Consider the following 566,233-nt stretch of genomic DNA (forward strand, 5'->3'; position numbering starts at 1 on the left):
TCTACAAACAAAAGCGGCTGACAAGTTTCCTCCCTTTGCAAAGCAGTTAAATCACAAAGAAACACAGCAGAAAAGCTTGGAAACCACAATACCTGTCCAGGATTCAATTTAGGAGAGATGTGAAGATTTTCACTCTTGTTCTAAAAAGTTATTTATTCTAGAATTAATTTCATTTAGCATTAGTCTTACTGTATTGGCCATATTGGCACCTGGAGCTCTATCCCACTTTACTTTGATCAAAGCAAAGAGAAAAACCTTTCAAAATCAAGAAACAATCTAATTCTAAGATACACAATTAGAGTGTTATTTGACTTTGAAAGATTTTTCTCTTTGATTAAAGTAAACTGGGATAGAACTCCAACTGCCAATAGGGCAGGGGTTACCTTCCTTCCACACTAAACAGTATTTTGTTCTAACACTTAACTATACAATAAGGCTCATGCTAAATTAAACTCATTCTGGAATAACTAACTTTTTAGAACAAGAGTGAACATTTTCATACCTCTCCTAGATTGAATCCTGGACAGGTATCGTGGTTTACAAGCTTTTCTGCTGTGTTTTTTTATGATTAAACTGTTTTACAAGAAGCAGTAAATGGTAGTGTGCTTGCAGAAGCATCAGTAAGATCCACTGGAATGTCAGAAATCCAAGAAAAAGTTCATCAGTGTAGTAACATTATTATGGACATCAAGTTTAACAAGTTTAACTACATTTTCTATAAGGCAGCCATCTGCCAGAGCCAAGAACAAATTTAAACCCACTTTCTCCTCCTGAAGAGCTAGTCAGCACTATTAATGCCCAACTGATAGAAATGCATAGCCCAAACATTTGAATACTACATTCATGTATATATTCACTTCATCATTCAGCTATAGCTATGACACAGACATAGTACTATGGGTCCACTTGGAAAAGCTCCTTTTAAAAAATTCAATAATTTCTCCTAAAACACTTAAAATAAAGGGATGTATTTTTCCTATATTTGTTTGCATTTTGCACAAAAGCTAGAACTGTTGGGTAGTTTTATATTTTGTGTAATACATATGTTTTCCTTATCTCTACTTACATTGAAAAAATTGGAAAGTTGAGCCATTGCAGGAAAGATATATAAAGTGTCTCTGTGAAATGGCCTCTGTAAGTTGGTATTATTTACTTGCTGTTTTTATTACTTTCCTTTTCCCTATTTCTTTTTAGTAAAAAAGCTTAAAATTCCTCCCTAACTAATTTTCTTTTAAAGTAAATGATTCCAAAACATTGTCTCATAATGTAAGTAGGATATTCTCATTGCATAGCACCTGTGCTTTCTATAGAATATTTTAAATTTGTTGAAACTATTTCTTTTTAAATGAAATATTTTGTTAAATCAGGGTAAATAAAAGACAGGATTCTTTTCAGACTTTTACTACCACTTTAAAGGTGCATAAATTTTCACTGTATTCCTGTTATATATCAACTTCATTTTTTGATGAACTTGTCAAGAGATAATTGACCAAATGCCATCACTTGTAAATTAGTGAAGCCATCTTTAACATTCTAGTATGCTTTTTGAACAAGGCTTTGGGATGTTCGCACCTGCCACAGTTCTAGAGGATGGGACATTAAAACCTTATTTGATAGGAAAGTCTGGTATTATTCTGTTACTATGAGTTAGCGAATGTGAAACTGAGAGCATATCCAAACCCTGGAAGCATTACCAGTGGAATATTACGACTTCTGTGGTATAGCGATTTAGAGCAGATGGACTCTAATCTGGAGAACTACTTTTGATTCCGGATTCTTCCACATGAGCTGCTGACTCTTTATCAATTTGTCTCCCTACTCCTACACATGAAGACTTTAGACTAATCACAATTCTCACAGTACTCTCAGACTCACCTACCTTACAAGGTATCTGTTGCAGGAAGAGGAAGGAAAGGATTTTGTAAGCCAATTTGAGACTCCTTACAGGTGAGAAAGGTAGGTATAAATCCAAACAGTGGTGGTGGTGGTTGTTCAATGTCACAGCTGCCAGTTCTTTAGTTGGTGATTCACGTTTCATTACAATTCGAGCCTCACCCAGAATCCTAGGGCATTGTAATGTATTGGTGTAGTATTTGTGCGAATCCCAGCAAGGCTGCCTTCTGAAGTTGACTGATGTCGATTTTGTCAATTTGAAGATCTTTCAAATGCTGCTCTAGTGCTTTTAGAATGGCGCCCAGGGTGCCAATCACCACTGGGAGGACTTCAGCTGGTTTGTGCCATAGTCACTATATCTCAATTTTATAATCATGGTATTTAGTGATCTTCTCATGTTCTTTTTCAATGACCCTGCTGTCACCAGGTATTTCCATGTTGACAACTGAAAGGTGGGGGTTATTTTCTTGTCCTCGATCACTGTAATATCTGATGTATTATATGCCAACATTTTGTCCATTTGGATTCAAAAGTCCCACAAGATCTTGACCTTCTAATTTTCTGTGACTTTCTCTGGACAATGTTCCCACCAGTTTTTAGCTGTCTTAAAGTTGTAATTGAGGAATTATAATTGAGGGATGAAAACATAGCTTTGTGGCACCTGCTTTTCCTATTTAAAGCCCCTAATCCCATTGTGAAGTAGATCAGCTGAGAAATGCTGCTGCTTGAGACACTACGCAAGCATTAGCAATGGGAATTGACACTACTGGTCTGGGTGGGCTATTAGTCTACTTACTATGACAATTCTTTATATCTTCTTCATTAGGGTACCTGACATCTAAACTACTTATGAAGTGCAAAGTCAAATGAAATATGAGCCCACAAATGCTTCCACCCTCACCCCTGCAAGAGGTAAGGAAACTAATGTTTACTGAGCCTCTTGTAGACCAAACACATAGCTAAAAACTTGTGTTCAGCTTTGTGAGTCACAAGTTTGAAAGTTTAAGGCAGGGGTCTTCAAACTATGCCCCCCTCCCGATATTCATGAACTACAATTCCCATCAACCCTGCCACTTGGCCATGTAGTCCATTCACATCTGGAGGGCCATACTTTGAAGACCCCTGGTTTAAGGTAACCTAAAGAAAGGGGGTAATAGATACAACTGATCCCAAATACAGGTCTTCAAAATCTACTGTTCTTACATTCTCTGTGAAGAAACAAAGATATTGGAACAAAGATATACCATTGTTCAAATAATTGTTTGGAAAACACCTCAAGCAGATGGAATCTCTATTGATAATTAAATGAGTGCTAAATTCCAACCCCTTTGACTGGAAAAGGAAGCTTTCATCTTCTCTGTTGTGGCACAGGAGACACTGTCTTTCTAGAATAATTATAGAATCTTTTTGTAATGCTACAATGTCACAGCATTGCCATGGTCCCATTAGAAAGCAATTAAAATTATGGTGTCTAATAAACATACAGGGAATTTAGTGCTGCAGGGTATATGTATCTTTAATTGGAATATAATAGCACACATGTGTTAACTGTTTCAGAGTGTTACTGATAAAGTTTCCTTAACCTGTAGCATTTAAATTCTGAGTGAAGTATTTTTTTTACATGAACTCTGTTGCTTTATTTTATAATGGGATGATGTGAAGGAGAGAGGATCTCAATGGATTCTTCCTAGCAATGTTATTCTTGACCAAAGTTGTTTCCAGGGGTAAAAGGTCCCAAGTGGCTCTATATGTAATTACCTCGAGCAGAACCCTTATTCATCCTTTATTCATGCAAGTACTAATGAATTACCCAGGAGCTAGGATGAAATTCTGGAGGCTTGCATTTTGAATTTGGGCTCCTTGAAACATTTGGTGGGGTAGAAATGAACAAGTTCAGTGCTTCTTTAGAAATCCTGAATAGAACATGCCAAAATAGAGAGAAGGTAGGAGTGCATATTGACATTCTGTTCAGGCTAGGGTTTGGCTCATTTTGTTAATGTTTTTGCATAGCTTCATTCTTGCTATGTTGATTGCATAGAAGGAGAATGGCCCCACAATTAGCACAGAATTATCTTATATTCCTTATCTTCACCTTTATGTTAGATCTGCTCTGTGAGGAGACACTTCTGTCTGTAGTCAGTACTGAAAAGCACAGTTTTAGGCCTAGGTTTGATTAGTAGATCACAGGTATTTTGCTAGACTTTGGCCCAGAACAAACCAGCAGATAGCTGATATGTGTATAGGTTTGTGGTACTTTGCAAATTTAGTAAAGGGTCATGGATATACTGTTGAAATGACCACCATAACAGTAAAAGGTGGTCTACAGCAGGACTGGGGTAGCTAAAAGAGCAAGAAGTTGTAGACTGACAAGGACTGAAGGCAGTCTTCCCTGAAGGACAAAGCGGTTTTACAAGCTTTGGAGGTAAAAAAAAGGACAGACCAGAAAGTTGAATTTGTTAGTTGGAAGAACTTCTCTATCTTCCCTGAGACCTGCAGTATCTGGAAAGAGCTGAACAATCCTTCAAAGCAGCAGGGGCTGGAGAGAGGAAGGAACAGGACTTGCCATAGCTGAACTCTTTAAGAGCTGCACTGAAGCACCCTAATACAGAGCTGCCACATCTTGTCTTGCCTGGAGGAAAGGGGACCTGCTCCTCGGGCAACTACCAAGCTCATCTGGTGTCTTTCCAGGAAGGTTTCCTGCTGTGGCAAGGAGGATATTTGGGGGGATTCTACTCCAGACTTGGTCTCAGGAAGAACCCACTGTGCTGTCTGCAAGACTGAGAACTCTGATATAGGATAGTAGTTAATGAACTAGTGTTAATGTCTTTCGGAATGTTTTCACAAGTGCTTTCCGATGTAGTTTAATAAATTGGATTTATGTTTTGAGTTTGTTAGAATTACTGTAGACCTTAGAACCTGGACCTTGGGGACTCAAGGGGTTACATATCTTTATTTAATGAAACCATCAAAAGAGTGAATTCCCTTTAGGGCAGTCCCCGTTCCGGAGGTCACCGGCATAGAATGTGTCGGCCTAGAGTGGTTGGCCTCGGAGAGGTTGGCTGTTCTCCTGGTGTACCGGTCGCCTAGCGCACCAGGAAGCAGCCTGCCACGGCTGCTGGAGGTGGTATCGGACTGGGCGTTGCGGTTCCCCAGACTTGTTGTTCTGGGTGACTTCAACATCCATGTCGATGCTGCCTCATGTATGGCAGCCGTGGACCTAGTGTCATCCATGGCAATGCTAGGCCTCTCCTTAATAAACTCTGGCCCCACTCATGAGGCCGGGCACACGCTGGACTTGGTCTTCGGGTCGGGGATAAATTTGGTCGTATCCTCTATCGATAGAGTGCCATGGTCCAACCATTATGCCCTGAAGGTCTGGGTGGACCTGCCACATCACCCCTGTCTAGGCGACGGGCTGATTTACGCCCGCCCGCGGAGACTCATGGATCCACCTGGTTTCCTGAATGCCCTGCAGGACCCTGAACCTGCCGGCACGCTCGATGAGCAGGTGGAGGACTGGAATTCCCGGCTCTCCGACACCATCAATGCTGTTGCTCCCCGGCGTCCTCTACGCCCCCGCTCTCGACGCTCTCCCTGGTATACGGAGGAGCTGCGCCGTATGAAACAGGGGCTTAGACGTCTAGAGCGAGTATGGAGGAAATTTCGTGACGAAGCCGCACGAACATCTTATAGGACGCTTATGAAAGCCTATGAGATGGCGACGAAGGAAGCGAAGAGGGTTTTCTTCTCCTCCTCCCTCGCATCCGCTAGCTCTCGCCCAGCACAATTGTTCCGCATTATTCGGTCGTTGACCTCCTTATCGGAGAGATCTTCAAATCCTCAATTGGGTATTAGCTGTGAGGCATTCATGAGCTTTTTTGCGGATAAGATCACGTCGCTCCGCCACGACCTTCCATCCACATTAGCTACAATTAGTGAACTGGAGACTCCCTTGCTGTCATCGGGCCCTTGTTTGCCCCAGTTTTCCCTGCTCTCTGAAACCGCTGTCGACAGAGCCTTAGCTGCTGTTAGACCTACTACCTGTCCTCTGGATCCGTGCCCATCCTGGCTTGTGAAAACTAGCCGGGCGGAGCTACGACCCCATCTGTTGAGTATAATCAATGGCTCCCTTAAGCAAGGAGCCTTCCCGGATGGGTTGAAGGAGGCAGTGGTCCACCCACTCTTAAAAAGACCATCGTTAGATCCGAGAGATCTGGCCAATTACCGCCTGTCTCGAATCTTTCGTTTCTGGGGAAGGTAATTGAGAGAGTGGTGTTGGAGCAGCTTCAAGGTTTTCTGGATGATGCATCGGCTTTCGACCCCTTCCAGTCTGGCTTCCGTGCTGGGCATGGGACGGAGACTGTTCTCGTCGCTATCACAGACACACTCCTTATTCAGCTTGACCAAGGCAGATCGGCGCTGCTGGTGTTGTTAGATCTCTCCGCAGCGTTTGATGTGGTCGACCATGACCTTTTGACCCACCGCCTGGCCGCCTCCGGAGTCCGGGGCACTGTCCTTCAATGGATTGTCTCGTTTCTCCGGGGCCGGAGTCAGCAAGTGAGGTGCGGGGATCAAGCCTCCCGGAAGTGCCCACTTCAATGCGGTGTACCCCAGGGGGCATTACTATCCCCACTGCTATTTAATATCTATATGCGACCCCTTGCTCAGCTGGTACGGAGTTTTGGGCTGATTTGTCATCAGTACGCAGATGACACACAGCTCAATCTGTTGATGGAGGGGGGGAGCAACCGCCGCCCCTGTGGCTCTACAGCACTGTTTGGAGGCGGTCGCTGGTTGGTTGCATCAGAGCAGGTTAAAACTGAATCCATCGAAGACGGAGATCCTCTGGCTCAGCCGTGAGGGGGGGGACCTTCCAGCCACCGGTGTGGGAGGGGGTCACATTGGCGCCGACCCCCTCTGTCCGCAGCCTGGGGGTCCACCTGGATTTGTCTCTTTCAATGGAGACCCAGGTGGCCCATACAACCCGGGCTGCTTTTTTCCATCTCCGCCAGGCCCGGTGGCTGGCTCTCTTCCTCTCCCAAGCGGACCTAGCCACTGTGATCCACGCAACAGTCATCTCCAGACTAGACTATTGTAACTCGCTCTACGCAGGCCTTCCCTTGCGTTTGATCCGGAGACTAAAACTGGTTCAGCATGCAGCGGCGCGTTTGCTTGTAGGTAGCGCCACCTGGGCACATATCCAGCCCATATTGCGTCAGCTGCACTGGCTCCCAGTAGAGTTCCGGATCATCTTCAAGGTGCTGGTGTTGACCTTTAAGGCCTTACGCGGCCTGGGACCATCGTATCTTTGGGACCGCATCACCCCATACGTCCCTACACGGCCTCTTCGATCAGTTGAGGCCAATTTACTGGTGGTCCCTAGCCCCTCGGCGATGCGGCTGGCCTCCACACGGGCCAGGGCCTTTACAGCTCTGGCCCCGGCCTGGTGGAACGCTCTTCCTCCAACTGTCCGGGCCCTACGGGACCTTAGTGAGTTCCGCAGGGCCTGTAAGACAGAGCTGTTCCACCGGGCCTTCAGAGGATCCAGCCGCTGATGGTGCCCCCCTTCTTTGGCCCTTGACATCTGGGCCAACTGCCATCTATTGAGACTCTCCATTCCTCCCTTTTTTGGGGGGGGGAGGGAACTTATAATCAGAATGCTGGACGCCACGCCTCCCCTTTATGGGAGGGGAGGGAGCTTTTAAACTGTTGAGCTTTTAGACTGTTGAACGCCATTTACTTTATTGGGTTTATGGTATATCTATTAGAAATAGTTTTATGGGTTTATTGCTGCTTTTAAAATGTTTTAATTATCCTACATTGTTATTCCTATGTTGTACACCGCCCAGAGCCCCTCGGGGATGAGGCGGTATAAAAGCTTAAGGAAATAAATAAATAAATAAATAAATAAATAAATAAATAAATAAATAAATAAATAAATAAATAAATAAATAAATTTCCATTTAGTATGATGTGGCCCCTATCTGAATAGTCAAGACTAGCTGAGCAGGATCATTCCTAGCTAGTACTTGGATGGAATACCAAAAGTAAGTCCAGGATTGCTACTGGAGGCAGGGAATGGCAAACTAACTAACTTTGTTGCCTTGAAAATTCTGTCACCATAATTCGATTGCAACTTGACAACACTTTTGATCACCAGAACTATGAGGTCCATAATGACTTTTTAGTTAGATCTGTATGGAAGAAGCTCTCAAGCTGTGTCAATTTCTGTGCGTAGAATAATAGAAATATACACAGTGCACAATCTATTGAGGTTTGTAGCTTGTCTTGTAAGCAGTCTTATGCTCCTCATATTTTATATTGATTTTACTGTTGCAGCAGTAAGTATTATTTATTACAAACACTACCAAAACAGTACTGCTGGAATTGCAAAAATTGAGTTGGAACTCCCACACAAACACACACACACACACTCACTCTTTTGGTGGTTTCATTAAATGTAAAGGCATTTTGGTTAAAAATGAATCTCAGAACTAAAATAGTTACTAGGTACCTTTGTTCTGCTTATTAACATATAGTCAGAAAATAAATAAAATATGAAGAGGATAGTGGCATCTAGGTAATATACTTGTGATAACCATGAGGGACTACAGTTCAAAGACCACACTGTTCAAAGGGTCATAATATCATGTCCTAATGGAGAGAAGGCTTATAGTATGGAGAGAATACTTATAGTAAAACAGTGAAGTGTAACAGAGTGTGTGTAAAGCCACAAAAGCAAAGAAAGAATGACCTTAAAAGTAATGTGTTTAATTCTATCACATTTTTATTTTGCCTTCCTCCAAGGAGCTCAGGGAAGCTTACAAATTTCTTCCCTTCTCTACAATATCCTGACAACAACGTTATAAGGTAAGTTAGGCTGAATGAGAGTGATTGGCACAAGCAAATCTCGTGAACTTCCTGGCTAATATTCAAATCAGGCATGCTCCAACAGTTCTGAGTTCAGATCCCTGGCATTTTTTCAAATGTTTAGGTGTACAGGGATCTCAACTCAGAAGGGGTTCATGGTACACAGGAAAAGGTGAATTGAGCAATTTTCCTGACTGGACCTTACCCCCAAGGAGCTGCTATTTTCCCTGCTGGACTAAACGTTTTATTCTCCTTGTCTGTTTCAGATCAGGAAAATTGCACCTTTCCTTCCAATGACCTTCATCCACAGGACTTACATGGCTGAAAATTGTTTTTAAAATTGCTGGAAACTCTGAACACAGAATATCTGAATATCTGATTTTGCACTGATTGGGGATTTGAACCCAGGTGTCACTCTGAAAGAATATTAGGCTAGTATTAGTATCAATAATAGTAACACTAGATCTAAGTATATTTGTGATCACTGCTTCTTTTCAATATTTGGATATGCTTACTGTTTGCACTTCTTGTGTAATAGGAAAAAGGACAATTCACATTCCTTCTCTTCACCCACCATAAACCCCAAAATGGAACTGCTGAGCTGCCTCCAGCTGAAGATGTCATTTGTCTTTGCTCTTCGTATATTGCATCAGAAGCATGAAAAGTGGATGCATGAGTCACTGGCATATCAGCTCTCGTTGCTTCCTCCTACCATGGGAAACCACCCAAGGGCACCTTTGCATTTTACAGAAAGTGCAAAAACAGAGATGAATGAGTCACTTGAGACTGAAGCAGGCAAATGCTTTTTCAAAAAGTTGGAGGTGATATTTGAAAGACTACTTGAAGTGTCTGCCCTCACCCCATTTTTGCATGGTTTTATATAGTTTCAAAATCATGACAAGATCTGGATTGGACCAAAGATGAACTCTTACATAATGTCAGCAGTCCAGGTGCTCAAAGAGTCTGGGCCCAATCTAAATATCTTTGTAAGCAGAAAGTGAGCACACATAAAATAGCCACGTTAATTCCATCCCTCAGAAACCAAAGAGACGGTTTCATCAAATGTTTGGCAGGAAGAGGAGAGATCCTTGCATATACTAGCATGCACGTAGCACACTCTTGTGCGCATGAATATCTGCATTAAGGCTGATCCCTAAACTCCAGGCTGGCCCTAAACTCTTCAGATACTGCTGTGGGATTTTCCTACAAATAGTATCCTGCCTTGTACACAGTTTCTAGCTCAGAAAGACATGAAACCTATGCACACATGTAAAATCATCCTTGCTAGACTGGAGCACCCTCTGTATATAATGTCTAATCTTGCATTAAATATCACAGTAACTTTGTTAATGTTTCGTGCCCTTCATTATAAGAGTGGGGGGTTGGGCCCCCCAGCAGCCTATTTCCTGCTGCCTCCTACCACGCCAGTGCAGCTACTTCGTTCTTTACTCTTGAAGCATGATTTCTGAGCAAACCTCTCTGTCCTATTGTTTATTTTGCTCTACTTAATTGTCAAATGTCTGCTGAATAAATATCAATGAATAGCTAATTAAAACAAAGAGGGAATAAGGCAAGCATGGTGATCTTAAAGAGATATGTATGGCTTTAGGGAATAGTGAGAGGTTTTTATCATTAAAAGAGAATTAATTGGACTTTGCTTATAAATTAACATAGAGACATTGTGTTCACACTTTTGTAGGTGTCTCAGCAGACTGAAACACAGACCCGGGGGCCTTAAGGACTAAAAATGAAAAGTGCTCTGCCCTCTAGGAGTTGCAGCCAGAACTTAAATGTTTTGATTTCTTATTGGTAGAAAAATTGGAAATGAGCGACAGAATACTTTAACTAAAAACCAAACATGCTAAAATCCTTGTTTATAGAATGGCCTCCTCTTTTTTCTCCGTCGTTTGTCATTAAAATACTTCCATAGATATGACACTTGCACTGAAATATGAATATAAAATATGTAGATTCAGATTACATTCTCTGTGTACAGCACCTCCTAGAGTCTAAACATGGTTTGTCAGACTGAGACTAACAAGTGGGCCACACTTTGACCTAAAATAAATCAAAGTAGTTCATCATCATTTCCTTTATTTTTAATGGGAGAAGAAACAATCCTTCCCACAGTGGAGGTAAAAGCAGATTGAAAGTAGTGAATTTTGGCAGTAATGATGGAAGAGTTTTAGCTCCAGGCTTTGCTGTTCCTTTAAGCAGCCACCCCTGTTAGTCAGAGTTAACAAATTCGAGGTGAGGCCTGGAGTTCTCCCCAGTTACAACTGATCTACAGATTAGAGAGATTAATTGCCCAGGAGAAAATGGCAGCTTCAGAGAACAGATGCTATGGCTTCACATTCATGCTCAGCTCCCTTCCTAACTGCACCCTAACCAGGTGCTGCATCCCAATCTTCAGGAATTTCCTAGCTGGGAAATTTAGTGGAAGGAAGGAAGGAAGGAAGGAAGGAAGGAAGGAAGGAAGGAAGGAAGGAAGGAAGGAAGGAAGGAAGGAAGGAAGGAAGGAAGGAAGGAAGGAAGGAAGGAAGGAAGGAAACTTGAGGGAGGGCTGGCATCCCCAAGGCAATGACATCACTCCCAGGTCACATCTGAAGCAATGTCATCAAGCAATGCTAACCAGACCCCCTTCCAATTCCAGCTGAGCATTTCCTCCTGCTGTCCAACTAAGCTGCAGTGAAAGATCCCCTGACCCCAAACAGGAAGTTGGCATCCCTAGTTAAAAGCTGTTTCTCCATGGTGCAATCTTGCATTACTGGCAGTGCAATCCTGAGTGAAGGGTAGTTGCATTGTGGCTGGGAACACACTGCCTCCAAAGAGGCTTGCTGCACCATGGGCAGCAACTGAAAGCAATGCTGCCCCTTCCCCCATGAAAGAAGCCTGTGCAGCTCAACAGTCTGCAACACTGATTTTGCCGATGTAAGCCTGTACCAGCAAATGGAGGTATTCCTGAGCCAAAACGGCTCAGGAAGCCGACTAAAACCACCCCATCCCTTGGCATGCCTTCTTTGGGGCTTCTTAGGCTTCTGTGCTGGAAGAGCACAGGACCCAAGAAGGTGCTGGTGCCCAAGTGTCATGCTGCTGCATGGTTCCCCAACACTGGAGTAAGTGCCTCTGAGCTAGCACAAATGCTCCCTACACTAGCTCAAATGGCATTTATATTGGCGCTGGGGTCCCACCTCCTGAGCTAAAATGTAAAGTGATGCACATAGGGGCAAAAAATCCAAACTTCACATACACACTACAAGGGTCAGTGCTATCAGTCACAGACCAGGAAAGAGATTTGGGCATCTTAGTTGATAGTAGTTATAGTTCCATGGGAATGTCAACTCAATGCATGGCAGCTGTGAAAAAGGCAAACTCTATGCTGGGGATAATTAGGAAAGGAGTTGATACTAAAACTGCAAAGATTGTCATGCCCTTATATAAAGCCGTGGTGTGACTGCACTTGGAGTACTGTGTTCAGTTCTGGTTGCCACATCTCAAAAAGGATATCGAAAAGATAGAAAAAGTGCAGAGAAGGGCAACGAGGATGATTGAGGGATTGGAGCACCTTCCTTATGAGAAGAGGCTGCAGTGTTTGGGACTCTTTAGTTTGGAGAGGAGACATCTGAGACAGGGACGTAGGTATAAATTTTTTAGGGGGGGTTCGAGGGTGGGGCCACACCCCCACCCGCCCCTAGGGCATGGCCACACCTCCTAAAGCCCCACCCCTGGCCTAGCGCTTATAAAAGCAGCTCTCCGAGGCCAGGGACGGCAGAGTCCCTTGCCCTCTCCCGTCCTGCCCTCCCCCGCCCCCCACAAGCTGGGCTCCCAGCCAGCAGCTGGCAGTTCCTTCTGCCCTCCCCTCTGGGCAGAGGCATAGAGGGAAAATGGAACCCGGTGCAAAATCTGAGTTTTGCGGGGGGGGGGGGCAGCCGCTGTGATGCTGGAATCCACCCCCAAACAGCATCACTTTCAATGGTGTTTAAACCAAATTCTCCTTTTAAATCCACCTTAAAGGAAGAATCTGGGGTCCCTAGTTAAACAACATTGAAAGTGATGCTCTTTGGGGGTGGATTATCCCCCACCCTGAAACAGCATCACTTTCAACGTGGCGTAGTAGTTAAGAGCAGGTGCATTCTAATCTGGAGGAAACGGGTTTGATTCCCCGTTCTGCCACTTGAGCTGTGGAGGCTTATCTGGGGAATTCAAATTAACCTGTGCACTCCCACACACGCCAGCTGGGTGACCTTGAGCTAGTCACAGCTTCTCAAAGCTCTCTCAGCCCCACCCACCTCACAGGGTGTTTGTTGTGAGGGAGGAAGGGCAAGGAGATTGTAAACTCCTTTGAGTCTCCTACAGGAGAGAAGGGGGGATATAAATCCAAACTCTTCTTCTTCTTCTAAACTGAGGACCTCAGATTCTCTTTTTAAATCCATGCCGAAGGGAGTGGGTTTAAAAGGAGAATCTGGGGAAATTTGGAGGGTGCCTGCTGCCAGGGGTGCAATTGTTAAGCTATAAGCACCAAACTTTTGGGGTATCTTTAGGAAACTCTCCTAATGATCCCAGCCAGGTTTGGTGAAGTTTGGTTCAGGGGGTCCAAAGTTATGGACCCTCAAAGGTGTAGTCCCCATCTCCTATTAGCTCTCATTGGAAACAATGGGGGATGGGGCACCCCCTTTGGGAGTCCATAGCTTTGGACCCTCTGGACCAAACTTCACAATACCTAGGTGGTATCAATAAAAGACTCTCCAGATAATACATCCCAGGTTGGTGAAGTTTGGTTCAGGGGGTTCAAAGTTATGGGCCCTCAAAGGTGTAGCCCCCATCTCCTATTAGCTCCCATTGGAAACAATGGAGAATGGGGTACCCCCTTTGGGAGCCCATAACTTTGGACCTCCTAAACCAAACCTCAGCAAACCTAAATAGTATCATCAGGAGAGTCCCCCAAACAATCCCCAAAAGTTTGGTGCTGCTAGCCCAAACAATGCGCCCCCTGCAGGTCAAAAACCGAAAAAACACTAATAATGTTTTTAAAACCCACAAACGGAGGGGCGGAACTTCGGACATGAATGAGGGGGTTGATCCTGAGAAAAAAAAACTCCTTACCTACGACTTTGGTCTGAGGGGGGATATGATTGAAGTCTATAAAATTATGCATGGGATAGAAAATGTTAACAGAGAGAACTTTTTCTCTCTCACAATACTAAATCCAGGGGGCATCCATTGAAAATGTTGGGGGGAAGAATTAGGACTAATAAAAGGAAACATTTCTTCACGCAACGCATGATTGGTATTTGGAATATGCTGCCACAAGAGGTGGTGATGGCCACTAACCTAGATAGCTTTAAAGGGGGCTTGGACAGATTTATGGAGGAGAAGTCAATCTATGGCTACCAATCTTGATCCTCCTTGATCTGAGAGCTACACTCCACAATAGTATAGGATCAGTGCTGGTCAAGACAAGTTGAAGTCCTAAAGTATATCATGCCTCATAGCATTCAGTAATTTTATAAATTTAAAGTCTTCTTATAATCTGAGGCCCTAAATTGTAGTTTCCTTGGCTTGTGCATAAATCCTACTGTGCATAGGATCACACCACAGAGAAGTTTCCATGGCACCAAGTTAATGTGAGAAAGGAGTTGATCATAATAAAGTAATGATGGTGCTTTGCTTCAGCAGTCCTTTGTCAATTTCCTTCTGCAAAAGCAACTTCCCCTGTCAATTTCACTTGTTCCTTACTGCTAACACTTTGTATATTTGCCTTAACTTGTGACATCCCTCATTTGGAATGAAATTGACAAAGCTGATACAATCGACCTGTTTTCATTTTGCCCTTATGTTGCATCGCTAATGCAATACAGATTTTTTTTTAAAAAAAAATTTTCCTTTCAGAAGCAAAGGGCAAGGAGGAGGAAAAAAGGCTGAGGGGGAGAGTTGTTCTTCTGTATCACTGACACCATCCCGCTAACATTAGGAATAATATGTTTTCAGCAGTAGCGTGTGAAATAAATGCAACTGAAGAGACAGGGGGTGGGGATGGTAGGGGGAATGGAGGTGTGGGGAATTATTTAACAAGCACATCTCCAAGATACAAGGTTTGACCACTGGGGAAATGTGTGGAAAGCTGTGTATGTGATAAAGCCCATATTATAATTACAAGGTTCCTTGCATTTTCCCCCTAAATCATTTTTTTCTTTTCCTTCCTCATCCAGTCTTCTATTTTTCTTAGCCCATCTTTTTATTTCTGTTTGTGCAGTTATGATACAAAACAGAGCTCTGGAACCATGATTACATCTTAAAAATTAGAGGTAAGAGAAGTTGGAATTGATACAAGGACAAATAAAGCATGCTAATATAACATGCCCAACTTACATATTCATGATTTGTCTAACTTTTGCAGTTCCCATACTTTGTCCTCCATTTTGAACACCATTCAAGGGGCTACCGTTCTGTTTCAATATGTATCCATTTTTTATTTTCAATTTTGACCACACTTTTACTCACCTTTATGAAATCTGCATGCTGGGATTGTAATCAGCCAGTCTGGTTGTTGGTTTGTTGCCTGCAGACTGTGTAAATTCAGTGCATTCCTTGTGCCAATGGTATTTCAGATCGTAACAGGGACTGTCAGCCTTTGCCATGTTGGAACACATTTTCTGCTTCGTTCATTACCTTCTGGGCATTTGAAACAGGCATGTGTTCAGCCAGCTTACACACTTAAGAAAAAAATAGCCTCCTGCTGCTGATGAGAAACTGCCTAGAGATGAAGCTGGTTAATAGTACATGATTTCAACAAAGGTTACTGAAGGGAAAAGTAGTGCATTCACGCTTTCCCCCAAGCAATCTTCCTAGGGGATCCTGAGACTGTTTACGTATATTAACAAGGGCACACAGTGAGGATTTTATCAGAGCTAAACAAGAAAAAATATTTGTAGTACAAGGAAATATATGAAATTACAAAGAGGTCCTTTGAGTATACACATGTAAAGTGTCTTTCTACCACTAATGTGGCTTCAGACATTGTGTGTGTGTGTGTGTGTGTGTATGTGTATGTGTGCGTGTGTATATATGTGTGTGTGTGTGTATACACACACACACACATATATTCACATATACACATATATACATACGTATATATGTGTGTGTGCGTTTGTTTGTTTGTTTGTTTGACTTGATACCCATCCCTCCCTGACCAGGGCCAGCCTCTTGGTGGCTAGCACACTTAGTTATGGTCATAATAATGAGAACAGGAAACTCAAGTAACACTTTTAGTGGCAGTTTATTTAAAATATGTTTGTTCTGCCATCTCAGTATATTGATTCCCAGGGAGGTTAACAATAATCTCAAAACAATTTCTGCAAAATATGGAAATACACATATAAACCTTTAAAAGTGAACACTGTAACAGCAACAGAGCTCAACAAATAGCTTTTTCCTCATTAGTAGGATTTGCCTAAAAACCAGTGAAACTTAGATGTTATCAGATTGCCTGACCAAATAATGATATGTGGCATTTGTATCTGCCACTGAACACGCACAAACACTTTCTCTGCATGGTTGGGGACATTCTTATAGGTATGGGGTAGCAATGCAAATCCACTATTGCATATATCCCAGAAAGGCAATGCACGCCCACAGTTAGGGTTGCAAATTCCAGCTTGGCAAACTCCTGGAGATTTGGGGACAAAGCTTGGGGCGAGGAGGGACAGTAGGGAAGTGATGCTATAGAGTCAACCTTCCAAAGCTGCCATGGGCCCTTTCCACACTACAGGTTTACTCTAGATTAATTATTTGAGGCTGCTCCATATTCTACAAGTTTTTTCACACTGTCGAGCCCCGTAGCACAGATTAGTTTTACTCACTTTCTGATTTGTGCCACATCTGGCCGTTTACCCCACTTTTTTCCTGCCCCTGGATGTATGTAGTGTTTTTCAAAAACCCTGGTTTAACTCCAGATGTGCCAGGTTAGTGTGTAAAACTTTTGTGGCTGCTCCACTTTCAAGGTGCCCGCCCAAGCGCTGACGCAATGTAACCCAGCCAATCGGAAGCCACTACTGAATTGGAGTTGCATGCGCAGATTTTTTGGTTTCAATTTGCTCTCACTCGCATTTTACTGCTTTTCACGGTCGGTCATGCTTTCCATTATCTCTCCGTAGCACTCGTTGAATCGGCAGTAAGGGAACACAGCTCATTGTTATGCCGTTTACTCGGGGGAGGCTGTCCATAAGAGGCAGAGAGCCCCCCTTTTGATGCAACTAGCCTGTACTTCGGAGATGCTCTTGTAGAAGGAAGGGGATTCTCTGCTACAGTGGAGGGGTGGGGGCTATCCAGGGGTGTAATGAGGCAAACTGGAGCCCTGGGTAAAACCTGAGTTGGTGTCCCCCCATGGGCAGCCACCAGTGGCAAAGCTCCCAGGGGGCAGGGGGGGCGCGACGCACCAGCACACGGATTTGGGTCATGTGGGGAGACACAAAATCCCCCCGGCCCCTCTCACGACCCTCCCATGGCGCCCCCCCACACACTTACTTTAGAAAACGGAGCAGGCTGGAGAACTGTAGTTCCCACCAGAACAGGAAGGCCTGTTCTCCAGCCTGCTCGGTTTCCTAAAGTAAGTGACAATGGAAGTGGGGGGGCGCCGCCACAGGGGAGGGCGGCGTGATTCCCCCCACAGTTGCCCCTGTATGTAGGAGTTGCACGGCAGCCTCAAGCACTACCAGTTGGGGCGCTGCCTGTAGGAAAGGAGGTTATCTCCTAGAATGTAAACACCTGAGGGTGATTAATGGCAATGGCTAATAATAAGCACCAGCTATGAGCTATGAGCTAGAGAGAGCAGATAACTGATCAGGACAACAAGGCTGAAAACATACTTGGAGGTTTGGCTTCTTGAAACTATGATCCAGTCTCTCTTGACTACCTGAGGAGGCTTCCTGAATGTTTTGAGACTGTGCCTTCAGAAATGTGCCCCCCTCGACAGCCCCCCCCCCCTTTGGATGCAACCAGCCTGTACTTTCGGAGATGCTCATCTGGAGTGGGGGGGAGGAGGATCCAGGCATGACAAGCTGAGGGATGGAATAGAAGGGAGGGTAGATCAGAATCACCAAGATACTTAATAATCCCAGAATCACCAAGATACTTAATGAATCCCAGTGAGAATACTACAGGTTTTTTTAAGTGCAGGCACCAGCTCTGTATTCTGTTGTGCGACTCTGTATTCTGTTATTTTCATTAGTCTTGGAGCAGACAGAATTTCATCTCAGAAAAAAAATAGCCAGGTCCTTGTTGCTTTTTCAAAAGACACATTCCAACCAAGGATGTCTTGTGCTCAGTTGGGGAGAGCCACTCCATTGTAAATGAAAAAGAACTCTGTACATACTTTTGGGTTGCCAACAGGTCTGCTGGAAAATGTCATTTTTTTTAAAAAAAAGTCAAGGCTTAATGTGTGGGAATGCGGAGCACAAGCGCATGATAGGCAATTGGAAGGAAGGTTTCTGAGATCTCGTTATACCCCCGCGAGAAAGCACAAGATAACGGTAGCCAATAGGAAGACAGGAGTGTCATCTCCGTGTTGCCACTTCACATGGCAATGCATTCAAAAGTACCCACCCCTGCACGGCACGACAGCCAATCAGGACATCCATGGGAATCGAGGGCAACAGCTCTTTGCGGTAGTGTGGAAATGTCTGCTTTCTTGAATCAGATGCAGGACTGGATACCTGCCATGGAATGCGTTTGCAGTGTGTAAGAAAAAACCTACATCAAAAAACTTTGGCTGCTGCTCCACATAGCATTAATCCACATCTACTTTACATGTTTTGCCAGTGCAGAAAGGGCCATAGTCTCCAGGAGAATTTATCTCTGTACTCTAGAGGGCAGTTGCAATTCTGGGAGATACTGAAGCCTAATAAAGGTCTCTGAACTGAATTCTGGGAGATCTCCTGGTCCCACTTGGAGGATGGCAACCTACCCACAGTGTTTCAGGCAAGGCTCAACAACATCTGAATGCTAAACTATTCTCTCGTTCTCTTCCATAATCTAATCACTCTTTCTTCACCCAGACACAAGTCCACCAGGTTCACAGAAACCAGTCTCCAAACCCCCAATGAATTCATTGAGAGAGGTGTTTGTTCCAACAACTCATAAACTCTCATTTCTGTTGCAGAATATTCACAGTCAACATGCTGTCAAGTTTGGGCTCTATCTTGCTATTAAAGCCTGTGTTCTCTCTGTCTGTGCTCTTCCCTGCTAAAAAAAACATGGACCCATGAAACAGTCATAAGGTCAGCAACAGTGAACAGCATTCCTCTTTGGCTGGTATATTCCTTCTCGCAGAGCCTGGAAAGCTTCTGGGAACTATCAGGGAAGCAGCAGGCAGCTGTCAGCTCATACTGAAAACTCTGTCTTGTATCATACCTATTTTTATTGTTTGAGAAACTGCTTGAGAAATAAACATGCAATGTTTGCAAAAACCTGAGAGCATTTTTAGCTCTAGAATGAGCCCATTTTCCCAGTTTCAGTAGAAGAGGTAAATGTAGCTCTACCAGTATATTTAATGGGATTTGTGACCTCTTTATTAATTAATGTTATTATTATATTTGCATAGTATTTGGCAGTGTGGTTTAAAAAGTTAAAGCCTATTAAGCTAGCCATTTTGCAAGACTTTGGGGAAATTTCAACCTGCACTTTTGTTTCATTATCCTGTTGCTCTGACCCAGCGGCGAAGCTCCCACGGTGACATCCGGGGACAAATGCCCCAGGCGTGCACTCCCCATGGGAGTCACGTGGGGGGGGCGCAAAATCACCTGCGTGCCCCACCCACTGCATTGCTAGATCATGCCCTTGTCGTCATCCTCCTCCTTGCCTGCTCATCCTCCTCATGGTCCTCACTCTGTTTCTCTCTTTATATAAAAAAAATCTCACTCAGCTTGGTATTTATGGCTCCACTATCAGTGAACCTTTCAAGTTATGGTGAGTCCCAATTTCATTTTATACAGTTTCCCGGCATCCTCAGGGCATCTGAAAATCACTATTTTATAATTTGCCCTCATTCCTTTCCGCCCCTCCAAAGGATATTTACTCCAAACTCTCCCCTAGTACCCTCAGAGCCTGCATGCAAATGAGCCTTCTTCTCATTGGCTCCTACTTTCAGTTTTGCCTCATGAAGGGGGAAAAAACTGGCACAAGGGCTGGGATGCAGCTAGCAGGGACAGTAGAGAAGAGATCATGCATGCCCTTCTGAAAAGTGCACTGGTAAGTTTGAAAAGAAAATATGACTTTCTACGTTCAATTTTACAGAGGCTTCAGGAGGGGGCTAATCAAAACAAAATCTAGTTTGTGGCTTTTAGCTGTTATCTTCCAGCATAAGCACAGAATGATATCTGTGAATTGAATTTTCAGAAGATCTTTAATGTATTGAATATGAAAATAATCCCTTGTTGTTCCTGAGGCCATCAGCAGGGCACATATGGCACCAGATCTTGAGCAGGTTCATGAATGGTCTAAAGCAGGGGTAGGGAACCTGCGGCTTGAGAGCCGCATGCGGCTCTTCTGCCCTTGCACTGTGGCTCCACGAGCCGAGCCGCCAGCCCCATCCTTGCCCGCCCTGCGCCGCAGGCTTCTCCTCTCGCCCGCCCCATTCGAGCGGGGCGGGCGCTCTCCCGGTGGCCGGCAAGGCCAAGCCGCCGGCTTCATCCTTGCCCGCCCTGCAGGCAGCAGGGTGGGCGCACCAATTGCCCAGCTTCCCCTCTCGCCCACCCCGTTGGAGCGGCGAGGCCGAGCCGCTGGCCCCATCCTTGCCAGCCCTGCAGGCAGTAGGGCGGACGCATCCATGCGCTTCTCAGAATGAGTGGGTAAAAAAGCCCAATATATACAGTGTTATCTTTATTTTAAATGTCAAAAATTATTTGCGGCTCCAAGTGTTTTCTTTTCCGGTGGAAAACGGGTCCAAATGGCTCTTTGAGTGTTAAAGGTTCCCTACCCCTGGTCTAAAGATAGGATATGACACGGACAGATAAATTCAGATCTACTTCTTGTACATTTTTATGGGCAGTAGATGGATCTCTAGATGTGATCTCCTTTAGGAAATAAGGGAGTGGTAGATCTGTTTTAAAATTTTGTCCTGTTTTATATGCCAATAAAGGCTTGTGTTGTGTGAGTGGTAGATCTGAGCCGCCTGCTAGCCGCTTCTAGACTTTCCAGAACAATAACAGTACTCCCAGTATTTTATTATTAAAATGATGGTCATGACTTTCCCAATTTTCTGATATGAAATTAAAGTATGTTTTGTTCTATGACACCCTCATGGTTAATACTTTCACTATTGGCAATTTTTCTACTAAAATTGTCCTCTGCTAGCTGTTTCCTCCCCCTTCCCCCTCCCCCTGCCCTTACATGGCTGCAGATGCATGTACCTGGAACACCTCTGGAAAAAAGTAGCTGGAGGAAGTATTGGTAGATTAGGGTAAAGCAAATGACAGGGAAATGGCAAGGAAAATGCTTCTTGCCCTTGCCCTTGTCAGCTCCCAACAGCAGCTTCCCAGCGGTCTCTTTAACTTTCAACTCTTTGGACTTTTTAACATGTATTTATGTATAATGTTGTCTACTCTGATGCTGTATTTGCTCAGTATAAGAATATGCTTCTTTGATTTTGCTGATTCCTGACAATGTTGAGGCAATCTACTTAGCTTCTCTGCATTATATAAAGAACACTTCAAATAAACGTCTGACTCTGGCATTTTCTTCTTTCATGAAGATCAACAGAAGTGTACTAAGGATGTTTAACGGGTTAATGGACACAGTGGGTTAAATTATTGTTGGCACTTTGCTGGTTCAGGGCCAGATGGGTACTGGTGTCGTGGCTTTGGCTGGAGAACGTAGCGCAGGGTGGGCTCCTAGTATGTCCAAAAAGGAGATCCCCTTAAGGGGCTTTGGGTTGGGAAAGAGTGCATGACAACCAGCAATAGTTAGAAACAGCCGTTTCTGCTGCTCCTGGCCCTAATACTAGCCCTCTGCCCTCAGTTATCCCAAGAGTTGGGTGGGAAAGTTGCTGAGAGCAATTGGGCTGTCCATCGCACCTGTCCTCTCCAGCCTATGTTGCACCAGTATGTGAGGAACCGGAAATCAATAAAGCTGTGGCCTGATTCTTCCCAGCTCAGTAGTCTGTGTTGTCCTCTCCCCCCGTGGGCTGACCCCTACTTTAGCATATGCACAATAAATAATTTGTTTATGTCTGCATTTAACTATAGTCTTGTACCACTTAAAGCAATGCTCATAATTATCCAGATAGATATTTCAGATGATACAGTATAGTGATAAATATAACCACCGTTGTTTGATGTAGTTGCTTTACTTCTCTCATTATATTTATTTTAAAGGTGGGAGGAGGTGTGTTTTTTTCTGGTTGTTGTGGGTTTTCCGGGCTGTGTGGCCGTGGTCTGGTGGATTTTGTTCTTAACGTTTCGCCTGCATCTGTGGCTGGCATCTTCAGAGGTGTATCGCAGAATCACAGAAACAGACTTTTCTCTGTGATACACCTCTGAAGATGCCAGCCACAGATGCAGGCGAAATGTTAGGAACAAAATCCACCAGACCACGGCCACACAGCCCGGAAAACCCACAACAACCAGTTGAATCCAGCCATGAAAGCCTTCAACAATACATTGTGTTTTTTTCCTTATACATTTTGAGATTCCAGAATTTAAAGTGGATTTCTCTTCCCCCTACATGTGAAAGGTTAACAGCTTTGCTTCCTGAGACAATTTTCGGTCAATTTTTAACTTTCAGAATAGTTCTCTGTTATTGATTGCATTCACCAGACTGTCCTGTTGGCTTTTCAAACGGAGGTCCAATCAGTATTGGTGTGATTTGCATACAAGTTCTACTTCCTGGTGCAGAGCCTGTTCAGCAACTTACCTGACAAGAAGAGAAAAGCAGAGAGGAAGAAAGGAGAAGCAAAAAAAGGGGGGAGGAGTGGCAGATCCAGGAGGAGAGGAGAGCCCAGACTGGAAAAGTCGTGCTATCTTCCCTGTTCTTCTTTGGGGGTCGAGGTAAGCTCCTAAGGGCCTTTCCATTCCACTCCCCTTGCTGACTGTTGACCCATTTTTTTGGGTGTGGTTTGTTTTTCTCTGTCTGGGTGTGTTTCCTTTTCGATTGCTTATTCTCTCCAGCAATGTCGTGGTTGAGTTTAAGATCTTAGTCTTACCCCCCTTAAAATTTTGTACTTACATCAGGTTATCTCTCAATAAATTCAAACACTTTGAAGGTGCATGGAGTGCGCTTCCGCCTGTCAAAGCATTTACACTGTAATCTGAAACATTCTAACGAAAGGCCTAGCTGGGCCTCTTAGGTGATGAGACAGTGGCCTGGCTTATTTGTTCTCATATACTTGCTTACTTTAGATCCACTCTCAGCCAAGTCGCCAGTTATTAGAGCAAACCTCTGAAACTGCCCTGAATTAAAATGTCTTGAAATGGTACTTAAAGCTGACAGATCTTGCTAGTGTATTTTAGTGACATTACAGAAATCAACAGAGAAAACTCTGTATTACGGGATTACTATGAAAATAAAAGCTATATGATCATAGCCTTTATTTCCTTTCTTGAGAACTCTGAATTAGCTAAAACAAAAAAGTATGTTTAGACTGCAGTCCTAAGAAAGTTAAGTCCTATTGAACTCCATGGGACTTATTCTACCAGTAATCATGCCTGCGCATGAAGAGAGCCAAAATATAAAGTGTGATGCCTTGTAATGTGTTTAAAAACTGTCTAAAGATGTATTTTTACACAGTTCAATATTTTATTGCTATAGGATTTAAAAACTAGGCAAACAGAGATGTCAGTCTGTGTTCATAGATACGGATGACATGTGCCTCAATTGAGGGTGGGGGTGTTAAAAATTCATTGGGGGTAGGTCTTAAATTTTTTTAGATGGAAGGATCTGCATTTGAACTTAGTACTGCCTGTTGTGCAAAGTATCCAAAATTGTGTGACTGCAAACAGAATAACACGCTTTCATTAGATCCTCTGAATTCCACAAACGCTCCCCCATGGCACCATGTAGACCGCTCCTGGGCCAGTTACCTAGATATGAGCCTGCCTTAGCAGTATTAAATGGTATGAAATATAAGCCCTTTGAAGCTGGAATTTATCTAGAATGCCATTCTTCACTGTACATTCTTTCTGTCTCCTATCAGAAACAGTTTAGTCAGAAGCAGCTTAGTTTAGTCAGTCTTATTCTTTGGGGATCTGTACAAGTCTATAAATGGGAATTTGCATAGACTTCTTCATAGCCAGTTTGAAATCTGTTGAAAATTAAAAATGGCTTAAAAATAGGGATTAGATTGAAGTGTTCTTAGATTGAAGTGTTCTTGAAAGTTAGGTGTTGAATTTCAGCTGTCAGTCTGAACTCATTCCAGATAAATCAGATATAGTGTACTTTCTACTCTTCATGCTCCTATGAAGAGCGCAAATAGAGGCTCATTCTGTCATGAATGTTGCTGTATAAAATAGGAAAATGCTCCCTTGGTTCTAGTGCTGGTCCTTCAATTACATCATCATCTTTTATTGGCATAGATAAAAGTACAAAGGTTAGAAGAATAAGATAAAACAAATAAAATATATTTGGTCGTTATGTCAGGATTGTTGATTAAAAGATAGTTGGACAGAGCCTGGATCAAATCTGCTCAGCCAGTGCCAAAAATGTGTCCAAAGACCTCTGTGGGAGTCAGTCACAGGGTGTCTTATTTGCCTTGGCCAGGAGTAAGACACAGTTCTGGATATGGAGATCAATATACTGACTTCTGAGAGAGGCATAAAGGTCACAGTCTAGAAGGAGATGATCAACTGATTCGATGGCCTTCCATGGGCAGGGGCAGGTTCTTTTATGATGTGGAATCCTTTCATACCATCCACTCAGAACAGCCAAAGGGAGCACGTTCAGTCGAGCCAACATTAAAATACATCTCAGGTAAGGCAAAGAAAAATTGATAAGGTACTCTGGTGGACCCCTATTAAGGGGAGGGGGGTAAAACCCTCAGGTAGAATGTCTTTCATATGGTGGGAAGATAGTATCTGTGTTTCAGTATCAATTAGCCTTTGTGTCAAAAGGCTGACAGTTTGTGTTTTATTCATGTTGTTAAAGAAATCCAGTGCGAAGCCCAGTGAATTTATTTTGGATGTAATCTGGGAACTACAGGAAGAAAGAAATGAATCAGAGAGCATATGTTTAGTTTGAGCATACTGTCCGGTTTAGAGCGAAAATACAAGCGTGCCCAATATTTTAACGAATGTAGCCAAATTTGTGTCTTGAGTAGAGTTGAGCCTGTTTCGGAACACAAAGAATATATGACACGCTATTAGATATGCCAAGCATACGTAAAAAGCTTGATTGTATTCTCTCGAGTGGCTTTAGCATGCTGTTTAGCCAGATAGGAGTGCCATATAAGGCCTGAGACATCAATCTACCTCGAAAGGCATTCACCACTGCTGGAACACATTGGCTGCCTTGGGTGTAGAAAAAACGTCTTGTTGCTGCAGCACTCTGGTTGGCGGAAGAAAAGATGTGATTATAGTGGGCGGTCCATTTCAGGTTAAACTGGAAGCGAATGCCCAGGTAGTTGAAATTTTTGACTCGTTCAATTTGGATCCCTTTAATGGACCATGATATCGGCTTCCACAATTTGGAGAAAACCATAATTTTAGTCTTCTCATAATTAATTGTGAGTCGGTTAAGATCACAATAAGCGGCAAAGGCATAAAGGGGGCATTTCATCCCTATCTTGGTTCGAGAGAGTAGAACAGTGACATCGGCATATAATAGAGTGACTAAGGAGGTGTTGCCCAAAATAGGGGGGTGAGCCACATTAGCTGGGAGGGAGTTCGGAAGATCACACAGAAACAAAGAGCAGAGGAGCACGGGTGCAACCATGTTTAACACCTTTGTTTGAAATAATTTTAGTGGAGCAAAGACCTGAAGAGTTGCAGCGGATGCTACATGTGATTGAAGTGTAGAGCTTTTGGATTAGATAGAGTATACGGTTCTCAGTGCCCAAGTCCTTTAGCTTATTCCAAAGAAGCTGTCTAGGGGATGGCATGAAAGGCACTCTTCAAGTCCAGAAAAGCAACATAAAGCCCGGTGTTCTTACTTTTGCCATATTTCTCAGCGAGACATCTCAGGACTGCACAATGATCGCATGTGGAGTGGCCCTTGATGAAGCCAATTTGCTCAGGGCCCAGCAAAGGAATGGCCCATTCCGACAATTTCTCAAGAAGATGATTTGCATACAATTTTCCGGGGATGGATAGTAGACTAATGGGTCTGTAATTGGAGTAGACATTGGGATCTCCTTTTTTGAAAATTGGGACAATCATAGCTGTTGTCCATGCTTGAGGAAGTTGGCCATTATTATCTATTGTAGTGAAAAGAAGGGCTAAGATGGGGGCCCAATGTTCAGCATGGTTGATAAAAATTTCTGGAAATAAGCCATCGGGCCCTGGGGCCTTTCCGCGTTTGAGATTTCTGATTAGCCGCAAAAGATTGTCAGTGGTAACACGTGGCCAGTTAGGCGATACCTCCAGGGTAGGCATCTCAGGGTCTAAGAGTCTGGCTTTTGTGTCAAAGAAGATCTTGTTGTAGTGGTCCCACCAAGTTAAGGTGGAGATGGAAGAGGCCGGATTGGAAATACTAGAATTGCGGGAACAGCCTTTGGAGATGAGCTGCCAGAACCATTTAGAATTCTTGTTGTTAATTGCATCAGTCAGTTCAGCCCAGTTTCTTTGGGCAAGTTGTCATTTCTTTGTTGTCAATACTTGTCGAAATTGGGTCTTGGTTTGAAGAAATTCATCATAGGAAGATATAGAGGGGTCCTTCAATTACATTGCAGACCAAATGGAAGTCGGGGGTGCTGCAAGCCAGGGCTGGAAGAACTTCCTCCTAAGAACCTGCTGCAAAAGAACTCATCAAACACCTGAAAGGTTGTGCACGGAATCAAACTGTGTTACGTAACCTGGTGCTTGAAACAGGGAAAGAAAGAAAACAAAAGCACCAAGGCTATTGTTGGGGTATTTCTCATTTTCCCTTCCTAATAATTTCCTGCCTGCCACAAGAACACAGTCTGTCTTTTCTACCCTTGGCTTTTCATGTGTTTCTCTATCACACATAATTTTGTTAGATTTCTGATCTTCAGGTCATGATATATCATATTGTATCATACTGTAATCCTTTACTGAAATCAGTTGATTTTCTCCCGATTCAGACTATTTCTTCTCTGATCTCTTTACTCAACCATTATGTGTAGCCATCTAGTTCATTCCAAGCCCTTAAACAGAGAACTGCATCTGAAAGATTTATAACAGAATTCACACCCAACACCTAACCTCTCTCTTCTCCCTCCCCTTCTGTGATTTTTCTCATAAAATGTACAAAAAAATTATTTCCTTTTTGTTGCATCAGAAGAGGCGAGTTCTGACTCATGAAAGTTCATACTGGAATAAATCTTAGTTGTTTAAAGTGCCACTGGATTTCTGCTTTATTTTTCTTCAGACTCTGCCAATGTTTTTCTATTTATTTTCACTTTCTATTCATAGAACACAGCTCTTCCTGAACTTACATTCTCAGAACTCTTTCTTTGATTAGTTCATTCTTCTCTGTCTCATTCTACACCTTTTCTTTATTCTGGTTCTTCTTTGTCGGCCCCTTTTATACTATATACCCTTCACTCAGCCTCCTTGCCTCTGTATTCCCTTGCCCTTAGCTCTTCCGAGGAAGGGACCTCTAGGTATTAATCTTTGTCAGAGAATCTGGACAGTAAAGAAGGGAGGAAAGGGAGCATTATACGTCACTGCATCAGCTCAGCATCAGAAGCAGGATTGTCAGTCTGACTGAGGGGGGATGGGGGCATTGTTGGCACAACCACATGACATTACTTCTAGGGAAAACTGGGAAGTAATGTCATGCCACTCTAGGGATCTGTGGAAACTCTATGGTGGTATGACATCACTTCCTGCAATATCCTCCCTTGCATGCCACCCCACACTCCCTCCCCTCCCTCCCCTTCCCTTGTATGCCACCTCTCCTTTCCCTCCCCCAAACATGCTAACATGTTTGCATGGCATAGCATACATGGCATAGCATGACCATAGCATGCATGGCATAGTATGCATAACATAGCATGGCCCGCACCATTCCCACAGCCCATTCTGCCCCCCTCCACACATCTTGACTGGGCTTTTAAGCTTTTTCACAGGTTAGGATCGGAAGCACATGTTTCACTTGACAGGGGGCTGAAAATTGTCTCTGAGGCTTTGGGCTTCTTTTCAGCCAGAATTCAATTATCTCCTTTACAGTGGGTACCTCCCCCCCCCCCCCAAACAAAAACCACCAGAATACACTTTCCTCAAGTAGTATGAATACAGTGAGAGGATAGCTTCTTTTGGACTAATGGTGCTATCCTGAGCAAAGTTATAGCCTTCTAAATCCACTGAGTTCAATGCATTTAGAAGAGGGTAATTATACATAGGATGCCATTGATATTTTTCTGAACTGGTCTATGACTGTAAATAAATAAACTTACATAGGATGTCCCTTTAAATCTTCCAGTCTCTGCATTTTTACATATCAAACATTGCCCCAGATATGAACCTTTGGCAGCACATATACCAACAAATGAAACAAACTAAATGCATGTGCCATTTGAAGCTCTTTAGTCACGGTATCATTTGATCATGCTATATGCTTCTACCAATATTTTTCTTCAGAGGTTGCAGTTTGATCCTGGAAACTTTTGTGAAAGGAGGAAAATCGGGCCAATAGTTTAAAGGTCTAAACAACAGTTTATACTGTTGTATACATTTTCCACACTAGTCATCATGTTTTCTGTATGATTTTATTTAAGTTCATTTTAAGTTCTGACAGTGCAGTCCTCAAGAGAGTTGCTCCAGTCTAAGCCCATCACAGGATTGCATTGTGATTCAAATATGTTTTGAACTGCGTAGTTCTGAAGATGTGAAGGTTTTCACAGCTAACATCTACAAGACGCTTGATATTTACCAACGTTTTTCAGCAGTTTCTCCTTTGCAGAAACTGAAGAAGTTACAATTGATGTGGTTTATATTGAATTTTTCCCTTTGTGTAACTGTAGAATGAACAAGGCTTGAAGGCACACCTCAGATTATCTGTGTTGGAACACACTGTTATTCTTCTTAACTTGGCAGGAAAATTAACTATGAAGAATATGCCTTTCTTCCAACAAAATGCACAAGTTGTTGGACAAGAGAGATGAACAGGTCAGAATGGAGAAACAAACATAAGCTTGTCAGAACTGTAGCTTTATGGGCTTGCCCATCAATCAAGGATGTGAAAAGCTGAATAAGAAGTCATATTATGATGTTAAATTAACAACTTCTGTTTACATGGGCTGTGAAATTCAGAATATGTTTCCCAGAGCTTATTCTAACTTGATGAAGGATGCAGGGAATTGCTTTGGGTATCAACTGTTTTTATACTTCAAAGGGAGACAGCTCTTGTACATACCTCACATTCATTGCATGCCTTCTTGATATATATCGCATAAAAGTGGAAAAGCACAAAAACGCACACGGAGGATTTCCACTGCTTTTAATAGTCTAAGGAGTTTACAGAACTTCCTAGATATTCCTGCTTCATGGACTTATACTTCCCAGCATGCCCTTTTCTACAACTGCGCTTGTCCCACCGTGTCTGGCACCACCTTCTCAGCCAAGGTGAAGTTTTCTATAGTTTCCATCCACTTTAAACCATTCCTCTCATTTTTGTGCATTTGTCTTCAGAAGTGAGGTGGGTGGTCATGAAGAATGGACAATTGCCCCTTCCTCCTTTGGAATGCCATACCCTTCTTCCTGCAGTTCTATTGAGCATCAAGATTTATTTTTAAAATTTTTAGAAGGATTTTCATTAATTTGATTGATGGGTGTTCCCCTGTTCGTGATGGTGGTAGTTTTTTCGCACCCCTCCCCCGACCCTAAAATCTGGTTTCAAAAGTGCTGCTAGTTTTAAGTTGATGCTTAAAATTTGTATAGCTTTTTTTGGCCTTCAATGATGTTATGCTGATGTGTTGTGAGGTTGCTTTATTGTGGTTTTGTTGTTTGTGGAGGGCGAGTATTTGCTTCATACAAAGATTATACTCCACCTGCCTCAAGCTTCCCATCTTACTTTTTTAATATTCCCAACTATCTCTCCACCTCAAATCCTCATGTCCTCTACTTTCCGTTTATCCCCATCTCTCCTCAGTCAAAGAGCTTGTATTCATTTCTGACGTTTCAGGGCCATTTGCAAACATCCTATGCAGAATGATAAGCAAGTTTGCAGAGGTAAAATAATGGTGAGTAGAACCACCAAAGGGCTGCACTCCTTCAGCCTTCTGTGAAGAAAAAGCAAAAAAAATGGAATTGAACAACAGAAAATCTAAATCCTGGTAATCCATCTCATGTCAGGACTGTCCTGATGATGTGTTCAGAAAGAACTTGAAAACTTGCATACTGTTTTGTGTTATTTGGATTGGTCTTTTGCTTTTGGGATTTGCTTTAGATTAGCATGGCTAACTCCAGCCTCTGAGTTTTATAGAAATATTTGACTTTAACTGATAGAGGGATTCTTCACGAGCCTGGAATGGAATGATACTTATGCTGGTTCTTGTAACGCTTGGTAAGATTACCCAATTTGGCTCCTGTTGACTTTTCCCCAGCACATCAAGTAAAATTAATATCCAGTATTATGAATATGACAACTACCATGTTTTCTCTCTCTTTGCAGCCTTTTAAGGGATCTCTGTGTTTCCTTTGGTGTTAGTCATCTGATCAGCTATGTGTTTTAATATTTTACGTGGATGCTTTCAGTTTTGATGCTTCTTCCAGAAGACCAAATGTGTGCAAATTGACAACTTTTCCACCAGCACCATTGTCTTGCCAATGTCCTACACAGGACACTTACAAAAGCTATTAACATCCGGGCCTGAAACATCTTCCTTCCCTCCTTTTTTTCCTTTTAGTTGTAAATCTTCTAGTGTTTATTCACTGTTTTGGTTGGTATTAATAAAAGGCCTTATGGGTTTTATTTTACTATTTCAGGGATCTCATTTCTAAAGGATTGTTCTCTGTTGTCTCTAGTGCTTCCTACTATTTGTTTTTATTGATTGACCTTTGTAGTTTGGGGTAGGGTTGCAACAGTTTTATGAAATTGACATTTTGATCTGGTCCATTCAAGTCTTTGTTTAAGGTATTGTTTGTTCGTGTTTCTGTATGTACATAATGTTTTAATGGTTTTTAAAGACTTGTTTTTATTACTATTATTAATTTCTTTGTTGCTTTGGTAGTATTGGTTAGGGCAGAAAGGCATGGTATAAATTTTTAAAACAAATATGACTAGCATTTCAGAAATACCAGTATTTTGAGAGCCAGTATGATAAAGTTAGAATGGGAAGAAGCATGTGTTCCTGAAAGTATCTCTGTATGCATAGAGGGACAGGAGTCCTTGCATCTAATAATGGTTGTTATGTTCTTTTGCACATAAAAAAAAATAGCCAGGAGCAAAGAAAAATTTGTTATTTAGCTTGTCATGTGTAGGTTTTAAACTCTGTTCTGCTAAACATTGCTTGGTCTATTCTTCTGAACACTGCTTTATCAGCATATGACAAATGGGGAAGGCAGTAGAATTGTCCAAGGTAAGTATATATATGTTGAGCCTTGATTGGTCACACTCTTACCATCTTGTATTACTGTGGTTTTTTTAAACTGACATGTTAATGTTGCTGTAGCTGTTTCTCTAACATTGAACACTAATGGGATTAAAAACCCCTGGCTGGCCAAGATAGCCTGATCTTGTCAGGTCTCAGAAGCTAAGCAGGGTCAGCCCTGGTTAGTACTTGGATGGGAGACTACCAACAAATGCCAGGGTCACTATGCAGAGGAAGGTAATGGCAAACCACCTCTGTTAGCCTCTTGCGTTGAAAATCCTACTGGGTTGTCTGCAACTGGATGGTGCTTTACATGCACACAATTATTAAAGGGATCTTCATCACTTTCAGCTAATTTCAAGCTCCAGTAAAATTGATCACAAGGACAAATGAGGGAGGAATCAGTTAAAAAGCTACTGCCTTTGCATAGCTGTATCTATATGATGTCTCTGAAAGATGTTTTAAAAATTGTTAGGTCATGTTTCATTTTTTTCCTTTTATAAACCCAGATTCTCAGTATTGTCTGATTTCTTCAACTCCGCTCTCCACAAGAGCTGACAGTGGAATGCACATCAGTACAGTGCTTTCTCAAATAAGCATTTCTCTATAACCCAATCCACAAATGCATGAGAAATTGTCTAATGTATCCATTTGTATACCATTACTAGAAAGAATGCTTAAGTGAACTGAGATTGCCAGTCCCTGGGTTCCACACACTGATACAGTGGGATTAGGATGTTCTCTAAAAAGCATATTCCTATCAGGATTGGGTCCAAAGTGGATTCTATTCTATTAACAGCAGAGCCTTCCATTGGAGGAACACGTCTCTTCCTCTGTCGAAAGACTTCTTTTACCAGCAGAACATTCAGTTTCATTCCTTGGTCCAGTGGAATTTTAGATCCAAGCCACTATACTGAAGATCTGATCGCTGATGCTCCATCATTCCACTCCAGTTTTTGCTGTCATCCTCAGTGATAATCTTGTTGTCTTTCTCCTCCCACCCTTACACCCTATGCAGTTTGTACAGACTTCCCAGGGTTTCTTCTGAATACTGAAATGGCCTCTTTCATAGGTGAGTCCTTTTGTACCCACATTTTGAAATGTAATCTTTTTACAAATTTGAACACATCACATTTTGTATCCCTTTTCTATTAAATCTTGAGTTGCATAACTAATCAGGTATAAAGTTTTAGGAGGCAAATCGGAAAATTATATCATGCCATATTGCTTTTCCTTTTGTAGGAACGATGATAGGTCGAAGCATACCAGTTGAAGTTGATGAAGAGGAACTGGAATCTGCTGGTGAAAACAGAGAGAACTTGGTACCAACAGACTCTTGCACATCACAAGTATCTTCTCATTCAGTGGTTAGGCAGCCACATTTTTACAGGTTCCATAACCATGTAAATTGTCACAGTGCTGTGCTTGAAGAGTGTGACTACACTCTTCGGAAACAGTGCCAGGATTCTGGAAGGGGGATTCCCCCTGACCCATCCAGTGAATTGGCAGCCTCATCAGAAATTCATATGTTATCTATGGATAAAACAAACAAACTGCTAAGGTCTCAACTGTCATCTGAGTCTTCTGATACTGGACATAATTCTAGCGGTATGCACATTTGTCAGAATTCACTTGGTGAAAGTCAAGAAGGAACAAAACCAAGTCAGACCCAAGATAATAGACCACCACTAGATCTACCAGCAGAAGATGCAGGATATGACTCTCAGCCTCTGGATGTAATGGGTATCAGACAGCTAGAACCTCCATGGCCTCTTACGTCTGTGTTTAATCTACAAGACTTTCCAAGGCCACTGATGTCCAGAGAGTTCCCACAGACTGGCCATCAGCCATATCCCATGTTCCCACGAGTGCCTCATCCTAATGCTTCCCCACAGGCTCAGTGGCATTCTAGATGCATTCCAGATGACATATGCTGCCAGAATCCATGTAAGTTAATTTGCCATTATGCTTTGTTCTATATAGCTCAGGGTTTTGCATAAGATTCCTACTGTATTTTGTCATAGGCACCATGAGTTGCTGATTTCCATTATGTGTTGCTGGCCATCTTATGTTCCCAGATCTTCATAATTGTTATTGAGGCAGAACATTCAGTTCAATAAATCAGTGCCTGGACTTAAACCAAGGCGAAGACCTCTTCTAATAAATATAGTCTAGCCATTTGGTGCTGCAGTAATTGGCTTCTTCTCCTAGGGCTTCCTCTATTGCTAACAAGAATTCAGTAGCTTGCCTTCCTATTGTTTCTTGTCAGTATTATTAGTATATTTAGAAGTGATTAAGTACTAACGGCCATTTATGTACATGTGGTCTTCTTCGCTTTGAGCATGTATTCTAATAGGGTCTGATTCTGTTTTCCTCTCTTTGGCACTCACCCCGCTGTCAGATCTGAGAGTCCCTGTGTTTTCCGAATGCTCTGTAAACATTACTTTTTTCCTCTCCCTTTGCAGTAGGGAGCTCCTCTTACTCTACTGGCCACCATTTCAGGACAATCAGACGGTATGAGGAGGTTCCCCTGCTGGCTTCTTTTTTTTATTTTCACATTTGATATCTATTGATGGAGCTGTGAGTCTGGTGAAATTGACAAGGCTGGGTTCATTAAGAAACCTCTTGCCGGCATTCCTTCACTCTTCCTTTCACCCCCAGCTGCTACCATCTTTTTCCTCCCTCCCTCCTCTCCTGCAAGACCTTAGGGTTTTATTGCTTGGCATGATAGACCTTGCTCCAGCTAGTGAATCAAGCTGTTTCTATGAAGTATTGATAGACAAAAGTCAACACCCACCCCAAAAAAGTTGGCAGGCAGCCTCCCAAAATGGAGGTTGCATAGCAACAACAAAGAGGCAGGCAGGCAAAGACATAGTTTGGCTCAGACAGGGAAACAAAAAACCACCAAGAAAAAAAGAATGGTGTAAACAGGAAATCCCACTGTGAAACGAAGTTAGAGAATCAACTGCTTCTCAGCCACAGGGTAAATACTGCATGCAGAAATGGCCAATGTGAGGCAATGCAGAATTTTACTAGTTCATATTTTAATTTATTCTTTTTCTGTATGAAGATATCTGTTATTCATTACTCAATTTAAAACTGCTAAAAATTAAAAAAATAGAACATTGTGATGTCTGTTGTATTTCACTAATATGCATGTTGATAAAGTGATTATTGTCCAAGCTTTGCTAGGTTAGACGTTTTCTCCACTTGAGGTGAAAAGAAGCTATGATTTGTCCTGATGAATTTGGTAAAGGCATTTATATTTAATTATTTTTGTGGGAACAGAACAATGGTATCTCTTCTTCTCCTGTCACAACACACCCATCCTAGCCCATATGATAAGAAACATTGTAGAAAAGAAACTCAGCAAGGGAGGACCATTATCAAACTTTGGCTATTTCCCAACCAAAACAGGATGCTGGACTGGATGGACCACTGTCAGTGATGTAAATACAGATTTTTTATGGGGTGGGTTCAGGGGGTGGGGCCCCGCCCCTAACCCTCCCCAAGCCCTGTCCCCAGCCTCAGTGCTTATAAAAGCAGCTCTCCGAGGCCAGGGATGACAGACTTCCCTGCCCCACCCACCCCCCCACTGGGCTCCCAGCCGGCAGTCCTTTCTGCCCTCCCCTCCGGGCAGAGGCGTAGCTAAGGAAAATGGAGCCTGGTGCGAAATCTGAATTTTGCAGCCCCCGCATGGGCGGCCGCTATGATGCTGGCACAGATCCACTCCCAAACAGCATCACTTTCAATGGTGTTTAAACTAGGGAGCCCAGATTCTCCTTTTAAATCCACCTTAAAGGGAGAATCTGAGCTCCCCAGTTAAAACAACATTGAAAGTGATGCTGTTTTGGGGTGGATTATCCCCCACCCTGAAACAGCATCACTTCCAACGTTCAAACTTCGTGGGTCCTCAAGATTCTCCCTTTAAATCCATGCTGAAGGTGGATTTAAAAGGAGAATCCTGGGGAAATTTGGGAGGTGCCTGCTGTCAGGGGAGTGCAATTGTTAAGCTAGCAGCACCAGAAGCTTTAAGAGAATTTATCCTTTGGAGACTCTCCATGATGTTGATACCACCACCCAGGATTCAGTGAAGTTTGGTTCAGGGGGTCCAAAGTTATGGACCCTCAAAGGTGTAGCCCCATCTCCTACCCTGTTTCCCCTAATATAAGACATCCCCGAAAAATAAGACATAGTAGAGGTTTTGCTGAAGTGCGAAATATAAGGCATCCCCCGAAAGTAAGACATAGCAAAGTTTTTGTTCGGAAGCATGCCCGACAAACAGAACACAGAAAAATAAGAGCATCTCCTACTGAAGAATAGAAGACATAAAAGCATCTTTGGGAGCAAAAATTAATATAAGACACTGTCTTATATTCGGGGAAACACAGTATTAGCTCCCATTGGAAACAATGGGGGATGAGGCACCCCTTTTGGGAGTCCATAACATTGGACCCCCTGAACCAAACCTCACCAAACCTGGGTGGTATCATCAGGAGAGTATCCCAAAAAATTCCTGAAATGTTGGTGCTGCTAGTCTAAAAGCTGCACCCCCTACAGGCCAAAAATTGAAAAAACACTAAAAATACAAAAAAACCCACAAACAGGGGCAGAATTTTGGACATGTAACGAGGGGGGTTGAACCTGGGGGAAAAAAACCCCTCTTATCTACATCCCTGACCACTGCCTTGATCCAGCAGAGCTTTTGCCTCATGCCAACTCCCAACCCCTTCCACCCAGCTTGCTGGATTCTTCTAGAATTTTGCTTCAGGCTAAAAGCAGTCCTAGCCTGGGCATGATGACTTGTAATATAATCTAAATGGGGAAAAAATAAAAAGATGGTCATCCAGGCAGAAGTTTTCAAAAAGATATGAACAGGTAAGAATAAAATTTGTAAATTAGTAAATCCTGTATTGTCACATAGGAACACCTACATTGGGTACTCCTAATGTCTGTTAATTGCTAGGCCTGGACATTTCTAAAAGAGTACTGAAAAGGTGGGCCCACATCATACCATAAAGCTAGACTATGTTCAAATATCATGTTAAAGCATGATTTATGTAACAAAGTCAAGTTAGCTAGCCAGTTATACGTAACAAATCCTGGTTGGTACATAAATCATGTTTTGTTTCTCACCTCCCCTCAACCTTCCAGCAAGGAGAACATCCACTTAATATTAATGTACTGATGACTGAGTAGCTGTGGGAGGCAGTGCTACTCAACAAACTTATTTTAAAAATCAGACATAACAGTAAACTGCACTCAGTTCAAACTGTGGCTAACAAATCAGCTACACATTTGGTGCCAACAAATTCCAGTTCTTTGCATTCTTTGCATTCAGGTGTCTAAGGCAGGAGTAGCCAAATGTTTTTGGCCCCAATTCTAAAAATGCAACATCTACCCGTAAAGATACTGGCAAACATACTATATGGGAAGAGGGGAGAGAAAATGTTGGTAGTACTTGGCCAAGCACATTTGCAAGAAGCCATGCTCCAATGGTTCTGCCAGCAATTCAGGGATTTGCCTTGGACTCAGCTGGTGGATGTACAGGTCTGGGAGACAATGACAGACGTAAGCCTCATTCCTGAGGTTTTGCACTACTGAACCCAGCAACTCTGCCGTTGCTTGGATTGCTTTGGCAGAAACCTGTCCCTGAGTGTCAAGCAAAATGGCCTTGCATGTTGCTGTGGCTGTGCATGTCGCAAGTTGCCAACTCCTGATCTAGGGCTTGTTCAAACCATGCTTTAGAAACCATGGCTTTTTTTTGCCTCCTGCATTTGATCTTAGCCAAAAGGCTGAGAAGTTATGACTTTTTGAGACTCCTAAAGATAGCCCTGGTTTGCAGCACAGGCTTGAATAATTGCTTTGTTGTTTCAGCTGGTGAAATTAGTAACATAAAAATAAACACTGCTAAATCAGATCTAAATGCATATATTTCCCACCCCACCCCCCCATACATACCTTGCTTCTTTTCACCCCTTTAACATTTCTTGGCTTAACAGCATTACTCTAACAAGGCTTTCTTTTAAACCAGTATGCAATCTGAGCCACATTTCACAAGACCCCAAAATAAACCAGATGGTGTGTTCAGAACCAGAGGCAGTATATTGCTTGCTATCTCCCCACCATCTGAAGCGAGGCATAAAATTGCTTTCTGACAGCTTTTCACGTTTCCACTGATTACTGGGTAATCATCACTCACAATAGGGTTTTGCACTTAGTGTGTTCTAATGCATACCTTCTAGACAGAAGCAATCTAGTATGTGGTGCTCACAGTCAGCAATCTAGCTGTGGGTGCCTGCTTTCTGATATTCATAATAGTCTTGCAACTGAATTTCAAAGGCATTCTCTCAACAGTACTTCTTCGACAATGTATGTTATGGCTGCAAAGGGACCCCTGATATCAAACTCTCTGATATGTGAGTACTGAGGCAGGAAAAGGAGAGATACCAGTGTTTATTCCCATTAAAATGTTATGCTTGTGGAAGTACAGCTTCATCATCTCTTGTGCTCTTATTATGAGTCTTGTAGCTTCTTTAGTGTGTAATCTAACCCAGGTTAAGCACTCGAGCCTCAATTATTTCAATAGGGAGTTAATTGTGTGCCGAACTCTCTGCCATTATAATGAGCTGAACTGAAAAGTGCCAAACTGTGTAATACCCATAAGGTTTTCTTGAATTAAAAAGCAATAGTAAAACCATGAGACATGTAGAGCACAATCCAGCCAAAGCTACACATTAATCCATTGATGTTAATGGAGTCATTTAGCATGTGCTTCATTTTTTGCTTCTGAGAACAATGAGACTTGCTTCTCTTTTAAATGATCATAGAATCATAGGCTGATTTTTCATGGTAGACCTGCTGCAGCGCTTTTTGCCCTGCTTGTAACTCTTCAGGGCTCCCTGTTTCTTTCCAAGAGTCTTGGCAGGGTCAATGCATCATGCCCCAGCTGTTTCTTCACAAGCCCGGTCCTTTTCCATTTGTGCTGTGAGCCCTTCCGCAATCTCTTCCATGCATGCGCGGAAGAGCTCCGTTTCTCGTGTTCTGATTGGTTGATTCTCCCCCCCCCACTTACTTTCAGTTTTAAATTACTCTGAACACAAAACAGGCACTGAAAATCGGCGCCCTCCACCCCGCCCCTTGTGTAAAATCATGTGTATCAAAGAATTGGTGCCCTCCACCCCACTGTGCATTCCACTGTCAGCCCCTACTGTCAGGAAATTTTTTCTGATGTTTAGGTGGAAGTTCTTTTCCTTCACCTTGAACCCATTACTCCTGGTCCTAGTCTCTGGAGCCACCGAAAACAAGCTTGCTCCCTCACCAACATGACATCCCTTCAAATATCTAAACATGGCTGTCATGCCACTTCTTAACCTTCTTTTCACCAAACTAAACATACCCAACTCCCTAAGTCTCTCCTCATAGGGCATGGATTCCAGACCTTTTACCATTTTGGTTTTAATCCAAAAAGACAATTTCTCATGAAGAGTCACCTGACTGCAGTGTGTACTTTTTATAAAGCCTCCAGGTTCCTGCTCATAATATTAGAACTCAAATTCCGGCATTCTTACTTTTTAAATGACATGTCAGTGGAAGTTGCCATGGACTGTTTAATTGATTGTGAATCTTCTTCATTCACTCAGATGGTGACAATATCCTTTATCCTTCAGCAGTACACAGTGCATCCTAAAAGTGTCCTTGATCACACCCCAGTGCACAGTGAAGTTTCCTTTGGGTTCAAGATTTCAGCGGGCTTAAGTGTGCTTAATTTAACTCTGTATTAAATCACAGCTATTCTGTAGCATACTGAAATCTCTTGTGCAAAGGTTTTTTAACTAGGCAATCTCTTGAAGGGTTTTTTAATTGGTTTGATCTGTTCTTCACTTTATCCTAGATGGACAAACCCCCTACCAACGCTTTGCACATCAACCTTTACTGCAGCATCCTATTCCCGGCCCTTGCACAAGAGGTGTCCATCCTGCTCAGCAAATAATCCCAAATTACTCGAGCCCTTATTCACCTGACTGCGATGGAGAAAGACTTCCCCAGAGAGAAACCTCTTCTCCAGAAGTTTACAGATTACAGTAAGTTTGTGCTATTGAGCAATTGAACAGTAATGTCTGGGAAGATTGGAAATGTAATGCCTCATATTGCAAGCAGAGAATGATGACTGAAGTAATCATGTCGGCAATTGCCTACTGTTAGAATGCAGCCTCAGAATAATAAGACTGTCTTGTTAAGTGCCTGTTTAAGTAGTTGTGTGTGAAGTCACCTTTTCCCCAGAGTTATTTTGGTAAATTTTTTAAGTTCTGTCTGGCTTACATGAAAAGATTTGTCAAAGAGTTTCACTTACAGCATAGCAGGGGAGGGTGGTTATTTCTATCTCTGAATGTAGTAGGACCGCTTAGATATTCTTCTGAAATGCTTTTTGTACCCTTCATTGTACTTGTCTGTGAGCATGTGTCAGCTCCCTCCCCAGCCTTGTTGGAGAAGGGTGTGCGCATCTCTCTTTGTAAAACTAACACATGCACCTGGTCCCCTGAGCCACAACTTCTCCCTTGCCCTGCTCCTCTTGCCCTTTAGTCTTGTCCTCCTTTACTCATCATTTCCTCTTTAGGTGACAACTTCTGCCTGTGCAGCTGAACGTGTCTCCGCAACTCAGTTTGTCTTGTTTGCTTTCCCATTGCTTTCCCGCTTGTAGTCGACCCACGTGGTCAGCGCAAGAACGAGACGAGACGCGGAGATAACATCTGGTGGAGATCGCCAGCAGCGGGAGCGCGGAGGTCCGTGTTCCTAGCGAGTCTCCCGCGTGCTGGTTCCTGGCACCTTTTATTGTGATTCTATCGGGGGCGTGTAGAAGGGAGGAACGGAGGGAGTTCCGGGAGAGCGGGAGGTCGGGAGATCATCATGTGATGCATGATCTCACCTGGCTACGTGCGGAGAGGAGCGTAAGCGTCTGAGCCTAATCCTCACCTGGGGGCAAGACCATTGTCCCTGCGCCCGGTGACTGAGCCAGACAGTTCACGACCCGTGACTCATAGGGGGATGAGGAGTGGGGGTGCGGTGCGACCAGAAGGCCGTAGGAGCGTAGGTGTTCCAGCGCTCGACCACGGTGCTGCTGGGTCAGCGGTGCATTACTACACCCATTGTCTTCTTTTTCTTCTCTCAGGTTGCTGGATTTGCCTCCTCTAGTACTTTCCCCTCACTACTATGGTTCTAATCCCATTTTAAAATGCTCCCTTGAACACTTCTTAGACTTCGTACATCGGCAGAACCTCTTGCTTCCTACACCACAAATGTGCCTTTGCTTTTTTGCCCTTCAAAATGTGGTGAAGCTGATGAATACTTTGTGTTTGCTGCTTGTCTCCAAAAGGTTAATCCTTCTAAGGAGCTTTGGTCCTGCAGGAAGATGCTGTACTCACTCAGTCACATGTCAGAGAACAAGCAGTCTTCAATCCAGCAGCTTTTTATATGTGGGGAAGGATCTCTGGGAATTCTGATGAAGGGTCCTATGAAGTTCAGGTGCCCCCTCAGTGTACATCTTCCCTTTCACAGAGGTGTATGTGTAGAGCCATTTCTCCCCTGAAATTAATGTGAAAGGTTGATGTACGCAGTTTTCAGTGGTTATGATTTTTACTCAAAAACATTTTAAAATTATTTTAAAAGTCTATAAGTTGCACCAAGTCCTCTTGCATTTAGATCTCTTCTCCATCTAAGCAGTCCAGATCTGGCGGTCATTAAGGAAAAACTCTTGAAAGCCTGACATTGCTTTAAATTCCTAATGGCCCATTTCTGTTTCCTGTTCTGTCAGAACAATGGCACATTGCTAGTGGAAAAGCAGGTTGTGAGCAGAGTCCTTTGGTCCCTGCCTACTCTTCCTCTTACATCATATAACAGCTGAATCTGGAAAAGGAGAAAGGTTACAGAAGTATTAAGAGTGAACAAATATAAAATTATGTATTGATAATAAAAAAATAAATGGACAGCAAGAGAGGCAAGGTATTTATTTACAGCTGTCATTTCTGAAACTCAAGGCAGATAGAAGAATTTAAAGTTATGCATTCAGACAGCATGACAACCAATAAGTAATGCAATAAGGCTAGGATTACAGGATTAGATAACAATGGGACTAACAGACCACCTAAGCCAAGGTATATTATAAATACTGTAAACATATAATAAATGCAGTGAAAATAATATGATACCTAGAAGTAATAACTGCAGTAGACTATAACCCTGTTCCATTCTAAAGGTGCTCTTCTGGGCTGTTCCATTCTACTACGATTCTTATCCGTTTTTAAAAATGCTCCCTGGAACACTTCTGTTTTGCATATTCTATTGAATGAAAGAAGTGTGGGAGTCTTCTTGATCTCATCAGATAGGCCATTACACAAGTTGGGTGTCACCACAGAGACTTCATGTTAGCAAGCAGTTGCCGATCTTGCCCATTTGCTGTGTGGGGCCCTCAGAAGGCTTTGCTAGGGGACAACTACACAATCAGATTTTAAAATATTTTGGATCCAGGTTTCCCTCAGCCACACCACATACCACTTGCAGGCAATGGCTGACAAAAAAATAAAGGAGAGTTGTGGGAGGGACGGGAGGAGTCCCCATTTTTGTGGCTCCACATGCATAGAATATTCTGTGTGAAACAGCAAAAATAGGGAAATAGCCTTACCCCCCATGCAGTTTTAGAACTCAGGCAGAGGCAGGAATCCTTCCATCACCCATTCTGAGCCCATTTAGGTCCTCCTTTATTTTTTGGAAGCCATTTCCTACAGCTGCTATGTGGTTGCAGTGTGAAGAGGTTGTTCCGGTTACAGTATCAGGCAGATTCACACTAGGCTGACAAAGACCTTTCCCCCCCCCCCCCCACTTCCCCCCCCCCCCACCCCCCCCCCCCCCCCCCCCCCCCCCCCCCCCCCCCCCACCCCCCCCCCCCCCCCCCCCCCCCACCCCCCCCCCCCCCCACCCCCCCCCCCCCCCACCCCCCCCCCCCCCCACCCCCCCCCCCCCCAACCTCCACCCCCCCCCACCCACCCCGCCCCCCACCATGCCCCCCCCCCCACCACCCCCCCCCCCCCCCACCCCCCCCCCCCCCCACCCCCCCCCCCCCCCACCCCCCCCCCCCCCCACCCCCCCCCCCCCCCACCCCCCCCCCCCCCCACCCCCCCCCCCCCCCACCCCCCCCCCCCCCCACCCCCCCCCCCCCCCACCCCCCCCCCCCCCCACCCCCCCCCCCCCCCACCCCCCCCCCCCCCCACCCCCCCCCCCCCCCACCCCCCCCCCCCCCCACCCCCCCCCCCCCCCACCCCCCCCCCCCCCCACCCCCCCCCCCCCCCACCCCCCCCCCCCCCCACCCCCCCCCCCCCCCACCCCCCCCCCCCCCCACCCCCCCCCCCCCCCACCCCCCCCCCCCCCCACCCCCCCCCCCCCCCACCCCCCCCCCCCCCCACCCCCCCCCCCCCCCACCCCCCCCCCCCCCCACCCCCCCCCCCCCCCACCCCCCCCCCCCCCCACCCCCCCCCCCCCCCACCCCCCCCCCCCCCCACCCCCCCCCCCCCCCACCCCCCCCCCCCCCCACCCCCCCCCCCCCCCACCCCCCCCCCCCCCCACCCCCCCCCCCCCCCACCCCCCCCCCCCCCCACCCCCCCCCCCCCCCACCCCCCCCCCCCCCCACCCCCCCCCCCCCCCACCCCCCCCCCCCCCCACCCCCCCCCCCCCCCACCCCCCCCCCCCCCCACCCCCCCCCCCCCCCACCCCCCCCCCCCCCCACCCCCCCCCCCCCCCACCCCCCCCCCCCCCCACCCCCCCCCCCCCCCACCCCCCCCCCCCCCCACCCCCCCCCCCCCCCACCCCCCCCCCCCCCCACCCCCCCCCCCCCCCACCCCCCCCCCCCCCCACCCCCCCCCCCCCCCACCCCCCCCCCCCCCCACCCCCCCCCCCCCCCACCCCCCCCCCCCCCCACCCCCCCCCCCCCCCACCCCCCCCCCCCCCCACCCCCCCCCCCCCCCACCCCCCCCCCCCCCCACCCCCCCCCCCCCCCACCCCCCCCCCCCCCCACCCCCCCCCCCCCCCACCCCCCCCCCCCCCCACCCCCCCCCCCCCCCACCCCCCCCCCCCCCCACCCCCCCCCCCCCCCACCCCCCCCCCCCCCCACCCCCCCCCCCCCCCACCCCCCCCCCCCCCCACCCCCCCCCCCCCCCACCCCCCCCCCCCCCCACCCCCCCCCCCCCCCACCCCCCCCCCCCCCCACCCCCCCCCCCCCCCACCCCCCCCCCCCCCCACCCCCCCCCCCCCCCACCCCCCCCCCCCCCCACCCCCCCCCCCCCCCACCCCCCCCCCCCCCCACCCCCCCCCCCCCCCACCCCCCCCCCCCCCCACCCCCCCCCCCCCCCACCCCCCCCCCCCCCCACCCCCCCCCCCCCCCACCCCCCCCCCCCCCCACCCCCCCCCCCCCCCACCCCCCCCCCCCCCCACCCCCCCCCCCCCCCACCCCCCCCCCCCCCCACCCCCCCCCCCCCCCACCCCCCCCCCCCCCCACCCCCCCCCCCCCCCACCCCCCCCCCCCCCCACCCCCCCCCCCCCCCACCCCCCCCCCCCCCCACCCCCCCCCCCCCCCACCCCCCCCCCCCCCCACCCCCCCCCCCCCCCACCCCCCCCCCCCCCCACCCCCCCCCCCCCCCACCCCCCCCCCCCCCCACCCCCCCCCCCCCCCACCCCCCCCCCCCCCCACCCCCCCCCCCCCCCACCCCCCCCCCCCCCCACCCCCCCCCCCCCCCACCCCCCCCCCCCCCCACCCCCCCCCCCCCCCACCCCCCCCCCCCCCCACCCCCCCCCCCCCCCACCCCCCCCCCCCCCCACCCCCCCCCCCCCCCACCCCCCCCCCCCCCCACCCCCCCCCCCCCCCACCCCCCCCCCCCCCCACCCCCCCCCCCCCCCACCCCCCCCCCCCCCCACCCCCCCCCCCCCCCACCCCCCCCCCCCCCCACCCCCCCCCCCCCCCACCCCCCCCCCCCCCCACCCCCCCCCCCCCCCACCCCCCCCCCCCCCCACCCCCCCCCCCCCCCACCCCCCCCCCCCCCCACCCCCCCCCCCCCCCACCCCCCCCCCCCCCCACCCCCCCCCCCCCCCACCCCCCCCCCCCCCCACCCCCCCCCCCCCCCACCCCCCCCCCCCCCCACCCCCCCCCCCCCCCACCCCCCCCCCCCCCCACCCCCCCCCCCCCCCACCCCCCCCCCCCCCCACCCCCCCCCCCCCCCACCCCCCCCCCCCCCCACCCCCCCCCCCCCCCACCCCCCCCCCCCCCCACCCCCCCCCCCCCCCACCCCCCCCCCCCCCCACCCCCCCCCCCCCCCACCCCCCCCCCCCCCCACCCCCCCCCCCCCCCACCCCCCCCCCCCCCCACCCCCCCCCCCCCCCACCCCCCCCCCCCCCCACCCCCCCCCCCCCCCACCCCCCCCCCCCCCCACCCCCCCCCCCCCCCACCCCCCCCCCCCCCCACCCCCCCCCCCCCCCACCCCCCCCCCCCCCCACCCCCCCCCCCCCCCACCCCCCCCCCCCCCCACCCCCCCCCCCCCCCACCCCCCCCCCCCCCCACCCCCCCCCCCCCCCACCCCCCCCCCCCCCCACCCCCCCCCCCCCCCACCCCCCCCCCCCCCCACCCCCCCCCCCCCCCACCCCCCCCCCCCCCCACCCCCCCCCCCCCCCACCCCCCCCCCCCCCCACCCCCCCCCCCCCCCACCCCCCCCCCCCCCCACCCCCCCCCCCCCCCACCCCCCCCCCCCCCCACCCCCCCCCCCCCCCACCCCCCCCCCCCCCCACCCCCCCCCCCCCCCACCCCCCCCCCCCCCCACCCCCCCCCCCCCCCACCCCCCCCCCCCCCCACCCCCCCCCCCCCCCACCCCCCCCCCCCCCCACCCCCCCCCCCCCCCACCCCCCCCCCCCCCCACCCCCCCCCCCCCCCACCCCCCCCCCCCCCCACCCCCCCCCCCCCCCACCCCCCCCCCCCCCCACCCCCCCCCCCCCCCACCCCCCCCCCCCCCCACCCCCCCCCCCCCCCACCCCCCCCCCCCCCCACCCCCCCCCCCCCCCACCCCCCCCCCCCCCCACCCCCCCCCCCCCCCACCCCCCCCCCCCCCCACCCCCCCCCCCCCCCACCCCCCCCCCCCCCCACCCCCCCCCCCCCCCACCCCCCCCCCCCCCCACCCCCCCCCCCCCCCACCCCCCCCCCCCCCCACCCCCCCCCCCCCCCACCCCCCCCCCCCCCCACCCCCCCCCCCCCCCACCCCCCCCCCCCCCCACCCCCCCCCCCCCCCACCCCCCCCCCCCCCCACCCCCCCCCCCCCCCACCCCCCCCCCCCCCCACCCCCCCCCCCCCCCACCCCCCCCCCCCCCCACCCCCCCCCCCCCCCACCCCCCCCCCCCCCCACCCCCCCCCCCCCCCACCCCCCCCCCCCCCCACCCCCCCCCCCCCCCACCCCCCCCCCCCCCCACCCCCCCCCCCCCCCACCCCCCCCCCCCCCCACCCCCCCCCCCCCCCACCCCCCCCCCCCCCCACCCCCCCCCCCCCCCACCCCCCCCCCCCCCCACCCCCCCCCCCCCCCACCCCCCCCCCCCCCCACCCCCCCCCCCCCCCACCCCCCCCCCCCCCCACCCCCCCCCCCCCCCACCCCCCCCCCCCCCCACCCCCCCCCCCCCCCACCCCCCCCCCCCCCCACCCCCCCCCCCCCCCACCCCCCCCCCCCCCCACCCCCCCCCCCCCCCACCCCCCCCCCCCCCCACCCCCCCCCCCCCCCACCCCCCCCCCCCCCCACCCCCCCCCCCCCCCACCCCCCCCCCCCCCCACCCCCCCCCCCCCCCACCCCCCCCCCCCCCCACCCCCCCCCCCCCCCACCCCCCCCCCCCCCCACCCCCCCCCCCCCCCACCCCCCCCCCCCCCCACCCCCCCCCCCCCCCACCCCCCCCCCCCCCCACCCCCCCCCCCCCCCACCCCCCCCCCCCCCCACCCCCCCCCCCCCCCACCCCCCCCCCCCCCCACCCCCCCCCCCCCCCACCCCCCCCCCCCCCCACCCCCCCCCCCCCCCACCCCCCCCCCCCCCCACCCCCCCCCCCCCCCACCCCCCCCCCCCCCCACCCCCCCCCCCCCCCACCCCCCCCCCCCCCCACCCCCCCCCCCCCCCACCCCCCCCCCCCCCCACCCCCCCCCCCCCCCACCCCCCCCCCCCCCCACCCCCCCCCCCCCCCACCCCCCCCCCCCCCCACCCCCCCCCCCCCCCACCCCCCCCCCCCCCCACCCCCCCCCCCCCCCACCCCCCCCCCCCCCCACCCCCCCCCCCCCCCACCCCCCCCCCCCCCCACCCCCCCCCCCCCCCACCCCCCCCCCCCCCCACCCCCCCCCCCCCCCACCCCCCCCCCCCCCCACCCCCCCCCCCCCCCACCCCCCCCCCCCCCCACCCCCCCCCCCCCCCACCCCCCCCCCCCCCCACCCCCCCCCCCCCCCACCCCCCCCCCCCCCCACCCCCCCCCCCCCCCACCCCCCCCCCCCCCCACCCCCCCCCCCCCCCACCCCCCCCCCCCCCCACCCCCCCCCCCCCCCACCCCCCCCCCCCCCCACCCCCCCCCCCCCCCACCCCCCCCCCCCCCCACCCCCCCCCCCCCCCACCCCCCCCCCCCCCCACCCCCCCCCCCCCCCACCCCCCCCCCCCCCCACCCCCCCCCCCCCCCACCCCCCCCCCCCCCCACCCCCCCCCCCCCCCACCCCCCCCCCCCCCCACCCCCCCCCCCCCCCACCCCCCCCCCCCCCCACCCCCCCCCCCCCCCACCCCCCCCCCCCCCCACCCCCCCCCCCCCCCACCCCCCCCAGGCTGATGGGAATTGTAGTTCCTGAACATCTGGAGAGCCGCAGGTTCCCTACCCCTGTACTAGATATTCCTGGAGAAGATGTGGCAATATAAGAACTGGGGCAAATAATGCCCCTTCAGAGCCATTTCAGCCCAGGAAAACAACGGGGGAGAGGCAACAGCTCCTCCTTCCCCAAATCCTGAGGTCCTGAGCAGATTTCGGCCCCTGCAACTTTGAAAAACAGTTCCTCTAATCTCCTATGTGATTGTGAGGAATGTCTCAGGTCCATATTTCAGTCACACTTTCTCCTACCTATTCAAACCGTCCCATATTTCCTAAATGTTGAAAATAACTTTCGAGATTCAGCACACTTTTGATATTTGCAAATGGAGCTTGAATCACATCATGTGCAATAAATGTTTTACTGCACATTTTTGTTGTGTATCCTTTGAGGAATAGATACGAGTCTGAAAACTGCAGTGATTTTGTTATTCCTCCAGACAATAATAACTCTCTTGTAGAAATTTCTTTAGATGCTAGACCTAGGAATCATTTAGCTGGTTAGAGAAACAGCAACACTTGACCACCAAATTTGCTCTTGTATTCCCAAGACTCATGGGAACTATGCACAAGAGACAAATTGAAGTGTAATCCAGAATATCTGAGTGGCGATGCATCACCATAATTGTAAGATCACGAAGCCAAATCAGTTTCTTTACATAAATAATCAAATAAAGTAGAGCTTGTGGTCTTCACAGTAAAAGTAAAGCTGGGAAAGTTGGAACCCTTTTTCTTTTCTTTTTTTATCTAGGACATTTTTTGACTCATAACTTTCATGTGAACATCTCTCCTAGGTAAAGTCTTTATAACTTATTCTGTGGACACAGCTGCAGACATCATGAAATTTGTGAACTTTTTGTCTGTAAATGGATTTCATACTGCAGTAAGTAGTCCATCTTGGTAGAATGAACTGCAACCAAGGAAATGGTAGGGGCAGGGGAAAGAGAATGCATCAGATAGGGCACCAGCATGCTGAGAGTTTATTTTTGTTCTGTTTAATGTTCCTGACTACATTGTTGAATATTGTATTTAAGAAATGTGGGGAGGAACCAGGCAATGGCAAAGCGTCTCTGATTGTGTCTTGCCTAGAAAACCCTAGAAGGTCCCCATAACTCAGCTGCAAGTTGAGGGCACTTTCTACCACCATCTGTTCAGTTCTAATGTGAAATATGTATGTCTAAGTGCAAATTAACCACATTTGCGTTGGCAAAATTTATGGGAGCATAGTGGTTAAGAGCAGGTGTACTCTAATCTGGAGGAACCGGGTTTGATTCCCCGCTCTGCCACTTGAGCTGTGGAGGCTTATCTGGGGAATTCAGATTAGCCTGTGCACTCCAACACGCACCAGCTGGGTGACCTTGGGCTAGTCACAGGTTTTCTGAGCTCTCTCAGCCCCACCTACCTCACAGGGTGTTTATTGGGGGGCGGAGTTTGTTAGCCCCTTTGAGTCTCCTTACAGGAGAGAAAGAGGGGATATAAATCCAACTGTTCTTCTTCTAGTAACAGAAGGGACAGCATTGCTAATACATACACAGAATTATCAACATTTGGACTCTAAGGCTAAAACTAGTGGTATTAGAGGCATGCATGCACTTGTATTTACTTCCCTGACCAAACCATTCAGTTTTAAAGTGGCAGCCAGGGGTCTATTTGTTTTATACAAAATGGAGTGCTGGTGCAAGTGTAGCTGAACCCCTCCTATTCTTCTACCTTGTATTGTTGAACACACATGAAGTGGCCTTATATTGAATTAAACCATTGGTCCACCAAGGCCAGACTGTCTACTCAGAGTGGTAGCAGCTCACCAGAGTCTCCGACAGGGCTCTGTCCACATAACCTACTGCTTGGTTTTTTCAGGTAGAGGTGCTGGGAACTGAATATGGGACCTTCTACATGCCAAGCAAATGCTCTACCACAGAGCCATGGCCTTGTACCTTCTTGGATCATTTTTTTCTGCCATCCACCTCCAATACTATAACTGAAACAAGCTGAAAGAAAAACATTTTCGGATATGAAGTACAATAATGTTAGGATGGGGAAGGGCTTAGCTCTCCTCACTTGTTTTTTTTTAAATGAAAAACATCTACCTCTTTCCCTATTTCACATTTGAATATTAAGAAACATTAATCAATCTAACTTTGTTCCCCTGCCATCATGTCTAGCTTGGCCCTAACTGAAGGGCAAATCAGGGCCAAACACTTTGATATTTTGACAGATTTCTATGGCTACTGTTGTTGGCTTCTTACAGCATAAATAGAGTCTTGTGTCACCTTAAAGATTAAAAGTTAGCAAGGGAAATATCATGTCTGGTTTTGTTTTCTTATAGATTGATATATTTGAGGACACGGTTCGAGGTATTGACATTATTAAATGGATGGAACGAAACCTGAGTGATGTAAGTAGAGATGAAATGTAATCTTGCATGCTTATTTTCCCACACTGGCAGCTGAAAGAAAACTTGTAAGGTTGCCAATTAGAATACCATGAATTAAAATAGAAACTGCCCTCCCCTGTGGGTTAATTATTCATGTTTTCCTGCCCTCGTCTTCCTCCCCCTTTCTAATTTAAAAAGTGAGCCTTTGAGAGAGACACACACAGCTTTCTTATGTCAGTAAAACACGAGTCTCTACTGTAAAACAACATAAATTACACATGAATAAATACATTCTCATGTCGTTGTGTATATAACTTTGGGCCCAATCCCAAAATACTTATATGAAGATACCTACTTCTTAGTCACTTGGTAGCACTATCAGTGTTAATTATATCAAGTCACCTGTAGAGCAAGGGAAGCCATCTCCAAACAAATGCTGAGCCCCATCAGGAGCATGTGGGTTGACCACTGTTGAAAACAGAATGCCTGATTAGAGGGAGCTCTAGCCCTAGCCATCATAGTTTCCCACAAATTCTTAAAGCTGACAGGGCTACAAGACTCCACATGCCCCCCATGTGACCCTGATCCAAATTGTATGTCTAATTTTGTAATTTTGTATTTGCACAAACATATATGTGTGTGCCAGTATAGAATGCACTTTTTAGATTGATGAATTGGCCTCTAGTTCACAAAAACTTACATCACAATAAATCTTTAGTAAGCAGTTTCAGTTTACCCCAGCGTTTGCTTAGCACAAAACTGATTGTGGTGCTGCATGAGAAGTATTGGGATAACTGGGATTTGTTCTGCTGACATATTGTCTAGATTAGATTATTTGTCATATAACATGAAGCATAATGTCTATATTAGCAAAGTGACATTTACAGAGATGTATTAGACTAGCAGGGCACCCGTGTTTCACTATGCATACTTCATCACAGGCTCTCTATGAATTTTGGGGTGACATTCAACATACTTCTTTACAGCCTGTTTGTGAACTTTGGGGTGACATGCAACATATTTCCTCACAGCCTTCTGTGGACTGATGTGTTTGTTTTTGCATATTTTGCAGCAGCTTCCTGTAGTTGTCTTTTTATAATGCAATGTGTTATTGCTCTCTTTCACTGGGTGGGCTCCAAAAGATGTCATGTGGAAGCATCCATTGTATTTTCAGGATGCAGAAAGGAAGTGTTCTGACATTGGATGCTGATGAGTGAGAAGGCTGTGAAGAGGTTCAGGGTAGGGTTGAAGGGCAGGGAGCTGGACTGTACCGCCATTGCAGCACATTCCTGGGGACTCATCCCGCCACTTCAGAGCACGACACCAAGCACAGGGTGATCGGAGGCCAAGAGAAGTAAACTTGTCTCCACACTAATCAATCTGATGTCCATATGCAAAACCCGACAAATGTTTAGTAGTCCAAGGTGATAGTGTGGTTTGTAATGTATGTTGATAGTATTTGGCTGTAGTGGTGTTGTTAACGTGAGGATGGGTGGAGGAGTACTTTTTCACAGCCTGTCTGTTAACGTTGGGGTGACATTCAGCATACTTCTTTGCAGCCTGTTTGTGAACTTTGGGGTGACATGCAGCATATTTCCTCACTGCCTGTCTGTGGACTGATGGGTTTGTTTGTGCATATGTTGCAGCAGCTTCCTGTAGTTGTCTTTTTATAATGCAGTGTATAAAGCTGCATTTTTGTGTTTTCTGTTATTAATTCCTCTTCTTCCTGTAGCGGTTTCAGCAGAAGGGATAGGTCGCGTAATACATTGTGGAGGAACTGATGTTAGAGTGCATTTGAAACCTTGGTGTTAGAAGGACATGAAGCTGGTGGAAGTGCTTTAACTATTATCACCCTTAGAATGTTAGGTACAGCTAATGTCTGTGGACTGAGCAGTTGCTTTGCCCTTAGAATGTTCATGCAGATGACCAGAGATGAGCAGTGAAAACAGTAAATAGGTAATAAATCAAGTGGAAGTGAATATTTTGGGAAATCCTTTCTTCGTGAACACCTGGAGTACATAAGGAACAGGTGTGCCAAATTTCATGTGTGTGGCTTCGGTGGTTTTTGAGTTCTGTTGATGAGTCAGTCAGTGAGTGGTATTTCGGGTTTATATGTATAGATGTCCCACCAATACAATAACAAATCACTACCTGGACAGTGTTTAAAATGTAATTAAATCTAATGGGGGGAGGGGGGAGAGAAGTTCTAACTTCTGTGTAACCACTAATGCATAACCACTAAATCAAATTAACATTCCATTAGTATGCATGTAAAGGGTGGAGTGGGAAAAGCATCATTTTTTTTGCTTTGATAGGGAAATATTAACTCTTGCCCTTCTGTTCATAGTATTAAGAAGGGTTTGTTGCTACAACTAAGTATGTGCTGAAGTAACAAGGTCTAATGTCTAAAGGAACTGAGGAGACCCCACAGGGACTGAGCAAGTAGTCTTTTATATCACATTTTGTCTGTCCTTGGGGGGGGGAGGAGTCTGTTCTCCCTGCTTTTCTAGCTGGCAAGGTAGGTGAAAGCTGCCCCTCTCAGCTTTCCTATCAGAAATGTAGTTCACTAATAAATATTAACCTTTAATCGGTGAGTCTGCCACTTCCCTGGATAAGTTGCAATCTGTCCACAGTATACTGTAGAAAATGTAGAAAAATGTAGAAAAGCAAGACCTGCTGAGAAAGAGTCAGCATGGCTTTTGCAGAGGCAAATCCTGTCTTACAAACTTACTAGAGTTCTTTGAGGGTGTAAACAGGCATGTGGATAAGGGGGAACCAGTGGACATTGTCTACTTGGATTTCCAAAAGGCTTTTGACAAAGTTCCTCACCAGAGACTGTTGAGAAAACTCAGCAATCAAGGAATAAGAGGGGAAGTCCTCCTATGGATTAAAAACTGGTTGAGAAACAGGAAGCAAAGAGTGGGTGTAAATGGGAAGTTCTCACAATGGAGAGATGTAGGGAGTGGTGTCCCCCAAGGATCCGTTTTGGGACCAGTGCTCTTTAACCTATTCATAGTATTGACCTGGAAGTAGGGGTGGGTAGCGTGGTGGCCAAGTTTGCAGATGATACCAAATTATGTAGGGTGGGGATAACCACAAAGGATTGCGAAGAGCTCCAAGCGGACCTTGATAAATTAGGTGAGTGGGCCTCCAGAAAATGGCAAATGCAGTTCAATGTAGCAAAATGCAAAGTGATGCACCATAGGGGCAAAAAATCCAAAAAATATCACATACAAGCTACAAAGGGGTCAGTGCTATCAGTCGCTGGCAGACCAGGAAAGGGATTTGGAAGTCTTAGTTGATAGTTCCATGGGAATGTCAACTCAATGCATGGCAGCTGTGAAAAAGGCAAACTCTATGCTGGGGATCATTAGAAAAGGAATTGAGAATAAAACTGTAAAGATTGTCATGCCCTTATATAAAGCAGTGGTGCGACCGCACTTGGAGTACTGTGTCCAGTTCTGGTCGCTGCATCTCAAAAAGGATATTGAGGAGATAGAAAAAGTGCAGAGAAGGGCAACAAGGATGATTGAGGGACTGGAGCACCTTCCCTAACAACAAACCTTGGTTCACAGCTAAACTTAAGCAGTTACGTCGTTCCAAAGAAGAGGCCTACAGAAAGGCGTAGATAGAGATAACAGCATAATCAGTGCCAAGAATGTATTAACAAAGGAGATCAGAGCAGCAAAAGAAACTACTCTGAAAAGCTAAAAATGCAAGTTTTCACCAAAGCAGAACAGGGAAACATGTGGAAAACTCTCAAAATATCACCGGGTTACAGCAAACCACCTCTTCCCAAGCTGAAGGGAATCAGGAAGTGGCAGGCGACCTGAATTTCCGTGTTCTTGCACTGTAGGTTTGAAAGCAATCTACAGTCACCTTTCTCCTGACAACCTCTATCTCAGGCAGCACCAACAATAAGCCAAACTTCCTACAACTGAAATCTCCATTTCATTGGGTTTTACAACCCCTAGTGATCTCTACAGAAAGGAGGAAGTGCAAGATCTATTTCTGAGACAGAAGCCCTGGAAAAGCAATCTACAGGCCCAGACAAGATAACACCTTCTTGCTTAAAAGTCTGTGCTGTCCAATTGGCCTCCCATTTTCACCCAAATCTCTGCTAACAAATCACTAGAGATGTAAGCTATGTTCCTTCCTGCTTCAAACACTCCACTATCGGGTCTCCAGTGCCGAAGAAGCCTTCCATCAAGGAACTGAAGCGACTACAAGACTCAGTTGCTCCTAACATCTGTAGTTAATGAAAACTTTTGAAAGAGCTAGTGATGTACCTGTTTAGAAACCATCAACGGATCCAACTGTTGGACCCCTTTGCAATTTGCATACCGAAGCAAACAGATCGACAGGCGATGCTGTTAATATGGCTTTGCACTATATCCTACAGCATCTTGAATCGCTCAAAGACCTATGCAAAGGGTCCTCTTTGTTGACTTTAGTTCAGCATTCAATACTATCAGACCCGGACATTCTTTCCTCCAACCCAAACTAAATCAGCTAGCAGTACCTGAGCATATTTGTAAGTGGATCACAGAAGCTTCCTAACAGATAGTAGGGAAACGGCAGGTGTAAGCTAGGGAAAAATTACATCAGACACCTGTAAAATGAGCACAGGGGCCCCCTGCAAGGCCTGTGGCACTTTCGCCGCTTCTCTTCTCTCTGTATACCAATGAAGCTGCATCTCAAAGCGATCCATCTGTTAAAATGCAGAAATTTGCAGATGATACAACAGTGATTAGTCTCATCTGGTTTCTTGCATGAGAGCCAAGCATACAGGCGGGGAGGGTTGAACAACTAGCCTTCGTGGTGCCACTGGAACAATCTAGAACTAGACACACTTAAAACCCATTAGAAATGGTGGTAGATTTCAGGGAGAAACCCTCCCATCCTACATCCTCTCCTGATACCCTCAGACAACACAGTATCAGCGGTAGAGACCTTTGATTTCTAGGGTCTCCATCATATCTCGCATGACCTAAAATGGTCACCTAATATCAAAAAATGTCATCAAAAAAGCGCACAACAAAAGAATGTTCTTTCCTATGCGCCAACTCAGGAAGCTCAAACTGCCCAAAAGGAGCTGCTGATACAAGTTCTACAGAGGAATCATTGAGTCCTGTCATCTGCACCTATCTATAACTGTGTGGGGTTTGGTTCTGCCTGCAACCCAACAAGATCGACACAGACTTTAGAGAATAATCAGAACTGCAGAAAAAACAATTGCTGCCCCTAACCTGCCTTCCATTGAGGACCTGTACATGTACTGCCACGGGTCAAAAGGGCTGTGTGAAAATATTTACTGACCCCTGCATCCCTGGACATAAACTGTTTCAACTCTTATCCTCTAAGCGCATTAAGCTACAGAGCACTGCACCAAGACAACTAGACATAGAACAGTTTTTTCCCGAATGCCATCACTCTGTTAAACAAATAATTCCCTACGGATAATGTTAAATCTATTTATTATATACTTATTATTATAATTACTGCACTGCTTTTTTCTATCATCTCTTATTACCCATCTCCTCCCACTTATGACTGTATGACTATAGCCTGTGCTGGCATTTTATTCTTACATTTTATTTTTATTTTTTTTTTCATTTTGTATGATTTTACATCTTTATGTTTTTCATTACTACTGATTGTTTCCTGATTGCTTTACTAGGACCTATACCAATGATTAATCATTACAGTGCTGTACCTTATGATTCTTGACAAATGTATTTTTCTTTTAGCATGTACACTCCGAGAGCATATGCACCGGAGACAAATTCCTTGTGTGTCCAATCACACTTGGCCAATAAAGATTTCTATTCTATGAGGAGAGGCTGCAGCGTTTGGGACTCTTTAGTTTGGAGAGTCGACGCCTGAGGGGGGATATGATTGAAGTCTATAAAAAAAAAAAAGGAAAAAAAAAATTATATGCATGGGGTAGAAAATGCTTACGACGGAGAGAAATTTTTCTCTCTTTCTCTAATACACTAGGAACCAGGGGCATTCATTGCCAAGAAAATGCTGGGGAAAAGGTGGGACTAATAAAAGGAAACACTTCTTCACGCAACGTGTGATTGGTGTTTGGAATATGCTGCCACAGGAGGTGGTGATGGCCACTAACCTGGATAGCTTTAAAAGGGGTTTGGACAGATTTATGGAGGAGAAGTCGATTTATGGCTACCAATCTTGATCCTCTTTGATCTGAGATTGCAAATGTCTTAACAGACCAGGGTGCCGGAGCTAACACAGCCGCGCAGAAGGCCATTGCTTTCACCTCCTGCATGTGAGCTCCCAAAGGCACCTGGTGGGCCACTGCGAGTAGCAGAGAGCTGGACTAGATGGACTCTGGTCTGATCCAGCTGGCTTGTTCTTATGTTTTTATACTGTAAGTTTCCAAGCAGGATAAGGGTGAGAAGAAGTTGAAACCAAAACTGACAAATTAAAGGGGGGGGAGGGGGAGATTAAGGCAGATCATGGAAGGAAGAGAACAAAATTGAGAGAAAATTTTGAAAAAGAGAAATTTAGAAAAGAGGTAAGGTTGCTTTATTTTCTGCAGCACGCTAACAGTGTTCCTTTGGAAGATCTGGAACTGGGAGGAATGAAAGGAGGGAAATGATAGACTGCTGGAGATAACCTTGGTAGGATTCTTCATCCTGGCAATGTCTATAGGTTGTCCTGGCTGGTCCTGCCTAATGTCAGGCCTGCGCCATTCTCGGCCTGGCAGCTTGCACGTCCGCACCAAGGCCACAGATAGGTCCAGCCATTATCATCGCCCAAGGCAAAGGAGGCCTCCCCCTGCTCGCATGTAACTAGTCAATAGAGCTTAAACGTTCACTCTTATCTGCCTTCCTCTAAAGGAGTGAACCGCCTGTCCTAAACAATGCTTCTGTTCTCACCGTCCTTTGTAATGCTGAAATTATGGGAATGCGAGGGTGGGGGGATTATGGGTTGAACCGTTCTGTAACTTACCAGAGGCCAAAGAGCCAAACTTTAGTTTCTGCTATCTGCGCACTGGGCTGACACGGTTCCAATAAAGCTCTTGAACCCTTCTTTGATGATTGGGGTAACAGACCCTAACACCTTGCTCCAATGTTGGCTTCATTGATGGGTTTAGCAGCATCTGACAGACAAGAGTTTGCTTAAGCTTTGTAATAAACTTTGCAGAAAGGCACAGTGAGCAAATAGTCAGAGCTACTAATGATTTTTGTGCTCTGCTTTCCCCGTGCCCCTAATAGCTGAAGAGCAGAACTATGTTAGAAGTAAAATAAATTGAAACACATTTGCTGAATGCAACATGGTGCTGCTTTCAGTGGCCCTCCAACTGACTTGAATCCCAGGAATGTTGCCCCCTCCCTCACAACCCTGTTTTGGTGTTTGTGTTCCTGTCCTGATCCAGTCCCAGTGTGTATGGCAGGGGTAGGGAACCTTTAACACTCAAAGAGCCATTTGGACCCGTTTTCCACGGGAAAAGAAAACACTTGGAGCCGCAAATAATTTTTGACATTTAAAATAAAGATAACACTGTATATATTGGGCTTTTTAACCTTTTACTCCACTCATTCTGAGAAGCGCATGGATGCACCCACCCTGCTGCCTGCAGGGTGGACAAGGATGGGGCCAGCTGCCTGCCTGCTGGTCAGCTGAGCTCTGCCCTGCTCAACAAGGCAGGCTAGAGGGGGAAGCGCCTCCGCTGGCGCTGCTCCAGCCGGGCCGCGGGGCAATTGGTGCACTCCGCCTCTGCCACCTGCAGGCAGGCAGATTTGTGCCGCTGCCTCGGCCTCACCAGCCACTGGGAAAGCACCACCCGCTCGGGCCCAACGGGCGGGCGAGGGAAGCTGCTGCCCAGCTAGCCAAGTGGCAATTGGTGAAAAGGGGATGAAGCCGGGTGTCGCCCATGGAGCCGCAGAGTGTAAAGGCAGGTGACGCGGCTCTCGAGCCGCAGGGTTCCCTACCCCTGGTGTATGCAGGGTAGGGGAACCTTAACACTCAAAGAGCCATTTGGACCTCGCTTTTCCACGGGAAAAGAAAAACACTTTGGAGTCAAAGAAATAATTTTTGACATTTAAAATAAAGATAACACTGTATATATTGGGCTTTTTTACCTTTTACTCCACTCATTCTGAGAAGTTTGATGGATGTACTCCACCCTGCTGCCTGCAGGTGGACAAGGATGGGGCCAGCTGCTCGGCCTTGCTGGTCCGCTGGAAGCTGCCTGCCCTGCTCAACAAGGTGGCTAGAGGGGGAAGCGCCTCAGCTGGCGCTGCTCCAGCCGGGCCGCTGGCAATTGGTGCACTCCGCCTCTGCTGGCCTGCAGGGCAGGCAGATATAGGCCGGGCTGGCTCGGCCTCACCAGCCACTGGGAAAGCACCTACCCGCTCGGGCCTCCAACGGGCTGGGCGAGAGGGGTTGCTGCCCAGCCAGCTGGGCGGCAATTGGTGAAAAGGGGATGAAGCCGTGGTGTCTGCCCATGGAGCTGCAGAGTGTAAAGGCAGAAGAGGCTGTGACATGCTCTCGGCGCCGCAGGTTCCCTACCCCTGGTGTATGGCATCTGTGTGCATTTCTGAGTCCTGCAAGGGATATGTGTGCAAAATCCCTTTTTTCCGCATAGCTGTCCTTTGTTTTATCAATACTTTTCAAGAATTAAGTTGAAAAATCACTCTGATCCCATTTTCCCTAGACATAACTCCTGCAGTTACCTTTACTGTACTCTTAGGACGTGTGCCTATGATATGCGTTTCTTCCAAAGCTGGACACATTTTTCTGTGGCTAATTACCTTGCTCTTCTATCTATCAACCGTGGCTAGTCCTATCTCAGCCTCCCTAACTGCATGAATGTTCTGCTCATTCCATGCTATGTTCGCAGTAGATGTGCTTGAGATAGGCAAAGTGCAGGTCTAAGGACAAGGAATGCAACACAGCACTGACCATGAAGCTCTTGGAGCCTAAGCAACAGAATAGTATTAGATGTCATTAAAAATACTTTCTGTTTTGAAATAAATAATATTGTTACAAGTACAGATTTGAAATACAGCATAATCCTAGCATCTTACTATTGGATCAAGCAGGGGGGTGCCTGTTTGTTTCCATTTACAACACTTCATTCAGTTTTCTTCATTATGACACACTCTCATTCTGAATGAAGAATAATCTCCTTCAGTCTCCCCTCCCCGCTTTATCGCTCTAACTGTGCTGCAGCGATGGCTGTGATTAGTCGTGCTGCTGAACAAAGCAACTGTGATACAAAGCAGTGGCTGCCCAGATCATGGCAGGCTGCCTGGCTCTCGGGAGGGCAAAGGATCCCCCCCCTCCTCTTTCTTCTTCTGGCACCTCAGTGTATCCTGGGAGAAGTAGTCTTCAGAGTATGTCTGAGATAGGGCTGTCCTCAGGGTGTGCCAGAGTGTTGCTGTAGGCAAGGGGGGTGGGGACAAGAGCATCTGCCAGCTGGCCTGCCGTTCTGTTGAGGGGAGGGGAGGAGGAAGAAAGGAAGACAAGAGAAAGGAAGAGTAAAAAATGCATTTTACAAATGGCATTTGTTTGTTCTTTATTATTCTTTTTCATTGTCCAAACTAATGGCATCTTTTTTTCTCATTCATTTTGGAATGTTGCAAGCCAGAAGCACCTCACTGAGCTGTTGCCTGTTTGCCAGAGTACTGTATCCCCATAGGACACTTCACTGACCCTCTCCTTGACCCTCTCACCTGCCTACTTCTACCACCAGTCAGAGCTTTTTTTGTCTGCACCCATGAGTGTATACTCGCACCTCTTTCAAACTTATTGTGAATTTTAGTTTATAGTAATTTCCTTCTTCATACATTTTCAAACAATACTTTTCCCCCCTTTTCTCCCTCCCCCCATTTCTTCTTCTTCATAGTTTTGTCACACAAACAGCAGTAAGTTCATTCTCTGTAGCCTCTTCTCCCATATTTCTTCATTGACTCGAGCTTCTTTCATCCAGTCCACGTATATTATTCATATCTTGAAAATTTCATTCTGTTTATCTTGCCACGTCTTATTTTTGGTTAATATATCAAAAAACATCAAGTGTCACTTGTTCCCAGATATATTCTGGCCATTTCTGAAGTGTCCATTTTTTCTTTTCTTTCCAGCCCAAGGCTACTGTTGCATGGGCTGCTTTAATCATTATTTTATACACATAACTATATTGTTTATCCACCCTTCTGTCTTTCATTACACCCATGAACATTAAGTCATTATTTAAATCAATATTAATCTTCACCAGTTTCTCGATATATAACAATACAATTGTCCAAATTTTTTTTACTTCTGCACATTCTATCTACATATGGCTATAATATGCCTCTTGGTCTCCACAGTGCCAGCATTTAGAACTAAGTCCTTTTATCATATATGCTAGTTGTTTTGGTGTTCTGTACCATTTTAATATCACTTTTCTTTCTAACGCCCTATATTTCCCAATCTTTATATTTTTCCGTCTATTAATTTTTCAGTATTACCAATGTCTAGAAATCATTCCTTCTCCCATTTTTGATTCAATGTTCTTATCACGAATTCCTTATCATCTACCATATATTTGTATATATGTTTCCAACTTATTGTGAAGTCTTAAGGAGAGGTCATCAGGGGTTTTTGAGTTGGGTGTCACCAATATGTGGAAGACACTCAGCTCCAGTCACGGAGCTACAAGGAGGCGGGGTGCGCGCCGTACACCATACACCGAAACTGATGAAAACTGAGGCAAACTTTTCCATAGGAATCAATGTAAATCCAATTAATCCGTTCTAGGCACTCCAAAAAAACATACCAAAAACACATTTTTGGTGAATAAACATAGTGTTTAATGCTGAAAACAGTAACAAACAATAACACTAGGACCAGCTTCAGAGCCAGTGGACCAATGTCGCACCAGAAAGCTGTCTAAAGAGGTCTGTTTCTGATGCCTCTTTAAGATTTGTCTGAAATGGGGCAGGACATTGTCATTAAACAAGTTGCAGACACAGCCTGCAACAGCTTTGTCCGGGTCATTTTTCTCCACAAACCCCTGCACCTTACTGTAAATCGATGAAGACTGAGACAAATTTTTCACTGAAAAAATCGATGAAAATCGAAACCGATGAAAACCAAAGGCAATGAAAAACGAGGTTCCACTGTATATAGAAGCTGAGAAAATATGCATGTTTACATAATTTTTTTACTGGTCACAATTTGTTTACCAGAAATTTAAACAAAAAAACTGGAGGATGTGCCACCCTGGCATTGCTGTGTCCCACTAAGGCAGTGACAGAGAAGGGTCCCCCCAGAGGGTGGCCAGGAAAAGCAGTCCCCGCCATGCAAGCATTAGTGAGGGGGACAACATTCACCTACCACATCTCTATACCACCTGCTGCTGCGTTGCTCCCCCCTCCGCTCGCCGCCTCCTCATCACAAAAGCAGAGACTTGAGGAAATCTTGCTGTGTCCCCTTCAGACTGGCACACACACACACACACCACAACAGCAAAGCTGCCAGAGAACACCAGTCGTCACATGGGAGAGAACCCCATAAAAGGGCTAAAAGTGGTAAGGGAAACACTGGAGCCTAGTGCTGCCATTTTTAAGGCAGTGCCAAGTTCTGCATGCTACTTCCAGATGGGCTGCTGGTGTACCGTTTCCCTTTTAAGTTAAGAGGAGATTTTTCTTTGTTCTGGTTTAAAAGAGACAGTCCTGGAAGTGCCACAAGATGAACTTGGGAGGCATGGTGTGGAAGCTCCCAAACAAATTGGGGCATGTTGAGGAAGCAGCCAGACTGGTGTGATTTTGCATGTACATTTTTAAGCTTTTGGGAATATCCTGGTCAACAGTGAAATACGTTTTCTGTCCCTTTTTACATTTAACTAGAGTACACTTTGTGACATACAGTATATAGATTAGTGTTGCTTCACTGCCAAAACGAACTGGGTTGTCTTCTGCTGCCAGAGAACATCAGATCATGTAGAAATACAGACTGGCAGGTTTCCAAGCTGCTTTGCCTAACCATGCGGCATTTTACAATTTCATAAAAACATTTTTTCCTTGACAGAAGACAGTGATGATAATCATAGCAATCAGTCCAAAATACAAACAGGATGTAGAAGGGGCTGAATCCCAGCTGGACAAAGATGAACATGGCTTACATACTAAATATATCCACAGGATGGTAAGTGAGGACATGTGCATACCATTTCAAAAGAGGTCTGCAGCTTTCCCTCTTCCAAAGAAATGCCCTTTGTGTCTCGTCCTCAGTAAATCTAACAGTTAAGCACTGATCTGTCAGTATTTAGACTTTGTTCCCTTCCAGCATTGAAAGTGTTTTACAAGCAGTTCTATTTGCTTACTCCAAGGTTCAGGTAGAGTGTGACTGTGTGTAACTTGCTGCTTCACTTTCTCTATAGATTTTAGCTTAAATGCCTTTAAACCATTCTCAAGACATTTAATATTATCTCATATCTGTACTTTCTCACTTTGACTCACTCTAAAAAGACAGTAGGGCCCACATACAATAATAAATCTGTCAGACCTGAGAAATTAAACATTGAAGCATGAAAGGATGAAAATTCACATCTGTGTAGTTTCATGGTTCTTGGGGCTGGTATATTTGATTGGATCTCCCTCTGGCCTCCTGATTGCCACAGAAACGCCGCTTACTAATACTTTAAATAATTCTCTCTGGAGTTTTTCTTTTGATCAGACTTAATAATAAGCTGGCATGAAGCTGGTTCTCCCTATTGCTGGGAGATCAGGACAGTGCTATGCCAATCTCTAGCAGCTTCTACCAGTTCAGGTGAATTTGAATTCTTTATGCAACACTCTTTAAAGTTTTACAAGAATAAAGCTGAGTCACACTGTAAGAAGGCTCAAGGCTGTGAGAGAAGAGTGGCTTAAAACACTGTCACAAGGACCTTTCCTCTGGGGAAAAAGCTGTCTGGCTCACAGTAGTACTGATGGTGTATTTATCAGTGTAAAATTGTACTGGATTAGAGGCAAAAGGCATAGTCCAGCACAATGTATTTGAAATTGGCCCACTCCACTGACTTCAGTTTAATTTAGTTGTGACTCACTTTTGATTAAAATCTCAAATGAACGGGACTATTGACTAAAATGTTCAATCTAAATCCAGATTAGTATTTTCACAGTACAGTCTGTTTAGGTTCAGTCTTCTAAATCCCTTGAAGTCAGAGCTGCAATATTAGTGACTTAAACATCCTCCACCTGGGGCTCCTAACTCTGGGTTAGAAAGGCCCTTGAGATTTGGGGGTGGAGCCTGGAGAGGGCAGGGTTTGGGGAGCGGAAGGACCTCAGTGAGATATAATGTTATAGGAACAGAATCAGAGCCTCTTTCAGGAACTACATCAGTTCTTCTACCTGTGCATGGCCAATTGGCCATGCTGACAGAGGCTGATGGGAATTGTAGTTCCTGAACATCTGGAGAGCCACAGGTTCCCTACCCCTGCCATAGAATCTATCCTCCAAAGCTGCTGTTTCCTCCAGGGGAACTAATCCCTATCATCTGGAGACTTGAATCATAGAGTTGGAAGAGACCACAAGGGCCATCCAGTCCAACCCCCTGCCATGCAGAATCACACAATCAAAGCACTCCTAACAAATGTCTATCCAGCTGTAATTCTGGGTGATCTCCAGACCATAACTGGAGACTGGCAACCCTTTGTTCACCATGCCTCATTCTGTGTCAGATTTGCAAAAAGGGTCTGGAGATCTCAGCTGCTACTACAATCTCAAGGCTCCATCTCAGGCTCTTGCTGTCCCTTCTTGATACAGAGGGAAGGACTGGGAGACCTACATGCTTCACCAAGACCTTAGAAGCTCCTCTACATTTATGTTACATCTGAGGCTCATTGTAAGCGCCACTAATCTGAATACACTTTAGAATTACTAATTACTTTTAATGGTCTGAAGTCTAATCTAAATGTAATAGGAGCAGCAGTGGCGTAGGAGGTTAAGAGCTCATGTATCTAATCTGGAGGAACCGGGTTTGATTCCCAGCTCTGCCGCCTGAGCTGTGGAGGCTTATCTGGGGAATTCAGATTAGCCTGTACACTCCCACACACGCCAGCTGGGTGACCTTGGGCTAGTCACAGCTTCTCGGAGCTCTCTCAGCCCCGCCCACCTCACAGGGTGTTTGTTGTGAGGGGGGAAGGGCAAGGAGATTGTAAGCCCCTTTGAGTCTCCTGCAGGAGAGAAAGGGGGGATATAAATCCAAACTCTTCTTCTTCCTAATACAGGAGTAGGTGGCCAGGGCCACCAAATCCAGTCCGGGTTAATGTTGAATTGAAATGCAATTCTGCTATGTATTACCTGTGAACAAAACAATTCCATAGTAAGTAATTTGTTCTTTGAAAAAAGGATTTTAAAAATAACATTATTTTTGGAGATGGTATTTAATAAATCTGAACAACAGTGCAGATGTGAATATATGCATAGGCTACAATCCAGCACAGCCAGATGTCTGTGGATTTCAATCCAAAAACAGCTATATGCATCAGTGGGTTCCCTGAACATTATGGAGCATATGTTTCAGTCCTGGGTTATGACTGGTATTCTCAAAGCTGACTGCACTGACCAGCTGATAAGGGCAGGGTATGTAGCTTTTGACCCAGTGTCAAGTATGCACCATGGTTCTTAAGCAGTCCACAATCCAGTACAATAGCACATAATTCTGATTTTGCATTTAAAATATTTAATTGTAAGCATTATGCTTTTTTTAGATGCAGATTGAGTTTATACAACAAGGAAGCATGAATTTTCGATTCATTCCTGTGCTTTTTCCAAATGCAAAAAAGGTAAAACCAAAATTGAATTTATTTTATTTTATTTTTGATGCATGCACAAGCTGAGATACATTTTAAAAAGCATTCAATCTCCTTTTCTCACCATCAGTTAAAATTCAATTAGTATTCAGAGCAATATCTGACAGAAATGCTTCACACCATTTTAGATCAAAGTCTAGTTTTTGTCAAAAATATGAATGTACTAGCTGCTGACATGAAGAGCTAGTAGAGCTTAACCAGCAGAGGCCAGGGTCAGCAGTCAACCCCAGGTAAACAGATCATCCCCAATCAGCAACAGTCACATTCCACAATGAACCACAATCAGCACTCCAGCAGATCTCTGTCCTGCTCCTTCTCAAAGTCCAGATGGTTGTGGTTAAGTCAATGGGACTTAGCTTTGGCTATTGATGCCTGTTGTGGTTCTCGTTCCTACGTGTTTGTCACACTTTTAAAACAACTCAACCCAGATCATTTGGTGACTACATAGACATTCAACATAGTTATGTGTGAACATCCTGCTTCTGTGTGCAAGGATCTGGATTTATACCATAATTCCACATTGCCATCAAAAAAATGCCTAGGCCAGGATATATCTGACCTCTCCCTAAAGCCACACAAAAAATGTGTAACCCTTTTGCTCCTTCTCCATTTGCAACTGAGGTGGGGGGAGAGAGCCACATTTGCTCTCACAAAACCAGTGAATGGCAGGGGATATCCTGCCATTCCAGTTCTTGGTGGGTAGAGGAGGAAGGCACGACCCACTCAGGATATTATTCTGCCCTGAAATGGCAACCTTTCTACAAGTGCCTAGTAGTTTTGAACTATAGGAATATGAAGCCACATACTTCCCAGAGGTTTTTAATGAAAGGTTTGGTTGGTGTATTTTAACCAACAGTGTAAAAGGAATCATAAAATGTTTCACCCAAGTGATTTCCACAGTGAATTATTCAAATTGCACTATAAACTCAGAGAGGCAATGCAAAGCATGACTAATTGCATGCTGTGTTCAGACAAAGGCTCAGGAGAGAAGATGAATCTTAACCTTGATAAGGTCTGGAAGTTGCTGAAAAATGATGGTACTGAAATAAAGGAATTTTAAATCTCCCCCCTTCACAGGAACATGTACCAACCTGGCTTCAGAACACTCACATCTACAAGTGGCCCCGAAATAAAAAGAACATTCTGCTGCGGTTACTAAGAGAAGAAGAATATGTCGCTCCTCCGATAGGACCTTTGCCTACACTCCAGGTTGTGCCATTATGAACGTACATTAAAGTATACGTGAAACAATTAATGTATGGCTCTAATGGCTGGCAGCCAGGATTTTCCTGGCTTCCCCTTCTGAGTGATGAAAAGCATGCGCTCTCCCTTCCCCCGCCCCCGCTAATAGAATTGTCCTGGGTAATGCAAACCCATGTGTTTTCCCTTATCCTGAATGTTTCCTTCTGTGACTGATCAGGCATGCTACTTCTTTCTCTATGTTTAAACAAACTGCAAATGGAAAGAATGTCCAGTCATTCCTCTTGTGTTATGAGCAACCTGCTTTCCAAGTCTGAGGCAAAACAAGCAAATACTGTAAATGATGTTGCAATAAGCAAAAAAGTGCACTCTGTTGTTTGCTTTGGCTTCCTTTTGTTGTCAGCCAGATGTTCTTGCCTTGTTCAATGATCTCCACAGTTATGCTCATATAAAGTATCTGCCTTTCATGTTGGCTGCCATCTTTATCACTGTTGAGAAATACATGACTGTTTAACAGTTCATTGTAGATAAACTGAACTCCAAAGTTAATGTTTAGTTATGCACATTTAGATGCTTTCTCATACTTGAAATAGGCTTCTTTACTGCTGCTATATGAAAGCATAGCCTAGTCATTTAATACAGAATTTGGACTGCACTGGCATACGAGTGTTCTAGCTGGGTACCTTGACACTTTATCTATCTTAGGATGGCACTGCAAGTATAACTGATGGGGACTGCTGCCCAAAACGATACCCCCATACCAAGCTTCCCCATGTACTAGCTGAGCCAGGGCTCACAACCACTGTGATGTGACTGTAGCATATGAAAAGGAGCCATGGCTCTAATGGCAGAACATATAGTTGTGTGCAAAAACTTCCAGGACCTTCGACTTCACACGGAGAAGCAGGTGGCATCTTACAGAAAAGTTATGTGTATCCTGTTAATCCCTAAGATTACTATAAAGATGTACCTTTGCTTATAACTGTCAGCTTCCCACTTTGTAGGCTCTTTCTTTTTTAGACGAAGTCTGGCATCCTTTAAATAAGAAAGCTAAGACTTGTTACTGTACAGACGGCAAGATAAATAATGAAGGTTTGTGCAAAGAGCAGCTTAATTGAAAAGGCCCATTGTTCAAGGTCTAGCCTGCCTTATCTCTGGTGAGCAGAGCTGTGAGAATCAGGAATGTTAATAAGAGGACTATTACTAATCAAAGAAAGTTCAAAGGGAGAGACAGTTTGTAGCTATGCAACATACAAATAAGACAGGCTGTTGAACAGGAAAGATAATTACTATAATTTATCACATATCCACATTAATGCAGCTTGGGTGACTACCTGGTTTTAAAAGAAACAAAGCTATATATCCTTGTACAACAATTTTGCCATGGCAACCGACAGCAACTAACCACTCTCAGTTCTCTATCTTTGGGGTGATGGAACAGGTTTGTTTTAACAATTGACAGTAAATATTAATGTACTCAAATCCTGTGGGATTACTGAAGAAGTAATATTCATATAGCCTTCTTTCTCATCAGGCACTATCTATTTATTTATTCCAGTACTGTTCTTTGTAGTAAGCAGTAGGCTGCCTTGGGCTCTATTGTTCTGATATTATTAAGAGGTCCAAGTCATAGCAGAAGGAGGCTTTTGCCTCAGGTAGCTACAAATGGTACTGCTGTCTATTTTGCATGCTTATGGGTGTTACATCTAGGTGGGAGGGGCCGCTGGGAATTTCTTTCCTTTATTATTAAACTACACACTGGTTCTGCATCAAGTAGTTGCAACCAAAACCAGAAACTGTCCACATCTGTTACTGTTAAAAGGTTCCCTTGAACTGAACAGAAAAAAAAGCAAAGTCAAATACTGTCCCTGTGCTATGCAAGCCTTTTTATTCATTTTTACTTGCTTTCTAGAATTGCATAGGTTATGAACTACACTGTAGCCACATCTGTTTTTTAAGGTATTCAAACTTAAGTAGATGGATCTCAGAAGGCTTACAATTCAATATTAAACTTAAAGATTTCTTGATTGATCGGTAATTATAACATCTTTTAGAATTTAATTTAGTCTCTATAAAAAGTGCTACTGGATTCCTTTGTAAGGCTGACCTACCTTGTAAATAGGGGAGAAAAGTACCAGGGTAAGTTTGTGGAGGAGTTGGCTATTCACTGAATTGCTTACCACCTGGCAGGGCTCGTCAGTCAATTTGTTCCATTAACTAGCAGGAGTTAATACTCCTAAAATTTTCCTAATTTTCCTAAAATAACAGTTGATTAAGATAAGATCCAATTCATAAAACAGTTAAAAACAGTACTATTCTCGACAGCTATAAAGCTATACAACTAAAACAACCAATTTTAAAAATTAATCAATTAAAATGAGAGCCAATTAAAATAAAACCCAGTTAAATACAAAGCTCAATTAAGATGAGATTAGCTCAGCGATTGCCAGATAAGATATGGAGTATAACTATGCGATTAAGAACAGTCAATTAAGAGAAAAGTCTTAATGAGCCTAAATGCCAGGAATGAAACTATAATCCTCTTTTTAAGGTAATATTTGTACAGTCACAAAGCAATGATATAGCTAAGATTATCAGCAGACAAAAAAGCTCCCGCTGTTAAGCAAGAAAGGTCACTTTCACTGATGCATAACAAAATTGTCTTTCAACCAGGTGAGGAACCTGGTCTGTTATTGCTACTACTGTAATTGTTACTGTGATAATTGGCATTTGAACCAGATGTTTTGCATTGTGCTATGATTTGCAGCTGAGTTTTACCCTTACATTACAAGTGTCTAGCACAGCTGCACCCAGGCCCTTCCCATCATTCAACTTTCTCTATCCCAGAGAGAATAGATCATCTGGTCTGAGACTCCATAATAATCATAATCTTTGCTATGCATTTTTGGGTATTTTTCTTAGTCTATTCTAACTTATATGCATGATGACAATATAGCCTGAGAGAAACTTTATGAACACCAAATTAGATATCAACAATAGCTTATTAAAGTGGACACAGATTTGAGAAGGAACTCGCCTTATATTAAACTGTAATTACAGCTGAAATGGTTATGATCGACCTCCATATTCTTAGCTGGACATTCATACTTCCCCTTCTCATTTTTGTGCAAAAATTATGATTCTAGAACACAACTTTGTTGTAGATCAGTCAAAAGTACCAACTTCTCCTTAGCCTCTGCTTACCCCATCCCCCACAGGGGAACTCTTAATTTGGAACCTGTCCAGGGGAACTCTTAATTTGTTCCTTGTGTGACGATTTTAATCCTTTGTCAGATGAGCCACCTTAAGTAAACTGTAGCCTACACAATTGCCTTCAGAGGCACAATCACAATATCTCCATGGCACTGCTTGCCAGCAAATGTTGCTTGTATTCAAAATCAGATTCAGCTCCTTCCATTTTTATATTACTGTAATGTTTCTAATTTTTGTTACTCGGATAAAACATTTTCTTTGGTGATCTCAGTTGCTTTATGAAATGTATTATTACTAGTTTAAGGAATGTGAGTGCATAAAGTGAGTGTGTGAATTACAACCCAACAGTGAAACTTGCTACACCAGCTTGTTTAATGTACCAAATGCTGAACCACAACTTCAAAAAAGGATACTGCCATATAGCTGCAAATGCTAAGAATCACAGAAAAAGATACATGGATTTCTAGTATACACTTCCTTAAAAGTGCCTTTTCAAGTTCTCTGTAACTCCTTTGTGCAGCTCTTGTTCCTTAGGAGCTTCCTCTCTGTTCTTCTGAATTAGGATGGAGGAGAATGAACTTCCTGCATCATTCACTTTGCTATAAAGACGCTCATTGTATAAGCAAAATGACTGTACATCAGTAAACAGTTTGTGCTGGAGCTCGGAAGACTCCTCTGAGATAATAGCTTATTCTCCCAGATCCATTCATCTAATGAAGTGGATCCTGTGATAAATGTGCATAATGAATTTTCTCAGTTGCCTAGCAGATGAAACACTGCATCTCATAGTCACCGCTGTATGCATAACAAGCTTATCATACAGAGACCAACTCATTCAACAAATTCTTTTTTTAACTGGAATAAAAATGGTTTGTTTCCCAACATTACTGTTTATTAGGTATATTGCCCAATAAAATACACCCTTGTTACATGGATGCTCGGTGTGGCTTTCTTTCTAACATGCCACATTGCAAGTTGATTCTGAAAGGGTATGCTGTTGCCTTAAGCAAAAGGAACCAAATCAAGGATCTGAGTGATTTAAGTCCTCTTCATTTTAAAATTGTGTACAAATACATATTGAATTTAAGAAACCTGTATGTGACTGAAAGTTTACTTTCCTGTCCCGAAGTAGTGCATTATTTTGTTTGCCCACCTTGCCCCCAGCATAGCATAACTGCACTGTGGTTGGTCATCTGTGACAGGCACAGTCTCCCCTCTCTCAAGCACATATTATTAAGAACTATTTTTCTTCCTTTGCCTGTGAGCAGAAGTGGAGTTAAAGAACCCATGCAAATCACCAAGGCATACCAGTAAATGTAGAAAATTCACCCCTACCATAATCTGTATGCAGCCATGGACTTCCCAAAAGCTTTTTTACAAACATTCCCCATCACAAACATTTCTTAATAAATTCATTGTCGAAGGCTTTCATGGCCAGATTCAACTGGTGGTTGTGGGTTTTCCGGGCTGTGTGGCCATGGTCTGTTAGATCTTGTTCCTGACATTTCGCCTGCATCTGTGGCTGGCATCTTCAGAGGTGTCTCATAGAGAGAAGTCTGTTATACATTGTGTCCAGTGAGAAGGGAAAGTTTATCATGTCCCAGGGTGGGTGACCAATCAGTAAGTGTTTGGGTGGAACTTGCTATGCAAAGTTGTGGTTGATAGCATTGTATTGTGAGTGGGGTTTTTCAGTCCAGGGAGTGGTTCACATTTGCATTCCCTGCAGCAGCAACAGTCTTAGTGAATGCAAACCCTGTGCCAAGGTGGAGTCCATTGTCCATGAACCCAGCATGAACCCTGTGTCTGGGTGGAGACCATTGTCCATGAACCTAGCATGCCTTGGTCTTTGATTCTGGTGTTTTTAAGTATTGGTAGCCAAGTTTAGTTAATTCTCAGAGTCTCGTCCTTCTTGTTGACGTTTTCTTGGTGTTTGTGGATTTCAATGGCCTCCCTCCGTAATCTGACATAGTAACCTTCTGAGTTGTCCAGAATTTCAGTGTTATCAAATAAAATGTTATGTCCAGTTTTGTTTAGAGCATGTTCTGCTACTGCAGATTTTTCATGATGGTTAAGCTGACAGTGTCTTTCGTGCTCCTTAATACGAGTCTTAATATGAGTCTGAATTTCTAAATAAACTTCACAATCTCTCTTACGGATTACATTTTTCCACAGGTACTTCTACCAGGGAGACAATAGAAATAAATGTGGAAAAATATAAACTGTGAGATCCTTTAAGTATTTTTACTGAAACTGGTGCTATTTAATGTGATAGATATATTTTCAGTATTGTTGGATAAGACTGAGACTAAGGAATGTAAATTGCAACAAAGAAGGTTTCATCTAAATTTGAGTAAGAACTTTCCGGCACTGAGGTGTGTTTGACACTGGAACCTTGTTAGGACATCTCCCTCATGAGGTTTTTAAGTATCAATTGTGTACATACTTATTGGAGACATTGTAGTGTAGTTCCTGCATTTTCAGGAGGTTGGAATAGATTACCCTGGTGGCCCCTTTCAACTAAGTTTCAATAAATAAATAACTTTCATAAAGGATTTTGAGCTGGCAGTGAGTCAAGAGATAGCCAAGTTTGTATATGAAATCAAATGATTAAGGCTTCACAATTTAAAGCATATTGGTTTTATTCATCTTTCATTGCACTTGGTAAATTTCAAACAGAGAATTTTTTACAATATCTTAAGTACATATAACTACAAAATACAACCAGCAACAAAACAAAAAAACACACACCTAGTTCAACATACTAATTACTTGGGTTACAAAGTCAAGGAAAAAAACCTCCAAAGAGTTATTCCAAACTGCGCTGAAATTAACCAAAAGAAAAACATTGGAAAGAGTAAAAAGATAGCCAAATGGTCTGGTTAAGGGCTGTGAATGATCCTGGAAGCATGAATATCAAGGGCAGTGAAAAGTCAATTAAAAAGTGAGGATGGAAATGGTGAAATTGGCCTGTTTAAGCCTCTTAGACTAGAACTAATAGAGTAACAGCCCAATCCAGATCCATTGGGTAGCAAAGGATGCTGCTGCCGCCAGAATACTTCCAGGTGGTGCAGCTAGGCAGCCAAAAGAAGAAAAAAAACCGGCCACCCAGAAGCCCTCCATAGGACTTGATAGAGTCATACCATCCTTTTGTCATAACTCTGCAAAAAGCTAATTGTGATAATCAGTAAATGTAATATTTTGTTTAAAAACATATTGTAGGCACTAAAGTACATGTGTGTTTGCTAATTTTAAAATGATAGAATCGTTTTTGAACATCTTTGTTTGTTCTATAAAGACTTCTGTGGATGAGGATACTAATACTACCATAAGTGTACTAAATAAAGTGATGCTGCAGACCAGAGGTGGGATCCAACCAGTTCTCAGCACTTCTCTAGAAGTGGTTATTAATTTTTTCTGAGTGCCAAGAAGGGGTTACTAAAGCAACCTCCCTGCCCAATAGGGACTGGAGGTGCGTGTGTGCTGCAGCACCACTGTTTGAATCCCACCACTATCGGAACCTGTTATTAAAATTTTTGGATCCCACCACTGCTGCAGATCCTTTTAATGTTATATTGCTCCCCTGCTCCCACACGGATGTTCTTTTGGTATACTATTCATGCACACACTCATGTCTTTTTGCAATTAAACAGGCATCTGCTTTTCATTTCTGCTAACAATTTGCAACTTGCTTGCAGAGAGTAGTATTGAGTCATATATATTCACTGTAGCATTCTAACAAATGACTCTGGATTGATTCGAAAGGGTGGAGTCAGATTAGATGGCAAAATGGTTTCACATTACGTCACAAGACTATGCTGCCCTCAAGTACTTATGAAAGAGTATAATCTTGTATCAGTGGATATTCTACTAGTAAATTACTTGGATTTTTATGCTAGTGAGTGCATCAGGTATTAAAAGTTGGTAATAGGTGTTTCTGCAATGTACAAATAGCCTTTTCCCTCAACATTGATACATCAGAAGCCCACTACTACTTTTCATGTCATGAATTTATTTATACACTCCTTTTGGTTCATAAGAGATTGAATTTCACCTGTCATTTAAGAATCTTTTATACTTGCTTTGCAGCTGGTATAGAAACATGCTTAAGAGCTGGAAGTCCCTTTTTAAAATCTCATTTCAGGCATGAAGTCCCTGGATGACTTTGGGTAGCTAGCCATCCCTGTGTATGTCAACTTTTCAAATCTGTTTATGAGGTTTATTCAAGTAATATATGCAAAGTGCTTTGATCACTTGGGAGATAGTTCTGTATATATACTATGCGTTCTATGATTCAAAACTGAACAGTCTCATTGAAAGCCATGCCAATAGGTATTGCTTACTGTACTGATGATTTGCAGAGGGTTTTTTTAAATGCGATGACTTGTTGTTTAATCCATAGGTATCATCATCAATAAATCTGCATATATACAGTTTCCCTGAAAATAAGACATCCCCTGAAAATAAGACGTAGTAGAGGTTTTGCTGAAGTGCTAAATATAAAGCATCCTGCGAGAGTAAGACGTAGCAAAGTTTTTGTTTGGAAGCATGTCCGTCGACCAGAGCATGCAGCTGTGGAGCGGAAAAATAAGACATTCCCTGAAAATAAGACATAGCGCATCTTTGGGAGCAAAAATTAATATAAGACACTGTCTTATTTTCGGGGAAACAGGGTATCTGTGCCCTGACCTTGATAGCCCCAGACTAGCCAGATCTTTTCAAATCTCAAAAGCTAAGCAGGGTCAGCCCTAATTAATATTTGGATGGACAACCTCCAGGGAACACCAGAATTGTGACACAGAGGCAGGCAATGACAAAACCTTTGAATATCGCTTGCTTTGAAAACCTTCTAGGGTTACCGTAAGTCAGCTGTGACTTGATGGGATAACATTAGCTATTATTTGTGAGGCATTTGCAAACTTTTTTGCAGATAAAATCTTGTCACTCTGGCATGATCTTCTCATTACCTGCAATGCAGTCAGTAAACTAGAAGCCCTTTGGCCATCTTTGGGTCCAGGATTAGATCATTTCAGATGGCTTCGGTAGACAGGATTCTGCAGACAGGATTCTGCCAGCTGTGAAACTGACCACTTGTCTCCACAACTTGTGCTCGTCCTAGCTGGTTAAAGCCTGTGCAGGGACATTACATGCTTTCGTAGAAGATATTATCAATCTCTCCCTGACTTCAGGGGTTCTTTCTGGGAAGGCTGAAGGAGGCAGTGGTGAAACTGCTCTTGAAAAAATCATCACTGAACCCACTTTATCCAGACAACTACTGCTCCGTATTACATTTGTCGTTTCTGGTAAGGGAGTTGAGAAAACAGTGATGGAACAGCTGCAGACTTTTCTGGAGGACATATCGACTCCGGATCCATTTCAAACTGGCTTCCAGCCTGGCCATGGGGAAAAGACTGTGCTGGTTGCTCTGACAATCTCCATAGCTGGATAGAGGTGAGTCTGTGCTGTTGTTTTTGTTCAGTCTCTCGGCAGCTTTCGACATGGTCAACTTGAGCTGTTTACCCACCACCACACCACTGTTGGATATCATGGAACAATCCTTCAATAGCTGACCTTATTTATCCAAGGCTGGGGACAGAGGGTGGCACTCAGGGAGAAAACTTCAATGCATTACCCTTTGAAATGCAAAGACCTGCAAGGGGCAATCCTCTCCCCTGTCCTCTCCTTTAACATAGATATGTGCCCCCTCACCCAGCTAGTCAAGAGTTTTGGAATGAGTTATCATTAGTATGCTGATGACACCCAGGTATATCTGTTAGTAGATGGCCAGCCAGATACCATCCCAGAAAATCTGGCCAGATGTCTGGAAGCAATGGTGGGGTGGTTAAGACAGAGCTGTCTGAAATTGAACCCATCAAAGATGGTGGTCTCATGGCTGAGAGGGGATTGAATTGGAGAGGGGATTGAATTGGAGAGTTCAGCTTCCCGCACTAGATGGAGTTCAGCTCAAACCAGCTTCCTCCCATCAGAAGTTTGGGAATGTTCCTGGATGCCTCCCTTTCTTTAGAGGTCCAGGTCAAGCAGTTTGCCAGGTCAGCATTCTTCCATCTGTGACAGGCTCAGCAACTGACCCCTTACCTGACCCATACCAACCTACCCACAGTAATCCAGACAATGGTCACCTCTAAATTAGACTACCTTAACTTGCTCTATGCAGGGTTATCTTTGAGGCTGCTCCACAAGCTACAACTTGTGCAGAATGCAGTGGACCCCAAGTAGAGCCTACATTAACACTGCTGCTCTGTCACAGGCTCCAGACTGAATTCTGGATCAGGTTCAAGGTGTTATTTTTAATCTTTAAAGCCCTAAATTGTCTGGGGCCTCTCCATATATACTCCTTAGAGAACATGAAATCATCTAATTCCAACCTCTTAGTGATCCCTGGTCCTAAAGATACCTGGCTCTCCTCAACTATAGCATTTTTCGCCCAGGTTCCAACCTGGTAGAATTCTCTGCTTGGTGAAACCAGAGCCCTATGGGATCTAGCCCAATTCTGCAGGGTCTATAAGACAGAGATGCTCCACCAGGCATACAGTTGATGACAACAACAGTTGGAAAATTTTCAAGCTCACCTACCTCTCCCTCCATTCCCCCTCCCTGAATTGGTGATTGGATCCCTCCTGGTTCCATCACTGTGTGGCTGTCAGCTTTAGACCATCCTCCAGATAAAATTTTAGAATGTGCGCCAGCTGTAAGTAGGCTTTTGGTGGAATTTTATTCTACATGATTTAAATTCAATTTATATGTGTTTTATTGTTGTATATTGTGAACTTGATATAAGCTATCCTGAATCCGGTTCTCTGGGGGAAGGAGAAATTTAAATAAAATGTTCATTTCAGTGCAAAAGCTGGTGACTGACCTTGACTAAGAGCACAGGACTATTTTCCTTCACAACAGAATGCAAAGCAACATAGTTATCAAAGCTCAAACTGATTTTAAAAGCACCCACAATGAATTCTGCATTAAGTGACAAAAATATTTTGGAAACTTTTTGCTAATTAATAGAAGCCCTCCAGCATTCCACTATGCTGATTTATTTAGTTAGCTAGAAGTTCCCTTTCTTAATGGGTTGTACAAAGTAACATGAAGGGACTGAATATTTATCAACAATTCTGGGTAGTATAATAGTTTCCATAATTTTGTTTTCTCATAGCAGTGGTTAAGTAGTTGAGAACCATCTGGAATCAATGACCGTTTAGTTTTCCTAAATTATCCTGAATGTGGTTTCCAGGAATGTCTTTCACCTTAAGTTGCACAATGCTTAAAGTCTAAAAAAGCCATGTACTGTTTCCCCAAACAGTTGAAAGCACAATCCTTTTGTTCTGTCAGAACTAAATAAGGAGTCTCTTTGCTTCTAAAAGGCTAAAAATAGCTGTTCATATTGGTCTAGTTATAGCAAGAGTTGTAATCCTTTACAGATTTGCAAGACCTGCAAGTTCAAATGGGGACACATAAGCAGAGGATCAAATTTACATTTGACTGTTTCTAAGAAACTATTTTCATTTAGTTATTCAGGTCTTCCTTGATACTACTCAGGAGTTAAAAAACTTTCATTTGCTGTTTATCTGAAGTTTTGCTTTTTGAATCTTAAAGCAAGTTTATGCGGAATAAAGCAAGTTTATGAGGGACCTATGAGGAATCTTTGGAAATTTCGCTATCACATGGCAGACCTCCAACTCCCTCCTCCCATTGTCCCTGGGAGTCGCTTGTCTCCCAAAAGCAGCATTTCAGGGGCATTTTGGATCACAGCAGGAGCATCAGGCCAGTCTCCTAGCCGCAGCACTCTCCACCGCCAGGGGACAGCCCCAAGGCGAGTGCTTCAACTGCGGCAAGTCGGGACACTTCCGGAGGGATTGTAGGTCGCCCGGTGGGGGGGCTTACAACCCTGACGGAGGAGGGTCCTCCCCCAGGAGGCGAAGGCCCCCGGGAAAGCCCAGGACCAAATGCCCCCAGTGTCGGGAGGGCTTTCACTGAAGAAGCGAGTGCCCGTTGGGAAACTCGCACCCGGGCCTCTCCCCAGCCCAGGACCAAGGAGGAGAATACTGAACCGACCCCAAGAACCGAGGCCCGAGCCCAAACCACCTCCTTCCAGTGGTATCTCTCTCACCTGCACCCAACCTCTTTCCCTCAAGTTCCCCCATGAGATCCTCGTTGCTCCGACCCAGTACAGCGATCCCATTCCCTCGGAGGCCGTCGGATTAGTCTTGCCCAAAGCCTCCGCCGCTGAGCAGGGGTTGTTTGTCGTTCCAGGGGTCATTGACTCCACACACCAGGGAGCCATTCACATTCAAGTGTGGACAAACATCCCGCAGGAATTGCCCACCGGGATCAGCTGCGCACAGCTGATCCTCCTGCCCCACGCGCTGCCTGCCGCCGATTCAATAAAGGCCACGAGCCCAAGTAGCCATCGAGGCGCAGCCGACACCACCGTGGCGGCAGTGGAGACGCCCATCGGTAGCTCCCGCCCATACCTGGAGCTCGCCATAGAAGGGTGTCCGTTCAAGGGGCTTGTGGACACCGGTGCCGACGTAACCGTCATCAGAGCAGCCGAGTGGCCTGATCAGTGGCCAACAGAGGCTTGCCCGCGCATTTGGGGGGTGGGGGGAAAACAAACCGCGAGACGGAGCATCCGCCAGCTCACGGTCTGCAGCCCGGGGCTCGAGCGACAACTCACAGTCCGCCCCATCGTCTTGGACATCCATGTTAACTTGTGGGGAAGGGATCTCATGAGTCAGGTCAAGACGACCTTAGTCTGGGTTGGATAAACCCACTCCCACTACTTTCCCCCCACACACACACACGGATCACCAAGACCGCCGTTTGAATGAGGTGATGGCCGCTGCCCAGAAGAAGAACAGCCAGCAGCCGGTCACATTGAAATCTCCACCTCCCAACCCCGACTGTGTTCCCCGTCTCAGCCCTAGGACTCCTGCTCAGAAGCTCTTTCCCCCCCCCCTTTTTCCTAATTTTTCAACCAGCAAAGGCGGGAGGGCCAATTGGCTGACTGGCCCTCCCTGGGTTAAAATCTGGGCCCGTCCTGGTACCGCAGCACTGCCAGGACAGGCCCCAGGTTAAAAAGGGGCTGCCGCCGTCAAACCCACTCACAAACCTGCTTGGGTTATGGCTGCCTAGCACCTGGCAACTTTATCAATACCACGTTCGACGCCAGGCGCTTAGCCGAAACCGCCCCTTAAGGAGTGGTTTCGGCGGGCGGCATTTCCCCAAGATACTCAGGTGCGGTCCCAGTCTCTGAGCGCTAGGTTTGTCTTAACCTTCGTGGTCATGGTAAGTACATCCACCCCCAGATGGAACCTCCTCCAACCTTTTGTTCCAAACAGTAACGCCCAAGTGTGTGATTGTCCTGCTTTTCTGATGCATCCCCTTCTCTGAGCGCGCTCCCGAAGTTCCTTTGTCCTGCAAATTAAGTATGCATACCCACAATTCCTTGACGGTCCGCTCGCCCCCCCCCCTCCCCGGGGGCTCGGACCCTCGCTTTGACGCATCTTGATGACGTTTTTGAAGCCAATCTTCCATAGGAGTTGCCTGCCCTTCGTACCTCCCGTCCATGTCCAAACAAATTAAAGAAAGGGGAATGGGTGGCCCCCCTGACTACATCAGCAGTGCCACTCACTATAATCACTTACTTAAACCTTACTTAAACTTAAACCTGCCCCCCCATGGAGAGGCACTTCGGGCAATCAGAGCCTCTCCCACACGCCCAGGTCCACTACCACCAGCGCCAAGACCAAGCTTGGCAGGGCCCGGCCCCCCTCATAACCTGGGGAAGGGGGTATGCTTCAATCCTTCTCCCTACAGGTCCCCGGTGGATTCCAGTTTGCCATGTCCGGCCAGCCCATGGAGTGGCACCAGAAGGAAACCAACCCCATCCCGGAGATGGAGCGGATCTCCCTGGAGGACCCTGCCCCGCGGCCTCGACGGAGCCGCCGCCAGCGCCAGAACAGTCCGAGGACCCGGATGACCTGGGGGGACATCAAGGCAACGACCAGCCAGGCTCGGGAGTTGCTGCAACAACGTGGCCGCCCCGAGACACCCGAGGATCTCTGCGTTGCCATCTTTGCGGTTATTACTGCAAATTCCGCAGTCACGATCATCTGCTTGCTCTGCTGCCTCCTGCCGGTGGCGCTCGGTCACCCCCTCTTGGATCTTAATCAAGCCAACATCCGGGAGCGGTTCGCTGCCGCTGCCAACGTCTCGTCCTTCTGCTTGGGCCAATATCTGGGGGTGGGGAGTTTGCTGAGCTCCTGCCTGCTTCCCGTCTGCAAAGCCCCTGGAGACTTCCTTGGGGAGTCTGGCCTGAGCCCCTTCATGAATGCCTCGTCTATCAGGTATTCTATGAGTGCCGACTGGGGACCTGTCGTCCAAACCCTCCCCACTGGTGCTCTCTCCCTCATCACCAAAACCGTCACCAACCACGAGTCCAACACTTGTGCCCGCATCATCGATGTCGCGGGAGCACAAGCCGGTCCGAGCCCCTTCACCGGCTCGGCCAGTTGGAACTGCACACATATGGAGGACATTCCCCCCGTGTACGGGAACATCCTGCTCCCCAAAGGTTGGTTCTGGACTTGCGGGGAGAGAACCTTCAACTACATCCCCGCTCGTCTTTCTGCCGGGACTCTTTGCTGCCTTAGCCGCTTCACCATCGTTTTGCCACAGGCTCCGCCCCGGGAGCCCAAGCGCCGCCATCGCTCCACCCTCCCTCTCGACCCGGGCTGCCGGAGCGATGCGGTTGCCCTCTCCGAGGCAGAATACGTCTCCCTCGCGACCTCCCTTGTGGGAGTCCCCGGACTCGCTTCCTACAACACTAAGACTATTGGCCGTTTGGCCTGCGCCCTTGCGAAATCCATTAATTCCACCTCGGTTGCTCTGGATGCTCTGGCCTCCGAGCAGCAGGAGCTTCGTCAAGCGACCCTAGATAATCGTGCCGCTATAGATTACTTGTTGTTGTTGCATCACCAAGGCTGTGAGAATGTAAATAATATGTGTTGTTTTAATCTCTCTGATAATTCCCATTTGATTCATATGAAAGTGTGTGAATTGCAAGATATTGTATCTAATCTGAAGTACAATGTGTTGCCTCACTGGTGGTCTGCCCTTTGGAGCTGGCTGCCAGGAGGATGGTTAAGTTCTTCATTGGTTTGATTGTATCCCTTGTTGTTGGATCCTGCCTTATTCAATGTATATCTGCTTTTGCCTGTAACGTTTGTAAGAAACCCTTTGACCTTCCCCTACATCGAAACCAGGTTCTCATGTTACACAAACAGCTCAGCCAGCTCGAACGAGTTCCTGGAGAGGCAAGTGTCCCCCTAAATTGCCCCAACTAATTCGGCTTCCTTCCTAAAACGTTAGAATTGGGGAGATGTAGGGGTGAGCCCGCAAACCCAGCAGAACCGTAGAAAGAGCGCCTGGAATGCCAGTGCCAGCTACGGCCTTCTGGGCGCACACGCTCCCCCAACCCCCGCTCCCCCGTGAGTCATGGGTCATGAACTGCCTGACTCGTGGTCACCAGGTGTCCCATACAAAGGGACAAAAGGGCCCTTGCCCTCAGGTGAGGATTAGACCCAGACGCGGATGCTTCCTCCTGAATGTAGCAGCCCGATGAGATCATGCATCACATGATGATCTCCCGTTCTCCCGACCTCCCGCCTGCCCGACCCCTTTACACGCCCCTAGTGAAACCCTAATAAAAGGTGCAAGGGACGAGCACACGGCAGAGTTGCCAGGATCACGGGATCCCGCGCTTCCTGTTGCTGGCTCTCTCCACCAGATGATATCTCTGCGTCTCGTCTCTTTCTTGCGACTTCGCGGGCACGACTTCAATTACTTAAACCAACTAATGGCTCAATTCTTGCCAACTAATGATATAAATACAACGAAGAAAGCAACTCATTACCCATCACAATATCTGACTTCCTCTCACAAACCCTTAAAAGCCACCACCACCACTTCTAAAATATTTGCAAGGTTGGGGCCTTCCCTTACATGCTCAGGGAGTATGACCCATAGAGTAGGAGAGACTGAGAAAGCCTAAGATGAAACAGCTCTTATTGGCCTAACTGGAGGAGCTATTCATAATTCCCAGTCTGATAACTGAAGCTGCCTTGAGGGCACATACAGACAAAAATAGTCTGTTAAAGGTATATAAATGAACAGAGCTATTTAATTTTCTTTGATTGATACCAATTGTATATTAAGATCCGCAGATGATCACTGGGGACAATGTATTGGCAAGCAACAAACTGATACTGATAGTTCTGAAAGGGCAAAGAAGTTCAGTGTTGTTAAACAGAAGTATGAACAAGGGGATTTGGATATTGAATAATCTGGAAGGTTCCTTCTTTTCCTTATTCACATACACCCTTTCATGGAATTGCTATTTATACAGCAGCTGTCAAGGGAAAAAAACTGCACTTGAAATCTGAGGATTATTCAAAAGCTCTACTACATATGAATTGCTCTCACAATGATATCTACTGTGGCACTGTTAACATATGTCTAAAACTTATGCTTTGTTCTCAGATTTCCGTAATCCAAGTTGTATTAGTTCACTTATCAGCTGTCTTACTCCATTGGTTATACTGACTTACACTGGTCAGTTACGCACAAGGCATCTACTGCACAATGGGGACAAATGTCTCTTGTAGCAAGATTTCTTACATGGACACATTTCCTCAAGCCCTGCTTTCCATTTTTCGTCTCCCTGCAGCAAGTGAGACTACTTGTAGCATGAATTTAATTTTGCTTCACTGCCAGAGCAGGGAGATTTTCCAGTGAGCACAGCTTTGCTCCAGACCTTGTCCCTCTACCCAAAGCCAGCCTGCCTAGGTCCACCCTTCCCACTCCTCGCACTGCCGTCCATCTATTCCCTCTTGTCCCATTCGATGTTGCTGGATCCTTCCTGCTTCTCTAATGCTCATTTCAATACATCAATGTATCGATATAACAGATTTGGCTTTTTGCAAGGAACAGCACAAGCAGGGTCTGTTTCTGGTTCCAGCCAACCTCCCCCATTTTGCTTCTGCTCTATAGTATTGTGACTACTGAGTATTATGAGATGTATGCCTTTAAGAGGGGCGGAGTAAAGAGAATCAGGAAACACAGGTCTGTTGGGACTAGCTGCAGTGGAGGACAGGGCTGCCTCCTCGGACGTAAACTGAGATATGCAAGGAGACCATACTTCGGCCTCACTGCACAGTTAAAAGGGCCAATGTGAGAATTCCATGAGTAAGTGTTCATTGCATCCTCTGCCTTGAGTCTTTTTAAGGTAGACTACAAATAGTGCAAACAAAATTAATTCATATGCAGGCCTAAAGCTTAGTTTCACACACAAATTTTAAAAATACACAAAACACCCCATCAATATAACAGAAAAAAATTAAATTCTCTACTGAATTTGACGAACTTATATCAGAAATCATAACAAATTAAGAATTTTAATTAGGACAATATGGGACCCATAAAAGAAGAATCCAGGCAAAGTCTAGCCTCGAGAACACTGGAACGGACTGTAAACATGTTTTTATCACGATCCAGATTTCTGCAGAGGAACCTCTACTACATCTGAAAATCACAAACACCCCCCTACTTTAAAAAAAATACATTATTTTTATTTACAGGGGAGAACTGAATAGTAGGACTAATTTGATCCAAATCCATCTGTCTCCTGCCTTAAGGAAATTCTCAATAATCTATGCAAATGACACTTTTATATTTCCATGTTGATTTCAGATGCAAACAAGCAGCTAGTGTGCCAGGCCATTCCCAATTCATAAATTTCACTTACAGTAAAATAAAATGCAAGGCATTAAATGGGAAAACAACAAGGAGTTGTTGCCAAATATATTTGCTAAAGAGAGCAGAATGTGATGAGAGAAACCACCTCTAGAAATAAAATTTGTTAAGCCTAGCACCTGAAATCTGGGATAGGCAATGCCCATTTTCATAAAGGTAAAGGGTGCCTGCATTTGGTATATGGGATCTTCAGGGATATATGCACAGTTTAATGAAAAAGTCTTTTATCTTGGAAATCTGACCACTTTGCAACCCATGGTTACTTTGAGTGGCTAGGAACAGATGAAAGAAAATGGAATCTTTGGCTGCTAGGTGAGGGTTTTTTCCCCTCAGAAGAGAATCAGAGTGTAAGGGTTTGTGATTCATGATGAAATTAATATTTTGTCTTAACACATGTACACTTAACATGCACAATAAGGATTCTCAGTTTGATTTCCATACATTTCTGAAAAAGTAATTGATGATACACCTTTTGACTATTCTGACCAAAAGCAGCCCAGGAGGTGCCACAGACTGGAAACAAGGTTTGTTCAGTACAAACATTTCATTTTTTTACACCTCTATAAAACAGAGAAATAAATAAAACATTCTTTTCACTCCTGATAGCTGTCTCTACTACTGAGGACCCAAGGGTTCCACTTCCTCAAGTTAGGCTCAGAAAGCCTGAGAAAGACACAATGTGATCTAAGATTTAAAAGATGTGGTGGTTATAACAAAGCAAGAACTGTCCCCTAACCAGGGACATAGCAACCTAAAATGGCACCCAGGACAAGCCAGGCACTCTGCCCCTACCAGGTGAGGTACAGTTGAAGGTTGGTGAGTGGGGCTCGGCTCCCTTCCTCCACATGAAGGACAGGCGTAGGGCCAGATCACTCCACACTCTGTGGAGGGGGGGCAGAGCGAGCGGGGCTCACCCTGTTCACAATCTCTGCATGGAGATTGTGAACAGGACAGGGTGAGCTGGCTCAACCCACCCCCTCTCAAAGTGGAGGTCAGGTGTGGAACTGGCCCCACACTCAACTGCCATATTGTGGGGTGGGGGGGGGGGAAGTAGAGACTCATTCAGGAGCTGCATGCTTAGAGCTGGGTTCAAGTCTGGTCCCAGCCACGCTCAGACTGAAGTCAGCTACTTCAGAGTCTCTGAAGCTGAGTCACCTGACTGGAGGTGGAGCTTGGGTACAGGGCTAACAGTATAAAGCTAGAAGGATCAAGAGCAGACAGTTTCAGTCTGAGCTCAGCTGAGGCCAGGCTTGAATCTAGCTCTAAGCTGCAGCTTAGTGCACAGTCCAAGTCTGACCTCAGCCAGGCTCAAATCAGCCTTTGCTGCTCCCATCTTCACATGGAGATTGGATGTAGCACACCCAACCTCCAAGTGGAGATGAGGGCAGGGCAAGCCCAGGTGGCCCTGTTTGCAATCTCCATGTGGTAACTATGAACAAGACAAGCTCCATTCACTGGCCTTCAACTGTGTTCCCAAATGGGGGATCTCCAACCAGGGCATAGTTGGAGGGTCAGGTGTGTAGCCACAAAACGCACCCCCCAAAAAAGTGGCGCCTGGGCTGACTCCCCTGTCACCTCCTAGATATACTGCTGACCCTAACACAATTTCTCCCAGAAATTTTATGAAGCTTTCACTTGCTTTATTCACATAACTCAGCCTTTATTGCTGGGAACCTTCACCTCTTGGAACCAGGTCTGCAAGTTCCAGTCCTGGGAACATATTAAAATATCTGTGGATCAATTCTTTCCATCCTTATACTTGCTATATTTATTTATTATTATTTTTTTATTTATGGGTTTTTTATACCGCCCTACCCCCGATGCAAGATGCTCTTACATCAAGAATAACTGAGCAGAGTGATAGGATATAACCCCAAAGCAGAGCTGTGGAAAATTGAGTCCTTGGAGTGCACGAGGCAGGGCGGTTACAGGGAAATCTCCTAATAAAAAGTATTACCTTGATTTTGTCACTGATTTTGGATTTTGTCTGGACAAGTATGGCTCTGTGTAACTTTTTTTAAACCTTCAGGGATATCATTCTACCTTTCCAGTGTGAATCTTCAGCCTGGAACGCTGCCATCAACTTCAAGGGGGCTGGGTAGGAAGGCAAAAAAGACATGTATATATAATGTAACAACCACAGCGAGATCTCTCTTTTGGTACACAACACAATAAAATAAAATCAGAGAGAATATAGAACGGGGGGGGGGCCTTAGGGGGGAAACGTCATCTCCTGCCAACAAGGCCCAAGGCTGATGAGGCTACTCGTAAAGTCGAGAACACTGAATATCCCGGGCTGAGTTTTGACAACACACGCGAGAACTCGCGGAAAGGCTGGGGGTGGGGAGAGAGAACGAGTGAGAACGCCTTCTTCCTCCGCAGCGCGCGCCACAACCGCCCGTGCTTCAGCCAGTAGCATGTTTAGCAGCGGCAGGAGCCGCCGCCCTTTTGTAGGCTCCATTCATGCTCCTCTCTATCCACCCCTCCCCACTGCGTACAAAAGGGCGGCGGCTCCCGCGAGGTAAGCGTTACCCTCTGAGGCTGTCGTCGACTCCTCCCCTTCCCTCGGCATTTCGTGAGCGCCAACGACACGAGATTTCCCTGTAACCGCCCCGCCCCGCGCGCTCTAAGGACTCACCTTTCCACAGCTCTGCTTCCGAAATGGCGGCTAAGTAGAGGGGAGAGAAACAGCCACCCTTAAGTCACCGGTGATTTAACGTTCTTCAGCCGTCAGTCTTTCTCCAGCCTGGAAGAAACAACGCTGGCAATCGATACCATCGTTTGAAGTACCAGTAGGCGGTTAAACGCATCCTCGCGTGAAAGTAGACGCGAAGAGGGCCTTCCCTCCTGTTCCCAACCCACCGCCCCTTCCGTGAGTGAGTGGTTGGGTCCGTGACATCATCATCATGGCAACAACAGCCGCAGTCAGGAAACTACAGCGGCGATCCTCCCGCACTGAGAGGAGAGAGCCGTTTGTGATCGGGGAGCGCGTGCAGTTTGCCTGGTTTTAGACGGCTTCAACGAGGCGCGCGCGCGCTCAGTGGCTCCTTTTGCCGCCGCCTCCTGCCCCCCGCGTGCTCCAGCCGCTGTCGTTCATGCGCGTGAGCGCGAGACGCGGCGGGTGAGGGCAGGGAGGGGGTTGCACTCGTGCTGCAGCAGCGGCGGGCGGAGGAGGGGAGCCTCATCACCGGGGTGTCCGCTGCTGCCGTCCTCGCCGGCGTCTACCCCAGCGACGGCGAACATGTTCTCAGTGAGGGTCGTGACCGCCGATTACTATATGAGCAGCCCTCTGCCCGGCCTGGATCCCTGCCAGTCCCCCTTCAGGGAGGCGCCGGTCAAGAGGGTGCCCGTGGTGAGAGTCTTCGGGTCTACGCCGACAGGTAAGCGACGCGGAGCCCGCCCAAGTGAGGGACTCACTGCGGTGAAGGTCTGCATTCTGGAGTCCTGTAGTATTCCCCAAGCTCTGCTTTGTGGTATCCGCCAAGCGCTCTCCTTAGACGGGCAAGCAGACCCGGCCTTGGCCCTTACCTCCTGGGGGGTTGGCGCGCGGGCCTCACATCCCCGTTGCCCCCCTTCCCTGGCCACTGCGGTTGAGTGAACTTGTCGGTGACCGAGGCCCCGCCTGTCTGTGTTGGGGAAGGCAAATGCAACCCCAGCTGTATTCGTGAATGCGTGTTGGCAAAGGGAGAGTGGCTACCCTTAAAAGGGATCGCACCGCTGGCCCCTTACCGTGGTAGAAAGAGAATATGGGGTTATCTATACTTTGTATTGTCGAAGGTTTTCAGGGCAGGATTCAACTGGTTGTTGTGGGTTTTGCAGGTTGTGTGGCCGTGATCTGGTAGATCTTGTACCTAACGTTTCGCCTGCATCTGTGGCTGGCATCTTCAGAAGCGTACCACAGTGGGAAGTCTGGACACAGTGTGTAACAGACTTCCCTCTGTGATACACCTCTGAAAATGCCAGCCAAAGATGCAGGCGAAACGTTAGGAACAAGATCTACCAGATCACGGCCATACAGCTCGGAAAACCCACTACAACCAGTTGTCTGTGTATGAAGTGTATAATCCTTGTGCATACGCTGCTGGCAGCAGACGATCATCCTCCGCTTCTTTCCCTCACCCCGCCCCCCATATATTATAAGCAATAATGAAATGCAGCTGTATAAACACTGCTTGTGTCCTAGCGGCTGTGCAGAGCCATAACTCTTCTTGTTTTTCAATTTAAGTGTATATAACATCCTCAGGTGTGCCAGGTTTGTGAGCTGTACATGATGGTTTCATTGAGGCTACATCACAAGGACATCACTGTGTTTAAATTGGCCTTCTCTAAAGCTTGTATATTTTTCAAGATTGGTTTCTATCCTGCATTTTAGTCCTGAAGGTACCCCAGGAATACCCTAAGTCCTAGTATATTGATACCTTCTTAGGCATTGCTGAATGGTGGGGTTTTTAAAATCTCCTTTTCATGGACTTTCTTTGAACACCTGTTACTGGTTACACTCCCCTCCTGTCAACACCTGTGTCTCTCTTTGTTTTTCTTTATGATATTGTTCTCTGTTATTTTAACAAATTGGTTAACCTGTAGTCAGCATACAGTGACTTGGGATGGTATGGCAAAACCCAGAAGTCATAAAGGAACACTTGTCAATACTAAGGGCTGCTTTTGACAGAGAGAAGTGTATTTTCAGAGTGTAGCAATTTTGGTTTGCAGGAGAACAGCTAGCTCCAACTCTATTAATGCCTTGGAGACCAACAGGAATTTGGGGGTTTAAGGTTTCGGGAGTCAGAGCTGCCTTTGTCAGGTATGCATTATCTATATTGCTGAATCTGACAAAAGGAGCTTTGATTTGAAAGCTTATGCATCAAAAATGTTTTTGGTGTGTAAAGTACTACTGGACTTGTATTTAGTTGTTCCTCCCAAAATATGCTAATATTTAACAGCAGTAACTTTTCTGTTATGTTTTGTGCATACTTAGTGTTATATATGTTCTTTATAATTATATATTTGTAATTGTTCATATGTCAGTAGTCTTCCAATCAATATGAAGGGAGGATATTTGAGTGTTATGTAATGCTCTGCTTAAGTGTTTGCTTAGTTGATAATTTGGAGTTTGGTGTTCTGTTTCTTGACCATAACTATTGCTTCTCATGAGGTGGTTAGTTTTAATTATAATAGTGACATTTTTGGATTTCATTGTTCATATGTTTAATCACTAGCAGCAAGTATGCTCATCCCTCAAACAACTCTAGATGTTTAACACACAAAAAACCCCTTTTATTGTGTCATTATGAGCTACAGAGAATTTAGGAAAAAAGGATGGAAGGGTTTTTGTTTTCCTTCCTGCAGTGCCTAATTCAAAAGCAGAGAATCATGCCTTCTTTACTTTAGTTCACTTTAGTTCATGAATAACTAGGGGGAGGGAACAGTATGTTCACCATTCTCACTGAGCTTTTACAAAAGGGAGAAACACTGCTTCTCTGGTGTATGTGAAAAAAGACTGAAAGGGAAAGCTTCCCGGTTCTCTGCACTTATCAAGTCTTGGGGGAGGGGGTTAGTGTCAAACAGACATAATGTCTGTCTGTGCCTACTGACTGATAAATGTACATAGTACTTTTCTGATATGTGAGGTGGGTAATAATACAAATTAGATATTAATGCAACATTGAAACATCCCATAAAAGTATAGAAACCACTAGCAAAGTAAAAATAGTAATATCAGAAACAGTTAGCAAATCCCTCAGTACATCTTAACCACTTGCAAATGCCCTGTGGAATAAAAAAGAGCTTCATTATACTTGTAACAAAGTGGAGGAAGCAATATACTTTTGAGCATAAAAGATTTGTGTGAGATTTTCTTTTTAGTGAAATAAGCATGAAAAGTTCATTAATACTGAGAAGAGGCAGAACAGTCTTTAGGATTGGACTGTGTCACGCCTCATTACATATTTTTTTAATACATTTGTCCTCATCTCATTTTTCCTGTGTTTCAAATGAAGTTCTTCAGCTGGTGCTTTGTTGAGAAGTAAGCTTTCTGCCTCATCAGCTCAGTCAACATAGTCTGTGTTCATATGATATTTCTCATGAGATCCAATATCAAAATGTTGACCAGCAGTATTGCAATTTAAAAAAAAACCCTTAATGTTGCTAGGCCACAAAAGGATTGGTACAGCCCAGTCCAAAGAGGGGGGTACATGGCAAGCAGGGACAGATCAGCTGCACCACTTCCACAGAAGCATTAAATGGCGTGACCTCCTTTTGGGGGGCTTTGGAAGTTGGCTGAAGTTGGTCTTGCCCCTCATCTTCACTGGGATGGTCTCCTGTGGCAGAGGACTGACAGCACAGGGCCAAACCTCTGGATTCAGCCACTGTGGAGTCATGCAGCGCCCTGCCATGGATGTAACTGTCCCTGTGTACCTGTTTGGGTGGCTCAGGTGGCAATCTGTACCTGTTTGGGTGGCTCAAGTGGCAGTGACACTAGTACAGGGGCCACAACTTCCAATGCCTCCCCCCCCCTTCCATTGCACAGTTAGTGTATTGGGTGAATGTTTTAGATACTGTTTATAGTAGAACAGTGGCCTTAGATGGGGAAAAACAGAAATCCTTTCAGTTCAGTAAATATTTCTCCGCAGGTCACCTGGTCATTATCATTATATATGACATTTATAGACTTTACACTGGGCTAGAAGCTTCTGTATGGCACTCTCCTTTTTGTAACTGATTTTCGGTGGAATGCAACATACAAATAATCCCACAGCAACGTTAATTATCACACTTTGTGATTGATATTTGTGTGAATGAATATGGAGACTTCTACCTAAAAAATCTACTCTATGTACATTCTACCAAATACAAGCCTGCTAATACTGAATCTCCTGCATTAGCTGGGAACTTTTTCCGTTCAAGGAGGATATTCTGTTGTGAAAATTATGACCATGATATGTGCAAGATGACAATGGAAGATTTCCTTTCAGTGAATTATACTGCCTTTCAAAAGAATCACTATAGCTAATATTGCCAGGAACAAAACAGCAAATCCAGGCAATCTGTAGACAGTAAGAGTCTGTACATATTTTTGCAGGAGGAAATCCTAGGCATGCAGTAACATATGGCTTTACAGATTCCCCCCCCCCCCCCAATAAATAAATAAGAATCTGGTCTATTGAGGACTTAATACACTTTAGGTATACAGGAAGTTCAGAGCAGATCAAGGGGATAGGGGAAAGAATTAACTTGCTCCAGCCCCAAGAGTGTATAGAATCCTAGAGGGTATATGTTGTGGGTGGGGGTTTCCAAATTGTTGTTCTCTTTCAAGTACAAGCAAACTTGTGTTCTTGGGGAAAATCTTAAAAAGACATTACTATTTTAAAATAAAGAAGATATTTAAATCTACATTAGGCATAATATCAGAATCTCGACCGTGTTGATACCTTGCTTGTGCTGCTAATGGTTCTTCATAGTGACAAAAGGTTTTGTTGTGGGTGCTTGGCAGCCTTGCAGAAGGAGGTTTGAGTAGGATACTCATTTACCCATCACTAAATGGTAGCTGAGCTGCCATCAGTTCCATTTTATATGGAGCTCTGCAGTATTGTTTAATATACCTTGTTTTCCTGAAAATAAGACAGTGTCTTATATTAATTTTTGCTCCCAAAGATGCGCTATGTCTTATTTTCAGGGAATGTCTTATTTTCTTGGATGGTTTCAGCCATCTTGTGGGTCTTCTTTATCCTTCCGATTGTGGTAGGCAGGAAAAGATATTTGGTCACTTCCTGTTGGTCTGTTGCCGCCAATTTTCTCCAGTATCTTTTCCTGCCTCGTTGGTAGTGCAGCAACTTCGACAAGTTCCTTGCTAGTTTTTTTTCTTTGTGTGTTTTCTCATCGTGGTACCGTGAGTTTTTGGTTTCCCTGGTGTTGTGGCGTGCTTGTGTGTTTCCCACCCCACTTATTTGCGGCTTGTGTTTTCTCCCTGCACCCTACTGGGTCCGGAGACCTTCCCCTCAGATGTTTTGGCGGCAGAGGAATTTTTTCCTCACAAGTGTAATGGCGACGGCGCCCTTTTCCCCCGAGAGGGAAACTTTCAGCAGATCGGCCGCAGAAAACACCAGGGCGTCGACTAAACTCCTCTCCCTCCCCCAGAGCAGCCGATGGGCTGACGAACAGGGGATTGCAGCCGCCTCAGAGCCTAACGACCGGCGCGGGAGGCAGCCGCGTCCTTCAGGCTACTGCGGAGGGAGACGCGCCAGTTCAGCCGACCCGCCCGCGGGTCGCCGAGAACTCGCAGCCGGGAGTCGCGGACGAGAGAACGAGGCCCGACGGAGGGATGAGCAGGCCGCAACCGTTCCCGGCGCGATGGCGGCTTTTTCCACCCAAATGGCGCAGCGCGCAACGACGGGGGAAAGAAACGGCGCATCGACCAGGCAAGAGGTTGCCATTGCGGCGGGGGCATGCGGAGCGGGAGACGTTCCAAATGACTGGAACCTTTTCTCCCCTCACCAGCTCGTTAAGTTAATGCGCTCCTCCATAAGGGAGGAGGTCACTCAGCAGCTTCGCCCCGAACCAGGCAGGGGAAGGAGCAGAACCCATTCCAGGTCCCCTAGATCCCACAGAGACAATCGTCATGGGATTTGTGCTCTGCTTGATTCTGACCTGAGTGAGGTCAGTGAAGGGGATCTTCAGTCTGATTCAGACCACTTTTCAGATCCCGAAACGCAGCCCCCTGAAGTAGCTGAAAAGTCCCATCGCATGTTTCAAATTGAACAGCTTACCACATTGTTATCTAAAACTATCGCAGCTTTGGAGCTGCATGACTCAGCAGAAGCTGAGGATCCCAATTCCACAAAGGCTGCCCAAAAGGGCTTAGTTCCATCTTCACAGCTGAGGAAGATAAAGAGAAATTTTTCCCTCTGCCTGAATCCTTTGAAAGAAAATTCAAGAGGGAGTGGGTTAATCCAACTGAAAAGAGGGGTTTCCCCTCTATCTTTAAAAAGTTGTATCTTGCCCCTGACCATTTGCACAATCTGATCAAAAACCCCTTAGTCGACGGCCCGGTGTCCGCCCTGCACTCGGGGGGCCTAGTCTCCAGAGATGGGGAGGGTAACCTAAGGCACCCCATGGACAGGAGGGCAGACAGCAGCTTGCGCAAACTCCATGAAGCAGCGGCCATGGCCACCAGGATCTTAGCCCCCACAGCCACGGTTTCTAGAGCCACCATTGTCTGGCTACAACGTTTGCTGGCCATCATTCCACCGGGTGATAGGGGTGTCAGGGAAGGAGTAGAAAGAATCATGATGGCAGTGTCTTTTTTGGCAGACGCCTCGCTAGATGCCTTCCTGACCACATCACATATTATGGCTTCAGCGTCTGTAGCCCGCCGCATACTGTGGCTTAAGCCATGGCAGGCGGACAACCTCTCCAAAACTGTAGTTTCCAGCTATGACTTTCGGGGGGGATTCTGTTTGGCGCTGAGCTAGATAAGATCCTGGTGGAGACTAAGGATCACAAAAAGACCATGCCATGCTCAGTCAGAGCGGACAAGCCCAGGTTTCCTGCCCGACCTTCTTTTCGGTCCTTTCGTTCATCCTTCCAGCCACAGAGGGACTCCAGGAGACCAGGTTGGCAAGGACAGAGCTCCTTTCGTAAACGTCAGGAGCACAAGGGCCAGGACAAGTCAGGGAAGCCCTTTAGAGCCGAATTCAACAATAACAAGGCCTGACTGCCTGGACGCTCTGGTCGGCGGACGCCTCCAGTTTTTCCATCACCGCTGGACCCCACCGTTTGCGGACCGCTGGGTCCGGGAGATAGTTTCTTCAGGCTACTCCTTAGAGTTCCTTTCCTGGCCCAGAGATCATTTCATTCCCTCCCCAATAGGTACTCACCCAGAAAAAATAAGCAGGCTCCTTGCGGCCATCGATCACCTGATTTTGATCAAAGCCATCGAGCCAGTGCTGACGGAGCAGAGAGGGATGGGAGTGTACTCCCACTTTTTTACTGTCCCCAAAAAGAACGGGGACACCAGGGCTATCCTCAACCTCCAACATCTAAACCGTCATCTTCGGAAATTCAGATTCCGGATGGAATCTCTGAGGTCCACTGTGGCGGCAATTCAACAGGGCGACTTCATCACGTCGCTGGACCTGAAGGAAGTTTACTTTCACATCCCCATCCATCCGTCCCATCACAGGTTTCTGAGATTTGCTCTGGGGGACCAGCACTTCCAGTATGTAGCGCTCCCCTTCGGGTTAGCCACGGCCCCCAGAGTTTTCACCAAAGTGTTGGTGGCACCAATTGCTTTGCTTCGCAGCAAGGGGGTGCACATCTACCCCTACCTCGACGACCTGCTTATCAGGTCGAGGTCCCAATTCCAGGCATCAGAGGATGTCCTGCTAGTGCGGGAGACCCTTGCGGACCATGGTTTCCTGGTCAACCTGGACAAGAGCTCGATCCTCCCCTCCCAAAGGATGGAGCACCTAGGAGCTCTAATAGACACAGTGTCTTGCACACTGTTTGTCCCTCCGGCAAAGGTTCTCAAGATCTGGGAGGCTTGCTACAAAGTGCTGACGGAGAGCTCCACGTCCTTGATGCAACTGGCAAGCCTACTGGGTCTCCTGTTATCCACCATAGACCTAATTCAATGGGGCAGGGCCCATGCACGCCCTTTGCAAACCTTCCTGCGCCCCTTTGCCAGGCAGATCATTGGCAGAAAGAACCGGTCCCTGTCCCTCCCCCTAACGGTCCGTCTTTCCCTCCGATGGTGGATGCATGCAGTCAACCTGGGAGGAGGGAAAGTTTTTGCTCCACAGAACCTGATCCATATCTTCTCAGACGCGAGCCTTCTGGGTTGGGGAGCGAAGTTGGAACACCATCTGGCACAGGGCTCATGGTCAGCAGTTCAGGCTCGCCTCCCCATCAACATCCTGGAAGTTCGGGCTGTCTTTCTTGCCCTAAAAGCCTTCCGTCCACTGATTCTGCGCAGACACGTCGTGATACACATAGACAATATGTCAATGAAGTGCTATCTGAACCATCAAGGGGGATCCAAGTCCTCCCAATTGCACAAGGAAGCGTTCCGCATCCTCATCTGGGCCGAGGCAAATCTAGCATCCCTGCGCGCAGAACACGTAAAAGGGCTTCTGAACATCGAAGCAGACTGGCTAAGTTGAAAAAAGGTCTCCAACGCAGAATGGAAATTGAATCCGGAGATCTTCAGATTGATAACGACCAGATTCGGGGTTCCAGTGATCGATCTATTTGCATCACCCCTCAACGCTCAGATCAGCCGTTTTTGTGCCCGGTTTTACCATCCACAGGCCTGGAAGACAGACGCTCTGAATATTTCCTGGCCAGACGGCCTACTTTGTGCCTTTCCCCCTCTGCCTCTTCTATACCGCTTTCTTCGGAGGGTCCAAGCGGAGGGCAGGTTAGTCATTCTAGTAGCCCCAGACGGGCCCAGGAGATCCTGGCATTCGGTGCTACAGCAGCTGTCCATCGCTCTTCCCTTTTGTCTGCCGATCGTTCCGGACCTGCTGTCGCAGGGTCCTCTGTTCCACCAAGATCCCGTATGGCTCAAGCTGACCGCTTGGCTCTTGAGCGGCAACGCCTAAGACATAAGGGTTTTTCTGAAGCAATCGTTGACACCATGATAGCAGCCCGACGTAGGTCCACCATTGCCATCTACAACGCTTCCTGGAAGGTTTTCGCTAGATGGTGCAGGAGGAAGGATGTAGATCCGGAATCTCCCTCCCTTCCCTTCATCCTCACCTTTCTGCAAGAAGGTTTTGTCTCAGGGTTACGCAGTTCCACGCTTCATTGTCAACTGGCGGCTATAGCCACCGTTCTGCCCCCAGTGGAGGGTTTCCCGGTCACTAGGCATCCCGACATACAAAATTTTTTGAAGGGAGTTCAGCAGTCCCAGCCCCCTGTAGCACACCGTTTCCCTTCCTGGCGGCCACATGTCGTCCTGGATGCTCTTACAACTTCCCCGTTTGAGCCAGTCCAGTCGATACACCTACGCTGGCTTCGTATGAAGCTCTTGTTTTTGGTGGCCATCACCTTGGCCAGACGGGTATCTGAAATCAGGGCTATCTCTGTTAATCCTAACCTGTGTCTTTTTTTCCCTGATAGGGTGGTCTGAAGCCCGACCCGTCATTTCGACCTAAAGTAGCTTCAGGGTTCCATCTAGCGCAGGACATTATCCTGCCAAATTTCTGCCCAAAACCTACCCATCCGCGGGAAAGGCTTTGGCACTGTCTGGATGTGAGGCGGTCTCTCAAGGCGTTTATCATACGCACAAAACAACTGAGAAAATCGGAATCACTTTTTGTGAATGTAGTTCCACCCAGGGTAGGTGAACTGATGTCCACCGCCTCCATCAGTTCTAACATCAAAGCGTGTATCATTGAGGCCCACAAAGCGAAACAGATTCCAATCCCCACTGGAATTACGGCTCATTCTACTAGGAGTGCGGCTGCCAACGCGGCCCTGTTAAGCACGTTCCCCTAGAGCAGTTTTGTAGGGCGGCCACTTGGGCCTCTCCCTCTTCCTTGTGAGGCATTACAGGTTATCCTCTCCGGATGCTGTCCAGGCGTCCTTCGGGAGAAGGGTCCTGGAACACGTTGTGGAAACTAACTGAACCCGCCCTTTTTGGGGCACTGCTGGGGGAGTACCCACAAGATGGCTGAAACCATCCAAGAGAACGACCCATTGGATACTCACCGTGAAGGGGTCTTCTCTTGGGTGGTGGAAGCCATCTTGGCCCTCCCTATTCGTTCTTTTCTCACAATGTGTCCAGGCATAGTACTGAGGAGTTTGTCCACTGGCCCATGTGTTCTTGGGCAATTGTTTATATGTTAACGTTTGGTCCCTTCTATGTTGGCTTTTTGGACCTTTTGTTGGTTTCATGTGGTTGGTCTGTTACTTGTTTGTGTGAATCACTCGGCCGATCAGATACTGGAGAAAATTGGCGGCAACAGACCAACAGGAAGTGACCAAATATCTTTTCCTGCCTACCAAAATCGGAAGGATAAAGAAGACCCACAAGATGGCTTCCACCACCCAAGAGAAGACCCCTTCACGGTGAGTATCCAATGGGTCGTTTTTCTGCTCCACAGCTGCATGCTCTGGTCGACGGGCATGCTTCCAAACAAAAACTTTGCTACGTCTTACTTTTGGGGGATGCTTTATATTTAGCACTTCAGCAAAGCCTCTACTACGTCTTATTTTCAGGGGATGTCTTATTTTCGGGGAAACAGGGTATATGTGGGAAATTTAGCATGGTTATTTTCAGATGTCATGCTAAGAATAAGGACCCAGCCATTGGATTATATTTGACTAGAAGCAAAGCCCATTGTGGGGGAGATGCAATGGGCCCTAGGAAAAGGTGGAAGAGGAAGCATCTCCCCTGCAATGGGCTTTAGTGGGGGCGTAGCCCTCCCTTGCTTCCAGCGTGATGTGTACCACTTACTTGGTTCTGGGTTTGTGACTTGCAGGTGGACAGCTTGGAGAGGTGTGGCTTGCAGTGGGGGGGAAGGTGGCAAAAAGAGGCTTGGCGTGGTGGAGTGGAGTAGGGGGGAATGGAATTACTTTTTGTTTGGGGGAGGTTGGAAAGGTGAGGGTTGTGGTGGGGAGGATGGAATGGAGAGGGTTGGGGTGGGTGAAGAGTGGAAAGATAAGACTTGCATTGGTGGGGGAAGGGTTGAAAGCTGTGGCTAGGGGTGGGAAAGGCTGAACAATTATCATATTTCTAAGTGAAAGACTAGAATGCTGATTATAACCAAGTTTCAATCCAATCCAAGACAGAGGCGTAGCTAGGGAAAATGGAGCCCGGTGCAAAATTTGAGATTTGCACGCACGCTCCCCATGTTAATTTGTATTTTTTGTGGTTTTTTCAGTTTTTGGACTGCAGGGGGCGCAGTCTTTAGGCTAGCAGCACCTAAATTTCAGGTATCTTTAGGAGACTCTCCTGATGATACCACCCAGGTATGGTAAAGTTTGGTTCACGGGGTTCAAAGTTATAGACCCTCAAAGGTGTAGCCCAGGGGTCGGCTACCTTTACCACCCAAAGATCCATTTGGACCCGTTTTCCACAGCCCTGAAGATCTACTGAGCCGCCTCTGGTTTGGCCCCTCCACTCACCTTTCCTTCCAGCGCTGGGAGGCGGAGATGCCGGGCAGGGAAACCTGCTCTGCTTCACAGAGCAGGCAGCCACCTGGTCTGTGGGGCAGAGGGGGGATGGTGGCCATGGCCTGCCCAGTGCCGCTGCCTCTCGCACTGCGGGAGGCAGTGGTGCCGGGCAGGGAAAGCCCCTCTGCACGACGAAGCAGGCAGCCGCCTGCTCCATGGGGCAGAGGGGGGATAGCAGCTGCTCTGGAGGGACACACCCACACTACCCTCCAACCTCCAGGGGTCAGAGGGCAGTGTGGGCATGCCCCTCCAGTTCCCCAGAGCAGTGCTGGAAGGAGAGGGGAGTGGAGGGGACGCGAAAAGCGACACCCTCACGCACGGAGCCTCCTGCAGTTTGGCCCTTCCACTCACCTTCCCTTCCAGCGCTGCTCTGGAGGGACACACCCACGCTACCCTCTGACCTCCAGGCCACGTGGAGCCACAGTGTAAGGCTGAAAGAGCCACATGCAGCTCCAGAGCCTTGGGTTGCAGACCCCTGGTGTAGCCCAATCTCTTATTAGCTCCCATTGGAAACAATGGGGGATGGGGCACCCCCTTTGGGTGTCCTTAACTTTGTGCCCCCTGAACCAAACCTCACCAAACGTGGGTGGTATCATCAGGAGGGTCTCCTAAAAATACCCTGAAATTTTGGTGCTGCCAGCCTAAAACTGCGCCCCCTTCAGGCCAAAAACTGAAAAACAACCAAAAAATACAAAAAACACAAACCTGGATTTTTGTGCCCCGAGGCGCTCACCTGGTGCAACGCGCCCCCCCTGGCCCCCTTGTAGCTTTGCCTCTGATCCAAGAACAGATTCATGAAGGGCTGTTTTCCAATAAATCAGACACAAAACCAAACATTTACCTGGACATATTTCAGCCTCTATTAAAAAAATAAAAGTTTGAAGCAAAGTTCAAGCAAATGGCTGCAGATTGCATTTAAGTAGAAGTGATATTCTGTACTTTATCAGTGTATTTTGTGTTATTAATTTTTGATGATATATCGAAAATTTTATTATCCTATACAAGGATTGGGAGTTTGGTATTGTGTTTCCAATAAAGGATATTCCAGAACTGTCAGGGGACTACTTTTTGTGCGTATTGTTCTTTGAGCTAGCTTTAGAGGTTAATTCACTGAGTGAGGTTCAAGCTTAGAGGCCTGGCAGTCTGCTCACCACACCTCCATCTGTCTTCTCTCTCCCTTTTCCCTCCTCAACCAAATATCTTGCAGCTGCCGTCAAGGACCATTGAAAGTATTTACATTTTAATCTTTTTTGCACATATATGCACACGATTGCACAGCCTCTTGTACCAATCTCTTGAGAGCCTTACACTGACTTAGCTTCTTCTCTGATGCCATAACTTGAATATGAAGAAAGAATTAGTTATCTTTTGGTTCAAACCCTCCTTTTTCTATCTTTCGTACAAAAGGTTTTAATCATCTTTGTACCAAATACAGATATCACAAGAACAATACAACAATTTAGCAATTTTTAGAAAGCAAAATAAATGGCAACTTCAGTCTGACACCACTGGGTAAAACTTAGTGGCTAAGGAGCAAGCACTTTTCTTGGAGCTGGAGGACATCTTATTGGATGATTTCTACCCCATCTCAGGGAGGCAGGAACAAGAATTCCTATCAAGTCTTGGTCTCCATTTTAGCCAGTGTTTTTCCTGCCTTGACAGGGAATGCGCAGGATTCTTAGGTCTCCTGCACCCTGCTTCTGTTTTTGTGGTCTTTGTGTGTGATCCGTCCTCCTGTTTCCTTATTCTTGTCTACAACAGTTGCCTTTCCAAAAAATCTCTATCTTAACCTTACTAAGGCCCTTTACTCTTCTAAGTTCTTTGTGCCCTTTCCCCTTCTTCTTGCCAAAATTGGCCCTTAAGACAGCAGACAGGGAATTCTCCCCCACTAGGGAAAACTTCCACAAGTCCTCTGCTGAGGCAACTAGAGCAGCCCATAGAAGGGCTGACTTCCCTTCCCGGGACCACCTTTCAGAGTGCCCAGACAAGAGTCCCTCTAGCCACATTGTTTGCAAGCACGTACTGAGAACCGCACCATTCACAAGCGCGCACCAGAGAAAGGGGCCGGTCTCCTGGAGGCGGAGGTCATCTTGTATGGGTGGTTCTTTACCCCTTCTCTGGGAGGCAGGAAACGCCTTTTTTCAACTTCCTGTCCTTCTTATCAGGCTCCATCTTGCCAGTATTGTTTCTGCCTCTAATGGGAAAGGCCGGATCTCTGCTAGGCTCCTCTGCTTATCTACCCTTATGGTTATTTCTACAGTCTCTGCTTTTCTTGTGTACTCCTCTTTCATCTTATATTATTTTTCCTATCTCAACTCTGCTTTCTAGCATTCGGAAACTTTCGTTCTTGCTTCACATCTCTCTCTCTCCCCTATTTCCTGCCAAACCCCAAGCCACCAGATAATTTTCCCTTCCGAGATGGAAGGAACTCTCCCAATCAACAGAGAACTTGGAAACCTTCTCCAAATCGGCAGCAGAAGCTATGAGGGCAGCTGTGGCATGTAATTTTATTGCCATTCTGGGAGGTCACCAGACTGACCTGGAGGAGGCACAACCATCCCTCCTAGGAGGCCATTAGGCTGACCCAGAGGAGGGCACCAATAGCCGCGTGGGAGGCTGACAGGCTGACTTAGGTGCGCGAAGAAGGCGCAGGGAAAGAAAAAGAAGAAACCTCTGGCTGCAGATTGAAGCATCCAATCAGTCCTGGAACAAGAGAGGTTGCTGGCATCTACTCACACTACTTTACTGTCCCCAAACGCAGTAGGGACTGGCGGGCCAACCTGAATCTCAGATACATCAACAGACATATCCATCTTTGAAGATTCAGGATGGAGACCCTGCGTTCCATCACAGAAGTGCTGAGACCAGGAGATTACCTCACCTTCCTTGATCTTACAGAGGCCTGCCTGCATGTCCCCATTTTGGTCAGAACAGACGTTTCAGCAAAAATGTACCTGAACAATTAGGGGGGCTCAAGATCATCACATCTCCACAGGGAAGCCTCCCCGGACAATGCTCAACTACTGGGGTTCATGACCAAGTACTTTTATCCCAGATCCGCAGTGACTGACACCTTGAACTTGCAGGACTGCTATATGCCTTCCCACCGATACCAGTAATTCCGAAACTCCTGAGCAAGATTGCCGAGGAAAGAGCTGTGGTGATCGTAGTGACCCCTTACTGGCCAAGATGCCCCTGGTTTTTGGTACTACAACAGCCAGCAAAAAAACCTCCATTCCATTCCATCTACCTTCCATTCATCTACCTTCCATTCCAGATCTGCTGATCCAGGGACCACTCTCGCACCCAAGGCCAGGGTGGTTCAATTTGACCATGTGGCTATTGAGAGAGAAAGGTTGAAGAAAACTCTGAGAAAGTTATAGACACACTACTGACATCCTGTCGACAAGCCACGGTCTGTATATGCAATTCCACCTGAAAGGCCTTCGTCCGCTGGAACAGGCAACGTCATATCGACCCAGAACATCCATTTGTAGACAAAATGCTACAGGTACCCTTGGTGGATGCACCAGTCATGGCAACCCAGTCACCCGTGCTGATTGCAAAAGATGGTAAGGGCACCCTAAAGGACTTTATGGACAAAAGACCTGATGTTATGCTTAAACAGTCTCATGAATCTTGGCTATGAAAGCCATAGCACCAACCTCCACTGTAGCCAGAGCCATATTAGTCTGGGTCAGATGCATCCTTGAGCTGTTGCCTCTGGAAGAAACTGCCGTCAGAGAAGGACTCGAGCATATCGGGATAGGCTCCACCTTCCAAGCAGATGCCACCCTCAATGCCCTAGTTCTGCCAGCACATTCCTTAGCATTGGCAGTGGTGGCCTGACACAATGCCTGGCTTAGGACCTGGCAGGCAGATAATCATTCCAAAACATTGGTGACTGGTTATTCCTTTCAAGGTCAGACACTATTTGGGAAGGACCTCGACCAAATTCTAATCAAGACCAAAGATAAAAAGAAGGCCCTACCAAAGTTTTTCGCTCGGATAAGACCCTTTCCTGGCCTAGAACATCCTTTTGTTCACAATGGACCTTGCCCAGAGCCCCCCAAGATGGTAGGAGTGTGCCTTGATTCAACAAGGACAGTAGGTTCAACTCTTGGTACCCTAGAGGTTCTGGTTCCTTTTGCTACAGAGGTAACTTCCGCTCAAGATTTGACAAAAACCCCAAGACAGACTCCCAACAGAGAGGCAATCCCGATATGTGGTCGGCTCCTCCATTTTCAGGAATTCTGGAGAGGCAACTATGTTGATTCCTGAACGAGAGAGGTGGTGTCTGAAAGTTTCACCATAGAATTCCTTCATCTTCTCCCCTCTCTTTTCCTAACCTCCCCACTCAGCTCCAGAGCTGACAAACTATCATGGACATTGAACGCCATAGCCTACCTACTGGCTATCTCAGCAATCAAACCGGTTCCGAAGGAAGAGCTATGCTGCAGACATTTCTCGCATTTCTTTACAGTCCCCAAAAAGACCAGGGACTGGAGAGCGATCCTCAATCTTCGAACGGTCAAAAAATACATCAGGCTTCGCAGATTCAAAATGGAGTCTCTCCGGACGATTTCAGAGGCTCTCAGAAAAAGGAGTCTTCATGACATTCCTGGATCTGTCCAAAGCTTATTTGCAAATCCCGATCAGACCTCCTAACAGAAGGTTCCTCAGATTCACAGCAGAAAGATCACTACCAGTTCAGGGCTCTTCCATTCATCCTAGACTCAGCCCCAAGGGTATTCTCCAAGGTGCTGTTGGCTCCGATCACACTCCTTCATCAGCAGGGCATGCACATTCACCCATACCTGGACGACTTCCTCATCAGGTCCACATCCAGAGAGGCTGCAGTCCAAGATCTAAACCAAGTGATGATGGTTCTACAACAACATGGGTTTCTGATCAACAAGGACAAAAGCTCCCTGATTCCATCACAGTGGATCCTCCATCTAGGCGCCATCATTGATTCAACCAAGGACGCCTTCTTCCCTCCAGAGGAAAAAATCACCAAGATCCAGAGGATGATAGCTTCCTTACTTCAACCCCAGTCAGCCTCGCTTCTGTTCCTGGTCAAACTCCCAGGCCAGTGGTGGCGAACCTATGGCACTCCAGATCAATCAATCAGATGTTCATGGACTACAATTCCCATCAGCCCCTGCCAGCATGGCCAATTGGCCATGCTGGCAGGGGCTGATGGGAATTGTAGTCCATAAACATCTGAAGTGCGATAGGTTTGCCACCACGGTCCTAGGCAGTCTCATAGTCTCAATAGACCTGGTTCAGTGGGGAGATTCCATGCTTGTCCCCTCCATATCAGTGGGACTTTATCAACAAGAGGGATTGGACATTACCAATTCCTCGATTCCTCAAGGAACAACTCCTGTAGTGGCACCACAGGCCGAATCTGAATCAAGGGAAGCAGTATCTGGCAATCAACCCAGTTCAGATATTTACAGACGCCAGCCTAGGGAATCAGTACGGTCAAGGAAGATGGATATCCAGCCAGTCCAAACTACCCATCAACATCCTGGAGGTCAAAGCCATCAAGATGGCCCTGCAACAATTTCAGGCTGTAATCAAGAACCAGCATGTGTTAGTCTGCACAGGCGACATTGCGGCGAAGACCTACATAAACAACCAGGGAGGCTCAAAATCATCACACCTACATCAAGAAGTGAGCAAGATACTTGCCTGGGCGGAGGACAATCTCCTGATCCTAAAGGCCAAACACATTAAGGGAATCCTGAACCTGGATGCAGATTGGCTAAGCCAATAAATGATATCTCCAGCAGAATGGTCCTTCAACAAAACAACCTTTCGGTCCATAACACGTAAGTTCGGGATTCCAACGGTGGACCTTTTTGCAACAGCAGAGAATACACAGGTCCAGCACTTCATGTCCAGGTTCTTCCATCCCAGAGCCCTAGCGGTGGACACGCTCTCCGCTCAATGGCTGTCAGGTCTTCTATATTCCTTTCCTCCAACGCCCATCATTCCAAAATTACTCAGAAAAATCATGACAGAGAGAGTTTGGGTGATTCTCATTGCTCCCTACTGGCCAAGGAGGCCTTGGTTCTTTGCAACCCAGGAGCTTTCAACGAGTCCTCCCTTCCAGATCCTGGTAACTCCAGACCAGGTGTCTGCAACCTGTGGCTCTCCAGATGTTTATGGACTATAATTCCCATCAGCCCCTGCCAGCATGGCCAATTGGTCATGCTGGCAGAGGCTGATGGGAATTGTAGTCCATGAACATCTGGAGAGCCGCAGGTTGCAGACCCCTGCTCCAGACCGTCTTACACAGGGACCTCTGAGACATCCCAACCCAAATTGGCTCACCTTGACCACCTGGCTGTTGAGCGGCGAAAACTCGCCATGAAGAGATATTCAGCAGCTGTAACAAACACCCTCTTGGCTTCAAGACAACCAGCTACCCTTCGCATCTATAACTATTTGTGGAACGCATGGGACAGAAGAAAACAAATTGACCTAGCTTTCTTCAGTATTGGACTTCCTCCAGGAACGTTTTGAGATGGGACTCTGCAGTAACACCTTAAGATGACAGATTGCTGCCCTGTCCATGATTTGGCATCCCTTCCAACACCTTTCAGCAACATAGCATCTGGACATTCTCTGATTCTTGAAGGGTGTGCAACAATCACAATCGCCAGTTTGTCACTGCTTCCCTTCATGGAAACTTCACACAGTACTCTCAGCACTTACTAAATCATCTTTCGAACCTATCCAAACCATTCACCTTAAGTGGCTCCAGATGAAGGTGCTCTTCTTGGTCACAATCACCTCCGCCAGAAGGGTTTCAGAGTTACAGGCTCTTTCCATCAATCCAAACCTCTGTGTGTTCCATAAGGACAAAGTAGTGCTCTGAGTGGATCTTACCTTCAGACCAAAAGCCAGCTCCATGTTCCCATTTGCAACAGGACATCGTTCTGCCCTCAACTATCACATCCTACAGAACGTTCTTGGCATACCCTGGTTGTTAGAAGAGCAGTCAAGGCAGTCATCATCAGGACTGAATCCATACATCAAACACAGACTCTCTTCATCAACACATCTGCTCCTAGGTTAGGCCTTCCTGTGTCCATGGCATCCATCAGCACAACTCTTAAGGCCTGTATCATAGAGGCACATAAGGCGTTGAATATATCAGTTCCATCAGGCATTACAGCTTACTCCACTTGCTCTGTGGCCACCAACACAGCATTCCATCATAGTGCTATCATGGAGCAAATCTGCAATGAAACTATTTGGTCTACCCTCTCCTCATTTGCCAAACACTACAAAATACAATCTTGGGCGGGGGGCCCCTGAAACCATCTTTGGATGGAGAGTCCTCGAACACATCATAGACACTTAATGATAGCCCACTCTAATTAGGGACACTGCTTTGGGAGGTCCCACCAAGATGTCCTCTGCCTCCATTGGATATTCACCATGAAGGGGCCTTCTCTTGGTAGGCAGGAGGTGGCCCATCCTGTGCATCGTTAGTGTCTTGCATGGGTCCAGATAACTCTTCTCTGAGGAACCTTGTTTATGCCAGGGTTGTATATACTATCCCTCCTTTATTCCTGTTGTTCTTGTTAGGGTTAATGTTGACTTCTGAGGGTTTTTTCCTGTGGTTATGTGTTCCTTCATGCTTTCCTGTTGTTTAAACTGCTCAGACGAATACTAGCTAAAATGAAGACCAAGACTTGACAGGAAGTTATGGAATTCTTGTTCCTTCCTCCCTGAGATGGGGTGGAAATCACCCACCAAGATGTCCTGCCTACCAAGAGAAGGCTCCTTCACGGTGAGTATCCAATGGACTGTTCTCCCACAAACTGACTGCCAGGTGTATACTCTGAGCAAGACTGTATTCTGATGTGATCAAACCAAGTTGATTGAGATCAAGCTTGAATCTGGTTTATGCTTGTTGTTCTGCCCTCTTTCTTTCTCACCATAGTGTACAGTGCTGATATCAAAGATTTTCTGATTTAGGAAATCTTCAGTCTGCTTTCCATTTGTTGCGACATTTAGACATTGCACCAAATTAGGTAATTTTTCTTGGCTACAGACATTTAAATCCAGGCACTGATCCAGGTATGAGAGTAGGTCCTTTTCCTTCATGCACTCACTCCTTTCTTGGCATCAGTTAAATAGTTATGGGGTGGCAGTGGTAAAGTCTGTTTCAGTAACTTCTCTCTGATGCCCAAGTTTTTCAGCCTTTACAACTCTAGACGTTGTTCTTCCTTAAAGCCATGGCATCCACAGTGTAAGTTCAGCCATTGTCCCTCCCCCCCACCAATAAATGCGAAGCTGAGCTTTCACAGGGTAGCCAGATGTTGGCATGAATGGGTTTTCTTCTTGTCTGACACTCATTGAAAAAATGCTCATAACCTATGGTTGTCTTTGAATTTTTCCTCCCCATTTCTCCTTAGATCCTAGCAAATATTTAATTATACTGCATCTGGTTTCTTTCCATCCTTTCCCTGTTTGTGATTTTTTTTCTTTTAGTAGTCAGATTTTTTGGCTACAGTCAGGGGACCTGTAAGCTTGTATTGTAACTGTGGTTGCATTAATTTTTTATTTATTATGTAATCCCTTTCTTGGGACTCAAGATGGATTACACAAATTAAAAGCCAGTAATAAACCATTAATAAACTTTCAACAATCAGTACTCCCTCTTCATAAAAATGCCCTCCTGGAAAGTTCTGTTTTTTACATTCTGCAAAAAGCAATGGTGTAGGAGCCTTCAGACTTTGTCTGGTTAAAGGTAGATTATTTTACTTGATGGAGGTCTTTGTGGAGAGCCTTGGTATAGGCAGTTACTGATCTTACTCAGTTGCATAGCTGTACCTTCAGAAGGCCCTGCTCACGTGAGCAAAGCTGTCATAGCATAATTGCATGAGATGATTCAAATCTCAAACCTGAACTGATTTAGATGTTTTATTTCTTACCAGCCTCATCAAAATATCCTATTCCTACAATAGCCATTTGAGCGACTTGCTTAGTCACATTTCAAACTTCATGATTCTGCAACTGACTTATTTCATACTATTTCTACAGAAGTATTTTAAACTGAATTTTGATTTGCCTATGGTTGTGGGAGTTGCTGCAGCAGAATTTCTAGAGATTCTCAGCTGAATACATGGCTTCCGGGTGTGCACGAATAACACTCGGGATTGCAATATGCAAGGGAATCAAAACTGTTAATATTTACTTGGGTTTTTTTTTTCCTTCTGGGAGTACTGCTATAATTGTTGTTTGCTCAGAAAAATCTGATCCCTTGATATTAACTACCAGCCACTTCAAGGAAATGCACTATAGTCTTATATTAGGAGAAATATGGATGCTAATACATGACTAACAGCGCAATCCAGAGCACTGAGGTTGCTGGAGGCAGCACGATGAAGACGGCAAAGTGCTGCCTCCAAGGAGTCTTCAGGCAGCACAGCAAGGAGGAAAAGCAACAAACCCTCCTGTTCCATAGCCCAACAGGCTGTCTGTGGGCTTCCAAGGCAGCATTTCTGGGCTGGAACACAAGTGGAAGTCAACTAATATCAGCTCCACCCCGAAGAATTCCCTCCCTGACCCCAGTCCCAACACCAGTGCAGCTTCATGGTGCCCTGGACCTCCGGGTTTTGCCACCATGGAGTTGAAGGTCAACTGGCCACCGACATGTCTTTCCCCTGCACCAGTGGGGCTGCCCCTTCTGCAGCAGCAGGGGAAATACATTGGCACAGTCCTCCACTGTTCCCTTTGCCCGTTTGACCCCCCCCCCCAATCTGGATGGGGCTACCCGTTTATTTGAAAATTGCTTTACGCCAAGAAGCAAAAGGTCATACCAAAAATAACAGTTTTGTATTCATTTTGCAAAGCTTAGTTTGATTGCAAATTATATGTTGGTAAATTATATGAATATTTTCCAGACTCTGAAATTTTTAATAAAGTGGGAAATTGGTGTTTTTCTTAATAGATATATCCAAGGAACAAGACAGCAGCTAGTGCAGTGAATGGAAAATTTCTGTGGGATATGAATGCTGTCTCCAGCAGCTTTCATAGGTTTCAGCTTTCGCACGTTTCAAGCTACTGTCACTTAACAGATTTCTAGATTCTGCAATTTTGGTAGCCTCTCTAAATGTCATTTATACACATGAAACAGGATTGTTTCTTACTAAATTTTTACACACTGATTGCTTTCAATTTTTATTAGGATCTTTTCATTACTAATCGAATTCAAATAATAGTAGATTGGATGGAAAATACCTTAAGTTCATTTAAAAATCATTATTAAGCATGAAATAAACATGCGTTATGCCAGGAACTTATATGCTCCCATTTTTAATATGTTTTTGTATTCAGAAATGTAACCATCAAAGGAGGAAATGGCTCAGAATTGGTTCTTCTGTTTTTGCTTTATAGAGGAGTGTAAGAAAAAGCAACTGTCTTAGAAAAGGCAAACATACTTAACATAGTTGCTGTAGTCCACAGATAGGATTTTGGGTGTCCCAAAGCTGTTTTTGTTTTGGTTGCCTTTGTACTACTTTTTTCAGATAGTTAAAATAGTATCTCATTCCCAGTCTTCCCATATTCTCTCCCCCCCCCCCCCCCCCATTTCCTTGATTAATGATAGAATTGAATTGTGGAATTCTATAAAATATGTGACTGGACTGTTTATGAGTCATACACCTGCTGTGTAATAACTTCTTTCATTTTATTTGGTCATTTGAAACCTATTTTTTCAGCTCAGGACAACTTACAATTTCAAAAACAACAGAAAACTATTAATACCTCCAGTATTTAAATTTGGGTTACTTAACCATTCTACCTGCCATTACAAACTAATCCATAGGGTTGGGGGAGGATGAAAGTAGGCAATATGATCTCTTCTCTCAATGGTGACAGGCAGGCACTTTCTCCCTGTGTAATGCTCATTAGTTTTCTCCACCAAGACTCATTAGTTTTGTCCACCAGAATTTGTGACATGGATGCTGTCCACCAACCAGATATTGCACTCTGTCATGTGTTTGACAGTTCATACAGTTGCAATCAGACATTAATGACAGGTGGAGAATTACATATTGTACTTCTCTGTTGGTGCACTCCTGTAATGCCATAGTTTGATTCACATGGTCCTTCTCTTTCCTATTAAAGAGAAGCAAATGGAAATCATGCAGTATATATCCTGTCTTGTTTGTATGTGCAAGAATCTACAAACTTTGCTGGGCTTACTAACCACTAGTTATTTTGTACATACGTCTTCGCAATTATTATTTTGTAATTGTAAAATTCTTCCCTACCACAATATTTAGTAAAAAATAAGTAAATTCCTAGACTGATCAGGCCTTCTGTTAGCTGTGTTAATAAAAAGAAAATGTTTTTTGCATCTGAGAAATGGGGTGAATGAAAATTGAAAGTAGAAAACAAATTTTGTTGTAAATAAAAAGTGTATTATTGAGACAGAAACCTTCTCATATAATCACAGTAGCTAGGACTACTGGCTATCAGGTTAAACTTTATAACACTGAAAACTCAGAACATTTTAATAATGTATTATCATTAAACACATTATAGTATATTATTTGTTGCCAAACCTATTTTCATATCAGCAAAAATCTTTAAAATATTGTATATGTTTATAGTTTATGTAGATATTATCTATTTTAAGTAAAACTCTTTCGCTCATTCTAAAAAAGAAAATACTTCAGTTTTTTTAGTGCTCCTCAAAATGTCCTAATTTTTCCATTAAAAAAAAGGTGTCCTTATTGTTTGGCAATTTGTGCTGTAGATTTTTCTTAGCAACAAGTAGGAGGTGATTGCTTTATGGACTTTTGTGTTTGACCGAATTGTTGGACTTTTTTCTTCTTGCAGGTCAGAAGACTTGTCTCCATTTACATGGTATTTTTCCTTATCTGTATGTTCCCTATGATGCTTATGGACAACAGCCAGAACATTATCTTCGTCATTTGGCATTCAGCATTGACCGAGCACTTAATGTAGCTTTAGGAAACCCATCCTCTTCTGTTCAGCATGTATTCAAAGTGTCTCTAGTATATGGAATGTAAGTACTGCTTTGTTACAACTTTAACTTGATTCCCCCACCCCCTTTCTACTAACATTGAAAAATGTATTTGCTAACAAAAGTTTAAAGAATTGTTAGATGAAAAAGGGGGTTGTGGGTTGGGGATAAGGAGGTGAATGTCTTTATACTTCAAATGTCGTCATACTCCAAACATACTTCTTCCCAACCACAAAGCCATAACAACTCATATCACCTTCTGTACATTGGTAGTATTCTGTTATTTGTCCTTTAGATTAACTAGCACATGACTGTAATTAAAAGTGGAAGGTCTAATATTCACAAGTCCCATATATGTGGAAGATTCTGTGCACATAAGGACCCCTGGATCAAACTGATTGATAGGGGGTGTATCCATGATATAACATCTTGCTGGATATGTGTTTTCCAGGCCTTTTTATGGTTACCATGAAAAGGAAAGACAGTTTATGAAGATCTATCTTTACAATCCTGCTATGGTGAAAAGGTAATTAAACACCTTTGCTTTTGTTAACAAAGAACATTTTCCTGTTGATATTAAATGTAGAGAAACTATAATATGCTTTAGTTCAGACTATACTTAAAATCAGTTCAAAAGCTTCAAACTTATTTAGAATGTTGTAGACTACCTGATGATGATGAAGAAAGAGAGTTGGTTTTTATACCCCACTTTTCTCTACCTTTGAAGAGTCTCAAAGCAGCTTACAATTACTTTCTCTTCCTCTCACCACAACAGATACCTTGATAGGCAGGTGGGGCTAAGACAGCTCTGAGAGAACTGTGACTAGCCCAAAGTCACCCAGCATGCTTCATGTGGAGGAGTGAGGAATCAAATCCAGATCTTCAAATTAGGTCATTCACCTTTAAAGTGAAAAATTCAAGAGTCTGATACAGCTACTGTCCCCTAAAGCAGCTTGTTATCTAGAAAGCTTAGTTAATTCTTTGAGAACCGAAGTCCTTTGGAATGATCTCCCTCAACATAATTTTTTTAATTTTCCCTTCTGATGTTTATGGGCATAGAGGAGCCTGCTGTTGGTGTCTGAATAACTTGTCATACTGTTATATTTTTATTATTTTTACTTTTCAAAACATTTTATGCCACCTTTCCAACCTGTTCATGGGTCCCAAGGTAGTGAAAAATCAAAAAAATTAAGTAATTTTTAGTGGATAGATATATGAAAAAGAATTTCACAAAACTCAAACACAAACAGGAAGGAGAGTCAGGGTCATTAAAGGAATGCTTAGTGTTCTGCCATGGAGATTTTTTAATTTGGTGTTTTATATACACTTACAGCCCAATCTGGACAGTGGAGGCAGCTAGAGAGGGCGCTGCTTCCACACCACCCTCCCACCTCCTGAGGACTTTCCAGATTTCACAGGGAAGGAGAAAACAGCAAAACCCCTTGCTACCACCAGAAAGCCCTCCCTTGGGGCCAATTGACTTATATCACCTGGTGTAAGGTCAAGGTAGCGGTGCAACTGACTGCAAGCCCAGGGTGGAAGCTGACTTTTGTCAGCTCTACCCTTGGGAATGCCCCCCCCCCATTCCATACACCAGGACAAAACTTTTGCAGTGGTGGGGCTGAGGGGCATCCATCTTTTGCAGTGGTGGGGCTGAGGGGCATCCATCTGCTCCCTCAGTGAATGCATTTGCCCCTTTGCAAAGGGAGAGGGAAAACACATCAGCACAGGATTGTGCTGCCTCCTGAGGTTAGTCTGACTCCTCTCTGGATTGGGCTACCCATTTTTTTCAAGATATAGCTTGTGTTATCTTAGGGATTGGAGTAAAATGCTTTTCATACTTGTACACACAGCATTATTAAGCATCATTTTTGTTCAAGTGGGAGGATACTATAGTTATGTATCTACAGTGTGGACAAGTAAACCAATCATACTAATGAGACTTGATATTTGTTAAGGAATCTATACAGCAAAAAAAATCTGCCAAGACATAAGAAATTAATTTTATGAATGTGTCTTTAGAAAAGTGTGAACTTGTAGATTATACCTCTATATTCATATATTCTTGGAAATTATGAAGTATATAGAACTGTGTCAGTGTTCTCTGATTGTGAATTTTGGCTGCTGTTTCTCAGTGCCATTTTCCTTTGTCCTCACGGTTTCCACCTCATTTGCCCACATTATGTTTGAATTTGTGTGATTTTAATAATCTATGCAGTTTTGTTTTATCGTTTTGATGCTTCACATCAGACATAGTATAATGAAATCATTGGCAAATTTACTGTAACCAGTAAGATTGAACAACTACATGAGCAAATGAGGCAGAGGTCTACTAGGTTAAACAAACAGTATCTGGATATTCTCCCTCCAGGCAGCTGGAGTCAGTTAGGAAAATGGAATAGGGAAGAGAAATTTACCTCCTTGGCCCAAATCCACCAGAGCATTTCTGCAGAACAAAGGATTTCTACCCATGGATTACAACTTCCTTGCACTGCAGCCTAAAATGTCCTTGATAGGAGATGAGGACCTCCCGGAGTAGCGTTTTCAGGGGCATTTTGGGCTTTAGTCAGTGGAGAAGGGGAGAACAGTGCACTCCATGTGCAGATTCTTCACATCAGACATAGTATAATGAAATCATTGGCAAATTTACTGTAACCAGTAAGATTGAACAACTACATGAGCAAATGAGGCAGAGGTCTACTAGGTCCCTGGAAACACTCTAGTAGATGCAAGCCAGTGGTTGCCGTATCCACTTAAATACAGAAGACCTGATTTGCAGGTTAGTTTGACCTCTTTTTACTGTGTAGTTTAAGAATTTTGTTTACATGCATTTTGGAGACCTGTATACATAGTTTGCTATAGTTCTTTCCAGATCAGCAACAGTGTCTTGTTGTGTGAACAAAACCATTTTAAGAAGAAGAGGAGGAGTTTGGATTTATATCCCCCCTTTCTCTCTTGTAGGAGACTCAAAGGGGCTTACAATCTCCTTGCCCTTCCCCCCTCACAACAAACACCCTGTGAGGTAGGTGGATCTGAGAGAGCTCCAAGAAGCTGTGACTAGCCCAATGTCACCCAGCTGGCGTGTATGGGAGTTTACAGGTTAATCTGAATTCCCCAGATAAGCCTTCACAGCTCAGGCGGCAGAGCGGAGAATCAAACCCGGTTCCTCCAGATTAGATACACATGCTCTTAACCTTCTACGCCAGTGCTGCTCCTAATGAATAAACTAATGAAAACTTCTTATTTTCATATGCAAATAGTTTAAGATACGTAGTTAGTGGTCAAAATGTTGTGGTGTTTGTAATCTGAATTACATACCAGGGGAAGTTTGTCTTAAATATTGATATATGGGATCATTATTGAAAATAAAGCTATCATTTAAAGCAAGCATTTATCAAATTCTAATAAACTTGTTCAAATGTATTTTTTTAATCAGCTGACATGTTAACTTTCATTTCTCATTATTTTTATTATGATTATAGAGTTTGCGAGCTTCTACAAGGTGGAGCCATAATGAATAGATTTTACCAACCTCATGAAGCTCATATTCCCTACCTCCTCCAGTTGTTTATAGATTACAATTTATATGGAATGAATTTAATAAACCTGGCTGCTGTGAAGTTCAGAAAGGCAAAGAAAAAAGGTGTGCATAAAGTCAAGTTCATAAACATTTTTAGATATCTCTTGTACATTTCATAAAAATCTTCCTTTGTAATAATGTATATTCCATACTATTCTGTTAATCAGTGCCACTTGGTGTGAAAACAAAGGTGAAAAGGAATACTCTGCTTTTGGGAGAGAGGGGGTGCATCACAAAATTAAAAACCAATAGAATGTTGTTAGTGCCAATTTTCTAAGGGATTAAAGACATAAAACTAGATCTAAGATAAACAGCATTCTTCCTGCTGGCGGATCATACAGTTTCCCAGAATTTGTTCTCCTCTGCAGTATAAAATGTGCTATGAGTGTTGGCCCATTTTGTGAAGAACAAAAGTATGGTTAGTCTGTTGTGGAAAAAACTTTTTTCAGAGTTGTATTTATTCAACAATAGATGAGTTATAGTGGACAGAATGTCTACTATATTCTTTCAGCGAGTAGTTTCTAGGGGAATGCTGGCTGCATATGCAGCATATCAGTTTGAACTATCAAAGTGGTAATCAAGAGTTCATAGTCAAGTCTCTGCTTATTGGGAACATCGTATGATCCAACCAATGAAGTGCAGTTCAATACAGTTCAGAGGTCAGGAGGAGCAACAAAGCCACCAAATTGTACATTGTAGTCAACTTTTTAATCTTATCCTGCATCCTACTGCCTGCTTGTAGGTCCTGACTTGTTCTGTTACACCAGTATTCTGCCAAAGGGAAGGGACTAATATTGCAGCCTCTGCAATGTTAAGGTAGTGTGATTTCCCTTTCATCATAATGGACCAGAGCAGTTTAGGAGCAGCAGTGCACCGTCACTGAAGCAGGCACTAGAACTTGTGGCCAAAAATGCAACTCACTGGCTTCTTCCAACCTTCCAGTATTACAGTGGCATTCTGCATGAAATAACAGGTGATTGGAATGCAGAATATTTTACATAGACAAAGAGTTAACCAGCAGTTCTGTTTGCTTCATGTTTCTGCATCTGAGGAATTCTATTCCCACTCTCTTCTGCCAGTTTAATCTCTGAAAAGGCAGTACAGTGAGCCTGAGACCCCAGAACAATGTGTCTAGTTTCCTCTCATAATTAACATTTTTGGGTCAAATTATTTCACGCTGCCCTGTAAGAGGAGGATTCCGTGCCCTGGATTATTCAACAATGAGACTTCATGTTCAAACAATTTCCTTTATTGAAAACAGCATCAGGATTGAACATTCAGACTTCCATTGACAGACCTCACCAAAACAGCTTCCATTCTTACCCTTATACCATCTCCCTCCCTCCCCCCCGGGTACATTGCTTGACACCACCTTTTGGTGCCAGTTCACAAGGAAGAGCAGCATCTCTCCATTCTCATGGGAAGGAGAAGACACAGCCTTCACTGGAGCAAAGCAACCTGTACTCCCCAATGCTTTGAAGTGCTAAAGCCAGCAGGTGCCTAACAAGCAGATTAGCCCATGCCTGAAAGCAAAACTGAAGAGCCAACAAGTGATAGCAATCCCAGAGAGAGGATTTCACATCCCGCCCGCAAGACATGACAGAATCGGGCCTGAACAGGGCTGATTATCTTGAGCCTACTACAAATCATTATTCCATTTTGAGGCCATACGAAATGCTAGATCTGATTTAGTATCATCTAGAACTAATTGCTATAATGAGAGAGCTTGTCAGGAAGTAAGAACTCTGCTTCTGTCTGGTATGGCAGTTCTTCAGACCAACATCCAGCATTCAAAGTTTACAGCCTCTGTCCATGGAAAGGTGTAAACCCTTCATTATGTGTCCCTGTTAAGATACAACTAACAACTAATTAAAATTATTGAGATCAGATAATGCAAAAGTTATAGAATCCATGAACCTTTTCTTTGTGGTAAAGAAAAATAGATAGGGGAATGATTTGTAGCAGGCACAAGAGAACTGTTTAATACCAACTCTGTTTTGTTAAAATTTGGATCATGGTCTTCCACTCACATGACTTCGTTAACCAGTACCCCCACCAAAAAAAATGGGAGATCACTTCACAATTCTCCCAGTCTGTCCTAGTTCTGAATTTTTTTTCAAAGAGAGTATATAATTGTGTAATGCAGAATTTGTATTTCTATTATAATGAATTTAAAAATTGGATTTCATATGGAATAAGTGTTAAGAATGAAATGGCTTTAATTTAGACAATTGCACAAGTCATTTCACAGTGGCAGCGGCAGCAACTTGTGGAATCTGTAGTAAGCATTTCTGCACAGTTGTGTATCATGAGTCCAGCTATTGTGTTGACTTGCTCCTTATCCTCCTGGTGCTGGGTACACAGCTATCCACAGAAATCTAGGCAGTAAGGTTTGCTCTCGCTGAGGTCCTTTTTAGTTCACAGGTACCATGGCGACCTGAGTTTGTATGCAATTGAAAAAGATAATTAGGTGATCTGACCCTGCTTGGCTGGATACATTGAGATCCAGCACCTTGCTGTATTTGTGGAGAGATTGATCGCTGATTGCACTGCATCTTAGGGCCAAATTATACTTTATGTTTTAAATTGCATTACCTGGTATTCCCTGAAACCCCACAGTAGCTGCAGAGAACAGCTTTAAAGAGAGAGAGAGCCCAAACAGGCTTAAAATGATGCAAAAACCACACTGGGGAGGAATGGAAATAATTCCCTTCTTCCTAGTTGTCACATGGGCAAATATCTGGAGGGCAGCAGGGCCTTTTCCTCCTCTTGTGAAATCACCCTGTCTGTTTGGCTCCCCCCCCCTTTTTTAGAAGCCTTTCCATTCAGCTGCTGTGTCACTTCAAGAATATGACATGGGTTTGAGTAAACCAAACCCAGCTATTTATAAACAGTAATGTTTTAGTACGGCCCTTAAGCTGATTATTAGATTCAAGGTCATTGATGTTTTCTTGAGTTCCACGTAGTTATCTTGACTTACTAGTATGCCTGATTTTGGAACCTGTATAGTATAGTGGTTTTAAAAAATGTGCTGTGATCTGCAAGATCCTTGTTCACAGCTTTCATCTGTCTCAAATTCTCTGTGGCCATAAATAAATTATACTCTATCAGCCTCAGATCTGTCATCTTCAATATGGGAAATTACTGGCCTAACTTGCAGGACTATTGTAAGAATTTCAGTGGTGATTATCAAATGTTGAGCACTTTGAACATTGGACACAAATACTAAGAAATACTGTTCCTTGTCAGCCTTCTGTTTTCCTCATAAAAGTTGGACCCTTCGAGTTTTATGAGCAAGTTAACAGGGTTTCAGTTGGGAAAAAAATCAAATCAACCTATCTGCATGATGAAGGAGCTAGGTTAGATGCTGGGAAGAAGCCTACATCAGTATGTGACTTAAGACAACAAAATTTGAGTCTGAACTTCAAAAGTATTTTGTCTGTGTATTGTTGATGGCAGCTTATTTTGTTCTGATGCCCCTTCTTGAATTCCCTTAAAGTAAAAAAGTAGGTGAAGATAATGAGCAAACACCTGTAGTTCTCTTGCGTGACTCTTCTTGAGCAGACATCTGAAGAAGTCTGTGTAGCTTTTCACTAGGCTGGACAGGACTGACTTTCATGACGTGATTCTAGCTTCATTCTCACTCTGGAATTGGAATGTATTTCTTTATTTAAAATATATATACCTTTTCTGTGATGCCCTTGAAGCTATGATATATTGAATGTGTAGCTCAAGGAATGGTATATGAATGCTGTTTCAAAACTGAGATATTTCAAATAGTTTTATAAATTAGTAGAATCCAGTTATGAGTACTAGAAAGTGCTTTCATTTTCTCTTTATAGGTGATTCATTGGCTGAAACTGAATGCGTTAGAGATTTATCAGGACATTCAACTACCAGTACCCTTCATCGATGGGAAGATAATCATATACCAAGGTTGGCATGACTGAAGACTTTTTTTAAAGCTATCAGTTAAACACAAATTTGTTTTCAATAAAATATACAGGTTTAAACATCATTCTTAAGTATGTATATTGGTTTCAACAGTTTACTTGAATCAAAAACTTTTGTTTAATCGTTTAATCAGGGAGAAAAATGGGATTAAAGAATGTGGGACTAACATTGAAAAGTGTGCTTTATCTTCAAAGCCATGTTGGTTCTACTGTGAGGCTGTAATTAAAAAATAGAAAAGACAAAATATTAAAGGTGATCTTTTTCTTACAGTGGTCCAGTTAACTGTGCCTAACTACATTTAAGAGATTAGAAATAGAAACAGGATTGCATGCACTCTTTCTCCTGGAGGCAGAGGACATCTTGTGTGGGTATTCCTCTACCCTTTGTAAGGAGGCAGGAAACAGTTTTTGATATCACTTCCTGTAGTGGCCTGGAGGCCATCTTCTCCCCAGTAGTTTTCCTGCCTTAGCAGGGAAAGCACAGATTCATTCAGGCTTCTATAGGATCTGATTCTTTCCTACCTTTCTATTGTCCTCAATCCTATTATATTTGTCCCATTACTGTGTGTTTGTGTGTTTGTCTTCTTCCACTTTGTCCTTAGAGGATAGCATAAATACAGCGTTCTGTATCACATACTTTTCTGCCCTATTTGTTCTTGACGTGTAGCCAGCTCAAGAGGCAAGAGGACACTCTCTCTCTCTCTCTCTCTCTCTCTCTCTCTCTCTCTCTCTCTCTCTCTCTCTCTTACTTACTTACTTACTTCCTTCTTAGGCTGGATCTACATATGCAGCAGCTGTGCCATTTCAGACAGCACATGTTTGTGGATGCTGCCATACAAAACATTCATGTTTCTTTTAAACACCTGCTTTCCCATATAGCTCCTGTGTTCAACTGAACCACAGATCTCTCAGAGACTGTCCCTCTTTCATAAACCTATGCATCAATATATGTGCCCTCTGAGTATACACTCTCTATCTTGATTATGACAGGATCTTGACTTGGTTCTTCAGTTCATCTAATATGACATGATTCCATTTTCATTTCCGTTACTCTTCTTCTCTCTTCTCTTCTTGATGAGTGTATTCAGATATTACAAACAAATTAGAATTGGGTGAGATTATTATGCCTGCTTTATAATGGTTCTCCTCCATTTTCCACTTGCAAGCAGAACCAAGATTGAAGATTTCCCACACCAGGAACTATTTAGCTGCAGTTTGTTGTAACATCCAAGTTCCAACTTAGTTTTTTACTATTAACCAGGATTCCAAGCTGGGCTTCAATTCTAATGTAGTCCCTTGATTTCTAAGTAAGAAACAAGGTATTTTTACTATTAACTAGGATTCCAAGCTGGGCTTCAATTCTAATGTAGTCCCTTGATTTCTAAGTAAGAAACAAGGTATTTTTACTATTAACTAGGATTCCAAGCTGGGCTTCAATTCTAATATAGTCCCTTGATTTCTAAGTAAGAAACAAGGGGGGAGGAATCCACTGTAAAAGAAATTGTGGTTAGTTTAAAAAGTCTTCAAGCTCTGTTCAGTGCACAAAGGATGGAGATTAAACCATCATCGTTCTCATCACAGTTTGTTTGTTATATCTAAATGCAGCTTTTACTGCCTATCTTTCTGTGCTGCTGCATACAGTTTAGAGCTCTACCTGTGTTACTAGTGTGGAAATAGTGATGACGTGGGCATTGCAGCCTTTGGGTGTATAACTGATGCACCTGCCAGTTGTTTACATCTTTCACATGAATAGGAAGACTTCATTCTAACTGTGGCCTGAAATGTTTTGAATGTGAAATATAAGAGTGTTTATTTAAAATGTGTTCTGATTTTAAAGCCCATAATGATGGTCAGTAATGAATCACTACATGCAATTTTTTCTAATAATTGAGCTTAAGGGAAGAATTTATTTGTAATCAATACTATGCTTTGCGTACCCTTTACTAATCCTCCAATTCTAATTTAATTGCAGCTCTTTAGTGCTAGAAGATGTTGAACCACAGAGTACCTGTGAGTTGGAGGTGGATGCAGTGGCTGCAGATATTTTAAACAGGTTGAATATTGAAGGTAAATAATGGTTTTGTGTATAATCCTTTAGGATGGTAACAAGTTCTAAAATTTCATTATTTATAATGCACCATTAATGTAAATGATGACTCAGGCAATGAGAAAACCTAACAGGGAGGGTGGTGAATGTAGCCCAATGTAGTGTGATGTTCTTAAGGCTTAGTTGCAATTAGGAATGAAGGGAGGAGCTAAATGTCATTCTTGTGTTTTAAGCAGGGATTTATCTGAAGAAAAGGAGAGAGTAGTATCGCACATATGTTCAGTAAAGTAATTCTATGCTTTTAGCAAGGGAGATCAGGTTAATTTAAGTAGTAGGAAAACTTTGGTCAAGTTGAGACTAGTAAAACTGGACAAAGGAACACGGGGCAGGTACAGAATGAGGGAGAAAGCAGTATAGGACAGAGGGAGAGTTGGATGAGGCTGTGGTGATCTTTAGAGGTGAGCACACAGAGTTCTTGCTGGATATGGAAGAGGAATGAAAGCTAATGAAGTGATACAATAGGTGGTATGGCACAGTATGGGAGAATTAAAGTAGAGATTTTTCTCTGTACCACCTTTTGAAGCTATTTTACTGCAGAGGGTCTAATAATAATCAACTGATAAGAGAAATCTATGTGACAACATTTCACAGGTCATACAATGAGATAAATTTTGATATTTAAAATTCAAAATTCCTCTTCTATCTTGATTCTTTGTACTCTTGATTTCTACTTCATAAATGTCTGGTAACGCTCTAGAGCCTATTTTAAATGCCTAGTAAAGGTTGTTGTTGGTGTAAAGTAGAGATTTAGGTTGAAGGAAAAATTACAGTATTCAAGACAAGAGATGACGAGAGCATGAATGAGAGATTAGCCAACTGAATGGAGAGTAATGAATGGATTCTTAAAATGTATTGCAAGAGTCAAGTAATTAGTTGAGGGTAAGAGAGGAAAATGAAACGGGTAGAAGAGCACATGATGCAGAGGCCTAGCTGAAGCTCATGTACTTGTGGGATTTATATGAGATATGAATGCAGTTACATTTAGATAATTCCAAAGATGCATATTCAGCATTGAGAGTTATCCTAACAGGTACAGATTGGGATCAAGAACAGATATGCTGAGTTTGAGATGGTGGTGAAACACATTCAAGTGGCTGTATGTCAGAAAGCAGTTGGAGATGCAGGACTAGACAAACAATAAAAAATCTGAAGTTCATCTGTATGTTGTATATGTTCTAAGTAGCACTGAAAGCTATGGAATTTGATGAGATCCAAAGAGTAAGTATAGATTGAATAGACAATCAAGAATATTAAGACATTCCCAGCAAAGATGGGAAAAGCAGAGGAGGAGCTTCCCAAGTGTAAAATTTCTCTAGTAAATCTTCAGTCTGAAATATTATAATAAAAATTACATAAGGAATAAATAAACAGAATTGCAAATGCAGTTAACAAATACCTCATTCTGTAAAAATCAGAATTGAGAATGTTGGTAATGTCACTCATATGTTCTTGTTGCTTTATAAGATAAGGAAAAATACACACTATTAATCCTTTAACCATCCTGGGCAGCATGGTATTTGTATAAAACTGTCTTCATATGCTAGAGAAGTTAACTATTATGAATGCTTTGCCTTCAAAGAATGAATGCTTATAATTATGTACTTCCAAAGAAAGATGTAGCTCTTTTGATCAGCAAAGAATGTATTGGCAAAAATTAGTATTCATTTTAATAAGCTTCATATTTCTGATGCTGCGTCTGTGGACTTTTACTTTTCCAGCCCAGATTGGTCGGAACCCAGGTTTGCAAGCAATATGGGAAGATGAGAAACAGCGTCGTAGAGAGAACAGAGAGTCCTCTCAGATTAGCCCTCCAAATTCCCAAGGTAAGCAGTGACAAACTTTACTACTTTGTCAATACAGTAACTGAATAATTTAAGCAGTGTTCTTGATAATGCATTTAATGATTGTCAAGTTTTTATTGTAAATTATCTTGAGAGTCACTTTGGCTGAAAAAATGGTCTATATGGTTCTGTGTGTGGGCCACTCTAAGTCCTGGTTTCTTTAGACACCTCCCATTTTTTCTCCTCATTGAAATTGTGCCTTCAGGATCTCACTTTTAAGAAACTCCCATCCCAAGATGTTTCATAGAATATATTCAATCTTGCACCCAGAAGTAACTCTGGTGCCTTATTAGTTACATGGAAAGGAATACTTCCTAACTCACTTCCCCCTCAGACTTTTTGAACCTTAGGATTACCTCATAGCATTTGAAGTAAATGCTAATACAGTATTAGGGATGAGACATTTCTCTCACATATGCAGTGTGATTCTCACAAGAGAATTGGTCTCTCTCTGACACAATCTGTTTCCCTGTCAATTTCCTCAGTTCTACCCTGACCAGAAAGAAGACTGATTAGCTCTGTTCCAAAAACCTGGGCTAGAAATTCTTCTCTACCTAGACATAAACTCCCTCTTCCTGATTAGAGTTTTGGATTCTCTCTGTCTTCCCCCCACAACACTCTCTTCCAGCCAAAACCACAGGCCTCTCCCAAACACTAAAACACATTTGCTCTTTCTAAAACTCAAGAGTTGAACTGCTGTCAAATCCTGTCTAAAGCTTGAAGAGCTTCTAAAACTCTGTCCATTCCCAGCCTGTCACTCACACTGTCATGCTCTGTGAAGGTTTAATGCTTTACATTCTGGCTTTTCTGTCTCTGCCTACTGCAAGATCTGTCACATCATGCTTGAATTTACGTTATTGAAGAAAGTTTATAAAGAGGGAAAATAGTTGCTAATTGCATTTATTTAGAAAATCTCTATGCTTCCACACCAGAGAACCTGCTCAACTGTTAATAGACTATCCAGTGAAATGTAATTTCCCTGTTTATAACTTTTAGCAGCCTTTGTATTGCTACATTAAACATTCAGTATAACATTATTTTCTAATCTGAAGATCGTGGATTTGTGACTGCTACAGAGAGTGAAAAAATCTTTCAGAAAAGACTTAAAGAAATCCTCAAGCAAAGTGATCTCTCTGTGTAAGCATTTTTCTAAATATTTATCATCATTATTTATGAGCTTTAGTATTTATGAGCTTTAGTCACCCTGACAATTTTTCATTCTGTTAATTAGAGCATTACCTGGAGCAGTAAGTTGTGGTAGTGGATCACCAGAATTATCTGCTGAATTGACACTACATTCTGAGGTAGAATCTCCAACAGTTGTTCCATGTTCACCAGCTAGCATGATCGAAGTGCATAGTGATAAAGAACCAAACAAAGGTTAGTATTGTTACTACTGTTAATTTTTAGCCTATACTGGTCCTAGCTGTAATTGTTTTTTTGTGAAGAAGCTGAGGGAAATATTGTTTTACTTCTGTTTCCAGCTGGGTAAAGTGAAATGGGGAAGAGAAATGTAGACATATAAGAAACAATCTTTTACTTTTGTGATCTTCTGCCTGTTTTTCTGAGCCAGGAAACTGTTGGGAAAACCAAAGAACAAAATCAAAGTGCAGAAGGTAGACATTTTCTTCTGACCACCTGACTTTCCCTTATCCTTCTACCCACATTAGGGGAAGGAGGGCTGCCGGGGAAGCACCAAGAAAAAGATCTTTCTTATTTTTTTACTCTTCTGTATATCTCTCTCACTAAATTTCTATTAGATGTACAGAGAGATATGGTCTATTGTACTCTCCTCTGCCTATTCCATTTCTCAATGTCTCGTCCCCTCAGCTGTTGCTTCTCTGATAAGGAAAATTTATGAGTGTAGTCTTACCCACGAGGTCCCAGGGAAGAGACGACACGCGGAGATTTCATCTGGTGGAGAGAGCCAGCAAGCAGGAAGTGCGGGATCCCGTGATCCTGGCAACTCTGCCGTGCGCTCGCCCCTCACACCTTTTATTAGGGTTTCAATGGGGGCATGTAAAAAGGGGTCGGGCAGATGGGAGAACGGGAGAGCGGGAGATCATCATGTGATGCATGATCTCATCGGGCTGCTACGTGCGGGAGGAAGCATCCATGTCTGGGTCTAATCTTCACCTGAGGGCAGGAGCCTTTGTGTCCCTTTGTATGGGACACCTGGTGACCGCGAGTCAGACAGTTCATGACCCGTGACTCATGGGGGGAGCGTGTGCGCCCGGAAGGCCGTAGCCGGCACCGGCATGCCTGGCGCTCCTTCTACGGTTCTGCCGGGTCCGCGGGCTCACCCCTACATCCCCCTGTTTCTTATATTTTAGGAAGGAGGCCGAATCAGTTGGGGCAATTTAGGGGGATGCTTGCCTCCCCAGGGACTTGCTCAAGCTGGCTGAGCTGTTTGTGCAGCATGAGGACCTGGTTGCGTCGTAGGGGAAAGTCAAGGGGTTTCTTACAAATGTTACAGGCAAAGGCAGATACACACTGAACAAGGCAAGATCCAACGACAAAGCATACAATCAGACCAATGAAGAATTGTACAATAGTACTTAACCATCCCCCCGGCAGCCAGCTCCAAAGGGCTGACCACCAGTGAGGCAACACATCGTATTTCAGATTAGATACAACATCTTGTAACTCACGAACTTTCATATGAATCAAATGGGAATTATCAGAGAGATTAAAACAACACATATTATGTACATTCTCACAACCTTGGTGATGCAGTAATAACAAATAATCAATAGCGGCACGATTATCTAAAGTCGCTTGACGAAGTTCTTGTTGCTCGGAGGCCAGAGCATGCAGAGCGGTGGAGGTGGAATTAATGGACTTCGCAAGGGCACAGGCCAGCCGGCCAATAGTCTTAGCGTTATAGGTGGCGAGTCCGGGGACTCCCACCAGGGAGGTCGCGAGGGAAACTTACTCGGCTTCGGAAAGAGCGACCGCGTCGCTCCGGCAGGAAGGGTCGAGGGAAAGAGTGGAGCGGCGACGGTGTTTGGGCTCCCGGGGTGGAGCCTGAGGCAGGACAATGGTAAGACGGCTAAGGCAACAAAGAGTTCCGGCAGAAAGGCGAGCGGAAATGTAGTTGAAGGTTCTCTCCCCGCAAGTCCAGAACCAGCCTTTAGGGAGGAGGATGTTCCCATATATGGGGGGAATGTCCTCAACATGCGTGCAGTTCCAGTTGGCCGAGCCGGTGACTGGGCTCGGGCCAGTTCCCTGTCCCGCCACATTAGCAATGCGGGCGCAAGTGTTGGACTCGTGGTTGGTGGCGGTTTGGGTGATGAGAGAGAGCGCCAGCGGGGAGGGTTTGAACAACGGGTCCCCAATCGGCGCTCATGGAGTACCGGATGGACGAGGCGTTCATGAAAGGGCTCAGGCCCGACTCTTCCAGGAAATCTCCAGGGGCCTTGCAGACAGGGAGTAGGCAGGAGCTTAGCAAGCTTCCCACTCCGATATACTGGCCCAGGCAGAAGGATGAGACGTTGGCAACGGCAGCGAACAGCTCCCAGATGTTGACTTGGTTGATCTCCAAAAGGGGGTGACCAAGCGTCACCGGCAAGAGGCAGCAGAGCAGGCAGATGATGGTGACTGCGGAGTTTGCAGTGATGATCGCAAAGATGGCAGCGCAGAGACCCTCGGGTGTCTCGGGGCAGCCTTCCCGTCGCAGCAGCTCTCGAGCCCGGCCGGTCGTTGCCTTGACGTCTCCCCAAGTCATCTGGGTCCTCAAGCTGTTCTGGCGCTGGCGGCGGTTCCGTCGGGGTCGCGGGGCCGGATCTTCCAGGGAGATCCGCTCCATCTCCGGGATCGGGTTGGTTTCCTTCTGGTGCCATTCCATGGGTTGGTTGGACATGGCGAAGCTGGAATCCACTGGGGACCTGCAGGGAGAGGGATTGAAGCATACCCCCTTCCCCAGGTTATGAAGGGGCCGGGCCCCGCCAAGCTTGGTCTTGGCTCAGGTGGGAGTGGGCCTGAGAGCAGGTTCGAATTGTTCAATTTCGATTCTGCAGGGGGGGGGCAGGCCATGGAGGCCCCACCTACTCCCCTTTCTTTAGTTTGTTTGGGCATGGGACAGGGGGTACGAAAGGCAGGCAACTCCCATGTGGAGTTGGCTTCAAAGACGTCATCAGGACGCGTCGAAGCGACGGCCCGAGCCCCTAGAGAGAGGGGGGGCGAGTGGACCGTCAGGGGATTGTGGGTATGCATATCTAATTTGTAGGACAAAAGGACTCTGGGGGTTCGTTCAGAGGAGGGGATGCGTCAGGAGAGCAAGACAATCACACATTTGGAAGTTGGTCTTTGGGACAAAGGACTGGGGGAGGTTCCACCCTGGGGCAGATATACTTACCGTGATCGCAGAGGTTGAGGCAGGCATGGCGTTCAGAATTTGGGGTCGAATTTGAGTATCTTGGGGAAATGCCGCCCGCCGAAACCACTCCTTAAGGGGCGGTTTCGGCTAAGGTGCCAAAATAAGTCAGAAAACCGGAAAACAATATGGGTATCTAGAAGTGATGATGGTGCTCTAAGCCATGATCACTCGAGGCGCCCAAACCGGTTTGTGAGTGAATTTGGTGCGGCGGCATCTTCCTTGCTTTTAACCTGGGGCCTGTCCTGGCAGTGCTGCGGTACCAGGACAGGCCCAGATTTTAATCCAGGGAGGGCCAGTCAGCCAATTGGCCCTCCCGCCTTTGCTGTTTGAAAAAATAGAACAAGTGAGGGAAAGAGAGAGGGTGTTCCAGAGCGAGGGCTCTGGGGCGGAGGTAGGAAACACAGTCAAAGCCGGGGGGTGGGGATCTCAACGTGGCCAGCTGCTATCTGTTCTTCTTCTGGGTAGCGGCCATGGTGGGAGTGGATTTATCCGTCCCAGACCAGAGTCGTCTTTACCTGATTCATGAGATCCCTTCCCCACAAGTTAACATGGATGTCCAAAACGATGGGGCGGACTGTGAGCTGTCGCTCAAGCCCTGGGCTGCGGACCGTGAGCGGGCGGGTGCTTCGTCTCGCAGTCTGCTTCCCCCCCACCCCCCAAATGCGCGGGCAAGCCTCGGTCGGCCACTGATCAGGCCACTCGGCTGCTCTGATGACGGTTACGTCGGCGCCGGTGTCCACAGGTCCCGTGAATGGACACCCTTCTATAGTGAGCTCCAGGTATGGGCGGGAGCTGTCGATGGGCGTTTCTACCGCCGCTACTGTGGTGCCGGCTGTGCCTCGATGGCGATCCGGGCTCGTGGCCTTTATTGAATCGGCGGCAGGCAGCATGTGGGGCAGGAGGATCAGCTGTGCGCAGCTGGTTCCACTGGGCAACTCCTGCGGAATGTTTGTCCACACCTGAATGTGAACGGCTCCTTGGTGTGTAGAGTCAATGACTCCCGGAACGATGAACAGTCCCTGCTCAGCGGCGGAGGCTTTGGGCAAGATCAACCCGACGGCCTCTGGGGGGATGGGATCGCTGTACTGGGTCGGAACAACGAGGATCTCATTGGGAAACTTGAGGGAAAGAGGCTGGGTGCAGGAGAGGGAGATACCGCTGGGAGGAGGTGGCTTGGGTTCGGGCCTTGGTTCTTGGGGCTGATTTAGTATTCTCCTCCTTGGTCCTGGACTGGGGAGAGGCCCGGGTAAGAGTTTCCCGACGGGCACTCGCTTCTCCAGTGGAAGCCCTCCCGGCATCGGGAGCATTTGGTCCGGGGCTTCCCTGGGGGCCTTCGTCTCCCAGGGGAGAACCCCCCTCCGTCGGGGTTGTAAGCCCCCCCACCAGGCGACCTACAATCCCTCCGGAAATGTCCCCGCTTGCCGCAGTTGAAGCACTCGTCTTGGGGCTGTCCCCGGGTGGTGGAGAGGGCTGCGGCTAGGAGGCTGGCCTGATGGGCGGAAGATCCGATATCCTGGCAAGCCTTAAGCATGTCGGCCAGCTCAGGGTTCTTCCCTAAGCCCGTGATCGCCCTGCGGCACTCAGCGGAGGCGTCCTCTTTGGCGAGGCGCATGAGGAGCTCGTGTTGGGCTGCGTCGTTGTCGACTTGCCTCTGCAGGGCCTCCTGGAGCCTGTTCAGGAATTCAGCGTAAGGCTCCTGGGGCTTCTGCCGAACGTTGGAAAAGCTCTGGGTTGGCTGTCCGGCAGCAGACACTCTTACAAACGCCTTGTAGGCGCAGTCAGAGGCAACCATAGAGCTGCGCGGCGGTATAGGCGCCGCCAGAGGCTGCTCCTCTGCTTATGCGTTGTTGGCAGTATTCGCTTTCCCAAACAACAAATTGCGCAGGGTTCAAGAGCATGTGAAAAGTGGTTTTCCAGTCCTCCGGAACCATTATGTGATTCCGCATGACGGCTTCCAGCATGCCTCTCACATAGGGGCTGGTGATCCCCACGTCCCGTATTGCCTTGCGGAGCTCAGTGAGAACGTTATAGCCTATGGGGCGATACTCAACGACCCGTTGGACGGCGCCGTCCTCCCCCACGTGGTCAGTGTAGTGGGCTGGGCAGACGGCGAGGAGGTCGGCATCGTCTTCCGTCAGGGTTTCCTTCCTCTGCAGATCGTGGGTAATACGCTCTGCGAGAGTTTTGAAACTCGTGCCATTACGTGGCATTGACGGAGGTGCGGTGGCTTCAGAAACGGGAGGGGGAAGCGGAGCAGAAGGCGGAGCAAGAGAAGGAGGCGGCCTGGCCACGAGAGCATGAGCGGGAGAGTTTGAATGAGAGGAGGAAGCAAGTGAAACGGGAGTAGGACAGGCATCCTGTTTAGTGGATAGAGAAAATTCCGGGCTTGAAATTGTAGGTGAAAGATCAAAAGGAGGGAGATCCATGGCAAAGACACCATGGACCTGCAGGCTGATGGCGACATAACACTGTCTCCACGTCAGTAGCAGCGACATCGGCGCGCGAGGCTCTCTGTGCAGAGTGCGCCCGATGTTTTCCCAGTCCTTAAGATTGAATGTCCCCCTTTCTGGGTACCATGGACATTGCCTATCAATCTCCTCAACCAATTCGCGCAGCTCCCCTCTCTTTACGGAGACCCTGCCGCGTTTCGCTAGCGCTTTCAGTTCGCTAACGTGCTTGTCAAAAGCCGTGCTTTTACAAGCGCCCGTGCTTACCGGTGGTTCGATCAGATGAGAGAGTGTCCGAGAACGCAGATCCCTGGATGCGCCGATCCAGCGGATGGTCGGTACCGAGGGGGTGGGTCCCTGGATGCGCCGATCCAGCGGACGATCGGTACTGAGAAGCCCTTTCCCAGGCAACGGTAAGTCACGGCGGAGGTTCGAGGATTCCCAGGTTTCGGCACCAGCTTGCAGTCGTACCCACGAGGTCCCAGGGAAGAGACGACACGCGGAGATTTCATCTGGTGCCAGCAAGCAGGAAGTGCAGGATCCCGTGATCCTGGCAAGCAGGAAGTGCAGGATCCCGTGATCCTGGCAACTCTGCCGTGCGCTCGCCCCTCACACCTTTTATTAGGGTTTCAATGGGGGCGTGTAAAAAGGGGTCGGGCAGACGGGAGAACGGGAGAGCGGGAGATCATCATGTGATGCATGATCTCATCGGGCTGCTACGTGCGGGAGGAAGCATCCATGTCTGGGTCTAATCTTCACCTGAGGGCAGGAGCCTTTGTGTCCCCTTGTATGGGACACCTGGTGACCGCGAGTCAGGCAGTTCATGACCCGTGACTCATGGGGGGAGCGGGGGTTGGGGGAGCGTGTGCGCCCGGAAGGCCGTAGCCGGCACCGGCATGCCTGGCGCTCCTTCTACGGTTCTGCCGGGTCCGCGGGCTCACCCCTACATCGAGTACATGTCTAATTTAGCTTGAACTTCATTCAGCGTCTGTCAGTTTCTCCCTGTCCCTCTTCTTCTCCTTTTTTTGGAGCTTTTTCATCTGGGAAGTTCAGAAGGGATGAGAGAAACATTTCAGGAAAATACCTGTTTCTTTAATGCCCTCCCCCAGATATAATTGATTACTTTTCCAAATAAAAAATGGTTGGGTAAGGCAAGGGAGAGACTAAGGCCCAGTCTACACATGCTGCAGAATTAGTCAAGAAATGACTGGAAGCTGGAATCCATCCAGGGTTTTTTTTATCCCTCTGTGGCTAGAAAAATAACTAGCCTAGAACCCATCTGCTTGGTTTGTTTTCTGCTTTCAAGGATTTTGCTTTTAAAATGGCAGGATCCACAAATACCTCCTGTCTGAGGCGGCACAATCCAGTCTGCCACATCATTCTCCTGAATGTGCAGACACCGCTTAAAAGTAAGCCAGGGAGAGACACTTTCTCTCCTATTTTTCTGAGCTGGAAATGGGTCAAATTCAAGCAGGGACAAAAAAGCATGTAAAGCTGCAACATTGTTTCTCGTGTTGTCATCTCACATTAACAAAGAAGCTGTGGGAACATGGTTGGCAACTGATAGTAATTTACAGCAACCTTCAGGATGATGGATTATCTCTGGGAGATTGTAGATGCCAAACCCTACTGTGCGGAGTTGCGCTAAACATAAATTTATTAAGAAAAGTATTTCCATTATCATTTCTTGTCTTCTATGATCAGCATGAAGTCAGACTCTACCTCCATTAAATGGCTTGAATCATTTATTTTGAAAACCCTGTTTAAATAATTTAATATGCTAGAGTGTATAAGCATAATCTGTTATTTTAGAAATTACATTCACAGTTCATGTACATGTTTTATCTGATTTGTAGAGGAAATTAACGAGAAGTATAAAGACGATGATGCTCTTATTAATGAAGAAGCCATTCTGAATGTTATGGAAAATAGTCAGCATTTCCAACCTTCATCTCGGAGAGTAACTAAAACTCCAGTTTTCAGTAAGTACAGTGCAAAGCCATTGCAGCCTTTCCTATAGTCAGAAATTTTACTGTTCACAATGCTGTCTGCTTTACCTTGAATGTTCTACACATTTTTCCTAAACTTAAAAGTTTTGCCAACTTCATACCTCAAAACATACCTCTATTTCTGTTAAGCATGAACATATCTTGTTCTTATACTATGCATTCCCTCCTGCAACTCCTTGTGCATAGAGTGCAGTTAACATTTTCTGATTTTGGAAGCCTTTTTTCCTCTACTTTCTTCTCCACCTGGATTTTAAACCATAGTTTATTGGTAGTTAAAAATCTCTGTATGTGAGGAGGAGAGGAACTTCAATTTGTGTTTGTTCAAATGCCATGGCAAATTGGAGTTCGAATGCTTCCCAGATGGAGTTTTTGATCACATTCGGGACCAAACTACACATTTGTGTTTTTAAAGAGTTGGGTCTAGATTCCCTATTGTCACACAGCAGCTGAAGATAATGGCTTTAGAGAATAAGGAGGAAGTCAAACAGGCTCTCATTTACAGGGGAAGGAAAATGGGAGTATGCAGGTATGATATATGAGGTGAATATGTTTGTGCGTGTCATGGACAGATAACATGTTGTGTGATCTGAATGTAATCATCTCCTGCTACTCCAAAAATCAGTTTTCTGTCAAATATTATTAATACTGTATATAAATAGTCCTGTGCACTCTTTCTTCTCTGACATGAGTGTTAAAATCTTAGTATTCTAGGAGACCTCCTTGATCATAAGGGAAGATCATCATGAGAAATGAGTGATTCTTTCTGTCTACTTCACAGAGCCAGGACTTATAGAGGTTTTTGAGGTCTCTCCTGAATGAGTTGTCCTTTTAGACCTTTCCCCTGTTGTCTCTGGCGACAGGGCTGCTGCTGTTGGAAGCACAGATTTTACACAAGGCTTTTTTTTCTTTCTGCTTTCTAACTGAATCAATCACATTAGGTGCTGAAGTGGAGAAGGTATTTTCTCTAGTTCCTTTCTTAGTTAATGAACAACAATAATAGTGCCACTCAAATTATAGAGGGAAAGCAACTCTGTCAGCAAATTACTCAGTCTCAGTCTGAAGGGCAGTTGCCTTTGGCCAGTACAGTGCCTGAGGGCAACTCTTTTCACATTTTGAAGTAGCTTTCCTGACCTTTTTCTGCTGGGGTTTTCAAGTGGGAGATCAGTATCTCTCAAGTATCATTTGTGCTGTGGCATAACCCTGTTCTTCCACTTATCTGTGGCTTCTACAGTTGTTCCAGAATATGTCAGAGACACCCTGATGTAGAAGATGACCTTGGCCCCCAGAAGGCTCAGCTGAAGTGGCTGATTGTAAGCCCATGGACAGGTCAAGAGGCAGCTGCAATCTATGTGATTGAAAGGATCTTGTTCCATTCATAGCTGCAGCCCAGAGCCAACCCCTTTGTCAGATTCTAGCTAGACCAGGAGTCTGCAACCTGCGGCTCTTTCAGCCATATGCAGCTCTTTCAGCCATGCAGCTCTTTCAGCCATATACTGCAGCTCCACATGGCCTGGAGGTTGGAGGGTAGCATGGGCATGTCCCTCCAGCCCGCCAGAGCAGCACTGGAAGGAAAGGTGAGTTGAGGGGCTGAACCAGAGGCCGCTCCGTGTGTGAGGGTGCCGCTTTTCGCGTCCCCTCCACTCCCCTCTCCTTCCAGCGCTGCTCTGGAGGGCTATAGGGACATGCCCACACTACCCTCCGACCCCAGGAGGTTGGAGGGTAGCGTGGCCGTGTCCCTCCAGAGCAGCTGCCATCCCTCCTCTGCTATCCCTGCAGCTGCCATCCCCCCTCTGCCCAACGGAGCAGGTGACTGCCTTCTCCATTGAGCAGAGGGGGTTTCCCTGCCTGGCGCCGCTGCCTCCCGCAACATGAGAGGTGGCAGCACCAGGCAGGCCACAGCCGCCATCCCCCCTCTGACCCACAGAACAGGCGACTGCCTGCTCCGTCAGGCAGAGGGGGTTTCCCTGCCCGGCGCATCTGCCTCCCAGCGCTGAAAGGAAAGGGGAGTGGAGGGGCCGAACCGGAGGCAGCTCCATAGATCTTCAGGGCTGTGGAAAATGCGTCCAAATGACTCTTTGGGTGGTAAAGGTTGCTGACCCCTGAGCTAGGCCCTATTGTTATTTTGTAGGGGTAAACAATATAGGGTCACACAACCCCATGACTGTTCAAGGTTTTGCCCTTAAGTGGTATCTCCCACAGGAACTCCCCATATAGACTTGTAGATTTGAGCTACCTTGGGCCAAAATAGCCTCTTTCTGATTTAAACCAAGAAGTGGGAGCAGACATTGTTACTATTTAACTTCCTTCTCACAGATTATTCCAATATAATTTAAAATGCTGGAACTGCAGCTAAATTAAATGCAATTAAACCAAGGATGATTAGTGAAGCTTTCCAGGGTTGCCCCTTCAGGTCTCAATATTCCCTTTCCTGTAATGTTTGATCAGAAGCTAAGAAAAGGAATACTCAGGTTCTACAAAGATATTATTAATATCAGCAGAATGTTATGGAAGTAGTTAGGTATGCCTGTATTTCAAAAGCTTAAGGATGAAGATGATCAGTGTATTTATTCTGCAGAAAAGAAGAATGAATTGTGCTTCTCAAAGCACACAAAGCCATTCCTTTGACTGTAGGAGCATCTTCAGCTGACTCTCTTTTTCAAGAAAGAGCATCAGTCCTTTTTATCTAGAGAGCTCTTAGCTGAAATTCCCTCAGAATTGAAACATGTTGTCAGGAGTGAGAAAGTTGGCTGATACAGCTGCCTTTTATGGCAGCTTTTTGAATTCCAAACCTGAGACCAAAGTCCCATGGTAGAGGTATAAAACTCTTTGAACTAAATGGGAGAATGTTGTCCACTTTCAAAACAAGAAAAAAACTTTCATTGAAATCTATTTTTTTTTCTGTTGGAATCTCAAAGCATTAATCCAATCCATAATTTTATGTACAATGTTTCTAGTAGTTTTCGTTTCATCTCAGCGGCCAGAGAAATCAGACACCTCTCCCTGAAAAACCGTGTTTGTGAACTCTTAAGATGAAAAAACACAAAACAAATCCAAACTTAAAACTGACAAGGTACATACCTGAATTTATTCTTGTGTTTACTGCAGTGGACAGTAGTGCTGATCAAGCCATGATGCATCTCTTGGCTGGTTTGGAGGATGAAGGCTATGAAATTGGAGAGCAAAGAACTTTATTGCAAAAATTTTCTCCTGGAAGCTGTAGGAATCTACACAACAGTGATGATGAAGAAAATGAGCCACAAATTGAAAAGGAAGAAATGGAGCTCAGTTTGCTAATGTCCCAACGATGGGACAACAACATTAGTGATGCCAGTGAAAAAAGAAGGTATACCTTTTGTTTGTTGCAATATCACCTTTATTTGTTGAATTATGTGCAATTGAACTACCCATATTTTGAAGAGAAATCCATCTGGAGGGACAGATTTAAGCATTCAATGAGGATAGGAATCTTAGGATTGAAAACATCAGTTATATGAATCTAGTTGCTTCAGACAAGTAGTTCAGTGAAAAAATCCAAAAGCTAGTAACTAATGTGACCTTCATTAGAGCAGGATAGATTCTTTTTACGTCTGTGGAGGCGATGCTAGAATCCTTTCCATCAGCATTTATTGCTCTACGGGTGGCACATTTGCTAAATGGGTGTGTGTTGGCAAAGAATGCCAGTGACAATGCATTATATATAAGGGAAAGATAGCTTGCAAAAAGATAGCTGATAAGGGAAAGATAGCTTGCAAAAAAGTACACATGAGCATCAACATCTCCTTCGGGGTGGGCGGTTTATAAATTTTATATATATACACACACACACACACACACACAAACATCTCTAAACTTTACTTGGAGATTGGCAAACATGAATTTGGATCTACTGGGGCATTTTCATGGGCAGAGGATTCCTAGCTATGGCGCATGGCTAGCTTACCCTTTCTTTCTGCAGCACAAAATGTTCTCCAAAGTACAACATTTCAGGAGGCATTGGAAGCTGTAGTGGGAGGGGGCTACAGTGGATTGCCAAAAAATTGTGTGTTCTAGATTAAATTAAGCCTGAACTACCCCTAGAAGCTAAAATGACTAAACTGAGGCTGTTGTACTCTGGTCACTTAATGAGAAGACAAGAGTCACTGGAAAAGACAATAATACTAGGGAAGGTTGAAGGCAGCAGGAAAAGAGGAAGACCCAACGTGAAATGATTTGACACTATAATGGAAGCCATGGCCCTTATTTACAAGACCTGAGCAAAGCTGTTAATTATAGGATGTCTGAAGGACATTGATTCATAAGGTCGCCATGAGTTGGAAACAACTTGATGGCACTTACCACACATGTGATTTGTGTGGTAAACATTCAGCATAGCATTAAAAACTTTAGTATTTCCAAGCGAACCCTATATTTCTGCATAGTAAAAGGGCATAATACATATGAGGGGACAGCAAATTACTATTGGAAAAGCTGATTTGGGGAATGGCAAAGGAACTTTTGGCTCGCCAAAATATTTTGTATGCCTAAAATAAGTTTTACTTTTAGGTCAGTTGGCAGAAGTAAGAATCAGAGCTCAACAGAAGACAGCTCTTCAGAAGATGAGATGGATTGGAGTAGTAATGATTTGCTTTTGGCAAGTCTGTCTATACCTCAGTTAGATGGTACAGCAGATGAAAATAGTGGTAAGATTTTTTAAAACCTTTGGAATTTCATTTCCTCCATGATACAGTGATGTGTGTAAGCTCACATTTATTCTGTATGAATGTTCATGTGTATTTCTATACTTCTCTTATTATAGTCCTGGCTGTATTTACCTGTGTCATTTCCTCTTCATCCTAGTATCATTATTTGGCCCCAGAGGCGTACGGCCTATAGGGCCATGGGGTCACCCATGTCCCCGGGCGCATGCCTTTTGGTTATGTGGGGAGGCACCAGATGCTCCCCCACATGATCAAAAGGCGTGCCCACAGTTGAACGCCACAGAGTCCTGCCCCCTGCCTCCCTGCCTGCGGGAAGAGGTCAGGGCTCTGAGACGGGTGGCTGTGGTGCCTGCTGCCACCGAGCCCCACCCCATTCGGCCTCCATGCAGGTCTCCCGAGGCCCTACTGGCCTGCACGGAGGCCAGGACTTGGCCTGCATGGGGGCAGGACTCGGTGGTGGGCGGCCCCTGAGCCCCGGCCACCATGCAGGCGTACCCAGGCCCTCTGCAGTCCCTGCCAGGGGTGGAGGAGTGGGGCTCGACGGCGGCCACCCCGAGCCCCAGCCCTGGCCTCCATGCAAGCCTCCCCAGGCTCTGCTGGCCTGCTTGGAGGCCAGGTGTGGGGCTTGGTCTGCACGGAGGTCTGGGGATGAGGCTCACCGGCGGGTTGTCTCCAGGTGCTATTCCCCCCCAATACACCTCTGTTTGGCCCGATGCTTTTTTAAAATGGTTAGTGTCCTATTTAATATCTGAGAAAAACAAAAAATAATTTGCTATATCTGTTCTGTTTTAGACAATCCTTTGAATGATGAAAGTTCTCGAACGCACACATCTGTAATTGCAGCAAGCAAAACCTCTGTAAAGACTTCGATTTTTCACAAAGATGATGCTACTCTGGAACCCCCATCTTCAGCTAAGATTACCTTTCAGTGTAAACACACAAGTGCCCTTTCTTCTCATGTTTTGAACAGTGATGACTTGGAAGGACTTTCTCAACCAAACAAGAGGGACATAAGAACTGATTTTTCAATCAGTTCTTTTACGAAAGAAAGCACTTACAATGTAAAATACTCAAAACCCTTCAACAGTATCCTCCATTCTGAGAATTTACACAAGGAAAGTAATAAAAGTGAAGCACTCCAAGCTTTGTGTGAAACCACTTATGAGGAACTCTCCTCAGCAAGCAGACACTTGCCTAGCAGGAAGTACACTGGCATCAGGAAGGCTACAAAGGACATCTCTCTACCTGTGAACCACCAAATTGATAAAGGTGGTTTGGTTGAAAATTCTGAATTTTCAGATTTGGTCCATTCCAGAAATAAAACATCACCTGAAGCAAATATAAATGTTGGTAGCACAACTATAAATAGCCCTTTTTCTGCACCAGAAAATTGTGATTTAGTGTCTTGCTCAGAGGTTAATAGAACCATTATTCATTCAGCTGTAAGTGATTGTGATGAAGACAGCCTTAATAACCTTAAAATTAGATATGAAGAATTTCAGGAACATAAAGCAGAAAAAAACAACCTTAGCCAACAAACACCACATTACATGTTCTTTCCTAGTGTTGTTCTTTCTAATTGTCTCAGCCAGCCACAGAGGTTAGGTCCTGTGACATATAAGTTGTCCCAAGGCAAAAAGCAAACTAAGTTAAAACTAAATAAGAAGAAATTGAGTCTTAGCAATCAACAGGAGTCTGCGGTTCTCAATGCATCCACAATAGAGAGCTGCTATATACAAGGTAATGCTAATAATGATATTCCTGATACATACAGCCTGCTACCAAATGATATTCAAGTTCCTCAAAGTGCTTTTGTAAACAAAATGTCTATAGATTCTAGCAGCTGTATTGACTGCCATTCTGGAGCTGAAATTCAAGAATCTGAACAATCGTTTGGGATATGTGGAAATAAATACACGCTACGTGCTAAACGTAAAATAAATTATGAGACTGAAGACAGTGAATCTAGCTTTGGCATGCAAAGTTCAAAAATTAGCCTACCTCATTGCATAGAAAATGATGACAGTGTTGATGGGTCTAAAAAGTCTCAAAAACGAAGAAAACTTTCTAAAAAATTTCCACCTGTTATTATAAAATATATAATTATTAATAGATTTAGAGGGAGAAAAAATATGCTTGTTAAACTTGGGAAAATAGATTCTAGTGAGGAGCAAGTTATACTTACAGAAGAAAAGATGAACCTATATAAAAAACTTGCACCTTTAAAAGACTTTTGGCCAAAAGTTCCTGATTCTCCTGCAACCAAATATCCTATTTATCCATTAATGCCAAAGAAAAATCACAAGAGGAAAGCAAAATGTAAGTCTGCCAAGAAGAAGATTGGGAAACTACAAAATATTAATAATACAAATATTAAAAAAAAACGATATTTCAGAAAAAAAACACATGCTTTTCTTTCTCCCCCTCTTCCATCATATAGTGCTGAAGCTGAAGATTGTGATTTGAATTACAGTGATGTTATGTCTAAACTAGGTTTTCTCTCCGAAAGAAGTGCAAGCCCAGTTCATGTATCTCCACCTCGCTGCTGGTCTCCCACTGATCCAAATGCAGAAGAAGTTATGACTAGTCTAGAAAAAGAAACTTTGGTGTTTAAAAATGCTAATGTTTACAGTAATAAGACTGTTATTCCTGTGCATAGAAGACATAGCCAGCCAAAAACTCAGGTTAAGAAATGTAAAAAGCAATTTACTGGTGCTACTGTTCGGACTAATACAAAGAACAAGAGCAGTCTAATTAATAAAGCAGGAAACGAAATTAAGAAGAAGCCTAGAGCAAAACTGAAACAAAAAATAGAAAAAGTCTCCAAGTCCATAACAGCTACAGATGAAAAAAATAATCCTCCAGAAGCAGAAGTTAACCTTGTATTGAAGCAACATGATTTACCTGAAAACATACAGAGCTTGGGAAACTTCCAGCCACTTTTCCCACAGAAAGATATGCTACCCACTGGCTATTCAACAGGACATCTGCCATCAGCCCCACTCTCACTGACACCTAATGCTCAAGGAAATCCACTGATTTATTTCCATGCACTGTTGGAAAATGAAAAACCTATAGGGTGCCAAGGTTCCCCTCTCACACCAGAAAACTTTCATCCAGCTGTAGCTTCTGTTGTGTCTGGAAGGGAGAAAGCCAAGATAAACTTCCAAAGATCAAATAGTCAAAGTGGTATATTTAGAACAAAGGAGACCACCTTAGTTCAACATAATGTGTTTGACCAGTCTAACCACATATCTCAGGTAGCACGGAATGTATTCAATTCTAAAGACATGTCTAACAGAGCAGATGAGATTACAAATACACAAAGCAGGTTTTTATGTTCTGCTGGTAAAGCAATCGAAAATGTCAGTACTTCAGACACAATAAAGACTGATCAGATTCATTCTAGTAATTTTTTGCACTGCAAGGATAGTCAGCAGCAGGTGGTTTACCTTCCAGAAGCAACGAAACATTCTGATCATATTTCTCCATTTTTAAAAACTTCAGAGGAAAGCCATGGTCCTTTTCAGTTGCCAAAAAAATGTTTTTTAGCGTCTTTGAGAAATCCAGTTAACAAATTAGGATGGGAGCAGAAGCAGAGAGGATTCATTTTGGATATGTCACATTTTAACCCTGACAACATAAAACAGCATGCGCTATCAGAAACACTGTCTCAAACCCAAATGGATTCCCAAGGCAAAAATAAGACTCTAGTGGCTCCCTCTGCATTTGGTGAAGGACATTCTGGTTTAGCTGTTCTAAAGGAATTGCTCCAAAAGAGGCAGCAAAAAGCACTTATTCACAGCATGCATGAACAAATGTCAGTGAAACCTCAGCATACTAGTGGTGCTTCTTATCCCCTTGTTCAAAATAAATTAATCAAAAGATCACGTTCAGTCATAACACCAAGAAAACCTCGAGCTCCTAAAGATAAGAAGTCTAAAGAAAAACCACTCAAGCTTCTAAAAGAGCCTGTGAAGCAGCATAACAGTAGTAAAAATGGCCATATTGTATCTGATAGTCCTGTTTTTTATTCAGACCCAGGTTTTGAGAGCTGTTACTCACTTGAAGATAGTTTATCACCTGATCATAATTATAACTTTGATATTAATACCATAGGGCAGACTGGGTTTTGTAGTTTATATTCTGCAAGTCAGTTTGTTCCAGCAGATCAAAATCTGCCACAGAAATTTCTGAGTGATGCTTCTCAGGATCTTTTCCAAGGACAGATGACAGAAACTGAATTTTTGAATCATAGTAGCAAAATGTCTAAAGAAGAAAATCATTATTCAGATCCAACAACATGGCTAAGATCTGGTCCACTAAGTCCTCACATGTTTGATAAAAGGCTTTTGGATAACAATGAAAATCATCTCCATAGTGCATGGAAAAATAATGTTCTTCCATCAGCATCTCAGCCTAGTTCACCAGTAGATATACAGCGGACAGAAATATGCCAGAAGGAACAATTCCATTTGGACAGAAATACTGTGAAAAAAGGGATTTTTCTTAATCTTTCATCACCAAATAGTGATTGGAGTCAAAGCCACTTTAGAAAAGAAGCTGCTTTTGAATCAGGTCAGCCACTGGACTCTGTTAGCATCTCTTTTTCTTCTATATTATCTTCACCAGATGGTGAACTTATGGATGCAGCTTCTGAAGATTTAGAATTGTATATTTCAAGAAATAATGGGTTCATACCAACCCCCGACAGTTCACCAAGTTCTACAACTTCACCTTCACAGTCAAAAAATGGAAGTTCTCGTGCTGCGCACATCCTTAAACCTCTAATGTCACCTCCAAGTCGTGAAGAAATCATGTCAACGTTAGTGGATCATGATCTAGCAGAAACAATATATCAAGAACCATTTTGCAGCAATCCTTGTGATGCACCAGAAAAGCCCAGGTAATGTGGCTATGGAGGGGTTTTATTAGTCTTCCAGTATTTATTGTATATCTGATGCCGAACCTGGGGATCTGGACATAGATTGAAAAACCCACACACTTGTGGCCAGATACAGAGGTGACAAGAAAACAGGAGAAAGTATAGAACAGTTGCTGCCACGCAGGGGCAGAGCGAGGGAAAACTGTTCCCGGGGCATATGTTAGCTCTGCTGCGGTGGTGCCCACCCCCGCCACAGCCTAGCCATGCATCCACTGCGGCTCCACCTGGCGCATCGTGCACCCCCCGCCCCATTGGCGCTATGCCACTGCTGCCAGGCAAGCAGGCAGGTGATTGCTTGCATGTGGCAGTGACCAGAAAAGCAGTAAGGAAGAAGGGTGAGCAAAAGAGGAGAAAGTAGGCAGGAAAAGCATAAGAAAGAAGATAGGGTGAAAAGGGGAGGAGAGGGACCATAGGGGGAGAGGAGCAAGATAAAAGGATAGCACCGTGAGTCCCAATGATGTTTTGTATGTATATTTTTCTGTCTTAAATTTTGTTGTTAAGGATAATTTTATGCATAAGTTTAATGTATTCCCTTCCTGCGCCACAAAAGAGAGACATAAGAACATAAGAACAAGCCAGCTGGATCAGACCAAAGTCCATCTAGTCCAGCTCTCTGCTACTCGCAGTGGCCCACCAGGTGCCTTTGGGAGCTCACATGCAGGATGTGAACGCAGACTGTGCTGTATAGTATTAGAATAATCCTTTATTTTGTGCTTCATTTTTGCAGGTTCTAATGTTTGGATCACTGTAGGTAGCTTAACATCATCCTGTGCATAAACTTTAGCCTTTGTTATTGGGGAGAATACTGAAATAAAAGCAAACTTCATGTGCCTGTTTTCTGTTAAAACTACAAAAGAAAAGCAATAATTTTTGAATTCCTCCTTTAAAGATTAATAACTCAAAGCCTTACTTTTACAGAGAGATTGGAGGAAGACTACTTACCGTAGAAACAAGACTTGCAAATGATCTGCTTGAATTTGAGGGAGATTTTTCTCTGGAAGGACTACGGCTGTGGAAGACTGCTTTTCTTGCAATGGCTCAGAGTCCTAGACCTGGTTCTCCTCTTCGCAATAGCCAGTCTCCTGCTGATAAAAAACAAAGAAATCGCCATAAAACTGGTGAAGAAAAAAAGATAGTGATTATGCCTTGTAAATGTGCACCCACGTCCCTTCAAGTTGAATCATGGCTTCAGGCCAAAGAAGATTATGAACTTTTCAGGAAAAGAACTATCAAAGGGACTGAGATAGCAGCAGCTGCTGACCATTTGACATGTACATCTTTACCTAAAAATACATGCTATGAAATAGCCAAGGCATCTGAGTGTTCTGATTTTCCCAGTGTTGAAGTTCGGAAATCTGCTGTGCATTCAGAAGTTTTTTGCATTTCCTCAACTCCTACACTGCCACAGAGAATGGGAAACTGTGATACAAACGATACAGAACTGAGTAAGAGTAGACTCAAAAACAGGCCTCTGCCACTTGCCCCTGCAGCAGTAGAGATGGAAAGAAATGAGGAGGAGGATGTTGATTACAATTCCCCTGATTCACCAGTTCTTCCTCCTTGGCAACAGGTAGCATCCTCAGATTCCAAGCAATCTTGTTCGGAGGATTCAGAGGATGTATTGTTCACTGTGGAACAAAGTGACACACCAGTTAAGAAAGTGCAGAAGCTTGTCAAAGAGGAAGGAAAGGTACCCTTCAATGTTTCCCCATCAAAAGAATGTGATGGCAGTTCTGAAACCATTTGCTTCCACAGCACCCCAATCAGGGAGAAAATGTGTCAAGAAGCAATAGCAGATGCACTTGCATTTACCCCATTATTACCAGGTAAGCTTAAAAAATAAGTGTTATGCACGGACTGAAAATAAAAATTGTTAGAAATTTTATTTCAAAATATGGGAAAATGCCTGTTTTATGTAATGAGCAGTGTGAGAGCATGATCAGCAAATGACTAAAATAGTTAGTAACCTAAAGTGATCATTTGTATTAGAATATGTTGAGGGTTTTTTAAAAATAAATTTAATGTGTAGTTAGAATAAGAAAAATGGATCAGGCTTAGATTAATTGTCTCTAATTTTCATCACATGCATTAAGACCTACAATATAAAATGCTGCAGTGCTAGATCATGCCATGTTCAAGATTGTACTTAATAGTGATTTAGAGTTCAATTCTTTAAAAATCAACGTTTCAGTAGTTCACTATCCAAACATATTTTTAGTTACTCTTATGTATTTCTCTGCTCCATGCCCAGGACCAAAACTCCAGAAATTGAATCACAGAAGAGGAAGTAATGTTGATGCTCTTCGAAAAGTACTTTTAACTACACAAGTTAAGGTAATGGAATGGGAACCTTTTATTAGGATCTGTTGTTTGTGTTTTATGCAGTAATTCTTTGTTTTTAAATCTTCTTTTTCAAATCTTTTGTCTCTGCAGCTCTCATGCACTTTTCACTTTTTCTTGGAAATTATGCATATTGTTTAAAAATATATACAAATACAAAACAGGTGTGGATTCGAATTATTCTTGAAAGGAATAGGAAACAGTATGAAATGTTCTGTTGATACAGTAGAATTCTGCCAAGTTGCAATACTTCTAGGGGTTTTTTAAAGCATTGATACTGACATAAAGTTGGATCAATTTCCACCAATTCTTTTATCAGGCCTTGGGAGAGAGGCCCCCCCACACACACACACACACGAAGGTGGTAGTGCTCAGTACCAGTGAGTATCACTACAAAAAAAAAACATTTTTTAATTTAAGGAAGGAAACCAATTGATATGAATTAAACAGGGGATTCAACAAATGGTAATTGGAAGGGAAATAATTGCTAGCACTGTTCTGCAAATACTTGCACAACAGCTAGTAGAATACTTTGAGTAGAGCTACAGTAGGTTCAACAAACTCACAACAGATTGCACAAGCAGAACATCCTTGAATATAAAGCCATGTCTACAAATAGAAAAATACCTTTCCCATACCAATGCAAAATTTGATGCCAACAATGAAGGATGGCAGTAAGTCTACAACATGGAAGTCAGTGCCACAGGAAAAAAAGATAATATATTGAGGCTGAATGTTTGAGAGTAATATAAAAGTAACATGCTTAGTTCTGTTTTCTTCACAATATAAATCATTTCCAAAAGTTACATGCTGTGAAATATGTGTTCATACTCAATAATGATTTTTAACATCCAGTAATAATTTAAAAATATAACTCGTAATAATGTACAATATATACCACTAACCAAAAAGAATAGTATGGATCAAGTCAGTTAATTGTCTTTGGCAATTTAAAAGGGCAATACACAGCTAAAGGAAAAAGCACATGTCTCTCCAAGCAGCACTGATTTTAAAAAAAACGGTATTGAAACATGTATATCCCTAAAGCCTGTCTGCTGCTATAAGATTTGCCATTAATTGCCTTATTGCATATTGTTGTTTTTGGTTCGTGGTATGTGTTGCACGTTATTACAAGCTATATTTTTGACTTATGCCCAGCATTATAAAATCTTTTTCTCTGAGATTCTATTCTATGTGGTTGTGCTGCAGATCTCAATACCAAAAATAAGTTTTGCTATTTATTACCTATTCACAAAGAATGTCAGTAATAGGGTAGGAGAATTTGAGGGGAAATTGGAAAGTTTAATCATATTCTGTGGTTCCTTTTTCAAAAACTGTTTTAAATAGTTAAGTTTTAAATAGTTAAATAGTTAAATGTACTAATTTGATAAACATGAACAATTTGAATAATGATGTGGCTAAATGAGTAAGAGTGATATTAATAGAAAATTTATTTTTTGTTCATGCTTTCTTTTAATAGAATCAATTCACTGCCAGAAATGCTTCAAAGAAAGAGACATCTCAAATTGAAGGACCCTCTTTAAACAACTCATATGGTTTTAAAATAAGTATACAAAATATTCAGGAAGCAAAGGCTTTACATGAGGTAACTGATTTTTATCACTGGAACTATTTTACATGTAGTTTCGTTCTCAGGTAATTTTTAGCATTTAAAGTTTGATGTATACAAGAACTGGTGTGGCAGTGTTCAAAATTTATCTTTAAAAGAAGAAATAAGGTGAAGTCTGAAGCTCAGAAAGCCTTATGTCCATTATTAAGAGATAATGGTATTGGGATAAATATTAAATAATAAAATTCAAGTATCAGTTAATGAAACTGAACTAGCAAACCACAAGTGAAGAAGACAAAAGCACAAGGTTGACAAAAAATCAAACATTCAAAACATTCAAAAGATAAAATTTGAAAACCAGTGTTGAGATAATTGTGAGATTTTCAGTCCATAAAACTTAGAAAGCAAATGTTTTGAGTATTGAATCATCATTCTTTCAAATGTGCTTTTTGCCTAACAAAAACCTATTGTGGATAAGAAAATTCTTCATTTGAAGGTATTCAAACCAAGTAATCTGACTGTTTTTCCTCTGTTCTCTTCTTCAACGGATAATAAAACCACACACTATCAAAGCATAACTAGCTAGTTTATATTTTTCCCTTTTAGCTAGAAAAGATAACTTAAACTTTTGGAAATCTAAATCTCTGGCAGCAGAAGCAAGTGGTGAAGTCTTAGGAGAAAACTTCTTCCTATATTCATCCCAAATCTTCATCAAGCTATCTACAGATCAATTCCCCTTTTTATGTATTTTCTTCCTTAAAGTTGGTGAAACCCATGAAAAGGTTCTAAGGGGCGTTCTAATCACGCTTTGCTCAAATGCCAACTCTGATGATCCCCTCATTAATACATGCTAACATCCATTTAGCCATGTCATGGTATGCTTTGATATTCGGAATACGTAACGCTCCTGAGGACCATTTAGATCAGTGGTTCTCAACCTTCCTAATGCCGCAACCCTTTAATACAGTTCCTCATGTTGTGGTGATCCCCAACCCTAACATTTATCCATTGTACACATGGAGAACACAGATGCAGAGAGTCTTAGGCGACCCCTGTGAAAGGGTCGTTCGAGCCCCAAAGGAGCCCCGACCCCCAGGTTGAGAACCAACAATGATTTAGATTGAGCAATAGACTATTATATCTTGAGTCTTCTAACTTTCCAAATAAATTCATTAAACAAGCTCTGCCAGTCCTTCAGCATTTTGTCATCTTTTACTATAGGAATATTCTAGTATTCTAAATTTAATTACAGCTGCAGTTTGGTATATGCGTGTCATTGGAAATCAAAAGAGATTTCTCTTGTAAACCAGTTGTTGGAAAAGTGAAGGAGGTATATCCAATTATTAAATTTGCACCCTTTCAAGGGAATAAAAACCCTGAAGAATGTGGTCCTAGTGGTTAAGGCTCATTAATCGTATTCGACTGAAAATTGTTGAGTTATAGTGAAGAGTGTGATAATACATATGTGCTTGAAATTTATGTTAGTAAATTTATGAGCAATCAAAAATTATTTTTAATTTGAAAAACTACCAAATAAGAAAACCACCTTAGCGTAAATGGTAAAGTACCATTCAAGTATAAATGAGAAGGAAGCAATATGAACATTAATTCTGCAGGGTATTAGTAGTAAAACAATTAAACTATTATCATGTATTATAGTTAAAATTAGTTAATATGTAGAATGTAGCAGAAATTATAAGCCAGTATACTGTCTAGATAAAATTAATCTTATTTAATAAATCTTTTTAAAATGTATCTGCAGAGTTTAATATATGGAAACCATTTTTTAAAAATTATTCACTTGGTTGTGGTGGGTTTTCCAGGCTATGTGGCCATAGTCTGGTAGATCTTGTTCCTAACGTTTCGGAACAAGATCTACCAGACCACGGCCACACAGCCCAGAAAACCCACCACAACCAACAAAGTGAATAATTTTTAAAAATGTTTACCTAGAGTTTCTGATGCAGAAATTAACTCACTTATAAGCCAGCTAAAATCTCACAAAGCCCCAGGCCCAGATCTTGTTCCCCCCAAGTTCTACAAAGTCTTCTCTGGCTGGTGTTCTCCTCTTTTGGCCTCCCTTTTCTCAGTGGTCTATCAGTCAGGCACAGTACCTCAAGCTTGGACCAATGCTATCATTCAGCCAATCTATAAAAGTGGTGACTATTACAGACTGATTAGCCTTCTATCCATAGCTGAGAAACTTGATGCGCAGTATCTCTTGGGGAAACTCAATTCCTGGTTAATCGATAATAGTATCCTAGGCCCCGATCAGATAGGTTTCAGGAAAAGTAGCTCCACTTTAGACCACGTCATGATCCTCAACTTATTGGTCTCTAAATTTGTGATCAAGGAGCATACTAAGCTTTACGCAGCTTTCCTTGCTCTTAAGGGAGCCTTCGACTCGGTGGTAAGAGATCTTTTATGGCAAAAACTTGAGAAGATTGGAGTTGAAGACAGACTCATCCTACTTATCAGATCTCTCTACAGTGAAACCCCCTGTCAGATTAAATATACCAACAGCGGGGCCCTTACCACAAAGATTCGAGTAACAAAAAGCATCAAGCAGGGCTGCTTTTTAGCCCTGATATTATTTAATATTATCTGTTTATTATTTGATATTATCTGTTTATTAATTATTTGGTCGGACCTGGACACAATAATTTCCTACTGTCCATCATTAGGGAATAAGAAAATTCCAGTTCTTCTATACACCAACGATACGGTACTGATCTTGAGATCCCAGGTTGGCCTAAAATGTATGCTCAAGAAATGTACTGACTATTGTTCTTTCAGCTATCTAACTCTGAATCCATCTAAATCTAAAATTATTGTCTTTACCCATTCTCACAAACCTTCAAAATGGTACCTCAATGCTATACTGGTTGAACAAGCCAGATCTTTCAAATATCTCGGGCTTAATTTTGACCATCGTGCCAAATGGGTAACTCATAGAGATAAAGCAGTAAAAAGTAGCTATTCAAAATCAGCGATGGTTTTGAAAAAAATTTTTTTCAAAGGCACACGGATACATCCCAATCCCAGCCTTACTACATGTTTTCAGTATGAAGGTGGTCCTATATGGTATGCCCCTATGGCTTGACCACTGGAACAAGGCAGTTGAAGGAGTCCAAGCAAGTTTTCTATACAAGATCTTTATTGTACCTCATTGTGTTTCCTATGCTGTACTCTGTTTAGAAGCTGGTGTGAGTTTTTTAGAAACCAGAATGTGGCTTATTACTTTTAAATTTTGGCTCAGGCTCTGTTTTAATACCAATGAGAAATCTTTAATGTACTCTGTGCTACCAACTTGTCAACACATAAGTCCAATTGCTTGGCTTGTCCCTCGAAGCCCTGTATATGCTGCCATTCAATGAGATATATTGCATTCTAAAAACAAGGCTTCTAGATCAAGAATATCAGCTTCTACTATCACATGCCAATAAGTCATACTCCCCATTATACCATAACATTCCCCTTACTCATAGGCATATCGCCAAGTACCTTGATCTTCTGACTGTGCTCAGACAGAGATGGATCTTTAACTAGGGCAAGATTTAATGTTTTTCCATCAGCCATCACCCTTGGCCACTTTATTTCAATTCCATTCCAGGATAGAGTCTGTGATCTCTGCCCAAATCAGCTGGAATCAATCAATCAGTCATATTTTATTTGATTACCCGAAATACAAAAAAGTTAGAAGCCCCCTGCTTTGCATGTATCCGCTGACAAATATGGAGTCATAGTAGCATCTAACTTGGCTCTCTTCCTCAATAGTAGTGAAGCTGAGATTCTTGAAGAAGTCGCGAAGTTTCTTTTACAGGTACCTGCACATTCAAAAGAGATATAACCATGGGCCTTATAACACATATTTATATTTTTAATGATGTAAATGTATGCTTTTATCCATTTTTAATATATATTTTATAGAAGATTTAACTTTTATTTCCTTTTGATAATTTGTTTTATTTTTGTCAATCTGTTGCCACCCCTGATTAACAGTTCCCGGTCAGATCGTAAACAACTTCTTAATTTATGCCTAATAAAGATTGTATTGTATTGTATTGTATTGTATTGTATTGAATTGAATTGAATTGAATTGAATTGAATTGAATTGAATTGAATTGAATTGTATTGTATTGGGTGCTTGGCCACCAACACCTTTACCCTCCCCACCAGCCAGGGTGCCCCTTGCACCGGAGGAGGGGAAAAACAATCAGTGCAATGGATTGGGCTGCCTGTCTTACAGTCTATATTAAATGGTGTGTAAAATAAATTGCTCTGTTTGTAATGCTTTCATTTGTAATACTGACTATTTCAAAGGGATATTAAAAGAGTGTCATGTATACTCTTTCTCTCTCTCTCTTTTTTTGCATAGGTTCAGCATCTTACGCTGCTCAGTGTAGAATTACATGCTCGAACAAGAAGAGACTTGGAGGCAGATCCTGAGTTTGATCCTATCTGTGCTTTATTCTACTGCATCTCATCTGACACACCAAGACCAAATACTAATAAAATGGAATTTACCGGTGCTGTAGTGATTGATAAAGACAGAGCACAAACAATCATAAGCCAAGGTTCCTCTTTTTTTCCTCTCTCATCAACGTGTTCATTTTATCACTTCCAGGTGATAAAATATGATAGAATGCAGTTGAAGGATTTTTACTAGTGTTTAAATTCATGTCCTCTTGTTGAATGAAAGTTCCATAGGAGGTATAGTAGAGGTTTCCACCTTACATCTTCCTATGAACTTTTGCAAGGGTTATAATCCTAAAGATTCAGTTAAATATTAAACCTTTGTTTAGGCAGTAGATGGCATGCTCCTGCAGAAGTTTTGAAGTTGTAAAGAGGAAAGTGTGTTGTTGAAGACCCTTATGGCCAGAATCAACTGACTAATAGGTTTTCCAGGCTGCGTGGCCATGGTCTGATCTGTGGTCTGATGAGACTGTGGCCACGCAGCCCGGGAAACCCACAGCAGCCTGGAAAGTGTGTCTTTAGATTCAGTCCTCAAAGCCCTTTTCTGGAATACTCTCTTAGTCTTCAGCTGGTCTGTTCAAGAATTGCAACTATGATAATTGGTGTACATTGATACAGAACCTTAATTATATTAAATGTCAGGGTTGGGGCTTTTTTTCTGATCTTTGTAGGGTCTAAACAAGGCCCTTATTGTATTGTACCTTTTTGGCTTTGTTTAGACCAGTGATACTCAACCTGTGGCTCTAGAGCCGGATGGTCTTGAGGCCCTACAGGCGGCTTTCGCAGTGTAGGCATCTGATCGGCGCTCCACTCTTATCAGGCAGCGCGGGGAGCACTGACCAAAGGACCGGCAGTGTGGGAGTCGCTGAAGTACCTCCTCCCATAGGAGGAAAACGAAGGAGCTGCTGGGATCCCCCCACAGGTAAGAATAGAAATCACCTCAAACCCAGCAGCAATAGAGGGAGAATGGGGAAGTCTTCCTCTTTTTCCCAGCAGCCAGTAGGACTTTAAAATAGTGGTTTAGGAAACGATTATGGTCATTAATTTTCGCTATGTGATGTTATGTGGTGGCATAACACCGTTACACATCGCAGTAGCAATGTGATGCAAAGTTGCAGTGTTAATATATGATATTATGCTGTGCAATGGTTAATAGTTGAAGTGGCTCTCCAGCTGTTAAAGGTTGAGTACCACTGGTTTAGCCTAGTTAAAATGTTAGATGTAATCTTTGGTCAAAATGATAGATGAGTTATCATTGAACGACTATATTACGTATCAGTAAGTGTTTGGGCAAAATGAAAAGCTTAGCCTTGTTGACAAAACTCTTATCTTTTGCCCAGTTTTTTTTCTACACATTAAGAAAAATATAAGCTTAGATCCTGTATTTTCCTTTAGCTTGTTCAGCTTGGTCCTCCCCTTTGGAGTTCATTCTCTGGCCCTAGATGTTGTCTACTTATTCAAGGGTCTCTAGTGCCATAGGATTGTGCAGCACAAGCATAAGAAATGGTCAAGGAGCTGAGCAGTTGTTTTTTTATTGTAATGTACTTAGGCAGCAGTTTCCTGTAATAGATAGTTAAAGGTAATAACCTCCTGTAATAGATGGTTAAGGGTAATAACTAAACTACCCTGACTTTCTGCGGGAACATAAATCAACTAGTATCTAAAGTCATATTATATAGGACAGAGTGATATTAAGTGCTGCAGAATTCTTCTGTATATTGTTTCTAAACTTTCTTGCCATTTTTTAAAAGAATATATGGGCCTTTTTGTCTTGTGGTGGTGGGAGACGGATAACTGGATAGCAAAGTTAGATCCACTTTTTCATTCCTACCATGCGACTACCTAAATTTTGATAGTGCACGTGGCTATTCATTTTGCCATAACAAAATAAACAACCCAACTAAACAGATGCTGGCCTTAGCTTTGGTGTAATTATTTTAGCCTTGTTTCAATTTAAAACAGGTTTCTGATGTTCTGAAGCAGGGTGCAGAGCAGTTTCAGCAGGTTTCTGATGTTCCTGCTCCTCCCTGCTCCCCAGCATAATGTGAGCAGTCACTTCAAACACAAATTCTTTCTCACTGCAGCTTCATGCTGCAAAACATTGAGTAGTAGCTTCTAGCACAGGTTGCTGGTCTTTTTTCCTACTAGTGCCAAGAACAGTTGAGGAGCCTGATCAGAAAGTTTGTCCCTAAATGCCTCGATGTAAGAGGCAGGAAGTGAACACTCAGGTTGGAATGGAATTTGCACAGGGACAGTAGTAGCTGGACTCCAAGGCAGCAGCAGAGATATAGGTTAGGCAGAGCTATATTAGCAGCTGCTAGAGTCTTTGTGCAGCCTGTTTTGTACCTTTGTTTAATGTTATAATGTTTTAGCTGAGTAAGTTAATCAAAATTTAACTGCATAATGATGCCTGTTATAGTTTAGCTCGCAGTCTTTAAACTTATTGGCCTTACTGTTGTGGTTGTCCCTTGTTTTGGGGGGCCACATGAACTAGAAATTGACGACTGTTGAAAGAATGTATGTATGTTGCAAAATATGAACAGTATTGAAAATACAAAAAAAATTAAGACCACTTTTTCAATTGAGGGTAGCTGTTTCCTTATCTTGGCTTTCCCCAACTTCTGCTTGTGAAACTACATGAACATTTGAGTGGTTGAAAGTTTCAGTCCATGAAACTGAAATATGCTTTCAAGTTTCAAAAGCTTATCGACGTTTTCTAACAGATTTTCATAAATAGTTACACACCTTGAGAGTTATAATTAGAAGGCAGTGTGATGACAAAATAGGGTTTCAGCGTAGGGTTATTTCTTCAATATCGACTTTTTCTCCTACAAATAAATACATCTTAATTTGCTTTTTAGGTAACAGAGAGCATGCACCTTTGCTTACAAGATCTGGTATCTCAGGATTGGAAGTCACCTATGCTACAGATGAGAGAGCACTTTTCCAGGAAGTAGTGAATATTGTTAAAAGGTAGTGCATCTGTATTCTCCTATCTGTGGATTTTTTTCAGTCTTGGAAATGTTAATGTAAGATGTTTTAACTCCTTGTAACCCTTCTTTTTCTCCCTTCCCCAAGTGTAAATTTCTTGAAAAAATCTGATGTTCTTGCTGACAACAAATATATTTAACTTCTGAAGGTGTTTTACATAAGCCTCCAAACTGATCTTTCACATCGGTCTTACTGAACTTGTAATATCCCTTACCAAAGTCTGGAATATATATCAATCTTAAAACTAGAAGACTTCTGAAGTTTAGATCTTCCTATAGTAGGAATGAAAAAACCTCTAATAAGTAGGTAGCTGTTTCTATCTGAATGTAGCAAAAATAATTCCTTGCAGTAATACAGACAAATAGACATTCATAGATCTAATGCTATCATCCTTGCATATATTTGTCTTCTCCCAATGGGAAACTCATGCTTCCTCAGGTATGGAGAACTGCTTGGTCTGCCTTTTCCAAGTTTCTGACCTGTTTTTAAGAACTCTGTGGCCATGTACAGAGAACTTCAGATGCATCTTTCTCCTTGGTCAACTGCCAAAACTTCGAAGTACTTAATTTTACCAAGAAAACTAAACTTTGAAACATCTGGCTGGAATACATTCTCAAGGAAAATTTGTACTAGGCGGAGTACATTTGCAATTCTTTCTCTCTCCAACTAGAAAACTTCTGATGAGAATGGCATTGACAAAACCCAGGAAGCCAGAATACAAAAGAGTTGCTGAGAGCAACCTACACAGGGTGGGTCCTGACGAAGCAGCGGATTCCTGTTCAGAGAAGACAAAATTACAGGTAAGGACATTAATTTTATCTTTCTCTTTTTTGGGAATCCGCTGCTCCGTCTGGCTTGGGAAACAACTAGGAAGTAACAAGCTGCTGCTTTTATTTTATTTTTGTAAAATCCTCCACCATTTGGGAAGGGTAAGGGCAAGCATCATTTGAATACAGATAAAACATGCTGAACAATAGCATGCTGCAATTTTTTTTTATTTCTGAAGATCACCACAGAAGACTGGACTGCTGAAGGTTTCATTGGATGAGGAAAGTAGCAAGTTTAAACATGATGTCAACCAAGTCTGAGTTGGTGTGAAAAAGGCATATTCCATTCTGGCCATGATTAGACAAAGAATAGAGAATAAAATTGCTTCTGTCATACTGTCCTTATACAAATCAGTGGTGAGACCACACATGGAATACTGTGTGCAGCTCTGGTCATCATACCTAAGAAAGGATGTTGCAGAGCTTGAGAAGGTACAGAAAAGAGCAATCAACATGATCAGGGGGCTGCTTGAACAACTGTCGGTTAAAATGCTTAAAGCTGCTTAGCTTTGAAAAAAGATGGGTATGGGGAGACAGGACAGACGTCTTTATAATTATGCATGGTGAGGAGATAGTGAACAGGGAAAAACTTTTCTCCCTTATAATACTATAATGTGGGGTCATCTTCTGAAGGGTGAAAAATTCAAAACAGACTAAAGGAAGTATTTATTTAAACGATGCATTGTTAAATTGTCAAACTCCCTGGCCCAGAATGTGGTCATGGCTGCCAACTTGGAAGGCTTTTAAGATGGAAGTGAACATGTTCATGGAGGATAGGACTATCCATGGCTGTTAGTCAAAACGGATACTAGTTGTGATGTATATCCATTCTTTCCAGTATCAGAGGAGCATGCCTATTATGTTGGATGCTATGGAACATAGGCAGAATAACGCTGCTGCAGTAATCTAGTTTGTGGATTCCTGGAGGCACTTGGTTGTCCACTATATGAACAGACTGCTGGAGTAGATGAGCCTTGGTCTGATCTAGCAGGGCTTTTTAGAAGTTCTTATATTCTTATGGTAAAATTTATTTATTTATTTATTTATTTATTAAGCTTTTATACCGCCCCATCCCCGAAGGGCTCTTTATTGAAGAAAGAAATTTCTTCATTGAAGAAGAAATTTCTTCAATTTCTTTATTGAAGAAGAAATTTCTTTATTGAAGAAAGTAATCAACAACTGGTTTGATATATGATGAGTTGCTAGGCATCTGCTTGTAATGTCTGTACAATTACTGGAGTACAATTTGTTCCTATAAATATTATAATCAGGACATTTTTAACTCTGAACTGGGAAGTTTATAACCCCTCTACAGAAATTGGCAGGAAACATCAGTTTTGTCCACTCATCTGATTAACAGTGAAATTAATCTTTTTTCATTCTCAGTTAATTTTCACAAACAACGATAATTTTAGAGCAATATCCATTTTTAAAAACTGAAATAAAATGTGGTATTCAGAAATTTAAGATTTAAAATTCTAAGTAACCAATGTAGTATTGTGGTTAAGAGCAGTGGCCTCTAATCTGAGTAACCAGGTTTGATTCCCTACTTCTCCACATGAGCGGCAGACTCTTATCTGGTAAGCTGGATTTGTTTCTCTGCTCCTACAAATGAAGTCTGCTGGGTGACATTGGGCTATTCATGGACCTCTATCAGCCCCACCTACCTCATGAGGTATCTGTTATGGGGAGAGGAAGGGAGGGAGTTTGTAAGCTGCTTTGAGACTCTTTACAGGAAAGAAAAGTGGGTATAAATCCAAACTCTTCTTCTTTTGAAAACTGATAGTTTCTGCTGCTACTGATCAATGAATAGAGCGAAGAATTCTTATGAAGAGCAGCTTAGTTAACGTTTTCATGTTAGTGACTAAAAGGGCTATGTTAGGCCATATTCTGTACCATCATTTTCTCTATAATTGGTGGAATTTTCTTCCAAGTAAAGTTTTTCAAGATTCAATTAGGAGGTTATTTGGCCTTCACAAAGATGACACCATGCAAAATCCAGAATGTCTCTTGGTGCCTGTCTTTATCACAGATTTATTACCTACATTTTATTTGTGAGACTACTGACTGAAGAAAACCCTGGGTAAAGGCAATTATGTACTTCACCTCTGGGAGTTCTGTAGACCAGAAATGGATCCAGAAGAGTATTGTTTGTAGTACAGCTTCACAATGAGGCAAATAGTGATGCCCTGTGATTGTTGTAAGCCCCATTCCATCCAGGCCTCTCGTGGGCCCAAAGGAAGGTAGGGTTTTTTTTAATGTTGCCATCTGTTACAGTATTGCTCCCATTTTATGGTATCTTATCCTGAGTATGGTTTTATTCTGGTTTTATTATTGTATGCATTTTTTTAAGGATTTTATTGTTTTATTCAGTTTTTCATCACCCTGAGCCCTTCAGGGGAGGGCGGTTTACAAGTTTAATAAATAAACTTACATAGAATTTCCAGCAAATCATGTAGTTAGGTCATCTTCCATATTTAAATAACCTTTGTGATGTAATTTGACATCAACTTAAACGGACCCTTCGTAGTACATATGCCAGGCTTAGGAAAACAGGCTGTAATGACCTATTACAGGAATACTTCTCTGTTTGAGAACAGCTGCAGGTCCAAATTAAAGAAAATAGGGCAAAGGCTATCAAGATGCATTGGGAGGCTCTCTTCTTAGTAATCTCCCAAAATGACTCCACAAAATTTTGGAGTTTAACATCCAGCAATTTCCGTCCATTCCGCATGAGCCCTGCACTTATTCATAACCACACCTGGTTCCAATACTTCTCTGAACTTTTAACAACACCCCCATGCTCCAAATCTTTACAGCCCCCCTCAAATTGGAAAGTATCCTGAATGGCCCCAGTTACTGACCAAGAGGTTAAGGAGCTTATAGCTAACTCAAAAGCAATAAATCTCCAGGCCCTGATTCCCTCCCACACAAATTGTTTATTACCTTTATGGACTGGTGGGCCCCTGTCCTCGCAGCTGTATTTACTTCCATTAACAAAACAGGTGAAGTACCAGCGCTTTGGACAGAGGCAATTGTGATTGTTTTTAAGACCAGTGAAGTTCCTGAATGATATTCCATTTCAAAGACAAAGGAATACAGGGCTTGGGGTGAGGGGGATTGTCCTATAAACAATGTGTCTGATGCAGATTGATAATTTGTTTGCCACCTAAAATATCTCAGCAATAAAATGCAGGAACATAGTTCAATAACTGGATATCTAATCAGTGGGTTAACCAATGGCATAAATTACTGATGGACATTTTTAGATATTCCTATGGATATTACTGATGATAACTTTCTTGAGTATGGCTTGGTATGTCTGTTAGCACATTTTCCAGAAGTAATTTGGACCAAAATTTCAATTCTGATAACCTGGGACATCCCCTTGCTTTGTGTGCACAATCTATCTGAATGAGATGTGACTCAGAGTGGTCTCTCTCCTTGTTCACCTCCAGTGGTCCAAATCATCCAGCAAGAGAGTCAGTTTCACTTGAAAGAATTGGCAAGGGCTAGACTGGGAGGCACTGCCTACTTCCTTGCAAGAGATAATCTTGCTCCCCTTTCTCTCATGAAAACTTGCAAGGTTGGGTGGTTGGCTTTTTGCCTGCTTTGGTTATACTGGTCCACTGGGTCTTTTACTGTATGAAAACCTAATACTTGTAAGTAAGTCCTAACATAGATATTTTATATTTTCAAGCTACTATTTTAAAATCAAACTTGATTCAAACTAAAAGTTGATATGCATTATGTTTTCGTTGCAGAATACACAGCAGAAATGCTGCCTTCTGTTGCATGATGAAATTATATATGTTCTTTTCCTATTCATGTATATGATTTAGAACTTATTCTCAATGAAATGATAACTCTGTGTCTGTGTTGCACATCAAACTGCTAGTGTGGACTTGCATGAATGCATATTTTTCTGTACAAAGGATGCCTTCCGCTTAGAAAATTCAGCAAAGTCACCGGGCTGCTATTTTGGTGAAATCAAGGCTGGCGCAGAAGTTTTCTAAATAAACAAAATAATGTTTAAAATCTTCTTAATATAAATGAGCCCAGGTAACAAACTTGTACGTTAACCAGGTGGTTGTGTTTGAGCCAGTGTTGCCTATGAACAAGACCAAGGAATACTGAAGAAAACACTTGTTCTCATCCCATCAATGGTCTATCTGTAAAGTGTGAATAATAATGATTTTGGATTTTCTGCTTGCTTGAAATCAGCAGAATGTTGAATGTACATTATATCTTTTAAAATTATATACCCATATTTGTGTCCTGCTTTGCCTGATTGGTTGAAGACATGACAAAATGATGAATGCATGCTTAAAATGATATATACATATTTGAGGGCTTGGTAATGAACATTTTTCACAATATTTATGGAAGGTAAGGAAATTTAAGGAAACTTGTATTAATTATATCTGTAAGAGTTACTCAGTTTTTATAGGGGACACTTTAAATCTGTCCCACCAGGACAAAACTTTTTCCTGCACCTAGAAGCAGTGACCTGCATACCAGTCAGTTTCCTAGAATGTCAAGAAGAAAATATTGGACAAGCATAGAAATACTTTGGCATATTTTGTGTGTGTATTTGTTTATTGAATCCATTATGAAATAAATGAATCTTACCATAAAGTTTTTTTCTGAATCGTTTTCTCTTTTTCTGAAACATTCCTTATATTTGTGATCTAAGGTGCATGCGTCTTCTGATCCTAGTCCCTAATACACGATCAGCAATGAGGAATGTTCCTTCTTTGCTTCTGAAGCAAAGCACTGGGGAAAGACTAGTCTTCTCCAAGCCTTCCATCATGACCCTTTGATTGATTTGCTATCTATAGTCAAATGCTTGTATATTTAAAAATTTGCAAGCATTTGTGCCAGTAAAGTGAGTTATGGGGGGAGTTGGACACAGATACATAGATATCTATGTTGTATGCACAGATGCGAATGTCACACTCAAACGTGTATGGATGTTTCCATGTATGTGGAAGTTGAAGGAAGTTTCACTTGTGCTATTGGATGGCTGAACTCATTGTGTCCACCTCCCTTGTCATATTTTTCATATGCTCCAACTCTGAGCTGTTTGGTTGCTAAGTACCTATTGCATTATCTAGATCAGTTTGTGTGATTAATTCTTCTGGGGTTGAAACCAGCAGTTGAAATTTATCTTGATGTGCAGAATTCAAACTCACTAAAATATATAGATTAGAGCACTTCATTCTATGAACAAAATATCTTTTCTGTTTTTAGGTATGATCCGGATATTTTATTAGGCTATGAAGTTCAAATGCATTCTTGGGGATACCTCTTGCAGAGGGCTGCTGCTCTAGGTGTTGATTTATGCCAGATGATCTCTCGTGTTCCAGGTGTGTGTCTTCAGTGCTCTGTCCTTCTTAACAATTGTGAGAAAGTATAACTACGTAAAGTTATATGGAAACATAATATCCTGATTCCTGCTCCACTCAACTCCTTTTTCAAAATGGATGCTTTTCAGACAGCCATGTACACTGCTTCTGTTCATCAGTTTGATCAAGACTGATCAGGGATCTTTACCATTTGTTCCTTTGTGTTAGCAGCTGTTAATTTCTCTGTTTGAATAGGTGTGAAACAGCAACAGGGGCAGAAGCTAGCCATGGAGTGTTGGGGGATGCACTCCATGGCTAGCTTCTGCCCCTGTTGCTGTTTCACACCCATTCAAACAGAGGGATTAACAGCTGCTAACACAAAGGAACAAATGGAGCACTGGTTGCAATGGACATTGCTTCAATGGTTAAGGAAAACTTGTCCTTATAGAGCCTAGCCACAATACATGAACCTCAGGGAGAGTGTAATGGAAATCAAGTATTTCTGTTCCTTCCCTTTCCCCTGTCTGTCCAGTCACTTTAAGTGCATCCCCCAACACTGAAATAAATCTTATACATACATACTTTACTGTTGTATTCCGCTGCCTTTTAAAGTTCCCCTGGAAAATGGCTGCAATCTTTGAAGTTCATTCCTGGTTGGTAAATCATCTCTAACAGAGGAGAGGTATCCTAGGAGCACCATGATACCTGTATGCTGCTGGAGCAACAGCAGCTGTCAAGATGACAGAGCAATTCAATAAAGATCTGTTATCAGTATGCTACTATTTGGAGGAAACCAAAAATGTAGCCTTACATCATCCCTATATGAGTTTGTCTTCATTCCTTACTCATTATTTGTGGCTTTCTGTGGTGATCAACAACATGTCCTGAAAAGTTCATTCATACCTGTTGATATTAATTTACTTTGCTTTCATTGATTATTCTGAAACTAATGTTCACGTTTGTTTTTACTTTATCCAGTGGTACATAGTGTATCCAGTAGTCCAGATTTCCTCTCCAGCTCATTGAGCCTTTAATAAAAATCCTTCGTGTTTTTTAATGTGTATGTGGACAAACGAGGCTACCTGTTCATTGTTCACATTAAGGCTCTGTGTTTTAATCTATTTAGTTTTGTTAGTTTTAAAGCTGATCCATAACTCATCAGCTTGTTAATCTTCAGAGATCTAAAACATTTTAGATCTAAATCCAGAAACTTGGAAATTTAAAGAATCCTGATTGAAAAATGTATCCATAATGCATTATGAGATAAGGAAGTACTCATAATCACTGTTTAAAGAAAATTTAAACTTAGAAGTATTCTGAAGCTTTGAAACATTTATGTACTAATGAATGTTGTATGAGCAAAGAGTACAAAAATTCAAATAACTTGAATTTATCTGATATTATAGTAACATGTTTGTTCCCAGGTAAGTTAAGCAGTGACTTTTTGGCATGCATAGACAAGAATGGAAAAGTCTGCAAATGTGATTACAGCATAGAGTTAGCAGGGGATGAAATATAATTTCTGTGGACCTGGTACGAATAAGGAGCTCTGTCCCCTATTTCATTAATTAAAGAAAATATACTATTTTTTAAACTGGGTCATGTGTAATACTTGAGAGTCAGACTTCCCGTCCTTCCTCTCTTGCTGTATACAGCTGAGTGCTCTGGCTCAATGACACAGACAGCCTCATCTAAAGCCAGAGGTGGCCGGGGATGGCGCTGTTGCCATACCGCCTCCAGACAGCTCTCAGTGATTGGGGGAAGCAGAAAAAAATAAAAATCCCCTGGCTACCTGCAAAGCCCTCTTTTGTCCAAAACACTTTGGGTGACCAGACTTGCTTAGCTTCAGCACAGTTGCTGGATTATGTACCTTCAGGCCATATCCTGGCATGACTGTGTTTTTTTTAATTAATCTTATTTTCAGTTTTGCAGTAATGCTGATTGAGTTATTAAAATATTCTTTTAATGTTTTAGATGACAAAAAAGAAAATAGATTTACTGCAGAGCAAGATGAATATGGGTATGAAACAATGAGTGAAATAAACGTGGTTGGACGGGTTATCTTAAATATCTGGAGAATTATGAGAAATGAGGTACAGTCTGGCAAAATTATATTGAAGATAGTGTTGAAATTGATTTCTAATAGTATACTAGTTTCACTTACCATATTCTGACAAAAATCTTAGATCTTTCTTATCATACTTTCAGTAATAAAAGAAAAAGTTTTCTATCACCTTTCTTTAGTCAGATTCTGTCACTATAGGAAATGTTAATTCTTCTTAAGTGTTTTGAAAAATCATAGTCTTTCATTTTTAAAAGTGTGTTTTTCTATTCTTTATCGTATTTCATTCAACCAACTTTTCTCTGTTTCCTTACCAAAACTAGTACGTGCAATCTGCTGCCATAACTTCAGTTTTCATTAGCAAAAATTAATTATTTACACATTTCTGTTGTAGTGGTGGTACCTTACAGAGCTATCTTGTTAGAGTTACTTCAGTTTGAGTCAGCTGATTTCAGTGGGCTTAGGCCGCAGTAATTATGTATAGGATTGTACCATTAAAAATGTAAACCCGTTTATGACAATAGACCAGAGCCCCACATCATATGCAAAGCAGCTCATCTGCAGTGGGGACTGTGACCTACAATTCTATGCAGCTGTTCTTTTTGTCTTACTAAAAAGATGTCAAAATCTTATACTTATGGCAAGGTCTTATTACACAATTAATCACGTCTGCTCTCATTCCAGGTGACTCTAACTAATTATACCTTTGAAAATGTGGGCTTTCATGTACTTCACCAACGCTTTCCACTGTTTACCACTCGCATTCTGTCTGATTGGTTTGACAACAAGTCAGACATCTATAGGTAATTAGAAGTTATAAGTATTTTAAAGTATGTTTCTGCTTTAACATCCAGTCTGTGTATTAACAGGAACAACAATTTAATAAGCAAGATTTTAAAACAAAAAGTGGTCCCAAAAGTAAGAGTAAGGTATTCTGTAAGTTCCAGATACATAATCAATCTTCATACTGAATTTCTCAGGCCAGTCACTTGAGACATTATAAACAAGGGAGGAACTCAGTTGTTTATTTGTTAGGTGGGGATCCTATCCTTACTTCACTTGTTCACCTTGCTGCCCTCAGGCTCCTGCTTCCTGCCCCAGCACCTTTGAGAAACTCATGTAGATGGTGCAGTCTTGCTTACCCACCTCCTCCTCCCACTCTGCTTGGCTGCCTGCTTGTTCTTTTCCATGCTGTTCTGCTTGTCCTAACTACCCAACCCCCTCACTGCTGTTCTCTGAGGAAAGGTGGCGGGGAGGGGGCGAGCAACAGTTGTTCCTGCAATGTCCTCCAAAAACCAGTAGGAGTCCTTCAGGTGTCACAAGACTAATAGATCTGTTTTGGCGTGAACCTTCAAGGACTAAGCATGTGCTCTCCTTATTCTGGTTCTTCCTAATCCATGAAACTGCAATTGCTCTCAGGCTATTAGAAAGCAGATTATGAGTTAGACCTAGTGGAGAATTCCCAGTGGCAGTTAAAAATCTTGTGCAAGTGGAAACGCAAGAAAAATTGTCATGGTAGCCACTTGCACTAGGTCAGCCATACTTCTTTCCCACATGCATTTCTGCTTACACAAGGTCTTGTCCAACCAATTTCTAGCCTCTGTAATATATAGGGAGAGAAGTACTAAGGGTTGCACAAGATATTGTGCAAGCAGCACTGCACGAAGCTTTTCTCCCTGGAAAGCTGAATGGGATATTGGTTTTTAAGCCCTGGGTATTTCTCCCCACCCACCCCCGCCCCGAAAAAAATGCCGTAGACAATCCCAGTCTAGCCTGATCTCCCGAGATCTCAGAAGCTAAAGCAGGGTTGGCCCTGGCTAGTATTTGGAGGGGAGATTTCAAAGAGGATTGTGATGTGGCAAACCATCTCTGCCTTGAAAACCCTACCGGGGTGGCTGTATGTCATCTGAGACTTGACAACAACAAAAATCACACCAAGACTACCTATGCAGCTGTTCTACATCGGAGATACATTAGCAGCCCAGGAAATAGACATGCTTTTCAAGTATTGCTTTTGAACAGTTGTTACAGAGTGAATGGATGGAATTGGCTTGATTAAAGATTAACTCTTAGGAGTGGTAAACTTATCCATTCACAAGCTGTACCTCTTTTCACAGAATATGCAAAGCATGTTCCCTGTGTATAAGGTGTATGTACACTGTAGCTCTGTCCTGTGACCCGGGCATAAGCAGATAACTGGAGAAGTGGGATATAAATGTAGTAAATAACATAAGTCCTTCGTAGACCAAGCACAAAGAAAAGGTCTCTGCATTTGGCTATTCCAGATTCTAGTTGTATCCTTTCTGGATAACATCTGAAATACTGAGCCTTCACAGATTTAGTTCCCAACCAAATCACCCTTCTCATTTCAAACTGTATCAAAGATACTATTAGCCTAAAGTGGACAAGATGATCCAAGACACATCTTCTGTCAGCAATGCCATTACCCTCAGAACAAATGCAATGATGTGGGACCAGTTTCTTCTCAACACATCCAAGAAGAGGGGAGACAGTCAGTTCTTTCAAGAGTGGACATTATCATCCAAGATATCAGTTGATAAAATCTCCAGAGACTGCACCACAGAATGTTGTAGAATTCTCCATCATTAGACTGTTTCAGTTGGTTTTTCCTCAGAGGTGGGATGCATCCTATTTGCACCAATTCGGTAGAATCGGTTACTAAAATTTTCTCAGTTCGGAGAACCGGTTATTAATGATTAACTCCACTAGGGACAAGGGGGTAATCTCTGTCCCTGGGTACAACAAATCTTGTCAAGTGGGGGATGCAAAATCGCCCCCAGGGCCCCCTGTGTCCCCCATGGCACCCCCCCACGTGTGTATGAACTGTATGAAATAATACAATATAGAGTAATTTTTATTTTTTTGTTCATTGGTATAAAGGTTGGGAAAGTATTATAGGTAAATATTTTTCATTTTCTTTTTTTCCCTTGAAATTTATATTGGAAAGAGAGGAGTTTAAACTACTCTTTTAGATTAAGGATTTTGGATTTCTCCCTCTGTTAGTTTTCTTTCAAGTGGAATAGATAAAGTAGTTATAGGAATCTGAAGGGAAAGTAGAAAGTAGGGAGGGAGGAAAATATGGGAAGGAGGGAGGCAGTATAGGATGTTTTAGTTGGGGGCTTGATAGAAATAGACAATTAGATATGTTTGTAATATGTTAACAATTGTAAACAGTTTTTGGTTTCTCTTCTTATGTTATTATTTAAAATCAATCAGTATAACTATATGAAAAAGAAATAATACACTACCTTTCGGTATATTGCTTTTTTAATACTTTAAACAGTCATTTTTTGAATTTAGAGGCGGGGCGAAGGGGAACTGCCCCTGGGGGGCACGCACCCTGTGTCCTTGCCACACCCCTGCCCAGGAATGCCCCATCCCCGGAATGCCTGGCCATGCCCCCGTCGTGCCCCGCCCAGTCCCATTGGCGCTATGCCACTGTTTGAATCCCACCACCATCAGAACCTGTTACTAAAATTTTTGAATCCCACCCCTGTTTTTCCTGATGGACTGGAAGAATCCTTTCCAAGAGCCCACTTCATACAACATTTGGAGTAACTGTATTCAGTGGTACACGAGGCTATTCAGTCTCCAAAATGGAATCTAGACTGGGGTCTTTAATCAAGATAATTTGGAATCAAAAGTCTCTACCCTTCAAGGACCCCTAGTTAAAAATATGAGGACCACACCCACTTCTATCGCCATGCATTCATGATACCAGAAAAATCAGTATATATAATTATTTATTTGGCCACCCTCTTAAGCTGAGAGAGCAAATACTATTCAGAAGAGAACTCTAATGATCCAGGTTGAGGGGATAGAGGCCACCTGCTCAGTGTCACTCAACAAAAACAACCTTGACCTTATGGTTCATTACTTCAAAACCCCTGCAATTAACATTTGTATCTCTAGCTCAATGGAAATATTGAGATATTCTTCAGCAGGTCCAAAGTCCTGCTTGTTGTGGCAGCATATTCCTTATTTCAAAAGTGGTCAAGAAAATTGGGAACAATACAACAACCTGCCACCTCAAGAAAGACTAGAACTAGAATCCAGGCAGAAAATGCATGTTGACCTCACAGACTTTTGCTACTGAAATGACAGTATCTGAAATTGTTACCACTTAAGCTAGAAGTCTTTCTTAAAATACTAGTAGAACTGACATCAGTTGTGTGCCACAATTCAGTCCTTTTTGAAAAGAATTTTTTTTTATGTTTGATGATTGATAACTGGGACTTTTGGGGTTGTTGCTGTTCATATTTATTTATTGTTCATATTTGCTGTTTGCTGTTTATATTAATTGGTCTGTTATTCTGTTTTGTTGGTTGTTAACCGCTCTGAGTCCTGCGGGGGAGAGCGGGGTACAAGTCCAGTAGGTGAAATGAAAATGAAATTTGTAGAGAAACAAACATGAAACGTTTATTTTGGTTGAGACTCTTGATTTCAGACACTGAAAGTTTTTTCCCCTTCACATTTAAAGGTGGAAAATGGTTGATTATTACATTAGCCGTACTCGTGGTAATCTCCAACTGATAGATCATCTGGATTTGATTGGCAGAACAAGTGAAATGGCAAGGTTGTTTGGCATTCAGTTCTTGCATGTGTTAACAAGAGGATCACAGGTAAATTCTACTTTTATCTTTTGAATAGTCAACTTATCTTAAGTGATTCTTTTTGCTTTAAGAGGAGGTTTGGTAAATTTGAGTCTAACCTGTTTAAAAGTGTCTAACCTGTCGGGTTTGTGCCCTTTCTTTTGGGCTATAGTCAAGATCCACATTTGAAGGAACAGCGCTATAACAGGCAACTGCTCTTTCTAGCTGTCTTTCATATTAGAAAACGGCTGAACTACTGATTGAATAACAATTATTACATATATAGGACTTTCAGTACAATATCTGAAAAATACAAGTAACATTTAGCTTTGGCCAGTAGTTCTTACATATTTTTGTTTTCTTTTGTAGTATCGGGTGGAGTCAATGATGTTACGCATTGTTAAACCAATGAATTATATAGCAGTGACTCCTAGTATCCAGCAACGGGCTCAAATGAAAGCCCCACAATGTATTCCTCTAATAATGGAGCCAGAGTCTCGTTTCTACAGTAATGCTGTCCTCGTGCTAGACTTCCAGTCTTTGTATCCATCTATTGTAATAGCATACAACTACTGTTATTCCACGTGCTTGGGGCATGTTGAAAACTTGGGAAAGTAAGTATTAATAATTTAAACCTTGACACAAAGTTGCAGAAGCCATAATCTATCTATGTGGAGGAGAATAGATCTGACAGGACAAACAAAACTCTGACAGAACTAATAAATGGAGAAAAAAGAGAGGTGAGACAGGCAAGCCAGAAAGAGAAATGATAGACAGCATGGACAGCCCCACAATGAGGTCTCTGAGATTGGATCTGGAGTATGAGAAAGAATGACAGGATTCACTTGTTAGGACAAACAGGTTGTTATGGGAATGAACCTGGGGGATTTTTGAACTCACCAGGTATTAACCCTTTCCTCCCTTACCAAATGTATGGCAGGGAAGCTAGGTTGTTCTACAGAAGTCATAGTTCGTCATTTTGTCTGAACTTCAAATTGGTTTATTCTGTTTCCCAAACCAGGATTCTACAGCTTACGTTTGAGTTTAGAAGGCAGAGAACAAATTTGTGATTTAAACAAAAAAAATTGTGATTTGAACAAAACATCTGTCTGTGGTTTGCCAAATAAGTGTTTCAGTTTTATAGGGGGCAGTGGAAAGGAGAATGAGACTCCAGGGTGGCTTCAGGATCCTCTATGTGTTCTGTTAAGCAGTGCAGCTGGGCTGAGGGAGTGATGCAGAGAAAGTAAAAATTGGGGGTGGGAGTGTAAAAACAGAGCCATAGTTTCCCTGAACAATATATGGAATGAAGAGCAGTATGATCTATGTTACTGTAGAATAGCATCAGTCATTGGTTTGTATTCTACTCTGCATTTATTCCTTTTTCTCTTATTTTGTAGTTACGAGGAATTTAAATTTGGCTGCACATCTCTGAGAATAACTCCAGAATTACTGTATCAGCTTCAGCAAGATATCACAGTATCACCTAGTGGAATTGCTTTTGTCAAGGTAGCCATTTTATTTAGAATTGTTATGTTGCATTGACAACGGTATGATATTCACTGTGGTTTGTTGCTTTTCCCTATTTGTTCTCATTACATTCATATTTATTACAATTCAAAAACTTTAAAACACTACTGATAATAAATTGAAGGTAGCATTGAAAGGTGCTCCTGTGAAATATCTTAGATGTAGGCTATATCTTTTTATTAAAGTGGCTCTTTAAATTATACGTGGAAATAATCTGTTAACTAGTAGAACTGATATTAATATAATGCAGCCAGATCCTTGCAACAGTTGAGCGGCCACATCCCCGACCACTTGAAGCTTTCAGACTACTTTTAACCTTGCAACATGTGGTTGTGATATTTAATTTAAGGCTGAACTGGAACAGCCCCCTCACTTTACAGCCCAGTTTACAGCAGTCGCACATGGTACACGCATGGCATCTCTCTTGCCTGACCCCTATTGTGAGTGAAGATAATATTTGTTGCCTTTACTGTGAATTGGTTGTGTGATGCTGCATCATAGTTAAATTTACATGATACAATTATGAAGCCGTGCGACAGCAAGAACAGGAAAAATTGCTCATGTTCTCAGGGGTCCCAATCTTAGCAGCCAGTTGGAACGAGGGAAGACACAGGAGCATGTGTGTTGATGCCAACAAGCAGCTACAGCACATGGAATTGAAGAAAGGTAACATTTGAGACGCTCTCTAGAACAATTTTGAGTGATATCTACGGTTTTTGTCCTTGTTTTGGTGACAGCCTTCTGTAAGAAAGGGTATATTGCCAAGAATGCTAGAAGAAATTCTGAAGACTCGAATAATGGTGAAGCAGTCAATGAAAACTTACAAGCATGACAAAGCCATCACTCGAATGCTTGAGGCACGGCAGCTTGGTCTTAAACTTATAGCTAATGTCACCTATGGTTATACTTCTGCCAATTTTTCTGGTAGGATGCCATGCATAGAGGTGAGTGATTCAACTGCTAATATTTAGGGAAAAGAAAGAACGCAATTTAAATATTAGACAATTGCTAATTTTCAGACATGTTAACCAGGAATAACAATCCCTTTCATAGTGTTCTGATGAGGACATTTTAGTTAAAGATTGATGTTTGTTTCACTTGTTCTGTTTCAGTATCATATTTTAATGAATATTCTTCCTAACAGGTGCTGCTTTTGTTGTGTGATTTCTTTATCAAAGTTTATCATTTTCCTTTATATTCATCCCATTTTCCTTAATACTCCTCCTATATGTTAATTGGTTGAAAATACTTTCTTTACAATTATTTCCATTCATTTAATTTAAGTATTCCTTCCTCCCTCCCTCCTTCCTTCCTTCCTTTGAACTTATTCTGAGTGTCAGAATTAGTTTATGTGGGGAGGAATGGTTGTGGTTGTGGGAGTGCCTGCAATTTGTGGCCATCTTTAGAGATTACTAAATAAGGCAAATTGTTAGAACCATTCCAGTCTGGTTTCAGGCGTGGTTATGAAACTGAAGTGGCCTTGATCACCAGGTGGATGACTTGCTCTAGGAGAAGGAGAGGGGTGTGCAATCTGTTAATTCTCCTGGATCTCTCAGTGGGTTTCAATACCATCCATCATGAAATCCTTCTGGATTACTTTTTGAGACTGGGGGCACTGTTCTTGCCTTGATATGGTCCCTATGACCCATTCCAGTCACTCTGGCTGTAGTAATCTTACAGTCTTCAAGGGTAGCCCCATATAAAACACACTGCATTAATCTAACCTAGATGTTGCCAAGAGATGCTCTACAGTGCCAGTGTTGCCAAGGCGTTCTCTACAGGGGTCGTTTTGGTTCTGCCTTGAAGGTTTGTTTCAGACTGCACTGCTCAGAGACTGCTGCTCTGTCCCTTCACCTTTTGCCTACTGATTTCCCTAAAAATCCATTTCATCCTGCGTGCTTTTTTAACACTCATGTAAAGAAGAAGAAGAGTTTAGATTTATATCCCACCTTCCCCTCCTGTAAGGAGATTCAAAGTGGCTTACAATCTCCTTTCCCTTCCTTTCCCCACAACAGACACCTTGTGAGGTAGGTGGGGCTGAGAGAGTTCCGAAGAACTGCGACTAGCCCAAGGTCAGCCAGCAGGAATGTAGGAGTGCGGAGACATATGTGGTTCACCAGAAAAGCCTCTGCCACTCAGGTGGAGGAGTGGAGAGTCAAACCCAGTTCTCCAGACTAGAATCTACCTGCTCTTAACCACTACCCCACGCTGGCTCTATAAAATTGCATGGAGAGGCCATCCAGAAATTTGGGCTGAGTTGTCACCTATATGCAAATGTGTCAGGACTCCCCTGCATTGACAATGAACCAGTCAAACTTAGGAAGGTTCAAACCTTTATTGCAAGTTCCAGGAAAGAAACAAAAGCCTGTTCTGAAGCTCAAGCTCTCAGATCATTAGTAATATAGAATGCCCTGCTCCCCCTATGTGTGAAACGTTCATTGAAACTTTCTCTGAAGCTGTTCTTCAGACCGTCAAGGTTACAGTTGGCTGATAAGACAGCTATAGAAAAGACAGGCATCAAAAGCATTGCATAGCTGAAAACCGCAGATCCCCTGGCAGCCCAACCCCCATGGCTGCCATCCTGGCAAAATGATTCTCAGCTCTGTCTCATGTTACCAGAAGGTCCCAGGGAGGCTGTGGAAATTTTAAACGGCTGTCTGGGTGCAGTTTTGAAATGGATGAAGGTTAACAGACTGAAACTTAATCCTGACAAAATGGATGTGCTACTGATGGGGGAGGGTCTGACCCAGGAAATGGATTATTGCCTGATCTGGGTGGGGTTGCACCTCCCCTTAAAATAGCAATTTCTTAGCTTGGGGCGCTTCTGGACCCAGGCATTCTGTTGGTTAAACAGATGGCAATAATGGCCAGGGGACCTTTTCACTGACCTCAGGAGGTAAGGCAGCTGCACTTCTTCCTGGCCAGAAAAGCTCCTGCCACTGTAGAGCATCCCTGGCAACGTCTAGATTAGATTAATGCAGTGTGTTTTATATGGGGTTACCCTTGAAGACTGTAAGATTTCTACAGCCAGAATGACTGGAATGGGGCATAGGGACTATATCACTCCCATCTTGTTCTGTTTTCACTGGCTTCCGTTTGCTTCCAGCTCAATGCAATGCGCTGGTATTGATCTTTAAAGCTTTGTACAGCCTGGGCCTAATATACCTTAAGGATTGCCTTCTCTCCTAATGGTACACTCCAGAGGCCCTGCTTCAGTTTCCCCTACCATCTGAAGCTTGACATGTGGCAGCCCAACAAAGGGCCCTCTTAGTTGTGGCGCCATAGGTAGACTTTGTTTTTCTCTCTCTTGATATTATTCATCAGCAGGCAAAGCCTTTTATTTTATTTGTCTGGTATACTGGTCCTTCTTCTGGTGTTGTTTCTGTGTTTTTAATCAAATGACTTTATAATTTTAGATGCATTTTTAATTGCTCAAAATTTAAAATTATGTTTATGTTTGCCACCTTGTGGACAGTGTTCAGGTGGAATAGAAGCATTAAAATGTTTTAAATAAAATAAATAGAAGGGAAAGCTAGTGTGATATGCAGGGGTTACAGTGTTGGACTAGGACCAGATTCAAAACTATATTGAGTCATGAAATTTACTGAGTCAATTTAGGCATAACCTACTTCACAGGTTTGTAATGGTAAAATGGAGGAGGGAAGGACCATGAGCTCCTTTGATAAACATTGGGATAAACATACTCCATTGCTTTTGATAGATCTAATAGTGAGACGTATACATACAGTTCTGTGGATTGATTGAATATCATACACTTATCTGTTATTTCTATCCTGCCTTTCTCACAGTAGGTCCATGATCCAGAAAGATAATTCTTGTAAACATTATTTTCAATCTTTAATTTACAGATTGCTGACAGTATTGTGCACAAAGCCAGAGAAACATTAGAGCGAGCAATAAAACTGGTGAATGATACCAAAAAATGGGGAGCACGAGTTGTGTATGGGGACACAGACAGGTAATTAAAAAACAAACTTTCATTTGGGAGGCTTCTTAAATGGCAGTATGTTCAAATCAGTATCTGTTTCTTTAACCCCAAGGGTTTCATTAGAAATGTAGAAATTACCAGGACTGGGAAGTTGGATGGGCAAGAAGTTCAAGATCAAGTTTTTTGCTCCCCTCCCTTCCTCAGTGTGCTGAACAATACAATGGACTCTAGACAGTGGGTTCTGTGGTCTGGAAATCAATTGCAAATTCAGATCTCCAGGCCCCACTTGGAGGTTGGCAAGCTGTGAATGTAATGTTTTTGGGGGGAAATGAGAGGGAGAAATCTAGCTTTGCCCAACAACAACCAAGCCATACAGTCCACCCTCCAAAGCAGCCATCTTCTCCAGGGGAAGTGGGTTCAGTGGTGTAGAGGTCAGTTGTAAGTTCAGATCTCCAGGCCCCACCTGGAGGTTGGCAAGCTGTTTGTGGGGCCCAATCCTGTGTGCTGAGTTTAGCACACAGAATCAGGGTTGCGTCTCCAGCCAGTTCACTTCCTGAGGCCCACAGGTCTTGGGAAGAGAGGTGGGGGGCCTGATTTACTGGTGCCTCACCCACCCCTCCTCTCCCAACCAGTCACCTGGTGATGATTGTGTGGTCGCAAGAGTCTGCTAAGTGGTAATGGGTGGGTGGAGGTGGTGGGGCTGAATGAGGCTGTGTAAGGTGGTTAGAGGGGGGAATGGTGTTGTTTGGGGGGAGTGTGGAAAGGGGAGGCTTGGGGTTGGCAAGGTGTGGAATGAGGAGGTTTGGGCCTGGCCAGGGGCTTGCTGTTTGGGGGCTGGGAAATTGCAGAGTGGGGATTCTTGTTCCAGGGGAGCAGTGAGGTGTGTTTAGGGTCAGATTCACCTTGGAAGAAAATACATTATTAGTCAATTATTGCATTTTGAAAGATGGAAACATTCACTTTTCCTGCAACAGAAGTGCTTGAGGGAAGAAGGCCTGAATTGACAACAACTGAATTTATCAGGTTAAAAATTGATGAGGCTTTTAAACATTTGAAAAGTTATTCTTTGACATCTTATAATTATCAGTTATATAGTCTTGGTTTTTACAGATGAAGGGGTGACTCTCAGGAACTTTCTGCCATTTGAGCAGAATGTACAAGTCTCTCTCATTCATGTGGTTCCACCTGGATGGCCACTTAAAGAAAACAGTCACTTTCACTTGTGATCTTTGAGCTGCCAATATAGTACCAGACTGTGCTGTAAGAGGGCTTCAACATCAGCATGGATTGGCACTTAAAGAACTCTCAGTCATCAGCAGTTGCACTTGCACAAAACTTTGCATGGTTGTATCCAAATCTTCCACTCATGCAAAAGGTACAAATACCAGTTGCCATGATTTTATGTGGCAACTCGTCAAATATCCGTTTTGGTTTAGTTGTGGTCATGTTTCTGGGTTTAGTCCTAATAAGAGAAAAATACTATATGTAACTTCAGTAACTGGGAAATTTTTGAAATAGATTTCTAATGTTCAGCCTTTTATTTCAGCATGTTTGTACTTCTGAAAGGCGCTACTAAGGAACAGTCTTTTAAGATTGGCCAAGAAATTGCCGAGGCTGTAACAGCTGCCAACCCCAAGCCAGTAAAACTGAAGTTTGAGAAGGTAGGAGAATTTGTGTTTTTACACAAAAAGGCTGAGCAAGTATTTGTAATCTATTTTCTTAGGAATTTATAGAAATCATGCTTTATTTGTAATGTGTTAATTATTACAGTGTTGTTTGATTAAAGCATTTTAACTTTGTGTTTCCAGAGAGAACATAATAGACATATTTTGCAATATATGTAAAAAGCGTTGTCTTTTTAAGATATGAAGATTTCATATATTAATACTTCATGTCAGATGTAAAAATGGGTATATTCTTGAAAGCAGGTATCTCTCACTGTCAGCTCTTATGAAAAAGAGCATAGCTTCAGAAATGTCCATCGTTTATTTAAGAAAATTACTGAAGAAAGTGTATATGCATATGCAGTATATAGATGTGAGCAGTCAGCGATCCAACCAAGCATACAGAAAGAAGCTTATCACCTGGCTTTTGTGCTTAGGGCCTAAATGTCTTAAATCAAAAGTGCTGCTGAAAGCTAAGAAATGTTTAGCATATCTTATTTTAATTTTTTAAAGTCTTTTCTGAAATGTGAGAACAGGAGAACATTCAATCATTTAGTTTTCCTGCACTTCATAATACCTAGCCTAAGCCAAGGGTGTTGTAACCCTGCAGGTTTATTTGCCATGTATTCTACAAACCAAGAAGAGGTACGTTGGTTACATGTATGAAACACTGGACCAGAAGGACCCAGTATTTGATGCCAAAGGCATAGAAACTGTTAGAAGAGATTCTTGCCCTGCTGTTTCCAAGGTAAAGTAACATAGACTTTTTGTTGTTTAAATCATTCTTGATTGATTGCAGTAGCAGCTCTAAACATGGAAACCTATTCCACCGAGCAAAAATGTACAATGCAAGATGCAGAGGGGCGAAATTGTACCCTTAAGTAGTTATTTTTGAATAGTTGTATATAGAAAGTGGTTATCAAACACTTTGTTTTTCAGATACTTGAGCGTTCTATCAAGCTATTGTTTGAAACACGAGATATAAGTCAAATCAAGCAGTTTGTACAAAATCAATGCATGAAGTTATTAGAAGGCAAAGCCAGCATGCAAGACTTCATCTTTGCAAAGGAATACAGAGGAAGTTTTGCTTACAGACCTGGAGCCTGTGTTCCAGCCCTAGAAATCACCAGGTAATAAGGCACACAATAGCACTGAAAGATTCGAATGCTATTAAATAATATTCATAATATGAGTTCTATAGTAAATTCAGGAATGAGTTTAATGCCTCTTAAAGCAGGATTTATCCATTCAAGGATGTCAAACTCTTTTAGTTATAATAAGCACAAAATAAGTAATTGTTACTAATGGGGTAGATAGGAAAACAAAATCTGGAGGCTTACTGACTGAGTAGGGGACTAGCCAGTTCTCTTTAACAGTGAGAAAGACCTTGTACCTTTTTACGGTCTACCGAACAGGAAGATCCTTCCATTTGTGTCTTTGTTAGTCATCATAGGTTGGCAGCACAATGTAAATTGTGGTATTTTCTGTTGCAGACATACTGCATACCAATTCCAAAAGGACAAATGAGACATGCTTTTCATATCCATATGTATTTAGATATATGCCCACCCATTCACATCTGAACCCTATTTAACAAAATGGAGGTACAGGTGAAAGAAGGTCAATGCTGCTCCATCCCCTTCTTCACTGTGATATGGTATCTTCAGTATTTTATTTGTCTACGTTGGCTCAGGAGTTGGACTAGGGAAAATATTGAAAGCACCAGGCTACAACAAAGGAAGTCATCAGTGTTTAACTCCCTTGCCCACATCCACTGGCCTTGGCCCAATTGAGTCCTCCCATCCCCTGTTTTAATTATGAGTATGTGCATAAATAGATAGAGCTGACACACATCCTCATGTCTGGTTTGGCCCTAAAATAGATATTTTATATTCAGGTGTGAATACAGAGTACAAAATACACATGTGAAATGTGATCTGCACATCCATAAACCATACACTAAGAGCAAACTGTTCCCCTGTGCATGTGTGTGTTAAGAATATAATTCTAGGGTTTTTTCAAGTTTCCATTTGAGGCAATAGCTTGCAATTTCACACATGCTCCAGAAACAAGGAAATGGTAAGTTGTGGCTTCGCCTTTTGTTTCATGCCACAAACATTCAAGATGTGTAGCCCGAGACTGTGGGGCTCATTAAAACTAAGGCTCAATGCAGTTGCACTTTCCCTTGCTCTCAGATTTATTTTGCAAACAGGCATTGATTCTTTTTTCTAAATTACAGCATGGTGGGGAAATTCTGTTGATTTAATAACTAATAGAATTTCCAGGGCATTGTAAAAATAGGATTTTGAAGAATCCATGTGCCGTAATATATAGCCACTTTTATGACTATACATTACTATGAGGGATAATTCATATTTCATTTACTTCTGATGTGTTTTGTATATGGATAGTCACACCTAGGTCAAGAGGTTTCCTAGAAACCAACCCTAAGGAGTAATGCTAAGTGTAACCATGGACCTTTTCCCTAAAACTATTCATAGCATAAATCAGTTGTGCTAACACTGATAAAGAAGAACAAAAAGAACAGTATCTGCCTTGTCCTGGACACAGAGAATATCTTCTCCTACTTACACATGTGACTGAGTGTGTGTGTTTGAGAGCAGAGGCATACCTAGGCAAACTGGAGCCCTGGGCAAAACCTGAGTTTGATTCTCCCCCCGTCCCCCCGCCATGGGCGGCCACCCTTCCCCACCATGACCAAACAATGATTTTTTCCACCAGGTCGTTTCAAAGTCCCCATCACATTATAGAACTCACAAATCTGAACACAGCAATAGGCCATGCCACACGGCAGAAATTATTTTTTTGAAAAACATTTTCAAAATGCTTTCAAAATGTTTTATTACTGCTATGAAAACATTTTATGGTGTTGTATCCAGTTCCCCCAATTAGGGGAAACAGCATCACTTTCAATGTTATTTAAACTGGGGACCCCAGATTCTCCCTTTAAGGTGGATTTAAAAGGAGAATCTGGGCTCCTTAAACAAGTGATGCTGGAATCCACCCCCAAACAGCATCATTTTCAATGGTGTTTAAACTAGGGAGCCCAGATTCTCCTTTTCAATCCACCTTAAAGGGAGAATGTGGGATCCCCAGTTTAAACAACATTGAAAGTGATGCTATTTTGGGGTGGATTCTCCCCTACCCTGAAACAGCATCCCTTTCAATGTTAAAACTGGGGACCTCAGATTCTCCCCTTAAATTCATGCCGAAGGGGGTAGATTTAATAATAATAATAATGATAATGATAACAACAACAACAACAACAACAACAACCTTTATTAGGCATTGAGAGAATAAAAGAAAGAAAGAAACCAAACATTGGAGTGGATTTAAAAAGATAATCTGGGGAAATTTAGGGGGTGCCTGTTGTCAAGGTGCAATTATTAAGATAGCAGCACCAAAATTTCAGAGTATCTTTGTGAGACCCTACTGATGATACCACCCAGGTTTGATGAAGTTTGGTTCAGGGGGTCCAAAGTTATGGAGCCTCAAAGGTGTAGCCCCCATCTCCTATTATCTCCCATTGGAAACAATGGGGGATGGGGGCACTCCCTTTGGGAGTCCATAACTTTGGACTCCCTAAACCAAACCTCACCAAACCTGGGTCATGTCATCAGGAGAGTTTCCCAAAAGGTTCCCTGAAATTTTGGTGCTGCTAGCCTAAAATCTGCGCCCCCTGCAGGCCAAAAATGGAAAAAACACTGAAAATACAAAATCCCCCATAAACGAACCTGTAATTTTGTCGCCCACCACAAGGTGGCGCCCTGAGCAGCTGCCCACTTTGCCCAATGGAAGGAACGCCTCTGTTGGAGAGAGAAAGTGATGTCATACTTATGCAGATTACAAGAATGATGGATGGCAGGGATACATAGGAATTAAAAGGTTTTGTATAATAGAGGAAGTATTTAGATGTAGCCATCTTTGAATGCAGATTGTACCTTTTGGTTTCCTGTCTCTTTCATATATAGGAAATAGATTCTAAGATTAATTTTTTCTCTCTAAATAGGAGGATGCTTGCATATGACCGGCGGTCTGAACCACGAGTTGGTGAAAGAGTACCTTACGTCATTGTGTATGGCATTCCAGGATTACCTCTCATACAATTAGTAAAGCGACCCATTGAGGTTCTGCAAGATTCTAACCTAAGGCTGAATGCAGTTTACTACATCACCAAGCAAATTCTTCCTCCATTGGCTAGAATATTGTCACTTGTTGGCATAGATGTTTTTAGCTGGTATCATGAATTACCAAGGGTAAGTACAGGAAGCCAGTTATTCAGTACATGACTACTGTTTTATATTTTATTGTATGTTTTAATTATGATGTACACAGCCCTAAGCCTACTGGGGAGGGCGGTCTAAAAATATAATTAATTAATTAATTAATTAATTAATTGAAAAGGGTACCTGTTGTAAAATAGTTACAATACCCAAACATGAATCTACAGGAACCGAGGCCTACCGCCTTCTTTTCAGAAATTTTGGCTGCCTTTGCAGATTTCTGTAGAATGTATCAGCTTGTTTTGCTTGCTTCCTATATCTCCTTCCTCTCACAATGCATCAATGTAGTTGTACCCCAGGTGCCTGTCCTGGTCCTTGCTTATTAAGCTGGGGAAAGCCACCAAAATAGTTTCTCATTCTTTCCTTGATATGTAGAATTTTTTTGTGCTGGCAAGCCTCTTTGTATATAGAGCATGTTCAAAAAAGTCAAGGGCATTTCTGATGACATACATTGCTGAGATCCAGAAAATAGTGTTTTGGGGAGGTGTGAAATTTGATGAGCTATTATGGCTAAAATTTCCTTAGCATGAAAAACGTTATAATTCACATGTATTCTACCATGTATTTTTTCTTATAGATCCAGAAAGCTGCCACCACTTCCCACAATGAGCAAGAAAGCCGTAAAGGAACAATTTCCCAGTATTTTACTACTTTACATTGTCCAGTTTGTGATGAATTGACTCAACATGGGATCTGCAGTAAATGCAGGAGTCAGCCACAGCATGTGGTGGTGGTTCTTAATCAAGAAATCCGAGAATTGGAGCGTAAGCATGATCATCTGACTAAGGTATGGAGGAAAACAGTGGGTTCATGATCTCCTGCCCTTTTACTAAACCATAAGAGTGGAAGTTTACTGAGCTCTTTTAAGGGTAGTCTTTTAAATCCCAGCAACTTCTTCTTTATTATCAATATATTTAATTCTCAACATGGCCCCATCTATGGATACTTAAAACCAGAGAGGTTGGAGCCATGAACAGACAAGACAGACCTTCAAATCTGAGGAAAGGTTCAGGTTTGCAGAAAAGTCTAGAATCTAAAATAATAACACTGAAGTTTTTAAAGTTCCAAAATAATAGAAACAGCACCTGTAGTTTCAAAAAAGAAATGTCCTCTTTAGTGCCATGACACAAACCCCTATGGGCAGTGGAAACCATCAAAGCAACTCTTGATCATCAAGATGGTAGAAGTAGTATTGTTGCCAGAACAGTCTTCAGAAATATAGTCAATCTTTTTTACTCTGCCGAAGAACAACAAATGAAGAATTCTGTTGGACATAAAATTCTTGAACCATTTCTTGAAGAACTTTTAGATGGAAGCATTAAGATTGATTGTATAGGTGTTGCAGAAAGATGAATTCCTGAACATGTTGGATCTTACAGAAACCTATTTGTATATCCTCATAAATCATCAAAATTGGAAGTATCTCTAATTTTCAAATCAGGATAAGCACTAACTGTTCAAGGTCCTTATATTTGGTCTAGCACAGGGGTGTTGAACTCACTTGTTACAAGGGCCAGATATGACATAAATGTCACTTGGTGAGGCCAGGTCATGTGTACCTTAAAATGTAATGCCAGGTACAAGAGACATAAGCTTTATAGAAGACACAAGCAAAGCCAGTTAATGATATTATGTTAACTTAAAATACAAGCATGCTTAAAACAGTAATGCTCTCACAGTATTCTCATTTATCTAATAGTCTATGATAATTGATACCACTTGCTTTGAATTATTGCATCAAAATCTGGAGTCAAAGTTTGACTGTAGCAGGTTTGAGTACGCTGTTCAGGTGTCAGCTGAGAATGTACTTTTAATGTATTAACATTAATTACAGAGAAGAGCTGTTCACCATAGACAAAATTTTAGCAGCAAAAGCCTGAAGCTGGAGGTAATTTGGACTCCAAAATTGGTGAAAATTGCTGATGTCAACTTCAGAAAATTTATTCTTGAACACAGCATCATACTGAAGATCAGTTATTTTCCGCTGGAACCTCATGGACATCCAGAGAAAATGGATTACAGAAAATCCCAAAATCTCTGTGTCAGTTTCTGAAGGCAGAAAACCTTTCTTGGGATTCATTTCTCGGTTCTGAAACTTTTCCCAGTACTTCTCTGTGGATATATGACAATGATGGCGAACCTATGGCACTCCAGATGTTCATGGACCAATTGGCCATGCTGGCAGGGGCTGAGGGGAATTGTAGTCCATGAACATCTGGAGTGCCATAGGTTCGCTACCATGGATATATGATCACTAAACAGAGATTTCATGATGGGAAATGTGCCAATATTATTTTCTTGAAGTTGAAGCTGTGGCTTCAATTCAAATATACAAATCCTTCTATAAAACTGTCATAACCTTGTTTTAACCCTGCAATTTTGTGTTAAGACAATTCAGGTGTTCTGTATTAACCACCATAAAAGCAAGATCTTGAAACCATTCAAGGACAGCCTTTCCTTTTTTATCCATGAACTCATTGTATTTCACTTTATAGTCCATAGAAGCATTTTAGTACAAGTTCCACAACCTAACCGCTGATCTTCAGTATGGCATGGTCCAATCACCCTTTCCTCTAGAAGACTGTTAAATTGCCTCTGATTGAAACCTCTGGCTCAAATAAAATTAACAGTTTTTATAACTACACTTATGTCAGATGACTGATTTTGGCTGCATAGCTACATTTTCATTTTTATTGCATTTTGCATCAAGAAACTCTGCAGCAAAACAATGAGTGTGGTTGTAAAAACTTAATTTTATTCTACAATCTGATTTCTACAGTCATGCTTGAATTGGGATCTGTCACCAGATAGGTCGTACATACAGATGGCAGCTGTAAGCAAGCATGAAAATTGGAATGCAGCACTCAGCAGCAGCACCCCCACCACCACCACAAACCATTGCGAGGGCTCCCTTTTATAGCCAACTATAACTCCTATATCTCCAACATGATATATTCATAACTTTCTGTATACTCAGCTGTTCTCATTGATCTTCTTGGCACTGAAGATGTTTTTTTCTAATGGCAGTAACACCAGTTTACTTTGGACTACACATCGCCCATAGAGATAAAGTAGCATTGTGAATGGGTTCTTCCTTCTAAGGCTGCTTCCACATGGTGATGTGCACCTGGGAGGATCACGGCATGCCCTGTTTTATTGGGGAGCTTCCACACAACGTTATGCTTTTTCCAAGCTCAATTTGTGTGGCTCAACTGCTCAGCTGTTGAGAAAGGGGAAAATGTCGAACCACAGGAGGACCCAGCAAGCCTTGTTCAGTCAGCACCTCTGTGCCAACACACCAAGAAGAACTAGGTGCCCGTAGTGAGCCATTTGGTGACAGAGGAAACAGCCAGATATGAATGTTGTTTCATTACAGTCAAGCATTTTGTATTCTCTTTGCCCTAGTTCTCAGCGCTTGATGGAGAGAGGGAGCACAGCACACTCTGGATATGTGTAGTACAAGATGTAGATAAAAAGAACAGCAACTTTCGGAAAGTCAAATATTTTACCCCACTGTCTAGAGTTTTCTAAATAATTGCTGATGGTGAGATTCCGTGTCAGTCTGGTTTCAGGTGCGGTTGTGGCACAGAAACAGCCTTGGTTTCCCTGGCAGATGACTTTTATTGAGAGAGAGTCAAGGGAATACTACCCTGTAGATTCCCCTTGATCTCTCAGCGACTTTTGATACTATAGACCAGGGGTAGGGAACCTGCGGCTCTCCAGATGTTCAGGAACTACAATTCCCATCAGCCCCTACCAGCATGGCCAATTGGCCATGCTGACAGAGGCTGATGGGAATTGTAGTTCCTGAACATCTGGAGAGCCGCAGGTTCCCTACCCCTGCTATAGACCATGGTATTTTGCTGGACTAGCTCCAGGGAATGGGGCTGGGAGTCACTGTGTTACAGTGATTCTCATCCTGTCTTCAGGGTCAGTTCTAAATGATAGTGATGGTGGAACCAGTTCTTGCAGTCTTGGGAGCTCTCTTGTGGGGTTTGCTCAGGGCACAGTCTTGTCCTCTGTGGTATTCAACATCTTCATGAAGCCACTGGTTGAGATCATCAGGGGATTTGGCAGATGACACCCTACTCTATCTTTCCATTTCATCAGAGTCAGGAGAGGCATTCTGTGTGCTGGACCATTGCTTGGAAGTAGTTGTGGGCTAGAAGAGAACTAATAAACAGACTTAATTCAGACAAGATAGAGATTCTCTGTGTTCTAGGCCCCCAAGTCTGCAAAGTTATGGGCCTCCCCAGTTCTGGATGGGGGTTGTATTGACCCAGAAGGACTGAGTGTGATATCTGGAGGTGCTTTTTGGCAGTATTTATATTTTATTTATGATGTTTTTATTGGGGTTTTTATTGATTTAAACCTGTTCAAGCTGCCTAGAGATGCTAGTATGAGGCAGGGTTAGATATTTATAAATAAAATAAATACTCAACTACTATTAATAGGTGGTATCACAATATGCTCAATTAGAGGAGCAGCCACCTTGGCAGCACTCAAGCTCCTGTTAAAGAGTTCTGTAGAATGACAACAAGGATGTCACTTTCACTGTTCATTTGTCATGAGGTGGCTACCCTCACCACAGCCGATGGAATAGTATTTAACCAGTTGTTTGAGCAGCTGTGGTATTGTATTGGATGGGTTATTGCAGTTGGGCATTTCTTTAGTAAGGATGCTGTCCTCCAAGTGAGAATGGAACACTGAACATGCCACAGCACTTGTTCTGCTCTGAAGTAAATAGAACCAATGGCATATCTAAGGGGGAGTACAGGAGGCAGATTACTCAGGCGCCATTCACCAAGTTGTGGGGGGAACACATTTTGGGCCCCGTCCCCTCTTCCTCCCCCTGCACCCAGCCCCTGACTGAACTCCCCTTACCCCTGGCCTCAGTGCAGCCAATCTGTACCGTAATCGGATGGGGCACTGCAGTCCTGTGCATCGACCCTGCTAAGCCTTCCAGATGATTGTCTGACAAGAAAATCACCACCCCTTCCCAGGGTGATCCACCTCTGCATAGTTGCAATCAAGATGGCACCAGTGTGCTGCCCTCTTTTCCTGCTCAGCCACTTCCCAAAATGGCTGCCAAGTGATCCTGGAGAGTTCACTTCCGTCCCACTTTCCTATTGGCCAAGATGGAAAGCTTGGTGGTGGCCCATGACAGCACAGTGATTCCTGATTGGTTGTCCAGCTTCGACAGGGCCAAGACCGCGTGACTGACTGATGGCGGGAAGTGGCACCAGAGCCAGCCAGGGTATCTCCGCACTCCCTTGAATGGGGGGGAGGCACAGCGGGGTGAGGTTGGCCAGGGACTGGGCGGGGGTGCTTTCCCTCGTTTTGTAACAGTACACCACTGAATAGAACCCTTCTCTGTTCTTAGCTGACAGTTGGGGAATCAGCAAGTGACATACAGGTGCTTAAGAGTTTTCTATTGTAGTCATTAGTATGGCACTGTCGGCATAATACAGGGTATTACTTTTCAGTTCTACTGTTCCATTTCATCTTTTTATTAAGTTTGTTTGTTTTTACAGTTGTCACTACAGGTTTCAGAGTCATAGGGTTATTTTGGCTTATTCATCATGTCAGATGCTCCCAGAAGCTCCAAAGTAGAAAGCACACTGACACAAGTCCAATTTTCTGTTCAATTTACAATAACTTATGCCATTCCATTTATGTTCTCAGTATATGCAACTACTTACCCTAAAGAGACATCTTACTGTGATTTGCATCTTTAGTGCGCAGATTGGGTATTGCCAAATAATCATACAACCATATTATGCGGTGATTTGAGGAATACGGCAGTAGCTCTCAATAGAATTTGGCCTGAAAATGAAATAAGGGATACATGAATCAGGTGGCCAGCTTAGACAAGAAATAGTAAATGAATTGTACAAGAAGGATGTTGATGTCAGGAACTTTGTAACTGTAAGGAAAGAGGCCTCAAAGATTTAGAAACTGCTCACATAATTATTTTTAGAATGTTCTGAGGTTATTTAGAAATTGGTATACAGCTGTAATTTTATACCTGATCATTTTCCCTGTTATATGTATATTAAACTTGCCTGTTTTATTCACTTCTAGATATGCAAGAACTGTACAGGTTGCTTGGATCGACAGATACCATGTGTTTCTCTGAACTGTCCAGTACTTTTCAAGGTGTCCAGAGTGAGCAGAGAATTATCTAAGGCACCCTATCTTCACCAACTACTTGACCAGTTTTAGATTACCTTTTTCAAAAGATTTCTGGTGCTATTTTTTCAATGTTTACCACTATTTACTATCATGCATGGTCAGTTTCATCTTGTCCAGGATTTTCATTACTCTGGAGAATAATTGATGTTTGTCCTAAGTAAATCAAAAGACGTTTGTTAATCTATGAATTCCCACTTTTTCAGACATTTAACTTCATTTTTCTGCCTATTTAACATACTGTTTTATAATGCAGATGTTGAAATAGCTGTGTTTGCATCTTGTAAATCCATTTCAAATTAAATGTTTTCTTCCCTGTGAGCTTCTGAGAAAGAAGTTCTGAAAACTTTTTAGGAAAGATACCATTCGGTTTTATCAGACTGTCTGTATCAGAACATGTTACTTCAGCGATCTCATTCACTTTATAATTTTGACTGCAGAATATTTTGTAAATACACTTTTTTACTTTTCAAACTGAGTAAAAAAATGTGCAATGAATTTTATACGGACAATTTTAAAGTTGGTTGGGGTATTTCCTCTTAGGTTTTGCTTGATTTCAAGTAGATTTGTTGTTTTGAGCAGACTGTGCAAACAGTAGTATGTGTAGCATTTTTGAAATACTTTCTAAAAATCACTGTCTTGCTTTAGCTGTTAATCAGGCATTGTGAGGAACTGTGCAAAGACATTTTTGTTACAAACCTGTGGGACTGTTGCAATACTTTAATAAATTTATTCCATTTTTGCTTTTGTATAGACATTTCTATTGCTTCTAAATATGCTTAATATTTCATTATGTACTGTACAGTGAAATCTTATTTGCCATCATCTTGACAAAATGTGTATTTAGAATATTTGGATAACTGTATAAAAAGGAAAGGAATTATGTGGTCACGGTGCATTGGTTTTTTTAATTGAAAATCATTTTGTTTAATTAATGGAAAGCATAGTAAAATTGAATAAAATAAAATGGTAACTATATATGCATTTTTATAATTCATTATGAGCCTTTAATTGTACTTAATTATACAGGAGCTGCAGTTGGCATCCTGTAAGCACACAGCAGAGAAGAAATAAATTTACCGAACCCTTCCTCATTGTCCAAACACTGTATTGAGGACTGCAAAGTTCCCAGCAATACCCACCATCAAAGCAGCAGTAAACTGCTGCTTTTCTCATGGCCAGCTCTGGCCCACCCTTGCCCTGCTCTAGAGCAAAAGTCATACCAGAAGTGCTCTCCCTTTCCACATGGAAAGCGAGAAGCGCAGGTGGGGCAAGAGGAACCATAATATTGCAGGCTGGGTTTCTGTGAGTAAAAGGTATGGGGTGGGGGGTGGGGGACATGCCTATTTTAGCCTTTGAAGGGAGATGCAATAGGACCTAGCTTGACTGGGGTTGCGAGCTCCTGGTTGGGAAATTCATTGAGATTTTATGGTGAAATCTCAGGAGGGCAGGGTTTGGGGAGGGAAGATGCCTAAGCTGAATATAATGCCATAGAATCTGCCCTCCAAAGCGATTATTTTCTCCAGGGGGCTGATTTTTGTCAACTGGAATTCAGTTGTAATTCTGGGAGATCTCCAGATCTCACCTGGAGGTTGGCAACCCTAGGCTTAGCAACAACCTCTACTGACTTGATACCACCTGATTTTCATGACTCAACAAGGCCTGGCTGCTTGCTGCTATTCAACAGCAGCCATCCCTTGAAACCCACTGTGGTAGAGCAGTTAGAACTTCAGAGTAGGATTGGGGAGAACCAGATTTGACTTTCCATCTTGCTGTGGAAGCTTACTGGGTGATTTTGAACCAGTCACATAGGTTCAGACTAACCCATCTCATTGGAATGGTATACAGATAAAAAGGAGAGAAGCATAATGTAGACTACTTCGGTCCCCACTGTGGAGAAAGCTGGGGTATAAATGACATAATTACTATAGCTGAAAATAGTGGCAGATAAAAAGTAAGTTAGATTGTTGAGGAAAGATGAGGCAGGGTGAACTCAATAACATTATACCTTGCTGATAGAATTTCCCAGACCTCATGTACCCAAATCTGTTTTGGCTTTTTGGAGTTGTTTTGTCCTTTGAGGGAGAATTCTTTGGGGCCAAGGCTGGCATCAACTACCGAGCAACCTGATAACACCCAAACTACTTGACTTCCCTGGGCTTGACTACTTGGTACCATTCAACAGCAGCCACCCCAGGAAAACCATTATGGTGTAGTGGTTCGAGTCTCAAACTGGGACCTCAAATCCCCATTCTGCTGTGGAAACTCACTGGGTGACCTTAGACCAGTTACACCTTCTCAGCCTAACCTACCTCATAGGGTTGTATGAATGGTATTAATGAACTGTCCAAATTGAACAAGGAATTCTTCTGAACCAAATCATAAATATATCTAAAAGAATACGATTATTATAAATACTACTATTAGTTTGAAAAATAAACTTATGGGTTGCAAAATTACTTGTAACTCATAGCTGTGCAAGAAATATGACAACAATTATTTGAAATTAGAAAAAAAATCCTTTTTAAGGACAGTTCTGCAATTTGAAACATTTGAAAAATGCTCTCTTCTGTCATGTCAAAGATCCAAGGTTTATCTTGTGGGATATTAAGTTCATGTCCAAGGGCACAACAAATTATTTTCCAATGTCAATTTTAATTTATTATTTTAGATTTAAAAATCCAGAGTGTCCTTAAACTATGACCCAATCTGGGGGAGAAAAGGCTTAAGAAAAGAATCCAAATACATCACCAGGGGCTCCAAGATAAATCCACAGCCTGAAACAATGGGTCAGCCCAAGACCAGAAAAGTATCTTTATGAATTTTAAGCAAGAGATGAGATTTTAGCATTCTGCCTTCTGTATACAAGAGAAAAACCTATATCATCTCATTGATATAGCTTTCCAGTAATCCTCCAAAATCTGGAAAATATTATACAAGTGTAGGGTTCTCCGTTCTCCCACTATAATGTGACGTTCAATTGCCTTTTTTATATGATCACAGACAACTCAATGAACAACAGTTACAAGTAAGCACAATCCTATTTTCATCAACCCATTCGTCCCCCCCTCCCCCATTAACTCTCTTTTGTTTTCCTTGAGTTTCTACTGGATAGTTTAATGGCAGAAAAACATGAACTGAGGGGAGTGCCACTCGTGTGATGGTTTAGGTGGGAAAAATTGTAGTGATTGCTCTGGATGGGGTACCACCCCAGAATTCAATGGAGCTAGAAACTTTGATCCTTGGCTGGCCTGTGTATTCACAGTCCAATGTGTGTGCCTGTACAGAAGACACATCGACCAACAACAGTTTCAATTAAGTGGAACCCTGTTTTCTCTTTTGATTGGATCTTGTTTTACATGCGCCCCTTTGTAATACTTCCCCTCCCCAACTACTACATATTTAACCAAGCCTGCTTCTATATCTTTCTACCCATTTGATGAAGTTAGCTCTGACAAACAAAGCTCATGCTGTAATTCTGCTGTCTTTAGAGTGCTGTGTAATTTTGCTTCTCTAGACAAAGATGATTTCCTCTCTGGAATTTGATAGAGGGAAAGCACTGGGACAGGAAGTGGTGCCAATAAGAGAGGTGGGAAACTGAAGGCCAGAGAAATGGAGATTTCTTCCCCACTCCCACTTTGGAGTAAAAACTGAATATTAACAAATGGATTCACCCTGATCTGTTTGTGTTTATTCTGCTCACGGATTACTTTGTAAAGATTACTTAAGAGTTGCTTTCTGCAACTAATTGTTTAATAGACAGGAAAATATGGTTACCCCAAGATAGATCTTAAAAACACAACCAGGCCTGAAAGACGGCACCTTAATTTGTTTGCTTTCTAAGGCAGTGGGAGAAAGCCTTGGCAAACAAATTCCTGGTTTCAAAATGATGTATCGAGTATCACCATTATTTTAATTTGGTCAGGTAATTTGTGACAATTACACAGCAGTTAAGTACTGTCCACCTAGTTTTCAGCCTCCCCCAATCGTCCATAATGAAGAACATTTATAAACCAAAGGCACAGATAAATTAATGTTTTGTTGAAGGCTTTCACAGCTGGAATCAACTAGCTGCTGTGGGTTTTCTGGGCTGTGTGAACATGGTCTGGTAGTTTTTGCGCCTAATGTTTTGCCAGTTTCTATGGCTGGCATCTTCAGAGGTATGTCACAGCAAGATGTTTTTCTTTGTGGCACAGTGTGGAGTGATTGTATGGCGGGGTATACATTTTGTCCACCTCAAAGGGGGGTGAGGCATATTTGCGTGTGTCTGAGTGGAATTCATTTACAGTTACATTTGCTGTTGCGTTTGCAATCATATTCACAATTCCATTTGCACATGCAACTGCACTAGCACGTGTCAAGATAGAGTTCGTTTGCAGTTGCCTATGAATGTCACTGTTTTTTTTGGTTTTGGTGTTTTCAGTATTGGTAGCCAGGTTTTATTGATTTTCACTCTTCCTTTTTGCTGAAACTGCCCTGGTGTTTGTAGATTTCAATGGCTTTCCTGTGCAGTCTGTCAGAGTTATCAAGAATGTTTGTGTCTTCAAATAAGATTCTGTCCAGCTTGGTTTAAAGCATCTTCAGCAACTGCTGATTTCTCAGGTTAGATTAGTTGGCAGTGCCTGATAGCAAACACAGATCAAAAAAACCACAGACTATATAAAACACAATTACAGCTGTTCCTGCTGCCAGCATCTTTCAGTGTAATCGTTTTTTGTATACAGTCTTTGTACATTGATCCCTCAATTAGATTTTGATATGTTAGATTTAATTACGAGGACAATGGCTACAACTATTCTGTTGGCTTTTTCAGAAGTTGAAGAGCTCTGTGGTTTTGTTGATCTGTGTTTGTTACATTGATTTATGTCTGTAGGACCATACATTAAAGATTTATTGTTGCATTTACTACATACTGAACCAGATGTTGTAATATGTCTATAGTCATTTGAAAATATATTAACACCAGAGAGTCTGCATTGCAATACTGATTTTGTACAGTTATTTAAGACTTTGTGTTCTTTCAGGGGTTTTGAGTTGTATAGCTGTTCACACTGCTAGCCGCTTACAATTTAAATTATGGCACTTCCTTCTAGTACAGCCTAGCATAGAAATGTCACACTGTGCTTTCAATAATAAAATAACATGGATTTAAAAGCTGTGGAAAGAAACAAAACCCATTTTGAAGGAGGAATGATATACATATGGGTCCCTGTTCCCACAGAAGCTACCCCTGAAATAAACAATGAGGGCTGCCTTCGTTAAAGAACAAGAGATCTTTAAAACTTACCCAACATCTTTACAACTTTACAAGCAATACCATAATGTTGCTGATTCTGAACATTTCATACAGCACATATACAGCAAAAATGGCCTATATTAGCAAGAACCAAGTAGTTTCAAAAAGGTGATGCTTCTGAAAGGTAATATAGATGCAGTTTTTTAAATAAGAACTTTTTACATAAAGGAACTTTTTGTCAGAGATTGTTGTTTAAGCAAAATTGATCTCAGCCGTCATATTTTGATAAAAATGACATTCAACGTCTTAAGAACACCATTCAAACCTTATCATAGCCATAACTCTGATTAAAAGTATGGTGTAATGTTTACTATGTAAAGGTTACTCTTACTGTCAAAGATTAAAAAGCCAACAATGAGGTAAGCCCATAAAATTGCCCATAAGATTACAACTCTGATCTTTTCAAAATTCCCTGCTTCTTCCTTTAAATGAGACACTCAGGAAATACTGCAGACCCTGCAGTTTGCCATCTCATGCCCACCACTGCATAATTACTCTTTGGTAGCTGCTTTCACACACAGCCAAGAATTTTAAATGGGATATGGCAAGTTCATCACAACTACTGAATTGTTGAAACATTTCAGAATAAAGTTTCTACTAAAAATTTTTTTGTGTGTGTAAGATATCCTTAACCATTGTTATCCCAATCTGTTCTTGATTTTTTAAATATTGAAATGTTGACAGCAAGCACAGAAGAATTAATTGGTGTGTTTCATAGAGAAGGATGGCCAGAGTTGGGAGACGAAGACTCCCCTTGGATCTTCTTGGATGTCTCTATGACAGAGTTCCTCAGAGCGTCACTCATCTCAATTACTTCAAAGTCTATCTTGTTCCCTTCTCTGCCATTGTCATCTTCATCAAGATGAGAGCTGGACAATAAGGCTTCCTGGACTTCACTGTCTCCAGGATCATTTGGCATGGCATCAACAGGTGATGTGGCTAATTTATACATCACAGGAAACAGCACTGCTGTCATGACTGATGCTCCCACAGAAGCATACATAAGAACAGGGACGGAGGAAAAGTGTCCTTGAAGGAAGCCAACCACTGCAGGAATGCACATTTCCCCCAAAGCAGCACCCATGACAAACATGGATGCAGATTTCCCCCCTATGGTGGTATACTGTTCAAGCCAGGAAATGCCACTGGGGAAGATAGCTGCCATTGAAGCACCATACACTGCAGAGCAAAGCCACAGGGAGAACAGGTGTGCATTAAACAGTGCCAGGAACAAAGAGGATGTAGTAGTGCCTATGATACACAGCAAGATAATAGTTCCAGGGTAGGCACAGGTGGCACAACAGATTGCCAGTCCCCTGCAAACGGCAAAACTTCCCCAAAAGAGAGAGTTCAAACCAGCTGCTTCACTCTCTTTCATATGGATGAAGGTTTTTCCATATGTAAAAATATAGGAACCATAGGTTACTTCTGCCCCTACATAGAAGAAAAAAAATATGGAAAGCAAAATTATGAGGGCATTATGATATTTGAGAGTCTGGCATTTCTGCATTGAAAGCTTTGTTCTGTCTCGAACATGACTTTTCTTCAAGTATAAGACAAGGAAAATCAGTGCAACAAGCAAAAGATAAGAGCCTATAACAACATAAGTCCACATGAAGTTCATGTTTGAATGCAGTTTCAGCCCCAACAGATCATCAGAATTTGGACTGAAAGAAGTCTGATTGCCAGCACTGCTGTTTAGATGAACCTCAGGATCAGTAGCAAACCCGCCCAGAGCCATCTTGGCCAGGATAGGAGCTACAAAGGCGCCCAGGGCAAAACTGAAGTGTAAGGCTTGCATGTGAGGACCAGCCTCTTCCTTCCACGTGGCCAAGGCAAGAACATTGCCACCTGCAAAGGGAAGAAAAAAGGCAGGGTCAAAGGCAGGGACATAATACATTCTTAGACCCCAGCAACATGCAAGAGCTGCCGGCCTGCTGAAAAGTCTGAAGGTTCCAGAATACTTAGGTACACAAAGGTGGAGAAGACATCAGTTACAACACTAGCCAAACTCTTCTCTTTCTCCTTAGCAGATGATTCTCCCTTCCCCCCCCCCCTCCCATCACCCAGGGTATACTAAACACTAAGGAGACAGAGATGCAAAGAAATTGTGGATGGGCCAGTAGCTCCCTCTTCCCCATGCCCCTTGCAGCCAGATTCTTAAGTCAATTACATCCATCCATACAGATGATGCAGAATAAAGCCAAGTTAAGAAAGCATATTTGATTTAAACTACAAAGCTTAAACATTTTAGGCCTTGGAATTTGGTTTGTTTGCTTTCCAGCAAAATTCCAAACTCTTTCTTTAGCAACCTCAACATTTAACCAGTAATCTTTCCAGCCTCTTACCTGCTCTTTTAGCCTTTAACTTTAGACAAGGTTCACAGTGCAGCATTCCCTCCCCCACTTACAGACTATTTCCCCTTCTATCTCAAGTCAAAGTTCATTTCTCCATTTACACTCTCATGCAATGTAGAAGTTCAAAAGACACCACAATATGTTTTCATTTCCTATTTCTCATCTGCCATCTTCCTAAACCTTCTCTCACAGAAAGATAGAACCTCAGTGTTGAATTAATCCACAGTCACTTCCTGGACCTTCTTTGTATTGAAAGGAGGTGGTAGCCATCTTAGGGGATCAGCAAAAAAATTATGAAATTGAAAGATTTGAGTTTTGAAAAACTGATGGATGGAGAAGAATCCCTAGGTGATCCCAAGCAGAATGAAGTTAAAACTACTGTGATAGCCCAAAGGATTCCAGAGATACAGGTGGTTTTATCCACAGCAGCCATTTCAACATCGGGACATTTTTCTACAGTGGAAACACACTGCTGTCACTTTCTCTGAACAATGCAGAACCACATTTTTATCTTTTGATGGGATAGCGTATAGCTAAGTAATACTACACTTTCTTCCTTTCCCTCTACCATCCTTTCCCTGTTCTCGTAATCCTTTTCATCTTCCCACATCAAATTCAAATGTTTCATCTACAAAAGGGTCTGCAACCTGCAGCTCTCCAGATATTCATGGACCACAGTTCCCATCAGCTCCTGCCAGCAAGGCCAACTGCTGGCAGGGGCTGATGGGAATTGTAGTCCATGTACATCTGGAGAGCCGCAAGCTGCAGGCCCCTGATTGACAAAGATTCTCTGACAGTAGTAAACCAATATGAGGAAAGGAAGTATGCACAATGATTTCACAGAAAACGTTTCCAAGGTACACAGTAAGCTGTGTTTGTGGTAAGGTGTGCATGTGGAAAAGTCTAATCTTCCCGTGGAGATAGATACATGCAAAAGAGTATAACTTTGCTGCATTTGTACTTCTATTTCACAGAATAGCTCTGATCCAATTAGGGCAGGGGGTGGCACTGGCAGCTTCCATGTACACTCTTTCCTGTTGCCCTTCCTGATGCTCTCTTCCCTTCAGTAGATGTAGCTAGTCTGGAAAAGCATTCCTTTGTGGGGAAAAAAATCAGTTCAAAACCAAAGTACACATTACATGAGACACATAAAGAGGGAACACGCCTAAAAATGGAAGAGCCAAGACTCTGAACAACACATAGATGCATGCGTTAGTAGTACATTAACAGCTGGGTATTTTTTTTACCTGTATCTAGGACTCCCATTGCAAAGCCAATGACAGACATCATTGCTGTCAACAAAAGTGCTTTCTTACACCATGGGATGGCATATAATCCTATAGCTGTACCCAACATAGACAATCCTAGACAGCAAAAAAGGTTTAAGAGGGAAAAAACACAGAAGTTTGGCATTGCATATTTACAATTTAAAAACCCACATTTTAAAAAAAACTTTTAACACCATTTTATGTTCTTTCATGTCTTTATCTTGCCTCTCCTTCAAGGACCTAAGGGCACCTTTCTCCCTTCCCCCTCTCCCAATTTAGCCTTGCAGCCCTGAGAAGCAGCTTAGGCTGACAGAGAGTGATTAAGCCAAGTTACGCAGTCAGCTTCATGATTCCAGCAGTTTGGGTTCCTAGCCTAACACTCCAACCATTGCGTCCGTTTTGGGACCAGTGCTCTTTAACCTATTCATAAATGACCTGGAGCAGGGGTGGGTAGCGTGGTGGCCAAGTTTGCAGATGATACCAAATTATGTAGGGTGGTGAGAACCACAAAGGATTGCGAAGAGCTCCAAGCGGACCTTGATAAATTAGATGAGTGGGCTCAGAAATGGCAAATGCAGTTCAATGTAGCAAAATGTAAAGTGATGCACATAGGGGCAAAAAATCCAAACTTCACATACACGCTACAGGGGTCAGTGCTATCAGTCACAGACCAGGAAAGGGATTTAGGCATCTTAGTTGATAGTTCCATGGGAATGTCAACTCAATGCATGGCAGCTGTGAAAAAGGCAAACTCTATGCTGGGGATCATTAGAAAAGGAATTGATAATAAAACTGCAAAGATTGTCATGCCCTTATATAAAGCAGTGGTGCGACCGCACTTGGAGTACTGTGTCCAGTTCTGGTCGCCGCATCTCAAAAAGGATATTGAGGAGATAGAAAAAGTGCAGAGAAGGGCAACAAGGATGATTGGGGACTGGAGCACCTCCCTATGAGGAGAGGCTGCAGCGTTTGGGACTCTTTAGTTTGGAGAGGAGGCGGCTGAGGGGGGATATGATTGAAGTCTACAAAATTATGCATGGGGTAGAAAATGTTGACAGAGAGACATTGTTCTCTCTTTCTCACAATACTAGAACCAGGGGACATTCATTGAAAATGCTGGGGAGAAGAATTAGGACTAATAAAAGGAAACACTTCTTCACGCAACGTGTGATTGGTGTTTGGAATATGCTGCCACAGGAGGTGGTGATGGCCACTAACCTGGATAGCTTTAAAAGGGGCTTGGACAGATTGATGGAGGAGAAGTTGATTTATGGCTACCAATCTTGATCCTCTTTGATCTGAGATTGCAAATGCCTTAACAGACCAGGTGATCGGGAGCAACAGCCGCAGAAGGCCATTGCGTTCACATCCTACATGTGAGCTCCCAAAGGCACCTGGTGGGCCACTGCGAGTAGCAGAGAGCTGGACTAGATGGACTTTGGTCTGATCCAGCTGGCTTGTTCTTATGTTCTTATGTTCTTATGCGTCAAAAATGGCTTAAGTTGCATTTGGATTTTTTCTGCAGAGGGAGTAACATTATTAGAACATGGTTTTTTTTGGATTTCAATTTTATTGAGTATGCTGTTTTAACTGAATATGTACTGTACCTAAATAGGTTTTTATTAACTATATTGTATTTTAATGTGTTGTAAACCACTTCAGGAACTTTTAGTTTAAAGGCAGTATACAAATAAAGAACGTCACCAACTAACATGCCAAAGATCCACAAAATGTTGTTTTTGTTGGTATATTTGACATCATAAACCTATGATGACCATGATTCAAATCCCTCTGTGTGCAACTGGAAAGCATTTAGACACAATTGTGTGTGTGTGTGTCCTTCTGCCAGTAGCTACTCATGCATCATACTCCAGAGGGCCACTGTGATCTTCACAGTATGTGCAGAGAGTGGCTAGTAGAAGGAGAGAGCCAAAAGCAACAGCTCACAAGAAGAAAATCAAACAACACAGTTTAGACTCCAGACAATGTACCTGTTTAAATAAAGCTGGTTTAATACTTAAATGTCTTAAGCAAAAAGGTAATGTATCAACTACACATTAAGGAACAACTTTAGAAAAGATTGTTTTTATAAAGACCTGAGAATTGCGAAGAAAATGAAAAGAAATATATGCCTCATGAAATATTACAGCTGCCTGATGTTACTTTCTGTATCATCTCCTTAGAAGAGTTGCTCCTTTTTAAGTTGCTTATTGTATTGTTCACCATGTATTGGGTTAACATCTAGTCCAGCACCATATGATTTGACTCTATGTACTCTTTCTAAGGAATATAGAATTACTGGTAAACTGTAACTGATGCATGTATAAAGACACTCTTTATCCTCTAATGGATATGAGCAAGTATGATTGGTAATCATCAGGAGGAGGAAACCAAATCTTGCACCAGCCTTTTTTTTCCCCTTTGGAATTGATTGTGGACAACACTGGATTTCTGCTTACCAGGCTGCATATCCTTGGCTGTGCAACATTCTCCAGCAAAACACCCATTTCCACCTCAGGTAAGGATGCAATGAAATAAGTTTCTACATGCATGGGTAAAGACCTAACTGTCCAGGATCACCACATATAAGCAGTATGTACAGTTCTGTGTACTTACCCAAGAGAAGCTGAGCATTCATACAGTCAAAAAGTATCCCACCAACCAGGGAACCACCAAAATAGCCTGCAGAGCGGCCCACAAAGATGTAGGATATTTGACTAACACTTCTGTTCACATTTGTAGCCAGGTCTTGAAATGTAGGCCCTAGGACAGCAATGGCCATGCCCTGGAAAATAAAACTATAATTTACGGTAAATCAAACTTACCTATTGCTATTAACAAAGACTTGCAGCAACAAATTACAGTTCAATAGTCAAAGTACACCTCTTGTCATCCTAGAATTTAACTGAAAGCAAGTCCTACTGAAATGTGATGGACAACATGGGATTATACTCTGTAGTCCCATAAACTAGGCTCTTGGATCAATGCTTGACTACATAGCTGGGTTCCCTTCACTGATCCTCCAGAGCTATGCATCCTTTTTATTTAATCATTTGGACTCTACCAAAGTTTGAAATAGTGGATTGGAATGTATTTCTCTAATCTGGGGGCCGCAGGAGAGGACTGCACTACAAATCACACCACTTTAAAGAAAGGACCTCCAGGCTTGAGAAAAGATAAATGCCAGTGAGCTCATCCCCCATTCAAAAGCAATAACAGTGTCTCAGTTAATTATATTCAGCGAGAAGGGAATATATTTCCAGTGAGAAGGGAATGTTTGGGGTATATATTGTCCATGTCACCCTGGGACATGGACTATATATACCCCAAACATTCCATTCTCTCTGGACACAATGTGTAACGGACTTCCCTCTGTGATACACCTCTGAAGCTGCCAGCCACAGATGCAGGTGAAACGTTAGGAACAAGATCCACCAGACCACGGCCACACAGCCCGGAAAACCCACCAGAACCAGTTGAAATGATCTGATTAAAGGTTTCATTCTAAGCTTCTGCTTTAGTCTATGTATAACCCATGGAGTTCACAACCGCTAATGTTAGCTTGATTCACTGTTTGGATCCTTTGTTAAAGAGTGCTGTGTTGGATTAGCCCAGTGGTCCATCTCGCACAGCATCCCCATTTCTCACAGTGGTCAACCAGTTGCCCTGGAGGCCCTACTGATTTTTAAGGTCAATTAGTTCAAAAACAGTTTGCCATGCAACACTGCAGGGCAAGGGCTGCTGAAGCAACACAAACTCAAAGCCTTCTTGGTTGCGTTCTGTGCAGTTGTCAAGGTTCATAGAATCATACAGTTGGAAGAGACCCCAAGGGCCATCAAGTTCAACCCCCTGCAATGCAGGGAGGGGGGGGTTAAATAGTTTCAGTGTCAGACCTGATCTTGCAAAGGGTGGGTGGGTGGGAAAGAAAGCCTCTTATTTAAGCAAAAAAAGAAGTTCTACAGCTCTGTCCTGTTAAAGAGAGAAGATGGTCAGCCAGTGGCATAGGGGGGCAAAATGCACACATACCGCCCGGCTGAACTCCAGGCTGCTCCGGGCTCCCCCCCTTCCGTTACTGCAAAGAGTAGCCGGCTGAACTCCAGCGGATGGGGTGGGGTTCTGCCGGGCCTGGCGGGGAAGGGCATGGGGCGATCTTTCGCCCCCCACGTGACCCCCAAGGGCGTGCGCCCGGGATGCTGGCCCCCCTCCCCGTGGCAGCTACGCCGCTTCCCCTCGAGGATCCTGAAAGAAGCAGCTCCTAAGCAGGGAGCGACCGGGCCAACTCGAAGATTCCGGCTGCTCCCCTTGGAAAAGCGCCCCTTTCGGGCAAGGGGACCGCAGCTTTCACGTGAGCAAGCAAAGACACGCGCGTCTCCCGGCCGCCTCCTTACCAGGCCGAGAAAAGCAGCACAAAGCACCGCTGAAATGCACCATTTCAGCGCGCGCCGCGGGGCCGCCGCCACCGCCGCTTCCTGGAGCTGCTGCTTGGTCAGCGCACCGCCTCCTGCCCGGCTTCTTCGGCCGCTCCCGTCGGCCACGATCATCTCCGGCCAAAGGGCAAACCGAGCGAAGCCCGCTCCTGAGCCCCGCACCTCGGCAGAGGCCGCCACCGCCACCACCAGCTCCTCTTCCTCGTCACCCTGGTCCTCCTGCAGGCGGGCGAAGCGCACCTGCTTCTTCTTCTCAAGCGCCCCCGCCATCTCCGCGACAGGAGCTCCCAGCCGCGTGACCTTACAACACACCAGCAGCTCACACCATCTTTGGAGCGACCGTCTCCATTAAGACTACAACTCCCAAAAAGCCTTGCGAATTGTTCTGGCGACGCCAGGTAGAACGCCCTGACTTTTAAAAAAGCCTGATGCGGACTATTGGTTGTGGCGGCCAGGTCATGTTCCGCTCTGTCTTCTCCGCTGAGGTTTCTGATCGGAGGCGTTATGAAGTCGGGTTTCGCCACAGCCACAACGCCTCCCCTGAAAACATGAGGCGAAGGAAATGAGCCCCACAGTGGTCGGGAGAGCCGACCCCTTTCCCGACCCCCGGGACCACGCCATCCTGAGCCTGCCCTCGTTATAAAGGCCATTGCCATCGTTATAACGATCGTTATATATATATATATATATACAGCTCGTTATATCGACCTGCATTGTACCGATCGTTATAACGGCCATCGTTATAACGATCGTTATGACAATGGCGGATATAACGACAGCTATGGCAGGGGCTGCTGCTGCTGCTACTGGTGCTGGAGGTTTGTCGTTATAATGACACCGAGGGGGCGGAAGGGGGCTGCTACTGGCGCCCATGGTGAGATGTTGCATGAGAGCAGGGGAGTTAGAATGAGTTTTTGTCTCTGTTTTAATTGCACAAGAATAAAGAAGAGAATTCTTTCAGAGTGTTTGTGGGGGGTGGGACGTGGGGTCGTGACCACTCAAACGCCTCCGGATTTATGGTTAAGCAGCCTCGATCAATGGGTAAAGCAAAAGTCAGGGCACCAGCTTCACTACGACTTCACTAAAGCTCACTGAGCCTGTGCAGACAATGCTCCACCATCTAAAGCCCAGGCTCGCGCATGTGTGCATGCGCGCGCGGGACCAGGACCAGAAAAAAAAGAAGAAAGTGAATTAAGCACCTGGGAAAGTTATTAAGCACCTGGGAGAGCAGTTTTAAACAGAGTTATCCCCTTCTGAGTCCTTCACAGTGAGTAGGCTTAGAAGAGTGTAATTCTGTTTAGGCTTGCATTGTGGGATTCAGCTTAACTTCTTTTGGATCCCTCACTCTCCCTTGTATTCAGCTTAACTTCTTTTGGATCCCTCACTCTCCCTTGTATGCCACCCCTCCCTCCCTCCCCTTGCATGCCACCCCTCCCCCTCCCTTGCATGCCACCCCTCACTCCCTCCCCTTTCCTTGCATGCCACCCCTCCCCTCCTCATCCGCCACTAGAGTTTTGGGATGTTGTGGGATAGAAGCATTTTTTTCCTCTGTCTCTCTCTTACAGTTTCCTCTCGCTGTCCTAGCCATGTTTTCACCAGACTTGGTAAACAATGTACAGTGCTACCTACTTTTTCTAACTTGTTGATCTGATTTTCTGCCAAAAGTGTTTTCTGTTGTTGCTAACAGAAACCAAAAACCAGTGCCAATGACAAACACCCCTTGAAGAGCTGATTCTTCGCTGCAGTCAGACACAACGGGAGAGGTTTCCAAATGCTTCCTGCCTTCCTCCTGATACTGATTGGAGGCAGCTGGGAAGAGGATGCTCTCAGTGGAATCCAGAACCTGGCAGGATGGATTCTTCTAAAACATTTATTTTTTAAAAAATCCTTGCCTTAAATAATATAAATGGGCAAGGCTGAGGCAAACATGTTGCTAGTAGCAGGGAGTGAGTTCAGACATGCCGTGTGCTACTGGGTAATCATGGAGTGATTAATACAAACAGTGCTGGTGCATTTTTGATTCTTGCATCATGTCGTGCTTGCTGTTGTTCAGTGTACACTTGAGGGGGTGAAGATTGATGGAGGACATTATTTATTTCTAGATGATGCCCCGAAATATCTCAGCAGACTGCAGTACAGTAGAGGACATTTTCAGAGATGTTCATGAAAGTGGTTTGCACAGACTGGAAGAGACCTTGCCAAGAGGCAAAACTGGTCAGTTTCCTTAGAGATGGCAAGTTTTGAACATCTCTGAGGGAGAGAGATGGTCAGAACTGCTGTTTCTCCTTACCTTGACCTCATCTTATTCACAGGAGATGCCAAAGAAAGTCGTTGAGCCTCACTTTTGTGCAACGTGTGACTGTTGACAATGTATGAAAGAGCTGTTTTAAAATCAAATATGCTATGTAACCATCTTTAGTTTTATGCACTTAAAACAAACCCCACAGTCCATGCAGTACCTTTTAGAAGGATGGCCTACAGTGACACAAAAAATGCTCTTCCAAATAAAAAAGCAGGTGGGGGAGAAAAAGATATTCCAGGCTGTGATTTTAAAAGCCATCTCTCACTGAATGTCGGGGCAAGGACATAAACAGCTGTGAGCAAGAGAGGGGGGTGGAACTGCAATGCCCCCTAGACTTCCTTGGATCCTAAATGATGCCAAATGAGATTCCTTTTAAGGCAGGAAGTAAAGGAATTCCTTGATAGTCACTGTATTGACAATTTCAGAGATAAATTTAAAGTGATGTTCCAAGGTAAAGCCAAACTGGGTAGTGTTGCCTCTTGTTGTGTGTTGCACCTGTCAGAAACCAATCAAAGCCTCATTTGTGGAAAAAACCCTGACAACTGCCCTAAAATGGTATAGTCGTTACGAGTGTTGAACTGGGATCTGGGAGATTCCAGCTCCTCAGTTTGCGCGCACGCACACACACACACGCATATATATGTGTGTTCCTGTTAGTAAAATGTTAGATGCGGTCTCCTTCGCTTTGAGCATACATTCCCTTTGGGTTTGATTCCCAGTTATGCACACATTTTCCTCTCTGTAACAATAGCCGTACTGTCAGATCTGAAAATCCCTGTGGTTTCAAAATGCTCTGTAAATACAACTTTTTTCTCCCTTCACATTGACACTTCTTCGGGTTTTCTTACTCCCGCCTTCCCCCACTCACACCACAGCATATGCTATATGAATGAAATAGACTCATCAACCACTTCAGGCTGCACAGTGCTACGCTTCCATTACAGTGTATGAGAGAAGGGAAATAAATTGGGAAAATCAACTTTAAAAATCATTTTAAAAATCGTTTCAATTTGAAATGACCTGGTGCAAAAAAAAAATTTGTTTTTGATTGTGGTGGGGTGGCCGCCCATGGGGGGGGGGGGCATCCAACTCAGGTTTTGCCCAGGGCTACAGTTTGCCTCGTTACGCCCCTGGAAGGAACGGAGCGGGAACTGCGTAACTTCGTTCAGTCAATTGTCACTCGCCTAGCAGTTCATCCATTGCAGGAAAGCCTCGTTCACCAGACAGCCAATGGAGCGCAGGAGGCCAACAGCAGTTGGCACTAGAAATGTGTGTGTTTTGTCACTCCTCCTTGGAATCCAGGGAGAGGACAGAGGCATTCAGTAGAGGGGCATGGCAGTCCCTCGGGGAGAGATAGCAATGCACCCAACAGTAATTACGGATCCCACCACTTTAATAATAATGGTGATGATGATGATGTCCTTAAGGAATACAGAAAAGAGGTAGAAAGGATTGTAAGGAATTACTCCCATCTAAACAGACACAAATGTGAATAGACACAGTCCTGAACCGTCAGCCAATCACCTTTTGTTTGCCTCCTAAACTCCCAGTGCATAATTAATGATCTGCCACATACCCTGGACAATATTTCTCTTTCACAGGCCTTGGATGGCAGGTCTTTTCTTTCATGCAGACAGCCACATAACCTGAAACAATCTCTCACCTACGACAGTGGACCACCAAAATGAAACATTAACGTAGGAACCAGGTCACACAACAAAGGTGCCAACTTTTATCTTCATATAAACTCATGCAGCATAATCACCAGACCTTGTAACAGCAGCTATACAATCTTGGGCTCACAATATTTAGATATCTATGAACAGTGTGATCTTCCAGGCCTGGGTATTCCATTACTGATCAAAAAGTCTTTGTTCTCCTGTGAAAAAACTTCAGTGGGAGAATCCAGCATGAAGCTACTGAATTAGAATTCATTTAAAAGTTCATTACTACCTATACCCTCTGTAGGTCTTGACAAGGACTTAGAATTTCTCACTCACTATAGATTGATTTACTTCATTTAATAAGCTTTGCATGCTTACCCTGAGGCTCCTTGCTCCACAGTGGGGTCTCCTCATGTTTCTCTATTTACATGCCAGGAGTGCCCAACTGCCTGCTTGCACAGCTTGCCTAACAGCCCCATCCAATTGGGGGGGGGGGGAGGCAAAAGGACTTTAGGGAATGGCATGGCTGTGCGCCAGCACATTTGTCCTCCCCCAGGCACTTACCCCAGTGGAAGCAGCAGATGTGCCAGCACAGCAGCTGCCCATCCCTATACCCCATACCAGTGTGTGGGAGGGGGGCAGGGAGGCAGGTCTGGGTGTTCCAGGAAGCAGAGCCAATGTTTGTTTGCTCCCTACTGGGATTAGTTAGTTAGCGCCCTCTGACTTTTAGTGGTATAAATCCTTTCCTGTGGCAGGGGAGTTTCAGGGCTTTTTCTTACTTCCATGCCACTGGAAAGCCCTGTTTGAGGTGGCGGAGTGTGCCACATTGGTGCTGCGTCCTACTGCCTCCAGCTTTGAATGGGTCTGTAAAAGTCCTCCCTTCCCCATGTGGTTTAACACCTCTACAACAGGGCACATACAAACACATACAGAGGCAAATTCCACATGGACCAAAAACAGTGGTGTGAAAATGGTTTAAGATGGTTTAAATCGGTGTAAAAGGGTTTACACTGTTTTCACACCGCTGTTTTTGGCCCATGCAGAATCCACCATACATATTGAGACCAAACCTGGAGAAAAAGTGAAAGCATCTGCTTGTGTTCAGCATTTCTCTATGGCGTTTTCTTTTCCCTCTTACCTTTTCTGTCTCTCCCCACTCCAAAAACAAAAACTGGCCGCAACTTGGTTTAGCTTATAAAGCAATCTGGTCCAGGATAACACATTCCGCTGGACATTCCCCATCCTTCAAGAAAATAGTTGTCCAAAGTAGGTGAAGGGAAGTCAAGTGGAGGCTGGATGAGTGGAGCTAGGAGGGTGGGAGTGTGGAATGGTTGAAACATGTAAACCAAAAAAAAAAAAAAGGAAAAAAGGGGGAAGTGAGTTGAGGTGAAAGCCCCAGGTGCCCCAAAGTACAGCTGCCCAGATCCAACAGGAAACCCATCTTCCTGACTCATCCCCACTCCTTCTCTCCAAAGCCTGCTGAGATGAGATGCGGAGGGCGACCTGATAAGTCACCCCAAGTCTCCACTTTCCATGTCTGATTCTGGCCACCACCATAGAGGGGAGTTCCCTCAGACAAGCCCCTTCCCCAGCTGACTTCTTCCCAAGTTCCCTTAGTTGGCTCCTTCCCCAGCCAACCCCAAAGTAACTTGCAAGATTGCCATTTTCAAAAAGCCTTTCATTTTTATATTGATCTTCTTCCATATTGATATAGCAATATTTTTATTAATTTTCTCAGTATAATTGACAAAACAAAAATGAAACAGATAATTTTTTCTCAAGGCAAACAAAGATAATGTTGACAGAGAGAATTTTTTCTCCCTTTCTCACAATACTAGAACCAGGGGACATACATTGAAAATGCTGGGGGGAAGAATTAGGACTAATAAAAGGAAACACTTCTTCACGCAACATGTGATTGGTGTTTGAAATATGCTGCCACAGGAGGTGGTGCTGGCCACTAACCTGGATAGCTTTAAAAGGGGCTTGGACAGATTTATGGAGGAGAAGTCGATCTCTGTCTACCAATCTTGATCCTTCTTGATCTGAGATTGCAAATGCCTTAGCAGACCAGGTGCTCAGGAGGAGGAGCAGCAGCAGAAGGCCATTGCTTTCACATCCTGCATGTGAGCTCCCAAAGGCACCTGGTGGGCCACTGCGAGTAGCAGAGTGCTGGACTAGATGGACTCTGGTCTGATCCAGCAGGCTAGTTCTTATGTTCACTTCTGGTATGACTTTTGCACTAGAGCAGGGCAAACATTTGCAGAACATTTTTGATCTCCCCCCCTCCCGCCTTTACCACGATGTTTGTTCGCAGTCACCTTCTTCAAACATTTCATGGCCACTGTGAAGGGTTTTAAAATATTTTGGGGGGTTATTTGTAGAAATGATGCTTTATAGAGTCTTAGACACTGTAATAATAATGTGTTTACTTGTGAGCAAATTTGCCCACATCAAAGAGAGCTGTAGAAAGCAAATTGTTGCTTCATGTAATTGTGGGTTCGCTTGTGAGAAAATTTAACCTCATAGAAGGGAAAATGTGAGGGAGAGGGGAGTTAGAAAACAGAAAAAATGATGGAAAATGAAGAGACAAGGGGGAAAAGATCAGCTCAGAGACAGGGGGAAATGGCATCAAGGGGAAAGTTGAGCTAGGGTACAGAGGCATGGAAAACAGCAGCAAGAAAGGTAGAATGTTTTTAAAAATATCACACAGTGAGAGAAGACAGCTTGAAAAGAATCACTATAAAAGGGGCTTCAGGGAAAAATCATTCTGGAAATAAAATGTTTCTGAAATCAAAGGGGAGAAAACAGTGCAGAACTCTATAAAGGAAATGTTTTATTTCCTGCCTGGAAATGTTTTAAAAGTTGTGTGGAAAGGGACAGAGTGAGATTGCCCAAGGTACTCAGAGAACAGTCATGGGGGGAATGGGGAATAAAACAATTGCACCTTTGTGGCCAGCTTGCTCTCTTCCTGGGATGCTGCTATCGTAGTTTTACTCTTTTTTCCCTGACACCAACTTTCTCTGCTCTTGGGAACTGTCCAGGTGCTGGAATGAGAGTGCCAGGGATGTAGGTAAGGAGCGGGTTCATGGGTATATACCCCCCCATTACATGTCCGGTGGGGGGGGCCGGGCATTCCTGCACGCCAGCTGCGCACTCCTCCCGCCCCCTCTCACCGGGCCCAGGCAACTGAGCAGCGGCGGCACTGCAAAGGTGTCAGTCCCACTCCCAACAAAAGGCCACTGCATGGGGGGGGGGGGGGGCGGTACACGCAGCAGAACTAAGGGAAGCCACCCGCACAGGCAGCCGGCATCGCACGCTTGCAAGCTGCAAAACAGCCGGCTGGGAAAAGAAAGTCTCGCCTCTCGCGAGAGCTCCCGAACTCAAAACCTGCTTGGTTGGGTGGGCTGGGAAGATATTTAGTAAGATCTGTACCTTGGAAACATGCTTTGTTCTGTGTGCACAACTCTCCCAGTAAGTATAATATGACTGTATAAACTTTAGGATAATACATTTATTGAAGATAAATATAAATATAAACCAGCATTATCAGTGATTTTAACTGAAGCATTTTCACAATTAATAAAAGCTTTTATAAAACATTCTAAATATTGATCAAACACAGATTAAAAATATTTTTAAATCATAATTGGCCAAAATAATGTATGTGAAATTGATTATGATCCAGTCCATAAATACAACATTCCTTTGCTCAAGTTTTCATTTGTGCTACTTGAGATTCTCCTATAACCCCAGATAATCATTCAAAACAAACCATAATTTTTGTATACAGGGGTCAAAATTTACTACAGAGTTGTATAGGACTTCAGTTCAAATGGATTACACACACCTAATTGTGTTAAATTGCAATTGTGAAGTGACAGGACTTTGAAGATGTCTAATTGGTACATATTCATTTGATTATCACAAACATTGTAACATCCACTCTAAACAAGGGGACACCTACGTGAATAGAAACATATGCTTAGAAAAATGTTGTTGGACCAAATATGATTTGTTTACAATTTTTACCAATGTTTGTCCTCGGGAATCTATAAAAGTTATGCATTTGAAGCTCAAATTATAATAATTTTAGCACTATGAACAAAATAGTTACTAGCTCATTTAATGGATCTGTAATACTGCAGATTTTAGAAATATGGAACTTGGGTTACTTTATATAAGAACTGAATTACTACATTAGTTGAAAGCAAGTGCACTCACACAAGTTGAAACACTTCAGCCACATATGTTCTAACCTACTTTGGCCCAAAAGTTGGTTTGTGTGGAATAGCTGCCAGTTTCTAAAACCACAATAGCATGGGAATAATTCAAACTGGGAGGCCATTGGTGTGAAACAGGGCAGGCACAAAAATATGAGGGGACCATATCAAACAAATGACACACACCCTCTTTTCTGCTGTAGCTGCCAGGCTACAAAACTAATGTGAATCCATTCTAAATTTAATATTCTTGTTTCTTAGTTCTTACAATTTATTTTACTATCCCATCCAATAAACTGAAATATAGAATTTAAAAACAAATCAACTCTCTTTGATATATCTTATACAAGTAGCACACACCTGTTTTCTGCCGTAGCTGTAGACTGTAGAGGGAATAAAATGTTAGCTACTGAAGACATGAAAAAATGAAATTCCTCAATGAAATATTTTAAACAATTTTCAACAAACATTATCCAAGTCACTGTGCACAGCATTCTGCACATCCACCATATTATAGCTGCAAGGACGTAGGTATGGATTTTTAATGGGATGGTGGGGCCACACCCCCACCCACCCCTGGGGCATGGCCACGCCTCCCCAAGCCCCACCCCTGGTCCCAGTGCTTATAAAAGCAGCTCTCCAAGGCCAGGGATGGCAGACTCTCCTGCCCCACCCTCCCCTGCCCCCCACCTGCTGGGCTCCCAGCCGGCAGCCCCTTCTGCCCTCCCCTCTGGGCAGAGGCATAGCTAGGGAAAATTGAGCCTGGTGCAAAATCTGAGTTTTGCACACACACCCCACTTGATGGCTGTGTTGCTAGAATCCATCCCCAAACAGCATCACTTTCAGTGGTGTTTAAACTAGAGAGCCCAAATTCTCCTTTTAAATCCACCTTAAAGGGAGAATCTGGGGTCCCCAGTTCAAACAACACTGAATGTGATGCTGTTTTGAGGTGGATTATCACCCACCCTGAAACAGCACCACTTTCAATGTTCAAACTGGGGACCTCACATTCTCCCTTTAAATCCATGTCGAAGGGGGTGGATTTAAAAGGAAAATCTGGGGGAATTTGGGGGTGCTTGCTGTCAGGAGTGCAATTATTAAGCTAGCAGCACCAAACTTTCAGGGTATCTTTAGGAGGCTCTCCTGATGATACCTTCCACGTTTGGTGAAGTTTGGTTCAGGGGGTCCAAAGTTATGGAACCCCTGGACCAAACTTCACAAAACCTGGGTGGTATCAGTAAGAGACTCTCCTGATGATACCTCCCAGATCTGGTGAAGTTTGGTGCAGGAGGTCCAAAGTTATGGACCCGCAAAGCTGTAGCCCCCATCTACTATTAGCTTCCATTGGAAACAATGGTGGATGGAGGCACCCCCTTTGGGAGTCCATAACTTTGGACCCCCTGAAGCAAACCTCACCAAACCTGGATATAATCATCAGGAGAGTCTCCCAAACAATCCCTGAAAGTTTGGCACTGCTAGCCTAAAAGCTGCGCCCCTTGCAGGCCAAAAACAAAAAACCCCTAAAAATACAAAAACCCTACAAACGGAGGACGGAGCTTTGGACATGCAATGGGGGGATTGAACCCAAGGGAAAAAAAACCCTCACCTACATCCTTGTATAGTTGTTGGAACTACATTATAGAATAGATTAGGCCACTTTCTCTACCCAACTGTTTCTCAAAAAAATTTTTTTCATTAGTAGATGTACTAGATGCCCACTAATAATGACTCGCGGCAATTGTTGCTGATTCCCACTGATGCTCATCTGATCAGCTGGTAGAAACAGACCGGCAAAATGGGTAGGTAGGCATGGTGATCTTGATCACCACACAATGACATCACTTCTGGCATGACCCAGAAGCACCAGCACTGTACCAGGGTCTAGCATTTTCCCAGGAACCCCATAGAGTTTTGGGGCAAGTGCCAGAATGTTGACCCAGTGTAATACAGCACTTCCATGATGTGTCAGATGTGGTGATGAAGTTGCCCCCTCTCAGTAAGTACCAACCTCTCCCCATTTCCTACTGGTTGCTCTACCATGCCTGCCTGAAAGCAGCTTAATAAGTATAAGCCTTCTACTAGCTACTCAGAATCTCATCTCCCCCCACCCTGCCCCAAAGCCTTGGGCATTCTGTCTCCTTAAACAAGTTCTGAATGGACTTCCCTGCCCTCCAACTTTTAATAGCTGAGGTAAGTTGTTTTCCCAGTGTGTTTCCTTTCTGCTACTCTATCTAATGAGAAAATGCATTGGATATTTACTGGTTGAAAGCTAGAAAGAAACCAAAGCTCCTATGGCATGATGTTCACAGACCACTGAGTGGAAGCGAAAGTTCATTCCAAGACAAAAGGTACTGCTTCTATCCTGTAGATGCAATAAGCCTGAAAAAGGAAAAGTATGCAGGATACAAAAGCAGGAGTATTTAGTAAGATATAGGTTCCAGTGGGAAAATACAATGCAAGCAAAATATGAATGCTCCTTTATTGGCCTCAGCATCTATCAAGTCCATTCCTTCATCTTCAGATCTGCTGATGTGTACATGGAGGGCAGTCTATCTTATTTCCTGGATCTGTGCTGCTGCAGGATGACTTGTAGACACAGGTTAGGCTTGAAACCAAGATAATTTTAATACAAACCTGAGCAAACCCTTTGTTTTGAAATTAATACTGATGTAAAGTTTAACTTTACAGCACTGTGGGCCAAATGGAAATGTGTCCAATTAAAAAATGTCCTGTCACTGTACCATTCATATTAGATATGATTTGACATTATTAGCACCTTATTAGAAACAAAAGCTTGAAATGGAATATCTACATACTAAATAAGATACAGGAATAGACTTGAGGGAGGAGGGGTATAGTTCTTTCCACATACATAAAAATAAGCACTTTAATTACTGGAATACATTCAGAACAGCATACCATAATATTTTGCCAATGTAGTCCACCTTCAAAATGTTAAGATATATGGAAGGATGGCCCCATTGCAGAATTAAGCAATTGAAGATATTGTATGGCTACAAGTATATAGAAAATGTCATTATTGCTTTATAAAACTATGTTGCGTAATGAATAACAATGGTTTCTTGAAGGACTGAACATGGTTGAGATGTAAACAAGCCTACAAAACCCTTTGATTTGTACACTAATTTTCCAATACCCCTAATCCACCCAGATTTCCCCCACATACAGCAACTGAATTTAAAAGACTTCGGCACACGTGGCAAATCACAGTGTATTGCTACATCTGAGCCACAAGGTATGGTTAGCTCCATTCCTACAAACTATGATTCCAAGCTATGATTTAGGCTTCATGCCTGTGTGGGGCCTAAAACCCCTGAAATCAACAGCCTTAAGCAAGCCTAACTCAGCACAGGTTTAAGTCGTAAAGGAGTTTAAAAGATCTGAATATGCACACTTAAAATGTTAAAATGTTTTTTAAACATTCCTAATTCCTAAAATCAAGTATAAATGAATGTAGTGGTACTGGATGGATCAGAAGGTTATTGAAGTAAACTGAAAGGATCTTTTTATAGGTAGGCTGAATTCTCAGCTTCCAGAAATGCAGTAAAATAAAAAATAAAAACATAGTTCTTACATGAACTCACACAGAGGCAAGAATATTTTGATGCTACAATCCTATATGGGATAGGTAAATGTGTTTTGAAACCTGAATCATGCCCAATTTTTAAAAAAGCATTCATAATTGTTAGCAGTTTGGTTTTAAATGTCACTATTACTTTAGAGCTTTGCTTTCTACTACAATCATATGGTACTTCAGTTTATGGCCAGTCCTCATAAAAATAAAATCAATCTGGTAGAAAAAATAAGAATTAAATAACAGTTTCACAATCTTTGCTGTTTGTTTCAGCAGTCTCTAACATGGCTGCATTTTTGTTTTCCAACATTTTCTCCATAGTTTCTCCATCTACAGATCTAGCTCGTTCTTTGGCTTTTTCCTTTGCATGCACCCAAGGAATGAAACACAGCACAGCTCCTCCAATAACAGGGGGGATTCCTGCTAGGTAGAATGCTACATCGTAAGTACCTAGGTAATCTCGCAGTATACCTGAGGAGAAAATAAAATAATTATTACCAGTATGCAACGAAAAATTTAAACTGGATTTTAATCATGCTTAGTGACAGATGGAGATGTACAATTACAATCATAATAGTCAACCAGCTTGGATTACTCTAACACTAAGATGCTATATACAAGTGAGGTGTCATCATCAAGAAAATAATGGATCTTGATTTAAAAACTCTTGAGTAGAAAAAAATGTAGTAGACAAAAACAGTTCTGGGCTGTATGCCTAGAAGGCAAAGTCTTACTCCTCCCACTGTAAACACCCTCCACTCATATTCATTGTGCAATTCTCAGTCTTACATTCCCACCAGTACCCAAGTTTTGGAAGAGTCGAGCAGAGGGAGAACTATGCCAATTTCAGGGCTCAGTTCAATGTGCTTTGACTTTATAGGTACTAGCATAAGCCATTGCTAAAAGCAAATTGAATATTACATTGTTCAGTATCAACAATTTAGGGGTATGCTTGGGGGAATATACAATCACAGAGTTAGAAGAGACCACAAGGGCCATCAAATCCAATCCCCTGCCATGCAGGAATATACAATCAAAGCACTCCTGACAGATGGCCATCCAGCTTCTGTTTTAAAACCTCCAAAGAAGGAAAGGCTAACATAGTGTATTCCATTGTCAAACAGCCCTGGCAGTCAGAAAGTTTTTCTAATGTTTAGGTGAAATCTCTTTTCCTGTACCTTGAATCCATTTCTCCTTGTCCTAATCCTGCACAGCAGAAAACAAACGTGTTCCATCTTTAACATGACATGCTACAACCACCTCACTGAAAATAAATAGGACTGGGTTCTGTTTAATGCCAACATAGGATATTTCCTGGGCAACCCTGAGCTGCATCATGGGACATACCGTAGATATAAAAATAAAGAACATATCTTCCATGATTTCTTTTTCTTCCAGGCACAATTCAAAGTTCTGCTATTGTCCTACAAAACTCTAATAACTAGGTTCACATCTAGGCAAAAGTCAGGTCTACACATATTTTCAAGCATTACAGCACTATTTGAACTTTAATTTTTTGAGGATCAGATGGGCAACCCAGTCTTAAGGCCTGCCATACTTGAATGCTGCTCATGCAATACCAATGTAGTCTGTATAATAAGTTCTCCCTGCAGAGGAATGATGGGGGCAAACAAAGACCTATCACACACAAAAAATTGGAGCATAGCAACTCTGGGGTCTGCAGTAACACCTCCAACAGTCAGTTCCAAAGCTCCAGGTGGACCCTATCTATACATGAAAGCATCCAATCTATACACAGTGATGCCTGTCCAACTTTCTCACAAAACAGAAAAGGGGACAAAGCAAAGGCAACACAGGACTCCCAACTGCATGACAAACCCTGGCATACAATAGGAACTCTGCAACTTCCATACTTCAGTAACATCTATGGGTATGCCTTCTAGTTCCTTTCTACAAATAGTTGCCTTTTGGGAAGATGGGTACACAAGGAAGGAAAAGTTAGTAGTCCGGCTATCTCCACAGCTAACTTAGGATAAGAAACCTCTAGGAAAAACCATCTGTCCCTTCCAAATAAAAACTCTGATCCCATTGTGGAAAACAGTGCACCCTGCTGAAGGATCAGGAACTCCCATCATGTGCCTGAATCCTGAGGTGGACATATATTTAAGGGATACGATAAGACCAGAGCTAGCAATACAATCTTACTATGTTTGTTATCAACATTGCTTGTTCATGCAAACTGCCCTCCCACATCACCGAAGTCCCTAACATAAGTGAACGCAACATGAAGCCAGGCATTGTATCATCTTGGGGTTTCTATGGGAGAATTTAAACTTTTGCTGGTTTAGTATCAAGCCTGTTTTAAAATCTGGACTAAGAAAGATCAGAATGATGAAATGGCCCTGCTCCTATAAGCAAAAGGAAGGATACTCAGGCCATCTGCCACAGGAAAGCTGCACTCCGCCCCCTCCCCTCCACCCAAGAAGAACTATGATGAAGGCCAGTCTGCATCCAGCCACTGACCACAGAATAAATAGGTACCAAGAAGAAAGATGAAGGGGAAAAGGAACAAAGGATTTGAAAATAAAGCAAAATCCCAAACTCTCCCAGGAATACCATTTCTAGTCTTGACTCCTACATAGGTAGCATCCATATAGTGAGGATTCTCTGCTCCCCTCATCAAGGCAGGCATTTGAACTGACAGCAGAGAATCCACATGAGGCGTTTCCCCTAGTTGCCCCAACCCCGCAGGTGGCTGTACCGACCAACCTTTCCTGACCTGGAAGTTGGACTCCCCAGCCGATGTTACATTAGCTTGGCCCTGAGGGCCAAGGAACAGTCTTGCCCACAGGGCGCCTTGCGTTAGGACACGCCTTGTACCCTCCTCCCGTAACCTGGCCTGGGGTCCTGGTGCTGTTTGTCAGCACTACCAGCTTGCCTGACCCCTCTCCCTCTCACTCTCTCTGTTGCCTCACAGAAGAGAGCCCTCTGATTGTTTCTCCCCTTCTCCGGCTTCCTTGCCCCACCCTGTTATGCTTCACAGGGGTGGGGTGGGTGTGCAGCCGGTGTGAAGCCCGGGGTCCCCCAGCCTGTTCACCCACAGTGCTGGGCAGCAGCCCCTTCTAAGCTCCGTGCCTCTCTACCACTCCCTTCCCCTGCCAACGCCCTCCCCAGCCCCTGCTGCAGCGGCAGCTCCAGAGGCCCATTTCTCTTCTCCTTTTATCTTGTTCTCTACTTGGTCCAGCTGCCGCTCATCACTCTCTCACACAGCCGGTTCAGCTGTGAGAGGCCCCTCCCTGCCAACTCTCACTCTGCTGGCTTTTACTCTGTCAGCTGTTATCCTGCTGTCTCTCCCTGTGCCAGCCCTTGCCCTGCCTGCTGTGCTGAGTCCGGGCGCTGGGGACATGGCTGTGCCCAGACACCACAGAGGAGTGTGTATGGCAAGAAGCGTGGTGCCAATGTGCATGACCCTTCTAAAATGTGCACATTCCAATCCACACTGCTCACTAATACACTTGGGTTGAATCCTTTCCAGAAATATCAGATTAGATTTAAGAACAAGTGTACCAAGGATGGAAAAAAACCTGGAAAGTGGATTGTTAGGCAACAAATTCACAGGGATGCTCCAAAATAATGCACTGTGGCTGAAACTCTTCCACATAGATGCCACCACAGTTTCTTTCCATAGATTTTGAGCTGGCAAAGCAATGACAGATCAGGCAGTGTAGGTACCAAGCATCTCTACAGTTCACATTTCTTAGAGAAGCTTCACTAGGCCTAGGCAAACTCTCTAAATTAACTCAAGAGCGACAAAAAGTGTCTCTGAAAAGCAACAATGACCCACTAGTGTACCAGCTAGAGCAGGGGTAGGGAACCTGCGGCTCTCCAGATGTTCAGGAACTACAATTCCCATCAGCCCAGTGGGGGCTGATGGGAATTGTAGTTCCTGAACACCTGGAGAGCCGCAGGTTCCCTACCCCTGCTCTATGATGACAAAACAAAGGAAGTGAAACATTTGCCATACTCCCATGATTGGTCAAGAGGAAGTGTAGGAGCACATATTTTGCCAAAGATCTAGAAGCACCTGCAAGCTTATTATATATAGCCAGCCAGATTCCAATAGTGCAGCTGCACAAAAGCTAAGAAAAACTTTCTATAATATATTGGGGAAAAACAAATCCAACATCAGAAGCATGTAGATTTTAAAGACAGATAAATAACCAGTGATAAATTGAGTGGTACAAACTGCATGAGCAGAGTATCTTAAGGTTCACCACATAGGGATTGGGGTAAACTCCAAGGCAACAGAAATTTAATATTCTAAAGATGAAGGCCATGAACATTTTTATTTTTTGGAATTATTTCTTCTTTTGGTCAGTACTATGTCAGTTAGCAGTGTGTCCATCTCAACTAACATTACCTTTAAGGGGGAAAAAAGATATAGCACCTCAGTTCCATGTGACTATTAAATTCCACAGTAGTTGACTATGAATTCCTCAGTAGGTTCTATTTTGATTAGTGAAACCCAGGTTAAGCCCTGTTTAATTGAACTAGGGAGAAAATAATTTATACCAAGAAGAAAGATACTAATTCCAGGTGAACAAACACTACAGAAACATAATAAATTAGCCTCAACAAATGTAATCATTGACCTAAAAAGAGGCATAAACTTAGATTACTTTTTGGTGGTAAATGACTAAACTTTCTGAACAGTTAAATAGTCTTTATCCTTACCTGCAACAGGTGGACCAACTGTCATTGGTATAGACATAAAGCCCAAGAGGAATCCAATTGCCTGAGAAACATCCTTTGCACCAACTAGCTCAAATGCAATAGGTGCCATGATGCTAATAAAGCAGCCATCAAAGACACCCATGAAGAGGCAGACAGCAATGAGACTTCCAAAAGAATGGCACAGTGGAATCATCATAGACATCAGGCCAATGAAGAAAAATGAGATCACCTACACATCAGAAAAGGAAAGTTTAAGTTTTACATCACACTGACAGACTTACAAAATATAGAGACTACATTCAGGCTTCTTAATATATGTTCATTCCAGATTATTTTAATTGGTAAAATGACTTCATTAATTGCAGAAGTTACATCACAAAATATATGTCATTTGCTGGGATGCTAACAGTCACAAACAATGAAGAAGGAAAGTTAAGGTCTACTTGGGAATTATGAAGAGGCTAGGTCTTCCTTACAAGAAAAAGTGACAACACATCAAAAAGGCAATCTTGTCCCTCTTAAGCACTGCCCTTTAATCTGTTTTTGACCTAATGGGATCCTCATACTTCATAGACTGTTTTTCTTACTACTAATAAAACATATGTCTCTCGATGCTTAAACAAAAAAACACCAAACAGCATGACATGACAGCACCACAGCAATCCTTGCCCCATCCTCATTCAATATCAAACTTCTCACAAATGTGTGCTTAGGAGGAAGATACGTTTGAAACCATATACTGTGCTACAATGAAGATAGTGGATTTTCTTGCAGGCAAAGTGCCATTCACTGTTGATCTAAACTCCCCTTTATTTAGGGCCTAGCTATATCTTATAGTTTTCTTGGATCCATCTGCAGCTGACACACTAGGTCCAGGAGCTGCATGCCTAGAAGTCAGTTTCTAGGAACACTCTCCACCCCCCCAATTCAGATCAAAATAGAGTTGCCAGTTGGTTTCAACAAAAAAACTAGACTCTCTTGCTAAAAATGTGTCAATCAAATACACATACAAAAAACGTGGGAATAGGGCTGCCAACTCCAGGCTGAGACCTCCACATGGAGGTTGGCAATCTTATACAGGAAGTTTATGGATGACAGTCTATATTATACCTTGTATTTTACATTAGATTACTCAACGTCTATCCTTTTTTATTTTTCAAAAGCTCATCTTTCTTCCAGAACCAAGAAAGGAAAGGGGAAACTTTTTCCACAGTTTTGTCAAACTTTGCCAAATGTTCAAACAAGAAGATGCATCCAAAGCTTGAGGGCTTTTCTAGCTTCAAAAGGGGGTGTACTGGAAAACATAACAAGAACGCCTGTTGGAAACAATGGGAGATACTTGAAGGACCATATAGGGAATATAATAAGAGGAATGCCAGTTGACTTTCCTAGGCTCCACTAAACACATTACTGCCCCCAGAAGTAATAATGAAAATGTGAAAAGGATTTAAAGAATCTCCCCTAGTCCCTAGTGTGGAATGACAGTGACAAGGACTGGAAAGAGCGCTCTGGAACTGGAATGAATACAAGTGTAGTATAGTGATTAAGAGCTGTAGTCTCTAATCTGGAGAACCAGATTCAATTCCCCGCTCTGCCACATGAAGCCTGCTGGGTGACCTTGGGTCAGTCACTGTTTTCTCAGAACTTTCTAAGCATGAAGGCAGGCAGTGGCAAATCTCTCCCAATGTCACTTGCCTTGAACACCTTTCAGAGTTGCCACCTTGCATTGAACACCTTTCAGAGTTGCCATAACACAGATGTGACTTGACGGCACTTTCCACTACTACCAATTTCTATAAAGCCCATGCAAGTCAATTAGCATTCCTGGCTACCATTACATCCAGTGGTCCTTCAGTCATCTCTTATTATTCCCAGTAGGCATTATTTATTTATTTGTCTGATTTCTTCATTGTCCTTCCCTGGAGGCTCAAGGTGATTAGCAATCTTCATTAAAACAATATAAGTCAACAATAAATACATTAAAATTATTCATTAAAATGTATCTAACTCTAAAATAATAACTTAACACTATTGCAGACGTCAGAGCTTAGATGTCTCATTCCTCCCTCCACCATCAGACCATTAATTTTTGGTGTCATCCTTGCAGAATGATTGGCAGATGGGGAAGGGAAGAAAAAGACTGTTGTCTTTAAGGAAGAAGAGAGGAAGGGTGGGTGGAAGAAGGGAACAAAACAGAGGGGAAGAAGAAGGGGAAGGGGCTCAGTAGAACAGTTTATAATTTCAACAACATGAGTCTTTGCTAAATATGCAAATTACCACATGTAATTTGCATATTTAGCAAAGGCTCATGGGTATGTTATTGAAATGATCGCCATAACTGGAAAAGATAGTCCAAGGCAGGACTGGGCCTGCTAAAAGAAGGACCCCCTTGAAGACCAGGGGACAGGGCTCAGGGGTGTGGGGCTCCGGCTTGTCTGCATGGCCCCACCCCCACCTTTATGCAGGCAGTGGCGTAGCTAGGGAAAATTGAGCCCGGGACAAAATCTGAGTTTTGCGGGGGCCCCCCGGCATATGGGCAGCGCCCCTCCCCCTTCCCCACCATGACCAAACACCATCACATTATAGAACATGCCCCAACACATGAATCTGAACACACCCAGTGCTCCCTAGTTTAAACAACATTGAAAGTGATGCTATTTTTGAAGGGGGGGAATCCCACCTGAAACAGCATCTCACTTTTGATGTTGTTTAAACTAGAGAGCCCGAATTCTCCTTTTAGAATTCACCTTAAAGAGAGACTCTGGGCTCTCTAGGATAAACAACGTGGCTGATGCTGTTTCAGGAAAGATAATTCCCACCCATCCACCCCAAACAACACCATTGTGTGTGTCAAAGTTGGTTGTTGTGGGTTTCCTAAGCTGCATCCGGCTGCGGTCCGTAGATCCTTTTGTGGCTGAGTATCTTCAGAGGAATTCTTGTCACAGAGGAAGTCTGTTATACACTGTGTCCAGGCTTCTCTTATAACAGAACTCTCCCTGTGATGCACCTCGAAGAAGATGCCAGCCACAGAGGCGGGTGAAGCGTTAGGAACAAGATCTACCAGACCATGGCCACGCAGCCTGTAAAACCCACTGTAATCAGTTGAGATCTGGTTGTGAAAGCCTTCAACAATAACTTTCAATGTTTTTTTTAATCTGGGGGAGCCCAGGTCTCCCTTTAAATCCCACTCCCAAAGGGGGTGGATTTTAAAAAGAGAGAATCCGGAGAAAATTTGAGGGTGCTCATCAGGAGAACGTATTTAAGATAACAGTACCAAAATTTTGGGTTATCTTTAGGAGACTACCCTGATTATACCACCGGAGTTTAGTGAAGTTTTGGTTCAGGGGGTCCAAAGTTATGGACCTTCAAAAGGGAATGGCCCCAACCTACCATTGGCTCCCATTGGAAACAATGGGGGGATGGAGGCTTTCTTTTGGGGGTCCCATAACTTTGAACCCCCTGAACCAACCTTCACTAAACCTGAATTATTATCAGAAGGAGACTTATCCATATGATGCCACCTAGGTTTGAAATTCTGAAGTTTGATTCAGAGGGTCCAAATTTATGGACCCTCAAAATGATCAACTACATCTGCTATTAGCTCCCATTGGAAGCAATGGAGGATGGGGTCACCCCCTTTGGGGGTCCATAACTTTGGACCCCCTGAACCAAACTTCACCAAACTTGGCTGATATCATCAGGAGAGTCACCTGACGATAACAAGAGAATTGCCTGGTACCACTAGCCCAACTTCGGCTTTGTGCCTCCTGCAGACCAAAATTGGAAAAAACAGTAAAAAATACAGAAAGCTTCAAACGAACCTGCAATTTTTCCGCCCACCACAAGGTGGCGCCCGGGGCGCTTGTCCCCGGATGTCCCCATGGTAGCTACGCCTGTGCATGCAGGCAAGCCGGAGCTTTTGAAAGCCAGCTAGCATGGGGGGTGGGGCCACATGCGTGGGGGGCACCTAGCAAGGGTGCCCAGAGAAGGAGTTGTATCCAGGCGTCATTTCCTACCCATACGCCTCTGCTGCACAGATGCAAGCAAAACATCAGGAGAAAATACTACTGGAACTCAGCCATACAACCCAGAAAACTCACAACATCCTGTTCTAGTCATTCGTTTTCATACATCCCCTTTAAAAGGGTGATTGTGATGATAGACATTTGTTACTGCACCCTGGAGGGAGACCAGCATTTCCAGTGGCTTAGTTAAGGTCCAAAAGCATTATATGGTCCAGTATGGGCCACTCATTCCCAAAGCACAAGCTGGAGAAAGCATGCAGGCAAACATCAGAGAGTTATGGAATATTTACCAAGATAAGTTTAAGGACCTCATAGCTGCAATTATTTGTCTGATACTAGAATTGAACCAAGAATGCATTGCCCACAGACTTGATGGCAACTTCAAGGGACCTAAATTAGGGTCTTGGTTTGGAGTGTTTTGCTGAGCCCATGCACAGAATTTGTTTAGTGGGAGAACTTTACACATGTATAAATGGGGACTACAGGCCTATTCCCTGAACATCACGGAGGGACTGAAGCAGGTGTGGGAAGGTTCAGTTTTGGGAGGAGCCCCCTGCATCAACCTAGGCTTCCTCTTTCCCTTTTTGGCTTCTTCCTTTATAAACCAGGACTGCTTCTTTTGTCTCATCTCAGCCACAGCTCAGCGATCTATTTCCCCAACTAAGAGAGGAGGGGAGTTTTCCTCTACTAGGGCAGAGTTATTGAACTTTACTATCTGCACTCCCAACAGGCTAGATATATTTTTCTGTGCATACGTTGGGGGAGATTTACAAATTACTCCCACCCACTAGCATTATCAGCCTTCAGCAGGGGCCATTACTTGCTCAACATTGACTGATCTGTGCTGGGGATGGGCAAGGTGACAGCAGCAGCCTCCAGCCTTTGCAGCTAGACTGAGTGAAGGGACAGCCTCATCTCACAGCAGGAGAAGGGGGAACTGGCTGGAGCACAGTAGATAGAAACATGAGAGGCAAGCCCAAGCACTCATTCAAAAATCATCATCACTACTGCTTTGTTGACTTCAGCTTGTCCTTACCACTTTGTGCAGCACCATCCACCAGCAACCTAATGGAAGGTGAAGCAGGGAAGGGCCTGCCAGAGAGGAGGTCCCCACCTACTATCCAGTACTTCCGGCCAACTCTACCTGCCTGGTTTCCTGGCAGTGATGTGGGGTGCAAACTGTCTGATGAGGTTCTGTCAGCTGCAGGGACATGTGGTAGGACTCTCCCAGCTGGACCCACTACATCAGGCAAGCACAGCCTCAGCATTCTCAAACCTGCTTGGGACTTAACTAGAAAATATCAGGCATTTATGCATCTTGTATTTTCTGGTGTGTTTTTTCTGAACAGAACATTCAAAACCAGACACTTGACAACCCTAGATTGGAACTGCAACATTATGTGGAGACTTATGCCTTCCTCTACTACATCATTTTCCTGAACTGGAACAGTTCTACGGTGCTACTATTTTGTCCCATTAAGGAAACTTAATGACTGCTGATGGCCTGGCCATGTATGGCACCAATTCAGATCAGGAAAACACTGCAGGCATGCTATGATCCTGCTATGAGCGGGCATTCTATGATCCTGCTCTACATGGTATGTTTTGATCTGAACCCGATCCCAATGTACAGAGGCGTTCCTCTTATTGGGCAAAGTGGGCAGCTGCCCAGGGCACCACCTTGTGGTGAGCGACAAAATTGCAGGTTCGTTTGTGGGGGATTTTGTATTTTCTGTGTTTTTTCCGTTTTTGGCCTGCAGGGGATGCAGATTTTAGGCTAGCAGCACCAAAATTTCAGGGATTTTTTGGGGAGACTCTCCTGATAATGACCCAGGTTTGGTGAGGTTTGGTTTAGGGAGTCCAAAGTTATGGACTCCCAAAGGGAGTAGCCCCATCCCCCATTGTTTTCAATGGGAGCTAATAGGAGATGGGGGCTACACCTTTGAGGGTCCATAACTTTGGACCCCCTGAACCAAACTTCACCAAACCTGGGTGGTATCATCAGTACGGTCTCACAAAGATACTCTTAAATTTTGGTGCTGCTATCTTAATAATTGCACCCCTGACAACAGGGACCCACCCTAAATTTCCCCAGATTCTCTTTTTAAATCCACTCCCTTCCTGCCAATGCTTGTTTTCTTTCTTTCTTTTATTCTCTCAATGCCTAATAAAGGTTGTTGTTGTTGTTGTTGTTAAATCCACCCCCCACAGCATGGATTTAAAGGGAGAATCTGAGATCCCCAGTTTTAACATTGAAAGGGATGCTGTTTCAGGGTGGGGGAGAATCCACCCCAAAATAGCATCACTTTCAATGTTGTTTAAACTGGGGACCCCAGATTCTCCCTTTAAGGTGGATTTAAAGGGAGAATCTGGGCTCTCTAGTATAAACACCATTGAAAATGATGCTGTTTGGGGGTGGATTCCAGCATCACTTGTTTAAACTAGGGAGCCCAGATTCTCATTTTAAATCTATCTTAAAGGGAGAATCTGGGGTCCCCAGTTTAAATAACATTGAAAGTGATGCTGTTTCCCGCAATTGGGGGGGGGTCTGGATACAACACCATAAAATGTTTTCATAGCAGTAATAAAACATTTTGAAAGCATTTTGAAATTGTTTTTCAAAAATTATTTCTGCTGTGTGGTTTGGTCATTGTTTGGTCACGGTAGGGAAGGGTGGCTGCCCATGGGGGGGGGGGGAATCAAACTCAGGTTTTGCCCAGGGCTCCAGTTTGCCTAGGTACGCCTCTGCCAATGTACACAGGAACTGAGCACAGAATTTCCAGGCTGCATCTGTAGACCTAACTGATATACCCAGGAAAACTGTAACATGTAGTTAGGCCCTCATACTTGGTGTTTGTAACTTCAAACAGAAATCCAGTAAACTTTCCTTCCTGTCAACTGCAAAATCCTGTGAATCAACCAAATGTATCCCTTTCTAATCACACAAGTGAGGAAGTATTTACCTAGATAGTGATAGACAGAACAAACTCATTTGAACAGCATGCCTACAAGAGAGTCTGCTAAGCCTTGGAAGATTAAGATATCTTTTATTGGACTTTGACTAAAACTCTCTCTGAAAGACAAATTTAGATAAACTATTGTTTACTCTTTTTAGTCTCACTGTGATCAACTACTACTCTTTTTAGTCTCACTTTTTAGTCTCACTGTGAACAGTCCTTTACTGTTCACCCTTTATACATATGACTGTACTCCTGTCTATCATAGTAACACCATTATCAAATTTGCTGATGACACAACGGTAGTGGGGCTCATCTCTGGAGGGGATGAGTCTGCCTATCGGAAAGAAGTGGACCGACTGCTCTCATGGTGCAGGGAAAATAACCTGGTTCTTAACACTAACAAGACAAAGGAGCTCATAGTGGACTATAGAAGGAATAGCTCAGAAATTCAGCCCTTGACTATAAATGGAGATCAAATGGAGCGGGTGGCTAGTTTTAAATTTCTGGGCGTTATGATTAAAGAGGACTTGACCTGGGGCGTACAGACTGCCGCGGTGGTTAAGAAGGTGTAGTGCGGAGTCACCGTAAGGACGAGACGAGACGCGGAGATATCATCTGGTGGAGAGAGCCAGCAGCGGGAGCGCGGGGTCCGTGATACCGGCAACTCTGCCGCGTGCTAGTTCCTGGCACCTTTTATTAGGGTTTCTCTGGGGGCGGGCAAATGGGTGGATCGGCGGGAGGCCGGGAGAGCGGGAGAACGGGAGACCGGGAGATTGTCAGGTGATGCATGATCTCATCGGGCTGGTTCGTGCAGGAGGAAGCGTCCGTGTCTGGGCCTAATCCGCACCTGGGGGCAAGGGCCCCATTATCCCTTTGTCTGGGACACCTGGTGGCTGTGAGCCAGGTAGTTCATGACCTGTGACTCACCAGGGGATGGGGGATGGGGGAGCGGGTGCGACCAGAAGGCCGTAGTTGGGCCGGCATGCCAGCGCTCTGCCTACGGTGCTGCTGGGTCAGCGGCTCATCCCTACATCTCCTCCTTTTTTACGTTTTAGGAAGGAAGCTGAATTGGTTGGGATGACACAAGGGGACGCTCACTTCCTTAGCACTCTGCCCAAGCTGGTCGAGCTGCTTGTGCAACATGAGAACTTGGTTGCGACATAAGGGGAAGTCAAAGGGTTTCTTACACACATTACAGGCAATATTAGAAATACATTGAATAAGGCACGATCCGACGATAAGGCACACAATCAAACCAATGCAGAACTGTACAATAATGCTTAACCATCCCCCTGGCAGCCAACTCCAAAGGGCTGACCACCAGTGGGGCAATACATCATATTTCAGATTAGACACAACGTCTTGCAACTCATGCACTTTCATATGAATTAAATGGGAATTATCAGAGAGATTAAAACAACACATATTATGTACATTCTCACAACCTTGGTGATGCAGTAACAACAAATAATCAATAGCGGCATGATTATCTAAAGTCGCTTGGCGAAGTTCCTGCTGCTTGGAGGCCAGGGCATCCAGAGCGGTGGAGGTGGAATTAATGGACTTCGCAAGGGCACAGGCCAGCCGGCCAATAGTCTTAGCGTTATAAGAAGCAAGTCCAGGGACTCCCACTAGGGAAGCCGCGAGGGAGACGAACTCTGCCTCGGAGAGGGGGACCGCGTCGCTCCAGCAAGAGGGGTCGAGAGAGAGAGTGGAGTGGCGGCGGCGCCTGGGCTCCCGGGGTGGAGCCTGAGGCAGGACGATGGTGAGGCGGCTGAGGCAGCAAAGGGTTCCGGCAGAGAGTCGAGCAGGGATGTAGTTGAAGGTTCTTTCCCCGCAAGTCCAGAACCAGCCTTTGGGGAGCAGGATGTTCCCGTACACGGGGGAATGTCCTCCACATGCGTGCAGTTCCAGCCAGCTGAGCCGGTGAATGGGGCCGGGCCGACCTCTCGTCCCGCCACGCCGGCAATGCGGGCACAGGTGTTGGACTTGTGGTTGGCGACCGTCTTGGTGAGGAGGGAGAGAGCGCCGGGAGGGTTTGAACGATGGGTCCCCAGTCAGCGCTCATGGAGTACTTGATGGACGAGGTGTTCATAAAGGGACTCAGGCCAGATTCCTCTAGGAAATCTCCAGGGGCTTTGCAAACGGGGAGCAGGCAGGAGCTTAGCAGACTTCCTACTCCTAGGTACTGGCCCAGGCAGAAGGTTGAGACGTTGGCAGCGGCAGCGAATCGTTCCCAGATGTTGGTCTGACCAAGGCTCGTCAGGGGGTGACCGATTGTCACCGGCAGGAGGCAGTAGAACAGGCAGAGGATGGTGACTGCAGAATTGGCAGTGATGATCACAAAGATGGCAGCACAGAGATCCTCGGGTGTCTCGGGGTAGCCTCGCTGTTGCAGCAACTCTCGAGCTTGGCTGGTGGTCGCCTTGACATCCCCCCAGGTCATCCGGGTCTTTGGACCGTCCGGGCGCTGGCGGCGGTTCCGTCGAGGCCGCAGGACAGGATCCTCCAAAGAGATCCGCTCCATCTCCGGGATGGGGTTGGTTTCTTCCTGGCGCCATTCCATGGGCTGGCCGGACATGGCGAGTCGAAATCCACAAGGGACCTGTAGGAAGAGGGACTGAAGCACACCCCCTTCCCCAGGTTATGGGAGGGGCCGGGTCCCGCCAGGCTCGGTCTTGGAGCTGACGGCGGGAGGTCAAGTTCGAGTTCAAGTGAAGTGATTTGCTAAATAATTATTAAATATGGATATAGGCTTAATTTGCAGCCTGCGTGAACATTGCTTTTAGCGCAGTCTGTTGGGGGCCGCCTACTCCTCTTTCTTTAATTTGTTTGACAGGGAGGGCAGAGGGTAGGCGACCCTGATGGAAGGTTGGCTTCAAAACGTCATCAGGGCGCGTCAAGGCGAAGGTCCGAGCCCCCGGAGGAGGGGGGGGCGAGCGGACCATTAGGGAATTGTGGGTATGCATACTTAATTTGCAGTACAAAAGGATTTTGAGAGCGCCTTTGGGGTAAGGAATGCATCAGGGGAGTGGAACAATCAGGCACTTTGGAGTAGAATTTCAACACAAAGGGGAGGGGGGGTTTTCTTTGTAAAAGGGAATGTACTTACCGTGACCTTGGTGGTTGGCTCACAAGGGCTGTAGGGGTGCTAGATTGTGATTAGTTTATCTTGGGGAAATGCCGCCCGCCGAAACCACTCCTTAAGGGGCGGTTTCGGCTAAGCGCCCCGGCGATGGCAACCACAAGCCAAACAGGTTTGTTAGGGGCATAGTGGCGGCAGCCCCTTTTTAACCTGGGGCCTGTCCTGGCAGTGCTGCGGTACCAGGATGGGCCCAGATTTTAATCCAGGGAGGGCCAGTCAGCCAATTGGCCCTCCCGCCTATGTTGGTTGAAAAATAGAAGGAGAAAGGGGGAGAGAGGAAAGACAGCTCCTGAGCAGAAGTCAGGAGACGGAGTCAGGAAACACAGTCGGGATCAATGATCTATGCGATGGGGGAAGGCGGCGGGGGTGGATTTATCCATCCCAGACCAAGGTTGTCTTGACCTGGCTCATGAGGTCTCTTCCCCAAAGGTTAACATGGATGTCCAAGACGATGGGGCGGACTGTGAGCTGTCGCTCGAGTCCCGGGCTGTAGACCGTGAGCGGGCGGATGCTCCGTCTCGCGGTTTGTTTTCCCCCCACCCCCCAGATGCGCGGGCAAGCCTCTGTTGGCCACTGATCAGGCCACTTGGCTGCTCTGATGACGGTTACGTCGGCGCCAGTGTCCACCAGTCCCTTGAACGGACACCCTTCTATGGTGAGCTCCAGGTAGGGGCGGGAGCTTCCGATGGGTGTTTCCACCGCTGCTATGGTGGTGTTGGCTGTGCCCTGGTGGCTGCTTGGGCTCGTGGCCTTTATTGAATCGATGGCGGGCAGCGCATGGGGCAGGAGGATCAGCTGTGCGCAGCTGGTTCCGCTGGGCAGCTCCTGCAGGATGTTTGTCCATACCTGGATGTGGATGAATCCCTGGTGCGTGGAGTCGATGACCCCTGGGATGATGAACAACCCCTGCTCAGTGGCGGAAGCCTTTGGCAACACCAGCCCAATGGTCCCCGTGGGGATGGGATCGCTATACTGGGTCGGGGCAATGAGAATCTCGTGGGGGAACTTAAAGGAGATAGGCTGGGTGCAGGCGAGTGAGATGCCGCGAGAAGGAGGTGGTTTGGATGTGGGCTTCGGTGTTTGGGGCTGTTCTAGTAATCTCCTCCTTGGTCCTGGGCTGGGGAGATGCCCGGGCGCGAGTTTCCCGACGGGCATTCGCTTCTCCAGTGGAAGCCTCTCTGGCACTGGGGGCATTTGGTTCTAGGCTGTCTTGGGGGTCTTCGCCTCCTGGGGGGGACCCTCCTCCGTCGGGGTTGTGGGCCCCCCCGCCGGGCAGCCTACATTCCCTCCGGAAGTGCCCTGGCTTGCCGCAATTGAAGCACTCATCCTGGGGCTGTCCCCTGGTAGTGGAGAGTGCTGCGGCTAGGAGGCTGGCTTGGTGGGCGGAGGACCCAATGTCCTGGCAAGCCTTAAGCATGTCTGCCAGTTCGGGGTCCCTCCCTAGGCCTGTGATCGCTCTGCGGCACTCAGTGGAGGCGTTCTCTTTGGCGAGGCGTAAGAGGAGCTCGTTCTGGGCCACCTCGCTATCTACCTGCCTCTTGAGGGCCTCTTGGAGCCTGTTCACAAATTCAGCATAGGGCTCTTGAGGTTTTTGTCGGATGCTAGAGAAACTTTGGGTTGGCTGTCCGGCATTGGGGACCTTCACAAACGCCTTATAGGCGCATTCAGAGGCGATCATAAGGGTGGCCTACGGCAGGACGATCTGATCATTGGGGTTAGCGAAGGCTTCGCAGCCGTAAAGCTGCGCGGCGGTGTAGGCGCCGCCAGAGGCTGCTCCTCTGCTTATGCACTGCTGGCGGTACTCGCTTTCCCAGACCACATACTGTGCGGGGTTTAAGAGCATGCGAAAGGTGGTTTTCCAGTCCTCCGGAACCATTAGATGGCCTCCACACGGGCCAGGGCCTTCACGGCTCTGGCCCCGGCCTGGTGGAACGCTCTTCCTCCAACTGTCCAGGCCCTGCGGGACCTTGGTGAGTTCCGCAGGGCCTGTAAGACGGAGCTGTTCCGCCGGGTCTTTGGAGGAACCGGACGCTGATGGTGCCTCCCCCTTTCATGGCCCTCTGCCTCATGGCCCTCTACATCTGGGACCTGCCATTCCTCCCTCTTGGGGAGAGGATTTCAAATACGGAGCAGCTGGATGCCATTTATATTTATTATTGTATTTTTATTGTATTATATTTATTATTGTATTTTTATTGTATTTTATTGTATTGTATTTATAAGACTTAGCTTTTACTGTTTTATCGCAGCTTTTAAAGATTTTGCCATTTTATTATGTTTATTGTTGTACACCGCCCGGAGCCCCTCGGGGATAGGGCGGTATAAAAATCTAATAAATAAATAAATAAATAAATTAGGTGATTCCTCGCGACTGCTTCCAACATGCCTCTCACATAGGGGCTGGTGATTCCTACGTCCCGCATTGCCTTGCGGAGTTCAGTGAGAATGTTGTAACCTAGGGGGCGGTACTCGACAACTCGCCGAACGATGCCATCTTCCCCTTCGTGATCAGTGTAATGGACAGGGCACATGGCGAGGATGTCGGCATCGTCTTCCGTCAGGGTTTCCTTTTTTTGCAGATCGTGGCTAATACTCTCTGCTAGGGTTTTGAAACCCGCGCCATTATGTGGTGCTGACGGAGGTGCGGTGGCTTCAGAAAATGAAGGCGGGGTGAAGGGAGGAGGCGGCCGAGCCGCGGGAAAATTTGAAGGAGGCGGGGAAGCAAGGGAGGCAGAAGGAGGACAGGCGTCCAATTTAGCGGATAGAGAAAGTTCCGGGGGTGAAATTGAAGCTGAAGGGTCGAAAGGAGGGCGATCTATGGCAAGAGAGCCATAGACCTGCAGGCTGATGGCGACATAGCATTGCCTCCACGTCAGTAGCAGTGACATCGGCGCACGAGGCTCTCTGTGCAGAGTGCGCCCGATGTTTTCCCAATCCTTAAGATTCAATGTCCCCCTTTCTGGGTACCATGGACATTGAGCTTCAATCTCCTCAACCAATTTGCGCAGCTCCCCTCTCTTTACGGAGACCCTGCCGCTTTTCGCTAGCGCTTTCAATTCGCTAACGTGCTTGTCATAAGCCCTGCTTTTGCAAGCCCCATACTTACCGTTGTTTCGTCGGACGAGAGAGTGTCCTAGAACTCGGGTCCCTGGATGCGCCGATCCAGCGGACGGGCGGTACCGAGGAGTGGGTCCCTGGATGCGCCGATCCAGGGAACGTCGGTACCACGGCCCTTTCCCAGGCGACGGTAAGCAGGGTGGAGGTTCGAGGATTCCCGGGTTTTGGCACCAGATGTAGTCGTGCCCGCGGAGTCACCGTAAGGACGAGACGAGACGCGGAGATATCATCTGGTGGAGAGATCCAGCAGCGGGAGCGCGGGGTCTGTGATACCGGCAACTCTGCCGCGTGCTAGTTCCTGGCACCTTTTATTAGGGTTTCTCTGGGGGCGGGCAAATGGGTGGATCGGTGGGAGGCCGGGAGAGCGGGAGAACGGGAGACCGGGAGATTGTCAGGTGATGCATGATCTCATCGGGCTGGATTACGTTGCAGGAGAAGCTGTCGTGTTCTGGGGCCTAATAATCCAAGCACTCTGCTAAAAGGGCAAGGGCCCCATTATCCCTTTGTCTGGGACACCTGGTGGCTGTGAGCCAGGTAGTTCATGACCTGTGACTCACCAGGGGATGGGGGATGGGGGAGCGGGTGCGACCAGAAGGCCGTAGTTGGGCCGGCATGCCAGTGCTCTGCCTACGGTGCTGCTGGGTCAGCGGCTCATCCCTACAGAAGGCCCAGCAAAGACTGTACTTTCTGAGACTTTTAAGGAAGCAACAACTAGATGGAAAACTTCTGGTGTCCTTTTACCGCTGTGCTATAGAGAGTGTCCTAACCTACTGCATCTGTGTATGGTTCTCCAGTTGCACAGTGGCGAATAGGAAGGCGCTCCAAAGGGTGATCACTACTGCACAAAGGGATATCGGCTGCCCTCTTCCATCCTTGGAAGAAATCGATAATTCCCGAAGCCTAAATAAAGCCGCAAAATATTCTGAGGGGACCCACCGTCTCCCCATCCAGCACACTCTAACTTTTAAACTGTTACCATCTGGCAGACGATACAGGGCCCTCAGAACTAGGACAAAGAGGCTTAGAGACAGCTTCTACTCTAGAGCTGTGGCTATGCTAAACTCTGCTGCTTCTTATTGATGTATTTGGGGCTGTGTAGGGATGGGTGGAGGAAGGAGAAAGTGAGGATGATGTATGAGTCTGAAATTGTGTGCATCGAGGAATGCTGCTGTAAATTTCGTTGTGCGTGCACAATGACAATAAAATGCTTATGCTTATGCTTATGCTTATGCTTATCAAACGGGTATACTGTCCAAAGAGGCTTTCCACAAAAGTGGAGCTTGGAATATCCATAACCATATTGGATCAATTGGTCTTGGACCATGTGTATTCAAATCTAATTTTTAGATATTTTTATCAATAGGTACCAGTGTGGTCTGCACAATATTTAAGTATGTCATTGTCACTGTCAGGATTGCAAGCAGGTAACTACATAGCTTGGTTACCACCAGCAACCATTGCCATGGCAAAAAAAGATTATGCTTTTTATAATGCAAACTAGAGTATTTTAACTTGATATCATCCAACAACTTCACTATTTCTTCAAAAAAACTGATTGTGTTCTATTTATCCAATTTAGCCAAAGCCAGCTACAGCTAGCTTTGCATTCACTTACTCTTTTTCCGTTGCTGACTTTTTCTCCCAATAAAACTTGACATTTTAAATTTAGTCTATTGGACTAAATGAGATATCTCCCAGTGAAAGGAGCCCACCCTGCCACAAGAGGCCTGACATAACTGGTAGTACAGATCCATGAGACCCAATCTATATCTTTACTTTCAATGGCTGCATCATCTCCACAAGAATGTCAGCCAAACAGATTATTAGAGAGAGGTAAACACAGCAAACCAAAATTACCAATAAAAATGTCCTTATTAGAGCCATTAACCAGACCAACCAGATACAAATGCCAACTTGTGTTTATCGAAAAGTGTTGTTGACATTCTAAAACTTCTGTGTATGACAGAACTCTCAAATAAGACATGTATCTATATCTATAAACGTGAAATACCACTCACTGACTGACTCATGCACAGAACTCAAAAAACACCGAACTCACAATGTTGGAATTTGGCACACTGGTTCATTATGTGGTTTAGGTGCTCACTAAGACGGGATTTTTCAAAATATTCAGTTTTACTCGAGTTATTACACATTTACTTTTTTAACTGCTCATCTCTGGCCATCTGCGTGAACATTCTAGGGGCAAACCAGCCCCTCAGTCCACAGACATGCTGCACGAACATTCTAAGGGTGACAGTTAAACACTGCCAGTTTCAACAAACAGGCTGCAAAAAAGCATGCTGAATGTCACCTCGAAGTTAACAGACAAGCTGTGAAAAAGTACTCCTCCAACTACCTTCACATTAACAACACCGCTACAGCCAAATACAATCAAAACAGACTACACTATCACCTTGGACTACTAAACATTTGTTGGGTTTTGCATATGGACATCAGATTGATTACTGTGCAAACAAGTTTACTGCTCTCAGCCTCCGATCACCCTGTGCTTGGTGTCGTGCTCTGAAGTGGCGGATGCGTTCCTAGGAATGTGATGCAGTGGCGGTACAGTCTAGCTCCCTGCCCTTCAACCCTACCCTGAACCTCTTCACAGCCTTCTCACTCATCAGCATCCAATGGAAGAACACTTTCTGCATCCCGAAAATACAACGGCTGCTTCCACATGACATCTTTTGGAGCCCACCAGGTGAAAGAGAGCAATAACACACTGCATTAGAAAAAGACAACTACAGGAAGCTGCTGCAAAACATGCGTAAACAAACCCATCAGTCCACAGACAGGCTGTGAGGAAATATGCTGCATGTCACCCCAAAGTTAACAAACAGGCTGTAAAGAAGTATGTTGAATGTCGCCCCGAAATTCATAGAGCGCCTGTGATGAAGTATGCGTAGCGAAGCACAGGTGCCCTGCTAGTATTTAGATATTTACAAATCTAACAACTAAATGAAAGAGGCACGTCAGTTAATACATCTGCTAATTTTCAAATTCTCCCTATTTTCTGGTGCCTAGCTATTTGGCTTGGAGATTATAGAAGTCAGATGGTGGAAGAGAGGGGATAGAGAGTCAGCAGATAATATAACTGAGGGATATTTTCCAATAAGTAATTACACAGATCTTACTATTGAAAAGATTACTCCAATATTTGTGTGAAATGTCCTGGACTCTCAAACATACTTCCAAAGTAGGTATGATAGACTGCACAGTATAAGTGAATCCAGAAAGTACAGGTCTGTCAAAGGCCTGGTTGTTTATGTTCCGAGTAGGCAATAAATGTCTTAGGAACAAGAAAGCAACTGGATTGCAAGAATTCCTAGGACCAGTTAGTCTGGAGTATTGGGGTTTTTGCTTTGTTTTCCTTCAGAGAGTGAGTTTTATGTTTAGTTTTGGGTTTCTAATGGTGTGAAGATTGTTTGTAAGGTTACTACATATATGTACCAGCCTGTTAGAACCTGTGTGTATAATCCATAAGCCAGTATCAACTCATTAAACTGTACCATCTTAAAGAATATCTAAGCTATTGCTACTGAACCTGAAACGTAATAAGTCTGTGCCAGTGCCCAGAGGTGGAGTGAGGGGAAACTGCACCTGGGGTGCATGCATGCCCTGTGCCCCTGCCACATCATCGCACACCCCTGCCCCAGAATTCCCCCGCCACACCCCCTCAATGGCCCAGCCAGGCCTCCACTGCTGCTCCACTTAGTCCCTGGAAAAGGCAGGAAATCTGACAAGTCTGGTCAGAGAGAGGTTAGCCTGCCTCAATGAGTTGTGAAGATGAGGGGGTCTGTCACAGCAAGTTACACTAGCTATTAAAAATGGCAATTAAGAAACATAATATTTTAAACATACACAACAGTACTATAATTAACAAGAAAGGAGACTAAAGTTGCAGTTTATCCTGGAAATAGCCAGAGGGTTGGTTTTTTGGCTTGTCACCTATGGTCCCCTGAGGGAGCTGAATTACTGAAACCACCCGAGAATGTTTGTGCATTGTATTTTTCTTGATCTGTTACAGTTGAATTTTTCTATTTATTCTGCAAGCTGCGTTGAGTTCCCAAATAGTTATTTCGGTGTTTACACTATACTTTTCCCATTAATATGTACATTAATAGGAAAGAAAAAGGCAAAGAAGAGCAGCAGTATTATAATTTATAACTTGCTGGATTTTGTGCTATTTTACAGCTAAGATACAACAGAGAGATCCTGTAGTTTACAGTGATTAGTTTTTGAAAAAAAATTTTTACAGTGAGCAGTAAAAATCTCAAAAGAACCAGCAAGTGAAGATAGGGGAGGGCAAATACTTGCATAAACCAAGAGTCCTATTTCATGAGAGAGAGTTAAAATTTTAATAAGTTTTAAAATAAATAACTGGGGGGAAATAAGTGCCTTTGTCACAGGTTTGGCATCAAGTGAATGTCTCTAGGGCTCCAAAGTCTTGGTGTCCCTACAGAAGAGATCCAGTTCTCAGTACTCACCTACTTTTCTACAGAAAAAGGGGAAAACATACCAAGGCATATTTCAGGTGAATTGTGTAATTTGTTTTGACTCTTTGAGAGTGACTTGACATCCACATATCACGTTTAGTATAACAATATTCAGGAAAGGATGTGGAAAGGAAGATCACACAGACAGGACTTCAGCCTCTAGTCCTGTGTTATTTCCATTTGGTAAGGCAGTTATAGAATAGTTGTACCTGAAGATAAACTTTTTTTGCACCAGGAACATAATCTGCAATTCTTCCAAAGATCAATCGACCAGCTCCTGAAGTTAAGCCAAGGCACAGCAAGAGTGTTTCATCTGGAACATCTTCACCAATTCGTTCTTTCACATGTTTCAGCTGTTCAGAAACAGAAAAAGTAACTTCAACAACAACTCCTATCTAGTACAATCATATAGTGAAGAAGATTCTTTAAAAAGCTACTTCTCAGTTTTTATTGTTAGGTCCAGGCTACTCTCACATGGTGATCATTTTCTGTGTAGCTCTTTTTGCACTGCAATAGTATTTGCAGCATCAACAGTGTATTCAAATGGTGGTTTCCCCCACACTTTCCTTACTTCAGCACCCTAAGGCTGCTGTTCCCTCACCCCCACCACAGCCATACTTGCTAGATCACTGAGGCACAATATCATAGCAATATATTGTTCTGAATTACCAGTTCATCTGAATTCTCAGCTTTTGTTTTTCAAAAAGTCAGTCTCTGGCCACTTTCATTGAAGAGAATGAAATTATACGTATCTTCTACAGATAACAGGCAAAAAGACGCTAGACTCTGTGTTTGTGTGACAGAGAGACAGAGAAACTGAAATTCAGAGGAACTAGTACAGCGGTGGCGAACCTATGGCACGGGTGCCAGAGGTGGCACTCAGAGTCCTCTCTGTGGGCACGCGCAAACAGAGCATCTTTCCAAATCTAGGCTGGCCTAGGCCGCTGGGCTCGATTATTAGCATTAAACCTAGGACCTAGTTTTGGGGAAGCAGTGTAGGTAATCCTGCTAAGCTCTGTTAAACCCCACTGATCTTCAGGCGAAGAACTAAAGCGCAAAACCTGGGAGTAAGCTTGGTTGCTGGCAATGTGGCTTGCTTCTGAGTAAACCCTCCTAGGGTCATGATTCACCCATTGGAAGAGTTGCACGGTTGCTTCAGACTATCACCAAGCTTACTCCTGAGTAACACACGCCTCGGAGCCAACCATTTTCACTAAACTAAAACCTCAGTATTCAGGTTAAATTGCCATGTTGGCACTTTGCGATAAATAAGTGGGTTTTGGGTTGCAATTTGGGCACTCGGTCTCAAAAAGGTTCGCCATCGCTGAACTAGTAGATTGGGGCGATGGTTCATTATTATGCACTAGCGCAACGGCAATCACCAGTTTTTTAAAAAGCCACTGGTTGCAAGGGATAGAGGGAATGGCAGCAAGACAAATGGTGCTGATGTTGGTAGGACCTTCAAAAATGTGCATCTTCCTGTCTACACAAACTTTGTGATTGTTAAAAAAAGATTTGCTCAAATCAGATTTGGGAATGATCACAGCAAAGGAGGCAATGCGCAGAAAGTTAATAATGCTCCAAAAATCTTGCTCATGAGTAAACCTTGCCTGTGGGAGCAACATTTTTAAAAATATGCTTTTGTTTGTTCATTCAAAGGACAAACATAGTGAACAAATGCGAGCAAATCCTATTGAATACAATTACAACCATAGTGAAGTAAAAATAATTTTACTAACATGAAATACATTAGTCTGTAAAACAGGGAGAGAAACCACTGAAGGATTAAATGTGTTACTTCTTGAAAGACCAGAGAATAGAAAATAATCTTAACAACTGAAGCCCAAATACAAGAATGGAAGCAAAGGAAGTTGCTGACTGTGGTAGCGTTTGTAGAATGCTCTCCATTGATACACTCTTAACTGAGGATCAACTCTGCTATCAGAACCATTGCTTATTAAATGGGAAGCTGAGAGCTGGATCTGAATTGAATACAAAAACTCAGTTCTTCCACATCTTTCCTGTTAACAATACATAACTGACAGAGTTGACACCACAGATCATCTAATTAGTGCATGAGTGCATACCAATTCTGAGTTCAGGAGTGTACCTGGAATGGAGACAAACCAGAAGAGGAAGGATAGGACAAGTAGGTTACACTGACAACATGATTGTTGACAATGAAATCCCCAACCCACCTTTTAAAGATAACCAGAGAAAGAGAATCAGTTATAAGACAAGAACTGGTAGAATGGTAGAAATGGCATTTATGCCTGCCACCCCCCACCCCCCCTTAGGAGTATGGTGAGCATGCTGGCCCCAGATATTGCTGTTATGTCCCTTGTGCTGAGCCTCTTAATGGGACCCCCCCCCCTTTTAGGATCAAGCAGAGAATTCACCCATGCTTAACTTTGTATTGTATTCCCCAGCCCAATATCTAAACATCTCCGTGACATTGCCACAAGGGACAGATAGCCTAGCTTGTCTGAGTACACATCAAAGGAAGATGCCATATGTACACCAGTCCAGCTTTGTGATCATTTAGCTACACATCCTTGTCCACATTGGAGAGCTGTACACCATCTGGCCTGTAGAGGCTGCAAGCAAAGAGGCTGAGTAGACTCCAACTATCCCTCTTTAAATGTTTGGCACAGACCAAGGGGAGGCTCCCCCTGCCTCACAGCCAATGAAAGGGAGCATAGCCCTGGACTCTGGAATGGGAGATGGGACCCTCAATTAAGACCCAATGTGAGCTGTAACTGCTTCCTCCCCTCAAACACAACAGACATTCCTGTTTTAGGGGTATGCAGATCGATTTCTTCTCTCAGATTCCTCCCACCCCACCAAACCTTTCTGCTCATGTGGTAGGGGAAATCTAAGTCTCCACTTCATCCGGACTGGATCATAGAAATTGCTAGAGAGCACACAATAAAAGACGAAGAAAAATGGATTTCTATGAATATGAATAATATGAAATAAATATTTATGAACAATATTAATCAGACTAGAGAGAAAGCCTGTCAACATAACAATGGCCCATTGTGTGCAAGGTGTCTGCTGCACAGCTGAGGCGAATGTCCCCACAGCAAGATTTCTTGTATGGATGTATTTCCCCAATCCCCACTTTCAATTTACAACCAAGCAACACCACTTTAAGCATGACTGTAATTTTCTTCGCCATCAGAGCAGGGGAGATTTCCCAGTGAGCACAGCTTTACTCCAGATATCTTCCCTCCCACTCCCTTGAACTCCTGTGCACACTTCCCCCTCCCCCTTTTCAGATTTGGTATTACTTCAATTTTTGCAAAATCACTGTCTTTTATTGCATTTGAAAACCTCCAAATGGCGGATCAGCCATTTCCTCACACTCTCATTTCCAGAGCCGCTGAAGTTAACAGGCTGTGGGGGAGGGATGTCTGTAGGATGAATTAGGAATAGTGGGCTAACCATTTAATAACAAGCCTCTCTTTTTTCCCATGGCAGGAGCAGGAAGCCTGCACACGTCTGTGTGTGTGTGTCTGTGTGTGTGTGTGTGTGTGTAGGAGCAGGGAGAGAATATAAGTTCTAGGACATGATCCATTTATTTTTGGTAAGGGGCTACAATATCAATATAACTGAAACCACAGGTATATCGATATAACTGCAATTTAAAGGGCTTTAACAAAGTCAGCAATCTTGCAACTGTGTGCCTTTAAGAGGGAGTTGATGGGCAAGGTTAAAAGAACCAGGAAAAGCAGAGGCCCATTGAGACTTCAGCAAGTATGCTGCGGAGCAGGCAGCAAATACCTCCTTGCGTGTAAACTGAGAAAATTATTTATATGTTTGTTTGTTTATTAGATTTTGTACACCGCCTCATCCCCAAAGGGGTCTAATGCGAGGAGACCACACTTCAGCCCCACTACACAGCTAAGAGTGCCGAGGTAAGTGTCGATGCATAATGGGCAGTGGTAAAATTCAAATAATTTAACAACTGATTCCATTGGTGGGATTCAAATAATTTAACAACTGGTTGTTTACAAGCGCAATTTTAACAACCAGTTCTGCCAAAGTGGTACGAGTCTGTAGAATACTGATAATGGGTCAATAATTCAAGATTATGCCCCAGATACAAATATTCACGAGGAAGAAACTGAAAGCTTTCATGCAAGTATCCAGGAAGAAACTGATCGTGCACCTAAACAAGACATGCTTGTATGATTCTATGCTGATAATCATAGGTGAATGGAACACAAAAATAGGAAACAAAGCAGAATTAGATCTCACTGGAAGATTTGGGCTAGGAGCAGGAAATGAAGTAGTAAAACAACTCACAGAATTCTGTGAGGACAATAATTGTTAGCTGTGAGTGCACATTTCAAGCAACCAAATGATTGTATATGGTGGGCATCACCAAGTGGCCAACATAGAAATCAAATAAATACATAATCAGAAGTAGAATATGGAGAAGCTCTGTTCTCTGTGCTAAAACAAGACCAGGATTGTGGTACAGACCATGAATTGTTGATACTGAAAATTACAATAAAGCTGGAGAATAACATCAAAATATTCATTGTACCAAAGTATGGCAGTTTATGTTTTTATTTAATGTATTTATTTATTGGATTTCTAGGTTGCCCATTCCCAAAATGGGCTCAGGGGGGCATACACTCAATAAAACAATAAATAGATACAATTTAAAATAAATAGATAGTAATCAACAATTCAGAACAATAAAACCTTTTGACTTTCATCAGTAGTTGTTTCAAGTCTTCACAATTTATTGTCCACCAGTAATGTGGTGTCTTCTGAATATCTCAAATTGTTAATGTTCCTTCTACCAATGCCAAGGCATTCTTGCAGGTGGAGCCATGATCCAGCTTACACCTAGCCTTTGCTGTTGGGAACACAGCACCCAAGGCCTTTGACTTATGGCACTCAAAAGGATGGTGTAAGCCCATTTAGTCGTATGGAGGGCTTTCAGTTGGGTGGGGTTTTTTTTTCAATTTAACTGCTTCCCCAGGTTGCCTGAAACTTTTTTGATGTGATGGGACAGGGAAGCATTGGTGCTGTCCATGGCTGCCTCAGAGCATAGATTTCTGGAGAGATTAAAGACTGCATAAAGAACTGATTTACATTACTAAGTTAAAGTGAATGTGAACCAGAAGAACCATGAAACCAGACATATTATTAAGGAAGAATGCATAAAGAAGATTCTGGGAGACAAAAGAAATAAAAAAAACCTCAGTGTATGACTGATAAAACTCTTTGAAAAATGCTAAAGAGAGATTACAAGAAAAAAGTAAAATATGAGAGAAATAGAAGCAGAAACCTAAATGCAACATTCCAGTGACTTGCACAAAAAGAGAACTGTAAAGGAAAAAATGAGAGAAAGCTACAGAAACAGAGGCAATCGATATCTTAACAAAAAAAAGCCAGCAAATAAGGAAAACAAAACAATCCCTACAGCCTGGAAATACACAATTTACATTTCATTTTTTAAAAAGGGACATCAAAGGCTGTAGTAAGTATTAAACAATAACATTAATTTCTCATGCAAGTGAAGTGATGCTCAAAATCTTATAACAAAGACTCTTATACATGGAATGAGAAATGCCTAATGTTCTAGCTGGATTCAGAAAGGGAAAGGGCATTAGAAATCATATTGCAAATTTATATTGGAGAAAATGTTCAGAAGAAAATTAGATTGTACTTCATTGATTACAGCAAATCTGTTGATTGTGTGGATCATGAAAAAACTATGGCTGGTTTTAAAAGAAATTAGAGTGTCACATTCTATTGTTTTGATGAACAATTTGTTCTCTGGACTACAGGCTACCGCTAGGACAGAGTACGGAGAAACAAAATGATTTCCAATTGACAAAGGTGTCAGACAAGGATGTATTTTATCTCCCTATCTCCTCAATCCATATGCAAAAGATATCATAAGGAACACTGGATTTGATTAAGATAAAGGTGGAGTGAAAACTGGGGCTGGCTATAGCATAGAGGTGCAGCGCCCAGCACTGCATCTGAGCACTGCAGAGGGTCCCCACATCCGCCCACTGCGTGCTTGCCCCTACACTGAGGGCAAATTCACTGGTGCAGACCAGTGCTGTCTCCACAAGTCAATTCAGCCCATCTCTGGTCTGGATTGAGCAGTCAAGCTGGTAAGTTTAAAGAGCAAACGTAGCCGCTCATTAAACTAGTTTTACAAAGTACAACATGTATAAACCATTACGTTATGTGGTTTCCAGAATACTGAAAAAACAGGACTAGCTATCATTAAAAAATCTTTTATGCCATTTTGTGACTGAAAGACAATGGCTGTGCTATTTAATACAAAGTCAATTAAAAGAAGCATGTGCTTATTTTTATAACATATTTGACAAAAGCAAACAACATTCATTAGAGGAAGATAAACTTTCAAAAATGGATGTTATTTTTGCTATTCTGTGATAAACACATGTATTCATTTTTTATTTGAATATTCCTATGCCACCTCTTCAAAATGTGGATCTTCAATAGCTTGCATTTGCCAAAGTAGATAGATCCTTCTTTCAAGTATTAAAAATACTTACATAAAATTATTTCTGTCTCCTAACCTCTAGGCCATGGTTATAAAGAACAGTCTAAAACCCCCAAAGCAAAAGAAACATCTAGGCAGACTGACCACTTCAAACAAGGAATAAAAGAAGGCTACTGATCTTGGGGGATGTACTTTCAAGTTCAATGAGGAAGTAAATGTACCATGAAAAAAACCCATAAACCTTCTCTGTGACATTTAACTTAGTCCAAAGAGCCCATAACACTACTGGGAGGAAACGAAGTCGGTACTCATATTTTCAGCATTTCATACCAAAAAAAAAAAAAAAGTAAGTTGGCAATGATTAAGGAGATGCCTGGCCACTCTATTAGTTACATGATCAGCTCACTGAGAACTACAGTCTTCCATGTGCTACGAAACAATGCTGTAATACTAGTGGTACTAACTCCTAGCAAAAGTGTACAAATAGAAAAATACAATAGCTATAAATAACAATAGCTATAAATAACTGTTGCAATGCAGAAATGTCATATATATACAACCTAATGCCACTGGTATTATCTCACTACTGTTAATTCCCATATGAGAGGATAGCTACTGACTCATCTCCAAGTACTGTTAGTAGCAATATACATCAGAGATATAATTTATAGAGTCTTGAGGAATATGATTTATTCCATATTAATGTAATTGCTTTGGAAAGCTGAACACAAGTATCAAAGATTTTTTATTTTTTTTTAAAGAAAAATACATAGTCACAACATCACTTCCGGGGATTTTAAGAATGGAACACATTATGCAGTAATAGTCCACAAATCAGACTCCACAGATTACACATATTATTTACAATAGCATTTATAGTGCATTATTAAAGATACCAAAATTAGGGATTAAATTATTTCACTGACTAATATTTTTAACAAAGAGAATCCCTTAATAGCAAAAAATTATGTCTTTTGAAATTACTCTTAGACCTCCAAAATAATTTGAATTGGGCTGTTGTTTGTAAATCATTGCTGTGAAACATGTTTTGAATCAAAAATCATGATTTTAAAAAATCATGGGGGAAATCAGATTGCTGCATTTTGACAGATGTCTCTTTTTCTTCCTGATCACAGCCCTTGCTTTGAGCCACAGCATGAATTTACAAAACTCCCCTGGTCTTTAGAAATGGCTTGGTATAGGTAGCATCAGAAACTGTACTTTATTTGTGGTATTCATTGTACTGCTTTTCAGATTACATGTTGTGTTATCTATAAGGTTCACACTGGGTTGCAGAGGTTTCCTCTGTTTTTCTAAATGGTGAACAAATAACTGGATTATAGGCCCCTTCCTTGCGACGGCCCGGGAATAAAGCCACGCTTCTAGGGATGAAAGCAAAAAATACTTGCGTCCCGAGGAGCCAAGTTCGCACAGAGAGGCATAGCTGCTTTGCAGCCGCGCCACCCGAGCGGCACGAAGCCACCGTTTTCCAACCTCGCTTGCCCAGCGAGGTTTTTGGAGTGCCTTCCCTCCCCCCATGTCTGGGCATCCTACCTGTCCTCTGCAGGTTGATCCCTCCCGGCAAGCGTCAGCCCGAGGCCTGGGGACATGCCCCCTTTGCCCTGCGACTCCGGAGCGGTCGCGCAGAGCGAGATGTAAAATACTATCATGGCTAAATAATTTTGTTTGGAAATGGAAAGTTGAATATAAAATTCTTGCCATAAAAGCATACAGCAGCTAAAACACTTCTAGAGATGCCAACTTCAGACTGGGGAAGTTACGGAGGTTTTAGGGCAGAGCCCTGGAAGGCAAAGTATAATTCCACAGAGCGCACCCTTTAGAGACCAGACATTTTCCCCAAGGGAATAATCTCTGTAATGTGGAGATAATTTGTAATTCCAGTAGATTTGCAGGGTGTTGGCAACCCTACTTGGAATCCAACAATTAAAAAAATGATTACTTAAGAAAAATTTGCACAGGCTATCAGCCAGCAGTAACGATATATAATTCTTTTAAGACATCTACTAACACCATTTCATTTTAAAACTTTCATGCCTTGTCTTGTTTGGATAATTTCACATTTTGCCTTCCATAGGCGTTTTCTTCATGGCCAATATATCCTGGGATAAGGAGGTGAAACATCCCGGTTTGGCCATGACTTCTGCATGGCTTCTGAGTCTAACTTGGGCCCTACTTGTGTGATTTTCCTTATCCGTGCCTTTCAAAAACCGATAAAATTGGCGGTTCTTTTAAAAAAACCATGCACTCCCGCTCCCATGCAAACACCGTGGGAGATGGACTGGTTTATTTATCCCACCTTGCCGCCTGCAGCCAATCAGTACATCAGAAAAACGGGACAGTTCACGCATACATGGCAATGTCAGCAAGGAAGATGGAACTAAACCAGGGGCTATGTGAGTTCTTCCTCCCAGCCTGAAAGAGCTGCTGGGCTGCTGTGCGGAGGGAGAAACTGAGATAGAAACATCCCAGTATGTATGATTCCAGTTTTCCACCAGGATATTTTGCCTGTCTGGAAAACACCATAATGGCCTATACTAATCCTGACAAAATAGTATATTTTAACAGAACAAGTAGTCACTAATAATTCTGACAAATGCATGCCAGTTCTGCCAGGCATTATTAGCTTCCATAGTAAATCAGAAAGACAAGGAGGAAGCACTGCACTGTGGAAACAATGGAGTTTCCAGACATATTGTCAGAATGTACACTGTTTCACTGTTTGATGACAGAGGCTAAAGCACAAGCACTGCCAGGTCAGTGCTGACATGTGCAAGGAAAGAATAATGTATGCAGAGATGTTACAGAACCACGTACAGAGTGGGGGAGGATTTCACTAACCTGAATCAAATTGCAGCAGAAGTTGAAATCTGAAGGAAGATAAATGTAAAGATTAGAAAAGCAAGTAAAGTGCACAGAGGCCACTGAAGATCTGGTGCCACAGAGAACATTAATCTAAAAATCAAAGTGTTATTTTATAATACACAAGGTACTGTGGTAATGCTGCAAAGAAGTAGTATGTAGAAGGCAGCATGGATGACAAAGAAAGAGTAAGATAAAAGGGAGAGGAAAGTGATGGGAGAGGTATGTTTGATAGTCATGGCTTTGAATATCTCAGAAAAAATGCTCAAAAAATAATGCTTTATAATGATTAATAGTCAACTAGAAGAACTGATCCTTATACACAAAAAATAGGTATTAAACAGCTAGCTGGAATCAAGAAGAAAAGTGTTGCAAAAACTGATAGAAATTAATGGTTTCTAAAACCAAATAGAAGTTTATTAGCAATGTATTCATATAGTTATGAATGAATTAAATGTAACACTACAACATGGGGCTTGCTTAAATGTGCTTTAGTCACATTGAAATTAATAGAATTTAACTAATGACTGAATAACTGGGGAGAAATTGCACCTCATTGGAGCCTGATTTACTAAAGTTACCAAGTTATAAACAAAGAAATACTTAAATACTGAGACCAGTGACGTAGGTATAGATTTTTAGGGGGGTTGGGGGGCAGGGCCTTGGGGGCATGTCCACACCTCCCCAAGCCCTGCCTGTGGCCTCAGTGCTTATAAAAGCAGCTTTCCGAGGCGAGGGACAGCAGACTCCCTTGCCCCGCACCCCCCCCCCGCCGGTTGGGCTTCCAGCCAGCAGCCAGCAGTCCCTTCTGCCCTTCCCTCCGGGCAGAGGCGTAGCTAGGGAAAATGGAGACTGGTGCAAAATCTGAGTTTTGCGCGTGCGTCCCCCCATGGGCAACCATTGTGATGCTGGAATCCACCCCCAAACAGCATCACTTTCAATGGTGTTAAAACTAGGGAGCCCAGATTCTTCTTTTAAATCCACATTAAAGGGGGATTCTGGGGTCCCCAGTTAGATTATGCCCCATCCTGAAACAGCATCACTTTCAATGTTTAAATTGGGACCTCAGATTCTCCCTTTAAATCCACACCGAAGGGGGTGGATTGAAAAGGAGAATCTGGGGAAATTTGGGGGGTGCCTGCTGTCAGGGGGTACAATTGTTAAGCTAGCAGCACCAAACTTTCAGACTATCTTTAGAAGACTCTCCTGATGATACCACCCAGGTTTGGTGAAGTTTGGTTCAAGGGGTCCAATGTTATGGACCCTCAAAGATGTAACCCCCATCTTCTATTAGCTCCCATTGGAAACAATGGGTGATGGGGGCATCCCCTTTGGGAGTTCATACCTTTGAACCTCCTGAACCAAACCTCACTAAACCTGGGTGGTATCATCAGGAGAGTCTCCCAACAAATTCCTGAAATTTTGGTGCTGTTAGCCTAAACACTGTGCCCCCTGTAGGCGAAAAACAAAAAAACACTTAAAAATACCAAAAAACACAAACGGTGGCCGAGTTTCGGACATGTAATGGGGGGTTTGAACCCAAGAACCCCCCCTTTACCTACATCCTTGACTGGGACTTTACATGCTAAACATATATTTCAGCTCACAAATTGGAGGTTACATTTTCCTCAACCAAAGTTTAAGCATATGTGGAATAAAATTTCAGTACAGCCATCTTGTAGTTTATTTTATCTACTCTCTCTTCCAATCAAAGGAAAACCAAATTTTAAAATCTATAGCTTAAGAGAAAGCTCTGAAAGAAAATCAAGGCACATTATGCTTGCCTTCCTTGCACACTCCCCATGGCTGCTTGCTCCACAGTGGAACCTCCTCATGTTTTTCTGGCAACTTGTGAGGAAGTGCCCCACTGCTTGCTCCAATTGCAGTCATAATTTCTGCCTGCCTTTTCTTCCGGGTTGTCTTTGATTTCCACATTGATCGTGGCTTTTCTCACATTTTTAATTTTTTCCCAACATTTCAGTGTTTCACTACTGCTGTGATAAAACATTGGTGTAGATTTTTTTTAAAAGATGTGTGTCTGATCCCCCAGTGGTGCCTTTGGAGAAGTGGGCAGAACTGCTCCTCCATGGGTGGGAGAAGGGAGGGAAATGTGAAGCAAGCCAAATAGATGCCGGGACTATTTCACTTTTCCTGCACAGGCAAGGAAAAGATTGCACTTTCACAGCTCTTTGAAGTCACAGGGCTTCTCAAATCTGCAGCATAGTGATTTTGGTGGTGGTGAAAATGTCTCAGTAAGTGAAAGTATGCCCCAAAGGAAATGTCTGCTCACTGTGGGGCAGACTTGTAGTTCATAATAGGCCCAAGTTTTAAAAAAAAGAGGACTATATTCCTAAATTTGGAAGTATGACCTAATGTAACCAATTGAGCTTATTTTATAATAGTATGGATAGAATTTGATTGAATTGTTGGAAAATACCTGCATTATAAAAGCATAATGAAATATCACAATAATATGAGGAGGAAAACATTAATACAGAATCCAATCAAACTAATAAGATTTCAGCAGTATCAATGTAAGCCATTACCTGATAACAGTAGGACCAACACATTCTTAAAGAAAGGCTATTATTTTCTTTAGGAGTCAGAAATTCTCATAACATGTGGAGACTAAATTCTGCCATTTAAAAATTGGTAATGAATCTAATCCTTAAATTTCATCCTGGAGTCTTGGTTTGAAATTGTTATATTCATGATTAGAAGATATGCAGGGGAATGAACTATTCAATGGTATGGTGTATGGCTGAAGATTCCTGGGGCCCTGATGGTGTAACTCAAACAGATATCTAGGGTATAAGCTTACATCCTGAAAATCTTGTTGGTCTTTAAGCTACCGGTACTAGTGGACTCCAACCTTGTTCCTCTACTGCAGATCAATGTGACTACCCTCATGAAACTACAAAACAGACATGCAGAGTTAGTATTGGGCTTTGTTCCCGAAGTTTTACTTCCATCAGATGGTCAGCTGTTGCCAGTAATCAGTTTTTCAGATAATGGGACTGCAGGCAACCAAGACCCATAAGAAAGAACGACCCATTGGTTACTTACGTGAAGGGGTCTTCTGCTGGATGATGGGAGACCGTCTTGCTTGGGTTTTCATCACCTTCTCTCAAGGAGGCAGGGACAATTTCCGTTGGCCACGCCCACTAGCCTTGCTGACGTCGTCAAGCCCCAGTATCTGACTGCTGCAGAAGGACTTGCACAAACAATAGTACAAACGACACAAACATACCAACAAGGCCCTAACCTGGGACACTGACATCCAACTCACCCAGTGGCCAACTAACTATAAGATCAAAAAAGTAGGCTCAAGGTAACGAAGTATAACTAAGAACAAGAACAAGAACCGGAGCACATTGACGGGGAGACCCAAACCAGGGTGGGTCAAGACGGTCTCCCATCATCCAGCAGAAGACCCCTTCACGTAAGTAACCAATGGGTCGTTCTACTGGATGTTGGGAGACCGTCTTGCTTGGAACTTTCGAGCAGTACCCCAAATATAGGGTGGAGCCCAATTAGTCCCCACAATGTGCTCCGGAATACGTCTACCGAGAGACGCCTGGACTGCATCAATGGAGGATAGGCGATAGTGATGAGACAAAAGAGGAAGGAGGCGCCCAAGTGGCGGCTCGGCAAATCTCCTCAATGGGTAGATGCTTCACCAAGGCAGAATTAGCAGCAACGCTTCTGGTTACATGAGCGGTAATGGATGGAGGGAGGGGAAGGTGGCTAGCCTTATGGGCTTCTATGATACAAGTTTTGATGTTAGAACTTATAGCTGCCGTGGACATAGCTTCCCCCAACCTAGGGGGGGGGCCACATTAATAAACAGGCATTCTGATTTCCTGAATGGTTCAGATCGAATAAGGAAAGCTTTAAGGGAACGGCGAACATCCAAGTGGTGCCAGAGCCGTTCCCTGGGGTGCTTTGGATCAGGGCAAAAATTGGGGAGCACCACCTCCTGTCTAAGGTGGAATCTGGAATCTACCTTTGGCCGGAAGAAGAGAAGTTTCATTCTTAGCCACCTAAGGTGGATGGACTGGACGGGTTCGAAGGGAGATCTAGTGATGGCGTCCAATACCGAGTGTAATCTCCAAGTTGGGAACCTATGGACTACGGGAGGCTGGGACAACTTAACCCCCTTCAGGAAACTGACCACATCAGGATGTCTAGTGAGGGACTACCCTGTACTTTAGGGATAACCGTAGCCAATGCTGCTAACTGCCTCCTAAGGGTGGCCTTCACGAGGAGTCCACTCTGAAATCCATCCTGGAGGAAGTGTAAAATGTCAGCCAATAGAGGTGCCATCGGGTCCAGCTTCTTGCGTGCACACCAGCGGGCGAAGGCCTTCCAGGATGAGTTATAAACCCTAATCGTGGACCCTCTTCTAGCCTCCAACATGGTGTCCACTACCTCCCTGGAGTAACCCTTGCTTGTTAGCCTGCTCCCTCAATAGCCAGCGGTCAGATTGAATGGACCTGGGTCTGGGTGTACTATGGGGCCCTGCATTAGGAGATCTGTCATTACAGGAAGTACCAGGGGAGGAGGCGATAGCCAGCTCCTGGATCACTGAGTACCAAGGGCCACGAGCCAATTGGGTGCCACAGAATCAATGACCTTCGTTCCCTCTGAACTTCGGTGCAGCAGTCTGGACAGTAGTGGGAACGGAGGGAAGGCGTGCAGAAGACCGTTCGGCCAATGGGCGGACAGCGCGTTGGTGTCCAGCATACCTGAGGATGGAAAAATCTGGACAGGAATGATGGAACCTGTGCGTTGTCCTGAGACGCAAAAAGGTCTGTCGTCGGCATTCCGAATTTCTTGGTGATCGAAAGAAACAACAAGCGTTTCAGACTCCACTCCGTCTCCCTGATCTTGGATCTGCTGAGCCAGTCTGCTTCGACATTCAACACACCTCGAATATGCTCCGCCCGAAGTGAGGCCAGATTCGCCTCTGCCCAAATAAGAATCTTGAATGCCTCTCTGTGAAGGTCCGACGATCTGGAGCCTCCCTGATGGTCGATATAACACCTCGCGGAGATGTTGTCCGTATGGATGATGACATGCCGTCGAAGAATCTCCTGGCAAAAGCGTTTCAAGGCTAAGAAGATCGCTCTGACTTCTAAGATGTTGATTGGCGTCTGAAGACGGTGTTGTGGCCAGATCCCCTGCGCGCAGAGGGGCCCCAGGGTGGCTCCCCAACCTAGGAGACTTGCATCTGTGAAGATGTGACACGGCTCCAGAATGGAGAACACCTTCCCCGACGTTAGCTGCCAAGGGAGCAACCACCACTTCAAACTGATCCTGACTGCCGAGGGAAGGCGGATCTGCCTGTCCAACCTGAGGATTATCTGGGTGGCGAAAGGACGGAGCAGACCCTGTAAGGGCCTGGCATGGGCCCTGCCCCACTGTATCATGTCCATCGTGGAAAGTAGGAGGCCCAGTAGACTCGCCAGCTGGAGAAGATTGCTGCTGTTGCGTCTCAAGGTCTGCAGAACTGCCTAATGAATCTTCCGAGCTTTGTCCTCTGGCACCGATAGTGTGCAGGTGGAGGAGTTTATCCACGCACCTAGGTGCTCCATTGATCGGGATGGGATCGTGGAGCTCTTTTCCTGATTGATCACGAACCCGTGATCGGAAAGAGTTTGTTGTACCTGGAGGACATCTTGTCTCGCCGAAGCTTCCGACCTTGATCGAATCAAGATGTCGTCCAGGTACGGGTGTAAGTGAATGCCCTGACTCCTGAGAAGGGCTATGGGGGCCACTAAAACCTTTGTGAACACCCGAGGGGCTGTAGCTAACCCAAAGGGGAGGGCAACGAATTGAAAATGGTCGTGGCCTATGGCAAACCTGAGGTACTGTTGGTGGGCTGGGTGGATTGGCACATGTAAGTACGCCTCGGACAAGTCCAAGGAGGTTAAGAAATCTCCGCGTTGGATTGCTTCCACTGTGGAGCGGAGCGTTTCCATTCGAAATTTGAACCGTCTGAGGTGTCTATTGACCCTTTTCAAATTCAAGATGGCCCTGGTATCCCCGTTCTTCTTGGGTACTGTGAAAAATGGAGAATAAGTCCCTCTGAACCGCTGGTGTTCTGGGACCGGCTGAATGGCATGGATGACCAAAAGGTGCTGGACTGCTAATCTCAACTGGGAAGCCTTGATAGGGTTGGAGCTGATGGGGGAGGGAATGAAACGGCTCCTTGGCCAAAGCTTGAATTCTAACGAGTACCCTACCAAGATGACCTCCCTGACCCAGGCGTCCACGTGATCTCCTAGCCACCTGTGGCTGAAGGCCAAAAGACGCCCCCCTATGGGGATGTCTTGGTAGTCAGGCCTTGTTACCGCCCGACTCGGGACAGAAACCCTTGTTGGGGGAAGTGGGAAGGGGGCTGCTGAGACGGGCCCATCCACCAATGGGGTCCTAGTGAGTGACGTGAGGTGGTCTGGTGTAAGATAGAGCTTCTTGAAAACAGGGGGGAAACCTTTGTTTTTTGCCGGGCGCACCCACTCCTTCCTGAACTTCCGTTCAAAGAGCTCTGGGAGTGGGAAATATTTCTGGGATTCCTCATCCTTGCGCAGAAGAGCCGCCAACCCCTTGGGACAGCCCTTGATGGGCTTTGCCTTACTAGCATCATTGGGGTCCTCTGCATCTGCCTCATCATGCAATTCAAGTGCAGAAATTGTCTTGGATAATAGAAAGGAAACATCCTCGGACTTAAATAGCCTATGGGACTGCTCAGAAGCCTCTGTCTGGGGTGATTCTGGTTCTGAAAAGTGATCAGAGTCCAGGTCTACCTCTGCCTAAGAACACTCTCTCCAGTCAGAGCTGGGGGAAGATTCCCGCCACAGCCTGTCTCTGTTAGCCCTCCTAGGGGACCTAGATCTGCCCCTGTGCCTGGAAGATGGGCGCCTGGAAGTGGGAAGGGGGCTGCAATAATGCCCCACCTCCTCCCTGATCGACTCTCTCATGAGGGAAAGTAAACGATCTGGAGTGAAGTTGGCCCATTCGGCTCCCTGCCGGTTAACAACAGGGCCCAAAGTCACCTCCCCTCTGGGGTCTTGCCTGCGCGCCAGCGCCGATGCTGCTAGCGCTCCGTCAAGCTGAGGGCGGCTGCGAGGCCGCCGCCTCCTCCCACGCCGATCCGTCGCCTCAGAGAGGCGGCCTGCGCTGCCGCGCCCTGACTCTCGGCCCCTCCCGAGCGGCTGCGGGCGTCGGCGCAACGGCCCGGCCGAGGAGGGGCGCCTCGGAACGCCACGGGTGCGGGCGTCGTCTCTGGAGGGGGACCACTGGCCAAGCCGCAGGCTGCGCTGGGCCCCCGTAGCCTCTACCTCTCTCCCAGCCCTCCGGCTGTGCGAGGAGGGTCCGCCCGTTCTTGCCGCCGCCCTGGTGCTCTCCGCAATCGAGCGCATGAAGCGCTCTCGTGGCGGGGAAAATGGCGCCGACGCCATGACGATCCGTTGGCGGGAAGAACTCCCGCTCTTTCTCTTCTCCTCAACTCTCCTCACAGACCACAGAGGGAACGGGGGAGGAGGATGTGAGGTAAATTTGGCAACACGAGGAAAGGTAAAGCACAAACACACACAAATCCTCTGTCTTTCTTTCTTTCTCTCTCTCTCTCTCTCTCTTTTTTTTTTTGAAGAGCCTACAAAAAAGCCTGCACTCCCTGTTCAAGGCAGGAAGATACTGGGGCTTGACGATGTCAGCAAGGCTAGTGGGCGTGGCCAACGGAAATTGTCCCTGCCTCCTTGAGAGAAGGTGATGAAAACCCAAGCAAGACGGTCTCCCAACATCCAGTAGAACTAACATGTTTCAGGATAGTCCGGAGATACTTAATGTACTGGCAATGTTTTAACTCGGTACAGAAAACAATGTGTGGTACCCGCAATGTATTGATCTCTGTTGAAAAGACAGGAGCAAATGTGGTTTATTTATTTCATTTAAAATATTTACCGGTATTTACCTGCCTTTTTCCCTCGTATCTAAGGACCTATGGTAGGTTATATTGTAAGGCTTTGTTATGGATAGTAAACCATGGGATATGCTTGAACTGATGACAAGTAGCATGTAGGTTTAACAATCAGATTTTGATATAAAATGTTTACATTATACCACATAGTTTTATTATGGCATGTAAAAGGTGGAGCTGTTGAATGTCATGTATTAGGATAATGAGCAAGTTACTGTTTTCCTCTGAGGAAATTTCAAAATTGCAGAAAATTAATTAGGTTTGTTTTTTCTGCAGTCCATTAACCGTGCAGTTCTGTGCAATGTTATACCAGTCTAAGCCCACTGAAATCAATAGATTTAGACTGGAAGTACTTTGCATAGGGTTGTACTGTATCACACTCTTATGCAAGTGTCAGAAAACTTTATAAAAACCTGTCTTTCACTTCCAAAAATTTCCAGGCAATGTGTTCTTAAACACAGGCAATGATCCTACAACTCTGATATGCTCACAGGAACTCTATGCTCTTTCCAAATATACACTCTATGGAATCTATTCAGTTTTGAGAGAGAATGCTTTGCATGAACAATGGCACTCTATTTTATGGCCCTAAACTTCTATGATGTCCATGAGCATAAAATACATTTTAATCTCTATTCAATCTTTGGCAGTTAAGCAATCCATGTCAAACTTATTTAGAAACTAGGGGGAAGGTCAGTTCTGTTGTAAATATAATGGTTTTGTTATCATAGAAAATTGCATCATGACTATAATGCCTCTATGTTATATGTATTTTAATGCACTCTTTTCTAACAAACAAAAACCAACCTATAAACCTTTAGAGAAATGAATGCATAAACTTACTTGCAAATTTCCTTCTGGCAAGTAATCTGGTAATGCTTTCTATACAGGCAGATTCTTAAACTATTTTGGAACACGGTTTTATTTCCAAGGACATATCCAAGCAATAGCTGATAAAGTTTGCCCCACATCCCACCATTTGGATGTTGTGCCACTGAGATGCAATTATTTCATTCTACTTACTTTCCCATGACTAAACTTTGACAATAATGTTGCAGACATTCTGCAAAATATGTCATATCTCAAAAGCTTGAGTTGTAAGTCATTTCCACATGGGTTATCTGCCTGGGTTTAATGCTGTAAGGAAGACTGAGGTGTATTTATAAACTTCTTGGGTTTCTCCAGCTTTTCTCTGATCTCCCTCAAACATTCTTTGTTGTGAAGCTTTGGGAATGATTGCGGTAAAGTTTGGATGGCACCATGTTGGTGGAAAAGTTCAAATTTTCCCATCCACAGGGTAGCCATTTTCCCTGACGCTATCCCCACAGTGGGCATTTCCTCACTCTGCCACCCAGAAGTTTATCGGGTTTTTTTAAACTAGCATTAGAATAACATTATATTAATATAATGTTATTATAACAACATGTGTAACAGGTTATCTAAATGTCCAGCTTTCACTGTAATAACAGTATGTTGCAGAGGTTTAAGGGGAAAGGCATTTCTCCACAACAGAAGGACCAGAGTTACTTTTCTTTATGAAAGCAAAACCCATCTTTGAGGCTGAGAACACTTTCAGAATTTTGAGAAAAAGTAATGTGTACACTCCTAAATGGCTACTATGGAGGCAGATTAGAATATGTTGGGAGTAGGGGTGCCAGGTGCTTGAACTGGATAGTTCAGCATTTGCCCTTTCTGTCCAGCAAATAAACTGAAAAAATACTGAACATAAATGGCCAATATTGTAGTAAGCCTCCATGCATTTGCTCTTTCTTTCCTCTATGGCTTGATAAAGTGGCAAGGCCATCACAGCCAGCAAGGTTAGAAAATAACTGAATTCACCGCTCAGCTGTTGGGCAGGACACTCTCAGAGAAATCCTGTTGACTCAATGGAGTCAAATGGAAAAGGAGAAACTTTCACACCAACCAATCAAGTTTCCATGTCGGTTCCAGCTGACTATGGAGAGAAATAGATGGTGGCAGGAATGTCTAAAGAAAAGTGAAAAAGACCTTGGAGAACTATGGTGGGGGGAAAGCATGGAGAATTTGGAGGAAGCAGAAATCTCGGAGGGAAGTCTATGGACAGAGGGTCTGCATTTTTATATTTGTGCAACCCTGGTAACTGCAGGCACTTTACTTCTGTTAAGTACTTTAAAGCTGTAAGACAATGCACATTTATCCACAAATAAACGCCATTAAGCTCACTGAGGCTTCCATCTGAGTAAACATGTTTAGAATTCCATTGTAATTTCCCCTGTGATTTCAGTGTGAGAGTTCATTATCTGCTATTTCACTTTCAGGATAACGAGGATTTTAAAATGTTTAGCTTTTGGATGGATTGTTTCTCTTATTATGCTCCTTAAAGTAGAAGACTGGGATCTGGGAGACCTAGGTTCAAATCCCCATTCTGCCATGGAAGTTTGCTGAGTGACTTTGAGCCAACCACACCCACTCAGTCTAATTTATTTTACAGGACTGTTGTGAGGAAAAAATGGAGAAGTAGAGATTGATGACAGCCATTTTGGAGGGCCATTGGGGAGAAAGATGGGGTACAAATGATATAATGAATGAAATAAATAAAATGAACCCTTCTGCACATAGAAAAATAGAATACAAGTGTTCCAGCTTAGACTTTTCCCTGGCATGCTAGTTTTCTATGCAAAGTATTGCATAGAAATCAGCACAGACGTTGGTGCTGTGTTATGCCCCCTCCACATTAAATAAAGCCAGGGGGGCAGCTGGAAGAGTTTGAAAGAAATTTACTTGAACCAGCAGCTGTGACAAAATATTAGTGACACTTAAATATACATTTACTTGTCTCCTGGAAACCATAATATAATCAGGAACTCAGTGACTTTCCTTTTCAGAAGATATTTAATAGAAGTGTAAAGAAGAAAACCTATTATTGGTTTTGTCTGTTGAATAATTTTTTTTTGTTCATCCATATAATAAGGGTAATCTGGGGTGCTGTCTTTTAAGTAGCTTTTAGACAGGTCGGGTTAACCTTGGTTTTAATTTTTATTACCATGGTGCTATAAATGTTTTATGATTACATTTACCGGTACTCAGTGATACGATTGTATGATGCTAGCCACCCTGAGTCTGACTCTGTTGGGAAAAGGCAGCATAGAAATTGAATATATTATAATAATAATAATAATAATAATAATAATAATAATAATAATAATAATAATAATAATAATAATAATAATAATAATAATAATAATAATAGCTAAACAACTATTTAAAAACCAGACATCACTATTTGTATTCAACGTGGGGGGAGGGGGCAGCATGTGGTAAAATAGGGCTAGGAGAGGGTAGATCCTAGTTAGGGTTGCCAACTGCCCAGAGAAGCCTGTATTTCTGTCTGTCTTTGGGGTCAACTAGTTTTTAATGAAACAGATCCAGTGTTTTTGTTGAACCATCTGGCAATTCTGTTTGGGAGGGTTGAAGCCAAACTAATCAGAGAAACTTCTAAATAGTTTCTGCAGATACGAAATGCAATAAATACCTCATGAGTCTTCTGAAACAGCATGTATTGCCATGAGGCAGAGGAAAGCATGAACTGGCACTTCCTTTTGGTAAGAGATTTTTGTTTGGTTTTAGTTTCCAAAGGGAAGTGTTTGCTTCTTATGTAACACCAGGGAAGAGTGCTAAGCTCAAAGACATAAGTAAGACTGCATTTATGGAGAAGCAGATAACACATGCTTGTAATTCACCTACCTCGGATGGGTTAAGAGCTTCGCTGGTAGGACCCACCCCACAAACCTCACTGGATTTCTTGTTCCAGGATCCCCCTCTCTGGTAGATTACAGTTTTTACAGGAATCCAATTTTGAAAGTCTGAACAGTGAATCAGATAGCAGTGGATAGAGGGCTAAATATGCTTGCATTCTACAAATAGGCAATGGATAAGCAGTATTTAGGACTATACAGAGAAAGGGGTACAAACATACATACTTCCCCAGCTATATATTTCATCCACAACATCAAGAACTGCTTTAAGCATAACAATATTGACTCTATGTCATATCTAGTTTAGTCCTTGGCATTATAAGAGCAGGTCATTCTTCCCTACACCTAGAGCTGTAATTGTCCTCATGAAATGCTCATCTCTCACTTGCATGCATAGTCCGTCATCTGCAGCATTCCTGTCTTTGTTACCTGCTTGATACAAGCCTATGATTACAAGCTTGTGTTCTTATTTAGCACAAAATGTTAGGTGTGTAAAGAAAATCAGTTTTAAATTATTCGTATTTGAATGTTAATAAGTGGCAGTGCTATAAAGCTTCACTATGTAAAGAATTGGTGTGCTGAAAACAAGCCAACAGAATTTGCTCACTGGGATGTAGAATAAAGTGTAGAAATGTCACAAGTTGCAGAACAGTTTTAAGTTACTGTCAGCTGTAATACCCAGCTGTTCCTCACAACTTCACCCAACAGGAGGGACTGAAATTTTCAGGTTGTTCCAACGTTAGAAATGCACTCCTGTTTTGATTCTTCATATCTGCACCTTGTATTTAGACAACCTACATTATCTTAATTTGGTAAATGTAGATTTAGGTGATTTTACTCAGACGAGCTTATATCAGAAAGAAATGTTTTTACTGCTTTTAGAAAGACTAATTTTATACTTGTTTAAAATTATATATGCATACAGTTAAACAAAAAGGAAAATAAGTATACTTACTAGATGAACATAGGGTATAAAATATCCAAATAAAGCAGCTGGGATTCCAATAACCCAGATTCGATAACTCATAACTTTAAAAATGGAAAAATTGAAAATCTGTTTTGCAGGAGGAAAATGGAGTTTGCCCTTTTCTCCACTTCCCTTGGCACTGCCAATAAGAGGCTTATATGTAAAGCCAGCCAGGAAAAGAACAAATACAAAAATACAGAGGATCCGGAAAGTATTGTCCAGGCCAACTGATTTAATCAGTACAGTTAAAAGAAAAGGCAGAGCTATAGTAAACAAGCTGCTGCCAGCAGTGACAATGCCATTCACCAGGCCCAGGCGCTTCTTGAAGTAATGCCCCAAGATGACCAGGGAGGGCTGATATGCAAATGAGCAACCACAGCCAAATAAAATCCCATAAGTAAAATAGAGAGGTTCTAGAGTCCTGCAATTAAAGAAAAAAGAAAGGGGAAGCTATTAATTGTAACGTTCAGCAAACTTCAACTTCATCAAATAGCATGATGATGCACAGGCATTTCATGTGTAAACATGGACTACATTGTGTCAGTTAAAGTCTTACAAGTCATCTTATCATCCTCTCATATGTGTTTTCAACATAAAAAGAGCATTTGAGCCAAATACCAACATTTTCTTATTGAACCTGAACACAATGATACCTATGGGAAACAGACTGATTAGAATATGTCAAACTAAATATCCACTAAAAGAGCCAGAATGGTGTTGCAGTGAAGAGCAATGGACTCTAATCTGGAGAACCAGTTCGAGTCCCCACTCCATCACATGAGCAGCAAACTCTTATCTGATGAACTACATTTGTTTCCCTACTCTTACTGGGTAACCTTGGAGTAGTCACAGTTCTCCAGAACACTCTCAACACCACCTACCTCACAAGGTGCCTGCTGTGGGGAGAGGAAGGGAACTAGTTTGTAAACTGCTTTGAGACTCCTTACAGGAAAGAAGGGCAGAGTATAAATCCAAACTCATCTTATTTTTTACTTCACAAATGCCATACATATTTATAATACATTGAGAAATACAGATAAGAGTTCAATGTTTCTAACGTCCATCTTGATTTAATAAAGCAAGAATCGTTGGTCCCTTTTCAAGGTGAAGCTCTTCTATAAGTTTTTAAAATAAAGTTCTAATGACACTTACAGGACTTTAACCATGAAAAAGGAATATTTTAAAAGTACAAAGCTTATTTAAACTTAAACTTGTTTACAAATAATTTAATATTTTGTAATTTAAATAATATATCATTAAGTAGCATACACAAAGACTATGAAGAGGTGAAATTATTAGACAGACTCTTTTTAGTAGACTTGTATGTGAAATCATTACACTGTCCAGTGGCAAAATTCAGTATCACAAGACACGTTAGTCACTTGTGAAAGATATCTGCTTTCTTTCTCCTGCCAAAGAACTATAATAGTCAGATTAAGTTCTTTAACACGTTTCTCAGAATCTTGTCTACTGCGTAGTCCAACAATTTTAGATGTCCAACTTTGTCTTTATGTGTCTGTCAAGTTTTCTTGCTCATTTGTATTGTTGCAGTTCCTACAGCCAATAAGACAAGCAGCTATTCAATTTCAACTGTGGCTTGCCTCAACAGCTGGAGCAACGAAATGCACACCAGAAATATTCTGGCTGTGTGAGTGCTTGCTCATACAAATTAAGGGCTATATTCTTCAAGCTAAAGAATTTCCAAACATCTAAACTTCTCTGAACACGATAGCCTCTCATGACTGCTTATTCCGTTATTAATCTGCTCTTGTAGTTAAAGGCTGGCCTAAACAAAGCTGATGTTTAAACACATTGGACCAGGGGCGTAGCTAGGGAAAATGTAGCCCGGGACGAAATCTGAGTTTTGCGCCCCCCCCCCCCATATGGGCAGCTGACCTCCACCACTACTACCAATGAATGATTTTTTGCACCAGGTCATCTCAAAGTCACCATCTCATTATAGAACATGTCCTAACTCACAAATCTGAACAGAACACAGCAATGGGCCATGCCACACAGCAGAAATAAAAAATGTTGAAAACATTCTCAAAATGCTTTCAAAATGTTTTATTACTGCTATGAAAATGTTTTATGGTGTTATATCCAGCACCCCCAGTTGCCCCAGCATTAGAAATACAGTTACACAAGAGCCAGGAAGAAGAGGGAAAGGAAGGAGGGAAAGGGGCAAATTTGAACAATAACAATGTAAGGCACTTACTAACGTGAATTCACTGTCTTTAGACATACCGTTACGTAGAAAACTTGGATTAGCTTAAAATAAATTATTCTTTATAAAATAACTTAACTTGAAATAAAATACAAATATTTCTGTACAATACGTTGGAATTAGTCTTTCATGGTATAGATTTGTTACAGTCACATGCCTTTATTATCTTTTATACTGTAGGAACTATTCTTGGAATCATAAAACATTTCAGTAAAACACCAAGAGTTCCCATCACTTGAGGATTCTCTCACAACATACTGCATAATACAGATACTAAACTCTAGAATCCATTTTTCAAGGTCCTGTAATGTCTCCACACTCAAGTCCATCTTTCAAGGACCTCTCTTCACAAATTGAGGATCCACACTGGGATCCAAGAGACCCTAGCTAGGGAGCTGCCCTCTAGGCTGCTCTGGGGGTGTTTGGCGCACTCCATGGCGGCAGGGGCCTTCTGCAAGAGATTTTTTCTCCCTGGAAGAGAGCTAGAGACTTTCTTGCAGGCTCTCTTACAGGAGAAAAATCCTTGCAAAGAAAAAATACCAAACCTGGCACCCTAAGCACCTAAGTAACCCACAAAAGGAAGGAAAAGAAGAGTTGCCTTGAGCCACCCCTCCCAAACAGCGGGTGCCCCCCCCCTCGGATCAAGACCTGGCTGGGGCCACTCCTACTCCTGGGGGGTGTTTGGCCAGCTGCCATGGCAGCAGGGAGCCTTCTGCAAAGGATTTTTCTCCTGGAAGAGCTGGAAACTTTCTTGCAGGCTCTCTTACAGGAGAAAAAATCAAACTACCATTATGGCAGCATACTAGCTGCCCTGAAGGTCACTTAGGCCACCCCCTCCCAAACAGCCGGGTCGCCCCTCAGGATCAGAGACCTGGCTGGGGCCCTTATAAAACAGGAGATTTGAAGCAGCTCCATGGCGGCAGGGCCTTCTGCAAGGATTTTTTTCTCCTGGAGAGAGACTGGAGACTTTCTTGCAGGCTCTCTTACAGGAGAAAATCCTTGCAAAGGCCATCAAGCTTATCGCCAAGCAACAAAGAAGAGAAGAGAGTAAACCCAGGCCACCCCCACCCTCCCAAACAGCCGGGTGAGTCGTTGCATACCCTGCACCCTTGACTGGACTCGATCCAAAGGCCAGTCCTGGCTGCCTGCCAGCCGGAGTGCCTGCCTGAGACTGCTTACCTGACCTGTTGTTGGAGTCTTCAGGCTCCGGCAGTGGTAAACAGGACTGCTGGTGGCTCCACAGAAAGTGGAAAGGAGCTCCCTTTACAGCCCAGCCTTTCCGTTGCTCCTCTTCAAGCCGTATGCTAGCCACAGGTCACATGTGGTGCCTGTTCAAGCTGTGGGCCCGTCCCCTCAAACTCCCCGCCACTCAGGCAGCCTCAGCACGCCCACAAGGAGGCCTGCTTGGGCTGCACATCCGCCCCAGCAGCCCAGCCATAACCGGCAGCCAGCAGCCAACGCTGCAGCCCCCCCACGTGACCTGGCAGGAGCCCGCCCGGGGCGGACCTCCCCGGATGTCCCCATTGGAGCTACGCCAGTGCATTGGACCAAGGAGATAGATAAGGGGGGGTTCTCAGGTTCAAACCCCTCCATTACAAGTCCAAAGCTCCGCCCCGCCCCCTGCCCCGTTTGTGGGTTTTTTTGCATTTTTAAATTTGTTTTGGTTTTTGGTCTGCAGGGGGCGCATTTTTTTAGGCTAGCAGCACCAAACTTTCAGGGATTTTTTAGGAGACTCTCGTGATGATACTTCCCAGGTTTGGTGAGTTTTGATTCATAACTTTGGACCCCCAAAGTGGGTGCCCCATCCCATATTGTTTCCAATGGGAGCTAATAGAAGATGAGGGTTACACTTTTGAAGGTTCATAACTTTGGACGCCCTGAACCAAACTTCACCAAATCTGGGAGGTATCATCAGGAGAGCCCCTTACTGATACCAACCAGGTTTGGTGAAGTTTGGTCCAGGGGGTCCAAAGTTATAGACTCCCAAAGGGGGTGCCCCATCACCCATTGTTTCCAATGGAAGCTTATAGGAGATGGGGGCTACACTTTTGAGGGTCTATAATTTTGGACCTTGTGAACTAAACTTCTCCAAACCTGGGTGGTATCATTAGGAGAGTCTCCTAAAGATACCATGAAAGTTTGGTGCTGCTAGCTTAACAATTGCACCCCTGACAGCAGGCACCCCCCAAATTTCCCCAGATTCTCCTTTTAAATCCACCCTCTTTGGCATGGATTTAAAGGGAAAATCTGAGGTCCCCAGTTTAAACATTGAAAGTGATTCTGTTTCAAAGTGGGGGATAATCCACCCCAAAACAGAATCACTTTCAATGTTGTTCTAACTGGGGATCCCAGATTCTCCATTTAAGGTGGATTTAAAAGGAGAATTTGGGCTCTCTAAACACCATTGAAAGTGATGCTGTTTAGGGGTGTATTCCAGCATCACAGCTGCTGCCCATGGGGGGGGGACTCAGATTTTGCACCGGGCTCCATTTTCCTTAGCTATGCCTTTGCCCAGAGGGGAGGGCAGAAGGGGCTGCTGGATGGGAGCCCAGCTGGTGGGGGGCGGGGAAGGGCAGGGGAGGGGAGTCTGCCATCCCCAGCCTCGGAGAGCTGCTTTTATAAACACTGAGGCTGGGGGCGGGGCTTGGGGAGGCGTGGTCATTGCGGTGTACCTCAGAGGGCACTGTTATCCCCACTATTATTTAACATCTATATGCGACCCCTTGCTCAGTTGGTACAGAGCTTTGGGCCGATCTGTCACCAGTATGCTGATGACACTCAGCTCATTCTGTTGATGGAGGGGGGAGCAGCCGCCGCCCCTGTGGCTCTACAGCATTGTTTGGAGGCGGTTGCTGGTTGATTGAAGCAGAGCAGGTTAAAGCTTAATCCATCATAGACGGAGATCCTTTGGCTTGGTGGGGCGGGCGGGTTGGGAACTTCCAGCCACCGGAGTGGGAGGGGGTCTCATTGGTGCCGACCTCCTCCATCTGCAGTCTGGGGGTCCACCTGGATTAGTCTCTTTCAATGGAGACCCAGGTGGCCCATATAACCCGGACTGCTTTTTTCCATCTTCGTCAGGCCCGACGGTTGGCTCCCTTCCTCTCCCATGCGGACCTAGCCACTGTGATCCATGCAACGGTCACCTCCAGGCAAGACTATTATAACTCGCTTTACACGGGCCTTCCCTTGCGTCTGATCCGGAAGTTAAAACTGGTCCAACATGCGGCGGCTCGTCTGCTTACTGGGGCGCCTTTCGAGATTACATTCAGCCTGTGCTGCGCTGCCTGCATTGGCTTCCAGTTGAATTCCGAATCATCTTCAAGATGTGGGTGTTGACCTTCAAGGCCTTACATGGCCTGGGACCTTCGTACCTTCGGGACCGCATTACCCCATATGTCCCTACTCAGCCTCTGTGTTCGGCAGAGGCAAATCTGCACCCCAGAGTCCCTGGCCCCTGGAGTAGTCGCGACTGGCAGCCTCTACTCGGGGTGAGGCGATTGGCCCTGGCCTGGTGGAACACTCTCCCTCCAGCTGTCCTGGCCCTGCGGGATCTCGGCGATTTCCACAGGGCCTGTAAGACTGAGTTGTTTCACCGGGCCTTTGGAAAGACCAGTCGCTGAACTGTGCCCCCTCTGTTCTCCTGTGAGGGTCCCTTTACATCTTTGGGAACCACCGTGCCCCCCCTTCCCTCTTCCCTCATTAGGAGGATTTTTAAGTAAGGGTTTTGCGGGACACCAATTTCATGTAGCAATTGCTGTTTTAAATTAAATAAATATTTTAGAGTTTATGGGGCTGAGTTCTTAATGTTAGGTATTTATTGGTTGTTATTTACTCACCCCTCTTGTTATTGTATTTTATGTTGATGTTGTATACCACCCAGAGCCTTCCGGGGATGGGGCAGTATACAAAATTGAATAAATCATCATCATCATCATCATCATCCAAAACATTATACCAGTGGGTTGGGTCTCTGGAAATATCAGATGCAGTACTGGGTCAGGGAGTTGTTTGACTGAGAGATCTGAAGAAATTATGGTCTGCTACCATTTTGTAAGAACATGTACCAACTGCCTGTGCAAAAATAACTGTGGATCCAACCCATTACTTTTTACCTCATTTTCTATGTTTTTCAAGCTTGGGTACTCCCCAAGTTTGCAGAAATTCCCCACCAAAATAAAAAAGCATTCTCTGTGCATTATCTTTCATGGCTGCTGCTGTCCTGCACCAGTCCAGTCAGGCACGGACGCCTACCTCTGACCCTGCCAGCCCAGTGGAGTGTGGGCAATCACAGTTCCCCCAGAACTCTCTCAATTCATGCAGAGGAAGGCAATAGCAAGCAACCTCTGAATGTCTTGAATCTTGAAAACAAGGTCGCCATAAGTCAGCTGTAACTTGATGGCACACACACACAAATACATAGTGTAGTATTATCAGCATATTTCAAATTATTAACGTTTATTCCCCCAATTCCCCAAAATTTTCATTCCACCTTTCCTTATGATTTGTTCTGCATGAGTGTTGATGATGGATGGATAGATGGATAGATGGATAGATGGATACTAGGCAGCAGATTCCTTTATAGGGCTTTCCATAATGCTGGCTTTTAAACAGTTATCTTTACCCTTTACTAGTAATGATTGAAACTGATGGTAATTCATATGTTTTATCTTTGAACAACAAATTACTCATGCCACACCTTAACCTTGAAGAGCAAGGTAACCTTGCTACACCTTATCGGAGTAATTTATGAAAACTTTCCTGTGCAGCTGTTGTAATTCCAAGAACTTTATTGACTTTACTAAGAACTTTGTGGAAGAAAAACAACTATCTAAGCCAAAAAATTCACACTCCTACGACAAGTCCAGGAATCAAAGGTATGTTCAACAAGAGTTTTAACCCCCCCCTTTCTTTGTACAGCAAACCTCACTCTTAAACCATGTAATAAATCACTTTCAATAGTTGTTTGTCATGATGGATGAGGGCTGTTCTCAAGAAAAACAAGTCCAAAGGCTTATGAAGGGGCAGTTGTATAATTCTTTGGATCCTGCCCTCTGTATAAAGTACCAAGTTTACTACTATAAATTCTATAGATATGATTATGGTCTGTGTTCTATACTGTTAATCGTATGCAGGAAAACACCAAGTTTAAAAAAGTCTCCTTACATGTTCAGTTAGCTAGAAAGAAAATATTAAAGATGCATTTTCAGGGCAACATAGACCAGTGCCATCAAATTATATCTGCTGAATACAAAACAAGAATTTAGTTACTAGGGAACACATTAGTGTCCCTAAATTTTACTGAAAAATTAAAAGTATATTAGAGGCTAACACACTGAAGTCCTGTTTAAGGCCACAATAAGAGAAATACATGGCAAGAAAGACTGTCTAATTATCAGTACTGGGGTTGCTCATCAGTACATGAAACTGAGATTTGATATTTTTTTCAAGTCTAGTGCAACAATATCGCAAAGCTGCTCACACAAACATGTGACTTGAAAGATATTTCAAAGCAGGATAGTCCAGCCTCACTTCATAGTCTGCCTCTCAAATTTTGAAAATGCTGACCTAATAAGTGAGAAATGTGTTTGCAAGGATAGTGTGGAAAAAATCTACACAACATTTAGGCAAGATTTAATTCTTTTCCACCAATTGATGACTCCAAGATGCTCATCCCACAAGAACTCTCATTTTTGGCAAGTCTTGTTTCCCCATTTTGTACTCATGCACACTTAAGTGTGAACCTAGGTTTGATGGAAGGAGGCTGAATTAAACCAGTATCAAAAAGGCAGTCATGCCAAGAAATGAATGCAGGGCAGTTGCTTTAACAATCATGCAAATACCCATCCTAAGAGGAATTCCTCCATACCTCAATGACCAGACAGGAAGATTCCTACCCTTCCCCAATTAAGATAAATGCCTGTCCATAGATACGTACCTATCTAACTTCCTGATCACCTCAAGTGAACATCTGTGATACTTTCAAGGGGAATACTCCACTTCACAATACAAACATTTTTTTTTTAATCAGACTGGCTAATCTTCACAGTTGACAGAAGGGTATAAAGAACTACCCCTCAGCCCTGACTTTTGTAGCTGGTTTGGAATTCATCTTGCTAATATAGCCTTTCTGTTGGCCTTTTGCTTTCAGCTCCGCAGACCTGTCCCTGAATTTCCTTCCCCTGCCTGGTCAGTTTCATCCCAACACTGCTACGTTGTCACTGAGGACAACTCCCCTTTTCCTCTCCAAGAGCAGGTTTGTGCCATCAAAGCGGAGAACAAGAAATAAGAACTGGTTGTTGTGGGTTTTCCTGGCTGTGTGGCAGTTGTCTGGTAGATCTGGTTCCTAACATTTCGCCTGCATCTGTGGCTGGCATCTTCAGAGGTGCATTACAGAGAGATGTGTGTTACAAACTTCTCTCTGTGATATACCTCTGAAGATGCAACTCCTGGAAATACAGGCCATTAGACGTCAGAACAAAGACTCAGACCAAGGCCACACAGCCAGGAAAACCCACAACAACCAGTTCTTATTTCTTGTTGTCCGCTTTGTTTCACTCCCCTAGTATGCAGGCATTTTTTCTAGGAAAGGTTTATCACTGTGCATTTTCCTTTCTGGACTCCCCTTTTGCTCAGCAAATGGCTTAACTTAATTTTCTGTTTATTAAATAAAAATCATTTCTGTTTAAGAAGCTTATTTCCCCTCATTCTTTGGAGCATTGGTCTCAATCTTGACCTCAGTATTCACAGGCTAGATTCAAAATAGTGAAAATGTGTGTGCTCTGACCTAGTAAGGAGATGTCTTTGCCCTGCATGAGTATGTCCATTTAGGTAACATCTTAAAGCAAAAGAATGAATTGCAAAGAATCTGATTCACAGCAAAATAAACATCTACTTAAAAATCTTTCCTCTGCCATGAATGCTGTTGGTCTTATGTAACTACGGACTCTCAGTTTCAGTATAGAAATGTTGACCTACCTTGCAAGGTTATCACAATAACTGAGCATGCATATTAACTACTTAGCATTTCTATTGTCCCAGAGTGTTCAAAGTATTGTCATAATTTACGATAATTATTTACAATCCCTTGGGTTTAGAAAACAAGCAAGACCTCTGAATGATAGGAGTCTGCTTCACAAAACTTTGAACAGACATGATCTTTGCTATCTTGTTTCCGCTACTGTAAACTGATAATAGATTGCAGATGGATACTGGAAGATTACATTTTAAATGCATCATGATTCAAAACAACAGCTGATTGTAAAATTAGCCTCTCAAAAGGACATAACACGTTTGAAATCAGACTGCACATAATTCACCATTCTCAAAGTTGTGCAGTAACCAGCAGTATTCTCAGGATCTTGATGATATATGTCAAGGTTCATGGATGCATCATTGATTTACTGGCCATAATATCATGTACCATGACAGACACCTCCTGTATTTGGAGAAGTCAATGAAAGTCTGTAGACTTACCTTACAAATGAGCTTGAAAGGAGCCCAATCAAAGCCACAGCTGCTCCAACAACAGCTACTATTCGACAGCCAAATACATTGGTAAATACACTGACTATGGGAGAACAGAAGAAGATCATTCCCATGGACAGGGAACTCACCCATGCTGTAGAAAAGATCAAGAATGTATGAGTGAATCTGTTTAATATGTCAGAATTCAATGACAAGATCACTTATTTACACCCTACCTTTCTTCTCTGACAGGACCTAAGTGGCTTACATCATTCTCCAGTTCTCACAAAAACCCTGTAAGGTAGGTTTCAAATTTTTTTAAAAAGATGACCCATGGTCAGCTACCAAGCTTCCAAGACAGAGTGAAAATTCAAACCCAGTTCTCCAAAATCCTAATCTAACACTGTAACCACTATACTACACTGATTCTCTTATAGTAAAATTGTTACCTTATGCAAATGTAGAAAGCTGTACGGGAAGGAAAAAACAGCCACTAATCAGCACTATACTAACCTGCTAGTTATAAAAGTCTGACACAGACTCGAAGTTTAAAACCAGCCATTTCTGCACCGCACAATTATACCAGGTTACAATTCGTATCTTACAATCCAGGTCTATTTCATCCTGGTTTCTCCCATTTCTGTGAAGGAATCAAGTGGAGCTCAGGGGAAAATACTCCAGTTTGTTTCACACGAGCCTGGGTCTTTTGTATTTACACAGCAATCATATCCGTGCATGCACAAACATCCCCAGTGTCCCGCATTTAGATTGGCTGTTGTTTTTGGGCTGCAGCTTGAATGAATTTCTCTGCCCTGCCTTTTGAATTGTTGGCGCCCGCCTTTACACCTGTGCACATCACATTCCCAGTCACGTTCTCATATTTTTGTGGAAAACAAAAGTCTCCCCCGCCCCCGTGATATGCCCACTAACATTCAGCCCAAAGGGCACATCTCCCCAACTATGCGCTCTGGGCAACTAGTACATGCACAGAAAATAAAACATTTTGGGGCTCCACTCCTGATTAACCCAGGAGAAATGGCATGAGCAGTAAACACGCTTGGGGGAACATTTCAGGAAGGGCCCGCTGCAACAGTCAGCGGCTCAACAGAGTTGAAAACTGACATGATGTCATGACGTCAGGTGGGAAGATCAGGAGGCAGGAGGTGGGGCAGGGAGATCAGGGGGCTGGGTGGGAAAAATAAGCTGTTTCTGCTCCTGTGGTGTTTGCATGGTAGTGGATTCAACTCAGGATTTTTGAAAAGAATTGTCGAACAGGTGATTTTTGAAAATCCAAGGATGAGGGAATGATCACAGGACAAACCCGCTTTAGGACTGGGATATATGGACCATGCAGAAATGACTACTGAAGACTAAAAGTAAGTAGTAATTAGGCACACAAGCCTATCCTGGACAAATAAGATGAGTATGCTTGTAAAGGCAGTGGAATAGTTCAAAACAGAACAGTAATGACCATTTGAAATATATTACCACATTATTTCTATACATTCAGCCTAAAAACATGAAACCTGCAAACAAGACTAAAACAGTAAGCAGAAATTCAAGTTACAAAGGAATGATAGGATAAGTTAATGATAGCATACTATGTAAAACCAGAACAAGAGAGCTAGTTTGGCATAGTGGGTTAGACTATTAGACTATGATCTGGCCCATTATGTATGTAATGCTTATCTTGGGGCTCTCTGTTGCACAATGGAGTTGTTGTGGGGTCTCCTTGCATTACACACAAGGAGGTACTTACTGCCTACTGTGCAGCTTGCTTGCTGAATTCTCCAAGCCTCTGTTTTTCCTGGTTCTCTCAACTCCACCTATCAACTCACTCTTAAAGACACACAGTTGCAAGATTGCTGGCTTTGTTAAAACCTTTTAAATTGCTGTCATATTGATATTACTGTTATTGTAGCTATATCGATATTGTTGCCCCTTTCCAAAAAATAATCCCCCCCCCCCCCGCAATGAAAAAGGCAAAGCAGTTCCCTGGACTACACTCTCCTGAACAAGGGAACCATGTCTTAGAACTGACATATCGTATATATCAGTATATCAATGCAAAAATATAGAGGATGGTGCGTTATGGCTAAGTCTGTGTGGGTGAGATTTTTTTGCTTTGACTTCCACTTGTTGGCTACTGAAAGATGCTGACAGGATGAATAGAAAGCAAGAAGGAGCTGGCAACATGGAAGGGAGGCAAGGGGGAAGGCATGGATGGCAGTGGGAGGGAGTGGGAGGGGTGAAGCTAGATAGGCTGGCCGTGGGAGGAAGGAAGTTGTCCAGGGCAAAGCTATGCTCACAGGCAAATCTGCCTGCTCTGGCAGCAAAGCAAATTAAAGTACCACTAGAAGTGATCTTGCTTGCCACAGAGAGAATAGAGGGTGAAAGCAGAGCTTGAAGAAATATATCCACACAAGAAATCTTGCTGCGACAGACATTCTTCCCTGCAGTGTGGAGATACATGGTGCATAATCAGCCCATGTGAGACTCTGATCAGGTTTTAATCCCTATTTTGCCATGGAAGCTTGCTGGGTGACAATGAACCAGCAAAACCTACCTCACAAAGTTATTGTGAAGAAAAGAAGAGATGAGAATGTAAGCCATACTGATGCCCCATGGGAAGAAAGATGGGGCATAAAATAAAATAAAACCATATTTTGAAATGATGTGTTATAATAACAAGGTATATGGTACAAAGCTAAAGAACTAATTTGATAATGGGTTAAACAGAAAAACCAAATTAGAATTTGTGGCAGTGATAAATGGAAAATGTTGTCATTTAAATATGAAACACTGAAGGATGAAAAATGAGCCTGGCTCTAAAGCCAAAGAAAATTTGTCAAGGCCCAGATTATATTAGTGTTCTACCTAATTACTCAGTACAAAAACATTTCTATGCATTAACACATTCTGGTTTGCAAGCATACTATTCTAGACAAAATGAACACGTATCACTGGGGGACGGGGAGAGGGGAATCTCAAGTACTACCAGTATTGTGAAACCTGTGAAGCAGGAGCCCACTATCTCCCTCCTTCTGTTACAGCCTATTAAGTTCCCTGAGTTTTTGTGAAATTGCACTGGGAGGGTGAATAGGTAGAAATCATTCTCCCCTTCTCCTCCTATAGAAATGCTGCCCTGTCAGTATGTCTCTAGTACTAGAAAAGAAGATTTTTATTCAAAGTGCTATCTGCCCCTTTTTTATAGTCACCTCTTCAAGCATATCACTTTCTTCTACCACCTCCCAGGCCCTATCTTCCTAGACCAGGGGTAGGGAACCTGCGGCTCTCCAGATGTTCAGGAACTACAATTCCCATCAGCCTCTGTCAGCATGGCCAATTGGCCATGCTGGTAGGGGCTGATGGGAATTGTAGTTCCTGAACATCTGGAGAGCCGCAGGTTCCCTACCCCTGTCCTAGACAATTGTCCCTAGCTGTTTTTAACATGAAACAGGCACAGAGAGAAGCACATTTTTAATAGAAATTGTAAGAGGATTTGTATCATCAAAGGCTTTCACAGCCAAAATCAATGGGCTGTTATGGGTTCGCCAGGCTGTGTGGCTATGGTCCGATGGTTTTAGCTCCTAACATTTTGCCTGCATCTTCAGAGGCATATCATGTGACAAGTCATCATACAAGTCTTATTTTCCCAAGAAAGTCTACGCTCTTCAAACAATATCCATTATAACTATTGTTGCATATCCATATTATTTCAGTTTGTCATTTGCCATTGGGTTGGCCAATGCTGAACTGGTCTTGTTATGGATTGTTGGACAGTCATCCAGTCTGAACCTTTCAAGCCATTATGGTGATACAAATGATAGGTTGAATTCAACCTGCAACCAGGCCAAATAATGAGCTAGTTATGTCTCAGGGTCCCTTACCTCTGGAGGTGGAAACCCAGTGGTGGGATCCTAACATTTTAATAACAGGTGGTGGGATTCAAACAGTGGTGCCGTCGCACACACGCACCTCCAATCCCTATTGGGCAGGAAGGTTGCTTTAGTAACCCCTTCTTGGCACTCAGAAAAAATTAGTAACTGCTTCTAGAGAAGTGGTGAGAACTGGTTGGATCCCACCTCTGGGGCAACCACTGGAGGGGGCAATCTCGTATATAAGCTGAAGAATCTGTGTCATCCTATTCCTGCCTCACAGTTATATAACTAGTCACAAGCCAAGCATAGCAGAACTCAAAGAACTTGACTGTCACACTAGTCAAATGATGCCTTATTCTAAAATAGATGCTAAATTGTTATTCTTCATTTCCTATTTCCACTACAAAAAACAAAATACTAACCCTATATGTAACAGTTATTACAAAAAGGGGAAAGAATGTGCTAGAGTCACAAGTTTTCCCTTAAGCACAAATGAATGGAATAAACTGTACTTGATGTAGCTCTCACAGCATATCTATCATATTTCTAAGGACATGATAGTTTACCCCTCCTGGCTAATTTTCAGTCAGAAACATTTTTTCTTCCTTTGCATGCATAAACATTACATTCTGCTAGTTTTCACTGAACAAGATGTTAAGCTCAGTTATAGAACAATAGAATATGAAATAAGAATTCTCTAATGCTTCGGGCAAGAATGATGCAACAATCTCTTTACCAGATTATCACAAAAGGGTCCATTGGATACTTACCGTGAAGGGACTTTCTGCTGTAGGCTAGTGGGACATCTTGATTGGGGTGTCTTCTCTACCAATTGGAGAGAGGCAGGAAATAAGAAAAAAAATTTCTCCATGTACTTCCTGTCGAGGTCTTGGGGTCAATTTCCCTCAGTATCCTTTCTTGGCAAAGTAGTAAACTAACGACAGTAACATAACATCTATAACAAGACAACATGGAGACAAATCTCGGCTCAACAGTAACCCTAACAACTAGCGAATATGAGTAAAAAATATGTACAACTGCACGGTTCCCTTGAAGAGTCTAATCGGGGACTAATAGATACCCGGGGGGGGGGCAAGATGTCCCACTAGCCTACAGTAGAAAGTCCCTTCACAGTAAGTATCCAATGGACCCTTCTACTGTAGGCTTGATCGGGACCTCCCCGAGCAGTGTCACGAATTTGGGTGGGTTTCATCAATCCCCGATAATACTCTCCAGCACCCTCCTGCCAAAGGCAGACTCAGCTGAAGACAAAGATCGTATTTTGTAACGTCGGACGAATGTGGAGATTGAGGACCATGTTGCTGCCCTGCATATCTCTTCCACCGATGCTTGATTGTGGAAGGCCACATTAGTGGCTGCGTTGCGAACAGAGTGAGCGGTGACTCCCTTAGGTATAGGGAGATCAGCTGCTTTGTAAGATTCACAAATACATGCTTTCAGAGTATTACTTATTGCAGTTTTAGACATTTGTGTCCCGACATTAGGAGGAGTTATGTTAATGAATAGACTTTTATTTATTATTTATTAAATTTCTGTCTCCCCCCCCAAAAAAATATTAGCTTTATTAGGATAACTAGGTGCTATTTAGGAGTTGGCATTGGGACCCTTCTTCTTGCCGAAGGTTGGTACAATGTTGACGAAGCGGCGGTTGTACTGCACGCGCCTCTTAGCACGGCCAGTCTTCTTTTTCTTCTTTTCTTGCTTGGCAACCTTAGGGGTCTGGCCTCTCACTTTGCCAGCACGAGCCAGGGAGCCATGAACTTTGCCACCCAGCATGCGTGCAGCAACCTCCACAGTTGCGAGGTCACTGATTCCACACTGGCCCTAAATTTCTGTCTTACGTAGGTTCTCTGTCCTAATGATGAAGGCTTTCAATGCTTGCCTAGCGTCCAAAGTATGCCAAGTCATTTCTTTTGGATGAGTGGGATTTGGCATAACATTTGGAATTACGATCTCTTGACGTATATGGAAGTTAGAGTTAACTTTAGGTATGAATGTTGGGTCTGTGCAAAGGCACACTCGATCTTTATGGAACACACAGAATTTTGAATTCACAGACAGAGCCCTAATTCCGACACTCTTCTTGCAGATGTTATTGCAATTAAAAATAAGGTCTTCATCCTCACGCATTTCAAATGGACTGTTTGTATGGGCTCGAACGGAGATCTGGTGAGTGCTGATAAAACTGCGTGTAATCTCCATGAAGGGAATCTGTGAGCCACTGCTGGTTGTGAAAGACGAACTCCTTTTAAGAAGTTCAAGATGTCCAGATGTCTGGTAATTGAAATACCATCTATAACTGGAATCACAGTCGCAAGAGCTGCCATTTGTCTACGCAGCGTGGAACATTTTAATCCCATAGCGAAGCCATGTTGCAAGAATTAAAGAATAGAAGAAAACAATGGATTTTCAGGGTTCGTCTGTTTACGGCAACACCATCTAACAAATGCCTTCCAAGACGAGTTGTAAATGTTAATGGTTGACCGTCGCCTAGCCGCTAATATGGTCTGTGTCACCTGCTCTGAGTAGCCTTTCCGTATTAAGCTAGTCCGCTCAAGTGCCATGCGGTCAAGTTGAGCCATGCGGGATCCGGATGTACTAGTGGACCCTGAGTCAACAGATTGAATTTGATGGGAATGTTCATAGGAGGTGACGTGGCCAGTTCTTGGATGGTGGAGAACCATGGTCTCCTGGGCCATCTTGGGGCCACCAGAATCACTGATGCTTCTTCTGCGATGATTTTGCGAAGCAGACGAGGTATTAGCGGAAACGGGGGAAAGGCATAAAGTAACACTTTTGGCCATGTCGCGTTGAGAGCATCTGTTGCCATGGCTTGTGGATAGTAATTCAGGTTCAGTTCTGCCAACTGTAGTATCTTTACTGCTTCTCGATGGAGTCTGGAGGATTTGGACCCTCCTTGATTGTTGATAACATCTTGGCCGTTACATTGTCTGTCCAGATGATCACATGTTGATGATGAATTTTCGACAGAAAGTGTTGAAGAGCAAGATAGATTGCCTGAGTCTCCAACAGATTGATGTGCATTTGTGATTCCTCCTTGGACCACCTGCCTTGGACCACGTCTTGATCGAGAGTCGCTCCCCATCCCTGAAGACTGGCATCTGTGAATAACTGGGGATGATTCAGGTGCAGATAACGCTTGCCTTGAGTCAGGTTGTACTGTGTTGTCCACCATTGAAGACCGTGTCGTGTCGATAGGGGTAAGGAAACTCTCCTGTCCCTCTTCCAAATGATGTCCATTTGGTACGCACGAAGAAAGCATTGAAGTGGTCTCGCATGAAGTCTGGCCCACTGCAGTAGATTGATTACTGAGATAAATAGACCCAGAAGACGTGCTAATTTCAGAAGGGATGGCCGTTTGTTGGCTATCATTTCCCGTGTTGCCTGTTGAATTTTCTTGATTTTTTTCTTCCGGAATGAAGACAGAATCCACTTTTGTGTCGATTATGGCACCCAGGTGTTCTAACCTTGTAGATGGATGTAAGGAACTTTTTTCTAAATTTACGATAAAACCGTGTAAGGCCAGAGTTTTTTGGACTGTATTGACGTCTGTCTGGGCCTGCAGAACGGTTCTGGAACGAATTAGGAGGTCGTCCAGATAGGGATATATGTGTTTCCCTTTTTCTCTTAGCAGAGTCACTGGGGCTAGAAGCACCTTCGAGAAAGTCCTTGGAGCCGTGGCTAATCCAAATGGTAGGGCTTTGAATTGAAAATGCTGATCCCGAATTGCAAATCGAAGAAATTTTCTGTGAGCTTGATGTATCGGGATATGAGACCAAAAAGAAATTACATCTTACAAAGATTTGGAACAATCTCCATCAAGCCTTTAACTCCAGAGACAGCAAAAGCTTTTGGCGCATAATTAATTCAAGTGCCGGCGAGCCCTATACAGCCATCAGTTCTCAGATTTCAGTGGAAGCATGGAGGACACATTTTACAGCCATTTTCTGCAATCCAGAACTTTTGGATATTCCATGTGCAACTGGAGCAGCAAAGCATTTACCAGAATGGCCTCCTGTCAGCTGCGATGAGGTGGTCACCCTTATATCTAACCTAAAACAAGGGAAAGCGCCAGGCCCTGATGGCCTGCCACCTGAACTCTTTAGAAGATTCCCGTAGTTCTGGGCCCCTATTTTGGCTACCTTGTTTACCAAAATTAATAACAGTGGCTGTATCCCTAAGTATTGGACTGAAGCTATCATTGTACCTCTATATAAAAAAGGTGATCCATCAAATCCATCTAACTATCGCCCGATAAAGCTTGCTTTCAGTGGCTAGTAAACTTTACGCAAGGTACCTTATGATATCGTGCTTTCACTGCCTGGTCCTCTTCGAGTTGTTAGGCCCGAACAGATAGGATATGCCACAGGTAAATCCACCCTTGACCATTGTCTGGTTTTTTTAAATCATTTGTGAGGAGAAATATTGCCACCCCAAGGGTGGGAAACTCCTTGGCTTGACTTTCCTAGATCTAGAAATGCGCATTTGACTCTATCCCCAGGAATCAGCTGTACAGGAAAAATTGACAGTGTTGGGAATAGAATTCAGAGATTACTGTTTCTTATTAGTCAGTTGTATTCCTCAACTACCTGTCAAGTTCGTTGTGATCGATGCTGGCAGCTTCTTTAACTTCACCTATAGTTTCTAACAAGGGGAGTCAAGCAGGGGTTGTATTCTTGCTCCTCTCCTGTTCAATCTTTATTCTAAGCGCACCTTGCTCCTCATTTATCTCCAGACTGAAAGTCACGCACCCATTTTGGGACAAAGACCCACATGTGCACTTCTCTATGCAGGCGACACTGTGTTACTGTCTACGGTCCAAGGTGGGCCTGCAAGAGACTACTTCAAGCCTTTGTGACGTACTGCACAAACAGTGCCCTGTCGATTAATTATAACAAATCCAAAGTGCTTTGATCTTTTCTAATTCAAAAAAAAACTCAGCACGTGGAAAATAAACTTGGTACATTGATTGAACAGGTCCATTCATACAGATATTTAGGAATCACACCTTCCACCATTCCTTATGCCCTGGACCTCTCATATATCCACCACCCAGACTCTCCTCAATACAAGTAAAACCAAAGTGTTGGCAATATCCAGATTTTTTTCACACCAGGGGAGGCGGTCAATTTTTTCCACTTCGCCACAATGGAAGTTTTTCAGTTAAAACTACTGCCACGCGAATTACTTTACGGAGCTCCAATACTGAGGACGGCAAAGCAACCGCTGGAGAAATTAGAGAGTGCTTCCAATCTTTATTTTTTAGCCGATTTATTGGGTCTTCCAAACTCAGTCGCGTATCAAGTTCCTTTTTTGTTTTAGAAACCTGCCGAAGACCAGGCGATTTTTCGGGTTTGGCTTTCTTTGAGTTTAAATACTGGCTTAGCCTTCATTTTTAGAAACCCTCCCGGGCAGTCTGACATATCTTCCTGTTAAGCGACCACTTCCACTCCACCTGGCACACCAAAAAAAAAAAAAAATTATCAATCAAATAAACAACATAGGTGTATCTTTTGACCAACTCCTACTGATGGGCCCGAAAGACAGGCTTTTCGGAGTTTTGGAAACAAGCGTACTCTTGACATTGAAGGGCAGCTTCTCTGCTCACAGCTGGAGCCTGCAGAACTCTGTTCTCCCACATTTTATGGGCATTTCACCACCACTTGCCAGGTACTTTTATGGCTAAATATCTCTGTGAGTAATTTAATCAATCCCACATCTCCGTAGATATTTTATGCTTGCTCCGGCTTAATGTGCTACCGACTGCCTTGGAAACAACAGGAGGCAGAGATATCATGGCATCCCACAGGAGAACAGGACTTGTTCCTGCGCGCGGGCCTACCTGAAACAACTGAACACGTGCTCCTTCATTGTAAAGATTTGGCAGTCTATCGGTTGCTTTTTCTCGAGGCCATCTTGAAGAAATTTTCAGTGAGATCAGACAAGGAAATAGTTTCATACTTGCTTAGTGACCATCATCCCCACACTACTGAATCAGTTGCCAGGTTTTTAACAAAGGCACTTGGATTAAGGGTGAAACCTTTGTGGAAATTTTAGTCAATTGGTTTTAACCTAATTTGTATTTTACCACTTTTTATATGCCATTAAAGGTATTGTATTTGTATTTGTATTTGTATCGGGATATGCAGATACGCCTCGGTTAGATCTAGTGAAGTCATCAAGTTGCCGTGACGTAAGGAAGAAGTGATTGAGCGTAGAGTCTCCATTCTGAATTTGGGGATTCGAATGAATTTGTTGAGATGTTTCAAATTTAGTATGGCTCTCCAGTCCCCATTGCGTTTGGGGACCGTAAAAAAATGAGAATAAGTGCCTGATAGTCTCTCCAGTGGCGGAACTGGTTCTATCGCTTGTATCTGTAACAGGTGAGAAATCGCTTTCAAGGTTCTGTTGGCTTTGATGGGGTTTGCTGATAATGGGGAAATCAGTACATGGTGGCGAGGAATGATGTTGAACTCTATCACGTATCCCGTGGAAATAACCTCTCTGGTCCACCTGTCCATGTGACTGCCTTGCCAAACATGTTGAAAGCTTTGAAGTCGACCTCCCACCGGAATGCATTTGTAGTCATTGTTTATTTTTTGTGGCAGGGAAAGATTTTCCTTGCTTCTTGTACTGTCTAAAGGATTGTTTGTAATTTCGAAAGGAATGATTATTATGCCAGGAGGACTTATTGCCCTCACGTTGGGTCCTAGATAGTGTTTTGTGAGATCTAAAGGTAAATCTGGAGGAGTTGGATGATTTATCCAGACCTCGGATGGACTTTGGCATTGTCTTTTTGTTGTCTTTCGTTTGGACTAAGACCTCTTCAAAATCCTTGCCAAATAAGGCCCTTCCATAATATGAGTACCCAGCCACTCATATTTGAAATTGTGTCTGCCTGCCAAGGGTGAATCCAGGCATTGCATCTAGCCACCATGTTGGAAGCCAAGGATCTTGCCACAAGAGCCATTGCGTCAAATGTGGCATCAGCTATGAAAGAGTTGGCCACGAGCACCCGTTCAATGCCTTCCCTAATGCCCCGGGCCTCAGCTGGAATCATTTCAAGAAGTCTTCTAAGCCATACCATAGTGGCTCTAGCCACGGTGGAAGATAGTGTCAGTGTTTTAATGGCAGCTGCCAGCCACTCATGAGACCTACGAAGAGCTGCCTCTGACCGTCTATCAAGTGGATCTTTAATGTTACCCTCTCCCTCTTTGGCCACTAGGGCACCGGAATGCAATACTGCCACGGGAGCATCCACAGGTGGGTTCTGGAGTAACACGTGAAATTGTTGGGGCATTAGGTACTTCTTTTTAAAATTTGGAGGGAGACCTTTGTTTGCAGTGGGGTTCATCCATTCTCTTTGTATTCTCTTAACAAAGCATTCTGGAACTGGAAATAATTTTGCTCCCTCATTGTCAGGGGGAAAATATGCCAAATTACCCTTGGGGAACCCTTTGATAGGTTTATTTGATGTGGATGCGGAGGCTTGTAGCGGCTGTTCCTCAGCGTCCTCTGGATCACGCAGATCCAGAGCAGAGATCATTTTATTAATTAACATTTGAATCCCTTCCAATTTGAAAAATTGTGCAGATTGTTCTGCAGCCGCTTCAGTGATTTCCTCAGAGTCTGAGAATTTATCCTCCTCATCACTTTCATCCAGACTTGATAAGCCCTCCTCTTCCCCCTCGGGGAAGGATAGGGGATCCCTCCTAACCAGTTTGACTGATTAAGAATATGAGAGGGAACACAAATGGTGGCAAAAGAGAAGCAAGTTAGTTGTAAGGGAGGCAAAAAAGGATTATGAGGAACGCATGGCTGCGAACATCAAGACCAGCAACAAACAGTTCTTCAAGTACATCAAAAGCAGGAAGCCAGCAAGGGAAGCGGTAGGCCCGTTAGATGACAAAGGAACAAAGGGTGTGCTAAAAGATGGCAGGGAGATTGCAAAGAAGCTGAATGAATTCTTTGCATCTGTCTTCACCCAAGAGGAGGTGAGGAACATTCCTGCACCTGAACCAAGCTTCTTAGGAGGCGAATCCGAGCAACTAGCGAAGATAGTGGTAGACAAGGAAGAAGTTCTGGCAGCCATTGATAAACTAAATGTTACCAAATCCCCTGGCCCAGATTGCATTCAGCCAAGAGTTCTTAAAGAGCTCAACCATGAAATTGCTGATCTTCTCACTTTAATATGCAACTTATCCCTGAAATCCATCCCTGAAGACTGGAAGATGGCCAATGTCACACCAATCTTTAAGAAAGGATCTAGGGGGGACCCGGGAAATTACAGGCCAGTCAGTTTGACATCTGTTCCTGGTAAATTAGTAGAATCTATCATTAAAGATAAAGAGTCAGCATGGCTTTTGCAGAGGCAAATCCTGTCTTACAAACTTACTAGAGTTCTTTGAGGGTGTAAACAGACATGTGGATAAGGGGGAACCAGTGGACATTGTCTACTTGGATTTCCAAAAGGCTTTTGACAAAGTTCCTCACCAGAGACTGTTGAGAAAACTCAGCAATGAAGGAATAAGAGGGGAAGTCCTCCTACGGATTAAAAACTGGTTGAGAAACAGGAAACAAAGAGTGGGTGTAAATGGGAAGTTTTCACAATGGAGAGATGTCGGGAGTGGTGTCCCCCAAGGATCCGTTTTGGGACCAGTGCTCTTTAACCTATTCATAAATGACCTGGAAGCAGGGGTGGGTAGCGTGGTGGCCAAGTTTGCAGATGATACCAAATTATGTAGGGTAGTGAGAACCACAAAGGATTGCGAAGAGCTCCAAGCGGACCTTGATAAATTAGGTGAGTGGGCTCAGATATGGCAAATGAAGTTCAATGTAGCAAAATGTAAAGTGATGCACATAGGGGCAAAAAATCCAAACTTCTACATACTGCACGCTTACAGGGGTCAAAAGTGCTATCAGTCACAGACCAGGAAAGGGATTTAGGCGTCTTAGTTGATAGTTCCATGGGAATGTCAACTCAATGCATGGCAGAATGTAAAAAGGCAAACTCTATGCTGGGGATCATTAGAAGAAGGAATTATTGATAATAAAACTGCAAAGATTGCCTCATGCCCCTTATATAAAACAGTGTAGTGCTGATCAGCACTTGGAGTAACTGTGTCCAGTTCTGATGCCGCAAGATCTCAAAAAGGAGATATTGAGGAGATAGAAAAAGTGCAGAGAGAAAGGGGCAACAAGGATGATTGAGGGACTGGAGCACCTTCCCTATGAGGAGAGGCTGCAGCGTTTGGGACCTCTTTAGTTTGGAGAGGAGGCTGGCTGGAGGGGATATAGATTGAAGTCTACAAAAGAGTGATTGATGGCATGGGGTAGAAAATGTTGACATGGTAGAGAAATTTTTCTCTCTTTCTCACACATACACTAGAACCAGGGGGCATTCATTGAAAATGCTGGGGGGAAGAATTAGAACTAATAAAAGGAAACACTTCTTCATAGCGTGTGATTGGTGTTTGGAATATGCTGCCACTGGAGGTGGTGATGGCCACTAACCTGGATAGCTTTAAAAGGGGCTTGGACAGATTTATGGAGGAGAAGTCGATTTATGGCTACCAATCTTGGATCCTCCTTGATCTGAAAAAGGATTGCAAATGCCTTAACAGACCAGGTGGATAAAGGGAGGCAACAGCCGCAGAAGGCCATTGCGTTCACATCCTACATGTGAGCTCCCAAAGGCACCTGGTGGGCCACTGCGAGTAGCAGAGAGCTGGACTAGATGGACTTTGGTCTGATCCAGCTGGCTTGTTCTTATGTTCTTATGTTCTTATGTTCTTATGTTCTCCTTCGAGCGCCAAAGTCCTCCCTGGGGGACCTATGGGTAACTCTAGGGGATTGAATCTGAAGTTGGGGGGGGGGGGGCAGCAAGGCTCTGATCTCTCGCATCCATTGCTTTTTCAATCTCTCTTCTCAGGAGATCAGCAAAGGCAGTGGGGGGGCATTCATCCAGTTTGAAATTGGAGCTAACTGGCCTCCGTCTGCGTCGCCTCCCTCCAGGGCCCCTGTTACTTGCCTGTGATGATCGTCAACCCGGACTTCAGCATCATCTGCTCCACCCGCCGGAGGGCGGGACTGCTCCAACGCCCTGGGAAGGCTGGAGGAGTCGGCCGCGGAGCCGCCGCTTTCGGCCGCGCCCTGGGAAGGCGCATAGCTCCATTGTGATTGCACTCGTTTCTTCTTAGGCGGAGCTGCTGCTAGATCGCTTTCTGCGGTCTTTTTGCTTCCCTTCTTCTGCTTCTTTGCAGGTGCGCTGGGGGCAGCAGCGGGTTCCCTGCTGTTAATTGGGCGTGAAATGGCGGAATTAGAGGAGAGAGTGCATTCTGCGGAGGAACCAGTGACGGTTTCTCACTCCAGTGAAAAGGACCTTGCGCCCATTACGGCTGCCCGGTAAAAAAGGCGGGAAGCGCTGAGGCGCTAAATTAATAAAGGCTTCCCTCACTATCGCCTATCTAAAGTACCCCAGGTGTCTTTCTGCTATCAGCCCACAGTTAGGAACCGACAAACACAGTACACACATACACACAAGGACAAGGGAACAATTAGAGGATAAGGGTTCTGTAGTGTCAATACAATCAATCGCGTCCCGCAGACCATCAACCTCTCGAATCTATAAGTCTTCGTGGAGGACCTTCCTCTCCTGGGCTCAAGAGGCCCGGATCGACCCACTGAGACCTTCTGTCCCTCAGGTTTTACAGTTTCTCCAGGTCGGATTCGAGAAGGGCCTTAGAAGTGCTACTCTTCGCAGACAGCTGGCAGCGCTCACGACTGTTTGGCCCAAGGTTCATGGACTACCACTGTCCAGGCACCCAGATATACTTAGATTCCTCAAAGGGGTCTCACAAAAACAACCTCCGATAGTCCATACGGTTCCCTTTCATGGAGACTTAACTATCTAGTGGCTCTCCCAGCTCTCCACCAAACCGCTTCATTCGAGCCCATCCGTTCCGTGCATCTGAAATGGAGTTACGCATGAAACTTTCTCTTTCTGATTGCCATCACTACAGCCAAGAAGAATTTCCAGAGTTGCAGGCCCTATCCGTCAACTCCAGCTCTGCATCTTCTTCACAAGGACAGAAGTAGTCATGAGGCTGGATCCCACCTTTGTTCCACCCAAAGTTGCTTCCAGGTTCCCACATGGAAGCAGGAGGTGATCATCCCCACCTTTTGTCCAAGTCCTTCACATCCCAAAGAAATCCTTTGGCACACCTTTTAGATGTCCGTAGGGCGCTCAAGATTTATTTATCATCAGAACAGAGAATATCAGACGGACTGAATCCCTATTCATAAACGTTACCATGCCTGCCTAATCTGGGAGCTCCAGATGTCCAAGGCTGCACTCAGTTACACTCTCAGAATGTGTATGCATTACATCGAGGCATATAAAGCATCTCACATACCCTGTGCTCTAGCGGCATCACGGCTCATTCCCACTTTCGGAGTGCCGCGAACTAACGCTGCAATTCAGACGACAGGTTCCTCTGGAGGATGTGTGTAGAGGCGGCCACCTGGTCCTCTTCATCCTCCTTTATCAGACATTACAGGTTGCATTCCATGGCGACTAACGAAACGCGCTTTTGGAACTGGGGAGTGCTCGAACATATATTTGGAGACTAACATTCCCACCCATTTTCGGGACACTGCTCTGGGAGGTCTTGCAATCCAAGATGCCCGAGATAGCCTCCAGGAGCACGGTACATTGGTACTTACCCTGAAGGGGACCTTTCTCCTGGTGAGGCGATGCTGGGGCATCTTGGCCCTCCCCAGCGCACTTTCTGTATGCAACTCCAAAATTAATCATTCCTTCGTTTATTATTATGATCTATGGATCGGGGTAGTTAGTTATAAAATACTTGGAGTTCCTCACGTTTTGATGTTTGTTTTCAATGTTATTCTTCGTTATTATGTTGTTCTCGTTACTTCCTGTTCTACTTCTTAAGATAATAGAGTTTTTTCTCTCACTGCTGAGTCAATGGAATACTGGGGATCTAAGATGGATTCCAGCCTCTACAGGAAGTGACATCATTTAGTCCTGCCTCCCTGAGTATAGGTTGGAAATCACCCAATCCAAGATGCCCTCATCGCCTACCAGGAGAAGGTCCCTTCAGGGTAAGTACCAATGTACCGTTCTGTAAGAGCCTGAAACACAATGTCTACCCTCTGCAGAGGCAGAAAAATACTGAGGGAAATTGACCCCAAGACCTCGACAGGAAGTACATGGAGAAGAATTTTTTCTTATTTCCCGCCTCTCTGCAATTGGTAGAGAAGACACCCCAATCAAGATGTCCCACGCCTACAGTAGAATGATATGACTCAGCATAGTTCAAAGATTAAAAGCTTGCTACACAATCTACTTTTCAGATATTCAAATACACTAACATTGCTACCCTGAAGAGAAAGTTTCACTTTTCTATACTCTTTTCCACAAAAAGATGACAGTCAGTTTGTATATTAATACACCATTTCTTGGAACTTCTTTGTAGTAGAATGATCCACGAGGTTCCTGGCATTCTACTTCAAAGAAGGTCCAAGAAAAGGGAGATTACTGCACACATTTACCACCATCGGAACCTGTTATTAATTTTTTTGGATCCCACCACTGCCTGAGAGGGTAGGGTAGGAGGAAGCAGGCAAGCCAAGCTGGCCACATGTTGCTCAAAGAGCAAAACTGTTAGCCGGCCAGAATGTTGTCATCCTGCTGAAAGAGGCTGGATGGGGGCTTAAAAGGCAGGCCTGCACAGACCTTGGCCTCCTCCTTCTGCTGCTGGCCTGTTTTCAAGGGCTTTACCAACACAAGTATGGTGTCATTATTTCTGCTGCCCTCCACTCCTTTCCCATCCTCAGCCTGGCAAAATATACTAGCTGTTCCTATTTCATAGTAACACTTAAAAACAGCTAAAACATAGAAACCTGACTTTTCCTTTATGCAGCTTTAAACTCAAAAGGGACAAATCATAAACTAATTCCATGTCCACCATATCAGATAATGCACAGATACAGAGTTGCTTTAATTTAAATATTTTAACTTTTAATTAATTACCATATTAAAATAATATTACCAATGCACTTTGTAATTTTTCTGTATTTAAACAATTATTTTAGCAATTAATTCAATAACATCCAGGATAATTTTCAAGTTTAAATTTAGTCTAAGAGTCAATACAAATACTGCTGCTGAGCAGCATTTTATTCTTTTTCAACTATACTATTCATACATCTATAAAACCAACAAAGATTCTGTGCTCTTTGCACTATGATTAAACATTAGGTGGTTATTTAAATGGCACAGATGGCGCTTATCATAGCTTACAGTAATAACAGTTAAAATAGCAAGCCAGCATTTTATAGTCACATTTTTATATAAAACTTAATATTAATGTCTCGGACAATCTTGTCTGATGAAGGGAGCTTCTCAAAAGCTTATACCCTGAAAATCTGGTTCATCTCTAAGGTACTTTGAGACTGAAATATAACTGTTCAGAAAATTATGCTATCTTAAGAGTGGGAGAAGACACACATTATATAAAATGCCTATGCAACTGCAGCATTTCATTACTATCAGTTTTGTTAAGAACTACCAAGCAGAAAGAAAGTTATAAATGCAAAATTTTCCACAGCAGATGTTTCAACCGCAAAGAATCAATAGCTGAAGGAAGCATTCTGCCATTCAAACCTCCCTTACCCAACATACTTTTGCTCTTGTTTAAACAGTGTATTCATCTAATAATTCTGCACAGAACTGAACTGTACATGACTTAAGTCTTACTGATCTATTTACATTTTGTCTCCACTTTTCTTCCAGGTCTTCTCTTAGGGCACAACTGAATATTTCTTCCAGCAGGGGAACTACATATGTTTTCCTCTGCTGTTGGTATGCAACCCTATAGCCAGGCAGGGAGGTCATTTCTAATGTTTTGGTATCACAGAAAGCTCAGACTAAGATGGATACCAATCTTAATTCAATGGTTTTGATATCAAGAGTGGTTTCCCTGACATGTGCTTCCCCCTCCCAACTCAGGTATGCATAGCAGCAAACAAAGCCTTCCCTGAAGGCTCAGCTACACAAATCAGGATAACAACAGCACAGTCTTGAGTAGGTACAACTGTCTTTGACCTCACACCCTGATCCTATCAGCAAAACAGGTAGATCACCTGGACTCTTTCTCCCTAACATTAATTTAATCTTAAACCTCCTGTCCAACTACTAAAGAACCATCAACCTTCCACAGTTTCTTTGTTTCAACACTACATACATGTCTAGACTTGGAATGCCCCTCGTCTTAATTTCATCAGTGCAGCCCACTCCTTAAGAGTTGGGCACTCCCAGGTCTTAATCCAATCAAACCTTTTTCCATAGCATTGTTCCTGCCTGGGAATGAAACTTTGCTTTGTTTCAGGAAAATTGCCTCTCTTGTCATAGCCAGAGGATGATTTTTTTTCCTATAACTAGACCTCTCAAACAAGGGCAATTCACTCTTGGATCTCATTCCATTATGCCTGATGTTTTTCTTTGAACAATGACGGCTCCCACTTCCTTGGACCTTTTCTAGATTGGTAAATAATCACCCTTTCCTCAATGCCTTCCCCTATTTCTGCTATCTTTACATCCCAGGCCCCTTGAAACTGTGTGTATTTGCAGCTTGTATGTATACTTTGACTACTTTTAATCCTTAATAAAATTGTAAATGTTCTCCTTAATTTTGGTTTTGGTGCAAATTTCCAAGGCGAGCGACCTTCGTATAAACTGGTGCAGACCCCATCAGACCTCTCACAATGCAGGTAATTCCCCAACCAAATGGGGAACAGACCAAACTAATTCAGATAACACTGAAGGTACAAAAGTTGTTTCATTTCAGCAGGCCAAAGGCACAAGAGAACGTTTTCTCCCATGCTGGTTTTGGGCATCAAACAGCAGGAGTTACACAGATTAACAACTTCTAAAAAGAACAATAGAACTACCAGTATATGAAAAAGAAGCGTTTGGATTTATACTCCAGCTTTGTCTCCTGTAAGGAGACTCAAGGCAGCTTACAAACTCCTTTCCTGTCCTCTTTCCACAACAGACACTTTGGCCCTTTCCACACAAATCTTCTAAAATTTTTGTTGTGGTTTTTATTTTCCCCCACAGTGTGGACAAATCAGTGCTTCGTGCTTCACAGCCTCAGTTCCCTGGGTCTTCTGAAGTTGATGCTGTGAAGATTAAGCACCCCCCCCCCCCAAAAAAAATCAAAAATGTTCTGAAATGCTGAAAAACAGGGCAAGGATCTCTTTCGGCAAAGAGTGATCTCACAAAATGGTGTCTTAAAAGGTTAGCACACAAATGAAACCTTTTAAAAAAATGTTTCAGTCAAAACAATTGCTAGAAGAAGGGATTCATTTAAAATGTTTTGAGGCTGGAAATAAAATGTATTTGGGAGGGGGGAACTGCAGAATTATACCCCGTAATGCTTTCCCCCATCCTGAAAATGTTTTATTTGTGCTGTGTGGGAATGGCCTTTGTGAGGTAGTTGAGGCTGAGAGAGTTCGGAACAAACTATGATTAACCCAAGGTCATCCAGCAGGAAAGTAGGAGTGGGGAAACAAAGAAATAAGAGTCTGTAACTCATGTGGAGGGGTGGGGTATCAAACCTGGTTCTCCAGATTAGAGTTCACTGCTCTTAACTATTATGCCACACTGACAACTCATGCAATGTGCACTTCGATGATTAGATTTCCAATCTAAGTGTTATTGGAGGCACTTTTGAAGTAACAAACATTACAACAGCCATGCAAGAAGCCAAGCAATTCTCTACAGTTGCAGATGGTCTACACTATCCCCTCAGCCTCTGAGGTAGGGGGGAAATGTCAAGTACGGTAAAGAAATGGGGACTGAAGAGGCCCAACAGGCCTCATAAGTTTTGGAGAAATGTCCAGGACTCACATTCCACTGTGGAATGCCCTTCCATTCAGGAACTGAACATATACACTAGCAGTTCAGTGGATGCAGTTGAGAACTCCACATTGATCCTTCCTCCCACTGGTTCACTGAATAATGCAGATGAAAATATCCACAATGTTTTTTGTTTATTTCTGTCATTTATAGTTTGTCTTATTGGGACTCAAGGCAGATTGTACAGAGCAATTCAATACAATCACTGAGTTAGGGTTGTAAAACCAACCACAAGTCTGAAAACAAAACTGCAGTAAAGCCTATGTAACAATAAGACATTAAATGCTGCAGAATCCTTAGTAGGATCCGAGTTTCAGAAAGTTATGCTCAGTATTATGGATGACAGTCTCTAGTAATTGAGAATCATTTAGCAAAGTGCAACTCTATTACCTGCGTAGAAAAACCATCTTGAAAAATTCAGTTTTGCATAGTTTGCAAAAAGTCATGAGAGTTAGAGATTTCCTATCACCTCCAGCAGGCTGTTCCACAAGATAAGGGCCGCAATGGAGAAGACGGGTATATAGGTAGTTGTTGATTTTGCTCATGTGCGGACTGGGACCTGCAGAAGATGCTGCTCCAATAAGCAAAGCTGACATGGCAAAGGCAAAGCGTAGGGAGAGACACGGTCTTGCAGATGTGAGGATCCAAGGCCATGAAGAACTTTGTTTGGGATAGTTAATACCTTAAATTGAACTTAATAACTGATGGAAGCTGGGAATAATATGCATGTTCCATCTAGATCAGGAAATTTCCCTCATATATCTTTCTGGAATAATTGTTTGACAGTCTATAGCTGGACTGCGTGTAGGCCAAGAAAAGAGAGAGCTTGACTTGAATGCCTTGGTACCGGATCTAGACCTGACAGAACAGTATGTGAGCTTTCTGTATCCATTGTTAATGAGAGGTCCAGTAGCTTTACCAGAGGAAGAGAACAGCAGGGATTTGCTTGAGTTCCATGATGCAAAATTGGACTGATTGTAATTCTGCAGTTATGCTGTGGTCTTCACATAGAAACTAGACTACTGAAAAGCACTGTACATTGGTCTCCCCTCAAAATCAGATTGGAAAATCCAGTTGGAGCAGAATGCTGCAGCTTGAGTATTATCAGGTTCTCAAGCTTTCACAAGACCACCCCCTAAGCTTTAGATGAATGTACTAGTGTCTTTTCATGATGTGCACTTCAGCATCCAGAGAGCTTATCCACACATGGGTTTGTCCAATTTTTCCTCTTGGCACCAACATCTTAGTGGCTGCCATACTAAAGGATCCATGATGGAACTGTCTTTGGCAACTAACAAATGATTGGTATTTTGTTATGATTTGATCCCAGTTGTAGATTCGAGAAATTGTTCAACAGTGATATTATAAAGAAACTCGTGGCATTATTAAACGTTTCAGAATGGTCACAATTTTGTCAATTGTGCAATCTTTCAGAACTCTGATAAGTATATATCCTGCCCAAATAGGAGCAATTATTCCAAGATTACTGCTTATTAATTCAGTTATCCTCTTCAATGAACAAAAATAATGGGGATTAGGTTGCCTTCACCTTTTGCGAAGTTCATGCTCAGTTTCAACCAGACGCTTGCAGTCATCAAAATTAATTATAACAGGAAGACATACTAATTGGATTAAATGATAAATGTAACCATTTCCTTTCCTGTTGGAAGCAGATGTTCACTGTACATCTCCCAAAGCATGTTAAGGAGTACCAACAGTTTAAATAGGCTTTTCAGCTCCCTTCCAAGTTCAAAACTATCAAAGAATATACAATAAGGACTAGTGTCTGATATTTAGCCAGAAAAATGTATAAATGTGAAGTCCTGGAGCAAATCTCAGAACTGTGGAGCAATTTATTTAAGCTATTTTGAGATCAATTGCCAAAACAGTTTTTCACTAAATCCAAATCAGCATATTCCTTCAAATATTGGTCGTTAACTATCCTTCTAAAAAGATGTATCCATTGCTATCTTTAACAAACAAGTGCTATGGATATTCTCTAACAGGAATGAGATTAAAATATTTTCCAATCCAATTCTCTGACAAGCAAATGATAGGCACAGAACTGTATGAGATGTAAGTATATTGCTACTGGGAAATGCTGGAATTTTAAAAGTTACCTTTATAAGGCTTACTGTAAAACTGATGCTTTTTCTTTTTCCGTTTGCTAAATATATGCTTAGTCTTCTGGTAATCTATTTACAAATTTCACTTTAAGCAACAAACTGACTCAAATTTATATTGCAATTTTTTACTGTTTCAAAGATGTGACTCAAAAGACACTTGATCTGCAATACTTGCTTGAAATACATCCCACTGCTTCAAATTAGCTCTGATTTTCTTTTCTAGCTAGTTTTGTTCAGTAAGTTCTGTGCTCAAGTCATACAAACACTGTATAGGGATTAATTTGCTTTATACATACTAATAACGTCTTGAAAATCTTAGTCCTCAGCAGGACACTTGTGACAATTGCTGAAAGTTATTCTGATACAACCAAGAACTACCCTTCATTCTGTTTTTAATTTAAATAGATGGTTATAGATTACCAATCTTTTTGTTATCCAAAACACAAAAATATTATTCCAGAGGGGGCCAAATTTGAAAGGTTGTATATGTTCAGACAGTGCTACCACTGCACTAAGATTTTTGTGAAGATTTCAACAGTATTATCGAAGGCTTTCACAGCCAGAATCACTTGGGTGCTGTGTGGTTTCCGGGCTGTACGGCCGTGTTCTAGCAGCATTCTCTCCTGACGTTTCACCTGCATCTGTGGCTGGCATCTTCAGAGGATCTGATCCTCCGAAGATGCCAGCCACAGATGCAGGCGAAACGTCAGGAGAGAATGCTGCTAGAGCACTGCCATACAGCCCGGAAACCACACAGCACCCATTTCAACAGTAATTTGAAAAACAAATCTGTAAAATGCACATTTTGAAAGCCTTAACTATTGTATGTGAATATATTCACATACAATGTAGATGTCAGAAGTGCCTTGTTTTCAAACAGATGAACACTGCATTCACATCTAGTAAATGTACCATAAATGTGCCACTCTCTGCTAAGGTAATTTAAATTTCTTACCAGTACTGCCTGTCTTGGGGAACATGAAACAGGAGATACCAATTTGGCCACTTTCTTACAGGTATTCTGTGATGGTCTGACCCATGTACCAATCCTACAACATGTATGACTTTGCATAATTACTTTTCCTGGTAGAACACAAACTCCAAATATTAGCTTGGTCTCACCTAAGGTTTCCACAAGCACAAAGGAGACAATTTTCTCATTTTCCCCATATACATTCGCCCCAAATACCAGTTGAAATGCAGCTCCTGGGGGATGGGTGGCTTCCAGCAAACACTTGTGGGTGAAAATCAGCAAAAACTTACCCCCACCCAAATTCAGGGAAATTCTAACCAGGATCCAAGCTAACTTTAAGAAAAGCAAGGGAATACAAACATCCTGGAAACAACAGGGATTGCAAGTTGTACACCTGATTGGGCTACTGATATGGCTGCTACTGTTGAATAGGTTTGTGTGTTGGAAGTACTGGATGTTTTAAAGTGTTTTAACTGAAATGTAATATATATTTTATTGGGGTATATGGTGTTTATTTAAATTGTACACCGCCCAGAGCCCTTTGGGGATAAGGCGGTATAATAAATCCAACTAATAAATAAATAATAAATAAACATTCCTAGTAATAGTCAGAGAGCTAGCAACATGTCTACTCTAATACCTAAATTATAAACTGATGTCTCAAAATACATTATCTGCCCTTTCTGAGTCCCATAAACTGGGCTTTATGGCTAAAGGGGAAAACCAAACAACAGAAAAATTTGGGGGGGAGGGACCAGACTGAATAAAACACAAATGGAACTTAACTTTGGATGATCAAGAGTAAATTTTAGTTGTAGATATATTATCTGCAGAAGGGGGTTGCTTGGAGCCCAGACCTTGCATCCACTTTGTACTCAGTCCACCTCCTTGGATTAGTCAATTTTTTTTCTCCGCTTCGCTAGTGTACTATATTTACTCTGCAGGAAATTAGTCTGAATGTAAGATGAATCCCCCCAAACATTATTCAAATTAACTAGACATAACTGCAACTTGTTTTTAACTATAAGACAACCCTCTATTTTTCCAGTTAAAAACCTCCAAAGGAGTGCATACCACCTCCCAAGGAAGCCTGTTCTGCTAAGAAACCACACTGTCAGGCTTGGTGGGTCAGGCCTGTGGTCCAGCTAGTTTTACATCAAGACCACAATTGCCAGGTATAGGCCAAACGAGTCACTTGCTTCCTCCCAACAACACTATAGAAAAAACACCATACAAAAACATCAATATAGAGTCAGAGGTATACTGCCCCTAAACAGGGGGATTTAATTACCATGACTGGTAGGAAGGACCTCTATGGCAGATAAGAGGAGATATGGACAAAGGGTGCCAAGGAAAATGCAGTGCAAGTAGTTATGCAGGGAGGAAGTCTCAAGGCACCCTCACTTTGGAGAGTACCAGCTGCCACCACCCTCTACTATCTCTTAACACATCTTGCATAACTTTGAGTCATATTGCCTTCTTTCTTAACGCAGGAAAGATGGACATAAAAATGTAACCCATAAGATCTACACAGCAGCTCATAATAAAGTCAAAGCCACACCACATAACATCCCAAGATATAAACAAAGGTACCAAAAATTAATAATAACAAAAACCCACAGCAGCAACTATTTTTTCTACTTCATGTTTCCATACTCAATCTCAAAAGCATTCTGAAGTAGCCTGGACTCCTGAGGACACCAGAGGCGATGCAAGACAAGGCTCCCTAAGAAAGGATCTGCCTCGACGTCACCGCCTACTTTGGAAAGGCCACCCAGCACGCTTCGGATGGGAAGTGCCTCAAGGCCCGGAGGAGGGAAACACCTGCAACCCAGGACCGAAGCAGCCGCGCTGAATTGGGGCGGAAGCATCCCCACGGGACGAAGCGACCACAGAAGCACCTACCAAAGGCAGCCGCGCTTGAGGCCAGCAGCGACCCAAGAAGAGCTCTTCAGGCAGCCCCCCCCCCGCCCCCGCCCCCGCCCGGTATCCCAAAGCAGGCAGGCCGGTGGCTGAACCGACGGCTCCGCTTCCCAGGCTCCTGCCGGCCTGTCGTGCCCCTCCCCGGGTCCCGCTCACTGACTCACCCGTCCTAAAGATCAGCTGCTTGTCGTCGGGGTCCCCGAATTCGGCCAGCATGGATTTGAAGAGGACGCCGCACGAGTTCTGGATCCCGAAGACGGCCCCGTTGCACCACATGGACGCCACCATGACCAGCCAGCCCCAGCCGCCCTCGGGAGGGCTGGACTCCGCCGGCTCCTCCGGGCTCTGCGGCGGCTTCTTCGCTTCCTCCTGCTTGCCGTCAGCGGGCTTCACCGCCGCCGCCGCCGCCGCCGCCGCCGTCAGGAGGGACTCCCCCGCTCCCTCCTCCGAAGCGGCGGCAGGCAGCTCCGGCGGGCGGCAGTGCCCGTTCTCCACGCCGCCGCCCGTCGCCTCTTCGTAAGAGGGCAGGGCGCAGTCGCCCCCCGGCCCCTGCTCCTCGCTGACAGGAGCCACGCCGGCGGCGGACCCCACGCCTGAGACTGCGGCCGGCATTCCCTCTTGGCTCCGGCTTCGCCCTCCCTTCCTACCTCCGCCGCCGCCGGTGCTCGGCGACCATCTCCGGCGAAAACAAAACTGGGGGGGGGGGGCGCGCTTTCTCCCCCACGCACTATATGGCTGAACAGCGGAGGCGTCTCCTCACTGGCAACGAAGAGCTGCCCCCTGAGGCTGCTGAATTCTCCCCGGTCTCCGCCAGGTTATTTTAAACGGGCACCCCGCCGGGGGGCGTGGTCGTCGCCGGGACACCCGCCCCGCCCCGCCCCGCCTCCTTCGCGGCCCCCTCACTGAGGATCCTCACAGGCCAGGCAGCGGCGGGGCACCGCCCTCTTTTCTCTGGACAGGAGAGAACTCGGCGGAGGGGGGTAAGGGAGCGAAGCGCCGCGTGCCAGAGCCCGAGGGAGCCGTCTGGAGCTGGAAGGCAATAGGCAGGGAGCCTTTGGCTCGCGGCGCTTCTTCTCATTACCCACCTCCGCCCGGAGCGTGGGTGCGCGCGCTCGCTCCTTCTAGGGCAACAGTTAACGGCAGCGGCCGTTGAGCGCCTCCTCTGCGCGCAGAAATATCACCTGCTCCACCCACCCCCGGACTGACAATATAGTTCGAAGTAAGTCCCATTGCGTTCCGTGAGACGCGTTTCCCAGTAAGTGTGGGTCGCCCGAATTTCCTTGAACAAACACAACCCTCCCACTGTAGCGCTTCGCTCACCTGACCCGAAAGGTGGACACCCCCTCCCCCGCACACACACACCCAGGCTGCAAGCAGAACGGGCGGCACAGGGGTGTGTGTATTATTGCCTGCGGCTGCGGTGTCAGTAGCCTCCCAAAGCAGTGACGTATTATTGGCAGAGTCGCAGGGACAAAAAAAAAGTTCACTAAAAGTACAGGGGAAAGGACAAACTTTTCTCCAGAGCTGGTTGGTTGGTTAGATCAGGAGCAGCTACACCTCAAAAGCAGAAGGAGGGGTCTATCTTTTTGCTATTGTGGAGCAATTCTAAAACTGCTCAGGGTATGAGAGATTGTTTTATCCTGGTGGGGATTACTCTCTGCCTGAAAGAGCAGATGGAAGCACTGCTGGAGTGTGGCTTGAGGCTCAGTCTCTTCCGTGGTGGCACAGAACATCTTTTATCTGTTTGGGCTGGCATTTCAGTTGTAGCCATGCCTTTAAAACTGTGGTATAGCAATGGTGATCCATTGGAAGAGTTGGAAGAGACCACAAGGGCCATCAAGTCCAACTCCATGCCATGCAGGAATACACAATCAAAGCACTGTTGACAGATGGCCATCCAGTCTCTGTTTAAAAGCCTCCAAAGAAGGAGACTCCACTACCCTCTGATGTAGTTTATTCCATGGTGGAACAACCCTTACCATCAACAAGTGCTTCTTAATGTTTAGATGGAATCTCTTATCCTGTATTCAGGAGTAAGCTGGAATATTGGATCCTGACAGATAGCCCAGGCTAGCTTGCTCTCATCAGATCTCAGAAGCTAAGGAGTGTTTACCCTGGTTACTATTTGGATTGGCAACCTCCAAAGAATTTCAGGATCATGGCACAGAGGCTGGAAATGGCAATCAGTTCTGAACATCTCTTGCATTGAAAAGCCAACAGGGTTGCCATGAGTCAATCATTACTTTACAGCAAAAACAAAACAAAAAACCAGCTATATCAGGAGGCAGCATTTTAAGGATCATAGGGCTGGTTTTTGTTCTCATTGAATTTTGCTGTGTGACTCTGTCAGTGTCTTCTTTCCAGGCCTTGGTTTTGGCTTGCCAAATTCTATGCTTTGAAATTAGTTCTGTTGGTCTTGCAACATTGTGATGTTTACATTGACTGGTTTGTGTCAGGTTTGTTTTTGAGGTGGATTTTGTGTTTTGATATTGCCTGTGATTCTTGGGTTGTACATTGGGTTGGTTCTCTGGTTTTACATTGTTGGGCTTGGAACAGCATTCCTATTTGGTTTGGCAGATTCTTGGGTTGTACATTTGTTGTGTTAGGCTTGCCACATTGTCCAGTGCTTCTTCTGGGATTCCCTGGTTCTTCATTGGTTCTTTGGTTTTTTTAAGTTGTGTCTGCTTTGAGAGGCTTTTGACCAAAAGTTAGTTTGCTTTCTTTTGTATCTTTTGGCGATTATTCACTGGTGCTCTGCCCCACGGCTAAGGTATGTTTCCTCCAGGGAAGACTTTTGTAGAAGAAATCTCACTTGTGGTGCCAAAGATTCTGGAAGTCCCATAGTGAGAGCAGGGAAACCCTGATGTTTCCACCTTGCTTCAAGGTTTCAGTCCTTCTGGGTCACTCCCCCATCCAATGCAAGATTGAAGATTGCCGACCTTTTTTGAGCCCTTTAACTGTAATATCTATATTCCTTGTATTGATGTTGTGCAGGCTGCTATCGTTGTTTTAAGGGTTTTAAGGGAAATGTTGGCCATCCATCCCTGCCAGGAGTAGAGGGGAGATAATCTTCCCCTCCAATCCTTGCAGATTTCAACAGCCAACATTTTCCATAAAAAAAATGAAAGATAGCAGCCTACACAATATTGATATAAGGAATATCAATTTGTATTTAAAGGGCTCAAGAAAAGCCAGCAATCTTGTGTTGGATAGGGGAGTGACCCAGAAGTGGGGGCAGGCAAACTGTGGCTCTAATCCTCTGGAAATAGTCTCCATGGCGAATAATGAAACCAAATAATATCTAAATTCCCTTCAAGTGGAAGTACTGATATTTTTCAGCTCCCAGGGATCTGGATCTGAAAAGTACTGCCCCCCCCCCCCCATGATGTACATTTCTAGGTTTAAAATACTGATAAGTGGTTTTAGCATTACTGTATTGTTATTTTCTTAATTTGTATTATAAACTGTATGCTTAATGTTTTAGGTTTATCACCACTTTAGGTAGATTCTGGAGAGTGCAGGATATAAATAATTTAATATGTCTATAAGGAAAGAATTATTGTTTGATTTAAAATTTTGTTCAACTGTTACTTCTGTTGCAGCCCAGAGACAAAACAAAGTAAATAAACATCAAGTTCTAGTTCTTCTAAATCTGCTTCCAGCCTACAAGTCCCTTTATACTTTATACTATTATGTAATTTAGATTATGCAGTATATTTTAATGCTTTACGAATTTTTAAATTTAGGCACAGAAATAAAAACACAATTACAGATGTGCCTTTTGGACTTTTAGTCTCATAGAAATGTTACACGGAATCCAACCCTGTTAAAGTCAGTGGCAATGCACACTCCAGTTTTTGGGATTTTAAAATATTTAAATGTGGATTGCTATAGAGGCTAGACTGGGAGTACTCCCGTGTAAGTCTATGCAGAAGCACGTCCAATGTTATTCAACAGAACTTAATGCAAGAAAAATGCCCTTAGGATTGTAGTCTTTGTCTATTTATATAATTTTTGTTTAAGATTAATATTTCCTTATTAGTTTTGTTTAATCTTTACATATTTATAATACTAATAAGTACAAGTTTACCTTTAATGTTCCTTTCATTTGAACATAATCATCCATCATATCTCCATTTTCTCTGAATGCTGCTTTTTCTGAGCTGATATTCAGTCTTTGCAATAGTGAATTTTGTTTGATAATTATTTGGTGGTTAATATTTTCCAGCAAGCTATGTACTCAGCACCAGTGGACATGGTACATACTGCTCCAGTACCAGAGAAATGTAATTCTTTACTGGTTCTGATTTTCCAAAGGCTAGTTAGAATAAAAAGAACTGCTGTGCTGTCAGATATGTTGGTTCTCACTGCATAGGCCTTCCCAATTACTATGCCACTGAATGCTTTGCACCTCATATTTCTAGAACCAACTCAGTAACAACACTCCAAATACAATATAATATAACAGCAAGGGATGAAGCATATGTTAACCATGTTTTAAAATGAACTTTCAGTCTTTTTCATAAAAGCATTTTGATGACTTAATACTGTGTATCTTAGCATGTATTTTTGCAATATATTTCTTATATCTTGAGGTTTCCCTACTCTTGTAGATGTATGTTTAAGTCATATCCACATGGGCTGTAGGGCTGTACATGTTCAGCTCAAAGGAACTGTGGTTCAGGGCTGCCTAATCCACAGTATGTATCTACAGTATCTTCATAGTCCCTTCACAAAAGTGAATTCAAAGGATTCCTTCTGGACTTCAGGTCCTTTCCTCTCCACTGACTCAAAAACTACAAACTTCTTGCCCAAATGGCAATGTAGGGAGGGAAAATGGCACCTGGGAAAACACCTGCTTCTGCGTGCCTGCGTCTCACCCCGCGCACCACTTACTTGAGGTGGCAGTGGTCCCGGGCAGCCTGGCGGGCCGAACCTGATGGGTCCAAGGGGCACCCAGTGGCGGCATCCCAAAGGGGCTGCTCATTTAGCCGGCTTGTGGTGGGATTCACCATTTAACAACTGGTTCGGCCAATCTAGTCCGAACCGGCTGAATCCTGCCTCTGGATAAAACCAGTTTCCAGAAATCCTGGCAAGCCTATAAGTTATGAAAGCGGTGCTAAGAATTGATTATTTCATTATAGGACAGAATGTAATATCCAAATGACAAAAGGATACAATACTAAACAAACTTACTAGCAAGTAATCATAATTAAATTCAATGGGATTTACTTCTGTTTAAGACTGCACTGTTAGAACACTGATGAATACAGAACTTGGGTACCTACCAAATCAGCATACAAAAGGGATTTACACACCAGTGACAATTTCCTATAGTTTCCTTGTCATTCATGTGGGTGCCCAGTGATTAATCACAGTGGAAACAGGACTTCCACTTGGCAGGCTTTCTAAGATTCTCTATCAATTTCCTCCTGTTGGCCATTCTACCCCACACGAAAGTGTTTGTGTGTCTGGGAAAGTTAGTTGGTAACTGATAAGTCACTGTAGTGTTCTACTGTCATAGTGAGATATCAATTAAAAGATGAAGCTAGTCCCCCATGAGCTAACACAGTGCTTACTATACCCTGAAGAGGTGGAGCGAGGGGAAACCACGCCCAGGGCTCAGCCCCCTCTGCCGCCTCCACAGGCGGTCACCAGAGGGGTTCAGCTGGGCAGCAGGAGTTGGCCTCCTCTGACCTGTCCATGAGGGAGACATGGGAGACAGTCAGAGGCCCAGTGCACTGCCTTGCCTCCTCATGCATGGCTCCGCCCACCGGCCTCTGCTGTGCTCCTGCTGCGCCTGGCTCACCTCATGCCCGCCTCATGCACTGATCCTCAGGGAAGGAGGGAGAGAATGAGGGGCCACCATCGGGCCTCAATTTTTTGTCCCCCATGTGACTGAACGGTGGCCTGGAGCATTTGTCCCCAGGTGTCCCCATGGAAGCTCCACCTCTGATTCTATGTAAACAAAGATGCTTTTTACTATCTGCCTGAAATTTTGGAGAGAGAATCCCTTGAGTGAAGGATACAATCCCTGAAAATTTCATCTCCTACACTGTGTTAGTGAAATTATATATGGAGAAGTGTTTCCAATTGAAATAACTACTTGGACTGACTTCCTAATCAGACTAGCATTACTTCAAATATCAAATATTTGATTCAGTTTTTAAAGCATGTGATGCCATTCCAAATCTTTTTATAATTTTTGCATGTTGTCTGCTATTTGTTTACAATGTTGGTAGCTTACATTCAAAACTCCTTTTTGATCATGTGAGCATTTCACCCAGATTGGTGATGATTAACAGAGTTGTTAGCTGAGCAGCTATTGCAAAATCTGTATTGATGCATGAGCTAAAATTACATCTTAGCTTTCAGTTTCCAAGCTGAGTCTGCAAAACTGACTTGTGTAAAGTATTTCCATCCATGCATTTTTAAGAGTTGCTATGAGGTTATGAAGAGACAAGGACACAACTTAATTACTATAGTTACCTTTCAACTGGAACTAAACCACAGAACTAATCAAACTGTAGACCATCAAACAATATTGGTCTCTTATTCTTTATGATATATTTATTTTATACTAGAAAAACAGCAGCAACTTAATATTTCTATCAGAACAATCTCAAGTATCACAAAAGCTGTAAGCAGGCTTTATTGTTCCTCAGAACTCTTAAATCAAGTTGATTTAAAAAAATAGAGAAGAATTGCGGGGGGAGGGTTGTTCAAGGCATGATGGAAAAGCCCCACATTTGCACTGTGAAAATATTTTTTCCTCCCACTGCTATAATTTTTAAAAAGTTAAACTTCCTGCTTGGCAGCCTTCCCAGGAACTTGAAGAGTTCTGAGAAGAAATTTTATACTATTCAGTTGTTTCTTTTTTAAAAAGAATATTTTACTACAGGTCCCAAGATTTCTGGTTGTGGCCTAACAAAGCTATATGCAATATTTATTCATTGTGTTTTATAGCTTAATATAGTCTTGAAATATGCATTTACTTGGAAATGACTCTACACAATGGTTTTGCTATCATCTCTCACTCAGAGGGTTGCCAAATCTGTCTGGAAAAATTCCTGGAGATTTGTGGGTGGAGCCTGGGAAGATCAGGGTTGGGGAGGGGAAGGACCTCCCAACATGATAATAGCTTCTTGCCTGTGGTAGGTAACAACTGATGCCAGCCACCAAAGCTAGGGAACATTACACAAACTTGCTGATTTTAGTTCAGAAATCACTGGCATTGGTAAGTTTGGGCACATGGGCTAGAAAATATTTTTGTAGGCTTATTTTGAATGTCATGTATTCAAAATAGTTTTGCTTTATTCAAAAGGATAACCAGGCTTTGAAGTTTAATACAAATGCAACACATGATTAAAATGTACATGTTACAAAATATATACATAAATCCAGAATGCAAAACTTCAGATCTATACAAATATGCCTGACTCATCACAGGAATGCAAGGGGTAATCTGTGTATGCACAGTCAGCTAATATCAGAAGCACCAGTACATTTATGTTCTGAGAACTAGATAATGAATTGGCTGTACAAGAAATGAATCTGTAGTCTATTCAAGTTACAAAAATATCAGGTTGATTTTCACTGGTGTCGTTCAAACTCCTTGACACCATTATATGTTAGCAAGAAATCCACTTCAGACAGTGGGAGAAGGGAAGAGAGGACAGTCTCTCCTTTTTATAAATATTTACAGAAAGTTAAAATATACGGTGAAGCTACAAATGTTAAAAAAATTAAGAAGAGAGTAATAAAGCATAATATTAAATGTACCATGTCAAGTAAATTTGGGATGGTCTTGGATGTGCTAAGAATTCCTTGTAGTCAATGCTGTACTTCTGCCAACTCCACCCCTAAATTTCATATCAGAGCCAGCTAGACTTTCATCCAAGGAAAGTAACATTTTCTTCATTATTTATACCTGAGTATGAATTGCAAAAGAGAACAAAACAGTTCTGGGCTTTGAATCATATGAGATGGATCAACTAGTTTATCCTGGAGACAGAGAAAATCTTGTTCAGTGATTCCTCACCCCATTGTCAGGGAGGCAGGAACAAGTTTTCTGTCACTTCCTATCAGGTGGTTTGGCAGCTAACTTCCCTCAGTAGGGAGAGCACGGTTCTTGGTTAGGCTCCTAGTGTTTATGCTGTTGTTCCTGTTTGTTTTTTCATCATTTCTACAGTTTTCTCTGTGTGTTTTTGTCCTAGTTTAGTTCCTCCCCCCTCTAGTGGGTGCTAAGACCCGACAGGGAGAGCGTTTTCAATCAGAACCCTTTTGGCGCTGGAACTTCCTGCATTTTTCCTTGAATCTTGATGGCAACCAGAGCATTTTCACCTCAAAAGGCGAGGTTTGCCAAAACTTCAGCTGAGGGAACCAGAGCGGCCGACTCCACCTTGATGTCGTTACTCTAGCAGCCCTTGCTATGGCTGTCTCAATCATAACACGTAGAATTGCTTGGCTGCACACCTGGCAGGCGGATCCACACTCTAAGGTGGTTCTTGCAGGTTATACCTTCCAAGGGGACAGACTATTTGGCAGTGTGCTTGATCAGGTCCTCGTGGAGGATAAGGATAGGAGAAAATCCTTACCTAGGTTTGTCAGGCCTGAGAGTTCCTCAACCTTGCCCAAAACCACCTTTAGGGCTCATAGGTCTCTCCCTAGATTCCCTAGGGAGGACAGATGAACTACATGGCACAATCAAGACTCCTTTCATAAGCATAATGCCTTTCACCTCACAGGGAAACCTGAAAAGCCTTTTTGGGTCAACAGACTGCCAAGATCTTGACTACCTAATACCTCCTGTTAGCAGTCACTTGCTCCACTTCCAAGTCCAGTGGGCAGGCAAACATGTTGACATCTGGACCAGGGAGGTCATTCTTATGGAATTCACTATAGAATTCTCCCAACTTCCAAACCTTATTTCCTTTTATCCCCTCTCCACTCCAGACCTGTCAAGGCACGAAGAAATGCAGAGGCCACCCTCCTACAAATACAAGCTATAAAACTAGTCGGACTCCAGAGAGATTAGGAGTCTACTTGTCATTTGTTCATAATGCCCAAGAGGAACAATGACTGGAGGGCCATGCTGATCCTACAGTTGTGGGCAAACACATCAAGCTGCATGGGTTCAGGATGGAGACACTTAGTTCCATTGTGGAAGTGCTGAGACAAGGAGACTTCATGCCCTTGTTAGATCCAATAGACACAACCTTAGTTTCACAGTGGGGAGCGACCATTTTCAATTCCGAACTCTTTCGTTCGGACTAACGACGGCACCAAGAGTTTTCTCGAAGGTTCTCCTGTCCCCTATCATTCTCATCCAACAACAGGGAATTCACATTTACCCTTACTCGAACGACACCCTAATCAGGTTCAGGTCAAGAGAACAGGCCAAGAAGATACAATATGTCAATTGCAAGTCCTTCCACAACACTGCCTTCTGATAAACCTCGAGAAGACCATCCTGGTGCTGACAGAGAGGATGGAACATCTGGGAGCTCTGATAGACTCCATCAAGCAGTCCCTATTTCTTCCCAGGGAGAAGATACTGAGGACTCGTGTCAACCACCCAACACCAGGATCTATCATTCTTCCTGGAGGGCATTTGTTCCTGGAGCAGAAGGAAACAAGTCATACCGGAGTCACACTCACTGGCCTCTGTCCTGGAGTTCTTACAAGACTGTTTGACTCCAGTCTGCATAGCGCGACCCTATGTCATCAGGTGGCAGCCCTCTCCATGGTCTGGCCATTATTCCAGGGTCTACCAGCATCTCGCCACCCAGACATTACTTGAATTCTGAAGGCATTCACCAAATTCAACTGCCACAGACCCACAGGTTCCCTTCATGGAGAATCCATGCCAAGAGCGTAGGTAAGGGGGGGTTTCTTGGGTTCAACCCCCCGCATTACATGTCTGAAGCTCCGCCCCCCATTTGTGGTTTTTTGTATTTTTTGTATTTTTGTTTTTGGCCTACAGGGGGCGCAGTGTTTAGGCTAGCGGCACCAAAATTTCAGGGATTTGTCGGGAAGCTCTCCTGATGATACCACCCAGGTTTGGTGAGGTTTGGTTCAGGGGGTCCAAAGTCATGGACTCCCAAAGGGGTGCCTCCATCCTCCATTGTTTCCAATGGGAGCTAATAGGAGATGGGGGCTACACCTTTGAGGGTCCATAACTTTGAACCCCTTGAACCAAACTTCACCAAACCTGGGTGGTATCATCAGGAGAGTCTCCTAAAGATATCCTGAAAGTTTGGTGCTGCTAGTTTAACAATTGCATCCTTGATAGCAGGCAGCCCCCAAAGTTTCCCAGATTCTCCTTTTAAATCCACCCCCTTCGGCATGTATTTAAAGTGAGAATCTGAGGTCCCCAGTTCAAATGTTGAAAGTGATGCTGTTTCAGGGTGGGGAATAATCCACCCCAAAACAGCATCACTTTCAATATTGTTTTAACTGGGGACCCCAGGTTCTCCCTTTAAGATGGATTTAAAAGGAGAATCTGGACTCCCTAGTTTAAACACCATTGAAAGTGATGCTGTTTGGAGGTGAATTCCACCATCACAATGGCCACCATGCCCCCCCCCCCGCAAAACTCAGATTTTGCACTGGGCTCCATTTTCCCTAGCTACACCTCTGCCCGAAGGGAAGGGCAGAAGGGACTGCCGGCTGGGGGCCCAGCCAGTGGGGGGGGGCAGGGCAGGCGGGACAGGGGAGTCTGCCGTCCCCAGCCTCAGAGAGCTGCTTTTATAAGCACTGAGGCTGATGGCGGGGTTTGGGAGGCATGGTCATGCCCCAGGGGTGGGGGGTATCCCTGCCCCCGAACCCCCCCATAAAAAATCTATACCTACATCACTGATTCATGCTGTCCTATTGACTCTAACACGTTTACCCTTCGAACCAGTTCAAACAATACATCTATTCTGGTTAAGGATGAACTTATCATTCTTAGTGCCAGTCACCTCTGCCAGGAAAATGTCAGAATTGAGAACCTTGTCTGTGAATTCAAATTTCTATGTGTTCCACATCGACAGAGTCATCTTGGGCACTGATCCTGCATTTAAACCTAAAGCAATTCCCAATTTTCCCTTGCCCCAGAAAATTGTGCTGCCTAATTTTTGGCCTAAACCATTTATTTATTTATTTATTTATTTATTTCGATTTATTATACCGCCCCATCCCCGTAGGGGATTTATTATACCGCCCCATTGCATCCTAGAGAAAGACTCTGGCATAACCTGGACATATGACAATCTCTTAAGGCATTTATCATACATACAGAAGCCCTCTGCAAAACAGAGAGTCTTTTCATCACCATCACCCCACTGAATTTGGGACATCAGAGCTCCAGGGCGGCGATCAGCTCCATATTGAAAGCCTACACTATTGAGACTCATAAAGCAATCAATCTACCGGTCCCCTCAGAGATCACAGCTCACTCCACCTGTAGCGCTGCCACAAATGCAGCCTTCAGAAAACATGTATCGGTCAAGGAAATCTGTAGGGTGGCTATTTGGGCATCCACCTCTTTGTTTGTGAGGGACTATAAGCCTCAATCTTTGGCTTCTGCTGAAGCGGTTATTAGCAGGAGAGTGTTACAACACATTATGGAGGTATAATGATGACCCACCCGTTTTGGGGGACACTGCTCTGGGAGGTCCTAGCAAGATCTCCTCTGCCTTCAGGAGAACAGTCCATTGGATACTCACTGTGAAGGGTCCTTCCCCTTGTAGGTTAGGAGGACATCTTGGCCTTCCCTTGATCATCGTTAGATTCCAATATAGTGCATTACCGTTTCTGTGCCTATGTTTTTTGGTTCTGTTATAGGTTGCTTCTTATTCTATTGTTAAGATGTTATTGGTGACCATTGCTTTGCCAGTCAGATACTGAGGGAAGCTGGATGCCAAGCCTTCAGACAGGAAGTGACAGAAAACTTGTTCCTGCCTCCCTGACAATGGAGTGAGGAATCACCCATCAAGATGACCTCCTAACCTACCAGGAGAGGACCCTTCACGGTGAATATCCAATGGACCATTCTACACCAAAGTTCAGATAACCTGAGGGGCTAAAAGCAAACCATAGGCTCAGTTACTGGTCTGCTTAATTTGGTTTATCTAGTAAATTAGAAAAGTTGAAGAGAATTAATTCAGAAGACTGTAACTTAGTTCATGGGCTGACACAGGAACCATTTTGTTCTGAATTGTATTTTAATGCCAAAGGGGGTCAAGAGACCTAGAAAAGAGGGCCACAGTCCAAAGTTTTACAATTCTGGTTACCAGGATCTGGATGACCCAAGTCTGAATCTCCATTCTGACATTGAATCTTACTGGATTATACTGTACTAGGGTTGCCAAACTTCTGAAATTATAACTGATCTCCAGGCTACAGAGTTAAGTTTCCTGGAGAAAATGGCTGCCTTGGAAGGTGGATTTTATAGCAATACTTCCTGCAAAGGTCGCTGTTTTCCTCAAACCTTGATCTCTTCAGGCTCCACCCCCAGAATCTCCAGGAATTCCCCAACTCGGAGCTATCAGCCCTACCTTAAGCCAGTTATATGCTGTCAGTTTCACCTATTTCACCTGGTTGCTATTTGGATAAAATGTAGAGGAAGAAAATGGTGTAAATCACTTGGGGTCCCTATCTGGGAAAAAGGGTGGTATGAATGAAGTGAATTTTTAGTATTACACCCTGACAATGTTGCTATCTGATTAAATTGTAATAGGACAGGAACACAATTGCTAGTATAGAAGTTCATGCACATGTATTTATGTGCATCTTCTGCCACCCCCCACCAAGAGTTTTAGCAATCTAGAGGAAAGAATTAAATATTTGATTATTGTGACTGTAGCAATTTACACTAAGCAGATTTTACAACCATATCTCCAAATGACAAAACAGGACAAAAACCAAATGTGACCCTGTTAATTAGGGACAGTGGGAACATAAGATTTTTGGCCAGTCAGCAGTCTTCGTGGTATTTCTTTTTAACTTCTTTCCTACTTTCTACCAAATCCCAGGATCTCTTTGTTTTACTTCTGCTAATGTCTTCTGTAATTTGTACCATATGTTCATTGCAGATTGCATAATGTAGACTTCCTTGAGTTACTTCCTTATTTTTAGAATCAAGGTCTGCATTGGGAAGCATTTCCTTCAATCAGCGTATATGAAAAACACTTATACGCATACGAGAGTGAAGGAGCTAATGGCTATTAAAATTAGCACCCTGCTTTGGGGGCGGGGGGGTTAGGGATGGAATTTTACTTCAAGATTTAGGTTAATACTCCAGGGAAATTTTTGAAAGTGTCCAGTATCACAGTAGTTATTTGGAAGCAAAAACAGAGCTTGCAATATACTTCAAGCAGGATCAAGAGTATATGTACTATCCAGCACTGAAAACCATACATAACAGGGTGAACTCAGGTACAGTCCAACCGTAATCTGTTTTCAACTTTATGATCCTTTGCATATTGTTTTTGCATACTTCAAAAGATGGACACTCTCATTTGGGATCTTCTGTACATGTGTATTATAAATGTTTCAATCCTTCCCTTTTTATTGTCTTCTGGTAACATGTTAGCAGATCTCTTTTTTACTTTTGCATAAGCCTAGGGGTAGGGAGAGTGGGAAAATCAATGAACTGCCTTCTGCCAGTAGATCTGGAGCTATTCCCCAATTGAAATTGTTTTCTGTGTCTCTCTAGCAAAATGAGCAAATACACAATCACTGGCTTGACTGCCAAGAAGCAACCTGGTGTATTTTTAAAAAACATTTACAGTGGAGAAGAAAGATAGTAGAAGTTAGATGTATTACACAGTCATGCTTAGACCTGCTACAGGAATGGCAGGATGGGTTGGTTGGTTGGTTGGTTGGTTGGTTGGTTGGTTGGTTGGTTGGTTGGTTTATTTGTGGGTTTTATATACCGCTCTACCCCTGGAGGTCTCTGAGCGGTGTACAACATAACTTCCTCTTGCAAACCATACAAACAAAACATTTGCTGTAGAATGTATTAGAAAATAATGTTTAGTGGGGTATATATTGTCCAAGTCCCAAATGTGAACATGACAGAGCATGTCATGTGAACATGACAGAGCAGTACCTACTTATTTGTTTGTTTTGCTTAAATACTTGTGTTGCAGTATTGAAAGTTTTCAAGAGTCTTAAGTAACTAGAACTGGTGCAGTAAAAATAGTCTTAATATTGTTTGGTATAACATAAAAATCTGTTGATGTACTTTGTACCAAAGAATGACATTTATGACATAGTTCATAAATTTTGTACCTAGAGAAAGTTAAGCATAACAATAAAGCTTTTAAAAAAATCTTATTGTAGTTGCTTCTCAGATCCTGTTAAACAGCTATATTAGATGCACCCAGGTTTTTTACTTTAAAATATATTTTCCTTTAAATAGTAAACCCTTGTATACCCTATTGCAAATTGGCATTTGAAATTTGCCTTGGTTTCAAATAGGTTTGCCACGTGATCAGGGTGCTACTGTTTGAGTTCAAAGTTCCATGTTACGTGTAGAACTGGTCATATAGTACTTTGAAGTCAAGTTATTGTTTTATTAAGGATTAACTAACATCATTCTGCACCTTGCCACTGCAGCACATTGTTGTTTTCTTGTTTTGTTTTTATGGCTCACTAAAAAAACAACTTGGATGCTATGCTGCTATTACTCCAAAGGTTTCTGCTATGACTCAAAAGATTATGCTGACATTCTCTGAGCAAAAAGTTGAGAATAAGCATGCAAATTATGCTTAGTCTAATTGGATAACCCACTACAGATTCCAATTCAGTCATCTGATCTCTTGCCCAGTGGCCCATTCAGCCATGGATTTTTATATGAAAAATCCAGATGAGAATGTTTTCCAGCAAAAGTAATGGCTGCAATAATCCCTTTCAGTACCATCCTAAGAACACTTATATGACAGTAAGCCCCATTGAATAGACTTGAGTAGGAATCTGAGTAGATGCATTTAACACTGTTCTCTTTGTGTCACAGACCAGAAGTTCTTCATGCTTTATATGCCATGTATTTGAAGTATTTGATTTTGCTTAGGATAATTGAATTTTAATTACTGTTTTCTGTAAACAATTCTATCAGTTTCTATTAGAACTGTTTTGGATGTGGAATCTATCTTAAAATTCTTTATTTTCAGAAAGCTGTTGTCAACATTTTCAGATAGTACACAAAACACATTAATTTAAGATTAGTTATTTCTTCCTAGTTCAAAAAATCATGTGGAAACTTTGAGAAATCATCAGAAGACTCAGTAACTGTATTGTTCTGACTCTTGCCCAAGTGCCCTTGTCTCCATAGACTGAAACATTGTGCAGCAAAAGCTGTCCAAAAACAGGGACTATCTTAGAGCTATAAAACATGAAAGCATGTTCATTGCCATACGCAAATAACTGGACACTTTACAGGACTCATTTTCTATCTTATTTCCAGAGAACATCAGCAGTAATAGAGCTTTACAGTTATATTTATTAAAGTAATTTGATTACAGTTGTACAATTGTATGTGTACATTCACATGTTTGATTTCAGAGTATCTAGTTATTGTAACTTTCAGACAGCACCAAAAGCGCCCGTGCACACCCCCACCCCCACCCCCTTGGATTGGGTTGCCTGGGTGAGATATTCTAAACCTAACCTAAATCACATGCTATGAGGATAAAATGGAGGAAGAGAAAACTATGTGTGCCACCTGTAACTTGTTCAAGGAAGACAACAAAAATGTACTAAATAAATAAGTTTTAACTTATTTATTTATAGTTTGAAGTTTTAAACCGCCCTTCCCCGAAGGACTCAGGGTGATCCATTATATGTGATCCATTTCCATGTGCTATATGTGATTCATTTCCATCTTCAGTCATGTTCTAAAGTTTTCAAACTATCTTCCAAATACCCTAATTTTATCTGTAGACTCAGAGGAGCTACCGTTGCACCGGAGCTGTCTTGCGAGAGGGCAAATTGCCCCCCCCTTGACACTCTTGCTAAGTGCACCCTACCTGCCACACACACACACACTTACCTTAGTGAAACAGTGCAGGCTGAAGAAGCGGCCTGTTCCCTTCAGGCTGAAAATGGCCTGGTGGGAACTACACTTCCCAGGAGACCTTGTGAGCCCCAAAGTCATGAGCCACGCAGAGGTAGGGGGAAATTCCCTTCCTTTCCCCCCTCCAGAAATTCTTCATAGGTCCCCAGTTATAATGAATTCAGTTATTTAACTTTCCATTTTAAAAGGCAAAGAGCCGCTACAATATACATATACTTCATCTGCCCACTGTTTTACTCAGATGGATAGTTCCACAAATAAACTGAGAATTAATCAAAACAATGGATGATTGATATTTGATTTCTTCCATGATTACAACAGTAAACCTCAAGCTGAATTATCAGTGTAGTTCAAATTATGCCCGGTAAGTGTATAGCATCGCATCCCTTTTTTCTGAAAATGTTTTTTAGATTAGAGAAAACTAATTCCATTTGTAAATATTTATTGTAATATAAATCTAGGTGAACAAAAACTAGAATTAAATGTTCACATCAAACTGTTTTGTTCACATTAAATTTCTGAGGTGGTTTGTTTCTACAGAGCAGCAGGCAGGATGTTTAAGCAAGGACCACTGTTTAATAAGGATTTTAATAAGATGCTGGACCTTTCGCAAGATGGTCCACACATTTTATACCATTGATTTCCTCAGCTAAGTTATTCTGAGTCCTGACTACTTTTATTTGTATCATTCATATAACTGTGTCATCCTTTTTTCAAATTCTGCTACATTTTCTGCTTTACTAAACTCATAATGGACCTAGATCCAGGATTTCTCACACATGAATGATAAAGAAACAATTTGCTTTGTCATAAGTCCATTTACTATGTAAACTCTGAGACCTTTTCTGCAGACTGGAGTTACTACTGATCTTCATGGGATTCAATCCACAAGAATTGAAATCATTGTGGGCAGGGGTCTTCCACATCTCCCCTTCTGCCGCCCCCCGGTGCATTTTTACAGTTGTTGAATCTATTTATTTTGTTCCGCACATGGCTTACCGTAATTGAAGATTTTCAAAGGAGAGTGCTGTTGTCTTTAGTGTTATCTGTGGTGTCATAGCACTCCCCCTATTTTTAAAAGGTCCTAAAAATCAATATAATGATGTTGTAATAATAGTATAAGCAGGTTCTCTGAACTCCTAGCTTTCATTTAAATGAAAAAATGTGTACAGTCTAATGGACAAATAAGGGGAAGGAGTTAAAGACTTAATTTTTAAGAAGTTGAAAACTGGAAATACAGATAACTTGCTTTATCATTACAGTACAACAACATTATATTGATATTTTAGGGGCAGTTTTTAAAATGTGAAATTATTCAATGGAGGGGGAAGAGAGGGAGTGGTTTAATGATGGCAAGACTCTAATGATTGAAAAGTGGGCTGGAGGTAGGTGGGACAAAGAAAATTGATAGAAACGTTATACAGTGGGAAGAAGCAGATTCACAATCAGCTTCCAGAAAATGACTGCGATAAGAGTGGTCTCAACGGAACTGGGAAAAGAAGGGGGGGGGGGGAGTGAAAACTAAAAGCTTAGGAATGTATGTGGATGTCAGGGCACAAACTGAAGCAGTATGGGACCAAAACTGATGAAAGAACCCCATGAAAAAAGCCCACAGTGCAAATATAATTATGGTGACAGGATTAAATGTATTAAAACCAGCTCTCATTAACAGCACCACTCAACTTCCTTGAAATACAAAACAGTTAACAGCACATAAGACTTGCAACAGGAATCCATCTGTGGCACTTTCCCATACCTTTTCTATCTTGGTTATTTAAGGAGCACAGAGTGCAAAGTCAAGTTGTGACTGAAGGCCAAAACACTCTGAAATTCCTTATTCCCACATAATCTGTAAATTCAATATTACAATCTTATCCCAAGCACTCAGAAGTCCTGATCCCCTAAACAACCTGCAGGAATACTTGTTCAAAGTACGTATACACATACTAAATAGAGGATTATTGTTTTTTCAAAAAAAGAGAAGGACATCTCATACATTAATTTTTTTATTACTCATACAAATGTATTTTTGTATTTTTGGTGACAATAATCTTTTAAAAGCTTAAATGAGCACAAGGACCAGGGATGCTTCTACATTCAAAATAGGTAGTTCTCACAACAAAGTTGTTTAAAACAACTAATGAAGTTAATGTCAGGCATACATGATGTTTAAAACTCCGAACAGCATCAGAGTAATTTATGCCATCCAGTTCCAGTTTATCATCCCAACTTTGCTTTCTTTGGACAGTATTCATTTCCAGTCTTCATTTCAGCTGGCCTTTTCTTCAAGCCTTTCATTTTTCTAGTCTGCAGTTTATCCAAATTTTGTTTCTGCATATGTATCCGTCCATATTTTGTCCCAAATGCATCATGGGAGATATTTTTCTTCTTCTTTGGCTAGTGGTATAAAAAAGCATTCATTTTCCTAGGCTGTAATGGCCAGGAATATTGTACAAATACCAATTTCAATGTTAATTGCAGTTTAAAAGCAGCTCCATGTAAAATTCATATTAGTTCTGCCAGTGGTCAGACTACTCCCATGATCCTAAGGGCTGTTCTAAAAATGATAACACCCCTTTCCAGATATATATATGATCCAACATGGCAATAGCAGAGAGAAAAAGCAGAATTCAGACAGTAGACACCTGGTGACTAAGGTGGGTTGGTACAAACACTATCCTCATCACCCCTACTATACAAGCTATACATCAATGGGTCTCCTACTATGCACTGCTACTCCCATCAGTATTTATGGTATTTTCTTCTTATAAAAATATTTCCCTTTAATATGATTTTTAATATATCCCAGCAACACCCATCCCTCAATTAAGACGTATCAGTATATTTCCAGACCTAAAAATCCTTTCTCAGGAAAAGATTCACACACAGCTGCTTAATGTGTCTTTTTATGAAGGATGGATGATACAATCCAGAATTTCCTGAGAACTTGCAGCACTTTCTATTTAATCAGATATATCCATTGTTCTCATGAGAATTCAGTTCATCAGCATTGCCTTAGAAATATTTTTCCTATAAAGCAGGATGCACCTGGCACACACATATATGTGCTCTCATCCGTACTCCTGACACATTCTTCCTCTCCTAGTCAATGCACACTGGTCGTGTGTTGCTCTTTGCTTCTTGATCTTCTGGACAGGTAATATATCACTCAACATATTCATTTACTTTGTAAACCCTATTACACTCTTTAATTTCTTAGACTCCTTAGAAATGCAACCTTCTTGTCTGATAATAGTTTTATTTTTCTAAATAAAAACTTCTCATATAAAAGTTGTTCTTGTTAGTTAAGGGCCTAAGCTCCTGTAGCAGGATCCTGGTATACATTGGTAAACAGTCTCTCTTTACCCACCTCTCGCTTACACTAAAATCCCCCCAAATTATTTACTTGGTTGCAAACCACCAATTCATGTAACAGTCTTAGAAAACGGAATTGAAGTCCCATCAAGGTCTATCTCAGATCGCAGAAGCAGTGATCTTTTACACTAAACTTCTCATAACCCCTCTTTACTTCATCACAATGAATGTAATGCAATAAACAGCAATGACCACAGCAGTATGCAAGAGATCTCAAACTCATCAATACTACACAAATTCTACATATCCTTACTATCCAGTGAGATGACTGAATATTGCAGCCCAAAACAGCTTCAAGACTGTCATGGCGTAAGTTTTGATGAATTTAAGGGGCTGATGTAAAGATAACAAAAATGGAAAATAAAAGTACCGTATATACTCGCATATGTCGAATTTTTCAGCACATTTTTTGTGCTGAAAAAGCCCCCCTTCGACTTATATGTGAGTCAGGTGTATTTTAAAAAAATATTTTAGGGTTTTTATTTTGTCGGCCACCAGGGGGTGTAGTTTTTAGCAGCACCAAAATTTCAGGGATTTTTCAAGAGACTCTCCTGATGATACCACCCAAGTTTGGTAAAGTTTGGTTCAGGGGGTCCAAAGTTATGGACCCCCAAAGGGGGTGCCCCTATCCCCCATTGTTTCCAATGGGAGCTAATAGTAGATGGGGCTACATTTTGAGGGTCCACAACTTTTGACCCCCTGAACCCAAACTTCACCAAACCTGGGTGGTATCATCAGGAGGGTCTCCTAAAGATACTCTGAAATGTTGGTACTGCTAACATAAACATTCCTCCCCTGACCAAAAAATCCAGTTTTGAAGGATTTTAACTCTTGTGTTTTAGCTTGGTTGCTGGTTGAGCTAAGGTTTTTGTACTTTTAAAGTTATTGTTGAGACCATATTGTTTTTGTTGACCCTCTTTTCCACTTACAGAGCTAGTTTACTGTTTTTCTTTGAAATAAATATTCAAAAACATTTAACCTACTGATGCCTCAATTAATGCCATTTTATTGGTATCTATTTTTATTTTGGAAATTTACCAGTAGCTGCTGCATTTCCCACCCTCGACTTATACGCGAGTCAATAAGTTTTCCCAGTTTTTTGTGGTAAAATTAGGTGCCTCGACATATGCGGGTCAACTTATACACGAGTATATACGGTAATACACTTATTTAGTGTGCACCAATTGATAATTAACCATGACCCTGGGTGTCATAGTCATCTGGTTGATGAGGACCCATCCTGTAAGAATTATAAAACCTGTACCGGGATTTACAAAAACACTGCACTACATACATGTCAATTTTGAAATATAAGACCCATCAGTTTTTGAAATCTAAGCCTGAAAATGAACAAGCACCTGGTCAGGCCTCCCAAAATATATTATAATGTATACTATTAGGATGTGGGTTTTAAGCTTGTATACTGGTAACCACCAAAGTCTCATGTGACTGAAACGTGGTTTATTATAAAATGAATTTTTCATCAACTTCATATGATGTGGTTTTTATCTCAGCAATTATTTCAATTAAGTCTTATCTTCAGGGCCTTTTAAAAAAATTATCAGTAATTGCACATTAAACAAATTCCTTTCATTTTCCATTTTTGTTGTCTTCACTTTCAACTTTTTAGGCTTTTCAGTTATTTTGGTGGAGTGTTTTTTTCTTTTACAAGTTTTATGAGCCAACTCCCATCACACATCCCCACTATAAACTGGTTGCACTTTAAGATTCTGTAAGACACTTTGGGATGAATTCTATAAAACCATTCCACTAATGGCAGAACTCCAATATAAGGATCTCTGCTCTAGTGGAAAATGTCATTTTGTATAGAAGAAAGGCTCTACTGTTATTGGATAAATTTCTAGGGTCCAACTCTTTCTTGTTTTGACTTATGTCTTGCCATCTGATAGAATATAATACTAGGAAAAATGGGATACAGCTTACATTAATGGAGAAAGGGAAATTCACAAGTAGTGCATAACAACATTTGTCAAATATTCCATTACTGTTCATATTAACAACAGATTTAGAAGACAAACTACTTACATGTATTTGTTGAAAAAGTTTTCCACAAGTTCAAAAATTTGCCTACATACCTTGAGAGCTTTAGGCTGCTTTAGCGACAACTTATAAAGATCATCTGAAGCCAAATGTGTCCTCCTTATTACCAAATCTAGTGATGGTCCCATATCTTCAAGTTCAATCCTTGGTATTTTGCAACCAGACTTCTTCAATAATACTCTAAAACAAAAGGGTAAAAAAATAAATTGCTATTACCAATCAGTCTTCTCTCGGTCTTGGGAAAACTTTATGCCAAATACCTCCTTGGGAAATTAACTGATTGGATTGTTGATAAAAATGTCATAGGGAAGGAACAAATTGGATTCCAAAGGGGTAAGTCAACCCTCGACCACTGCCTGGTGTTAAGATTTGCTTGATAACTAAATATAAGAGGAAAAAGAGCCCCTTTGTATGCAGCCTTTTATCGATCTCTCCACAAATATTTGATTCTGTTAATAGAGAGATTCTCTGGAAGAAACTCAGCAGCCAAGGTGTAGAGCCAAGGTTGCTTGAATTAATTAAGATCCTGCACACAAACACCCTATTTACACGCATTGAGATGTAACATGGAGGGATTGTTAACCCCAAAAATTCAAGTTACTAAAGGGGTAAAACAAGGTTGATATTGGCTCCTACACTCTTTAAGCTCTTTATTAATCGATCTAGCTTCCACACTAAGTGAGGCCCAAGTACATTAGTCCAACTCTGGACTCAACTTCCATACTCCCTGCTTCTGTTTTGCTGATGACGCAGTTGTACTTTCCATCTCACGAAGTCCCGGGACTAAGGAGAGCTTTTAGAGTGTTAGTATAGAATACTGCACACTCAACCATTTGCAACTTAACTTAGATAAATCCAAAATTGTGTTATTTACCCATAAAATGGAAAGCCACCACCATTGGCGGATAGGCCACAGTAGTTTCAGAAAGCAAGGTGCAGTCATATAAATACCCTAGGGCTTACCTACCACCATCATATAGGGCCTCCCCTGGACACTACATAGGAATCGGGCCATCTCCATACCGCTTAAATTGCCAGTGCCTTCAGCCATATATCGCTTCCTCTATGGGAAAGGCCGAGGATACATCCCTGCAGCGTTGAGAGCATTTTAATGCCAAAGTGTAGGTCAACAAATCCTTTATGGGCCCCCCACCTGGATAGGGGCATGGAGCAGAGAGGTTGAAAGGGTCCAGCCATACTTTCTGTATAAAATCCTTGGCTTGCCCCCCATCTCTGTTCCCTATGCGGCCCTGTGCTTAGAAACAAGGTGGCATCGCTGGAAACTCTGGCCTAAAAGTGCATTACATCTCAAGTTTTGGGCCAGGATTTGTTTTAATCGAGATGAACTGGACTATACATCCCAGGGGATGGCTCCATCCTCCACACACAACCCAGTGGTGGGTTAAAATCAGAAGCTTTCAAACTTAATGAGTTGGAGCATTTTTTCCTTGGAGGGACCTGCTAATGCTAACAGAGCAGGAGGTCTATGGGGCTATCAAGAAGAGACTTTTGACAGAGAGTTTCAACAGATGCTAGAGGAAGTTAATAAAACCTGTTCCCCGATCTCTCTGGGAATACCTATGGATAGACTAATTAAGCCTAGCAATATCTCCTGGTTGAGGCCCTCGTGGTCAGTGAGAGCAATCACCTTAGCTAGGTGTAATGCCCTGCCTTCTTCCTTTAGCCTTGGACGCCACCTTGGAATCCCACATAAAGAAAGGAAATGCCCGTGTGGCATGGGTTCTGTGGAAACAGTATCTCATATGCTGTTGGATTGTCCCTTTTATGAGATAGGTAGGAAGAAGCACATAATCCCCTTCCTGCATGGAAGTGAAGGCATTACAGATAAACAGAAGGTTATATATCTTTTAAACAGCCACAACTACGAGCTGTTGGAAGCGGTGGCTAAATTTTTAAATGGTGTTATTTTAACTCGTCAGAAATTGTAAAGTTGTAAAGGCTGTTATTATCTTGCTAAGCTAATCTTAAACAATCTATATGCCATTAAAGGTATTCGAAATCGAAATCGAAATTGCTATTTATTTGAGCTGAGATTCTTGTGCATGGGACTGAACCTGCCCTATTGCAATTCAGTACTTGAATTCTGAAGTGACCCCATTCTAAGAAGGCTGGACACATGCTTTACCTGAACATTCAGATTAGCATTAAACCTGCCAAGGTTTCTGCAACCCATTATATTTCAGTTAGGATATAAGAAGCTCTTGTTTTGTTGAATTAATAGTATTATGAAGATTTTTTAATAAGTATTATTGAGCATCCTTCATTAGTACCCTTATCCTTTCCTCTGAAAGAATCTCATGCCACTTCTGAGAGGTAGAGATGGATGTTGTGCTGATTTTACTACACATATTAAATAAAGCCAAGATACAGTGAAGGATTGTTGTGAAGTTCTTCCTTCAGTACAAAGCAGGATGGATTTGATTTAAATCAAATCGATTTAAATCAATAGTCAGCAAGTCTTGATTAAATTATGGTTTTCTACATAAAAACTCTTTCTTGCTGGTATAATCTTAATATTTATAACTAGATGCTTCCATTTTTAGAATAATGCCTGCCTGACCCATAGTTAGAGGAACTTGATTAAATTTTTCCCAAACTTAGTCTCCTTTATGGCCTGCTGCCATTATAGATTTTCTCCTTCAGAGAGAGAATAACATAACAAACTGCAGTCTATACATACAAAGATCTCAGGATTTGTGGAATATTCTGCTCTAAAGGTTTCACTTTCATTTTTACTGCTTGCCCCTCCCCACTCACACTTCGCTCTTTGGGCAAATCTATTCCACTCGAACCAATCTTCTAATAATTGGCCTTCATGAAACAATCTTCTAATAATTGGCCTTCTAATAATTGGCCTTCATGAAACTTAGCACTTAAGAGGGGTTGATTCTGTATGCATAGATTTGCAAACGAACAATGGTATTAAGGTCTTTTTTGCAACTCTGTGTGTTTATTTTATAACATTATTACTGTGAAGAAGAGGCATGTTATCTCTGCAGACACAAATTCAGTTTTGAGAACTTCAAATCCAAGCATGTGTGACAATAACTTCTAAATGGAAAAACTGTGCAATCTTAGAAAAAAATCTCTGGAATAGCATGACATTATAAATGAATTAATAGAAATAATTTACCAAAAATATAAACATTGTATGAATATACAGCCTCATGCTACATAATTAAAAAATTAACCCATATTTCATGATGAATAACCTTTGGACTATAATGTATCTTAAACAGAAAACCATTTAAACTATCTTCCATCAAATTACAGTCACACATTTAATGCATCTTTGTAACATGCAAACTAACAGAATTGCAGAAATTCATAGTATCTGTTCTAGTTTCATTTCAAAATCATAAACTTTAAAACAGTTGTTTCCCAACCACCAAAATTACTGACAAAAATATATAAAGGCTTTGGTTTTCTAACAATACAGATAACCTTAACATTGAAGAGACTGAGTATGCTGACAGATGTTACAATTTAAATTATAAACTATGGATACTGTTTCTAAATCCAAAGAAGTTATGAACTAGGTATCAGACATGGGCTACTGCAAGACTTCACTTTAGTTACGTACATAACTGCTTGTTTGTGGAGTTATTCTTTAATGGCTAGATCCCATAACATACATTAATCTGGTTCTATAAAAGCACTTTTAATTTAATCCTTAGTAAGCATATTACCTCTTACAAGAGCCAACATGGTGTAGCAGTTAAGAGTGACTAACTTTAGAAGAAGAAGAAGAGTTTGGATTTATATCCCCCCTTTCTCTCCTGCAGGAGACTCAAAGGGGCTTACAATCTCCTTGCCCTTCCCCCCTCACAACAAACACCCTGGGAGGTAGGTGGGGCTGAGAGAGCTCCGAGAAGCTGTGACTAGCCCAAGGTCACCCAGCGGGGGGGTGTGGGAGTGTACAGGCTAATCTGAATTCCCCAGATAAGCCTCCACAGCTCAGGCGGCAGAGCTGGGAATCAAACCTGGTTCCTCCAGATTAGATACATGAGCTCTTAACCTCCTACGACACTGCTGCTCCTTTAATCTGGAGAACTCGGTTTGATTTCCCACTCCTCCACATGAAGCCTGCTGGGTGACCTTGGGCTAGTCACACCTCTCTTAGAACTCTCTTAGCCCACATTGAGGCAGGCAATGGCAAACCACCTCAAACTTCTCTTGCCTAAAAAAGCCTAAGGGTCACTATAAGTCAGTTGTGACTTGACAGCATTTTATACCACCAAGCATATAACAACTGCACAGTGTGGCTGGAAACAAACATTTCCAAAGGTTGTCCCAAGCAGACAGCAGAAGACTTACTTATAACTTCTCATACAGATTTTTTCATCCACAGCTGTGAAGTGAAGAACGTGTTCTAAACCTGCCAGGCGTACGCTGGTCACAGTAGGGCCTCTGAAGAAATCTAAAAGGGGAAGAAGAGCAAGCATCGTTTCTAGATGACAACTTTGACAAAGCAGCTTAGATTTTTAAACACAGAAATAGTTCCCTTTACCTCAAAAGAAGCACACTTAAAATGCTGTTGCCTACATAGGGAAGTGGAGAAGGCCTCCTTAAAAAGACACCCGAGTGTGTTGAGTTACACTATAAGTGTAACTGGTTAGAGGGAGGGTTATTATCAAAGAACTCTCATTGGGCAACGGACACAAACAGGATACAAATGACTCATGTGGCTCAGGAAGTAAGGAAACCAAGTCTTGCTGGTGGCCAGAAACGGTTGGCTGCAGTTTAGGTAAAAAAATTACTAAGGGGACATTTAAAGAGGTTACAAGTATGCATGATATGGAAAAACAGGAAGATAATGTTTTCTTCTTTTCCTAAGGTACCGAATGAAGTTGATCAGCAGAAGACAGGGCAAAACAAAGTGCTTCTTTCCACTCACTGCCACACAATGTACTGATAACAAGTAGTCTTGAAGGGATTTGTGGGATACTAGCAGTAAAGTCCACTGTGGGGGAAAATGCCAATGGCTCTAGAAAGCGGAGGTGAGCAAGCGTTTCCCCCCAAAATGGGCTTTACTGCTGCTTTACCAGCCCTCCCCCCTGCTGGCATGCTTCCTACCTGCTGATGATTCCTGCTGTTGGTAAGTAGGCGAGCTTGTTGTTTGGGGTGGTGGGAGGGACAGTGGGGAATTGGGAGGGTGGTGCCAGGGCTGGCGAGGCAGTGTATGGCTTTCTGCTATTGCCCCGCTGGGCCTGGTTTGGATGTTTGTGTTGGGAGGGCAGGCAGGGGACTGACTGGGCTGCCAGGGATGTGGTGGGCCAATCACCACACAAGACTTAGTTCCACACATGGCATGGCTGGAACTGAGTCCTGTGTGGCAATTGGTTAGGAGTGAGTCATCAACTCATTCCAACCCTTAGTGAATTATGTATTCGGATTACACAAACTGATTGAAGGGGAGCTAGCATGATGCAGTGGTTATGAGCAGCAGACTCTAATATGGAGAAAATGGTTCAATTACTGAAGCCTGTTGGGTGACTTTGGACCAGTCACAGTTTTCTCAGAACAGTCTTAGCTTACACAGAGGCAGGCAATGGCAAACCATTTCTGAAATCTCTCGCCTCAAAAACCCAAAGGGAGGTGGTTGCTATAAGTCAGCTGTGACCTGATGGCACTTTTCACCACCACTAAGTACATCAACAGCTATTAGTAATCATGGCTAAAGGGAACTTCCACATTTAGAACTTCCACGTGGCTAAAGAGAACTTCCACATATCTAACTGCTGGGAAGGAGTGCAACAGGAAGACTTTGGTTTCTATGTCTTTTGAGGTTCCTTCAATGGTATCTTTGGTAATGGGATGCTAGATTAGATTGACCCTTGCCATGATCCTACAGGGTTCTCTTTTTTTTAAAATAATGTTTATTAAATTTTTCATATAACACATTAACATAGAAAAAAACCCCAATATTGTTTAAGATCCTACAGGGTTCTCTTTATGTTCATTATCCACAAAAGAATAGCAAATTGTGACTATATCACTTGATGGTTCGACAACAAAAGGTCATGCATTACACTAAATTAGCATCACCTGAACTTTTCTACTCCTGCCTTTGATAGACTGTTGACAACAGTCAGATTAGAAAAGCAGGATGTGCATTCTGCCATTAAAATCAAGCTATGGAAAACATGTACTTCTTCAAAGTCTACACGTAAAGTGTGGAATTAATTCCTGTTTCTTTGCACTCCCAAATTATAACTGTAAAAAAAATTACAATCTCACAAAAGGCAGTATAATAACTGGATTTCAGTTACACAAAAAAACTGGAAAAATATCCAAGATTCTCTGGTCTCAATGACCAAACTTGGAAACTGGCATTAAAATGAAATAGCTACTTCTTGTTACCACTGAAGTTTAAGATAAGCAGATGCTGAGACAGCAGCTACGATAAGCAGATGGTAACCTTTCAGCATTGATTTCTTTTGTTCACGCTACCCAGAAGTTTTGAAACATGAAACATTATTCATGGTATCAGGAATCTGTTTCAAAGGTCAAAGATTCCAGATACTATTTCTGCATAATCTTATTTCTGTACTATAAACAATAAAATTGGACTTTCTCTTCTAACAACTGCAGCCTTGATTCCAGTACTGGACTAGTAATGCTTTAGTATCGGTTTATAGTAACTGAGACTATACTTGGCACAGAAAAAGTACATGACACAATGCCTCTGGCACTGAAGAACACCTGCGCAACTCCTACACCTATTTTCAAGGTATGTCAAAGATAGACAGGCAAACTGTAATGAGAACTCTCTTGAGTACAGAGATATCAAAATAATATTTGCTACCTGTACTCTGAATCCATATCTTCTGAGTCAGAACAAGCCCTAATCATGCAAACAAGACTTCAAAGAAAGCTAAATAAGTACTAATATGCAATATTGTTTAGTTTGTGAACTGGACCATGATGCTTTCAGGGAGAAAACACCAGCTTTTGATACTAGTTAATTCTGATTCTTGTGGCATACCAGATCTGTAATTCAGCTTAAAGGTGAAAAATATTCACAAGGTTGAACTGATGTGTTGAGAACATGGAAAGAATGTGGCCTTGAACCAGGATGTAAGTCATGTTAATAAAAACAAGGAAAGCACTGGACACCATACAAAATTAACACACCAGGTCCAGTTCTCTTCTGGTTTCATTTTAAGATTACCGAGTCAACTATATTTTTCTTAGCATCCTTTCCTCAACATTTCAGCCAAAGCAAGTTTCTACAGGCAGCAACAATTTAGAAGAGAGCCAGAAACATGAAGGGCAAAAATGCTGCTTATCAATGTAATATGTCTGAACACTTCTTCTAGATTACTGAATTTCTAATTGGAGAATGCAGAAGAAAATATTTTCATGACATTTGAGTGCCAAATTTTCTTATACTGTGGTGGAGATTCTACATGGTTTTAGAAGTGGCATGTTCCTATGTTTAATGAGATTGGATACTAAAATGGCTTTGTTCCACCTCTTTCTCCCAACATAATCTCTGTTAGGTTTAAATACACACAGGGAGCACAATATCACCAGCTCCACCCCAAATATCCCTTTTGTTTTCCCACCACTTCCCACTCTTACACAGACAGCCATTGGTCAGCTTTAGAACGTCCTGCTTTACTTTCTAAAATGTAAAAGCTAACCACAAGTAAATAGCATTTTAGATAAAACCCTTGAGCAAACTGATCAAACTTCACACCTATACTCAGAAAATGCTAGCGTTTGAAGATAAGAGGCTTTAACACCCCAATTCTAAAGAGATGCTTTAAGGTATCTTTAAAAACATAGAATGTAGGAAAGCCAGGATGGTGTAGTGGTTAAGAGCAGCGTACTGCACTCCTGAGAACCAGGTTTGATTCCCCACATCTAAAGATGAAGTCTGTTGGGTGACCTTGGATCAGTCACAGTTCTCTCCGGACTGTCAACCTCACCTACCTCACAAGGTATCTATGGTGGGGAGAGAAAGAGTTTGTGGGGAGAAAAAGAGTTTGTAAGCTGCCTTGAGTCTCCTTACAGGAAAGAAAGGAAGGGTATAAATCCAAACTCTTCTACTTCCGCAGAATAGTTATGATCCAAGGAGTGGGAGTCGCACACACAATGGACTGTCCCAAATGCAAAAGGTTACTGACAGGAGAGGGTTCCATTCTCTCCATCCCCATTGATGCCTATGGTTTCACAAGTAGTAGTTCTGATTTGAACATCAACAACAAATTGGTGGTCAGCTCAGATTAGTTGCTTTGATCAGACTGCACTATTTCTGACCCACAACAAGAGGCTGTTGTTAACACCAGTTGTGGAAGTAATCTGCAAACACAGCAGAAGAGATTTGGCAGCTTCTTCATCTAGGTTCAGAATCAGGTCCAAATTCTCTCCACAGCCCATAATGCTCAAAAGTGACGCTGTTCCAGAATTTATCTACTAGAGGTTCAATATCTTAATATTCAAATGGAATTGAGGAAAATATGACAAATGACTGAAATATTGCCAAGATGCACTCAGAGCAAGAGAAAAATATGACCAAACAAAAAAGTGGCAATAGCAACTTGTATGCTGCCAGAATGCAATGTTGCATAAAAATAAAGAGGGGAAGTGTTGACCTTTTTTCTAAATTTCACATGCTGTGCATCTACAAGTTTCCTGACTACATACCTACAACAGGCATTTAGGCTTTAACATAAAACAATTTAAAGGGGCCCAATCCAATTTTGCTGTACTTACACAACACATTACCTCATTTTCCCAGACATGTTCACTCACTAGTCACCTGATTCCCTCAAACTTTACATTCTGTTTTTGGCTCACAAGTCAACAGAAACCTAGTTGTTTACCAAAAACACCAATGTTGTCAACAAGCTCTGATAACAGAATCCATCTGACACTTGATTCTCCTCATGTGCTAAAGGAGAATGAGGTTTTTATGAGGGCATCAACTCTTTTCAAGCTTCCTAGTGCCAAAATAGAGACAAACACAACAGAAAATATTTTTTCATTAAAGTTTCATGGTACCTCTATTGCTACAAAAAATGTCCAGTGAATCTGACAGTACTGGCACATCATGCATTATTACCTGCTAAACTGAATACTTCACCATTTGTTTTGCCTTCACATTTTGCTTAGTGCAATACAATATTACAGCATCTGCTGTGTACTTACTATACATTCAGTGACCTTATTGGGTTGCACGGTTAGAACTCACTTTGCAAAATGAACGTCCCACATGATGCCTGTAGTAGAGTCACCACCAGCGATTGTTAACAGGAAGGAAAACTGCAGCACAGATTCTTTGAGTAGGTCTCTTGCTCATTTCTCAAAGAGCACCATTGGTTCTCTTGACCAAAATGAATGGCAATGGCCAGGCACTTCGTGCGCACTTCAGAACATTAACAAAATTCTACAACAACTTTCAGAATTAGTCTGTGCAAATAAACTAAAGATCTAAATTGTCTTTTATGATTTGGCTTTCTTAAAACCCAGTACACCTATAGAAGACAGTAATTAGTTCACAATAACAACTCTCTGTCTTGAGGTTAACTTGTAGTCAATATTGAACTGATTTATCAGAAAAGAGGTTACATTTCCCCAACAGCATTATATGTTAAGATCAAGTAATAATGACTAGTTGTCATCTGAATCTCCTTCCAGAACTGCTTTCTTCCACTCTATCTGACTGCATCTAAGGCAGAGGTAAGACAATTAGGCCCCCTCCACTAGCCTGGCCAAGCCTACCTGTCATTTGGTTCCCATCTCTTGTAGTTTGAACATATAACTGCATAACCGAAGTACAGGTATACAGTTTATCTTGATATACCCTTCCAAGGAATCAAGGAGAGGGGAATAAATTCCCTGCAGAATTGCAAACCAGGAGAGCGGAATAAATCCCCTGCAGAATTGCCCAGACTTCCAAAAATCTTCCTAGTAAATTGGCATAAGCAACAAACCATGCTGAGAAAAGAAGTCCTTGAAAGGAAGAGGTACTTATTGAGCAGTGGTTCTCAAACTAGCAATTTGAGGACCTACATTTTGATGAAGACATTTTTATTGACAACCCCAAGCCCTGCCATGCTCCCTTAATGGAACAACCCACACACTAAACAGCCCTATTCCAAGAGCGAGTGAGCGAGCGAGAGCGAGAGAGAGGAGACAGACAGACACACACACACACACACACACAGAGAATTACTGCCTGGCTACAGTGGGTGATGGGCTATAAGTGGACACATTGAAACTAAATCCTCAAAAGACAGAAGTAATGCTGGTTGGGAAGGAGGAAGTCTTGAAAGACAGTTCTTCTCTTTGATTGAGTTCAATCGACCCTTGCTGACTCACTTAAAAGCCATGGGGACACACTGGATCCAGCGTTGTTACTGGAGAAGCAAGTTAATGCAGCTACAAATAAGGCTTTCTACCAACTCAGCCTAGCACATAAGATGGCCCCTTATCTTGATACAGCTAAGCTGGTCACCTGGATCCACACCACAGTAACATTGAGACTGGACTACTGTAATGCATTATATGTTGGTCTCCCCTCAAAATCAACTTAGAGACTCCAACTGGTCCAGAATGCTGTTGCTTGGCTAATAATTGGAGCTGGACCGAACACGTATATTACCTCCATTCTGCATTGGTTGTCTGTTTGTTACTGCGTACAGTATTGGCTATCATATTCAATAGCCTTCATGGCCTCTTATCTGTGAGACCACCTCTCTCCCTATGCTCTGCCATGACAGCTTTGCTGAAGTAGTAAGGGCTTCTATGGTGCCAACCTCCACATGGGCAAAATCAACAATTGCCTGTACATGTGCTTTCTCCATTGTAGTCCCTGCCTTGTAGAATGGCCTGCCCAAGGAGGTCAGGAAGGCTCCCATTCTCCTGGCTTTACACAAACTATGCAAAACTGAACTATTCAAGAGGGCTTTTCTGCACAGGTGATAGGCCTGCACTGCACAAAGTGGTTTTACAACCTTGCTTGGATAGGGACTGCAGTTTATGCTGCTGTGTATGCCTTAATTCTAAGTAGGATTCTAATATGTACTTTTTGTGTTCTTAACGTGTCATGTGAGTACTTATGCTGCACTTCTGCTCTTTCCAGCGGTCCCAGACTTCTAAAATCCTAAAATGTTGGTTACTGAATGTTCCATGTTGTTGACTGTACTGACTCACTATGTGTAATCTGCCTTGAATTCCTGTGAAAAAACCAGACTATAAATAACATAAACAAAATAAACAAGACACCTGTGTCCCATTAAGGCTTTCATCTTCAAAACAATATATTCAAGCTCTTATCAGATACATTTTACAAGCAAGTTAAAGAAAAAGATTTTCATCCCAACTACATGGTCTAAACAGTCAGGTGTCAGAGGGCAGAGGATTCTACAGGATCACAATTCAAAACCCCCTGAACAAAGATCTAATCAACAGCAGCTCTTGATTGGGGATAGACATAAAACACTTCCTCATTGGTAAATAACTTCTAAGCAGAAGACAGCTAAATAGGAAAAGGAACAAAAATCTTCCAGAGCAGCTAATAGAAAAAAGATTAGCATCACATGAAAATGGAACTTCTGGTATTCGTGAACCCTTCCCATTAGTTGTTAATGTCTATGAATTCAGAGTGACCAGAAGACAGAAAAACCATTACTACAAGACCACTAACTCTAACATGGTGTTTTAGCAAAATAATACCTTTTAGAAGGGCTTTGGAATAAAAAACATATAAACATTCCATTTGTCTGCTTGTAGAAGATTTACAGTGGTATTTCTAATCTGACTTTTGCTGCTTTCTGTATCTTAAATTGTATATAAGTAGAAATAAAATCTAGGTATTTACTTGGGACATACATTATATGGCTACATGCTTACTGGAAGCTGTCCCAGGTATTTCTTGGAGATAATTAAATGTCAACTGAAAGATGAACACTACAAATGTAGATATATAAAGATGCTTACCAATTAGAAGACTTTTTAATCTTCGATAGTCTTCACTTAAATCAAATGCATCACCCGCAAATATCAACATAGGCTTTGTTCCTTCAGAACACTTGCTATTCTGTTATAAACACATTGAAAAAAAATACTTGAGAACAATAGGATAGGTGGGAGGGAACAGGAAACAGGTTAGATCCTGCCATGCAAAACTGGAACAGGAATTTTATTATACACCATTCTGTTTGCACAAGAGATACCATGGGACCAAGCACTTATTTTTCATTTCTCATCAATGTGTACAAAAATCAAAACACTAATATAGTCATAATTTGGAGTATGCAAAACAAATTAAGGAAAATTTGGATTCAGGGTATATTGGACCTGAACATTTTTGGAATTTCCAAATTCTCATATCAGCTTGGTTGGGGTTTTTTTTTTTTTGGGGGGGGGGGGGAATCCAAACAAACAAACAAAAAACATCTTTATAGCCTATGGGGAATCTTTCTGGGGAACTCTGTTTTAAAGTAGAAGCACCAAATTTGCAACATAGTGTCTGCTGACTCTCCTTAGAAAAACTTCCAAGTTTGGTAAAGTTTGGGGAGGGAAGAGGGGGGAAATGTTCAATTTTATGGGTCCCCAAACAGGGGCTGCCCCCATCTATTTGCCACTGTTTCCAATGGAGGAAAAACAACCCAATATTTACCAAACCTGGGGGTTCTGATAAGGACAGTCACTAAAAGCTATGCTGAAAATTTGCTGCCTCTACCTTAAAAAATGGCTCCTCCAGAGCCCTGGAAAGATTTCCCATAGGCTATAATGCAAAAGATGGAGGGGTTAAACCTTAAGGCGCTGTGAAGTTTGGCACAAATATGCCAAAGCGGGGTTTTTTTAGAGGCCTTCTTCCTTTTCTGTTGCTGTAGCCAGTGATCCCAAAAAGATCTTGGGGAAAAATGAATTTTGGGGGATCAAAATTACTAGTTACAGTTTAAAAGGCCATTTTTTTCTGGCCAAAAAATGCCAGAAAACATCAGTAAGGTATTTTTTGGCTTTTTTTCACGTTGGATTTGCCAAATGCACACCCCTAGTCTAACAGCACACTCTGGGGGTGCAATATAATTTGATAAAAGGTTTACTTAAAAGAGGGTTGCTTAAATATTCCTTTCACAATACTGGCCCAAACAGGATGCAAGACAGGATACAGTCAATTTGCTTGGGTTTCCACTCATACAAGTGGTTATGTTTTAAGACTGAACAAGTTGAAATGTTCTGGGATTGCACCCAGCATCTTGGGAAAACAGAAGTCACTGATGAAAGTGGCAAAGGGACGTTCTGAAGGGACCATGAGCAGCACTGGCAGCAGGAGCTTGAGGCACACCTAGACTCTAGTCTAGAGGGCCCTGCATTCTTGCCTACTCTGCTGGGATGATCCCTGGCTCAGCAGGTAAGGAAACAAGAGGGTGGGGGCATCATAGACAGCCACAGATGATAATTTTTAAAACCCGATCAATTGAGAAGTACTCTCTGTTGTTGAAAAATATGGTTCATGGTAGAATACAGGCCCTTTCTGCATGGGGCAGGGAAGCAGCTGCACACCGGTATAAATTATAATGGTGCAGCCCCAGGGCAGTTTGCACACTCCTGTGAGGGCGGCCCCGGAGTTGCCGCGAACTGCGGAGGCGCATCGTCCCCCCTCAACTTACCTTCTCTTCCCTGAGCAGCTCAGCAGGAATGAGGGGACATGCCCCCCTGGCCATGCCAACACCTTGGAGGGTCAGAGGGCAGGAGGCATGTCCCCTCATCCCTGCAGAACTGTGCAGGGAAGAGAAGGTAAGTTTGGGGGGGCCTAAAAGAGGCGCCTCCCACCCAATGCTGTTCACTCGGCACCAGGGTGCAAAACACTGTTTTTGAAAAAACTTGCTCATTGAGCGAGTTTCAAAAACAGCGTTTCCCCACCAGTTGGGTGGTAGGGAAGCATAATACTGCGTCGTTTCAGAGACAGCAGCCATGTGAAGAGCTCCGCCGGAACAGTGTTTTTACTGTTCCTGGGGCACTGTTGCTGGCCCATGCGGAGTGGGCCACAGACAACATACAATAATACAGCAATTAATATAGATATGCAAGGGATGTCTAGCTCTTTGGCTGGAGTTAGCTTCTTCTATGATGAGGTTGCTGATATCTGGAGAAAGTCTGCCAAGTTCAGTTCTATGGGCTGTTTGCTTAGTTGCACTCACTTGACTTACATATCTGATGGTCTGGTAACTCATTCACAAGGCTGCAAACACCCATTAGCTGTGTGGCTGCTGACACTTCAGCACCATAATGAATGGCATATTCACCCAACCAAGATGTGCATGCTTACTTATCTATTACCCTGAGATACTCACCCCCTGCTAAAAACCTCATTATGTTTGTACATTTAAGGATGAATCAACGGCTGAAGGGAGCCAAAAAATAAAGCCACTAAGTGAGCAAGGAGTTCATCCTTTATTCCACTTACATATGAACCACAGTAAACAACAATGAAGTTCTTCTATTCACTAGTTCAAATGATACATGGAAGAAAATTTCTAATGAATGACTTGAGGCAGCAGCAAGCAGCCAAAAAAACCACAAATTCATTAACTATACCAGACAGCTAATTATGCCAATCAGAAGTCTGATGATCATAGTCAAGCTGAACTAAAGCTATAGCTCACAGTAAGATCCTGCAGCAACTTCCATACCTGGCTAGCAGTGTTTTAATAACCTGCTTCTGCTATATTCCATCTAACAATCTCCTGAAGCTTAAAAAAAAAACCAGATTCCAATGAAATATGGTTGAGTAAACACAGGAAAGAGCACTGCTAATCATGCAAATCTTTCTGCTTGCATTGCTGAATCAGGGCCAAGTTGAATTTAAGCAACATACTTGGTTTATGCAACACTGTACTGTTGAAAATATGGTTATTTCTGTTTGATGCCTGCATTTTTTTTCTTTTGAAGAGGCAGGTTATAACATTTACCAAAGCAATTAACTTTTAACTTGAACCTGAAATACCTTTATTGGCATACAATACAAATTCATATCCACAAAAGACTGAGATAAAATTTGAATTAAAATTAATAACTTATACAAGGAATAAATTTAAAAGAAACGTCTCCATTTAGGCAAGCTTCATTTTTGGTGTTAGTGTAAAAAACTGAGCTACCATACTAGTGATTTTTGGATCTTTATCAGTTAATAGAAATGAGAGTTGTTTCTTCTACTGTAGGAGTGGGGCATCTTGTGTGGGTGTGATCTCGACCAATTGCAGAGAGGCAGGAAATGATGAAATTCTTCCATGTACTTCCTGTGAGGTCTTGGAGTCACCTTCTTCAGTATTTTCCTGCCTCTGCAGAGAGCAGACGCGTTTTTTGGCTCTGGCAAAAAACCCTATTCGTAGTCTGTTTGTGTCAGTTTGTGTCAGTCTGTGTTTGTCTGAAGTCCTTAGAGGGGTGAGTAAGCGCGATCCGGCTTGGGGAAGAGTAGTCTAGCCGCCGCTGAAAGCAACCGCTTTCCTTCCCACCCACCCCTCCCCCACCCCTTGGCAAATAGAACGTTGGCAAATAGACAGTTAATCATGGACGCGAGGTCCTTTTCGCCTGAACGCGAAACCTTTGTTGGCTCCGCGGCGGAGCACACACGCTCCGCAAAGTCAGGCGGCCATAAAGAAGGGGGGAGAAGCTCCACTCAAACGGACGCCGCAACGCAGCGCGCGGGAAAATCTGGCGCCTCCGAGCATGCGCAGTCATCCCAACCCGCCAAGAAAAAGAAAAAGACTAAAACGGCCGGGAGTCTAGCGCCTTCCCAGGGTGCGTCCTTAACCGGAGACTCCATAGCCGACTCCTCCGGCCTTCCCAGGGCCTCGGAGCAGTCGTGCTACACCTCAAGCGGGCCCCCCGATCAACTGGTTCTTCCCTGTGCCCCTAACAGGCAAGACCCACAGGATCCTGAACGGGGAGATTCTAACACTGGGCAGTTAACTCCAGCCTCCTCCTGGATGAACGCGCCCCCTGCAGTTTTCGCTGAGTTCCTTAGAAGGGAGATAGACAAAGCTCTTGATGCAAGAGATCAAAGAACAGCTAATGCCCGCTCCTCTACTCGGTCCCATAGATCCCGCAGTCCCCACCGAGAGGACTCCGGCTCCTACAGAAGGGACCCCTTAGCCCTACCTAATGAGGAGGAAGAAGAATTATCCAGTTTAGACGGCTCTGATGGGGGAGAAAAATTCTCTGACACAGAGGAAACCCCTGAGCCAGCTGTAGAACAATCCATACAGTTCTTTAAACTGGAAGAAATCCAATCCTTAATTTCTAAAACTATCTCCGCTCTGGATTTACGCGACCCTGAGGACGCGGAAGAACAAATTCCCCAGCCTTCCATTAACGCTTCCAACAAGCCAATCAAGGGCTATCCAAAAGGCACATCATCCTACTTCCCCGCTGATAGGGAGGGCGACAAGTATTTCCCTGTTCCTGAATGCTTTGTTAAAAGGATTCATAGGGAATGGCTCAATCTCACTGCCCACAAGGGCTTGCCCCCTAATTTTAAGAAAAAATATTTGATGCCTCAGCAGTTTCACATCCTCCTCCAGAATCCTCCAGTTGATGCCCCTGTGTCCGTCCTACATTCCGGGGCACTGGTAGCCAAAGAGGGGGAGGGCAATATCAAGGACCCGCTTGATAGGTCTGAAGCAGCGCTTCGTAGATCCCATGAGTGGTTGGCGGCAGCCATCAAAACTCTTACGGCCTCCTCCACAGTGGCCAGAGCCTCCATGGTGTGGCTCAAAGTCTCCTGGAGATGATTCCAGTCGAAGCAAAAGGCATCAGAGAAGGCATCGAAAGGGTCCTTTCTGCCAATTCCTTCATAGCAGATGCCACCTTCGACGCCATGTCACTGGTAGCAAGATCCTTAGCCTCTAACATGATAGCAAGACGCAACGCCTGGATGGCAAGCGGACATACAATCTAAACACGTAGTGGCTGGTTATTCATACTATGGAGGGGCCCTATTTGGCCCTATGGAGGGGCCCTATTTGGCAAAGAATTGGACGAAGTCCTTGTCCAAACCAAAGACAACAAAAAGACGATGCCAAAATCTGTCCGGGCACCCGACAGGTCCTCTACCAACAGCAAGTTTACCTTCCGGTCCCACAAATCCTTACCCCGCACGCAACGAGACGGGCAAAGACCACACTGGCAGAATCAACATTCCTTTCGGAACTACAAACAGTCCTTCAAACAATACAACAAGCTGGGCAAGTCCTTCAACTCCAATAAGAACAAGCAATGACGATCAAAGCATCCCGGTGGGAGGCCGTCTCCAACACTTTCAGCACCGTTGGCAGGGAAACCACGTGGACAGGTGGACAAAGGAAGTCATCTCCACAGGTTATGTAATAGAATTCAACGTTATTCCACATCACCACCTGTTCATTTCGCCGCTCTCAAAGGATCCGGCCAAAGCCAGCAGAACTCTGGAGGCGGTTTCCCACCTAACCAAGATCCAAGCCATTGAACCTGTACCGACAGCGGAACGTTTCTCAGGGACATATTCACATTTCTTTACAGTCCCCAAAAGAAATGGGGACTGGAGGGCAATCCTCAACCTGAAGCGCATCAACAAATTCATTCGGGTCCCCAAATTCAGGATGGAAACCCTTCGGTCTATCACGGCAACTCTTCGCCATCAAGATCTGCTGACTTCGTTAGATCTGACCGAAGCCTATTTGCACATCCCTATTCACAACTCTCACAGAAAGTACCTGAGATTCGCCATACAGGATCAACATTATCAATTCAAGACGTTGCCATTCGGACTAGCCACGGCCCCAAGAACCTTCTCCAAGGTACTATTGGCTCCAGTCATCATGTTGAGGGAACAGGGGATACACGTCTACCCCTACCTCGACGATCTGCTGATTCGTTCACGCTCCGTCCCCAAGGCCATCGCCGACATCGAGGTAGTTCAAGAAACTCTAGCACAGCATGGCTTTATCGTAAACAAAGAAAAAAGCTCTTTCATTCCCTCCACACGGCTAGAACACCTAGGCGCAGTGCTGGACACGGTACAAGACTCCCTTTTCATACCAGAAGAGAAGGTAGAAAGAATCAGGAAAACGACATTACTAGTCATGTCCAACAGAAGATCGTCCTTGCTAAAACTGGCAAGTCTGCTGGGAACCTTCATCTCAGTAATCGACCTGACCCAGTGGGCACGTTTTCACGCGAGACCGCTCCAACGATTCCTCCGTGCATACCAGCTGGACATTATTGCCAAGAAAGACAGAAAATTGACCATGCCCCCAAGAGTCCGTCTCAGCCTTCTCTGGTGGACGAACCGCTCCAACCTCAGACGGGGAAAACGTTATCTACATGCTCATCGAGCTCAAGTCTTCACAGACGCCAGCCTTCAGGGCTGGGGGGCCACACTCAGTCAAATGTATGTCCAGGGAACTTGGTCTCTGGAAGAATCTCAGCTCCACATCAATGTGTTGGAAACTCGAGCGATCTTCCTTGCCCTTCAACATTTCCGGCCACAAATTCGTCACCAACGTGTCATCATAAGAACAGACAATGTTGCCGCGAAGATGTACATCAACCAGGGAGGCTCCAGATCAGCAAGGCTCCACTCGGAAGCAACAAAAATCCTCCAATGGGCCGAGGAGAACTTGGTATCGCTAGAAGCCCTACACATCAGAGGAGTCCAGAATCTAGAGGCGGATTGGCTCAGCAGACAGAATCTGTGCGAAACCGAATGGCGACTCGATCCACGGGTCTTCTTCAAGATATGCAACACCTTCGGCACTCCGGAGGTAGACCTGTTCGCCTCTCAGAAGAACCATCAACTTCCAAAGTTCATGACCCGACACTACCATCCACAGGCAGTAGCAACGGACGCCCTGAACGCGATATGGCCTCCAAATCTTCTCTATGCATTCCCTCCTTTTCCCCTGATCCCTCGGCTCCTGCGCAGGATCATATCCGAAGGCGCCTTGGTGATCCTTGTAGCCCCCAGATGGCCCAGGAGACCCTGGTTCACCACCATCCTGGAACTGGCCATCGCAGAACCACTGACTCTGCCAATCACTTCCGACTTCCTGACGCAGGGCCCCATCATTCATCCCGATCCCGCTTGGTTCAAGCTGACCGCATGGCTCTTGAACGGGCAAACCTCAGGATAAAGGGGTACTCGGAAGAAGTCACATCTACAATCTTAACAGCCAGACGCAGGTCGACGGTCAATATCTACAACTGTTCATGGAAGGCCTACGTCAGGTGGTGCCATCGCAAACGACTCGATCCCACGGAACCATCCATCACCGTTATCTTGGAATTCCTGCAACAGGGCTACTCAATGGGACTCAAGTGTTCCACCTTACGCAGACAATTGGCAGCTCTTGCTACCGTCATCCCTTGTGTGGGCGACACCCCCACACCAGACATCCGGACGTTCTGAACTTCCTAAGAGGGGTAAAATTGTCCCAACCTGCGGTAGTCCACAGGTTCCCCTCTTGGCGCCTGAACGCTGTCCTGTCGGCACTCACTAGGTCTCCGTTCGAACCCATTCAAACTGTACACATCAAATGGGTAAGAATGAAAACGTTATCTTAATTGCAATAACATCGGCCAGAAGAGTGGCTGAACTTCGCGCCCTTTCAATAAACTCAAAATTCTGCGTGTTCCATAAGGATAGAGTATGTCTTCGTACAGATCCAACTTTCATTCCGAAGGTTAACTCCCCTTTCCACGTGCGCCAGGAGATCGTCGTTCCCAACTTCATGCCGAACCCCTCTCATCCCAAAGAGAAATCGTGGCACACATTGGCCGCGCGACGGGCCTTAAAAACATACATAATAAGAACGGAGGAGTTACGCAAATCAGAGAGTATGTTGATCAACATTAGCCCGCCCAACTTGGGAGCGCAAATGTCCAAGGCAGCAATCAGTAGTACCCTGAAAGCCTGTATATGCGAAACATACAAAGCTTCTGACTTACCGGTCCCTCAGGGAGTCACAGCTCACTCAGTGCGCAATGCTGCGACCAACGCAGCCTTCCGAAATCATGCATCGGTGGAAGACATCTGCAAAGCTGCCACCTGGTCTTCCATTTCCACCTTCATACGTCATTATAAAATTCGGTCCCTGGCCTCGGCAGAATCAGCCTTTGGCAAAAGGGTACTGGAAAGTATCATCGGGGACTAATGAAACCCACCCGAATTCGGGACACTGCTCGGGGAGGTCCCACACAAGATGCCCCACTCCTACAGTAGAAGGATCCATTGGATACTCACCGTGAAGGGTCTTTCTACTGTAGGTAAGTGGGGCATCTTGGCCCTCCCTAGTTCCATTTGTTTCCCGATGTTACTCTCTCAGTTATCAACTAAATTCATGTTTTCAGACTGTTCAACGTTTAGGGTTGTCGTTGTTGTCGTCACTGTTCTAGTGATCCTAGTTATTGCCGAGCCGTTGTTTTTCCTTCCGTGTTTTTGGTTATATGTTCCTGTTACTTAAGTGCTATACTACTATGCCAGGCGGGGGTACTGAAGAAGGTGACCCCAAGACCTCACAGGAAGTACATGGAAGAATTTCATCATTTCCTGCCTCTCTGCAATTGGTCGAGATCACACCCACACAAGATGCCCCACTTACCTACAGTAGAAAGACCCTTCACGGTGAGTATCCAATGGATCCTTTTGATCCATGTTGTTTAAGGCTGTACTGAGATGGACTTCAGGATCAATTAATTTCTTACACAGATCCCTATAGTGATGACACTCGAAAAGAATGTGAGCAATTGAGCCTGGCGTTTCTTTCCTCCATGAACATAAATGTAGAGCATATGGAATCAAAGGAATCTCCCAGAGAGCACCAATGATGGGAAGGAGTTTGTCCTGACCACCATAAATGCCTGCCTGTTAGTGGGTAGATCCAAGTCAGTTAGATAGGACTAGTTGGAGTTGAGATCACATTGAGTACCTAGAGCAAATTCTTGATTTATGTGGATATAGTGTTGCTATGGGGCACTGGTTGAACTGGTGAGAGCTCAGAAGGTATGAACAATCATTTTGTGGTATATAATCATATGGCATCTCTTCACTGTTTAGTCCAGTTACAGGGGGCTCAATTTGCATTCTAGACTGCAATCTACTCATTGGTAAACTTTCCTTCAATAAATCAAGTTCTTGTTTGGCCCTTGTTTTCCAGGTCATCTTCCAGGAGCAGCAGTGGCGTAGGAGGTTAAGAGCTCATGTATCTAATCTGGAGGAACTGGGTTTGATTCCCAGCTCTGCCACCTGAGCTGTGGAGGCTTATCTGGGGAATTCAGATTAGCCTGTACACTCCCACACACGCCAGCTGGGTGACCTTGGGCTAGTCACAGCTTCTCGGAGCTCTCTCAGCCCCACCTACCTCACAGGGTGTTTGTTGTGAGGGGGGAAGGGCAAGGAGATTGTCAGCCCCTTTGGAGTCTCCTACAGGAGAGAGAGGGGGGATATAAATCCAAACTCTTCATCTTTTGGCTGGCTTGAACGGGCAAGCATTGGAAACAATGGTAATACAGACTCATTTTTAAATACTTGCATGGGAAAATTCCCCTTGACGCTAGAAATGCTTAGATGAAACAGAGTTGATGATATGTGTGCTGATTTAAAAGTCAGAATAACCTGAGTCTGATTTATATTATTTAGGATTTCCACAGACAGCAGGTCAATTTGCTTCACCACACTCTTTAACAATGCTCTTAGGTGGTTTTTGGCAAGCTGCTTGAAATTCCAGGCAGGCCAACATCCTCTATAGTTACATATAGCCAGAATTTCTTTAAAGAGAGCACAAGCTGGCTGGGCCTTGCTGTCTCCTTGTAACAAGGAGGAGAAACATTGTTTAATTTTTTAGTTCTGGTAGCTAAGGTTTATCAGCTGTGGCTTCTGCTCTATTTCAGTCGACATTTGCTTAGTTACAAAATCCATTTTAAAATTAAGAGTTTTTAGTTAATTATAGAGAAACTCTACAATCTTTGCTACAAACTGGAGCGGATTGAATGTTTCAAACAGGGATTCGTCAGCACCCCCCTCCTTATCAGGAAGTCAAACTTCCTTGTTGCAGGGGTTTCTTCATCTGTCAGAGTTAACAGTATTTCCTCATGCAGAGGACTCACCATTGTCATCTGCTAGAACAGAAAAACAGTTTGAGATAGGAACTTGTACTACATAAAAATATCCGATCTTTGATTGCTTAGTTGGAGGAGTGTGATCCTCAGAGTCTCTCAAACGCTTTTGAAAAGCCATATTGAGCAGCACAGTAAATATCTTCTGAAGATATTTCTAACTCAGTCAAAATAACCACAAGTTCACTAGACTGGGATATCTACTGTAGTCCAACAGCTTGAAGAATAAACAAGAGCAAAGAACCTGATAGTAAAAGTCTGTTTTATCTACCACATACCTGGCTCTTTTCACAGCTGCTTACTGAACAACGCCATCTGGAGACAAATTCTACTAAGTGTCCAGAGACATGCAACTTTCTGCAGAGGGGTTTGGTTAAAGTGCAATTAACTTATATACATTTTTGAAAGAATGAAAAGCAGTTTCTTGCCTCCAAAGTTCCCTTTTCCTGGTTATCTATTCTGAAGTGTGGATAATGAGCAGCTATAAAGCTGTTTGCTACATTTCTATTCCACTGGAAATTGTACATCTGCCGCACTGATACAAATTGAACAAGGGGGCTCATTTATCTGAAATGCCCCTGCACCTAGAGAACCAGGTGCTAAGGAAAAGTGGCCTAGCGTAATCTACTTCCCAATTTGTTGCACAAATTGTGTTTTTACAGAGGATCTTTAATCATGACAGCCTCTATTTATTTATTTATTTATTTATTTATTTATTACTTAAACTTTTATACCGCCCCCATCCCCGAAGGGCTCTTTACCAGAATTTGAAGTCTGATAACCAAGACCATTTCAGTAAGAGATAGGCCTTACTTATAAGTGTTTTTCAAAAGGCAAATTAAGCTTTGTTGAAATGTTCTCACCCATCTTAATTTCAACTTCTAAAATAATTCTTACTTTCAAATGTAAAGGTACAGAACATAGAAATTAAGTCTTCTATTTAATCCCGCAGCTCTGGATTTGACCCAAAACACTGCTTAGTGTGGGACTCCTCCCACTTAAAAACAGTGTGGGGGCAATATGCAGATGGGGGGCAAGCAACAATCCCCTTCCTTTCCTCCACCAATGCAGTTGGAGAGGCACTTCTGTCAGTACTGGTAAATCAGGACATTTTTTAAAATTCTGAAAAAAATATTTCTGTCAGTGACCGATTCCTATACTATTTATAGAGCAAAGGCAAACAGCACATATATTAGGCAAATTTACACATTTTATTCCAAGCCCTAATGATAATTTTGGTGGCAACACCCTAACCCTTTCATTTCAGCAAATGAACACCTAATAATCAACTAACAGTTATCAGGGGTCAGTGCTATCAGTCACAGACAAGGAAAGGGATTTGGTTGCCATAGTTGATAGTTCCATGGGAATGTTAACTCAATGCATGGCAGCTGTGATTGTCATGTCCTTATATAAAGCAGTGGTGCAACCGCACTTGGAGTACTGTGTTCAGTTCTGGTCGCCACATCTCAAAAAGGATATCAAAGAGATAGAAAAGGTGCAGAGAAGGGCAACAAGGATGATTGAGGGACTGGAGCACCTTCCTTTTGAGGAGAGGCTGCAGCGTTTGGGACTCTTTAGTTTGGAGAGGAGACGTCTGAGGGGGGATATGATTGAAGTCTATAAAATTATGCATGGGGTAGAAAATGTTGACAGAGAGAAATTTTCTCTCTTTCTCACAATACTAGAACCAGGGGGCTTACATTGAAAATGCTGGGGGGAAGAATTAGGTCTAATAAAAGGAAACATTTATTCATGCAATGTGTGATTGGTGTTTGGAATATGCTACCACAGGAGGTGGTGATGGTCACTAACCTAGATAGCTTTAAAAGGGGCCTGGACAGATTTATGGAGGAGAAGTCGATCTATGGCTACCAATCTTGATCCTCCTTGGTCTGAGATTGCAAATGCCTTAGCAAACCAGGTGCTCGGGAACAGCAGCAGCAGCAGGCTGCCATTGCTTTCACATCCTGCATGTGAGCTCCCAAAGGCATTTGGTGGGTGGCAGAGTAGCAGAGTGCTGGACTAGATGGACTCTGGTCTGATCCAGCTGGCTCTTTCTTATGTTCTTATCACTGACTAATTGATATTACTTAAAAGTAGCTTACCTTGATGTCACGAAGACGTACAAGCTTCTCAATGCCCAACTCAACCATATCCAGGACATGATAATCATACATACGACCTATCAAAGTAAGTTAAATGTCCTTAGCGAAAGTGTTCAGGACATATTTGTATTTTGGAAGTATATGTAACAGAATCACAGCTTATGTGCACATAACTCATGAAACATACCACCATTTGCATGAATCAAAACAATGCCAGTCTATTTACATACCACCATTTGCATGAATAAAAGACAATGCCTATACAGCTGATTAGCTTATTGTGGCTGATAAGCCATATATTTGGAAGATAAAGGCAGGGTAATGTTTTAAATAAATAAGGTGGGAATTTTGGCATTACAGAACTCTTGAGTGCCAGCATGGCTACAGATTTCAACTTGAATTACTCCTGTGTCCCTCATTACTGTGTAACCTTAGTCAAATCTCAAGTTCAGCCTCAAATTTCCCAGAATGTTGTTGCAATGGTAAACATGTATAAAAGCAATTTACACATGAGGAGTGATAAGAAAAAACACAACATGAAAGTACAACCCCTCTCACAAGCAAAACCTATCGATAACAAGTGACTAAGTGCTGTGCTAGGGAACAAGGTGAGGTTAAGAAGATGCTATCTAAAAACCTGAAATTTCAAACACACTATCAGTCCTTTTCCTCAAGTTTTGTTCATTGGGAGAAAAAAGCCTAAGCTGAAATTTTCAGGATTCCACATGGCTACCAGCCACATGTTTCTCACCCTTGTTTTTAATGCATCTTTACTTCATTCCCACCCATAAAAATAAACATATTACCAATGATCAGATTATGTGGCCTCTTCTTATTATGTGATCCAAACAGGAACAAAGAACAGTCAGACTTCTTGGAAAAAAATTCCTGTTAAGAAGAGACGCTATCTTGAAACATGTTGAACACACACAAACACACACAAAGATCACTAATGGTCAAGTGTTTACCCATACAGACATTCTACACATTCCTGCCATGTTTCAATGTATTTGCTATACATTTGACCATTGACAAGTACTGTCACCACACCAATCATGTTCTTGTCTAGGCAACTGATCACTGGTATGCTAACCCACACAGTGAACACACTTAAATTTGACAGAGTGTCCACAGAATGACTGTGTCATGTTTGATTCTGTCCTAAGTAGAGAACCTAACTACTGTGTTTTAAAGTATTATCTATATTATTTCTAAAATGAATCAGACAATTAAAATTAGTTACAATTGTAAACACAGACCCATAATAAATAACTGTAAAAACATGGACCAGGACCCAGAAAGGCACATAGGCAAAACATTTTCCTGCGCTAGGAGAATGCATACATTTCTTAACATTAAAAGCACTCCACAAAGTGCTGCTCTTCAGAGCATCCAGGGAAGAATGCAATTGCATAATGAACCTTAAAATCCCCTATACACATATTGTTATGGGCCTCAACCGTAGATATATCATAGCCCAATAAAGATCAGTACTAATAAAATTCCATAAAGCCCAGTGTTGTCTTCCAAATAATGCATTCAGACTCCCTCTCCTCTTTCTTCATGTAGAATCAAGTACAAACCCCAATTCCAACTACCATGACATAGTATGGGGTTGCCTATACTTTTTAAATAGAATATATCTGCCTGAGCAGTTCAATCAGAGAAGGTTCAGAAATTTGATTATGTTGGGCAGGGTACAGTAGCGTAGTGCCCAGGGGACATGGGGGGGCGTCTTACCCCAGGTGCAAGCCGGTGCAGGAGCGTGGGAGCAGGGCATGTGGGAGCAGTCGCCCCTTGCTATGGCTCTGGCAGAGTATATGGGGAGGCTGAATTTTATTACAAGCCTGAGCTAAGAATGGGGCAGGCCATAAATCAGGGCAAGGGAGTTACACAGCGCCTGTTTGTAAGCCATAATTCCTGTGAGGTTCATGTGCAGTTTTTTCCATGGAAAAACTACTGTATTCTTATCTAGCATCCTCCAAACAGCATATTTCATTTGTCTATGAACTTGGAGTACACTCTTTCTAGTGTACACATGTGCATATCTTCATGTTCTATTTTATTACAAAGAAGTGAATCTAAAGCAGTGATGGTGAACCTTTTTGAGACCGAGTGCCCAAATTGCAACCCAAACCCCACTTATCTATCGCAAAGTGCCAACCCAGCAATTTAACCTGAATGCTGAGGTTTTAGTTTAGAAAAAATCGGTTTGCTCCCTCTACCTCCGCCCCACCCACTCGAGCAGGGGCCAGTCTGCTCAAGCCTCCAGCAAGTCCTGTGCACACCGCTCTGTGCCTCTCTAGCATCTCTGCCTCCTCTGCACACACCCCCCTCGGGCAGCAACCACCCGGAGCATAGGCACCAGGCCTGCCAGCTGAGTCTTCCCTGCTCACCGTGGTGCACGCACGTTGTGTTCAGTGGCCCAGACCAGCCTAGATGTGTGTGTGTGTGGGGGGGTGATTTTCCACCCCCCGCATGACAAACTCTGTGCGTGTGCCCACAGAGAGGGCTCCGAGTGCCACCTCTGGCACCCATGCCACAGGTTCGCCATCACTGATCTAAAGGATTGTCTCCTCTACTATAACTTCACTTAGAAGCAAAGAAGAACAGTGCAGTGGATTTACTCTACAAGAAAGAAACCAACAACATATTGCCAAAGGAACTGCTTGCCTAAACTGTATTTATTTTAACAGAATCCAAAATTCATCTACACGTACACTCAATTCCATACATTATGGAATACTTTGAATTGTGTTTTTTGGTTTACTTTCATGCAAACAAGGCCACTTTCTTGCTCTAAAGGAGACAAGTGTCTTTCATACTCACCAATGACATTTGATCTTCAAAGGGTCTTGTAATGTTTTTTCTGAAGAAGAGACGACAGCTTAATTCCTCCCTCTGTTCTAGCACAACATGACTGCAAGCTTGACTTTGCAATTTTAGAAATGCTGTACTGAAAAGTCCTACTTAACCCATCAACATAAGAACTGAGTGGGACAGGTAAATCATGCACTGTGTCTAAAACTACATATATCCAAGGATGTGAATATTTTCCTTAACCTCAGTTATGATAGAACTTTTTTATTTTTAAAGGATAAATAGAAAATTACGCACTTCTGCAAGTCAACCCAAGCAGGCCTACTCAGAAGTAAGTCCCATTTTAGCCAATGAGGCATACTCCAAGAAAAGAGCTTTTAGAACTACAATCTGTCACAAAGAACCACCATACCTATATGAACCTACTCAAACCTGTGATAATCTTCTGAGGCCCCTTCAGATGCCCCTGCTTTCAATGTGAAATTTAATGAATTTTGTAAGCTACCCTGAACTTGCTTTAAATATATAAATGGAGAGCTCTAGTAGAACTAATTACTAAGTCCTGATAAGCGATTGTACGTTTCTTTTCTCTTAATAGCCATATTTGATCTGAACAGATCAGAATAATATTTCTAATCAAAGATACCTGAAGTTTAGTATACTCCCTCTGTTGTAAGTAACATTCTACTTGTTTGATAACATGAGTGATCCAAATAATTGTACTTAATCTGGAGAAACAAAATATCTATAGCTATTCCTAAACATGCCTAATAACATAAGACTGTGGAAAACATCACTTACTTTTTATATAAAACTCCAAATGGTTTTTTCAGAGCATACTACAAAAAAGAAAAAGAAAAAGGAGTCTTTATATAGTGAAACTCTTGTTGATTACTAAAATACTAGGGAAACCAGTTTAGATAAGATACAGATAAAGCACAGCTTGATTAATAAGCACCTATTCAGCTTCCAAGTAGTGTTCAGGAGGCATAGAACACATTAATCACCACTCATTGCAGCATAAGGGAGGGGTTGTTCATTCAGTACACACTAATTATTCTTCATATTGTGTTCCATGTCTCTTTCTATGTAGCTCAGTAATTCAAATGTCACAAAGAAATCCAAACATACTTACAACGTCCTTGAGTGCCTCAGTGACTGTTGAACTTGCATTTCCACCTTTTATGAACATGGCATTCTTTGTATTCTCTGTGAGCTTCGGTGCTCTATTTTCAAGAAACCTTTTTGCCCTCTTTGTTTTAGGCTTCCTACAATAATGTTTTAAAAAGTTACTTTCACAAAATATTTGGGACTCAGATATTATTTTATACTTTTCATAAGCTCAATTTAATGTGTAGTTCTTTAATATTCTGAAACTAAAATGTTATACTTCAGGATTTAGCTGCTTCAAAGAGCAACATATTTCCCCATTTTTAAAAAATAGTCTGTATGAATTATTAACTCATCATTAGTAGTACTTATGTAATGTATAGTCCACCTTTCTCCCTGAAGGTGGATTACACAGCCTGAGCCAAAACAATCAACAAGATGGGACATTCAATAAACAATTGAGGTAACCGTACTTTCAGTGGACCACAACACCTTTCAAGATCTCCATCTTCTCAACCAACTATTTCTGCCTTTCTAGGGTTTAGTTTCAATTTGTTCACTCTTAGCACCATTTAACCACAGCAGTCAAGCAGTGATTTTAGGGCCACTACTGCATCACTGGAATATTTGGATAAGCTTACATGTAGGTGTGTATAATCTGCATATTGATCACAGCAACCGCCAAAACTATGAATGATTGAGCCTAACAGTTGTACATAAAAGATCGAAGAGCATGGGGGACAGGACTGTGCCCTGTGGGAACCCACTGGAAAAGTCCCATACAGATTATATCTGGTCTCCGATGTGGAATGATATTACACAAATCATTGGCTCTTACTACTTAAACTTATCTAAAGTCAGGGAGGAGAAAATTTTATCAACAGTCACTGATAAAAAGCAAACCACTTGAAAACACAATTTGTTTTCTTAATTAAGAAGAGATTCAACATTTAAGTGCACTTGAGAACATTTACAAGGTTGGAAACACAACCGAATAAAGCATATTCCACACCCGGTACCCCTCTAACTTCTACTTTCAACGACTAGTCTGAAAAAATTGAGAATATAGCCGATTTCTAACCTACAGGAAGAACCACAAATCTTTCTACGCGACCCGACAAAAAGCCCATCAAAGTGATACCTCCATCGTACTTACACCACTCTGTCCAGCGAGTCCATCTTTGCAGAATACTCTTCTGCATCCACGTGGGCCAAGTAAGCATATGCCCCGGAAGGAGAATAATTATGCCGTTCTTTTTGTCGTCACATCCGCAGCGGCTTGAGTGAAGATATATTAATAAGGGTTGGCAAACACTTTAGACATAACACATAACAACTTTTCCTTCTTAGTAATCAATACAAAAAGGTGTATAAAGATTTCGGAAAGTTGACAGAATTTGAATCCCGCATATGGAGTCCGTCAAATGGAAACCGGAACTTTAGGTTGTTTGGGTAGCTTTTATCGACTTACAAAAAAGGGCTGAGTTCGTGCCATCGAGACGAGTCGCTCACAAACTTCCGGTGTGAGATTGAAAGCCCCCATTGACTAAAGGCGGAAAGTCGCTTCGGGCATTTTCGTAGAGAAATCACAGCCAAATAGCACGGGGAAGAGCTCAGTGTTTTACCATAAGAGTTACATTAAAGCTGTGCCTATTGGTTGTTTTTTTACTTAGACGCTCCTGCTATCTCACCGTGCAGTTCATTGCCATGCAATGCAGTTTCATGGCCACCAGGGGGAAGAGATGAGGTTAGACACCCACTCAAGGCGCAAACAAAGCATGAAGGAAGGTTAGGTGCAGTTAAAAGTGAGGGGGAGGGGGAGAGAAGGGGGTCGTTTGTCTATTCTTGAAGGACGATCAGAAGAGTTTTTCTTTTGGAATCCTTGTGAAAATCCTACCGTCTCCGTTGCAGCTCGATTAGAGTCTAGTAGCACCTTGGGGTTCAACAAGATGTTCAAGGTAAAAGCCTTCAAGACTCAAAAGGGTAGCCCCCATCTCCTTAGCAAAGAATGTGGGTTGGGGTACCCGCTTTGAGGGTCCATAACTTTGGACCCCCTAAACCAAACTGCACCAAACTTTGGGGGTACCATAAGGACAGTTTCCAGATGATACCCTGAAATTTTGGTGTCGATACATCCAAAAATGCGCCCCCTGCAGGAACATCCCAGAAATTTGCCCAAGAATCTTTGTGCTGTCCATGGGGGTTGCAGGCTGGGGGGGGGGGGACATTTCTGAAGGCACAGACTCAAAACTTTCAGGGTCTCATCAGGTGACTGCCCTGATGATACCCCCCAGGTTTGGTGCAGTTTGGTTCAGGGGGGCCAAAGTTATGGACCCTCAAAACTGTAGCCCCCATCTCCTATTAGCTCCCATTGGAAACAATGAGGGATGGGGCACCCCCTTTGGGAGTCCATAACTTTGAACTCCTTGAACCAAACCTCACCAAACTTGGGGAGTAGCATAAGGACAGTCTCCTGGTGATATGCTGAAATTTTGGTGCTGATATGTCTAAAAACTTCACCCCCTGCAGGCACCAATGTCCTGGTGCAAAAAAAAAAGGTTGTGGTGGAGTGGCCGCCCATGGTGGGGGTGGGGGGGCATCCAACTCAGGTTTTGCCCAGGGCTACAGTTTGCCCAGGGCTGCCTCGTTACGCCCCTGGTATGGAGAATAAACCGTACACTAGGAGAGTATAGTGGAACTAAGATTTAAATTTTGCTTCAGTATCAATTCTTCATTTTAGCGTTATTTTTGTGTTTTATTGAATGATTTTTTAAAATTTCAACGTTATTTTTAATTGTTGGAATGTTTTATATGTTGCAATGTTTTATATAGCCTTGGAGATGTTGATTGGGTGAAAGGCAGCATTAAAATAATTTAAAACAGTAATAGATTGTATGGCTTGTATTAAATATGCAACATTCCTACTTTTCCATGCCGTGTCATCTTCAGCAACACAAGCTATTTGTTCAGAGGATCAAAGAAGTTTGCCTGGGTCTACATGCAGACACAAAGACAAACAGTAATCTGCACCAGAGTTTATGATGCTTTCTTTTCAGTAGCAGTAGTATGAGACCGATTGTGGCATACAGCCTTCTGGCTTGACACAATATGAAGAAGAGGTACAAATAAGTTATTCTCTATTCATGAATGTTTTTAGCATATGACTGTGAGTGGCAAAAGATTTCTCCACTAGTATGTTGTAATTAAAACCAGTGTGTCATAATTGCCCCAGTACTATACAGTAATATATTTTTCTATTTCCCTTATTATCATTACCTTGGTAGTGTCATGGTCAACAAAACTGACACTAAAATGAACACTGAACTCTTTAAAATAATTGGAAAGAACAATAGATAAATATGAACAATGGGCACCTTTCCAACTTACAAAATACTTAAATAAAGAACATGGTGCTGATACCCAAGGCAGAACTATTTGTAAAAGAAGGTGGCGTACGGTTATGCTAGGATGGATGCAACTTCTTTTGCTTCTATATTTTGTAGCTGACCTTGAATCTTAGTGAGAAAAATAAACTTTAAATGAAATTTTAAAAAACGTTTTCATTAAAAAATTCTACGCTACCCTTCCATGCAATTTAGAAAGCTTACAATAGAAGAAATAAAACCAAGTTTGCACTGAATGCTTCAAAGTAACTGAACAGTTAGCAAAGAATGCTTACTAGCACAAAAACCTTCAACCCAAACACCTCATAAGCAGGACAGCCTTGCAGGATTTCCAAAAATCTAGGAGGGATGTAGTCTTTTGAAGACCATTCCACAAAGTTGAAAGAATTACAGCAAACATTCTTTACTGACAGTAGTACAATGTGTCACTGACAGTAGAGTTGTTGGGACGAACACATACAGCTGCCGTTCCCTAACCTCATCGATCACAACTCCTGATTCAGTCCTTTGCTATCTTACCTTATTTATGCTATAGTCTGCCTTTCTTAAAGGAATTCAAGGCATATTACACATAGAGAGCCAGTACAATCACAAAAATTTGACATTCAGTTTTATACCATTTTGCCAATGACAAGTCCTGTAGGCTGGAAAGTTGTAACTCAGTTCACCACCTACACCTCCTTGTTATTTTACCATATCAGCTCCACTGTTAACTTTAATTACATGAGATAAAGTGAATTTCTTCATCTCTTCGGGGGCGGTATATAAAAGAGCCCTTCGGAGGAGGGGTGGTATATAAAACAAATAAATAGTGTTTCTTGTTTACACACATAAATTTCCTTAACCCCGCACCAAACACCTCATCAGCTACAAATCAAGACCCTTTTATCTGGATCCTGCATAGTTTGTAGTAGGTTATAATGGCTGAGAACAACACAGGTGTCACATATAGTTTATTTCATTTATAAGCATGACATGACCTGTAATGGCTTCCCATTGTAGTCTGATAGCTGGCAGTTACCAGAGCTGGAAGGTGAGCCATACTTAATATTGCAACATTGGTACACTTTCAGTGCATCAGACATGAAGACAATAACTGGACTACTTTTACAATTCACTATTTTTTTATCGAGGACAGCATTCAATCCAATGTCTAAAATCGTACAGTACAGTCCCTAGTGAACTCTATGTCTAGTCAGGATACCTCCTATCCCTTCTTCCTCCAAAACCCAGATTCTCTGTTTGTCTGTTAATTATGGACAATTAAACTCTTTAGGTTATTTTTTTCTTCACCTGAACATTCCATTGAGTCTGTCTGAATCTGATTGGTCTGTGTTGATAGAGGAGAGGAGAGGGTGGCATCTCCTCCTGTCTGCCACCCCACCTTTTCTCATGAAGTCCCCTTCCTTCATAGAATGTCATCCAAAAACAGGCTTAACTAGATTGAAGAGGTTGTTATTGCTGCCTCCCCTGCTTTTTTTTCTTCCTTGTCTCTTTTGCCCCACAGTTTAGACGGCAAGCTGTGCAAGCTCCTGAGTGGTGGACTAGAATCAGGAGACCCAGGTTCACATGCTTACACAGCTATGAAGATCACTGGGTGACCTTGGGCCAGTCCCTTAGGGGTACTGGAAGGATAAAATGGAGGAGAAAGAACATTCCTGCAGCCCTGAGCTCCCTGGAGAAAGGGTGGAATGTAAATACACTCAATTAATAAAATTAAATATCTGAGAATAGCAAAAATGTATTTTACGAACAAGCAGCCAATCTTCTGCAAACTCATTTATGTACATAAAAGAATCAAGAGTGGATTAACATTAGTTCTTCATCAATCTTCTGTTCTTTGCAATTGAGGAAGTAACATGTCATATAAAAACAAAGCTGTACTCCAGAAAACCCTAGTAGGTTAGCAAATGACTAACTTCTGCCTGTGCAAAATGCTTTAAAAACGCACTTAAATGTTAAAAATGGTTGGTGTTGCCATATAGTCAGGCAGTGGTGGCTGCTTGTAGAAAGAAAAGACAAATATTAGGTGCATAGTTTCAAGACTATGATCCTAAACTGCCATGTAAGTTTAGGATTCAATTTTCCAGTTAACTATGTACAGAAAAAGTCGGAGAGATGCCTCTGAAACATACATTCTATTAATTATCTCTATTAGTGGCCATTTTTACAGACTTTGTATCAACATGGAGAATCATCTAAAGTAATATCCTGTGTATCCAACGAAGAAGAGTTCACTGCTTCAGGGCCAGTGTTGTCTATCACTTGGGCAGAGTCATCAATTTCAATGCTAGAATGCATTTCAGGTTCAAAGTTGTCATCACAATTTCCTTTGTCACTGGCTTCTTCCTCAGATTCTTCTGCCAGCTTGTCTTGAGATTCAGCCATCTCCTCTTCTTTTTCATACAAGAAATTGCAAATCGTGTTTGGTCTGCTATATGAGAAATCTGTTTCCTTAAGCTCCAGCCATTCCACTCCCCCACCTGCCATAGAATGAAAAAGGTGAGTGGCAACATTCTGTTTTAAAACAAAAAGATCCATCATATACTCACATTCATAGCTTAAATCCTTGTTCCCTCCATCCCTTTCCCCAATATCAACACTGAAACTGCACACTCGTTGGGGAACTGACTGGCCTTTTTTCTCCCCTCACATTATTCTGTAAAGCTCCACATATTGTAATGGTGCCATACCTAAAGTAATCAATGAACTTTGGAGGTTAACTACATAGCAGGTGATTACCATCCTAGTCCCATACAAAAAGGACAAAAATGAAAAGAAACTTGTCATCCACATTTGGAATCAACATGGCTAGAGCACCAACCACATGAATTCACCCAAAACATTATCTATGGAAGTGTCCGTATGATCTTCCATCAAAAATACATCAAGCAGTGGTTGTGAATCTGACAACCCAAGAACACATTGGTTCAAATTCTAGATGGCATAATGATCAAAAGGCAACCACAATCATGACAAGTACCATTGCAACTATTGCCTGAATCAGACTGGGATTTCTAGCATTAGGCATATTTGCTCCTTGCTCTCAACATGAAACATATAACTGGAGGAATTAACCTGCAGCCTTCATAAAGTTTAACAAATGGAGGATCCTGTCTTGGGGACAAGCGATGTGACAAAGGAATCCTCATGTCCTTTTTGGTCTGTTTGTTTCATTATTCCATCTGCAAGCAGAACAGTGTACTTCAGCTCCAGATTTTCTGAAACAAGGTATGTGTGATTACGTGAAGACCAAAATAATCATGTATATTGTATTGGTGATAGGCAAGGCCACTGGGACAGGGAGTCTGGGGAGACAAAATTCAGGGGGCTCAAGTCAGCTGAAGGGAGCCAGAAGCCAGTGCCATTCTGTAGTCACTCAATATATTTACATTTTAAAAACCCTCTCAATGCAGTTCTGCACTGAAGCCACTAGGGGCACACAGGGACGACAGACCACAGTAATCAGCACAGTAGATAACCCCTTTGCACCGCTTTGTTTAGGGTACCTTTCTGAAAAGGTTACTACAAGGAAGCAAATGCTCGCACATTCTTCTTATCTCATCAACCAAGCCAGCACTGGAGGAAGGCAAGACTAATCAGCATAGCTCATGGCTGCTACAGTCTTTGCCAGGATGCAGCCTCCTAAAGTTGTTTCCAACAGTTTCTTTCCCTCTTCCTTTTCTTTCTTCTAGCCAGCTCCATCTTTTGGTTTCTTCAGTCAAATCTTCCCTGTTACTATGTGGTAGAAAATAAAACATTTCCTCTTTTCTTAGTTTTTTGTTTTCTTTTCCACACTTTTCTCCATTCTCCTCTCTTCAATTAATGATAGGCTTTGAGTTCTCTCTCCACATTTCCAATCCTTCCCATATTTCTTATAACTATTCTGTTGGCAACTTCGAAATATTTAATAATAGTATAGCAGCAAACTCTTGTTATTATGAGCAAAGCAGGTGGGGGAGTTAATACTTTCTCATGATCTATCAAAATAGTAAAAGGATGCTCCCTGCCCCCCTTACATGCATGGTAATATAATGTTAATCTGATTTAATGGTTACACACATGGAACAGAAGAATTTAGAACTCCTCCCCATCCCAATTAGATTCAATTCTATTTTAACCACTGTGTATTGATGAAACAGCTAATATTCCTCTGTAAATGCCACTTTGCTACTGTAGACTTAAGCATCATGTTATATCACAAATGACATAATCTTTTTAGCAAATATGTAGCAAAATCAATCCTAATGATCCCATTACTTCTCATCAGGACCACTACATGATAAATTTGATGCTGCTTTTGGGTTAGCTAAAGATACAAGGGTAAACTTGAACAGATTTCTTACTGATTTACTTACTAAAGATCTGCTGTAATATGAGGTTTTGTGAACTATATCCCTCTTCCTCAGATGTAAGAAGTGAGTCCTATATTGGCACACATATGAATGCGTGTACAAATACGAAATTACAATATTAAACACATATTTTGAATCTGGGTAATATAGGAAGCCCATGGTGGCGTTAGGCAGTACTGGTAATAGGGCAATAAGCATTCGGGACTCAAAACATTATAAGATATAGAACTGAATCCCATTAGGATTACTGACACAGAGCAAACTTGCAAGTCACTGTGTGGGGAGGGATGAAAGGGCTCTGACAGAATAGGATGGGAGAGAAATACATGGAATGTAAGAGTTCTACAAGTATAGTCGGAGGTTCTAGACTGAGGATGATTTCACAAAGTTTGAGAACCACCTGTGTTTTCTTCTCCTTCCTTTTTCTCACTCAGAAGTGTCCGGGTCATATTCAGCTTCTTCATTGTGTGGTACTTGTATTTTAGCTCTAATTTTTGGTTTCCTTCTGCATCTGCTATAAAGAAAATTATTGCAGAATGATTTTAAATGGTAAGCTTACTCTGAAACTAACACATTTGCAACCATATCAAACCCTCTAAAAATGTAGACACAAATAGTGCGTACTTACCACAATCTTTGTTTTCTTCAAATACCACACAGGTTCCAAGGGTATCTGGAGACAAGAATGAACACTTTGGAAAGATACAGCTTCTTTCTATATGATCTAATTGTCAAAAGACCTATATTTACTACATCAAATGAAAATTTAAGAAGATCAACCTCAGCAGTGGCGTAGGAGCTGGTGCAGCAGCTGGCGTAGGAGGTTAAGCAGCTGGAAGAGCAGCAGTGGCATAGGAGGTTAAGAGCTGGTGTATCTAATCTGGAGGAACCGGGTTTGATTCCCAGCTCTGCCACCTGAGCTGTGGAGGCTTATCTGGGGAATTCAGATTAGCCTGTATACTCCCACACACGCCAGCTGGGTGACCTTGGGCTAGTCACAGCTTCTCAGAGCTCTCTCAGCCCCACCTACCTCACAGGGTGTTTGTTGTGAGGGGGGAAGGGAAAGGAGATTGTAAGCCCCTTTGAGTCTCCTGCAGGAGAGAAAGGGGGGATATAAATCCAAACTACTCCTCCTCCTCCTCCTCCTCCTCTTCCTCTTCTTCTTCCTTTTCTTCTTCTTCTTTAAAGTTATGAAGTCAAGGAGCACTGGCCATGATCCAAATAATTGTTTTGGATCAAGCAAGGACCTTTGCTACTTCAGAGGAATTTAATTTTTTTCTTTGACTCATTGGCCCCAATGCATAGTGCAAAATGCTTTTGAAACTCTTAGCTTCAATTTGTACCAGAATTAAAGTTTAGCATTGAAAGCTGAAGCTGTCTGCTTTTAGATATTTAAGTTTTTTATATTTTAGATGTATTTGTTTTGTTTTATGGTTTATTAGATGGCTTATGGTTTATTAGATTTGTATACCACCCTCCCCCGGAGGGCTCAGGGTGGTGAACAACAGCTGCAAAATGACAATAACAATATCATAACATTCAAAAACAACTAACAAAAACCTAACATCAATAAACATGGAATGAATAACATAACATTATGACACAGCATTCTAACTAGAATAAATATAACATTCCAACCTCGGAGTTACAGCAACAAAGCATCAACATTATAACATCATAGCATTGGGAAGATTTGTCATAGAATACAATTAAAGATTACCAGTAACAAAAATGGTTTTACTGAACTACTCTCATGTTTCTTTGAATACAATGAAACTCAGAATTGTATCAAACCCAAAACATTACTCTTACCTTCATACTCCCCAGCAAAGACATATCTGTCTACTTGCAAAATGGGCCTCTCTGTATCTATTCCCTGCAAAAAAGGAGAGACCAAGAACAATGGAATGTTACCTTGAAGTCAGGTGGTCTGCATTTCCAAAAACAGATCTATTTACTAGAAAGAAGCTTGGTGTTAATTATTTCCAAGCAAGTTTTGTATTTGAAGACTGGTTTAAGCATACTGAAAATAATAAACCTTTGTCCGGGGTCGGGCCTAGAGCCCCTCCCCAGACCTGATGGGACCCCCTCCCACAGCCGACAACCAGACGCAGGGTGGGCCTCGGATGAGGGGCTGACGCGGCTCCCCAAGGTCGCCAGCCGCCTTCCACAGCTGCCAGGAGGCCAGGGGAAGGGCGCCACAGAGAGGCTGAGAAGACTGGTCAAGCCCACTGACCATCATCGCTTCCTTTTAATCCACGTTGAAACAAATGACACTGCTAGACGTTGCTTTCACAAAAGGATTTTGAGAGAAGGAAGCTGAAGGAACTGGATGCACAGGTTGTCATTTCATCTCTACTTCCAGTTGAAGCACAAGGGCCCAGGCGGGAAAGAAGAATAGTGGAGGTGAATAACTGGCTTCGCAGGTGGTGCCGCCAGGAACGCTTTGGCTTCTTGGACTATCATCTGCAGTTCCATGAAGAGGGACTACTGGCAAGGCATGGATTATACCTCATGGCTGTACGGAAGAGCATTTTTGCTAGGAGATTGACAAACCTTTTCTGGAGGGCTTTAAACTGAGTGAAGTGGGGGAGGGAGACAATGGGAAGTGGGAAGGAGTTCACTTAGTACTAGAGAGAATAGGTTGCAGGTTATAGAGAGAACTGAGTGAATAGTTCAAAAACCCAGCAGTGAGGTTAATAAAATCTTAAATAAGCCCTTACAGGGCATGAGCGTTAGATGTCTCTACACTAATGCACAAAGCATGGGTAATAAACTCTTAACACGGCATAATAAATATGATATAATAAGCATCACTGAAACCTGGTGGAATGAATCTCATGACTGGAAAGTAATAATTGAGGGGTACAACCTATTCCAGAGAAACAGATCAACTAGGAAAGGTAGCGGAGTAGCACTATATGTCAGGGATTATTTCACCTGTGAGCAGCTCCATGCCTTAAATCCTGGAAACCAGGTCGAGAGCATCTGGGTAAAAATTAAGGGGGAGAAAAATAACAATGATCTCATTGTGGGGATCTATTACAGATCCCCAAGACAGACTGAAGAGTTGGATGAAGCCTTTCTAGAGAAGAGGACCAAACTTTCACAAAGAAGAGAAATAGTAGTAATGGAAGATTTCAATTCTCCAGATATCTAATGGGAGTCCAACTCTGCCAAGACTACTAGGTACAACAATTTACTCACCTGCTTTCAGACAACTTCAGGAATCTGCCTTGTCCTTGGGAGGGTTTTAATAAGGGTTTTATCGCTGGACGCCGCTTTATTGTATTGACCACTGTATTTTAATGTTTTTTATAGTTAATGGAGCCTGTGTTGTTTATTATATTCTGTATTTGTTGTTTGCTCCATCTGTTCTGCGTGTATTTTGTTATGAAGTTATGTTGTGTATATAAAACTCAATAATAAATAAACAAACAATGAGTTGGCTATTTTAGATCTGCTCCTAACCAACAACAATAACTTGATTAATGAGGTAGAAGTGGTAGGGTCCTTAGGTAGGAGTAACCATGTTTTCCTGGAGTTTGTTATACAATGGAAAGGGGATGCCAAGTCTATTTGGACATGCATTCTAGACTTTAAGAAAGCTGATTTCAGTAAACTTAAGAAACTACTGGGCGTGTTTCCACGGTTAAGAATACTAAAAGAGAAGGGAGTACAAAGTGGATGGGAAATTCTTAAAAGTGAGATCTTTCAAACAGTTCCAATGAAGATAAAAAAATGGGAGTTGTCTAAAAAAACCAGGATGGATGTCTAAAGAACTCTCAAGTGAGCTAAGATATAAAAGGAACATGTACAAGAAATGGAAAAGGGGGGAAATGACTAAAGAGGAATTCAAACAAATAGCCTAGAGATGTAGGGAGAAAGTCAAAAAAGCTAAAGCTCACAATGAGCTCAGACTTGCAAGAGACGTTAAAAACAATAAAAAGGGCTTTTTTTGGTTATGCCAGTAGCAAAAGGAAGAAAAAGGACATGATAGGGTCACTGCGTGGAGAAGATGGTGAAATTCTAACAGGGGAAAGGCAGAACTACTCAACACCTTCTTTGCCTTAGTTTTTTCCCAAAAGAAAAACAGTGCTCAACTGGAGGGAAATGGATCAGAAGATACATTATGGGAAATTCAGCATAGAATAAATAAAGATCTAGTACAAGAAGACCTGAATACTTTAAATGAATTCAAATCTCAAGGGAAATGGATCAGAAGATACAGTATGGGAAATTCAGCATAGAATAAATAAAGATCTAGTACAGGAAGACCTGAATACTTTAAATGAATTCAAATCTCAAGGAGCTACATCCCAGGACATTAAAAGAACTGGCAGAAGTAATCTCAGAACCACTTGCTATGATCTTTGAAAACTCCTGGAGAACAGGAGAAGTCCCAGCGGACTGGAGCAGAGCTAATGTTGTCCCCATCTTCAAAAAGGGGAAAAAATAACCAAACAACTACCGCCCAGTCAGCCTGACATCAATACCAGGAAAGATTCTAGAGCAGATCATTAAGGAGACAGTCTGTAAGCACTTGGAGGGGAATAATGTGATAACTGAAAATCAACATGGGTTCTCAAAAACAAGTAATGCCAGACGAATCTTCTCTCTTTTTTTTAATAGAGTGACAAACTTGGTACATGAAGGAAATGATATGAATGCAACATACCTTGATTTTAGTAAGGCCTTTGACAAGGTGCCCCATGAAATTCTTACAAGTAAGCTGGAAAGATGTGGACTAGACAACGCAGGGGCGGAGCGAGGGGAAACCGCGGCCAGGGTGCGCACATGCCCTGCACCCCTGCCACAGCATCTCCCATCCCGGAACCCCCCACCCTGCCCCTTTGATAGTCTGACCATGTCTCTGCCACTGCTCTGCCTGGGGCATCATGCCCCCCCCCACCACCCGTGGGCACTATGCCACTGAGACAATGCAACTATTATATGGATTTTTAATTGGCTGACTGGCCGAACACAAAGAGTGCTCATCAATGGCTCATCTTCATCTTGGAGAGTAGTGGAGTGCCACAGGGTTCTGTCCTGGACCCAGTGCTATTCAATATTTTTACCAATTACTTGGATAATGAAATAGAGGGCATGCTAATCAAATTTGCAGATTATACCAAATTAGGAGGAGTAGCTAATACTCTGGAGGATAGGGGCAGGATTTAAAATGATCTGGACAGATTAGAGAGCTGGGCCAAAACTAACAAAATGAATTTCAACAGAGATAAATGTAAGATTCTACACCTGGGCTGAAAAAAAATGCACAGATATAGGATGGGTGACACCTGGCTTGACATGTGAAAGGGATCTGAGAGTCTTAGTAGACCACAAACTGAACATGAGTCAGCAGTGTGATATGGCAGCCAAGAAAGCCAATGTAATTCTGGGATGCATCAATAAGAGTATAGTGTCTAGATGGAGGTAAGTAATTGTACCACTCTATTCTGCATTGGGCAGACCTTACCTACAGTAGTACTGTATTCAGATCTGGGCACTGCAATTTAAGAAGGATATTGACAAGCTGGAACGTGTCCAGAGGAGGGAAACCAAAATGATAAAAGGTCTGGAATCCAAGCCCTATCAAGAGAGGGAGCTGGGGATGTTTAGTCTGGAAAAGCGATGTTTAAATATTTGAAGGGATGTCATGTCAAAAAGGGAACAAGCTTGTTTTGTGCTGCCTCAGATACTAGGACACAGAGTAATGGATTAAAGGTGCAGGAAAAGAGATTCCACCTAAACATTAGGAAGAACTTTCTGTCAGGGCTGTTTGACAGTGGACTTCACTGCCTCAGAGAGTGGTGGAGTCTCCTTCTTTAGAGGTTTTTAAACAGAGGCTGGATGATCATATGTCAGGAGTGCCTTCATTGTGTGTTCCTGCATGGCAGGGAGCAGGACTTACTGGCCCTTGTGGTCTTTTCCAACTCTATGATTCTATGATCCTAACAGGTGTACACATAGCTAAACATAAATATATGCTCTTCAGACCCAGGGCAGGCATGTTTCCTGCAACCAAGACAAAGGCCCTTCATCATCAGAACCATGTCCACTGATTGTCGCACGTTTTTAAATCAGACAGATTGTAATAGTTCTCAAGAACAGAAAAGTTCTGGGTTATATTTATCACACTCACCAAAATCTTGCATCTGTTTTCACATTTCTCAAGAAAATCTGAATCAATTATTCCTGACAGTTCCACCATGACTAGTTGTTCCTGGAAAAAAAGTTTATGATGGTCATTTTAAAGAAGGCACTTAAAGGCTCCCTTTCAGCCCAGCAGATGGCATCTGCCTTGCAAATATATTCTTCTCACACAACTATACTATTAAACACACACACGAATGTACCAAGCTTCCACCTCTACACTGCAGCTGCTTGACATTCATACTTGTAGTCGTGTCTGTGGTGATATGGAAGATCAAAGCATCCACCATCACCTCTAGCTTGTCTGCTCTAAGTCCAAGGAGGCTAGATGTTCCATTTTAGTAAACTTTGCTATAATTTAATAGATTCTTGTATTTCTCTAGCACTGGCTTGCAGCCAGGGGTGTACCACCCATGAGGACATGCAGTGCATACTGTTTCGTCACATGAGGGGGTGCTTGCCGAGTCTCTGCGCCTGGCCTCTTCCACAGTGTGACAACTCCCCCTGTGCTGGGGTGCTGCTTGCCGGCCGAGTTGTTCGTCACAGCCACAGATCAGTTCCGGCCCACCCACCCCTGGAGGCTGGGGAGGGTAGGAGCTGGCCTGCTGCCACAGTGCCCGCCAGGGCCAGTGCCCCACCCCCTGGGCTCCCTGCAGAGCAGCTCCTGCCCTCCCCAAGCCTGGCAGGAGGGAGGGCAGGAGCTGCTCTGCAGGGAGGGCGGGGTTCAGCAGTGGGCGCACCTGTGGCTCGCCCTCCTTGCTGGCTCTCATAAGTGGGGCGCGGGGAGCCAGGGGGGGCATGGAGAGTCGGTCATGCCCCCGGGCGCCATTTAGGCCTGGTACGCCTTTGCTTGCATCTCCTAAGAAGTTTCTTAGATAACACATGTATTTGATTTTTTTAAAAGTTCTTTTTCCTGTCTTTAGAAATTAAACAGAAATCCAGTGAAAATAAAATTCATTCCAGAATAAGCATTCATGAGTCAGAGCTCATTTCGTCAGGCACTTAAAGTGTCCTCCTGTTAGACATACAAAGCAACAAACAGAGATATGGCAGGAGGGAGAGTTATAAGGAAAGGCCACTTTAAAATAAGAGCCAATCAAAAGAGTAATCAGACTACAGATAGTGGGGACCACTCTCAGTTGTATATTAGTTACGCAAAACAAGATTAATGTAGAGTAGATCTAATCAAAGAAAGCTTACAGTAAAACACAATCAGTAGATCCAGTTAGAGAACTACACAGATCACATAAAGGTTCAGTTGAAGTAATTAATTCCTGCAAAGGTGATTGTCATGGTCAGTCTTCTGTCCTTACCTCTGCCTCTGTTTGTTAACTTCAGCCCGCCTCCTTGGCTTTCCTGGCAGCCAGCCAGTGACAGTTATCTTTAGAGATAGAACCTTAATCAACTGAGAAAGTTGAAATAATCTTTTCTAGAGAATAGGTGTCAGTGGCTACAAGCCATTGTGTCCACATGCAGAGGCAGTAAACCTATGACCACCAGTGCCAGGCGGCAACATCAGTGGAAGGCCTCCCACCTCTATGCCTTGTTGTCAGTCCCTGTGTGAGACTGGATGCTGAACTAGATGGACCCCTGGTCTGATCCAACAGAACTCTTCTCACATTCTGATATTGAACTTAATGGATCCTAATTTGGCACTTTCAACTTGGGTTTTCTCTTCTATAGGAGAATAGGAACTTTCATATCAATGATAGAATGCCTCAGAAGATTCAAATATTTTCATACTGGCCTCTAGCTATTGTTATTTTTAAAGTCAGATTTATTTATTATTTTGTCTAGGGGTTGCTTGTCCAATACAGGCAAGTGATAGCATATATTGAAAGCTGAGAATGAAGGAGGATGAGCAAGTGGATGAACCAAAGACAATATCTGATTAGGTCCTGCAATAGCATGTTTAAGAGCATATAGGGACAAACCTGGGGAAAATGATTGTGCTGATCCCTGAGACAATGAAGCATCCTGAGTTGCAAACCCTATGTTTTTCAGGTATGATAGGATCCTGATAAATCACTGTTTTAAAAAGGTACAACCCTCTGATTTTATAATATATGGTACATATTGTCATCACAACAAAGAAAAACACATTAACAGAAAGAACAGACAGGTCAAAGTAATTACACAATTTGACCATCAGAATTACAGTCATTAATTTCATCAGGAAAGTATTTTACTTTTGTGCTGCTACTTTAGTGATGACTTAGATATTGCTATTCCTCTCTGCTTGCTCCTACCTAGACCAAAGAAAATGAGGTGTTTCTCTAACATCTCTTATACTGAATAAGGAAGTATGGATTAAACCATTAATATAAAGTACTCTGTCAACTAGGCTGAGATAGGTATGCTGTTATTCCCAAACAATCTACCGTGCTTCAAATAGAAATGTTTGCATCTTGCAGGCAAAAAAATCAGGTTTGCTTCCTGTCATTGCACTTAAAGGTTCTCTGGTAGCAGTGCAGAAAAGATTCCTGCTTAAGACTTTGAAGCATGTTTCCACAGAAGGCAGCATAGAGACAGACTGACCAACAGTCTTACATCAGAAAGCAACTTCATGCATTTAGCACATGCTTATCTGAGGTTTCAGTCTATTTTAGTGAACTGGATTTGTGGACAAGAATACTATATGCACAAAAAATGGAAATTTTCAGATATACCTGCAATAGAAGAATGGTGACTGAAGGTTTTGGAGTTACTTCATTACTTAAAGAAAGACGTTTAGTAAAAATTTTGGACAATTGGAAATCGTTGATGGATTACTTGGGTAAAACAGAAAAAAGGTAAATTGATGCTTAGTGGTTTTGAAGATTAGTGGATTGTCATTGTAAGATTTAACAGATTAAAGTATTTTAATGATCAGTGGTGGCTACTAGGTTGGAAATTTAAGTTTGTGGTTAAAGAGCAAAGAGTATTTGTTACTGTTCACCCTTGATGTAGATGAAATTGGGAGTCCTGATGTTAAGTATACCTTCTTATAATTTCTGATCTTTTTTCTTTGCTTTTTGTAAGCATTTCAAGTACTAATAAAATTTATCATCAGCTAAACGTGGACCTGTGGGCTTTAGTAAGTCTGTTTAACAAGAAATACAAAGACAACAATGCACTGAGAACTGGTCAAGGCATATCTGGACAGGACTGGGTAGGGACACACTTAATCCAGAATTAAACCCAAACTCATTGGCACCTTAAAGGTTAAAAACATTTATTCCAATTAACTGAGCTCTGACTCTCAAAAGTTTATAGAGGAACAGTGATGGAGAATGTGACACGTGTGTCAAAGGTGACACACAACGATATTTTGGGTGACACGTCAGCGTTCTCCAACAACTATTTTTCCTATTTGAATCTGAGTCATATCTGTAGTTATTTGATGTTTCTTTATATAGCACATCATTGGACTGCATATTTAAAAAAATAAATGAAAGTGTAAAGGACTCTCTGGAGGAAATGGCAGTTTCAGCGGGTGGACTCCATGGAGTTCCACTGAGCTCCCTCCGCTCTCTAAATCCCATCCTCCCAAGGCTTCACCCCCAACCATCCTGGAATTTTACAACCCACAGCTAGGAACCCTCTTCCCTAAAAGAGGGAAACGAAACCTGACCAACACATTCATTACTGGGACTTGTTAGCAAACAGTCTGCAGCCAAAGACACAAACCAACCGGCAGGAGTGGGGCATCAGCACCAGGGTTCCGTGTGAAGAAAAGCCACGAGAGCACCCCAAGCAGGGGAACTGTTTTCCACCCACCTCTATATGGACCGTTTCCCCTTCGGCGAAAAGCTCTACTGTCTCCATCGCGGAAGCAACTCAGCCACTGTCACGTGATCACTCGTCAGCCATTTTCCGCTGGGGCTGATGATCTCTTACAGGCGCGCGCTCTCCGCAAGGGCGGGGCATATAAAGATCTCGTTGAAATGTTCGAGACTCTGCTTAATAAGAAGCAATGGAGGACGCTGGAGGCAGCGTTCCTAGCCGGCAATTTTGAGTCGCCGGCATTTTAAGATTGAGCCGCTACACCAAAGCTGGGCTAAGAGAGGAAAGTACCTTGGAGGTAGTAAGGTTCTTAGGGAGGGGAGTCAAACAATTATCCGGACTGACTATGGGACAAACCGCATTTGGTGAAATACTATGAGTTGGTTAAGAGCCATCACATCGCTTCCGATTCATGGTGACTATATAAATCATGTGTCCTCTAAAACATCCTGTCGTTCGCAGGATGCGAACTGCGAGCTGTGTTTTCCTTTATAGAGTCAATACATCTCCTATCGGACCGGCTTTGCAAACCGGACAGGAACTGGGTCATGTTTCTCATATTCCAAGGCGACTCGGAATGGAGCCGGCAGGGTGTTTGCGGGCCCTGGGAGACGGCTCATTTCCCTTTGCACTGTGGTGACCAATCTTTTTTGCAAACAAACAAAGAAATTAGAGTAAATAGAGATGAGCGTTCTGGTGCATTAAAAAAAAGCTGCATGGCAATAACCAGACAACATGCCATGCAGGTAACTCTGAGTAAAGGATCACCATTGTGCAATTGTACCACTAGCTGGGTACTCAGCATGATTTAAACATAATGGTTTGAATCTTGATTTACAGATCGTGACATCATGATTCTAGTTCTGTTTTAAAGTGGCTAATGGAGGCAATTTTGTAAGGTAGTTATTAAAGTGTCAAACGAGGAGCTAGGAGTCCAGTCTCCAGTGTCTTGTAGCTTACCTGTCTCATAGCCTAACCTACCGTGTGGTGGTGGTGTGTAGACAAAATGGAAGGAGGATCATTGCCCTAAGGCAGCTTTTTGGATGGAGGATAATAAAAATTGGACAAGAGCTCAATCCCATGGTTTCCTATTTGTACTTGTCTTTGTCCCTAACATTGTGAGAGCATCAGGCAAGAATATTCTTCTCCATGTGTTGAGCCTCCAAGTGCTTAGTTTACCTGTGAAGGACTGCAAATCTGCAGAAGTCTACAAGTGTCAAGTCAAAGCTTCATACAAGCGATCATTGTGTGGAATAAGTTATGACCATCTGGCTGTTTGTGTGATAACTTAAGGATCATTGGATGGAATGTAGCCTTTTAAAGGTGTGTAGGGTCTCATTACATGGAACATGCTTTTCATGTCCTATATATAGTTCAGGTGTTTTTCTAATGTGCATGGGAGAGTCTCCTATTGGCCAAGTTGCAGGTTATTTGGCTGATGATGGCCTCAATCTGTATGAGATAAATCCTGTTGAAACATTTACTTTTTGCTGAGGTAAACAACTCTTCTCTTGGTGGAACAACCTTATGCATAGACTTAGGTCTCCTTGTCTTAGAGGAAAGTGCTGCTGTTAGAGGAGTGGATCTGAAGGATCAACCACAATGTGTTTTTTCTTTCAATGACTAAGAAGCTGAATGTGTACTATGAGTAGCTTGATCTTAGTCATTACTGAAGAAGAATAAAATTTAGCCATCTGTCATTTTTTTGGCAATAACATACGTGCATTTAGTTTACAGTAGTGTTGCACTTTTGTTGTGTTTTGTTCTGAAAAATATATGGTGTGCATGTGTTCTATAATTGCATACCACAGGAGAACATCCCATATTCAGCATATCACAGTTCAGTGTGGCTATACTAATCCCAATAGTTGACCAGATAATTATGTCAGAGTGTAAATTTATGTGCACTGTTTGTTCATTTTATTATTCCATTGCCTTTAATCCCACTATTGGACCATTTATTTGTAGTTACAACATATATATTTGAAATAATAGCAACTGTATTATACTCCTGTTCCACAGAGAAAGATGATAATTTGGTCGGTTGAGGTGCAGCAGTTGAGACAATTGTATTTTTAAGCATTAGAATATAGTCACAAGTGAATATGAGGATTATCATTCATTTTTACACGCTGCCTTTGTCAAAACCACTATTCTGAGCATTATTGAACATGGTATTTTATACAAGAGCATTCATGCCAAAATGTATTTTTACTTTCAAACTTTCAAGTGGATGGGGGGGAGCAGAGCTACGTAGGCACTAGGACCCTGGCAGAGCATTCTACAACAAAGAAAGTCTGGCATGGTTTGTTCTGTGGCAGAGGAATATACAACCCTACTATCATCTTTCTATGGAACAGAATAATTACAAACATTTTGCTGATATGGGAGTACAGTTTCAGGGAAATGGGTTGCCAGGGGTTACACCTTGGATGGAATTCACCATCACAGAACTATCAGTGGGATAGTGAAAAAGAAAAGGACATTGTTCCTGCTTGGTTCTGTATAAGTTTCCTATATTCCTGGCAGCAGGAGGAAAAAAATGCAGATCTAGGCCAAAGCCCAGTTGTCACCTCTACAAGGCCATCCATTATGGGAAAAGCAATGGACCTCATGCCACCTGGGTGTATTATTGTAAAGACAGGGTTAGTTGCAGGTAGCGAGCACAGAGGATTTCCCTCTCTAAGTATTAAGCTTTCCATCACAAAGGCAGTAGTCTTCTCTGGGGAAATAAGTGGTGGATTTTCCCTCATCATGTCCTTAGGAGATGCTTTCAAAGAATGATTAAACTATTTTAAATTTTGATTTTACATCGTTTATTTAAATTGTATTTTATTGGTTGTTAGCTGCCTTCAGCCCAACTTTGGTTGGGAAAGGCAGGGCAGAAGTCTAATAAATAAATATTCTGGTTCTGACTCAGTAAAATAAGGCTGACTGTAGTCCTTTGGTATCTTGGTAATGGAGAGGGTCTGATTCTAGATTTGGTGGGAAGATTAGATCATGCTCCAGAGAAGCCGATCATTGATGCTTGACGGGCCTATGGTGAATAGAATTGGATGAACATGAGTGGCGAAAGACATAAGGATTCCAGGACTGATAAGTCTCCATTCTGGTTCTCACCATCTCCATAAGGATAAAGCCAGTGCAATGATGGGTATCTTTAAAAGGAGACCTCAGAGAAGACTGATGTTCATAGGAGCTGAGTGTTGTGGCGGGGCAGTCAGATGAGATGGGTGCATAACTGTAGCAGAGCAAAAACTATGATCTTGGGTTCAAGCATACAGACATGGATGAGGGCCCAGATGGTTGATGGCATCTTGCTGTGGTAAGGAGTTCTTTAACAGAATCTAGAGAAGTCATTTATGGAATGTATCCTGGAAATGAGGATGAGACATAATCAAAGTCAGTTTATTAAAGCAGCATTGATGCCTTATCATGATGCTTTTGACAAACTTTGTTTGGAGGTGGATTCAAGGTGTCGTGATTCAGAGCAGGCGGGTTCAGAATTTGTGACTACTGGAACAGAGGTTGGATCTGAAGACATTTGAAGTGGTTTCATAGCTGTTGGAATCAATGAAGTGTGAGCCTGTCTCTCAGGACTTTGGAGAAGTCTGGTCTGGGATGACGTTCAGACACCAAACCAGAGAAAGGTTTCTCTGGGCTACAGGGGCATAATGCCCATTGGGCAAGGTGGGCTGCTGCCCAGGGCATCCCCTTGTGGGGGGCATCAAAATGCAGGTTTTGTTTTGGGGTATTTTTAGTGGTTTTTCATTTTTGACCTGCAGGGAGCGCAGTTTTTAGGCTTGCGGCACCACAATTTCAGCATATCATCAGGAGACTGTCCTTATGCTATCCCCCAAGTTTGGTGAGGTTTGGTTTAGGGAGTCCAAAGTTATGGAGTCCCAAAGGGGGTGCCCCCATCCCCCATTGTTTCCAATGGGAGCTAATAGAAGGGGGTACAGATTTGAGGGTCCATAACTTTGGCCCCCCTGAACCAAACTGCACCAAACATGGGGGGTATCATTAGGGCAGTCTCCTGATGAGATCATGACAGTTTTGAGATTGTGCCTTCAGATATGTGCTCCCCCCAGCCTGCAACCCCCATTGACAGCAATGCAGAAAACTCAATGCAGAACAAGGATTCTTGGGCAAATTTCTGGGATGTTCCTGCAGGGGGTGCATTTTTGGACATATCAGCACCAACATTTCTGGGTATCATCTGGAGACTGTCATGATGGCATCCCCCAAGTTTGGTGCAGTTTGGTTCAGGGGGTCCAAAGTTATGGACTCCCAGAGGGGGTGCCCCCATCCCCCATTGTTTCCAATGGGAGCTAATAGAAGGGGGTACAGATTTGAGGGTCCATAACTTTGGCCCCCCTGAACCAAACTGCACCAAACATGGGGGGTATCATTAGGGCAGTCTCCTGATGAGATCATGACAGTTTTGAGATTGTGCCTTCAGATATGTGCTCCCCCCAGCCTGCAACCCCCATTGACAGCAATGCAGAAAACTCAATGCAGAACAAGGATTCTTGGGCAAATTTCTGGGATGTTCCTGCAGGGGGTGCATTTTTGGACATATCAGCACCAACATTTCTGGGTATCATCTGGAGACTGTCATCCCCCAAGTTTGGTGCAGTTTGGTTCAGGGGGTTCAAAGTTATGGACCCTCAAAAGGGTAGCCCCCATCTCCTTAGCAAAGAATGGGGGATGGGACACCCCCTTTGAGGGTCCATAATTTTGGACCCCCTAAACCAGACTGCACCAAACTTGGGGAGTCCCATCAAGGCAGTTTCCAGATGATACCCTGAAATTTTGGTGCCGATACATCCAAAAATGCGCCCCTGCAGGAACATCCCAGAAATTTTGGTGCTGATATGTCTAAAACAGAATTATCCTAAAAAGGACAGTTATCCTTGATAAGCAATGGGGCTGAAAAGCCTGAAAAATAAATAACTGAAGCAAAAAATCTGTTTTTTTAATTTCCTCAAAAAGAGCTTCACTGAAGATGACCTCTCTGTGGCAGCAGAAAGAGACGAAGGAAAGGTGCCCCTCTTGCCTCTTTTTCATGCTATAAAAGGTGGGGAAACTACATGAGAGAGGAGAAAAGGAGCATCCACTCCTTCTGTGGTTGACCTGCTCCTGCAAAGAAGACTGCACAAGTACCGTGACAATGAACCAAGATACTCTACTGAGCAGGAGGGCTGGCCTCTGTCACCAAGACTAAAACAACTCCTGCTGTAGTAGTTTTGCTTTATTATGGTATGGGCTGGAGAAGGTTCTGCATCTTATTAGCTAGAGCCAATGTGACAAGGGCATCCTTTACAAATACAAGATGAGATGCTGCAAATTTGAATAAATTTAAAGCAGTTAATGGAATGAAATAGCATTCAGCCTCTCACTTTATATAAGTGCTTCTTTTTTAAGGGGAATCCTGTTGCCTAATTTCTTGTTGTTCCACTTACCCAGTCAGAGAAATAGGAAACTGAATTGGGTCATACTGCAGTAGCATCGCTCAGTGTTCCAAGATATTAATATGTAGGGTAGATCTTTGCCGGGTGGGTTGGTGGGTAGGACCTGGAATGGATGCCTGTCCAAATGTGTTCCCAACCCATGAGCAAGTATTCAGTGGTTAGGGTAGTTGTAGTTAACTGAATTCCAAAATACATGTCCTTCATTGAATTGGTTTCTTCTGGCCACCAGAACCTCAATCTCAAACTGTATCTAGGGACAGATAAATTAGAATTCTGAGAGCAAATTTGGGGTTGATGTGCCCTCAAAAGCTAATTCTGTAGAGAGGCTGCAGCTTCAGCAGGCAAAAGGCACAATGATTGTCAATGCCATAGCAGAGTATTTTTGATGCTGAAATTTGTGACTGAGAGCTAAAGTGCTAGTACTGTTTTATTTAAATTTGTTGGGAAAGGCCAAAGTTTAGACCTCTCTCAGTTAATTTTCAGGCCAAGTCTAGAAACCATAGAGATAACCAATCTCAGATTATCTTAAGCTCAGCTGATGAGGCTACCAGGAGCCAATAGAACAGTGGTCTCCAAACGATGCCTCACAGGCCACATCTAGCCTGCTACAAGGTTTTATCTGGCCTGGACAACTCACTTGCCCCTTGCCAGGAGTAGCAAGAGGAGGAGGTAGAGGCTCTGGCTATCTGGAGGTAGCATGAGGTAGCGATTGGCAGAGGTCAATTTACTAACGATCCCCGGCCCCTCCATGTTGCGGCTGGTCTCCACCCGGGCCAGGGCTGTTACGGCCCTGGCCCCTGCCTGGTGGAACACGCTTCCATCGGACGCGTGGGCCCTGTGGGGCCTTGGCAAATTCCGCAGGGCCTGTAAAACTGTATTGTTCCACTGGGCCTTTGGGGAGGCTGGCCGCGGATTCTCTCCCCCGGATGCCCTGTGCTATGCGCCATGACATTCTTGGCACACTTGATAGAGCATCTTTTCAGCACTGCCGGTGCCCTCCTGGCCTTAGGATCAGGTGCCACCATCTTGTACTATTTTGTATTATGTTGTTTTGGAAATGGAATGCTGCTATGCTTATAAAGTTTAAGTTATGAGTTTTAATTCATATGTATTGTATTTTGTGTTTTGTTGTACACCGCCCAGAGCCGTCTGGGGATGGGCAGTTTCTAAATCTAATGATAAATAAATAAAAATAAAATGAGGGGAGGCACAGCCCCCACCCCATTCCCAGAGAGCCCAGGTACAAAAAGTGGGGTGAGTAAAGAGAGGAAGAGCTGTGCAGAGGACAGGTGGTTCAAGCAAGTTCGCTCTGAGGCAAGGCTTTGGCTTCGCTCCCTGCCCCGTACAGCCTTGCTCACTTGTTCTCATTCTCTCTCTGCCCCTCCTCCCCCCAACATGTCAGCACTGGCAGCCAGTCATCAAAAATTTGTTTAACAACCACAGGTCCCAAATGGGCCTCTTTGAGTACAAGGAAATACCAAGAATGAAAACTCCTGAATGGGTCTGAATCAGTACAAGTTCAATAGCCCCTTTATTAACAAGGCCCAAAATTGGTTGGGACAACTGGAGAAACTTAAAACATGAAAAGTTGTAAGAGGGAAAACAGAAGTCATACCTGTGCAAATGTTCCATAAAAACTAACAGGTTTCTAGTCAAGTTTGGACTGGTCTTGTGTAAATATGTATGTTAGGCAAACAAAAAATCAGAACCAGCAGAACAAAGCAGGGCTTTACACTATTTCCTGCAAATTCACCCATGGACACCTACAGAAAACTACAATTGTTGAGATTACTCATTAATCTGTTACATCTTGATGCAGTGGATGGTAGATACCCACAATTACATTTTCAGCTATCAACAAATGCTATCATTTAAGAGAAACCCTTGCTTTTAAAGTGAGCTTGCGTTACTCTGATTTATTTGCATTGATTAAAAATACCATAAACTAATAGTTAATTAATAGCATTGATAAGAGGCTTTAACTTTCCAGGGTCAGTCGAACGTTTGATTTGTATCCTGAAAACTTGCTGAAACAAATATTCAGTGAACCTGGCCAGGCTTGAATTGTATTTATTCAAGGTCTATCTAGGTGTTCAAAAGTCTAAACAAGGCCAACATGTTACTCATTGCAAAAAGCAAACTTTTATTGAAGCATTATGATTTCTGGTACAGATATATTTTTGTACATTTTAATGATTTATGTCTAACACCACAGAGAGAAGTTTTAACACCAAACATCACCCCCTCTTTTGTTCACCCTAGTGTTCATTAATACCCATTCAACAGCTTTCTATCCTTGGTTCTTTTTTACCCAAATCTGCATTTTAAATATAATTTAGAATGGGACCTTCAGATTAGCAGACCTCAAGCCAACAAGCAGTGCCTTTCACATGAGGCACTTATCAGGAACAAAAAGTATTTGAAACATTGGTCCTCAAAATCTAGAACACCCTAAAACTTTCAGGTGCTACTTAGAAACAAATTATAATTTTGGTAGAAAAAATATGTTTAAAATAAAGTCAAGGTGTCCCAACTGCTTGATTTCCAACCAAGCAGATTTAGTATGTTAGAAACACTAAAAAAAGTGCATCATTTATGAATACAGAAGGAACAAAATATTGTATTCAGAGACTCAAAAACATAGCAAGGACAAGAGTAAAATTTGTAACAGACTTGCTTGGTCTCACAACAGCTGAAATCCCAAATATTTGCAAGCACATCCGAATACACTCATTCTCAAAAGCTTGCATTAATCAACTCCATACTCATGAAGTGACTATTTGATGCCTATATCTTTTTATTAATGTTTTATCTATAATTGTACTTCACTGTGTCTCCCTTCCCCAGATTTTGCTTGCTGTAGCAAAAATCACTCACTGCCTTCCGTGTCATGTAAAAGAAACCACACATTAATTAGGAAAAACACAGATGAAGCCACAATATTGTTAAAATTCAGCTTAACTATCACATGCACAATGATGTCACATGAAATCACAGTGTGGAAGGACATGTGGTATTGGATTACTATGAAGTAACATTTGAGCCAGCGTATAAATTCACAATAAGAAGTGGCCACTAACAGTTTTGTGCAGTAGTTCTGAGTTTACTCAGTCTCTATAGCCAAGTTACACTAAGCAGCACCAATCGCATAGCAAGTTCAGTTCCAAAAGGCTGTAACTGTATTTGAAGTTTGTAAAGTGCCTGGAGTAAGCTCTGATGTGCCAGCCAAATCCATACCATCAGTACCCTTAAACAGCTGTTAGACAAACTTCCACCAGTTGCTATAGATTATTTATCAGCAAAAGATGAACAGAATTTGATGGTTTTGGTCTAAATTTAAAGATAATCAAAATAACTTGTGACCAAAGTAAATTTCCAGAGGTGAACAGTTAGTGCATTAATTCAAGCATACTTTTCTCTTAGGTGGTTCTGGAAAGATCTACAGGTCTAACGTAGTAGCAAATTTTTATAAAACTCAAACAAAAATAGTGAAGTAGTCTATGTGTAAGTAGTCTTGTTCGATATTACAACACCACAAAAAATTTGAACCTGCCATTGAGTTTACTCAAAATATTTTTTGAGCTATTTGTATGGTATACTACAACTTCAAGAGATTTTTAAGTTACAGTATATTTATTTTTTAAAATAAGCATATTCCAGACAAGTAAATTTAGGGCATTTCTAATGAGGACGAAATCCTTGTCTGTGGGGAATTTTTGGTGATACTTGGAGAAAAACTATACTGCATGTAATCATACCTGAATTGTTCTTGCAAGTGTGGTAAAGTTTCATACAGTAAAATTTTTCTACATGAATTTCAATTTCACAGCAAGAGTGAATTAAAATACCTAAACACAGAAGAGAGCGTTCATGCAATATATCTAATTTTTTGATATAATAATGCATACAATTGAAAATTATACTATGATTACATCTAGGGCTTTCTGCAACTATGAGGTGGAAATGAAAAATATGGCCCCTTGAATCATTAACTAGAAAGCAATCACCACCTCCTCTATGGGGTATCTTTTTGCGTTTTTTCTTCATTTCTCTTAATCAACTCTGCTGCTTATTCTTGGCAAAACTGGTAAAAACGAAGTTGTAGTCATTGAACTGAGCAATCTGACGATCTAGACGCTTAAAACCTTCAATCTTCTGGGCTGAAGAAAACACCGTGCGACATTTTGAGCTCTAGAGGGAAAAAAAGCAAGGCATTCAAAGCCTAATAATTTAAAGCTATCTTATCATTAAAGCATGCTTTCCAGTATTTCCAAGTATTAGTTGCTTCGAGGAGTCCTATAAGCTCCTTTTAAAGACTATTACGTTTACTGTGGCTTTTGCAGACCATAGCCCAGATTGTCAGAAACATACTTATTTAAAAATCTTCATAGTCTGCCTCATTTTCATAGATTAATAATGCAACAAAATGTTGCCAACAAAGCTCAATATAACAAAAAGCCTCATCACCAGGATGAAAACATGATAGCCTGATCTCCCAAAACATTTTACTTTCCCTCAAACATACTATAAAATGTGAAATGGTTTACAACTCTTTCAGGGAAGATGTTCTCCTCCACACCCACTTTGGTACACTATCCCAAATGATTACCATGACTACACCACACGTTGGGGTGGGCAGGGTGGGAAAAGCAAGAACACAAATTCTTACAAGTGTGGCCAAGAGCAACTACTGCTTTCATCAGTGGTCTGAATAAGACCCAACAAGAGACCTGTGGGACTTTGCTTCTTAATTGCAATAGAGCAGTATCTACTGCCCTAGAGAAGAATTGTGCAGAATTCCACTGCTAGATTTTGTTTGGGTATGGTAATAAAAGTTGATTTTTCTTTTAAACTGATAAGAAAACAAGTCTCCATTAACAACCTCAACCATATCTCCCAAAGTCATACAGATTACTTACCTGATTAACAAAGAGTGTTGTCACAAATTTCCCTGGTTTAAAAATATCTATGACCTTTCTAATTAGGTCATCATAGGATGTCTGACTTATGTTTGTTTCAAAACTAACATATGAAAACTCTGGTTCTGGAGTGATGTGAATAGTCCAATAAGTTCCCTGGAAAAAACAAAAGGGATTCTGTTAGACATCTGAATACAATATTAGTTTAAAATGTAGCAAATTAAAAACAGTGAAAAATACACTACTCACATCTGATTTCATCCCATTCATTGAATATCCACAAGGATTGAACATTGTAGCATCAATGACAGAACCTGCTATCAGGTCACGAATTCCACTCACCTAAACAAACAATGTAACTCTTATTAAATAAAATGCTTTGGTTAATAGAAAAGGCAGTTATAAACTAGAACACAGGATTAATTCTTGGCATCTAATCTAATGTGCCACCTATCTGTACACATTATGTTTCTAGTAGTGCCTTTCTTTATATATTAAGGCAGTTTCATGTGCACACCCAACTTCGTGTTCTTATTAACTTGCCCAGCGTAATAAGCAATAACCTCTCCTCCCACCAAGTAAGGTCAGACATGACACAGCTACTCTAGAAGTGGTAATAAGTAGCTTTATTTATTATACACAGTAATCATACTATCGTCAAAGGCTTTCACGGCTGGAATCACTAGGATGTTGTGGGATTTCCAGTTTGTATGGTTGTGTTCCAGTAGTATTTTCTCCTAACATTTTAGAGGATCCTCTGAAGATGCCAGCCACAGATGCAGGTGAAACATCAGGAAAAAATACTACTGGAACACAGCCATACAACCCGGAAAACCCACAACATCCTAGTAATCATACTGCTGGCAATTACTAGTTTAGCTGACTCGCATAATCTACCTGAATTATTCAAATCCCTTCTGAAATAGATCAAGGTTAGAGGTCAGTTTTATTACATTGTTAGTAGCTTTCTCCAACTAAAACTAAGTGCCCCAAAACACTATTTCTTACACTGATGAAATTTTCTTCTGACCTCCATATTCACATGAATGGAACACAAGAAAATCCTAAAGCATACCATGGCTCATCTACAGCAATGATCATAATTCATTTAATTTGCTTGAAATTCTTTATCACCTCAGCTCTACCACACTAAACATTACTACCCCCGCACCCTTTCTTTGGGAGATGGAGAAAAGAGAAAAAAAACCCCAATAGCTTTTACCGCAGGGTAAAATAATGTTTTAACAATATTTTTAATAAATGCAAGCTATTTTCTTCATTTAAAGCACCATTTCCCCACTAATCTAACCTATATATATTTTGAGATTTGAGGAAGAGTATTCTACAAATTTACTTACTCCCTGCAGCATGCTAAATATGGATTGTGCAGGTCTATCAGTTATGGAGCCAATGAGCAGATGGCCCAGCTTTGATTTGATTGTTTTTTGGCATTCCGGCAATTCCAGTCCTATAGCTCTAGGAATTCTGATTATTCTGACTGTACAAAAAATCTATTGGAATCAGTTATAGTCAGACTACTGTAAGTAAAAGGAGCTTTACTGCTTTGCACTGCTTTCTGCAGCCCCCTGTACTCATCCCCTCAAAAGAAACTGCTCCTGCAACCTGGTGGAAGTGTCTTCACCCTTTCCCAATAGAACCTCTTCATGCTGTAGCCTAGACTCCACCCAATGACTTGTCAGTAGCCTCTAAGAAGTCATGATTGTACACTACAGGCATTGCAATATCCTGCTCCTTTAAACTTACACGAGTGACATCATTTGCAGTAACACCATCTTTCATGTAGAACTGGTCCATAACTACTGGGTCAAGCTCGCTCATCAGAATTTCCAGCGTTTGATCTGGCTGACTGATTACTCGGCTCTCTGGAAAATCCAGAGTGTATAAGTACCTGTTTTAAATAAATGCTGTAATTATTCAGAAGTACTTGAAGTTAACAAATTAGATGTATAGTTTTCTTTACCATTTTATACTGACTTTCATTATATGATAACAAAGTAGAAATTTGTTCTAAAGATTTCAAGAGAAGCAGAGGTGAATTTACCAGCAATCAGAATTCATGCGGCCCATGCAATAAGCTGCTCCATCTGTGAAAGACAAAAGACTAGTGGTTGATCACTGAATTACCATCTTTCTTTCTGAAAGAGATTTAGTTACTACTTACTAAATTTATTACCTAACCTATTACACAATTCATATTACACCCTGTAATAAGTATTGTGGAACAAGGCTTCCTTAAAGCAATAGAAGCCACTGTGGCTCGAGGTATTCACCATAGTACCTTTCTTCTATTGTCTCAGCTGTGGCTATTCACAATAGCTGTAACAGGATTTCTGACAGAAAAATAATCCACATATCACTTACTGTAGGCAAATTATGCTATGTATTACACATGTCTTGCCTCCACCACATTTACATCCTGCAACACCCACCATCAAAAACATCTTATAGGGAAAAACATAAAACCAGTTCAAAACCACCAGCAAAATATAATCCGGTGTGTACAGACATATGCATTTTTTCTTATTTGACTAGATGTAAAATTTCACACTGGAACAAAGTGGCACTTCAATTTCTGTGAAGAATCTTGGAATGTATTGTTGAAGGCTTTCACGGCCGGAATCACTGGAGTGTTGTGGTGTTTCCAGGCTACCATCAGATCCTCTGAAGATGCCAGCCACAGATGCAGGAGAAACATCAGGAGAAAGTGCTACTGGAACACGGCCGTACAGCCCGGAAACCACACAACACTCCAATCTTGGAATGGAATCTCATCTTCACTTTGCTACTGCCATCTTTTTTGTAATGCCATCTTCAAGCATACAGGCACTTTTAATCAATTCCAATTATTATATAGCCCCTAGTCAAGATAAGGTTTACTGAAGGCAACTATTGTAGGCAGCTTTAAAAAGAGATTAATGAAATTCATAGAAGTCCATAATTGCTATTAACCATGCTAATCAAATGGAGTCTCAAGTTTAGAGGCAATACCTCTTAATAACAGTTGCTAAGGGACAAGAAGGGGGTGGGTTTGGCTTCTGCTTGTTGCCCTACTAAGCTCTGGCTGCTATAGGAAAAAAGGATTATAGCCTAGAGAATCTTTAGTCTGAACCAGCAGGGCTGTTCTTGCATTCTGGTGCCATGGTAACAGTACAACAATACGATACAACAGGCAAATCTTCTACTATAGCTTGCACAAATATCATGAATTAGAAGTTTAATATACAGGCTCCACTAAAAATCAGAAATCAATATGAGATACTAACTTACTTGGAAATATTTCATTAAGGAACTCTACTTCTTCCTGGAAATTCCTGTGTGGGTACTCTTGGTGGGAAGGCTTCATGAAATTCTTACGTGAATAGAAGAAGCTCTGAAGAATGAAAAAGTTCAAATAAAATATGCACTTTTTCTAACTGCTTCTATGTAATGTAACATTTTGGGGGGAAGGGCACTGAGGAGATAGAGTGATTGTGTTCACCTGCTGATATAGTTTACAGAATTATTCTCCAGTACATGACTATCATCATTTTTAAGTACAATCTGGAGACTTCTTGGTTTCCTTCATTTGATACTAGATTAACTACTTTACCATTATGCAGCTTTGAAATATTAAGTTTATTCAGGACTAACATTTGTACAAAATGTGATTTATTTGTTTCCTCAGAACATGGATTTAGTTGCACAAAAATAGCCCATCGTCATGACAAAGATGTCATGAGTGTTTTAGTTTTCAATCGTATACCCTGAATCACTGTGTTGGGGCGGGATAATGGCTGGAGGGGAGGGGAGAACACATGTCAAGCAGTTCGAAGGAAATGCCCTCAGATTCCCTCTCCATCTAGTGAACATTCTTCTACCATATTGCAAGGTGTGATGCCAGGCGTAGATAGTGGATGGCATCACATCAGTTATCTAAGAAACTGATGTTGTCAATACAGCACAGGTTCTCTTCCCATGTCTCCATCTTACCATCCTCGTCCAAGTCTACCAGTGTGGTGATACATTAAGTAGGTCAGGTTCTCCTTAAGGCAGGCACATATCTTTTTTCTTTTTAAGGGCAACTCATTTCAAACCTATCTCCACTCCTGCGACCAAAGTTTTTAGTTTAGTATGTCATTAAGCAGCCTTCACATCTATATGCCAAAATGGCCAGTTTTTGCTGCATTCTGTGGGAAGCTGCCATTCTGCCATTCCTCAGACTGTAGTAGCAGTAATGGCCTGTACTGTGGCAGCAGCTGATGACTATATTCCTACACTCAAGTACTGTGAAGTTGCTGTAGATGGAAAAACTGAACCCTTCCATTCTCTCTTCATGAGACAGAGATCATGGCTTGGTTTCTGCTTATTAATTGTTATCAACAGTGGTGCTTTGCACTGGCACAGGCAGCTTTCCTTGACACAAGGGGCTCTTTAAGGTGGCACAACCAAGAGTGGGAGGAGTGTCACTGGTTATGAGACCACAAGAAGTGTCCATGACATTCAGATAATCTCCATCCATGCAATACTTAGCCATGGGGAGGAGGAGAGAAAAGTAAATGATCACAGCTTGCAAGAATCTTCTTAGCTCGCAGCAGCTGAAGGAGTAACTATCTTGGAAAAAGATGGTTTGTACTCCTGACTTTTCAGTCAATATGTTAATATGGACAATACTGCCAGGTTCTTACACAAGAACTAGAAGAGTTAGTTTCTAATGGAGGAGAGAGGAACAATGTAAGCCACTTTGGGTCCCCAAGGCCAAGAACAGAGGAATATAAATGAATTAAATTAAAAAATGGGATAATGTGGAAAGGCACTTAGTCATGGGAAGATAAATTCAATTCAATTTTAATTCTCTACATAGCTATTCCTCAAATAAGCAGCCACCATATGACAATCAAAGTTGCAGACATTCATGTGTACCACAATCGCGAATAAGATTTTGGTGTCTTACCTGAATAGAGTCAAACCCACAGTATTCTCTAGCAAGCTCTAACAGGGGAACCAGTGCCTGCAGTAAGAGGGTGGTACCACATGTCTTCAAAATGAAACGTCTCTTGGAGACAAACATGCTACTCTCACTGAAAAACAAATTGTGCAAACACACTGTTAACACTAATCATCCAGGTGGCTTTTGGAGACTCAAATTTCTTTTGTGTTAAATGTTACTACATTAAAATTAGAGGGAGACACTTGTTTAAACAATCAGGAAAAACAGCTCTCAGAATAGTAAGTGAAGCAATAATTTGGTTGAGGGGGGAGGGCGTGGACAAGCCACTTGGTCTCATCTTATTGATGCTGAAACAATCTCATGCTAATTCTTCTTCAAAGCTCAAAAGCACATCAAGAGAAACCTTTCCTTCTCTCTTGGCTTCGGAGAGTGAAGGGATCACTCAAAAATTCTACCAGTCTCAGATTCATTGCAACTGTGGAACAAGCACAACTTATTTCTGTGCTCACACTCTCCCCTTGCCAGGCAAGTGGAAGCTTTTCTGACCTCTTGAAGCAAGCCATTCCATAAGGTAAGGCCACAATGGAGAAGGCATCTGTACAGGTGGTTGCTGATTTGGCCCATTTGGCACTATTCAGAGGAGCAAAGCTGTTATTGCAAAGCAGCTGGGTTTTACAGACATGATGATCTAAGACCCTAAACTGCTTTGTATGAAATATCCAATATCTTAAAACGAGACTGATAATTGATGGGAAGCCAGTGGAGTGACTACAGCAGGGGTCTGCAACCTGCAGCTCTCCAGATGTTCATGGACTACCCACCCCACCTGAACATCTGGAGAGCCGCAGGTTCCCTACCCCTGATCTAGGGGTTTAGTGTAAGGTGTAACTATATTCTGTCCCACCGAAAGAAAGGAGTAGAATTGTAAATTCATCCACTGCCACTTCCTCCCCCACCAAGTTGGATCCACTTATCACCAAGTTGTGACCACTACCAGCCCCCCTCCACCCCAAATACCAAGCCCAGTCCAAGCTGCAACTCTCCCACCACGCCTGGCAACAGCCTCCCCATTCTAATCTAGCATGTATAAAATCAGACCACTGTAGCTAAATCAAGTATCACCGCCCTGAGCCTTCCGGGGGAGGGCGGTCTATAAACCCAATAAATAATAATAATATTTTAAGGAATGACCTGGCTGCTGCTCTTCCGCCAGGCGCACCAGTGGTGTAGTGGTTAAGAGCAGGTGTACTCTAATCTGGAGGAACCAGGTTTGATACCCCGCTCTGCTGCTTGAGCTATGGAGGCTTATCTGGGGAATTCAGATTAGCCTGTATACTCCAACACACGCCAGCTGGATGACCTTGGGTTAGTTATAGTTCTTCTGAGCTCTCAGTCCCACCTACCTCACAGGGTGTTTGTTGTGAGGAGGGAAGGGAAACGAGTTAGTAAGCCCCTTTGAGTCTCCTACAGGAGAGAAAAGGGGGGTATAAATCCAACTCTTCTTCAGGGCATGGTAACAGTCTCCCCATCCCCGCCCCCGCTGCTGTAAACACCAAGTAAGACCCAGCGGGACAGCGGCAGCAAGGTCATTCCTTTGATTTGGCTACAGGCGAAAACAGAAATAACCAAAACATTAACCGTTTATTTTAAACATATAACCAACCAGTTTTATAAAGTGTTGTTAGTTAATATAGATATAATGGCTTTGTATACATTCTTTATATTGGGCTGTACTCTACAGAAACATGAAAGGAGCAGTTTTACAGAAGGAATTTTCATCACCTCCCTGTTTCATATAGCTTTGATTCCTTTTTCTTTGATAAAGCAAATTACAAACATTTTAATTAATAAACACAATTCCGACCCATTGACATCATCTTGTCTTCTATATAATTTATTGTAAATTATCGTGCTAATTTTTGCTGAACATTTGTGGAATACTGTCATCTGCATTATGTACGTGAATTGTGGATGTGAGAAAGTGCATTTGTGCGTGAAGATCTCAGCCATGGGGCAAAGAGCCAGCAACTGAAAATTTTCTGCTAACAGCCAGTCTAAAGACTCTGTGTCAGTCACATAATAAGACAGTACAATCATCTACAAAATCCTTAAATAGTTCCCTAGTGGCAGTGTCTCTTATGAAGCCAGTTCTACTGCAGATCACCATGACTACCCTCTGAATGATCTTTATGTAATTATGGAAATACTATCAATATTTACTCTGTGATTCAATAGGCAACACTACCACCTTTCACCACCTTTGCATATTTGGGTACAGAGCCAGATTCCGGCAAAAAGATAGGGCTCATGACATAACATTATGGAACTACTAAGAAATAAGAAATGTTATATGCATAAGTAACAGAGAAATAAAACCATTCATCAGCAATAATTTTATCTCTAGCTATATGAATAACAGGAGCAAAAAAAGCACAAAAATATTTATTGAGAAGTTAGTGAAACAAAAAAGGAATTAGGCACATATTTTGTTGCATTTCTTCCCTTCTCAATCACCAATCAACCTTTCCTTCATCTTCAGTCAGTGAAATATATGTATGTAGTTACAGTCACATAAAATGAGCTAAGTACAGTCTGCAATGATACTGAAACAGTTATTTATAGAAGAATCAAGTTTGAACCAACCCTAAAATCAGGCCTGATTCAGGCCCTGTCATGCCTAGTAGCAACAACCCTTTATTATTGTTCCAATATTTGTTTAGTCAAGCTGAGCCCCATCAGAATTAGCAGAAGTGTGAGACATCTTCAGACAATTAAATGTTGAGATGAGTATATGTTCACTGTTCAAAGATGTATTTGTGACTTGTGGGGGGGGGGGTCACTTCAATATCCCCAGTATCACCTTTCCCAGACAATTTTCTCCTTCTCTTCTAGTAGTCCCAGTCCTAATATCCTCCTCTCTTTCTCCACTCCCTTCTCAATCACCAGCCAACCTTTCCTTAATCTTCAGACATATTATTTACCTACTGCACCTCAACTGAACCATTCTCCCTAACGGGGACATAAAACAGATTACATCATTCTGCTCCCCTTCATTTTATTCTCCCAAGAACTCTCTGAGGTAGATTAAGCTGAGAGAGAGTGACTGGCCCAAGATCACCCTGCAAGCTTCATTGGCAGAAAGGGAATTTAAGTTCATCCAGAATTTAGGTCTAACAGTCTAACCTCTATATCACTTAGTGTCTCAGCTTTCCCTCCTCCTCTCCTCTTAGCAGCCTCTCCCTGGGAAAAAATCCAGCTAAGTAGCAAAATTTATACAAGTTGTTCAGGTGAGCTGTGTGGTGCCCATTGCCAAGCCCAGCCAAATCACACTGGTTCTGTGGAGGGTCCTACTGGCCCCAATCAAGTTGCACGGCATCAAGTCTTAACTACGGCTATACATGGGTGAATTAAACAAATTTTAAAAGAGTTGCTTTTTATACCCTACAGTTGTTTACCACAAGAAATCTCAAAGCTGCTTACCACTGCCTTCCCTCCCCCACTTCAGCAGACATATTGTGAGGTAGGTGGGCTGACAGAACTGTGGCTAGCCCAAGGTCACCCAGCAGGCTTCATGTGGAGGAGGGGAAAATTAAACCCAGTTCTCCAGATTAGAGTCTGCCACACTTAACCACTAATCCATACTGGCAAGTTGCCCAGTGGTTACTGCTGGGTCTAGCCCCTATAAGTCCTTCCTCCAGAGCAAGATGGAAGGAAGCCAGGGTGGACTGGGAGGACATAGTAGCCCTGAAAAAGCCTTTGCCCTCTCCTTTTCTTCCTTTTACTGATAGAAACCATAGTTTGAAGGCTGACAACATTGTTGTAGTTGCCTAGCAACTCTCACAATGGCCAGTGAGATTTCAGAGGGCAGTCATATTAGGGACAGGTGTTATTTCTCTTATTTTGGGAGGGTTGAATCACCTCCCTCCATGCATTTTTTTCTACACATTGGAGAGGGGTGTTCTCCAATTTCTAGAAAGACCTATCACATTTGTTCATGGCTCCAGTCTTTGGTTTTAAGAAACCACAAACAGAAGAATGGTGAAAATTAGATATATTGATTCACAGCACTACATTATAAAAACAAAAACACAGAATTACAAGAACGACTAAATTACAAAACGTATAAAATCTAAATGGATTTGCTCACTATCTTGATGTTTCAGTTGATCCTAATCTTATGCCCTGTTGCATTTTAATCATTTTGTTTAACAAACTGATATGGCTACCTATTCTACAATCAATCCCTCTCATAAGCTACCGGTATATAACTGAGCATTACACTACATATAAGCCCATTTTAACCCACAGTAAATGTAATGAACTTTGCAACAGCCCTGACACCCAGGCATCTACATAGTACAGCCACATTTGTTTACAAAATTTCTGGAATTAAGGGCTGAGTGCTTCTGAGTATGTACAGAACTTATTTCCAAAGGGAGGGAAATCTTTTGAGAAGATTTCTCTTCTCAAAAGAAACTACAAGAAACCTGGTCTTTCAGTCTACAAGAAACTGATCTTTCAGCATGTGCAGATTGCAGTTCCCTTGTGAAAGGAATGCTTTCTTATCGGTCCAAAGTCTGCAAAATCTAAATGGTTTATCTCACAACCAGCCTCCTCATCTAAGCTATAAATGCTATCCTGTGTGCTGCAGAGCCTGAGAAGGAGCCTAAGGCAAGATGGCAGATGTTTACATAGGGAAGACGCTCAGGCTGCACACAGGATTGACTGGCGGATATGTGTAGCAACAGGAACATCAACACACCCAGTTATACTAAATTAAACCTGCAGAATGGCACCAACTACTTCCACTGCACTTGTATTAAACTGTTGATTGATTAACACAATTTTTGGAGCAGCACAGTGTGTGTGCATCTGCATTCACAGCAAATGTAGCTACCACCTCCTTATAAAATTCAGAGTGGCATATAAATACGTAAGATCAGAACAATGGCACAGTTTATCCAGTCACCCAGGAGGCCTTCCCTTGCTGTTAACTGTATTCAGCAGTTAGTCTCTGAATGTGAAGATTCCAATTGAGTCACCACAGTTAGCAGCTATTGATGGAGTTATCCCCCATCAACCTGTCTAATCTTTTAAAGCCATCTGTGCTCATGGCTATCTCTATGTTCTCTGGGAATTAATTCCACAATTTAGTTATTCACTGAGTACTTCCTTATGTCTGTCCTGAATCTATCAACTTTACTGGGTGCCCCAAGCCTTATGGGACACTATTGCCCACTTGCTCTATCTCTGCTTAATTTTATAATCTGTCATATCCCCCCAAAACAGGAATTAAACAGGAATCAATAAAAGGACTGCCAGCTACTGTGATGACTCCATACATATGTCAATATACGTGCATATACTTTATGCTTCATTCTGTCCCCCTTACATGCTCTTGGTCTAAATGTCAATCAGCCACCAATTACTGATACACCACTCAGAAAAATCTTGGAAGAACTAGGATAAATGTCTTCTGTTGAGAGCTGATTATAGAAAATACATGAATATAGAGAATACATGAGGAATAACAATACAGGTGAGTATGAGAGAAATCCTAATTTCTGGGAAACATAGGCCTCTGATTCCCAGAATCGTTATAAGACTATCCAACAACACTTAAAATGTTAGGCTGCCATTTATGTGACAACAATGTTTAACCACAATCAAATGAGCTGTCCAATGATACTCTACTACTTAATGCTCCAGGACCCAATTTCTACTTGGATATTTTTACTCCCCCTGAAGGATTAGATAATAATACTAACTACCCCAGTCCACACACACACACACACACGCACACACACACACAGGCACATACTATGACACCAGAAGGCAGCACTCCTCTTTACCTTCTGATGAATATTCTGCTACTTCCAAGGTTTGTTGTCCATATACGAAGCCCGATGGAATCTATGAACACAGCAGAAGTAAAAAGCAGTGATTTATAGATGTATAGGCTTCACTTCTCAAAACTTAACAGTGCCCAATAACTAAAAACCAATAGAGGTGTTTTCCAATAAACTGGCTTACTATCTGGAACAAGATGGTTACCAGTTTAATACTCTTCTAAGTTCATAAGTTAGCAATGAAGAAGCAAAAGTGATTTTTCCTGCTGACCATGGTTGTTAATTTGGTCTGAAGTTTCACTACACTTTTAAATAGGGCAGAAAGTAGATTCATATCCCAAGGTGTGGACACATTTCTTTTGCCTCAATGTTGCTTCTGGGCAAACATTTTTTAGGCTTTCAAACCAATACAAAAACCTGCTAAATGGTTTTCTGGAAACAAATGAGATAAACGCAGATACCACATGCACAAATTCCTCTTTCAAACCACTTTCTATTCCGAAAAAAACTACTGTAGATCTCCTCCATGACACTACGGATTCACAAACTATGCACAAAGCTAATTACAACAGATTTGACAATCTGACTAGTTAATAATTTTTCAAAAGGAATATAGGCTAAAAATTCATTAAAAATAAACACTTCATATAATTTGCTTATATTGCTTGGGTTACAAGTTTTTCATTTAAAACATGTCCCCCATGTTGTACAGGATCAGAAGTATTTCCCACAGGAAAAACTGCTCTAATCTTCAACAGGAGACAAGGAATGAGAAATTACAATAATATTATGGGAAGTCCCTTAAGAAAAGGATACATTCTGGATATATATATATATATATTTACTATTCTATCAGGAATAGTAAACATACCAACAATTATTCACACGTAACTGTAAAATGATTTTGGATCTAAATTTTTCAGATATTTCCATGAAGCTCAAATGTATACTTTAACATATGAGAAAAGTTTCTCCTACTAACTGCTGCTCAAAGATTTTTCAAAATAATAACTTTTGCACTATATTCTGTAAGATAAAAAAAAACACCAAGTGCCTAGTTCTAAGGAAGGATGCCATTTTGGAATCTGTTTTTAGCTCTAGATAGAGCAGTGAAGGCCAGAGGCAGAGGACCAGGAAGCTGAGAGGAATGGTCCATTGGATACTTACAGTGAAGGGGCCTTCTCCTAGTAGGCAGGAGGACATTTTGCTGGGTATTTCTCGCCTTTGCTCAGGGAGGCAGGAAAAAGAATTCATCACTTCCTGTAGATGCTCTGGACTCCATTTTGCCTGTACTCCTGACTCAGCAGTGATAGAAAGATAGAACTAACAGATAAGATTTGAACATTAACGGTAACAATAACTACAGTAGGAACAACTATAATGTATAACATATAACAGGAAACAGATTTGGAAAAAAGTAACACATGCTGAAAAAGGTAACACCACCATGGGCAGGTCAAGATGTCCTCCTGCCTACCAGGAGAAGGCCCCTTCACTGTAAGTATCCAAAGGACCATTCTCCTGGAGGCGGAGGACATCTTGCTGGGAACTCCCAGAGCAGAGTCCCAAAGGTCAGGTGGGCTGTCGTTATATTTCCAAGATGTGCTCTAAAACAGTGCAACTGAAGGCAGTTTCTGTGGCTCCCCAGGCGTGTAGCATGTAGAGCCTGACAGATGAACAGGGGGATGACCAGATTGCCGCTTTACAGATTTGTTCGATGGAGACGTTTTGCCTGAATGTTCCATTCGACTGATCGAATAGAATGAGCTGTGATTCTGGCTGGTACTGGAAGATTTTGTGCCTTATGGGCTTCTATAGTACATGCCTTTAACGTAGAGCTGATTGCAGCTTTGGACATTTGATGTCCCAGGTTAGGGGGTGACGTATTGATGAAAAGGATTTCCATTTGTCTAATAGTGTCCATTCAGATGATAAAGGCTTTGAGAGGCCTTCTAACGTCCAAGGTATGTCAAAGTTTTTCTTTTGGATACTTGGGTTGCGGACAAAATGTGGGAAGCACGATCTCCTGTTGCAGATGAAAGGAGGAGTTGGCTTTTTGTTTGAAGATGGGGTCCATTCTTAAGATGACCATATCTTTATGAAATACACACAAGTTGAGGTTAACTGACAGTGTTCTGAGCTCTGATACTCTTCTAGCTGACGTGACAACCACAAGGTAGAGCAACTTCATGCGCAGCCATCAGAGGTTAATGGTCTGAAACAGGCTCCAAAGGGGACTTTGTCAGGGCTGACAGGACATTGTGTATTCTCCAAGAGGGAAACGTGTGCATTTGAGGTGGTTGGTTCCGTTGGACCCCCTTTAGGAAACAAACCACGTCTGGGTGCTGGGTGATTGGGAAATCTTGGAAGGGGCCTCAGACTGCAGCAAGGGCTGCCACTTGTCTCCTGAGCGTAGTGGTGCGAAGGCCCAACTGGAACCCATCATGCAGGAAATCCAGGACTGCTGAAAGAGGTGGTAGTAATGGATCCACCTGTTTCTGAGAAGCCCAACAGACAAAGGCTTTCCATGAATAGTTATAGCTCCTGACCATCGTGGGTCGATGAAATGCAAGCATGGTGTCGGTGACCCCTTGAGAGTAGCCTTTGTCCCCTAGTCATTGCCTTTCAACATTCACATGGTTAGACATAGCCATCTGGGGTTAGGATGTCGAAGCGAGCCCTGATGTAGAAAGTCTGAACTCTCCGGTATTCGATAAGGGTGTTGTTCCTATAGTTCCCTGATCGTGGAGAACCAGGGGCGCCTCGGCCAATAAGGGGAGATCAGGATCAGTCATGCTTTCTCTTGGGAAACCTTCTGGAGGAGTCTTGCTATTAGTGGAATTGGATGAAAGGCATAGAGTAGGGTCTTTGGCCAGGGGAATGTGAGTGCATCTATCGCCATGGCTTTGGGATGGTAGAACATGGAGACAAAGTGCTTGACCTGAGTGTTCTCCACAGTGGCAAATAGGTCCAGTGCTGGTTGACCAAACCTGTAAGTTATGCCCTGGAAAGTTCTCGGGTTGAGGGACCACTCTGCTTGCAAGATGGTTTATAGACTGAGTCAGTCCGCCTGAAGATCTAATCTGCCTTGGATGTATTCTGCTTTCAGACTGAGGATGTGTTCCTCCACCTAGCATAGGATCAAGACCACCTGCCTAGAGAGACTCGAGGATTTGGAGCCACCTTGATGATTGGTGTACCTCTTGACCACCATGTTGTCCATGTGGATAAGAACATGTTGTCGTTGAAGGGTTGGTTGGAAGTGTTGGAGAGCCAACCTGACGGTTTTAAGTTCCAGGATATTGATGTGGAGGCTGGAATGTTCCTGGTCCCACTGGCCCTGGACATATTGATCCTGTAATGTTACACCCCAGTCCTGGAGGCTCACATCCATGAAGATTTGAACCTATTTCTTGGGCAGGTACACCTTGCCTTGAGAGAGGTTCTTCTGCAACAATTGAGGCTGTGTTTGAGAGACGGGGGGACGAGGGTACGGTCCCTTTTCTATGATATCCCCCTGGTACAGCCGAAGGAATCACTGAAGGGGCCTGGCATGGAGCCTTGCCCATTGCAGAAGGTCAATGGACGCTATGAGAACTCCCATGAGTTTGCTCAGGAACAGTAGCGAAGAGGTCCTGGCCCGTATAACTGTTGAAACCATCCACAGAATCTTCTGTATTCTGCCTTGTGTGAGGAACAGGGTGTTCCTTGTGGTGTCCAGGATGGCCCCCAGATGTTGCATTCTCTGAGATGGGATCAGAGTATTCTTGGCCTTGTTGACCAGAAAGCCACGGTTTTGTAACACTTGCATGGCCCCCTCGAGGTCCTGGAACACTGTCTCCATCGAGCTGGATTGGATGAGTATATCGTTCAAGCAGGGGTATATATGTATCCCCTGTTGACAGAGGAGGGCCACCGGGACTAGCAGCAGTTTGGAAAAGACTCTGGGGGCTGTGGCCAGGTCAAACGGTAGGGCCCGGAACTGATAATTGTTTTTCCCCATAGAAAACCTGAAGAACCATCTGTGACTGGGTAGGATTGGGACGTTCAGATTTGCTTCTGTAAGATCCAGAGATACCAGGAAGTGCCCTGGAAGGAGTGCTTCTGTAATGGTGCATAGGGATTCCATTTTGAACCTGCAGAGCTTGAGATGTTTGTTTACCACCCACAGATTCAAGATTGCCCTCTAGTCCCCGTTCTTTTTGGGGACTGTGAAGAAATGTGAATAGTGGATGCAGAATCTTTCTTCTAATGGAACCCTTTCTATGGCGCTGATGGAAAGCAGGTGATGGATTGCTGCCACCATCCGAGAGGCCTTGTGTGGATCTCTGGAGCTGAGTGGAGATGAAAGAAAGCAACTGCAGAAACTCAATTGCATAGCCTTCAGTTACCACTTCCTTGGACCATAGGTTGACGTGCTCCCCCTCCCAGTGGTCCCAGAAGTGGAGGAGGTGGCCGCCTACTGGAATGCTGGGGAAGTCATGAACATGGGGGGGAAGGGCGCATCCTGTCTGGAAGATTTGTCAAATCTCCCTTGAGAATGAAAGCCACCTCTAAAGCCACCTCGCTTTCGAAAGGATCCCCTGGGTTAACTTTCTTTAAATTTCTGTATCTAAGTTCAACAGCAGTCCATAGATTTTACATATAAGATGCTCTTCATTTTTTCATAGTTGTATTTCAAATTTCCCTTGTTCTAGTTCAGGAAAGAGAAAGATGACTTCAAGTGGAACTTCCTCCAGGCTGCACACTCCAAATCACTGGAAACTTTGCCGAGGTTGGATTGTAAAGAATTCTTCATGTTTGTATTTGAAGACCCCAAAAGTAAAAGTGCTCACAAAGAGATTATTTTGGTTTCAAAATCAGCCATTGGTCACTTACCATGAAGGGCCTTTCTCCAGGTAGACATAGGAAGTCTCTGTATGGGATTTCCTGTGCTCTGTTATCAGGAGGCAGGTTCTAGCAAAACAATCACTTCCCGTGTGACCCTCTTGTCAGGGTTAAGTCCCAGTTGCATACTGACCCCGCAGTCTTAACAAACACTCAAGAAAAAAAATCTTTTAACATAGTCAACAACTCACTAACTGTAATGAACCATAACTATAAGTAGTAGATTTGATATTCTGTACTGGAAAGAAAAACTGCTCCATGGGAGGGTCGAGACTTCCTACGTCTACCTGGAGGAAGGCCCTCACGGTAAGTGACCAATGGCCGATTCTCCAGGAGACGTAGGAAGTCTCTGTATAGGACCTACAACGCAGTGTCCCCGCTTCCCGGGTGGGAATTTTCAGTTTTCCTTGACCAGATCCAGAATCTTGGTACCAAAAGCAGTCTGAACTGCCATCCAAGAATCTAATCTGTAATGTTTTATGAAGGTGGACGAAGAGGACCAGATGGCCACTCTACAAATATCCTCAACTGGAATATGCTGCCTGATTGCTGCGTTGGTAGCAGCATATCTAACTGAATGAGCCATTATCCCGGTAGGGACCGACAATCTGGTGGAACTGTAGGCCTCTGCAATGCAGATGCGAATGGCATTGCTTATGGCAGCGCCCGACATCTGATCCCCCAATCTGGGGTGAGTCACGTTAATAAATAAGCTGTTGGACACTCTGAACGATTCTGTTCGTAGCAAAAACATCTTTAAGGATCTGCGGATGTCTAATTTATGCCATAATTTCTCCCTGTCATTAGCTGGTTTAGGGTAAAAGACAGGCAAAAGAATCTCCTGCCCTAAATGAAAATGAGAACTAGCTTTAGGCTTAAAGGTTGGGTCAGAGCAGAGGATGACCCTATCAGAGTGAATTATGCAACATGCTGGAGAAATGTTGAGGGACCTAAGCTCTGACACCCTTCTGGCTGACGTAAGCACCACTAGAAACAGGAGTTTCATTCGTAGCCAGCGAAGATGTATCGAACGTATTGGTTCAAATGGGGACCTGGTTAAAGCTAGCAGCACCGTATGGAAGTTCCAGGAAGGGAACCGATGAACATTAAGAGGCTGTACCTGGGATACCCCCTTTAAAAACCTTAGGACATCAGGATGCACTGAAATACAGTGCCCCTGAATCTTGGGCAAGACGGTGGCTAGACCTGCCAGCTGTCTCCTGAGGGTGGAGGCTCTAAGACCTCCCGTTACACCCTCCTGCAAAAAATCTAAAATGTGGACCAGTCCCGGTTTTTCTGGATCTACTTTCTTTCAGCTGGCCCACTTCACAAAGACTTTCCACGTATAATCACAAATTCTAGTGGTGGATTTGCGCCTAGAATTTAGGATAGTCTGCACCACCTCATCTGAGTAGCCTTTCTTTTTTAACCTTGACCTTTCAACAACCAGGTGGTCAGGTGTAGTCTGCCTGGATCTGGATGGAAGTGACACCGGATCCCTCACTGCAAGTTCGAGGATCGTGGAAAACCACGGCCTCCTTGGCCAACGCAGGGCTATCAGGATCATGGTTTCCTGTTCCTGACACAGACGCCTGAGCAGTCTGGGCAGAAGAGGTATTGGAGGGAAGGCATGTAATGTCACCTGGGGCCAGGGGACTATGAGGGCATTGGTCGCCAGTGCTGCCTGACAAAAATAATGGGACATGAACTGATCCAGCTGTGCGTTGTTCGGGGAAGTGAACAGGTTGACTTCTGGTGTTGGGAAAAGTCTCATGAGCTGTTGAAAAACCTCTGGGAGAATCGGCATTGTCCAGGGTCTGACAACTGAGCCAATCCGCTCTGGTGTTGAGCTGTCCTTTGATATGTTCTGCTTGAAAGGATAAGAGATTGGCCTCTGAGCCATTCATAATTCTGTCCGCTTCCTCCTGGAGGGGTCAAGACCTGGACCCTCCCTGATAGCCTTGGTCGCTATATTGTCCATTTGTATCAGAACGTGCTGATGTACAACTAGGTGATTGAAGTGTGTGAGTGCCAGATAAATGGTGCGTGTCTCTAATATGTTGATGGGAAGAGTGCTCTGGGAGTGGGACCAGCGACCTTGTGCTGCCTGTGACCCGAGGGTGGCTCCCCACCCTGACAAGCTTGCATCTGTGAAAATCTGGACTCGATCCCGAACCAGATAGGTCTTCCGTTGGGACAGATTGTGTAGATTTGTCCACCATTTTAGTTGGTGCTTTAGAGACAGGGGAACTATGATCTGCTGGTCTAATTTGTGTGTGATGTCCCACTGATACTGCCTTAGGAAGTTCTGGAGGGGCCTGGCACGCATCCTTTCCCACTGGATTGTATCAATGGCTGCTATCATTAGGCCGAGGATGCTCGCCAGATGCATTAATTATGTTTTCCTTCCTGAAATTAGCTTGGACACTTCCGACTGAATTTTGAGAGCCTTGGACCTCGGGAGGAAGAGAGAATTTAGTGTGGTGTAGTGTGGTGTCTACAATTGCACCGAGATGTTCCATTCTGCGTTTGGGTATGAGGGAGCTTTTGCTGTCGTTTATTAGAAAACCGAATTGTTGAAGAGTTTTTCTTACTCTCTGAACGTCCTCCTGTGCTTTTGTTTTGGTTTTTGATCGAATTAGAATGTCGTCTAAATAAGGATGGACATGTATGCCCTGTTGTCTTAACCGAATTATGGGGGGGGTAGAAGAATATTTGAAAACACTCAGGTAGCCGAGGCTAGCCCAAAAGGCAATGCTCTGAACTGAAAGTGTTCTCTGTCTACTGCGAAGTGGAGGAATCTTCTGTGGGCTGGGTGAATTGGGACATGGAGGTACGCCTCCGTGAGGTCGAGGAAAGTGAGAAACTCCCCTTCTCTGATGGAAGCCACAATAGTGTGTAGTGTTTCCATCTTGAACTTTGCCAGTTTTATGTGTTTATGTGTCTTCTGCGTCTGGGGAAGTTGGTCCGCCGATTTAGAGCTTCCCGAATTGGGTTGCTGACGGTCGGACAAAGCGCCATCTGAAAGATCAGGGGCATTCCCACCCGGCCCAGACTGGGAGGGTGGAAGCTCTGGCCATCGAAGCCTGGGTAGACTCCGTGGCAGTGCGAGCAAAAACCTCCCTGATGGGAGAAAACCACCCGTCTGCCATGCTATCGCTTCTGGCGGGGTTGCACAAAACAAGAACGAGCTAAGGCGGAGAAAAAACGGAGCTCACAAAAAAGTGCCTGAAGAGGCTCTGCTCCAACGCCTCAGGTTTGCACCAAGAAGACGCATTGGCGGCACAGCGCGTTAGGAAAAAGCGGCATCCAAAATGGCGCCCGCTCCTGCGCTGTCGAAACAACGTCCCTTGCCGCAGCCAATTGGGTGTTACAGCACGCACGGGAAAAGAAAAGTGGCGCTGACAGCCGTACATGGCCTGAGAAACGGGCTGCCGATACCCCCCTCCCCCGCAGGGACAGACTTGAGCCGCGCTGAAGGGAACTCCGAGTGGGAGGAGGAACACTCACGCCACAGTCCCATCAAATAAACGATGAAAGAAAACACTCGGGAGAAGTTGTGAGCATGGCTTGAAATTTAGCACAGAGCTCTGAGAAGACTGTGCTCTCCTATCAAAGGCAGGAAGCAAACTGGGACTTAACCCTGACAAGAGGGTCACACAGGAAGTGATTGTTTTGCTAGAACCTGCCTCCTGATAACAGAGGAAATCCCACACAAAGACTTCCTACGTCTCCTGGAGAAAGGCAAAAATGGCAGGGGAAGGGAAAGCAGCTCAGAAGAGCTGTGCTAAATACTCCGGCTGCCAAGATTCCAGAAGCAGGAGTATTCATGGCCCAAGCCTTGTGTTTCAAACCATCAATGGGACAAAGTCTAGGAGGTGTTTAATTTCATTTGACTGAAACTTTAAAACAAGGTTAAAAAATAAAAGTGAAACTTGACCTTTAAGGGGTGCTACAAATCTTTACATTGTGAACCTCTTCTGTGCGTCTAAGGAAATGCCCATAAGCAGAGGGTAGGGAAACTCTCTGCTAGCCTGCTTTAACTTTTTGCAAGTTATAATGAAAGGGATTCTGCAGAGTGCTGAAAGTAGGTTTTTTTCTTTGTAACTAAACTTAGAAAAGGAAACTTATTAAAAAGATGGTTATAAAAATAAAATCATGACGCTGAGGAAGAAGTGCATAATCAAAGTCAGACACAAACATCAGATCCAGCTAACTCACATGAGGTGTTAACAAAGATTAACTAAATGTTGGAGGTTATAAGTGATTCAAATGCCAAAGTGAAAAAAATAGAAGACTTAATAAATGTGAAGAAGGAAACTGTGATAATAAAGAACCTGGAATTTAATCAAATAGTTGGAAATATTAAATAAAAAGGATAGAGTACGAATGTTAGAAGACAGAATGGGCTTACTGAAAAATGCACAGAAAAGGAGCATCAAGATATTCTGATGTTGGAGGTGAGGCAAAAAGAGACTACGCTTTAGATTTCCAGCTTTGCAGGAGATTAAAGATAAAGATACTACATTAAGAATGACCCAACTGTTGGAGCAGTCAGAATCATGAAATCGACAGGGCTTTCTATGTGAATTCCCACCAGGCCCAGGAGAAGAAACTCCTGCGAGACATGGGGGTGCAGTTTGTCAGAATCTACGAGGGATTGTGTGTTAAGTGTATGTTATGATAAAAATTAAAAGTGAATGGAAATATTGTTGTAATAACAAAAGAAGTGTCAACAATATATGTTCTTGAAAAATATTTTTTTTAAAAAACATTATTTCAAATGGAGATCCTGGAAGGTATGGTTTTCCTAGGAAAAGGTTGACATATGTGCAAAAGGCAAGATAATTTTTGAATAAACAAAAAATTGTTAACTTTAACAGGTAAATGAAGGTAACAGTTTTCTCTGCTTATTATGTTTAATGTCATATTAAAAGATAAAGAATAGAAGAAAATCAAGGGAAATCAACAATTTTGGTTTTTTGATGTACTACAACATTTAGAACAGGTAGATGTGTGGAGAGGGCACCCACCTCATTGCAGGCTTGCCAGTTGAGGCAGTCACCCCCTCATGCCAAACAGCTCCCTCAGTGTTGATCTGGGCTGACAAGGCTGCAGCAGGCTCAGTAGCTGAGTTACCCACCTCACTCTTGCAGGCTCGCCAGCTGAGGCAGCCTACCCCGACTTGAGCCTGGTCCAACCAAGCCACATTTATGTCAGGTCTGGCCCTCCTAACAAATGAGTTCAGCACCCGTTTTATGTTACCAAAGTGAACTAGACAATATTAATAGTGCCATTATAATATTGTGTATGTATCATGTTTTCCCGAAAATAAGACAAAGTTTTATATTCATTTATGTTCCAAAAGATGCATTAGGGCTTATTTTCAGGGATGTCTTATTTTTTTCCCATGATTTTGCATCCCCCACATGACCAGATCAGCTGCGCCTGAGAATCTGTAACTAGGGCTTATTTTTGGAGTAGGGCTTATATTTCAAGCATCCTCCAGAAATCCAGAAAAATCATGCCAGGTCTTATTTTCAGGAAAACAGTAAGTATCCAGAAGACAAATGTATGCTGTTTCACCACAGACACTATAGTCACATTAGCGCATACTGTAAACCTCAAGTAATGGAAAAGATTGAGTTGTTTTCTTCTTGTTGACTTTTTAAAGGGTTTTTGAGGTATGCATAAGGTTGTAACTAATGCACTCCACCTTCCACTGATACTGACCCAAATTAGCTATGACCCTGATACTGAAGGAAATGCTGTGGTGTCATAGGTGGTATGGACAGAAATAATCTGAACCACCAACTTCAGAAGGGAAGGGAAGCACACCATCTTCAGATTGCCATTTTTTTGCTAACTGTAACTCTTGGAATCTGGTGACTATAAAAATATGGACTATTTCTGCTGCTACGAATGCAAAACCAATCTCTGTAATATCACAGCTGGATTACTGTGAGTACTACTTCAGTTTCTCTCAGTTTTCACCTTCATTGCTAGTTGTCAAACAGATACCTGAAATCTGAAAGTATTAGGAAACATTTTGAAAATAAATTGGGTGCCAAAACATTCTGAAATGCTGTCAGCACCCCACCCTGTTTAAAATGTGTACAACTGTGGCTCTGGAAAAGGACAAATGCAACAGGGAAATAATTTTTTTATGGAGGAATAATGCAGTATTACTGTGAAGTCAAGCAACTGGGTAATTGCTAATCATCATATAATTAAACATATCACCTGAAAGAGCAGTAAGAATCACGCCTGTTCAATTGCCAAGAAGAGTTTTTCTTTCATCTCCAATATTTGCCAGAGAAAAAATGATAGCCACATAAACAATGATCTATACACACTAGTATCCTGAATTTACATCCTGTTTTTCTTGCCAAATCCATCCTACACAAAAGCATGACATAATACTACTTTAAAATAATCGGATAAAGGAAATAAGCCTCTTGGCATTAAATAAATATTACGAATACTTGTGCCCAACAAAGGAGCAGGTTTGTGGCTTTGGGTTACTTTGGGTGGTAGTGTGGCCTCACTACTTAGGGGCATGTTGTATTTGTTATTAGTTTGTGAACCACCTTGAGAGGATCTCTGGAGAGATGATTTATTTTGAAAATGTGTAAAGTACACTTTTCCCTGTACATATAATTTAACTCAGAATGTTGTTATAGGTTCTTTTGTTAAGGATCTGTGGCTGTTTTGGACATAATTCCAAAAAACAAATCAATATTATTCAATTACACTCTAGATGCTTTTCTTTCACACTGACAGATATGAAATGCAGTTTCTACTTGTCTTCATAAAGGAATCCTTAAACTGTTCAACACTGAAGTAAAGCCACTTTCAATAGAGATGTTCCTAGCACTAAGAATACCTTTCTGTTTAGAATACTTCTCTTGCGGATATTACCAATGTAGTTCAGAAAGTGAAAGAGCCACTTCAGAAATTTGGTCTTATGTAGTATTTCAGCAATGTGAGCAGACCATAAAATAATACAATCAAAAGCGAGTAAGTTATGATGGTCAACTGTAGCTGAGAATGCTTTGCATAGAGCGAAGAGACAAAAAACGTGTAAATATTCGTTTCAGGGGGTAGCTGTGCTGACCTGCAGTAGAACAGCTAGATTTGAGTCAATTAGCATCTTGTCATAGTACTATAAAATCCACCTTAAAAGGGCTACCAGATGCCTTGAAGGTAAAGAAAAGCATACAACTCCTCATCTAGATGGCATAACTGGGCTCTTCTAGGAAGATAAGCAAAAGGCAGATCTTGGGTGTACCATGGACAGGGAGAAAATGATTGGAGCACAGTTAGACCCCAATGTTGTATGGATGTTTAAAAGATCCAAATGCTCCAGTATAGAATCCAAAGTGAAGCAAAACCTCTGTGTGGAAGCAATGGAAACAGCCCAATGCTAACTCAGATGCATGAAAAACTTACAGCAATAGTACACCTAGCAATGTCAGAAGACCATGTGTTTTAAAACATTTACAGCAGGGGACCCAACTTTTTGAGCCTTTGATGGGGGAGATAATTGGCACCACACAATGGCTACAACAGGTGGCATAGTCAAGCACAAAACATCTCTCCTCTTTTTGCAAAAAAATACATGATAGCCACAATGAACACACGAAGCTCCCCATACATAAACAATTGGTCTGTCAAGATCCTATTACTTACATTTCTCTGTAGCTTCCCTTGTTAATAACCTTTAATTACTATACTACTGTGGTTAGATTGCTGCAGTAGGATCTGCGAGAACCAGGATCAGAGAATATTCTGCCACTGAAACTTGCAAAATAAGTAAATAAAATAGTTTTGGATGTTATTTTGGTGGTTCTTGTAAAAAATAGTTTTCTTTAAAAGTATATGAGCTTATTTCTCAAAGGAGAAAAGGAGAATGAAGAAAAAGGAAGAAAAACTTGGAGAGGTGAAAGGAGAGAACTGGAAACACACAGCAAATGCCCAGGTTCCTACCAGTCTATCTTTACCAGACACAGCTGCTACTGAACATGTGGGCACATGTGGGAAGCAAGAAAGACAGCCATTCATAAGTTCAGCGTTACAATGGGTCCACCCCTTTTCTGAAAAGCATAATCAAAGCCAGTGGAAGTGGCAGGTGCCATGTTGTGGAACACTGGTTTTGACAAACACAGTCAACATCTGCTACAAGGACTTCTGGAAAGGCAATAAATAAAGGCAATGAATAAAACCCTGTAAGTTTGGTCTGGAAGGCAGGTCTGGAATGTGAGACTGGAGGACTGCTGCTCTACTCTTTGGCCTATGAGGTTTTATAAGGTTCTGCCTTGAACCTAATGCTTTTCAACATCTATGGCCGTGGTGGCGAACCTTTGGCACTCCAGATGTTATGGACTACAATTCCCATCAGCCCCTTCCAGCATGGCCAATTGGCCATGCTGCCCCCCCCCCCCCCACCCCCCCCCCCCCCCACCCCCCCCCCCCCCCACCCCCCCCCCCCCCCACCCCCCCCCCCCCCCACCCCCCCCCCCCCCCACCCCCCCCCCCCCCCACCCCCCCCCCCCCCCACCCCCCCCCCCCCCCACCCCCCCCCCCCCCCACCCCCCCCCCCCCCCACCCCCCCCCCCCCCCACCCCCCCCCCCCCCCACCCCCCCCCCCCCCCACCCCCCCCCCCCCCCCCCCCCCCCCCCCCCCCCCCCCCCCCCCTCGACACCCCGCCCCCCCCCCCCCCCCCCCCCCCCCCCCAACAAAAAAACCCCCCGCCCCCCCACCCCCCCCCCCCCCCCCCCCCCCCCCCCCCCACCCCCCCCCCCCCCCGCTCCCCCCCCCCCCCCCCCCCCCCCCCCCATCAGCCCCTTCCAGCATGGCCAATTGGCCATGCTGGAAGGGGCTGATGGGAATTGTAGTCCATAACATCTGGAGTGCCAAAGGTTCGCCACCACTGATCTATGGAAAGCCAGAGTGTGAGAGACATATCATCTGGAGGCTGAACTGTCAGCAATAAGTGGATGATACTCAGCTCTATCTTATGCTTCCAGCAGATCCCCCGGAGGCTGTGGAAACTGAATAGGTGCTGGGAGACCATTTTGGTATGAATGAAATAGAGGTGCTACTGATGGGGGTGAAGGTTTGACCAAGGAATTGAGATATCTCTTGTTCTAGTTGGGGCTGCATTCCCTCTTAAATGGTCAGATTCATAGTTTTGGGGTACTACTGGACCTGGGAGTCCTGTTGGATAAAGAGGTGGCAACAGTGGCCAGGAAGCCTTTCACTAGCTTTAACCAGTGAGCCAGTCACAGCCCTTCCTGGGCTACGAAAGAGCTTGCCAGTAAGGTACATTGGGATACTAGCTTAACATTCTACAGCAGTACTAATAAAAAGCAGAAGGATAGCTATATTCATTTTATTATAGCAAAGATAAGAACCTTGTGACATCTTGAATCCTAACAAAACTTTATTCAAGTATAAAGTTTCATAACTAGCCAGACCCCACAAAATGTAATGATGCAAAATTCAAGTCTAGACAAGCAAAATGCAGAGACCATTCAATAGCTATGCTAAGCTTGTTAACACCTTTAATGAGTGTGGTAAAATTTTTATTCCATTACACATGTTAACTAGATTAGCTTAATTTGTGAATGGTCCTGATATTTTTCAAGATTTCTATTTTACACAGCTATATTCCTATCTTCCCACATTTTATGGTCCCTTGCCCATAATGTATGTTTGTTTGTTTGTCCTACATAAAATGAAAGCACAGTGAGAATCCAATCACTGCATCTTAATAAGTGATATCAAGTTCAAAAAAATCTCATGATAAAAGAAAATTTGGTTAGCCTTCAAGGCGCCAAAAAACAATTGTTGCTGTTTTTAGCAAAAAAAAAGTATGCTTGGAGAAAAAAACACATCTATTACTGACGTTGTATTAACCAAACACACAATACCACCACCCTATTATTATTCTAGTTATCAATATGACTTCTCCATCCTTCCTAAGCACACTTACTTGGAAATCTCCTGAACTCACAGGTGTATAATGCAAACAGCCACTTCATAACAGGGCATTATGTCGTGCTTAACAAGATTTTTGGCAAGCAGGTTATAAAAAACCCAAGTGCCAGCTGCAGTCCCTTCTCCACAGCCTTTACTACATCTGATTAGAAAAGGGGCATCCATGAGCTGGGCCTTTGCAGCTGCAATGCTTAAGCACTGTCTGGAAAACCAAAATGTCCAGAAGAACATTGTACAAAGGAATTAGAACTGTAGTGGAATGGAACAATCCAAGAGGGCACCTTTATTACAGAACAGAATTGTAATTGACCTCAGCTATTATTGTAGGTACTATCCTGCTTTTACTGCATTGTCTTCAACCTTCGTAATTCCACTTTCTGCATTGTTTATTATATATCTGGTGTTAGTTTGTTGGTCATATTGTTTTCCAATTCTATAATCCCACTCCTATTACATTGTCAATTGCCAGTCTTATGGTAACTGATTGCAACATGTTATCTTTTATAATCTGCCTTAAATTTCAGCAAGAAAGACAGTGTACTAAGAAAATAAATAAATGGTCACGCAGATATAAACTGGAAAAGCAGTCTACAAAAAAAAAAACACAAGGACACACTTTCCAGTTTGAAAATATTTAGAAGAGGAAGGAAACATTTTGAAGCAGGCAGGGCAAGAGGGCCTGACTCAACCATATTGCAATAGATAGTCACAAGCAATCTGGGTGAACCTGTAAGCAAGTGGGGAAGAAACAGTTCACAAATGGAAACGCGGTCAAATTCTTCTTCTCTCTTCAGGCCAATCTTTCCACATAAACAGAATCACTTGACGAAACCTCAACAGAGAAGGCCTTTACACAGAGACAACCTGCATCTATTTCTGCAATTCCTACAAAGCTTTCTGAAACCACTGTATTAACAAGAAAAGCTGTGGAGTTTCCAAATACAGTCAAGTTCACAATGAAGTTTCTCTACACAATCCTACATGTCATAGAGATTAAGTGGAGAAAAATAAGCAGTTAATTGGCATACAGAAACCGTAATGTAATCACATCCTCAGGACCAGCAAAAGGAGAGAGACTACCAATGATACCTGTACCTATGAGATCCAGACAACAGTCCAAAAGATAACAACTTTAGGAATTACTGGATTCCTCCTGGCGGAAAACTCAACAGCAGGAAGCAGATTACATGAAAGAGACTGCAGTAACTGGTGCAGGCTCTGGGTCTGAGGTAGTTTGGCCACTGATAGATATCAGCAGTGTAAACAGGAACTGATCAACATATTTCTGGCATGTGATAGTACAGTGGAACCTCGGTTTTCGTTGGTAATCTGTCTGAAAAGAATCAATGAAAACCAAAAAGGATGAAAACCAAGGCAAACTTTTCCATAGGAATGAATGTCAATCCAATTAATCCATTCTAGGCACTCCAAAAACATACCAAAAACACATTTTTGGTGAATAAACTTAATGCTGAAAACAGTAACAAACAACAACACTAGGACCAGCTTCAGAGCCAGTGGACCAATGTCGCACCAGAAAGCTGTTCAAAGAGGTCTGTTTCTGACGCCTCTTTAAGATTTGTCTGAAATGGGGCAAGACATTGTTATTAAACAAGTTGCAGACACGGCCTGCAACAGCTTTGTCCAGGTGATTTTTCTCCACAAACCCCTACACCTTACTGCAAATCGATGAAAACCAAGGCAAACTGATGAAAACCGAGACAATTTTTTCACTGAAAAAATCGATGAAAACCAAAACCGATGAAAACTGAAGGCAACAAAAACCGAGGTTCCACTGTACCTCAAGCTTACCAGTTTCAAGTTTTTAAGTTATAACTGAACGTTTTTCCTGAGTAACAGATGTTTGTACTAGCATATTTTTTGAGATTCATGTTTAATTTTCTTTCAGATGTTACTCATCTCTAAGCCTTCATTAGTTGACTGACTGCAGACTTGGGAAGGTCAGATTTATCTGATTGCATTGATAGGCTAGGAAAGAAAACACAGAAGCGTGCAAAGGTGGCACTGTAATAAAATTAGATTTCATACATATCTACACAAATGACAGCATTGCAAACTATAGCCAGATACACTGGTATTCCTCAGCTTCATTAATGGATTGTGCTTTAAATTTTAAAATAAATAATGGCTCCTATATGTGTGCCTCATTTTCCCCCCTCTAAGAGTACCTACCATAACACTGCCATCATCATGTGTGCTTTGGTAATATTAAGGCTATGAATTCTGTGGCACAGAGTGGTAAGCTGCAGCATTGCAGTGAAAGCTATGCTCACTATATCCCAATCAAAGTCAGTTTCAGCTGGCTCAAAGTTGATTCAGCCTTCAATCCTGAGGTTGGTAAAATGAGTATCCACTTTGCTTGTTGGGGGTGAAGTGCAGATGACTGAGGAAGGCAATGGCAAACCACCCTGTAAACAAATTCTGACTAGTAAACACTGTGAAGTGTTTCTGACTAGTAAACACTGTGAAGTGTTCTGACTAGTAAACACAAATTCTGACTAGTAAACACTGTGAAGTGACATCACCCCATGGTCATTAACGATGCAGTGCTTTACCTTTCTAATATTAAGACTTAATTACCCAAATGCATTGTACAGATTGCCACATGAACTTATTTTTCCCACACTGAAAGAGCTTTGTTTGCTTCTTGTTTGTTACCAAGCACAAATGTTGGATTTGAACTGAGAACCAAGAATCTTAAAGATCATTTGCTCTTTCTTGAAATCACCTATTTAGATCAAATTCAGCAGGCCTTCTCTGAATAGTAGCACCTTCAGAGGATAGGCAATTAAAGTATCAACTCCTGATACAGAACTTTTCCCCAGTCAAATTCACCTGGCGCTCATTTTAACACCTTTTAGATTCTAGATGAAGTCTATGTACTACATACCTTGTGCTTTCAGTTATGTTTATGTTATCGTTAATTTCTTAGGTTAAGGGTATAGCACTACATCAGTTTTATCATTAGATTATTAGGCTGGTTTTTGCCTTGGACTATTTTAGGTCATTAGCTATCTTGTGCATATCTTACAATACAGAAGTATGGTAAAAATGTGTTAGTGACATGTTGTAGAAACTAAAGGTCAAGTTTTGTTGCATCATCTTCTGTGATTTAAAAAACACACAAGAAGTCTTTTAAAATAAAAAAAACCACAGACAGCTTGCATTGACTGCATTTGCAATAGCAGCATGGGGACATATAAGGAACAAAAAGTTAAACAGTCCCTAATCTTCCACTGAAAAACATTACTCTGAGTTGCTTTCACCTACTGGAGAAACTTACTGGTATCAATCTTTTCCCTGAGTGACATTTTTCAGAGAGGAAAAGGCAGAAGATGAAAGGGTTAAGCAAATATAGTGTGTAATTGGACCTGAATCTTAAACCAATCCAAAAGATATGCCAATGGCAGTGCTACCATTCATCAGCATTGGGAAAGTTACCATGTATAGAATTTGGTTTTCTAACTATTCAAGAAGAATCGCTGTTTCACTCTCATACAACAAATTACAATACAATATGATTTAGTAGAAAAACATAGAGGCACACCACAGGAGCAAAATTTCAAAAATACTAAGTACTAAATGCCTTTACTCTTCTGAGCAGCAGACAAAAAGAATCTCTTGTCTCAGTCTGTTAGTCTGCGGAAAGATTAAGAAGGATGCTGAAACAATCTATTGGAACCTTTAGCATGAATTTTAGCTACAGCAGTGCCTTGGTACCATGGTGATTGGTGAACTATAAATATGCATAGCTGTTGGGTTTCTATGGAGTTTCAGATCGTAACACTGCTCGAGGCTTCCTTTCACCAACAACTTTCTCACACTAAAAACTTTACCTCAGATTTTTCTATTCTAAAACTAGTTCAGTCTCTTCAGCAGAATACTTCCTGCAGCTTAAGAATTTTTTGGAAGTTCTTTTCAAAGATTACTTAACGGTTCACCTCAAAACTGCATACAGCAGTTCAGATGAGATTCAAACAGTAAAATATTCTGAGAACTTCAAGGTTAAGTGGGTAGCAATATCATTGAAACCCATTATGATTTTTTTAATGGCAGGTTAATTAATACTAAGTAAAACTTCCAGATCTGATGCAGCTGTGCAGGTGTATATATTTAATAGTTTTCTTAAGTATTGGAATAATACAACTAATTAAAATACTTCATCCTAACCATTTTAACAATTTAATGCCTTTTTAACAGACTGGGTTCATTAAAATCCATGAAGTGATAACTTTAACAATGATGAAAAGAGATTTAACATTAACTTAGGTTTTCACAAACTTTATTCCTTTCTCCAACTCATCCCTGAAATGTTCTCACCTAATATGTGCACAAATTGTCAATATATTACTGCTTTAATAAAGACACTTTTAACATTACATAACTTCACAATAAAATAAACTGAAAGATCTGGCAAACATCTGTAGAACTATTCTCAAATAATTGTACCAATACCACTGTCTGTGTGAGATTAAACACTGAGATTTTGCTCCTGCTCACACTGGTGGGTTAAGAATACTACATGAAATTAAAAGTGCTGCTAGTTTAGTGTATAAAATCCCTCATTCAGGAAAAAGCAGTACCCAAGGTATTTCACAATACAACACAACACAATCTTGTCAGAAAAAAATAGAAGCCAGGTAAAGCAACTACTATGTTAGCTAGCCTTGCAGTCAGTACTCTATCAAAACTGCATCAAAGATGAAACAGCAGTTAATCTCTCAGTAGCTAAAGTCACCAGCTTATTCTTACATTTGAATCATAAATTTAACAAGTGATACAAGCAATAAAACTGCTACACAATACTGCAAAGTATTTCCTGTAAGAAAAGTTCTGAAATAAAAACAAATCTGAATTTAATCAGATCTTAGCATTCATTATTCTTTCACAAGTTGTTAGTAATAACCAACTTCTGTAAGACACCACATAAATAGTGCTATGAGTTTTCAGACTATAGCCAAGTCAAATCTTATAAATGTTTTGCTAAAACTTTTATTTCCATAAATATATTTGCACTACTAAAACCCAGTTTTATTCTAACAAAATGTAGAATAACGTAGAATTCTAATAAATGTAGAATTCTACTAAAACCCAGTTTTATTCTACAAAATGTAGAATAAGCACAAGAAACAAACAGAAAAAATATCATACTAAAATCATAAGTAAAGCCATTAGATATGAAAGACACCAGTAACGGCACCCAGATACACTTTTAAAAACTCCATAAATAAACCCTCCATATTTCACAAAATCACACGTCAGCCCTAATAGTCTTTCAAATAACTGATGAGAGCCTCCACATGATACATGGTCTTGCTACTCACACTTTGCCTCTCTTATCCACTGATTCACCTCTCCTGCCCTCCCACTCTTGGTCCATCCATACCCTCTTTCCACATCACTCCAACTTTTTTTTGTTAACAAGGAAAATCATTTAATGATAACTGGACTGAGAACTAGGACAGCCAGCCAGGACATTTGTGAACTCTGTAGCAATTATTTGCGTGTTTGCAAGTCTAAGCTTTGAAGATGTGAGAAATGCAGCTGCACTGATATGAGAAGTGAGCATTTGCCCTTTCAATAGCTAAGTTCTGCAATCAGCATATTTTATACAGACTAAATACATGTGCATAATTATCTTAGTAACAATAGTTTCTTATAGCTTTGTTAATCATGGGAAGGAGCAAGGAGTTATGCTGCTTAAAAAACAACCTCCAGTTACTAGAAATCTTACTCCTACCACATCTTTGGCTTCTTGAATATTAACAGGCGTTGCATAATGATTTTCAAGGATATCTTTGCAATCATAAGGACTAGAAATTTGCTTTTTAAACTAAAAGCCAAGTGTTTTGAGATGCATGCAGCTTTGATTATAATCTGCCAACACTCTTCTTCCAATTTGGGGAAAATGGCATTTCAGTTGCCACCAAAAAAAGCACAGGGGGGTGAATATTGCTGCTCATACAAATGCCAAAACTATTGTAAATTACTAGTTTAAATAAGATAAATGAGGCCAGGATTTTAATAGAAATCAGAACATACATATTTAATGTTCATGCTTTGATTGCTTTAGTGACTTCAAAGTTGTCATTATTGGTGAAGGAAGGCACAGTCTACCAATTGTGACAACACCTATTCTGTTGTTAAAGAAGACGGTAAAACTTGTCTAATTATATATTTTGCCTAACTAAGGTGAGGCTTTTCCTATTTTAGACAAAAGCTAAACAATTACACCTCACTGATCTTACCCAAATGCCATTTCCTCAGTGACTTAGGTGATATACCACGAAATTGCTGGTGGTAAGCAGATTTGGGCCTGATCATCACCTAAGTAGGGGAGCAGTGGGACTCCCTGCCTGTGCCTTTAAGAAGGAATCAACAATACTAAGATTCAATCACTAACACTAAGATATAACAACAACAACACTGAAATACACAGAAACAAACAAAATAGATATATGTGCTGGAAAGCGATACAAATATTGTCTAGTACAAATCTCATTTCAACAGATGTCGGAACCAGTGTCTCAAGTTCTTATTATGAATGAACTCATTAGAGCTGCACACAAATGACTATGGCCTTTTACACACTTGTGGTCTCCTTCACATTGAGTATGCATTCCTTTCGGATTTGATTCTCAGTTATGAACACATTTTCCCCTCTTCAGCAGTCACGCCTCCTTCAAATCAGAGAATCTCCACGGTTTCCAAAACCTGTTTAAGAGTGATTTTTCTCTCCCTTTGCAGGGAAAGAAAAGGAGATCATGTGCATTAAGCTTTCTTCAGGTTTTATCACTCCTTCCTGCTTTTCCCTGCCCTCAACACGGCAGCTCTTATCATTTTTTTGGGCCACCATTTCAAAATGATCAGACGGACTTTAAAAAAATGTTTTAATGCTGGTGGGCTATCACTGGAGCAACAGAGCTTGTGAAATTGACATGATCCAGTAAAGTAATGCTAGACCAAAAACAGACCACATACAAACACCAAAAGGTGACAGGCAACCTCCTCAAATAGAGGTTGCGCAGAAAGAACAGGGAAGCAGCTGGTGAGCAAAATGGCTGATTGGCTTGGCTAAGGTCACTCTGCAGAAGGACAATCCCTGTGTAACCAAAAAAACCATGGGATAAATTGTGAAGCAAACAACCACAGGGGAAATTATGTATACATAAATGACCTATGACATGTTGTTTGTTTGTTTCTGTCTGAAGCTGAATTTGAATTCTGATATTGTACTACCTTCCATTTTTACCCATAAGAAACTTCATCAAGAGCTTAACTGAAAAGAGAAGTACATGAGAAGTACAGTTCCCTTCAAGGTGACTTTTATATACATGGCTGACACCTTAAAATAAATCTATTGATCTGGGAAGTCATTATTTCCCTCTGCAGTAGCTGTGTTGACTCCTCCAGTATGTTATACTGATCTGCCTCCAGCAGCTATGATTTCTATCACAGTCTCTGTAACAATCTGGACGTTATATTGAATGTCTGTATAAGAGAGCTACAAACTGCAATAATTTGAGATCTATTCCTGAAACAATGTCAGACAGCTCAATCCTATACATGTTTATTCAAACAAATCCCACTGTGTTCAACAGGGTACATCACATGATTTTAGCCTTACAGACAAGCTGTTTAGGTTTTGCAACAGTCTTGTAAGACTTTCAAGCACTTCTATATCCTCAACATTCCTGGTTTTGTCAAAAGGGTGCAGTCCTAAAAGGACCAAATTTCTTTCCTAGGGAAGCAAACATAAAGTCATTGACTGCTTATGGTCACAAAAGTTCTGAAATATCAGACTGTATCTGGCAGGGGAGGAACAGGGGAAGATTCTACCAGTTAGTAACAGCTGAGTAACATCTCCCCTGAGTTTGCTGTATTCTCTGTACAGAGATTGCCCAGAGGTGTGATTCCTTGTGCAAGGACCAAATAGGAATTGTTCTTCAGTTCTTAGGCTGAGAGTCAATGGGAAGTGTTTCTCTCTCATACACACACACACACTTTATAGTCTTACTCTTACCTAGTGAGTTTCAGTAAAATTCTATCAATCATGCTGTTCTCTATGAGATAACAACATTCTTGAGACCTAGCTTCAAACTGAGGTTAATAAGGACAAGGAACAGGTTTTGCCATCATTCAAGAGATATCATTCTCTATAAAAGGGAAAATTGGAAAGGAGAGCAAAGCAAGCACTGAGGGACAGTGTTGCAGTATGTGCATGGTTCGCCTGATTTCCATCCCGGTCAAGATCGCACCACACGCCAACACTTCTCCAGCACCTTCGAAGGAGGAAAGAGGCATACTCTGGACAGGAAGAAACTTTACTGCCGATTCAGATACCACTTTTACAAACATTTCTACAAACAGAGCTTGGAAGGTGGGTCTTTTATATCGGTCACAGAAAGAGTCCGCGGCTCGACTCCGCGCCAGGAGTGAGGAAGAAACCGGGGGGCGGCGAGGGAGAGAAGGGAAAGGAAGGAAGGGAGCCCAGCCACAACTCCAGAGCGGGCATCCACAGCCGCACATCTACGCCCGCCCAGCCTCGTCCCGCCTTCACGCCGCACCAGCACGAGACCGGGCGGGCGTTTGCAAGCGCGGGACGAAGTTGGTTCCCGCCCTCAGCGGGAGGAGGAGGGGCCCGGGAAATAAAACAGCGGCCGACCCGTCGCAGCCCGTGACAGCAACCGCTTAAGGTCGCGAAGCGGAGAAGTTCAACCGACGTCGTCTTCGCTTCACCATCTCATCTGCTGGCCGTTTCTTCCCTCCTCCTCCTCTCCTCCCGCACCGCCTTTCCGAACAGGCTGGTTTCCCCCTTACCCGTCCTTGCGCCGCGCTTTGTAGACGTGCCCGTAGGTGCCTCTGCCGACTTTGCAACCCTCGTACTCGAACAGATCCTCCACCCGCTCGCGCTCGGCCGCCAGCTTGGATTTGAACTCGTAGTCCATGTCTTTCACCCATGGAAGGGGCGGAGGGGAGGGAGAAGGGCAGACGCGGCGGCAGGACCAGCGGTCACGGAAGTGTTAGTCGCAGGAACACCAAGCCGCCGCACCGGGCACCATTTCCTTGTTTTGGATGGGGGTGAAGAGTTCGCTCCGCCGCCGCCACCCGCTTCAACTAGGGCTTCCAATAGCTAGGGTCGCGAGGGATCCTGGGTTGGGTAGTACTGGAGCAAGGACGGATTCGAAGATGTCCGGGTAAAGCGAGGATGCCAAAAAATACAGTTCCCAGAGACGCTTGCAACAACACGGCCTGGAAGCGCATGCGCATTTGTTCCGCACTCCCCGGTAATTGCTGATCGAGTGCTGGGAAGTTGCTGACTCTTCACGTTGTTGAACAGTGGCGGAGGAGTCAAACGCTGGATAAAAGCACACTATGAAGTGGAATCAAGCTAGTTTGGGCTTTGTGCATTTGAATTACAGCGGCCTGCTTGCCTGGTGAAGAAAAAGGAGATATAGACTGACTACATTGATGGAGAGTCTCGCACTGGGGCTTGTTTATCTCCTGAGCCGTCATTCAGGGGAAACCCCGCCTCCCAGTGGTTTGCTCGTTACTATTAGCCGGCGCTAATCCCACCTCTCCGGGTCCCTGCGATTGAGGCAGCCCAGACTGATACGAAAACGTCCGCCGCTTTGTCAGTCAAATCAAAGGGCGGAGTCTGGAGCTGAATGTTCGGGGGTGGGCTGCTGTTTTGCTGAGGGAAGAGCTTCTGCTCCACCCTCCCCCCTTACAGACTTCGTGTTTCCCGCCCTTCCCCCTCCCCAAGTAAATTGACAATGGCTCTGGTCACGTGCCTGCCGTTAAGTAATGCTCCGCCTCCCCAGGCGGGCCGGCCAGACGTTGTGCTGCGCTGTTTTAGACAAGCTTCAAGGTACCCTGGAAGTGTTCTCGGCTGAGCTGCAGAGGATGAGCAAAGCTCAGCTGTCCAGTCCCGTCCCCCCCCACACACGCAGCAGCTGCACATTGCCAGTCTCAAAGAGCTGAACAACACAGTTTCTACAGCCAACACTGACTGTACTGCATGCTTTTCCTAATCTGTAGCCAGGAATGATGAGGAAACATATACGCTATTGGGATTCAAACAGCAAAAACCTAAATATAAATTCACTATATTTTTGTGATTTACTAACTTAAAGTTGTTTTGAATCAAAGCATTTAAGTGGATTCTGAATGATGTTTACCTCGGCCATCTATATCATTAACTGACCAAAATATAATCAGGGACAATACTAATGTTTCATCCAGAAACGTGGTAGGTGACTTACAATGTCATCCTAAACAGAATGTCACCTTACAAAAGTGTAACTGCTTAGGACTGTATTTAGAATGGTACAGTGTGAAACTTTAAGTAGTTCAAGAAACTAAATAATATAAAAGCAGTGGTATTTGGTGCTGAAGTATTTTGTAAATGGAGCATACAGAAAGAGCTCAGATTTTCATATGATGGGGGATGGAAATAGTAATGTCAGAGGTCAAAAACAGTGCTAAAGAATATTATCCAGCTATATATTAATAAGTCTGTAAAATGTTGTTCTAGTTCAGATTAGAAACCTTCATTAGGTATTTATCAAGAAATTACACACAATAATGATCATAAACTTTTAAGAGGGAAGTAAAAGGAAATTATCCAGAGTTATTGATACTCAACTCCTGGAACCTCGTGGCAGCTAGAAAATACCTAGCTACTTGATTAGTGATATGAGGGTTCCTGTCAGATAGAGGATATAAAACTAGCTGCTTATCAGAATGGCCTTTAAACTTGCATAAAAAGGAACTTGTTAAAATGTTCCTCAACTCAGTGTAAAAATTATCAGGAAGCAAAACATTAAATAAAAATGTAGAAGCTCCAGGTCTACATGGGTAATGTCTTTCCTGATGAGACATTCTCAAGAATCTTCCATACAGTACTGTTGAAGGCAGAATATTGAATCTTGCAAGCATAAAAGCTATGTGTATTTGGAGGGATTTGACATGCAAGAAATAAGTAGCTGGAATCTCATAATCAGGCACTATACCATACACAAATGGGGTACATGCCCAATTGCTAATGAGTACAGAGTTAGTCTCTCAATATCTAACAATCTCTAAAACGCTTTTTGTTTCTCCAGTATGAAAAGGGAATGAAATCAAATGCCAATTGACTTTATTTTCCACAAAATTAAATGCAACTGAATGCTTGACAAAGAGCCAGACAACATAATATGCAAAAAAATTTAAATAGGGTATTCAGCTATCGAGAGGAGATGCAGTCAATGTTTCAAAGTCTAAAGTGAGGCTCTTGTTTCTAAGTGACAAAACCCAGTCTCTAAACACATGGCTGCATATCCTACGCAATTTGGAATGCGCAAAATCCAAGGCAAGAAAGAAGTTTGGATGCTCTAAAAAAACTGATTAAATGAGCTAATCCAAATGGGGATCCTCTCAATAGTTGAGCTATAGATTTAGCATTAAATACACAAATGGCTGCAGGGACATATTGGCCACCCTGTACATAAAAGAAGTTTGTCACTACAGACATGCTGCAATTGGTCAAATTAAGTGCATGTTTCCTCTGAGTTGTCTATCTGTTATTTAATTGAAAACATAAATATATACCGCCCTCGGGGGAGGGTGGTATATAAGTGGAACAAATAAAATAAATAAATAAATAAAATATTTAAACTGTCAAACTTGTTTAACCACATTACCCTTGACGCTCTAGCAAAACAAAAAAACCATGATTTTGGATTTTTTTTAAATAGCAGACAATAAATTTGAGTAACAATAATCCATACATGCAGATAAGATGCGGTGTTTAAAATTCAAATGTGCATGGGATAGTACAACAGCATCATCACTGTATAGCAATAAAGGTGGGTAAGATTTTAGATTGCTTAAGGGTTTTTAGGGTGGTTTTTTGTGTGTGTGATTTTACCATTGTTGAATTTTGTATGGTTTTTTATTGTAACCTGCCCTGAGCCTGCAGTAAAGGGCAGGGAATAAATGCGAATGAATGAATGATGGGAGTCAAGTTTAGGAAAGTGGCCATCCATCATCTTCAAAGTAGGAGCCAAATCCTTCATAAATACATTGAACAGATAAGGAACCAAAATGAATCTGTTTAACCCCCAATTGGACAAAATTTGATATGCTAACAGCCCAATTCAGATTGGACTGGCGGGCAGGGATGGCGCACCACCCCACCCCCTCCATAGGGCTTTCCCACAGCACAAGAAGCCCAAAATGTAAACAAAATTTACCTGAAAATCCCCTGTAGGAGAAAGTTACATATCTCCAAGGCTGGGGCAGCTGGCACAAGGAGGCTAACTGGGCGGTGGAAGCCTACAAAGGTCAGCTCCAACCCTTGCCATGCCCCCCACACTACTCAGAGCAGTGTGGATACGTCAACTGAGAGCTGGCTGGGGCTGGATGTCCCAACGGTGTGCTGCAAGCGGGCAGGTCATGGTCAGAGCCAGTCCAACAGGTCAAGGCAGGCAGCAGGCAAGGCATAGCCAGGTCACAGTCCAACAGGTCATGGCACAAGAGATCAGGCAAACAGGCTGGAGCTCATCTGTAGACCAGGTACACAGTCCAACAGGAACCACATTTTTTGCACCCAGGCAGCAGGCTCACAGCAAGGCTTATATAGAGAGCCTTGTCCCAGGGGTTGGGATTCTGCAAGGAGTTAATTCTCATCAGATGTAGATACTTCTATTCTCCCATATCTTGCTGCTAGACGAGTATTCCTTTTTTGCTTCTGAAGCAGCTGCTTCTGCCTCTTGTGCACAGCTGGCTCATCACTGGGTTCCCTAGAAGGATCTGCAGGCTCCTCCACCTACACATCATCAAGCAGGGAAGAGCTGAGAGTTGGCTCTGCGGCCAGGTCTTCCTCTGGCTGCACTGTGTCCTCAAGTTCTGCCTCACAGTCCTCTGTGTCCTGGTAGGTACTGAGGGGCTGGCTCATGACACATGGCCTTATAGCAGCTGGGCGCTGGTGGATTTGTCCCTCCGCCGGGATAGGTGCCCCAGGAAAGGTAAATGTGCTAGCATAAACCTGTGCTACTTCCAGAAGAGGATTTGCCCCCCCTCCAGATTGCACTGCCCATCACTGCAAAATGTTGCGTGCTCACAGTCCAACTCTATGCAGAGTTACTCTAGTCTAAGCCAATTGAAATTAATGGGCTTAGACTGGGGTAACTTCCCTTAGGATTGCACTGTCAGCAGCCAGTTAAGGAATATAATTTGCAAACAGGAAAAAATAATATTTTGTCCATCATATTACCCAGTTTACTTCACATAAGGTTCCTACAGATAGAATCAGAAGCCCCCTTTTAAATCAAGGAAAGCAAATGATAGTTTCGTCTCACCCACACCACTTGATTTCTCAGCCAAATATGCAAGGATAACTCAGTAGTAAAATGTAGATCTATCACGACAAAAAACAGACTGTTCTGGACCTAAACCTGTTTATCATTCAATCAGGAAGAGATCTTATTCATTAGATGTTTCACATAAAATTTAGCTGCAATAGACAGGAGTTGTATTGGACTATGGTTCCCAGGAATTCCAGTTTTATCAATAAAATGCCGTTATACTTCTTTGGGAACATTTTCTAGTATTTATAGAGGACTGGAATTACAAAGTTGTGAGATTACAAAAAGTGAAAACTTAAAATACTTAAGATGTATAAATGAGTGTTTTGAAGATTATGTAATTTTAAGATGACATAGCATCAGTTGGCCAGGGGAAAGTGACTTGTATACAATCCTGTCTGATCATGTGGGACTTTTTGAGCAAGCTTCCATTCACATGAATGTGAACTCTATCAGTTTAACTTCTATATCTATAATTTTCTCACAAAATATATTTCTGTGCATTAAATGCTGGGTTGGGAAAAGCAGGAATGGCTACTGATGCTTTTATTACTAAAATAGGAGATTCAGTAATTACATCTTCCTCATTCAAGGTTATTTAAATTATTCCAAATACTTCAGGGGCTTGAGAATGCTTATTAACTGGAGGGAGGGAGGCATTTTGCACATTCACACTGGGCAATTACGCATGGTGAGGTTCCTGAGACTTCAAAGAGAATTGGCCATGGATTCTTTGTTTCAGGGCATGTTCAGCATTATTACCCAACATTCTGTTTACAGTGGGGCAGGCATTACCCATCACCTGGCTTTGCTTGCGTCCGGGGTGGGGGGTGGGGTGATGTTTCATGGGTTCTCTATCATGCATGCATGCTTTAATTTTTAATATAACCTGTATTTTTTGTTTTTAATCTTATCAGTAGATCTATATATCAATATAAAAAGGTGAACTAATCAAGAGAAGTGTTGAATACATTATCAGTACACTTTGCCTGAACACTGATTTTCCTTTATGGCGGGAAGTGAGGGGGGGAGTAATGGGGGCATACAAACTGTGAAACCATAAAAGGACAATATGAACTGCCATTAGCTAAGCCCCCCTGCCCCCCCCCCCCGGTTCACAACTGTCCATCTCCCCAATGTGGTGCAAACCCAAGTCTCAGGACTGATGAGCTTTTCCTGGTGTGGTCTGGAATCACTGATTGCTTGTGTATAAAACGATGAGGCTGGAGACGTCCCAGTTTGTTCATCAAATTCGGACAAATCGGGCATTTGGATTGATCGACTAGTTTTATTATTTTTTTTAGTATTAGTATTGATTTTCTGATGGATCAATATGGTTATTTTTTAATCTAAAGATTTAAAGATATGCAGGAGCATGGAGATATGGGCAATAGAAATGGAATGGCAGTATAAGAAGTGGGAAGTAGTGAGCAACAAGGAGGAGGGCAGGGGGAAGCGTGCAAAGCAGCAGAAGGGAGTGGGGGTAACACTACACGGGCCAACTGCAGGCGGCGGTGGGGGGGGGGGGAGGATCTTATTTTTCTCTTTCTACCTGACCACTAACCCCAAAATAGTATAAATCTCGTTCATATGCCCAGTCTTCCTCCTTGTCAGAGCTGACATTACAGATGAGATGAAGCAAACAAGAAAAAAAAGATTGTAGAAAAGACAGATAATAATTATTTTTTTTCAACAAGTGATAAACTATCTCTGAATAAGAGATCCAGAGCTCCCATCTCCCATTCTTTGTAAGGCAATCTGGTAAAAAAATTGCTTGAACATATGAGTAACTGGGACTATTAGCAATTAGTTAAACAGGATAAATTCCATTCAAGATACTTGAAAATTATTTAAATCCACAATAATGAATATTCAGATAAAATGAATTTTAACTACAAAAGGGAAGGGCTCTGTTTTACTTCTAAATAATATTTAAGAAGGGTGAAGTTACAGTTTTTAAGACCTGGGAAAAGCATCACCATTACAAACTTTATTCCTTTGAAAATTGCTTGCATTTTTTTTCAGCTGTAGGTATGCTTTTATGAGAAATTATCACATTATAGCTTCTTGAAAACTTCTAGATTCACTTCCATAGGGTAGAAATACAACATGGCAGAACTATTTAATTACCGGTATTTATTTAGAAAATGTCTATGTTGCCTCTCCAGAAAACCTGTTCGATGCATCTTTCAACGTTAAACTAGACAAAAACCACAAAACACCACACAAATAATTGAACATTAACAAACTAAAAAAAATATGCGGAGAGTTTCCACACGGTGGTAACTGGCACTGGTTTGGCTCTTATGTTATAGCTGTTCCATGCAAACTGAAGAATAACGGGGGTGGGGGGGAGCAAATTGAAGAACAACTAGAAAAAAAAGATAACCCAGTTATTCAAAATAGAAAGGAATCACATCAAAACTTTGAAAAAGTTTTTAATCATTTTTAAATAATTATTTCTGCAAAAAATAGCCAAACTGGAATTAACGCAACCAAGAGGAACAAGCATATAAAATATTTTCACTGTTACACTTTCTAAACCTCTTATCAGCCCTAAATCTGTCAAATTCAGTGAAGATAATTGTCTGAGCTCAATGCTGATTTTTAAACAAAGGTCAGAAGGATAATTACCTATACCATTACTTTGTTGGGTGCTGATATAGACTTTAATCACATTTTTATAGAATAGTCTCTAAACTGCAGGGGAAAAAAGTCAACATGCCATTCAAATGAACCAGCTCTAGCCTCAAAATCTCTTCCCTGCTACTGGCTGATTTTGCCACATTTTCTTTTCCTTGACTTCTCCTTCTACCAGATATCCTTTCTAGGTTTCTTATCTCTGATCACTGCCACACTGAACTCCTTCACTTGCATTCTGAGGAGTCCAGAGCTCTCTTTCCTCCTCCTTTTTTCCATAAGATCCTTCTTTCCTAGATAATTTGCCTCATTTTTCTTTCTTTTGGTTTCTGCTTTACATTAATTTTTTGTGGGTTTTTTTGAAACTAAACTATTATGCCATATCGGTAATAAATTAATTGCCATAGTTATCCATGATTCATGTATCCTTTTTCATCCTTTCCTTAAAACTGTTTAGTATTTATATATTGGCAACAGTGTGCTGTATATTGTATAGAGAGTAGGCTAATGGTTCCAACCCAGTGAACTGATAGATTAGCAGATTTAAAGATGATATAAAAGTAAATCCCATAGATTTCTAGAACTGACTTCTACTTCATAGGCATAATCCAGGGAAACCTAAGCACTTTCAGTTTCACTGAACAGCCAGTGGCAATGAATATGCATAGCCACGTCAATCGTGTAAACAAATACCTAAAGAGAGAGAAAAGCTTTCTGTAGTGAATTCACCATTCCTAGGATTTACTGAGATCAATTTTTACTATATCAGATTTGTGTACGAACTCCAACTCAGTAGCTTCATAATGAAGACTTCTTTTGAAACTTTATTATTGGAGCATGCTGACTTTAAAGTCTCTGCAAACTGAATGCTGTCCAACTGGTTTTCACCATTTATAATATCTGCTTTATATTCTTTGATGTTTTGCAAACTGCCAGTTTTAGAAGGAATGAGACTAACAACATAACTTTTAGGTAGCCTGGGACTCGACCATTTAAAGTAGGGATTCCACTGTCCCCCTGGGGGCAGTGGAAGCATCAAAGGGGGTGGTGAGAAATTTGGGGGCAGTAGCGGGATGGCAGAGAATTTTGGTACAGGGAGGTGTGGCATAGGGATTCCTGGGCCAACTGGCAGGTGAAAGGTTTTTGGGGCAGGACAAGGGCACTATGGCCTAGATCTTGTTGCAGTAGTCTTTGCGAAGCAGTCAGACTTGCCTCAAGAAGCATTGGTTCATGTGGCCTCCAGGTGCTGCTGCAGGCTGGTGTGAGCAGGGCTGGGTTAGGGGGCAGTGGCAGGAATGCAGCAGCAGGAGGAGAAAAGGTGGCAGCCAACTGAGGGGGGGCAGGTGGGCAGGCAGCCCACATCCTTTTGACAGCAGCTGCAGGACGCAGACCAGCTGCCAGGGGAGGCAAGATGCTAGGTAAGCCAGGGTTTTGGTGACATGCAGTCTGGGCAGGAATGGAGGGAGACAGACTAGGCAAACACACCCTGAACCCTGCAGGGTCAGGCCTTCATGGCTCCCCCACCCTTCTCCCACTGAGAGGGTGACCTCCCTCTGGGCTGAATGCTTCCAAGGCTAGGGGAGGAGGCACAAGGCATCCCTCCTGCTTCTCTCTCATTCTGATTCCCTCCTGCTTTGCAATTTTTATTTTTTATTTTAAAGAGTGAGCCAGGTAGGCAGAAAGGCAGGAGCCATGGGCTGCAGAGTGTACTGCCACCTAAAATTAGGAACTTCCAGGCAGGCTTGAGCACATGTCATGTTAGAATCCACAAATACATAGTTGTGCCAAAATATACGAACAGAGTCTGAGTTCTTGTGGCCAACTAGGCAAGGTTAAAGCTATTAATTGATTTCAACCTGATTTTAATACTGATTTCTAAATTCATGCAACTTCATCATGGAAGCCAGAGATTATACCTAAGTATTAGAGTAGAAAATGATTTTGTCTGTTTTTTGGGGATCGGTGAGGCAATAAGGCATGTGAGTATCCGCAAATGCATTTCAACCAGTTGGATTGTTAAAATCATGAACCAGACTCTGGGAGAAAAAAGAAAGATAGGACTGATCTATTAATAGTCAACAATGTATTCTTTTTCTTCCCCTTCTTTTCCTATCAGAGTATTCCATCCTCCCATTTGTCCAGTACAGATAGCCCAACATTCAGAAATTGCAGTGATGTAACTTTTATTTATTTTAACCCTTTTGGTACCTCCTTTCCACCCAATTCAGGGTTCCCCATGCAGCAAACATTAAAGATAATTGGGGAAGGCAATGACAAACCATTCCATAAACAAAATCTGCCTAGTAAATGTTGTGATGTGATGTCATCCCATGGGCCAGTAATGGCCAGGTGCTTGCACCTTTACTTTTTTAGATGCAACAATACTGAAGTGATATGGCATCCATAGTCTTCTGGTTTAGGGTGCTCAGGATGTCAGATGTTGGAAGGAGTGATTTCAGTGCTTACCCCAGGTACCATTTTCTATAGATAAGCCCCTAGCAATAGGCCACAGACAGCCTTCATCCCTGCAAAGAAGCTGCCACAGATGTTGAGTTCTCAGGTGACAACCAGAACACGCTTACTCTCTCTGTCCTTCCTTGCTTCCTTCCAACACCCTTACACATTGATAAAACAGCTCAATAAATTGGTTCACTTTTGCTAGGTCATATTTTACAGTATGTTTACATTGCTAAGAAGTTGTTTTGAATTTAGAGTTGACTGAATACCAAGAAAGAGGTGGATGTTCATATGTGTGGGGGAGGGGCACTAGGGATGTGGCCTGGGAGCAAAGGGGGCAATAGCCCAAAAAGTTTGGGAATCACTGATTTAAAGCCTTGTAGATCATTACCACCTTCTTAAATTAGACCTGGAAGACAGCCAGTACAGATAACTGAAGCAGTGAATTAACACCGTGAATTAACTTACTTTGTAGCACACATTCCTATCAGAAAGGAAGCTACAACATTTTCTAGTAGCTGACCTTGCATCTACAATTTCCTTTTATTGACAACCATGTTATATATTCCCTACATGTAATAGAAGAGGGGTTCTAGTCCTGATGTGTAAAATCAGCAAGTTCTCCAGATTCAAATCTGCCACAAACAATAAGCAATCTTTTTAATTTGTTCAGCCTGAATATTTAGTACAAAGAACAAGGGTAGGATAGAAAAATGTGTTTCCAGAAATGATGGAGAAACCCCTTGTAAATGCATTCAAATGTATCATCAGCAATTATTGTTGTTGTGGATAGTTGCTGTGTCTTCCTTGACTGTATAAATTTTACATAGCAAGATCAATCTATACCCAAGTCAAATTTTATGGCCTTCCTGTCCTGATACTTACAATTTTTTGTCTGTAATGGAGAAAGTGGGTGTGTCAGTTTCATGCATCTGGCAAAGGGGGTTCTTGTGCACAAAAGCTTGACACAGTGTCTCTTGCTTGTCTTTAAAGTATGAGATTCCTTTTTGTTTACGTTCTCTTGGGAAGTTAACTCAAATCCAACATTTAGGCAGGGAAATAATTCTCATAATTTTCCTCAAAAAACTATTTTCTCCTGGTGAAAAGGTTAGCTTTCTTTTTTTGTCAGACTGCATTTCTCCTTCCCACAACAGTCTCATGAATTGATGGTAGAGTGCCATCAAGTTGCAGCCAACTTCTGGGGACCAAATCTGGTTCCCAATGAAAGAGACAGAGGAAACTTGCCATTGCCTGTCTCAGTGTAGGAACCCTGGACTTTTTGGGTAGTTTCCCATTCAAATCCTAACCAGTCCCCATCCTGCTTAGCTTCTGAGATCCAGTGAGATCAGACTAGCCTAGGGCATCCAGGTTAGGGCATCTCATGAACTACTTGACTAGAAAAGAAATTATTACTGTTGTCTGAGTCAGTTCAATCTCCTTACTTCACTTACCATGAAGACACCTTTTTATTTTTAGGTAGTAAATGCCACTTCCTTAGTGCTATGCTTGTGGTTATGGTGCTGGAGGGATGAGGGAGACCTGGGTTCAAAGCATCATTCTGCTATGAGGTTTGCTGAATGACATTGGGCCAGTCAACTTCACTGAGTTACTTTGAGAATTAAATGAGGGAGAATCATAAATGCTACACTGAGCATTTTGGGGGAAGAATGAGATCACAGGGTACAAAATAAATTGATACTGCATTTTCCCAGAACTCTATTGCAACATTTTATATTTGATGAAATCATACTTGGAGTAATAACTACTGAGTAATAACTGCTGTTATTACTGCTGGGTTAGCTGTGGTTGTATGTTTATTGTGACATAATTGGGAATATGTAATTCAATTCTTCCTTCCTCCATGATTGCACCATTTCATTAGTTTTTCAATTAGGCTTTGGGGGCTTTATGTTGTGATACAGTGGTTTGAGTATTGGACGGGATTTGGGAGATTCATGTTTGGATCGCCACTCTGCCATGGAAGTATGCCAATTGACTCTGGGACAATCATATACCCTCAGTCTGTCCTACTCCACAGGGTTGTTGTGAGGATAAAATGGAGGATAAAAGATGATGTAAGCAGGTTTGGGTCCCCACTGAAGAGGGGCAGAACATGAATGAAGTAAACAAATAAATAAATTGTGCTCCTTTTTCTCTTATATTGCATACACATCCAGCCCAATTATGAAGCAAGCTGGCCGATTCACAAAAATGCAATGTATAGGGCATGTTGTCTTGTTCTCACTGAAAAGAAAATTGGAGCATTACATAAAGTTTCTAATGCAATAGGACTATACTTCAAACGTTAACGCAGCAAAGTCATATATACTTAAAACATTTACCTCTGGTGCAATTCCAGTGGTTTTGTTAGAGTGCATCAATATGAATTAATCAGGACAATGAAGGCAAAATTTTAAGCAGACATTTCAGCTGAACATGAGAACTTCCCTTTTCCTTCTCCAAGTTTCTCTTTCCTCACATGTATCTACTGTTTGATCCCCTGCATGTTTACTTAGGTGTAAACACCATTGACAATTCTGTCTGAAACAGAGTTCCATTTTCATAACCCACTGATAGAAGTTCAATCTGAAGAACATTTCTTGAGAGAAAACTGCATTAAATAAAATGTGACTACTTAGGCTTGCTCTCCTAGGTAGGTGTAATTCTGCTTGGTTTTGTAAATTAACTGGTACATATACCAAAGCAGGCACCAGATTGCCACTTTAGGATTATGTCTGGATAAATTCCAGCACACATTCCTGTATCAAATAACACTTTAATTTCCACTTCCCATTTATCATAAGTATATATATTCTGTTTGATTAAAGTTTTGAACAAACTATTTTTATTTCTATACTCCAATTTCTACCACAACGTTTCCCCGTTCCCCCATACTCACCCCACAAATCTATATTTGGAACAACTTTCTATTACTGTACTAGATCCAATTTATAAAATCGTAGGTTGTCAGCGAATTAAAAATATTTTAAAAAGTAAACCACATAGAAATCTATTTCATTAACATATTAAAATTTTAACGGTTTTTATCACATCTAGCTCCGGTTCACCACATTCTGAAGACGTGTCCCTTTGTTTTATTGGTGTGTAATATTTGGCAATTGCCAACTTTCAATCCAAAGGGGTGATGGCAACAAGGCAAACTTCAAGTCTCGGCAGAACTCTTTTTCGTATGATCACATTCCCTTAAAAGGTCTCTCTTATATCACTAGAATCAGATTTTCTGATGCGATTATGCAATTCGTTCAACCTTCCTTATGTACGTGGGAGTTTTTCTTTGCATTCCTGCCGCGTCTCGCCCACTTTCACATACATTCGCTGATTTCAGGTTCTCACATGCACCAGGCAGTCCCCGTGCCTCCTCCGTCTGCCGGCCGCCTCGCCTAAGGGCACACAAGCTCGCGACAGAGCGGGAGCACTGGGCGAGCCCGTGACGCTTGACAAACAGTTTAAACGCCCTGTAGATGAGAGAGGTGGGCGGAACTAAGAGGACACCGTCCAATCACGAGGCCACACAGGGTGGGTCGCGGGTACCTGTGCTGGTATAAAAGCTGCTGCGTGCGCGGCTTTACTTCGCTTGCACAGTATGGCCGGCGACATTAGCTAGCGCTCGCTCCACGCTCTTCTCTGCAACAGGGGAACACACGGAATACAAGGAACCGCACCGCATCGCCCGCACGCTCGCCCACCCCGCCTCCGCTTTCCTTCTCTCTTTGAAAGGACTCTGCAACAATCTGTTACCTTTCCCGCTCGCTGGTGTTTTTTTTTTAAAAGCTTAATATAAGATTTTAGGACCCCGTCAAAGGCGCAACCTGCCTGGACGGACTGCGACGCGGCCCCGCAAAACAGCAGTCGTAGCGACCGGCCTTAGCCGGTGTGTAGGTGAGGAGCAGGAGGGCGGCGGCGGCAGTTGGGTCGGGGGTGCCTGCCGTTAATTTCTGTGGTTGTTGGTTTTGCGGAGTTGTCTCACCATGATGGAGGAGAACGGTGCACACTTCTTCGAAGGGACGGAGAAGCTCCTGGAGGTGTGGTTCGCCCGGCAGCAGCCCTCGCAGCAGGAGCCGCACCAGAGCAAGGGGTCCGGCGACCTCCGCACCATCCCCAGGTTAGTATGGAGGCAGAGGCCGGACGGGCGGTGAGGTGAAGGGAAGGGCGGGGGAAGACTGGAGAGAGAGAAGGAAACATGGACGGGTTGGTGAAGTGGGTGGTCTAACATGCCCGACTGGTGGCGCCCATGCACTTGCAGCGGGAGCGCCATACCGGCACCGCTAGGCGGGAAGCGAGGCAGGCTCATGGCCGGTAAAGGAGACGGGCATGGCGGCGGCGGCTCCATTCAGAGCGGCGTAATGGGGGATGGGGAGGGGGGCTGCCCTGGGGCCAGGTGTAAAGGGCAAATTTGTGCCGCTGGGGGCGCGGGGCGCGGGAGGCCTCAGAGTGGCGCCTGTACGGGGGGGCTCGAGGGAGAGGAGGAACCGGCCTCAACGGCCGTTGCTGTGGGTCGCGCGGGCCTGGCCGCGAGGCGGGGCGGCTGAGGCCTCGTGAGTTCGCATTCCAGGCAGGCCGGAGCGCTCTGCTGAAGTCGGCAGGGAAGGGGTTAAGGTGCCAGGACGATTTCCGAGCTTGTTGGGGCGGGCCCGTCACCTCTCCCTCCCCTTAAAAGAAAAGGAAAAAAAGGCTGAGTCGCGCTCTTTGGGGTCCGCAGTGCATGTGCTTGATGCGGAGTTTGCTGTCACGGAGGTTTCCGCCTGCAGGACTTCCCAGCTCTCGGTGCTCCTCAGCCGGGAAAGGAGTGGGCAGCTGTTATTGCCCCGTCTCGAGCCCCCGTGGCCCTTTGCCGGCCTAGTCGCGCGGGGGATAGGAATGGGGTGGGAGTCTTGGGGCTGGCCGAGGTCAGGGCAGTAGCGATTACATCGATAGGTGGTTCTTTCCCAGGTTAGCCTGCCCCTTCGCGCACATAATGGGAGTGTCCGCCCGCTCACGTGTAAACGTATAGGCGTATTTATTCGTTACGAGGTAGTGCGAGCCTGGGATTGGCGAACCTTACCCCGCGTGTTCCCTCATGGCTTGTTTGGGCCTTTGCGTGCGCGCATCAATTCCCGCTTGCCTCCCCCCTTGCAGACGCTGGGCCCGTCGGGTCAAGTTCTCAGGGAGCGGCTCACTCTAGCATTTGTCTGAATAATCGGGTTGTTTTAGTTGTCTATAGAAGGGAGCGGTAATGGGGTCTGCTTCATTCAGTCAGTGCCCAGAGGTGGTAGGTAGGAAGCTCGAAGGGCTTCAGTGTGGCTTCTGAGGCTGGAGTGCTGTTCGGAGCTTCTTCACCGTGTAGTGTTGGTGGGGCGAGCACGTGCGGAGACCGTGGTTCATGTCCCCTATTTATGCCGTTGGTTCCTACTTGGCAGGGATGCAGGGTAAAAGGCGCCCCCTTCTATTTTAAAAAACGTGGCTGCCACAGCGATCACATGTGAGGCTTCTGCCTCACACCCCAGACAGGGTGGCCTCTCCCATTGACAAGTTCAAGCCAATGAAATTGCCTCTGTGGAAGGGCGGGGCCTAGGGCTGTCATCCAGTGGGCATTTCAGGAATGTGGAGAAAGCGCCAGCTCAACCAAGGGGGGGGGGGGGAGGCGTAAACCTTATGCAGACTCAGATGTACATGTGCTTGCATCTCTCTTGCTTTGTGTATCAGAAGGACAGTCTGGCTTGAGTGGTTCTCTGGAAAAGTAGACATTATTATTCTTATGGACTAAAGCAGAAAAGGGGGAGATGTCTGAACCTCTGAAATTGAAAGCAGGGGAAAGTAAGGAGGGCTGTTTGCATGAAGCACTCTGAATGGTTCACTCAGCTGTGAAGTGTTTGTCCCCATATCAAAATTTGTGAGTTCTTGTAGTGTACAGGTGTGTTAAGAGAAAACGAACTTATTGAAGTTATAAGGAAAGGGAATAATACACTATGAACATTGCTTCTAAAAATAGTTGTGATCATGTGATGCAGTGGTTCTCAACCTGGGGGTCAGGACCCCTTTGGGGGTCAAATGACCCTTTCACAGGGGTCGCCTAAGACTCTCTGCATCAGTGTTCTCCATCTGTAAAATGGATAAATGTTAGGGTTGGGGGTCACCACAACATGAGGAACTGTATTAAAGGGTCGCAGCATTAGGAAGGTTGCGAACCACTGATGTGATGCTCTGTAACTTTCAGTTTTCTTCTCTATGATCAAATGAGCTTACCATATACATGCATTATCTTGTGTCTGTAAAATTCAATAGCACTGACCAGTTACTGTGCTATTGGGAATTTAAATGGAAGAAATGAACTGAAGTAAAATGGAAGACTTTGCATCTGACCAATGTGCAGTTGAAAGCCCAAAGCACAGATTGGGTAATGAAGCGTTAGGGTTAACTGCTTTAAGGCACTTTTTTGTTTTCTATCTATTTAACATAAATTAATTGGAATGTCTTGAAGAGTTTGGTTTGCAGGTCTCTACAGCAAACCTTTTTGCCTTTTTTCTTTATCCAGTGATGTGAATTTGCCAAGAAAATTTGAATTTGAGAGTTTCCTAGAAAATTCTTACTCCCTAAACAGAGTATAGCTTGATTTAAAATGTTTGTTTTATATTTAACAAACAAAATTGTAAAGTACTCATATTGCTATTCATAATTAATTGCATAATTCATAATTTTAAAGAATAAGCATAATAATATGTTCTTTAAATGTGTTCGTGGTTTTTTTTAATTGAAAGAGTATATAGCCTGAATTTCTTTTCCATTTCTTAATAGGAAAAAAGGGCAATTTTAGCACAGTCAAGAACTACATCATGTTACATTACATGGTTGTCCATTCATTTATTTCAAAATAATCTGCCTTTTCCACAGAGGGAACACTGGCTGTTACAGTTTCATTATTACATTCTATAGTAGTGGTTCCTAAAGTGGGTGGTACTGCCCCCTGGGGTGGTGTAATTACCTGGAGGGGGCACTAAGAGGAAAGGAGGCAGCAGGGGCGTGCCGGTGGGCTCCTTCAATTGTGGTATTCTCTTATTTACAGTAGATCAAGTTATGGAATCATGCTGGCAAATCTAGTGAAAACGAATCAGAATTTTTTTCCTGATTGGTATCACTGGGTCAGGTTCGTTAATTTGTTGAATAAACTAAACTAAAAAGTTTTAATTGGATTGTTGTAAATAGATGTGCAATTAATTGTTACTGTTTTTAATTAGTTATCTTTAGTGAGCCATGCAAACACTATTTTGACTAACGTTTTTCTAGGGTAGGAGGCACTAGGGATAAATTTTGGAACCAAGGGGGCGGCAACCCAAAAAAGTTTGGAAACCACTGTTCTGTAGTATCAATTGCATTGGTTATAAACGCTTCATAAGGTTAGTGATTACTATATGTCTTCTAACACATGAAAAGCACTGCTCTGCTGCTAGCTTGCCTGACGCTGCTCCAGATGAGGGTAGCACGGCCTCCTGCTCCTAGCTCTGTTATGCTGCCAGCTTGTCCTGCGCTGCTCTGGGCTGGCAGCGACAGTGGCTGAAGAGTATTGTATGCACATGTGCAGAAAGTGCTTTTTTTAAAATGGAAGGGATTTAAACCTCATGTTTTGTTTTTACTTTTCAGATTTTTCTGCAAACCCAGGCGGTCCCCTGAGTCTGCAAAAAAATTTGTTGGGGCAGGTGTGTCCCGTCTGGATATAAGTGTCTGCAGGCAGTGGGTGCATAGATACAGAACTGTCCATGTGAAAAAGAAGAGGAAGAGTCTGGATTTATACCCCGCCTTTCTGTCCTGTAAGGAGTCTCAAAGTGACTTACAACTCCTTTTCTTCTCCCCTCAACCAACACCTTGTGAGGTAGGTGAGACTGAGAGAGAGCTATGAGAACTGTGACTAGCCCAAGGTCACCCAGCAGACTTCATGTATAAGAGCTGGGAAACAAATCTAGTTCACCAAATAAGAGTTTGCTGTTCATGTGGAGTAGTGGGGAATTAAACTGTTCTCCAGATTAGAGTCCACTGCTCTAAACCAGTGTACCACACTGACTCTCATGTGGGAAACCCATGACCTACTTTTAAAAGATGAAGAACATTTTTGTCCTCACTTTGGGCTGACTCAGAAGTATCCATAGAATTCTATTCTCACAATTTGAACCTATGGATGTATGTTTAGAACATAAGATTGTAAGGTGTTCTTATGTGTTTTCTTTAGAAGATTAGGTCTGTGAAGCATATAGATTCGACTGTTAAGAAAACAAACCAACAAGAGCAAGTCATTTTCTTTGTCTGCCAAAAGGGTCAGGAGGAATGTCAGAGTTTGACCCTGTTGTGTGGATTTGCATTACCAACTGTCAATACCTGGCCGAAAGGGTTTTGTTGCTTCTCTTCCCCTATCTCAATGAGCTTCATGGGCTGAACTGAGTAGTCTGGTTCTCTTCCCACTCCACCTGAAGAGATGGCAGACGTGCTAGTTTACTAATTCTAAAATTCTGTTTTATGATGACTTAGTATATTGATATATTGAGATATCTATGATGCCATATCAGAGCACCACTGAGGGGATACCTCAGGTATTTCAGCTTCCTAAGAATGAAGCTTCACCAACAAAAGAAGAATGGATGACCCAAGTTATAGAATATCTAAATATGGACAGATTATCGACGAGATTGAAACTCCCACAAGAAAAGTCTTTGAAAACTTGGGGGAAGCTAATTATATATCTAGAAAAGAGTTCAAAGGATAAAATGATTGAAGAATATATAACATGAAATGGTTTACAAAATTATATTGCAATAAGTTAATCTGCAAAAAAGTTGTATTACAAAATAAATTATATACCTTTATTAAGGGAAAAATAAACATGGATTCAGTTACTTAACAGGGGAAGTCCAAAGCAATAAGTTTTGGGCAGTTACATCACAACAAAAGGGATAAAATCATGATTATGGGATATTGAAATGGCCTAGATAAGAAATTTATTTAAATTAAAATAGCATGAAGGATATATAGCATTATGAAATACAAGGTATATTTGTAGGTTAAATATTAAAAATATGAAATGAAAAATAAGGTAGTATAGTATAGATATTTAAGTTTATTAAAGCTAAAGAATAAATTACCAAAGAATAGTGAAGTAACTGAACTGATTTAGATGTATTGAATTATGTGTTATTGTTATGGGTAGTTGGGGTAGGATAGATTATGTTTGGGTAACTAAATGTGGGTCATTTGTTACATGTTAATATTTATTGATGTCTTATGTGTTTCAATGGGTTCATGTATGTTTTATGTTCAATGTGTTTTTTAAAGAGGGAAATTAATAAAAAGTATTATGGAGGTATTTCAGCTTCCTTGTTCTGAATGCAAACTATGAGAACTGAGTGTTCATGGAAAACTACATGCATCATGCAGACCCCCAATAATACAGCTGACAACTTTATTTGAAGCCAGCTACCAAGCCAATTGTGTATATGTACCTACAATATTATCAGCATTGATGATGGCAAAACATTTCATTTGAAGGTGTTTCCTGTGGTGGTAATGGTGGTGGGCTCTTGATCAGTGTAAAGTCACATGGTTGCATCATGTGAGAGATTCCAAGTGGTGGCTGAGGATTAGAAAGGCAAGAACATAAGGAGTTCTAATGACTGAAGACCCCATGTTTACCCATTGTTCTTTTGGTGTTCCATTCACTTGGCAATATGTTACAGAGGTGGAGTATTGAATCTGCTATGATATTAGATCTTGGTAAATAGTTGATTATGTTCATCCTAGATTACGAAAATGAAGCTGTAGTATGCTGGTATGTGGGAACCCCTTCTGTACAATGAATATGGTCATTGGACAATAATAAATTCTTATTAGCCATAGTATGTCTCCAGTCTTGCCTGGGTATGAACGTGTGCAAGGTAAAAAGAAGGGCAGAACTTGTTCAGAGTTTCTGTAGTTACTACTTCCTTTGCTGATCCCTTGTGATTCTTCCATTAGCTCATTGTTGCTATAGCATGGTAGACAAAAGCTGAAATAAAAAACAACAACCCTGTACATTTATTGTCAAGAAGGGGATCAGGAGCTTAGTCAAGGATCCATAAATCTAGTGCATGTATCCAGTTTTCTATAGAATGTGGGATCTCTGTAACAGCATTCTGAGCTTTGGCAAAGATTTGAAGCAGTGAGTAGTCTTGCTGCTTTCTGAGTGTATTTGAAGTTTGGCATGATAGAGACAAGTGCCCTCCCTCCCTGAGTTAGGGAAAATTTCCATAGCTTCACTAGAAATCAGGAAAGGTCCCTGAGAACGGCAGTTTTACTTAAACAACAAATGCTACTTTGATTCCACTTTGTTAGATTTGTGTAGGTTGGTTACTGAGCAGGATATAGCAGGAAGAGGTTGCTGGGAACACAGGGCGCAGACAGACTTGTGTACAATGTACCTTTGTGGTCTCTGGTATACTGTGTTTCACATAAAGATGTTAGTAGATTGTGTATACCTCCTCCACAGAACAGACCACGCAGGGCCTTCTTTATGATAGAATGCTTCTCCTGGGTCCTAGTGCCTACCAAGCCCTGCTTCCCCCATCTGTTAAAAAGTTTGAAAGTAAAAATACATTTTTGGCAAAAATTCTCTTGTATCAAAAGTACCATGTTCAATAATGCACAAAATAATGGTTTTGACAAAGACAGTGCATAAAAATGAATTATCATTCTCATATTCGTTCAGGACTATATTCTAATGTGGAAGCGTACAATTTTTTCAAATACTGCCCCAGGGCTGACAGAACTAACATGTTTATATGAAGCATAGTATAGAGTGGAGCTGTCCAGTTTTGCAAGTTAGTGAGAAATATGGATATGTTCTTTTCTCCTTTCTGCTTTAATAGGATGTGTAGATAGAAGAATGCTTTCTTCCAACACAGCCTACCCTCCCTATGGAGTTATTTATGAGACAAAGGACTGGCCTGTCATAAGTTATGGTGGGAATCTTCCATTACAGATCTATCACATATAATAATAGGGGGAATTAAATGGCGTTAAACTGTGTTACAGCTTTCCCATTAAATTCCTGGGTAGTCAACACACTTCATCTTGCTATCTTTACAGTACAGATCATAAGCTTGTTTGTAAACTCAATTGAATCCAATTTGAATTGGGAATTACACATCTCTCCTTGTTTAAACAATAATTTTGTGTCTTACAGAGAACTTTGTAATTAATTTAATTTCCAACATGAATGTTAGGGATCTCTTTCTAATGTGGATCACATTTTCTGTTTTGCTGGAGTTCATAGAGAAGTAGTTGTGACAGTAACTTGGGGAAAAAGCAAATCCCTTTACAACACTGTTCAAGAACGCAAGATGGGTCCAATGAATCCTGAATCTAAAACAGTGACTCCTTCCACCTTCCCTTGCGGCTCCTGTTTCCCCTTGAAAAACTTCCTGGTGGATAGGGGCCTCGAGAATAGAGTTGGATACCACGCAGGGGGCTGCCCAAGAAGGGGAACCTTCAAAAATCTCGCATTTGTAGATACCTCATTGCTACATTTAGAATACAAAAAATATTTGTCTGAATGTGTTCTGGTAGTTAGCTAGGAGTATGTAATAGAACATTGAGAATACGACTCAGATATGTAAACTGCTTGTACATATAGAATCTAAGGCGGGGGGAAGAAATGGCTTGTGAGAGCAACATGGACCTGCGTTGGTATGTTTGCCCACCCCACTGCTGTAAAGAGTTCTTATGCTGGCAGAGAAAGCAAACATGCCAGCAGGTAAGTGCCAAACAGACTTCTGGTGCCCAAATCCAGAAGGGCCCGCTACCCTGAAGCTATGCCAATATAGGACACCATGCCAGTGCATCTAGGAGGGGAGGGGGAACAGGCTGGGGAGATTCCTAGAAATGGAGCCAACTTTAATCTGCTTCATCAGTTTTTCACCTGGGAACACACACACACACCCACGCCTAGGCAGTGGCGTAGGAGGTTAAGAGCTCGTGTATCTAATCTGGAGGAACCAGGTTTGATTCCACCTCTGCCGCCTGAGCTGTGGAGGCTTATCTGGGGAATTCAGATTAGCCTGTACACTCCCACACACGCCAACTGGGTGACCTTGGGCTAGTCACAGCTTCAAGGATCTCTCTCAGCCCCACCTTCATCTGGATTGGCCTGTAAGTCTGTTATTGAAATGTCCCTGTATTTTGGGATGGTATCATAAAAAGTGACTAGGCCTAGGGTGGCTAGGAACATGCTATCATGCTACAATTCTTTCAACCTTTCTTATTCCCTCAGTGACAGATAAGATTAACTCCAAAAGTATTATGTGACTTCTGTAAGTAGTGCTAATGTTGGATATTCAATAGTTTGGTGGCCAAGACAGTTCACAAAAACAAACAGTTAATTATCTTGTTAGGATCATGCAATACCTGCAGTTGTTCAACTTATTTATACTGAAGGGAGAATTCGAAAAATCATAAGTACGTTTATAAATAAGGTATGATGAAAACAGTAATTGCATTACTTTTTAATGGGGTAGATTCAGATAATCTTGAATAAAGGAGCTTTGCTGTTGCGGCTCTTTGTATTTATTCCCTTGACACTTTTTAAAAAGTTTCGTTGGCCCTCTGGAATGATGCAAAATATAGTTGGAGGGTTTGCAATGGGATAATGGAATTGAAAGAATTCACTTTTTGCTTATGGGAGTGCAAACAGCTTTGCTCAAGCCCTGACCAGGTAAGCCAGTTCTATTAAATAGGAAGGGAAACATGTGGATAGTGCTGTTTTGAACTTGGCTGTACACTTTTATGATTTCATTTCAGAAATAATAATGACTTGCTTACTGTTGGTTATACTGTACTTGATTGGAAAAGACCTAATGCTAGCCTTTTTTTAAAACAGGTTTGAATGGGACAAACTTTTGGAGAATGTGCATTGTTTGATCATTAGTGTGACAAAAACTGACAAGCAGGAAGCTTATGTACTCAGGTAAAAATTTTACTTAAAAGGATAAAGTAGAGCTTTATGTAATAACGTATTACATGCAAGCACAAAGTAATGTACGGAGGGACAAAATCGCACTTTGTAGCTGGATGGCTCTAAAGTGGCTGTAACTAGCTATTTAAAAACGTGGGAGTTCTGTGTACTGTGTACTATTGCAAGAAAAACTCAAATATTGAGATGGCAGGTATAATGAAAATGTGACTTATTTATTTGATTTATATCTCGCCCAATCCCCGAAGGGCTCCGAGTGGGTCACAATAAGCTTAGAACATTAATTAATTAGAAGATTGTTCTTGATGACTCCGCTCAGGTCTGAATGGAAACCCTAAGCGTCTAGTTAGCTTTCTTAAGAACATAAGAACAAGCCAGCTGGATCAGACCAAAGTCCATCTAGTCCAGCTCTCTGCTACTCGCAGTGGCCCACCAGGTGCCTTTGGGAGCTCACATGTAGTATGTGAACGCAATGGCCTTCTGCGGCTGTTGCTCCCGATCACCTGGTTTGTTAAGGCATTTGCAATCTCAGATCAAAGAGGATCAAGATTGGTAGCCATAAATCGACTTCTCCTCCATAAAGCTGTCCAAACCCCTTTTAAAGCTATCCAGGTTAGTGGCCATCACCACCTCCTGTGGCAGCATATTCCAAACACCAATCACACGTTGCGTGAAGAAGTGTTTCCTTTTATTAGTCCTAATTCTTCCCCCCAGCATTTTCAATGAATGCCCCCTGGTTCTAGTATTGTGAGAAAGAGAGAAAAATTTCTCTCTGTCAACATTTTCTACCCCATGCATAATTTTATAGACTTCAATCATATCCCCCCTTAGCCGCCTCCTCTCCAAACTAAAGAGTCCCAAACGCTGCAGCCTCTCCTCATAGGGAAGGTGCTCCAGTCCCTCAATCATCCTTGTTGCCCTTCTCTGCACTTTTTCTATCTCTTCAATATCCTTTTTGAGATGCGGCGACCAGAACTGGACACAGTACTCCAAGTGCGGTCGCACCACTGCTTTATATAAGGGCATGACAATCTTTGCAGTTTTATTATCAATTCCTTTCCTAATGATCCCCTGCATAGAGTTTGCCTTTTTCACAGCTGCCATGCATTGAGTTGACATTCCCATGGAACTATCAACTAAGACGCCTAAATCCCTTTCCTGGTCTGTGACTGATAGCACTGACCCCTGTAGCGTGTATGTGAAGTTTGGATTTTTTGCCCCTGTGTGCATCACTTTACATTTTGCTACATTGAACTGCATTTGCCATTTCTGAGCCCACTCACCTAATTTATCAAGGTCCGCTTGGAGCTCTTCGCAATCCTTTGTAGTTTTCACCACTCTACATAATTTGGTATCATCTGCAAACTTGGCCACCACGCTACCCACCCCTACTTCCAGGTCATTTATGAATAGGTTAAAGAGCACTGGTCCCAAAACGGATCCTTGGGGGACACCACTCCCGACATCTCTCCATTGTGAGAACTTCCCATTTACACCCACTCTTTGTTTCCTGTTTCTCAACCAGTTTTTAATCCATAGGAGGACTTCCCCTCTTATTCCTTCATTGCTGAGTTTTCTCAACAGTCTCTGGTGAGGAACTTTGTCAAAAGCCTTTTGGAAATCCAAGTAGGCAATGTCCACTGGTTCCCCCTTATCCACATGTCTGTTTACACTCTAGTAAGTTTGTAAGACAGGATTTGCCTCTGCAAAAGCCATGCTGACTCTTTCTCAGCAGGTCTTGCTTTTCTACATGTTTTATAATTTTATCTTTGATGATAGATTCTACTAATTTACCAGGAACAGATGTCAAACTGACTGGCCTGTAATTTCCTGGGTCCCCCCTAGATCCTTTCTTAAAGATTGGTGTGACATTGGCCATCTTCCAGTCTTCAGGGATGGAGCCTGATTTCAGGGATAAGTTGCCCCCACCCCCCCCCCCCCCCCCTCCCCCCCCCCCCCCCCCCCCCCCGCCCCCCCCCCCCCCCCCACCCTCCCCCCCCCACCCCCCCCCCCCCCCCCCCCCCCCCACCCCCACCCCCCCCCCCCCCCACCCCCCCCCCCCCCCCCCCCCCCCCCCCCCACCCCCCCCCCCCCCCACCCCCCCCCCCCCCCACCCCCCCCCCCCCCCACCCCCCCCCCCCCCCACCCCCCCCCCCCCCCACCCCCCCCCCCCCCCACCCCCCCCCCCCCCCACCCCCCCCCCCCCCCACCCCCCCCCCCCCCCACCCCCCCCCCCCCCCACCCCCCCCCCCCCCCACCCCCCCCCCCCCCCACCCCCCCCCCCCCCCACCCCCCCCCCCCCCCACCCCCCCCCCCCCCCACCCCCCCCCCCCCCCACCCCCCCCCCCCCCCACCCCCCCCCCCCCCCACCCCCCCCCCCCCCCACCCCCCCCCCCCCCCACCCCCCCCCCCCCCCACCCCCCCCCCCCCCCACCCCCCCCCCCCCCCACCCCCCCCCCCCCCCACCCCCCCCCCCCCCCACCCCCCCCCCCCCCCACCCCCCCCCCCCCCCACCCCCCCCCCCCCCCACCCCCCCCCCCCCCCACCCCCCCCCCCCCCCACCCCCCCCCCCCCCCACCCCCCCCCCCCCCCACCCCCCCCCCCCCCCACCCCCCCCCCCCCCCACCCCCCCCCCCCCCCACCCCCCCCCCCCCCCACCCCCCCCCCCCCCCACCCCCCCCCCCCCCCACCCCCCCCCCCCCCCACCCCCCCCCCCCCCCACCCCCCCCCCCCCCCACCCCCCCCCCCCCCCACCCCCCCCCCCCCCCACCCCCCCCCCCCCCCACCCCCCCCCCCCCCCACCCCCCCCCCCCCCCACCCCCCCCCCCCCCCACCCCCCCCCCCCCCCACCCCCCCCCCCCCCCACCCCCCCCCCCCCCCACCCCCCCCCCCCCCCACCCCCCCCCCCCCCCACCCCCCCCCCCCCCCACCCCCCCCCCCCCCCACCCCCCCCCCCCCCCACCCCCCCCCCCCCCCACCCCCCCCCCCCCCCACCCCCCCCCCCCCCCACCCCCCCCCCCCCCCACCCCCCCCCCCCCCCACCCCCCCCCCCCCCCACCCCCCCCCCCCCCCACCCCCCCCCCCCCCCACCCCCCCCCCCCCCCACCCCCCCCCCCCCCCACCCCCCCCCCCCCCCACCCCCCCCCCCCCCCACCCCCCCCCCCCCCCACCCCCCCCCCCCCCCACCCCCCCCCCCCCCCACCCCCCCCCCCCCCCACCCCCCCCCCCCCCCACCCCCCCCCCCCCCCACCCCCCCCCCCCCCCACCCCCCCCCCCCCCCACCCCCCCCCCCCCCCACCCCCCCCCCCCCCCACCCCCCCCCCCCCCCACCCCCCCCCCCCCCCACCCCCCCCCCCCCCCACCCCCCCCCCCCCCCACCCCCCCCCCCCCCCACCCCCCCCCCCCCCCACCCCCCCCCCCCCCCACCCCCCCCCCCCCCCACCCCCCCCCCCCCCCACCCCCCCCCCCCCCCACCCCCCCCCCCCCCCACCCCCCCCCCCCCCCACCCCCCCCCCCCCCCACCCCCCCCCCCCCCCACCCCCCCCCCCCCCCACCCCCCCCCCCCCCCACCCCCCCCCCCCCCCACCCCCCCCCCCCCCCACCCCCCCCCCCCCCCACCCCCCCCCCCCCCCACCCCCCCCCCCCCCCACCCCCCCCCCCCCCCACCCCCCCCCCCCCCCACCCCCCCCCCCCCCCACCCCCCCCCCCCCCCACCCCCCCCCCCCCCCACCCCCCCCCCCCCCCACCCCCCCCCCCCCCCACCCCCCCCCCCCCCCACCCCCCCCCCCCCCCACCCCCCCCCCCCCCCACCCCCCCCCCCCCCCACCCCCCCCCCCCCCCACCCCCCCCCCCCCCCACCCCCCCCCCCCCCCACCCCCCCCCCCCCCCACCCCCCCCCCCCCCCACCCCCCCCCCCCCCCACCCCCCCCCCCCCCCACCCCCCCCCCCCCCCACCCCCCCCCCCCCCCACCCCCCCCCCCCCCCACCCCCCCCCCCCCCCACCCCCCCCCCCCCCCACCCCCCCCCCCCCCCACCCCCCCCCCCCCCCACCCCCCCCCCCCCCCACCCCCCCCCCCCCCCACCCCCCCCCCCCCCCACCCCCCCCCCCCCCCACCCCCCCCCCCCCCCACCCCCCCCCCCCCCCACCCCCCCCCCCCCCCACCCCCCCCCCCCCCCACCCCCCCCCCCCCCCACCCCCCCCCCCCCCCACCCCCCCCCCCCCCCACCCCCCCCCCCCCCCACCCCCCCCCCCCCCCACCCCCCCCCCCCCCCACCCCCCCCCCCCCCCACCCCCCCCCCCCCCCACCCCCCCCCCCCCCCACCCCCCCCCCCCCCCACCCCCCCCCCCCCCCACCCCCCCCCCCCCCCACCCCCCCCCCCCCCCACCCCCCCCCCCCCCCACCCCCCCCCCCCCCCACCCCCCCCCCCCCCCACCCCCCCCCCCCCCCACCCCCCCCCCCCCCCACCCCCCCCCCCCCCCACCCCCCCCCCCCCCCACCCCCCCCCCCCCCCACCCCCCCCCCCCCCCACCCCCCCCCCCCCCCACCCCCCCCCCCCCCCACCCCCCCCCCCCCCCACCCCCCCCCCCCCCCACCCCCCCCCCCCCCCACCCCCCCCCCCCCCCACCCCCCCCCCCCCCCACCCCCCCCCCCCCCCACCCCCCCCCCCCCCCACCCCCCCCCCCCCCCACCCCCCCCCCCCCCCACCCCCCCCCCCCCCCACCCCCCCCCCCCCCCACCCCCCCCCCCCCCCACCCCCCCCCCCCCCCACCCCCCCCCCCCCCCACCCCCCCCCCCCCCCACCCCCCCCCCCCCCCACCCCCCCCCCCCCCCACCCCCCCCCCCCCCCACCCCCCCCCCCCCCCACCCCCCCCCCCCCCCACCCCCCCCCCCCCCCACCCCCCCCCCCCCCCACCCCCCCCCCCCCCCACCCCCCCCCCCCCCCACCCCCCCCCCCCCCCACCCCCCCCCCCCCCCACCCCCCCCCCCCCCCACCCCCCCCCCCCCCCACCCCCCCCCCCCCCCACCCCCCCCCCCCCCCACCCCCCCCCCCCCCCACCCCCCCCCCCCCCCACCCCCCCCCCCCCCCACCCCCCCCCCCCCCCACCCCCCCCCCCCCCCACCCCCCCCCCCCCCCACCCCCCCCCCCCCCCACCCCCCCCCCCCCCCACCCCCCCCCCCCCCCACCCCCCCCCCCCCCCACCCCCCCCCCCCCCCACCCCCCCCCCCCCCCACCCCCCCCCCCCCCCACCCCCCCCCCCCCCCACCCCCCCCCCCCCCCACCCCCCCCCCCCCCCACCCCCCCCCCCCCCCACCCCCCCCCCCCCCCACCCCCCCCCCCCCCCACCCCCCCCCCCCCCCACCCCCCCCCCCCCCCACCCCCCCCCCCCCCCACCCCCCCCCCCCCCCACCCCCCCCCCCCCCCACCCCCCCCCCCCCCCACCCCCCCCCCCCCCCACCCCCCCCCCCCCCCACCCCCCCCCCCCCCCACCCCCCCCCCCCCCCACCCCCCCCCCCCCCCACCCCCCCCCCCCCCCACCCCCCCCCCCCCCCACCCCCCCCCCCCCCCACCCCCCCCCCCCCCCACCCCCCCCCCCCCCCACCCCCCCCCCCCCCCACCCCCCCCCCCCCCCACCCCCCCCCCCCCCCACCCCCCCCCCCCCCCACCCCCCCCCCCCCCCACCCCCCCCCCCCCCCACCCCCCCCCCCCCCCACCCCCCCCCCCCCCCACCCCCCCCCCCCCCCACCCCCCCCCCCCCCCACCCCCCCCCCCCCCCACCCCCCCCCCCCCCCACCCCCCCCCCCCCCCACCCCCCCCCCCCCCCACCCCCCCCCCCCCCCACCCCCCCCCCCCCCCACCCCCCCCCCCCCCCACCCCCCCCCCCCCCCACCCCCCCCCCCCCCCACCCCCCCCCCCCCCCACCCCCCCCCCCCCCCACCCCCCCCCCCCCCCACCCCCCCCCCCCCCCACCCCCCCCCCCCCCCACCCCCCCCCCCCCCCACCCCCCCCCCCCCCCACCCCCCCCCCCCCCCACCCCCCCCCCCCCCCACCCCCCCCCCCCCCCACCCCCCCCCCCCCCCACCCCCCCCCCCCCCCACCCCCCCCCCCCCCCACCCCCCCCCCCCCCCACCCCCCCCCCCCCCCACCCCCCCCCCCCCCCACCCCCCCCCCCCCCCACCCCCCCCCCCCCCCACCCCCCCCCCCCCCCACCCCCCCCCCCCCCCACCCCCCCCCCCCCCCACCCCCCCCCCCCCCCACCCCCCCCCCCCCCCACCCCCCCCCCCCCCCACCCCCCCCCCCCCCCACCCCCCCCCCCCCCCACCCCCCCCCCCCCCCACCCCCCCCCCCCCCCACCCCCCCCCCCCCCCACCCCCCCCCCCCCCCACCCCCCCCCCCCCCCACCCCCCCCCCCCCCCACCCCCCCCCCCCCCCACCCCCCCCCCCCCCCACCCCCCCCCCCCCCCACCCCCCCCCCCCCCCACCCCCCCCCCCCCCCACCCCCCCCCCCCCCCACCCCCCCCCCCCCCCACCCCCCCCCCCCCCCACCCCCCCCCCCCCCCACCCCCCCCCCCCCCCACCCCCCCCCCCCCCCACCCCCCCCCCCCCCCACCCCCCCCCCCCCCCACCCCCCCCCCCCCCCACCCCCCCCCCCCCCCACCCCCCCCCCCCCCCACCCCCCCCCCCCCCCACCCCCCCCCCCCCCCACCCCCCCCCCCCCCCACCCCCCCCCCCCCCCACCCCCCCCCCCCCCCACCCCCCCCCCCCCCCACCCCCCCCCCCCCCCACCCCCCCCCCCCCCCACCCCCCCCCCCCCCCACCCCCCCCCCCCCCCACCCCCCCCCCCCCCCACCCCCCCCCCCCCCCACCCCCCCCCCCCCCCACCCCCCCCCCCCCCCACCCCCCCCCCCCCCCACCCCCCCCCCCCCCCACCCCCCCCCCCCCCCACCCCCCCCCCCCCCCACCCCCCCCCCCCCCCACCCCCCCCCCCCCCCACCCCCCCCCCCCCCCACCCCCCCCCCCCCCCACCCCCCCCCCCCCCCACCCCCCCCCCCCCCCACCCCCCCCCCCCCCCACCCCCCCCCCCCCCCACCCCCCCCCCCCCCCACCCCCCCCCCCCCCCACCCCCCCCCCCCCCCACCCCCCCCCCCCCCCACCCCCCCCCCCCCCCACCCCCCCCCCCCCCCACCCCCCCCCCCCCCCACCCCCCCCCCCCCCCACCCCCCCCCCCCCCCACCCCCCCCCCCCCCCACCCCCCCCCCCCCCCACCCCCCCCCCCCCCCACCCCCCCCCCCCCCCACCCCCCCCCCCCCCCACCCCCCCCCCCCCCCACCCCCCCCCCCCCCCACCCCCCCCCCCCCCCACCCCCCCCCCCCCCCACCCCCCCCCCCCCCCACCCCCCCCCCCCCCCACCCCCCCCCCCCCCCACCCCCCCCCCCCCCCACCCCCCCCCCCCCCCACCCCCCCCCCCCCCCACCCCCCCCCCCCCCCACCCCCCCCCCCCCCCACCCCCCCCCCCCCCCACCCCCCCCCCCCCCCACCCCCCCCCCCCCCCACCCCCCCCCCCCCCCACCCCCCCCCCCCCCCACCCCCCCCCCCCCCCACCCCCCCCCCCCCCCACCCCCCCCCCCCCCCACCCCCCCCCCCCCCCACCCCCCCCCCCCCCCACCCCCCCCCCCCCCCACCCCCCCCCCCCCCCACCCCCCCCCCCCCCCACCCCCCCCCCCCCCCACCCCCCCCCCCCCCCACCCCCCCCCCCCCCCACCCCCCCCCCCCCCCACCCCCCCCCCCCCCCACCCCCCCCCCCCCCCACCCCCCCCCCCCCCCACCCCCCCCCCCCCCCACCCCCCCCCCCCCCCACCCCCCCCCCCCCCCACCCCCCCCCCCCCCCACCCCCCCCCCCCCCCACCCCCCCCCCCCCCCACCCCCCCCCCCCCCCACCCCCCCCCCCCCCCACCCCCCCCCCCCCCCACCCCCCCCCCCCCCCACCCCCCCCCCCCCCCACCCCCCCCCCCCCCCACCCCCCCCCCCCCCCACCCCCCCCCCCCCCCACCCCCCCCCCCCCCCACCCCCCCCCCCCCCCACCCCCCCCCCCCCCCACCCCCCCCCCCCCCCACCCCCCCCCCCCCCCACCCCCCCCCCCCCCCACCCCCCCCCCCCCCCACCCCCCCCCCCCCCCACCCCCCCCCCCCCCCACCCCCCCCCCCCCCCACCCCCCCCCCCCCCCACCCCCCCCCCCCCCCACCCCCCCCCCCCCCCACCCCCCCCCCCCCCCACCCCCCCCCCCCCCCACCCCCCCCCCCCCCCACCCCCCCCCCCCCCCACCCCCCCCCCCCCCCACCCCCCCCCCCCCCCACCCCCCCCCCCCCCCACCCCCCCCCCCCCCCACCCCCCCCCCCCCCCACCCCCCCCCCCCCCCACCCCCCCCCCCCCCCACCCCCCCCCCCCCCCACCCCCCCCCCCCCCCACCCCCCCCCCCCCCCACCCCCCCCCCCCCCCACCCCCCCCCCCCCCCACCCCCCCCCCCCCCCACCCCCCCCCCCCCCCACCCCCCCCCCCCCCCACCCCCCCCCCCCCCCACCCCCCCCCCCCCCCACCCCCCCCCCCCCCCACCCCCCCCCCCCCCCACCCCCCCCCCCCCCCACCCCCCCCCCCCCCCACCCCCCCCCCCCCCCACCCCCCCCCCCCCCCACCCCCCCCCCCCCCCACCCCCCCCCCCCCCCACCCCCCCCCCCCCCCACCCCCCCCCCCCCCCACCCCCCCCCCCCCCCACCCCCCCCCCCCCCCACCCCCCCCCCCCCCCACCCCCCCCCCCCCCCACCCCCCCCCCCCCCCACCCCCCCCCCCCCCCACCCCCCCCCCCCCCCACCCCCCCCCCCCCCCACCCCCCCCCCCCCCCACCCCCCCCCCCCCCCACCCCCCCCCCCCCCCACCCCCCCCCCCCCCCACCCCCCCCCCCCCCCACCCCCCCCCCCCCCCACCCCCCCCCCCCCCCACCCCCCCCCCCCCCCACCCCCCCCCCCCCCCACCCCCCCCCCCCCCCACCCCCCCCCCCCCCCACCCCCCCCCCCCCCCACCCCCCCCCCCCCCCACCCCCCCCCCCCCCCACCCCCCCCCCCCCCCACCCCCCCCCCCCCCCACCCCCCCCCCCCCCCACCCCCCCCCCCCCCCACCCCCCCCCCCCCCCACCCCCCCCCCCCCCCACCCCCCCCCCCCCCCACCCCCCCCCCCCCCCACCCCCCCCCCCCCCCACCCCCCCCCCCCCCCACCCCCCCCCCCCCCCACCCCCCCCCCCCCCCACCCCCCCCCCCCCCCACCCCCCCCCCCCCCCACCCCCCCCCCCCCCCACCCCCCCCCCCCCCCACCCCCCCCCCCCCCCACCCCCCCCCCCCCCCACCCCCCCCCCCCCCCACCCCCCCCCCCCCCCACCCCCCCCCCCCCCCACCCCCCCCCCCCCCCACCCCCCCCCCCCCCCACCCCCCCCCCCCCCCACCCCCCCCCCCCCCCACCCCCCCCCCCCCCCACCCCCCCCCCCCCCCACCCCCCCCCCCCCCCACCCCCCCCCCCCCCCACCCCCCCCCCCCCCCACCCCCCCCCCCCCCCACCCCCCCCCCCCCCCACCCCCCCCCCCCCCCACCCCCCCCCCCCCCCACCCCCCCCCCCCCCCACCCCCCCCCCCCCCCACCCCCCCCCCCCCCCACCCCCCCCCCCCCCCACCCCCCCCCCCCCCCACCCCCCCCCCCCCCCACCCCCCCCCCCCCCCACCCCCCCCCCCCCCCACCCCCCCCCCCCCCCACCCCCCCCCCCCCCCACCCCCCCCCCCCCCCACCCCCCCCCCCCCCCACCCCCCCCCCCCCCCACCCCCCCCCCCCCCCACCCCCCCCCCCCCCCACCCCCCCCCCCCCCCACCCCCCCCCCCCCCCACCCCCCCCCCCCCCCACCCCCCCCCCCCCCCACCCCCCCCCCCCCCCACCCCCCCCCCCCCCCACCCCCCCCCCCCCCCACCCCCCCCCCCCCCCACCCCCCCCCCCCCCCACCCCCCCCCCCCCCCACCCCCCCCCCCCCCCACCCCCCCCCCCCCCCACCCCCCCCCCCCCCCACCCCCCCCCCCCCCCACCCCCCCCCCCCCCCACCCCCCCCCCCCCCCACCCCCCCCCCCCCCCACCCCCCCCCCCCCCCACCCCCCCCCCCCCCCACCCCCCCCCCCCCCCACCCCCCCCCCCCCCCACCCCCCCCCCCCCCCACCCCCCCCCCCCCCCACCCCCCCCCCCCCCCACCCCCCCCCCCCCCCACCCCCCCCCCCCCCCACCCCCCCCCCCCCCCACCCCCCCCCCCCCCCACCCCCCCCCCCCCCCACCCCCCCCCCCCCCCACCCCCCCCCCCCCCCACCCCCCCCCCCCCCCACCCCCCCCCCCCCCCACCCCCCCCCCCCCCCACCCCCCCCCCCCCCCACCCCCCCCCCCCCCCACCCCCCCCCCCCCCCACCCCCCCCCCCCCCCACCCCCCCCCCCCCCCACCCCCCCCCCCCCCCACCCCCCCCCCCCCCCACCCCCCCCCCCCCCCACCCCCCCCCCCCCCCACCCCCCCCCCCCCCCACCCCCCCCCCCCCCCACCCCCCCCCCCCCCCACCCCCCCCCCCCCCCACCCCCCCCCCCCCCCACCCCCCCCCCCCCCCACCCCCCCCCCCCCCCACCCCCCCCCCCCCCCACCCCCCCCCCCCCCCACCCCCCCCCCCCCCCACCCCCCCCCCCCCCCACCCCCCCCCCCCCCCACCCCCCCCCCCCCCCACCCCCCCCCCCCCCCACCCCCCCCCCCCCCCACCCCCCCCCCCCCCCACCCCCCCCCCCCCCCACCCCCCCCCCCCCCCACCCCCCCCCCCCCCCACCCCCCCCCCCCCCCACCCCCCCCCCCCCCCACCCCCCCCCCCCCCCACCCCCCCCCCCCCCCACCCCCCCCCCCCCCCACCCCCCCCCCCCCCCACCCCCCCCCCCCCCCACCCCCCCCCCCCCCCACCCCCCCCCCCCCCCACCCCCCCCCCCCCCCACCCCCCCCCCCCCCCACCCCCCCCCCCCCCCACCCCCCCCCCCCCCCACCCCCCCCCCCCCCCACCCCCCCCCCCCCCCACCCCCCCCCCCCCCCACCCCCCCCCCCCCCCACCCCCCCCCCCCCCCACCCCCCCCCCCCCCCACCCCCCCCCCCCCCCACCCCCCCCCCCCCCCACCCCCCCCCCCCCCCACCCCCCCCCCCCCCCACCCCCCCCCCCCCCCACCCCCCCCCCCCCCCACCCCCCCCCCCCCCCACCCCCCCCCCCCCCCACCCCCCCCCCCCCCCACCCCCCCCCCCCCCCACCCCCCCCCCCCCCCACCCCCCCCCCCCCCCACCCCCCCCCCCCCCCACCCCCCCCCCCCCCCACCCCCCCCCCCCCCCACCCCCCCCCCCCCCCACCCCCCCCCCCCCCCACCCCCCCCCCCCCCCACCCCCCCCCCCCCCCACCCCCCCCCCCCCCCACCCCCCCCCCCCCCCACCCCCCCCCCCCCCCACCCCCCCCCCCCCCCACCCCCCCCCCCCCCCACCCCCCCCCCCCCCCACCCCCCCCCCCCCCCACCCCCCCCCCCCCCCACCCCCCCCCCCCCCCACCCCCCCCCCCCCCCACCCCCCCCCCCCCCCACCCCCCCCCCCCCCCACCCCCCCCCCCCCCCACCCCCCCCCCCCCCCACCCCCCCCCCCCCCCACCCCCCCCCCCCCCCACCCCCCCCCCCCCCCACCCCCCCCCCCCCCCACCCCCCCCCCCCCCCACCCCCCCCCCCCCCCACCCCCCCCCCCCCCCACCCCCCCCCCCCCCCACCCCCCCCCCCCCCCACCCCCCCCCCCCCCCACCCCCCCCCCCCCCCACCCCCCCCCCCCCCCACCCCCCCCCCCCCCCACCCCCCCCCCCCCCCACCCCCCCCCCCCCCCACCCCCCCCCCCCCCCACCCCCCCCCCCCCCCACCCCCCCCCCCCCCCACCCCCCCCCCCCCCCACCCCCCCCCCCCCCCACCCCCCCCCCCCCCCACCCCCCCCCCCCCCCACCCCCCCCCCCCCCCACCCCCCCCCCCCCCCACCCCCCCCCCCCCCCACCCCCCCCCCCCCCCACCCCCCCCCCCCCCCACCCCCCCCCCCCCCCACCCCCCCCCCCCCCCACCCCCCCCCCCCCCCACCCCCCCCCCCCCCCACCCCCCCCCCCCCCCACCCCCCCCCCCCCCCACCCCCCCCCCCCCCCACCCCCCCCCCCCCCCACCCCCCCCCCCCCCCACCCCCCCCCCCCCCCACCCCCCCCCCCCCCCACCCCCCCCCCCCCCCACCCCCCCCCCCCCCCACCCCCCCCCCCCCCCACCCCCCCCCCCCCCCACCCCCCCCCCCCCCCACCCCCCCCCCCCCCCACCCCCCCCCCCCCCCACCCCCCCCCCCCCCCACCCCCCCCCCCCCCCACCCCCCCCCCCCCCCACCCCCCCCCCCCCCCACCCCCCCCCCCCCCCACCCCCCCCCCCCCCCACCCCCCCCCCCCCCCACCCCCCCCCCCCCCCACCCCCCCCCCCCCCCACCCCCCCCCCCCCCCACCCCCCCCCCCCCCCACCCCCCCCCCCCCCCACCCCCCCCCCCCCCCACCCCCCCCCCCCCCCACCCCCCCCCCCCCCCACCCCCCCCCCCCCCCACCCCCCCCCCCCCCCACCCCCCCCCCCCCCCACCCCCCCCCCCCCCCACCCCCCCCCCCCCCCACCCCCCCCCCCCCCCACCCCCCCCCCCCCCCACCCCCCCCCCCCCCCACCCCCCCCCCCCCCCACCCCCCCCCCCCCCCACCCCCCCCCCCCCCCACCCCCCCCCCCCCCCACCCCCCCCCCCCCCCACCCCCCCCCCCCCCCACCCCCCCCCCCCCCCACCCCCCCCCCCCCCCACCCCCCCCCCCCCCCACCCCCCCCCCCCCCCACCCCCCCCCCCCCCCACCCCCCCCCCCCCCCACCCCCCCCCCCCCCCACCCCCCCCCCCCCCCACCCCCCCCCCCCCCCACCCCCCCCCCCCCCCACCCCCCCCCCCCCCCACCCCCCCCCCCCCCCACCCCCCCCCCCCCCCACCCCCCCCCCCCCCCACCCCCCCCCCCCCCCACCCCCCCCCCCCCCCACCCCCCCCCCCCCCCACCCCCCCCCCCCCCCACCCCCCCCCCCCCCCACCCCCCCCCCCCCCCACCCCCCCCCCCCCCCACCCCCCCCCCCCCCCACCCCCCCCCCCCCCCACCCCCCCCCCCCCCCACCCCCCCCCCCCCCCACCCCCCCCCCCCCCCACCCCCCCCCCCCCCCACCCCCCCCCCCCCCCACCCCCCCCCCCCCCCACCCCCCCCCCCCCCCACCCCCCCCCCCCCCCACCCCCCCCCCCCCCCACCCCCCCCCCCCCCCACCCCCCCCCCCCCCCACCCCCCCCCCCCCCCACCCCCCCCCCCCCCCACCCCCCCCCCCCCCCACCCCCCCCCCCCCCCACCCCCCCCCCCCCCCACCCCCCCCCCCCCCCACCCCCCCCCCCCCCCACCCCCCCCCCCCCCCACCCCCCCCCCCCCCCACCCCCCCCCCCCCCCACCCCCCCCCCCCCCCACCCCCCCCCCCCCCCACCCCCCCCCCCCCCCACCCCCCCCCCCCCCCACCCCCCCCCCCCCCCACCCCCCCCCCCCCCCACCCCCCCCCCCCCCCACCCCCCCCCCCCCCCACCCCCCCCCCCCCCCACCCCCCCCCCCCCCCACCCCCCCCCCCCCCCACCCCCCCCCCCCCCCACCCCCCCCCCCCCCCACCCCCCCCCCCCCCCACCCCCCCCCCCCCCCACCCCCCCCCCCCCCCACCCCCCCCCCCCCCCACCCCCCCCCCCCCCCACCCCCCCCCCCCCCCACCCCCCCCCCCCCCCACCCCCCCCCCCCCCCACCCCCCCCCCCCCCCACCCCCCCCCCCCCCCACCCCCCCCCCCCCCCACCCCCCCCCCCCCCCACCCCCCCCCCCCCCCACCCCCCCCCCCCCCCACCCCCCCCCCCCCCCACCCCCCCCCCCCCCCACCCCCCCCCCCCCCCACCCCCCCCCCCCCCCACCCCCCCCCCCCCCCACCCCCCCCCCCCCCCACCCCCCCCCCCCCCCACCCCCCCCCCCCCCCACCCCCCCCCCCCCCCACCCCCCCCCCCCCCCACCCCCCCCCCCCCCCACCCCCCCCCCCCCCCACCCCCCCCCCCCCCCACCCCCCCCCCCCCCCACCCCCCCCCCCCCCCACCCCCCCCCCCCCCCACCCCCCCCCCCCCCCACCCCCCCCCCCCCCCACCCCCCCCCCCCCCCACCCCCCCCCCCCCCCACCCCCCCCCCCCCCCACCCCCCCCCCCCCCCACCCCCCCCCCCCCCCACCCCCCCCCCCCCCCACCCCCCCCCCCCCCCACCCCCCCCCCCCCCCACCCCCCCCCCCCCCCACCCCCCCCCCCCCCCACCCCCCCCCCCCCCCACCCCCCCCCCCCCCCACCCCCCCCCCCCCCCACCCCCCCCCCCCCCCACCCCCCCCCCCCCCCACCCCCCCCCCCCCCCACCCCCCCCCCCCCCCACCCCCCCCCCCCCCCACCCCCCCCCCCCCCCACCCCCCCCCCCCCCCACCCCCCCCCCCCCCCACCCCCCCCCCCCCCCACCCCCCCCCCCCCCCACCCCCCCCCCCCCCCACCCCCCCCCCCCCCCACCCCCCCCCCCCCCCACCCCCCCCCCCCCCCACCCCCCCCCCCCCCCACCCCCCCCCCCCCCCACCCCCCCCCCCCCCCACCCCCCCCCCCCCCCACCCCCCCCCCCCCCCACCCCCCCCCCCCCCCACCCCCCCCCCCCCCCACCCCCCCCCCCCCCCACCCCCCCCCCCCCCCACCCCCCCCCCCCCCCACCCCCCCCCCCCCCCACCCCCCCCCCCCCCCACCCCCCCCCCCCCCCACCCCCCCCCCCCCCCACCCCCCCCCCCCCCCACCCCCCCCCCCCCCCACCCCCCCCCCCCCCCACCCCCCCCCCCCCCCACCCCCCCCCCCCCCCACCCCCCCCCCCCCCCACCCCCCCCCCCCCCCACCCCCCCCCCCCCCCACCCCCCCCCCCCCCCACCCCCCCCCCCCCCCACCCCCCCCCCCCCCCACCCCCCCCCCCCCCCACCCCCCCCCCCCCCCACCCCCCCCCCCCCCCACCCCCCCCCCCCCCCACCCCCCCCCCCCCCCACCCCCCCCCCCCCCCACCCCCCCCCCCCCCCACCCCCCCCCCCCCCCACCCCCCCCCCCCCCCACCCCCCCCCCCCCCCACCCCCCCCCCCCCCCACCCCCCCCCCCCCCCACCCCCCCCCCCCCCCACCCCCCCCCCCCCCCACCCCCCCCCCCCCCCACCCCCCCCCCCCCCCACCCCCCCCCCCCCCCACCCCCCCCCCCCCCCACCCCCCCCCCCCCCCACCCCCCCCCCCCCCCACCCCCCCCCCCCCCCACCCCCCCCCCCCCCCACCCCCCCCCCCCCCCACCCCCCCCCCCCCCCACCCCCCCCCCCCCCCACCCCCCCCCCCCCCCACCCCCCCCCCCCCCCACCCCCCCCCCCCCCCACCCCCCCCCCCCCCCACCCCCCCCCCCCCCCACCCCCCCCCCCCCCCACCCCCCCCCCCCCCCACCCCCCCCCCCCCCCACCCCCCCCCCCCCCCACCCCCCCCCCCCCCCACCCCCCCCCCCCCCCACCCCCCCCCCCCCCCACCCCCCCCCCCCCCCACCCCCCCCCCCCCCCACCCCCCCCCCCCCCCACCCCCCCCCCCCCCCACCCCCCCCCCCCCCCACCCCCCCCCCCCCCCACCCCCCCCCCCCCCCACCCCCCCCCCCCCCCACCCCCCCCCCCCCCCACCCCCCCCCCCCCCCACCCCCCCCCCCCCCCACCCCCCCCCCCCCCCACCCCCCCCCCCCCCCACCCCCCCCCCCCCCCACCCCCCCCCCCCCCCACCCCCCCCCCCCCCCACCCCCCCCCCCCCCCACCCCCCCCCCCCCCCACCCCCCCCCCCCCCCACCCCCCCCCCCCCCCACCCCCCCCCCCCCCCACCCCCCCCCCCCCCCACCCCCCCCCCCCCCCACCCCCCCCCCCCCCCACCCCCCCCCCCCCCCACCCCCCCCCCCCCCCACCCCCCCCCCCCCCCACCCCCCCCCCCCCCCACCCCCCCCCCCCCCCACCCCCCCCCCCCCCCACCCCCCCCCCCCCCCACCCCCCCCCCCCCCCACCCCCCCCCCCCCCCACCCCCCCCCCCCCCCACCCCCCCCCCCCCCCACCCCCCCCCCCCCCCACCCCCCCCCCCCCCCACCCCCCCCCCCCCCCACCCCCCCCCCCCCCCACCCCCCCCCCCCCCCACCCCCCCCCCCCCCCACCCCCCCCCCCCCCCACCCCCCCCCCCCCCCACCCCCCCCCCCCCCCACCCCCCCCCCCCCCCACCCCCCCCCCCCCCCACCCCCCCCCCCCCCCACCCCCCCCCCCCCCCACCCCCCCCCCCCCCCACCCCCCCCCCCCCCCACCCCCCCCCCCCCCCACCCCCCCCCCCCCCCACCCCCCCCCCCCCCCACCCCCCCCCCCCCCCACCCCCCCCCCCCCCCACCCCCCCCCCCCCCCACCCCCCCCCCCCCCCACCCCCCCCCCCCCCCACCCCCCCCCCCCCCCACCCCCCCCCCCCCCCACCCCCCCCCCCCCCCACCCCCCCCCCCCCCCACCCCCCCCCCCCCCCACCCCCCCCCCCCCCCACCCCCCCCCCCCCCCACCCCCCCCCCCCCCCACCCCCCCCCCCCCCCACCCCCCCCCCCCCCCACCCCCCCCCCCCCCCACCCCCCCCCCCCCCCACCCCCCCCCCCCCCCACCCCCCCCCCCCCCCACCCCCCCCCCCCCCCACCCCCCCCCCCCCCCACCCCCCCCCCCCCCCACCCCCCCCCCCCCCCACCCCCCCCCCCCCCCACCCCCCCCCCCCCCCACCCCCCCCCCCCCCCACCCCCCCCCCCCCCCACCCCCCCCCCCCCCCACCCCCCCCCCCCCCCACCCCCCCCCCCCCCCACCCCCCCCCCCCCCCACCCCCCCCCCCCCCCACCCCCCCCCCCCCCCACCCCCCCCCCCCCCCACCCCCCCCCCCCCCCACCCCCCCCCCCCCCCACCCCCCCCCCCCCCCACCCCCCCCCCCCCCCACCCCCCCCCCCCCCCACCCCCCCCCCCCCCCACCCCCCCCCCCCCCCACCCCCCCCCCCCCCCACCCCCCCCCCCCCCCACCCCCCCCCCCCCCCACCCCCCCCCCCCCCCACCCCCCCCCCCCCCCACCCCCCCCCCCCCCCACCCCCCCCCCCCCCCACCCCCCCCCCCCCCCACCCCCCCCCCCCCCCACCCCCCCCCCCCCCCACCCCCCCCCCCCCCCACCCCCCCCCCCCCCCACCCCCCCCCCCCCCCACCCCCCCCCCCCCCCACCCCCCCCCCCCCCCACCCCCCCCCCCCCCCACCCCCCCCCCCCCCCACCCCCCCCCCCCCCCACCCCCCCCCCCCCCCACCCCCCCCCCCCCCCACCCCCCCCCCCCCCCACCCCCCCCCCCCCCCACCCCCCCCCCCCCCCACCCCCCCCCCCCCCCACCCCCCCCCCCCCCCACCCCCCCCCCCCCCCACCCCCCCCCCCCCCCACCCCCCCCCCCCCCCACCCCCCCCCCCCCCCACCCCCCCCCCCCCCCACCCCCCCCCCCCCCCACCCCCCCCCCCCCCCACCCCCCCCCCCCCCCACCCCCCCCCCCCCCCACCCCCCCCCCCCCCCACCCCCCCCCCCCCCCACCCCCCCCCCCCCCCACCCCCCCCCCCCCCCACCCCCCCCCCCCCCCACCCCCCCCCCCCCCCACCCCCCCCCCCCCCCACCCCCCCCCCCCCCCACCCCCCCCCCCCCCCACCCCCCCCCCCCCCCACCCCCCCCCCCCCCCACCCCCCCCCCCCCCCACCCCCCCCCCCCCCCACCCCCCCCCCCCCCCACCCCCCCCCCCCCCCACCCCCCCCCCCCCCCACCCCCCCCCCCCCCCACCCCCCCCCCCCCCCACCCCCCCCCCCCCCCACCCCCCCCCCCCCCCACCCCCCCCCCCCCCCACCCCCCCCCCCCCCCACCCCCCCCCCCCCCCACCCCCCCCCCCCCCCACCCCCCCCCCCCCCCACCCCCCCCCCCCCCCACCCCCCCCCCCCCCCACCCCCCCCCCCCCCCACCCCCCCCCCCCCCCACCCCCCCCCCCCCCCACCCCCCCCCCCCCCCACCCCCCCCCCCCCCCACCCCCCCCCCCCCCCACCCCCCCCCCCCCCCACCCCCCCCCCCCCCCACCCCCCCCCCCCCCCACCCCCCCCCCCCCCCACCCCCCCCCCCCCCCACCCCCCCCCCCCCCCACCCCCCCCCCCCCCCACCCCCCCCCCCCCCCACCCCCCCCCCCCCCCACCCCCCCCCCCCCCCACCCCCCCCCCCCCCCACCCCCCCCCCCCCCCACCCCCCCCCCCCCCCACCCCCCCCCCCCCCCACCCCCCCCCCCCCCCACCCCCCCCCCCCCCCACCCCCCCCCCCCCCCACCCCCCCCCCCCCCCACCCCCCCCCCCCCCCACCCCCCCCCCCCCCCACCCCCCCCCCCCCCCACCCCCCCCCCCCCCCACCCCCCCCCCCCCCCACCCCCCCCCCCCCCCACCCCCCCCCCCCCCCACCCCCCCCCCCCCCCACCCCCCCCCCCCCCCACCCCCCCCCCCCCCCACCCCCCCCCCCCCCCACCCCCCCCCCCCCCCACCCCCCCCCCCCCCCACCCCCCCCCCCCCCCACCCCCCCCCCCCCCCACCCCCCCCCCCCCCCACCCCCCCCCCCCCCCACCCCCCCCCCCCCCCACCCCCCCCCCCCCCCACCCCCCCCCCCCCCCACCCCCCCCCCCCCCCACCCCCCCCCCCCCCCACCCCCCCCCCCCCCCACCCCCCCCCCCCCCCACCCCCCCCCCCCCCCACCCCCCCCCCCCCCCACCCCCCCCCCCCCCCACCCCCCCCCCCCCCCACCCCCCCCCCCCCCCACCCCCCCCCCCCCCCACCCCCCCCCCCCCCCACCCCCCCCCCCCCCCACCCCCCCCCCCCCCCACCCCCCCCCCCCCCCACCCCCCCCCCCCCCCACCCCCCCCCCCCCCCACCCCCCCCCCCCCCCACCCCCCCCCCCCCCCACCCCCCCCCCCCCCCACCCCCCCCCCCCCCCACCCCCCCCCCCCCCCACCCCCCCCCCCCCCCACCCCCCCCCCCCCCCACCCCCCCCCCCCCCCACCCCCCCCCCCCCCCACCCCCCCCCCCCCCCACCCCCCCCCCCCCCCACCCCCCCCCCCCCCCACCCCCCCCCCCCCCCACCCCCCCCCCCCCCCACCCCCCCCCCCCCCCACCCCCCCCCCCCCCCACCCCCCCCCCCCCCCACCCCCCCCCCCCCCCACCCCCCCCCCCCCCCACCCCCCCCCCCCCCCACCCCCCCCCCCCCCCACCCCCCCCCCCCCCCACCCCCCCCCCCCCCCACCCCCCCCCCCCCCCACCCCCCCCCCCCCCCACCCCCCCCCCCCCCCACCCCCCCCCCCCCCCACCCCCCCCCCCCCCCACCCCCCCCCCCCCCCACCCCCCCCCCCCCCCACCCCCCCCCCCCCCCACCCCCCCCCCCCCCCACCCCCCCCCCCCCCCACCCCCCCCCCCCCCCACCCCCCCCCCCCCCCACCCCCCCCCCCCCCCACCCCCCCCCCCCCCCACCCCCCCCCCCCCCCACCCCCCCCCCCCCCCACCCCCCCCCCCCCCCACCCCCCCCCCCCCCCACCCCCCCCCCCCCCCACCCCCCCCCCCCCCCACCCCCCCCCCCCCCCACCCCCCCCCCCCCCCACCCCCCCCCCCCCCCACCCCCCCCCCCCCCCACCCCCCCCCCCCCCCACCCCCCCCCCCCCCCACCCCCCCCCCCCCCCACCCCCCCCCCCCCCCACCCCCCCCCCCCCCCACCCCCCCCCCCCCCCACCCCCCCCCCCCCCCACCCCCCCCCCCCCCCACCCCCCCCCCCCCCCACCCCCCCCCCCCCCCACCCCCCCCCCCCCCCACCCCCCCCCCCCCCCACCCCCCCCCCCCCCCACCCCCCCCCCCCCCCACCCCCCCCCCCCCCCACCCCCCCCCCCCCCCACCCCCCCCCCCCCCCACCCCCCCCCCCCCCCACCCCCCCCCCCCCCCACCCCCCCCCCCCCCCACCCCCCCCCCCCCCCACCCCCCCCCCCCCCCACCCCCCCCCCCCCCCACCCCCCCCCCCCCCCACCCCCCCCCCCCCCCACCCCCCCCCCCCCCCACCCCCCCCCCCCCCCACCCCCCCCCCCCCCCACCCCCCCCCCCCCCCACCCCCCCCCCCCCCCACCCCCCCCCCCCCCCACCCCCCCCCCCCCCCACCCCCCCCCCCCCCCACCCCCCCCCCCCCCCACCCCCCCCCCCCCCCACCCCCCCCCCCCCCCACCCCCCCCCCCCCCCACCCCCCCCCCCCCCCACCCCCCCCCCCCCCCACCCCCCCCCCCCCCCACCCCCCCCCCCCCCCACCCCCCCCCCCCCCCACCCCCCCCCCCCCCCACCCCCCCCCCCCCCCACCCCCCCCCCCCCCCACCCCCCCCCCCCCCCACCCCCCCCCCCCCCCACCCCCCCCCCCCCCCACCCCCCCCCCCCCCCACCCCCCCCCCCCCCCACCCCCCCCCCCCCCCACCCCCCCCCCCCCCCACCCCCCCCCCCCCCCACCCCCCCCCCCCCCCACCCCCCCCCCCCCCCACCCCCCCCCCCCCCCACCCCCCCCCCCCCCCACCCCCCCCCCCCCCCACCCCCCCCCCCCCCCACCCCCCCCCCCCCCCACCCCCCCCCCCCCCCACCCCCCCCCCCCCCCACCCCCCCCCCCCCCCACCCCCCCCCCCCCCCACCCCCCCCCCCCCCCACCCCCCCCCCCCCCCACCCCCCCCCCCCCCCACCCCCCCCCCCCCCCACCCCCCCCCCCCCCCACCCCCCCCCCCCCCCACCCCCCCCCCCCCCCACCCCCCCCCCCCCCCACCCCCCCCCCCCCCCACCCCCCCCCCCCCCCACCCCCCCCCCCCCCCACCCCCCCCCCCCCCCACCCCCCCCCCCCCCCACCCCCCCCCCCCCCCACCCCCCCCCCCCCCCACCCCCCCCCCCCCCCACCCCCCCCCCCCCCCACCCCCCCCCCCCCCCACCCCCCCCCCCCCCCACCCCCCCCCCCCCCCACCCCCCCCCCCCCCCACCCCCCCCCCCCCCCACCCCCCCCCCCCCCCACCCCCCCCCCCCCCCACCCCCCCCCCCCCCCACCCCCCCCCCCCCCCACCCCCCCCCCCCCCCACCCCCCCCCCCCCCCACCCCCCCCCCCCCCCACCCCCCCCCCCCCCCACCCCCCCCCCCCCCCACCCCCCCCCCCCCCCACCCCCCCCCCCCCCCACCCCCCCCCCCCCCCACCCCCCCCCCCCCCCACCCCCCCCCCCCCCCACCCCCCCCCCCCCCCACCCCCCCCCCCCCCCACCCCCCCCCCCCCCCACCCCCCCCCCCCCCCACCCCCCCCCCCCCCCACCCCCCCCCCCCCCCACCCCCCCCCCCCCCCACCCCCCCCCCCCCCCACCCCCCCCCCCCCCCACCCCCCCCCCCCCCCACCCCCCCCCCCCCCCACCCCCCCCCCCCCCCACCCCCCCCCCCCCCCACCCCCCCCCCCCCCCACCCCCCCCCCCCCCCACCCCCCCCCCCCCCCACCCCCCCCCCCCCCCACCCCCCCCCCCCCCCACCCCCCCCCCCCCCCACCCCCCCCCCCCCCCACCCCCCCCCCCCCCCACCCCCCCCCCCCCCCACCCCCCCCCCCCCCCACCCCCCCCCCCCCCCACCCCCCCCCCCCCCCACCCCCCCCCCCCCCCACCCCCCCCCCCCCCCACCCCCCCCCCCCCCCACCCCCCCCCCCCCCCACCCCCCCCCCCCCCCACCCCCCCCCCCCCCCACCCCCCCCCCCCCCCACCCCCCCCCCCCCCCACCCCCCCCCCCCCCCACCCCCCCCCCCCCCCACCCCCCCCCCCCCCCACCCCCCCCCCCCCCCACCCCCCCCCCCCCCCACCCCCCCCCCCCCCCACCCCCCCCCCCCCCCACCCCCCCCCCCCCCCACCCCCCCCCCCCCCCACCCCCCCCCCCCCCCACCCCCCCCCCCCCCCACCCCCCCCCCCCCCCACCCCCCCCCCCCCCCACCCCCCCCCCCCCCCACCCCCCCCCCCCCCCACCCCCCCCCCCCCCCACCCCCCCCCCCCCCCACCCCCCCCCCCCCCCACCCCCCCCCCCCCCCACCCCCCCCCCCCCCCACCCCCCCCCCCCCCCACCCCCCCCCCCCCCCACCCCCCCCCCCCCCCACCCCCCCCCCCCCCCACCCCCCCCCCCCCCCACCCCCCCCCCCCCCCACCCCCCCCCCCCCCCACCCCCCCCCCCCCCCACCCCCCCCCCCCCCCACCCCCCCCCCCCCCCACCCCCCCCCCCCCCCACCCCCCCCCCCCCCCACCCCCCCCCCCCCCCACCCCCCCCCCCCCCCACCCCCCCCCCCCCCCACCCCCCCCCCCCCCCACCCCCCCCCCCCCCCACCCCCCCCCCCCCCCACCCCCCCCCCCCCCCACCCCCCCCCCCCCCCACCCCCCCCCCCCCCCACCCCCCCCCCCCCCCACCCCCCCCCCCCCCCACCCCCCCCCCCCCCCACCCCCCCCCCCCCCCACCCCCCCCCCCCCCCACCCCCCCCCCCCCCCACCCCCCCCCCCCCCCACCCCCCCCCCCCCCCACCCCCCCCCCCCCCCACCCCCCCCCCCCCCCACCCCCCCCCCCCCCCACCCCCCCCCCCCCCCACCCCCCCCCCCCCCCACCCCCCCCCCCCCCCACCCCCCCCCCCCCCCACCCCCCCCCCCCCCCACCCCCCCCCCCCCCCACCCCCCCCCCCCCCCACCCCCCCCCCCCCCCACCCCCCCCCCCCCCCACCCCCCCCCCCCCCCACCCCCCCCCCCCCCCACCCCCCCCCCCCCCCACCCCCCCCCCCCCCCACCCCCCCCCCCCCCCACCCCCCCCCCCCCCCACCCCCCCCCCCCCCCACCCCCCCCCCCCCCCACCCCCCCCCCCCCCCACCCCCCCCCCCCCCCACCCCCCCCCCCCCCCACCCCCCCCCCCCCCCACCCCCCCCCCCCCCCACCCCCCCCCCCCCCCACCCCCCCCCCCCCCCACCCCCCCCCCCCCCCACCCCCCCCCCCCCCCACCCCCCCCCCCCCCCACCCCCCCCCCCCCCCACCCCCCCCCCCCCCCACCCCCCCCCCCCCCCACCCCCCCCCCCCCCCACCCCCCCCCCCCCCCACCCCCCCCCCCCCCCACCCCCCCCCCCCCCCACCCCCCCCCCCCCCCACCCCCCCCCCCCCCCACCCCCCCCCCCCCCCACCCCCCCCCCCCCCCACCCCCCCCCCCCCCCACCCCCCCCCCCCCCCACCCCCCCCCCCCCCCACCCCCCCCCCCCCCCACCCCCCCCCCCCCCCACCCCCCCCCCCCCCCACCCCCCCCCCCCCCCACCCCCCCCCCCCCCCACCCCCCCCCCCCCCCACCCCCCCCCCCCCCCACCCCCCCCCCCCCCCACCCCCCCCCCCCCCCACCCCCCCCCCCCCCCACCCCCCCCCCCCCCCACCCCCCCCCCCCCCCACCCCCCCCCCCCCCCACCCCCCCCCCCCCCCACCCCCCCCCCCCCCCACCCCCCCCCCCCCCCACCCCCCCCCCCCCCCACCCCCCCCCCCCCCCACCCCCCCCCCCCCCCACCCCCCCCCCCCCCCACCCCCCCCCCCCCCCACCCCCCCCCCCCCCCACCCCCCCCCCCCCCCACCCCCCCCCCCCCCCACCCCCCCCCCCCCCCACCCCCCCCCCCCCCCACCCCCCCCCCCCCCCACCCCCCCCCCCCCCCACCCCCCCCCCCCCCCACCCCCCCCCCCCCCCACCCCCCCCCCCCCCCACCCCCCCCCCCCCCCACCCCCCCCCCCCCCCACCCCCCCCCCCCCCCACCCCCCCCCCCCCCCACCCCCCCCCCCCCCCACCCCCCCCCCCCCCCACCCCCCCCCCCCCCCACCCCCCCCCCCCCCCACCCCCCCCCCCCCCCACCCCCCCCCCCCCCCACCCCCCCCCCCCCCCACCCCCCCCCCCCCCCACCCCCCCCCCCCCCCACCCCCCCCCCCCCCCACCCCCCCCCCCCCCCACCCCCCCCCCCCCCCACCCCCCCCCCCCCCCACCCCCCCCCCCCCCCACCCCCCCCCCCCCCCACCCCCCCCCCCCCCCACCCCCCCCCCCCCCCACCCCCCCCCCCCCCCACCCCCCCCCCCCCCCACCCCCCCCCCCCCCCACCCCCCCCCCCCCCCACCCCCCCCCCCCCCCACCCCCCCCCCCCCCCACCCCCCCCCCCCCCCACCCCCCCCCCCCCCCACCCCCCCCCCCCCCCACCCCCCCCCCCCCCCACCCCCCCCCCCCCCCACCCCCCCCCCCCCCCACCCCCCCCCCCCCCCACCCCCCCCCCCCCCCACCCCCCCCCCCCCCCACCCCCCCCCCCCCCCACCCCCCCCCCCCCCCACCCCCCCCCCCCCCCACCCCCCCCCCCCCCCACCCCCCCCCCCCCCCACCCCCCCCCCCCCCCACCCCCCCCCCCCCCCACCCCCCCCCCCCCCCACCCCCCCCCCCCCCCACCCCCCCCCCCCCCCACCCCCCCCCCCCCCCACCCCCCCCCCCCCCCACCCCCCCCCCCCCCCACCCCCCCCCCCCCCCACCCCCCCCCCCCCCCACCCCCCCCCCCCCCCACCCCCCCCCCCCCCCACCCCCCCCCCCCCCCACCCCCCCCCCCCCCCACCCCCCCCCCCCCCCACCCCCCCCCCCCCCCACCCCCCCCCCCCCCCACCCCCCCCCCCCCCCACCCCCCCCCCCCCCCACCCCCCCCCCCCCCCACCCCCCCCCCCCCCCACCCCCCCCCCCCCCCACCCCCCCCCCCCCCCACCCCCCCCCCCCCCCACCCCCCCCCCCCCCCACCCCCCCCCCCCCCCACCCCCCCCCCCCCCCACCCCCCCCCCCCCCCACCCCCCCCCCCCCCCACCCCCCCCCCCCCCCACCCCCCCCCCCCCCCACCCCCCCCCCCCCCCACCCCCCCCCCCCCCCACCCCCCCCCCCCCCCACCCCCCCCCCCCCCCACCCCCCCCCCCCCCCACCCCCCCCCCCCCCCACCCCCCCCCCCCCCCACCCCCCCCCCCCCCCACCCCCCCCCCCCCCCACCCCCCCCCCCCCCCACCCCCCCCCCCCCCCACCCCCCCCCCCCCCCACCCCCCCCCCCCCCCACCCCCCCCCCCCCCCACCCCCCCCCCCCCCCACCCCCCCCCCCCCCCACCCCCCCCCCCCCCCACCCCCCCCCCCCCCCACCCCCCCCCCCCCCCACCCCCCCCCCCCCCCACCCCCCCCCCCCCCCACCCCCCCCCCCCCCCACCCCCCCCCCCCCCCACCCCCCCCCCCCCCCACCCCCCCCCCCCCCCACCCCCCCCCCCCCCCACCCCCCCCCCCCCCCACCCCCCCCCCCCCCCACCCCCCCCCCCCCCCACCCCCCCCCCCCCCCACCCCCCCCCCCCCCCACCCCCCCCCCCCCCCACCCCCCCCCCCCCCCACCCCCCCCCCCCCCCACCCCCCCCCCCCCCCACCCCCCCCCCCCCCCACCCCCCCCCCCCCCCACCCCCCCCCCCCCCCACCCCCCCCCCCCCCCACCCCCCCCCCCCCCCACCCCCCCCCCCCCCCACCCCCCCCCCCCCCCACCCCCCCCCCCCCCCACCCCCCCCCCCCCCCACCCCCCCCCCCCCCCACCCCCCCCCCCCCCCACCCCCCCCCCCCCCCACCCCCCCCCCCCCCCACCCCCCCCCCCCCCCACCCCCCCCCCCCCCCACCCCCCCCCCCCCCCACCCCCCCCCCCCCCCACCCCCCCCCCCCCCCACCCCCCCCCCCCCCCACCCCCCCCCCCCCCCACCCCCCCCCCCCCCCACCCCCCCCCCCCCCCACCCCCCCCCCCCCCCACCCCCCCCCCCCCCCACCCCCCCCCCCCCCCACCCCCCCCCCCCCCCACCCCCCCCCCCCCCCACCCCCCCCCCCCCCCACCCCCCCCCCCCCCCACCCCCCCCCCCCCCCACCCCCCCCCCCCCCCACCCCCCCCCCCCCCCACCCCCCCCCCCCCCCACCCCCCCCCCCCCCCACCCCCCCCCCCCCCCACCCCCCCCCCCCCCCACCCCCCCCCCCCCCCACCCCCCCCCCCCCCCACCCCCCCCCCCCCCCACCCCCCCCCCCCCCCACCCCCCCCCCCCCCCACCCCCCCCCCCCCCCACCCCCCCCCCCCCCCACCCCCCCCCCCCCCCACCCCCCCCCCCCCCCACCCCCCCCCCCCCCCACCCCCCCCCCCCCCCACCCCCCCCCCCCCCCACCCCCCCCCCCCCCCACCCCCCCCCCCCCCCACCCCCCCCCCCCCCCACCCCCCCCCCCCCCCACCCCCCCCCCCCCCCACCCCCCCCCCCCCCCACCCCCCCCCCCCCCCACCCCCCCCCCCCCCCACCCCCCCCCCCCCCCACCCCCCCCCCCCCCCACCCCCCCCCCCCCCCACCCCCCCCCCCCCCCACCCCCCCCCCCCCCCACCCCCCCCCCCCCCCACCCCCCCCCCCCCCCACCCCCCCCCCCCCCCACCCCCCCCCCCCCCCACCCCCCCCCCCCCCCACCCCCCCCCCCCCCCACCCCCCCCCCCCCCCACCCCCCCCCCCCCCCACCCCCCCCCCCCCCCACCCCCCCCCCCCCCCACCCCCCCCCCCCCCCACCCCCCCCCCCCCCCACCCCCCCCCCCCCCCACCCCCCCCCCCCCCCACCCCCCCCCCCCCCCACCCCCCCCCCCCCCCACCCCCCCCCCCCCCCACCCCCCCCCCCCCCCACCCCCCCCCCCCCCCACCCCCCCCCCCCCCCACCCCCCCCCCCCCCCACCCCCCCCCCCCCCCACCCCCCCCCCCCCCCACCCCCCCCCCCCCCCACCCCCCCCCCCCCCCACCCCCCCCCCCCCCCACCCCCCCCCCCCCCCACCCCCCCCCCCCCCCACCCCCCCCCCCCCCCACCCCCCCCCCCCCCCACCCCCCCCCCCCCCCACCCCCCCCCCCCCCCACCCCCCCCCCCCCCCACCCCCCCCCCCCCCCACCCCCCCCCCCCCCCACCCCCCCCCCCCCCCACCCCCCCCCCCCCCCACCCCCCCCCCCCCCCACCCCCCCCCCCCCCCACCCCCCCCCCCCCCCACCCCCCCCCCCCCCCACCCCCCCCCCCCCCCACCCCCCCCCCCCCCCACCCCCCCCCCCCCCCACCCCCCCCCCCCCCCACCCCCCCCCCCCCCCACCCCCCCCCCCCCCCACCCCCCCCCCCCCCCACCCCCCCCCCCCCCCACCCCCCCCCCCCCCCACCCCCCCCCCCCCCCACCCCCCCCCCCCCCCACCCCCCCCCCCCCCCACCCCCCCCCCCCCCCACCCCCCCCCCCCCCCACCCCCCCCCCCCCCCACCCCCCCCCCCCCCCACCCCCCCCCCCCCCCACCCCCCCCCCCCCCCACCCCCCCCCCCCCCCACCCCCCCCCCCCCCCACCCCCCCCCCCCCCCACCCCCCCCCCCCCCCACCCCCCCCCCCCCCCACCCCCCCCCCCCCCCACCCCCCCCCCCCCCCACCCCCCCCCCCCCCCACCCCCCCCCCCCCCCACCCCCCCCCCCCCCCACCCCCCCCCCCCCCCACCCCCCCCCCCCCCCACCCCCCCCCCCCCCCACCCCCCCCCCCCCCCACCCCCCCCCCCCCCCACCCCCCCCCCCCCCCACCCCCCCCCCCCCCCACCCCCCCCCCCCCCCACCCCCCCCCCCCCCCACCCCCCCCCCCCCCCACCCCCCCCCCCCCCCACCCCCCCCCCCCCCCACCCCCCCCCCCCCCCACCCCCCCCCCCCCCCACCCCCCCCCCCCCCCACCCCCCCCCCCCCCCACCCCCCCCCCCCCCCACCCCCCCCCCCCCCCACCCCCCCCCCCCCCCACCCCCCCCCCCCCCCACCCCCCCCCCCCCCCACCCCCCCCCCCCCCCACCCCCCCCCCCCCCCACCCCCCCCCCCCCCCACCCCCCCCCCCCCCCACCCCCCCCCCCCCCCACCCCCCCCCCCCCCCACCCCCCCCCCCCCCCACCCCCCCCCCCCCCCACCCCCCCCCCCCCCCACCCCCCCCCCCCCCCACCCCCCCCCCCCCCCACCCCCCCCCCCCCCCACCCCCCCCCCCCCCCACCCCCCCCCCCCCCCACCCCCCCCCCCCCCCACCCCCCCCCCCCCCCACCCCCCCCCCCCCCCACCCCCCCCCCCCCCCACCCCCCCCCCCCCCCACCCCCCCCCCCCCCCACCCCCCCCCCCCCCCACCCCCCCCCCCCCCCACCCCCCCCCCCCCCCACCCCCCCCCCCCCCCACCCCCCCCCCCCCCCACCCCCCCCCCCCCCCACCCCCCCCCCCCCCCACCCCCCCCCCCCCCCACCCCCCCCCCCCCCCACCCCCCCCCCCCCCCACCCCCCCCCCCCCCCACCCCCCCCCCCCCCCACCCCCCCCCCCCCCCACCCCCCCCCCCCCCCACCCCCCCCCCCCCCCACCCCCCCCCCCCCCCACCCCCCCCCCCCCCCACCCCCCCCCCCCCCCACCCCCCCCCCCCCCCACCCCCCCCCCCCCCCACCCCCCCCCCCCCCCACCCCCCCCCCCCCCCACCCCCCCCCCCCCCCACCCCCCCCCCCCCCCACCCCCCCCCCCCCCCACCCCCCCCCCCCCCCACCCCCCCCCCCCCCCACCCCCCCCCCCCCCCACCCCCCCCCCCCCCCACCCCCCCCCCCCCCCACCCCCCCCCCCCCCCACCCCCCCCCCCCCCCACCCCCCCCCCCCCCCACCCCCCCCCCCCCCCACCCCCCCCCCCCCCCACCCCCCCCCCCCCCCACCCCCCCCCCCCCCCACCCCCCCCCCCCCCCACCCCCCCCCCCCCCCACCCCCCCCCCCCCCCACCCCCCCCCCCCCCCACCCCCCCCCCCCCCCACCCCCCCCCCCCCCCACCCCCCCCCCCCCCCACCCCCCCCCCCCCCCACCCCCCCCCCCCCCCACCCCCCCCCCCCCCCACCCCCCCCCCCCCCCACCCCCCCCCCCCCCCACCCCCCCCCCCCCCCACCCCCCCCCCCCCCCACCCCCCCCCCCCCCCACCCCCCCCCCCCCCCACCCCCCCCCCCCCCCACCCCCCCCCCCCCCCACCCCCCCCCCCCCCCACCCCCCCCCCCCCCCACCCCCCCCCCCCCCCACCCCCCCCCCCCCCCACCCCCCCCCCCCCCCACCCCCCCCCCCCCCCACCCCCCCCCCCCCCCACCCCCCCCCCCCCCCACCCCCCCCCCCCCCCACCCCCCCCCCCCCCCACCCCCCCCCCCCCCCACCCCCCCCCCCCCCCACCCCCCCCCCCCCCCACCCCCCCCCCCCCCCACCCCCCCCCCCCCCCACCCCCCCCCCCCCCCACCCCCCCCCCCCCCCACCCCCCCCCCCCCCCACCCCCCCCCCCCCCCACCCCCCCCCCCCCCCACCCCCCCCCCCCCCCACCCCCCCCCCCCCCCACCCCCCCCCCCCCCCACCCCCCCCCCCCCCCACCCCCCCCCCCCCCCACCCCCCCCCCCCCCCACCCCCCCCCCCCCCCACCCCCCCCCCCCCCCACCCCCCCCCCCCCCCACCCCCCCCCCCCCCCACCCCCCCCCCCCCCCACCCCCCCCCCCCCCCACCCCCCCCCCCCCCCACCCCCCCCCCCCCCCACCCCCCCCCCCCCCCACCCCCCCCCCCCCCCACCCCCCCCCCCCCCCACCCCCCCCCCCCCCCACCCCCCCCCCCCCCCACCCCCCCCCCCCCCCACCCCCCCCCCCCCCCACCCCCCCCCCCCCCCACCCCCCCCCCCCCCCACCCCCCCCCCCCCCCACCCCCCCCCCCCCCCACCCCCCCCCCCCCCCACCCCCCCCCCCCCCCACCCCCCCCCCCCCCCACCCCCCCCCCCCCCCACCCCCCCCCCCCCCCACCCCCCCCCCCCCCCACCCCCCCCCCCCCCCACCCCCCCCCCCCCCCACCCCCCCCCCCCCCCACCCCCCCCCCCCCCCACCCCCCCCCCCCCCCACCCCCCCCCCCCCCCACCCCCCCCCCCCCCCACCCCCCCCCCCCCCCACCCCCCCCCCCCCCCACCCCCCCCCCCCCCCACCCCCCCCCCCCCCCACCCCCCCCCCCCCCCACCCCCCCCCCCCCCCACCCCCCCCCCCCCCCACCCCCCCCCCCCCCCACCCCCCCCCCCCCCCACCCCCCCCCCCCCCCACCCCCCCCCCCCCCCACCCCCCCCCCCCCCCACCCCCCCCCCCCCCCACCCCCCCCCCCCCCCACCCCCCCCCCCCCCCACCCCCCCCCCCCCCCACCCCCCCCCCCCCCCACCCCCCCCCCCCCCCACCCCCCCCCCCCCCCACCCCCCCCCCCCCCCACCCCCCCCCCCCCCCACCCCCCCCCCCCCCCACCCCCCCCCCCCCCCACCCCCCCCCCCCCCCACCCCCCCCCCCCCCCACCCCCCCCCCCCCCCACCCCCCCCCCCCCCCACCCCCCCCCCCCCCCACCCCCCCCCCCCCCCACCCCCCCCCCCCCCCACCCCCCCCCCCCCCCACCCCCCCCCCCCCCCACCCCCCCCCCCCCCCACCCCCCCCCCCCCCCACCCCCCCCCCCCCCCACCCCCCCCCCCCCCCACCCCCCCCCCCCCCCACCCCCCCCCCCCCCCACCCCCCCCCCCCCCCACCCCCCCCCCCCCCCACCCCCCCCCCCCCCCACCCCCCCCCCCCCCCACCCCCCCCCCCCCCCACCCCCCCCCCCCCCCACCCCCCCCCCCCCCCACCCCCCCCCCCCCCCACCCCCCCCCCCCCCCACCCCCCCCCCCCCCCACCCCCCCCCCCCCCCACCCCCCCCCCCCCCCACCCCCCCCCCCCCCCACCCCCCCCCCCCCCCACCCCCCCCCCCCCCCACCCCCCCCCCCCCCCACCCCCCCCCCCCCCCACCCCCCCCCCCCCCCACCCCCCCCCCCCCCCACCCCCCCCCCCCCCCACCCCCCCCCCCCCCCACCCCCCCCCCCCCCCACCCCCCCCCCCCCCCACCCCCCCCCCCCCCCACCCCCCCCCCCCCCCACCCCCCCCCCCCCCCACCCCCCCCCCCCCCCACCCCCCCCCCCCCCCACCCCCCCCCCCCCCCACCCCCCCCCCCCCCCACCCCCCCCCCCCCCCACCCCCCCCCCCCCCCACCCCCCCCCCCCCCCACCCCCCCCCCCCCCCACCCCCCCCCCCCCCCACCCCCCCCCCCCCCCACCCCCCCCCCCCCCCACCCCCCCCCCCCCCCACCCCCCCCCCCCCCCACCCCCCCCCCCCCCCACCCCCCCCCCCCCCCACCCCCCCCCCCCCCCACCCCCCCCCCCCCCCACCCCCCCCCCCCCCCACCCCCCCCCCCCCCCACCCCCCCCCCCCCCCACCCCCCCCCCCCCCCACCCCCCCCCCCCCCCACCCCCCCCCCCCCCCACCCCCCCCCCCCCCCACCCCCCCCCCCCCCCACCCCCCCCCCCCCCCACCCCCCCCCCCCCCCACCCCCCCCCCCCCCCACCCCCCCCCCCCCCCACCCCCCCCCCCCCCCACCCCCCCCCCCCCCCACCCCCCCCCCCCCCCACCCCCCCCCCCCCCCACCCCCCCCCCCCCCCACCCCCCCCCCCCCCCACCCCCCCCCCCCCCCACCCCCCCCCCCCCCCACCCCCCCCCCCCCCCACCCCCCCCCCCCCCCACCCCCCCCCCCCCCCACCCCCCCCCCCCCCCACCCCCCCCCCCCCCCACCCCCCCCCCCCCCCACCCCCCCCCCCCCCCACCCCCCCCCCCCCCCACCCCCCCCCCCCCCCACCCCCCCCCCCCCCCACCCCCCCCCCCCCCCACCCCCCCCCCCCCCCACCCCCCCCCCCCCCCACCCCCCCCCCCCCCCACCCCCCCCCCCCCCCACCCCCCCCCCCCCCCACCCCCCCCCCCCCCCACCCCCCCCCCCCCCCACCCCCCCCCCCCCCCACCCCCCCCCCCCCCCACCCCCCCCCCCCCCCACCCCCCCCCCCCCCCACCCCCCCCCCCCCCCACCCCCCCCCCCCCCCACCCCCCCCCCCCCCCACCCCCCCCCCCCCCCACCCCCCCCCCCCCCCACCCCCCCCCCCCCCCACCCCCCCCCCCCCCCACCCCCCCCCCCCCCCACCCCCCCCCCCCCCCACCCCCCCCCCCCCCCACCCCCCCCCCCCCCCACCCCCCCCCCCCCCCACCCCCCCCCCCCCCCACCCCCCCCCCCCCCCACCCCCCCCCCCCCCCACCCCCCCCCCCCCCCACCCCCCCCCCCCCCCACCCCCCCCCCCCCCCACCCCCCCCCCCCCCCACCCCCCCCCCCCCCCACCCCCCCCCCCCCCCACCCCCCCCCCCCCCCACCCCCCCCCCCCCCCACCCCCCCCCCCCCCCACCCCCCCCCCCCCCCACCCCCCCCCCCCCCCACCCCCCCCCCCCCCCACCCCCCCCCCCCCCCACCCCCCCCCCCCCCCACCCCCCCCCCCCCCCACCCCCCCCCCCCCCCACCCCCCCCCCCCCCCACCCCCCCCCCCCCCCACCCCCCCCCCCCCCCACCCCCCCCCCCCCCCACCCCCCCCCCCCCCCACCCCCCCCCCCCCCCACCCCCCCCCCCCCCCACCCCCCCCCCCCCCCACCCCCCCCCCCCCCCACCCCCCCCCCCCCCCACCCCCCCCCCCCCCCACCCCCCCCCCCCCCCACCCCCCCCCCCCCCCACCCCCCCCCCCCCCCACCCCCCCCCCCCCCCACCCCCCCCCCCCCCCACCCCCCCCCCCCCCCACCCCCCCCCCCCCCCACCCCCCCCCCCCCCCACCCCCCCCCCCCCCCACCCCCCCCCCCCCCCACCCCCCCCCCCCCCCACCCCCCCCCCCCCCCACCCCCCCCCCCCCCCACCCCCCCCCCCCCCCACCCCCCCCCCCCCCCACCCCCCCCCCCCCCCACCCCCCCCCCCCCCCACCCCCCCCCCCCCCCACCCCCCCCCCCCCCCACCCCCCCCCCCCCCCACCCCCCCCCCCCCCCACCCCCCCCCCCCCCCACCCCCCCCCCCCCCCACCCCCCCCCCCCCCCACCCCCCCCCCCCCCCACCCCCCCCCCCCCCCACCCCCCCCCCCCCCCACCCCCCCCCCCCCCCACCCCCCCCCCCCCCCACCCCCCCCCCCCCCCACCCCCCCCCCCCCCCACCCCCCCCCCCCCCCACCCCCCCCCCCCCCCACCCCCCCCCCCCCCCACCCCCCCCCCCCCCCACCCCCCCCCCCCCCCACCCCCCCCCCCCCCCACCCCCCCCCCCCCCCACCCCCCCCCCCCCCCACCCCCCCCCCCCCCCACCCCCCCCCCCCCCCACCCCCCCCCCCCCCCACCCCCCCCCCCCCCCACCCCCCCCCCCCCCCACCCCCCCCCCCCCCCACCCCCCCCCCCCCCCACCCCCCCCCCCCCCCACCCCCCCCCCCCCCCACCCCCCCCCCCCCCCACCCCCCCCCCCCCCCACCCCCCCCCCCCCCCACCCCCCCCCCCCCCCACCCCCCCCCCCCCCCACCCCCCCCCCCCCCCACCCCCCCCCCCCCCCACCCCCCCCCCCCCCCACCCCCCCCCCCCCCCACCCCCCCCCCCCCCCACCCCCCCCCCCCCCCACCCCCCCCCCCCCCCACCCCCCCCCCCCCCCACCCCCCCCCCCCCCCACCCCCCCCCCCCCCCACCCCCCCCCCCCCCCACCCCCCCCCCCCCCCACCCCCCCCCCCCCCCACCCCCCCCCCCCCCCACCCCCCCCCCCCCCCACCCCCCCCCCCCCCCACCCCCCCCCCCCCCCACCCCCCCCCCCCCCCACCCCCCCCCCCCCCCACCCCCCCCCCCCCCCACCCCCCCCCCCCCCCACCCCCCCCCCCCCCCACCCCCCCCCCCCCCCACCCCCCCCCCCCCCCACCCCCCCCCCCCCCCACCCCCCCCCCCCCCCACCCCCCCCCCCCCCCACCCCCCCCCCCCCCCACCCCCCCCCCCCCCCACCCCCCCCCCCCCCCACCCCCCCCCCCCCCCACCCCCCCCCCCCCCCACCCCCCCCCCCCCCCACCCCCCCCCCCCCCCACCCCCCCCCCCCCCCACCCCCCCCCCCCCCCACCCCCCCCCCCCCCCACCCCCCCCCCCCCCCACCCCCCCCCCCCCCCACCCCCCCCCCCCCCCACCCCCCCCCCCCCCCACCCCCCCCCCCCCCCACCCCCCCCCCCCCCCACCCCCCCCCCCCCCCACCCCCCCCCCCCCCCACCCCCCCCCCCCCCCACCCCCCCCCCCCCCCACCCCCCCCCCCCCCCACCCCCCCCCCCCCCCACCCCCCCCCCCCCCCACCCCCCCCCCCCCCCACCCCCCCCCCCCCCCACCCCCCCCCCCCCCCACCCCCCCCCCCCCCCACCCCCCCCCCCCCCCACCCCCCCCCCCCCCCACCCCCCCCCCCCCCCACCCCCCCCCCCCCCCACCCCCCCCCCCCCCCACCCCCCCCCCCCCCCACCCCCCCCCCCCCCCACCCCCCCCCCCCCCCACCCCCCCCCCCCCCCACCCCCCCCCCCCCCCACCCCCCCCCCCCCCCACCCCCCCCCCCCCCCACCCCCCCCCCCCCCCACCCCCCCCCCCCCCCACCCCCCCCCCCCCCCACCCCCCCCCCCCCCCACCCCCCCCCCCCCCCACCCCCCCCCCCCCCCACCCCCCCCCCCCCCCACCCCCCCCCCCCCCCACCCCCCCCCCCCCCCACCCCCCCCCCCCCCCACCCCCCCCCCCCCCCACCCCCCCCCCCCCCCACCCCCCCCCCCCCCCACCCCCCCCCCCCCCCACCCCCCCCCCCCCCCACCCCCCCCCCCCCCCACCCCCCCCCCCCCCCACCCCCCCCCCCCCCCACCCCCCCCCCCCCCCACCCCCCCCCCCCCCCACCCCCCCCCCCCCCCACCCCCCCCCCCCCCCACCCCCCCCCCCCCCCACCCCCCCCCCCCCCCACCCCCCCCCCCCCCCACCCCCCCCCCCCCCCACCCCCCCCCCCCCCCACCCCCCCCCCCCCCCACCCCCCCCCCCCCCCACCCCCCCCCCCCCCCACCCCCCCCCCCCCCCACCCCCCCCCCCCCCCACCCCCCCCCCCCCCCACCCCCCCCCCCCCCCACCCCCCCCCCCCCCCACCCCCCCCCCCCCCCACCCCCCCCCCCCCCCACCCCCCCCCCCCCCCACCCCCCCCCCCCCCCACCCCCCCCCCCCCCCACCCCCCCCCCCCCCCACCCCCCCCCCCCCCCACCCCCCCCCCCCCCCACCCCCCCCCCCCCCCACCCCCCCCCCCCCCCACCCCCCCCCCCCCCCACCCCCCCCCCCCCCCACCCCCCCCCCCCCCCACCCCCCCCCCCCCCCACCCCCCCCCCCCCCCACCCCCCCCCCCCCCCACCCCCCCCCCCCCCCACCCCCCCCCCCCCCCACCCCCCCCCCCCCCCACCCCCCCCCCCCCCCACCCCCCCCCCCCCCCACCCCCCCCCCCCCCCACCCCCCCCCCCCCCCACCCCCCCCCCCCCCCACCCCCCCCCCCCCCCACCCCCCCCCCCCCCCACCCCCCCCCCCCCCCACCCCCCCCCCCCCCCACCCCCCCCCCCCCCCACCCCCCCCCCCCCCCACCCCCCCCCCCCCCCACCCCCCCCCCCCCCCACCCCCCCCCCCCCCCACCCCCCCCCCCCCCCACCCCCCCCCCCCCCCACCCCCCCCCCCCCCCACCCCCCCCCCCCCCCACCCCCCCCCCCCCCCACCCCCCCCCCCCCCCACCCCCCCCCCCCCCCACCCCCCCCCCCCCCCACCCCCCCCCCCCCCCACCCCCCCCCCCCCCCACCCCCCCCCCCCCCCACCCCCCCCCCCCCCCACCCCCCCCCCCCCCCACCCCCCCCCCCCCCCACCCCCCCCCCCCCCCACCCCCCCCCCCCCCCACCCCCCCCCCCCCCCACCCCCCCCCCCCCCCACCCCCCCCCCCCCCCACCCCCCCCCCCCCCCACCCCCCCCCCCCCCCACCCCCCCCCCCCCCCACCCCCCCCCCCCCCCACCCCCCCCCCCCCCCACCCCCCCCCCCCCCCACCCCCCCCCCCCCCCACCCCCCCCCCCCCCCACCCCCCCCCCCCCCCACCCCCCCCCCCCCCCACCCCCCCCCCCCCCCACCCCCCCCCCCCCCCACCCCCCCCCCCCCCCACCCCCCCCCCCCCCCACCCCCCCCCCCCCCCACCCCCCCCCCCCCCCACCCCCCCCCCCCCCCACCCCCCCCCCCCCCCACCCCCCCCCCCCCCCACCCCCCCCCCCCCCCACCCCCCCCCCCCCCCACCCCCCCCCCCCCCCACCCCCCCCCCCCCCCACCCCCCCCCCCCCCCACCCCCCCCCCCCCCCACCCCCCCCCCCCCCCACCCCCCCCCCCCCCCACCCCCCCCCCCCCCCACCCCCCCCCCCCCCCACCCCCCCCCCCCCCCACCCCCCCCCCCCCCCACCCCCCCCCCCCCCCACCCCCCCCCCCCCCCACCCCCCCCCCCCCCCACCCCCCCCCCCCCCCACCCCCCCCCCCCCCCACCCCCCCCCCCCCCCACCCCCCCCCCCCCCCACCCCCCCCCCCCCCCACCCCCCCCCCCCCCCACCCCCCCCCCCCCCCACCCCCCCCCCCCCCCACCCCCCCCCCCCCCCACCCCCCCCCCCCCCCACCCCCCCCCCCCCCCACCCCCCCCCCCCCCCACCCCCCCCCCCCCCCACCCCCCCCCCCCCCCACCCCCCCCCCCCCCCACCCCCCCCCCCCCCCACCCCCCCCCCCCCCCACCCCCCCCCCCCCCCACCCCCCCCCCCCCCCACCCCCCCCCCCCCCCACCCCCCCCCCCCCCCACCCCCCCCCCCCCCCACCCCCCCCCCCCCCCACCCCCCCCCCCCCCCACCCCCCCCCCCCCCCACCCCCCCCCCCCCCCACCCCCCCCCCCCCCCACCCCCCCCCCCCCCCACCCCCCCCCCCCCCCACCCCCCCCCCCCCCCACCCCCCCCCCCCCCCACCCCCCCCCCCCCCCACCCCCCCCCCCCCCCACCCCCCCCCCCCCCCACCCCCCCCCCCCCCCACCCCCCCCCCCCCCCACCCCCCCCCCCCCCCACCCCCCCCCCCCCCCACCCCCCCCCCCCCCCACCCCCCCCCCCCCCCACCCCCCCCCCCCCCCACCCCCCCCCCCCCCCACCCCCCCCCCCCCCCACCCCCCCCCCCCCCCACCCCCCCCCCCCCCCACCCCCCCCCCCCCCCACCCCCCCCCCCCCCCACCCCCCCCCCCCCCCACCCCCCCCCCCCCCCACCCCCCCCCCCCCCCACCCCCCCCCCCCCCCACCCCCCCCCCCCCCCACCCCCCCCCCCCCCCACCCCCCCCCCCCCCCACCCCCCCCCCCCCCCACCCCCCCCCCCCCCCACCCCCCCCCCCCCCCACCCCCCCCCCCCCCCACCCCCCCCCCCCCCCACCCCCCCCCCCCCCCACCCCCCCCCCCCCCCACCCCCCCCCCCCCCCACCCCCCCCCCCCCCCACCCCCCCCCCCCCCCACCCCCCCCCCCCCCCACCCCCCCCCCCCCCCACCCCCCCCCCCCCCCACCCCCCCCCCCCCCCACCCCCCCCCCCCCCCACCCCCCCCCCCCCCCACCCCCCCCCCCCCCCACCCCCCCCCCCCCCCACCCCCCCCCCCCCCCACCCCCCCCCCCCCCCACCCCCCCCCCCCCCCACCCCCCCCCCCCCCCACCCCCCCCCCCCCCCACCCCCCCCCCCCCCCACCCCCCCCCCCCCCCACCCCCCCCCCCCCCCACCCCCCCCCCCCCCCACCCCCCCCCCCCCCCACCCCCCCCCCCCCCCACCCCCCCCCCCCCCCACCCCCCCCCCCCCCCACCCCCCCCCCCCCCCACCCCCCCCCCCCCCCACCCCCCCCCCCCCCCACCCCCCCCCCCCCCCACCCCCCCCCCCCCCCACCCCCCCCCCCCCCCACCCCCCCCCCCCCCCACCCCCCCCCCCCCCCACCCCCCCCCCCCCCCACCCCCCCCCCCCCCCACCCCCCCCCCCCCCCACCCCCCCCCCCCCCCACCCCCCCCCCCCCCCACCCCCCCCCCCCCCCACCCCCCCCCCCCCCCACCCCCCCCCCCCCCCACCCCCCCCCCCCCCCACCCCCCCCCCCCCCCACCCCCCCCCCCCCCCACCCCCCCCCCCCCCCACCCCCCCCCCCCCCCACCCCCCCCCCCCCCCACCCCCCCCCCCCCCCACCCCCCCCCCCCCCCACCCCCCCCCCCCCCCACCCCCCCCCCCCCCCACCCCCCCCCCCCCCCACCCCCCCCCCCCCCCACCCCCCCCCCCCCCCACCCCCCCCCCCCCCCACCCCCCCCCCCCCCCACCCCCCCCCCCCCCCACCCCCCCCCCCCCCCACCCCCCCCCCCCCCCACCCCCCCCCCCCCCCACCCCCCCCCCCCCCCACCCCCCCCCCCCCCCACCCCCCCCCCCCCCCACCCCCCCCCCCCCCCACCCCCCCCCCCCCCCACCCCCCCCCCCCCCCACCCCCCCCCCCCCCCACCCCCCCCCCCCCCCACCCCCCCCCCCCCCCACCCCCCCCCCCCCCCACCCCCCCCCCCCCCCACCCCCCCCCCCCCCCACCCCCCCCCCCCCCCACCCCCCCCCCCCCCCACCCCCCCCCCCCCCCACCCCCCCCCCCCCCCACCCCCCCCCCCCCCCACCCCCCCCCCCCCCCACCCCCCCCCCCCCCCACCCCCCCCCCCCCCCACCCCCCCCCCCCCCCACCCCCCCCCCCCCCCACCCCCCCCCCCCCCCACCCCCCCCCCCCCCCACCCCCCCCCCCCCCCACCCCCCCCCCCCCCCACCCCCCCCCCCCCCCACCCCCCCCCCCCCCCACCCCCCCCCCCCCCCACCCCCCCCCCCCCCCACCCCCCCCCCCCCCCACCCCCCCCCCCCCCCACCCCCCCCCCCCCCCACCCCCCCCCCCCCCCACCCCCCCCCCCCCCCACCCCCCCCCCCCCCCACCCCCCCCCCCCCCCACCCCCCCCCCCCCCCACCCCCCCCCCCCCCCACCCCCCCCCCCCCCCACCCCCCCCCCCCCCCACCCCCCCCCCCCCCCACCCCCCCCCCCCCCCACCCCCCCCCCCCCCCACCCCCCCCCCCCCCCACCCCCCCCCCCCCCCACCCCCCCCCCCCCCCACCCCCCCCCCCCCCCACCCCCCCCCCCCCCCACCCCCCCCCCCCCCCACCCCCCCCCCCCCCCACCCCCCCCCCCCCCCACCCCCCCCCCCCCCCACCCCCCCCCCCCCCCACCCCCCCCCCCCCCCACCCCCCCCCCCCCCCACCCCCCCCCCCCCCCACCCCCCCCCCCCCCCACCCCCCCCCCCCCCCACCCCCCCCCCCCCCCACCCCCCCCCCCCCCCACCCCCCCCCCCCCCCACCCCCCCCCCCCCCCACCCCCCCCCCCCCCCACCCCCCCCCCCCCCCACCCCCCCCCCCCCCCACCCCCCCCCCCCCCCACCCCCCCCCCCCCCCACCCCCCCCCCCCCCCACCCCCCCCCCCCCCCACCCCCCCCCCCCCCCACCCCCCCCCCCCCCCACCCCCCCCCCCCCCCACCCCCCCCCCCCCCCACCCCCCCCCCCCCCCACCCCCCCCCCCCCCCACCCCCCCCCCCCCCCACCCCCCCCCCCCCCCACCCCCCCCCCCCCCCACCCCCCCCCCCCCCCACCCCCCCCCCCCCCCACCCCCCCCCCCCCCCACCCCCCCCCCCCCCCACCCCCCCCCCCCCCCACCCCCCCCCCCCCCCACCCCCCCCCCCCCCCACCCCCCCCCCCCCCCACCCCCCCCCCCCCCCACCCCCCCCCCCCCCCACCCCCCCCCCCCCCCACCCCCCCCCCCCCCCACCCCCCCCCCCCCCCACCCCCCCCCCCCCCCACCCCCCCCCCCCCCCACCCCCCCCCCCCCCCACCCCCCCCCCCCCCCACCCCCCCCCCCCCCCACCCCCCCCCCCCCCCACCCCCCCCCCCCCCCACCCCCCCCCCCCCCCACCCCCCCCCCCCCCCACCCCCCCCCCCCCCCACCCCCCCCCCCCCCCACCCCCCCCCCCCCCCACCCCCCCCCCCCCCCACCCCCCCCCCCCCCCACCCCCCCCCCCCCCCACCCCCCCCCCCCCCCACCCCCCCCCCCCCCCACCCCCCCCCCCCCCCACCCCCCCCCCCCCCCACCCCCCCCCCCCCCCACCCCCCCCCCCCCCCACCCCCCCCCCCCCCCACCCCCCCCCCCCCCCACCCCCCCCCCCCCCCACCCCCCCCCCCCCCCACCCCCCCCCCCCCCCACCCCCCCCCCCCCCCACCCCCCCCCCCCCCCACCCCCCCCCCCCCCCACCCCCCCCCCCCCCCACCCCCCCCCCCCCCCACCCCCCCCCCCCCCCACCCCCCCCCCCCCCCACCCCCCCCCCCCCCCACCCCCCCCCCCCCCCACCCCCCCCCCCCCCCACCCCCCCCCCCCCCCACCCCCCCCCCCCCCCACCCCCCCCCCCCCCCACCCCCCCCCCCCCCCACCCCCCCCCCCCCCCACCCCCCCCCCCCCCCACCCCCCCCCCCCCCCACCCCCCCCCCCCCCCACCCCCCCCCCCCCCCACCCCCCCCCCCCCCCACCCCCCCCCCCCCCCACCCCCCCCCCCCCCCACCCCCCCCCCCCCCCACCCCCCCCCCCCCCCACCCCCCCCCCCCCCCACCCCCCCCCCCCCCCACCCCCCCCCCCCCCCACCCCCCCCCCCCCCCACCCCCCCCCCCCCCCACCCCCCCCCCCCCCCACCCCCCCCCCCCCCCACCCCCCCCCCCCCCCACCCCCCCCCCCCCCCACCCCCCCCCCCCCCCACCCCCCCCCCCCCCCACCCCCCCCCCCCCCCACCCCCCCCCCCCCCCACCCCCCCCCCCCCCCACCCCCCCCCCCCCCCACCCCCCCCCCCCCCCACCCCCCCCCCCCCCCACCCCCCCCCCCCCCCACCCCCCCCCCCCCCCACCCCCCCCCCCCCCCACCCCCCCCCCCCCCCACCCCCCCCCCCCCCCACCCCCCCCCCCCCCCACCCCCCCCCCCCCCCACCCCCCCCCCCCCCCACCCCCCCCCCCCCCCACCCCCCCCCCCCCCCACCCCCCCCCCCCCCCACCCCCCCCCCCCCCCACCCCCCCCCCCCCCCACCCCCCCCCCCCCCCACCCCCCCCCCCCCCCACCCCCCCCCCCCCCCACCCCCCCCCCCCCCCACCCCCCCCCCCCCCCACCCCCCCCCCCCCCCACCCCCCCCCCCCCCCACCCCCCCCCCCCCCCACCCCCCCCCCCCCCCACCCCCCCCCCCCCCCACCCCCCCCCCCCCCCACCCCCCCCCCCCCCCACCCCCCCCCCCCCCCACCCCCCCCCCCCCCCACCCCCCCCCCCCCCCACCCCCCCCCCCCCCCACCCCCCCCCCCCCCCACCCCCCCCCCCCCCCACCCCCCCCCCCCCCCACCCCCCCCCCCCCCCACCCCCCCCCCCCCCCACCCCCCCCCCCCCCCACCCCCCCCCCCCCCCACCCCCCCCCCCCCCCACCCCCCCCCCCCCCCACCCCCCCCCCCCCCCACCCCCCCCCCCCCCCACCCCCCCCCCCCCCCACCCCCCCCCAATAACCCCTCACAACAAACACCCTGTGAGGTAGGTGGGGCTGAGAGAGCTCCGAGAAGCTGTGACTAGCCCAAGGTCACCCAGCTGGCATGTGTGGGAGTGTACAGGCTAATCTGAATTCCCCAGACAAGCCTCCACAGCTCAGGCGGCAGAGCTGGGAATCAAACCCGGTTCCTCCAGATTAGATACACGAGCTCTTAACCTCCTACACCACTGCTTCCAGACTAAATATTCGCAAGTCCCTCAGTCTTTCCTTGTAGGACTTGGTCTCTGGGACCCCAATTATCCTCGTTACTCTGCTCTGCACCTGCTCTGTTCTAACCATGTCGTTTTTAAAGGGAGATCTCCAGATTACACAGAACTCCGGGTGCGGCCCGACCGATGCAGAGTACAGCAAAACTATGACGTCTCGTGATTTGAATGCGATGCCTCTGGGGAGCGGGGTCCTGTGGAGTGGCCCCATTAATATTCACCCCACGGTTCAGAATTGTTAAAAGTGCTTCCCAGAAATTTATCTTCCCGGAAATTATCTTCGGATTCTGTGCCAGACTTCAACACTGATGCGATAGCCAGGCGGACGCGCCCGGATCTGCTTCCTTGATCATGCATCAAGAGAACTGGTGATGGAATTGTGTTAATTGTGCGGAATGACATCTTCAAAGTTCGTCTTGAACAGCTTTGCAGTGCAATAACCTTTGGTCTGACAGAGTCAGGCTGTCGCGGCTGGTAGCTTCTTTTCTGTAACTTTGGAAGGGTTTTTAAAAACTTTGCTAACCTACAAAAACACAGGAAATTACTTTATTAGCTGACAACGGCAGGGAGAACTGTTGTGGCCCGGCCTTGGAAAAGTCAAGAAACACCCGCAATTGATGAATGACTTCAGAGGATTCAGGACTATTGAACAGCAGATGGATTAACGACGCTTCTAAACAAAAAAAGTCTTGATTCTTTTCTCAAAGTATGGGAACCTATGGTCGATTCCCCACCCGCCATTAGATGCGCGCTCCTCACGGTAAATAACCTGGGGTCCTGCAGCACTCCCCACTACACCAGCAGAGACAACGCAGCGACAACGCAGTCGCCCCAATTCTGCTGCTCCTCCCACCCCTCAGCGCGCGTCATTTCGGATTCTGGTCGGAAGTACACCTTTTTGAAACCGCGCGTCGAACACGGAGCAGGGGCCCCCCCCCACCCCCCCCCCCCCCCACCCCCCCCACCCCCCAACCCCCCCGCCCCCAACGCCCCCCCCCCCCAACCCCCCCCCCCCCCCACCCCCCCCCATCCCATCAGCCCCTACCAGCATGGCCAATTGGCCATGCTGGTAGGGGCTGATGGGAATTGTAGTTCCTGAACATCTGGAGAGCCGCAGGTTCCCTACCCCTGCCCTAGATGATTTCTCCCAGTGGTTTAATAAAGAAATCATTCTCTGGTACAAAGGGAGGGCCAAAATTTTTATATGGATTTCCAGATCATGGGGATGCTGCACCCCTAATCTTAGTGATATAGAAGGGATTTCTGTATAAAGGTCCTTGTCTAATGAGCAGCCATCAATTTTAATTTCATTTTTTGGCGTGTACATTTTTACAATTCTTGTGCAATCTTCTGTGGTCTCATTTGCCAGAAACCATAAATATGATTTGTAGTTTTCTTTTCACGTGTTTTTGTTACTCTGGTTCACAGGCTCATCTAGTTCATCTTTCGTAACTTCCTGACCCTTGTTTGTGTTGATTTGGTGCTCTGGAAATTGATCAACAAATGAACTTCCCTCAGAAAATGCTTTGATATGATCTGGAACAAAAATAATTTCTAAAAGTGACAACTAAAAAAGTTACTAGTTAGAGAAAACTAACTAGAAAGCTTACAGTTTGGGAATGGTGAAAAGGTGTTATGTACCACAATGCCATGGAAACTTTGTTGGTCATTTGAGATGCAGCAAGGTGGCTAAGATGGCACCTGGAGCAGTTTGTTGATTAGGAAGCTCTGTGAACTATGTGTGCCGTTTACACTGAGTAGCTGATGGGAGGAGCGGCACCTGGCAACCCATAGACCACAGCAAAGTGGTCCTTGCTGTACCAATTGACGGGGGTGGTGGTGGCAGGGACCCCCATAGGGTAAAGAGTGAGAGGGAATGCCCCGTGAGCAGCTGCAGGGATGGCAGCAGCAATGGTGATAGTGCCAGCAGTGATGGTGGGGGTGCCGGAAGGGCCTGAGATTGGGAAAGACTGCACTGGGCAGAGAGCCGGAAGCTAGTGGCAGAGGCCTCTATGTGGCCGTAACTGACGCCCTGAAGCACTGAGGCAAACATCGAAGGCAGAACAGAACAGAGCTGTATTAGGTAGTGGAGGTCGGTGGCAGAAGCCTCCACACGACAGCGGGAGTCGGCGCTGCAAGTGAGAGAAGCGGCGCCAATGGTGCTGGGTGCGCCTGAAAAGGGGTTGACTCCTGCTGAGCTTTGTTGAGCCCTCCTGGACTATACCACGCTCTTTCAGTTCGGGCTACAGAAGCAGGTGGCAGGGGCCTCTGTGAAGATATTTGTGAACTTATCTTGTGAGCGGTGGCTCTGGTGCTGGGTGGCGGTTTTGGGGCAGGAGGCCAGGAGAATCATATCCATTGAAGTACTGGCATAATGAACATCGATAACAGAAAGAGTGATGCTTCTCTTTCAAGGTGATTTTGAAATATTGAAATTTTACCAATTATTCAGAATGCCTGTTTGCGAATTGTTGCGCTTGCATAATATTGAAATTATGTTCCTGTTATTTTGAGATGAAGTTAGCTTACCTGTTAGCTTTTATTTGTTTTGTTTCTGGAAGGAGTAGGGTTATGTGAACCTGAAAATAGCTTGAAGAGGGTAGAAAGGATGGGGAACAAATGGAGCAGGGAGTTTTACTCTATGGCAGAGCAATACTTGATGTGCAGAACAACCCAGGTTTGATCCATGGTATCTCTAATCAAAAACATTGGGTAACAGGTGATGGGAAAGGCCTTTTTGTGCTGGAGATCCCAGAGAATCTCTGCCTGTAAACATAGATATAGTGCTGAGCTAAATGAACTATTCATCCGAATGTGTAATGGAACTTTAGTGGGAGTTGTCACACTTTTATACAAAATGCTCCTGAAAGTGGTCTGAGAGTGACTGGGTTAGAACAGTTTCTGTTAGATTACGGTTGAATGCAAATGATTGCATTTTAGATGTATCTTAATTCCTCAATAAATAATCTTTTGACTATTTTTCTAGCCATATAATTTGTTTTTATTGTTAATTTATATATGTACATGGTGTGGGGCAGTGCAATTCTTAATTAGAAATGGTTTTACCTTCACTTTGTTGGCATAGTTTGCACCACCTCGATGTGGTGTGGATGTTTTGTGTTTTATGTTTTTGTGTTGTGTTTTCCTGCTTCTTTAAACATGCTACGTGGAGCAAGGAGTTTTTATAGTCGGCAAGTCTTAATGCAAATTGGGCTGAAATGTGAAATGGCTATTACAGACGATTTCATACGCCTTCACAATATACCGGCAGAGGCAGCTAGGACCCTGGGGGAACCCTGGATTACAATTCCTGGTAGGAGGCTGAGACGAAGGCGGGACAGAAGGAGAAAGAGAGGGTGCCGGGCTGGTGTTTTTACTAAGCTGGGAAGGTATCAATTCAAGTCTGCACTTCCAAGCATTTTTCTTACTAATGCACGATCTCTTAACAACAAAATGGATGAACTAAGGCTACAGACTGTGAAGAGCAGGTTTGGCAAGAACAGCTGTGTTTTATTAATTACAGAAACCTGGCTTCAATCACACATTCCTGATGCGGCAGTTGAACTATCTGGCTTCACTTCTTTCCGGCAGGACAGAAGCAGTAAAGATTCTGGCAAGCTGAAAGGGGGGGGGGGGTTAAATCTCTATGTGAACAAAAGCTGGTGCACTAATGCAAGCATCACGGGGGGTCACTGCTCAAAGGATTTGGAAAGTATGACTGTTAGATGTAGACCCATATATCTGCCACGGGAGTTCAGTGTGGTTATCATCATTGCAGTATACATTCCACCTGATGCTAATGCTACCATGGCTTTGAGCTCTCTGTACAACATTGTTGACAACCAGCAGAAAAAGCATCCTGATGCTGTGCTCATTATAGGAGGAGACTTTAATCATACTAATTTAAAAACAGTGCTCCCTAAACTCTACCAGCATGTTAGGTGCCCTACGAGAGGATCCAATACATTGGATAAAGTGTATACCAACATTAAGGATGCCTACAAGGTGATACAATTACCACACTTGGGTCAGTCAGACCATTTGTCACTGTTTCTAGCACCAGCATATATTCCACTTGGGAGGCGGGTGTTGCCTGTAATAAAGACTGTGAAATCCTGGCCTGATGATGCCTCCGAACTACTTCAAGATTGTTTTGAGACAACAAATTGGGATGTTTTCTACCACCCAGATCTGGAAGAGTATACCACTGCTGTTCTGAGTTATATCACCTACTGCACAGACACTCTTACTGTGGATAAGCGCATCCGGATTTACTCCAACCATAAACCCTGGATGACAACGGAGGTTCAGCGACTTTTGCATGACAGGAATATTGCTTTCAGATCTGGTGATGAGGCAAAATACAGTGCGGCGAGAGCCAGTCTCAAGAGAGGTATTAGACAAGCCAAGATGAGTTATAAGAGAAAAATTGAGGATTATTTTAATAATAACAACATGAGGCAGGTGTGGCAGGGGATTCAACAAATCACCAATCATAAACCAACCAATGACATCTCTGTAGATGGGGATTCTTCTTCTCTGGCAGAGCAGCTAAATCACTTTTTTGCCCGCTTTGAAACAGGTTTATCAGAAGGAGATGACACACAGCCACTAGGTGATTGCAGCTCACACCTCACTGTGGAGGAACATGAGGTGAGGCAAGTTTTGAGGGCTGTGAATCCAAGGAAGGCTGCTGGACCGGATGGTATTCCCGGTCGGGTGTTAAAGGAATGCGCTAACCAACTGGCTGGTGTTTTTACTGGGATCTTTAATCGATCTCTATCCCAGTCCACCATCCCATCTTGTTTGAAAGCTTCCACCATTGTTCCACTACCAAAGAGATTTCCTGCTGACAATCTTCAGGATTATAGACCAGTGGCACTCACCCCCATCATCATGAAGTGTTTTGAAAAACTGGTCCATAGGCATATTATTTCTTGCCTTCCAGATACATTTGATAAACATCAGTTCGCATATCGGACTAATAGATCTACGGAGGACGCCATTGCCATTAGCCTCCACACTGCTTTGACGCATCTGGAACATCAGGGGAATTATGTGCGAATGCTTTTTGCGGACTTTAGTTCCGCATTTAATACAATCTCGCCACAAAGACTGGTGACGAAACTCGTGGATCTTGGACTCTCACATTCAATCTGTTTGTGGATTAGGGACTTCTTGTCTGGACGTTCCCAGAGGGTTAGACTGGGAAATCGGGTTTCCTCAGTTCTTACTCTAAATATGGGAACGCCACAGGGCTGTGTGTTGAGTCCTTTACTGTTCACCCTTTATACATATGACTGTACTCCTGTCTATCATAGTAACACCATTATCAAATTTGCTGATGACACAACGGTGGTGGGGCTCATCTCTGGAGGGGATGAGTCTGCCTATCGGAATGAAGTGGACCGACTGCTCTCATGGTGCAGGGAAAATAACCTGGTTCTTAACACTAACAAGACAAAGGAGCTCATAGTGGACTATAGAAGGAATAGCTCAGAAATTCAGCCCTTGACTATAAATGGAGATCAAGTGGAGCGGGTGGCTCGTTTTAAATTTCTGGGCGTTATGATTAAAGAGGACTTGACCTGGGGCGTACAGACTGCCGCGGTGGTTAAGAAAGCCCAGCAAAGACTGTACTTTCTGAGACTTTTAAGGAAGCAACAACTAGATGGAAAACTTCTGGTGTCCTTTTACCGCTGTGCTATAGAGAGTGTCTTAACCTACTGCATCTGTGTATGGTTCTCCAGTTGCACAGTGGCGAATAGGAAGGCGCTCCAAAGGGTGATCACTACTGCACAAAGGATTATCGGCTGCCCTCTTCCCTCCTTGGAAGAAATCTATAATTCCCGAAGCCTAAATAAAGCCCAAAATATTCTGAGGGACCCGTCTCATCCAGCACACTCTCTTTTCAAACTGTTACCATCTGGCAGACGATACAGGGCTCTCAGAACTAGGACAAAGAGGCTTAGAGACAGCTTCTACTCTAGAGCTGTGGCTATGCTAAATTCCGCTGCTTCATATTGATGTATTTGGGGCTGTGTAGGGATGGGTGGAGGAAGGGGAAGTGAGGATGATGTATGAGTCTGAAATTGTGTGCATCGAGGAATGCTGCTGTAAATTTCGTTGTGCGTGCACAATGACAATAAAAAAAAATGCTTATGCTTATAGTTTACTCTGTAGCAAACTGTGAAGTCAGCATTAGCTTTGATAGAAATGTACAGGTCATAGTTTACTGGATGTCTCTTAACTGCATGGTTCTGCTACTCCTGTTACCATATCAGTTGCAGTGGATGCATCACCAAGTAGATATTCTTGCACTTTATTTAGATCACCTTCAAACAATTTAGTATTTGTGGAAATACTGAAGTTATAAGGCAGGAACTCTCCTGCCACTTATGCACTTGTCTTTCCTGGAGTGACCATACATTCCTTCTGGGTCAGATCCCGATTGCGCACACATGTCCAGTCCCCTCCCCCCAAACTCACCTCACTACAGATGAGAAAATCCCTGCCATTTTTGAAACCTCTGAAATGGCAACTTTCCCTGTTCCTGCTCAGGGAGAGCAAAAGGAAACAGCATGTGTTTTGCTTTCTTCAGGTTTCCTGACTCCTCCCTGTCTTTCCCTTCCCACATAACAACAGTTTCTCCCACTCTTCCAGGATCTAAAGACTGTTTTTTAATTATTTTTTATGGTGAGGGTCTATTGGAGCCCACTTACCGATAAGGTGCTTAGGGGGTCATTAATTCATAGAACAACGAGAAGCAACTTGTCAGCACATAACACACATACAGTTCATGTGGAAGTTCATCTTTTCAGGCCAAAGTATCAGATTTCCTCTGAAGATGAACTAAAGACTTTCTGCTTTTCTCCTGGCTTTGTGCACGTGGTAGCAGCTGGGGAAGGTACCACTTACACACTTGGTACCTTCTTGGTTGTCATGCTTGAGTTAAATGCAATCCTAAGATCAGGTGCACCCTTCTATTTCCATTGTCAATTGTCTTAGAAGACCTTAACTCTGCTTAGGATTGCACTGTCACCGTTCTGAGAACTGGAATGCCAGTTTTGGGGAAAATGTTGCTGTGTAACTACAGTATGCTATATTGAAGCATCATTTTCTCTGACATCGTTTGATTATTTTTTGCTTGGAACTAGTTATTGGATAATAGCTCTAGTTTTCTCTCAGCTATGGGAACAGTAGATTTCTCTCATTTTGTTACTTACTGAATTAGATTTTAAATGTTTTTACAGTGAGCAATTGAATTGTCCCAATGTTATATTAACCCTAGTTAATTATGCAGTAGAAGAGTCTTTATAGATCATAGCTGTACTGGTTGCTGAGGACTCTGTGAATTAGTATACCAATCCTCTTCATCCCCAGGGTGGCAGGCAAGTGAATGAGTCTTCCATCTCCCCTTTTGATCTCCGTTTGGCAATAGGGACATGCTAGTGCATAAAACTCTCAAACCAAGAACTGGGCTGCTTCGATCTTGGAATTTACCAATTTTGATTCATTTTATCTTTTAAGAGTTTAAATTGCAGCAGTGTTGTTAAACTAGATATTCAGAATCAAGTTTTCCTACTGTGCAAAATGCCAGATGTTTTATATTTTCTGGGCAATAGTAAATTCATGTCAATCTGAAAATCTGTTGCATGAAATGAAAGCATGATAAATTGTTAGTTTCACATATTGGCTATAGCTGCATTGAGAAAAGAGAGATGAATTTGTCTGTGTATATTGATTTAAAATGTAACTATAGCCTGTTAATGTACTGTTTCCTTATTGCAGAAAAGATGAGAAGGAGTATGCGCTCAAGCAAATTGAAGGTACAGGGATATCCATGTCGGCATGTAGAGAGATAGCAGTAAGTGGGCAAAATGTTTAAATACTTCTGTTATCAATAATGTGTTATTTGTTCTTCTCCTGTTAGAGTCCAGGTTAAATTATGAGGTTCATATCTTGCTTATAATATTAAACTTGAATAAAGTTAATGCTGAACTATGTTTATGATACTATTTAAAATGTATTGTCTAGATAAACAGCATGGGTATGTTTTATGTGGTGTTAACTATTGTATTTGCAAGTAAAGTTAATCTCTCTAGTCATCCAGTAATTAAATAATTATAACTGGTCTCAACCATGAAGGGTCAGAAGTAGCACAACTGATTCTCTCCCAACAGTATGAAAAAGGTAGCAGTAATGTTTAATATAATTCAAGATGTTCATGGCTGAGAAATATCTTTATATATATACTTCTGAACCTGGACCTGGAGTGTAGATCAAAAATATCCACAAAATAAGGCCCTGTTCAAATGTGGAGCAGGGGAGGACTCTATCTAAAGGCCTGGAGGAATCCTTTGGTTTGTACAAAAATCCTGCAACAGACAAACATGGAGGCAAACCATACAACACTTTTTCCATTTGTTTATACTAGTTTGCCTGGGTTTCCCGCATCCACACAGCAGTTGAGGGGAACTGTTTCAGGGGTTTTTTTAAAAGCCCCCAAAGACTTCGAATAGCAGTGCAGGAGCAAAGAAGGGCTCCTCTCTCACCTCAAGCAGTGTTTTTATGCAACTCCCCCTGCAAAACACTCCACAAGAAAACTGCTTGGGGAGTGAGGCAGGAGCTCTTCCTCCCCGCCATGGCACCATTACAAGCTCATTTGAGCTCTCCTTGTAATTTTTTTTAGTAGTTTCGTGCAGCTGCTGTGTGGCTACAGGGAACGTAGGTAAACTAGTGTATACTTATGAAGAAATATATTATATGCCTTAAAGTGAACAGATTTTTTTTTTAAAAGCCCAAACTGAAACACATCAGGAAACATACAATAACCTCAGTTGCCACAAACACTGTTGCAGGCAACCATCTCTGGAACAAGAGGAACAAGATGAGATGAAGCAGCAATGATAAAAATGGTAATGTTAAGAGGCAATTGCTGTGGCAAGAAGTCAGACAACTGAGAGCCAGCATGGTGTAGTGGTTAAGAGCAGGTGGATTCTAATCTGGAGAACCGGGTTTGATTCCCCACTCCTCCACCTGAGTGGCAGAGGCTTATCTGGTGAACCAGATGTGTTTCCGCACTCCTACATTCCTGCTGAGTGACCTTGGGCTAGTCACAGTTCTTCGGAACTCTCTCAGCCCCACCTACCTCACAAGGTCTACTCTGGGGAGAGGAAGGGAAAAGAGCTTGTAAGCCATCTTGAGTCTCCTTACAGGAGAGAAAGGTGGGATATAAATCCAAACTCTTCTTCTAAATCAGTCAGCAATGGGAAAGGAGGTAGTGGCAAAAGCAGCATGAGAAGAGGAGAGGGCAAGCCACAAAGAATAGAGAAGCAGCGGGTGAGCAAGTAAGAAAAAGAAGCCATGGCAGAAACAGTAGGGAAAGAAGAGAGCAGTGGCACAGAAACGAGATACGAGCAAGCTAGAAACAGCAGGAAGGAATTAGGAGGTGGTGTATGTTGGAAAGAAAATGGCATGGGAACTGGTGATACTGATATGGGAGGTTTTCTCCTTCAGGGCACTCCCTGAAATATCGAGCATCGATTGTTTTGGTCTGGTCTGGGATACCAAGGAGACTAGTGCACCAACCACCTAATACATCTACCGATACCCTTCTGAGGCTGCTGGAGACTTTTGTGGCTCTGGTCCTGTGGAATTCTCTGTCTGGTGAGACCCTGTGGCACCTATTACACATCTACAGGGCCTGTAAGAAGGATCTATTACATCAGGGCTATAGTTTAGGAGTGCAAAAGTGGCTTTCTGTCTGCCCCCCCTTTTCCCTTCCCCTTGTCCATCCCCTTTTCCTCCCTGTTGATGTGATTTGGGTGTGGTATGCAGTCTACGCGGATGCAACGCAAACAATGCAGCAAATTTACGCAAAAGACTGATGAAAACCGTGGCAAAAAACAGGTGGCGACGATCGGCAAAAACCAAAATCGACAAAAACCAATGTCATCAAAAACCGTGGTTCCACTCTACCACTAGGAAGTGCCATGAATACCACTGTTCTTGAAAGGCCTAATTGGCGTTCTGTGTCTTTGACCCTTTTGTTGTATAATTTGCTTTGCTTGGTCTCTACCCAAGTCAAGCAAACCTTGGGGGAGAAACCAAGACTTTCTAATTTGCTTTCAGTGGTCTTTTGCCACTTAGATTTGAATCAGCAGTAGCAGACCATTTGGGTCAAAATTTATCTTTCACCACAGCAAAATTTATCTTTCACCAGAGGCAGAGCACTCACAGAGACATGTGGGGTCACATGTCCCTGGGCGCACGCCAGAGGGTCATGTGGGGACAGAGACTCACTCCCCCTGTGCTCCTTTGGCTGGCGGAGGAGCAGCCTGGCTGGACCGCTGCCAGGCACCCCCAGTCCGTGGCAGGCTCCTCCTAGCAAGGTAAGGGGGGGTACTGGGGACGCCCAGAGCAGGTGTTGCCCCAGGCGCCATTTTCCCCACTCCTCTGTCTCTCGCCATAGCAAAATGGACAATTCTTGTTCCAACCTTCAGCATGTCTGTTGCTAACCTCACCAATGACTTAGGCACACATTTATGAACCTGAAGAACTGCTGTTCAGGAAATTGTGCTGAATCTCCTCTAAAGATGCAAAACAAGAAGCAGGTAGACCAAGATGTGTCACACACAGCATTTGAACGATTGTTTTTGCCTGAAACAGTCTGAATGCAGCTGGTACAAAAGGGGCCCCTTTGATCTTTACCCCACCTTTTTACACAGTTTAAACCAATTTATTCTTTCAACAATATTCTTTCAACTTGTTCTTTATTCTTTCAACTTGTTCAATTTGTTCCATCCTGTCCACAAGAAATGGGTGTTCAAAATTTTAACAACTAATAAATCAGTCTTCTTAAACATTCTTTACCTTGAAAAGTGAATAAGTATTGCTTAACTCCATAGCTTATGTGCATTTTTAAAAAACATAGCAGATAATTCTGAATTTCTTTATTCATACAAAAGTTTGGTTAGCAAATTTCAAAAATCTTGCAAAATCCTGTTGGAAAATTATTGTCATTTTTTTTCTTTTTTGTTTTCTTACACTGCAATCCAATATACACTTCTTTGTAAGTGTATGTAGTGAATTGTGTAAGACTTAGTTCTAAGTAAGCATACTTCCTGTGATATTTCAGTAAAGAATGTGGGGGGTGCGGGGTGGGACTGTTGCACAATGTATAGTGCCGCGCACAATTTTTAGTCTAAATACAATGTCTTTAGCTGGAGGGTCAACTGGCATATACCATGACTGAAAGAAATCTTACAGGAATGTTTTGAAGTTAATTATGAGAGATTACACAATTTTGGATTTAGTACATAAGCAAATGTGACTCTTGCTCTGTTAAACAGAAGTAACTGTTTAAATTTAAAGTATTTTTAAAAGAAGCTGAGTGTTTCTTAGCTGTGGGATGCATGTTCAGAGTAAAAAAAAGGAGTCCATCAGTGAAAGTAACTCACTAACAGCAGTAATGACTATTTCTGACCTGTGTGCCAGTAGTAAAATGAGAAGCAATATCCCTGTAGTGTAATGTGTCATTAAGTGAGAGACATTACTCCTCCCCCGCCCCCATGCTAGGATCTTTAGCACTACTGTTCCTGTTCTCTTCTATTGTCAGTTAGATATAGAATTAAAGTGTGGTTCCACTGTGTGTATCTAGTCCTGTAATACCCTTTCCCATTGCAAAGGCAAAAGTGGGTAGCCCATGACAAATCCAAGATGGGTCAATAGAGAGATGACTAGACTTGGAAGCCAGTCTGTTTGCTTTTCCCTTCCTTGAAGCATTCTGTGTTCCCAGCCAAAACCTCAGACAAGAGGGGTTTCCCTACTCGTTTTGGCAAACTTATAAAATTTGGGGGGAAACTGCTGAAAATATTTGGTTTTTCCTTTTAATGTGAATTTAAAGTGCAATTTCAAAAATAAAAATCCTTTGCACAGTTTGAACAATGTAAACATGCAAGTAGACTATTGATCATGAGAGATCTGGTATCTCTCATAGTCCAGACAAGCCCCCTGGTTCCTTTTTTGCCTGTTTTGTGGAGCTAAGTCCACTTCTTCAGCAAAAGTTCTAAAGTCTTGCCCACATTCTTATAGGATCACCATTCTCTTAAATAAGCTTCATGTTCATGATAAATTCATTCATAATGGGGGCATCCCATCAGCACAAGGCTAAGCATAATTGCATATGTTTCTTTGAAAGATACCAGATCTTCAGTGATCAGTAGTTACTCACCTGTTTACATCATTCAAACTGTGTAAATGGTTTCTGTTGTTTAAATTGTACTTCTTGCATGGAATTATTATATGAAATTTAACTGTGCCATCCATCTCGTTATAAAAGTGCTCAACTTGTTTGTTTAGGTTATTTCTATGCGACCTCTTCAATGTCCTGCTTGTTTATACTGTAACTTATACTTGTACTGTTTCTGTGAACTCCATCCACTGGAAGCACAGTAGTGATTGTCTCATTTCCTTTATTTGAATCAAAACACAATCCCTTTAAAGTTGTTTGAAATGCTTTTGTTTAAGAATAATGCTGTTCAGTAATGCCAGAAGATTTTGAGATTCTGAAATGAAATTATTTATAGAACTTCCTTTTAAAATACCTGTCACAGGACAGGGGTGTGACATGATTTTAGCAAATTAGTAAAAAGAAAGGCAAAAACTGGCAATAAATACAAAAAAAGAGATACAAATCCACAAGTGGCAAAACTGATTATTAATTATATTTAAAAAAAGATAAAGGTGTCACAGACCTGTTGTTTGCTTTGTCAACTAAAAGCCATATCTCTGTTTGCGTTGCCTGGGTGTGTCAACTAAAAGACATATCTCTGTTAGCGTTGCCTGGCTGTGTTCAGTTGATGCAGAGTTTTCTTTTTCATCTGATATTGAAAGGGACTCCTGACATGCCAATAGTTTAAGCATAGAGGTGTTAGAGACCAGTAACGTTTATTCTTACAAATCTCATCTGTCAGCAGCAGCATTTAGCAATTGTTTGCTCCTTCCTTTTGATATCCCACAATTAAGTGCATACTGAACTTTATTAGCTGTCTGCATGTTCTGATATCCCTGGTATGGTATAGTTAAAAGCGGCTAACAACAAATCAGCCTTGCAGATGTTAAGTGGGTCTGGCTCTGGTTGGGTGATGCTTCAGTGTCCATAATATTCTAAATAAGACCATAATATTCTAAATAAATCCACACAGCAGTGATGTGAGCTGCAACTGCTGCTATTAGTACCGGAGTGGTTTACTGGCCCGAGTGGCAGACTAGAATCAGGGGAATATTGATTTCAAATCCCCACTCTCCCATGACCAGGGGTCTTCAAAGTATGGCCCTCCAGATATTCAGAGTCTACAATTCCCATGAGCCCTACCACTTGGCCATGCTGGCAGAGTCTGATGGGAATTGTAGTCCATGAACATCTAGAGGGCCATAGTTAGAAAACCTTCCCATGACACTCACTAGATGACCCTGGGCCAGAAACCATGTATAGCATCCTATACTTCATGGAGGAAGTATGGAATAAAAATCCAATAAAATAAGTAATTCAGGCAGTCATTTGTCTCTTAATAATTTCACCACATTATTGATTAAAATGATTTCTATATGTAGTTTTCCCCATATGAGATTGTGTTGTGTCATTGCCCAGAGTTTTTCCTTCTTTTCTGAGGCAATTGACAACCATAGAAGCATTACAAAATGATCTTTCTTAGTGCTAGTTTGGTGCATGCTTGCATTTTGCTTTGTGATGAAATCATCTCACAATCATATTTTCCATAAATACTAGAACGTTTACAAATATCTTGTATAATATTAATCTAGAGCTGTCCTCGTTATTGTGATTGTGCAATATGTAGTCTTTAAAACAGATTCATAATTGATTCTTGACACTTCAAGTTCATCCTGAAACAGAATTTTATATACCTGTGAGAATGCTATCGCAGAGTTTGCATTCCATTGAGCTCAGTTTCTTGGCTTCTCTGGAAAGGCATAAACAGGAAATTTCAATTTTCAGGTTGTGAAATAGCTGTTAAACAGTAACCATACTGACAACCTTCCTTCTGGGCTGAGAGCACACCAGTGCAGCGTAACTTTCAAATTTTGCCTCAGCATAGTTGCATCTTACTTGGTGTTCACAGTGTGCCAAACTGCAGTCGAGGGCAAATATACACAAGTTCAAAATAGACAAAAAAAGTAGGTAGCCTCACTGGTCCATAGCAAATTTTTTTTAAAAGTATCCAATACCTTTTATTATGTGTTTTTGAGTATTAAAATTTTCATAAGCATATATTCCTTACAAAATCTTCCCTAACCCAACTGTATTTTAACTATTGGTTGAATTAACTGAATTAAGTTGCCCATATACCATTCTGTTTGTAAATCAGATTGGAAGAAGTCTGAACATTAAAATGAAATGTTGAAGGCACAGTGAGATTACATTTCAGTCAGCTCCATCCTGGAAACAGCCCCAGACTGCCCCCCCGCCCCCCACCAGTGCCAGCTCAGGCTTCTGTGGCAGAGGAGCAATGGAACAACTTCTGTTTTTGGTCACTGCGGAGCTGTACAGTGCTCCACCACTGGTGCAAATGACACCCCCCTCCTTGCCAGCATATCTGTCCTTTGCATTGGCGTAAGGGGCACCTGCATTGGGGTGTGCAGCTTCCACAATAGTTTCACCAGCAGCATGGGCAACAGGTAATTGTGTGGGAAAGAATGGAAAACTGCATGTTTCCATCCACACTGCAATGAAACCTGCTTTGATCACAATCTCTTGGGAAGATTAAACCAGTTTGGGAAATTGTGCAGTGGAATAAGAGAAAACCTGGATGGTGAACTATTGCATGATATGTCATGCATGCATGGGAGGGGGGATTCTACTATTTGGGTGATGAAGTGACCTCCAGCAAAAAGTCATTGTGGAAGCAACTTTAGTACAAGTTCTTTTTAATTTTTAAAAGAGAATCACAGATGTCGTATAAGAGGTACTAGTACATTGTTCAGAGTAATAGGATATATAATGAGAATATTTGCTGGTGCAGAAATACTCTGAATAATATGTTTGGGTAGCTGCATTTACAATTGCCTTCTAGATACTGTGTTTCTCTGAAAATAAGACAGGATCTTATATTAATTTTTGCACCAAAAGATGCATTAGGGCTTATTTTTGGGGTAGGGCTTGTTTTCGGGAAAATACGGTACCTTCACAATTAATTAAGGCAGACTTTCAGCAGCCCCGTCGCTTCCCTGTCACGTGTGATGCAAGCTGCATCCTCATTGGCAGGGAGAACCCTGCTGGATCACACCATCCTGATCTGTAACTTCAGGTAGGGCTTATTTTTGGAGTAGGGCTTATATTTTAAGCATCCTCCAGAAATCCTAAAAAATCATGATAGGGCTTATTTTTGGGGTAGGTTTTATTTTTGGGGAAACACAGTATATAAGGACTCCTGCTGGAAAAACTAAGAATAGTGCTGGCATGAAATCCAAATCATGCTACTGAACACTACTTTGCTTCCCCCTCCAAACATCACCTTCTTAACTGTCAAGTTATGGTAGTTATAGGAAAGGAAGGTTTCATCTTTCTGTGCATCAGCCCCATCCAGAACCCAAGGCGGTGGTGTAGTCTTGCCCATGAGGCCCCAAGAAAGAGACGAGACGCGGAGATTTCATCTGGTGGAGAGAGCCAGTAGCAGGAAGCGCGGGATCCCGTGATCCTGGCAACTCTGCCGTGTGCTCGCACCTTTTATTAGGGTTTCACTGGGGGCGTGTAAAGGGGTCGGGCAGGCGGGAGAGCGGGAGGTCAGGAGAGTGGGAGAACGGGAGACCATCATGTGATGCATGATCTCGCTCCCGGGCTGCCTACGATGCCCGGGAGGGAAGCATCCGCAGGCCTGGGTGCAATACTCACCTGAGGGCAAGAGCCAGCACTTTGTCCTTCACTGACTATGGGAAACACCGGGTGAGCCTGAGTCAGCCGTAGTTCATGACAGGCTCACCGAGGGGCAGGGGCTCAGAGAGCCGTGTCTTTAGAAGGTCATGGCAGTCGCTTGCACCAGCATTCCAAGCGCTCCTTCCCTACAGTTCCTGCAGGTTGTTTGCGGCTCACTCCTACATACTGGGTTTCAGTGAAACCACCCCTACATCAAACCCCTACGTTTTAGGAAGGAAGCCCGAGATCAGCTTGGGGCAATTTAGGGGGATGCCCCTCCCCAGGAACCTAAGCTCAAGCTGGCTGGAGATGCTGTTTTGTGCAAACAACATGAGGAATGGATTTCTGACGTGAGGGGAAAATCAAAGCGGTCTCTTACAAAGGCAGGGGCACATTTGAACTTGGGCAGGAATCCGACTAACGAGGCATATGGATCAAACCAATGGTTAGAGGAGTGTACATAGCAACTTTAACCATCCCCACAATGGCAGCTAACTCCCAAAGGGCCCCACGACCACCAGTTGGGCAACACACATCATATTTCAGATTGGGTACCAGCATGCATAACTCCACTCACTTCTTCATATGAATCAAGTGAGATTTACTATCAGGAGAGGTGAAGGCAACACATATTATGTACTTTTTTCCACAACCTTACAGATGCAGTAGCAACAAGAAGTAATCAATAAGCGGCACGGTATCTAGAGTAAAACTTTGAGCGAAAGTTCCTGTTGCTTTCGGAGACCAGGTAAACCAGGTAGTGGAGGTGGGAGTGTAAATGGACTTCCCTTGTTGCTTTTACAGGCCAACCAAGCCAATAGTCTCTTGGGCCATGGAGGTGGCCGAGTCCTGGGACTCCCACCAGGGAGGCACAAGCGGAAACATGCATCAGAGAAACTTTTAGCAGAACAACTAGATTTGCATGCGGCAGAAAGGGAGTCGAGAGGGAAAGAGTGGAGCTATGGCGGTGGCCATTGGGCTCCAGGAGGTGGAGCCTAAGGCAAGGACGATGGTGAGGACGGCTAAGGCAAATAAAAGAGTTCCGCAGAGAGGCGATCGGGATGTAGTTGAAGGTTCTCTCCCCGCAAAGTCCGGCAGAACCAACCTTTTTAGGGAGAAGGATGTTCCCATATATGGGGAATGTCCTCTACATGTGTGCAGTTCCAGTTGGCCGAGGCCGGGCTGACTGGCCTCGGGCTGGCTTCTGTGTCCCGGCCACATCAGCAATGCAGGCGCAAGTGTTATGGACTCCGCGGTTGGCGACAGTTTGGGTGATGAGAGAGAGGGCCAGTGGGGAGGGGGTTTGTACAACGGGTCCCCAATCGGCGCTCTATGGGAGTATCTGATAGACGCAGGCATTCATGAAGGGGCTCAGGCCAGACTCCTCCAGAGGGAAGCTCTCCAGGGCTTTGGTGGCAGACGGGAAGTAGGCAGGAGCTATAGCAAACTTCCCACCCCAGATACTGGCCCAAGCAGAAGGAGGTTGAGACGCTGGCAGCGTGCGCGAATCCGCTCCCAGATGTTGGCTTGGTCGAAGCTCCAAGAGGGGAAGGTGACCGAGCGCCACCAGCAAGAGGCAGCAAAGCAGGCAGATGATGAGTGACTGGCGGAATTGCGCGAAAGTGATAATCGCAAAGACGGCAAGCGCCAGAGATCTCTTCGGGAACTGTCTCGGGGCAGCCTTCGCTGTCGCAGCAGCTCCCCGAAGCTTGGCTGGAGTCAGTTGCCCTTTAACGCCCCAGGTGGCCATCCAGGTTCTCGGACCATTCTGGCACTGGCGTGCAGTTCCCGCTTCCGAGGCCATGAGGCAAGGAGGGTTGTCTTTCCAGGAGAGATCCGGCCTCCATCTCCAGGATCGGGTTGGTTTCCTTCTGGTGCCATTCCATGGGTTGGCCGGACATGGCGCAGACTAGGAATCCACTGAGGACCTGGTGTAGGGAGAAGGATTGAAGCATACCCCCCCTTCCCCAGGTTATGAGGGGGACCGGGCCCTCGCCCAAGCTTGGATCTTGGCGCTGGCGGGAGTGGACTTGGACGGTGGGAGAGGCTCTGATTGCCCGGCGCCTCCTCCATGGGGAGCAGGTTCGAATTTCAGCAAGAAGGCAGGGCCATTGAGGGGCCACTCTATTCCCCTTTCTTTAATTTGTTTGGACATGGACGGGAGGCACGAAGGGCAGGCGACTCCTATGGAGAGTTGGCTTCAAGAACGTCATCAAGATGCGTCAAAGCGACGGTCCGAGCCCCAGGAGGGGCGAAAGTGGACCGTCAAGGAATTGTGGTATGGGCCATACTTAATTTGAAGGAAAAAGGGACTTTGGGAGCCGTGCTCAGGGAAGGGAATGTATCAGAAAAACACCAGACGATCACACATTTGGGGTTGGTCTTTGGGACAAAGGAGCTGGGAGAAGTTCCACCTTTGAGGAGTGGGTGTACTTTACCGTGACCACAAGGGTTAAAGCAAACATGGTGCTCTGTAGAAACCGGATCGCCCCTTGAGTATTTCAGGTTCGGTGCGCCGCCAGAGACCGCTTCACTTAAGGCGGTTTCGCCAAAAAACGCCGGAATAGCCTAGGTCCTTAATACATTTAGAAGTTATGATAAAGTGCTTTAAACTATAATTCACCGAGAGGACCCCTTGGTTTTAGAAGTGATGATATAGTTAACCTGGGGCCTGTCCTGGCAGTGCTGCGTACTCAGGATGGGCCCAGATTTTAATTCCAGGGAGGGCCAGTCAGCCAATTGGCCCTCCCGCCTTTGCTGGTTGAAAAATAGGGAAGGGGAAGAAGGAAGGAGAGGAGGAGCCTCTGAGCAGGGGTTTTTGGGGCTGAGATGGGGAACACAGTCGGGTTGGGAGGTGGAGATCTCAATGTGACTGGCTGCTATCTGTTCTTTCTTCTGGGCAGCTGCCATCACTTTGTTCCAACGGGCGTCTTGGTGATCCATGTGGGGAAAGTGGTGGGAATGGGCCTATCCATCCCCAGACTAGGGTCGCCCCTGACCTGGCTCATCAAATCCCTTCCCCACAAGTTAACGTGGATGTCCAAAGACGCATGGACGGACTGTGAGCTGGCGCTCAAGTCCCTGGGCCTTTCTGCGTGACCCGTGGCCGAGCCGGCGGATGCTTCATCTCGCTGTTTGCTTTCCCCCCACCCCCAGATGCCGGGCAAGCCTCTGTTGGCCACTGATCAGAGCCACTCGCTGCTCTGATGACGGGTTACTGGCCGGCGCCGGTGTCCACAAAGCCCCTTTGAACGGACATTCCTTTCCACATGGTGAGCTCCAGGTACGGGCAGGGAGCTACCACCATGGCATCTGCACTGCCACCACGGTGGCGCCCGGCTTGCGCCTCGGTGGCCACTCCGGCTCGTGGCCTTTATTGAATCGGGCGGCAGGCAGCTGCCAGTGGGGCAGGGAGGATCAGCTGTGCGCAGCTGGTCCCACTGGGCAATTCCTGCGGGATGTTTGTCCACACCTGAACGTGAACGGCTCCCTGGTGTGTGGAGTCAATGACCCCCGGAACGACAAACAAACCCTGCTCAGCGGCGGAGGCCTTGGGCAAGACTAACCCGACGGCCTCCGGGGGGGATGGGATCACTGTACTGGGTTGGAGCAACGAGGATCTCATGGGGGAACTTGAGGGAGAGAGGTTGTGTGCAGGTGAGAGAGATACCACGGGAAGGAGGTGGTTTGGGAGCGGGCCTTGGTTCTTGGGATCGGTTCAGTATTCTCCTCCTTGGTCCTGGGCTGGGGAGAGGCCTGGGTAAGAGTTTCCAGCTAAGCAACTCAGCTTCTCCAGTGGAAGCCCTTCCTACCGACACACTGGGGCATCTGGTCCTGGGTTTTCCGGGGACCCCTTCGGCCTCCTGGGGAGGACCACCTCCTCCATCAGGGTTGTAAGCCCCCCCACCGGCAGCTCTGGCCAATCCCTCCGGAAGTGTCCCCGCTTGCCACAGTTGAAGCACTCGTCTGCTTGGGGCTGTCCCCGGTGGTGGAAAGTGCCGCTGCTAGAGGCTGGCCTGATGGGCAGGAGATCCGGATATCCTGCTTGCAAGCCTTAAGCATATCCCGCCAGTTCAGGGTTCTTCCCTAAACCCGCGATACGCCTCTTCGACACTCGGCGAGGCGTTCTCCTTGGCAAGGCGCATGAGGAACTCGTGCTGGGCTACGCCGCTGCTCGCACCTGCCTCTCTGCAGGGCCTCCTGGAGCCTGTTGTTCAGGAGATTTCAGCATAAGGCTCCTGGAGGCTTCTGCCGGACGTTGGAGAAGCTTTGGGTTGGCTGTCCGGCAGCTGGCACTTCCTCAAAAAACGCCTTGTAGGCTTAGTCGGAGGCTTAATCTTAAGGCCTCCGGCAGGATGATCTGCACGTTGGGAAGGGCGAAGCCTTCGCAGCCATAGAGCTGCGCAGCAGTATAGGCACCACCAGAGGCTGCTCCTCTGCTTATGCATTGTTGGCGGTACTCGCTCTCCCAGACAACATATTGCGCAGGGTTCAAGAGCATGTGGAAAGTGGTCTTTCAGTCCTCTGGAACCATTATGTGATTCCACATAACTGCCTCCAACATGCCTCTCACATAGGGGCTGGTGATTCCCACGTCCCGTATTGCCTTGCGGAGCTCAGTGAGGACGTTATAACCTATGGGGCGATACTCGACAACTCGCTGGATGACGCCATCCTCCCCCACGTGGTCGGTGAAGTGAGCGGGGCATACAGCGAGGAGGTCGGCATCGTCTTCCGTCTGGGTTTCCTTCCTCCGCAGATCGTGGTCAAGACGCTCTGCTAGAGTTTTGAAACTCGCGCCATTACGTGGCATTGACGGAGGTGTGGTGGCTTCGGAAACGGGAGGGGGAAGCGGAGCAAAAGGCGGAGCGAAAGGAGGAGGCGGCAGGGCCGCGAGAGTACGAGCGGGAGAGTTTGAATGAGGAGAGGAAGCAAGTGAAACGGGAGGAGGACAGGCGTCCTGTTTAGTGGATAGAGAAAATTCCGGGCATGAAATTGTAGGTGAAAGATCAAAAGGAGGGAGATCCATGGCAAAGACACCATGGACCTGCAGGCTGGTGGCGACATAACATTGTCGCCACGTCAGTAGCAGTGACACCGGCGCACAAGGCTCTCTGTGCAGAGTGCGCCCGATGTTTTCCCAGTCCTTAAGATTGAATGTCCCCCTCTCTGGGTACCATGGACATTGCCTATCAATCTCCTCAACCAATTCGCGCAGATCCCTTCTCTTTACTGGGACTCTGCCGTGTTTTGTTAGCGCCTTCAGCTCACTAACGTGCTTGTCATAAGCCGTGCTTTTGCAAGCGCCCATACTTACCGGTGGTTCGTCAGACGAGAGAGTGTCCTAGAACGCGGGTCCGAGGATGCGCCGATCCAGCGGACGGTCAGTACCGAAGCGTGGGTCCGAGGATGCGCCGATCCAGCGGACGGTCGGTATCAAGAAGCCCTTTCCCAGGTGATGGTAAGCAGGGTGGAGGTTCGAGGATTCCCAGGTTTCAGCACCAGCTTGTAGTCTTGCCCACGAGGCCCCAAGAAAGAGACGAGACGCGGAGATTTCATCTGGTGGAGAGAGCCAGTAGCAGGAAGTGCGGGATCCCGTGATCCTAGCAACTCTGCCGTGTGCTCGCCCCTCGCACCTTTTGTTAGGGTTTCACTGGGGGCGTGTAAAGGGGTCGGGCAGGCGGGAGAGCAGGAGGTCGGGAGAGCGGGAGAACGGGAGACCATCATGTGATGCATGATCTCATCGGGCTGCTACGTGCGGGAGGAAGCATCCGCGTCTGGGTCTAATCCTCACCTGAGGGCAAGAGCCCTTTTGTCCCTTTGTATGGGACACCTGGTGACCGCAAGTCAGGTAGTTCATGACCCGTGACTCACGGGGGAGCGGGGGCTGGGGGAGCGTGTGCGCCCAGAAGGCCGTAGCCGGCATCGGCATTCCAAGCGCTCCTTCTACGGTTCTGCTGGGTTCGCGGGCTCACCCCTACAGGTGGGACTCAGCACTTCTACCACACCGCCCTGTCACTGCCAGAGGGCTGTTGGCACTTTCAAGTGGTGTAAGTGAGGGGCAATGGCTGTGATGTTGAAGCCCAAAAGCTGGGTAGGAGTCTTTGGCTCCTCCAACGGGAATGCCCCAATCTATCCACCCTGCACCTCCCAGGTTGCCCACCCAACTGGTGAATCTGCCAAATGCGCCAACAGGGTAGGCAAATGCACTGGTGCAAGCTCATGTTGATTCCAAAGAGCCATTTCCCCCTCCCTTTGGATATGGCTGCATACCTCCTACAGACTTCAGCAACTTCTTTAACACTGCACTACTTCCCAGGACTATAGAACTTCATAGTAAGGACCTGGTACCTATTGCTGAAGCATTTGAGTAAGATGTATTTCATCCATTTGTTTGAGATGACTTGAGGCATTAATGATAGGAATGGGGCCTATCCTGGTCTTTGTAATTCATGATAAACCATCAGATGTTCATATAGAAAGGTAAAATTAGAATCTTCAACTTTGGAGGCACTTCAACAAAAGCATAAGAATGTGACAACAGACTTGTCAAGAGAATGTGCTGCCAAAGAAGATACATTCTAAGATGGACCATAGTAATAGAGAGAATATGAAGAGTTTCAAAATATCTGCATCATAAGAACACAAGTAGAGCCTGCTAGATCAGATTAGTAGTCTATCTAATCCAGCATGCTTTTTCACATTGCAGTCAATCACTTGCCCTGGAGGGCCAAACAAGCAGGGGATAGAAGCTGAGGCCTTTCCCTGGCCTTGCCTCCTGGGACTGGTATTCAGAGGTTTGCTGCCTCTACATGGAGTTTCCATTTAGTCAACCTTTAGTCCCCATGGCTAATAGCTATGGTGGATCTTTCTTGTGTGAATCTTCCAAATATCCTTTTAAGGCATCTTTGCTTATAGCCATCACCACATTCCCTGAAAGTGAAGTCCACTGTTCAATTACCTGCTGAGTGAAAATATTTCTTTTTGGCTGTCTTGAATCAATTTCTCAACAACTTCTCTGGGTGCCCCTGAATTCTAGTATTATGACAGTGAGGGAGAAAAAAACTTTGTGTTCCCCATATCTACCTCCTGCATAATTTTATAAACTCCTATGGTGTCTCCTCATAGCCTTCTTTCTTGAAACTGAAAAATCAGACTTTCGAGCCTGGCCTCATAGGAGGGGGACTCCAACCTATTAATCATCTTGGTAGCTTAAAAATTAACAAGTTACTTAAATATGACCTTTTGTGGGTCACAGCCCCATTCCTTCAGATCAGTAGTATGGGCTGTGGCCCGTGAAACCTCATATTGAAGTAAATTTTGTTAATCTTTGAGATGCCACCAGATTGTTGACTTAAGGTTTTTTGGCCATCTTCAGATTTTTCCTTTGCTTGCCTTAATTGTCAAGCTACATTTGTTTTGAGAGAATCTGTGTTCCTTTCTGCACACCTTCCATTTTTTAAAAGAAGCCTTTTATGGTTTCCTTGACTTGAGTTGTTGGCCACATAGCATCCATTTACACTTGATGGTATCTTTCCTGATTTGAGGAATGCATGCTGTCTCTGCTTATGTGGTTGTTACCACCAGGAAAATAGGAAAAATATTTTCCCGAACCCATCGCTGAACTACACTGGCTAAGGATCAGAGCAAAGAGACCAGTGTGGTCCAGAAGCCTCCATAAGGCTTGGAAAGGACATATGTATGTGATTGTGCCAATGTTTTATATGGTTTCCTTCTTGTTTTTTTTTTTATCCCTTTTAAGGTTTAATGTAAGCCCCCTCAGTGTTGGATTTATTATTTGCCCAATGTTTGGGATTAAACTTTAGTTGATGTTACTGTTAATTTAGGATACTTTTGCTTATATGTATATGTGCTTGTACTGTATTGGAGATTCCTTAAGATTTCCTCTAATGTTTAAGTTTAGAAATGTTATTTTAGATATCTGTATCTGTTTGAAAAAGCAGCAGCTTGTAGCAGCTGATATTAAGGGCCAAGGAAGCTAGCCTTGGAATTCAGTTTGGACCAACACCTGGTAGATCTCTTTTGCGAAAACAAAGACCCTTTTGGATTTACAAATTGAATCTGATGACGGCACCCCAGATATCCCAACCGTTGAAGGACGTGCCAAGATTGCCATTGGACCATTTGAACTTTCTTTTGTCGTGGGATTGAGGCGCAGGAGCCTCAGGACATAACTCGAGGAAACAGCCCATCTGATAACCAGATTCCTGGGTGCGTTAAACAGCTTCATTCAGTTTTATGAATGGATCCTCTCCGCTCTCCATTTCAGCACTATCGTAAAGTCTCACGGGAAGACGCCTGACAGTGAGATCTCATGGTCCCATTCACAAAGTTGTAATTGTATCTTTTCTTTTATGTGTTGATGTGTCCTTATTGTTGCAAGGTAAGGGACCTGCCCCCTTAACTGCCCCTTTACCTGCCCCCTTTCCCCTTTTGATGTGTGTGTATAAAAGTTCTAGCGCTTGGCTACGAAAACGCGATTCCCCTGCCCGAGCTGTAGCAACCACTTCCGAATAAAATACTTTTCCTTTTGAAGAGCACCGGCTTCCTGCACCTCACTATGTTGCCTGAGCTGAAATCACTTAATGTTACCCGAGCAGCTGCGGTAACATGGTGTAGTTTTAAATTGTTTCTCGTTTTCCTTCTGACTACTCACCTGAATTTAGCAAAGTTCACTCTTTTAAAATAAAAAGTGATAAATGAAAAGTTCAACTTTCCACTGACTTAGTTGGAGAGCATGAAAATGCCATTTGTGCATTATATTGTATTATTTGTTATAAGCTCCTTTGAATCTCTGTAAGAGAGTAAAAAAACTTAATGAAACTATAACCCTAAATTTTGTTTTTGAGTGATTGTATGAATCTGGTAATCTCATCAAAAATAATTCATCCACAAAGTTGAGTCTGAAATGCATCTTAATAAAACCATTTACATTAGTGAAGGATTGATCTTATTAAATAGGTTATGTATTTTCTTCATTTCAAAATGGTCACTGTGTCCTCCTTTCAATGTCTAAACAATTGCAATTCCTCTCTAGAGAGGAGTTAAAGAAGAGGTTGCTGGAAGAAGGGGCGAAACAAAAGATATCCAATTCTTTTGCTCCCTGAGCTGGGAATCCTTATTTGCAAAGTAAGGCTTCACTAAACAAGACAAAGAAGGCAATGATCACTGTACTACCAGGAAAAATATGCTTTCTCCTTTTTTGTGTTGTGAAGTACTCTCTGTGGTTAGCTTATTCTAGAGTCACTTTAGGAAAAGAAATAACACATTCCCCTGTGGCAAATTAAAAGTAAATGGTCTGTTTCGTAACAGCAGAAATATTTTTTGTCTCTTTACATGCAGCTTTTGCGAGAACTGAAACACCCTAACGTGATTGCATTACAGAAGGTGTTCCTTTCTCACAGTGATAGAAAGGTGTGGCTGCTATTTGATTATGCTGAACATGATCTGTGGGTAAGTTCAGAATTTATTTGTGGTTTGATTGTTTTGCTTGTGAGTGTAGTTAGAAGCTCTCAAAACTGGTTAAATATGTAAATATACCCAGGTTTCATAATTGGTATATCTTCAGATATAGCATAATTGGTATATCTTCAGAAGGCACATAGACAGATGGAAACCTGACTCAGATTCCAAGGTACTATAGGGAATCTTGTACTATTAAGAATCTCAGATTTGGATATACGTACACAGTCCCTGGCTGTTAGTGAAAATTGCCCAGAGTTTTTAGCTATTTTTAGTCCTAAAGACTAAAAAGAAACCCTTCCCCCGCCCTTGCATCCGGCAACATATTTTTTTCTAGTCAAAGCTAAGACTTCTTGGAATCTGTTTAAACTCCTGGAACTCATTTTGGCCTGTTCCATATCTCCGTGGTACATTCAAGTCTATATAGTATTTGAGACTTTTGTAATGCAAATGGGGTTCCCAATTTTTGCTCTTGCTTCTAAAATTAAAAGTCAAATAGCTATTTTGATCTGCTCCCTATCCAAAGTCATCTTAAAAACAAACCCCCCTAAGAATGCAGAAATTTTTATTTTCCTTTATCAGGAAAAGGACATAAGCACCTTGGAGAAACTTTTTTTAAAAAATACAGTAGTATTATAGTTTTTCATTAAGTTCCCCAGATTTATTCTTGCTGCTGCATTTGCAAAAATCATATGACTGAGGGCTGTCTAAAGCCTTGGCTGCTAAGTTCCAGGCCCCTTATATGGTTTTAATTTTAAAAACTGCTAATCTTTGAGGCTTTCACTTCATGGTTGAGTTGATAGGCTTCAGCAATACTATTTCAGAAGGGCATAACTACTGAAAGATTCCTTGCTTTTTGAGGATACCAGCCACATCCCAGAGTTCTGAGGCACACCTAGTATAAATTCGGATATTTACGTTTCAACAGCCAATGTCCTTTGGTCTCTCAGAAACTCCTTCTAAATTCTTAGTTTTAAAAACCATATGTTGTTCAGAGTGGCAGATGGGAATGAAACAGAGGCTTGGAAGTCAATACAAATAAGATGCTGTGCAGATATAGCTTAAAAGTGGGGATGTATATGTGCCAATTACTTATGCTTCCATTTCCTCATGTTAGAAAATGAAACCCTTGCCTTAGATTTCTGATGGAAACATTATTGTTAGTTCAGTGCCTTTGTAGTTAAGAAGCTACACGAAACTAGGGCTATACTGACTTGGAAGTTGCATCTGCATGTGACAGACTAATATATTACAATGGTAAAAGCTGATTATGCAAGACCTAAGTAATAATTTACAGACAAGGAAAATACATGTGTACAGTGTTCAAAGTAAAATAAAATCATGACATTTCATGCCCCTGCATGCACAGTATAATTTAACTTGGTAGACGTGTTCTTACAGATTTACTAACATGCTCCCACTCACTTTTGAAGTTTTCCCTATCACGTTTAATTACATGAAGAAAGAGTGTACGTACCAAAGCTCAAATTCATTATAACCTTGTGTAAACTGGATTTATTTACTTTTAAAAACAGCCAGAAAACAGTGAGCATGAACAGCATAGAATACAGTTCGCATATCTTTCCCATTTGACTGCTACTTGCACTATGTGGAAGACATCCCAGGATCAATAGCTTTGTGGCATTGCTGTTTAGTTCTTGCTGGTTACATAGGCATAATCCCAGTTCTGTACATTTCATGGTTTGTGTGAGGTTCCCCACTCCTGAGATGATTTCTTTGCCTTCCACCATCTCACCAGCAAAGAGGGCAACTGGTTCACCAGTTTCAGAACTAGAAAGAAGAGGGGGTTCTCGCTGCCCCTAGGTGCACCCGGCTTTTTTGAAGCCCTCAGAGGTGCGGGCATAGCTCTATCTTGGCCCCTCCACCAAGCAGCACTATAGCGAGAAATCTTCCTCATGTCCCATTGTGAGCTAAATGATGCGTTCCTCTCAGAGGACAAGCCGGGTTCAGTCATGGTCCCCGAGGAGTGCTCTGTTTCAGGGGAGGTGAGCCCACCCATTTCTAGAGCCATCGGAGCACATGTGGCCCACGAGGAGCAGGCTCCTTCCTGCTCCCCTAAAATGCTCACCAAACAGGTGCAGCTTGACAAAATGGCAGCCGCTGATATCAGCATTCCCACCTCTGAGTGTTTCTCCCCAGCATCGACTGTAGGTGCCTCAGACGCTCGATGCAATGCAGTTCCCAACCTCCAGGGAAGGCCGAAAACCCTTCTATTTCTATCACAGAGGCTAACTTCTGGCTATCTTTGAAGCCCTTAGGGCTTCCATGCAGGAAGATACCTAGAGTCCAGCCCTCATAATAGTGCCAGGCCAGCCAGCTAGAAAAGGGGAGAGGGAACTCCCTGGCCTATTAAGGCTGCCAAGAAAAGATACCACATAAGCCCCAACCTTGGCAATTCACCATCCTCTTCCAATAGCAAAGTTGATTCCTCAGGGGAGGGGGGTTTCCTTTCCTAAGACGAGGTGGAAGAGGAAATGCAGGTAACTGACAAATTGTTCAGGGTCTTCAAACAGGAAGATTTTGAGTATTTGCTGAGCAAGTCCCTCATAGCCCTGAAAATCGAAAACGTCCCAGGAGAATCAGAGCCCTCAGCAGACCGTGACCTCAGGTCCGACTACATTGGCAATGTAAAAATTTTTCCCTCAGGTCCCCCCCACAGAAAAGATTTTCCCATTTCCTAAGTTCTTTGGAACTCAGGTGAAGGCAGAATGGGTCAAACCCACGGCTAACAGACAGGTTCTGGGCTTCCTTAAAAAGATATATTCTGCACCGTCATATACCAACCACCTCATGCAGGTCCCGCTCATAGATGCCCCCATAGTGGCCCTACAATCAACAGGCCTCATCTCTGAGGATGGTGAGGGCTCTATTAAGGCTAGCTTAGACCACAGGGTGGAATTGCTCAGAAAGGCTCACAAGGCCATGGCCATCAAAGCATCCTCTACAGCTTCCATTGCGTCCAGGGCCACAACTGTGTAGGCAAGAAAGCGAATACAATTCCTCCCTGAGGACAACGAGACTCCATAGGGGGCCTCTAGGATTCTCAAGGCGGCCTTCTTCTCTGCTGACGCCACACTGGATGCCATCTTCTTCTTGGCCAGGGCATCAGCCACAGCCTCCAGGCAACTTCTTTGGCATGCTCCAGGCAACTTCTTTGGCAACTTTCATTCCAAAACTGTTGTCTCTGCTTACCCATACACCGGAGGCAAGCCTTTTGGGCCCTGTTTGAATCATATCCTAGTTGAAACCAAAGACAAGTCCAAAGCCATGCCCCATACCCTCAGACGCAATGACAGATGCACCACCTATGGGCATTCCTTCTGGACCCAGCTAACCTAACCAAATTTAGACTAGACTCCAAAAGATCCAATTGGAGTTCCCAGCACACCTTTAAAAAGGGCTTCTTCAATAGGTATTTCTCCCCATGGGTGACCGACCAGAGGAGAGAGAAAACATGGCAAAGCATGACTCATCCCCTCCAGTGGGAGGACGATTGCTCTTCTTTCAATGCCAATGGGTCCAGTCTCAAGCAGACTCGTGGGCCATCAAGGTCATCACAAGGGGATACGTCATAGAATTTTCTCACACCCTACCTGAGCGCTTTCTAATCTCCCCCAGTTCTCGCAGTTCCCTCAAGCTCAGGAGAACTCGGCTGGCCTTGGAACATTTCTGGGACATCCAGGAGATAGAACCACTTCCTCCTCTGGAAATTGGACAGTGAGTCTATTCCATATTCTTTGCAGCTCCCAAGAGGAACGGAGACTGGAGTGCCATTTTAGATCTGAAGTTCGTCAACAGGTTCATCAAACTTTGCCATTTTCATATGGAGACCCTAAGATCTATCTCAGAGACCCTTCTCCCAGGGGAGTTCATGACCTCCATAGACCTCACTGAGGCCTATCTCCATGTTCCAGTGTTCCAAGTTCACAGTCGTTTCCTCCGCTTCTGTCTTGCAGACCACCATTTCCAGTTCAGGGCCCTAACCTTTGAATTGTCTTCGGCCCTGTGGTGTTTTCCAAGATTTTGATCAATGTTATTGTAGTCCTCAGACGCCATGACATCCATATCCACTCTTATCTATATGACCTATTTATCAGGGCTTCTTCCTACCAACAGGCCCTCAGAGACACACAGACTACCATCACATGCCTACAACAGCATGTTTTTAAAGTAAATTTGTCCAAGAGCTCCTTACAGCCCTCACATGTGCTGTAGCACCTGGGGGTTCTGATTGACACTACTTTCCACAAGCTCTTCATGACATAAAAAGAAAGCCACAAAGACCAGGGAGTTAATTGCACAAGTCCTCAAAGCCAGGAATATCCCCTTGATGACTCAGGCAAGTCTCATGGGCACCCTCATCATCCACACGGAGGCCACACAATGTTTGTATTCCAGGAGATTTCATGGGTTCCTTCGTCCCTATCAACTCAAGATAGCGTGCAAGTCCAATATCACTCTCATGGATCCCAGACTCGTGAAGGAAAGCCTGATCTGGTGGACCAAGACCAGCAGCATCAAACAGGGGAAGTTCTACTGGATCCCATTCTCTCACCAGATATTTACACATGTGAGTCTCTTCAGATGGGGAGCCACCCTGGACCAGTCACCAACGCAGGGGCAGTGATCACCTTAGGAATCAAAGTTACCAATCAACTGCCTGGAACTTGGTGCCATTCCCTTCGCTGCTATATTTCCAACACATCATTCAGGGCTCTAACGTGCTGGTTGGGACAACGTTTCTGAGAAGACCTACATCAACAGACAGGGGGCTCTAGGTCAGCCTCCCTTCGCAGGGAAGCCTCTCTAATTATCACATGCGCAGAACAAAACCTACTCTCCCTCCAGGCCAAACATATTTGGGGCGTCTCCACCTGTCAGGCCGATCAGCTCAGCTTATAATGTGTGCAGAATGGGGAGTGAATGCTAAAGAGATCAGTTTTCCAGCTGATTTGCGACACCTTGGGCCATCCAGAGGTGGATCTTTTTGCCTCCAAGACAAATCACCAACTTTCAAGGTTCTTTTCCCAATTCTACCAACCAGATGCAGAGGCTACAGATGCATTAATAACACCATGACCCCTAACTCTCCTTTATGCCTTTCCCCCAGTCCCAGTGATCCCCAAACTTCTCCGAAGGATACGGGAATGTCAAACGGATGTCATTGTAGTGGACACATTGGTTCTCCATCCTCCAGGAGATGACGCCCTCCTCTCATCCTCCCCACTTGTGAGGATCTCTTTTAACAGGGCCCTCTTTGCCATCACAATCCAATGTGGTGGCAACTAGTTGCATGGAAATTGAAAGGCAGTTTTTCCTCAAAACTAGGATACTCTCAGGCAGTCACAGACACCATTCTGGCATCACAGAGAAAATCGACCAATAGAATATATGATGTAACCTGGAAAGCCTTCATCCAATGGTGCTGTAGGAAAGAGGTTGATTACCATAACCTGGATATTGGCAACCTTCTCCATTTCCTACAAGACAGCATCCAATCTGGATTGTGGGTCACCACTCTGCATAGACAGCTGGCAGCTGTATCCCCAGTGATTCCCTCCTGTGACAGCTGACCCACTTCCCAACACCCTCATTTGATCAGATTTCTAAAAGGGGCTTCTGCCAGGGACAAACCCATTTGCCACAGGTGCCCCACTGTGCTGTCTGCGCTTACACGACCTCCATTCGAACCAATCAGGGAAATTTCGCTGAAATTTCTTAGGCTTAAAACTATTTTCTTAGCGGCCGTAACCTCAGCCCGACACATTTCTGAGCTAGGAGCACTTTTGGTGGATGATTCCCTGTGCATCTACGAATGCAGTGGGAATCACCCCAAAATCAAGATGTCCTCCTTGGCTCAGAGGAGATGGACCCTTCATGGTAAGTGTCCAATGGTCATTTTGATTAAAGCTACATATGAATTTAAAATATGAGATTTCCAGCTGATGTATATACTTATAATCAAGGAGGAAATATGGTTTAGTTTGCCAGCCCTGTCTTCATTACAGAAAAAAAAACCCTGGGATATTACTAAGATGTTACCAGTTCTTCCTGTTAGTTTTTACAAGATCAAGTTCACTCTCCAAAAGATACAATACTATTTGCCTTTATGGTCTATCAATCTCAGGAAATCTTTAGTGTAAGTAAATAAAATTCCAGTTTCTAATAAAATGGTAATTAAGTGTTTGGCTTAGGCACTCTGATATCCTTGAGTAAATCTTCAGTGAAGAAAAATGGACTTCTAGAATCTACTGAAGAATCTAAAATATTTATGGTGCAAGACTGTGCCCACCTAAAAAGTAATAATCAAGATGCATGAACAAGGAGTGAGAGGACAAGAACATGAACCAGAATTATTGCTGTAGAAGCTGAGAGGCAATAGGTGACTTACTGAAGAAGAAATGTAAGGATTGGAATACACGCTAACAATTTAAGGTTCAAAAGAAATCGACACAATAGACGATAAATATATAGACATTTGTCCAAGTCAGATGATAGTCATTCTCTTTCCTCCCTCCCTCTTCCAATTCAGAATTGGGTCCAATTGGGTCCAATAGGAGCAGCAGTAGCGTAGTCATTAAGAGCAGGTGTATTCTAATCTGGAGTAACCGGGTTTGATTCCCCGCTCTGCTGCTTGAGCTGTGGAGGCTTATCTGGGGAATTCAGATTAGCCTGTGCGTTCCCGCACACGCCAGCTGGGTGACCTTGGGCTAGTTACAGCTTTTAGGAGCTCTCTCAGCCCCACCCACCTCACAGGGTGTTTGTTGTGAGGGGGGAAGGGCAAGGAGATTGTAAGCCCCTTTGAGTCTCCTACAGGAGAGAAAGGGGATATAAATCCAAACTCCTCCTCCTCCTCCTCCTCCTCCTGCTGTGTGGATGGTGGACCTAAGAGGAGACACTTGAAGATTTATGGAAAAGGTTGTATGTACCCATAAAATGGGTCAATTTACTTATCCAAAACTGAACTTGGATTGGAACGTTCCTATCTATTCATTCAGTTGAGAAGTAATAAGGATAGGTTTTTATTCACTGAAGTGATTTTCAGTCATTGGAACTTCTGTATGTGTCTTGTCCATTTTTCTGTCTGTGATAATTGCATACCAGTATAAATGGAGAAAAACCTAATTAGGAATATTTTAAATTAGCAGACCTGTAGTTTTTGGTCTAGTGAACAGGTAGTGTGATTACTATTAAGTCCTCAGGCCTTTTTAGGTTTTAAAGCAGGGTGTATGTGTTTCTGGTGCAACATGCTGGAATCTTACCAGGAAATACTACGGCATAATGAATAGCTTTACTTCTTAAAGACATAGTTTATATAAGGATTATAGTCAACAGTGCTGTATTTCATTGGGAATTCCTTCCTCTCTGCTGCAGAGACCTTGCTTCTCTGTGCTTCAGTCCTGTATAGTCTTCCCTATGCATTAAATTGTTTATGAAGGATATTTGGAACTTATAACATCTGTTCTGGAACCCCTAATTCTAATCCTAAATTTATTGTTCTGGTTACTCAGGTCCAGTGATACTGATCACAGTTCAGGAAACAGCCTGTACATCATGGACCTCCTCTTTCCTTCCTTCTCCCCTCTCCAGCACAAATTCTTCTTTCCCTCCTCTCTTGTTGGCCTTAACAAGGCTTTGTTACATCTGCACAGCTATTAACCATAATACAAGTTATCCAAGGTTCTTAACTAGTATTTGAAACTAAGATTTTGAAGACTAACATCAGTGCTAGTATAAGACTGACTGTGACTAAAGGCTGACTATTTGTGTTACAAAGCAAAGGAGGAGGACCAGGAATGGAGTGCAGATTCTTGAGGCTGGCTCGTGATACATGAACATCTTTTGAAGCGAGCTAGTATTGCATTTGCACTAAACATCAGTGATGAGAGAAATGCACTTTAGACACTGCACACTGTTATTATTCCATATGATCCAGGACTTTTCCCAAGTCAGCAGTGTTAGTGGTGAGATAGCAGTGATCCATAGGAAAGCTGACCAGCCAGGGGGAGGCACCACTATAATTTCTACTGAATTTGAGATAGCAGACCTGAAGTTTGGGGTGGGGTGGGGAGAGACTTGGCTGGGCAGGTGTTGCTGTTGCAAAGCTGGGCTCGGGAAAGACTGAGAGAGAATCACCCTCCCCCTCACTATTCTTGCAGACCTGCCCTTGTATTTGTATAGTTTTGACATTTGTATAAGCAAAATTTAAAAACACAAACTTGTCAAGAGTTCCATAATATGTTCAGAATAAGGAATTCAGTGTAGATCCCCAGAATCTGTTCCTTTAAGAACTTAAATATACAAGCTACCTTAGAACCACTTAAAAATTATGCATTGATGACATGGAAACTAGAAAAATGTCAGCAAGGAAAAAATTTGCAAGGAAAATTAATCTCAAGCTAAGTAATTTTTGACTTACCATTTTGTATTTTCATTATCTGAAACATTATCAAAAGGTGAGTATATACTGAAAGTCTTATGTACCATTTTAGTCAGGGTTTCTTATGTCTTACAGTGGGGTTATTTGAGAATAATATGTCAAGATATTTTCATATTTATGATCTTTTTTATTTCCAGCATATTATCAAGTTCCACCGTGCCTCAAAAGCAAACAAAAAACCCATGCAGCTGCCAAGATCTATGGTCAAATCACTACTTTATCAGATTCTTGATGGAATCCATTATCTCCATGCAAACTGGGTGCTTCATAGAGACCTAGTAAGTGCTGTGACTTTTAACTGATTACAAGTATTTTTGGACTATATATGTATTTCAGAGAACTGGAATAAAACCTCTAAATATTAATCTCCTAGATCGTTGCCTCTCTTCTTGTTATTGCTTGATACTCTTAGGGGTAATCTTTCTGTCCTAATTAGTTTTTATCTTCAGCATCTGTCACAAGACAATGACACCATGTCTGGTACAGGGGGTAATGCAGATAATGTTACAAGTAAAAGGCTCATCAGTGAACGGCTTGTATTTTCTGGACAATATGTTCTGAAATAGCAGGTAGCCATGGTTTACAGCAACTGTTTACCATTGTAAAATTCAATACACTAGTATTTTGTAGGGAGTACCTCTTGGAGACATTGTCTTTCACCCAATTTTTGTCACCAGTTGAAATGTTGCTTAAGCAGATAACAGAAATAACCTTGGAAATCTCCAGGCCTGTGAACTAGCTCTCCTCCCATTTCCACTTCCCTTTGAAGTAGCTCAGAATTTAAACATTTCCACTTTCCTAGGAAACAATAGTTTCATGTTATTGTTTTCTTCATTGATACCTCATCTGTCTTTCCAGTGGGGATGTAAAGAAGCTTACCTCGTTTTCATCTTCATTTTACCTTCGTTTCTATCCTATGTGTCATGGTAAACTGAGATTGGCTTGAACAAACTTCCATGCCAGAGTGGGGATTTGAACCTGGGTCTGCAGATCCTGGACTGATCACTACACCACACCAGCTGTCTGTGTCAGAGCTACAAACTGTACTCTTCCTCCAAAAAGGGATACCACATTAAAATTTAATCCTAGTTTGGAACCTTTTGTAGAGACAAGAGAGCAATTCCTATTTTTTTGTTTGTACATAACGATCTGTGGAACTGTTAGAGTAAAAATGAGTAATTTTTGAGCTCTGCTTGAAGGAAGATGGGAGGAAGAACAAGTGCACACAGCTGAGATTTCCGACGTTTATTTCTGTGATGATAAACTTTGACTTGCCATTATGGATTTGTGCTACTGGTAGACATGCTGCTTTTTTTTGTCTCGTGGGTTTATTCCTAATTTGGAACATGCTTAAGTACAAAATGTTTTAAAATGTTTCATTACAATAACAAGGGAACGTGTGTGGCTTTAACTTTTGAGTCACAAAGAGAAGTTTTTATCAGATTTTTAAAATTTGGGTTATAGTCTTCCTTTGTCACTGAGATTCAAGATGGATTACATAGTATAAATCAGTCCTTTCAGGGTGGGACATCCAATAAGCAATGTATTAGGATTAGGACTGCAGAAATCTGAAATAAAACACTAGTATTAATATACCGTATATACTCGTGTATAAGTCGACCCGCATATAAGTCGAGGCACCTAATTTTACCACAAAAAACTGGGAAAACTTATTGACTCACGTATAAATCGAGGGTGGGAAATGCAGCAGCTACTGGTAAATTTCCAAAATAAAAATAGATACCAATAAAATTACATTAATTGAGGCATCAATAGGTTAAATGTTTTTGAATATTTATTTCAAAGAAAAACAGTAAACTAGCTCTGTAAGTGGAAAAGAGGGTCAACAAAAACAAGATGGTCTCAATAATAACTTTAAAAGTACAAAAACCTTAGCTCAACCAGCAACCAAGCTAAAACACAAGAGTTAAAATCCTTCAAAACTGGATTTTTGGTCAGGGGAGGAATGTTTATGTTAGCAGTACCAACATTTCAGAGTATCTTTAGGAGACCACCCAGGTTTGGTGAAGTTTGGTTCAGGGGGTCCAAAGTTATGGACCCTCAAAAGAGTAGCCCCATCTATTATTAGCTTCCATTGGAAACAATGCGAGATAGGGGCACCCCCTTTTGGGGATACATAACTTTGGACCCCCTAAACCAAACATCTCCAAACCTGGCTGGTATCAGCAAGAAATTATCCTGATGATACCACACAGGTTTCGTGAAGTTTGGTTTAAGGGGTCCAAAGTTATGGACCCTCAAAATGTAGCCCCATCTACTATTAGCTCCCATTGGAAACAGTGGAGGATGGGGGCACCCCCTTTGGGGGTCCATAACTTTGGACCCCCTGAACCAAACTTTACCAAACTTGGGTGGTATCATCAGGAGAGTCTCTTGAAAAATCCCTGAAATTTTGGTGCCACTAGCGACTAGCCTAAAAACTGCGCCCCCTGGCGGCCAGCAAAGTAAAAACCCTAAAAAAATTTTTTAATATACCTGACTCGCGTATAAGTCGAGGGGGGCTTTTTCAGCACAAAAAATGTGCTGAAAAATTCGACTTATATGCGAGTATATACGGTAAGTTAAATGATGTCAAAATTACTTAGAATGATACCACAGATAGTACATACTATACACAGTAGTACCAATTCCATTATTTGACTCGCTGTGACAATAGCATAACTTCAGTTTAGTAACCTTTATTTGGCATTTACAGAATGAATAAAAAATAAGACATAATACAAGGTTAGACTTGGCAAAAACATTAAAAGTTATTTCTGGGCACACAAAATTTTCAAAAGAAATTTAGCTACAGCTTCAGATATCTTAACTTCTGAACTATTAAGCAGATTCATCATTTTTACATTGTCAGAAAAGGTCTCAAACCCAACTGGGAACAGTGCAGCAAAATCAGGCCTTAATACCCTGTTTCCGCAAAAATAAGACTGGGCCTTATATTAATTTTTGCTCCAAAAGATGCATTAGGGCTTATTTTCAGGGGATGTCTTATTTTTTCACATGATTTTGTGCCCCCCACATTACCAGATCAGCTGCGCTGGGGAATCTGTAACAAGGGGTTATTTTTAGAGTAGGGCTTATATTTCAAGATCCTAAAAAAATCCTGAAAAATCATGCTAGGGCTTAGTTTCGGGGTAGGTCTTATTTTTGCGGAAACCAGGTATATCTAGGACAGAAAAGCAAGATGTGATTAAGGGAGTCTATTACTGATGGGTAGAATGAGCAACACAATTCATGCCACAAGATTTTTTAAAAACGACCTTGAAGCAATGGAGAAGGAGAAGAGTTGCATCTTGCTCGTGTCAGAACCCATCTTTGGTTATGAATAAGAAGTTGATCCAAATAAATAGCAGAACAAAAGTTGGGGGAATAATACCAAAATGCAAGGGGGAGCAGGAACTCTGTTCCGTACTCACGAGGAATTAATATTCCAGCTCAAACAATCTGCCTTTTAATTGTTGAAACATTTCTGAAGCAGTAAGCATGAGTAAGGAATCCCATGCAAAACCAGGGATGAAATCTTGGCTTCAATGCAAGACCACCAATCAGAAGCTTGAAGGTTGCGCATTGCAATTGAAGTCAAATTGTGAGTGTCTGAGTGGATGCAAAGGTCCAGCCAAAATTTTAAAGGTTCGCTGCACTCCAGCTTCTAGGAGCCCAGGAATCCCAGGTTTCAGCCTAGGAGTCCATAATTCATCAGTTTACCAGTCCTAAGACATGGGGTGGGAGACTCCGGCTCCAGATGTTCGGAACTACAATTCCCATCCCAGCCCCTACCAGCATGTGGTGGCCACTGGGCGTGGACAGAGGCTGATGGGAATTGTAGTTCCTGAACATCTGGAGAGCCGCAGGTTCCCTACCCCTGGTCTAAGAGATGTTGTCCCCTCTCTGAACAAAGAACAGCATAAGGGACGCATCGAGGGACTCCAAACATTTTGTAAAGGAAACCAGACTGGATACATTCAAGAGACATCTTCCACCATGGATCCATATAGGGACTCCACTTAAGAAGTTCTGAACCACCTTCATATTGAACAATTTCAAAGCTGCCAGGATGAATTTGCCACCATTGTGAAAGAAGGACTTTTGAACAGTAGCTGACAAATTTTTACTGCCCTTCATGGCCTTATCTCTATGTTTAGACCAGCCTGGTTTATGATAGAAAACAATCCCTAAGTATGTAAGGAGTCTGACTTGCTCAAAATTGGCTCCCTGGATAAGCCATCTTGTGGGACTATAAGTTTTGGAGAATACTAAAACCTTAGATTTTGTTGAGTTGATAATTAGCCTGTTGACTGTGCAATAATCATTACATTTGAGTAGTAACTTTTTTAGGCCACTCCTTGAACGAGATAGAAGAACCGCATCATCTGTGTGAAGGAAATTAGGTATAGGGGGACATTTTCCAGAAAAGGGCAACAATAGCATATCTGCAAAGCTCAGGCAGTGCAATCCATGGCAGTTTTGTGGTGGCCGGAGATGGTGCTTCCAAAAGGGTTTCAGGCAGTGTGAGAAGCATGAAAAACTTCAGAAACTTGATTGTTTTGAAACCCCCTATGCAACTCAGTGGGCTGTGCCACACTTTTAAGTCTGCATCAGCCAAAGGGGGTGTTTGTGGGCTGAGAGCCAACAGGAAGACGACTAAAGTTCCTGGAACACCCACCAGCCCCAGCATAGACTCCTATGGTGGAAGAGCACCGTTACAGTGGCAGCTTCTGTATTCAGGCACCACATAGCTGCACAGAGCCCCTCCTGCCAGTGTATTTGCCCCTGGCGCCAGCATATGGACAACTTGTATGGGCGCACCCTTGTGCTATCTCCACAACTCCGTCAGCCCTGCTTCCCAGTTCTGTGGATTGCATTGTTAGATTTGTAGCTATGAACCACTCACAGAAGGCACTCAAGCTCATGGATGTGATTTTGCGAAGATGAGTTGAATGAAGTGGGTGTTTTTACTCTAGAGGAGAAAAGACTGCAGAGCATTATTATATCTTCAAATACCTGAAGGTCTGTCCTATCAACTTGTTCTCTGCTGTTTCAAGTTGTGGGGAGGGAGAGATTAGATCTAAGATTTCAGTTGAACATTCAGAGAAATGTCCTAATGGTTAGACCCATTGAAACAGTTCTTGGGGGCAGGGGATCCCACTTCCTGGAGGTTTTCAAGTAAAGGTCATGCAGTCATCTGTTGAAAATGTGCTAGCTATGATTTCCTACTCTTAATAGGGGATTGAACTTGATGAATTATAACACCTCTCTCAATTCTTGATTCTGCTGAATTATAAGGGCTTTCATTGTAGGTCAAAATAAGAATTGGGAAAAGCCACATGCTTCAGCTTAACACTTCTGTACGCATACTGGATGCTTAGTATGGTACTTTAGTAATAATTCAGTTTAGGGTGGCTTGAAAGTAATAGTTCCATTCTATCAGACTGTAAAATACTGCTGCACTTAGTTACTTGATTGTGTATGGATAGTGAGCTTTAACTCTGAGAGATTGGCTGTGTTTTTAGATGAGAGATGTCATTGGTTTACCACTTGCTTCATGTGCATTAGCTCCCAGACTGTGGCATTCCCATTGAAAAAGGAACTGTGGCAGCAAAAGAACCTAAGATTTAAGACCAAATGGTATTTCATCATGCTCTCTTAAGAATTTATGAGCCAAGCTGGATCAAAACAATGGACACTTGCAATAAGATGTTTGTACCTATCAACGTAAGAACTATAACTGCACCATTTCTCAAAAAAGTGCCAAGATTTGAGTTCTTGAAATACAAATTATAGTGACTAGAAATGTAAGGTTTGTGACAGGCATGTGGTGTGACAGGCCTGGTATAATAATAATGGCTATCATATGCTGTTTATGTAGGATGATAGTATAAACAATAGTTGGTGGTTGTGATACATGTTTTGGAAGTGAGGATGTCGAAGTATAGGATATTGAAATATCTGATGTTGAAGTTCAGGCCCCTTCCGCACATTCAGAATAATGAACTTTCAGTCCACTTTCAAAGCACTTCGCAGATGTGCGGAATAGCAAAATCCACTTGCAAACAATTGTGAAAGTGGATTGAAAATGCATTATTCTGCATGTGTGGAAGGGGCCTCAGAACCTCAAAGCCTGCACTGTTGAAACTAAGTGCTAGGTACAAGGACAGCTACCTAAACAGAATATGTATTCCTAATGTAGATAAGTGATAGTGGAACCACTGGGGAACTGTTTGGAAGACTTCAGCTACATTTAACGCACAAGTGAACTTGCTGTCAAAATAAAGAAGAGATATGTGCTATGGCAGGTATGTTGCTCTATATGTCAGAGACCACTGAATGAAATAAGAGTCACTGAATGAAATAAGAGTCACATTTCATCACCAAACTACTGTGGGTAGAAACAGCTTAATAATAATGTTGTGGAGGCAACAAAGGGTGCGCCAATTCAAATGGTCCATATGCTGGCGCTAGGGGCAAATACGCAATGGAAAACAATCAAACAGCATGAGTGTCAAGAAGCTAGGATTGGGGGTTCAGTAGATGGTGCAGCAGGACTAGTATTATGAACATTAGAAACAATGCAGAAGAGTATCAGACATAATATGCGGGGTTGATCAAAGCTAGTAGTTACTATTTTGTGACATTTTGTTTGGTCCTAGTATGTAATACTTTTTCCCAGAGAGTAATGTGGCTCCCTAAAATTCTTGTCTAATTGCCTAGCTCCTGGTGGCGAACCTATGGCATGGGTGCCAGAGGCGGCACTCAGAGCCCTCTCTGTGGGCACGCGTGCTGTCATCTCCCCCTCTCCCTTCCCCTCTAGCCCTGCCAGAGGCTGCTGCCGGCAGACTCATTGGGAGTCACGCTGCACAGGCTGGCCATGCACAAGGCGCTCTGCTGGCTGGGGCTGAGCTTCGGGGAGGTCCTCTTGAGTTGATCTGATTTGCTGTAAGTACCATCTACCGCCCCACGAGTACCCCCTCTCCCCCACAATGCTTGGGAGACTGGAGGCTGGCACGCTTTTCTTGGCATGTAACTTTTGGGATCAAACTGAAACTTTGGGGGTAGGGTTAAAAAGCGGCAGCCTGGGCACAGTAGTGGGATTCAGACGGCTCGCCCCAATTGGTGTTATCCCCGGATGCAATTTCCTCCAGATACCCCTCTGCTTCATGTGTGTGCAGACATTCACTCTAGACATATGCATTGGTGAGTTTGCAGTTGTAGTGATTTGTTGTAGTGATTTGTTGGGAAATAAAAAAGTCACTGAACGTTGTAGCTGCGACAGTAAAAGAAGCAAGCAAAGGATATTTTAAGTAATATTCTGCCCTTCTTTTAAAGGGCTCAGAATGGTGTTTTAGCTTCATGCTGGTCCTTCATCTGGGCACCTTTTAAGACCAAACTGTTAAACTTCAGCAGTGGAATTGTGGCCTAGTTCTGAAAAACTTAACCTGGTTCTCAAAAAATTAAGGCAATAAACGTGTTTTCTGGATTCTGTACCACTTTAGATTTTATGTGTTGGTCTACATCATTTATTTTCAATACAAAAGCAGTTCCTAGACAAAGAGAACCAGCCTATCAAGGGGAGACAGCTAAGCAGACTAAATTGATTTTTGACTGACCTAGCAAAACATGTCTTGTGTTCTGAATGTCTTTCCTGCGTAGTATTTGCTTTGAAAGAAAGCCAAATGGCCTGGCTTAGAGTAGGATTCATTACATCTGCTCATTATTAATTGTTCTTATGAGTTTGGGGGTGGGGGGGCAGGCAGAGTGGCAATATTGATTTGCGCATACTGTGTCAAGCTATTAAGGCAGAAGAGCAAAAATAAAAGGGAAAGATGGCAGTTTTATGCTGAAGATGGTCCTATGGTTTGATTAGACATCCCTTTAATAACAGCAGTTAGTAAATAGGGGGGAGGTTTGCAATGGAAAAAAACTGTAGAAAATTAAGGTAATTCATACTTTGTTCTTCTGAAAATGTGAACTGTAAATCGGCTCTTCCTTGGGTGTAGTTCCTAAATTGAAATCAGCTGCTGATAACTTCTTGAGCACATTCAATGGTGCTGAAAAATGCTGGCAAGTTGCAATCAACGTATGATGACCCTTTAGGGTTTTTAAGACAATAGACATTCAGAACTGGTTTTCCAATGCCTGGCTCTGCAGCACAACCCTGGACTTCCTTGATGATCCCATCAAATACCAACTCTGCTTAGCATCTAATATCTGATTAGATTGGGCTAGCCTGGGCTATCCAGGTCAGATGACTCAATACCCATGTACTAACAGAAACTTTCATTTAAACTAAATTCTATATACAGGTAGATCTGCGGGGATCCTTTTAGCTTTCTGATTCTTTTGCCATTGTGTGTGGCAAAAAATTGAAACATCATCAGGACAAAGAACAATATGTTAATCTCTTGGTTTTGTCCTTGGTATACTGTTGCTATTTAGTTTGTAATCATTTTATGGTCGGTGTTTGTATGTTTTAGAACGATACCATCATTCCTTTAGGTCATTTACCTGATACATTTTTCATGTTCTTTTCTCATGTAATGTTTGTATTTTTAACAAATTGTTACTGCTAACCTCCGGCTCAGATGGTAAATGAATATAATTTTTAGCAAAATATATAGGTATTATTATAAACCTTTTTAAAATAAACTTTTTTTAAAATAGTAATAAAAATTTAAATGCTTAATTCTGAACTTTCCAGACCAAGCCTTCTTAGAATGTTAATAGAATCCTGTGAATTATAGGGAATTCTTGTAATGTATTCTGGCTAATGAACCATCAGACTTTGTAAATGGGGTATTTTCAATTAAAAGTCTTCAACCTGAAAGAAGAAGAATTTTGCCCATTTAAAAAATAATAATAATAATATAGTTACTGTTATTCAAACTGGATCGAGAGAGAGAGGAATTAGCCTGTGATAGGGTCTGCAGCCAGGTAAACAAGGTATCTTTTGCCCATGTTTGCATGGGTTTTATTCCTGTGCAGTATTCCAAGAGAAAAAGCAAGAGACCAACCAAATGGCATATTTATTTACTACTATTCAGACACACAATTTTGCTGTAAAGGTAGAGCAAAATTGCCTAAGTCCACAAATATAACTACACGTATGTGTGTATTAAGTGGCATTAAGCCACTTATGGCAACCCTATGAACTAAAGACCTCCCAAACGTTCCATCATTAACAACCTTGCTCAGGGCTTGCAAACCAAGGGTCATTGCTACCTTGATTGAATCAATCCATCTCTTATTGTGTCTTCATGTTGGGTCTTCCTCTTTTCTTTCAACCTTTCCTAGAATTATTTTCTTTTCCATTGACAACTGGGACAATATGACATTGTCCAATAAATATCACTAATAATTTTAGTCCCAGCAGAACACACACAATCTGTTTATTTTATGTTATCTTACATTAACTTATTACTAAATAATCCATGAGTCTGAAGTACAAAACTTGATATGTTGAAATTCACTAAAGATAGTGGGGTAGATGCTGTCCTTCTCCTACCACTCAATTCAGCAAATTTTAATAATTCACTCAATTATATATTAAATTATTTACATTCCACCTTTTCTTTCAATTCAAGTTTGATTTTTTCCTCCAGTCTGAGGAGTCTTCTTCCACCTTAAATGGGTCTTCTGTTGGAGGAAAAGCAACTGCAGTTGGAAGAAGTCTATTTAGAGGATGGATTAACCAGAGCAATATCCACCCAAAGAAGTGGTTATACCATCTTCTAAACATGTGGAAGTCTTGGAGCAGAGGTTCAGAAGAAGGAGCTGTAAGATCTCATGTGTTAATATCACAATATTAAACATGAGGCCTGCCAAGATGTATTTAATTCTTTGCAATAACCAAATAGTTTTCTCATGGAGTTTTATTATTATAACATTCATTGTGGTAGCGTGATAATTTCTGTGGCTTTTTCACACCAGCAGGTGCATGTTACATGGCAATTTTTAAATTTTATTTCACAAAATGTATACCTCACCTTTCTGCCTTATAAGGGCCACCCAAGGCAGCTAACAGATTTAAAACACCATAATAAAATCACATGTGAAATACCAATAAAACCAACCCTCCCACATCATTAAAATAATTAAAACCAGAACTAAAGTAGCATCCAAAAACATAAAAACAACAATTAAAACTTTGTGCTGGAATACCAAACTTTGTGAGAGAATGTCAAACAAAACAAAGTCTCCATGTGTTGACAGAAGATGGCAACAGAAGGGGACAGATTAGTCTCCCTGGGACAAAAATTCCACAACTTTGGTGCCATGACTGAGAAGGCTCTCTTCCAGGTTGCCACCTGCCAAATCTCAAAAGGCGAGGACATCCAAACCAGTGCCTTGGAAGATGACCACAGTGGCTGGGTAGGTTCATAAGGGAGTAGAGTAGCTGGTCCTTCAGGTATGTTGGTCCCAAACCTTGCAGAGTTTTAAAGGTTAATACCAGCACCTTGAATTATTTCCAGAAACAGATTGGAAGCCAGTGTAGATAGGATAAGAGTAACCCTAACCCTAACCCTACAACCCACTCCAGTCAACATCCTGCCTGTAATCGTCTGTACCAGTTGAAGTTTTCAAACAGTTCTGAAGAGCAGCCTCACATAGAACACTTTGCAGTAATCTAATCTAGATGCAGCTATTGCATATGCCACAGTGGCCAAATCCTTTATTGTAGGTGGCTAACCAGTTGAAGCTTGTGAAAGGAAGTCCTGGCCACAGCTGCCACCTGTTTATTTAGCTAGCAATAGGCCTGGGTCCAAGAGCACCCCCAGACTATGAACCTGTTCCTTCAAGGGAAGTGCAACTGCACCCAGAATGGGTGATGCTTTGAATCCTGGGTCAGACCTTTCATCTGCCAATAGCACTTCCATCTTTTGAGGACTAAGCTTCAGTATATAGGTATAGAGCAGTGGTGGCGAACCTTTGGCACTCCAGATGTTATGGGCTACAATTCCCATCAGCCCCTGCCAGCATGGCCAATCGGCCTTGCTGGCAGGGGCTGATGGGAATTGTAGTCCATAACATCTAGAGTGCCAAAGGTTCGCCACCATGGGTATAGAGGCACCAGTTCAGGGTTTCTATCGCTTGCCTGGGATAAGCCAGCATGTAAGGCAGAGCTAAATGTCATCTGTGTATTGGTGTCAACCCAGCCCAAATCTCCAGATGATCAGGGATACTAGTTTTGATTTTTAGATGTCTTAGATGTCTCATTTCCAGATTTTCTTGTAATCAGGATGTCTTGGACATTGTGCGTACTGAACTTTTGCTTTATGCAAGGTGAGTACCTGAACAGTTTTAATAATCTGTGTGTAGAATGAGACAGTGCATAACCCTTCATGATAACGTGAGATTGTATGACAGATTGTTTTGATTTAGTGGCTTGCTTGAGCAGTTAAATTACTTTTGTTTGGATATAATGACAAAGAACAGTGAATAGAAAGCAGCGATACCGTCAAGAACTGTTTTTCTCATGGGAATGTCATATCTCTAAAGAATTATAACCTAGATAATCTCGGGAACAACAAGAGCTACTAAAGGCTAGCATTCTCTTGTCCATTGTTCCCCTTATCTCCTTATCGGGTGTGTTCCTCTCATTCAATACTGCAGACAGTTTTACTTGTGTTTGTTTTTTGCTGGCTCCTTTCTGACCACCTCCATTCTAAGGATTGATTGGAGCCACATTAATGCATGCAATAACAATGTTCTCCTAGGTTGATCTTTGTTTGATGTCTAATGGATTTTATTCTTCAATAGCATGATGTCGTTGTCTGAGTAACTTTTGGCTCTGTCGCTTTTCCTCTGTAAAATGTTGATTGTCTTACACCCCTAGCTCAAGGGAAAAAAACACGATTGCTTATATGCTTACAACTAAGGTATTCATTTCACATTAAAATGTTTTATGTTTTTTTGCAATGGATGATTTTAGTTCATTATTGCTGACCTTCATTCATTCTTCATTTATACCTTTAAGGTGTGGGGAGGCCAGTGTGAGTAGTCCTCAGCAGGAATTTGTTTGCTCATTTTTTATTGCTGATAATTTAAACATGAGATTTCAAAATATAACCTTTTGTTTCTATAGCAACCTAACATAGGCTGTTCCAGGACTATCCTTTTCCTTCACAGCTGGCATTTTGTGTTCATATTAAGCTGAGTTTCAAGAGTATGGAGTGTTTTAACTAGGTGTTAACTGGGCCAGAGGTGTTGGCATAATATGTGAGTGTATCCTGGATTTTAAGCCAGTGATAGATAATTCATGTGAAGAATTTCTGACTGCTTTCGTTTTCCCTTGAAGGAAATGCTAACTTCCAAAGCAGGAGGTAAATTTTTGAGATGCCCGTGGATTTTTAAAATTTGTGTTTTCCCCTTTATTTAGCTTATTAGAAGTCCTTGTTGGAAACCTTCTTGTTGTTTTTGAGTTACAACAATTGTGTTTTTCTGTGAAATAATAGCGACATGATTTCTGATTTCAGCTGTGGCCATATTGTCTATATATACACTTTTAGCTGCCTGTTGCCTGTTTCATAAAATAATGACGCATCCCACACATTTGCTTTTATTTCACATGAGGGAAAGATTCCTTCCAGTTCTTCTAGAAGAAACAGCTACTATGTTTAACAAATAAATAAAGCTTGTACATTGTGCTGCTGAGTTGCTGACAGAGCCGAAAGATTCTGTGAACTAACTAACTAACCTTTGATATGACAGTGAACTAGTTTTGAGAAGATAAGTCCTCAAACAGAGGTCTGCTGTGTCATAGCGCTAGACGACTTAGGTGCCAGAGCCTGGAGTCAGTATACTTTGCTAATATACAGTGATAGTATGTTTATCCTCAGAATGCCTTCTCTAGTGCATGCATAGCAAATGATTGTGTTACTTGGAAGGGAAAAAGGACAGCAAGGTAGACTGTTGCAGACTGGTGATTGGGAATGAAACAATGAGAATTATTCTAATAATACTGAAATAATAATAAAAGTGAAGAAGATATTAATCTCTGTTTTAGGCAATTTGATAAAGGAGGTGCGATCAAATGACAGATACAGAATGAAAGGGGCCAGATTCTGTAACTCAGCCATAGGCTTATTATGCCAGTTAGTACATCTCTGCATGCTGTTCACATTCTCTTATGTCCAAAACCTTTCTCACTGTTTGTACTGCTAGATTACACAATTATATTTTGTACGTTTGATGCTATTCAGAATGTATTTTTCTTTCAAAATTTGTCTTTCTTGCCTCGCATTTTTGTAGTTGCTAACTGTGCCTGAACAAACAATATACCAGTGCTAGATAAATAATGTACTAGACTGGACTATTGCTATGCATTCTACTTGGGACTGCCTTGAAGAGGGCTTAGAGGCTGCAGCTAGTGCTGAATGCAAGTGGCAAGTCTGCTGGTCAGGAGCAGTTTCTGGAATCATTTGAACTCCCCCCTCTTACTGCAATTACAGTAGCTTCCAATCTGCTCTGAAGCCAAAATCAATGCATTGGTTTTGACTTTTAAATCCTTACACAGCTGGGGACTGCATATCTGAAGGTCTCATTTCACCCATATATTCTTACCTGGGCATTAAAATCACAGGGAAAGTCCTCTAAACTATGCCACTGGCCAAAGGAACTCATCTGGTGGGTACATAAGAAAGGACTTTTTCCACGACAGCCCCACAGTTATGAAACAGCCTTTCTGGGGAGGTGGACATGACCCTCTCCTTCAATCTTTAAGAGGGATTTGAGATAATAGAAGCCTACCAGGAGTTTTAAATTATTGATTTAAGTATTTTCTGTGTTATTATTTTCATTCTAAGTCACCTTAAGTTCCTGTGAAGTAGAAAGCTGACTAATAAATGTTTTAAATACATAAATAAAATACAATGCTGAAGGCATATATGGATGGCAAACTCTGTTGAGGGATTGAAGGAAAAGCCATGAAAGATATCTGGAGTTTCTTGTAAAAAATTGCAGGCAGGTTCAAAAAAGACAGTTCAAGTTCTTAAATCCATCAGTTGTATGGACAAACTGAACTGAGGACACATGTTTTTAATTTAATGCTAGTAACTGTAGCTCTTGAAATGTTCATCTGGAAATGCCTGCAATAACTTTCTGTCACATAATATTCAAAAGGTAAGCAGTTACATTTCACTTGTTTTTATTAGGCTACGATGATGGTTTTGAAAATAGGCTTTTGCAGCTGGTGTGAGTCCAAGGGTTTAGAATAGTGAGTTCATAATATATTAATTAATTAAAATTGCAATATTTATATGCCTGCCTTTCTCCTGAGCATCTCAGGACCCAATGACAGGTAATAACAATATAAAAGCAATTTGATAAAAGCCAGGAGGGTAGGAACCTGTCTGATTCATTGGGGGAGGATTCACCAGAGACATGGAGCAATCACTGAAAAGGCTTGAGCCTGTACTGTTACTAAATGTGCCTTAAATGAAGGTCCTAGCAGTAACATTTCCTGAAAAGAACAAAGCTGCCGTGTAGAAATATGTGGAGAGAGGTGGTCCTTTAACTACATCACCTTGAATTGGGTCCAGAAAGTAACCGGTAGCTGGTGAAGGAACCTGGAGGAACATGGTCCCACTGGCATGTCCCAGATAAGAAATAAGCTGCTGCACTTTGTGCCAGTTACAGTTTCCAGATTGTCTTCAACAGCAGCCCTATGTAGAGCATGTTACAAAGTTACCCAAGAAAGGTCAAATCAGGCATCATAAGAACATAAGAACAAGCCAGCTGGATCAGACCAGAGTCCATCTAGTCCAGCTCTCTGCTACTCGCAGTGCCCCACCAGGTGCCTTTGGGAGCTCACAGGCAGGATGTGAATGCAATGGCCTTCTGCGGCTGTTGCTCCCAATCACCTGATCTGTTAAGGTATTTGCAATCTCAGATCAAGGAGGATCAAGATTGGTAGCCATAAATCGACTTCTCCTCCATAAAGCTGTCCAAGCCACTTTTAAAGCTATCCAGGTTAGTGGCCATCACCACCTCCTGTGGCAGCATATTCCAAACACCAATCACACGTTGCGTGAAGAAGTGTTTCCTTTTATTAGTTTTAATTCTTCCCCCCAGCATTTTCAATGTATGCCCCCTGGTTCTAGTATTGTGAGAAAGAGAGAAAAATTTCTCTCTGTCAACATTTTCTACCCCATGCATAATTTTATAGACTTCAATCATATCCCCCCTCAGCCGCCTCCTCTCCAAACTAAAGAGTCCCAAACGCTGCAGTTTCTCCTCATAGGGAAGGTGCTCCAGTCCCTCAATCATCCTTGTTGCCCTTCTCTGCACTTTTTCTATCTCCTCAATATCCTTTTTGAGATGCGGCGACCAGAACTGGACACAGTACTCCAAGTGCGGTCGCACCACTGTTTTATATAAGGGCATGACAATCTTTGCAGTTTTATTATCAATTCCTTTTCTAATGATCCCCAGCATAGAGTTTGCCTTTTTTTACAGCTGCCATGCATTGAGTTGACATTCCCATGGAACTATCAACTAAGACACCTAAATCCCTTTCCTGGTCTGTGACTGATAGCACTGACCCCTGTAGCGTGTATGTGAAGTTTGGATTTTTTGCCCCTATGTGCATCACTTTACATTTTGCTACATTGAACTGCATTTGCCATTTCTGAGCCCACTCACCTAATTTATCAAGGTCCGCTTGGAGCTCTTCGCAATCCTTTGTGGTTCTCACCACCCTACATAATTTGGTATCATCTGCAAACTTGGCCACCACGCTACCCACCCCTACTTCCAGGTCATTTATGAATAGGTTAAAGAGCACTGGTCCCAAAACGGATCCTTGGGGGACACCACTCGACATCTCTCCATTGTGAGAACTTCCCATTTACACCCACTTTCGTTGTTTCCTGTTTCTCAACCAGTTTTAATCCATAGGAGGACTCCCCTCTTATTCCTTCATTGCTGAGTTTTCTCAACAGTCTCTGGTGAGGAACTTTGTCAAAAGCCTTTTGGAAATCCAAGTAGACAATGTCCACCGGTTCACCCCTGTCCACATGCCTGTTTACACCTTCAAAGTACTCTAGTAAGTTTGTAAGACAGGATTTGCCTCTGCAAAAGCCATGCTGACTCTTTCTCAGCAGGTCTTGCTTTTCTACATGTTTAATAATTTTATCTTTAATGATAGATTCTACTAATTTACCAGGAACAGATGTCAAACTGACTGGCCTGTAATTTCCCGGGCCCCCCCTAGATCCTTTCTTAAAGATTGGTGTGACATTGGCCATCTTCCAGTCTTCAGGGATGGAGCCTGATTTCAGGGATAAGTTGCATATTAAAGTGAGAAGATCAGCAATTTCATGCTTGAGCTCTAAGAACTCTTGGGTGAATGCAGTCTGGGCCAGGGGATTTGGTAACATTTAGTTTATCAATGGCTGCCATAACTTCTTCCTTGTCTACCACTATCTTCGCTAGTTCCTCGGATTCGCCTCCTAAGAAGCTTGGTTCAGGTGCAGGAATTTTCCTCACCTCCTCTTGGGTGAAGACAGATGCAAAGAATTCATTCAGCTTCTCTGCAATCTCAGCAGACAGTGAGCCAGCTTCTTAACTAGATGTACCTTGATAAAAACATTTTTCACTTATGGACACCTGTTTCTCAACCAGGTGACCAGGATCCAACACTGATGTAACTGAATTATTTGCAGTGTTTTTCAGGAAGTATCATCATCGAAACGTACTGGTGTATAATTCTTTCTGTTTCTTAATATATCATGAAGTAAATCTGAAACATTCCTATCTATATATCTAAAGTGAACTCTGGTCCCCATCTGTGGATATCTAAATCTGTGGATCAGGGCCATATAGAAACGAAACAGGTTTTTCTAACCCCTGCCCCTACTTGCAGAAAAATCTGAAATAAAAAAAAAATACTGAGGTGGGGGTTAATTCCCCCTAGCATAAATCAGTGTCGTTCCAAGGCGACCACTTGGAGCTTCAGTGAAGCTGTGGCAATTATTGATCAATTAAACATTGTATTTCTTGTTTTTCAGAAACCAGCAAACATTCTGGTAATGGGAGAAGGACCTGAAAGAGGAAGAGTCAAAATAGGTATATGCAGTGATTAGAAATGTTATTATTATTAAGAGTATCTGCTTCTACTAGCATTTAGGAATAATTTCAGGATCTAAGTATGGAAGAGAAAGTGGGTAAGCTTTACTGTACCCAGGCCTGCAAGCCCATTACTATTATATTTATGTAATTGCAGAAATGTCCCATAACAATTTTATTTATGAGATGGAATCTTGCATATGTTAAATGCACATGTTATAAGTTTGCATCAAACCCGGAGAAATGATGCTGTATAACATGAGACCTGTCAAAGGCTTTCACGGCAGGAATCGCTGGGATGCTGTGTGGTTTCCGGGCTGTATGGCCATGTTCTAGGAGCATTCTCTCCTGACGTTTTACCTGCATCTGTGGCTGGCATCTTCAGAGGATCTGATAGTAGGAAACAAAAGCAAGTGGAGTATATATACCTGTGAGTAAAGGTCAATAGGTGAGGGCATCTGAATAGGAGTGGCCTGGCAAGTGAGTAACAATGAAGTGTGGCAAGTGAGTAACAATGGAGATAGCAAGGTCAATAGGTGAGGGCACCTGAATAGCTCCACATATCACAGACAATAAACAATCATTGGGAACAAAGGCCAGACTACTTCTATTCCCAGAATGGGAGCAACTGGCTTTAGGGCGAGGGAGCTCGTACAGTCTAAAATGCTAACAAACAAAAGTAACTAGCATGGACCCCCATTCTATGAGACTAAACCAGCACACAAATATCAGTGTTCCATTGTAAGCTACACAATAAATACACCACACACAAAGCTCCTTAGAGTTAGGGTGAAATACAGATGTATTAAATAAAAGTCTTTTTCATGTTGCTCAGCTCACAAGCAACAAAACTCATTCTTAAAAATAATAAGAATGTGTTTATCTTGGCAAGAGCAGTGTATTTATTAATGACTAAACGCCTTCAGGTAACAACAAGATTAGGACACACCTAACTTTGGCAAATTGATTGGTTGAAAAACTGATTTTTTTTCCTGTGCCCTACTTGCATACAACTGTTTTTTCTAGGGTGGCAAACTTTCCATTTTTCGTACTACTTGTTGCATGATCTGTCATACCACTGTAAATCTGCAAGTTGTCACAGAATTCCTTATCAGTATCAAGAGAATTACTCCCAAGGCTCATCCTAGGTGTGACCTTACCGATATCACAGACCAAATAAAATATGAATTCAGGCAATAATGTCAGTTAAATTTCTAGAAGCCATTATTTCTTTTGACCTAGTGGTAGGTCAATTTGTTACAATTTGAATATTTTAAATATATATCTCATGATAGTATAACTTTAATTTGTTTTAATCTAGATCAGAATACTGCAGAAGTCTTTGTGGTGTGAAGAACAAACATGGGATGAACCAATAGCAAACTCTGCTACTCTATCATTCAGACATAATGACAAATCATACTTTTTTCATTTATGATAGAGCCTGGGAGATTCTGAGGGTTTTGCACTCCTGTTCTTTTTTTTATGTTGCTATCTGGTTTAAGACATCTAGTTTTGTTGTGTATTATAGCTTGTTGTCAGATCTGAACCACAATTTACAGTTGTTTTGTTCCTACGAACTGAATTAAGTCAGATTTTGGAATCCTGATAAGTAGACAAAAAAGCAAATGAGAGTTAATGTTCAGACGAACAAGAAAAAGCAGTTTGTTACCAGAGCCGCAGCTTTTCATTAATTGGCCCCATGCAAAAGTGGAGGGAGCATGTGAGCAGAGAATTCACCAGACTTATTTTTGTTGTGACAGACTATAAATTGTGGTTACATCTGATTCATGTGAGAGTCCCTTTCACTGCTTTTTAAAGATAACCTGGAGCTCAACAATTTCAGCCTAAGTTCAAGTCTCCTACAGTATTATAGCAGATCCCAAAGAATTGTCCATCAGTATGCCTAATTTAAGATGCTTTATGGGAATGGAAATTAGCACTGAGCAAGACTAGAAATCTCTGAATAAGGAAAAGTTCGATGGAGAGAACAGAATGTAGTCTGTGTGGTAATAAAATGTTCCCAACCATTCTAGTAGCCAGATGTAAGTCTAGTCTACCTATATTATCTTCTTGAAGTTGGCTGTAAAAACTCCGCCCAAAACAGAAAGGGACCAAGTAGGGAAAACTGAAGGTCAAAGCAAAATTTATGAGGATGTTCTAGAACGGGATCCAGTGAAGTAGAGGGTAATGTGTGGAGCCCATAACAAGTCACTGAGTCAACTTATCCTGAGTCAGTAGGGATAAGGGAGGTGGCAGTTTTATTGACATTCATATACGTTTGTTATACTTTTTTTCAGCTGATATGGGCTTTGCAAGGTTATTCAATTCTCCTCTGAAGCCACTGGCAGATCTGGATCCAGTTGTGGTAACATTTTGGTACAGAGCCCCAGAACTGTTACTTGGCGCAAGGCACTATACAAAGGCCATTGGTAAGTACTGGTTAGGTTATAAGGCTTACCTGCTTAGTTCCTATAGTAATAATTGTTCCAATAGTACTTCAGAATGTAAGAAAATAGTACTTCAGAATGTAAGAAAATGATAGAAAGTTCAATAATGACCCTACAGAAAAATGAAGAGGTACAATGGTTAGCAACAGCCCAGGTGATAATTGGAAGGACTGATAGGTGGAAGGACCAAGTGGCAAATAACAGAAAGGAGTCTCATCATTCAAGTCCTAACACACAGAGAAAAAAAATGTAGAAAGGATACAAAAATAGTAACTGAGTGTATTCCATCATGCATATGAAAAAGAACCAGTCAAGATGTAATAAAGTTTGGTTCAGAGAAAAATTAGAGGGAGGTGCAATCAGACCATGCACAGGTATGTATACCATGGTATTCTTGGCCCATTGTGCATAGAATGCTTACATTGGGGTTCTTCAGGGACTCATCAGTGCACAGTGGGCTTGCAGAAGGGTTTTTCTGTTTACATGCCTCTGTTCCTGCCCCCAAGCTAGCTTGCTGGTCTCAGTGGGCCTCTGGAGCTTTTCCTGGTTCTCATAACTCCGCCTATCAACTCCTCTTAAAGACACAGATCTAATCACACCTATCATGGCAAGATAAAGGGTTTTCGTAAAAGCCCTTTAAGTTGTATTTATATGAATATACCTGTGATAGCAAATATATCGATATCGTAACCCCTTTCCCAGCATAACCCCCCCCCTTAAAAAGAAAGAGGCAGAACCAGGGCCAGAGTGAGGGGGAAATGCGCCTGGGGCACGCATGCACCCTGCGCCCCTGCCACCCCCCGCCTTCCCCATACGTTGGTGTAAAATTATTTGGAATCAGGGTGAGCAGTGAGTTAAGCACAATTTGCTTGAGAACACTAAATAATTTAGGACAGTGAACACAGAAGTCATATAAACAAGAACTACAAAAAGTTTTCTCTGAGCTCAGTGCATAAGCAACAAAATGTCAAATGAAATTCATTATGAGTATGTGGGGATGAACAATGGAAGGGCAGAAATATGACTTCATGTATACCCTGATGGGATCTGAACTTGCTGTGAATTTCCAGGAAAAGTCTTTTGAGTCCAAAGTGGGAAGATGCATGAAAAATTTTTCAGCATGCAGCAGTAATAAAGACAAATTCCATATTAAGGAAAGAAAAGGTTTGAAAGTAAAATGCTAGTTGCATAGAAATCACTAGTGCAGCCTCATCTTTAAAAAGGATGTTGTAGAGCTGGAAAAGATGCAGCAAGGCAATTAAAGTGATCAAGAGGCTGAAGAGCCTTCCCTTTAAAAAAAAGGCTAAAACACTTGTGGTTTCATTAATTTTATAAACGAAAGGACTAATGGGACAACATCAAGATTTATATTGATGCTAAGAGAAGGAGAAAAACTCTCCAGAAATACTGGAGCTCAAGATTGCCCAATAAAATTGCCTGCGAAATCAGGTCAGACAAAAGAAAGTACTCTTTCACAGAACCCATGATAACTTTGGGAGTTCACTGTCAGGACGCAGTGATGGCCACTGGCTAAACTGACTTAAAAGGGTACTGAGCAAGTTCATGGAGGTCAGGTGGATGATCGGCTCTTAGCTCTATTTGCTAAATGATACCTCCGTGTTCAGGGTCTCTCTGTTCGAGAACAAACAACAATGGAGTAGGGTGGGGGGAGGAGTGACCATTTCCTCCAGTTCCTAGATGCAACTTGTCCTTTGCTGATGGTGCTGCTCTTGTAATAGATGTCCCAAGCCAAGCGACAGGGGGAAATAGTTGTTCTTCTTTTCTCCATCACAACCCAGCCTTTTCACATAGGCATTTGAAAGCCTCAAGCAATCTGTTAATTTCAGTTAAAAACTTCATGTGACTCTGTCATGACTCTGAAAGTGCCTTTGGGTCAAGTGAATTCCTTTGATATTTCATCATTATTTGCACACATGCACACAAAGTGTGTGTGAGAGAAAGTCTAATTCAGAAAACATTGGATGAGGCCTCTACTTTTGGTAGTCGCAACTACGCAAAAGAGTTTGAAAGGTTATAAGAAAGCATCAATGTTAAAAATCATTATACAATCATTGTACTCTTTTCTTTTTAAAAAATGGAATTACCACTGTATCTGAAGATGCATGCCTTACTTTAATATGGATGCACAATTCAGATAGAACAACAATTTTTAAAAGCAACCACTATAGAGTTATACTGCTTTAGCAATTAATTTTTAAATCCTTCAAAAGCCCTTCAGTGGAACCATAGTAGCTAAAATGGAGTCTTGAAGGGCTGACAGCTGGCAATGGCACCTTTGAAAGGGCTGACCTCTGGCAATGGTGCATCTTCCCATTCAGACCCTGAGCTATTTTGCTTGAACTGCATTATTTCAGAAAAGATCACAGCAAAGCAAGTTTGAAAGAGTACTGAGGAAAGAGTAAATCTCAAAAGAGGATATCCTATGGAAGCTCTGAAAAACAGTGCTCCGATTTGCTTGTCAAAGAGCAAAAATTATGTGTGTGGATGTAAGCCACAGGGTTTTCCAAAAACAGTTTGTAAATCTTTATTATTAATCAGGAAGAACAAATGCCTTCATATGTAAGATAGAAAATATTACTGTATATACTCGAGTATAAGCTGACTTTTTCAGCACATTTTTATGCTGAAAAAGCCCCGCTCGGCTTATACTCGAGTATATACGGTAATTCCAAGATGGCAGCCAGAGCTGGGGCTGCTGTGGGGATCCGGTAAGCATGTTGCTGCTTTTTTTCTAATTCACCAGAGAGCCGTAAAAACAAGCTGTAAGGACAGCTTGCATAGCATTACAACTAGGTTGTGTGTGTGTGTTAAAAGAAACCGAGGCATTTCTCTCCTAAGGGTTATTGGTGCGTCGCATTCTAGATGAATACAATTCTTCATACAGTAGTTTACTGCCAAATACTGATGTTGCTGAAGACAAAGACTTTCTTTGGAGCAAAGTTTAGGCTGGCATGGCTATGAATCCCAGAAGTAGTCTACATTTTGAGGAAAACAGTGGTTCATTTGTGTTCCTAGAGTGCTGGAAAGCTTCTCATCCCTAATGCCAACTCTGTTAAGCAACTCTATCTCATCTTGCTCCCATATCTTCTGTTTTTAGCTGCTACTAAGTCAAGTTCGAAGGCTTATACTCGAGTCAATAAGTTTCCCAGTTTTTTTGTGGTAAAATTAGGTGCCTTGGCTTATATTCGGGTCGGCTTATACTCGAGTATATACGGTATGTGTTCTTTCATAAAAAGAACCTTACTTTTTTACATATTTCTTAGATTTTAGTTGAAAAATATTTCCACACATCAGTCTTTAAAAGGCACTATATGTGTGAAAATGTACTTTCTAAGCAAATACTGTTTGCCTGTTTAGATCCTGGTCCTGTAAATATCATTTCATTGTTTTCTTCCTGATCCTGAAAATATTATTTTGTTTTCTTCTGTTTTTAACTAAGACAACTCTGAAGAGTAAAATCAGTCCTTTCTACTAATATAAACAGGATTTTTCACTTTTCTGAATGTATTTCAATTTATTTTAAGTCATCAGTGCAATGCTTTTTTTTTCATGAGCGACTGGGAATTTTTCTTCTTCAGTTCTGCTGTAATATGTCTGATTTCTCTAGGCGGCATTCAGATGTGATTGGTTAACCACAGTTTGTTCATGAAGGGAACAAGCTAGGCCAGGATGTCCTCAGGGGGATATGCTACCTTCTTTCCTCATGTGCTGCATGGAGACTGAAGGAATTATGGCTTAGTATTAACTGCAGTTTTGTTATGATATCTGAATACAACAAAATAAACTGTGGTTTGTTTCCTGGTCTACAAGCCAAGACTGTGAGTCATAGTTTAATGCTAATATTTTGGGGAAAGAATAAACTATGCTTTCTCATTTAATCCACCTTGAGTAGCATGAATAACGTCAGTTCTAAACCAGGAATACTTCAAATATACGCAGTACATGGAGGTGGGGTGGGATGGGATGGGATGGTAGTTATGTGTCTCTGAAAACTTTTTTGCTCATTCTTACTATAAACTAATCTGTTCATTTCTGACACCCACATGCATTCTTAGTGTGAAATCTACAGGACAGTTTGCTTAATCTGGTTATGAATAGAGGACTAGTGATTCTATTATTGATGTATGTTGTTAATGCGTATTTTAAAGTATATCACTTTAAAGCAGTGGTTCTCAACCTGGGGGTCGGGACCCCTTTGGGGGTCGAAAGACCCTTTCACAGGGGTTGCCTAAGATTCTCTGCATCAGTGTTCTCCATCTGTAAAATGGATAAATGTTAGGGTTGGGGGTCACCACAACATGAGGAACTGTATTAAAGGGTCGCGGCATTAGGAAGGTTGAGAACCTCTGCTTTAAAGTATCTTACTTTCATGAAAAAATAAATTACATTCAGATGTTTCATTTGATCTTTCCTAGATATATGGGCTATTGGCTGCATATTTGCAGAGCTTTTGACTTCTGAACCTATCTTTCACTGTCGCCAGGAAGACATCAAAACAAGCAATCCTTTTCATCATGATCAGCTTGATCGCATATTCAGTGTAATGGGATTTCCTGCAGGTAAATGAGTGTCACTAACAATTCTTATGCAAAATTTTTGCTTTCAGTTTTGATTTTCAGTAAATTAGTTTCTTATATTTATTTATGATGGCATACTAAGCAAATATTATACTTTATGTACAGTAACTTTTTGTATAAATTTAATAACTGTGGAATTGCTCTTTTTCCCTAAAGATAAAGACTGGGAAGACATAAGGAAAATGCCAGAATATTCTACACTTCAAAAAGACTTTAGGAGAACAACGTAAGTTCTTTGCATGCAAGACTAATTGTAGCTATGGATTTAATACATATTTATGTATACATTTTGGAAAAGGTATCTAACACTTTTATTGGGATTAAACCTATAAGATCAAGACAATAAAAAGCTACGTTCTATGTAGCATGTTTGTAGCATTTCAGACAAATGTGAATCAGTGCACATCTTCATTTGTTCAGATGTCCTATGCAGGAGTATGCTGTAACATGAATGCTATATGTTCATGAAATAAGTGAAAACATTAAGAATGTTGACTAATATCACAAGAAACTCACCTTGTAGATACATGCAGTCTGTCATATGAACCAACAAGTAAAAGCTGATAAAGCATTATTTTGAATGTGAATTGATATACCCTTTCATTTGGAACTAGTATAGGATGAGACTGAAGGCCAAACCAGAATTTCCATGTCCAGAGATCCCACTGATTTTTTTAAACTCAATTTTCAATCATGTGGCGACTCAGTTTGGACAACAGGGAACGGGAGGTGAATTCCTCCCCATGCTATTCTCCTGAAATGGAGAATTCTGTTTGCCTCGGTTGATAAATTTATCCATGAATTCAGCATGACCTCAATTTGAATCATGCCTTAGGTTGTCTGTTCTCAGCCTCAGCTCTGCATCTGTAAAGTGGGTATAATAATGACATACCTTACAAGGTTGTTTAAAAGATAAGAGGTATGAAGTGCTTTGAATAATCTAAAAGTGCTATAATACACTGTTAGTTATCTAATTTAAGTATTAAATAGTCTTTATTTCTGCAAGTATATTATCCTTTTGAAATGTGCATTTTCATTTAATTTTACAGGTATGCCAATAGTAGCCTCATAAAATATATGGAAAAACACAAAGTTAAGCCTGACAGCAAAGTATTCCTTTTGGTAGGTTCTGATGCCTATATAAATATAATGTTGACAATTGCTGTATTTGTTACATTGACTCAACTGATATGGCTGAAAATTACGATTAAAAAAGTCTATTAAAAACATATTGCAGAGTTTGAACTCTTGTCTTGTTGTCTGGCAATTCTTGGTATAGTTGATATGAGTAATAGATTACTTATATCAGGGAGAACTGTGAGTTACATCTCTTCCTTACATGCTCCTCTTTCTGATTATTTTGGATGATTCTTTTTGACTTAATTAAAGTAGGCATAATTGAATTGATGATGTATGTCATACTGCACTAACTACTACATCAGGGGTAAGCAGTGTCTGATATGGAGTGGCAAATCAGACCATTTTGCTTGGCACCCAGACCAGATCTCTATCCAAGCAAATGAGGGTCTGGCAGCTCTGCTAAGGCCAGTGATCATGATGCATGTGCCCATCATTATCTCCCAGACATGCACAGCCACCAGCTGATTCCAAGGTGAATCCCTAAGATGCTGACAGCACTGGGGCTTGGCTTGCTGTGTGTGTGCCCAGATGAGTATAACTTTCACACACACACACACACACACACACCCCACCCCTCATATACCAATATCTTCACTGACAGATGGCGGGGGAGGGGGCACATGGGCCAAAAAGATTGCCTGCTCCTCATGTATATAAAGGTTATCTTTCAAACTGAAGCATCTTTTTCCATAGTAGACTGCCATAATGTTTTTCATTTAATCATAACTCTACAGGGGATTAATCTGGTATGTGTGTCAGTCAATTCTGAAGTGATCGTGACTAATTTTCCCTAATGTTGTACTATACAGCTTCAAAAACTTCTCACTATGGATCCTACAAAAAGAATTACCTCAGAGCAAGCTTTGCAGGATCCTTATTTCCAGGAAGACCCACTTCCTACATCAGAGTATGTACCTTTTCTGCTCTTTATTTTCCCCAGAACTGCCATGTAATGGCAAGCATTTAAATATGTAAAAATAGATTTCTAGTCAAAACATTTTTGTGTATGGCTCTGAGATTCCTTCATTGTAAAGTTAAAGTATGTTTTTGTTCTGCAAGAATAGGAGAATGCTTAGAAAAAAGGAAACAGTATTTAATAACTTGTCTTTTCCTGGAGGAAGTTATTTTGTCAAATAGCTAGACTGCCCAATGAAGAAAGGAAATCTGTGGTGTCCAAGGAGCATTCACAGAAGTGACAGATTTTTCTTTCAGCATATACTGTTGGAATGCAACAAGATATGTAATGCAGAAGAATGCTTACCCTGTAGGATAAAAACATTTGAAGGCTTTTCATACGACATTCCAGTGTGTTTGTTGTTAGACTATGTAACTCCTGTACATATACAAGTGTAGGAACTTCAGATTTCTTCCCATATTCAGGAAGCCGTTTTTTCATCATCCTCTATTGTCTGGAGAGGTGTATATATATGTAGCTCTTTATGTGAGTATGATAAATGAACATAGTGATATGGCTGCCAAATTTCTAACTGTCAACTTCCACCATGTGTTCAGTATCCCTGGAATGATTTGGGTAAAAGATTGAAATAGATGTAGTTTCATTTTATTGTCCTTATTTGGATGTGTGCCTAACACTGATGTAAACTCCTTGAACAAAAATTATTTGATAGGTATTGTTTCAGGAATACTAATGGAAGATATATGTTGTTTGAAATGGTCTTATGGAATAGGTACAGGTTTTTGATACAGATATCTTCTTAGGCTGAATTTATACTACATATCTAAATTGATTGGAAACTAGATTTTTTCCCAACTTCCTCCCCATGAACAATGGGATGATACAGGACAGTATTAGGAACCCATAATTCTCAAAGATTTTCATGGCCACAATCAACTGGCTGTTGTAGGTTTTCTGAATAGCGTGGCCGTGGTCTGGTAGTTTTTGTACCTAACATTTTGCCTGCATCTATCTTTGTTTGTTTGTTTGTTTAGTATATTTATATACCGCCCTCCCCAAAGGCTCAGGGCGGTGACATCTTACTGTGACATGTCTCTGAAGAAGATGCAAGTGAAACATTAGTAGCAAAAACTAGCAGACTACAGCCACACAGCCAGGAAAACCCACAATAGTCCATCCATAATTCCTTCTCAGAACTATAAATTTTTGAATTTCTTGAACTGTTTATCATCCCTGACAGCTGAACAGTTTTTTAAATTGTGGTGTAGTTATACCTTCAGCAGTGCTATTGAAAGGCAGGAGAAGATACCACAAAATCATGTTCTGTGTCTAAATACATAGTTCATGGCAGTTATTTGCTGTTGCTAGATAATAGTAAAAGAATGTCAACATTTTAACTGTTTTGAATAAATGCAAGGCTGCAAACTAAGGCACTACATTATAAATCAGTTGTGTACTTTTTGTGTTCTAGTGTGTTTGCTGGCTGCCAGATTCCTTATCCAAAACGAGAATTTCTTAATGAAGATGAACCTGAGGAAAAAGGAGATAAGGTATAGTTCATAGACCACTTCATTGTATCAGTAAAAAGACATTAGGCTTCCTCAGTGAGGAAGCTAGCAGCACAGGGATGTTCTAGGAATGTGAATTCAACTGACCAGCCCAGAATAATGTCATGAGATATTATTTACAAGTGCCTTACACAGAAAGATGTTCAGTAAATTTAGATATTGTTAGTAGCACATGGCTGGAAAAGAAAGAAAAGAGACCTCATGCTAATCATCTGTATCCTGGTGACATCTTTCAAAATATTGCAGTTGATGAGAAATAGCCCTCAAGCTCTTTATGCCCTATATTCTTTGAAGCAGCAGAGCTTGACTTGGTTTTTGAAATACTTGTGTTTTCGGTATTACAAATTAATTATGTATGTATTCACAGTATTGCATGTTTATCTAGCTATGTTCTACCCAGAATTCTTGGCACGCTCAGTAGGTTATCCCCTTAACTGTGGAACTCCATCTCCCTTGAAGACTGTCAAAGCTGAGAATGAATTTGTCACCGACCCTTCACCTTCCTAACTATTTGTGGCAGGTTCAGGCAGCCTCCTAACTATGCTGGGCAGGTTTTCCCGCCTTTTCTATTTCTGAGCTGTTTTGATAGTACCATATGAGGTGTTTTATGCTTCTCTGCTCAGACTTAGGGACTCCAGAAAGGTAAAGGGAGCCTTTTTTCCCTATGGTAAATCCCCCTTTTCAAGGCACCAGAGAACTGAGGCAAGTTTAACGAACAAAAGTAAAATTTATTGAACAAACTCGATGTGATCAGGAGATACTTCAGTGGATGGAAATCCAACAGGCATTAACTATATGCACTCATCAATCTTGGCCTAGGCACAGTTCTTAATCAAGTTTTATAAGTTTATTTGGTTGCTTAGAAAGAAAAGGGTGTTGGGACGCCACACTTTCCATTAATTCTCATTAATATTATTCCATCAGACTTTGCATTATAGCCCCCTGATTGCTTGTGCTACATCTCACATCACTATTACAGTAACCAGAATTGTAACAAGGGCAAGTGGGCACACAAAGCTGAGGCCCCCAGAAAAAACGTTATTGTTACTTTTGATCTTTCTGTGTTTGCATTTTTACCAAAAAAACTATTATGAGTGCGATTTTATATCCTTACCTTGGGTGCAAAATTAGCTAACTATGGCTCTCTTTTTTTCCTCTTTGTCATTATCAGAGTAAAACACTTTATAATTATCTGACTGAAAATGTCCTAACCTAGTCCATTTCAGTTTTACTCACAGGATTCCGATGTTTAAATGTTCCATTGCTTGTTATCCAATTTCAAGTTTACCTTGATTCATACTTCTCACATTCTATGTTCCTATTATGTGAGTCAAACAGCTTTGGACTTCCCTTTTGCATCCATTCTCTTTTCTTTTGCATCCTTAACATCAGCAACTTTTGGCTTTAATCCCATTGTGTCATTAAGAGTAGCATTACTTGTATTTGTCCTCTGCTCTTCCCCAGTAGTTGTTGAGCGCTATCCCATCTTGGAGTCCTGTCTACCAGCACTCTTTTTTCTAGACTGGTTTTCAAAGAATTCGATGATCAGAATTAGTTGACCATTAGCTGACCATTTCTTCTGCACAGAGCTAACCAGTGTTAGCTGAAATGTCACTGCCGTTGTCTAAAATAGATTCTCTGTCAGTAGTAGATTCCACTACTACTGCTGCTCAGTAGCTCCCCTTCAAGGATTCCTCTGCCCCCATCACCTTTGAAACTATCTGTTCTCTTCTACTGATGTAGCTGTTGATCCCTGAAAGGGGGGAGGATTCATCTTCGTCTGATGTCTCAGCTGTGACCATTCCTCCCTGAGTGACTCTGCTAGAAGTTTAGCCTCTTAACAGACTAAACTGCTTATGGTATTGCTCTCAGCTTTGCTGACACACACAAACCCCTTTACAATATTAAGGTGTGCATCCAAGAGGGGAATTATAGTAGTATTGGTAAAATAGTGAAGGGGAAGCAAGATTCTGAAGTGGCGGTTCCTATTTGTACACGTTCCTGATGTCTAGTTCTCTTATAACCTTGGAGTTTTGAATGGTGTAGTTTCCTTCCTTCTGCAAATACAAAAAGAAGGAAAAGTAGCATAAAGAATGGCAAAAGTACAGGAAGAGACCTGCGTCTCAGATTACCACCAAGTTGAGAATCTTTGGAAATGTGGCTCCAAATTAAACTAGAACTTAGAAAGAAGTGGAATACTGGTTGTCCATGAAGATCCGTTGTTGAAATGTGTTGTACTAATTCAGATTCAGTTTATGTGGACTGATGTTGTAAACACAATAGCAATCCGTAAGAACAGGCAGGGGTATAGCTACAGAAAATACAGCCTGGGGCAAGCTCTCATAGTGCGCCCACCCCAGTTTCTTGCAATCTGGATGCTATGCCCCTATTGATACATCCCAAGATTACGTTAGCCTTTTTTGTAGTTGCATCGCACTGACTGCTTATATTTAATTTATTGTCCACCCATACATCAAGCTCTTGTTCTCACACTACTACTCAGTAGTGTATCCTCCATCTAGAGAGAAAGGTGGGAAGAGAAAGAATGGGGGCAAAGGAAGAGAAACAAGGAATAGAAACGGGTAAAGAGCAAGGGGAAAAAGGAGAGAAATGGGGTAAGAAAGAGCAAGGGGAAAGGGAGATAAAGGTGGGAAAGAGAGCTTCAGCATCAGTGGCTGGGCAGAAGGAAACATTGCCCACATTTCCCCACCACTGCTGCAAAACAACAGAGCCTGTGGTTGCTTTAAAATTAAGATACATGTAACTGCTAGGCGAGCAGTGGCCAGGAAGAGACTAGGGACTGGGACATTCTCACTTGGAATGAAAGTTTTAGAAACTTCACACTACAAGTAGATTAAATTAACCCTAACCGAGAGACTCGGATGATGTACTTTGAGTATTCATATTTGCCATCACACTGAATGCAAAAGGCAGGAAAACTACTAATCCCAGACACCCTAGAGTCTCTTGTTTCACTTTGTAGGTTGAAATCCACCTGCATTTATGATTGTTGAAGCACTTAAGTTCTGTTATTTTTTCCTTAACCCCCTAGAATCAGCAGCAGAACCAACATCAGCAGCAAACAGCACCTCAACAACAGCAAGCAGCACCTCAACAGCAGCAGCAACAAAATAGTACCCAAACAAATGGAACTGCAGGGGGAGGTGGAGCAGGAGGTGGTGGCCCTGGGGCAGGTCTCCAGCACAGCCAGGACTCCAGCCTCAACCAGGTGCCTCCAAATAAGAAACCACGTTTAGGGCCTTCAGGCACTAATTCAGGCGGGCCTGTTATGCCTTCAGATTATCAGGTACTTTATCTTTGTTTTACACTCCTGCATTTTTGGTTCTTTTGAGGGAAGCAAGAAGAAATGAGTTTGAACCGCTATAATAAGATGATTTTTAAGTGTTCTTTGCCAGCATATTAATATATCTAATCTCAAAATTGCTCTCTCTGTGAATATTTAAATCCAGATTCTGGGGCCATGGACAGACTAGAGAAATATTTCTTCAAATCTGAGAAATTCCTCAGGTTTACAAAAAAAATCTGAAATCTAAAAAAACAAATACAAGGAGGGAAACCCTAAAATAATAAAAACACTGCCTGTAGCTTTAAGAGACAAATGCCTTCAAATGCCATTGCTAGGTAACTACAACAATATCTCCAACATTCCAACTTGGTTTCTACCAGTGAAAGGCAGGGGGAGGGGGAACTCATTGGGGCCAGGCATCATAGAAATGATGCAACTTCCATGATTTATCCAGGCTCATCAATATATCTAATTCTCAACATGGCCCCTTCTGTGGATACTTAAATCTGGAGATTTGGGCCATAGACAGACAAGACAAACATGGAAAAGTTCCAGGTCTGTAGAAAAATCTGACATCAACCCCTCCCTCCTCCCGAAATAACAAGAATAGCATTGTTAGCTTTAAGAACAAATTGTCTCAGTGGATGTTTCCAGGGAACCCTAGCAATACTGCTGTCATTCAAGCCTTGGGGTTGATGTAAAAGGGAAGAAGAATGACCCTTTTGGGGATGGTTTTGTTCTGAGGGGAGCACTCATCAGGACCAGGGCCAGTGGCAACCACCAGGTGACTTGTGTCACAAGACTTGAGTTGCTCACATAGGTCTGGCTTGCTACTGTTCAATAGCAGCCATCCCATGAGACTATCCTGATGATACAACCCAGGTTTAATGAAGTTTGGTTTAGGGGGTCCAAAGATATGGACCCTCAAAAGGGTAGCCCCATCTACTACTAGTTCCCATTGGAAACAATGGGGAATGGGGCGCCCCTTTTGGGGGTCCATAACATTGTACCCCCTGAACCAATATTCACCAAACTTAGCTGGTATCATCAGAAGCGTCACCTGATGATACCCTGAAATTTTGGTGCCGCTAGCCTAAAAACTGCACCCCCTGCCGTCCAAAAAGTGAAAAAACACTAAAAAAATACAAAACACAAACCTGAAATTTTTGCGCCCCCCCCCACGTGACCAAATGGGGGTGCCCAAGGACATGGGGTACCCCATATCCCTAGGCAAATATGGCTCTGATGCAGAATCATTGGAACTATTTAGATAAGTTATGACTGGGCTCCTTTTAAATCTGTTTCTTAGACGCTCACTACCATGGGACACAGTACCTGTTTGTGCCTGGAGTAATTTGGAGCTGTTGGCTCTTTAGGGTGGGAATGCCCTAATCACAGGGCTTCAGATCTCTGAAGAATTTGCTGTTTGATCAACATTCAGGAATAGTTAACTTCAACGATAGCCAGTCAGCCTCTTTGGAAGTTTCTGTGCCAGTCCAGCAAAATGTTCCCTTCTTTTTTTTCTTCCTTAGCACTCCAGTTCACGCCTGAATTACCAAAGCAACATTCAGGGATCTTCTCAGTCCCAGAGTACAATGGGCTATTCTACATCATCTCAGCAAAGCTCTCAGTACCATCAATCTCACCAGTCTCACCGGTACTGAAGAGGCCTCATAGACATCGTTAGAAAGAAATGGACAGTCAAAGGACTCCAGCAATATGAAGTTCATAAACAGTGAGAAGAACCAAAAAAGCAAACTGTGATACAGATTTTAAAATTGCAGTTGTAAAAGGAAAACTTTTATTTACTAATTGTTTTCAGACAAGAGACAATTCCTATCCCTTATTGCCATAAAGGAGATTCTTGTGAAGTTTCCCCTCAGCTTGCTCTCGCATGTGTTCCATTGTGGTTACTCGAATGAAACCGTCTGATCTGAATCCAGCACTTAATCATCTTTATCTTGTGGAATTTTTGAAGGATTCCTGCACCTTTCTTGTGTTTTAGTAATTGTCATAAATCTTTCTTTTTTCAAATCCCTTTACCAGAGTTTTAAAGTTTTTGAAATCTTGAATTCCCAGGCTTTTCAAGCTTGTATATAGTTAGTTTTTTACTAGGCAAACCCGTTTTAGCTATACAGGTATAATGCACCTTTTAAAAGCACTATGTTGTTTTCACAGGATATTACTGTTTTGATCATGGATGTCAAGAACAGCAAATTTTACTGTTCCAGAGTATTTTATTATTCTCTTTTTTTATTAGTCTAGTTTTCAGATGAAGTCTTTAAAAAAAAAAGAAAAGAAAAAATATACAACCCAAGTCTCTGCAGCAACTATTGCATGTTCTATGTTTGGACAGAACACCAAAACCAGAAGGTTATGAATGTTAGTTTTATCTTTTAGATGAAATCCCATAGACCATTGGCCATTTTGTTCCATGGGTTGGGTTGACTTTAACCTGGTCTGACAGAAAAGTGAAAGCAAATATTGTTTTGGCTCCCATAGAAAATCAGTGTACTATGCTGTCTTCTCTAGCAGTTATCTGTATTTTGGAACTCTGTCCTAGGACTTTGGCATAAGTGGGGAAAAGGGCAAATAAAGAAACTGCTGCTATTTTGGGTGTGTGTGTGGAGGGGGGGATCTTTTGATGCAGCCTTCCTTTTGAGTTTTGATATTCCTGAAACTTGCAGCAAAAAAGTCAAAAAGTGCTGTGGCACCTTAAGAGATGAACAGTTATATTGTAGCATGAGCCTTTGGAAGCAGTAGCCTACTTGCAAGATAGTTTGCAGCCATGAATCTTGACAGCTTGTGGGGGCTATTCATTGTTCTGACAGATCAAAGATTTAAAGAGAATTTATTGAACAGTGACTTGATGTTTAGGCTTCTCATGTATAAAATGCATATTATATTGCCTTGCTACTTCTATAGTTAACCCAGATTGGTTATGCCAGGTAAAACTGGCTATACGGAGTTGTTTATTTTTTCCTGAGGTATGAACATTGTGATGATACTGAAGGAATGTTGGTGTACTGGACAGTCTCCTAGCAAAGGAAATTCCAGAGCTCATGAGCATGTGAACGGGCAGATCATTGTCTACATTTTGTGATCACAGGAAACATGCAACTTGAGGCAGTTACCTTTTTCTCAGAGGTTCAGAATCATAACTTTATTCTGGGCTGTGTGTATTCTGCAGTTCAGCACAGAATTCAACATGTTATAAATCTGAACACCCCCCCCCCCCAAAGGGTAGCTTTTCACCATTAAGGTAATGCTAATAAGCTTGAAAGTTTATAAGTGGTGTATAGTGGATCTTCTGAAGGTTAGACAATGGAGCTAAACAGCATTTTTAGGTTGGCTGATCTTCACTTACCAGAAACTGCTTTTTCTCACAGTGACTAGGAAAAGTAGAATACAAATTGTTCTAATTTACAGTATTTATAAAGGTTTCAGAAATCAGTTTCCCTTAGGGTTGCCATGGAGACAAATGTCTTGCACCTTTAATGGAGATTTAATGTGGGGAGATCGCCAGTTTAAACTTTTCGTGGAGGTAAATAATAACTCATTAAGCTTCTGTCAAAGGAGCAGGATATTCTACCTCCCTACCCGCCATGCCAGTTGTTAGCAGCCATATTCTTCCTCCATGCAAAATTTGGATTAGTTTGTTGGAGAGTTTTTTCCCCCACTGCAGAGTATGCACAGTCTTGACTTCATTGCACTAAAGGAGAAGGTATATAAGCAACATCCAGTACTTTTAAGAAAAGAGATACAGGAAGGAGATAGTTACTTATGTAAACATTTGTGGGTATTTACTCTGTAAAGAATGAGCTTATGCCACCTGCTGTGTTTAGTTTTGAATTGACAGTAGACTCATAGACAAAAATACTGAATATTTTGCACTAAGATTACATTAGTAACTAGCAAAATGGTAGGCCGGTTTACTTGGAGGGCAAACTTTCTTTAATCCCTAGAGTAGTAAAGGTATCATAGCGTATGTTCCCAGTCCACTTTAAAGAGCAACTCCAGGGTAAGATTGGCCATATTAGTCACAGGCACTGTTCATTTTGCCATTGGCACCAGATGGCTTCCTGGAGAGAGCCAAAAGATCAGAGGATGTACAGAACGGAGGGAGAAAATAAAAGAAATTCTATTTAAGGTAAAACTAACCCCTTGAATATTTTTGTTCAGTTTTAGTCCTTGAAATACATTGTATGTCTGAAATACTTCTGCTGGATGGAACTCAAGTTAGTTTTGTACAAACTTCCAGTCAAACTCCTGCAGCTCCATGTTACAAGTTTATCATCTGTGGTTTTTCTGAACCTGAGGTCAATATAGGGTAGCAGCTTAAACATTGACTTATATTTTGACTGGTTTTTGTTTTCTCCTTCTGTGGCTCTGTCCCCCAGTTCACTGTTACTTGTAATCCATCATCCAGCTAAATACACCAGATTGCAGTTATGTTGTCACTGGGATTTAAGCATGCTTAGTTGAGCCTCTCTTTGGTGGGCTGTCCTGTGCTTTGGTAAGCTCTGTCCAAATGTCAGTTCCCCTGCATGGAGTATTTAAACCTGTGTTTAAATGTGCTTTATTTCCATGAGCTTCCAATTCCCTAGAATGATGGCCATGATTATTGTCTGTAGCGACAAGTTGTGTGCATTTTAGCTGGAAATAAATTGCTTGCGATGCTCCATTTCCCTGCAGTGTCTGTGCACACAAAATGGCCTTCCAAATAAGCATTGACAGGGGACTAGATGAAAGTATAGGTTTACATTTTTAAAATGTTTACTGCACTCTTTCCCTATTTGTATTTTAGCTTTTGGGCCTTTTATGATGAGCTATATGTGTATAATAAGATAAGCATCTTGTGTATTGCAGGGCTAAGTGAGCCAAGCTGAGGTAGCTTTGTTTCAGGGGAATTTTTGTGAATCAAAACTGTTTCATGTAAAGTTAATCATATGTTGTATGTTATGGAAACACAGGAGGACCCACAGATTTTCATAAGCATGCAGCTCTGCTAACTAATTCTGACTTGTGTAGGCAGCTTTAATATCGTTTGCAGTCTCTTTTTTCTGTCACGCTGACTCCACAAAGTGAATGCTGATGTCATTCTTGCTACTGTGGGAGGCAGTGGTTGGTTGACTCCATTTGACATTGTTTCTCTTCATGTTTTTTTTAAAGAAGCAAGAGAAATAGGCTTAGCACAATATAGATGAAATCTATTATAGCATAGGCTGCATAATGAAGGAAGAATCTTGTGAAAACTGCAAGTCCTGCACTGTATCTGTGACACTGTATCTTTGGTGGGGGCTGGGGCGGGGGTGGGGGGGTGGGTAAGGAAGATGGGAGGGCATCCTGAGGCTGGGCAGGTGGAAGCTTGAAGTATTTGATTATGTATAATATTTTATATAAACATAATATGCTCTAGTTTCCCTTCATAATCTTCAGTGATGGTACTTAAGCAACATTAAGCAAAGGTAATTGTAGTAGGATAAAGTAAGCATTGTACATAAGACCATGTGTAATCTCAACATTTTGCCACACCGGAACGATGTGTATTGCTTTATGGGGAAAAAGTCATTAATGCACTGTTATCTCCTAAATATTTAGCAGTAAATTAATACTATTTAATTTTTTTAAAGAAATCTGTCTTGTGTAGACACTAAAAAGTATTACACAATGTGGACTGAAGATGTCCCTTTTTAACAGCAGTTTAAATAATGTTTTATATCTGTAATTTAGTGTACTTTTTGAATTGTTTAGATTGCATTTTCTCACATTATCTATTCGTGGAAGTGTGGCTGACTTTTCTTTTTGATATAATTTCACATAGTCATATTCCATTATTGTAGAGGTTTTTGGTTACCTAGTTCTGCACCCTCTCATATGCTGTTTCATTTGGTCAGTGGTAACCCATGTGAAACAGTGTATTCTATGGTGACTGATAGGGTTTGCAAAACACCATGCAAACTTTCCTAATGCAGATTTGTTTTCTATTTTGTTTACGTTTGAAGGGATATTTGAGATGGAATAACTACATTTTAAGTGTAACTCTATCCCCAATGAAATCAGCATACTGAGTCCTCATACATTCCTTCCTGCCCCATGTTTTGATTTGTGGAGGTCAGAAAGGTTAGTCAACTTGAATCAGATGGTTGTATTGGTGGTGCAAGAGTAAAAGGTTTGCATCTGATGTTAACTACCCAACTTGCTCCGTAAGTGAGGGGTGGGGGAAGTCTGGCTTCCTAGTTCCTGCCACCATCTAATCACCTCTTCATTTGACCTGTTGGAGCAACGGTAGTTGTGCTCAGTAACTGGTTATGAGAAGCAACCAGACAAATAGGTTTTGCATCTACTGTTTTTAATATGTCATCATATTGCTCTTGGAAGACTGTTATGCTTTCATTCTTTGTGTATATTTTTTATTCTAGGTTGTAATTAAATTGAATTGCTTCAGTGTGAATTTTTAATAAAAATACTATACATTTGTAATAATAATAAAAAGTTGAAGTCTAACCCCTTTATAATAGAACATTGATAAATGTTGGCCTGTGATGAAAATATGAGTTGCATAGAACAGAAGAACTATTAATGGCATTTCTAGGAGTTTTACAAGCTGTGAAGGGCTAACTTGTTTCAGCTTTGGGCTTTTTAATCATCACTTAAATGGGGGGAGGTGGAATAATGGGTTGAATCCTCTCTAGATTGTCAAGAGCTCATCGGGGAGTTTCATCCGTTCTCTCCTTCCCCAGCAGCCCAAAGTGTCCTCTCCCAAATGTTAGAATAGCTTGGGAATCAATGGAAATCTCCTGTGAGAGGAGGATTTAGTTAAACTCACATCCCTTCTTATGCCCACATAAATCTAGATGGTATCCAAGACTATATTGTCATGATTTTCCCACTTGTGCTCAAAAACCACGTTAACACACATTTTATGCTTCTTTTAAGTGCTTTGAATTAGGACAAGAGAGGAAAAGAAAAGGTTTTGGGGTTTTTTTCATCTGGGAATATTGTTCTGCAGGGATTTTCACTTAATCTTGAAATCTCTGTTTGAATGACATATCGCTCCAGAAAGGTAAAGTAAATTCATATGTTTTTAAAATATGATTTTCACATACCACAGTTTCCTCTTTTTTTTCCAAATTGCCACTTTTATAATGTAGCATTGCCTTTTCAGAATGCATAATGGTCACCATTATTACAAATTCAGCTGTATCCAGCATGGAGATACGTTGATAGTAAAAGCTTCACCCCTTGTCTGCCTGAAATTCAGCTTTCAAAGGGGAGGAAACCCTGTGTGAATAAACAAGGTTATAATGCTATTAGTTTACTCTCCAGTTGCTCCTCAATAAAAGTTTAGATTGTTTCAGCTTTGACTCTGATCTTGTGATGGATCAGCCACGGCATTTTTTCTCTCCATGTTGTGACACATTCTGGGAAGGGGAGTTGTGGGATCTTCATCACATGGCATTCAGCTGATGGCCTTGATACCAATCTAAAAGTCACCTGGCTTCCTGTCTGTTGCTAGCGTGAAGAGATATCTAGCTGTTGGGCTCCATGGAATAGAGGGAAAGTGAATTGCAAGGTATCCTGAGATAACTAGCACATTCTGGCCACAGCTAAACAAACTGGGAGGAGGCTTAATGAGCAGATGAGATAAAGGGGGCTGACCAAAGGAAAGGCATTCTTGCTTGAGGTCTGAGCACCATGGCTCTGGAAGGTTCTTTTGAGATGGCTGGAAGAAGAAGCAGTTGCTGATTCAGCAAAGCACTCAAGACCTGGTGCAGAAGCCCTGAGGAGTAGCTTGAACAAGTTTAGATATATGGCACTCTTGGCAAGATGATTAGCCTTCATGCTGTCTTCCATGGGCTTATTTGAATGGGATTAAGAAAGTCTGTATGGCATGATTGTGATGGTTAGGAAGAATCATGTAACCCCAGACAGGTAATACGGTAGTAAGCAGACATAAATGTGGCCTCTATATTATTTAGTTTTCATTTGGCCTAAATGGCCCATTTTGAAAGCAGGTTATCGTAATTTCCATTTGATGAATAGAAAGTTGAGGCTGGAAGATTGTGTGGCTTGAAACATTCAATAAATTTCCTCTTGATTTAGTGTGACACTCAACACACTGTCAAATCAGAGTGCACTGATCCTTTGCATATATAAATGCATCTGAGGTAAACATTTTTAAAACCAGCAGTTCCTGACATCGTGAAATGGAACCTCTAATTGGACCATAACATGCAGGGTTCTATTCTCAGTGCCTCTACAGACTGCAGAAATTCATATCCACAAAAGTGTAATTTTTCCGCATCACATGCGCCCCTTATTTGTTACTGAAAATTGGGCTGTACATCAGACATTCTGTTTTCTCAGCCAAATTTCCATTGTTGTATATCCTTGCATTTAAAAGCAGCTGAGAGAGACAACAAACCATGCTTGACAAAGCTAACACAGGATAAATTTACTTCAATGATGTCACTGCCATGCTAGAGGACTGCTGAGCAATATAAATCTAACTGGGGCAAGGTGAGAATTCAGAAACACCTCTTGTAGTGTGATACAATACTTGAGCTGCTATGAAACAGTGCCAAGACATTACTGCGATTATAAAAGTCACCATTTGGAATAACGAGATCCAGTAACTCTAGTAGATTTTAATACATCCTCCATGTTGGCAAATGAGGGCATATTTCTGTGAGATGTCCTGAATGTTTTCTGGGTATGAAGCATAGCCTATCTGTTATGAAGGCTCCACTCCAGATGTCTTTGGAATTGTCCTTTTAAAAAAAGTATTTACCTTATTTTATCCATATGTACTTATTGAGCAGTAGACACCTTTACAATGTAATTCGTTCCATGTGCATTTGAGCATGTTTTTCTCAAATAGCAGCTTACCTCCTGAGGCTGCATAGCATCACTTTAAAAACTGAGGTAACATTCAGAAGCAGTTTGTGATCTGGCATAGGATTGGGGCTATATTTCAGGAAAAAACAGTAAAAGAGGGAAAAAAATCCCACTGGCCATGTGAAAGTGTTTGGGCATGTCTAAAACAGCTATTTTGATCCTGGCTCTTGTTCCTATATTTTGAAGGGGGCAGTTGTTTACAAGCACAGTGGTTGCTGCTTTCGCATCCACGCGAGGCATCAAGATTCTTTTCTGTTTTGTAGGGGAGTGTACTAGCAGCACAATAGGATAAACAGCTGAGTATATGTTTCGTGTTCATATTCTACACTGTGGATTTTTAAATCCATAGCAACAAAGGGCTATGTACCATCTGAACCCAGAAGGAACTTCATATGTACAGGAAATGCATAAAGCACAGCACCAGGAAATCAAGGCACAGCAAGCAATAACATGAAGTACTAGAACTGGGACAAAGGACCAGAGGTTATAAGCAGGGAACCACACTGAACCAATGCCTGACTTAAGATGTTGTTCTCCCCTTATCAAGAACAGAATCTAGGGAATTTCATTTGAACCGAAACCTTACAAGAATCTTTAATAATCAAGCTATTAGTTCAAAAAGGGATTCAATTGAAAACACAACTGATATAGTGCTACAGCATATCCTAATCTCAATGAGTCATGCTTTCAATTTGTAAACTTTGACATCTAGAACAGACCATATGCATAATTTACGCCCTGATTGTGACTTCAGTGTATAAGGTAACGGAGAAAAACTAGTCGTATGATGTCATGGCTCACAGTTCTACCTCCTCTCAGTTTACGTCTTCACACATGAAGATTTGTTCAAACAATATATTTGGCATTCTTACTCTCAGTATTATGCAATTCTCTGTTGCCATCAATAATTTGTTGTGCAATTGTCATGCAACCAGCTTGCTGCTAGTCAGCTGATGCTTCCAAAATGGCTTATGAAGGTTGGGGGCCAGGGAACTGAAAAGCCTCTAACTATGGGCGTTTCCTCACTCACCAGGATCCTCCCTATGCCGCGCGCTGCTCTCAGCGCGCGGCATCCCTGGCGTGCGCTCGGGCGTTTTCAAAAGGCACTGTTTTCTCCAGCACCAGGGATGCCGCACGGTGAGGGGGTACGACAGCGGCAGCGTTGGAGCAGCTGCGCTGTCGCCGCCCCTGTCGTGGGGAGTGCCGGGGGACCCCGCGCTACTTGAGGAGAGTAGCGCAGGGCTTAAGGTAAGTGGGGAAAGGCCCAGAATTGTGAAATCTCTACCTCAGGCTGTTTCATTGTTCCTGGCCTATGCTAATACTTCACAAATGGTCTTAATTCCTGCCTCATGTGGGCATGTTTTCCCCCTTCACTTGAAAATTTTCTCATAAGCAGGTCCAAACATGGTGCTGAGACAATCTGTTAACTGAAAATGAAGTTCAAGAGCGTAGTAGAGTAGTACACCCTCCTTGCCAAACTCATGACCCAATATTGCTACACTTGACGCTTGTATGTCAGCAAGGTTTCGAATGTACACGGAGGATCTCAGGATTCCAAAAGAAGGAACATTAGAACTTTCTTCAACTGGATGTGCTGCTGCTTGTCAGTTCCTGTGGCTGGTACAGAGTAAGGTCATTACCTAAGCCTATGTCAGTAATGCTTCATGCCAAAATTGCTCTTGATGTTTCAGTGCTAGGTATTCCCACATCATGTGCCAGTCACAAACTCAGAGGTAGCTCTTTTATCCTAGAATCTTTTTCCATCTTGCCGTCCACTCTTCACGTACTAACCTACTTGAGGGAAACTCACAACTTTATTATCTAGTGCATTAATGATGAATAAAATGGGTAGAGGTGGCTGTTTTATTCTACAGCTGTTTTGGAAGAACAGAAAGGCCAAGATCCTCCCAAAATGGGAAGGGGCTTAACTTACAACATACTAATTCAGTCACAGTTTTTCTATGTTACCACTTCATTCCTGATGGCAGCTTGGAGGCTTGAAGCTTCAAATATTTCACAAGCAGCGAATCCCCACCCCATATCAAATATACAGACTAGCTATGAAGAAATTACTTCGCTGATCACACTTACTGTCGATTTCATATATGGTAAGAATATGTAATGTATGTTTGCATTGTTACTGTAAAAGCCTCTTTCCATCTACATATGTGATTGGAAACAAAAACATACACACACACACACACTTACATACTATAATGTGGGGATTTTTCCTTGTGCATTGATATATACTGGTGTTCTGTTCTCTCTCTTTTACCCACTGCTGCACTCACCTGCTTTAGAAGAGATGGCAGCAGGGTTTTCCTTGCTCAGACACAGCTAAGCAGGCAACCCAGCTGAAGGTGATAGTGAAGGGAATAAAGGAAAGGTCATGCCCAGAAAGCACCCAGCAGCGGCCTTAGAACTTAGCAGAATCAAGCAATAGGTTACATCCAGAAACAGGCCAAACAGGGAGGCCAGCAGCATCTGGGACCTGGGCAGGTAGATGGAGCAGTCTCTTAAAACCTCAGGGGAGGAGAGGGCAGGAAAACAGAAGGCTTGGCCAAGGAGGCCATTTGCCAAGGTTCCCTTCATTCTCCAGGAGCAGGCCCCTGAAGAGAGGGCATTGGGGGAAGATGGGCTTAGACCACACTCAGGACATTTTTATGAGGTCAGCCCAGGGAAAGGCACAAAGCAATGGGAGAGGCAACTGGCAGGACAGAGAGGATGATCACAGTGAAGTCAACCCCCTCCTCTTTCTATTTTATTGCATTTATTGCCGCCCTATACCACAGTCTCTTTCTGATGTGAGACCTCTATAAAGAGAAACATGGGAGAGCACTACAGCCCCAAACTCCGTCCCTTTGCTGTGTAACTGTTTATTTAAAAATTCTGACATTTCAAATGCCATTTTAGTTTAAATCTTCTCTATCACAAAACCTTCTTTCTCCTATAATGTTATCAAGTTGAAAGTCAAAACCACTTCCTGACTGTAATCTGAGGCTCTTCCAGGGCTAAGACCTACAAAAAGGAGCACTGGAGGATATTACAGTCCATGACTTATCCTAGTCCTTATGGAACCTGACAGTGTTGTATTTTTAAACTATGGTAACCCCCCTAAAATTCAAGAGAAGAACTTGTATTCAGGACTGAGTGGTCCTGAATGGGGACGTGGATTACAGATACCTTCATATGGTCCCAGAAAAGTTCTAGATTTTGGAAACAGATGCTATCCTGGCGAGATTTTTTATGGTCCAACCTACAAAGTAACATGTATTTCTCCACAGTTTTTAAAAGCAGCAACAGGTTCAGGTTGGAATGTTGGAACAGCTTCAATCTATCCTGTTAAGAATCAAGCTTGCATTAAGTTAAAAACATTATGTTCTCATACTTTCAAGTAAAATATATATTTATGACTTTATATATATTTATGAGTTTACAATATAAATACTGCTGGACTGGATCCCACCAGTCATTTCTGCATGTGCAGCAAGGATGGGGTGTCAGTTTTTGCAGCTACCTCCCATAGCAGATTTCTAACTCCCTGATGCAGCTCCTGGAAATCTCTTCTCCTCCACAAATTAGTATGTTATGGGGCATTTTAGACAGCAGCAAGAATGGGGAGGTAGAGAAGTAACACTCTGCTAACAGGAATCCTTCCATCAGGGGAGATAGGAGACCCTGAGGAGTAACATGAGGGTACCTGCAACAACAAGGGGAATCAGTGGCCAATTAAGCACTGCAAGGTTCCTGTGACTTCAAAGAGAATTGGCTGGGGAGTCTTTGTTTCAGGCCATATTCGGCATTATTACCCACTGCCCTCTTTGTAGTGGGGCAGGCATTACCCATCAACTTTTTTGCTTATGTAACCCATGCCATTTTAGACTTTTTGTTTTGTTTGGATCTTAGGGCCCAGGGGATAAGAGCTCACTGAGCATGTGCAGTTGGTAAGCTTGCTTACTTATTACCAACTGCAAGAGCTCCACCCTCCTCAGTTGATCTGGCCTGCAGTAGAAGGAAGGCCTACAGCTCAATTGAGGGAATTACTTATTTTTTACAGGTATGTGTTGGGCCCAATAAGAAAGAAAAATATATTAGAATATTCCCAATGTAATGGAAGGGTGTATTAGGTTGTTAATTATGTAACCCTCCTTAGTTGATCTGGCCTGCAGTAGAAGGAAGGCCTACAGCTCAATTGAGGGAATTACTTATTTTTTACAGGTCCAAACTGAAGAAAGACCTGCAGCAGCTACATCAGATGCAGAAGGCCAGATGAGAGAAAGAAGCCCTGCTTTATTAATAGTTGGACTTTATTTCTATCTTTCATTATTGGACATTGTTAGTGGTGGCTACTGTTCTGAGTGTTTTTTTTCTTTAAAAGCACTGAAGATTTTGTTCAATTGAGTTGTGCTGCATATATATATATATGTTCATTATATGTTCACTATTATTTATCCTTAAATGATAGAAAGTTGTGTTAAAGATTAAAAGTTTGTTAATTTGTTCAAGCAATTTCATATTTGTTTGGTAAGCCACAGGGTGCTGTCATATATTATTTCCTAGGTCTCCAATGGAGATTGATGTGGCCAAGGATAAATAGGTTACACTTACATCTAGGGGAGGCAATGTTTTGCAGATTCTCTATTGGGCATGCGTGCTTTAATTTTTAATGTAATCGTTTATTTTGTATCTTTAATCTTATCAATAGATCGATATATCAGTCTACCAATTAGATTGACATAAAAAGGCAAACTATTAAAGAAAAGTCTTAAATATGTCATCCGTACACTTTGCCCAAACACTGATTGTCTCTCATGGCCTGATATGAGGTGGGAGTAATGGCAGCATGCAAACTGCAAAACCGCAAAAGGACAACATGAGCTGCCATTTGCTAAGCTCCCCAGGTTCACGATTGTCCATTTCCCAAAGTGCTGTAAACCCCAGTGTTAAGACCAATGGGCTTGTCCCGATGTGAACTGGAATCACTGATTGCTGGTGTATAAAAGTACGAGGTTGGAGACATCCTAATTTGTTGATCAAATGCAGGGGCAAATCGGGTGTTTCGACTGATCAACAAGTCTTATCATTTTACACTTTTTTAATGTTAACATCAATTTATTGATCTATTGATATGGTTTTTTAAAATGTTTTTAATCTAAAGATCTAAAAATATGCAGGAGCAGGGAGGCCATGGGCAATAGAAATGATACAGCAGGACAAGAAGCGGGAAGTAGTTGGCAACAGGGAGGAGAGTGAGGGAGAAGTGTACAAAGCAGCATGAAGGAGTGGGGGGGGGGGGTAAGACTAGCCAGGCTGGCTGCAGGCTGAGGGAAGAGGTGTGCCCACTGGCAAATCTGTCCCGCTCTGGCAGGGAAGCAAAATTAAAATTGTGCTAAAAGTGGATTTGTTTGCCATGGAAAGAGTGGTAGGTGAATTTAAAGTAGGCATGCTTTGAACAGTTACCTCAACAAAGTATTATGGAAGTCTCAATTCATAGCTGAAAAACATCCATGTTTTGAATGTGCATTGTGGTAATTAAACCCAGACAAAAAAAACTTCTATTGGTATGCATGGCTATAATGATTTAAAAATTAGCAGGAATCAGTTGTTTCAGATTAGGAGATGGTAATCTGAAATTCAAATTCCCACTCTGCCATGGAAGCTCACTGGGTAACATTGAGCCATGCTGTCTCTCTCAGTCTTACCTACCTCACAGGGTTGTGGTTGTAAGGATAAAATGGACGTGAAGAGAACAGTATTGTAAGCCATATTCAGCCACCATTTTGAGTGAAAAACAGGATATAAATAATATTTAGAAATCTTTGGAGTTTGCCAGTATTCTGCTGCCTGGCCATCTGGCTTAGAATTCAAGAAGGGCAAGGCAGAGGTTAAAAAAAAGTCTGTAATTTGACAGGGACAACTTTGTATAGTAGGTAGAGTGCCAGTCTAGGACCATCTGGTTCAAATCCCCATTTGGCTAATGAAGTCCCTGGGTGACCTTGGGCTCATCACTAGCTCTCAACTAACCCAAAATGGAGGATTGGAGACCCATGTACAAAGAAAACCATATATGATATCCTGAGTACTTTGGAATGAGGGTGAGATAAAATTGACAGAATGGAGAGTGTGATTCAGTGAATAAGTAGCTGATAGAAACATTTTCCAGTGAATGCCTCTTTGAGTTATACATCATACTTGACACTGAAGAGAATGGCATTAATTTACATGAAACCCATGGCTGGGTCAGAAAGGGCTTTGGTTTGTTTCTTTGTGTGCAGAAACTAGTTTGCTTGTGATTCTCTTCTCTGGTGCTGTGCCTACTAGGCAAAAGGTGAACTATTTTACTTGCCTATGCTGGCATAAAGCTGTGCTCCAGATTGGGAGGTAGAGATGAATGCTATATTTCCCCCACCCACCCCAATCCTTGATAAGAAGTGTTGGCACTAGATTAGGCAGACAGATGCAAACAGTTTATTTGTCCTTGGTAACAAGAGGAAGTGTGGCAGAACTGTGGAAGTGGAGAGAGAGAGGCAAATGTTACCACAGTTATCCTTCTCCTTGCCATCTTGAGTACAGCAGTTAGTAGCACAATGAAATTACAGCACTGCAGTGGGCATAATTCCACCCAATTAAAAATGGTCACCAGCACAAGTTAAAGGTTCATGTAACGGCCTGTCACATGTAGATCTGCCCCCAGGAGAAAGAAAAGGAGGAAAACTTCACATTCCAATATTACAGAGTAAGCAGAAAGATTGGGCGATGTCTCTGTGAGCAACACTGTCTCCAGATTATGTTTTCTCTGCCAATCATGCACAGAGATGGCCCCTTATTCTTGCAGCAGCTGCCCAACAGCATTTTATACTTAGACTGCCAGCTTTCTTGGGTTGTTGAACAACTCCCTGCACCCACAATGAAAACAAGAATTTTAACTCCTTACAGAAGCAGGATTCTTTTTCCAATCTGAAATTTGTCTGGGAGTATCCCTTGGGAATAATCCTGAGAATTTCATCCTAGTTGGATGCCAGGTGGGGAGAAACAGCTAGGAATCATTTCCCATCAGAGGTTTGGATCTATACTTCACCTTTCTCTCCTGTAAGGAGTCTCAAAGTGACTCAAAGTCTCTTCCTTTCCCCACAGCAGACACCTTGTAGGTGGGACTGAGAGAGTTCAGAGGGAACTGTAACTAGCCCAAGGTCACCCAGCAGACTTCATGTGTAGGGTTAGGGAAACAAATCCAGTTGACCAGATAAGACAGATTCTGCATGGGCCAAAAACAGCAATGTGAAAATGGTGTAAACCCTATTACGCTGTTTTAAACCATTTTGCACCATTTTCACACTGTTTTCACACCACTGTTTTTGGCCCATGCGGAATCCGCCTAAGAGTTCACTACTCATGTGGAGGTGTGGAGAACCAACCACTCCAGATTAGAGTCCACTGCTCTTAACCACTACACCATGTTGGCTACCAAAGTAACTCATTCTCTCAGAGAATTAAATAGTCCATGAAAACACAGGACCAATGCTTATACCAGTGGTCTCAAACCTATGGCACATGTGCCAGAAGGGGCACTCAGAGCCCTCTCTGTGGACACTTGCGCCATTGCCGCAGCACAGAGTTCACTACTAGAAAGCCAGAGGGACACAGGGCCAGGCTGTCCCCTTCCAGTGTGCACAGGTGCGGTGCAGGACCTGACGGCTTGCAAAGCATGATGAGAGCAGCCAGGGGAGACTGCAGCCAAGGGAGCCTCTCACACCATGTCCGTCCCTCAGAACCAAGAGCCGGAGTCTGAAGCCTACAGAGTGGGGAGTGAAGGAGGCCACTGGTAAATAGGCTGATGGGGGGTGGGGCTGGCCTGGCTTCCCCCCACCCCAGGGCTGCTCTGGTTCTCGGAGGCTTGAAGAGAGGCCGAGTGGACGGGCAGTTGAGGAGCTTCAGTGGCGCCTTTGCCCCCTGAAGCAGATGCCTTTCTCTGTGGGTCGGGTGGGGGTGAGGAAAGGTTTTATGAGAGGGTCTGAACTGCTTCATGTATGAGTTGTTTTTTCTCAACTAAAACCTCAGTATTCAGGTTAAAGTGTCTCACTTAGCAATAAATAAGTGGGTTTTGGGTTGCAGTTTGGGCTCTCGGTTTCTAAAAGGTTTGCCATCACTGGCTTATACAGAGCACCGTTTCCAAAGCCAGTGAGATAATGTAGTGATCATCAGAAAATGAAGAGAAATGCCAGCTGGGGTGTTCATTGGCAGAAAGGTTAGCTATTGATTCTGATTGGACTGTCAGGCACTTAATAAGCCACCTATCTGCTAAGTCACTCCCTCCTCTTGCTGTTCCTCCCACCTACTGTTTCTCAGGAAAATGTACCTTGAATGCAAATGGCCAGAAGTAAAATGAGATGGGAAGTTTTCTGAATGTGAGGACAAATTCTGTTCTGATTTGGAACATTTACTTTATATACAATTGGGTGTTGTTCAGGTCTAATCTTAGGAAATTCCCACCTCTAGTAAGCCCAGCAGAAATCTTTGATTAAGTCTGATCAACTATTCTCAAATTAACCAATATAAATTTAAGGGGTAACAGAAACAACATGTCTGCATACAGCAAGTTATTGTAGCTTGGAACACTGAATCATGAAACTGCCAATAGACAACTTTTAATTTGAGTCTTAGGGCGATTCCCCACTTTAAAAAAGGAGATACGCACCTGGGTTGTTTGCTGCGGGACATTTTGGGTGTGGGGTCATGCTCCCCACTGCAGCTTCTGCCCCTCAAACATTGCTCAGGCAGCAGCCACCAGGAATCCCCACTCTGAGGCTTTGGTACATGCATTGAGCTCAGAGGCTATCCTGATTGGCTGCTGCTGCTGGGCGAGATTATGGGGGAAGGGGGAGCGGCAGAATTGGCGTGGCTGCATTGTCGCCACGTTTGTAGTGGGGAGTGCAGCGGGACCCTGTGTTACTTGCCGCGAGTAGCGTGCACAAAAGGTGAGTGGGGAAACGGCCTTAAACAGTATCCAGGATTTATTGCATGGGATAGTTCTTATTAAATCATTTAGAAACAGTGAACACTCAGTGCTATCAAATAAATGCATAGAAAATTGCTCGTGGCTGATATTTCCATTCTGTCTCACATGAATAAGATTCACGCATAGTACAAAGTGAGGACAAGATCCAAGGACTCCTTTTAATGGCTTCTGTGACGATTTATGGCTAGACAAAGAGCTTATTGCAAAAACCCTCCATTTCTGTCTATTTACTGGTCGCTCAAACAATAGGGTTTGGAGTGTGCTGCATTAATTGGATTAGATTTCTATTGTGTTTGCTCATGGAAGAGAAGGGTTGGATTTCATGTTTGGAAACACTATTGGAAACAAAATATGGCTTGCATTAAGCACATCTCTCTCTCTTTTACATTTTATTTTAATTTAATTATTTTTAAATTTATCCTAAATGCTCATCAGATCCCTCCAAGCAGATTTTTGTGGAAATTCTTATATTTCCCCTCTGGCTTCAATTGACAGTTTCTCCTCATGTATTCTTTTAAATTCTTCTGTAATAAAAAGAAAACCAAAGTTATAGCATAGGAACAAAATATGAAGTGAAAATACATTTGAAAAGGTTATAACAACATTACATGCAATCCTGAAACTTCTATGTGTCTCTACCAATCTATAAATTGACAGCACATGATAATCTCCATTGCCCTCCCCTCTTCTACTCAGTCCTGGACTTGATGGCTTTCACCTTTCCTACCATTTTCACCTGGTTTCCTAAATTATACCTAAATTGCAGTTCCTTCTTCCTGGGAAATTCAGGAAACTATAGTTCTATGATGGAGCAGGTTCAGGATCTCTAGTGGACAGGTCTCAGCAAACCCATTCAACCCAGATGCATGTACCTGGAATTCAGTGACGGAATAAAACTGATATGTTTGTAAGTGGAGATCTATCCTAAATCTATTTTAGTTAGATGAATAGGGAAAATATATGAAAAGTGAGAGCTAAACCCCATGTGTGCAAAATTATTTAACTGAATGATATGAGCCATGTGGTTGAAGTTTGTTCTGCTCTTCCCTGTAGTTGCACACGTCAACAGAAAGATGGGGGAAGTGGACCCATGCTCAATACTGCCAAAAATTTTATTAATTCAACTTTTGGTGTTGACAGAACTTCTCCATTTCACATCAGCCCCCTCAAAAATTGAGTAGATGTTATATGTTTGATGAACACAGTTCTCAGAGTGAAGAAGCTGTAGAAATATTTAAAAATCCCTCCCCCAAACAACCCAGCTTTGCAAAGGTGGGTGGAGCCAAAAGGTTCCTGTGAAAATGGGGAGAATTATCCCAATTTCCATAAGCACCCCCTTTGCTAGGCTGGATCCAGCCTTTACAAAGGGGAGGAACCCAGCAAGGTGCCTGTGAAGATGGAGAGAGTTCTCCTCCTCTCCCTAAGCACCCCCCTTTGCAAAGCTGCATCCCAGCTTTGCAAAGGGGGAAAGGAAGGAAGGGATCAGGGCTGCGAGTCCACCCAGTAGAGCCTTGATCTGGCAGCCTTGGGGGCAGGGAGGGGGGCTGGTGGCTAAATGTGCCCCCCATGTGATACACACAGGTTGTATAAGGGGATCAAGCACCCCCTGCCCCCTCCCTCTGCTGTTCTTAACCACTAGACCATGCTGGCTCTCAACAGAAGTGGACATAGGGTCGTGGCCACCTACCCTTGGGAGCAGGAGGGGGGAGGGGCCCTGGCATCTACTCGTGGCCCACACATTCTTGTGTTCATGGGTTGCTGTAATTGCCTTTTAGGGCCTTTGGTTTTTTTAAAAGCAGACAATACATTTTTTAAAAACCAAATGTGTGTGCTGCGACTGGGAGTATACAATTTTACCTCCAGTTAACATGCACTCAGGGTATTTTCAGATATGATCAGTGACTTTACACAGTTCCATATTCATTGCATCACTTTGGGAAAAGCTAAATGTCTCTATTACAGGTGACAATGGGGACATGCTTATAATACCCCTGTCTGCACACCAAGGATTACTATCCAAACACAATCTCCCATTACAAATCACTGAAAGCGCTACTGTTTCTGTTGTATACTTGCTTCCTTGATTCTATAATAGACCTATGCTGAACTGTTTCAAAATCCATTGAAGTGTTTGTTCTTTGGATGAAAGATACCCTAGAAGACCTTAATTGTTCTGAAATCTGTTTATTAACAATAGTCAAAATAAGCCTTGGCAGCATCTGACTAGAATGGGTGTGTACCCAATAGAGCCTTAATGTTCCAATGAATATGTTTGCATAGTAGATACACAAAATATCCACTGCTCTACTCAGAGACATGACATGGAGAGAGCTGAAGCCTGAAGAATTATAATTCAACAATCTTTTTAATGGCATTAGCCTCCAAAACAAATAGTAAGGTATTTATCAGGGGCTGGGACAAGAAAATTAGGACAGTCTTTATTAAATAGAAGCAATTGAAAATATGTTATTGACAGATGTAAATGTGTGGAGAATGAAATTGCAACACAATATTTTTCCAGCATAATTAATGTGTGTGTCCAGAGCACTGGCCCACCCACCCTTGTGGCCATACTGGAGCAAGCCACTGCTAATTTTAAGGTTTTCCCCAGACACAGAAGCTGAGTTGGAAAGGACTGATAGTCCACCTAGGCCAATGGTGGCGAACCTTTGGCACTCCAGATGTTATGGACTACAATTCTCATCAGCCCCTGCCAGCATGGCCAATTGGTTCGCCACCACGGACCTAGGCCTTCTCTGCACTGCAAACTAAAATTCACTGTGTATCATTTTAAATTCCATTTCTCTCCCCCCCCCCCCATTCTGGGTGACTGAGTTGGATGTTTGAGATTCCCTACTCTGCCATCACATCTGTAATCCCAAACTTTGCCAAGGAGGAGGGAATTGCCCCTAGTCTAATCTGCTGCAGCAAACCTGAAGCATTCCACTCCCCTGCCCCACCGCAACTGTCAACCTATACCATCGATACCACAATCAGATCAGGTATGCTGCAATGAAAAAACTGTAAAAACAATAGGTGGATAGATACCATTCTGCTACTTTAAATATTCATTTACTTTGGCTTCCTGTAACCAGAGGAGCAAATTAGCTTGTGTACAACATATCTCTAATGAAAATGGAAGCAAAGATCAATTTCCAGCCTCAGCTGGCATCTCTGGTGCCCAATAAAACCTTCCTTCACTGGTTCTGGTGGGTTTTCTGGGTTGTGTGGCCATGATCTGGTGGATCTTGTTCCTAACGTTTCGCCTGCATCTGTGGCTGGCATCTTCAGAGGTGTATCACAGAGGGAAAGTCTGTAACACACTGTGTGCTTCTCTGTTTACAAAAGAGTACAGTTTCCCCAGTGACTCAGCTGGGGGCGGGGGTGGGCAGATCCATTCCTCCCTTTTGTGTCTTTACAGAGACTATTTCCATAGCATTGGTTTTTTGCAGTTCAGATTCGAGATGTTTCCACTGTGAAAATTATTTATTGGTAATGTACTTCCTTTTTTGTTGTTAGCAACTACAACGTGTCATATCAGGAATGGGAAATCAACAAAAAAGTATTCAGTCAAGACAGCAGCATGGATAAAGGTGCATTGCCAGACTCAACTATCTGGGAAGTTTATTTACCATTTTATCATTTACCATTGAACAAAATAAATTTCAGACAAAAGTAGCAAAGCGAAGCAGTGAGAATAAAGGTAAGGAAAAGAGAACTTAGAACTAGGAAACCAGGCTTTGAATGCAATGAATGTTGCAATGGCTACCCTCTTGATCCATGGGGCAAAGATTTGCTGAAATATTCACATAGGAGTTTTCTGCGCATTTTCTCTATCAGCTGTCAATAGGCTTTCTCATTTTCCTGGCTTGTAAATTCTCACTTCTTTGGAGGAGAGGGTTAGTTTCCTGTTTTGCATATGTTTTGCTCCCTCTAGTGGTCGATTAGATACAAGTTTATGTTTGGCATAAAAATCTGCAATTTAAATTTTAAGGGGGAGAAGCTGGACATAAACGTGTGTGATATTGAATTGACCACTGTAGGGAGCAAAACACAATGGAACTGAACCCCTGCTCCCCGGTGAAGAAACAGGAACTTATACGAGAGGAAAATAAGAATGCAGAAAACTCTCTGCATTTGTCCATGCTGAACCACTGCAATGGGTGCTTCTTGAGGCAATTTTTAAAAATCTGGTTGGTAATTACTACAGCCAGGGATGGTGGAATGGTTAGAGTATTAAGCCAGTAGCCAGGTTTAAATGCCCACTCTGCCATGGAAACTTTCTGGATGGATAACTTTGGACCAGTCATGCTCTTAGCCTAACCTACCTCACAGAGTTGCAAGGATAAAATAAAGGGGAGAATTTTGTAAGTCACTTTGGGTCCCTATTGAGAAGAAAGAAGGAGTATAAATGAAGTAAATAAATAAATGCTGGCTGGTTATTTGGCAGGAAAAAATGGGGCCAGGAGTGACTGATGGCAGGAAATCGTATCAATGCTTGTAGACTTTTAAAATGCACACCTTTTCCAGATGATGTGTTACAGCACTTCAACTTCTTTCCAAATCAATCATAGAAAAGCAGGTTTGGGAAAGACTACACAGAGAATACAGAAAACTTGAAAAGTAGACCATTGGAGGTTGAAATAATGTGGACACATCCGTTTGGACACCAAAATGGAGAAAAATGTTCTTTGTAGCATTATGAAAACTAATAGAATTTTTGAGAGTATGAGTATGTAAAGGAAATAGTCAACTTTGTCAGAGGCAATCCTCCCATTCTAAAAATAAAACAAGTGATTATTTAAGCTACTACTTTAAATTTATTATGGTTTTTATGTTGCACCATCTGTTAATAAAATATCTTAAAGCCCTTTACCCTTTTTTGCCATCAAGTTGCAGAGACTTATGGGCAAGAAGCATCCAGAGGTCATTTGCCTGCCTGTTTCGCAATCCTGGTATTTCTTGATGATCTCCCATCCAAGTAGTAGCCAGGGCTGATGCTGCTTAGTTTCTGACATCTGACAAGATCAGCCTCCAGGTCAGGGCAGTAACAGTAAAAATAGCAATAAAAACAATGATTTTGTAAATGTAGTACCATTATTATAAACTATATTATAAACTATACTATGTGCATAAAAGCCAGTTCTCTGCCCCAATGGACTTACAATCTAAATTTAAACTAGAGGGAAAGGAAGGACTCCAGAAGGAAAAGAGGGGAAGAATAAAATAGGATAAAAGCCTGAGCAAATGAAGTTAGTTTACAAACACACAACTTTATTTTCGTTTGAGATAGGACTTAAGAGAGTAAATTAAAGCCTTCATGGGTTTCACCCACTATCTATGGGTGAAGTGACATGACATAGCCTTGTAGATCCCATTTCCGACCTTATGCTCAGGGTCTTGAGTAAGAAAATGAATCCTGCTTCTGAACTGACCTGCTGCAGCTTTAGAGAGAAATGGCAGTACATTGCTGTGAGAATGGCCCAGTTTTCCCTGCTCTCTGAAGGCGATGTTGACAGAGCCCTAGCTGCTGTTAGACCTACTACCTGTCCTCTGGATCCGTGCCCCTCCTGGCTTATTAAAGCATGTCGGGAGGAGTTACGACCCCACCTGTTGGCTATTATCAATTGCTCCCTTGAGCAAGGAGTTTGTCCGGGTGGGTTGAAGGAGGCAGTGGTCCGCCCACTCTTAAAAAGACCGTCGTTAGATCCTAGTGATCCGGCCAATTACCGCCCTGTTTCGAATCTTTCGTTTCTGAGTAGTGAAGTGAATGCTGGAGCAAAAACTCAGGGATTTCTGGAGGAACTTATGCGACGCTGATGCTTCCGTCGTGCTGGGCATGGGGCGAGGCTGTTCGTCGGCTATCACGAATGCGCTCGATATGCAGCGGCCGGATGGCTGCTGGTGCTATTGGATCTCATACCGCCTGGCCGTTTCCGGGTGCGAGGTACTGTCCTTCAATGGATTGCACTGCTTTCTCCGGGAAGTGTGGTTGCTCAGCTGGTACGGAGCTTTGGGCTGGAGTGCCATCAGTACGCTGATGATACCCAGCTCATTCTGTCGATGGAGGGGGGAGCAGACGCCGCCCCTGCAGCTCTACAGCATTGTTTGGAGGCGGTTGCTGGTTGGTTGATGCAGAGCAGGTTAAAACTGAGGGTCCACCTGGATTCGTCTCTTTCTATGGAGACCTAGGTGGCCCATGCTTCAGGTTGCGTTTTACCATCTTCGCCAGGCGGCTGGCCCCTTCCTCTCCCGCGAGGATCTGGCCACAGTGATCCGCGCGGTCACCTCCAGATTAGACTATTGCTCTGCCGGCCTACCCTTGAGGCTGATCCGGAAACTGAAACTGGTCCAGCATGCGGCGGCTCGTCTGCTCACGGGTGGTGCCTTTAGAGATCATATCACACCCGTGTTGCACCGCCTGCACTGGCTCCCAGTTGAATTCCGAGTTGTCTTCAAGGTATTGGTGTTAACCTTTAAGGCCTTACGCGGTCTGGGACCCTCATGCCTAAGGGACCATCTGGCCCCATATGTCCCACGTCGGTCTCTGCGTTCGGCAGAGGCCAACCTACTGGAGATCCCTGCCCCCTCTATGATGCGGCTGGCCTCCACCAGGGCCAGGGCCCTGCCTGGTGGAATGCTCTTCCTCCAGCTGTCCGGGCCCTGCGGGACCTACGCAAAGAGTTCCGCAGGGCCTGTAAGACTGAGTTATTCCGCCCGGGCTTGGGGAGGCCGGCTGCTGGTAGGGGCCCATTAATAACAACTCAGACCCGCTGTTCCCCCTCTTGAGGCGGGGGCTAATAGCTGTACGCCATCTGTTTAATTGTTTTAACTGTTTTAAATTAGGAGCGCTGCTTTTAACTATTATGAAGTTTTAGTATTTTATCTTGTTATTCACTTGCTGCACTATGATGTGAACCGCCCTGAGCCCCCTGGGGGAGGGCGGTATAAAAGTGAAACAAACAAATAAATAAATAAATAAATAAATAAATTTCTCCACAGATTTAGTTACTAGAAAATGCTAAGGGGTAAATAAAAACCATCCTATATGCTAAAGGACAAATGCCAAAAGGCAAATATAAACCATCCTATAACCATCAGGATGGAGACAGACAAAGATCAGGTTGTAAGAACATTGCTTTGTTTGGAGAAAGACTTGAGATACATGCTAAAGAGCAAGAAAGAATACTCAGTATGGTATTTGTATTGCATTCCACGGGCATATGGAATGGTCCTGAAACAACAATTTAATTACATTTAAAGGCGGACTTTTAAATTGAGCTGTGCTTGATTCCAGAGGTTCACATAACCTCAAACATAATGGATTTTGAAATAAACTGGCACCAGTTCCTGCAGGAAAAGTTTCTGTGCCTTTTCATGAGATTGCTTGCATCTTATGATTGCAAGGCAAACATTGGAATGGTGTCAGCCATCTTTGTTAAACAAAAGCCTTTCCTAATAGTGATAATAATAATTAGGGTTGCCAGGTTCCTCCCTGGCCATTGGTGGGGAAGGGGTGCAGGTGGGAGAATTTTACCAGCCTTAAAAGGAGGCCTGGGCTTTGATGGCATCTTAAAAATGTTGTCACTTCTGGTGACATTATCACATAGAAGACAATGGGAGATGCTCTGATATTTGGGCAAAAGCTCCATGGTAGAAGTTCTTTTTACCGTAGACTTTTGCCCAAATACCAAAGCATCTCCCCTGTTGTTATCTGTGTGACGACATCACTACCAGACGTAATGTCAACATGCTGGTGACACTGAAGTTTAATCCTCATTTTAAGCCTTGTAAATCTGCCATCAGTCAGCAGAATGATACTGGGGAGTGGGCCCAAAGTGAGGGATCCCCCACCCCAAGTAGGGTTCTGGCAGCAGCAGCAGCAACAACAATAATAAATAATAAAAAAATCTCACATTTGCTGTACGTGATTAATTTGAAGAAATCAGACACAGAAATCCAGTCACTATGAACACAGTCCGATTATTCAGCACAGACATTTAAGTGGAGTTTGGCCAGGAAAAATAGGCTACTGTAGCAAGAAAGAGGGACAAGATTGCTGAGGGTGACGGTGACAGCACAGAAATGTCTGATGGCCAACTAATCAACTGCAACCAAAAGGAAGCCTATAAATACTTAGGCATTTTGCAGCTGGATAACATCAAGCACAGGCAAGTGAAGACTGGTTAGCAAAGAATATACCCAGAGGGTCAGGAAAATTTTAAAATCCAAATTAAATGGTGGGAATATGATTAAGGTCATGAATGCTGGCCATTCCCGTCATCAGGTACACGGCCAGAATCATAAACTGGACACAGGCTGATTTGGATGCATTGGATAGAAAAACTTGGAAGCTTATGACCATGCACTACTTCTTACACCCATATTGTGATACTGTTATACCAAACCTTCCCTGGAGATCTGGTGGCAGGAGGTTACTGCAAGTAAAGCAAACAGTGGAGAAGGAGAAAAATGCTGCTGCAGCAGTAACAGGAAACTGTACCAGCAACCCCTGTGTGGAAAACAACAATGAAATTGAGTAAGGAACCTTGCTATAAGAGGATAGTCATACTCTTGTTCACGTAGAAGGAGAAGGAGAAGGAGTTTGATTTATATCCCACCTTTCTGGTCAACCTTTCACAGGATATGTATATCTCTCAGTAAACTTCTCAACTGCCAACCAAAGAAGACCCACCTGAAATCCTTTAAAAGACTTCCATATCGTAATAAATATACAAGACTGGTACTAAGCTTTGAGTCTATGCCAGGGGTCGGGAACCCGCGGCTCGCGAGCCGCATGCGGCTCTTCTGCCGCTGTTCTGCGGCTCCATCAGCCGAGCCGCGGGGCACCTCTTCACCCGCCCTGCGAGGAGCAGGGCGGGTGCATCTTTCCCCCGGCGGCCGGCCCGGCCGAGCCGCCGGGCACCTCTTCACCCGCCCTGCGAGGAGCAGGGCGGGCTCATCACTCGCCCGGCAGCCAGCAAGGCCGAGCCGCCGGGCCTATCTACGCCTGCCCTGCAGGCGTGTGTGTGAGCGGGCGGAGGGGCTGGCGAGCCAGCCAAGCCGGAGGAGCCGAGGGGGGGGGGCCAGCGGGGTGAGGGGGGGGTGAGCCAAATGGCTCTTTGAGGGGAAAAGGTTCCCGACCCCTGGTCTATGCTGTTGTGATGCCTGGGCTCTGTTGGTGGGTTTTCAATCAGGTCTGTGGAGAGGTGTATAGGAATGGCACTTTTGATGAGTCCATTTGGACTAAACTATTGATAAGACTCTGAATGGCTGCTGTATCTATCTGTCTTTTATGGACAATTGTTTTATTGTATTTTGGAATGCCAATAAAGGCTTGTCTATGTCAAAATATCCCACCTTTCTCTCCTGTAAGGAGACTCAAGGTGGCTTACAAGCTCCTTTCCCTTCATCTCCCCACAACAGACACCTTGTTAGGTAGGTGAGGCTGAGAGAGTTCCAAAGAACTGTGACTAGTCCAAGGTCACCCAGCAGGAATAAAGGTGTGCGGAAACACATCTGGTTCACCAGACAAGCCTCTGCCACTCAGGTGGAGGAGTGGGAACTCAAACACGATTCTCCAGATTAGAATCCACCTGCTCTGTGTATACAGAGTTGCCAGCCTCCAGGTTGGGCCTGGAGATCTACCAGAATTACAACTTACCCTGTGGCATTATATCCCATTGAAGTCCCTCCCTTTCCAGATTCCACCCTCCTCTATTTCCACCTCCATTAACTACAGAATTTCCCAACCCAAAGCTGGCAGACCAAGTCTGTCACTGGAGAATAGAAATGCACAGTACCAGAGGCAGAGCTACAAGGGGGAGGGGTTAGCTAATGGCTGGAAGCGCACGCCTGGGGGGCATGGGAAAATCACCCCCCAGGTTCTCTGTTTCTTCTGCAGCGTTTACTTATTTCCTTTCCTTTTCCTAGAACTTTTTCAGACGGACAAAAGGCCTGTTCACAGTACAGGCTAAAAACGGCCTGATGAGAACTATACTTCCCAGGGGACCTTGTGAGCCCCAAGGTCTCCTGGATCTGTAGTTCCTCAGGCTGTTTTTAGCCTGTGCTGTGAACAGGCCTTTTGTCCGTCTGAAAAAGTTCTAGGAAAAGGAAAGGAATTAAGGTAAGTGTGGGAGGGGGGGTGCTGCAGGGGGGAAGGGGAGGGGGCAGGGGGCCTGGGGGTGATTTTCCACGCCCCCCAGGCGTGCGCCCACTTTACACCGCAACTCCCTGAACTCCGAATAGGCCTTTTTTTTCCAGCCTGAAAAAAGTTCTAGGAAAAGGAAAGGAACTAAGGTAAATGTGGGAAGGGGGGAAAGGGGCACGCTGCGGGGTGCCACGGGGGGGCCATGGGGGCGGAAAATATAGACTGCGCATCGGGTGCAGTTTGGCCCAGCTACGCCTCTGCACATTACTCTCTGTTTCTAAATAAAAACAGGGTTAAAAATAAACATTCACATTGTGGAAGCATAGCTGTGCAGAGGGTATCTTTGCTATGCTGGGCCACTTTCTCCCCCACCCCTCCCGCCGCAAGAGAAAGGACTTCTAAATATTCCTGCAGTCAGCAGTTCAGCAACAGAGGAGATTGCTTTTTCACTGTTCACAGTTTAGATTCAGCTTGTGAAGTGAAACAGTCTGAAAACCTACCTTTCAATGCTAAAGTCAAAGTCCAATAGTTTTAAATTGATTATAGCTAAAATTCAGTTTTCCTGTGTTCATAGTTTTATCTCAACATGCAGTTAGATTCTATGTGTTTTTCTACCTTTTCAAAAAATCTACCTCTGTATTTTTGTACATACAAGTACAAACATTTTTATATTACATTTAGCACGTTGTTCATTTTCCATGTCCTTGCTTCTTCTTTTTGGTTGAATAAATGAATTTGTTTATTGTTTAAAGCCAAAGAATAAAAGCTTTAAACAGTACAGAATAAAAACCCAATAAAATAAAATAAAACTGGCATACAACAATAGTGTCTCATAGGTGGGCCTTGTTTGGTTATGATTGCTAATGATGTCACAGGCACTGCTCAACAGAGTTCTTGAAAATTGTGCAGCCATGTTACTTATCACCTTTGCTACGATGAGTCCAAATATATGGAAGAGGGTTGCCAATACATCCAATTTTCCTCTCTATTACACATTTGCTAACCATTCATATTTGTACCAAGTGGTTAACTTTAGTTTTGGAGTTTTTAATCAGGAGTGGTCAAGGTGTGGCTAATTTAGCACCTCTCACAAGCATTCACTGCCACCTGCTGGTGAATCTAGTTAGGAGGCAGAGGGCAAAATAATAATAATATACAAATAGTTAAAGGGTTAGACTCAGCAGATTCTGCAAGGGCCTCTGACACTGTCACTTGCTGATTCTGTGGTTGCCAGGCCAGGTCCCTACCATATATGTAGAAAATAAAGGACACAAATGAGAACCATCCGTTTTAAAACACAGGACTGCTGTTTTTAATCTAACAAAACAGAATCGCTATAATACCATAGTACCACTAGCAAGTGAAATAGCTAAAGCATGATTTACCCTACTGCCATCCAGGATGTAGTAACTCCCCTCTCCTCACAGTTAATGTTGAACAACTTATCAGAATGCCAGGTTCTACTTTGTGAAAAAGTCCTGATTCTTGGAGAGTATGTAGACTTGAATGATGCTTGCACTTGCAGACACCTTCAGAACAGTAACATATGAATTACACTTACGATGTAGCATCAAGTCAGATAGATAATGCATGAATCTGTTTCAAGCAGATGTACAAATGTAGATGCTTGCTTGCCTTGAGCACATCTTCTCTATGAAATGGACCCACGATCTTGAGCCTTTTGAGACTTGAGTGGAATGTCCAAAACATGTAAAATTAACAGGAGAGTGGCCCTGAGTTTCCAGAAGAACAAACCAGATTTACAGATGTGTATCACGAGACAACTCTTGCTATCTTTTTCCCTATGAAATGAATGATAGCTCAGCTAGATTTTGTCTAGGATACCACTTTAAAGGCTAGACTTGGAACAAATCACTGAAAACCCTGAGGTCTGAATCCAGCAAACCCCAGCTCAGAAGTAGCTGCCACCAGCCCTTTTGTCTCTATCCCAACAGCTAGAAGCCAAGGGACAAGCTTCCAACTTTCCTGGAAGTACAAGTAAAAAGTCACCCTTGTGAGGTAGGCCACTTGCAACATAAGTTTCACAAAATAGTTAACCTGGTAGTATGAAGCCACAAGGGTTCAGGGCTAGATTTAGACTGAAGCTACCAGGAGATAAAATACCACAAAATATGATCAAAGGAAATTTATTAAAATTGTGCAAATACAATCAAAAGGACATCATTAGTGTCAGGACCCTTGCCAAAGTTAGCTCTGTTCTTACCATGTGGTTCATTAAGAGGTTCTTCTAACGTTTTTGACCTGAGAAAGAGAGTTATCAAGTCAAGAATGTTATCTGCCTTTTGGAATGTGTATGTCTGGGTGAAACTGCCTCTGCTTTCCTCCCCCCTTCCCCGGTCCTTTCTTTCCTGGGAATATTTTGCGGGGTGGGGGGGGAAACCTGACGTATTACTGCTGGGAACATATAATCTGTGTCTTGTGAAGATCTGGCCAGTTCAGACAATAAAGTTATTATCCTATGCTTTCTATCAATAAAACAAGAATTCTACCTCTAAAGTACTAGTTCCTGTTATTGAGCAAGGCCAGGGTTATGACAAGTAGAGAGGAATAAATAACAAACCCCAATACAGAATGGACTAACTACACAGTAAAATGACCTTGGTTCAAAAGGTAAGCTTCAAAGCAAAAGCAATATTGTGTTACTTTCACCCCTGAAGGCCCCCCAGTCCAGAGCAAAGTCCCAAGTTGTCAGGGAGCCATAGTGTTAGGTACTAAGATCATGCTTGTTTTGATCCAAAATCAAGGAACCATAGCAAAAGGTACCAAGAAGCACATTTTGCCAAGCTGAAAAGCCAAACTTTGAAGATTTGAAGTGGAAGGGACCCAATGACCAATCAAAGACAATCATACAACTCTGTTTCTAAGGTGACCTTAAGGGTCTGATTGAGATAACTAGGTACAATGTATTCTGCAGCCATAAACCCACCCTTCTCACAATGACATAGCAATAATTTCATCTGCTTAGTTAGCTAGAATATGGCACCATGATTCTATTGCCATAAGGACTGAGGGAGTCAAGCTTGAGATCATAATTTACTCCCAGTACCTGGTTCTTTATCAGTTTCTAAAGGTCAGAGCTCTGCTACAAAACAAACACACAGCAATGTCCATTCTATTATTTTAAAATAGGCCTTATTTATTATTTTAAAGTATACCTGAGCCAGTATTTGAGAGAACAAGAAACTGTACAGTGCAACTCAGTTTCTTGACAACTCTGAACATATTCCTGTACCCCTAAATGTATGGATAGGTTCACATGTTCCACCATGTTTTCAAACAGTGTGTCTAAATGATTTTTAAAAGGTTTTTCCAACCTCTACCCATCAGTGTCCCCTCCAGTGCCGCAGTGGAGTTTATCCTTGGTTCTATCATCATATAAATTTTTGAAGCCATGGGCACATGTGACTTGTCATGCCTTTCATATATGACAACTTTTCTGGTTTTTAAACATCTCCTGGGGATGTGGAATGGTATAGTATTGCCTGATCTCATCAGATACTGGATGCTAAGCAGAGTGGGTACTTGGATGGGAGACTTCCAAGGAGGACTTTGCAGAGGAGGACAATGGCAAATCACCTCCGCTGACTTACTTGCCTTGAAAACTCTAGGTTCACCATAAGTTGGCTGTGACTTGATGGCACTGATCTAAGTACCAGGCATGAATATCAGGCATGGTTAAGTACCACCTTACCAGCATTAAACCTCATGAAAGGAGATCTCCGGACATCACTCTGCTTTTCCCTTCCCCATCTTCAAAGGTGGAAAAGAGCCTCATACACTCCATGTTGGAAGGGAGTATCTGTTACATTTGCAACAGATGAAAGACTTCTATAAAGACCAACATTTATTTATATGCTTCACTGGCCTTCGTCCCAGACTCTGCCATGTTGGGTGGTGTCTGCAATTAAACATGCCTATTACAGGACTGAGGTCCCCTGTCCATTCCCTATAAAGCCCATTGCACTAGAGCGCAAGCTTCTTCAGCTGCTGATCTGGGTAAGGCTTCCATCTCTGACAGGGACGTAGTCCACATCCTCCCAACTTTATTTGATTCCAGGAACACGGCAGCTATGGGGAAAGGCATGTTGTAGAGTTAATTCTGTTGACTGGTCCTCTGCTATTCTCCCATGTGGGACTGCCCAGAAGCCACAAACATGAAAACAGGGTTGGTCTTATCAGTAACTGTTATCCACCATGTGGTGCAGCCAAATATCCCTCCCTCCATTTCTCACCATGGGTTTCTTCCCACAAAGTTTGTATTTGGCTACATGGCAGCAAAGGGTGGAATGAGGGAAGAAAAGTGCCCATCCTTCGGTTGAGTGTCAGTTCAGATTGGAAGATCTGATGTAAGTTGATGGGGAGAGGAGCCCTGGAAAGCTAAAAAGATCTGCTCAGAAGACCATTTGATGAACAACAGTTACAAATAAGTGCAACTCCATTTTGCTCTGCTTATAAATAAGCCTGAATCCCTGAGGCATTTGAAGCATCTCTGAAGTGGGTGATAACAGACACAGCCTGGCTCATGATGCTCTGCCAGTGGTGATATGCTGGAGAAAAGAAAGCAGCAGATGGCACCTACTATTTAATCTTCTCTTTTCTCTTTGTTGCAAATGAAGTAACACATACCATCTGCTGGAAAATGAATGAATAAAAACAGAATATCCCAAGCATAGGAATGGGAAAGCAAAAAAACACACAACCCTCTGTGAAATATTGGTGCTTTTCCTCATTGCTATCAAGAAAAAACAAGAGACAAAAGACCTTTCCAGATGACTCTGTAAAGCAGCTAATTATATAGCTGGTCTACAACTGATGTGTAGGATCCAGGCACAGTTCCTCAAGAGAAGAATTCAGGGAAGCAGCTCCCCTTCCTCTGTAGTCGTGTACACATGTTTATGGTGGATTCTACACAGGCCAAATATAACAGGTGGAGGATGTCATGGAAACTATTTTTTTGGGGGGGGGAGGCTTTGCACAAGTCCTTTTTTACAAGTTAAACAAATATTTTTCAAGGATGGTTTCCATCTATAAAATGAACAAAGTACAAGCTCTGTACAGCAGATTTTAAAACCCAACTGAAATGACAAACTATATTTAATTTGCGAAATCAACTTCATCCTTTTTGCTTTGAAGATGCTAAGAAAAGATTAGAATAGGGATGACATTGATAAGGATTTCTAGGAATGTATTATTTAAAAAATGGGAAGGAAGGGTTTTTGAGTTTTTTGCTATTTCTTAGATTTGGGGTCAGAAGCCACCACTGACAACCACTGCATACCAGGAATGGACTTAATTTCTTTATAAGGGGCTCCCTTGCCTGGCCCATTGACCAAGAACTTTTTTGCAGTAGCATTACATGGAGCACCACTCCCCAAAATGCATAGACCTGTTAAAAGGATGGCATCACAGTAAATCACTTTGGCACACTGTGTCATGTAAACATGGTTAACAAGTCATTACAACATTTCTGCCCTGATCCAGGGACCATACAATACCATGACTCACAGCCTGAATGCAGTCTCTAAAGCAGAGATTCTTTCCATGCAGTGCTTACAGAATATATTCCCCATTTCACAATGCAAAACTGACAAAAACTTTTAAAGAGAAATTTTGCCAGCAGTCAAGTTTCTAATACTTAATTGTGCAAACATTGGCAAGTCTGCAAGTTAGTTTTGGACTGGTAACAGAATATGTCAAAATCTCAGGATGTATTAATTCCCTCTGCAGAAGCACTGGATTATTATCAGTTAGGTTCTCAATGTCAAGACATCAACAATTATTAGCCCATAAAATTACCTCCAATGAGTTCCCCATCTCAAGCTTTCAGTTGGAGAGGGAAGCACAAGTCCTGTTCCCAAAACAAGTTTGGCCCATTTTATTCCTCTCAACCTAGGATTTTCAAAAATTGCTACACCAGTGATACTTTTACACAATCCTGGGTTGAAAGCACTCCCATGTGAACACAACAAGCAGGAAATGCATTATTCCCCTCCCTTCCACCCATTCACTTTAAGTTCTGTGCCATTCACTGTTAGGGAGAATCCACCCGTCCACCATTCTGTGTAGGTCGCCCAGCAGGCTGGGACAGATTCTCTGAGCTCCCAACAGTGTACAAAGTCCTCCAAGCAGGTTTTCTCTCCATGGAAGAAGTATGACAGATCTACAGCAACACATTCATTATTGCCTGGCCGTTGCAGGGAGGCCCTTTTTCCTTTTCTCCCCTTTTGTGTGTTGCACATACGCATCTACGCAGGTACAGCTGATTGGATTGTGGGACAATCGGCATGACTGTGGTGTTTCATTTCTGTATGCCTGAGCAGCTATGCATATGTTGCAGGAAATTTTAAAAAAGAGAAGCATCTGTGTGCGAAGGTGCAAAAGCAGCCTGGATTTTTTTCATCAGTTGCAATTGCTGCCTGAGCAGGTGAAGGGCATACATGCAAATGAGAAAAAGGAAAACAGGTTCCTTTATAATGACTGCAAGCATTATACATATTGTGTGCGGAATTCTCTATTTCCCCTGTCTCAGGGAGATAATTAAGCCTCAGATATTCCCTGGAACTCATAGATCTCACCTCAAAGAAAGTATAGTTTACCTGAAGTATAGTTTACCTGAAGAATCATGATGGGAATTTCCAATGTGTCCTATACCATTTTAAAGAACTGTAGGGTGGGAGACTGGGACATGGAATATATTTATGTAGATATTTGTATCCTGCTTTTCGCCCCAATGGGAACCTAAAGCAGCATACAGTATTGTTCTGAAACTTGCCTCTTCCATTTCATCCTCACAACAGAACTGTGAGGTAGGTTAGGCTAAGAGTGTGAGAATTGCCCAAAGTTACACAGTGAGCTTCCATGGCAGATTGGGGATTTGAACCTGGGTATCCCAGATTCAAGTCGGACATTCTGTTCACTTTGGCATGCTGAACATGGAGTATGGGAGAGGATTTTAGCCCTTGTCCTTGAGACCTTTCCCATCAAGGATTTCCATGCCCAGGTAAAGGAAAAAAAGCCCCTAGGAAATCTCTCACTGCACCTCAGCCATAATCCAAATATCCCCTCCCTACAAGATGCTTTTTAATATTAAGAAGTATGCCCGGAGATCTAATTATGGATTTCCCATGGATATAATTTGACCCAGCTTTATTCAGTAAAGCATAAACCAGGAAGTCAAACATATATTACACCACCTTTCTGCACTTCTGTGTAATATGTAAACCAGGTCTAAGACAATTCTCATATTTTCAGCAATCCATGGCTGATTTTGCATGGTAAAAATGCCCTGTTGTTGGCACGGAGAGTGCCCCAGCACAATGGGGAGTTTTGCACAGCTCCTGGTGCTGCAACGTGTCTGCCACACTGTCACCCCAGAGCCACCCTGCAGCAATGGTTTTCCTTCGGGACTTTCCAGAACTGCAAAGGTCGAGGACCTTTTTGAATGCCCCTCTGTTGCTCAGGTGGCTTCTGCTGCTGTAAAAACTCCTTGGCAGCAGAACGAAGCCATTTTTCCTGCTTGGCTATTCTGGCCCAGCCCTCCAATGAACGGGTGCCTTCCCCTACCCTTGCAGTGAAATAAAAAACATGGAGGGAGAAACCTTGCAAAACCTTGCAAAACCCTAGAGAAACCTTGCAAAAAATGGCGTGTGAAGGAGCTGCGAACGGGAGGGCGGTGATTCCCTTGCACATGCAAGGAGTTTTGAGGGGGGGTGGAGTACCGCAATTCCCTTGCACATGTGGAGATTTTAGATGGGAGGGGCAAGGGCGCTGATTCCCACCGCCTGTTTTGTGCTGGGTCACTTAAAACTAAATTGGTGAAAATGAGTGGGGGGAACAAGGGGGAGATTCAACCAATCAGAACGCGGGAACAGAAGTGCATGCATAGAAGACATTGCTGAAGATCTCGCGGTGCAAGTGGAGGAGAGCTAGGGAGCAGTGCAAAGTCAACAGCAGGGTAAAAAGTGTCGCAGCAGCTGCACACCCGGTTATAGAATGGGGCATTTTTACTGTGCAAAATCAGCCCAACTGTACCTAATGGAAACAACACTTTAATTTAGTCATTCTTGAATGAGAAAAATTCTTCAGAAATTCTTCAGAAATTTTTCTCATTAGTGAGTTTAGAACAGTTTCTTCATAAATCTTGTGACTACTTGCACAATGATTCATCTCTGCAGTAAGTGGTTTCTTTGACACATGATAGATCCCAGAATCTTAATTGTTTAGGAATCTGATATTTTTATTTCTAGCAATTCTTGAACAAAGTCATTTGCCCTTTCAAATCCACCTTTTGCTCAACTTCTCCGTTCTTCTTGGGACACATTCCTTTTATAACCTCCCACCACCATGAGATTTGTGTTCTCTCCCATGCCCACAGCTAGGCCACCCTCCCATCAACTCCTTCTTAGCCTCTGAGAATTTTGTGGAGCCTTTTTTAGCACCAAGGGAAAATGTCTCACCATCTAACAGACATGCCAGGCCTCCCTTTTAAAGTGAGGTGAACAAATAGGTGTTACAGTGGTAATATATATTCTGGTTTTAATAATAATAATAATAATAATAATAATAATAATAATAATAATAATAATAATAATAATAATCCTTTATTGTCACACACAACGAAACTTACAAGCATTTCCCGATGCACACTATTTCAGACCTCATACCCCATCCTTACATTCCTCTTCCTCCAACCATCACTACACAGCAGAGAGATAGGTATAGATTTTTATGGGGTGGGTTCATGGGTGGGGCCACAACCCCACCCACCCCTGGGGGTGTGGCCACGCCTTCCCAAGTTCCGCCTGCAGCCTCAGTGCTTATAAAAGCAGCTCTCCGAGGCCAGGGACAGCAGACTCCCTTGCCCTGCCCTGCCCTGCCCTGCCCTGCCCTGCCCTGCCCTGCCCTGCCCTGCCCACCCCCCCTCCACCGGCTGGCAGTGGGCAGTCCCTTCTGCTCTCCCCTCCAGGCATAGGTGTGGCTAGCGAAAATGGAGCCTGGTGCAAAATCTGAGTTCTGCCCTCCCCCCATGGGCGGCTGCTGTGATGCTGGAATCCACCCCCAAACAGCATCACTTTCAATGGTGTTTAGACTAGGGAGCCCAGATTCTCCTTTTAAATCCACCTTAAAGGGAGAATCTGGGGTCCCCCATTAAAACAACATTGAAAGTGATGCCGTTTTGAGGTGGATTATCCCCCACTCTGCAACATGTTTAAACTGTGGACCTCAGGTTCTCCCTTTAAATCCATGCCGAAGGGGGTGGATTTAAAAGGAGAATCTGGGGAAGTTTGGGGAGTGCCTGCTGTCAGGGGTGGAATTGTTAAGCTAGCAGCACCAAACTTTCAGGATATCTTTAGGAAACTCTCCTGATGATACCACCCAGGTTTGGTGAAATTTAGTTCAGGGGGTCCAAAGTTATGGACCCTCAAAGGTGTAGCCCCCATCTTGTATTAGCTCCCATTGGAAACAATGGGGGATGGGGGCACCACTTTTTGGAGTCCATAATTTTGGACTCCCGGAACCAAACCTCACCAAACCTGGGTGGTGTCATCAGGAGAGTCTTCTGAAAAATCTCTGAAATTTTGGTGCTGCTAGCCTAAAAACTATGCCCCCTGAAAGCCAAAAACTGAAAAAAGTACGAAAAAACACAAACGGGGGGCAGAGCTTCAGACATGTAATGCGGGGGTTGAACCCATAAGAATATAAGAACAAGCCTGCTGGATCAAACCAGAGTCCATCTAGTCCAGCACTCTGCTACTCGCAGTGGCCCACCAGGTGCCTTTGGGAGCTCACATGCAGGATGTGAAAGCAATGGCCTTCTGCTGCTGCTGCTCCTCAGCACCTGGTCTGCTAAGGCATTTGCAATCTCAGATCAAGGAGGATCAAGATTGGTAGCCAAATATCGACTTCTCCTCCATAAATCTGTCTAAGCCCTTTTTAAAGCTATCCAGGTTAGTGGCCATCACCACCTCCTGTGGCAGCATATTCCAAACACCAATCACACGCTGCGTGAAGAAGTGTTTCCTTTAACCTTCATCCAGTCTTGTTTCAAATATTTACTATTTCTTGCTATTAATGTGGTATAATCTGCATATCTTAAACTACTTTCAATGTATGTCCCCTGGTTTTAGTATTGTGTGAGAGAAAATTTCTCTCTGTCAACATTTTCTACCCCCTGCATAATTTTATAGACTTCAATCATATCCCCCCTCAGACGTCTCCTCTCCAAACTAAAGAGTCCCAAACGCTGCAGCCTCTCCTCATAAGGAAGGTGCTCCAGTCCCTCAATCACCCTCGTTGCCCTTCTCTGCACTTTTTCTATCTCTTCGATATCCTTTTTGAGATGTGGCGACCGGAACTGAACACAGTACTCCAACCCCGGAACCCCCCTCCCCTTACCTATGTCCTTGCTACATAGCCCCAACCACATCAGCAAGAAACCATGGAGTTCAGCATAGCCACAGCTCTAGAATAGAAGCTGTCTTTGAGCCTATTTGTCCTTTTTAAAAATAATCCTACATCATTTGCCAGATGGTAACATTTCAAAAAGAAAGTATGCCGGATGAGACGGGTCCTTCAGAATATTCTGAACTTTCTTTAGGCAGTGGGAATTATAAAGTTCTTCTAAAGAGGGGAGAAGGCAGCCAAAAATTCTCTGGGCAGTAGTGATCACCCTTTGGAGCGCCTTCCTATCTGCCACTGTGCAACTGGCAAACCATGCACAGATGCAGTATGTTAGAACACTCTCTATAGCTTAGCGGTAGAAAGTCACCAGCAGTTTTTCATTCAGTTGTTGTTTCCTAAAAAATCTCAGATAGTACAGTCTCTGCTGGGCCTTCTTAACCACTGCGGCAGTCTGAACACCCCAGGTCAAGGCCTCTTTAATCATAACACCCAGGAGCTTAAAGCTGGCCACCCGCTCTACTCGACCCCCATTTATCACCAAGGGCTGAATTAGCTTGGCAAAGAGAGAAAGAGCTTCCTCTTCAGCAGTTATTTGTTATCTAATTCTCACTCTGAAATGAATCTTCCCCCACTTTCTGGAAACAGGATGCAGAAACGTAAAGGAGTCTTTTTCCACATTTTGTTTTCTTTTCTGCGTTAGCTGATCGG

General features: G+C 46.7%; 9 protein-coding genes and 1 long non-coding RNA gene across 12 annotated transcripts; 5 read left to right on the top strand and 5 right to left on the bottom strand.

The window, feature by feature from the left end:
- Positions 1-29,390: 29,390 nt before the first annotated feature.
- TRAF3IP2 (TRAF3 interacting protein 2) lies at positions 29,391-69,244 on the top strand. The gene is made up of 10 exons (XM_048505715.1): positions 29,391-29,492; positions 32,478-32,531; positions 32,702-33,406; positions 39,354-39,543; positions 47,762-47,862; positions 48,157-48,245; positions 49,689-49,757; positions 61,782-61,898; positions 64,465-64,539; positions 65,644-69,244. The coding sequence occupies exons 1-10, from the start codon at positions 29,414-29,416 to the stop codon at positions 65,788-65,790; spliced, it is 1,626 nt and encodes a 541-aa protein (XP_048361672.1). The 5' UTR covers positions 29,391-29,413; the 3' UTR covers positions 65,791-69,244.
- A 16,526-nt stretch (positions 69,245-85,770) lies between these two features.
- Positions 85,771-181,799, top strand: REV3L (REV3 like, DNA directed polymerase zeta catalytic subunit). The gene is made up of 32 exons (XM_048492641.1): positions 85,771-86,186; positions 108,856-109,045; positions 109,455-109,529; positions 112,486-112,646; positions 116,426-116,519; positions 118,509-118,603; positions 120,362-120,466; positions 121,537-121,621; positions 121,716-121,864; positions 129,166-129,291; positions 132,424-132,661; positions 133,861-133,997; positions 134,808-138,921; positions 139,879-140,786; positions 141,212-141,294; positions 142,781-142,906; positions 147,249-147,447; positions 150,208-150,319; positions 156,418-156,533; positions 158,487-158,605; positions 159,259-159,377; positions 163,076-163,217; positions 163,557-163,801; positions 164,585-164,693; positions 165,452-165,658; positions 168,584-168,693; positions 170,210-170,324; positions 170,938-171,075; positions 171,267-171,457; positions 174,358-174,604; positions 175,209-175,418; positions 180,716-181,799. The coding sequence occupies exons 1-32, from the start codon at positions 86,048-86,050 to the stop codon at positions 180,854-180,856; spliced, it is 9,345 nt and encodes a 3,114-aa protein (XP_048348598.1). The 5' UTR covers positions 85,771-86,047; the 3' UTR covers positions 180,857-181,799.
- A 4,282-nt stretch (positions 181,800-186,081) lies between these two features.
- Positions 186,082-194,441, bottom strand: MFSD4B (major facilitator superfamily domain containing 4B). The gene is made up of 4 exons (XM_048492655.1): positions 194,133-194,441; positions 192,361-192,529; positions 189,724-189,840; positions 186,082-187,970 (listed from the first exon to the last, which is right to left on the bottom strand). The coding sequence occupies exons 1-4, from the start codon at positions 194,439-194,441 to the stop codon at positions 186,832-186,834; spliced, it is 1,734 nt and encodes a 577-aa protein (XP_048348612.1). The 3' UTR covers positions 186,082-186,831.
- A 9,442-nt stretch (positions 194,442-203,883) lies between these two features.
- On the bottom strand, positions 203,884-285,853 carry SLC16A10 (solute carrier family 16 member 10). The gene is made up of 6 exons (XM_048492670.1): positions 285,213-285,853; positions 260,170-260,314; positions 250,458-250,890; positions 228,612-228,755; positions 210,651-210,879; positions 203,884-206,426 (listed from the first exon to the last, which is right to left on the bottom strand). The coding sequence occupies exons 1-6, from the start codon at positions 285,658-285,660 to the stop codon at positions 206,191-206,193; spliced, it is 1,635 nt and encodes a 544-aa protein (XP_048348627.1). The 5' UTR covers positions 285,661-285,853; the 3' UTR covers positions 203,884-206,190.
- A 17,232-nt stretch (positions 285,854-303,085) lies between these two features.
- Positions 303,086-336,113, bottom strand: RPF2 (ribosome production factor 2 homolog). 2 transcript variants are annotated; one of them, XM_048492683.1, is made up of 10 exons: positions 335,876-336,113; positions 334,745-334,877; positions 334,411-334,448; positions 333,619-333,658; positions 331,596-331,677; positions 330,790-330,866; positions 318,521-318,620; positions 310,886-310,988; positions 306,583-306,727; positions 303,086-303,508 (listed from the first exon to the last, which is right to left on the bottom strand). In XM_048492683.1, exons 1-10 carry the CDS (start codon positions 335,896-335,898, stop codon positions 303,332-303,334), a joined length of 918 nt encoding a protein of 305 aa, XP_048348640.1. In that variant the 5' UTR covers positions 335,899-336,113; the 3' UTR covers positions 303,086-303,331. The 2 variants fall into 2 exon arrangements, with proteins under 2 accessions (XP_048348640.1, XP_048348649.1); XM_048492692.1 differs by having other exon boundaries at positions 335,861-335,879.
- LOC125430649 lies at positions 336,014-343,356 on the top strand. The gene is made up of 3 exons (XR_007244202.1): positions 336,014-336,677; positions 340,478-340,625; positions 343,139-343,356. It is a non-coding gene; the product is annotated as an uncharacterized LOC125430649 (long non-coding RNA).
- On the bottom strand, positions 339,060-352,530 carry GTF3C6 (general transcription factor IIIC subunit 6). Of its 2 annotated transcripts, none has more exons than XM_048492716.1 (6): positions 352,394-352,530; positions 348,624-348,704; positions 344,291-344,354; positions 343,107-343,151; positions 342,879-342,989; positions 339,060-340,606 (listed from the first exon to the last, which is right to left on the bottom strand). In XM_048492716.1, the coding sequence occupies exons 1-6, from the start codon at positions 352,439-352,441 to the stop codon at positions 340,305-340,307; spliced, it is 651 nt and encodes a 216-aa protein (XP_048348673.1). In that variant the 5' UTR covers positions 352,442-352,530; the 3' UTR covers positions 339,060-340,304. The 2 variants fall into 2 exon arrangements, with proteins under 2 accessions (XP_048348673.1, XP_048348662.1); XM_048492705.1 differs by having other exon boundaries at positions 342,879-342,992.
- Positions 352,531-359,992: 7,462 nt separating this feature from the next.
- AMD1 (adenosylmethionine decarboxylase 1) lies at positions 359,993-367,892 on the bottom strand. The gene is made up of 7 exons (XM_048492739.1): positions 367,744-367,892; positions 366,081-366,183; positions 364,855-364,897; positions 364,557-364,701; positions 363,042-363,134; positions 362,793-362,948; positions 359,993-362,064 (listed from the first exon to the last, which is right to left on the bottom strand). The coding sequence occupies exons 1-7, from the start codon at positions 367,858-367,860 to the stop codon at positions 361,930-361,932; spliced, it is 792 nt and encodes a 263-aa protein (XP_048348696.1). The 5' UTR covers positions 367,861-367,892; the 3' UTR covers positions 359,993-361,929.
- A 42,634-nt stretch (positions 367,893-410,526) lies between these two features.
- LOC125430657 (S-adenosylmethionine decarboxylase proenzyme-like) lies at positions 410,527-419,957 on the top strand. Its single transcript, XM_048492752.1, has 2 exons — positions 410,527-411,072; positions 419,842-419,957. The coding sequence occupies exons 1-2, from the start codon at positions 410,939-410,941 to the stop codon at positions 419,930-419,932; spliced, it is 225 nt and encodes a 74-aa protein (XP_048348709.1). The 5' UTR covers positions 410,527-410,938; the 3' UTR covers positions 419,933-419,957.
- Positions 419,958-464,474: 44,517 nt separating this feature from the next.
- On the top strand, positions 464,475-533,549 carry CDK19 (cyclin dependent kinase 19). Its single transcript, XM_048505728.1, has 13 exons — positions 464,475-464,515; positions 469,892-469,967; positions 487,398-487,508; positions 496,116-496,256; positions 513,000-513,057; positions 515,358-515,489; positions 519,944-520,087; positions 520,262-520,331; positions 521,155-521,227; positions 522,055-522,152; positions 523,633-523,711; positions 526,782-527,036; positions 528,569-533,549. Exons 1-13 carry the CDS (start codon positions 464,475-464,477, stop codon positions 528,698-528,700), a joined length of 1,410 nt encoding a protein of 469 aa, XP_048361685.1. The 3' UTR covers positions 528,701-533,549.
- Positions 533,550-566,233: the final 32,684 nt, after the last annotated feature.

The sequence above is a fragment of the Sphaerodactylus townsendi genome, linkage group LG01, assembly GCF_021028975.2.
Source record: "Sphaerodactylus townsendi isolate TG3544 linkage group LG01, MPM_Stown_v2.3, whole genome shotgun sequence".
Classification (NCBI taxonomy): domain Eukaryota; kingdom Metazoa; phylum Chordata; class Lepidosauria; order Squamata; family Sphaerodactylidae; genus Sphaerodactylus; species Sphaerodactylus townsendi.

Bases quoted from the DNA above. Each gene is read 5' to 3' on its own strand.
- REV3L (XM_048492641.1), top strand. From the start codon at position 86,048: ATGTTCTCAGTGAGGGTCGTGACCGCCGATTACTATATGAGCAGCCCT. The intron at 109,046-109,454 runs GTAAGTACTGCT...TGTGTTTTCCAG, and splicing joins GTGTCTCTAGTATATGGAAT to GCCTTTTTATGGTTACCATG. The intron at 163,802-164,584 runs GTAAGTATTAAT...CTTATTTTGTAG, and splicing joins CATGTTGAAAACTTGGGAAA to TTACGAGGAATTTAAATTTG.
- GTF3C6 (XM_048492705.1), bottom strand. From the start codon at position 352,441: ATGGAGACAGTAGAGCTTTTCGCCGAAGGGGAAACGGTCCATATAGAG. The intron at 343,152-344,290 runs GTAAGAGTAATG...TCTTGTCTCCAG, and splicing joins CTTTGCTGGGGAGTATGAAG to ATACCCTTGGAACCTGTGTG. The intron at 340,607-342,878 runs GTGGTTCTCAAA...ATTCTATGGCAG, and splicing joins GGAAGGAGAAGAAAACACAG to GTGGGGGAGTGGAATGGCTG.
- SLC16A10 (XM_048492670.1), bottom strand. From the start codon at position 285,660: ATGCCGGCCGCAGTCTCAGGCGTGGGGTCCGCCGCCGGCGTGGCTCCT. The intron at 260,315-285,212 runs GTGAGTCAGTGA...TCTTTTCTACAG, and splicing joins GCAGCTGATCTTTAGGACGG to CATGGGTGAGTTCCCTGTCC. The intron at 228,756-250,457 runs GTAAGTATACTT...GTTTCTGAACAG, and splicing joins TTATACCCTATGTTCATCTA to CTGAAACATGTGAAAGAACG.
- CDK19 (XM_048505728.1), top strand. From the start codon at position 464,475: ATGAACATCGATAACAGAAAGAGTGATGCTTCTCTTTCAAG. The intron at 522,153-523,632 runs GTATGTACCTTT...TTTGTGTTCTAG, and splicing joins GACCCACTTCCTACATCAGA to TGTGTTTGCTGGCTGCCAGA. The intron at 527,037-528,568 runs GTACTTTATCTT...TTTCTTCCTTAG, and splicing joins TTATGCCTTCAGATTATCAG to CACTCCAGTTCACGCCTGAA.
- AMD1 (XM_048492739.1), bottom strand. From the start codon at position 367,860: ATGTTTGTCTCCAAGAGACGTTTCATTTTGAAGACATGTGGTACCACC. The intron at 364,898-366,080 runs GTAAGTTAGTAT...TGTCTTTCACAG, and splicing joins CCTTAATGAAATATTTCCAA to ATGGAGCAGCTTATTGCATG. The intron at 364,702-364,854 runs GTAAATTCACCT...TATTTAAAACAG, and splicing joins CGCATGAATTCTGATTGCTG to GTACTTATACACTCTGGATT.
- LOC125430657 (XM_048492752.1), top strand. From the start codon at position 410,939: ATGATGGAGGAGAACGGTGCACACTTCTTCGAAGGGACGGAGAAGCTC. The intron at 411,073-419,841 runs GTTAGTATGGAG...TTTTTAAAACAG, and splicing joins GACCTCCGCACCATCCCCAG to GTTTGAATGGGACAAACTTT.
- RPF2 (XM_048492683.1), bottom strand. From the start codon at position 335,898: ATGGACTCGCTGGACAGAGTGGT. The intron at 333,659-334,410 runs GTAAGTGATGTT...TCTCTTCTTCAG, and splicing joins TTTGGAGTTTTATATAAAAA to AAAAAACATTACAAGACCCT. The intron at 318,621-330,789 runs GTAAGCTACTTT...TGTTTATAACAG, and splicing joins TACGTCTTCGTGACATCAAG to AATAGCAAGTGTTCTGAAGG.
- TRAF3IP2 (XM_048505715.1), top strand. From the start codon at position 29,414: ATGGACTTATACTTCCCAGCATGCCCTTTTCTACAACTGCGCTTGTCC. The intron at 32,532-32,701 runs GTGAGTCCTTTT...TTCCTTTTGTAG, and splicing joins TGAAATGGCCTCTTTCATAG to GAACGATGATAGGTCGAAGC. The intron at 48,246-49,688 runs GTAAGTAGTCCA...GTTTTCTTATAG, and splicing joins TAAATGGATTTCATACTGCA to ATTGATATATTTGAGGACAC.
- MFSD4B (XM_048492655.1), bottom strand. From the start codon at position 194,441: ATGGCGGGGGCGCTTGAGAAGAAGAAGCAGGTGCGCTTCGCCCGCCTG. The intron at 192,530-194,132 runs GTAAGGAGGCGG...TTTATTTTCCAG, and splicing joins GTGCTGCTTTTCTCGGCCTG to GGCATGGCCATTGCTGTCCT. The intron at 189,841-192,360 runs GTAAGTACACAG...TTTGCTGTCTAG, and splicing joins GAATGCTCAGCTTCTCTTGG to GATTGTCTATGTTGGGTACA.